The 486,159-nt window shown below is 44.3% G+C and overlaps 3 protein-coding genes across 6 annotated transcripts; 1 reads left to right on the forward strand and 2 right to left on the reverse strand.

The window, feature by feature from the left end:
- Window positions 1-34,274: 34,274 nt before the first annotated feature.
- Window positions 34,275-63,810, forward strand: RP1L1 (RP1 like 1). Its single transcript, XM_071807289.1, has 5 exons — window positions 34,275-34,374; window positions 37,934-38,591; window positions 55,441-55,617; window positions 57,478-62,412; window positions 62,467-63,810. Exons 2-5 carry the CDS (start codon window positions 37,953-37,955, stop codon window positions 63,808-63,810), a joined length of 7,095 nt encoding a protein of 2,364 aa, XP_071663390.1. The 5' UTR covers window positions 34,275-34,374; window positions 37,934-37,952.
- A 48,011-nt stretch (window positions 63,811-111,821) lies between these two features.
- LOC136099239 (serine protease 55-like) lies at window positions 111,822-130,500 on the reverse strand. The gene is made up of 5 exons (XM_065833209.2): window positions 130,374-130,500; window positions 129,800-129,989; window positions 128,774-129,021; window positions 126,288-126,430; window positions 111,822-114,206 (listed from the first exon to the last, which is right to left on the reverse strand). The coding sequence occupies exons 1-5, from the start codon at window positions 130,426-130,428 to the stop codon at window positions 113,904-113,906; spliced, it is 939 nt and encodes a 312-aa protein (XP_065689281.2). The 5' UTR covers window positions 130,429-130,500; the 3' UTR covers window positions 111,822-113,903.
- Window positions 130,501-134,091: 3,591 nt separating this feature from the next.
- MSRA (methionine sulfoxide reductase A) lies at window positions 134,092-425,993 on the reverse strand. Of its 4 annotated transcripts, none has more exons than XM_065835518.2 (6): window positions 425,798-425,993; window positions 327,810-327,878; window positions 298,771-298,890; window positions 258,698-258,802; window positions 238,858-238,964; window positions 134,092-134,935 (listed from the first exon to the last, which is right to left on the reverse strand). In XM_065835518.2, exons 1-6 carry the CDS (start codon window positions 425,925-425,927, stop codon window positions 134,771-134,773), a joined length of 696 nt encoding a protein of 231 aa, XP_065691590.2. In that variant the 5' UTR covers window positions 425,928-425,993; the 3' UTR covers window positions 134,092-134,770. The 4 variants fall into 4 exon arrangements, with proteins under 4 accessions (XP_065691590.2, XP_065691592.2, XP_071663251.1 ...); XM_065835520.2 differs by lacking the exon at window positions 425,798-425,993 and adding an exon at window positions 406,199-407,564; XM_071807150.1 differs by lacking the exon at window positions 425,798-425,993 and adding an exon at window positions 403,418-403,457.
- Window positions 425,994-486,159: the final 60,166 nt, after the last annotated feature.

Raw genomic sequence — 486,159 nt, forward strand, 5'->3', positions numbered from 1 at the left:
GACATTGGACGAGGAAACAGAAGATGGAGGAGAAAAGAAATAGTGGACAGAAGCTTCTGAAGTGAAGAATGAACTGGGAAAGGGAGAGGAGTAGCACCAGCATCTGCAGGACCAGATGGGAATGACAGATCTTAGAGGATGGCTAAGAAAACAGGAGAGGGACCAATGACCCAAGGTGGAGAAGAAAAGACTGAGCTGCTTGTGAGTGGCCAAGTCAGAGGACGGAGGTCAGACTCACGGCTTGTGGAAAGCAGTGTCTCCTGGTCTCCTTTTCCTTGGCTGCCAGCACAGACAAGTGAAAGCCTCAGCGAAGTGCATGTCCCAAGTGTCCTCTTCAGAGCTGGCCTGGGACAGATGACAGCTCCAGCTGTAACCCTGTGACATGGTGGTTCCAGAGGCCCTGATGTCTCAGGTGGCGCATCTATGCAGAAAAATAAACAGGTCATCTCTGAGCCCCCCTGGTCCATCCTTCTTACTAAACCCTCTCAGCCTGCAACAAGAGGATGACAGCACCAAACAGCCTACTGTGAATGGCCCCTTGTCTTTGCTCACCTTGAACCTTACCTGGGTCCTGGTTGCACCCGTGCCTTCACCAAAATTACACCAGGGAGCAGGTTACAAAAAACTGGAGAAGTATATGTGCTTCTGATCCTGGTCATATTAATCTGCGAGTGTAGATGCAGACGGGGTCCTTGGGTAATGCTGGAGTGCGTGATTTGGGTGGATTTGTCTGTTGGGCTCTTTACAATCTTAGAAAACATTCCTTCTTCCTTCTTCCACACACATTAGGATGGAAGAAGCATGGAACAGTTGCAGAGTTAAGTGCTCCAGGATTAGGAAACGCCAGGTTGGAGAATGTTTGTGCAACATCTCTGCTCCTTCTAGGTGACAGGCATTGCGAGAGACCTAGAGTTACAGGAGATCTGGTGATGTGATCACGCAGTGAAAGGCTCTCGTTGCAGGGTTACGCATGAACTTCACCCCCAAACACCTTGGACCACGGCCTCTTCCAGCTCACAGGCAGATTTGGACCCATCGATTCAAGATTTAACATTTAACCAAGCCTTCTGGGTCCCTCCCCAGAGATTGCACAGACCTGGGCAAGTCTGATCAGTGATACAAGGTGGGATTTACTTCCCAGGCATGCCCAGCTGCCTCCACTGTGAGATCTGAGGATAGCAGGGCTCCCAACTCACACAACACAGCAAAGGCATCATTTAGAAGCATAGAATCATGGAATTGTTTGGGTTGAAGGGACCTTCCCAGCTCCCCCAGTGCCACCCCTGCCATGAGCAGGGACATCTTCACCCGCTCAGGTTGCTCAGAGCCCCGTCCAGCCTGGCCTGGGATGTCTCCAGGGATGGTTCATCCACCACCTCTCTGCCCAACCTGGGACAGGCTCTCACCACCCTCATTGTCAACAATTCCTTCCTCATGTCTGGCCTGAATCTTCCCTCATTTGGATGGTTGAACTTAGACCACAGCCCCTCAATAAGCAGCAGCTGCTGTATTCTTTCCATCTTCACCTGATGCCTGGCTCTGGGACTTATTTTCTGCTTGCTCTATATGTCCTGCTGCAAAACCAGAGGATTTGGGTAGGGATGTTTTCCTGATGATTGAGCGCAGAGCAGGACTGGGATCTCTAGGACTGCCTTGAAACAGGTGGCTTCAAGTTTAGTGTCTTCTTTTGGAGTTTCAGCTCCAGGATCCCAAAGGCGGTCTGGATCTCAGCCTGGAAAATCTCATGCACGGATTCTACCGTGCCACTGATCACCTCCTGAGGAATTTTCCAGTCTCTAAGGGAGCAAACAGAAATGCAGGAAGGTTGAGGCTTCTCCTTTTAGAGTTCCTTCTTGCTGACAAACTGACACAGGTCCAAGCAGAAGGTTATTTTTTCTGGTAATCCTCTTGAAACACGTGTGTGAGTAGAGCCTGCGATCTGGTTTGCTCAGGTTGGAGAAGACAAGGCTCAGGGAATATCTTATTGCTGCTTTCAGCTACCTAAAGGGAGGCTGTAGAGATGAGTCTCTTGTGAGAGGTGTGCAGAAAAGGATAGGATGCAATGAACACAAGTTGCAGCGAGTGAAATTCTGCAAGCCTGGGGACAAGGTCCCACAGTGGTCAGGGATCTTTATCCCTGGAAATGGTGAAAGCTCAACTAATCAAGGTCCTGAGTAACCTGCTCTAATTGGCCCTGCTTTGAGCAGCGATGCTGGGGGATGTTGGACTGGAAATCTCCAGAGGTCCCTTCCAACATGAGTTGTCCTATGATTCTCCTCCATAAGCCTTTCAACTCTCTTCCCTCCCAGCATGTGGGACTCACCTTCCTGGATGCCTAGAGAGGGGTCTCCCTTTCAAAACGGGATCCTTTCCATAAGGGGTCTCCTATGTGGAAACACACCTTGGTCCCTTTGGGACCTTGTAAGCCAAGGGTGGGCGATAGTCAAATCCAGCCTGGTGCAGCAGCTTCTCACAGAGATGTTGAGGTTGTAAGGGACATCTGGAGATGCCATATGGGATCTGTGATGACCTTTTCTGAAATAGACACCTGGCTTTGAGGCAGAAGGAGGTGTGACTGTCCTGAGGTTGAATAGCCCTCTCCAAACCAGCTTTACATTACAAAAGAGCCTTTCTCCAGCGGTTGAGGCGGGCTTGAACAGGCCCTTCACCTGAAGCAGAAGCCACATCTCCATCGGGTGGCTGTGCATCAAGGTCCTGTGGAGGGTCCGTGGAGGTCTCTGCTCACCATCCAGCTCTCCCAGGATCTCCCAAGCCAGAGCTCCCTCCAATCCACGCTGTGCTTACTCAAGGGAAAGAAGATAAAGAAACCCAAAACCCATGCTACTATTACTGGCCTGTCGTCCATTCCCCAACCTCCTGAAAAGTCCCAAAAATGACTCAGGTGGAGTTTCTTCAATATACAGGACTCACAAGCGAAGGACCAGCTGTAATTAACTGACCCATTAGAGCTTCCTAGTTGCTCTTCCCTGCTGCTTTCCTGAGTTCAAAAGGTGATTTAGATTGACATGCTCTGCTCTACATGAACTTGCCAGCGATTGCCAGCAGCATGACGAGACAGCCCTTCATTGTACATTAATTCCACTAGGCATACGGCCCAACAATCAAAGTACCTCATTAAAGTTTAATTAAATTTCCCAAGTGATCTGCTCCTGGGCTGAGAACCTGTACTGCAAGCTGAAGCAGGTCTGCATGTGTATGTGTGTGTGTGTACGTCTGGGGTTTTGGGGTTGCTCTTCTTTAAATTTGCGTGTGTGATTCTTTTTTTCCTAAGTGTTACCCACACTTCATGGCTGGAGTATGAAATAAAACCAGAGGTGGCAATCCAGTTCAGATTGTATGAAGAAAAGCCAAATCTTACAGACTTTCTGAACCCATCACTCCTGCTGAGAGCCCTGTTGTCCTGGAAAAACAGCAGGATTTTTCTCCAAAGTCCCCTTTTAGGATATAGACAGGAGGTGCAGTGATGGGGATTTAGAAGTCACCCTCAGATAAATTAGTTCCCACTACCAAAGTCTGGCAAAAAAACAGAGGGACAAAGGAATTCTAAACTCAACAGCTTTAGATGGCAAACAAAATGAGATCCCTACATCAAAGACATGTCCCATATCTCATCCTCACTCTCAGTCTCCTAGATGAAAAATTAAGAGATAGAAAGGTCGGAGAGTGAATTTGTGGCAGAGGGCTGGAGACATCTCCACTCCCTTTAATCCACTCTAAGAGTTGCACCAACAGCATCTCCCAGGACAGGGGGTTTTTACTTCTACATCCAGCTTCTTTCTTGGGTTTTCTAGTGTTGTATATACCTTCTTCAGGATGATATTCTTCTCCACCCTCACCTTTTGCAGAAGCATCACATAGGTGCAGTTTTGGGTCTTGGTGCCCAACATGGCAGCAATGTGCTAGTGGTGTTTTTCAGTCTCTACATCTACGTTGTCCTCTGGTGGGTGGACATACGGAGACAGACAGACCTCGAGGCTGGCACAGCTCTACCACCATGGCTATATTGTGGCAGATCATGAACTGTTGGAGGTGGAAATGTTTGAAAAACGATTGCACAAGATGCTCATCCTGAGTGGCTATAGTTTCAGCTCACAGGCTGAGACTTATGTCCCAGAAAACCCGGAGGGTTTGGGAGATGGCTAGACATGGTACTAGATTCTAACATCTCCTGAGGCTTAAATTCAGCCTGCTGAAGAGAAACAGGGTCTTCCAAGGGTGATCCTCCTGATTGGAGAGTTCTTAATTGATCTCCAGGGATGGCCAGCTCTTTCCATGAGCTCCACAGGGAGATTAGTCAGCTAAACTCCTTTAGGAACCATAGCTGTGTACCCGAAGCTGAGTGAATGATGCAGGCCTAAATAAGCCTGCAACAGTCCTGCAAATATCAACATGCACAATTACGGTAGTCTGTTTTGGAATTAAAAACCGCAGCTATTAGCATCAACCGATAATGTCTCAACTGGAAAAAGTAACTCAGCTTTCTCCTTTCCTTTATAATTACGTTTTAATTTCCTGCAAATCCTACATGAGCTGGAGAGAGGATGGGAAGGTGCTGTTCCAAAAGAACTGTTAAACCAGTTCTTGTTTAAGGATTCTCCAGGACAACCTAGTAACCTGTGCCTAGAGCATTTTGATAGGTAGAGCACATGGACAAGGATTTTGGTAGGAAAATATTCAACAAAGGACAAGGCCTTTCTGCTACTTTTCTCCATGGTACAAAGATGCACTTGAGTCATTAAGCTCAGAGAAAGAAAACTAGTCCATCATGGACCCAAATAGTTGCATACAGAAAAATTAACCAGGAACAGTGAGCACGGTCTGCCTCAGTGTTCTGGTCTGGTGAAGTCCATATAGCCAAGCTCTCTCCAGAGCAAGGTGGCTGCATCTAAACATCCTACCAGGAATGGTCCTTGGACTATGATATGTCCTGACCTATGGCTGGGGATTGTCTGGGTCTGGGTCAGCAGGTTCAGGCCAAAACCAAAGCAAGGACTATGCTAACAGCAGTGCAAATGACTGAGCTTTGATGACCACTCTATATCCAGATATATCCAAGTCAGCTCTGTTATTTCCTGCAAGCTGGATGTTAATCTCCAGATTAAAATTCCCTGAAGATGAAAAAAGGAGCCAAGAGTGAGGTCTTGTTCAAGGCACTGCAAAAAAATCAACAGACATTGACTTTGCAGATCCCTGCACAGTGATCACACACTGGAATGGTAAAAGGGGAAATTTTCTTGTGTTTTTCCTTGGACTGGAGTGGATGGACAGCAAACAAAAGCGAATACTGAAACAGTTACTCATATTGAAAGAAGTATGAGCACAAAATCCAGTCATCTCCTTGAAACTTCAAGTGAGGTGGGGATTTCCATGTATTGCATGTGTTTCCAGATCTAAAGATAAGAGTACAGCTGGTCAAACATTTTCTATTGATGATTTCCTTGCAGAAAACATCCTTCTAAGGCAAAAAAAAAAAAGAAAAAAAAAAAAAGAAAAAAAAACAACTTACCCAACTTCAATTCTAGGTTTAGGGTAGTTTCCCTTAAACACGACTTTACACAAGTTTTTCACTTTTCTTTCCTCTCTAATGGCCTACATGCATAAAGAAAAATTAAAAGTGATGCCTGCCCAGTCAGAGTGAGATTGTTTGATTTTTTTAAAGACATGATGCATATATTTGTTCAAGTAACATTTTTCATGGCCATACCCAAGCTCCCCTAGACCATCCATAGGAAACAGATTTTTTTTTCAGGCACTGTACTTATTTCTTTCTGTTAGCTGTAATTAACAGTTTTTTGGTCAAATTAGGCTTCATTCTCATCATCAGATTCCAACAGTTTTTCAAAAACTCTGTTTTTAAAAGATAGAAAATCCCAAGTTCTTGGGTGCTGCTTCCTAGTCAGGCCATCACCTCCTGTGGGTGCAAATCAGAGCATCTCTCTCTTATCCTTGTTTCTCAGCCTGTAAAATGGCGATGATTTTTGCACTGAAAGATGATATAAGGTTAAAGAATTGCAGTTATTAGTGAGGAAGGAAAGAACCTGGGTGGGTAGGTCTTGTATCTCCCCAAATTTGAGAGCGGTGTTTGATCTCAGTGGAGACACGTAAAGGTGGGTGAGTTGAATCTCATCTCTGATGGATATAGAGCTTGAGAAGAAGACTCTGTTTATGGACAATAGAGAAAAGTGTAGTACTGGGACACCTGTGTTATAGACTCTTTGAGTCTTTGATCATAAGCCAGCCCAACATTTCTGCTAGGAACGTCTTCCAATGGTTTTAAACTAATAGAGGGGAGATTCAGGTGAGACATTGTGAAGAAATTTTGACACTGAGGATGGTGAAACACTGTCCCAGGTTGTCCAGAGAGGTGGTGGATGAACCATCCCTGGAGACATCCCAGGCCAGGCTGGACGGGGCTCTGAGCAACCTGAGCTGGTGAAGATGTCCCTGCTCATGGCAGGGGTGGCACTGGATGAGCTTTGAAGGTCCTTTCCAACCCAATCTATCCCATGATTCTATGATGATAAAGCCTCTTTTAGCCCCCTCTACTTAAACTTTTACTATATTCAAGTGAATAAATTTTTTATTGACTAAAAATGAGGTTTTTTCAATAAACATACAAGACTGATAGATTACTGTTTTCAATTAAACAAAGCGAAACTGTATCAGAGAAGACATGTTTTCTATTTTAAAAAATGAAGATTTTTATGGGATTTATTTTTTTTTTTCTTTCAGAAAGGCAGCTTTCTGTTGAAGAAAGAAATATGAAAACCTAAGCTGAGAGAACAATTCAGATTGCCCAATTATTTATTTCTGCTTTGGCTGTACCTTCCAGTCATGCTGCAAAATGATTGATACCTACAGGATTAGGGAATATTTCTAAAAATCAGGTGTGGAGGTTATACATGTTTGGAGGCTGGAGGGAAATGGGGGATACGCTTCTAACCCTACAGTCTGAATTATGCTAATGGCAGACAGTAATTAGCAACGTAGTGAGTCACGACTCTGCAATTACAGTATTGCGTCTGCCACCAAATTGCTACATGTCCTTTGCCAAGTCCCTTAACCTCGGTGAGCTCAGACTGACCTGTCTGCAGTACTGGAATGATAATTTGTCCATTAAGGGAACTGGGAGCATCCATTATTCTCAGCAAAATCCTACAGAGCTGGTGAACACATGCTGTTACCAGTTTCCTCCAAGGTGACAGTAATGAATTGGAGAGACTGGTGTCTTTTGGGAGTAGTAATGGGCCAAGCCCTGGGAGATAAAATTGTTAGCATGAAAATATTTGGTTAGGAAAGAAGATCCACAGCAGTACATGGCAAAAGTACAGATAAGCCCATTGGGGAACTGAGGCAAAGCAGTGCTGAATAAACCAACGTGGTGATTAATTACACCTTTTTTTTTGATGTTTTTGATAGGAAATATCTGAAAGACTGTAATTTCATGAGGATGTAGGAGCCTGATGCCCACTGATCTCATTTGGAGGCACACCTCATGAACTTTCTTCATTCTTGATGTCCACAAATAACTCCTGTCATGGGAATGGTGTTAGTAGGGTCACCAGAATGGACTCTGAACAGCTTACTTTGCCTAGGCATGAAAGTCTTTCAGGGATCCTGTAGGATGAGCTGGAACAAGTTATTATTGTATGAAGAGTTGGACTATCACACCAACATTTTGCAAATGTAGGTTTATACATAAAAAGGGAGTCTATATCCTCTGTGCAATTATACAGGAAAAAAGGCATCAGGCCCTCAGACTATTATCCCCTAATAATTTTTCAAGCAGGCAGCGATGAAACTGAAAAGGGAAAACTAAAGATAATTCAAGAAAGACTTCAAGGCCTTGGGATGACTGGTCAAGGGATCAGGAACACAAGTAGTGTTCTCCTCTATCCCCACAGTTACAGGGTATGATGAGGAAGGATGCAGGAAGTCCCACCAGCTCAATACCTGGCTGCGGGGCTGGTGTCACCAGCAGAATTTGGGGTGTTTTGATCATGGATTTGTACATGGCACTTGGCCTGCTGGTGACAAATGGGATGTACCTGTCTCAAAAGGGGAAAAGAATCCTGGGGTGGGAGTTAGCAGGACTTATTGAGAGGGCTTTAAACTATTCACTGGGCTGATTATGAATGAATCAGCATTGCTCCCTCCCCTCTGAAAGCCAAGAAAAGCTGCAGCTTTGTCAGAGTGCCCCATGGCCTCTCCTGACCCAGATGACTGCAAAGGGAAATTTGATTTTTTAGCGATGCTTAATTAAAATTTAATTAATTTGTTAAGAAGCAGCGGATGTCCTGAATAGATTTTTATTTCAAAGGGAATGTTTGAAAATTGGTGCTGTGATCGTCTGTAGGGTCAGGAAAGTAACAAGTGAATGTATTTGTGTAGGGAAGGTGGTCAAACTATAAGATTGGTGGGGCAAGAAATGCAGGAGGGTTGGTGGGGGGATGTTTGATCCATGATTGAAATTGTTTTATTTGCAAAACAAATAAGGAATGAATTATTATTAAGCACCCTCTGATTAGAAGAGTCAGCAAGAAAGAGAGAAAGATCCCCTTCAAGTTACAAAGCCTTGGCTAAATTCTGCCTAAACCTAGCAAACCAAGAGCAATTCTACAGTAAAGTGCTTTCTGGTTGCACTTACCTTTTCCTCCTTCCTTCCTCTCAAAATCCACCTTCCAACAATTTCATCAGACTGAGATCTGATTCCCTATCGAATGTGCTGAATGGATAAAACCTGTGGTAGAAACAAGTTATCTGTGAGATTAATTCACCTGTGAAATCAACATTATGCAAACAGGATCCACCCTGATTTGTGTGAACAGGCTGTGCTTTATCTTATGATTAAACAGCTCTGTAAGCATCAAAATACCTAATCTCTCAGGCTTTCCTATGCAGGGTCTAATCCCAGAGAGTATAGCACATTCTCCTCAGACTTGCCTTGCACCTTCAATATGATGCTTAGGGCCTGGCAAAGTCCAAGTATTTGGGCACAGACACCAGCTGTGTTGAGTTATGCATTAATGGTATCTTAATTTTATTTCACAGGTACTCTAAAAAACCCAATGGGCAAATGGGTTTTCTCTGGAACCAGCACAAAACTCTGTTATCTCTCCTCAAGCATGCAGTGGACACAGACCACCTACAAAAAGATGAGAGATATGGTAAGTCAACCAGCATATACTGTATAACTACATGGTGCCATGCTGCTTTTCCCTCTTCTCTTTCCATCCAGTGTGTGAGATAGGCAGATAATTGTGTTTTCACCCATCTATAACATGGATATCTCCTGCTGAACTGTGTTGATGTGGCTTTGCTGCTTGTTTCTCTCATCACTTGCTCCCTCCTTCTCATTCTCAATGGAGACGTGGAGGAGACAGGGATCATCCTCATCTCTCTCTTAGCTTAGATCTGATTCCTGCCATATATGCTTCAATTCAAGTAAGAAAGATTTTCAAAATTCCAAGGAGATGGATGGAAACACAACCCAAGAGGAGAATAATCCTTATTACACCTTCTGGAGTGTAATACAAGAGCGTAATAGTGTAATAGAACACCCAGTACTCTGTTGTATGGAAGTATCTGGTACTTGTAAGACACATCCAGAATACTGTATATGGTTTTGAGCTTTTCAGTTTTTGGCTTTTCCGCAAGAAAGAGATTGACAAACTGGACATAGTTGGGCAGAAGGTCACAAACATGGTTATGGGGCTAAAGGACAGGATTTACCAGCAGAGCCTGAGGGAACTGGGTTTGTCCAGCTATAAGAAGAGATGTCTAAGAGGGATTTTGTTGCTGTCTTCAGCTACTTAATGGGAGGTGGGTACCGAAAAGGTAGAGTCCCCTTGCATGTCCACAGTGAAAGGAAAAGAGGAACTGGACTTTGATTGCAAGCATAGAAATCCCAGGTGTACACCAGGGATTAGGGGTGGAAATCCACCATGGAGACAATAAACAATTGGAGGAGGTATGCAGAGATGTTGGGGAAACATAGCTGAGTATGACCCTGAGCAATATGTTAGGACTTCGAAGTTGGATCTAACCTCAGACTTACACTTTGAATGAGGAGCTGGACTAGAGACCTCCCGAGGTCTCTTTTGAACTGCATCACTCTGTGATGCTGTGAAGAGCCCAGGACAACCCCCCCAGCTGCAGGTCTTCTTCCCAACACTGAATGTAAGGGAAGCTCTAGGAAGTTCACACCAAGCTCCACAGTCAAAGGTGACTGCTCAGAGCTGTGCTAAATACACGTGGGGCACACCCAGAAGTGTGAAGTGACTCTGTTATCTCATACACAAACATGGAAAGTATTAACTCTAATTTACTTCTTGGCAGCAAGTAGGGGCAAGAAAGAAACAAACTGCCTGATGGTGCTTATTAATGGCCATAACAATGCAGATACTTCAAAATACTAAAGTACTGAGTGGTTTTGTCTGCTCTGAAACCTCTAAGACAATGCAAACTGAGGGTCACGCAGGGTGAAGCCCTCAAGATACTAATATATTCATACCCAACAAAACCACAACCAGCAGAGGCAACATGAAAAAGTTAATTGTAATATCTGTAAAGCAAACAGTGCCTTGTCTATTCTCTGGGCCTTAACTTTCAAAAGTGATCCCGTGCTAACTCCTGAACTATGCCTGGGAAGTGTTTGTGAGAGTGTGGTGCAAGTGCATGCTGAAACCATGCCAGGGACCTGACGTTAGTTTTAGTAGCAGCCAAAGTTGCCAGTGACTCAAGTCTGGTCATCCATACACAAGCTCAGACACCCTTTAGGGCTAATTCAGTGCTTATATTTACCAGAACATTCCTGATGATCCTCAGGGGGCTCCGCTGTTGGAAGTGAGTAGAAAACGCCCCGTTGAGCATCTTCGCAGCTCTCATTGAAGAGTTGATGGGGCCACCTCAGAGAAGAGTCAGAGCTGGGCAAGGCAGCGAAATGCCTACAGCAACAGGGGTGGAGGTTTAACACATTGAGATGGGCTTGGGAAGAAGAAAAGTGTAAAGGCTCCTCTTATTCACTGGGCAGAACCCATCTGCACTGGGGTTTGCAGCAGTGACAGAGCCAGGTTTCTGCAAAACTCCCTCCAGCAGAGCCAATTTCTCACTCCTGCCCAGATTGCTATGCTCAACATGAATATAATATTCAGCATCAAGTGAGGGATTCATTTCAATGGTGCAAAACCATAGTAGCTCCTTCAACTTCAATCAGGTTAATTTAATACTACTGTGATGGAGAATCTGTATCTAGACCTGCTGCTCAAGAACATGTGTAAGTTCAAAGCAATAAAAGACAGAAGTAAAATCAGTAGCAATTTATTTTTGTTGCTATACCAAAGACTGAAGTCTCATTTTTTTGCATAACTTTTCCCTTCCGATGTGTTGTAAGTATACTTTGAAAAGGCCGGGACAAAGACAACACAAAGAAAGCGTGTTGAGACCCGAGACCAGAGCCCAAAACCACGTTGCCTGAGCTAAACTGTGGTATCTTGAGTCAGGCTTAGAGGAGGAAATTCTCACATACCTCTATGTGGTGAGTGTGTGTGTATTAAGTTGCTTGCTGCAGCAAACCACAGGTATGTGTAGGGGTGGACACCATCTCCCCAGCACCAGCAGAAGCAGTGGGCAGGACACCCTCTTGCCCATCAACCTCAGGGGAGCTCAGGGATCTTCACCCGCCAAACTCAGATCCCCTCTTGGCAGGGGATGGATGGATGTTGTCATCTTTATTACAAAACAGGGAAGCTCTTCTGCAGCTCACTGGGAGGTATAGGGTGAGGGCATGATTTCATACCGATCACACCGGTATGAATACGCCAGCAACCTTACCAGACTTGTTCTGCCGGGCTGCGCTCCCAGACATTTTGCCCAGAGCGCAGCAGAGCATGACTGCTCCTGGTGTCCCCAGCAACCGCAACTCTAACAAACCCTTCCCTCCTGGGCTTTCCTCAGCCTGGGGCAGCTCTCAAACCACCATGGACTTCTCTGCCCAATGTACACATGTACCCCCTCTTTGAAAAACCATCTACCTGCTATGGCCTGGATTTTGAGCTGACCATCCCACGCTCTTTATGCAAAACCTCTCTGGAGGCATCTTTGCCTTTCCATTGGCAGGGAAGACCCAAAGGTTGCAACACACCTTGCTTAGACAGCTTGGGAAGGTCTTAAGTGTATGTGGGATGAACGTGGGTATAACCAGGCTGCAGAGGTCGGACAGTGTTGTTCTAGGTGTGGGACTTGTGATGGACTGGAGTAGACTGTTGGTGCTGGGCTGTGCCTAAAGGTATCTCCTGTTACCTTACCCAAAGGGTAAGCTGAGGCCAGCCTATGGGCTGGATCTGGCCCACTAGCCACCATGCTTTAAGTGTAATAAATCACTGAATGCTCAGATGAAATCTGTGCATCCGAAGTGCACAATTTGGGTTATTTCCTCTCCGGCTGGTCTTGAGATGTTTGTCTCCTTGCAGCTTCCCCTTGCCTGGGTAGACACAACAGGCAAAACAGCTCGTACTGAACCATACAAGCTCAGTTCTCCATTTCCTTTCATCTTCTTTATGACATCCAGGTGGGCATGGCACTGTGGATCCCAAACTTGGTTGCAGGGCTTCCACCCTGGGAACTCCCACAGGAGATGCCACTCCATCCTCCTGCACTGGCTCCTGTGGTGGTCATGAGGGGCCTTTAGGCTCTGCAATAGGCTTTGGCAAGGCAGAACCAAGATCTGTAGCCCTGTTAGAAAACTATTGACTCCCAATAGTGGCTATTTTCAGTGGAAAAGAAAGTGAAACCAAATATGACAGTGAAGGTGGAAAGCAAAATGAGAGGGAAAAAAGAAAAAGAGAGAGTATCTGGGAAGAGCAGAAGTTCGGTGGGTGGATTTTGGATCTCAGAAGGTCACACAGTGTAAAGTTGTTGTGTTGGGGAGTTTTAAGGCATTTCACTCTTCAGTGAAGCCAGGAGAAATCCATCTCACTTCTACTGAATGTGTCAAATGTCTTAAGCCCCAAAGCTGTAAACAAATCTCTGCCCCTAAATGTTTTTCCAAGGGGGCCACGTTTAGGGGGTGGGTAGGTGAGGAGCCCCCAGTTTGCATGCAGCAGCATTTCCTTGAGGAGGCGTTTCTGCACTGTTTCACAGCTCCTCTGACACTTGAGAGACCGACCATAGTCAGCTTTCCTCTTCATAGAATCATAGAATCATTTTGGTTGGCAATGACCTTCAAGATCATTGAGCCCAACCATTAACCCAACACTGTCTCTAAACCTCATATACACATCTTTTAAACACCTTCACGAATGGTGACTCCACCACTTCCCTGGGAAGCCTGTTCCAGAGGTCAGCCTCAAGGTTCAGCCCTCTCCAGCCTCTTCATCACGTTCCTTGCTTTCCTCTTAGGCCCCAACTTTTTCTTCTCTCTGAATCCAGACAAGTGGTCATACTGAGAATGGCAAATTAATCAGCAGCACAACACAGGCAATGGCAGTCTGGCCTTAGTCTAGGTCTAGCAAGTTCCAGTCCCAGACTGGGTGAAAAACATGTGTCAAAGACCACCCCTGGTCCCAGACAGTTAGGAAGCATTCACCTTGTTTTGCAGGAAAGTTAATACTGTGGACATTGCCAGCTCTGAAGATTGGTCTCATGACCAGGAAAATGACTACAGGCATCGCTTAGTTTGCTACTAGCCTTGTCATCTTCCTTCTTGAAGAATGTTATCAGACCAGCGAGGCTTGTGGTGTTTCATCTGCCTCTCAACGGCCACCTGAGATCCTAATCTTAGAGCCCACCTCACAGAGAGTGTGGTAAGGGAAGGCGTGTTGGACTGAGGCAGAGATATCACCCCACGCATCAGCCGGTAGGCTCTGCCCAGTCGTGGGACAGTGCTAAAAGATGAACCTGTGAAGATATATCAGAGCTGCACTCTAGCCAAGATAAGATAAAAACAGCAAAGCCTGGCAAAGCTCCAGCTCTCCTTTTGGTTCACCAAGAAGAGCTGATGGTGATGGAGGGTCCTGCTCAGACCTCCCACTGTGGTCACAGACCCACCAGGAGCCTGGGGTTGGTCTTAGAGAGGGCCCCACGCAGAAGGTGAGGTCTGGGGAGATGCTAGATGATCTCACAGCCATCTCTTATCTCTGTAACCGACCCAAGCAAGGCTATCTCACTGTTCTGCCAGTCAAATGCCTCCAAGGCAATCAGCATTTTGAGATCTGTAGTTTTGGCCTCTCCGCTATCCACCTTGATGGGCCTAGTCTTTTTGGTGCTACTGAGGAGCAGAAGACAGCATGGCCATGGCCTGTGGCCATGGCTCAAAAAAGCCAATGAGCTGAGTTCAGAAAGGTTCTTCTCAACACCTTTGTAATAAACTTCATCCAACGTGGTTGACTTTATCTGTGCCCTTTTAACAACTTAATTTTTTCTGTCCCTCTCCTGAATTATGTGACAAACCCTTCAGATGCTGGAGGCTAAACTCCCCCAGCACCCCCAGCAGTGCAAATTCAGAGCCATTTTAAGAAAAGGATCAGAGGGCAACTGAGTAACTTCATTTTCACTTGTACTGACCCTGATAGTTCAATGAATTTATACAGACGCGTTTCAGGGCAGGTCTGGGTTTCCTAGTTTGTTTGATTTTCAGATGTCTCTTTTTGTACAACACAGGAATGAACAAAGGACTTTTTCAAATGACCCTGCAATGCTGAAGTAGAACATGTGTTTGGTGAGGAAGAAGAGAAGATTTGGGAAAGAGATAAATTTAGTGTCAATGGGAAAGAGGGATCAGCTGTAGCTAGGATAGATGTCTGCCTGCAACTCCGTTTCTTGAGTTTCTAGACTCTCCAGAGGTCCTCATATAGTCCTGATAACACCTAGGCTTGATAGGCCTCCTAGAGGTTGGTCATCCACAGCTGGGATTACCTGAGCAAACCAATCCTTAAGTACAGTCTGTCTAAAATTATACAATATCGACATCACCATATACATGGGGGCTGCCATGAGCATTATTAGTTCTGGGAATTATTTTGATAGAGAGCAGTAAAAGATAATCAAGGCAAACAGGGCAGTCTACGCTCATTCTCTTCTGCTGTGCAGCACGATTACCTCTTGATGAATACCTCTGGGAGGCTAGGATCGAAATCCTTTCATGTAAAATAAAGCTATATAAAGAAAACAAGGCCCTGTTGAGCAGAGGACAACCTAGGAGGAAGAACAGCACCTCCTGAAAACAAGGCACTGGCTAATATTCCTTTATAAACAGGGAATGATTTGCCCAAAGTAACCCAAATTGTACTGTACTCAGTTTTTCTGAGTGACACATAACACCCTTGGTAATTTCAGCTGTTAAGCGTAAAACCTTTAAATAATGGATTAGAAACAGGTGCTAAGAATATCCAAACATAAGGAGGGTTATATGGGAGTCAAAGAGCTTCAGTTCTCCCTGTCTCTCAAACAGCAAGTCTCTCTGGTCTGCTAAACAGTGTGATTTCTAATTGTGGGGCAAGAGGTGTTTATTAATGGAGAAGGGGGATTGGAAAAATAGACTTCTGTGTTTATTGGATGACCTGCTGCTGTTTAAGGTTCAACGTGCTATTTCATTTGCCTTTCTCCCTCTCAATGCAGACGAGATCACAGCTTTTCCTTGGGCACAAGACCTTATAGGAGTCTTTATTCAGAGAGGAGATGGGGTCAGAACAGCTACTGTGGTGTGGAACTGGGACCTACGGTGTGATTCTTAATTTATTAAAAAGGTTTAAATCTGGGTTAATAGTTATTCACCCTGAGCATTTTCTCTTCCCTGGTGACTTGACTAGGGTTCAGCCCTGAATTTGAGACGCATTTCCAGCAGGAGTTTTCTCAAACCTAGCACATTTTCCAAAATGCCTGTCCCCTCCGAATTCTCACTTAACACTTAATAACACTCTGCAGCTGAGTCCATTTTCATTAATGCCTTGAAACTGCATGGAGACTTACAGGTAAAATAAGCAATTAATGATAATAAACAATTAATTATTAGGACAATCTCAGAGGAGAAAAGTGCTGGGACTCTGAGCAACTCAATGTGTAATCTTCTTTTGGAAAAAAAACAACCAACCAAAACAAAACAACCAAACAGTCAAGAACTGCATCATAAGGTCAATCTGATCATGTGCAGCTTTAACTTAGGAAGCCATTGCGCAGGGTAAAGCTGGAGAGATTCCCCTCGTTACGATGATAAACAGCAATCAATCCCTCAAGAGATTTAACATGACACCTGCCTGAAGTTACAGCCTGCAACATGTGGAGTCCTCACACATGTACAGATCGAGCCCTGTTTTCAGCTACAGCTTGCGCATCACTGCAGATGTGGTTTAAGTTTCAGATGGGATAGGGTGAGGAAGGAGGCTGGAGTGCAACACCCAAAAAGCAAATTGTTTTACAACACTGTTCCTGTGACCTTGTCTTTTGGAGTATTGAAACCACCCAGAATTAGATTCTGCTCTAGTTACAGCCTTTGAATAATACATTGGAAACAGCCTCTGGTCTTTCACCAAGGGGGTAATAGTCACCTGCAAGGGTAATTCAGAGCTGGTTGAAGTCTCTCCCTGTCTCCTTTCATGTAAAAGAAGCAGAAGCACCTGAAGGTAGGTAGTAAATGCTAGGACTACTTATTTATGGCCACAGCTTCTGTATGGTGAGATTCATTGCATTAACATAGACATTTTGCTATATGTGTTTTGTGGATGATGTCGTTCCTTCTAGATGAGATGTGATCAAAGCCTGGAATAAGGTTTAGCCCACCTGATGGTGTCTGTCTTCCTCCAGGGAAAACTCCAAAATTTGCAGGTTTATTCTCTGCTTTTCCCTCTCTCCAAAAGGAAAACAAAAACCAACGCCAACTTCCAAGGGGGATGGCGCTATCTCTTACTTCAGCACAAATATGACTTATTTTATGGGCATCCACAGAGTGTCTTTAGGCTCAGTTGTAACAGGACATTGAACCACTCTGAGATTTGCTGGCTCTCACGCTGCTGGGCTGAAGCTGATCTGCATCCAAGGTGGGATGAGATGTTGTTAAAAGAGCACTTCACACTTTGGAGGGAAAGACAGGCATCATCGGAGATTTTTTTTGTAAAACATAACAGAGGCTGCATTTGCAATTAAGATTCCCAATCATAACTAAAAGAATAGTAGCAGTTCCTGGGTGGTAGTTGTTCAACACTGTGGTTAGCTAATTGTTTTCACTCCAGGATAGAGAAAGATTTTGGGGCAGTGTTTATCCTCGTGTGTGCTGTATGACTGGGCACCTACCTCAAGCAGCTCTAGATGTCTATGGAGTAGAGGTTGGTATCTGAGCTAACATCTTGTACTTTTTTTGTTCCTCAAAGAGAATGAGGTACTCTTGAGGGTGAATCATGTGAACCGTTTTCAACATCATATAAGAAATTGTGTCCCGAGGAGCATGCTGAGCAGGGAGTGTCACTGCTATCTCACAGGGTCCGTGGTGTAGACATTTGTATTCAATCAGGTAGTTTCCACCTGTGCTGAGTCCCTGTACAAGGCTGGGGTGACACTCAGCCTTGCAGCATCTTCTCCACATGCTCTTAGTCCAACCCGGAGGAAGCCCAGGTAAGGGAGCATGAATGGAGCCTCAGCATAAGCTTTTTAGATGAGAAAACTTGAGTCTTTTGACAAGGAAGCATGGTCTGCAGTGAAGGTATTGAGCTAGGCATGGGGACATTTGGGGTCTGCACCTGGCCTGAGTGTGAGAAAAATACCAGAATTTGAAGATGCCTCTTTTCCCACTGGTGAATGAGGAATAGCGTCTCCCCTTGCCACTCTGGAGTTGTGATTTTTGCAGTTCCTTATTATTTATAAGTGCCCTTTAAGGTCTTCTCACGGAATGCGTTAAACTTTGTCCTGGATTCTGAGTCTTTCTTTTTGCCATTCATGAGTGTTTTTTTGTTGTTGTTTTTGTTTTGTTTCAGTCTGGGAGGGACCTTTGCAACCATTTAATCCAATTTATTTACTGCATGTCACAGGCTTTATGATCAGAAAAGGCAAGAAAGGCTTTGACACCAGGAGCCAGCTTTTCCCCTCCGTTCAAGCTCGTGACTTGAATACATGTGTACAGAGGAGAAGGAGGCACTAGGTCAGGCTTGTGAAGCAGCAGAGACCGTGATGCACACAGTGATGCAAATTCCTCAGTCATCAGAACCGCATGAGGAAGAAGAAAAAAAGAATCTTTAAAACCTCATTAGTTAATTATCGTCACTGCAGATGGTGCCCAGCTATAAGCTCCTTTCTGCTCATCTTAATCCCATTCAAAGTGGCTACCCCAGGAAGAAGAGCCTATTTATTTTATTTCTTCTTTTAATCTGGAGAAGCAGTTGAGCACAGGAGCACATGGCAGTGGGGAAAGCTGCGAGAATGTAAAGCTTTAGGAAGGGAGCTGGGGGTCCCATCCCCTTGTGTAGGCAGCGAGTGAGCAGAAGTGCGTTATCTTCCATTTGTAGGGCTGAGAAACATAAAATATAGGGAGATTTATCTGCCTGGCTTTTGATCTCTGCTGTGAGCGCTCAAGGGAGGTCTGACCTGGGATGGATTATTGACCTGAACAAAGCCATGTACCTGGATTACCTTCGCTGCGGTGAGTTGACTCTGCTTCTCTCTGTCCCTCCATACGCTTGCAAATCGATGCAGGGAAAAGGAGCAACAAGGGTGATGCCGGTGTGATGGAGCAGCAGCAGGAGGTCTGATGTTAGTATTGATTGCTTTGTTTTCTTTCAGTAGCTCTGTTCTTTTTTCTCACAGCTTTGTTTCTTACTAGGCCACTGGGATGTATTTGATGTTCATGTGGGAGAAACAGGTCCCCGTCATAAATGGAGAGTTATACTTAGGAGCGAAGATGCTGATGTGACCAAGCCATAGCTGGTGGTTGTATTTTGCTCTGTTGAGCAATGCAGACATTGTCCCTTGAAGATTTCCAGAGGCTGGGTTTGTGTGTACCTGGGGGGCTTTACAGTGGGCTCTGAGTTCATTCTTACTGAGGCATTTCCCAAGCAAACAGGTCTCCTTTCTGACCCAAGTTGGATTCCAGTTTTCCTGATATAACTTGCCGCGGCCACTTAAATTCTCTGGTGCTATTCAGGGACAGCAGGAGATTGAGTGGATCAAGCCCATAAGAAGATATGAGCTCCTGTGCACAGAGAAGGGACTCATGCCCATCCCAAGCCCAGGCAGGGAGCCAGGCTGGTCCCAGGTTTACTCCAACACCAGTCCTTGATGGGAGAGGTTGTGAATTTCACCACAGTCTGAATGGGAAACTAAACCAGAATTTCTGTTCTGATTTGCTCTGAAAGACCTGAGTAGTTCACAAGGCCGTAATATATATATATATATATCTATATATCTATGTTTTTAATTTACTTTCCTTTTGTCGGCACTCCCTCACTCTCTCTAAGCCCAAGCTAAAACAGAGCTCTTGTGGGTTTTTTTGGCTAACACAAGCCTCATGTCATTAACCCTCATCAGCTCATCAGTGAATTAATATTAAAAAAAACCTAATTAATTTATTGGGATGAAGAGAGGTTCATGTAGTTAATGGCATAAAGGCTATTTAGATCATCAGATTTGACCCTCTGAATAGTATAAGGCACTGAATTTCATCCCATAGCTTCTGGCCTTTCATTTATGGTCTTTATACCCTGTGGTAGGAAACATCAGGACTACATATCTGAAGGGGCTGAATTAATGTGGAAGGGGGAGTACTGCTATAAATTTATCAGGAGCTCATTGAGCTTTTGAAGAGAGGAATCTGGAAATACTCAGTTGCCTCTGTCTCAAAACTCACCTGGTTTTATTTGTCATGGAAGTTGTGCTCCCAATCTTGGAATTTCTGCATCTCTGTGACTCTTCTTGCAGGCTTGAGACCAAGATTTGTGTTTAATCTTGAACATCTGAAATGACAGTAGGTTTTTGGCCTGTCTATAATCACTATGAATTATTGGTTGTGATTATGATTGATTGGTATTTATCTTCTAAATCTTCTACTCCCTCAAATTACTCCTTACAGCAACTTTGAGGGCACAAGGTCATGTTTCCATTTCTTGCTGGGTTTTTTTGCTGTTTGGTTTGGTTGGGTGTGTTGTTTGTTTTGTTTTCCCATGCTTCACTGGATCTCCTTCAGCTGTCCTTTGGACCCTTACTAGTTTTTTCTTCCCTTCCCTTCCCTTCCCTTCCCTTCCCTTCCCTTCCCTTCCCTTCCCTTCCCTTCCCTTCCCTTCCCTTCCCTTCCCTTCCCTTCCCTTCCCTTCCCTTCCCTTCCCTTCCCTTCCCTTCCCTTCCCTTCCCTTCCCTTCCCTTCCCTTCCCTTCCCTTCCCTTCCCTTCCCTTCCCTTCCCCTCTTTTCTTGTAATCACTGCTGTCTTCCTATTGTGCCTTGCAGAAATGCAAATCATTGGCCAATAGGTGAGTTTTATTGCTATCAATTGTCGCCATTAGTAATTTGTGCCCATTAATTTAAAAGAGGGACAAACTGCACATTCAAGTGTAAACTGTCACTTATACAGCTTAGGTGGTTTTAACATATTAAAACATCAGTTTGGAGAGATGAACAATAGATCTTTTCATCTCTTCACAATGCATTTTTTCCCCCCTAAAGTCTACTTTCTTCTTAAAAAACCCTAGTCTAGTTTTAAATAACCTGTGAGAAGGGGCTTCCACAAATGCTTCATTTGAAGATTATTCCCATCTAAATGACCTCACTTGCCCTTTTCTCTGTTTTACCCTGTCACATCTATTTATACCCACTTGCTCTACACCAAGTGTTTCCTCTGCAAGCCTGGGAAGAATTAGCGCCTTAGCATTTTGACCACCTAGGGAATGAAAACCGCAGGAGAAGATCAAGGCTCAGGTGCAGCTAGTGCTGGAAATGTTTCAGAAAGGACTTGATTTCATGTATTTGTGTCGTGCCTACGCTCATCAGCTTCCCCTCAACCTGGGTTATCTCATGGCTTGCAGAAATTGGCTGTTACTCATTGTTCACTTACAAGGGCTAAGAGCTCTTCACAATGGAGACCCTACTTCTTCCTTGGCTCTCAGCTCCCTTTTGCTTACCAGCTCTTATCCCTTGGGCATTAGTTGGTCAAACAATGTATATTTAGTGCTTTCAGTATATTTTTTCCTCCCTCCTTCATCTAACCAAACCCTCAGTCATCTTGTTGCTGCTCTGCAAAACCTCACAAAATTGTGAGGGCTTGTGGGTATCCAACATTACCCTCAGTCCTTCTCCTCCTGCAGGACATGGAAGTTAAGTTTTGTTGCCTTACTTTCCACTGATGTTGGTGCCCTGGATTGCATGAGAAGAGTCCCGTGTGTATTTAAAGGCTTAGTGGCAAAGCTGGGCTACTGAGATGGCAATGCAAATACTTCCATGCTTGTTTCAGAGCAGCTCACCCAGAAACAATGCACTTCTGTTGAAAATTTGCTCTATCTCTTTCTCTTTGCTTTAATGAAGTAGTGTCAATCAGGACCAAGGAGCAAAGGTTCTGTTCCTAGTGCTGTCTCAATGTCCAAATAATTGCTACAGGTCAAGTTATTTGGTCTGTCAGTACCTCAGTTTCCCTTTGAGCCTCTTCTGCATGATGCTCTGGGAATCATGACTCCCACTTGGGTTTGTGTCCATACAGTTCTGAGTGCCTAAGCACTGCAGGCTCCCCAAGCTGCCTGCTTTCTGCCCACCCTCTGTGCTGTGTGCTGGGCTTCAGCTGGGTCTCAGCACCCATGACGTGCTTGGAAGGAGCCAGGCTTGAGTATCTGGTGATGACATATGCAGGACCACCTGGGTATTGCCTGGTAAAGAGAGGTTGGTTAGCTTTACAGCACCCAGAGAGCAGAGGTGACCTCTTAGTGCACACGTAAAATCATAGAATGGTTTGGGCTGAAAGGGACCTTCAAAGCTCCCCCAGTGCCACCCCTGCCATGAGCAGGGACATCTTCACCAGCTCAGGTTGCTCAGAGCCCCGTCCAGCCTGGTCTGGGATGTCTCCAAGGATGGGGCATCCACCACCTCTCTGGCCAACCTGGGACAGGCTCTCACCACCCTCAATGTAAAAAATGTCTTCCTTTATCTACTTTGAATCTCCCTTCCTTTAGTTTAAAACCATCACCCCTTGTCCTATCACAAGAGGCCTTGCTCAAAAGTCCATCCCCATCTTTCTTATTGTCTCCTTTCAAGTATGGAAAGGCTGCAATAAGGTCTCCCTGGAGCTTCTCCCCAGCTCTCTCAGCCTGTCCTCCCAGCAGAGCTGTTCCAGCCTCGGATCATTTCTGGGGCTCCTCTGGCCCCTCTCCAGCAGGTCGATATCTGTCTGGTGCTGAGGACCCAGAGCTGGACCAGCACTGCAGGTGGGACGTCACTCGAACGTGTCTGATCATTGCATGGTGGCAGACAAGTCTGTTCCTGACAGCAAGCCTGGGCCCGTGCCTGCTGGTGGTGTGGATGTCCTAACACGTGCATTTACCATCACCCATCTCAGCAGCAGCCTCGGAGCACTGCTGGAATCCAGAGGAGCAATAGTTCTGTAGAAATGATATCTGCTTACTCAACAGACCTGATTCACATCCCAGAGCCACATTGTGCCAGCTCTACTCCTTAAACAAACATGTGGGCTTAGACTTCATCAGCCCATAAAACTGTGAGAGTCAGAACTGGATTCTTTGCCCCCTCATGGAGACACACACAGGTGCCAGTTAACTCCCAGTTGCTGCACTGGGCTGCACTGGGGGTCAGAGAAGAGCAGAGCGTGACTCTCAGAGCCCAGAAACAGTAAGGCTTTGGCAGGTGATTAAAATAACCTGCAGTGTTGAAAGTTCAGAATATTTGATCTAGAGTTATTGAAAGAAACACATTTACTGTAACTTTTGGTACTAAAAATGCACCTAAGAATAATGAGATATGTCCTAAATATAAGAAATAACTGACAGCCACTACAGTTGGTTCAATAAATTACAACAGTTTGGTGGATTTTTTTTCTCTTACATGCTGCATCAAAGTTTATTTGGAATGATCCCATACAGACTGCTCACATGTTTGTTTTGCTCAGTGGCTTGGTTTCTTCATATTTGCATTCTTTCTGCATTAGCTGACCAGGTTTAGTCACCTGGTGTCATCCTCATTTCTTGACTGCACAAGCCAATCTTGTGTCCCTGAGATCTGGCCATGAGGTCTTGCAGGGAGGTAGTTCTGACTTGCCCTCCACGAACACCTCAGCAAGCCCATAAGCACATTTGGCAGATACTCTTGCTATTAAAGTTCAGGCAAAGTGAATACTGAAGTCAGAAAAACGTGGCATTTGGCCAGTTGATGGAAAAAAAAAATCAGCACAAATAATCCTAGGTATATTTTGCAGTACTTTTCCAGACCTATTCCCTCTTTGTTGAGGATTCATTTACTCATTTCAACACGCTATCTCTTTAAGCTTCCTCAAAGGCATGCAAAGCCTCTTAATAAATAATCTTGGTATTCCTTATCACATCTGCCTTTGAGTGAGAGACAGGACAAATGGGACGGCGTTCACATCTGAATCCAGGTCAGGATCAGATATAGGCTGGGGAATGGTGGTGGTGAAGAGCTGGGTGATGACTGCGGTGTTATGTGAGCTTCGCATTAACTCCTACATGTTTTAGAAGACCTGTGTGTTTTGGATGGGCACAAGGCCGGGGAAGGGAGGTGCACAGGAGCAAGGAGAACTTAATCTCTCCCTGTGCTTTCACATGTCACCAACTACCGTAGTATCTGACCACTTTCCGCTCCATGGATTGTGAGGTGTGAGGTGAATTGGCCAACCCTGGCCATCTTCAGGGGAGGCAGGAGCAAGAAAGGAGAAGGTGAAGATCTTCAGAGCTGCTGAGGGTAGCAAGTGCAAATGTGACAACCTGGAAAACCAGAAGGAAACCACCAGATTGCAGAAAGTGAAGAATTTTATAGGCAGGATTTTGAATAGACCTTGCATAATATTGTGAAAGCTGGTGAAGTTTATAAAGGTTGAGATAAGCTAACTCAGAAACAGATGGGTGCTTTAGTGGGTAGGGGTGGCAGGAGATTTTGGAGAGATTCCAGTCAAGAATCCATAGGATTTGGCAACAATCCAGATATGAGTGTTTGGTGTGAAGTAGATGTAGGTGTTGAACATGACATGGAGACTGTGAGTTTGTCTTACGAGCGTGTTATTCACAGCAAGGAGGGCTGGGGTAGGGAGGGGTTTGCGGTGAAAGATAAGGAGGTGTTCTTTTAACCGCGATAAGAGTGTTGGCAGACCCACGTCTGGGAAAGAGCTCAGACGGAGGAGAGACACAGTAGGGGAGAGTTACACCTGCTGCCATGGATGTGGAGAATAATGTCACCAGCTGACAGCACAGGGAGCGTGATGTCAACAGGAGAGGGGGTGAGGATGAGGAAGAAGTACCAGGGTATTCAGAAAACACAGTGAAGGCAGCAGAAGACGGCCAGTGTCTCACAAAGCAGACTGAGCTATGGAAGAGAGCTGGATCTCAACTCCAGCTCCAGTAGAAGAGAGGCAGGAGGTGGCTCTTTTAGTTGTTTGTTTGTTTTTTTAACATCAAGTTCAAATGTGGAGTCTTCTGAAGGACCCAAACCATTCTTCTCATGACGTTATGAATGTTTTAATATGAAATTTCTATTTTACTTACTTTTTTTTTTTGAAGTCTTTCAGCTGCTTTGAAAGAGGAAAAGGAAAATTAGGGTGAAGTAATTATTTTCATGTAATTTAAAATGGCTTTTTTTAGCTTCTCATCTCTCAAAAATATCAAAGGAATGCTATTTGAAGGGTCAGCCCAGAAGGAAATGTGTGTCTCTTCTTATGCTTTTTTTCCCTGCTTCTCAGTATTTCAGCTATTAATTTTTGGTAACTATTTTCCATCCAATTAAAAAATATATATATTTTTTTTAAAAAATGCTCTTTGAAGGGTCAGCCAAGGAGATTCCCCCACCTCTCCCTTCTTTCTTAGAAATTCAAGTATTAATTTCTGGTAATTTAGAGTCAGAACACAAGGAATGATAAGCATCTGATGAACCAACCTTGTTGTCACCGTCTGTGTTCATCACCTTGAGCTACATTTCCAGACAGTGAAGAGAAACAGTGTGAAGATAGAGTTCATCTGAGACATCCAGTTTGGGAGGAGATGAGCACAGCCTGAAAGCCACCATATCTTTCTGGTGACTCGGAAGGCTGGAGTGACTGTCTCGAGTAGAGACATTACAGACATCCATATCCAATCTGAAGTGCCCTGCCCAGCTAGGATATGTTTGCCCTGTGGTGCCCAGGCATTGGATGATCCTTGTCCCTTCTCCCTGGTTGAACACAGAATCCTAGAATCATTTTGGTAAGAAGAGACCCTCAAGGTCTAAGCATCAACCTAGCAGCATCACTAAACCATGTCCTTAAGAACATCAGCTATGCATGTTTTAAACCCCTCCAGGGATGGTGACTCCACCACTGCCCTGGGCAGCCTGTTCCAATGCCCCACAGCCCTTTGGGGAAGAAATTGTTCCCCACATCCAACCTCAACCTCCCCTGGTGCAACTTGAGGCCGTTTCCTCTGCTCCTGGCGCTTGTTCCTGGGGAGCAGAGCCCGACCCCCCTGGCTCCAAGCTCCTTTCAGGCAGTTCAGAGATCAGAAGGTCTCCCCTCAGCTCCTGTTCTCCAGCTGAACCCCCCAGCTCCCTCAGCCGCTCCCATCACACTTGTGCTCCAGCCCCTCACCAGCTCCGTTCCCTTCTCTCAACTCGCTCCAGCACCTCAAGGGCTTTCTTGGTGTGAGAGGCCCAAAACTGCCCCCAGGATTGGCGGTTTGGCCTCCCCAGGTCCCAGCACAGGGACGGTCACTGCCCCGGGCCTGCTGGCCACACCAGTGCTGGTCCCAGCCAGGATGCTGGTGGCCTCTTGGCCACCTGGGCAAACACTGGCTCATATTCAGTCACTGTCACAATATCCCCAGCTCCTTTTCCACTGGGCACTTTCCAGCCACACTTCCCTGAACCTGTAGCGCTGCCTGAGGTTGTTGTGACCCAAGTACAGGACCCAGCACTTGGCCTTGTTGAACCTCATACAATTAGCTTCAGGCCATCAATCCAGCCAGTCCAGATCCAGATCCAGATACCCATGTCCCATGATGCTCAGGTGTTGGCTCATGCTTGTCCACTCTCCCTGGTTGCACATGATCTCTCTGACCCCGTTTGAGGTTGAGCGGTTGTGGAGCCACCTGACTGTATTATCCCACAGCAACAATTTCTTCTTCTAGAATGGCCCCAACACATCTGGAAAGGACCATAGGTATGGGAAATACTCAGTATTGTCATGCAGCTGGTGGCAGAGAGAAAGCATTGTCCCTTCTGTTCCCACACAGTGCCCAAAAGGAGCAGGTGTGCAGTAAGCAGTAATCCCAGGAGATCTTGTGAGCTCCAGTGAGTCCTGCTGGCTCATCTGATCTGAGAATCTGGCACAGAGATTCGATAGATGGGGAAAAGAAAGAACAGTCTATTGTGTTAAAAGTGTAGGCAAGCAAAAATTGCAGAAATCTCCAAATTTAGACTTTGGCCAGGGTACCAGTATCAGCAATTCTGCACTTGATGAGAGGTCAAGGTTCTGCCGACATGAATTAAAATCAAGAATAAAGAAAACTGGAAGGATGTAAATCTTGGGGGTATAGCAGAAGTAACGGAAAAAGTAAGTTTATTAATAAATGAAAATGCAGGACAATGATTCAGAATTGGCTGAGTTATTGGAATCCTTAAAAAGAAAATCTCTCCTAAATAATAAAGCTATAGGAAAGTAGTTTGGATGGGGTTTAAAGTGAGGAAGCAAGCCTCTATAAAACAAAGAAAACCCAAGAACAACAACAACAACCAAACAAATAAAACCCAACCAACCAAAAACCCCCAACATATTAAAGTGGAGGAATCCTTGACAAACTGAAAAGCACAGAAGTAAACTTTGATGATTATGTTGGAATGTTGGACATGACCTGGTTTCCCCCAAAATAAGACCTACCCTGAAAATAAGCCCTAGCATGATTTTTTAGGATTTTTGAGGTTGCTCGAAATTTTAGCCCTACTCTAAAAATAAGCCCTAGTTACTGTTCATTAAACAAGTCAATTTAAATATTGTCCAGGCAGCTGTATGTGTAAAAAAGTAACATCTTCTGGACCAAAAATTAAGCAAGACCCTGGCTTATTTTCAGGGAAAGAGGGTAGAGAACGAATTGAGAAATCCACTGCATTGCTCCCCAAAGGCAACTGGTACTAATTGGGATGAATAAAGGAGGAACTCTGGGATAATACGCCTGGTATTTTTTTCCCCCTACTACTCAAAGCCAAAAGGAGAGAGTCACTCCAGGTGAGACATTGTGTCTTCTAATATAATGGAACAAATATTAAGGCAGAAATAACTACACAGCTGTGTGGCACAAGAATTGTAGACAAAAGGAAACATAAACACATGATGCCAGAAAAACTTGACTGCTTCCACTGCTTATCAAATTTTATATAGTGCCTAACTTGACTTGGAAAATTATTGAAGAGTTTTAGAAGATGCACTGTTGGGTGAATAAAATCTGTCCACAGATTCAGTAATAAACATATTGAAAAAGTGGGAGATAAAGAGTATATCTGTTGAAATGTAGAGGTATCTGATTAGATTAAATATGTTTTGAAATAATTTTTGAGAGTGCAAAAACCACATTAGTGAAAATCAAAATTGATAACCCTTTGGAAGGAACTGCAGGCATCAGGAAGGGAAGAGAAATGGTATAAAAGGGTCTAGAAATGTTAGAAGTGGTCAGAAAAATGACACCCATACTGGAAAAAAGGAAATGTCACATTATCAAAAGTTTAATAGTCTCAAGTAACTGTTGTGCTGGACATGTAAAATTGGGAAATGATGGTTGCATAGAGGAAATTAACCTTATGGCGGATGAAAACACTAGGATGCAAGTGGTTGTTTTGATGTATGTGTGGATAGCCCCATGTTGAACTCAGGGGATGTGTGCAATGAAAAGCCTGTATGTTTGCAGAGTTGGGTGCTGCCCTGAGGAAGAAGAGTTGGAGTGGGTTTGCATGGAAACTGCAAAAAGAAGTTCCAACACCTTCCAGGACCTACAGCAAGTTTCTTCTACTGATGTATATATAGCCTTTAGCTCCCAAGTCCAGATCTGGTTCTAGACCAAAACTTCTTCATAGCTTGTTTTGACTTTCTTGGTTCATCTCTCAGTAGCTGGCTCCTGGGTGTAGTTTATTTTGCATGCCTTGCCCCAATTCCTGGTTATTATGTGTACTCCTAGTTCTTCATCTGCTTACTCTAGCCAGCTCTTTTGCTTTCCTGCATACTCATACAATCAGCTTTTCTTAGCCTCTTTCTTCATTCTCCTTTATAGGCAGGAAGATGAGAAAGCAAAGCTTGGGTTGTTAAGGGGAGTGGGTGCATACGAGTTAACCAGCCTAGGAAATTACAACTGGTTGTCTATAAAACTTCTTCTGTGCTCAAGTTTTTATATCATTCTTGGAGGTGGAAACAGGCCTGGAATGGGAGGTGGAGGAGCCACCTTGTGTGTCTGTGTTCACGTAGTCAAAGGGCATTTACACCAGGTGGTCTCCATGAGAAGACAAAAGGACTGTGAACACCCTGCTTAACCCATGCTAAATCCTTGTGATACATGTATGTTCTTGAGATCTACGTACCTTCTTGTGATCTTGTTCCTGTCATGTAATCAATTGTGTCAATTCTAGGTTTGAATTCAGCAAGCTGCTCCAGTCTTGCCATGCTGTCTCCTCCATCTGGTGTGATAAACAGCACATCTGTTTATCAGTTTTGGGGCACAAACATGCAGATCAGCTTGGAGATAAAACTTCAAGCTCACCTCAGAAGGAAACACAAAGTTATTTTCCTCAATATTACCAGAAACATGAGTAAAGGACAGTGCAGGTTACCTAAAAACCTTGGATCTTTACAACAGCAATATTCTTAGGAAATTCTTGGCTACAGCACTAGAAACACCCTCTGAAACAAAAACATTGTCCACAGCTTCTCAGGATATTTCTGAATTGTTGCTGGAACTGCACTGTGTGTAGTCTGAAAGACCCGTATGCGACTGTTGTTGTCGGAGCCTGTTGCAGAGACACCTGTAATCAGGGCTGTCACTGAGCTGTCTATCCGATAGACCACAGCTGGGCGTTGAACAGTATGTGGCAGAACCAGCCTCCTTGCCTCTGCTTTCTCAAGCCTTTGGTTTCATTTTTAGGAAAGACAAATCCTACATTTCTTCAGCAAAAAGAAAACTGATAATAGAATAGTTTGTGTTGGAAGGGGCCTTCGAAGCTCATCCAGTCCAACCCCTGCCATGAGCAGGGACATCTTCATCCAGATCAGGTTGCTCAGAGCACCGTCCTCTGTGTCAGGGCTTCTCTGTTCCCTTCAGTGGCAGAACGCTTTAATTTCACAGTGGACTGTGATTAACAGCATCCCAGGAGAGCTGTCACAGTGCAACTGAATTGAGGAACTCGGAGAACTCGTTGATGGGATACAACAGGATCCATAGGGGAAGGAATAACAAACGGGCACCACCATGTCCCTATCTCTTTTTGTTGCCCAAGAAAACTCACGTACAACTATCCTTATGTTTCGTCCTAAGCAGACAGCAAGTCTCATAACTCAGGAGTCTGAACAAAGTCTTGGTATAGTGCTGAGGATCCAGCCTCGGGAAGGTCTGTTTAGTCTGAGGTCCTAATCCAGCTCTTTATGGCTCAGTCCCTCTTCTCTGAACTGCTACTGATACCATGAGGTTTCAACTTCATAAATGCACCTGCTATTTGCATGGTGAGGGTGACCCTTGACAAGGTAATAATGTTTCTCAGCTGTATTTTATCTCATGTTGAAGGTACTCAGGTTCATTATTTAAGTCCATGGAGAGTGATCCATCACCCATAGAGGCATTGTCTGCAGATTAAATGGTTTTAAAAGGAACATTGACAAAAGCCCTATTTTTTAACAATTTCAGAGGGTTTTCTTTCTTTGCACCTGTGGCTGATGCTGAGAAACTGTTAGGTAATGCATCTAGAATATTTGTTCTAGGTGCATGTGATCCCTGAGACAATTTTTACCCTCCAGAAAGCTGGGCTTCTTGATTATCTGGGTTGTGTGCGATTTAATCCTTTGCACTGAAGGCAGTTGCTGGAAATAAAATTTGCACCATTGTGCTTTGAAGGTGGACTTGTTTCAAACTGCTATGGACCCAAGTAAAGGAAAAGCCACATGGGAAAAATTTAATGAAATAGAACAAGGGCAAGTGTAGAGTCTTGAATGTGGGCAGGAACAACCCCAGGTTCCAGTGTAAGTTGGGGAATGAGCTATTAGAGAGCAGTGTAGGGGAAAGGGACCTGGGGGTCCTGGGGACAGCAGGGTGAGCATGAGCCAGCACTGGGCCCTTGTGGCCAGGAAGGCCAATGGTACCTGGGGTGGGTTAGAAGGGGGTGGTCAGTAGGTCAGAGAGGTTCTCCTGCCCCTCTGCTCTGTCCTGGGGAGACCACACCTGGAATCTTGTGTCCAGTTGTGGCCCCTCAGTTCCAGAAGGACAGGGAACTGCTGCAGAGAGTCCAGCGCAGCCACCAAGATGCTGAAGGGAGTGGAGCATCTCCCGTGTGAGGAAAGGCTGAGGGAGCTGGGGCTCTGGAGCTGGAGAAGAGGAGACTGAGGGGTGACCTCATTAATGTTTACAGATATATAAAGGGGGAGTGTCAGGAGGATGGAGCCAGGCTCTTCTCGGTGACAACTATTGGTAGGACAAGGGGTAATGGGTGCAAACTGAACACAAGATGTTCCACTTAAATTTGAGAAGAAACTTGTTGGGGTGAGGGTGTCAGAGCCTGGCCCAGGCTGCCCAGGGAGGTTGTGGAGTCTCCTTCTCTGCAGACATTCAAACCCGCCTGGACACCTTCCTGTGGAACCTCAGCTGGGTGTTCCTGCTCCATGGGGGGATTGCACTGGATGAGCTTTCCAGGTCCCTTCCAATCCCTAACAATCTGTGTTTCTGTGTGTTTCTGTGTTTCTTTAGAAAAAAACAGTAAACCAACCCTCCAACCCCTCCCAAAGCCTGCCAAACCTCCAGAACATAAACAGAAAACTTTATCTACTAGGATCTGCCTCACATTTATAAGAGAATATTCAGTTTTCTTAGAAGTAAATCCTCTAATCACAAAAAGGAAGAGCTAATAATGTGAAATTAATTAGAAGTGGAACATTCTATTAGATCACAGAAAACATCTCAGAGGATGGCACAGTTCAGATTGCCACAAAGGACGTGTCGTATTAAACTGGCACCTAAGAGGATCTTTATTACCACAAAAGCCTGAGCAAAGAAGAGTGCAGACAACCTTTGGAGAAGGGAGTTATGACTTCTCTTGGCCTGCTTGGGACACTCTTGCTAATAAATTGCAGCATGTGGATGGCGTCCTTTGCCACATGGGCCAGCTGCTGACTTGGGTTCAATTTCTAGTCCTCTTAGGCCCCACATCTATTTCTGCAATGCTGCTATCAGTCATCCTGAGCTTGGCTTGCTGCATGGGGGTTTACTGTCCCTGACACATGGTTGGTGTTTTCTTCTCCTGTGGGTCATGTCAGATACTCTGTCCAGCCTTTCATGGTTCTTCTGAATGGCAGTCCTGTCCTCCACCATGCCAGCTGCTCCCAAGGGTTTGATGTTACTGGGAAACTTGTTGAGGGTGTCCATCACCATCCAGGTCACTAATGAGGATTTCTAAGTAGCCATCCAAAGTGCTGTCCTGCCAATACCATTTCAGCCCTGGAACTCTGCAAAGAACAACTTGTCTGTTATAATGGTGTTTTGAGTAGGAAACCATCTAGATCATAGGCATGGGGAACGTGAACTTGGGTAAGTGCGTACTCTAAGAGTGGACTTTGAGAGAAGCTAACATTGTGCTTGTTTCTGCTCTGGGCCCTGGCTGTCCTTACCTGTAAGGAACAGGACACGGACACAGTTCAGCTCAATAGAGGAATTAACCATCTGGTGAATTCCCAACTGAGTCCCAGAAGAGAAGGAAAATAACCTAATGTTCTTAAATGTAATGAATCCCAGCCCTCCTAGACAGATGTGTCCATGTTCCTCTCTGAAAATGGTGGAGGAAATTGGCAGAATCATAGAATGGTTTGGGTAGAAGGGACCTTCAAAGCTGCTCAGAGCCCCATCCAGCCTGGTCTGGATGTCTCCAGGGATGGTTCATCCACCACCTCTCTGGTCAACCTGGGACAGGCTCTCACCACCATCCGCATAAGCAAAACCGTCCTTCTGTCTGCTCTGAATCTCTTCTCTTTGTTTAAAACCATCACCTCTTGTCCTATCACTACAAGCCCTGCTCAAAAGTCTGTCCCCATCTTTCTTATTGGCCCCTTTTAAGTACAGAAAGGCCACACTAAGGTCTCTGGAGCTTCCCTTCTCCAGTTGAACACCCCAGCTCTCTCAGCCTGTCCTCCCAGCAGAGCTGTTCCAGCCTCGCATCATTTCTGGGGCTCCTCTGGCCCCTCTCCAGCAGCTCCATGTGTGTCCTGTGTGTCCTCAAAAAGGGCACAGAACAAATTTAAATGAGCTTTTTTAGAGAAACATGATTAGATTTTACCAAAAAAATAATTTATCTTTCTTGTCAGAAACTCCCAACTTTTCTGGGAAAATTTTCAAATGAAATAATCTTGATAGTAATTTTCCTAGAATGTACACCTGGCTTTTTCAACCACCTGTATTCCAAGTGTTAATTGTGACCTGTAAATTTTTCTTCTGTCTGGAAGAAATATCTTTGTAAAAATGGAAGCTGCAATTACTTGTATTGAAAGAGAAACTTCCAGTAAAAGTCTACATACTAATTTATCAGCAAAAAACCATACAAAAATTAGCACTAGATGTATTCAGGCTAGAGAAAAGGCACAGAAATTGGGCACTAAGTGAGACTGGAACTGTTGATGCTGGAAAGGGTAGAGTCTTGCTAATTTAAAGTATTGAAGTCAAGTCTGGATGCTTCTCATAAAGGTCTTCTCATCTCTCAAACAGTGGTTATGGACATGGTGCTAAATTAATTGAGTGACATCTGTTCTGTATCAGCACAGGCACTTTCAGAGTTGTAGGTGGATTTCTCTCTGTCTTCTGTGTCCTCAACAGAGAGGAGGCTACAAGAAAACCTCACAGACAATAAGCCCAGTGTGAGGGACAGAATGTGAAGGCTGATACAAAGAGATGTGCTGCAGATTTTGGCTACGGGTTCTCATAGTGGCTGCCCAACCGCATGCTTGCACAGCTTCCTCTGTGTGAAGTTGGATAGCAGTGGTTTGATAGGGTTCAGAAGTGTGTGACTTGGTGTCCTGCTGCAGTTTAATCTTTTTGAGATGTCATTTTGATGGGAAATTAAAAAGTAGGGGCCAGGCTGCCTGGCACAGCTGATTGAGTAGAATGGTCTCCATGAGGGGTTCAGTCTTTCCCATGGATGGACTCCTACAAATTTTCCAGTAGAGCTGCTGCAAGCCTACAGAGAAGTGACCCTGCTCTTCCGAGTCAAGGATCCCACAGGAATGGTCCCTGGACCTTAAAATGTGTGCTGTCCACAGGTGGAAAAGCAATGCTATATAAGGAGGACTGTGTCATGTTTCAAATATTAACCTTATGTTTGGAAGATTCACGTTAGGGAGCTGAGATGTAAAACTTGCTGAACCTATTCTTGCAGAATCCCAAATCCCTGCCCTTCCAATAAAGCCATTTATGACTCTGGTCTCTCTGCAAGTCTCTGCTTTCTGGGAAAAAACAAACAAACAAACAAACAAACAGAACAAAACAAAACAAAACAAAACAAAACAAAACAAAACAAAACAAAACAAAACACCACCACGAAAAAACCTCAACAAAACAGACACATAAACAGAAAACCAAAACCAAATCCACCCACAAAACCCAGAAGGTGCTTAGGGCCATAAGGGGTATTGGTGCACAGATGCAATGACCATTTACGTAAGTAATAAATAAATATTGCTAAAAGAATTCAAGGCCATACAAAAGTGAGTTTTCTCACTGATTTTGTACCTGAATCCAACCGATTGATTTTCTTGTTGTTGTTGTTGTCTTTGCAAAGAGGAAGTCTCAGGGAAAGCAAGAAGGCTCTCATAGATAAATTATGAAAGCACAAGTAATTTCCCATTATTTATCATTCACAGGTGGCTTGTCTGTCCTTATTTAATGCCCAAATCTCAGTGATCCAGCTGTTGAGCATTCATCTGAGACTCTGACATCTGCCATGAACTTGAAAATATTTGGGTAAGACTCACTAGACTTTCCTGTTACAATTAGACTTCACTGAAAAGTTGTTATGAACCTCAGCCATCTATGTCCTGAGTATCTATCAACCAGCTGAGAAGTAACAAACTTCTACACAAATCCTGAAGAGCTACCATCATCTTTTCTCTAGCTCCATTGATTTCCCCGGTGTTACCCGAAAGATAAATCTGATTCCAAACTGTTGTTGATGAGGGGGTGGACTAGGAAAGTTATCCAGATCTCTGCAGGCCTTTGTGCAAGAGGAAAATATTACCTCTTTGGCCTTGAGTGCATTCTCACTTAAACTGGTATAACTGGAGAGGTGCCAGTTGGAGTCACCGAGTCAGATTTATACCTGAGTTACATGGGCGCAAGCAAGAGGAGGATTGGGCAAACTGTGCCTAAAGCCTCAGTGGATTTAAGAGCCTCCTCCAGCGGCTTAGGTAGCTTTTCTTTCTATCCTTAGCAACACAGTCCTGATTAACCCTCCAAGCTGTGGTCAGTCATTTTGAGGACAGTTTGATTGACAGCACCTAACCTGCTGATGCTTTTCCCTGTGTTGTCCAGTGCATTAGAACCTGGAGTTGGTTGGTCGGCTGTGTTGGCTTTTTTATTATTATTATTTTGTTTATTTATTTTTAATCTCTTGGATATTCTATAAGAAAAAGTCATCTTGAGGAAGAGGCATGAAGTATTTCAATGTAAGTACAAAAATACGCATAGATACTTCTGTGTTATGTATCTATAAAAAGATGTATTTGGGCAAGATGACCATTTTTGTTGCCTTGCCAGATATAAAGCAGAATCCTCATCCCTTTCTGAAATTTCAGATAGACAATAAGTAACTTACCTCTGTCTAAACTGTTTGTTTTTCATGCAAGGTTTTTGTGTAAGGCTTTTTCTTCACATTATATATTGCTTTTTAAGAGCAGGTCTGACTTACCTTTGAGGCTTGGGGTGGTAACCAACTCTATCACCCAAAACTTAAGGGACAATGTTCTTTCACATTGGTGATCCCTTAACGGTCTTGTGAAATGATTCCCAACGAAAATTAGTATTGGGAAAGTATATTACGATTTGTCTTGTATTGTAGATTTTTATACCTCTTTCAATATGATTTAACAGCTTAAACAAAAGTAGAATAAATCCTTGGGAAGCACTTAGAGTGCAGCCAGTATATTGTGGACCACCATTGGTCCAGGGACTAAAATTTATCTGAATAGTGGATTTGTTTGGAAATTGTGCTGCCTGTGTCTGAAAGCTCGAATGTGGGACTCATGGAGAAAAAGTTAGAGCCACCTTTCCGAAAGCTGTTAGAAACAGAGAAGTTAGATTTTTTTTCCCTGGAAGATAGAGTGATGGATTGAGCTTTAACTGGAAACGAAATAAGTGAATAATTGCTTGGTGAAATATGTACATGGAAAGAATAAATCATACTGGAATATTTATCAGTGTGCATGGATATAAAAAAGCAGAGATTTGTCAAAATAATAATCTTTCAAATGGTGCCTAATGTCTTTTCTCACCTAGCCCAGATAAAATTTCCATTTATTGCAGGAGTGAATTTGCTGTAGCAAAAATTGCACAAATATTTGGCTTGAAAGTAGCATAGTAAGGCAATAATGGATTTGTTCTAAAATGTGGAGAAATTCAGCATCTACAGTTTTCTGAATGCTGCATCTCTGCAGATCAGTGACAAAATTCTCATTAATTACTGTGGTCACAGAACTAATCCTCCAGAGAATGATTTGTGAGTTGCGTGAATATTGTCTTGAAAGTAAAACCTTATTCTGCTGCTGCAAGAAGTGATACCAGGAGCAAACGGAAGGAAATACATCATTAGAAATACATTTATTGCTTTCTAATACATTTATTGCTTTCTAACTCATTCTTCTGAGACATCTTTTTAAAGTCACCATAGAAAACTGCTATTAACCAAGGACATCATTTGAAAGTAAATTGGACGTAGGTGCTTGTAGCCAGAACCACCTTCTGCATGATATAAGGGAAGTTAATGTGTTCCTTTCTAATGATTAAAATGGTTTGTTGCCTATATGTCAGCAGTGACATCTGATCAGAAGATGACATCTCTAAATTCCATTTTGAGAGTCTCCATTGAAGCTTGAGTAATTAACTCAAAGTGAGCTGTAGAATTGCTCTTCAAATTCATTATATATATGATATATGTATATATATCACATATATATATATATATCATCCTCTTTATAGCCACTATAGCAATAGACAATACAATTGCAATTGTAAATATTGTTGAGTTTTTTGTTGTTTTTTTTTTTTTTCCCCATTTAAAAAATAAAACATTGTCTTTCAGACATAGTAGTTTCATTTCATGGGGGGGTCTGAATTTTTTAGTGGTTGACTTCCAAGACAATGCATTTGATAAGGGTAAGCAAGAAAGAGTAGAGATGCCTCTTTCCCACTTACCTCAATCACAGCAAAGACATTAAAAACAGTTGGGTTCCAAAAGGTGGGTTTCAATCTCCAGATCTGAGCACCAAAGTCAGGTTTGCTTTAAAAATGAAGGACACCAGGTGCTCCCACACAAATTTGACAGCTTGTTCTCCTCACATCGGTGCTTACCAGGTTCATTTCAAATTTTCCCACTGTTTAGCGGAACCAAGTTTTGTAGTTCAATTTGAGGTCTTGTGATATTTCTTTCTGTTATTTGTTTGCATAGCATCTGTGGATTGTCATCCAGATTTTGTCCTAGAACACTATGGCATGACCATGTGCAGCTGCTCTGAAACCAGGCTGCTCTGCCCCTCCGTACACCCAGGAGTGGTTGTGTGCTATAATGTGCAATCACTACATGAAGAAATTCAGTTTTGCTTTGGTTTTCGTTATGCACCAGTTCACGGAGCTAAAGGGTTACATGAGAATCTCAGTGTTTTTCTTGTAAAAATAAAACCAAAGTAATCACTGGCTCTGATAGTTTCAGAGAAAACCTCAAAAAATATAAGCAAGGAAGACACAAAACTCAGAAGGACAACAATACACAAATATCAGTTTTTGTGGGTTTTGCTTGGGGTCTGACTCATTATTTTGGTGCCTCAGGGCACCAAACAGTGTCTGAATTCTCATTGGCATCTGCAGGACAAAGATGGTTTGACTGTGAGGAGCAGGGGAGGTTTGGGTTCGACACGAGGAAAAGGTTCTTCACCCAGAGGTGCTGGACACTGAACAGGCTCCCAGGGAGGTGTCACAGCCCCAACCTGACAGTGTTCAAGAAGAGACTGGACAACGTCCTCAGACACACGCGGTGACCTGTGGGGTGTCCTGTGCAGAGACAGGCGTTGGACTTGATGATCTTTGTGGGTCCCTTCCAACTCAGGACATTCAATGATTCTACTCTTCCTGCTGTGTTTCCTTATACCTACCTGAGCCAATGAGTTCATATCTCCTTGTTGATACAATGTGATCTTGTTCAAGCATAGATGTTAAAGCTGTTGTGAGGAAAGCAAACTTTACTCCTATACCAGTGAAGCATTTATTCTGCATTATTCAAACAAACCTTACTCTGCTTTTTCTTCTCTCGTAGTTACCTTTAAGCAAGAGGGATGACTCAGGTGCCTGCTGACTACTTGTCAACCACCAGCTCCTACAACTATGATCAGCCCCTTCCCTCTGTGGCTCGGACAAGCACTGTCACCAGGGTACCTCCAGCCAAAAAAATAACCTTCTACAAGAGTGGAGATCCTCAATTTGCAGGAGTTAAGATGGCCATCAACCAGAGAAGTTTCAAGAGCTTCAATGCACTCATGGATGACCTCTCTCATCGGGTCCCACTGCCATTCGGAGTACGGACCATCACCACCCCACGAGGAATACATTGCATTAGTGAGCTGGACCAGCTGGAGGATGGAGGATGCTACCTTTGCTCCGACAAGAAATACGTCAAACCTATTAGCATTACTTCTGGGGGACACAGGCCAGGCCCTCCACGAAATGGTCGTCCCTCCAGTACCTTGAGAAGAGCAGCTCTGGAGGCCAAGCTTGAAGATTATTCCACACCTTTCACTCATCATGGCCCCAGAATACCCAAAAAAATCACTCTAGTTAAGAATGGAGAAAGTGGTTTTCGGCGCTCAATTATCTTGAACCGCAGAAACGCCAGGAGTTTCAAAACGCTCTTGGATGAGATTTCAGAGATCCTGCAGTTCCCAGTGAAGAAGCTCTACACTGTTGATGGGAAGAAGGCAAGTATCTCTGATAGCTGGTGCTGGTCAGTTATTCTAACAGGTGTTACCACATTGGTGTTTGCATTCCCTGCGATCCAAATGATGCTCATGTGGCCAATAGTTTACCCACACTACCTTAATCCTTCGGTTTTGTGTATTTAGTATCATATTAATTACTCCCCATTACTTATGTGATGTAGAAGAATCTTGTTCAGCCACTCAAGAACTTCGTACATCAGATATTGGTTTGAGTCCATGGGAATCAACTTCTAAAGAAAGTCCAGAAGCTCAATGTTTTGCAGCTGGGTATAAAATCCCTAAATAAACTTATAGTAATGGAGTTTCCCACACTCTTTGGGACACATGTCCCAACAGAAGCTTAACTTTTCTGAACCTAACAACACGGAATTCAACAGAGTAGACAGCCCTTAGGTAGCACCTTACGGTTACATAGTTCCCAAAAGAACACGGCCCTGCTCATGATGTGGGATCCTCAGCATTATGGTAATACAGCTAATAAAAGCATAATTAATTAGGTTATGAGTGGGATCAGGAGACATATTTGTACTGATATTTGGTGAATGTGGCAACTGGGGTGGACTCTTATATTAATAATAAATTTGGGTCATGACAACTCCTTTGTTCTTTTGTTCCCAAAGGAATTTCTTGACTAAACTGAGATTCTCGTGGTTTCTTCTCTCTTTGTAACACAGACTAACCCATACTTCCATTTCATCTGAAGAGGTCTCACTTGTTAGCCTGACTTTTCTCTAGCAATGCAGCCAACTGGATCAGTTACCCTGCTCCATGACACTTTTTCCACCTTCACAGTGCTGTGTGCCCCCTCCTCAGTTGTGACATTACAACTATTTGTGGTGTCATTTCTGAACCAGATGACTGAAATGACTTGGGTTCAAATGATTCCTTATCCAGGAGGGGAAAAATTGGAGGAATATTTTTAACCCAAACCATTTGACCCAGCACAGGGAAAGGATTGTGCAACTACGAAGGAGAGAGGGAGGGGAAATGATGAAGCTTAGATGTAGACAACCTGAGCATGACCTAGGATAAGCAAAACAGGTAATTAATCTCCTCAGACTTCATGTCCTAAGAGTCAGTTGTCTCAGTCCACGATGAACAAGCTGACCACCGTACTGTGGTTTTTGTCTTTTTTAAGTGCATCTAGAGTCTGTGTTTCTCCTCAGGGGAGACTAGAAAAAAAATGTTCACTTGTAGGCAACTGCATGGTAGGCAAGATGAACCTCATGCCCAAGGCTCTTTCAGTAGTCAGTTGAAGGAAATAGGCACTTTAGACGGCTACTTTCCAAGTAACTTGTCTAAAAGTGGATATCTGGAGCTGGATTCATTTCAGAGTCAGACACCTGCATGTCAGTGTCTAAATGTTTTTGTAAATGAAGTAGCTAAGCTCCCATATAGCTCTTGAGACTAAGCTGTCAGTCCATTGAACTCGGAGCTGACCTAAGATAGGTGCCTAGAGGCCTTCAGAATCAGTTGGGTTCTTTTTTTCTAGCTTCCATCAATTTATTTGTAAGATAAAGTTTGCTGTGTACCATAGCTACAACTATGCTACTAAATTAAAAAGTGTTAGAGCAAGATCTCATCCTCATTTTCTCCATCCTGCTAAATTCTTAACATCTTCTGCAGTTTGGTCTCGGCCCAGAGTAACAGTCTCCCAACAGTTTAGACTTAGGGCCTGGGACCATTCATGGCAGGTGCTCTGGATGCAGACAGGCTGTGTTTGAGAAGCCAGGATGCTTCAGTTGGCCTCCATTCTGAGGAACAGTGTCTGGCAGTGCTTACTTTACTACCAAAGATGTAGCCAACTTGAATTAGGAGAAAAAAACCCAAACAAACCACAAAATAAAGAAAACACAACAAACCAACCAACCTAAACACAATCCTGCTACCAAGATGTGTTAAAATCTATGGATAAGTGTTTTATTTTGTCACCGATTTCTCCAGTTTTAAAACTTGGGCTCCTGTTCAGTCATCATGGAGACAGCAATCTTCTGTAGTGGTAGTAACTTCCTCTTCACTTCTTCCATTTTTTCAGAAATAACCTATATTTCTCTAAAGAAAAAAATTGCTTTCTGCTTCTTAGTGCAGTCTTAATGTTCTCCTTGGGATTCTTAAATGAGTTTCCCACAATTTTCCTTCTAGCTATCGTAAACACCAATATTTTAGCTGAATATACACTAAATACACACTCTGTAATCACAATATCTTCACACAACCTCCATCTTTCCACCTAAAGACATGAGGTCATCTTTTACATTGTCAGCTCTGTAGTGGTGGTCATCCCGTCTAAAGGTCTCTTTTCTTCTAGAGTTGGGTATCATCCCAACATGCCAAGACGTGGCAAGACTTGGCCAGAATGACATAGGTACTAACTGACCAGAATTGATCACTATGGAGTATTTGAAGCTGATGGCACCTACGGACTTTTACACACCAAGATCTTTGCTGACTGTAACAAGCTATGTAGGTCTCTTCAAGAGACAACAAGTCAATAGCTTTGTTGCTTGTTTTGCATCCCCACTCCCAGTTCAGCTTTTGTTTTTGGAAATGGTTCAACCCGAGTTGGATATGAACATCACTTGAAAGGTTATCGATGTTCTTTGTCACAGCTAGATTATCTTCTCTGGCATGTCCCAGATTTTAAAGTTATCCTCTATGTAGCCATAATGACATTTTCTACAATAAATCCCATGGACCTATATAGGCCTTTTATCCCCCCATTTTTTTCCTCCATGTTTTCCATATGCAGAAATGTGGCTGTAGATCAAACACCATCAGTCATATCTTCACTGTCCCTTGAGATTATTTTTTTTGGATATGAAAATTGTCAGAACTGTCTTGTCAATAGGCAGTTCATATTCTGTACCTTAATAATTTCATTTGCACTCCTTTCATTCCTTGCAGAATATCCCAGTGATTGGTGTTTATAGGTCCATGCTGACCAATGCCATGAGCTTGCACATAGCTAGAAAATAAGTAGTTATTAATATATTTTCTAGGGAATATTTTAAAGTGATTTTTGGCCATCCGAATTTCAATGAATCTCTTCTTTCTTTTAAACTGTTGATCACTGCTCATTTAGTGGTCATTCCTGTTAAAACTCCATAGAGCTGTTACTCTGGTCTCAGGTGCAAGGCATTTAAGCCATAAAAAAGTCACTGTGCCTTGGATTTTCCAATCTGTTCCTTTCATAAGGATTCTCTAAGCCATTTCTGCTCTTCTATCTAAGTTTTCTTGTCATACGTCATCTTCAAGATCTCTCTTCCCTGTATAAAATTCGCTGTGTCCCAGAGTTTTCACCAGATTCTAATGGTTTCTCTGAGGAGTGAACGTGGTGAATTTGTCACACAATAACCGACTTCAACTGGTACTGAAGATCAATTTTGACTGTACCTCTTGCCTTTATACTTACATTTGCATTTTCTGCTATAGACAATGAAAATATGCTTCCATTCTTCCATAACTATTCAAAGGTGTCTGGATGCATCATATTTCTTGGGTATTTCCTTGTTTCTCATAGTATTCTCTTTGAATAATAATTCAAATAATTTTTTAGTAATTTTGTTACCTTCTTTTATTGCATGTCTATGTCTAGCCTCACTACAGAGGGGGCTGAGGCTGGAAGGAACAGCAACTTTGGACATTCATTTCCAAGATCTGACAGATTAGCTGAATAACAGTAGGATTCATTCCTAAGCAATGTATCTGGAGTACTTCTTGACTTACTTTGTATTTGACTGGTTTAGAATAACATCATTCACAGCATTTAAAAGCAAGTTCACAATTTCTCTTTTCCTGACAATTTTTCCTTGATCTCTTGAAAACTGAACATAAAAAAGGAAAAACCTCCTCTACTGCAGGTGAATCAATCTCTTCCGCCAATGAAAGCGCTATTCATAGACCTGAGAGTGTCGCCCCTTCAATCTACTTTTGTTTCCTTTTACTACTATAACTCTATATCTAAACTCGAACCTTTAGTTAAATCACCTCTGCAACATAATGTATGCTTGACATATATTGTCCCAGTGGCTCTGTTTTAATTTCTTTTCCATTTTGTTGAGTAAATCCAGAATATTTCAATAATACATGTATTTTGTTTTCTTATTATATCTCTGTGTGGGTATAAATTCAGACACACAAGGAACAGGTTTCTTGTTTTGTGTTCCTTTCATGTAGTATTGATTTTTAAAAGTAGAGAAAAGTGTTTTCTTCCTTTTGTAGTTCACATAGTCCACAAAAGTTTCTGGTAAACCTCTAAGTTTAATTTACTTTAACTCACAGGGAAATTAAGTTTTTGGACCACAAATCTCACTGTTTTTGCACATTGGTATGTCTTCTTCTCCAGACAAAACTTGTATTATTTGTTTTCATAGCCCTCGTTTTGTCTTGTATCTGTTTTTCAAATTGGCTTTAGCCAATTTCTTCCTGAAACAGAAGAAATGGTACTGATTTCATGAAGCTAATGAGCTGAACATTTCACTTCTTTTTCATGGAACAAAGTCAGAAGAAGCTCATGGGCAGCTATATAGAATCCTAATACAGATGAAATTCATATTAAGGCCAAAGGTGGTGGTATAACATCAAGATTCATTGGAGGCCAGCAGAGCTCTTGTTTTTGAGGTCACACATATTTTGCTCTTACTTTGTCCTTTCTCACTCCCATTTATCTGCTTATTTGCTTCTTACGTATTTTGAAAACTATATTTTATGTATTTCTTGAGAAGGGCAGTCTATTCACTGGTTGTTTCTCATGGGGCCTTCATTGCTCTTGGGCCAAAAAGCCTTTCAGTGCTATGAATTCAAAATTGGTCTGTAATAATTATGCAAAGCTCAGGTCAGTAGAAACTGTGATTGAAAGATCCTGATTCCTGTGTTAGTATAAATCCAGAGTGGTTCTACTGGAATTTACACATTTGAGTTTTCATTCTAACCCCTGAAGCCTTGAAGAAGGTGAAACCAGTGTTTTTACCCTTAAGCATCAAGCACACTGCCTACTAGGAAGGAAGAGCTAGTCCTACTGAAGTGAATGTGTGTTTAAGTATTTGGGTACTGATTTCAGCAGGGCCAAGAGCCCCACTTCCCAAACTAACCGTGATTTTTGTTGTCAGTTTCTAAATCAAAATAGTAATTTTACCACTATGGGTCTGGAGCGAAATTTAATTTGTTTTTATCTTAGAAAAGTCAGTTTAATTTTCAGTAAGTAAAATGTCTAAATCATAGAGTTCTTTTCAGGTCAAGGAACTATTTACTGTTTTCCAGGTAATTAACTGGAAATAATGCCCAAATAGAGAAATCTGTAATTTAGCTTAACATTGACATGCTATTAACTTGCCAGTGAAGCTTCATTTGTGCAAGTTTGTGCACTAAAAGATAGACAGGTGTGTACTTAATTAATCTAAATCTGACCAGCTTATTAGGCATTTGGAATGGGGGGTCATTTTGCCTGTTGGCCTCTATGGACTGTAGAAAAAGATCAAGACTGACTCAAACTAGTCACCTAAACCTAACGCAGGCCCAAGTTTCCCTGAACTTTTTATAAGTACTACAGATATTTCAATATTAGCAAACATAAAACATGGGACTCTACATCTGAAGATCACTCGGCTGATGAGACAGTTGGAAATTGCAGCTTTCCTAGTTTTTACCAGGGACATCAGTTCTACACTAAACAAATGAGAACCAGGCATGCTATAAGAGCAGATATCTCAAAAAAAATAGGTAGAGTAAAATTTGTAGGTTATTTTCTCTATCAGATAGACTTTCGTTTCTGTTCTGGGAAGTCCTTATACAACCTGGTGGATTTTCTTTCTTCATGGAAGGGAAAAATGCCTCTATAAGGGTAAAGAGGTGGACAGAGATCACACAAAGGCCAGAAATCCTCACAGACAATTAACCTGTAAGAAATGACATGTAGGATTACATGACAGCAACTGCATAGCAACAGAGGATTTCCCTTAGGAATGGCAGTTATCCAGGGTCCACCAGCTGAACAGTCCTTAAGACTTCTTTAAGTCACAGGAACCCCAACAACGTGACTAGGTGTCCAGCTGTAGATGTCCTAATTTCTGCCCTTACTCTTGAATCACTAGGCCTTCCTTTTGTTGACTGTCTTGAATTAAAGCAAAAGCAAATTTTTTTCCTTAAAAACCATTACTTCTTCTTGTATGGCATTTGAAACCATGTTGTGTTATGGCAAATAGTCCACATAGTTTATGGCTTCTGGTGGCAGCCACCATGAGCTTCTCGAATGAGATTTATCAACCATCCGGAGAGTTTTCCAAGGGATGTGGCTAGTTTTATGTCTATTGGAGTCAGTCCAAGACTTAGATGGTTTTTTACTTAGACAGACTCAAGGCTGACCGTAAGTTGTTGCATCTAATGCATGAATCTGATCCAGTCTGTTATCTAGAAAGGCAGAACGGATGACCAGAAAGACTCTTTTTTGCCTTAGATTCTGCGAGTGAGAGCATTGCAGAATGAGCATTGTATGCAACCAGATTTCCTTGAGGGATCTGAGAATTACTGTGGGAGCTAATCAGGGGAGCAATCATGAGTTAAGAAATGCTTCCTCAGGCACCACTAACTAGAGACTGCAAAGGATTAGTTATTAGAAACTCCTTGGGGTACGGACCCTCATTTTTCTTCTGTGTTTGTACAGAGCTTGGAATGAGACACACTAGATGCTGTGGCAAGACTAACAATTCTGGGTCAAATCAAGCAATCTTTGGCAGTGGCTACTTGCAGCAGTCTTAGAGAAAAACAGAAGGATGCATCTGAAGTTATTCTTTCCCCAGCGTATCTTCCCACCCTTCAGCAATTCATAGGCTAAGACATTCCTCAGCCAGAAGTAGCACCATGGGCTACAGCTATTCTAGTAGAACAATATCAGGGTAAATACGCTGGCCCTAGCACCAAATGGCACTATCTATACATATTCAGACTATGTAGCCTCCAAAACAGGGTCTAATTCCCACAGCCTCTAAAACTGGGTGGTCACATTCAGGCTACTTCTTAGGAAATCTCATTGCTGTTTGTTAACCCCCAGATCTGCCCAGGAATTGCTTGGGAGAGTCCCAGTTGATCCAGGTTTTGGATGCACTGAAGACCATTCTAACAATTAGCAGTACAGGCAACTCTGTTTCAGTGCCCTTGATCCAAGATTTTTTAATTTAGAAATAAAGACAGAACTTTAATTTTAGCTGTTATTAGTAAAGGTATTGGGCTAACTATTATTACTAAATCATTCTTGATTATAATGACTGGATCTACAGCGACCTTAGGGTGCAAGGCCAGGAAACAGGCTTGTCTGACATATTTCCTGACTCAGATTTACACATCCACATAGCCATCTCTAGGACATCTGTGGGCTGCCCACAGGCATCCTCTAGGCCACTCATGTTTGGGCTGCCTAGCAAGCTCATTTGTCTTAATGACAAGTGTCATCAAGACCTTGATGGAGCTGCAAGAGGAAAATGAGATACATGGAAGCAAATGAGCTGGTTTAAAAGGTAGAATGTTTATAAACAATAAGAGAAAAGAGGTGAAAAATTCCCTCCTTGAGATAGTTATTTTTTCTGGTTCCATGTTTGACATATTCACTGTGACACTTGGTTCCGTGCTGTGTGCAGGTATTGAATAATTGCAACCAATATCAGCCCCTCATCTGGTGCAAACCGTTGTTATCAAGTGAGCAGTACCACTTTCCACCCACCGTGTGTGTGACTCATAGTCTAAAAACAAACCACTGGTTTCAGGTTCAATATTCTCTGATTCCGTGCCAAAACCACAATGACTCGGATGAGATTTACACAAGTGATCTGTAAACCTCAGCAAAACTTTCCATGAACCTGATTCGTAAGAAGACTCATATCCAGGTGTGTTTTATGAACCTCTGAGATGCCCTGAAATCATTTGGCCCGGTGCCTTACACGATGTAGTTAAACGGACCCCATGTGCTAGCCACTTTGTTATCTAGCATATACAAAATCTGGTAGCTTCTTATCTAACACACAACAAATGCAAATGATTCCCTTAGCCTGAGGAGATTTTGTTCTTTCAATAATAATGTAGCAAAGTATAATTACTTTCTAATTCTTTTGAATTTAATCCAAGGCAAAGATATTTCCAATCATATTATTGAGTATATGCAATAATATTTGTGAACATGATGCTCCTGTTTATTCGTTTACCTAGAGTACAAAGAATAGCAGAATTCCACCCTCTCCTGGAAAAATTGTGTATTTTCTTTAAGTACTTTAAAGAGAAATCACTGTTTCTGGAAATAATTTTTGCAGGAAAGGGAGGGTGTTTTTCATAGCAAAATCTACTTTTCTACATTGAAATTCCATAATCTTTACCAATAATAGGAGAGGAAAATATAGCATGTTTTGCATTTTTATCACTTTGCTCCTTCTTTTAACAGAGAATTCGAAGGATTCTGCTGCAGCTCCTAGATTATCTTTCAACTCACGTATTTTCTGAAATAAACTCAGTTAACATCAGGGGAGCTACTTCTATTCAATAGAAGTAAACAGCTTTCCAGATTTCACATTTGTACTATGGACTTTGCAAATCAGGGGTGAAACCTTGGACTAAATAGTTCGATTTAAACCAGAGGTCTTGAATAGATGTGTTTCCTTTTGTGTCCTGAGCTTTTGGAGTCCATAGGCTCTATCCATAGTGCTCAACAAAGCGCAGTGCATAAATATTTAAGCTAAGAGAGACCTGGGATGATAGGACCATGGAATAATGATATATGGATCTACGAGCTTGATGTAGAAGCAGTAGGGTTTATACACTCAGTTCCAGCTCCTACAGCTAGTTGGAGCACACCTATGTTTTCACCCACAGTTTCCAGCCGGAGTAGCTTTTCATCCACAACGTATAAAAAGTAAGTTTTGAGAACTTCTGGTCACAGGGAAAAACTTGAACTCATGAACCGTATCCTTCCCACTGACTCAGTCACCACGACGCTAATCACAAGAACCAAATGCTTAGCATTTTTCAAGAGTTGACAGTTTTTAAGCTAATCCTGCCCTATGAGAGGATAAGGGCAGGCGCTTGGGGTGGGGTGGGTGTTAGTCTGACTCATGATTTTCAAATGCTGATGTTGGATGAACCAGATTTAATGAGCCCAGTGCCAAAGGAGCAGGTGGTGGACTCTGATTTCTGTAAGGAACTGCAGTGTGTCAGAAGGTGGAAAATATCCACAGCGAAATCTTCCTAATAAACACCTTCCTCTCTTCTTTCCAGAACACTGTTCTGTTCCCAAACACTGGAACAGGCTGCCCAGGGGGGTTGTGGAGTCTCCTTCTCTGCAGACATTCAAACCCGCCTGGACACCTTCCTGTGGAACCTCAGCTGGGTGTTCCTGCTCCATGGGGGGATTGCACTGGATGAGCTTTCCAGGTCCCTTCCAACCCCTGACATTCTGTGACTCTGTGATTCTTCTATGTTGAAATTCACACCCTTAACAGCATTTTTTGTTTCTCTGGCTGATTCACAACTAGAACAGTATCAGACCCCGTTTTGAGCAGACAGGGTAGGTGGGTAAGGAAAAGGCCATCCAAAGCTTGCATATGAAGTCAGGGTGATGTGGGGACCTCCCTAACTCCATCCAGCACTCAGTGGAAGTCCTCAGGAACCCTCCCATAGTCTTCATCAGGAACCAGCTCACCCTCCACAGAGGCAGTAACCAAACTTCTGCTTGCAGTATTTTTCCCGACCTGCTGAAAGACACATTCATCTAGACCATTTCCAGCGCCAAGCTGAGAACATTTTCTTTATGCATGTGCAAAGTGTCACACACAGGGAAAAGGTATCTGTGAGCACTCCAGGAAAAGCTGCCAGCAGTGCAATAGCTGAACACGATCTTTGCCTGTGGTTGACTGAAAAGCAGAGCAGTGCATTATTCCTCTCTCTCTCTCACATATTTTACCTGACTTTTTTAGTGCTTCATGGTCTGATTTCCAGATCATAACTCCCACAGCTGTTATTTTTCTTGCAGCTTTACATAGTGGACAAACCAGAAAACTAGCCAGTTCATGTCTGATCAGTTCTAGAAGATGCTGATGCTTTTAGAAGTGTTGGTATGACAAATCGTCTTATATTGCTGCATTTCAGCATCTGGAGCAATGGACTGGCCCATATTGCTTTGATATAAGAATTAAATAAAGGTAGCAGCGTGTAATTTAGGTTCAGTGGATACACTGGCATCTGTCCTGCATGTGGATTTTTAGACCTGAGGTTTAATGTGTTGTGTAGGAGACCGTGTGAGTTTTGGTGTGTTGTGCGAGAAGAAGGGATGCTGTGTACTCATCTGAACTAATTATTTGCGTGCCACAGTTTGCAGAGGATGAGATTTAACTCTATGCAGTAGTTCCCTGCTTTAAGTTCAATATTAGCTCTTCTTCTGTGTTCCTTCTGATGTGACGGGGAGAGCCTTCTGGCTGCTCATCAGATACACACCCGTGCCACATCCACCAGCCTCTCTGCGGATGGGAAAAGGGGTGTTCCAGGGTGGTAGGGCGTGGGGGAGGTTTCCCATGCTGATGTTAGAGAAAGCGAGGTCAAGTAATGCACTTTCCTATGCCTTCCACCACATTCCGCTAATTTGCTAATATATATGTGGGCAAGGAGTGGCAACACCCCGTGATTCACCTTCTGACCAACAGATTAGCATAGCTTTAAAAAAGCACTCCCTTGAAGAACCACTCTCTAATTCCTCCAGTGCAAAGTCTAATGGGAAATGGGTCCTTCACATGAATAAACTACAAAATTAATTATTGTTAAACCAAGATACCCCAGTTCAGAACCTGGATCCCTCTGGACTGAATAGAGTACAACTACAAAATGAAAGGGCTGTTCCGCACTCTAAAGGGTTGTAAATCTGAATGAAAGAAAAAAGGGAAGAGATGAAAGAGCACAAGGAAATGGGGCAATGAGTCAGCATGATGGGCAATGAACTCAGCCCTAACCTTTTCTTCAACATGTCTGGTACGAGCTTTTCCTGTTTCTCCTGTGCATCTGTGCCCTTCTTTGGAAGGTGGATTAGCTTACGGACTTGTGATCTCAACTGAGTCTTGCATTATTTCCCCATTCTGTCTTTATCTCTCAAACGTCTTTTGCTGGCCAAAAGCCAGCAGAGGGAAACCAGAAGGTATCTCCTGCATTTTACCCTCATCAGAAACCAGTATCGATATTCAGCTTCTGAGCTGAGTAAGGTTTATGGAGGTTTTTTCTCCTCTGGGAAGAACCAGAGAATAGCACGTTCTCCACAACGTGCAACAGCTTCCTTATTTTAGAGATATTTGCCTTTCTTCTGTTTAGGCTTTGATGACATTTTATCATTAACTGTATTGCAGTAACACCTAGAGGTCTTTGCTGAGATCACAGCCCCTTTGTGACAGGGACTGTACAGTAACAATCATGGAGACAATCCATCCTCCAATGGATACCACCCAAACCGGAAAAAAATACCGTTTAGAAGAGATGATGTCCTATCATTTCCATCTCACACATGGTGGCCTCCACAGCGGGGCTTAGAATAACGTCTATGAAACATTTTTATCAGAAGGAGCATTTAGCTTTTTTGAACCAATCCATACAGGACAAAAAAAAAGTTTAAATGGAGTTTCCCATTTAAACAAATTGAAAAAAACCATCCAATACAGTTAAGGTCACACAACAATGGTCTCTAAAGTCCTGGGTTTTCACTAACTGCAAAGAATGTAAAGGATCCTTTAAAAGAACATAATATTTACTACAGTCATAGTCTCCCTGCTTCGAGACCGACCTATAAGGTTTGGCCCAGCATGTTCTATTACTGATTTTATTTATATTTGGATTATGCCTCATTCGCTACTATACAGCGGAAGTTAATTATGACTGTATTCCTAAAATAGCAATTAAGAGCAGCAACTCATTGAAGTAATATGGTCTTCAAGAATGGGCACAAGCCTGGGACTCTGGAGACTGATATTCAGTGTTCAGCTCAGATGATGTTTCCTGATAACTATTGAGTGGTCATGTGGCTGGAGTTAATCTGCCTTATTTTAGAGGCTTACATGTCTCTAATTATTCCAAGGTGCTCTTATAACAAGGGAGAAAAAGGCATCCCCAGATTTGTCTCACAGCAGTTGTCCAGTGCAGGGTACAAGAACTGTCCTTTCCACATGGACTATACAGCCTTGGTTGACTAGCTCAGTCCTACACATAGCTTTCAAATGTCCAAAATCTGACACACAATCTTGCTACTATCTTCCTGTCCTTTGTTTTCAACATTTATGGAAGGGTGCGTGTTCCTTGTCTTTCACAACATATCTACGGGAGATGACTACAAGGTGTTCCTTTATAGAAGTTGCTTATAAAAGCTCAGGTCTCAGAACATATCGCTTTAGAGTAAGATAACTCCTGAGAGTTGGACTAGGATCATGCTCAAGGAGGCAAATCTCAGCCTTGAACAACATCCTATACACGGGAATTCTCACTGTCCTCTCTGCAAGACCATTCCCACCTCTTACCTATCCTGAACAGCACTTCAACATCAGATTATTTTCTCATAATTTATTCAGATCTAATATTTCATCTCTTTCTCTGGGGATCACGTGTTTCCAAAATATGGATAGCTGTTGCATCTGCTTTTCACCATTGTGTTCTTGCCAAATCTTGCAGTTTTATTTCTCAAGCCACTTCACCAATGTTTTGTTTGATATATCCTATTTCCTCCACCAGCATGAAAATCAATGACAGAAAGTGCACAGAAAATGCATTTTCACAAGTCATAATAACTCTGTCTGATGGTGGTTATGTCCAAGCAGAAGAACAGGATCACTTCTCTTGCAGGATAACAAAAGAAAGCTCCCAGTTCTCATGTTGGTTCCTGATCATAAGCAGTGCAATGCAAACTTCAGCAAAGCCAGGGGAAATTCTGCCGCTGGTTGAAATGAGGCCAATATTTCACTCAGCATGTTCAGGAGCAACAACAGACACTGGCACACCCGCAGGTTCATGATCCCTTCACATTAAAAATAATTTTTACATATTCCTTAAAAAGAAGCAAGTCTGAGACGCAACTCATGGACCTCACCCTGTGATGCGCTGAGCGAGCTTCAAGTTGCCAAACACCTGAGAGGGAACAGGCTGCTTAGAGATAATTTAGCATTAGTAAAAAATGCCATATTGATTCCCCTGAAGACAGGTGTCCTTTGTGTAGCCCAGGCAGTGACGTGGTGCTGAGAGGGTGTATCAAAACCAGCGTGGTCAGCAGGACAAGGGCAGTGATCCTTCCCCTGTGCTCTGCATTGGGGAGGCCACACCTGGAGTATTGTGTTCAGTTCTGGGCCCCTCAGCTCAGGAAAGAGATTGAAGTGCTGGAGCGGGTCCAGAGAAGAGCAACAAGACTGGGGAAGGGACTTGAGCACAAGCCCTATGGGGAGAGGCTGAGGGAGCTGGGCTTGTTCAGTCTGGAGAAGAGGAGGCTTAGAGGTGAGCTCAGCACTCTCTAGAACGACCTGAAGGGCAGTTCTAGCCAGGGGGGATTGGGCTCTTCTCCCAGGCAGTCAGCAATAGGACAAGGGGGCATGGGCTTCAACTCTGCCAGGGGAAATTGAGGCTGGAGATTAGAAAGCAATTCTGTGCAGAGAGAGTGGTCAGCATTGGAATGGCTGCCCAGGGAGGTGCTGGACTCACCGGCCCTGGAGGTTTTGAAACCGAGATTGGACATGGCACTTAGTGCCATGATCTGGTCAATGGACTGGAGTTGGACCAAGGCTTGGACTGGATGATCTCTGAAGTCTTTTCCAACCCAGTCAATTCTGTGTGATTCTGTGTGATTCATGCAGCAAAGTGGGAAAGTCTGTGCTGAGCATCCTGAGACGAATTTTCACCCCAACTCCATGGCATGGTATTGCCCTGACAGAACGGATGTTGCGTTAAACCAAATCAGCGTGAGAAGAACTGTTTATTTAACCCTGAGGAGACATTCAGTTGTATTTACAACTAACAAAATGTTTTTAGCAATGAAGCGTTGTGACGTGATGATTTCCCAAATTTAGTTTGATTTCTACAATTGTTAACTCAAAGAGATTAATCTTGCAAGATATTCAGATGAAAATATATGTTATAGGTATAACCACTGCTAAAGAGCTGATGATGCCAGAAATACTACATGACAGAGCCTTTATTTTACATCACATAACACAAGTGTATTCTACATGAAAGGATTTAGTTTGTGCAGTATATATAAATTCAATAACTCATCTGGCTCGGCTCCATTGATTCCTGAAGCTGTGTCACTGGCACCATCTATTTTCTGCACACACAACACAGCGGTGATGAGTGTGATTGAAGTACCTATATACAGACACAGTACGTGTGAGGAAATATCCTGGACAGAAAATACCTTTCACTGAAAAAAAAATGTCCTTAGCGAACAAGAGTAGTTCCTGGAACTAGTGGGGTTTTAAAGACAGATTGTTTTACATAAGGGTCAAAAGGGATTTCATGTCTATTTTCCTGCCTTCTCTCCCTCCTTTTCTTTTTATCTTTCTCCATTTTCACATTCATTTTCTTTCTAGTTGTATGAGGACATGCGGAAAGGTCTCACTAAACAAATAAAAAAGAGAATAAAAAAGACCAGGAATGTAAAGAAGGAAAAGAAATATACAGGCAGCAAAAAACTACTCAAAATATTGTCATTAATTATATTACAGGCTTTCTATACACTATTTGAGTGAGCTAGAAAGATGTTTCCTTTAGAAATATGCGGACAAAAAGTGGATTTATTGACAAGTGACAAGCAGTAGACAGAGACTGAGATTTGTGGGTTAGTTTTCGTTTCTCTTTCATGGTGCTCTTCACATGGACTCAGGAGTTTTGTGATGCTTAATGTGAGTTTTAGACAGTAGAGCCTCTCTTATTGTGGGCTTTTATAGCACTAAATTCAATGGGCCTCAGGTTGCAAGTGTTGCTGTAGTGCAGAGAGGAAATAAAAAGTAATGGGACCACAATGGGAGTGTAGTTCATTCCCACTAAAAACTTGATGCCACATGCTTTACCGTAAGAAAAATTTCCAGAAGTATTTAACTGGATCATAAGTGTGATTTGGTCTGTCCCTGTCTTGTTCTTTCACCCTCTAAATATTCACCCTCTTCTTCTCTGCAAAAGATCCAGCACTATTATCTTTAATATTCCTCAAAGCCCTGGTGGTACTTATTAATCTCAGAAAACCCCAGAAGCTTCTAACAAACTAAGGGTTTGGGCTCTGGAGGGGAACTCATTCTGTATTCTTTTGCTATAGCAAAATGTAGAGCATGAGGTCCTTTCTTCGTGCACTGTTATGCCAGGCAGGTGCGACATCTGCAGAACTGTCATCACAGCTGCTCTTCCAAAACTTTCTCTTCCATACTCAGCTGCTAGTTAAAGGACCGATGATTAAGTGGCACAGTGAGGTCAGGGTGCATCTTATGGGCAAGATAGTGCTCAGCCCACCACTGGTGCTAGCTAACATCTTGGTTAGCCCATTGCATGGTCACTTCTTATTGGTGAGTCCCCATGTGCTCTAGAGATGTTCTCCTGAGGCAGCAGTCTGAGAAGGAAGGAATATCCTAGCCAGATTGTGAAGATGTTGGCCACTCTGAAGCCCTCTCAGACAGCAAGAGAACCCTCTCATACTTTCAGAAGCCAACAAGTGGTTTCCCTGTAACTTAACTTCAGTCTTGGCAGAAAGATGTACCAGGGAAGGTTCAGGTTGGATATGAGGAAAAGGTTCTTCACCCAGAGGGTGGTGGAGCACTGGAACAGGCTCCCCAGGGGCATAGTCATGGCACCAAACCAAATAATTTTCAAGAAGCAATAGGACAACAGCCTCAGACACATAATGTGAACTTTGCGGTTGTCCTGTGCAGGGACAGGAGTTGGACTTGATGATCCTTGTGGATCCCTTCCAATTCAGGACATTCTATGATTCTATGAATCTTACAAATAAGGGATTGCAGAAGCAAGATGGAAGAGGGGTCCAGGCTTTGTCCAGCCAGTACTCATCACAAGACCTGAGTCCTGCTCAGACCCAGGTAAAAGTTGTATTTGGGTAGAAGTGGCTTCCTGCCACATCTAGCCCTGCTCCCTGTCCCGAGCTGCAGCTGACATGAAGGACTTGGTGTGTAATCCAGACACAGGTCATGAGGTGAAGAGGAAGAGGCTGCGTGTAAGCCTGGGTTCTCATGGAGGAAGAGAGAGTCCTTCACAGGTGCTTCTCATACTAAGGGGCAATGTCCTACATTGCCCAGCATTGAGGCAACACTTGAGGTAATATTCAAGACAATATTTGGGGTAATATTAGGGGAAGAGACAGTTCTTGTCCCTTCCTGAGCTGAGGAAGGAAGAGAACTAATGGTCAGTCTGGAATCCAGCATTTATTGGGGAATAATTGCTGTCCCATATAGGAATTAGAGAAATTAAAGGGTAAAATTCTCTGTAAGGGAAACTGAAAAGCCTTCAGTTCCATCCCCTTCCTCATTACTACATTGATTATGCTCAAATCTTTCCCAGAAGATCTAAAACCTTGTAATAAATGAGGTATCTTCTCTCTTAGGCAATGTCTCCCACCACTTCCCTATCTTGGGAGATCTAATTAAAACATAGCAGAGCTTCTCTTTCAATGGAAGAATACTGCAACAGAGCCTGCCAACGGGTAGACCCTGAAGTTCTCCAGAACCATGTTTGTTTTATTTTAGGTGAGATCTAGATGTCAATGGATTCTGGACCTGGAAGGTAAAACCTAGTTCTGCTCTACTTGCTCTTGGTGATCCACTTGCTCTTCTCGTTCTAGATCGACAGCATGCAGGCTCTGCTTCACTGCCCCAGCGTGCTGGTGTGTGTTGGTCGGGAGCCATTTAAACCTGTATCGATGGAGAATTTGAGGAAACACTCGGTGGAGAAGCTGCCCGACCTGGCTCCCCGTTCCAACGGCAACAATGTCAACGAGAACAATGAAAGTAAGAAAAATTCCGGGGCGTATTGCACCGCCATGTCCAGGCCTGTGTCCCACAACATGGAGATTACAGGCACCCATTGTACTGCCCCAGTGTCCAAGTTTCATGTGGAAAATGTACTTCCCTCCCTCTGCCTCCCAGGCCTTCCATCCTCCCCTTCTTTTTCTCTGGTTTCCTTCTAGGATTTCCTCCCTACACCCTCCAGTCTTTCTTCTACATGCTCCCTATGTCTGGCTGACTTCCCTTCCTCTTTCATATCTCTGTGTCTCCTTTTCCTTCCAGAACTCCCTCCTTTCCTGTGTCTGCCTCCGAGACTCCCCAAACCCCTGAGATTTCCCACGAATCCTCTATCCCCTTGTCTGTCTGTCACATAATGTCTGTACTTCTGCATCTGCCTGCATCAGAGGATGCTCTGTTTGCCCTGCAGGTTACAGCTTCAGCGTAGCCCTTTGGGAACGAAACATTTTTTTAATGGAAAAGTTATGTTCAGGAAGGACTATATTATGGGCTGTTCAGGATGATATTTCTTAGGTGCTTCATCATGAGTTATCTAAGGTAATTAGATCAACCACCTTCAGTAGTCTATGAAGAGAAACTTCCCATTTGCAGAGTTCAGTTCATCTCTCCTGTATTAGGGATTTGTTTTAGGATGAAATGAAGCGTGCTCTGGAGGTGCACCTGTCTCTATCGTCAATACCAGGAGCCAGGGAAGATTCGCTTGTTTGTTGGCAACTAGTTGTAGAAACTTCAGGACAGAGGCATCCCATGCTCCCTGCCTGAGACACAAAGGATGAGAGAGAATGGTGGGAACAAACAGAAGCTCTTTGTCCGTCAAGAAACAGAGCGAACATGTTGGTTTGAATGCATAAGGGTGGCCACAGAGAAGCTATTCCGTGTGTTATTGATCTTGATTGGTGTGCTCCCTGTTCAACGCTTCCTTTATAAAATGCCCTCCATTCAGCTGTCTATCCATATGCCTACAGAGGCATGTGGTTTTCTAGATATATAAAAGTAAACTTTGAACAAACACATGGACGAGAGACAAGATAGATGCATATCTTGCAAGACAGCACGAATGCAATGTACTCTGCTTGAAATGAAGGGTCTAGGACCTCAATAAATCTATGCAGATCACTGCACTGGGCCACAGAGATGTGCTTCGGATTGCAATTCTTAAAATTCCCTTTCTACCACTGTTTTACTCTATAACTACCACTATTTCACTATTTCTCTTTGTAACTATCACCAGCTTACAATTCCCTTTGCATTTGTCCCTTATGTTTTAATAAGCATTATAATCATTTATAGTGGTCCATCCCTGCAGGGACTGAGTGCTGCTCTGGTCACCATGGCCACACATGTGTTTCCTGGCATGTGAGTGGAGAAGTAGATGATGTACAGTAAACATGTGACACTTGACCTCTAGCTAAGAAAGAAGGTCACTTTTCCATGTATTTTCCCCTGATTGAATAAGAAGAAAGAAAACATGTACAGTTAAATAAAGGCATATTTGCAATGTGATAAAATACAGAAACTTTGAGACTAAATTGCTCTGTAAATATATATATTTTTTTCTTCCCGGCATGCACTTAATACAACTTCTAAAAAAGTGTTTGTCTTTCAATTTAGAAGAAAAAACATAATAAAGTTAAGGTATAGAAGACTTTAATACAGGCTATTCATTCAAAACTTAATATTTATGACCATCACTTAATCAAAGCCAAATTTTCTACCTATGTTAACCAGCATAGGCTTAGCTTTAATGGAATATTAGTATTCACTATGTTGAGGATTTGATCTATGTATTTTGTGCCATCTTTATATGAGCTAACATTTCTCTCCATCTTTCTTGTCTCTGCTTATTTTGAACTCCAGTGAACTTTGGACTGAAAACCAAAAAAAGTGTGATACATCCACGGTCAGCATCAAGCAATAGGTCAATGAGATTTTCTTTATCATCAGAGAAGTCGTATCCTAATGGTCTGTCCGCCTCACCTGATAATGGTGCACCTTTCTCAAACAGTTGCTCTCACGCAAAACCTGGGGACCTGGTCCATTCCTTGGTCAATGACGACATAGAAAAACGGGTACATGTGAACAAGGATGGTAGCTTGTCTGTTGAGATGAAAGTCCGCTTCCGCTTGCTAAATGACGAGACTTTGCAGTGGTCCACCCAGATCAAGAAGTCCAATCTGATGAACCAGATGCCTTGTGAAGAATCAGGTGTAGAGGAGGACAGTGGAATAGACCGCTTACAGAAAACGAACCCAGAAGCCAGTTCAGAAGCAGATGAGTCATTATATCCCTGTGATATCGACTCTTACATGTCAAAACTTGAGGAATCAGAATGTGACGAGGCTCATTGTCATAGCTGTGGCAAGAAACACCAGGACTACGACATTTGGAAAAACCCCATGCACACATCCCAGAGGGAAGAGCCCAGTGTACGAAGCACCTGGCACACACGCTCGTCATGCTCCAGCACATCTTCCCGGAGGAGAATAGTCCACAAAAAAATGGCATCTGTGGATAGCCTCCACACAACATCCAGCGAGGAATTCTCTGAGCACATTGTGCAAGAGTCCTCATCCTATTCAGAGACTATAGAGAACAGAGTGGCGTATCGATCCATTAAAAAGTGTGTGTGTCGAAGTGATTTGTCTACAGGTGCTTCCAATGGAGAATATACTCGGACAAACACGAGCAATAGTCGGAGACCTTCATCATTGGGTGTAATGTCACATTCAAGCTGTGAAAACAACCTGGATACGCAAGACGCCCCTGAAGACCATGAGGCCAGCAAAACCAATTCACAAAATGAAGATGAAAATTGTTTTGAAGTTTCCTCTGTGAAGTGCTTAAAGGAAGATGTGGAAGAAATTGAAAGTAGCAGAGCTGGGAGTGTCATGTCAAGGTCATCTCTGCAGTCCAAGCAGAGCAAGAAGAACGTTTGTGAGGAAACAAGTAGCGTGGGCAGGAGCATGTCCTCCTCCAGCCTTCAGAAGGCAAATCAAGAAGATAACACCAGGTGCTCCACTTCTGCCAACAGCGTGCACAGCAACTCTAGTAACTGTACTGCTCCCAGACCGAAGAGTGAACAGGATGACCACTCTGATGACAATGTAGTGGTCTCCTCCTTCTCCAGTGAGTCCTACCCTAAGAAAGAGGGTGAAGAGGTTGAAGCAGAACAAGAAGAAAGTGAAATCAATGAAGGCAGCTCAGTATCAGCAAAAACAAAACACAGCCAATTAGTTAGAGATGAGAGCAGTGAAGGTGAACGATGCTCTACACAAGGAACCCCCCATTCCAGAGCTAGTGACAGGAATAGCAAGAGAAGCAACAGTGATGAGGTCTTTCTGTGCAATGCTTCTTGCTCTTCCAGAGGATCCAAAAGGAGCAAACACAACCACATTCATTTGGATGCACAGTCTGAAATGTCTGTGTCTTCACTTGAATCCACTCAGAATAAAAAGAATTCTCTACATGCGGATGATCTGAGATCATGCAGCAGGGCATCTAATTACTCCAAAAGCTCATGTGAAATCAAGAAAAAATCTATCGGAGATCCCACGTCTCACAACTCAGGATCTTTTCAATCAAACATTTCATCTACCAGTGAAGCAGAGGCAATTGCAGGCTTTACTGAAGAGAAAAGCTTGAAAAGTACCATCAGTGAAGCCTCCAAAAGCTCAAAGAAGAGAAGCCATAGAGAAGAAAACAGCAAGCCATCATCCCTCTGCTCAAGTGTTTCAAGGCCTAATGGAAAAGCTGAAGAGGGTCATTCCAAGATTAATTCAGAGGACCCTTCTTCAAGACAGGGAAGTATGAGTGAGAGTGTATGTTCAAAAGGTGACCCCTCAGCTGAGGCTGGGATTAGGAATGGAAATCCAGCAAGTGTCTGCTCAAGAGTCTCTTCAAAGTCAGAAGTAAAAGATAAAAACTTGTTGACACAGACATCCCAGGAAAGTGATGATAGGTGTTCACGATCAAATATATCTCAATCTTCAAAATCGAGGCAGATAAAAACTAGAAATCTTCATGTGAAGATGTCAAACTCCAGCCGAGCATCATTGTCTGAGACTTTGTCTGTACGTAGTATGCATTGCCCTGCCCCTCCAAAAGGAAAGCCAAACAGTAAAAAAATACGGTCTACCATGTTGAAGAATTCCTCTGTTAGCAGCATAGGTACTGAATCTGTGCTGACCACAGGAAAAGAACAGAAAGAAATCATAGATTCCTCCAAAGTAACATCCTATGGGTCTAAATCAGCTGCAGAGGAAGTAAATGATCAGAAGAACAAAGAGATCGATGACTCTTGCAACACAAAAGTGGAGGAGGAGTTAGAAGGGACAGACACACAGGAGGAAGGGGGTGATTTAATGCCATCTGCTCTACCAAACGCATCTCCAGAAGAAGTTGTGCAAGAATGGCTGAGTAAAATCCCTTCAGAAACATTGCTTATGAAATATGAAATGGAGGATGACGAAGAAAAGGAATGTGTAGAGGCAACCACCGAGGTATCAGACTGTACAAATGCCGAGGAAACCTCAGAGGTCGAAAAAGCTGAGAAAAAGGATGTGGAGGAGTCTGAAAATGAGGCAAAGGATGAAGTGGAGAAAGAGGCAGCAGAAGGCACTGCTATTAATGAAGAAGCTGAAGAATGTGCAAACGAGGAACAAATTGCTGAGGTTGTGTCCGAAGCTGCCAAGGCTGACCAGGCAGAATGCAGCCAGTCAGTTACATCCAGCCAAAACAACAGAAGAGACCTGCCAACCTCTGTCCAGACTTCTGTCCAGATCATGAAGGCCTTGCTCAGTTCAAAACATGAAACAAAATTTGACCGATCAAACAGTTTGCCTGAAGTGTCCCCCACTATGGGGAGAAAATTGAGTAACTCTGCCAACATTTTGATTACCTGTCTTGCCAGTCTCCAGCTCCTTGATGAAGAGTCAGAGGATCCATCAGATAAATCAAAAGGTTTGAATAAGCCAAGGTATATGGAGCTACTAAATATTTTTCAAGCCTTGTGGTTTGGATGCACAGCTGAAAAAAGTGGTCCAAGTTCAGGTCAAGAGGCAAGTGAGCCAGCAAAGACAGCCTCTGGGTTTAAATCTGTAGATCATGACTTCACACCGATGTCCTCCTCTGGGGTTGATGTTAGCAGTGGTTCTGGTGGCTCAGGAGAAGAGAGCACTGCTGGTGCCAGGGACCGCGGTTTAACGGCACAGAAAACTGTTGAATTCAAATCAGCTGGACAAGTGGAAAATGTAGAGACTGGTACTGAAGTGGCTGAGGCTGAGGAGCAAAGTAAAGAGGAAGAGCAGTCATCCCGACCTTCGACAGCCTCCTTAAAAGTGAAAGACGAGGAAACAGTACATTGTACTAGAGAGGAACCTCTGGTTCAGGAGGCAGAAGAGAATAAGGAGGATCAGTGCAGTAACTGTGAAAACAGTCAGGAGGAAGGGGGAGAAAATGAAAATGAAGAAAACAGCAAATTAGCTGAAAATGAAGAAAACAGCAAATTAGATGAAAATGAAGAAAAGAGCAAATTAGATGAAAATGAAGAGCAAGAACAAGCTGAAGCTGTAAATGATGAACGCCCAAAAGAAAATCTTACAGAGGAAGCTGATCAGCTAGACACTACGGATGATACCAACATCAATGATGGTGACTGTGGGACTGAACTGAAAGCTGATTTGGAAGAGCATCTTGAAAAACAGTCTCCAAATGACCCAAAGCCCAATGTCAATGTGGCCACCAATGTGGGCACATCCCTTGTCCAGCAAAATTCAGCAGATCCGGACCCAGTCTGGGTGCTGAAACTGCTCAAGAAAATCGAGAAGGAGTTCATGGCTCACTATGTCAGTGCCATGAATGAGTTCAAAGTCAGGTGGAACCTGCAGAACAATGAGCAGATGGATGAAATGATACTGGAGCTGAAGGAGGAAGTGAGCAAAAGGATACAAAAAAGCATAGAGAAGGAGCTGAGAAAGATCAAAACCAGAGCAGGGAAGAAGACACCAAGACCTCCAGATGAACCACTCAAGCGTGAGTCAACACTCCAAACTGAGCAGAGGAGACGGCGATTGCAGACTATGCATAAAAAGTCATTCTTCAGTGACAAGACTGGAACTCAGAGTAGACTAGAGGACACATCAGACTTCTCGTTTGATGTAGATGGAGACAGAGCATTTAGTGCAGCTTTTGAGGCCAGTATTAGTAAACAAACGAGTGAGGAAGAATACTGCCCATGTGACTCTTGTGTGAGGAAAAAAATGGCTTCTAAGCCCACAAGAAATGCTGTGGTGGCCACAAATGCTCCAGTCATGAAAGCATTTGATTTACAGCAAATCCTGAGGCTGAAGAAAAATGATGAGGAAGCCTGTGTCTCAGAAGCAGCCCAGGATGTCAAAACAGTTTCCTGCAGTTCTGAGAAAGAAGCAGCAGAAAACAACAATCCAAATGAGGAGAATGATGAGGGTGAACTCCAGCCAAGCGAAACGGAAGTGGATGGCAATGAAGAAAAGGAGCCAGAATTAAATGAAGAGGACAGCTCAGCATTGAACGGAGATGGAGAAGGACCTGAAATATCAGAGAGTCAAAACTGTGAGGTGGAGGATGAGGTTAAAGATGAAGAAACCAAAGAAGAAGAAATGGAAGAAGCAGAAGAAGTGGGGAAAGAAAGAGAAGAAGAAGAAGAAGCAAAAGAGGAGGAAGAAGAGAAAGAGGAAGAAGAAATTGTGAAGGCGGAAGAAGAGGAAATAAAAGAGGAAGCAGAGGGAGAAACTGAAGAGAAAGAAGATGAGGATGTAAAAGAAGAAGCAGCAGAAGAAACAAAAGAGGAGGAGGAAATAAAAGAGGAGGAAGAGAAGGAGGAGAAAGAAGAAACAAAAGAGGAGGAGGAAGACATAATGGAGGAGGAGGAAGCAAAAGAAGAGGAAGAGGAAGAGGAAGTGAAGGAGGAAGAGGAAGAAAGAGAAAAAGAAGAGGAAGACATGAAAGAGGAGGAAGAAACAAGAGAGGAAGAGGAACAAGTGCAAGAAGAAGAAGAAGTTACAAAGGAGGATGAGGAAGCAAAAGAAGATGAGGAAGAAACAAAACAAGAGGAGCAGGAAATGGAAGAAGAGGAAGAAAATCCAAAAGAAGAGGAGGAAGAAGCAGAAGAGGAAGAAGAGGAAGCAAAAGAGGAGGAAGAAGCAAAGGAAGAGGAGGAAGAAGCAGAAGAGGAAGCAAAAGAGGAGGAAGAAGCAAAGGAAGAGGAGGAAGAAGCAGAAGAGGAAGCAAAAGAGGAGGAAGAAGCAAAGGAAGAGGAGGAAGAAGCAAAGGAAGAGGAGGAAGAAGCAAAGGAAGAAGAGGAAGAAGCAGTTGAGGAAGAGGAAGAAGAAGAAACTCAAAATGAAGAGCAGGAAACTGAAGAGAAGTCCAAAGCTGGAGATGAAGCTGATGATGAAGCTGAAGAAGCAGAGGAGCCAGAGGATGAGGACATTGGGGCTGATGATCCGGAAGAGACATCTGAAGGTGGAGGAGATGCTGATGGCTGTGGAAGTGGCAACAATCCTGAAGGAGATACTGCAGAAGGAAGTGAAGAAGTTGAGCAGGATGAAGGTGAGGCAGCGGAAGATGCAAATCCAGAGTCACAAAATGAGGCATGTTCAGCTGAGGAGGAAAAAAACAGTGAAGGAGATGACAAATACGATGAGAATGATGAAGAACCTCCCAGTGATGACCCTGGCAATGCACATGAAAAACACCAAGATGGAGGCAACAACAAGGTTTCTGAGAAAGCCTTAAAGGCCAAAGGCAAAAAACACAGCAAAAGACTAGAGACTCTGAACAAAGCAGCCGCCTTTTCTTGTTATTCTTCTGTGGGAAACTTCTCACAGCAATCCCAGAAAGGTTCTGTAGATGAAGGTGAAGATGAAGGTGAAGGTGAAGGTGAAGAGGAACACAAAGATGACAATAACCCCGTGAGCAACCACACCAATGGAGAGGTTCAAAGTGATGAGAGCAGCAAACCCTCACACATGTATCCTGAGAGTGAGGAAGAAGAGGACAAATCATCTTCATGCACTGATCCCTTGGGTGATGAGGACCAGGCAGATGCTGCAGGTGCAGATCCAAAGGATGCTGAACATACTGATGAAGTTGCATCTTCTAAAAAGAAAGAAGGCTCTGATGAGATTGACCAGGATGACCTGGACTTCTAGAACTGCTTATCAAAAACTGCTTTTTTCTTTCTTCTTTTCTATTTTTAAAAGTATATTTTCATTACATATTACAGTATCTCCAGTGAGTTGAGCCACCATCATTGGCTTTTCTTCTGAGTTAAATGTGGTAAACTTGATCTTGAATCCTGTGAGTAACATTGCAATTACCTACCCTCATTTCTGGAGGGCTAGTAAACTCATTAACATTTAGTGGTTTCAATAGAAAAGTGGTTTGGGGAAAGGGAAGACTGTTTTGTTTGTGAAACCTTCTTGTTCCCACCCTTTAAGCCATGCTGTTTGCTGCTTGAGTGATCTGTGGCTCTGCTGGGCATCATCTCTGAGTGACTTCATGATGCCTTTCATCTGTTGCATGCCATTTTTCTGGAAAGATTGCCAATCCACAGAAACATGACAAAATCTGGATTCATTGCCAAAGTCTGGTCAGAGCTCACAGAGATGTACATTTATTTCCACTCCCTACCCTACCCTACCCTACCCTACCCTACCCTACCCTACCCTACCCTACCCTACCCTACCCTACCCTACCCTACCCTACCCTACCCTACCCTACCCTACCCTCTCTGTACCCAGAAAAGGGGTCTAGATATCAGTATTTAGGCCACTTTCCGTATTTCTGCAGTAGAGACTGAGATCATTCCTCATTTCACTGGAAACCCTCAACACCCAGAAAGGTCATTCCAGTAGATCTCCTCTTCCAGACCACCCATCTGTTTGCACTGTGCTCATCACTGTAGTACATAGTCATGTAACGGTAGATAAGAGAGATGAGTTAATTCACCCGTCAGGTATCTGAGAAGTGGTTGAATGCAATATTGACCAAACTAGAAATAAGTAAGGTCCATTTCCTTGTGATTATCTTTACTATGCCAACGATGGTATCTAAGCACTTTACAATCTGGGATCCCTCACACAATTTTGTAGGAGGCCCTGTTCAAAAGCTAATGGCTTTGCAATTGTGCAGTGCCTCACCCTTGTGGAAAACTGGTGATATTTAAACTAGTTTTACCTTTAACATGGGAAAGGTTTTGGCATTTGTGCTGCAGCAAACAACTGGAAGAGGTTCAAGCATTTACTGGAGGTGTGTGACTTTATAAACCACGTTAGAATTGCAAACTTCATTTAACAACTAGTTTCTACTGGATGACATCTTCAGTTTTTTATTTGTTTGTTTGTTTTTTCCCCTGGGGCAATATATATAAATTTCCAAATAAATGCCCAACTAATGCCAGAAGAAGTCTGATCATGCCTCAGCTGCATACATGTGTATATGTCTTTAGGAAACAGTCCATTTTATAAATAATTTTCAGGGAGAATAAAACAACAAAAAACCTGAGAGAGCATGAAAGCAAAATGCCTTAAATCGTGTGGTAAAAAAGTATGTGTGTGGTATTGTGCTGGGTTTGTGAAGGAGCATGCGGACACATTGAAATAATCTGCATTTAAATCCAAATAATTAATATTGTTATCATTTTAAGAATCAATTTCTTAGAATCATAGCAAATCAATTGATTTTCAGAGATAAGATTCATTTCACTCAAATTAAGAATTGGGTTAAGCTCCAGGTACGGATACTTAATTTTAGGTGTCTGAGACACAGGGTTCTCTAAGCTGCCCTTGCAAAGGCTTACAGTGCCATCTGAGATCATCCAGGGACTCCAAGACAACCACACCAATCTCAAGACACAGAAGTTCAGAAACACCTGGACATTCCTAAAAGGAAGGGCAACCCCATCTGTTAACCTCATATGGATGTCGTTGGTTTCCAAGGATTTCTCGGGTGGGACTACATCTCTCTCTATGTGCAACTCAGTTGAACCATGACTGTCTCAAAGTTTGATATCTTGTCTCATCTGGTAGCCTCAGTTCCATGTTTTCTCTGTAGACATTTCCAGACCACAGACAGCTTAAGGCCTATGTGGTTGTTTAAATATAAATGTTTAGTGCCAGTTCAGAGGTCCTAGGGAATCCACTATCGTGTCCCAGTGTTGATCTGAAGGGATGCAGATCTCCTGTAGGTCCAGAGTCATATCAGAAGCTACTTGTAAAAGTCAGGGATGCTCCAGAACATCTTAAACTGTATTAGTCATGGATGTAAAAAAAACCTAATCCACCCCTAAAAGTGTGTAAACAAATCCTACCTCAAGAAGCTGAAGTGCAAGGCTGAAAGCAAATAATAAAACTCAATTGGCTTTGAAGTGCAGGAAAATGAAAACTTATCCTCCTTTGACACAGCAGTACCCGATGCATTTTCCAGTATCCCAGTATTGCACTAACAGGTTAACTGTCACATCTACTGTACATGGTGAACGCCATACCTGCCCCAAGGGCCAGTCCTGTAGCTTCTCTACCATCAAAGCTCCTTTTATGGTGCAGAAATTGCCATGTGTGAGCACAGTGTTGGGCTTTGCACAGTAAGTGAACATTGCTTCTATGAGCTGGATTGGATTGCAAATGCCTTCAAGCACCCACCATTCACAATAGACTTGATAGTCCTATTGAGTCCTCCTTGTCTAGACTTAAGCTTGTGGTTAAAGACAGCACCCACACAGCATCAGCGACCCCTCTGCCATTTACCATCTGGATCAGAAAAACAGCACTTCTGCAGGGCAATTTTCCCCTCCTGTAGTGATGGCCCACGACATCAGTATTTTGATTCTGTATTAAGGGTTTCCAAGGTTTCCACAAGCCAATTCAAAAACACTTTGCAGGGTGTCCAGAGTGAGAAATGTCAAAAATACAGTTACATGCACTGATTTATATTCGAGGGAAAGGCACCAAGGAGAAAGTTACTGCTGGACTGGATCCATACCACTAACTGGAGGCATGTGCATCAGGTGTTCTGTCCTGGGTTCTCCAGGCAATGCAAAGAGACAAGCTCTCCCAGCAGTGATTCAGAGTGACACGGGACTGTCATGTGGAGGGCTGAAGACTGTGGACCATAGCATCCTAGCCCAAGCACTTTGAGTAAATGTTTGAATTCAAGCTGTGAACCACCATTGCATCCTGGGAGTTGGCCAGGTACCCCCAGGCTGCTTGGTTCGAAACACAGCCTAGTGACATTTGGTGAAAGCTGAGAGACCTGGGGGGTTCAGCTGGAGAACAGGAGCTGAGGGGAGACCTTCTGATCTCTGAACTGCCTGAAAGGAGCTTGGAGCCAGGGGGGTCGGGCTCTGCTCCCCAGGAACAAGCACCAGGAGCAGAGGAAACGGCCTCAAGTTGCGCCAGGGGAGGTTGAGGTTGGATGTGGGCAACAATTTCTTCCCCAAAAGGCTGTGGGGCATTGGAACAGGCTGCCCAGGGCAGTGCTGGAGTCACCATCCCTGGAATTGTTCAAAAGACACATAGATGAGGGTCTCATGGACATGGGTTAGTGATAGAGTGAGGCTGACAGTTGGACTCTATGATCTTGAGTGTCTCTTCCAACCAAAATGGTTTTATGATTCTATTATACTCTGAAAAGGAGTCTTTTATTCAGTGCTTGTCAGCCTCTGCAGGAAAACATTTGGCCCAGCATGGCTACTCAGTGGGCCTGCACTCTGTGTTCCTCCATATCAGCAGCAACTGGCTGGTAGAATCATGTGTAGAAATATTTCGGTTTCACAAAGTGACATTTCTGCTTTCTGACACATCAATTCTTGCAGGATTCAGAAAGGCGCTGAGCCGGGTAGTCATAACTCTGATCTTGGCATGAGACATACACAGGAAGTGCTACGCATTGACTTAACGTTAAACATTTATGGGGAAGATGTCTCCCCTGAGCCCAACATCCAGACTCCCACTATAACCAGTGGGGAGATGGAAGCAAAGAAGAGCTTGATTCATCTGCTGTAGACGACTGTGCTAGAAGGAGATGAATTAGACTCTCAGCAGGCCCACTTCTCTCTGCTGAGTGCACATGGAGTCTAGACAAGCTTCTCAGATGGAGATGTCTCATGTGGGAAGAGATGGTCTTACGATGCTCATGGTGGTGACTTGCAGACTGACAGTCAACAGCTCCAACCAGTCATCCCGTAGAAGTTTTAAATGTGTTTGTTGGCTCCAGGTAAAAGCCACTGCTGGTACTTAACAGGTTAGTGAAAGGGCAAACATTTCCCAGGATTTCTCCTCCAGCTGTTGACTTTAATAAATTTAAAGCCACTTGTGCACAGTCAACATCACACCCTGTCCATGTTGAGTCACTGAGTTCCCTGCTTGCAGCGCCAACAAGGAGAAATAAACCAAACAAAACACAAAAACGCAACCATCAAACCATGAAAACTGAAATCACCGGAGTTCCCCTCCATGACACCTGTCCCAGTCATCTCTGTGTTTGTCACCATGTTTGGGCAGTGACTCACACGTGTACCTGTCCTTGTTGGGGTAATGTGGGCTCTGCACCCAAACCCGCTCACAAAAAGCCCCATTCAGAGGGGCTGGGGAGCAGTGTTGGTCCAGGAGATGGATGTTGCTGAAGCTGGTATTCCTTTCCTCCATCAGTCTCTCCCAGGATCATCCAGAGCATCCATGAACACAGCATGCAGCTGAAAAGGATCCCTCGCAATGACATTCCTTGCACTTGCACCGCTTCCAAAGTTTACATTTCCCCTTGGCTGGTATGACTCACGTGCATGTTGGGTCTTGCAGCTTCCCTCTCCTCCTTTCAGCACGGGAACACGTGTTCCCAGCCAGCTCCAGAGTTGTCACGTTTCTACCGGCTGGAAAGATAATGCTTGTCACCACCTGGAAGGGATTACAGCTGCTGTCTTTCAGCAGAGCCAGGGAGGAGGGAGAAGAGGCAATGCGGGACTTGCACAGCTGTACGACATTTTTGGCTGTGCCTCTCTCTCTCTTTTGGGTGTCCTTATTACCAGCCAGACAAATTGCTTCTTGATGTATGCTGGTTTTGTTTGGTTGTTTTTTGGTTGGTTGGTTGGTTTTTAAAGCGGCAAATATTAACTGAAAGGTGTTGAAGAGTATGATGAACATGGACGTGTAAACCACTGAAATAAAAGAAATGTGCTTTCTAAAGCTGAGGTCTTCACAGATGTGTGCAAGCAGACACTCCTTTCACTGATGGACAGCAATAATCTACCTTTCCTGGTGGGTCTTTGCTGACCTAGCACCGCATTTAGCTCCAGCCGCTTGAAATCCCAGCTGCCTTACAGGAAGGGGTGGTTGGTTGCTATTTATGGACCTCAGGCTCCTTCAGTAGGCTTTATTCTGGGGGCAGGGAGAGTTTCCAGTCTGGCTGTGGATGTGCCCTGCAAGCTCTCTCTTTTCTTTACACAGAATCACAGAATCCCAGAATGTCAGGGGTTGGAAGGGACCTGGAAAGCTTATCCAGTGCAATCCCCCCATGGAGCAGGAACACCCAGCTGAGGTTCCACAGGAAGGTGTCCAGGTGGGTTTGAATGTCTGCAGAGAAGGAGACTCCACAACCTCCTGGGCAGCCTGGGCCAGGCTCTGACACCCTCACCATGAAGAAGTTTCTTCTCAAATTTAAGTGAAACCTTTTGTGTTCCAGTTTGTACCCATTGCCCCTTGTCCTATCACTGGTTGTCACCAAGAAGAGCCTGGCTCCATCCTCCTGACACTCACCCTTTAGATATCTGTAAACATTAATGAAGTCGTCCCTCAGTCTCCTCCAGCTCCAGAGCCCCAGCTCCCTCAGCCTTTCCTCACACAGGAGATGCTCCACTCCCTTCAGCATCTTGGTGGCTGCGCTGGACTCTCTGCAGCAGTTCCCTGTCCTTCTGGAACTGAGGGGCCACAACTGGACACAATATTCCAGCTGTGGTCTCACCAGGGCAGAGTAGATGGGGAGGAGACCCTCTCTCGACCTACTGATCACACCCCTTGCACTGCAAGGCTTTGTGGCTCCTTGGCAAGTGGCAGGAGAAAATGCTCATCTTACCACAGGGTTAGGAATGGGATGGGAAGACTCAAATCCAGGCACACATCAGACCCAAAAATCAGACATTTGGGAGCTGCAATGCTTTGCTCCCAAACTGCAACAACAGTTCCCTCCAGCAAGACAGACCTTGGGGGTATGTCCATCAGTCCTATTAGTACATACTCTTGGATGCAGGAGGTTAGGACATGGGATAAGTTCTACACAACAATGGTTTAAACTGTTGCAAAAGGTGTTGCATATGACCACACATTACATTCTTGGCAGTAGTCAGTCCCTGTAATTTGCCCTCCTCCAAGTTAGATACCTTGATTATGTTGAAGATAAAAAACTGGGGAAAGGTATCTAAGAAGGTTTGAAACAAGCACAGACTATCTGGGGCTGTGGGAATTCTCTCCTTCTCTTCTGTTTGAGCTCTCCTGCTTTTGGTGAAAAAATATTCCCAGGGTCAGAAAGAGAGGTGGGACATACTTGGCAGAGAAGGGGGCTCATGTTCTGGGCTTCTGGATGGTGAATTATTCAGTCTTTTATATCATAAAATAATATCCCAGAAAGGTGTCAGACACCAAGAACTGTATTCACCCAACATAGTATTTCTGGGAAGCAACTGAACTGGGCATTCCCTAATTACTTCATTCCCTGTTATTTCAGTGGGATCAGTAGGTGTGTATACGTACTCTACATGCCAGGAAATAAGAGGGAACATTTAGGGAGAGATTCCTAATTTCCCAGGCCTTGTGTCTAAGACAATAAGGGGTGATATTTTCTGTGATCCTTTAGAGCATATTCAGGCTGGAGATGTCTATTTTCTCACAGCCTAAGCCACAGACCCCACCACCATGTCAGGCTGAAGGAACAATCTCTGTAACCCTGCAGCCGCTTCTAATTTTAACTCCATGCCCTCTGAGCTGAGCACCAAGGCTTGTGCATCTCCAACAGGAAACATCCCCGCTGACCTTTCTAATTTCAGGAGCCTGATGCTTGCTTATCCCTGCAACCCACAGGAAAACCCCTACCCAACAGCGACCTGCGCAGTTTGCATTACGTTGCAACGAATTGCATTTTGCATTTGCTGCACCGGAGACGGCACAGCCCTGCTCAGACAAGGAATATATTTATTCTAAGCCTTGTGGTGTGAAAGCGGGGTTGAACTGTGAAATCCAAAAGGGCAGGCTGTGGCAGGCTTGTGTTTATTTTTCCTCAGTAAAAAGGGCTGGCTCCTCCTTAGCCTATTGCAGAGTCCTCAGCAACAAAAGTGACATGTATTAACCTTTCAGCTCTTGCATAAAGCATGGTGCTTGGGCTCCTTTTCCAGTTTTAAAAGAGCTGAGCGAGGCTCTTTCAGCCCTGTGACAGAGAGGGAGTAGGCGTAGGAGCGAGGTCAGGACAGGGCTTCCTAAGCGGATGGAAAAATGCTTTGCCGTGGTGCCTAATTAGTCTGTTACAGCACAGAAATCTTCCCCCTTCACCAGCCCCTGATCTGGGAGTTCTCCATGGTCCCAGGAGGCAGGATTACCTTAGGACAATTGTTAGTTTGGCTCCTGTTCTGGATCTCCTGATTCCTTGTGCGCAAGGTACAGAGCAGACTTACAGCCCTAGGACCCAGACTCAATAAACATCATCACTCCACTATCTTGGAGAAGTGTTGTTCCTGTCCATGACAGCAACCTCAACCTTTCAAGGCCTTTTCCATGTTAAGCTTCATAAAAGACATGGGTAAGTCTCTAGAATATGCAAAACCCCCTTTGCTGAACACCAAAACATTTGAAGAATAATTTGTTGGTTGCTAAACATTCAAATCTCTTCATTTGTCTTTCAAGCATTCATTTTCCCCCGCGTCATCCAGAGCATGAACTTTACTGAGATAAAAGGGACCAACCCCTACTCTTGAGAGTGTCACTGGTCATAGGACTCACCTTTATTAAAGACTCTGCCTTTAGGAGCAGGCAAGGGGTGCAGCCAGATCTGGCTATGATTTGTCTGTCTGTCCTGTGCTGCAGTCTCCCCCTTGCCATGCCTCCATTGTCAGACACGCGATTCACCAATCATCTACGTCAGGTGTCATGGAGGGCAGGCACAGCCCAGTGCTGCAATCCTTGCAGGGCTTCATAGGATCATAGAATCATTTGGGTTGGAAATGAGCCTCAAGATCATCAAGTCCAACCATCAGCCTAACTCGGGTCTTAAACTATGTCCCTAAGAACCTCATCTGCACATCTGTTCAACCCCTCCAGGGATGGTGACTCCAGCACTGCCCTGGGCAGCCTGTTCCAATGCCCCACAGCCCTTTGGGGAAGACATTTTTCCTAATATTCAATCTAAACCTCCCCTGGTGCAACTTGAGGCTATTTCCTCTCATCCTATAGTTTGGGAGAAGATACCAACACCCTCCATGCTCCAAGCTCCTTTCAGGCAGTTCAGAGATCAGAAGGTCTCCCCTCAGCTCCTGTTCTCCAGCTGAACCCCCCAGCTCCCTCAGCCGCTCCCATCACACTTGTGCTCCAGCCCCTTCCCCAGCTCCGTTCCCTTCTCTCAACTCGCTCCAGCACCTCAAGGCCTTTCTTGGCATGAGGGATCCAAAACTGAACACAGTACTTGACGTGTGGCCTCACCAGCACCAAGTTGAACTGGGAAGGGCAACTAACCTGGCTGCTCTCTCACTTCATGGGCTTCATGATGCCCACTGACCCCATGCACCAACCAAGGTGTGGTCTGGGGAGTGTTGAGGCTTCCTCTCTTCTTTACTCAAGCGAGGTTGCTTTGGGCCACTAAATCCCAGTTGCAGTCAGATGATGGAGCAGACAAGAGATCAGAGATTCCACATTAAAATCTACAATGATTTGAAAAAAGAGGGTTTTCCCATTAATAAAAGGTGTTTCTGAAAAGCCCAGATTATATTTCATGGAAGAAGCCCTGATCTCTTCCCCAGTCTCCCACCTTGCCCCAAACCTAACCGTGAAAGCAAATACTCGTCAGTCCTATCTTGCTGTATTTCACTTAGCTTCCTAAGAAACCCAGAGAGTAAAAGCAAGACACTAAGGAGTTCCCCGGGTATGGAGCCATAATGCTTGCCCCAGAGGTGAGGAAAGGTTCATTCAGGCTTAGCACCCTGTTGCACACCTGAGAATCCCACCCCAAGAAGACAAGTCCACAGCAAAGAAGTAACATCTTGGAAGTTACTCATGAAGCAACTTAATTTTCTGATCCACAGTCCTTGTGATGCATTTAATAAATGTGGGAACTACAGGGATGAGACCAAGCTAGTCAGGACAACAATTCCTGGCAAAATCAGTCCACGACAGCAACGTGTGCCAGGAGGGAAGGAGAACATGGGGAGGAAAATGCACCCACTCTGTGAGATCTTCATTACCTCCCACGGCTGTTGCCTACGCTGAACTGCAAGGATTTAGTTACATCAGATGTCTTCTGGAGCTGCCAGCCAGTCGCAGCAAGGTACCTCATCTAATCTCATCATGTTTCACCTTCCTGTGACATCCCTTGAGCAAGGAAAGAGGATTGTGCATCTCTGGCCGCACCCTAGGTTCACATCACGTGTGGGAGAGCTGCTGCTGCTGCAGAGGAAGGACAGAAGATGGGAAAAAGGCGATTCCTCCTACCCCTCGCTTCCCTCACTTTCCTGTTACTCCTCCCTATCTCTTCCTGTGTGGTGACCCTGGCAGAGACTGTCCCTTTCCCAGCAGGATGACAGGAACCCAACGTCCCTCTTGGGTTTACTGCTATTGCCTGCCAGGGTGGTAGGGAGGGCACCAAGGGGAGCTGGGAGATCCCTTGTCCCACAGCCACCAAGGAAAAGAAGAGGAACAGAGCACCCATCACCAAAGAGTTTTCTGGTTACACGTGCAAACACAGGTCTCTTTTACAAACCAGAAGAGGTCCAAACAATTCTGTTGGTGGTTTTGACCATGTTGGGGCAAACTGACTTGTGAAAATTTAAAAGGATGGATTTGGATTAGTGTCATTAACAATCGAGAATTAGAATCCAGGACTATACTAATTATGCAGATGATGCTAAGATGGGAAGACATTTTACAGTGTCTTGACCCTCAGGACCTTAAGACACAACTCCACCACTTGGGTCTCATAATAGCTTTGTGTTGTTTTACGCGAATCATCCACAGAGAGAGGAAGATCCACTTTCCTCTAGCATGGGTTATACAAACCCAAAGAGGAACTTTCAAATAATCACAATGCCTTTCCAGCTAAAGATATATACGTTTTGTGCTTAAACCACAGCTCTTCCCTGACTTCCCTTAGCACTTACAGCTGTCTAGCTCACTCTGCATGCACCTGTCCTTCTACTTTTGATCATGCACAGTCACCCAAACCCTGGTCACACTGAAAAATACAAGGTCTACAAGCCAGTATTTCTCTAGTCATTGTACTTGTTGACCTTTATCTGGTCAGCGTTCTCAGAACAGGCTATGCAAAAATAGACATAGAAATGCTTTCTCATGTCCCACCAGCATCTGTCACTCAGAGGCATAAGCAGGGAACTAAAATCTTTAGTGGTCTCAGAATCTCCCATCTGGAAGCTGTTTTGTTTTGCATAACTTCAGTACTTAAAACAGGCCTATAAAAAAAGATGGGGACAGACTTTTTAGCACGGCCTGTTGTGATAGCACAAGGGGCGATGGCTTTAAACTAAAAGAGGGGAGGTTCAGGTTGGACATGAAAAAGAACTTTTTTACAGTCAGGGTGGTAAAACACTGTCCCAGGTTGGCCAGAGAGGTGGTGGATGCCCCATCCCTGGTAACATCCCAGGCCAGGCTGGATGGGGCTCTGAGCAACCTGAGCTGGTGAAGATGTCCCTGTTCATCACAAGGAAGTTGAACGAGATGAGCTTTAATGGTCCCTTCCAACCCAAACTATTCTATGATGCTATTATAACATGTCAATGGGGAGAACATGGGCTTTCAGGACAATGCACTTACTGCTGAACTCTGTTGCTATACACCATTGGGTAGTTTAATCCAAGAGAAACAGTGAGGAGTATCAGAGTATGGATTAGTGCCTTTTCATATAATACAGAAAATGTAGGTTCAAGCTCCATATGGAGTTACTTGATCAAGGACCTTCTGGAAGTTAGGAGAGAGGGTCTAACCACTAAACAGGCAACAAGTTGCTTCTGCCTGCTGCTGCAATTTGTGCAAGGAGCGAGTTGGCATCTCCTGAATACACCCACTGGATCAGTCCCCAGAGACAAGCAGGTAAGGACATGCTCAGCTGCTGAATCCCAGCAGGGTTAAGATGTGAGTAAGCTCGTCGCTGTCGAGATTTAGGCAGCTCCAAACATGTCCAGAAACTGAGAAATTTATGTGTTGTGAGGACTGGACTACTGGGAATAAAGAGTGTCTGGTGCATCCAGGAATAGGTGGCTGCGAACTGTTTGGAGGATCAGAAATGAAATACAGAGAAAGAAAGTTTAAGGGCACAAGGTGTGCTCTCAAAACAAGTAAATACAGGGAAAGGGAAGGGAAGGGAAGGGAAGGGAAGGGAAGGGAAGGGAAGGGAAGGGAAGGGAAGGGAAGGGAAGGGAAGGGAAGGGAAGGGAAGGGAAGGGAAGGGAAGGGAAGGGAAGGGAAGGGAAGGGAAGGGAAGGGAAGGGAAGGGAAAAGTATGAACTACACAGATTTACATTTTCTTGGAAGTAATGGTTTTCAGCCATTTATATGCTTTTGTCCAGTGTGAGGGCAAAAGTTTTCTAGATTTCTTACTGATGAGTCAGTATGAGAAATATTAATTGAAGCACCCCGGTCTCTGTCACTCTTTATCCCTGCTGACTGCTGCTGTCTCCTTTTACTTGCACCACCATGAGTTCAGAGGTGGTTGGGCTCAGGTTTCACCAGCGATGTAGCTCAGATACTAGAGTGAAAATTGTCCTAAGGAAATTCAAGAGGTTGTAAAAGATTGTCCAGAGAGGATGCTATCATCTGGGCATTAAAAGTTTACCACCCAAGACTTGTTAAATGTAATTAGGAGCAGGTGGAACAGACAATTGATGTGATCTCTGCTTGAAGCTTTTTGATGTCTTTAAATCCTTTTTTTGCAGCATTTATAAGCATGGGTGGCAAGTCAGATGGGTATTCAAACACAGAAGTAAGTTTCTCCACAATAGTAACATAAGGGATCCAGAAACTTAGGGAAACATATCAGTGCTACTATTTTTTGCACTCCTGAATACATCCCTATATGATTTTCAAAATCTTCATTACAAGGTCTTCCTACCACATAGCTCTTGGGTTTTGAAATTAACTACTCTAAAGGTTTGCAGCACAATGAAACCCTGAGAAAGATGGATAGGACAGAGCCCTTGTTAAGCTCAGGGAATCCAGAAGGCTGGGTTTTTTTAAGAATCAGACCCTCTGATTCTGTCCGTCCCTGATGCAGGAGCAACTTGCTTAACGGAACTAGGCAGGACTCCAATTTTTGCGGTGGAAGTGTTAGTTTTGCTTCCCGCACCTTTTTCTGGTTACTGTGAATAGACATCAAGTAGAATATGCTATATCTTAGCTCAGTGGAAACTATAGTTGTAAGATTATGATGTTCTTTGAGACAAGTGTAATGTTGAGTATCAGTGGTGGCTGCCCAGCAAAACCACAGTGGGTATCTGAAATAACAAGCCTTTCCCTGGGCAGGTAGACCTACAGCCACACTCAGAAACATGTGTAGAAGTCTAAGTCCCACAGAAGTCAGTAGGACTTGGGCCCTACATACTTTTCTGAACACAGCTCATTGAAATTTTGTCATTGAATCATAGAATCATTTAGGTTGGAAAAGACCTTTAAGATCATTGAGTCCAACCATAAGCTTAACACAGCCAAGTCCACCACTAAACCATGTCCCTAAGTGCCACATCTACATGTCTTTCAAAGACCTCCAGGGATGGTGACTCAACTACCTCCCTAGGCAGCCTGTTCCAAAGGTTTAATGACCTTCTCAGATGGCCAGAGAAGTTACTACAGTAAGTTCTCAAGAGTCCCATGATATTCAGTGGACTGGACTTTCCAGTGGCAATGAAATACTGAAGAAGTAGGCGTAAGGGCCATGACAAAGGCAACTGAAGTCTCATGTGAAGGTTGAGAAATTGCGTCCCAGTTTGGGGAATGCTATGTGTAAAGTTATAGAATCATAGAATCATTTTAGTTGGAAGAGACTCTCAGCATCATCGAGCCCAGCCATAACCAAACCTAACTCTAGCACTAAACCATGTCCCTAAGAACCTCATCTAAACACCTTTTAAGCCCCTCCATGGATGGTGACTCCACCACTGCCCTGGGCAGCCTGTTTCAATGCCCAACAGCCCTTCCTGGGAAGAATTTTTTCCTAAACCTCCCCCGGTGCAACTTGAGGCCTTAAGGTTGATTGATGCTGAACTAAAACTTGACCATGCCTTGTTGGAGACCCACACTGTCACCCTTCTGGTGTAACAGCTGTGGTAAGTCCCACTAGACTGAGATATGACTGAAGGAATGTCTGGTATCAAACACATTATGTTTGATAACAGAAATATGCACATATACACTAGTTATCATAACCACAAGAAGCCCAGCAGTTTGGGAGAACTCACCTACACTAATCACGAAGAAGTACAGAGTAGTGACAGATTATATCGCAAAAGGATTCACTGAGAGACAGACTGAAATAGTGAAATGGGTTAAGTGGATTAAACAAAAGAAACAAAAAAGAGAGGGTGGCAAGATGACAAAAATTGCATAGAGTGAAATGCTTCACCATGACAGACAGCAGCATAAATAAATCATGTGTGCTAGAAATAAATGAGACTACCGTATGATCATCCAGTTCCGCTCCCTACTCTGAAAAACAGTTTCTGCCAGTCTTTTCTTGTCTGGGCAAGTTTGAAACCTCCTGAGAAAATGGGTTTAAAACAGTGTCATGTGTGTTTTCCTGGGTTATTCATACCTGCATGAAACAAATGCGGATGGACAAAGCAGAGAAATACAGTAGTAGGGAAGAAAGGGAAATGCAAAGGGAGAGAAATGTACACAGCAATGCAAAAAGGCAGCTGGGAATAGCTGGGATCAGCTGTAAAAGGAAGGCTTCAGTTTGATATATGGTGCCAGAGACATTATTAATGATTTGCTGGATTTTACCTTTAAAAACTTGGGGTGGATTATTTATTATGTCACCACAGTGCTCATATGATCTATGAAAGGGGCAATAATATGTATCTGTTCCTGGCCTCTCAGATTCAGTGTGTTTTTACAGCCTTTAATTAGGATTTAAAGAGTATGTGGTATACTTAAAGAAAAAAGGCAGAGAAGAAAAACACTTCCCCTTACTTAAAATGTACTATATGCCTTTCTATCATGAATGAACAGTTCTGCTGATAGTCACTGCAGCATTTTCACAAGTCAAATGATTGGGGTTTTTTTCCTTTGAAAATAATGAATAATCCAGGGAAACTGAATTGGACTGGTAATACTGCTAGAGCCCTGACTTTAGCGTCCATCCATGAAGTTGGATGGAAAGCAATGGTTATCTGGTTGCTGAGTGGAGATCTCTGTGATGAGTCTTGTGCATTTTGGGGGAAATTGCCTGTGATTTGGACACAGACTCGTCATGTGGGGCTGGGAAAAGGCAGAATGAGCAATGTATCAGATTGAGCCAACATCCTTGTTGGCCATGAAAAGGCAGAACTGCAGAACCCCTACTGTTACTTGTGTCTTCAATCTTAGTATTTTCCTTTGGGAAATTTTCCTTTCCTTCTTCTTCTCTTCTCTTCTCTTCTCTTCTCTTCTCTTCTCTTCTCTTCTCTTCTCTTCTCTTCTCTTCTCTTCTCTTCTCTTCTCTTCTCTTCTCTTCTCTTCTCTTCTCTTCTCTTCTCTTCTCTTCTCTTCTCTTCTCTTCCCTTCCCTTCCCTTCCCTCCCCTCCCCTCCCCTCCCCTCCCCTCCCCTCCCCTCCCCTCCCCTCCCCTCCCCTCCCCTCCCCTCCCCTCCCCTCCCCTCCCCTCCCCTCCCCTCCCCTCCCCTCTCCTCTCCTCTCCTCTCCTCTCCTCTCCTCTCCTCTCCTCTCCTCTCCCCTCCCCTCCCCTCCCCTCCCCTCCCCTCCCCTCCCCTCCCCTCCTCTCCTCTCCTCTCCTCTCCTCTCCTCTCCCCTCTCCTCCCCTCCCCTCTCTCCTTCTCTTTCTCTTTCTCTTTCTCTTTCTCTTTCTCTTTCTCTTTCTCTTTCTCTTTCTCTTTCTCTTTCTCTTTCTCTTTCTCTTTCTCTTTCTCTTTCTCCTTCTCCTTCTCCTTCTCCTTCTCTTTCTCTTTCTCTTTCTCTTTCTCTTTCCCTTTCTCTTTCCCTTTCTCTTTCCCTTTCTCTTTCCCTTTCTCTTTCTTTCTCTTTCTCCAGTGGTAAGAAATGGGGTGACTGAATGTCAGAGAAGAGAAACTCAGCACTGACACACCCAAGGCAAGGTTTGTCTTGATGAAGATCACAGAATCACAGAATCCCAGGCTGGTTGGGGTTGAAGGAACCTCTGGAGATCCCCCAGTCGAACCCAGCTGCTCACGCAGGGTCACCAGAGCAGATCACACAGGTGGGTCCAGGCGGGTTTGAATGTCTCAGAGAAGGAGACTCCACACCTGCTCTGGGCAACCTGGGCCAGGTTCTGGGACCTCATACCAAAGAAATTTCTCCTCATGTTTAGATGGAACCTCCTGTGTTTCAGTATTCGTCTCAATGCAGAGAAGGCAAGTGTGAAGAGCTTCTCCCAAAGCTTTGGCATGGACTGTGTCTGGATCACTTGAGCTCTGACTCGCACTGGGATCTGGGGGATTTTTGAAGCTGTCGGATTGTGAAACACAGATAACAAATATTTTCTGTCTCCCTTGCATGCTGTGACATAGAAAACACCCCATGGTTCTCGGCACACGCTCAGAAATCCCACAACCACTGCACCAGGCTCAACTTGCCCTTAAGGAGGAGGGTCAAAACTCGCAGGCTGAATGTGGCCATGGTGCTGAGGAAATGGAGACCTCAGTGGTTGCATTATTATGTTACTGTTCCCTTCCATGAGCAGAGCACCTATTCCTGGTGGTTTGGCAAAGGACGATAATAAAACAATCAGAATAAATATTCTGAATAGTGGGAACGTGCACTTTTAACCTGCTCTGTAAGCACACCTCCTGGTCTGATTCTTCCACTCTTCAATGCTTTGCTGTGTGCTGTTGTTTATCAATAGTTTTAATGCATGAGTGAGGATGTGGGTGTTCATTCAATATCTAGTGCAGTTACAAGGGGCACCCGGGCTCCTTAGTTCTAGTTGCTTTGGGTTTGGATGGGCTGGGAGATGGGTGCTGGTGAGGTTAGGAGCTGAGTCACCTGGGGATTGCTTCATGGTGATGATGGCACGTTTCTACCAGAGGTAAAAGACCACTGTTCTGAGTTTTTAGATTTACTTCTCAGAATATGGGTTGTGCTAATCATTCCTGCACCTGCAGGTGAGATCTGCAAACCCTCACCCTAGAGTCCCAGCATGGGGTTATGAAGAAAGAGGAGAAGGGATGGCCCATAGTCAGTGTCCTGCACTCATCCCAGGTGATCATTTAGCTGAAGTTTGGAGCTGCAGACATAAAAATGTAAGGAAAAAGGCCCACGACAGAGCCAACATGAGCTATGGGATGAGCAGAGCCACAGGGAGTTGGCGACACATAAAGGAAAGATCAGCAGACGATGTATTAATGATGCACACAGCAAACTTCATCTTGGGAAAAAAAACGATCACTGCAAAACAGGAATGAACATGTTTTACTCAATAGTAATGACTACTGTATGAGGGACCATTTATTACAGGGTCTGACCAGAAGTTCTTCTAGCTCTTACCACGTCTCCGCAATGTTTAGAAATTTTTAGGAAGAGCATATAAGAAGTGAGCAGTGTATAGGACACTCCCCATTAAACCCAGCTGCAGACTAGCTAGAACTCATGGTCTTGCTGAGCTATTGATGTAACTTTGTGTGTAAACCCCTAGCTGCTATAAGGATCTTTCAACAATAACTCAAATTGTTTAATATTATTTTAATTAGACTGCAAGGAGGCACTAAGGGATTGTGGATGCAACGTGACTTTCCCAAAACAACCCCAGGCAGAACCCAATTCCTGCCTTCAAAGTTGAGCGCCCACCATTTCCTATCCCATCCCATGTCAGCACAAAACCCCAACTGCCTCCAGACAGGAAAAAAACCCCAACATTTGAAAAATCTGATGGCCCTCGAGCAAAGCAAGAGCCCACCATGTACCCCGATGGAAAGACTTTAATATCGACCTGATGTTAAAACAGACAACTAAGGCCTGGTCCTAACTTGCTTTAAAATCCACATTTGGCATTTAATCATGTATCAATTATTAAAACTTCTCAGATAAATATGAGCCACAAGCTGCCTGAATTTACTTCAGTTGCTATCGTTGGACCATTTACCCAATTTGAGAGACTCTGAGGTTCATTTTTCAGCTTCAGTCTGAGCTGCCTTGGTGGAGATGATATAATTCTTTCCATAACCTCTCTGTCCTGGAAGAAGCCACACTCAGTCAATACCCCATCAGGGTGACAGGTCCCAAATCCCATTGCAAGCCATGATGGATTGTCTCAGAGTGAGATTTCATACATCTCCTGCTGTCAGAGGGGAGCTGACACAAATAATTGGTGTCACTTTTGCTGGGCTGGTGCCAAATGCTGACAAAACAATTCCTAACCAGAAGTGCTGGAGATTCGTGCTGGGATTTGTGTGCTGGACAACAGGAAAGTGTCACCGTGGCAGCGAGCTCAAGGGGCCTCGTTTTGCTGGGGCACGGTGGCCTCTTGGACAGTGCAGAAGGTTGGTGCTCTCAGGAGGGTTGTTGGCACAGCCTGCTCTGCAAGAGCTGTGTGCAGACCTGGAAACATGATGAAAGGCTTCACCCTGAGCCCTGGAGAGCTCAGGAGCCCAGGAGAAAGATTCTTATTTTTCTGTAAATCAACCCCTAATACTCTGTTGAAAGACCTGCAGGATGCTGCCATGTAACAACAACTTCGGTGGTGACAAGTTCCTTGAATGCATGGCTGGGTGCTATATATATGTACGCATATTTTCACACTGAGGGTGGTAAAATACTGGCCCATGTTGCCCAGACAGGTGGTAGATGTTCTGTCCCTGGAGACATCCCAGGCCAGGCTGGACGGGGCTCTGAGCAACCTGATCTGGTGAAGATGTCCCTGCCTATGGCAGGGGGGTTGGATTAGATTACTTTTGAAGGTCCCTTCCAACCCAATATATTCTATGATTCTATATGACACTACGTGGTGCAATATCACTGTATACAGTTCCGATCCTAAAAACCTGAGTATCTCAAAAGCCATTCAGGAGTGAAGAGGGACCAGCGACTTTCTCAATATCATACAGCGAGTCTGGAGCCAGGGTCTGACTGCAGATCTCCTACATCTTAGGTCTCCTTTTCCCACAGAACTCCTCCTTCACCAAACTCCCCACCACTTTGTTGCAATCATGTTACTCCACCTGCCTTTCTCCGAGAGCCATCAGGCTGGGACCCCAACCCTAACTTGCCCCCAGTACTACCAGTAGCATGGATATGTACTTATTCCCTGGCTAGATGACCCATCCTGCTACCCTCCTGGGATCAATCAAATTTAACTCCACAGAACAGACCATGTCTTGTTGAAAGTTTTCACACTGTGAGATTCACCGCGTAATGACACCCGCGTTTCTACACTTAAGAACTTGGACTTGGTGACACATGAATAGAGGGAGGGTATTTTACATGTCCCCAGGGCTTTCAAAGGCTGCTTAATTGTCCGCCTCCTCTCCCACTTTTCCTTTGCTGTATTGTTAGTGTTATCAACAATTCCCATGCACTGTACCACCACATAGGAAAATAATCCAACACCTGGCACTGGACTTGTATCCTGTCTGCAGGGGCCGCGGGGCGAACAATTAGGTCTGTATCCACCATATGGCACCGCACACGGGGAGCAGGGAAGGAAACCTGGGGCAACCGCACAATTGACGGGGAAGCATCAGCCACACTCAGAGAAATAGCTGGAGAAATAGTCAGAGGAATAGTTGGAGGAATAGCTGGGGGAATAGTTGGCTGTTAGGGGATTTGCTGTGTGCTGAGACGCATGTGTGTTGGACGCCCTCTGCTGACTATATGATAAATATATTTCTCTTTAATGCTGTAATTCAAAGCTAGACCAAATTTTGCTGGGCCTTAACAGCTCTGTTCTTACATGATCATGAAATAACAAAAGGATGAGATGGAAGGCGATATTAGGCCATGTCCTACTCCAAAACAAAAACCAATTTTGCTTGAATTCTGATCACCATAATTGAGTTTATCTTCTTCTTAAAACCCCTTCCGAAAGAGACTTTTCTCCCCTTCTCTATTCTGGCATTTGCCATTCCTCTGCCACCTTAACAACTGGTCATTTCCCAGCATAGCATGGATGCAATCACTGTCTCTTGACTCCTCAGGAGCTAAAGTGGAAGGTGTGAGGTCCCTACCACCATTGGCCTGATGTCTCATGGAGTTTCTGAAGCTCTGAAGAGCCTCACCCAGCTTTGTCTCACAAGCCCATTAGTTCCCCCAGCCCTGTAGGACACGGCTGAAATTGAGGAAGCAAAGCTGACCTCTTATGTTGAATCCTCTTCCAAAAATTCTCAAAATCCAAAGGAATCTATTCTTTCCAACTACAGATTTAGGAATTTCCTCCTTCAAGAACTGCCACTTTTTCTCAGCGGCAGAATATATCATTTTTCCTGCAGAAGAGCAATGAGGGGGAACCAGCAGCATGGGTGCCTTGCTGGGGAGTGACCAGCTGGTTGCTCACAGACCTTTCAATTAGAAATCAGGTGTGGTGACCTGCCCAACTTTTCTGCTGACATCTCCTGCATTGGGCTGGTAGCTTCATGAGGTTACCTGGTCACTGAAGAGGTGGAAGACGCTCTTTAAAAGGCCTATTGTGCTTTGTGCAAAGGCTCAGTATTACCTGAGTTAATAATTCTGCTTATCCTATAGAGCAGAGGTGGATTTTGTCCAAACTGAAATATGAGTGTGCTGACCGTAAGCGATGCAGACACAGAAAGCCTGTTGCATTTGCTGTTGGTACCCAGATTCTTCAATTTGCAGGGACTTTTCAGAAATCCCTTTGCTAATTCAATATCTCTTGCTCTCCATCTGTGCCATGATCCAGCAACCTGAGAGAGGGAAGTCTCAGGTTCAAGTTGTCCTAGGGGTGATCCAGACCAACATCTCTTAATTGCACTAGGGTAGAGTGTACCTGAGAGTGAGCCAGGCTGTGATCAAAAGTACTTTACTTCATACACAACGCTTGCATGCTTTTTGGACCATTCAGAGTGACTACCGCTTGGAGGGCACTTGTTTAGGAGCTTCATTAGTGCATCATTCCAATGTACAGTTCACGTGTCTACAATTAGCAGGTAGTTCAGGACTCCGAACAAATGTTCTTAGGACCTGCTCTCACCCAAATTTCAATATCTTCTGCCCAAACTGATCAGCTGAGATATGTCATTGGTGTCCTTTGGATTGCATTCTCAGGCAGCTCATACAGGTTACTTCTAGCTTGGTTATCGCGACTTTGATGTTCAAGGAAGCCAGGAGGTATTTGGGTCACCTGTTCTCCAGGTGAGGAGGGACAGACCCGGTTTTCTAGTAAGAAATCTGCATTAGCCACCCCTCTCTGCAGTGCTCAGGGGAAGCCGGATGCCAAACCTCAGTTCTCAGGGATGAAGGCACTTCAAAGCTGGGTCCCACGATGCTCGGTGTTGCAATGATTAACCAGCTCTTGCACTGCTCTCTCCCACGTCCCACCTGCACCCAACCATGGCAGCTCTCCAGGCTCCCAAGCTCTTATGAGAGTGCCGAGATTTAGTTTTAGCATTGGGAAATATTTCATCTTGACAAAACAACGGCCATATTTCCTGTATCTTTACACAAAAGAAGTAACAGGCGTATGTGTATCAAGTGTATTTATCTATACAGGATTTTGCCTTACAAGGGACAATAGAAACTTGAATCCACGCAGTCACCCAACCACAGCAGAGTGTTTAGATTTTTTTTTTTATTGTTTTGGAAAATATTGTGCATACGGGAGTTCCTTAACACAGCAAGACAGCAGGCAGCTTCCTGTTATGAAAACAGTCAACAGCCTGACATTCAGCAATCTGACACTCCCCGCACCCAACGTGATAAACAGGGCCGATAAAGATCTGCCACAATAGGTACAATAGCACCCCCCATAAAGGAATAGGACGTGGAAAGAGCCTCAATACACAAATATCCCAAGCCATCTCTTCCAGTTTCTTTTATACAGTAGATAATCTCATCCTGCTTTCCGTATTTTCCCAACATTGATCCACTTCCCCTCAGGCAGGGGTCAAAGTAGGAGCTGGGTGGCTGATGCCACTTTCTCGTAGGTCTTTGTAGTTCAGAGGCAACGCTCGCTTGAGATCTGAAAACTGTTTACTGGGTTTCCCTTCCTCCTGCCACTTATGATCCCTGCATTTCAATGCCACAGCTGGTGAACTCATCTAGCTTGTCCCCAAACTCACCTCTCTGATCTGAATTAAATTCCAGAAGAAAAACAGAAAATAGTGGGAACTTTTCTCCCCTTCCTTGACCTTGGTGATAGATCCTGGAGCTGCCTCTTTTCCTCTTTGACTCCATACAGCACCCACCGCAGTGGGGGCTCTGAGCTCCTCTGCTAAGGCTGCAGGAGACAAATCAGATAATCTGGGATAATATGTGGGGTGCAGACTTGTCTCTCATGTAGAAAGTGACTGCAAAATAAAAGAGGGGGTTCTCCTTCATTGCTACTCACATCCATCATTATTATTATTATTATTATTATTATTATTATTATTATTATTATTATTATTATTATTATTATTATTATTATTATTATTTCCACCCCCTACCTCTCTCAAAAATCACAGTGAACTTCAGTGAAGCATCTCCCAGATTTCCCCCATGGGTTGCACTTCCTTTTCTACATCATATAGGAAAGTAATAAAGACTCCACTGCTGTGTCCTAGCAGCCTTTTGGGTACCTCCCAGACAGTGGAGACAGGAGGGACACAGCCTAATATTCATCTTTTAGCTCTCAAAGCAATGACAAGCTCTGCCTGGCTGGCAGAAGCCTTTGTGGAGAGGAGGATACGCTTTGTAGCATGGAAAATTTTGAGGTGCTCCTTGGAGACACAACTCAGTCCCTCCAGCCTTTGTCTCCACTGCTTGCTGACAAAAAAGCTTCCTTTGAAGCTTCTTTTGAAACCAGCATCCCTGTCCCAGCAGTGCAACTCATACCCCGCTCTAGGAGATGTGAAGATGGGTGGATGTTGTACCATGAGAACTGGGTGCAGGAAGATTACCTCCTACAGGCAATACCTGACCAGAGATAGGTTTTATTATTTAATACAGCATTTATTGCTTTTGAAGGCATTTGAGTTCTTTCTGCCATGCTTTGGGATGTTGAAGCACCATTGGTATTTCACTGGGAGGTCACAATCTGGGGAACTGGGCTCTGATATCAGGGCATCTTTCCTCACCTGGACTCACAACAAAACCCTGTTCAGGAGGACTGCTGAGACTGTGTTCAGAGTACAATGGAGAGAGATGTGAGTCTCAATTTCCCTTTGGCAGAGAGATATACACAGTTCTATGCTTGTTATGTCATCTGTTTCATTCTCTGCCTTTTCTGTTTAAGAAATACAGTACTGCAGTAGGCCTGTCTGGTTGTAAAATTAAGATCTCCCACTTTTTTCCCAACAAACAAAGTCCCACTGTCACTAATATGATGACAAATTCCTTTTCAACCAGGGCCACATCAGTCTCGCGATTGCCTTCAAAGGGCCGAATGTAATTTTAGGACCGTATAAATGTAACTACTCCTACATTTACAGTCCTGAAATTACATTCGGCCCTTTGAAGGCAACTGCAAGACTGATGTGTCCCCCATTGAAAAGGAGTTTGGCAGCCCTGACATAGGGATGCAAAAGTGGACAAGAATCAGAGGAACCATGTAAGAAAGTTGCACAGCTGGTCCATACCATCACATTTTGATCTTTTCAGGAATAGGATGATGAGGTAGAGGGGAGCTATGTCTCTGGGTAGGATTCAGGGAAAGGCTCAGTTACCTTAACATAGTTCTTCAATGCCATTTGGGTCTGAAGTCTAACATGGATGACCCACCACTGCTGTTCCAGAGGGACACACAGCCCCCTTGTGCCATATCCATCCTGTGCAGATACCTGGAGTGTCTCTGACAGCTCACAGAGCCGGTCTTGAGGCAACTGAAGTCATCCCAATTTAGGCATCTGCAAGAAGGTGACATATGACTTCATCTAAACTCTCATTATAGCAAGTGGAGATGAAAGACAGGATTTGGTTACCTACAAATAATTGCCTAGTGCCATATGACATCCCTGAGACATTCAACTCATTTCCAAAGGTCCAGCAGACATCACAACATGTGGGGAACTGAATCAGACCTCTATATGATAATCCTGAGACAAGGACCTGAAGGAGAAAAGTATGAGATGACTGAGATGTGAAGATGGGTGGACATTGTCCCATGCAAACTGGGTGCAGGAAAATTACCTCTCACATGCAATACCTGACCAGAGATAGCTTTTATTATTTAATATAGCAGTATTAGAGCAGAACCATGTGCAAGAGTGTGGGAATGGGAGCAACCATGCTTTGCAAAGAGTGTTTTTTCAGGATGTGTTCTGAGACCACTATTTCAGGCCCTCACCAGGTGGGACAGGTGGGGATTGCCTCACTGGCAAGGCCTGTCAGGATGGTGATCAATGTGGACATACCCAAATACAGAAAGCATGCACCAGAGGAATGGTCTTGGAGAAATTTGGGGTGCCTCAGGGACTAGGTGGGGAGAGAAGGATGACTGCTGCTTTTGACTTACAGGTCCAGAGCAGAAAATGGAGTCATCCTGGACTGAAAAACTATTTATCGGAGTAGTTTTCCTCTTGGAGCATAATTCTTCTTAGCCATAACTCTCATAGGTTATACTTCTCCCACTCAGATATATCTGACTACTGTCTCAATTTCTAGCTAAGTGGGCAGGTATTAGATTTTGCCCTTCCACTCATGGGCCTAATTCATGTCTATGCCCACCCCATCCACGAAACAAAGATAGGTGGTGGTCAAATACAGGTACAGCATCACGTTTGCTAACTCCAGCAACATCCTGCATCATTGTTGATGCTTCTGGGCAACCAGTTCAGATGCAGAAAAACCTAAAGGTCTCCAACCCTCTCTGCTGCAAGGAGAAGCGGGATTCATTGGATGTCCAAGTCCAGGCTGCCCATCAATGGAAATATTAATGCAAGGCATCAGGTCAGAAGCAACCCAGATCTCAACCTCTTCTCCAGCCTGGCCAGTCAAGATGCAAGTCAGACATTGGCTTTATTTCTTACATTTCATATTACTTTGTAAAACAGTTTAGTTGCCTTATGGTAGGAGTCTACAGCTCGTCACTGTAGAAAATGAACTGTATATTCAACCATCTTCAGTACCTATATTGTAAAGTATTAGGTGACACCTGGAAGTATTCTTGCCATCTGACAGGGTCAAACAAGAACACTCAGAAAACCATCCTGAGAGCCACAGAGAAAAATCAATCCCATCTGGACAGAGAAGGCCCTGTTGTGCTGAAGTCCTGTAGCAAGGACTTTTAGGGCTTTGTGTGCTGCACCTTTCAACCAGCCGAGACTGCTGTCTGCAAGGGCAGGAGCCGTGTCGTACCTCAGGTCAGAGTGACACAGTGTCTAACCCCTCTTGGAAATCACAAGGACCAACAGCTTGACCCCTTAAAACACCCTTAGCTAACAGCTTGTGAAGAAAGAAATGTGAAGAACATCAAGGGTGGTGAAAACTGCAGTGGTTGTCTGAGAACCAGAGCATGTTCTGCCTGTATAGAAATGTCATTTCCATGCTAACACACTAATTAAAAATGAGTCTGTGTTCTTTAAAAATGGGCTGCATCTCTACTAACCAGTGCCAGGGCTTGTTGCCTGGTTGTCACTCTGTGGTTGTTGCCCTCCAACCCTTCGGACAAGGGTTCCACACAAGATGCCCAGCAGATCACTGGCCCGTGCTAATGCCTGAGCCCTTCCTAGGGTCAGTGTCACTGGTCTGGGACAAAACCATGTGAAGAAATGCTCAAACAATTTAACAGTGCAGATGAAGGAATTCCTGTCTGGGGTAATTTACTGTTATGATGCCACCCTTCAGTCCTCGGCGACCTTCTCTGGTCACGGTTTCTGATTTATGCCACCATTAATTGCTGTAATTTACTATTTTCGCTGTGGCAGCGACAAGGAGCCTCAGACTGAAGAAATGCTTGTGCTGGTTACTGCTCAAAAGCAGAGTGAGTCATCTCCTCTCTTAAAAAAGGGCTCCAAATCAAAATATAACCTGTGAGAAGGAGAACCAGCCCCCAGAGGGGCAGTGAGAGGTGGCACCAATGACAAACCATGCTCGGGGCTGTGAGCTCCTGATGGTGTGGAAGCAGAGGGCTGGACAAGGGCATGTAAAGCCAAAGAAAGAGACTTGTAAGGACAGATCAGAAGCAGAATGAGAAAAGGCTTTGTGTGCAAGCTCCTTGCACTCATGGGATGTGATGTATTGCTTTTGACATGGTCCCCCACAACATCCTTCTGTCTAAATTGGAGAGGTATGGATTTGATGAGTGGACTGTTCAGTGGATGAAGAACTGGCTGAATGGTCGCATCAAGAGAGTAGTGGTCAATGGCACAATGTCCAGATAGACACCACTGACAACTAGCGTTCCTCAGAGGTCCATGCTGGGACCAGCACTGTTTTAATATCTTCATCAATGACATAGGCAGTGGGATCGATTGCACTCTCAGCAGGTCTGTGGATGACACCAAGCTGAGTGCTGTATGTGACACACCAAAGGGATGTAAGGCCATCCAGAGGGACCTGGAAAAGCTTGAGAAGTGGGACCATGTGAACCTCATGAGGTTGAACACGGCCAAGTGCAAAATCCTTCACCTGGCTGGGGGCAGTCCTCAGTATCAATACAAGATGGGGCATGAAGGGATGGAGGGCAGTTCTGTGGAGAAGGACTTGGGGGTGCTGGGTGGTTAAAGACTGGACATGAGCTGGCAATGTGTGCTTGCAGCCCAGAGGCCAATTGTATCTTGGGCTGCATCAGAAGGAGTGTGGGAGGCAGGCTGAGGTTGGTGATTCTGCCCCTCTGCTCTGCTCTGGTGAGACCCCCCTGCAGTGCTGGTCCAGCTCTGGGTCCTCAGCACAGGACACACATGGAGCTGCTGGAGAGGGGCCAGAGGAGCCCCAGAAATGATGCGAGGCTGGAACAGCTCTGCTGGGAGGACAGGCTGAGAGAGTTGGGGTGTTCAGCTGGAGAAGAGAAGCTCCGGGGAGACCGTAATGAGGCCTTTCAGTGCTTAAAAGCGGACAAGAAGAAAGATGGGGACAGACTTTTGAGCAGGGCCTGTTGCAATAGGACACGGGGTGATGGGTTTAAACTAAAGGAGGGAGATTCAGACCAGATGTGAGGAAGAAATTGTTGACAATGATGGTGGTGAGAGCCTGTCCCAGGTTGGGCAGAGAGGTGGTGTCTGAACCATCCCTGGAGACATCCCAGGCCAGGCTGGACGGGGCTCTGAGCAACCTGAGCTGGTGAAGATGTCCCTGCTCATGGCAGCGGTGCCACTGGATGAGCTTGGAAGGTCCCTTCCCCCAAAACTATTCTATGATTCTATCATTTGATACACAGAGGGCCCAGTGCTGCCTCTCAGGCTCCCACTTCAGTGCAGAAGGAGGCAAAACCTTCCCAGGCTACTCAGGAATCCGGTCACATCCCTTTTGCACAGGTGAAAACGACCCACTAAAGCAAACATATCGGTTCACAAGTGCCTCATGCGTTGCACTTGAGTTGTTCGCAAGCCTTTCAGCTTTTATGTACTTTGCACCAGGAAGGTGTTAAGCTGAACAGCTGTGTTTGCTTTGCAAACCCCTCAGTGCCTCCTGGGTACCTCAAATGGTCTCAGGATTGAACCCAAAAGTCGCTCTTTACACAGCCTTCAGCAGCTGAATGGGGTTTTCTCTTTCCTTGTGCTGTACAGCTACAGCACATTAGCAATGGAAAAGCTGCCATTGCTTCTGCATGACCAGAGTGGTCAATGCATCATTCATAGGAGGCCATCTAACATTTTGCTGGTGTATGAGGAATTGCATTAATATTTTCCATTTGTTCCTTTTAGCCGAGCTCCATCGAGAGCCTCACTTACCTCCTTTGCTTCTCATTCCTTGAGAGGCACTTTTTTTTAACACAGAGCAGGCAGGATTTGCCCTTGTGCCCCATCCAAGAAAAAGAGAGAAAAATAACCCCAAACAATTGCAAAGCTTTCATTTAAGAAATTAATCCGCAAGGGAGTAAGGTTAAAAATAAAGTTCTTTGGCCAGGGCCTTTATAAGCTCCAGCTATATTCTCTGGAATATAATTCATAAGCACAATATGTTTTTTGTTGTGAATGAGTGTGAAGTACCAGAAAAGGAAAGAGGAAACCCCTAATGTAGTCCTGAATAGACCTGTGAAAAAGGATAATAAAACTTGTCCTGGATTTCCTTTAGCAGCAGGTGCTTCCTTTGGAGTTTCTATTCATTCAGACTTTGGACAGAGTTTGGTAAGCACAGCCTGCCAAATTTCTTTTTTTTATTTATTTATTTTGTAAACCCAGAGTTCAGTTGATCTGAGTGAAGGTGAATTTGTCTCCTTGACCACTGGTAAGCTCACACAGTCCCACTAGGTCAACAACAAAGCTTCTCCAAGTTTCTGTGGTGGACCCCCTTCTGGGTCTTACATGTAGAAAGGTGCTACCACACCACTCAGACTGGAAAGTTTCCCCAAGCATCCAAGGCTCAAGGCCCCAAATTTTCATTTTAAATAGACCATCCATACTCCTTGGTTGGTCACTGCTGGGACACCCGCTCTTGTTTATCCACAAATTTCCAGCAAGACACTAGCTGTGACTGGGGCAATGCAACTACTCAACCTTACAAGAAGGGCTCATCTCCGTGGAAAAAGACAGTGATATTCAGCACTGATTAATGTCTGGAAAACCATTAGCCAGAGGATTAAATTGCTACATGTTCCTTACTCACAATAGGCAAAGGTTCACACAATCCAGAGGGTCAGAGACCCTTCAGTTCTCAACAGCTCTCAAAATGACACCAGGAGAAGACAACTCCCTGCCAGCCACAACCTGCCTGCCCTCTCAAATCCTTTCTCTATCCAAAGACAGCACCATCAACCTCCATCAATCCTCCCCATCCCCATATCTTATCGCAGAACACAGGTGCAACCTGTTATATTCCCTCTGGTCAACCATCAACAGCTCCCGCCTCCCATCATAGAACCATAGAATGTCCTGAGTTGGAAGGGACCCACAAGGATCATCGAGTTCAACTCCTGTCCCTGCATAGGACATCCTCAAAATTCACACCATGTGTCTGAGGGTGTTGTGTAGTCACTTCTTGAACACTGTCAGGCTTGGGGCTGTGACAGCTCCCTGGGGAGCCTGTTCCAGTGTCCAGCACCCTCTGCGAGAAGAACCTTTTCCTCATGTCCAACCTAAACGTCCCCTGGCACATCTTCCTGACATTCCCTTGGGTTCTGTTGTTGGTCACTAAAGAGAAGAGCTCAGCCCTGCCCCTCCTACTCCCCTTGTGATGAAGCTGGAGCCACCACGAGCTCTCTCTTCAGTCTTGTCTTCTCCAGGCTGAACAAACCAAGTGACTTCAGCCGCTCCTCATGCGGCTTCCCCTCCAAACCCTTCACCAACTTCACAGCCCCTTCTGGACACTCTCCAGTAGCTTTATCTCCTTTTTATCCTGTGGTACCCAGAACTGCACACAGTGAATGCTCCAGGTGAGGCCACCCCAGTGCGGAGTAGGCTGGGAATGCTGTGCTGGCTCCTGTAATGCCCCGTTATTCCAACCTTGGTCAAGCATTATAGGCATCTCCCATCCTTTTTACTCGGGTCGTGTCGGCCTTGCTGAGAACACCCCTCTGTCATTCACCGCTTCAAGTTCAAATTTGTCATCCTTGCCCTCAGAGCCCCGCACGACGCTGCCCCTTTCCTGCTCATTCTTCCTTCTTCCTTCCTTACATACAAGTGGTAAATGCCCTCTCCGAGCGCAGAGCTGCTGACAGCGTCGTTTTTGATGGAAAGGGGCGACAAGTCTAGGAAACAACCACCAGCCTCTGCAGGCCTCTCATGTACCATTTGGACAGTGGCGTTGGCTTCAGCAAGAGCTAAGCAAAAAAAAGATGTTTATTTGTCCCATTGTTCGCAGGAATTATCAAACACACAGCATGGAACGAAGTGAATCCCTGGGCAAATGCAGTCACCGACAGGTGTTCAGTGCCATTGTTACCAGTGCTGGTAGAAATCTGTGCCAGATTTGCAGTGTTAAATATAGGCAATTGGATGAGCTGTTAATGTTTGCTTCAGTAGGACTGAGTCAAAACAGGCAGTAAGAATGTCTGGCAGGACGGAGCAACTACTGAAAAACTAGTTATTTGTTAAATCTACCTAATAAACAGCAGTTTTGGTGGGTTTTTTTTGTATTCTTCCTTCCACCCATTAAGACGCATAAGATTTGTGGCATATTTGGTACATCATGGATGTGCCAGCTATTTCAGTAATTTCATGCAAGGTGCATACAGATGTTAAGCTCCCCAGAGCAGGCTGCTTTTTTATACTTAGTCCTTGACATAACAGTCTTGACAGGGAAATTATGGCAGAAGTAATAGCACAGAGCGAGGTGTGTCATGGAAAGTGTGTCTGGAATCAACTCCTGCTCAACTCTAAGCAAGACTTGCAGTCCATATCCTAAATGAATCATAGACACTTGTCCTGCTGGAGATGTTTGTGTCACGGCCCAGTCTGGCCTCCTCACCTCAGCCCAATGCTCACCCCCCTGGACCATAAGCCTCCCTCTAAACATCCTTTCCCGTCCCTCTAACAGCCACTATCCCCAGAGCAGGACCCCAAATCTACCTGCCACTTTTGCCCTCCCTCTGTCTCCTATCCCTGTCACCCCATCACTGCCCAAACAGTGCAAGGTCTCTGATCACGGCTACTCTGAGCCTCAGCAAACACCACACATCAGCCAAACATGACAATATGTCACCTGCAGGTTTTATTGCCATAAAGGTCATCATTTGAGGTGGCTCAACCCTCTCTAAATAGCAGAAAAGCCATCCTACAGCTGTACTCCACCACCTTGTGAAACACAGTTGGTGACAGGTGATGTTGTGGGGCAACTCAGCCCTGATAGTCCCCCCAAAACCAGCACCTTTCACTTAACATGGGCTGCTAGAGGCCATTCCTCCATGAAAAGAGAAAAAAAAGTCCTTTTAGGTCATCTATTCCCAGGGTTCAGCAAAGGTTTGTTTCCTACAGCCCAACCTTGTTACAGATATGATTCACACGATGATATTTCAATCACTTCCTCTGGGAGACTCTTTCCAACAATGCGGATTTCTTGGCTGTAGAAGGATTCCCAGGGACTGAGCTGAAGGTTTTCCTTCGCCCTTGCAATTCATCCCCTCAAACAGCTTCAAACCGGGAACTTCCCTCCCTTCTCATTGCCCCGTTGAGGGACCACATCGTTCCCCAAGGGCAGGTGGCAAGCCTGTGGAAAATCTGGGCTGCAAATCTTTAAAAATAAGACCTAGAGTATCCTATTACAGTTCAAAGAATCCCACTGAAGAAAAAAAAAAAATGTAGCGTGTTTTGTCCTTTTCATTTTTTCCCAGTTCAGGGGTATTTTTTGGGAACTGATACAGCCAGGGTGAGAGCAGGAAAATCCCAGTGACACACCAGGATTGTCCCACTGCCTATGTTTTCTGTATATGCACCCAAGATGCTTTGATAAGTCTGCACAGGAAGACTTCTGCTTATCAGCCTTCTGCTGTTCGATAGGATGAAATTTTGCCATGTTGAATTTCAAAAGAGTGGTGCTGTCTGAAGCTGAAATACAACGGTGGGTAGTGTGAACTCAAAAACGATGCCCTGCTAAATTTCCCTTCTTTTCTTCCTTCCCAAGGGTAACGCAGATGTTACACAGAGGGAGCATCTCCCGTGTGAGGAAAGGCTGAGGGAGCTGAGGCTCTTTAGCTTGGAGAAGAGGAGACTGAGGGGTGACTCATTCATGGGGATCAATATGGAAAGGGGGAGTGTCAGGAGGATGGAGCCAGGCTCTTCTTGGTGACAACCAGTGACAGGACAAGGGGCAATGGGTGCAAACTGGAACACAGGAGGTTCCACTTACATTTGAGAAGAAACTTGTTCCTGGTGAGGGTGTCAGAGCCTGGCCCAGGCTGCCCAGGGAGGTTGTGGAGTCTCCTTCTCTGCAGACATTCAAACCCGCCTGGACCCCTTCCTGTGGAACCTCAGCTGGGTGTTCCTGCTCCATGGGGGGATTGCACTGGATGAGCTTTCCAGGTCCCTTCCAACCCCTCACATTCTGGGATTCTGTGAATTTTGGCAAAACAAGATTGTCTTGGTCCCTGCCAGACAGGTCTTCCTCATTTCATCAGAGCAGCGATGAACACACAACCACTTATCTTCTCCTGGCAAGAAGTGACAAAGGTGCTGCAGGCTCCTTGGTGACCTAAATTGGATGTCTTTCTGGAGGACACCTGTCGATGAGGACTGCAATGCACCTGCCAACATTTTAGCAGATAAAACAAGAACATTCTGTAGTGTGTTGGGGCAGGTGTGTGCAAGAAGGAGGAATAGAGGCATTTTCCTCACCTAAAGGACATATTTATGTCATGCAGGTGACAACCGAAGCAGAAGAGTTCATTGTCATTGGCTGGGTTTTCTTGCAGTCCATTTACTCAATGGCTTGGCCTGCAGTTTTCCTCCCTCTCGCAGATCAGCCTCTCACAGTTTGTGTTTTGGAGAATTCTCTCTCCCAGGAAATACAGGAAAAGAAACTGCATCTCCTGGCAAGGAATTGTGGAAGGGATCCAGAGGACAAACAACAAGTAAAATGCAGCCAGATTCATCGTGTTGTAAATACTGAATTGCAAAAAAACCCCCAGGCTTTGTATTAGAATTATTTGTTATTACCCATAGCTTGAGCATCTCTGAAAATAGCCTTCCTCCCCTGAGAAAGAGCAACTAACTCCTTTTTATTATGTTTATGATTATTACGGAGCTCAAGACATCATTGTGAAAGCCTTGTGGTATTAGACCAATTGTAAAAGATGAGCTGCTTTCCATTGTACTAAGTGATGCAGAAATATAATGAGATGACCACTGATGTTGGAAATTTTCAATTTAAATAAAGTGGGTAGTTGAACACTGAGAAAAATCAAGTGGGAAATTGAGGCACAGGAAGTGAAGGTGCATTACCCCAGTGTTATTTCAGTACTTTTGAGTATGAAACAGAGGTGGTCCTGAGGATTTCGGCTGTTTGAAGTCACACAGAGAAAGTTTATGGTGGACTCAAGAGATCAAGTGCTGAGCCAGATTTCCCAGTGCTCAGATCTAGCAGTGCATCCATGTTGCTGAGACACGGAGAGCAAAAATGTGCGTGTTAGAAGAATTACTGCTAATTTCTATCTGTTTTGACCAAAGTATGAAATGCAGTCTTCTACATGTCACGTGCACACTGAGATCTCCCTTCCTGCATCTCGCCATCCCATGCAGACGCTGGAGCCATTACAAGGCACTGGAGGGAATCTCAGGGATAAGAGGAGCTTCTGGTGAACATCTATGATGCAAGGTATCCTCACATTTGGAACAAAAACCCACAGGCAGGACTAGTAAGTGTTGTCCCAGCATGTGTAGGTGGCAGGGAAGACATCCCCAGGTATGAGGGTGGTTGGCTCAGCACCCACTTAATGCTCTGTATGAACTATTTTAAGCAAGGCATGAGGTGGAGAACATCTCAGAGCTTCCCAAGCCTGCCTTCTGGCACAAACCCAGCCTGAACTGGCCCTAACCCAGACAACGTGTTTAAGGCACCTGCCTTCAGAGGGCTTAGAGCCACCAAAAGCATCCTTACTCTACATGTCCCATCTGCTCCACGTTACAATCCTGTCACCCTCAACACATAGCCATTCAACTCAATATCCAGGCTTCAGGAGCGAACACACAGCAACACACCTAGAAACATCCTATAGCCCCGGCAGTCATATCTTGGGTGCATCAAAAGAAGTGTGAGCAGCAGGTGGAGGTTGGTGATTCTGCCCCTCTGCTCCGCTCTGGTGAGACCCCCCTGCAGTGCTGGTCCAGCTCTGGGTCCTCAGCACAGGACACACATGGATCTGCTGGAGAGGGGCCAGAGGAGCCCCAGAAATGATGCGAGGCTGGAACAGCTCTGCTGGGAGGACAGGCTGAGAGAGCTGGGATGTTCAGGTACAGAAAAAAAGCTCCAGGGAGACCTTAGTGCGGCCTTTCCAGACTTGAAAGTGGCCAGTAAGATGGATGGGGACAGACTTTTTAGTGGGGCCTGTTGCAATAGGACAAGCAGTGATGGTTTTAAACTGAAGAAGGGGAGATTCAGGCCAGATATGATACAGAAATTGTTTGTGCTGAGGGTGATGAGAGCCTGTCCCAGGTTGGCCAGAGAGGTGGTGAATGAACCATCCCTGCAGACATCCCAGGCCAGGCTGGACGGGGCTCTGAGCAACCTGAGCTGGTGAAGATGTCCCTGCTCATGGCAGGGGTGGCACTGGGTGAGCTTGGAAGGTCCATTCCAACCCAAACCATTCTATGAACCCTCCTCATGTCCCCCAGTGGGAGGCAGAGGCTAACGCACCCCAGGACCTTATCCTAGGCTTGATCCTACTACACAGTTCCCTGCACAGCATGCAGCCTTGCCGTTGTGCGCACACACACACACACACAAAACCACGATTTATTTCTCCAGTGGCTGCACAGAGATGCGGCAAAGCCTGTGAAAAGAGGAAGCTGAGCACAAGCCTTTGGGATCTGCTCCCCGCGGGCCAGGGAGGGGGATGCGAATCCCTTTATTGTTGCATCAGGTTTGGTTTATTATTATTTTTTCTCTTTTCCCTCTCTCCCTGTGGATCGGGCGCCCTCCACGAGGCCGCGTTGCTGCCGGCATGAGAAAGCGGGGCCGCCTGTGCAGATGTTGGCCGGGGGAAGCCGAGGTTCCCACACCAAGTAGGAAACGGGGCCTCACGAAGCCGGGACGGGGACGGAGGAAGCGGGAGCAGGGCTGGATGCCCGTGGCCACTGATCCGGGGATGAAGGGAGAGGAGAAGCAAATGGGGCGGGGGGGCCGGAGTAGTGGGGGGGACATCTATTCTTAGAGAAAAAGGGGGGCCCTAGTGGGGGGATTTTATTGTAAGACTTTGTTTACACCCCAAGCTGAATGAATCAAATGACCTTGTTTATTGTCGGTCTCCTGAATGGACGGCAGAGGGAGAAGGAGGAGGGGTGGAGAGGGGGGTGTATATTGTTGTTAATTTTGCCATTCACAACTTCTTTTTTTTTTCTCTTTTTTTTTTTCCCACCACGCATTGTTACCAAGATAAAAGAATAAAAGGTGAAACTCTATTCCTTCCTTTCTCCATCTCCACAGTATTCTTCAAATCCCCAGACGGGCGGCTGTTGGCATGAAAGCGCCAAACCATGGAGCCGTGTGTGAGAAGCAGGGCCTGATCCCGTTCCTGCTCTCCCCATGCCTTGCCAAACTCATCTTCCATGGCAGGGCAAAAGAGCTGAGACCATTCCCAGGGCTCAGAGGGTCCCTCCCCAGGGATTACAGGACACAAAGCAGTCTTTCACCATCCCCATCAGATGGATGCTTCTTTCCCCCTGGATGGAGGGTTGGCCTCTGCACGGGGTTGTTATTATCAGGAAATAACACATCCACGTAAAGATCTGTTACATGCCTGCCGTTTTTGGGAGCCAAACCGAAGTCTTCTTCGAAGGACCTGCCTTTTCAGCTAAGTGCCTGCTCTTGATGCCGGCTGCACTGAGGTATTTTGGTGCAAGTCCCAATTATGTTGTGTTATGCCTATTAATTGGCTGCTGGTGATTCCCATCACTGCTTGATAAATTCCCAGCTAAGAGTCTAACAGTTTTCAGAGTACTTCACAAAGCTACCAAGGTCCTTTCTCCAGGCGTCACAGGGTTGCTGAGAACACCAAGTGGATCTTTTGGTCTGAGCATCACCAAGCTGCAAGGACCTTCAGAGAGAATGGCAGAGGATTACGTTACTTTTGAAATGACAATTTTCCCTCCATGTCAGCCTTTAGAAAGCCCAGGATGGAGCAGAGGAGTGGAAAGTTTCCCGAGCTCCGCAGCCCCTCCATGGGCATCCCTCTCTGTCCCTTGGGGTGCCCTTGGCTCCAGGTGGAAGCCAGCTCTTGCCCTGGGAAGGGCTGTGCCCATGAGTGATGCCCTGTATCCCTTCAGGACACTTCTCCTTCCCTTCAGCTCAAGGCACTTTGATTCTTTCAGGATCATACTTTCATTTCTTAATGGGTTTTGAATTTTATTAGCACAGCCTCAGAGATTCTTACTCATGACAAGCGAAAACCTCATCCAGGCTTCTTCTCCTCTATGCCATGCAACTTGCACGTGTTGGTGGAGTTTGACTTCAGTCAAGAAAGAAAAGCATTCGCATCCTTCACTGCAAGCACCTTTGACTAAGAAGCCACCCATGCACATGATTTGGTTTTGCCCAATTCCCTCTTTCCCACAGCAGAAATGATTGCAGTGGAAAGGCCAATCCTGGCTCATCGCCCTGTTGAACTGCAAAATATGTCTGGCTTTGTTTTTTATCTCCTTATATTGTCACCTTTTTCCTGCCCTTGATTTTAACATGATCACTGTTTCAACCAGAATAAGACAAGGGTGGATGGAGAGAGAGCAGAAAGCATGTCTGGTGTCCATATTACTCATCAGCCAAGTCCTCCCTGCTCCACTGAATAGCTGAGTGATGGACAGAGAAACAGCATCAGCAGAATGGGCTGAGTATGTCCCAGCTCACTTCCCTTTCATGGTTGCAGTGTTTGCACACATTGTGACAACAGGGAATTAAACCTGCGTCTCCCACCCAAGCATCCTAAATCGTTTGTTCAGCCAATCTGCTGGGGACTCATCACTGGAAACTAAATTTTTCAGTTCATGTCTCTAACTATGGACACCTTATGCTATGTGAGATGCCCAAGCCTGTCTCATCTGACCTCCAGGTGCTGTCCCAGAAGACAAAGATGTCCCATGTCATACCTGCCAGGGGATGCGGATGTCTCAGATACTGCAGGACATCTCAGATGGCGTTAGGTTCCTGTGTGTGGGCAGCTGAATCAAGCACCTCGTGTGGCATAGACATCTATATCTGAGGTAGGTGTTTAGCTTCCCATTAACATCAATAGAAACCCAGCCAGCACAGTCAATGATCTGAGTCATCAGACCAAATGTAGGTTTCTGATTTAGGGTGAGGTGAATCACTGGCTGGCATCATTTGCTAGGGCTTTCTAGGCAATAGCAGGAACCCAAAGACCTGATCAGATATTAAAGTATGTGCCCTAGGCATCTAAAGGGAGGTGAGATGTACTGCACTTAACAGCACCGCAAGTGTCACTGAGCTGTAGCGTTTCCTGTCTCCCCCGGTGAGCAGAGGACATCTTGCAGAAGAGGAGACTGAGGAGTGACCTTATTAATGTTTACAAATATATAGAGGGGGAGTGTCAGGAGGATGGAGCCAGGCTCTTCTCGGTGACAACCAATGACAAGACAAGGGACAATGGGTTCAAACTGGAACACAAGAGGTTCCACTTAAATATGAGAAGAAACTTCTTCTCGGTGAGGGTGTCAGAGCCTGGCCCAGGCTGCCCAGGGAGGTTGTGGAGTCTCCTTCTCTGCAGACATTCAAACCCGCCTGGACACCTTCCTGTGGAACCTCAGCTGGGTGTTCCTGCTCCATGGGGGGATTGCACTGGATGAGCTTCCCAGGTCCCTTCCAACCCCTGACATTCTGTTATTTTGTGATTCCAGCAGCACAGTGACCCACCACACAACATGGGCAGGGCCCATGTGAATCCATGAGAGCCCAAAGAGCTCAGACCCTGGGGGTTGTAACATCCCAGGGTACCAACACCTTTCCCAGAACAGGTCCCAGGGAGAACCTGCACCTGTGCTGGAGCTGAGCTTAGCTAAGGTGGGCCTCAGCCTCTCAATGCACATGCTGGCTTATGGAGAGGTAGAGGGTTTTGCATGAAACTCAAGAGCTCGGCCTACAGAGAAGCTGGGATGACAAGATTACAATGGTGCTTTCTGGCCATCAAAACAATGGATTTATTGTTTACAAGGTTCAGAAGGAACCCTCATATTAAGAAGGACATTGAAATACTAGAGAGAGTGCAGAGGAGGGCGACGGAGCTGGTGAAGGGCTGGAGCACAAGTCCGATGAGGAGCGGTGGAGGAAACTGGGGCTGTTCAGCCTGGAGAAAAAGAGACTGTGAGGAGACCTTCTTGCCGTCTACAACTACGTGAAAGGAGGCTGGAGCATGGAGGGTGTTGGTCTCTTCTCCCAAGTAGCAAGTGATAGGACAAGAGGAAATGGCCTCAAGTTGCACCAGGGGAGGTTTAGATTGGATATTAGGAAAAGATGCTTCCCAGAAAGGGTTGTGGGACATTGGAGCAGGCTGCCCAGGGCAGTGGTGGAGTCACCATCCATCGACGGGCTTAAAAGGTGTTTAGACAAGTTTCTGAGGGCATGGTTTAGTGCTAGAATTTGGTTAGGTTATGGTTGGACTCGATGACCCTGAGGGTCTCTTCCAACCAAAATGATTCTGTGATTCTATGATTCTAGAAAAAACAGGCGAACCTTCAAAGACAGTTGGTAGTCCTGACCAGAGCGAGAAATGAGTGAAAAAAAATAGGGCTTACTTTTGGACTAGGGCTTATATTTTGAGCATCCTCAAAAATCCTGAAAAATCATGCTAGGGTTTATATTCAGGGTAGGTCTTATTTTCAGGGAAACAGGGTAAGTAACCCCCTTAGCCAGGATACTAAGCTTTTAGTTAGGGAATCCATTTTTACCCCCCCAAAACAGTCCTTTTCCTGACAGATATATCAGTTAGATTGTGCAAACAATTCTGTAAAGCTCCCATCATCTCTCTGTCTTGTGCTGCAACACCCTTCCAAATAATCCAGATCTTATAATATTCAGACACTTAAACTATCCTGAATTTGCTCAGATTTATACTAAACAAGTGGTCATCAAAAAGCACTTGGACCTTAAGGTTTGCACTATGGTAAGCAGAAAGCAAATTCAATGTGGCTTAGAACTGGATGATCCCACACCATGGCCAGGTTTGGATAAGGCTGAGTATTTATAAATCCTCCTATTGTACTAAAACCTTTCTCTTTTTGGTGCATCCTGTGCAGGGATTGGAAAAAAAAGCTCAAAAGAGGGAGTTTCTGCCATCTAGAGGCCATATTTTTCAATTGCAATTGAGGCTGAAAAGGTAAACCGCATTTTCACCTCTCTTAAATATATGCGTTTAAATATATATTTCTATGCATTTGGGTGTACACTTTTCACAAAAATAAGCTTTAAAAGGCAAAACTTGAGCAACTCCTTCTTTAAAAATGTGCAGCAAGGAACACCATTTAATTTCTACCTTATTCTTACTGCAATACCTCAGCATTTTTTGTGTTAGAAACGTGCTGGATAAAGTACATGAGAAACCAAAGTCTGTTTTTTCATTTCCTGACAGGGAGGAAAGTTTTTAGACAATGCCACAAAAGGGAGTGGGGAGGGAATTGTTCTTTTCTTTCTTTTAAGCTTCAGCTTGTGTAAAATAGTCAGTAACATCATTATCATCACAGTTTTTATATGCTCAACATCCACAGCAAAGCTGTGCCTTTAAAAGAATTCAAATCCCATTTAAATAGTAAAGCAGTGGCACACTCTTCATTGCTTGGCCATTATGGTGCAGCTTTAAAAAATCTGAATAAACTAATAATGGAATAATATTTTTAATTTCATTGTGATATTGTTTCACTGTGCTACACAGAAAGCCAAATTATATGATAAGAAGAGTCCCTTAGTTTGAGCAAATCTCTTTTGAAGGTCAGAATATGGCAGCGATTGTTAAAATTATTTGAAAATTGCTCAAACTTTACGATCTTACTTGGCTTATAAAGATCTAATAATAGGGAAGGGAAGGGAAGGGAAGGGAAGGGAAGGGAAGGGAAGGGAAGGGAAGGGAAGGGAAGGGAAGGGAAGGGAAGGGAAGGGAAGGGAAGGGAAGGGAAGGGAAGGGAAGGGAAGGGAAGGAAGAGGAAGGGAAGGGAAGGGAAGGGAAGGGAAGGGAAGGGAAGGGAAGGGAAGGGAAGGGAAGGGAAGGGAAGGGAAGGGAAGGGAAGGGAAGGGAAGGGAAGGGAAGGGAAGGGAAGGGAAGGGAAGGGAAGGGAAGGGAAGGGAAGGGAAGGGAAGGGAAGGGAAGGGCCAAACAGGTTCCTTGTGCACCTTCCTCCCTACCTAAGCTCAGCTGACCCATAATGCTGCCTTCCCTGCTTGTGACACTGAGCAAAACATCCAGAATAAGACGGCGTCCAAACTCCAAGCAATCACACATAAAATATTAGCCAGAAAAACACACAATAAACTGTAATTATGTATGGAAATTCAGCTTGAAGTTAGATATGTAAATTCAACTTGCCAGAGCTTGACTGTGGTGGAAAAACTAAGGGCAACCATTGCTCCAAGTCTGGACCTTTGGGTTTTACATTGCAGGGTCGGTATTTTTTCCTGTTGCTCTTGTTTGTCTGCATTTCAGTAAAGTTTACTGTTGTAAATCCCACCACAAGGAGACAAACTTACTTATTCTTGTTATACATATTGGAAACTGGAACATAGGGACATCAGGGAAATAACAACTGGGTGAAGACTATGGGCTGATGTGTGCTGGCGTTCCACATAGCCTGCCTGCTTCACTAGATTTAGGTGATACTGATTTCTCAAAAAACAAAACCAAACCAAACAAAACAAAACCAGAGTTTCCAAGTGCCACTCTAGAAGTTGGGTAAAGCAAAGATCTTCTGGGTTCAATGTTTTAAACCTTTAGATAAACCTCCAAACATCCATGTGCTGCATCACTTAGTGGTCACAGAATCAGAGAATCCCAGAATGTCAGGGGTTGGAAGGGACCTGGAAAGCTCATCCAGTGCAATCCCCCCATGGAGCAGGAACACCCAGCTGAGGTTCCACAGGAAGGTGTCCAGGCGGGTTTGAATGTCTGCAGAGAAGGAGACTCCACAACCTCCCTGGGCAGCCTGGGCCAGGCTCTGACACCCTCACCCCCAACAAGTTTCTTCTCATATTTAAGTGGAACCTTTTGTGTTCCAGTTTGAACCCATTACCTCTTGTCCTGTCATTGGTTGTCACCGAGAAGAGCCTGGCTCCATCCTCCTGACACTCACCCTTTCCATATTGATCACCATGAATGAGTCCCCCCTCAGTCTCCTCCAAGCTAAAGAGCCCCAGCTCCCTCAGCCTTTCCTCGCACGGGAGATGCTCCACTCCCTTCAGCATCTTGGTGGCTGCGCTGGACTCTCTGCAGCAGTTCCCTGTCCTTCTGGAACTGAGGGGCCACAACTGGACACAAGATTCCAGGTGTGGTCTCCCCAGGGCAGAGCAGAGGGGCAGGAGAACCTCTCTGACCTACTGACCACCCCCTTCTAACCCACCCCAGGTACCATTGGCCTTCCAGGCCACAAGGGCCCAGTGCTGGCTCATGCTCACTCTGCTGTCCCCAGGACTTCCAGGTCCCTTTCCCCTACACTGCTCTCTAATAGCTCATTCCCCAACTTACACTGGAACCTGGGGTTGTTCCTGCCCACATTCAAGACTCTACACTTGCCCTTGTTCTATTTCATTAAATTTTCCCTGCCCAACTCTCCAGCTTGTCCAGGTCTCTGGATGGCAGCACAGCTTCCAGTGTCAGCCACTCCTCCCAGCTTGCTCCTTTTGTCTTCACTGTGGTCTTACATGGTCTACCATCACCAGCATAAGAGGATCTAGTCTGGATTCACCCCATTGTAAGTGAGACTGGTTGAGATGTCATAGTCCAGCTCTCCCTCTTCACCCAGCACTGAACAGTTCTTGCTTGCTCATGGAGTCCCAAAGCAGTAGAGGAGCTGCTGACCTGGATTGGGTTGGGTTTGGTTTATCATGCCCATAGGGTTGGTTTGCCTCATTTGTCTTGGAGAGTAAAAGAAAGCAAGAGTTTTTTCTTCCTTCTTTGAGAAAAGAAGCACAGCAATGGCCAGTAACCTGGTGAAACTGCAGCCCACATTGCCTAGAAGCTCCAAAACCTCAGTGCTGGATGGACACCCCCTCTGACACGTCTGTTTGCACTGGCCTGATGATGGGCTGCACAATATGGTACACCAGGTCCCACAACATCCTCAGGCAATGTCCCATGAAAATAACCTCCCATGTGGAGAAGAATGTGCTCACTCCCATGCAGTGTGTCACATCTTTGGGGACATTCACTTGGCCACCTACATTTCGGGAGACAGTTGGCATGGGGGCACCCACACGGGACAGGGAGAGCACTTAATTGTCTGGAAGTGGCCAAAACAGGCCATTTGGCCTTATGAGATTTCCTCCTGGCTAAAATCATCGTCGTCTAGTGATAGAATAGACCTACAAGGGGTACAATGCAAGTCGGTGCTTCCTACAAACCCGCTCCTGGGTCTGGTTCATGTTGAATCAGCAGATGACTTTTCTCTTCCTTCACTACTGCAACTTCCTTGGGATTTTCCAAATTTCTTGAAAAATATTAGAAACATGGCAATCTCTTACCCTTTTATCCTTGTAAATAGTCATTTATATGAAGTAGAACAGATCCCACAGAGACTCCCACCACCAAACAGCCCACACGCTGGTGCTCTGGATCATAACAGGGGTGGAAGGTGATATTCTTCTCACCAGACTGTAATAGGTGGAAAAAGAAAAGGTAGGAAGGCTTGAATCCTGCTTCACAGCATTGTGTCTGGTAATTTAGGGTGTTTGGCTCATTGGGGGTTTTGTTGTTTGTGGTGGTGGGGTTTTTTTATATAAAAGCCTTGGTTTAACCACAAAAAAACAACAGGGAAAAGTCTCAGGCTTTCCAACACGCTCCCAAGGTGGGATGCCCACTTTTCCACCCGTTTTTAATTGGGATTTCTCCTGCTGAAATCATCAGAGGCTCATTATGCAGCAAAGCAGAAACCGATTTACCTTTATTAGAGAACAGTTCTATGGTCCTCCGCGAGATCACAGTGGGATGGTGCCATTCCCTCTTCTTTATTGTATAGTTAGCCTGTAATTGTGCAGTGATTGCTTTGAAATCCTGGCAGCCGAGAAGGAACGTGGGTGGTATTGAAAAGTTTGCAACGCAAGCCCTTCCTGTAACGGCAGGCAGCGGGTTGGTCAAAGCCCTTTTCAGCAGTGACTCAGTGTGCCTCTAAACACAGTGGGAAAAACAGAACACCAAACCGTACCTTTTAAGCCCATTTGAGGATTTGTATAATGGCTTCATGACTCGAGCGAGCCTGCCAGGCTGGTAGGAGGATGTTTGGGATGGCCGTAGAGCAGGAATTGTTGGCAGAAGAACGGGGAAAGAAGGAGGGTTTGGAGGAGGGAGCGATGCACAAGCTATAGCTCTGTACTGGTAAATAAAAGAGGGTTGAGTGGGTACAAGAATTCGCCCACCCATGTGGTTCATCAATAACCCTGGCCTTGCTTCAGCCCAAACTAACAAACATCAACCCAAATACTCCCCAGCTTAACACAGGCCAGGGACCATTGCCAGGAGGCAGTTTGGATCAGCCACCCTGGTTTGGAGGCTGAGATTTTAATCATATGGATAAAGCAGAACCCAGCCAGCTATTTTTGGGGTTGGAGAAGAGGCCTTGGTGCCATTTAGGTTACTGGAGATATGAAGCCACAACATCTGTGTGCTGGTTGCAGGGGAAATATTGTAGAGTCACCTGGAGCTTATGTAAGGACCAACCTTTCAATGCTTTTAAATGAATCCTTGGAGATGCATGAGTTTTGGATGCTTTAACAATGCCAGTAAAATGCAAGTGCAGGATCCAGTCTAAAGGCAAAACCCTGACAAGTCAACATAAAGACAGTTTAATAAGTGAAGCTGCATGTGCAAACAAAGCAAAATAACGAACCACATTCACTAATTCCTGTTGGCAGGAAGGTGTTCAACCATTTCCAGGAAAGCTGGGCTTCACTATGCTTAACGATATTTGGGAAGGCAAATGCCATAACTACATATATCCCCCCTTCCTCTTTCTTTCCCCAAGATCATGGAACAGTTTGGGTTGGAAGGGACTTGCAGAACTCATCCAGTGCCAGCCCTGCCATGAGCAGGGACATCTTCACCAGCTCAGGTTGCTCAGAGCCCCGTCCAGCCTGGCCTGGGATGTCTCCAGGGATGGTTCATCCACCACCTCTCTGGGCAACATGGGCCAGTGTTTTACCACCTGTATTGTAAAAAATTGTATCGCTGAGCTTGATGTCATATGGTATGGAATATCCCTGTGGTCAGCTGGGGTCAGCTGTCCTGTCTGTGTCCCCCTGCAACTTCTTGTGAATTCCCAGTCTACTCACTGGTTGGGCAGCATGAGAAACAGAGAAAGCCTTGTGGAAGAACTGCTCAGCAACAGTTAAAACACTGATGAGTTGGAGTTGAGAGAAGTGAACGGAGCTGGGGAAGGGGCTGGAGCACAAGTGTGATGGGAGCAGCTGAGGGACCTGGGGGGTTCAGCTGGAGAACAGGAGCTGAGGGGAGACCTTATCACTCTCTACATGGAGGATGCTGGTCTCTTTTCCCAGGTTACACGTGATAAGAGAAAATGGCCTCAAGTTGTGCCAGGGGAGGTTAGATTGGATATCAGGAGCAATTCCTTCCTGGAAAGGGCTGTTGGGCATTGGAACAGGCTGCCCAGGGCAGTGGTGGAGTCACCATCCCTGGAGGGGTTTAAAAGATGCAGAGATGAGGTTCTCAGGGACATGGCTTAGTGACATTGTTAATGGTTGAACTCTATGATCTTGAGGGTCTATTCCAACAAAAATGATGACATGATTCTATATGAGCTGCCACAAAGAAAGCTAACGCCATCCCAGCCAGACCCTGTGTGCAGTGCATGAAGGTTCTGTCCAACATCTGGCTCCACCCAATACAAACAACATCCAACAAAGAAGAGTAAAAGATCACACCCTGAGATCTGGCAGTGTGTGGAGGAGAATTATATTCCCCTGAAGGACACAGTGTGCCAGTTTTGTCCAGAAAACAGGTTCAAACGTGGGGCAACAGAGACATTTGCAAGTGGCAGCATCCTCCGAATCCACACCCCAGGCACCCTGGATGTGATAACACGCATTTGCCAGGAGGCTTCTTTCTGCACGAATGGCTTCGTTCTGACATTACCAGTCGTGCAAACAGAGTGACAGCCGCTCATTCATCTGCAAAATAACTCTCTCGTCACAAGGCACCCAGAGATTGGACACATCTTGAATAAACACTTTGTGATTCTTCATGCTTCTCTACACATCCAGCTCCAGAATCCCACCCCATCTCCCTCAGCATCTCTGGGGCAGTGACACTCAGGTGGATGGAGGTTTCTCAACACCTCCCCAGTGCCCTTGAGCTGCTGCATCACTTCTGGGTCCCCTCCCATCCTAACAAAGCCCTCTTCTCTGTATAGCACCACTTTCAGGTTGAATATCTGGTCAAATAGTTACAAAACTGGGCAAATGATTAGTGCAGCTTGAAGTGAAGAAATATGTAGACCACTGGCCCAGCATATTGTGTTTCAGGGGTTGTTTGTAAACTCATTCTCATAGTTGACAGATGATTTCCTATTGTTCCCTTTGTCCTTTCCCATGATCCTGCTCAGACCAAGGTTACTCCCAGAATTTTTGCTTGAGATGACCATCTTCAGGGAAAACCCTCATTTTCCTATCTTTTACCCAAATTCTTACGCATCCCAGACTGGAGCAATGCCTTTCACAGGGGTTGTGAGAAAAACACCTTCTCATCTATGTCCAAGGCACAAGTTCATTCAAATTCCCACCCATTGTGATCAAAGGCAAGAGGACAAAAAGGAAATCTTTCTTCTCCCGATAGCTCTCCAAATAAACTTCAGATGGTTCACAACTAATTGTCTCAATTTTCAAGAGTTACTCCTCTTCGTATGCAACCCCCACAGATCTCACAGCGCTGTTGCAGAGCTGAAACTACATCCTTGTATCTGCATTCAGTGCCCAAGCCACCGTTCACCCTTCCCTCCCCACTTCCCTAATTCGGAGGAACGTGGGGTAGCTTACATGAGTTGCTTACGTTGTGATTAATGTCTGCAGAGTTCGTGTTAAGACACATAAATTCAAAAGCCTGGAGGAAGAAGAACTTTTACTTTCCAGCCGTGTCTTGAAGCCCACCCTTCCCAGCAGAGGAGCCAAATGCAGAGCTCTCCTCTGCAGCCACATGCTATAATAAATCATTTAATGGTCTGGGCTGTGGGAACAAAGTGAATCGCATATTAAAGAGCCTTTGAAGCAGTGAGTCATGATGAGACATGGAGAAAGCACCTAGTTGTGAATACAAAAAGCATTCACGAGCGCAAGACACCTCTCAGAAAAGGACACGGGAGGCAAATACTTTGAACACACATACTTGCAAATACCCAAGCAGAGGATGTTTTGTGATGCCGCAGGATGCTGTAAACTCAGTTGCTGCCAGCTGGTGCATTTTGCAAGCCCAAATATCCACCAGGGTCGGTGCACACCAATGTCAGAACAACAGAGAAGTGTGATCTGCCTAGAGGCGGCCAAGTTGGTGTTCTTGAAGTACTTGGGTAGGTCAAGCATGACTTAGAAAAGCCACTTAAGATCAGCAGTGTGGGGTGTCATGGGACTGAGAGAGAAGCCAAAACCAGAGGGATTTCCCTGGCAATGAAATGCTCAAAGAGGAAAAATGGCAACTGAGCAAAATCCTTCAATTAGAACAGGTGTTTCTTCAAGGTCAGCAAGTGCAACCATTGTGCAAAGAGTGGGCACAGATCCATCACGCTTGAGCATCCCCACATTGCAGGGAAAGGCGTGGTTGTATTTCTGGGGTGCAATTAGGGATGTCAATGGCTTCGTTAGGCATGTCAAAGGCTGCCAACCTCCATCCCCTATTCATCCCAAAGCCAGGTTCTCCTCCAGACCACAATCCAGCTCCTTAAAGCAGGTCTTCAGCCTAACACCAAAAGTGTTCTGCAGTTGTTCAACAAATCAAGTCGTTCAATACTGTCAGTAATGTTTTATGTTCCACAGCTACTCTCCAGTTTAGTTAAAAACACTGATTAATCACTGTCAAAACTGGTGCATCCCAAGAGGCATCCCTGGCTTTAATTATGCTTACAGAAGGGTAAACTGAGTCCTTAGGCTGAAAAATGTCCGGAAAGACTCTTGGAAAGTTGCTGGGAAATATGGGAAGGGGAGCTGAACCTCTGCAGCCTCCAGCCTCCAGCATTGATCTACTTTACCATTAACAAAAGACACAGTTAAAGAGCTGACCAAAGATTTCTACCATATCCACAGGTGCTTTTTCACCCATCGCCTGGTAGGCACACGGAAATATGAATGAGTAAAAAGCCCTCCCGGATTTTGCTTGCATTGAAGTCCAACGGCTAAAGACACAAAGTTAAAACACTTGTTTGGTACATATGAAATGACAAATGGATGCGAACGCTCATGGTCACAGCCATGTGTGCCATTTGCCATCTCCTTAGAGGGACAGAGGGGAACCAGGATGCTGAAGGGAGCAGAAGACAAGTCTATGCCTTTCACTGTGTCTCTGCCCTGTGAGGAAGCCCAGGCTGGAAATGGGGGAAATTGGGAATTTCAGTCCCTCTAAAAGGATCATGCTGGGAATTCCTTTGTCTTCAGATCACCCAAGTCACATCTACCAAGAAGAAGCTGGAGGAGAGAGGTCTGGGATCATCACAGTGAACAAAGGCTGGGTTCCTACAGCACTAGTTATCTGTGGCCTTGGATTGATCCTCCTCAAGGTGGAGCCCCACAACTCTATGTACTTAAAGCCCTCCCCACTTCTCATCTGCAACCAGATCTTGCTGCCAAACTTGCACAAACACCATCATCTTCAAATCTTCTATCTCTCTTCTCAAACTTGGGCACAAATGGCCAGCTGGGTTGGGGCAAGCAGGGAAACAACATGTATAAATACACAGTCCTTAATTTCTGAAGAATTAAGCCAAAATTAGTTGAGTATATTGGCTTTTAAATTGCTGCCTTCATTATTCATGGGAGATGCTTTTGCTCTATCTCCTTAGCAAAAAGGGCAAGCAAGGCCTGACTGCCTCCCCTCTGTCTCCTTGAGTAGCCACATGCTCCTACATTTTTCCCTGAATCCTCTTATGGATGTTTCCCCAAGTCTCTGAGCATTTCCATAGTGTGCTTCTCTTCTGATGTTTGCTGCTAAAGGTGTAGTGCTGACACCAAAACGTGAATTTTGGTGCACTGCTTTGCATCACCACCCCCCACGCAGCAGTCCCTTGTTTTATACCAGGCGGCTTTGCTCATTGAGCAAAGGATATTGCAAGGGACATATTTCTTTTGCCCAGGTTGCTTGATGCTCTCAATTGGGCCCACTGGACATGAGGAAGAGGTGTCTGGAAAGAAAGAAGGGGCAATAGGAAGTGAGATGCAGTTTAAGATAGAAATTGAGCGTCCCAAACCATAGCCTGAAGCATAAAATTGGTAGTTCAGTTTGGAAACTTTTCATTTAGATGCTCTAGACGCATAAACACAGAACACAATAGCAGAAGAAACATAGTATACCAATGTTATAAAGCTTAAAAAATTAATTGAAATGTTAATGAGAAAGCTGATACATTATATTTTGATTTTGTGTGACTCTGACACATTCCCATCAAATCCATAATCAGAAGTGATGTGCTGTCTCAAAACACAAAAACCTTTGAAACAATACAGGTTCAACATGTTACAGCATAGAAATATTAAACAAACATTTCCTTTCTCATCCTAATTATTGAGTAGTGAATGTAGTAGCCAAGATGAATTCACTTTAATGAATTTTATGTTTTTAATAAGGAGGAAAAAGTCTCCTGTTTATTCCTTTGCAGCTACATAGTTGGTCTTAAATTGCAGAACTGGTGCTTCCATATAGCAAAGTGAACCACTTTCATCATCTCAATTTAGCAGGTAGGGAAACTGAGGCACGAAGCACAAACTTTCTTTCCCTAAGGCCACTGAGTAAATGAGCAGCAGAATGGACCCAAACCCACAGCAGCAGTGCCCTGCTGCAACCACTAAGTAGCATCACCTTCCTTTAACACAGATAATCATCCGTTTGCAAATGTGACTGATGGAAAAAGACCTACTGGGTCCTTTTGCAGCTCCCTGTAAGTGCAGCCTTTTCCAGGCCATGTGCTGTAGGCAAAAGTGCTCTATACAATCCCTATGTTAAAATAACTCAAGCAGGAGGACATCTCGCATTTCCTTTGGGGGAAACAATTCTGTAGCTGAATAGATTACAGCATTAGGAAATATCTCCTGATATCCAGTCCCTGACACAGCTTCTAGAATCTGTTGATATATTATTAATAGAAAGGAAAATAAATATAGGTATTAATGCCAGCAGACACCATCTACTACTAATAGCTGCTAAAGTAATACATTCCCCTTGTTTTTAGCTTTTATTAGTCTTTTTGCAAAGGGTTACAAGACCCTTATGCATCCATTAGCCAGTCAGCCATGTGAAATTAATGTGGAGCAATTTTCATAAGCATTACTCAGAACTAATAATAATTAAGCATTATTTTCTGCTCAGATAACACAGAAAATAAAGCCTGACTTTTATGCCAAGATGGGTTCGCATTAGCTTAAGGTAGATGAATTAATTCTCATTTACAAAGCTTCTCCACCAGCTAGCCAGAAAATATCAAGGTAATTAAAACCAATTTGTGAGGTTCTGTCCCATTGCACATTCACTGAGTTTACCATTGCTGCTAAATACAGGTGCTTTTATGCCATTGCAAAGGTGGGACAAGAAGGAGACCTCGCTGCTCGTCTCCTTCTCCACCAAGAAGTCCAAGAAGAGCAACCTCCTTGTGATGACAAGAGTGTGTATTGCAATGTACTTTATTGATGGAGAAGCAATGAAGGACCATGTGTTGCATGTAGGACCAGCTCAGCTCAGGCTGGGATGTGGACCTCGTAGCAATACAAGTAACAGGCCTCTAACAGAGGAAAAAAAGTATTTGCTTTCTGTTTACCATTCACTTGCAAGAGCTTAATTTTGGCTAATTACCAAGCCAAGGGACTTCTGTAGACAGCACTTCATGGATAGCTCAGAAACAATTCTCTTTGGCTAGACAGATCTTTCTCGATTGCCTTTAACAAACAAAGCCCAGCATTTGCAATCCAGGTAAATTATACTGATTACTCATATGAAGCTACACCTTCCAACAATAGCCAAAAGATTGTTTAGCTCTTCCTAGCTTAAGGAGACACTGAATTTGACATTTATCATGTCCCAGCAGCTTGACGTATCACCTGAGCAGCTGCTGTGGTCTCTGAAGAGATGCTCTTTGCTGCAAGATAGAAGATACATTACTTCAGCTAATAATAATCTGTAAGATTAACCCAGGGCTATCCTACCAACAATATGCAACTGAATAAGCTAAGATTTTTCTTAGGTTTTCAGCTTTCCAAGGGGAGCAGCTCCTTCTGATGCCACGTCTTCATCTTGCATGTGAGACTAGCAAATAACCGGGCCTCATCTGACATACCCATGTGGGAAATCTGGGTTTTTCAGAAGATTATGGCTTTTCCTCTCCGTGTTCTGGGTCTCCCGTTTAATCTCTCCGGCCTCTCCATCGCTCCCCTGTCTCACTGTGGCGTCTCATTTTGGTGCCTGTGTTCACGTGAGTGAGGTGGAGCAGGTTGACCTGAGCCATGACTCTATGGGTCAGCAGCAAAAGAACAATGAGATGGTAGTTATGAACTTTATTATGATTTGAAAAACACCTTCTCTTAGAGTAATCTAATTGCTATTAAAGAGACAAATAAAAGGAGACAATACTCGAGAAACACCAGCTGTGTCTCAGCCCTGGAAGGAATCTCCTTGTGATTTGCACCATTATCCACGCCTTCGATGAAGAAAGGTTTCCCCCTCAAGGCTGTCTCAGCCTCGATCCAGCCACGGTAGCTGTAAACAGACATTAAGATCTCATGGTTTGGCTTTTCTGCACAATCTTCTCCCCAGCTGACGATGCCGACCTGAAACCACTTCATGGTGTTCCAATAGCTGCAAACCAGAGGTCCCCCGCTGTCCACCTATGGCACAAGGAGGGTGTTATAGTAGGACCAAGTGTCTCATCGCAGCTGCAACCCACAGGCTGATGGGGAAAATCAAACTCTATCCCGATTTCATGAGGATTTTGGGCGACAAGGAAATTTTGGTCTCAAAATTTCACAGCTCAACCCTGAGATCCCCGCAGAACAAACAGATACAGAAGGTGAGAGAAGATCAGTCAGAAGCTCTATCCCAGTGCCATGCCCTGTCCTTCTCAGCCTTTTCCACATGCTCCTATGGCCTCAGAATGACACCTGAATCCTGTCACCAAGAGACAACATGCAGGAGCGAAAAGGGACTTTTGCTGTTACTGCTCATCCAGTCCTCCACCCTGCAAAACCGGGGCACGTAGATGCTGGGTACCTGCCACTGTTCATTGTGGGCGCTAGCATCCAGAAATTGCACACTGACGAACATCAATCCTGACAAATCCTTCTTGCAACCACACTAATTTCCCTAAAAACCTGCCTGCTACCACAAGGGCAACCTCCCCTCATGCAGATGAATGTCCCTGAACACCAACAGCACGTCCAGTTGCGCACCCAACCTCTGTGTGCCATGTCTGAGTACAACCCAAGGGAGAAGAGAAACCAGCACAAAACGCACCCAGCCAGGTCCACCATGTTTCTGACAGCGATTTTCACCTTCAGCGCTGTGCAGCCCCTGCTCTAAATCAGTATCTTTCCACAGTGGGTTTGAATCTTTTTTTACCCTATCTCCAGTGGCAAATAAATTCGACACTAACCCATTTTCTGAGAGAGACGCCTTTCTTGGGAAATGCTCTCCTTCCCTCTTTGCACGCTACCTTGAGAAATGTCTTTGCCATTAATGTATGAACCCCCTTCCGCCAGCAGCTACCCCGAGCAATCACACGTTAATTAATGAGTGAGGAAGTGGTTGTAGCCCCCTGTGCAACTCATCAGCATCGCTAAAGTTGATGGGCAGAATTCCTGCTTCATTAGATGGAGGGTCCAAACCCAGAATACGTTTATCTATTTTTTTTTTGGTTCAACATGCATACAGAAGGGAAAAAAGAAATATAAATACAGAGCAATTGTTTCAGCATTTCTAGAATCATAGAACCACAGAATCATTTGTGTTGGAAAAGATCTTTAAAATGATCGAGTCCAAAAGTAAGTTCAATACTGTTTGCACTGCCATGGTGTTACTGTAGCTACGTGTCTGCATCTCCCCCAGCGCTGCTGGACCTTCTCCCCACTTGGGATCTAAAGATGCTTTCCAACCCTGTTTTAGCCAAAAAATGAATCGCACAAGTGGCCTTGCAGTGACCTTGGATCCATGTGTTATCAGTGTCCTTGGCGATGGCATCCTGTTTGAACGAATGAACATCTCCTAGGCTGTACACACAATTAAATTACTGGGAATTTTACTGCTAACTCCCTCGGGGCAGGAACAGGCCAAACGTGTTATCCCGGTAGTGAAAAGAAGGCGCTTTGAGCCTCCTACACAAAGATAATAAATGAAATCGAGAGAGTGGGAGCCGTTCGCAAGCCGGTGACGCAGCCACGGCTGACGAACCCTTGTTGGTGACACGTCGGGATGCGTCGTGCTGATTTTTCCTGATACAGGAGATTTTTAGCACTGGCACAGCCCCTGTGCATCATCGGGGTGGATTGGTTTCCAAGTGCCCAATTTGGAGGCTGCTCACCCTTGCAAAGGACCTTTCTCCCAGGATGCTTAAAAACCAGCTAATTCCTGATACCTTGTGACCGTCCTTGGGGGGAAAAGTCTTTATCGCATTTCATAGCTGAGAAAACCACAGCAGAAAAGGGATATGATTTGCATGAGGCAATGGCAGAGCCAAGAAACCCTATTCAAACTACAGATCATGCGGTTTTCCTTTCAAATCAGAGCTGCTTTTCCCTTTTTACCTCTTTAACCATGTTCATTTTGATCTCTGCCCAGTCTGCAGGGCTTGGGGACTGCCAGCTGCACAAAGCCATTTAAAACCTGGGCATAGAGGTGGTCATTCAAGGCTATGAAAACCCAGGCAGCAGCTGCAAATCCATCTCTCTCGTCCACAAGCCATGAGACCCATATCCTGCTTCGGATCCCTAAATCCTGCTTCGGATCCCTTCCCACGAGGGCTGAGCTGGTCTGCTTCACGAGTGCAACACCCAACATGCTGTTTTTCTTAACTTTGGTCACGTAACTTGTTGATTTTATCACAAAGTGGGCTAAGTCATCCTCTCCATGTGATCATCTCACTCATGTAATTATAGCAGTACCCCAGATGAATCAGTAGCCTGGTTTTGATAGGCCTAAAGATAGAGAAAAATAAACTCAGTTCTTGGGAACTTCTGAATATCCCTGTATTCACCTTAAGCTCTCAAAAACATTGGCTCAAGGTTTTCCATCCTTTCGTAGGAGAGTGTGTGGGAGGAACAAGTTTTGAGCACTGCTGCAATTATCTGTGATGCTTCCAATAGCGCTAATTTAATCAACGCTCAGGTTAATGACTCTGAAGATCAAAGAACTTATTAAATGCTGCTTTCAGCCTCCTGTGCCCTGGTGGTGAAATGTTTCTGGTCAGAAACACGTACCAGTTACTGCTCCTGCTCTTCAGTCTGAGTGCCAAGTTTCTGGACAGCAAAACAACCTAAACCCAGCATCTTTGCTTTTTGTTTCTCGTCTAACAGAAGATGAATGAAAAGCAACCACATCAAATCAAATCTAGTGCTGAACTCATGCCTTCCACAAACACACGTTAATCCTCCCATTAGGAGAGGTGAGAGCAATGATACATTCACTGATAAATAGTTCTGGCTTGTATAAAAATTGCCACTGACTAACAAGGCACTTGGTTCACTGAAGCTGATCAAAAGTTTCATCCTTTTCATCACGGCCAAAGCCTTTCTGTGAACATCAGGAGCCTTTCTTCTGACTTTAGTGGGCTTTGGATAAGGAGTGTAATCTTCCTTTCGTATTTGTATTCACGTCTGCAACATGATAATTGATCAGAACAAACACGTTCGGTCGCATAAATCTTCTTAGGTGGGAGAAGCTCTGGGGAAGGGAGAACAACCCATCTGATACTCATTAGGTGGATGCACAATCCTTGCAAGTCACTGCTGGTTTCATTTTCATCTTGGTAAGCCCTGTGTAAATTGGAGAGAATCAGCGTGTGAATAACAACACTTGCCATTAGAGCTGCCCCGGCTGCAGGAAGGAAAGGCTTTTGCAAACAGATGATTTCTTCAGTTATTTCGCCGTAACAAGCTGTCTTTGGAGAAAGGTGGAAGGAAGGAGGTTGTGGCCATTTTTAAGATGGAGGTATTGAAAATGAACCAGGTAGCACCGGGACTCCTTTCATGGGACTCCTCTGAGATCTCAGGTGGGAGCCTGCAGCTCCTGTGTCCCTCCATCCCCTTGATGGAAAATAAGCGACAAGACCTCTCCATCCACACCGATGTCAGCAGGGTCCATTAGTAGCCATAGTGGTAAGGACTTAAAAGTGGTTATAATGCATCTGTCCAAGGACCCATGTGGCCCCGACGGCTGTCTCTGACAGTCATCTGTAGCACGTGCTCAGGAAAGGAGAATGAGAAGCAGGGCAAGTATTTACAGGGTTGTATTTACATCACGGTGGTTAATAGCCTTAGAGAGATCTTCATCCAGGAAGTTGTCTAATTGCTTTTTGAATCCATTTATCCCTGAGGATAAATACCCACAACATCCTGGTCAGTGACTTCCACACTTTAATTATCTGTTGGATGAAAAAACACTTCCTTCTCTTTGTTTTAAAGCTGCTGCCTGATACGACCATCTGACACCCCCTCCTTCAGGAGGTTTGAACAGCAGGGACAAGAGAACAGCTCTTGACTGTTCTTTCCTTGCTGTTCACGACTCCAAGAATCTGTGTCATATCCCCTCCAGAGATGTCTTTTACATGCCTTCGAGTCCTGCAGTGTTATTCTGCTTTCCATCAGAAGCCATTCCATATCTCTGTTCATCCTTCCTCCTCCACTCTTCTAAAACTACTACTTATTTTCTCAGGTGGTGTGGCCAGGAACCGCACACAGCACAGAAGAAGTAGGCATTTAATTTGCTACCTATTCACAGAATCCCAGAATCCCAGAATGTCAGGGGTTGGAAGGGACCTGGAAAGCTCATCCAGTGCAATCCCCCCATGGAGCAGGAACACCCAGCTGAGGTTCCACAGGAAGGTGTCCAGGCGGGTTTGAATGTCTGCAGAGAAGGAGACTCCACAACCTCCCTGGGCAGCCTGGGCCAGGCTCTGACACCCTCACCCCCAACAAGTTTCTTCTCAAATTTAAGTGGAACCTCCTGTGTTCCACTTCGAACCCATTGCCCCTTGTCCTATCACTGGTTGTCACCGAGAAGAGCCTGGCTCCATCCTCCTAACACTCTCCTTTTATATACTTATAGACATTAATAAGGTCCCCCCTTAGCCTCCCCTTCTCCAAACTAAAGAGCCCCAGCTCCCTCAGCCTTTCCTCACACGGGAGATGCTCCACTCCCTCCAGCATCTTGGTGGCTGCGCTGGACTCTCTGCAGCAGTTCCCTGTCCTTCTGGAGCTGAGGGGCCACAACTGGACACAAGATTCCAGGTGTGGTCTCCCCAGGGCAGAGCAGAGGGGCAGGAGAACCTCTCTGACCTACTGACCACCCCCTTCTAACCCACCCCAGGTACCATTGGCCTTCCTGGCCACAAGGGCCCAGTGCTGGCTCATGCTCACCCTGCTGTCCCCAGGACCCCCAGGTCCCTTTCCCCTAACAATTCCTTTCCTAACAGTTCATAATGCTCTCGTCACCTTTCTGACCCACGCATAGCCTCATGCTGATGTTTTTGAAGGACTATCCGCAGTTACTCCAAGATCTTTTTACATAGTAAATAGCTAATTTAGAACCTGTTATTGAGTGCGTACAGCTGGAGTTGCTTCTCCCTATATTTGTTTCTTTGCCTTTATCAACTGTGAACTGCGCCTGCTGGTTTAACTGCCAGTCACTCAGAATAATGAGATCCTGCTGCACCTCTGCATGGTCGGTTTTAATTCCGACCACTCTGAATAACGCTGTGGCATTGGACAACTTGGTCATCTCAGCGTTTGCCCTCCTTGAACATAATTCTTTGCATGGATGCCAACAAAACTCCCCTTGTGAGCCCCTTTCTCCCATCAAATCCTTCCTCTGTGTTGCCTCCCTTTCAAACCGAAGCCCTTCTACTTCATGACAGTTCAGTTTCTCCTTGAGCCTTGAACTCTCGTTAAAAGAGCTTTGGAAATCTCAGTGCGCTGTATCAGCTGGATCACCCTCTGCCACACGCTTGTCAACTCCTTCAAAGAATTTAAATCTGCCTGTGAGTCATGATTTTCCCTTAAAGCTGTATTGACTCACTGTAATCGAATGAGAAGCGGCTCCTCTGAGTCATCACACCCATTCCCTCACCCCCAGGGCAAGCGCATGGTGGGTTTTCTGTGTTCAGCTGGATCCAGAGTTGTTCTGCTCCCCACAGCCTCACTCACCAGGCACACAAAGCAGTGCTGGAACCCCTTGCTGCAAAGCAAACAGCTGCTAGTTCGAGGGACCAAAAGCTACAACCCAGAGGAAGAAAGCAGAGGAGACACGCGACACCATCAGCATCCCAGGTCCTTGCAATAGGAAGGGATGTTTTTTGGCAGATTAAAGAATTAAGCCACCACAGCCAGCATGTGTTCACATGTCTGCCCATATCATAAAATGATGAAAGCCCTATAAAACCATGGGACACAGGAGAAGTGTTCTGATTCCAATGAGCTGTACATCAAAGCACCCTTCAGAAGCAAATTTAAGAGATTGCAAGTGCAGAAATGCCTTTCTACTGCTTTGTTTTGGGCTTCCAGGACACTGTCCCATTCACACCAATCTGCCCCTTAAGGAAAAAAAACCCACTCCATCATGTTAGCAATAGTTCAGTGATGGAGAATCCATCACAAGGCTGGAGAGTGGATCACTCTCTTCCATATTAAGGTAAACCAGTAATTTTGTATAGTTGGCACTAACTTTGAACTGAAACGTGGTTGGCTTTGACTCCTGGCCCCCAGGAAACCTTTGTCTGACAGGTAGAGGGGTCTTTAACCTCAGACCTCATGCAAATCCTCCACCACATCATCACCTATCCACCTCCATTCAGGTATTTTTGACAGTCTAAGGGACTGACCAGGCTTTGCTGGTTTGTGACCTTTTCTTTGAGATGGGGGAAGTAGGATGCTAACGGTATATCCTGGGGTATCTAAAATTACATGGGAGACTTACATGAAGGCAATGGTCCTACCTCGGAGCCATGAGTGAGCGAGACACCTTGGACTTGCTCTTAGTTAATAGGAAGCAATGAGCAGTCATACAGGGAATTATTTTAAAACAGTTAAAACAGTCTCAATGACTCATATGTCAGAAGTGCTTTTTTCCTCCCTATTGATGTAAGGATGATTTGGTAGATGCGGATGACTACAAGAAAGACATTGCCAGATAAATCCCGCCCAGGGCTATACAATAACTACTGCTATTGTATAGTTATGTAGGGTGAGAACCCTGAGCATCCCAGATGCTATAAAGGTATTTACCCTTTCCAAAGTGCTGATAGTAATATGTGGGAAGGACATATTAGAGGTGAAGGAAAGAGGTGTTTCTCTGCCTTTTTTTGTAGAACTAAAGAAATTAAAACCTAGAGCCCTAGAAGCATCCCAGCATCTTTTCAGATATTTATCAGGGATGGCCAAGACCACCTGCTGTTACAGTTTGTGGAAGGAGCAGATACCTTCACCCATGCCTCAGATCAGCCCTACGCCAGTGCAGGGCATGGTGAAGCCAAGCTGGAACCATCCCACACCTTGTTTGTGGCCACATAATGATTCCTTCCCCTGCAAGTCAGGCCAGGGACTGGGCCCCCCCTTGATCTGCTGCTGACCTGAACTGTACATGAACTGTGACTCCCAGCTGAACACACTCTGTCCTAATCACCCCCACAGACCTCCTTTGCAGAAACTCTCTGAAATATAATTGGGCCATTTACTGAATTTTGTCTGGATGGGCAAGACACTGAAGAGGCATTTGCTTTGTGAGTCTCTTATACTCTAATTATTGTTCAAGTTACCATTGCATCAGAGGCTAACAAAAGATGCTTAAGAAAGCAAGGAATTAGACATCAATTGTGGTTCATGGGGTCATGGAAGAAATGTAGCACACAAAAAAATAACACATAGGCCATCTCTAGTGTCTGTTCTGTAGCACTTGTACCCCATGATCATCCATTAATGCTAATGTTTATGACTAAATAGAACTATAAGTCAATTACAGATCCTGTTAGTGTTAATTCACAGTCAATCTATATATTTGTCTGCAGAACCGCTAGGGAATTGGTGTACAACAGATTTTCCTTTTTAAGTGAATGGATTTTTTTTTTATTACAAATACTCGGGAGCTCTGCTATTCAATCTCCTTGAGTTATTATAGGAATATGGTTAGTAATCCACACATTAGTCGTGTCTGGCTCTAGTATGATGGCAGCTGGTGAAATGTCTGAGCTTTTCTGTTAATGTTCTATTGCCATATGGGGGTATTAAGCCAGTGGTCAGCATGATAAACCTTCTACATGGTGCCTCAGAGAAGATATCTGTGTGGCCTCAGTTACTCATAAACCAGATTGCTGCAACAGGGAAAATATAGCACACAAACAGCACAGAGTGCAAAGACCTAGGATGGTAATCCTTTGAGTTCAGATCAGGATCATGTGGACCTACAGCCTTGGTTCTAGGTGCAACTTACCCATCTTAGCCTGGCTCTGGACATGAACGAACGTCTCCCGATCCTCAGCAAAGCTCAGGTGAGGTTGACATAAGGCTTTTGTCTGCTTCATGTCCACATCCATCATGCACCTGTGCAGTGAATGGCTTCCAGGTTTGCTGTGACCACCAGCAAACTCAGCATGAGCTTTAAATGCCCCTTCCAACCCAAACTATTCTGTGATTCTATGGTTCTATTCTGAGTGGTCTGGAGATCACCCAGGAGACAGCTGGTCAGCATAGACAACATGGCAGATGCACCTGACCCTCCCCACCCCCTGAAAGCACCAGAAACTTCTAGACCTATAGACCACTATGGTCATGCACACGCCCCTTGGTTGACAGACAGGGCCCTTGACCAATGAAACACCTGAGCTGAGAGAAGTTTCTGGAGCACTACCATAAATGACCACAGCTCAGATTTCTCTTAGGGCATAAATGGAGCCAGTGGAGAACCATATTGAGTTGCTCTTCTTGGAGTGCTGGGTTGGCAGTGGAAGACTCTCCTGCTTAGACTGGGATCCCACCAAAGGAAACTCCCTTGAGGACTGAGCCACCTTGCTGAATTGGTGAGTGATTGTATCTCCTGTGTACCCTTGAGAGTCCTCACTTCGACATAGAGTGGGAAGATGTGCATTTTGAGTCATCATTGTAGAATTTTGGGATCCCTTGAGTCTGAATCAGCTGTGTAGTAAATGATCTCCTTGCCAGTATCTGAATCTGTGTTTTATAATGTTGGAGTGCTGAATAATTTTGGATAAAACCCGTTTCTAGTTGGTTCTCTGCTAAACAGTTGTGGTTAGAATACTGTCTCTTTGCCTAAATTGACTTTTGGGTCAGATTTCTGTACCAGCCTAGCAAGGCCAAAATGTGCGCTACCTGATTTCAGTCAGTGCCGCCCAGAAAATCATCCATCAGCAAAATGCTTCCCCTCCAGCAAATAAATTCTGATGAAAAGTCACGTCCCTTGTTTCTCTCTTTAAGAGATACGCTTCTAGCCTAGGGTATGGTTTTGTCTTGCTCTTGTTATTTCAGGTCATAGGATGTTTCTGCCCGGTCAAGCTTCCAGTTGCTGGGTTATGAGCATTATCCCACATGCAGTTGTTGTGTACTTCTCTGCTAGGAAAGCTTACATTTCTAGTTCATTTCTCAGACAGCTCTAACATTATTGTAGATCAAAATAGCACTCTCATCATCTTTCTGAATACAGGAGATTCGTTTTGCTGGGTACAAGTGCTCTTGGTGTTTCACCAGTATAATTCAGCTATAGAACTTAAAGCTGGGCTGGGAAGTGCATTCTTTTAATCATGTTAATGTTATCCTGTGGCAGTTTTCTTTCTGAAATTTTTGATTGAATTTAATGGAGGTGAAAGTCACTGGATGAATGGTTTCAGAGATAGATGCTTTCTGACTAATCAAAAAATGATTTTGCAAAGCAAATCTTGCCCTCCACTGCCGAGCTACAGGTCCAATTCGCAATTGCTTTGCAGCCCCATGGTACCCATTGTCTTCGTCAGGGGATGTCTCTTTGTCCTGGGTGTTGCTGTAGTTCCCTTAATGAATGATTCCCATAGAATGAAGCTGTCACCTGAAAGAAGGTTGTGGCGAGGAGGGTGTTGGTCTCTTCTCCCAAGTAACAGACAATAGGACAAAAGAAAAAGGCCTCAAGTTGCACCAGGGGAGGTTGAGGTTGGATCTTGGGAACAATTGTCAGGCATTGGAACAGGCTGCCCAGGGCAATGCTGGAGTCACCATCCCTGGAGGGGTTTAAAAGATGCGTGGATGAGGTTCTAAGGGACATGGGTTAGAGGTAGACTTGACAATGTGAGGTTAACTGTTGGATTTGATGATGTTAAAGGTTTCAACCAAAATTATTCTATGATTCTATGCATGTGTCTGCCCATCTGTCACCCTGCAAACACAGGCATGTGTGTAAGAAAACCCTTGCCCAATGGAGGATGGAGAGCTTAGTCCTGAAGCAGAGGCTTCAGGAGACCCCTGTCCTCGCCAGGCTCTTGGAGGAGAGAATAGGGGTTGGATGCTGTGAAAGAAAAGGTGTTTTGGGGCTTTCAGACTTTGTTTGACATCAGGGCAGCAATCCTGCAGGTGGGAGTATGTTCTGAGTGAGGTTTTACCACATTTGGGTGTTCGTGTTAGCTCTCTCCTCTTAGATTCCCTGATCTCAAATACCACTTTAAAATTTAAAACTACTCTTTAAAATTTAGTTTGAAAAGTCTCTCATCCTATATGATTAACTCATTGCAATGAGATGTGACGAGTTCTTGTACCCACAGACCAACCTGCTGTGTCAGCAAAGGACATCTGGGTCAGGGCCAAGACCTCAAATGAAAAAGGTTTCTAATATTCAAATCTAACACTCCTGCATTAAGTTTCTCTCCCGATTCTTTTGCTTTGACGCTCTAGGACAAATTTTCCTGTCTCCTTTCAGTATTTAATGTGGTGATAGAATACCAGTGCCTGGCCCAGGGCTGAGGGGACACCAGGCAGGAGGAGGATGCAGCCCATGTCGTGCTGGGATGTGAGACCTCACCTCCCATCCCTCCCACCACTGCACAGCTTGGCTACAGCAGACACTGGGTTTTTAAACTGCTGTGAGGTACCAGTTCCAATTCCTGTGCTCAGAGCCATCAAAAACTGTCTCCTGTCCAAGGGGACTTGTTGGGATCCATGCTTTTCCCATGTCCTCCTTGCAGCTCACTTGCAGAGCTCCTGCCTCTCTCTGCAGGGAGGGAATCAGGGCAGTGTGTTGTCATCGCTTAAAATAATGCGAACCTCAAGATATGAAAATTCTTTCCATTTTAGGTCAGTCTGCTCATATAACAAAGACAAGAGTGACTTGCAAAATGTCTCATCATGAATTACAGATACTACTGACCTTGCAGTTTTAGACATTTTGAAGCCCCCACAGTTAGTTGAGTCTTGCTTCAATACATATCGCAAAACTGTTGGATAAAGTGTCCTTTAGCTGAATGTTGCTTATTGATATGCTAAAAGGATTATGTAATGCAATATGCAAATGTGTGACCGGTTGGGTGTGAATATACTGGTAAGATTTTGTATGTAATACCTTCTATTTTTCTTGCTGGTATGCTGGCTTTATTCCAGCATCCAGACTTGTGCAACTCTGTAATAAACAATATCACAGAATCCAAGAATGTCAGGGGTGGGAAGGGACCTGGAAAGCTCATCCAGTGCAATCCCCCCATGGAGCAGGAACACCCAGCTGAGGTTCCACAGGAAGGTGTCCAGGCGGGTTTGAATGTCTGCAGAGAAGGAGACTCCACAACCTCCCTGGGCAGCCTGGGCCAGGCTCTGACACCCTCACCCCCAACAAGTTGCTTCTCAAATTTAAGTGGAACCTCCTGTGTTCCAGTTTGTACCCATTGCTCCTTGTACTGTCACTGGTTGTCACCAAGAAGAGCCTGGCTCCATCCTCCTGACACTCACCCTTTATATATCTGTAAATATTAATGAGGTCACCCCTCAGTCTCCTCTTCTCCAGCTCCAGAGCCCCAGCTCCCTCAGCCTTTCCTCACACGGGAGATGCTCCACTCCCTTCAGCATCTTGGTGGCTGCGCTGGACTCTCTGCAGCAGTTCCCTGTCCTTCTGGAACTGAGGGGCCACAACTGGACACAATATTCCAGGTGTGGTCTCCCCAGGGCAGAGCAGAGGGGCAGGAGAACCTCTCTGACCTACTGACCACCCCCTTCTAACCCACCCCAGGTACCATTGGCCTTCCTGGCCACAAGGGCCCAGTGCTGGCTCATGCTCACCCTGCTGTCCCCAGGACCCCCAGGTCCCTTTCTCCTACACTGCACTCTAATAGGTCATTACCCAATTTATAATGTTAGCTGGGGTCTATATGTGCTACATTTGCTGGTCTTGTCTATATGTGCTAAATTTGGCTCTTTTGTATGCTCACTAGGTAAAAAACATTGGTTTTGGGATAAGTGAGGAGAGCATGAGAGGCTCATCCACACAACAAGGTGTTCCATTTCCAGCACCACCACTGCTTTCCAACCTCAAGAGTCCTGCACTCCCACTGCCCAGGTCAATACGCCTTTGCAGGCAGTTCCTTGACCCCAGGCATCCTGCCTTGGCCTCCTGCAGAGAAGCTTTAGCAACCCCAGGAGGCTGTGGGGAGGATCAGTGTTCATTACTGAAGCAAAGCTGCTTCTCCTCCAGTGTCTCTGTGCCCCCATAGGCAGCGTGGCCATCCAGGAGCCTGTTCAGTTTACCTGGCAGGAGCTTTGTTCTCCTTTCTCCAGCTCCGCACACACCACGTTCTCCCCTAGCTCCGGCATCTGCTCCAAGCACTGCTCCCTGCTGATGAGCTTCATCCGTGCTTTCTGCAGCAGCTGGGATGCTGGCACCGCAACCTCTAACCAGCAAGCGAGAAAAGAACGATTAGCAAACCCTGAACGATGAACAAACCCTGCAGAGCAGCACAGGCTTGTGAGGGTGTAACCACAGCCGGAGATGAGCACTTTGGACTGCTCCAAGCTGAATTTGTAAAGCATCCTATGGCAAGAGCGCCTCAGCGCACAACTGTATGGTCTTCAGGTCATGGGGGCTGACAGGGGCTGTCCAAATGTTAGCAAAGATAAATCTGTGCTCTTGACTTTATGCCAGCCTAGGAGGTGGATAAGTAGGTAGAGTGGAGGGAGGTGTTAACAGGAAAAACTGAAATCTTGAGAAGTGGAGGCTTGCTAAATAGGATTTTAAAAAATCACTTATTTTTGTAGATGAACTCTGGTATAGCTGGAAGGACCCAAAGGGATGGCTGACCCTACGGGTCTTGGTGATGACCTGAGACAAGCTGTGCTTCACTGCTTGGGTTTCTCACTCATGGTTCTGGGGAACTCGGTTTGAGGGACTCTCCTTGGGGTCCTGTGAGACCCCTGCAGAGGAAAGTCCACTGAGCTTTCCCCAGAACAGATGATCTCGTTATCTCCATGCTCTCCTGGGGGGCTGTGAGGCCATGCTTCACCCAGGGGATCAGCTGTGTCTTCCACGAAGTGGCTCTCTTCCGTCCTTCGAGATGGAAAAAAATCCACAAGGAATCTCAGCAGTCACCATCCATCAATAAAGGCTGAAAATGCACAGGGCTACTTGGAAAACCCACTCATTTCACTCTTAAAGTGAACCTGAATCTGAAAGATAAAGCTGGCTTTTGGAGGATGTTGCTGCTGAAGACACCAACAGATTTTCAGAAATTCCTGCCATATTTCACTGAACTAAATGGCCCTGGTGCCTTTGGGAAGGTGGGACTCAAAAGTGAGGTCTAAAAGGGAGTTATCGGGTCCCTTTTCCAGCTAACATGGGGCAACTCCATGGAAGTACCAACAGATTGGAAGGCTTCAATGGAGGCATCTCCAAGGAGGTGGCTCAACATGAGGTTCTTAGGGACATGGTTTAGTGACAGTGTGAGGTTAATGGTTGGACTTAATGATCTTGAGGGTCTCTTCTAACCAAAATGCTTCTGTGATTCTATGAGGTCTAGTTGCAGTTGAAGGGGAGTCAGGCTAGTGCCACCCGAGGTGACACCTTAGCGATATCCACCTACAAAAGGCTGGTAGAGAGAAGAAATGACCCATTTTCCTCTGGCGAGGAACACCACATCATACTTTTTGGTATGGCCCACATCACACATCCTTCTCACCGACGTCAGCTTCTACTGTGTTTCTTCTGAAACATCTCCCAGGCAGAAGGGGTGTGCACCAGAGCTGAGCACACTGGCCCCATGCAGGATGCAATTTGGAGAGCAGAAGCAATCTCAACCCACGCAACAGCAGGAGACCCATCTCCACAGCCATGCCCTGCATTTTGCGAAGAGACCAGCTAAAAAGAAACCCTTCCAAGCTGTGGAGCGACTCTGCAGCAGATCCCTGGTTTTCTGTTCCTAGGAGCATGTTACCTTGGTGAAATGGGAGAATTTCACAACTATAACACAGTGTTGTGTTGCGTATTAATGTTATGTGAGGCAAATAAAGCCTAAGAAGGAATATGCAGAGTTTCAGAGAAGATACCATAACCCTTTGGAGCAGAATAACAATTATTAAATGGGACATCGACTTGCTACATCCTAGGAAGGACTGTTAAAACCCCAAGGCACCACGCTGCCCACTGTGTCCCAATTAACTCTTTCCAATAATGAAATCACTCATTAGCCATTTAGTGACATTTGGTCAGGACAGACATTTTGGGTCACAGTCAGTGCTGGAGCTACTTTCATTAGGGCTTAAACAAGAACAATTAGCAATAGCAATCCGCTGTTCTAAACGAGTGAAGAAGAGGGGTGGCCAATACCATTGAATCAATCTGGTTGTCATTAAGCCAAAGACAACCCTAGACCTTTGTTCTCTTATTCCAGACCACTTCAGACCCAGCCTAACTTACCAGGGTGGAGCTTGTCTGTCTTTGGATGCCAAAAACTGCATCCAGAGTAAGGCTGAGCTCCTGCAGAGCTCTAAGGTGGCTCTAAGGTTTCAGCTTGAACATTTTTGCTTAGACTACCATGGACTTTGTTCTGGGGGTCAATAAGTGGCTGGTTCTTGCGCTGAAAAGAGAATTGGTGGAAGTGCAGAGGCTGTGAGGGTCTGGATATGTTTACCAAGGAGGTAGAGAGTTTAATTCAGTGTGGGTAACCCCTCCTGGGAGAGAACATCTACTTTAAATGGGTAAAAACCAGCCTCCATTAGCCAATCTCCCAACAGCATCTCACCTGAACTTGTGGTTCCCCACCCAGTAGCCCAGCAATGTTGCCACGTATTGATGTCGTAAATGAAGGGCAAGCAGATGGGCATCTTCTCATTGGTGAACTCGACAGGAGAGCTGAGCAGGATCAGAGCAATATCGTTTTGCATGCTCACGCTGTCAAAGTTTTCGTGGAGGATCAAGCTGTCCGGCTTATGTTCTTCCAGCGGGAGGCTGAGGTCAGTTCCCCCCACCACAACGGTGAGATCTGGCGGCCTTAGAAGCAAAACAAAAGCAGTGTAGACATAAGCAAACATGAAGGCTTTGTGTTGTAAAGGTTGGTTCCTCCTCCCCTGAGCAGGTTAGGGTGGTGCTCAGGAAGTTGGAGGGTCAGGTTAGCTATAAATATTGCAGAAATCCACCCTCATTTCTAGGCAAAGCTCATTTTCAGGGGAGAACAGATGGAGTAGGCTGGATTTTCAGCATCGCTGCCCCCAGCCAGCTGCTCCAGGTTGTGGTGCCACAGGTTGGCTGTCACTGAACAGCCCCAGCTCTTGGACCTGCCAAATTTTGGAGGGGGAGCTTACAGAGGGCTGGACTCTGCCCCTGAGATTTGCATGGGGTTGATTTATCCAGAAATTGTGGTTTTTTTGGTAAAATCAGACTCTCTATGGGGTTTTGCTATATGAAAACAAAGGTAATTTGGGGGTTGGAATAAGCTGGAATGGAATACATCTCTTTTTACAAGGTACCACAACACGTGTATACATACAGGAAATACTTGGTGCCATCAGAACAGCATCATGGGCGCTTATACAAGGCTGCTCGGACCATCCTTCAAAATATTCCCCTCTGCAGCTCCTGGTTATGCAGATTTCTGCACATTTCTCTCATAATACTCCCCACAGGAGACAATTCCTGTTTTCAGGACTCTTCTGGCTCAGTCACATTTACTATGCGCTTGACCCCAAGGACGTACATACCCTACACCCCCAAGGAGGAAGGTTTCCAACCCATTGTGCCTGGGCTGTTCTCGCTTTCCCCGGGTACTCACACTTCTTCTGCAAAGCAATGGGCGGCGGTTAAAATCCAGAGCGCGCTGATCATGGTCCCTCCGCAGATGTGTTTCCCGCGGCTCTGGATGCTCACGTGCCACGGGAACTCCCCCACCTTGGCATATCTCCCCCCTGCGATCTTCTTGCCAGTCAGCTGGAAGGACTCGAAACCTGGTCGGAGGCCACACTCTGGGTACAAAACGAGACACATTGCCCATAAGTAGCAGTGTCACTAAACTAGAGGGGAAGGCCATCAGATAAAGCACTGGTTTATAATGATCTATGTTACTTGGTCTCTGTGATAGCCCCTGGAATGGTTGTAGCCTCCTCAAACCTGCACTCTTGCCAAGCAATGCCCAGGCAGTTTGGGGTCCAGCAGGGCCATAGACCCCAAAGCAGGTTGAATAAAATTGTTCAGTGCATATGAGTCAAATTCAGCATCAGGCTTTAGTACAAGCTGTACTCACATGCCATCAGGTACAAGGAACAAGCCTAAGCTGATTTCATTTAGCAATACATGTATATCCCATAGGGCTGGTCATTTCTGAACATGAAAATTTGAGAAGGAAAAACCTGCATGGATGCTGCTGATCAGAGAAGTTAAACACAAGAGGATGAGGAGCAGCATTTCACACACTCTTCAACAACACTCAGAGCAGCGATGCTTCTGCAGACACCTCAGGACATCTTCCCCAGTCCATGTTCTCATTGAAGGCAACACTGCTCTGTTGGGGAAACCAGGATGTGACATCACACAATCCATTGCACAGAATCAGAGAATCACAGAATGTTTAGGGTTGGAAGTGACCTCTGGAGATCCCCCAGTCCAACCCAGCTGCTCACGCAGGGTCACCAGAGCAGATCACACAGGTGGGTCCAGGCGGGTTTGAATGTCTCAGAGAAGGAGACTCCACACCCGCTCTGGGCAGCCTGGGCCAGGCTCTGGCACCTCCCAGCAAACAAGTTTCTGCTCATGTTCACATGGAGCCTCCTGGGTTTCAGTCTGTGCCCGTTGCCCCTCACCCTGGCGTTGGGCACCACTGAACAGAGTCTGGTCCATCCCCTGACACCCACCCTGAGATATTGATCCCATTGATCACATCCCTCTCAGCTTCTCTTCTCCAGCTCAACAGCCCCAGCTCTCTCAGTCTCCTCATCACAAAGATGCTCCAGACCCCTCAGCATCTTTGTGTCCCTCCCTGGACTCCCTCCAGTGATTCCTTGTCCTTCTTCAACTGGGGAGCCCAGAACTGGACACAGTACTATAGATGCAGACTCAAAATCTGTTTGTGTTGACATCACAGTTTTGGATGCTGTCCTTCCTAAGGCAATGAGGGAAAGCTCAGTGATTTCCTAGAGGTTTGGGGTCTGCTTTAGGTGCGATGGAGATAGGGGAGCAGTGAAAGTCCTGCCTAGAGCCTGGACTGACTTCACAGCGCGTTGCAATAGCTGACTTAATGACTTGGTTGCTGTAACCCTTTTTGGATCTTGAACCATGTTCTTCTCTCATAAGACTAAGATGCTGGTCCTGCATCCACTTTCATCTTTGAGAAGTGCTGAAGCCTATCAAACTCTGAAATTAATTTTCTCTTTTTCATTTAGACTGTGTCTATATTTTCAGAAGAAAGAGGCAGCTCTGTGGTAGAATATATTTCAAACAGTGCCAAATCAAAAGTGTAGTATCAAAGATGTTGATGTGGCCACTCCTTTCTTCCCTGTGGACAAGGGTGCCATGCAAAACCAAATCCAGCTTAGAAAACCTAATCTGTGAAGCTGAATCATTAATGTCTCACCTTCAGTGATTATATTCCTGATAGATTTTGTACCTTCAGCAGCAACTACAAGGGGTCAAGGCCAAAACTCCACCTTACAGTAATTCCATCATTAATTCTAGAGCAATTTTAGCACCGATGGACCCATCTATGGTGATTTCTAAACTGAAAGGACAGAATGGTGCTTTCTCCAAAGACTTTGCAGTTTGTGTCAAAACAGTAACTATAGCATGGAGTAGGAGGGGAGGGAGGGGAAAGGACAGAAAGGAACCAAGCAACGTTTTAGGAGCACCCAAATAATTCCACATATAAAATGTCTTGCCTTGTACATTGGAGTAAATCAAGAGTTATCCCACTGAATTATGTAGAGATTAAAAATGCATAGGATGACTCTAAGACTTCATTTTGCTCTCTTCTTTGATTTTATATCACCTCGTGGCTAGGAAATCAGACAAAAGTGGTGGTTTCCTTGATGGTGAAAACTAGAACAATTCAGTGGCACAACGGGTTAAGGACAGGGGATCAGTTACCACAGCAACTGGAAATCCTGAGTGTGATGTGGGCCCATTTGGGGGCATAGAATCATAGAATATTCTGGGTTGGGAGGGACCTTCCCAGCTCCCCCAGTGCCACCCGTGCCATGAGCAGGGACATCTTCACCAGCTCAGGTTGCTCAGAGCCCCGTCCAGCCTGGCCTGGGATGTCTCCAGGGATGGTTCATCCACCACCTCTCTGCCCAACCTGGGACAGGCTCTCACCATCCTCACTATAAAAACTTTCTTCCCATGTCTGGCCTGAATCTCCCTCCTTTAGTTTAAAACCATCACCCCTTGTCCTATCACAACAGGCCCTGCTCAGCAGTCTGTTCCCATCTTTGTTTTTGTCCTCTTTTAAATATGGAAAGGCCACACTAAGGTCTCCCTGGAGCTTCTCTTCTCCAGCTGAACAGCCCAACTCTCTCAGCCTGTCCTCCCAGCAGAGCTGTTCCAGCCTCGGGTCATTTCTGGGGCTCCTCTGGCCCCTCTCCAGCAGCTCCATGTGTGTCCTGTGCTGAGGACCCAGAGCTGGACCAGCACTGCAGGGGGGTCTCCCCAGAGCAGAGTCCTGAGTAGCTCCTCTCAGGCTTGCCCCAGGTACAAATCTGCTAAAGGGACGTTTCCTCTGGGTTTTGAGACTGGAATGAACCGAACATTGGCTGAGCAGCAAGGGAAGATGGGGAGCTAATTTCTCTGGCAGACTTACTGCTCTTTTGTGGATTAAGCAGGCAGGGCTTCAGCAGTGGATTTACAAGCCTGAAGACTAATTATCTGATGGACATTTTCAGAGGCTCCAAGCTTGGATCAGTATCTGGTGTGCTGGATAGTTACATGAGTTGTTAATGAGATATTTCTGTGACTAAAATCTCAGTTGCTGAGCAGGAACCATCAAACCAAGATACGGAAAGGAGTGCTATGGAGAGCTATCCAAAAGGAAATTTGGTGACAACCAATGATAGGACAAGGGGCAATGGGTACAAACTGGAACACAAAAGGTTCCACTTAAATTTGAGAAGAAACTTGTTTGGGGTGAGGGTGTCAGAGCCTGGCCCAGGCTGCCCATGGGGTTGTGGAGTCTCCTTCTGTGCAGACATTCAAACCCGCCTGGACACCTTCCTGTGGAACCTCAGCTGGGTGTTCCTGCTCCATGGGGGGATTGCACTGGGTGAGCTTTCCAGGTCCCTTCCAACCCCTCACATTCTGTGATTCTGTGAAATGCTGTGGATTTGTGTCTCTGGGTCCCCACCATCCAGCCCTCAAGAATGTCTTTATGTGCTCTGCTGCGCAGAATTAACACATCAAGGTGGTTTCCTACAAGCCTTCCCTGCAGAAAGCACATCTCCAAGAGAACGCATGGCTGACACATGTTCTTCAAACTTGGTGGTTAAGACAGCCTCCAGAATAAGAAACATGAGAGGCTCAAGCCCACAACTGCTCTCTGGGAAGTATTGCAAGCATCAGGCTGGATGGGGGGGACAAACCCATCCCCATCTCTCCTACTGAAGCTCTTTGTCCTTGTAGCACAGCCCATAGCATATATATAACCTTTAGGATCCCATATCCATTTAGGATAATGCTTTCATCCCTTGTGTCCTTGGTCCATAGCTTTTAGTCTCCACTCTGAGAACACCACCAATAAAATGAACATTTATTGTGCCTCTTTCTGTCTGTCCTGCTATTTTCCCTGCACACGTGTTGGAGCAGAGACCGCCCCACATGACGTTTGCACAGCACCTGCCAGAATGAGCTCACGTCTTGGTGGGGGCTCCACAACCTATTGAAGAACAAATAATTAATCACAGGAATAATGATGTTAACAGTTCAGCCAATATGAGCTCTACCCCTCTGTACTGTCATGCACAATAATACAGATTTAAAACCCTGGTATTTAATTAGCAGCCTGCAGAATTTTATAATATTTTACACTTTCTTAAGATCTACCCCAATATAGACTTAGAGCAATGGAACACACCACCGACAACATTTTTCTTTTCTGTTTTTGTAATTTATTGCAGTGCAGGAAACGAAATTGATTTGCTTTTCTATTGATACAATTTTGGAACTGTCAAAAAGAAGCATCGCATCACAATTCTTTAATTTTTTCTTACTAAAATTGTTTCAGAAAATAGGCACTGTAGGCAATTCTACATGTTGCTGTGAAAGTGGAATTGTGAGAGAGTTACTGGTCTTATAAATTCACCATTTTCAGAGAGATCAAATTACAGGGTTGTGATAGTTAAGATGAGCCCAACCATGTCTCCAGAAGTCAACGCTCTCATAACACAAGCAGATTCATTAACCCATGAAAATTAACGTGTCTGATGGCATTAGGTATGCAAATTAGGTGCAACCACCCCCCTAATTCATCCCTTTAACAGCACTTCAAGCCAAACTTTTAGAAATTTATTGTCTCTCCAGATTACAAGATTGCAAAGAAACTCTCTGAGCTGCACAGGCCAAGAAGCTGCATTTGCCAACAGGTGCAATTTCTGCCTCTACTTTGGCTTTTGGTGATTGGGAAAGTGCTCAGATTAAGGAAAGCCACCCCAAAGGGTTCCCAAATCTTAATGCGCGGATGCTGTACGGTAACACCTATGAGGGTTGTCGGTCTTTTCTCAAGTGTCTTCATCAACCGAAGTGGAGGCGATGGAGTCAGCACAGGCTATTGCTTGACGCCAACAGGGCAGGAAAGCCCCGTTCCCCCGAGGCCGCAGTATCCAATGGGGTTCTTGCTGAGGTACTGCTGATGGTAATCTTCAGCGTAATAAAACTCCGGAGCCTCCCGGATTTCTGTTGTGATGGGCCCGAAGCCGCCCTCCGTCAATACCTGTCAAGAAGCAACGATGGAAAGCCATTAGTGGTTTGATGGCTTTTCTGCTGATGAATGATAAGTTTCTCTCTCAGCAGGAGACACAGATGTCTCTCAGCTCTTGGACCACAGCTCCAGCACATCCCTGAAAGCCCTTTATCCTTGCGCTCACATTATTTTTATCAGGAGACATTTGAGGGCACCAAAATAGGCGTTGGTGAGAAGATGTAGTGCACGCTCCTGTTCTAATGGCTCATTTGTTTAATTCGCTATAGCCGCATATTCATTCTGTCCTCTTTATTGACTGCACCAGGCAGGGATGTGGTGCCATCAATGAAAGTGGAAAACAAATGTGAAAGGCAGCAGAGCTCACTTTGATCAGGTCTAACCAGCTGCCTTGACTTGTCCAAGAACAAGTGGCTGGTGCTTCAGCTCTGCAATGTGCAATCCATACCAAACATCCTCATGCCAACAATTTTTTAGCGCCACTGATGTTGCTGAGAAATAAGAGTATTTGGGCTCCTTTTCTCAAACCCATTATTCGATAAAGAACAGTTCCATTATCATCAGAAAGGTATTTTTAAGGCAAATTGTGGCTCATTTATGAAAGATTTGCCAATACATTGAGCAGGAGCAATAATCATTTTGCAAGAAAAGAAGAAGGAATGTGGGTGGGGACTTTAAATTAGGCTTTAATTTCTTCCTGATATTCCCTAACTGAATTTGAAACTCCTGAAAAGTTCCCAACAGAGGAAATTTCTTTTCAACATGATTTGCCGTGACATTTTTCCAACTGAATTTTCCTTTTCTAAGGCAACTGGTAAGCACCAACATTTTGGGGTCAATTCTTGTCTTGGGAGGAACATCATAAGATCATAGAATACCAGGTTGGAAGGGACCACAAGGATCATCTGGTTCAACCTTTTCTTGTGGTCAGTGAAGTCCATGATAACCCAATAAACGCTTTTAATTGGTGTCATGTTGCAAAGTACACTTGTAAAGTACTGGATGTAGATAGAATTCCATTCCTATAAGCCAGACTTGACAGTAAGATCAGCTGTAAAAAGAAAGTGTTAGCACTTAAGGTTTCCAGATAAATATGTGTTTTCTCATCATACTAATAAATAAAACCTATAAAAGGAAGTCATCACACAGAAACACAAAAACAGAGCTGGTAGACCTGTTGGGAATCATCCAGTCTAACTTCTTTCATTGTGATGCACCAAATGATGGCCACCTTACTCCCAGCAAACATCTGATTGACTGTTTCTGAAAAGTCTTTGGAGAATCGAGATCCTCCCGTTTCCTCAATATTCCAATATTTACCATCATCTTACAGAGTTTATCCTAAAGCCTAACCTATACAAGGCCACTGCTTTCATTTAAACCACTGTTGTACTCATCATGGATGTGGAAAGGGAATCGTTCCCTTCCTATTTACGACAGTCTTCCACATACTTGGTGGTTAGCAAGAGAGAAAGATGACACGTAATGGAAATAATGCTTCATCACAGCATTAGCTGACAAATAATAGGTGATTATTTGGGACCAGAGAGTCTTCAAATTTCCTACAACGGGGTTTCCTAGATTGTGCTTCAGCACAGCTCAGTGCTGACCACAGTCAGAGATCAGTTGCTGAACTTCGTAGAGCATTAGTTTGATTTATTCTGGTCATTTCACTGTCTGGAGGATACGTTTTGCCATATTCAGCTTTCAATCAGGAACGAAGTAATAAGATTGATATAAAAGCCATGACTGACCTGTCTGGGGAGCCCCTGGTTTCCCAACACGCCACGTAAATTCTCAGCGCAGGTTAGGAGGTTGTTGACTAGTTAATTAATTATATTTCAACATGATGAGGTAACAAGCCAAAATTCACAGGAATCTGGCATTATATTCCCATGTAAAATCACCAAACAATGTTCTTCATCTTTGTGGCAGCCTTTGTCCCAAGGGAATCAGATTATTTAACTGCCAGATGTGTGAGAGAAGAAGATAAAAAATGCGAAGGTATGTATCACAAACTGTTGGCAACAGCTAACACAAAGAGGTGTCAACACAACTGCTTTTAGAAAGCGGTATTTCGTTTACTTTCTAACATTCCTAGCAAAGAAAAGCACTTTTTAAATCATCGTCATTCCAGAAAGATGGCACAGACTTTGTCACCATGGGCATTAGTCATTTACTTGCTGCTGTAAATGCATGTAAAATTGGCTTCTCCCCCTTAACTGAGTCATGAGGATGCTGCTTGAGGGATGGATATTTTTCTACCGTGCAAAATAGTATTTGTTACAGCTTTTTACCTGGGACTTTTCCATCATTGGCCTAATTTTGTCACTTAGAAAATCCATTCTGTTCAATAACATACCACAAGAGGGCATAAACATCATTTATCCTTTTCAGGATTACTAACAGTCTATTAAAACACTGCATGCTGAATCAAGCAGAAGCCCAAGACAACTCATTATATTGTACTTTGGTCATTAGCAAAAGATACCAGCGCTGTTGTCAGAAGCAGCAGGAGCCCCAAGCTCTGACATTCTGCCAAATGCTACCTTGAATGTTTTGATTTTAAACGGGAAAATATTTTCCTTGCACTGACTGTGTCGATGCAAAGATAAAAGCATCGCTGGGAAAGATGATGAAGTTCATGATGTGCTGGCTCTGGCAGGTGTAAATCAGCCCGTTCTTGATTGATTTCCCGCCGACGAGGCAGATATAATTTGATGATAATCCTGCTCTAGCAGACTTTTTAGTCCTCGCTGTTTCACAATTCCTGAGCCAGCCAACGTGACCTCTCATTATCATGGGGCAGCCAAAGGGGCTACTGCAGCTTTTGCTTGCAGAAATGGGAAAAATCAAATTAGGGCAGAGTGTAATTAATCCTTGGGACCTTATACTCAGTGCAGGAAATTTTTAAGGCACTGTTAGATCTTTTTCTTCCCAATATTCCATCGCGAGTCAAAGAGAATTAAATAATTCAATGGATTTCTGTGGCTTTTGTCATAGGAGAGATGATACTAGGGGATCGCATTGATCCTTTAACTGATTGTAATCCTGCCCAAAAGAACTGGCAGGTCCGATGAGAGGCCAAACCAAACCAGAACCCAGATCCCATCCAGCTGTAGAGGATGGAGGGGACACAGCCAACCCATGGGTGGACATGAGGAAAAGGTTCTTCACCCAGAGGTGCTGGACGCTGAACAGGCTCCCAGGGAGGTGTCACAGCCCCAACCTGACAGTGTTCAAGAAGAGACTGGACAGGGTCCTCAGACACACGGGGTGACCTGTGGGGTGTCCTGTGCAGGGACAGGAGTTGGACTCCATGATCCTGGTGGGTCCTTCCAGCTCAGGACATTCTATGATTCTATGGACCCGGTACATTGGAATAGGTGCTGGAGGAAGATGTTGCAGCCAGCGCTGGGAACCTCAGCACTACTACTGTACTTCCAGGATTTAAAAGATTATGCTTCCTAATTTATTATGGCATGTGAAAGCTTTTTGCTGTTGTTTGCTTTCAGCTCATTGCCTGACGATGTCATCACATCCTCTGCTGCAAAAAATCCTTCCTTATTCACTCCTGCCATAGCAATCTTGATTTTACACCTCTGCCTTAATCCTGCTCATTCATTTCTTCAGCGAGCTTCACAGGCTCCGACTCCACACTTCAGAACTCGGGTTGGCCTTTTTGCCCTTTTCTGCATCTTTTCTAGTTCTCTTTTACTGCTGCATTGAGACGGGATGACTGGAACTGCACTCTATTGAAGATCGCCGCGGCTTTATTCAGTGGCGTACTTACACTTTCTCTTTTATTCTCCATCTCTTTCCCAGCAATTCTTAGCATTCCACTTGCCTTTCTGACCTCTGCTGAGCACTGAGCAGACGTTTTCAAAGAACCATCTGCAATGACGCCAGGACCTCTTTCGCGGGCTAATTTAAACCCTATCATTGTGTCTGCACTTGACTTTTATCGACATGGTTTTATTTCCCAGACATTTGATATTGTCAGATTCTTCTGCAACTTTTTGTGGTCGTGTCTGCTCTTGCTTACTTGGAATAACTCTATACCATCAGCAGATTTTGGCACATCACTATTGTCTGTCTCCCTTTTCCAGCTCTTTCATGAGTGTATTGAACTGCCTGGGTTCCCAAGACAGGTTACTGGCAATCATCTCCCTTCATGGCAAAAACTTTACATCCTACTTATAACCTGTTATTCATTCAGAAGAGAAAATTTCCTCTTATTCCACAGTGCCTGGCTCCCTTTTATGCCCCCGCTCTCTTCAGAAAACAGGATCTGCAAGATATGAGTTTCTTGTGCTAAAGTCACATCAGCTCTCTCTGAAATCCTCTATTCTACGTGTATCTACTAACTTGCGATAACTCAAGCAATCTGCAGCACAAAACACCAGCCCTCACTTGTCTATAATTCTGCTGCATTATCTTGAAGATACCTTAAGCACAGATGCAGCCCACTTTTCATTCCTTCAGTAGCAGGACCAGTTTAAATCACAGCTTACCTGTGATGCTCGTGTGTAAGAGATTTCCAATTCAATTTCTTTTCATACCTGAAGATGGCCACCACCTGGATTCACTGACCTGCCACCGTTCAGCTCACTGATTTGCTCTGAAACCTCTTCTGCTGTAGCTTGAACTTGAGATTGGCTCCTCAAAATCATAACCATGACTTGGTGTGGGAAACCCCCGAATTCCTCAGCTGTGTCATGAGGAATTACGCAGCTTTCTGCTGTGGTATAACCTGGGTCAGGTCCTTCATGGACAGCTCAAGCTTTGCAGATGCTTTTTCTCTAGAACTGGTTCCTAAAATGCTCAGCTATCCTAAGCAAAATATATTAGTGAATTAGCGAACTGGAGCAATAATTTTGGATGCAGATTTGCATCTATATTTGGACTTGAGCATATGAAATATGAGGAGAAACGTCTTTGCTGGGAGGTGCCAGAGCCTGGCCCAGGCTGCCCAGAGCGGGTGTGGAGTCTCCTTCTCTGAGACATTCAAACCCGCCTGGACCCACCTGTGTGATCTGCTCTGGTGACCCTGCGTGAGCAGCTGGGTTGGACTGGGGGATCTCCAGAGCTCCCTTCAACCCCAACCAACCTGGGGTTCTGTGATTCTGTGATTGAGCAGCGCACACTGGCAAGAACCAGTTTTGCTCCTGGTGTCACCAAGACTGGAGTTGTGCACCAAGGTACAGCTTGGAGAACTTGTACTGTGGGTATTGGGCCAACAAATACCCAGTGCAACACACACGAACACTGTATGAATATGATCAGAAACTGGTACAAACACTGCTTTCCATAAAAACATGATATTGGACACACAGTCTTGGAAACAAAATGGACGGCACCAAATCAAACCCTGTTTTTTTTCCCATTTGCAGCAGGCAGGTTGGTTATCCAGCTCTCTGCAGCTCAACCCAGTGCTACCAGTCCCACCTCTGCTGTAGTGAGGTGACCCCACAGCATGCACAGACAGTTAGAAAGATTTTCATAGAATTGTTTTATCATAGAAACATAGAATCATTTTGTTTGGAAGAGACCCTCAGGATCATCGACTACAACCATAACCTAAGTCTAGCACTAAAAATGTAACTCTAGCACTAAAACCATTTTGGTTGGAAAAGACCTTCACCATCATCAAGTCCAGCCATAAACCCACCCCTGGCACTGCCCCATCTCCCTGAGAACCTCATCTCCGTCTGTCCAACCCTCCAGGGATGGTGACTCCAGCACTGCCCTGGGCAGCCTGTTCAATGCCCCACAGCCCTTTGGGGAAGAAATTGTTCCCCACATCCAACCTCAACCTCCCCTGGCGCAACTTGAGGCCGTTTCCTCTGCTCCTGGCGCTTGTTCCTGGGGAGCAGAGCCCGACCCCCCTGGCTCCAAGCTCCTTTCAGGCAGTTCAGAGATCAGAAGGTCTCCCCTCAGCTCCTGTTCTCCAGCTGAACCCCCCAGCTCCCTCAGCCGCTCCCATCACACTTGTGCTCCAGCCCCTCACCAGCTCCGTTCCCTTCTCTCAACTTGCTCCAGCACCTCAAATTTTAAGAGGCTTCCTAGTCATTTAGAGAGATGGTATAATCTTAACACGTGTTTTCACTTTTTACCTTGATGGCCATGCACTGAGACACAACAGTCTCCCTGTTATCAAAACTGGTTTGTTCCACTGGCAGCAATTCACAGAATCCCAGAATGTCAGGGGTTGGCAGGGCCCTGGAAAGCTCATCCAGTGCAATCCCCCCATGGAGCAGGAACACCCAGCTGAGGTTCCACAGGAATATGAAATTCTGTCCTCAGTATACAGTAGACTGCCAAAGAATAAACCCAACCAGTGTAACAACAGAGGTCGTTCTTCACTTACTACCAAGCATCTGTTTTTAGCACACGATACTTCTGCACTTCGATTTGCTGCTGCCCTCTGAAATAATGGCTGCTTCAGCTTTTTTTTATAGCCAGCTATTTACATGTAGCCAAAGTACGTAAAAATATTGAATCACTATGGCACAACAACAACACATTCAAGGTGTTTGGCTCCTTGTCTATATTCAGCTAATACTTGTAAAGTGCCTTGAGAATTTGGAAGGAACTGTGCAGAAAAGCACCATTCCCTGTACCTCCAAATACTTGAAGGAACAGACTGGAAGCCACTGACACTCATTGTACTGAAAATATGTGGTTCATGGAAGTTCAGAGAAGGGGTTGAACCCACTTATAAGTTTGTCAAAAAAACCCTTTAAGATTGGTTTTGTTAGATTAAGCCATTTAATTTTCTGAGCGGAGGCATTAGTAAAGCAGCAGAGTATTGGTTTCAAGCATTTTGTGGCTTTTAATAGAAATAGCACCATCCTTTGTTTGATTCGATACGCACTTTAAAAGCTCACAGCCTGTACTTGGGCCTCTGCAATCTCCAGTTTGCCTCGTGTCTCATCAAGTAATGCAAAGCTGTTGTATTTCCAGTGGCCGCTCTAAAATCCATTATGTCGAAAATACAGCAGAATATCTTGACACCTATGACAGCTTCTGCTTCTGTGTCATCATTCATCCTCCATGTAGAACTTTGAGGCCAGTAATCTCACAACATTGAGTGTTCCAGATGGGAATCTCTAGGGCTACCCCTTTATTTTATTTGTATTATCAGCAGCAATATTGAAATTCAGTTGTATTTCCAAGAGCGCTAAGAGTGAAAGGAGCTGCATTATTTCAGGAGAAGGCCTGCAGGAATCAGTTGCAATGCATCCTCTGTAGGATGAGGATATGTGTACTTCTTAGATACGTGATTACTGTGATATTTTTAACTATAAAACGAATCAGTTGGCTTTGCCTAGTGTATGGATGAGGCTTGGAAGCCGAAATTGAGCAATACATGCTCACTTGGTCCAGAGTAACTAACTTTGGTCCAGAGGAACAAACACGAGGAGCATGAGGCCTCAATAATGTGCAATTAAGAACATAATGCTTTATTTTTTCCTTTGTTTTCTAAGCATCATGTAGATATACCTCTCATTTTCCGCAAGGCGGCCTCCTCTGTGGTATAACATCTCAGTGATATATTATATTAAATTGTTTCCTCTGTGCTGCCTTCAGTTGGCTGGAACATCCCACTGGTAAACACTCAATGGTTATTCTAGTGAATATTACAATTTGGTTTTCTGTGCTGGGTTCAGTCTTTTCCATGTTGGCTTTTCCAATCTAATTGATGCCAGTGACCTCTACAAAGCCCTGGAATGGGCTGAAATAACGTCTAGCTGGTAAAATCTGTGTTCGCATCCATGTAGGCGACCTCCTTTTGGAAATCATGGGTTTATCCAAAACGAGCCAGATGGGAAAAATGATCCTGGCAACGAAAATTTGGGAGTAGTAGCTGAGATCTGACCCCACGGAGCAGCAGCATGGACTGGGACCAGACATCTACTTTCTCCTCTTCCTATTTGCCTCTCAGCACAATGGACTCAATGATATTGATATAGTTGAGAGATGCTGCAAGAATTGATTAGTTAATGTTTTGCACAGGGCTTTGGAGTCCTACGTAATTAGCTAATGCTTGCACAGGGTTTTAGAGTGCTATATAATTTCTAAGTATTATTAATCCCCTTGCAGGGAAGCTGTCTAGCCTCAGAACTTTACAGCGTGCCTCTTGCAAATTGGGCAAAATTGAAACCGGGAATGATCGAATTGCGTCGGTCTAAATTCTGCGTCTTTCATAGTGTGGGCATATGGATCTAAGAGTAGAAATAGCAAAATGCATTGACTCGACAACTCACTTTGCTCTTTGCTGTGATAGAAAAGCTGCTACGTGACTACATTATGAATCTGAAGACATAAACATCCGATAGGGACTACATGTAACCTGGTCAAAGAGGAGAAATGCTGTTACATGGGCCGGCTGGAATTGTTTATACAAGTGTATTCTTCCAGTGCAGCGCAGGGAAAATGCAGATAAGAGGGAAATACAATAGAAACTTAAAAGACGGTGTTGCAACGTGCTAAGCTGAACAATCTTGATTCTCATCTTTAAATCGGCAAAATTGACTTTGTCAGAGCCTTTGACTGTTGACAAAGCCCACACACACAACACAGCATATCATCTGAATCAAGTAAACTGAGCCTAAAGAGAGGCACAGCTTACGAGCCTTAGGGGAAAGCTGCACATACATATATAGTCCGTTTGGTTAGCTTGAAGATCTGCTTTCTCTGAAGTGCTTTTCTCTTAAATATTTAGCTTGAAGGAGGCTGTTTGGTCACTCATTCCTGCCAGAGGGGAAAGAATCACTGGGCTCCGATATAAATCAGACCTGCCAAGGTAAAGCACAGTTGGCCGAGAGCCTGGCTATTAAAGTACCTGGTGCCCCAAGTGGTTGTGCTCAGTGGGTCTAGAAAGGATTGGGAGTGCAGTTAGGCTGATATTTCCTACTATTTTACATCTAAGAGTACTTCCTCATGGCCCACAACAATCAGCTACGCCAGCTGAAATGGGAGATTTATACAGACTTCTTCGCACCTTCCGGCAATGAGAAAAGATGATAGAATTTGTCCTAAATTATATTAAATGGAACTGACGGTGAAATAAAATCCGCAGTTCTATTTTTTTCCTGGTAGATACTGATCCTGTGAACATGTGTAGAAAGGAAGTCGTATCCTGCTCCCCATCGTATCAGTCTAATTGTGGATTCAAAAGCTTTTGCTCCAGATACTGACTGGTATAACAGGATCAACTTGACCCACGGTCTTTACAAGCTTGACCTTGAGCATAGAGCTTCCTGAACACCCATCCTGCCTCTTCTTAAGGGAAGAAGGATGAAAGTGAAGAATGGCACCAGGGGGCATTTAGGAGGTATAGGAAGATAGCAAAGATAAAAGACATCTTGCTCAACTAGCATCTGGGAACTAATTAGGTGTTGAAGGAGCCATTGAGAGAGATGGAAATTGTTTGTCTAGCCAATTTTAACGCAGCCAAACAGCCTTTTACTGTACATCTCACGTGGATAATTTATGATGGCTAAGAAAAGATATGCCCTGTTCTGACTTCCAGTGATCTAAAGGTAAAAATCCATTCTGCGGTTTGAGACAGCAGACTGTTCTCTAATCATACACCCATTACTCGCATGTTCCTGAGATGAAAAATGGCCAGGTCCAAACTGAGATGGGCCACCGATAACAACCAGCGCAGAATCTTCCAAACTTTTGCAGGCCAGAACTGGTATCTCCACATGGCGTGGTCCTGAATGATGCCGAGAAGTTAAACTGGGTCCAAAAGCAGCGTAATGGTAAAATTAGGCAAATTCATGCTGCTTGTGAGCAGAAGAAAATGCTCAACATATAAATACCATCTTGACAAGACTTCACCACTTCCATTAGCTCAGTTACCTCTGAGCTTCGCTGCAAAGTGCAGACCAGCCCGTGCAATGCAAAGTACTCATTTGTCCGTGTATCCTTTGCAATAAATGGAAGCCACCTTAATTACTTTTCATGCAGGAGAGCTGCAATGTAGAAGTAAAAATGTTCATTTCACATATTAAAGATAGCGGGCTCAGGTCAGCTGTACTGCCACATTCCCATCATCTTATTTTTCTCACCGGTGCCAACACTGTGTTTGTATCAAGTATTTCTTCCACAATATATAAGCATGACAGTTTCTCAGGAAAACACATGAATTTTTAAGAGGAATAAACAACTTATATTTCCCTAAACTCATACCGAAAAATCCAGAAATCGCTTCTGTGGTGATTGGAGGGGAAAACTTTCAGACGGAGACCAAGCATGAATATTTACTTCTAAAATAATAAAAACTGCTATACTTGAGCACCTGAAAGAAGACCCTTATAATGGGAAATGTTGGGCAACCTGTCATCTCTGCCCATCATTTTGCCTCTAATAACAAGCTCTGTCTTTCTATTTGGTCTCTCATGACCATTAGTGTGTGATGCTAAACCATCTCATCCCAAAAAAGCTGGGAAATGGTTTGCATTGAGCTGTCTACCCTCTTTAGAAGATGGAGTTGTTTGTGGTGAGAGCCCTGAGCCAACATTCTGGAGCTGCAAGACTATCACACCCACCTCACCTCTGACTGTCACGATGCCTTTCAGCAAAACAAGTTCTCCAGATCTCTTTCTCCTCCTGTTTCAATATATTCATCAATGATTTGGACGAGGGAATAGAGTGACTGTCAGCAAGTTTGCTGGTGACACCAAGCTGGGAAGAGTGGCTGACACTGGAAGCTGTGCTGCCATCAGAGACCTGGACAGGCTGGAGAGTTGGGCGGGGAAAATGTAATGAAACAGAACAAGGGCAAGTGTAGAGTCTTGAATGTGGGCAGGAACAACCCCAGGTTCCAGTGTAAGCTGGGGAATGAGCTATTAGAGAGCAGTGTAGGGGAAAGGGAGCTGGGGGTCCTGGGGACAGCAGGGTGAGCATGAGCCAGCACTGGGCCCTTGTGGCCAGGAAGGTCAATGGTACCTGGGGTGGGTTAGAAGGGGGTGGTCAGTAGGTCAGAGAGGTTCTCCTGCCCCTCTGCTCTGCCCTGGGGAGACCACAGCTGGAATCTTGTGTCCAGCTGTGGCCCCTCAGTTCCAGAAGGACAGGGAACTGCTGCAGAGAGTCCAGCGCAGCCACCAAGATGCTGAAGGGAGTGGAGCATCTCCCATGTGAGGAAAGGCTGAGGGAGCTGGGGCTCTGGAGCTGAAGAAGAGGAGACTGAGGGGGGACTCATTCATGGGGATCAATATGGAAAGGGGCAGTGTCAGGAGGATGGAGCCAGGCTCTTCTCGGTGACAACCAGTGACAGGACAAGGGGCGATGGGTGCAAACTGGAACACAGGAGGTTCCACTGAAAGAGGAGAAGCAACTTGTTTGGGGTGAGGGTGTCAGAGACTGGCCCAGGCTGCCCAGGGAGGTTGTGGAGTCTCCTTCTCTGCAGACATTCAAACCCGCCTGGACACCTTCCTGTGGAACCTCAGCTGGGTGTTCCTGCTCCATGGGGGGATTGCACTGGATGAGCTTTCCAGGTCCCTTCCAACCCCTGACATTCTGGGATTCTGTGATTCTTATTCTTTAAAATAGCACTGATGCTACTCATCTTTTGTTATTCTGGCTCTGCAGGGCCCATGCTGTGTCTTACAATGGGCATATGTGCACCGCTTGGCACAGCGAGTGGCCTGACTAAAATTGGAGGCTCCACTTGCCAGAGTTAACAAAAATATGAAGAAAGTTATCATGCAGTGTGTCTCGCAGCTCTGAGGTCAGCTGAGAGCACAAGGGACACGCTGGCTGTACTGAGATTAAGGGGATTTTGGTGATACTGTTCATCCAGCCAAGATTTCATTCGGCCACACAAGGATATTCTGGGCAAGTGTAGAGTCTTGAATGTGGGCAGGAACAACCCCAGGTTGTGAACAATCACTCACACTGAATGTTGGCCAGTAGACTCAACTATGAAACTTGCTTCTGTCAGCAATAAACAATTTTCAGTCTATTTTGCTGGGTTCTTATATAAGAAAAGATCATTCTCAGAGGGATCTAAGGTGGATCTAACACTGCTAGCAATTTACAGCAAAATTATGGCTTATGCTGTCTGTTAAATGTTCTACCAAAACAGAATCATAGAACCATTTTGGTTGGAAAAGAACTTTGAGTCCAACTGCTAACCTAACACTGCCAAGTCCACCACTAACCCATGTCCTGAAGAACCACTGTCTGTCCAACCCTCCAGGGATGGTGACTCCAGCACTGCCCTGGGCAGCCTGTTCCAATGCCCCACAGCCCTTTGGGGAAGAAATTGTTCCCCACATCCAACCTCAACCTCCCCTGGTGCAACTTGAGGCCGTTTCCTCTGCTCCTGGCGCTTGTTCCTGGGGAGCAGAGCCCGACCCCCCTGGCTCCAAGCTCCTTTCAGGCAGTTCAGAGATCAGAAGGTCTCCCCTCAGCTCCTGTTCTCCAGCTGAACCCCCAGGTCCCTCAGCCGCTCCCATCACACTTGTGCTCCAGCCCCTCACCAGCTCCGTTCCCTTCTCTCCACTCACTCCAGCACCTCAAGGCCTTTCTTGGTGTGAGGGGCCCAGAACTGAGCACAGGATTCAATGGGCTCATCAGAGATCTCTTGTGCTCAAATGCAGCTTAAGGTGATGGGATGATAAAGGATGCTGCTTGTCCTTGGAAAGAAAAAGCCAACACCACAGTTAACCCAGTTCTCTTGAAAAGTAGGATTTTGTTTATACTACACACATAGGACAGGACTGTATGCAACACGGCACAGCAAAGTGTCTGAAACTGCCTGGGCAGCCTGTCCTTGTGTCCCACATGGACATAAGCACAGAATGGGAGAAGAAGAGCAAAGAACCCTGTTTACCTCCCCCAGCATCAACCAGCAGAGAGGAGGTGGATCCAGCATGAGACTGGTGGTCTGACCCACCACATGTCAAATGAAACACGAAATTTAGGTCATTCCCCATGGTGAAAAAGGCAGGGGGGACTTAGGGCTGATCTCAAGCATCAGTGCAGCTAAACTTTAATTTCCAACTAAAATTCGCATTCTGGTTTGAAATGGAAACCATACTCTTCCATCTCTGGAACGGAGCACAGACAGGTCGACCGCTTTAAGGCCATTTGGATCTTTCGGGATGGCAAATTATTTCTGTTATGGAATATATACACAATTACTACTAAAATTATATTTGAAATGGTTACCAGGGAATACAATTTATTCCTGTACCAAGGACTGAAATTCAAGAGAAAATGAACAGAGCATGTGTAAATCACAAGATGAGTACTTCTCCAGCTACTATAAATAGAAAAGGCTGGAAGAATGCAGAAGAAAGTGTGAGGAGGGTAAAATTCCACAGTGTTTTGGCTTTGGACTTCAGAAGGTAGTGAGTATGAGATAGTGTGAAATACAAAGAAGCCTTTGTTGTTTACATCTGAAGTTTAAAAGTGGCACGGTGTGAATAAACAAAGGATGTTCCATGGAACGCTGCAGCAGTGATGTGCTCGCTCCGCTTGCGTTCCAGAAACGGCATGGAAATAGAGGCAGCGCCTTCTTGTTTAAAAAGGGACTCACAGAATCACAGAATGGACTGGGTTGGAAAAGCCCTCAGAGCTCATCCAGTCCAACCCTTGGTCCAACTCCAGTCCATTGACCAGATCATGGCACTAAGTGCCATGGCCAATCTCAGTTTCAAAACCTCCAGGGCCGGTGAGTCCAGCACCTCCCTGGGCAGCCATTCCAATGCTGACCACTCTCTCTGCACAGAATTGCTTTCTCATCTCCAGCCTCAATTTCCCCTGGCAGAGTTGAAGCCCATGCCCCCTTGTCCTATTGCTGACTGCCTGGGAGAAGAGCCCAATCCCCCCTGGCTAGAACTGCCCTTCAGGTTGTTCTAGAGAGTGCTGAGCTCACCTCTAAGCCTCCTCTTCTCCAGACTGAACAAGCCCAGCTCCCTCAGCCTCTCCCCATAGGTCTTGTGTTCAAGTCCCTTCCCCAGTCTTGTTGCCCTTCTCTGGACCCGCTCCAGCACTTCAATCTCTTTCCTGAGCTGAGGGGCCCAGAACTGAACACAATACTCCAGGTGTGGCCTCCCCAATGCAGAGTACAGGGGAAGGATCACTGCCCTTGTCCTGCTGACCACGCTGGTTTGGATACAGGACAGGACACCATTGGCCTTCTTGGTCACCTGGGCACACTGTTGGCTCATGTGGAGCTTCCTGTCAATTAGTACCCCCAGGTCCTTTTCTGCCTGAAAGAAAAAGAGGTAAACCTTCAGGCTTGCCTTCTGGAAAATCTCATTTACCCAGATCTTTAGGTTTTTGATCGGCTTTTAAGTGGTGGGAAACACACAAGCTTAATAAGACTAAGATCTGGATCATTTAACATTTGCTTTCAGGTTGGTTAAGCTTCTTACTGACGGTAATAGCACACATGCTTTTGGAAACCTGAATTAGCTGTTTGTTATCTTTTCTGGAAATAAGAAGTTTTGCTCTCAAGTTGTGGGATAATACGAAGCAATGCATTTTTTGTGCAGACATGAATAAACCAAACTGCTATGACAGTTCCACGAGTTCACTGATTATTTTACAGGAGGATGCGTTATGATGCCATTGGTAAGGACAGAATCTATAATACATAAGGCATAGATTCAGTTATTCAGCATGATATTTCACGTTGAGCAGTTGCATACGTCAGATGCGGTTCAAGTTAGTTACAGGCACCTTTCAGTGCAAAGATTCTCCTATATTTGACAAATCATTGCTCAAATTTGATGTTAATTCACAATAATGTAACATATTCCTATGGCAAAGAGGGTAACTTTTGATTAAGTTAAAAAGTTATGGTTTGGATCTCTATGACATCTACAATGGAGCCAGCAGATGAAAACACATTCTGAATAAGCATGTACAGTCCTGAGAATTTCCATACAGATGGGCTTGGTTTTGCTTATTTGATGCTGAAACCAGCTGATTCCAGAGTGGAAAGCGGGGTAATGCTGCCAGCTGTGCATTGTATTTGTGTTGCAGTGAGCTCTGTGTACACGAGGCAGCTCCAGGTACTAAAGACACGCTCGGGACGTTCGCAGGTCCAATAAAAGAGCAATGGGAACCCCAGGGCATCGCGAATGTCACCATGACAACAGAATCAAACCCCAAGGAGCCCACATCCCCAGCTGATAAAGCACTAAAGGGACATGGGTGCAGCTGGGGTCAAAGAGGAGAGGGTGATCTACTAAACCCAGCATCACCCACTGCATCGCCCTGCTGGGGCCATATCTAAACACACGATCCTCTGAGATCACCTCTAGGAAGATGAAACTGCTGGTGAGTTATTAGCACAGCTGCACATGACAAAACAAGACACAATTAATCCAGTTCCTCTAATCCTTCCCCATCTACAGACTCTCTGGTGAAGGTTTTGATCCGGACTGTGGAAATCAGACTTGGTTTTCATAGCAAGCTCGTTCACCCAAGGCAACCTAAAACCATTTTGGTTATAGAAGCATTAATATCCACTTCTTTTGCTAGTGCCCTCGAAAGCAGATGGTTTCTGCTTACAAACCCACGGACTAAAAGCACAATGATACTCCTGGAATCCGCAAATATGTGGGAAAGAAGTCACACTTGGGATGAGAGCTGGAAACACTGCAATACGACCTGTGCCCTTTGCAAAGCAAGTTCACTTCAGCAGCCCAAGCTCTCTGCTTTATTTAATACAATTACTTCCCTTCTGAGATTTTGAAAACTGGTTACTTGTGCCTGCAGCAAAACTATTTTACCAGAAGAGGGGAAAAAATGCATTTGGCCAGAACATCAGCTGCAAAACCAGCACAGTTATTTTGTTCATGCCCTCTGGCAGCTGCCAAAAATGCTGAGAGTACAGCAGCAGGTGGGGAGGATGAAAGCAAAACTCCTTCATAAGGAAACAGGGCAAACCCTTCAGCTTCAGCTCCTTCATGCATCATCCCTGGATGAGCTTCCTTGGCATAGCTGTGATCAAACTGCTGCTGAGCACAACAGAGAGAAATGTTTTAACTATGAATACTTTTGATTAGCACAGAATTCTTTCACAAGTTACAGTGCTTTTTTTTTATTTTTCCCCCACAAGATACAGTGATTTGCTATTAAAGAAAAACAGCAGTGAAAGGAGAGCTCCAGAGCTGCTTTAGCTTATCCGCCTGCCCCAATCGCTACCTGCTCCTTCCTGGAAGAGTTTAGAATCATACAATCACAGGATGGTTTGGGTAAAGGGACCTCCAAAGCTCCCCCAGTGCCACCCCTGCCATGACAGGGACATCTTCACCAGCTCAGGTTGCTCAGAGCCCCGTCCAGCCTGGCCTGGGATGTCTCCAGGGATGGTTCATCCACCACCTCTCTGGCCAACCTGGGACAGGCTCTCACCACCCTCATTTTAAACAATTTCTTCCTCATGTCTGGCCTGAATCTCCTTCCTTTAGTTTAAAACCATCACCCCTTGTCTCAGCTAAAAAGTCCGTCCCCATCTTTCTTATGGGTTTAGATCCAAACTGCTCTCATATATGTGATCAGCAATCCTCACCACACACATACCCCACAGGAGCGGTTTGGATGTTGGAATGAGATTCACAGTCAACAAGTTAATTTGTCGGTAAGCTTAGAAAATACGAGACCATCCTGGACTTCAGGGTCAAATTCCACTTGTCACATAAGCCTCCTAGCATCAATGAAATGGATTGATGCGCCTGGAAAGGAGATTTGAATTTGGCCATGAGCAAAACAAAATACCAAACTGATTGTGGCTGGAGAAGAAGCAAAGAAAATGCAGGGAATGCACTTTACATTTCAGAGCGAGCCTGGCATTTGCAGCACATCGCCTTCTTGCCAGCTCCAGAACAGCAGTGGCTTGGCAGAGGTTTGATAGCCAGATGTCGTCCTCATCTGGTTGTCTTGGCTCAGGCCGTTTGTTTGAAATGAGCAGCAAAACAGAGCGAGCATGGGGCCTTCCTGGTGCTGCTCGCACGGCAAGAAAGAGGAGTAGGGAAGGTCTTTTGGGCGATGCCGTAGCCCTCGAAATCTGGCATCGCTCTGCGGCGTTTTGTCGGATTTACAGCCCTCACCAGGCCAAATCTGGGAGGTGGAATCAGAGTTAACAGGCCAAAACCTAAATGGGATGTGAGGATTTGTTTGACAGCTGTCTCTCTTCTGGTGATGGATACGGAACAAATGATCTCCCTCTGTGTACTTCCCCAAGGCGGCTCTGAACACACTGCAGCACTCCAGAGTCCTGGGTGCGTTTCCCAGTGATAAAATGCTGCAGTTCTACTTTATTTCTTTGTTCAAATGCATTGCTATGGCTCTTCTCCACTGCACATTTTCAGTTGTCTTCTTGTTGTTAAAATTTATTTAAAAATTTATTTAAATTTATTTTTATTATTTAAGGAGAGAGCTCTTTTGTGTTCTGCATTTCTCTCACATTACCCTACACAACAGCAAGAAGAAAAACATCAGGGTAGTCCCCATCTAAAACCTGCTGGCTTTCTAGTTCGTTGTTATTGAAGCTGGTACAAGCTATTAAAGATGTACAGATAAATACAGAGCGATGCAGGCTAACATTGCATATTCTTCCTATCGCATGGTCCTTTAGATACAGCAGAAGAGTTGAACTAAGGGGGAAATGTTTTGATACGGCAAAGTCACAAATGCCTTTAGACCCAGGATACAGAAGACAGAACCACATACAATTCTCGCTAAGAGCCCACGTGATTGACCCTATATCAGAAGGAGAATTACTTTTTAAACGGAAAGCCTGATAGCGTGCGCGTGTATGTTTGTATACACATCAATATGTGTGATAAGAAGGCTGCTTTGTGGCGAAACCTGCCAACAAACCCATTTTTTTGTCACCATCTGCTAGGAAGAGAGCGAGCACCTGTTAGGAGCAGCTGCTTGAATGCAGAATGTAGGTAAGAGAAGAATCAGTTTCATTTTGGAGTTGGCCTGCTGCAGGTAGCACATGGCTCTCACCAACAAGGATGCCAAGTGGTCCTTTTTTAAGCTTGTCCTAATTAGGAACCGGCTAGCATTGAGAATAAACTGTTCATTTAAGTTATTACAGCAAGTAGAAACGATGGGGCTCCCTTGCCGCCCCCCAAAACACCTCAGCCTTCATCGGGGTCTCTGCCCTCTTTTATTCCTTCGAAGCAAGAGCGCGAGGAAAGCTAACGAGCCATTTGGAGATGTCACCCGTGGCTCCGTGCCATTGCAGTATCAGTGACACCCCTCTACTCCTTCCTTTGGAGAACAACTGCTTCCCTTTTGCTGCCTCTTTACGTCCATCTCAGTGTGGGTCCTTTGAGGGTTTGATGAGAAGGAGATGAAGGGGCTCGGTCCAAGAGCTCGCTGTGATCAAGGCTATAGGCAGCGGGAGATGCCAACCTGGCCAGGCTTCGTGTCTCCAGGGGAAGCGATGGGGGTCCCACCACCCAGGCAACTCAAAGTGGGCAGGAGAGATGGCATTAAAGCATTTCCCACACTCTTACAAGTCTTGTATCCAAAATCACAAGTCAGCGTGGCCTCTCCCACCATGCCTGGCACCACGGATGGTCTCCAATCTGCTGCCCTTAATCCAGGCTTATGGCATTTTACGTTTCCATTGCAGGAAGAAGGTCATTGCAGGAAGAAGGTCATTCAGTTCATTCTCTCCCAACTTCCCAAACATTGGCTGTTTCTAATTCCTGTCTAATTTTCTTCAGCTATAGATTATAGCCTCGGTGCCCCGCAGTCAAGCTTGCCTTGCACAGCCTGTCACCCACCCAACATCTGCATCTTTCTGGTGCAAAAGGGCTGTTGGTCTTAAAAATCAGCAATACTGAAGGGCATTTTCCCACTCCCCTTCACTACGCAGCACTACATCTAATAATTGTTGGGGTGACATCTAGGTGACAGCATCTGGGTGACAGCATCTGGGTGACAGCAACAGGAGGTCAATGGATTGGTTTCCCTTGCAGAGGAAAAATTTGCATTCGGCACTGATACTTAGGAGTCTCTTCAGACCCAAACATCTTCCCTTTTACTCTTTTCCCTGATTCCTTTTGTCCTTTAACCTCCTTTCCTTGTTTTTCCAAGCCCTTTTTCCTACCTGCTCATCTTCTGATTTGCCCTGTGCCACCACCCCGTGCTATAAGGATGATAAATATTTGGCTCCTATAACCTTTTTATAAATAGTATGTCCAACTCATTCAGTCTCAGGGATCGGTATTTTCTTAAATGGCAGCAGAGAACTGTTCTGAGTGTCACAATGTGCTCAAAAGTGAAAATACAGAGGCTAATGCACAAATATAGACGCTGTCTTGAGAAACAAGGGATATCCCCCAAGTGGTTTTGAGGCCTCTGTGGTCTGCATTACAGTTCAGTTGGATCAAATGCTCATGAAACAAACCTTGATTTTTGGATGGGAAAACACCCAACCAGCTTGGGCTATGGAAACAAGAGCAAGTATGCGAGGCTGACAGAGAAACATTTCTCCTTCTTGGAGTAAATTTGATCTTGATGCAATAATACATATAAAATCACACAAAGCCATCCCACAGAGTCACTTCTCAGTGCAAAGCTGTACTTTAAATGGTATGTTTTAGAACAAATACCTTCGGTCAAGCAGGATTTTTTTCTTTGCCTTAATGCAGATTTATATGTGTAAGCACATCTGTAAGCATATAGATTCCTGCCTCCTGGGACATGTCTAATGGGCTCTGAATTGTGGCTCGTTCTTTTGTAAAGTGTTGGCTATACAGTGGGAGAACTGAATAGGGTCTTTCACTGATGGATGCTTTTTCATTTTGAATTTAAATGCACACACGAAGATCGCGCGTCATTCTTGCCATGAGAAACACCAACAGAAAATGCAAGAGACGGAGATTAGGGAGTCAGTGACACAGAAACGTTCAAGGATAGGATGAGCTAATTAATGTTACCCTTTAAATTAGTGATGTATTTACTTAAGTGCTTCTGCTCACCACCAGCAATGCAGGAGCAGTAACTCCTTTTAGCCAACAAAGCCCATTTGGTAGAGAAATTCACCTCCTCCTGTTCTATACGCCGTGATTCAATGGCTGGGTTTGTGCTGCCAGAGAGGAGACCGGGACGTCAAACAGCTCGGTGCTGGTTTTAGTGATACCGTGTGGAAGAGAATGAGAGAAAGCTGTTAGAAAATGAGGTGCTGAGCTCAGCGTTACAGCTCATGAGAGCAGAAATTCAAAGTGTCTATGCCTAGGCATAAGGGTACCCCACCAGGAAAGCTTTCCCCTGGGTCCAGCTAAAGAAACACGCGTTAAATCCATTCTTGAGAGCAGCCCAAGTGCCAGTGGAGCTCTATTACAAAGCAAACCCGCTTGAGGCACCCCAGAATATTCAAATATTAATATATTTTCCCCATATTTTTACCACTCGCATGCACTCGGCTGAAGAAGCATCAGCTTGGGAAGCAGCTCAGTCTTGGAAACAATCTCGTGAAAAGTTCTGATTCTTACGCTTTTTCAACAAAAATCCAGCGACTGAAAGGGAAAAAGAAGAAGAAAAAAAGAAAGGGGAAAAAAAAAAGGGCCTTGTTCATGCTGTTACAGTTTAGGAACTGCTGGCATCCCTCTCTCCGAGAGGATGGGGAGCCGAGAGCTGACTGCTCAGCAGCTGAGAACGTGTGTTCTGGAAGCCGCACGCCAGAGCAGATGGTGAAATGATTACTGCCAGTAAATGTTAGAGTCCTCTTTTTTTAAAAAACGAATTCTGAACAACAGGGGAAAAATAATTACAAAGAATACATGAAAGCAGCTTGATTTCCTTTCTCTTTCTTCTCTGAAAGCATGCGTGTCTTGTTCCTTTCTAATACCTAACGCTGCTGTTCGTTGGATTCAAATCTACCAACAAGCACTTCGTTCTGGTGAGTTTAACATGGCTTTTGTTTTTTAAAGCTGCGTGTTCACTGGGAAATAAGGAGGTGAAGGCTCATGTGCTGTGTACAGGACCTTAAAAATGAGATACAGGGAAAAGGAGGAAGGCTGTAGGGGTATACAGTAGGCAGTTCAGCTTTTAAATAGGGTCTGGGTTTGCTTGTGGTGTTACAAATAGTACTTGGGGTAAGTAATGGGAATTATGCTTGGGCTGTGCCTCTTCCTCACATCATCAGGTGGTTTTGATTTCCCCCTGAACCTTTCCTCATCCCCATCTCCTCTGCCAGCCCTTCTCCGAGCTCCGCAGGCTGCAGACCCGGGTACCAGCGGCTTCCTCCTGGCTCCTGCTCCCACCTCCCTCTGGGATGCGTCCAAGATGCCCTGGGTGATTTCTGATCTCATTAACTCCCTTGTTCACAGGATCCCAGAATGTCAGGGGTTGGAAGGGACCTGGAAAGCTCATCCAGTGCAATCCCCCCATGGAGCAGGAACACCCAGCTGAGGTTCCACAGGAAGGTGTCCAGGCGGGTTTGAATGGCTGCAGAGAAGGAGACTCCACAACCTCCCTGGGCAGCCTGGGCCAGGCTCTGCCACCCTCACCCCAAACAAGTTTCTTCTCATATTTAAGTGGAACCTCCTGTGTTCCAGTTTGCACCCATTGCCCCTTGTCCTGTCACTGGTTGTCACCCAGAAGAGCCTGGCTCCATCCTCCTGACACTCACCCTTTCCATATTGATCCCCATGAATGAGTCCGCCCTCAGTCTCCTCTTCTCCAGCTCCAGAGCCCCAGCTCCCTCAGCCTTTCCTCACACGGGAGATGCTCCACTCCCTTCAGCATCTCTGTTGCCCTGCGCTGGACTTCCCCCTCTCTTTCCCAACTTGCTCTTTTTTTTCGTAGCATAGAACCATAGAATGGTTTGAAAGGACCCTGAAGCTCCCCCAGTGCCACCCCTGCCATGAGCAGGGACATCTTCACCAGCTCAGGTTGCTCAGAGCCCCGTCCAGCCTGGCCTGGGATGTCTGCAGGGATGGTTCATCCACCACCTCTCTGCCCAACCTGTTCCAGAGCCTTTCTCACAGCACTGTCAGCCACTCAGCATTCTGTCAATAAACACAACACACAAATAACCTGTTCATAATGAATTACAAGAGGAAATAAAGGTTGTCCAACAGCTGAAAAGAATTTCCTTAAAACCATTTTTGCAATAAATTAGAAGTAGTCTTTAGATTGCTAAAGATACGTGGACATTAGGACAAAACATTTTCATTATGGAGTTAATATCTTTAATTTAAAGACAACTATCTTTCCTTAAAATTTGATTTCCTTCATTTTTGCGTTTAGCTTATTCCTCCTCATCACACTGGGTGCCATTGCTCTCAAACCCCAGGGGAACCCAGCTCCCCAATTTGCAAAGAGTGAACATCAGCCGCAATGGTGAGGAGCATCCCTGTCGCTTAGGAAAACACGTACCCTGCAGCATCTTCTGAAGGGAGTGGAGCATCTCCCGTGTGAGGAAAGGCTGAGGGAGCTGGGGCTCTGGAGCTGGAGAAGAGGAGACTGAGGGGGGACTCAGTCATGGGGATCAATATGGAAAGGGGCAGTGTCAGGAGGATGGAGCCAGGCTCTTCTCGGTGACAACCAGTGATAGGACAAGGGGCAATGGGTACAAACTGGAACACAAGAGGTTCCGCTTAAATTTGAGAAGAAACTTGTTGGGGGTGAGGGTGTCAGAGCCTGGCCCAGGCTGCCCAGGGAGGTTGTGGAGTCTCCTTCTCTGCAGCCATTCAAACCCGCCTGGACACCTTCCTGTGGAACCTCAGCTGGGTGTTCCTGCTCCATGGGGGGATTGCACTGGATGAGCTTTCCAGGTCCCTTCCAACCCCTGACATTCTGGGATTCTGTAATTCTGTGTGAAGGCTTCAGCTGTTATACACTGTGACATCTCTCCCAAATGTGTGGGATTTAAAAGGAAGAAAAATAAAAAGCCTGTAAATGAAGAAAGGCTAGGGAAATTTCCACTGGGAGATCAAAAAAATAAAAGGCAGAATATGCGCAAATGACGCCCCCTTACCGAATTTCAGATCCCTGCTCTGCAGCAGGGAGGTACCAGGGCTCCTCGTAGACAGGCTGAGGGAAATATTTTAGTATTGAAAACAACATGTTTTTCTCCAGCTTCCTTCTCTGAACAATTTTGGCTGGAGCTTTAAAAATATCCGTCTGAGGAGGCAGAAAACTGGCAGGGAAGATTTCACCCCCCCACACCCCCAATTAGTGTTTGCTAAAGTATCAATCAACTGAGGAAAAGATCTTTGAGAGGAGCTGTCAGACATTCCTAAAATGGGGAACCTCCAGCTCGACCTGCAAGACTGAGGTTGGAAGGAACTTGTTCTCTTTCGTTAGTTTAGCAGTCGACTTCTGTTCACTGTTAATTAATGTCTCCAGCTGACTGCTCTGCAGGAGATGTTGCAGCAGCTACGTGCTCAGAACCTCCTGCACAACATGGATTTAGGAGCATGGTCCACTCCAAAGTCAACGTCAAGAGATACCCACCTCCTAAAATTTGCCATCCAGAGGCGCCTGCACTGCTCCAATACCTACAAAAAACCCCATCATTTCTATATTCCTGTGTTAAGTGCATCACAGAATCACACACAGAACTACAGAATGTTGGGGATTGGAGGGGACCTCGAAGATCATCCAGTCCAATCAATGCCAAAATTTCCGACGGCGAATATGGGTTAAAGTAGATCAAATTTGCAATGAGAAGACTCAGACTTCCCTGGTATTTATTTGTGACCATATAGGAAAATGAATGGTCAAAATCTGCTAAATTCTCAAAGATGATGATGATGATGATGATGATGATTATTATTATTTTTATTATTAGCCATGAAACTCTACTCTTTGAAAGTCAGGCATGATTTTTCAAGGTGAAACCTAATAGCAGTTAAAGAATAAGATCTTAATTCCAGTTACAATGATTTTGAGGCTTTGTAGGGATATTTTCAATTACAGCCACAGCTCTCATCCCTCGGCATTTTACAGGGAAGTAAAGAGATGAGTAATTGAAATGTTGCATCTTCATTCAAAGACTCCGCCACTTACCAAACAAAACCGAAATGAAGGGTGCCAAGAAAGTCAGCGGTGGCCGATTGTGTGGATGCTTCTCTCCTTGAGTTACAGCACTTGTATCAAGGACATGCACCATCAATTACGGCAACAGCAGCATTTGTCTTTGCAGTTTAACTGCATTCAGAGCCCGCTACTTCAGATGTTTGCTTAAATAGTAATCGTATAAATGGAGTCGGACAGACTCGGGTTCTTGTAGTCGGGTGATACGAGCTGCTGAGTTCAAAGGCTGAGGATTTTAGCTGTGTAATAATGGATGGTATTACAAAGCATTGTGTTGAAAAGCAAATATTCCTACACACAAAAATACTCTGTTCCCACAGAGCGTGAACCTGGCTTTCTCCTTCTTCTGTACCGTATCGCTGGGATTTGAAGAAGAACACTTGTAATGCAGGATAGCACTTGGTGCCGAGTTACCAGGGAACAGGACAGGTTTGGGGTTGCTTTTTGAAACTGTTATTTCAGCTAAATGAGGACATTTAGATTTAAGAGCGACAGCATAAAACCAGACAACGCAGGAATACTTTTAAATGCGTACCTGAAACACCCGAGCGTTTCTCGGCTGATAACATAAAAACAGCAAGCGAGGAAGCGTGCAAGGAATTTAATTCGATTTGAAAGCGACACATTTTCAAGGTGATTTCTGCGTTCACTAGGAGTGGCAAAGAACTTATCGGGCCTAGAAGCAGCTCTGAATATCTGCATTCTTATCCTACCTTAAAGCACATTTGCTGCAATCCCCCTCTGCCTGCCTATTAAAAGCGTTTGCCTTCAGCTACTGAAGGTTTCTTATTCTCTTCTCTGAGTCTCACTCGGTGAAAGGCAAATACCCCCCCCAGTTCTTTCTTTATAGGGTTTATAAAGTGATATTGTGTTCATCAAGAACAAGGCAAACCTGCTCCAAGACCTCTGTACAAGCCCAAAGGTGTGATGTTGTTTTCATTATTGGCCCGAGTCTATTCAGGAGTTGTCTAAAGTAAAAGTGCCTGGTATAGGCGGCTTTACAAATACATGTGGTCTAATGTCTGTTTCATAGGAGTACAAAGAGAGGCTTATAGACTTTATTAAAAATATAACAAAAAGAAAAATGTTGGTGTCAAATCCTTTGCGGTAAAAATTAATGTGTGATCCCACAAAGTCAACAGTTAATGAGTTTGTGGGTGATGCCTGTGCCTCCTTTTGCCCACCCGTAAAACAGACGTCGCAACATTTTGACCGACAGAAGAGACGCTTTGCAGCTCAATTGTGTAAAAATCAATAATAATTTTTAAAATAATAAATATGACGATATCGCTCGAACTCGCGAGTGCCTCAGCATTCCCCGACCTGGCGAGGAGGCTCAGGAGATGCAACCAAAACCACCTTTTTGCTGGGAAAAAAGTGATGATTCTCATGCCAATCTTCCCTCTAGTTAGGGTGCATCCCATCCCTCATCATGATGGAAAACCCAGCAAGGCTGAAGCTGGATGAGCTGAGTATCACAGGAAGGATAATCCTGTTACCTCTGCAGCGACAGCTCCTAAGCAATGGCTCCTGGGAACTTAAGGAGTTATTTTAACTTTCAGTAGAGCTTTGCTCTTCACTTTTATCTATTTAGTGCTTCTGAAGTGCTTTGAGAACCTGGGGCAAAAAATACAATATAGAAGCTTAGACTAATTCCACATTGGTCTATCGTATCTGGCCTCTTAACGAGTATAATTTATAGAATTCCACTAATGTAAAGGCATTCCAACCATCCCCCCCAAAAAAAAGAGGAATCAATTGAGGGAAAATGGTCCATGACAGGAAAGAATGAGAGATCGATTAAATATTTAAAGTGTTACAGTAAATGAAGGAGACACACGAGCCAGGTCAGTAATGAGCTTCCCTGGAAGCCACTGGGAACTCACATTAATGCTGCTGTGCTTGACTCCTGCAGGTCTCACCCACGCGCCAGCAAAACGCTCAGGAGCTGCCAAGCGGACACGTCGGACAGGGTGGTGCGTTGGGCCACATGTGTGTGTGAGGTGGAAATGAGAGAGGGAATAGAGTGACTGTCAGCAAGTTTGCTGGTGACACCAAGCTGGGAGGAGTGGTGACACTGGAAGCTGTGCTGCCATCAGAGACCTGGACAGGCTGGAGAGTTGGGCAGGGAAAATTTAATGAAATAGAACAAGGGTAAGTGTAGAGTCTTGAATGTGGGCAGGAACAACCCCAGGTTCCAGTGTAAGTTGGGGAATGAGCTATTAGAGAGCAGTGTAGGGGAAAGGGAGCTGGGGGTCCTGGGGACAGCAGGGTGAGCATGAGCCAGCACTGGGCCCTTGTGGCCAGGAAGGCCAATGGTACCTGGGGTGGGTTAGAAGGGGGTGGTCAGTAGGTCAGAGAGGTTCTCCTGCCCCTCTACTTGGCCCTGGGGAGACCACACCTGGAATCTTGTGTCCAGTTGTGGCCCCTCAGTTCCAGAAGGACAGGGAACTGCTGCAGAGAGTCCAGCGCAGCCACCAAGATGCTGAAGGGAGTGGAGCATCTCCCGTGTGAGGAAAGGCTGAGGGAGCTGGGGCTCTGGAGCTGGAGAAGAGGAGACTGAGGGGAGACTCATTCATGGGGATCAATATGGAAAGGGGCAGTGTCAGGAGGATGGAGCCAGGCTCTTCTGGGTGACAACCAGTGACAGGACAAGGGGTAATGGGTTCAAACTGGAACACAGGAGGTTCCACTTAAATTTGAGAAGAAACTTGTTTGGGGTGAGGGTGTCAGAGCCTGGCCCAGGCTGCCCAGGGAGGTTGTGGAGTCTCCTTCTCTGCAGACATTCAAACCCGCCTGGACCCCTTCCTGTGGAACCTCAGCTGGGTGTTCCTGCTCCATGGGGGATTGCACTGGATGAGCTTTCCAGGTCCCTTCCAACCCCTGACATTCTGGGATTCTGTAATTCTGTGATTTAACTGTTTCTGCACTTCCCGTGCAGGAAAATACAGAAGTTTTCCCTGCGGCTGGGGCTGACTTCCAGCAACAATCAAGTTCCATAAATGTTTCTGATTCATCTAAAGAAACTTCACAAAGCATAAAATAAATGGATTATGTACCTCCTTACTGTTTGGAAAGAAGAGATGTTGCAATTAACACTCACCATCTTTCCCCAAAGTAATTATTTACATTATGTGTGAAAACTGTATCCTGAACTCAATATAGTCCAGCTACACAAGAAAGGCCATAATAAATACAAAATAATAACCACCTTAATACAACTAACAATATTGTGACATGTAAGCTCAGTTCAGGCTACTAAACACAGGACACACAGACCGTGAGTCCCTAAATATTTAGCGTACATAAGCAGATATATCTGCCAGATTGCTTCAATACATCACTTTAAGCAATATTAGCATCCGTGGGAGTTTCCCAGAATGGACAGAGTTAATAGTCCTTAATTTTCTGGAAAATTTTGACTGAATAGCTCTGTTGTGACTTCTAATACTAGAAATACTTAAGTATTTGATTTAGTGCCAGATGGGAGACTATTTGTGATAAAAGTAAAGATGCCAATTAGTACAAGGACTCTGGCTAAAGGAAAGATGACAGAAAAGCACCCTAAATTGGAGGAAGATCAGACCGAAGGAAGATTAAAACTCATGTTCCTCAAGGAACATCCTTGGGGTTAAACCTGTCCCACAACGGAAGCAGCTACATTCTCAGCTTTTCTGGTGGGTATTTGCCCAATCTTTTCTCATCTCTGACCATTCTTGCTCTGTTGTACATCCCAACCAACAGATCTGTTTTTGTTGAAGGGCATCACCCAGAACAAGATGCATACAGCACATTTACTGCATATGGTTCGTAGGCCTACTTCATAAATATACATCCTGGGATGTATTTGTATCTTTTTCCGAGAACACAGCATTGTTGAGTCCCATTCATCGTATTCATCCTAAATCTGTTCCTATAAAATATTCTCCTAGCTTTGCTGTTTTCCTCCCCAAATACAGTTAACTCCTCTCCCCTAAACCAGAGCCCTGTGCAACTCCATTCCATGCACCTTTCTATTTTTGACACTGAATAACTATTGGTAACTTCTCCAGCTACAGCTTTCCAGCAACTTTTATACAGACTTTACAGTAGTTTCATGTAGAATTTGTTGCCTTAGCTTGCTTGCAAAAATGTCACAAGGGACAGTGTCAAAAGCTTTCTTGCACAAAGATGTATGACACCGACCACCACTCTTCTGTCCACAAGGCTTTTTTATCCTGTCACAGAAGGAAATTAGATTAGTTCGATGTAATTTGTTCCTAACAAGTCAATGTTTACTGTTACTTAGCTCCTTGTTGTCTTCTGGGTGCTTGTAAAGGCTTTGATTATTTGTGCCAGTATATTTCTAGGAATTCACTTAAGAGTGGCTGATCTCTGCGTTGTCAGGTCCTCCTTTCCCGTTTTGTATTAAAACAGGCACCAAATCTGCCTTTTTCCAGTCCCCCAGCACTTCGCCGGTCTCCTGCAAGTTCCATGCACTTGTAACTGCTGCCGGCTCTGAGGTCAATACAAAGAGAACCAGAATATCATAGAAAACCAACAAACTGATCTTGAAGAGTGGAGGACTTCGATTAAAATAGAAGACTCAACATCATTCTGGGCATAAGGAAGAAATTGTTTACAGTGAGGGTGGTGAGAGCCTGGCCCAGGTTGGCCAGAGAGGTGGTGGATGAACCATCCCTGGAGACATCCCAGGCCAGGCTGGACGGGGCTCTGAGCAACCTGAGCTGCTGAAGATGTCCCTGATCATGGATGAGCTTTGAAGGTCCCTTCCAACCTGAACCATTCTACAATTCTTTGATCTCACACCCCCAGTCTTCTGACCCTCTTCCCCCACTCTTTGCCAGCAGTACATTGTACATCACTCTAGGCCAGTTTGCCCCATCTTCATTGCTCCATTCAAATATTTGTGCTGTATCAGGGATTCTGCTGCCTTACTCTTGCCCTGGCTATCAACGTGGTTTACAGCGCCCTTCCACATATTTGGGCACGAGGACATGTTAGTCAAAGTGGCAACACAGATGAGAAGCTCACTCGAGCTCCTGGTGTAAGTACATCCCTAACCCTCCATGGTTTATCAGCTTTGTTGTGCTGTCATTTTGTAGGGGTTGGCATAAAGAACGAATCCAACAGGCAGTGAGTGACAGCTTTCTTCTAAAAAACTGTACCATCTGGCAAAGAAGAGTTGCCATACCATGTTATCCGAGCATTTCTGTACCCTGTCCAAGGCCGATGAGCAACCAGCAGATGTGGACAGGGTTGGTGAGGGAATCTGAACCACAAATGGGGCTAAACTGGCCATCAAGAAATGTAGTCTGTAAATCAAAAAAAACAAACCAACAACAAACTCTTACATTGATTAAATTAGGAAATAGCCTCCCAATGGGAATAGTTGAGAGAAAAACCTCACTAGATGTTAAATGGGACTCGATTTGTTCATGGGAAGGATTCAATGACACGATTGCCCAGAATAACAAGGAACCAGATTAGAGGACCTAAGGAATCCTTTTGAGACCCGAGTTTCTGTTCTCTTTAAACTATTTGCACAGAAAATGCAGTGCTCATTTCTGAAAGGGAAATGTGTTTGCCTGTAGCTTTGACATGCATATAGGATTCGTTTTTCTGCCCCCATCTGCAGCAGTTCAGAGAGCTATTTAATGTGTTAAATGCTGCTAAACTATGTCACCTATGGCATTTTTCTGCTTTCCAATAGATGAAAAGGCTTCTGTTCAAAAAGAAAACTGCAATATGTGCTGCATGAAATGCCAGCTGGGGGTGGAAGAAGAGAATGTAGTGATGGCAGATACTTGATTTAGCTCTGTATCAATAAAACATCCAGATTTATAAGAGGGAATGTGATGGAAAATGTCTTAATGGAACTACATTTGCGAGAGTACATTTGTCCACTCACCTGTAATTACTTCAAGGATGCTCTGCTTTGTTCCTTGTGACACCAGCAAATTTAATGTGGCAGTCTCAGCCTTTCTTATTTAGCCACGAGCAAGTTCATACATCAGATACAAGCAACAGCTCTTCAACATACTAATGATTCCTTGAGCATATACCTTGTGAAGTATCATAGTATCAATACTTAAGCTATGTGAATGCATAAGGTGTTTCTGAATTTTTCTGTTAAAAAAAGGCTATTTTGCATGTACGAGAGTGATGCTCATAGCATGGCATAGAGTGTATTCTCTATTCTTACAAACAAAGAATTAAGGGCAAAATCCTCAAGTCTGACTTAGATCTCACCCATTCAAAGCTGGCACTGAAATCAGCGTGCCAGATAGTGAACTTAATGGCTTTCAGGCAAACTTCCATTGAATTCAGTTAGGAAATAAGACACATAAGGATTAGCAACAGTTTTGCTACTATAAAGGTTTGTCAAGATGTAAGTGAGGACTTCCATATCTGGCCCTATTAATTGAGTCAAATTTTCAAAGCCTGCGCTCATACTTCTCTTTTTTTCTCATTTATACAGTTGTACTGAAGCTAAATGGGTTACATCCAGCTGTTTTTTGACTACTGGTATGTGGACTCTTAAACAATAGCAAATATCATCAGGTTGTTTGAATTGACTCTGCGCCCTATCAAGCGTGGATCAAATGACACATTATAAATTGTACCCTTTACGTGAAATGTTCCTTTGAATGTACACAAAGATTGTTTCTCTTCATCACAGCATCTTGACAAAAGCACTTTTATAACCTGCAACTTATAAAAACGAACTCAGCCTCAATAACCTTGGAGATTAGTGAAGCATCACACGAAACATCACGTTACTTTAAAAATATCTGTAAAGCAATCTGAGGTGCTAACGTCAACTGAACAAAGAAGCAGATGCTGCTGCAGTGGATAGTCCTGCTCAGACAGCTCACCGCCACTCCTGTTCACGTACTCCAAATTTTCTAAGGTCTGTGCTGATGCTCCTCTTACCTTGTGCTCAGCTTGCCCAGGGAAGTGCCTGGGGTGCATGAGGAAGAGTGTGAGCAGCAGGTGGAGGGAGGTTGTTCCTCCCACTCTGCTCTGCCCTGGGGAGGCCCCATCTGCAGTTGTGGGTCCAGTTCTGGGCTCCCCAGTTGAAGAAGGACAAGGAATTACTGGAGGGAGTCCAGGGAGGGACACAAAGATGCTGAGGGGTCTGGAGCATCTTTGTGATGAGGAGACTGAGAGAGCTGGGGCTGTTGAGCTGGAGAAGAGAAGCTGAGAGGGATGTGATCCATGGGATCAATATCTCAGGGTGGGTGTCAGAGGATGGACCAGACTCTGTTCAGCGGTGCCCAACGCCAGGGTGAGGGGCAACGGGCACAGACCGAAACCCAGGAGGCTCCATGTGAACATGAGCAGAAACTTCTTTGGTGGGAGGTGCCAGAGCCTGGCCCAGGCTGCCCAGAGCGGGTGTGGAGTCTCCTTCTCTGAGACATTCAAACCCGCCTGGACCCACCTGTGTGATCTGCTCTGGTGACCCTGCGTGAGCAGCTGGGTTGGACTGGGGGATCTCCAGAGGTCCCTTCCAACCCTAAACATTCTGTGACTCTATGATTCTGTGAACTGTATCAGCAGAAAACTAACCCACAGAAGAGTACGACATTTTCTGCCAGTTTAGCTCTCTGAAACATCTCAGCAGTGCCTCACGTGAGTGCTGGTGAAGAAGAAGGGCTGGAAGGGGACAGTAGAGCAGAAGTTGGACTTGCCTCTTCCAATTGCAGACCGTTGTGCAACTTGCTTGACTGAGACGTGCGGCTGCACCTGAAGGGTCTGTTCCTCCTCCTTCTCCTTCCTCTCTCCTTGCTGAAGCTGAGATGTGAGGCCTTGGATGTTATTTTGGTGCAAACTAGGCGTGAAGGGAAAACAAGCCAGGGTGTCCCACATAGCAGTCTGCTGACAGCGGCAGTGATCGTACTGGAGTCCTGACTCAGAGCCTCCACGTTTTGCATTCACAGAAATTTCCTCTCCGAAGTTTGTACCACATTTTGATACCTGGCAATCAGTTTTTGTAGCTGCTGGAGCTCCCCTCTTAATCAGGAGTGTAAATATAGCAGAAGACAATATCCAGGATACTGCCAGTGGCCAGAAAATAACTGTGGCTTTCTAAAAGAAATTATTACTTTGTTCTTAATGTATTTTAATGGAAGGAAGTACTGACACTAGGATGTTTTATTTTGTTCTCACTGTAGGAGTTTTTTCACATAATGTAGCCTCTCAACCAACTTTTAAAGGTTTGTGGTGGCGAAGTAAACCTAAAACCTTCCTTTCTTCTCTACTGGCCACAGCCACATCTGAGCAGGGTTCAGCCAAATGTTCCTCCTCCAGTCTGGCCAGGCTTCCCTATGGCATCTAAATCTCTCCTTATACCACATCGCCAGTGACCACGAGGTCCTGTAAAACCTGTGGCACCAGGCTCCAGGTCCTCAGATTATGGAGGTTCCTGATCTTTAGCAGAAAACCTGGGCTGTGCGTGTCCCACAACATGCAGTAAGACACCAGAGCAAGGCCCTCAATGCTTGGGATTTGCTGGTGGGCACTTGAGCAGAGGGCTTATGAAAACCCGGCCTGAGCAAGAACTCTCCATCCCAACCTGGTCAAACAATGGATCCTCAAAGCCTGTTCCACTCTGCCTGAAAAGTGATGGGGTCAATGAGATCCACAGAGAAGGGTCCTTCACTCCGTCTTAAGTCTGCTCCAAATCTCCCATTTCTCTGCCAGAAAGCAGGTGAAACATTTCTCACAGCTGTTCTTTCTCTCCAGGTTTTGGCAGGAGCACATTTTGTGATCCACCTGAAGTAGCAGGATATGCGACTCAATGAAGAATGGTGATAACAGAATCACAGAATCACAGAATGGACTGGGTTGGAAAAGCCCTCAGAGATCATCCAGTCCAAGCCTTGGTCCAACTCCAGTCCATTGAGCAGATCATGGCACTAAGTGCCATGGCCAATCTCACTTTCAAAACCTCCAGGGCCGGTGAGTCCAGCACCTCCCTGGGCAGCCATTCCAATGCTGACCACTCTCTCTGCACAGAATTGCTTTCTCATTTCCAGCCTCAATTTCCCCTGGCAGAGTTGAAGCCCATGCCCCCTTGTCCTATTGCTGACTGCCTGGGAGAAGAGCCCAATCCCCCCTGGCTAGAACTGCCCTTCAGGTCGTTCTAGAGAGTGCTGAGCTCACCTCTAAGCCTCCTCTTCTCCAGACTGAACAAGCCCAGCTCCCTCAGCCTCTCCCCATAGGGCTTGTGTTCAAGTCCCTTCCCCAGTCTTGTTGCTCTTCTCTGGACCCACTCCAGCCTCTGAGAGCAAGAGGATGAGAACAGGCTTTGCTTATTCAAGTATGTAATAGTTCATGGTCCTCACTAACTCTTCCAAATCCAAGCAGAGAGGTGCTCACGCAGCCGCCCTCCCCGCAGCATCAACAATAACTCACACCCCAACTACAGCTTTACAAGCTTGCGGGCAAGCACGGGGTGATGGACACCAGGAGTGAGAGCATTGCCACTATTTGCAGCAACACCTTGGTACGCCACCTCTGCCGAGTGCTGCGCCTTGATTTAGGATTTTAATATTTAATGTGGTTCTTCCATCTGTGAGGCTGTGCAGACTTGTGATTTGACACCTGAGGTGCCGGAGCCGGGAGCCGGCGGCACAGATGAGAGAGCAAGTCAGCGACACTCCACCTAGGATGCCTGCTGTGAATTACACAGAGTCACAGGATGTTAGGGATTCTCAGCGACATCTCTGGGAATAATCCCCACTGAGCCCCTTCCCCACCGCTTCCTAAAAAATCACTACCTACCCTTATGTTTGAAAATCTCTTTCTAAGCAGCTTTACCTCATTTCAGATCAATCTTACATTAAGGGAGCTCTAACATTCCCGGCAGCAAAGTTATTAATACATTCTAGGTCGCTTCCCCAGACCATGTTATTGTCTCCGGTCCTAACCAGTTGCTCTGTAAAGCATGATGCAGAGCAGCAGAACAGCCTCAGCCAGTTCCAATCGGAACAACACGCTTTTCATTGCATATTTAGCTCATGCCTGCACGTACTCTGATACCGAACAGAATAATGCACGACCCAATTTACTAACATGATATTATAAATTTAAATTATAAATGTGGATCGTAGTTGATGTCACTTCGCTTCACATCATGCAGATATCATCAAAACAACGCATGTTCCATGATATAATTCAATATCCTCAAGTAGCAGGAAAGGGACTATTTGCTTAGAACGTGCACCTCTCCTTTATTTTAATATAACATCAAATATGCGTAGTTAAGCACTCAAAAGTCAGGAAGTGAGAAATGCAAGGCTCATGGAGCTTTAACTCTGCCTCCTTGAGGATATTAATTATGTTGTCATCTTTTATCAGATCATTGCATACTGTTTCTAAAATAATCTTTTTCCGCAACCTTTCACACATCTATACATTCCAGAACAGCTTGGGAAGGCTCTGCCAGAGACCACAGCGATTTATAACAACGAGAGGAGAAGCTGAGGGATTCACATTACAATTCTGAATTCCTTGGCTTCCCTGAGTTAAAATGTGCAACTTAAAATCATAGAAAACCAGGTTGGGTGGGACCACAAAATCATCTGGTCCGACCTTTCTTGGTATAAGCCCAGTCTAGACAGGATGGCCCAGCACCCTCTCCAGCCCAATCTTCAAAGTGTCCGATGTTTGTGACCCCACCACTTCCCTGGGGAGGTTATTCCAATGGCTCATTGTTCTCATTGTGAAAAGTTTCCCTGCTGTGTCTAATTGGAATCTCCCCAGGAGTAACTAGGCCTAAAGACATTCCAGGCCTAAAGACATTCCTCAATTAAGTCACCTGGACCAAACTCTTGCCTAGACCCTGCCTGAAATGTCCAGGCTATACCTGGAGTAATAAATTGGGTTGGTTATGGGAAGTCCCAGGAAGTCCTCTGTCACCTCTGGCTGCTCGTAACTGAGTCCATGGATGGTGGATCTGACAGTTTACACAGTGAGGACACTCAGGCCTTTAAAAGCTACCTCCAGAGGAGACAAAAATTCCGAAAGGGTAGCTCAGTCTTGGGGAGGCCTGTCCCTGGACGACACTTCCCTCTGCTAAGATATCACAAACCCAATCCGATTCATCACCTAACAATAGCTGTCTCTCTCCCTCCAGGTAGTGACACCCACCAATAAACTGACTGTCAGTCCGTCCCACAGACTGTCTGTTAACAAGGTCTTCACCAACTTCACCCCCTCTCTGTGGCTGTGATCCAAAGCTGATCTTGCAAACCCAATGAAGGAGCTTTCCCATTCCCCAGGTATCATTAGCAAAGCGGGACGTCAAGAATAACTAGGCCACTGGAGAACATCCTGTGTGTCATCCAACATATCCTACATATGACACCCAAATACGACGTTCTCAGTGAAGCATGTCCAGCAGAATCCCTCACAGCATAAAGCGAGGCTGGAGGCACCCCTGGTGTTGGAGCTCAGGAGAATAACAGTGCTACCTCCTGCTATCACAAGTTCACTTGCTTTTGACCCCTGTTGAGATTCCTGCTGCCTTTTTTATTTTCTCACTCCTTAAAGCAACTTGGCAAAGCAGTTAGAGAAAACAAGGTGGGAGTGGATGTGGAGGAGTCACAGCAGATGTCTCTAGGGAATAAGTTGGGGAATGACCTATTAGAGAGCAGTGTAGGGGAAAGGGACCTGAGGGTCCTGGAGACAGCAGGGTGAGCATGAGCCAGCACTGGGCCCTTGTGGCCAGGAAGGCCAATGGTACCTGGGGTGGGTTAGAAGGGGGTGGTCAGTAGGTCAGAGAGGTTCTCCTGCCCCTCTGCTCTGCCCTGGGGAGACCACACCTGGAATCTTGTGTCCAGTTGTGGCCCCTCAGTTCCAGAAGGACAGGGAACTGCTGCAGAGAGTCCAGCGCAGCCACCAAGATGCTGAAGGGAGTGGAGCATCTCCCGTGTGAGGAAAGGCTGAGGGAGCTGGGGCTCTGGAGCTGGGGAAGAGGAGACTGAGGGGGGACTCATTCATGGGCATCAATATGGAAAGGGGCAGTGTCAGGAGGATGGAGCCAGGCTCTTCTCGGTGACAACCAGTGACAGGACAAGGGGCAACAGGTTCAAACTGGAACACAGGATGTTCCACTTAAACCTGAGAAGAAACTTCTTCTTAATGAGGGTGTCAGAGCCTGGCCCAGGCTGCCCAGGGAGGTTGTGGAGTCTCCTTCTCTGCAGACATTCAAACCCGCCTGGACACCTTCCTGTGGAACCTCAGCTGGGTGTTCCTGCTCCATGGGGGGATTGCACTGGATGAGCTTTCCAGGTCCCTTCAACCTCTGACATTCTGGGATTCTGTGATTCTGTGCTTCTCTAGGACAATACCTGGAGTTTGGGCCCGTCACTGCAGACATTGAGGTGCTGGAGAGAGTTCAGAGAAAGGCTAAGAAGTTGGGGAAGGGTCTGGAGAACACGTCTTATCAGGAGCGTCTGAGGGACCTGGGGTTGTTTATCCAGGAGTACAGGAGGCTGAGGGGAGACCTTCTCGCTCTCTACAACCACCTGAAAAGAGGCTGTAGCATGGAGGGTGTTGGTCTTCAGTGGAAAGTGATAGGACAAGAGGAAATGGCCTCAAGTTGCACCAGGGGAGGTTCAGGTTGGATATTAGGAACAATTTCTTCCCAGAAGGGGCTGTCAGGCATTGGAACAGGCTGCCCAGGGCAGTGGTGGAGGCACCATGCCTGGAGGGGTTTAAAAGATGTGTAGAGGTGGTTGTTAGGGAGATGGTTTAGTGGTAGAGTTTTGATATGGTTGGACTCGATGATCTTGAGGGTGTCTTCCAGCCAAAATGGTTCTATGAGGGTTATGCTTAGTACAGAAAAGCCAGGTATGGAAACAGGGTATGATGGGGCTACTGAGTTCCCCTGCAGGACTTTGTGGTGGTAGATGACATCTACATTTGTGTTTTATCTGTGGTGCAACATGGACAAGACCGAGGACCTCTGAATCCAGCCTTCAGGTCTTCAGGACGAATGCCGAGGTGCCCCTGACACCATCCCACTGGCAATCATAGAATCATAGAATCATTTCAGTTGGAAGAGACCCTCAAGATCATTGAGTCCACCATAACCTAACTCTAGCAATAAACCATGTCCCTAAGAACCTCATCTAAACACCTGGGCATACTTGGGAAAAAGCAGCGTAGATTTTCCCCTAAAGCCATTGCTGACTGCTGCTTGGTTTAATAAGGTCCAGCCCTATTAGCAGAAAGAGATTTTCACTTTCTAGAACAAAGATGATGATGAATCTGAATCCACAGACAAGGCAATCTTTAGAGCAATTATAAGTAAGCACTTCGCTGTTTGCTAATAGCACATACTCATAATGAACCTCACTCTATGTGATTAATAAGCCAGAGGCATGTGTCTGTCAGACTCAGTACTAAGTAACAGAGAAAGCACTTAGCTAGTCAAGAAATAAAGGTACTGCATGAAAGCTTTTCAGTTCAGAAATACTATATATATAGTAACAAGTGCTAGCAAGCAACAAGCAAAGAACAAAGGTGAGGAAGATGAAGAGAGAAGAAGATGAAGAGACACGCTGGCAAACAAAATATAAGAAATTTAAAGCATAATCAAAAGAATGGAGAAGGAATAGAGGAAAACATATTCCCATCCTTGTATCGCACTATAAGTGAACAGTCCAGATTTCTACCAGTAAACAAAATGTTCCAGGAGGCCAGCTGGTCCAGCTAAACGAGCTAAATGTCCAGACCTTTCTGGGTTTAGCACTCATTGCTTTGGGCCAAAACCATGACAGGGAGCCCCAATAATAATTCGGCAGCATGGAAAAGCTCAGGACATTGCTTAAGCTTGGGGCTGGCAGATACAACCAGCTGGGTAAGGCAGATCTTATTGAGGAGGAGAGAGGAATGGTATCTGTATGCTGGGTGCCTCTTTGCTGTGCTGAGTCCTTTCTCCCCGCAGATAATCCTTCAAGAGCAAAAGTGGCCAGATGCTGCAGCAACCATCATCAGGAGTAAGTCTGAAGATGGAATGTAGCTGCTCATCATTGCCACCAGGAAAGGATGAGACAGTAGGGTGAGCATCAGGTAGCCCCCTTATCCATGAAAGGGGAAATGCATCCCTAAATCAGAAAAACTAAAAGAATCTGAGGACTGAACAAAAAGTAGCCTTCTTAGACTCTTTTTCCACTTACTTAATCTCGTCTGCATCCTCACAGAAGCAAAACAGACCACACAAACCCAGCGCCCAGTGTTTGGCCCCGCTGGATGGCTGACAGCCAACCCTCTGATAGAAACCAATCAATACCACATGTACCCACCCACCTGAGTTCTGCACACCTTTCTGCTCGTTCCCAAAAGGCCAGTGTTACTGTAAGATATGCAGGACTTTTGCTAAATAGAAGGATTATGTTTCTTTTTCTCATCATAAATTGGCCTGATCCCGCAGACTTTGTCTTTTTCTTGCAGCATAACTTTCTTTTTCCAAAGGAAATAATTAAGAGAACTGCTAATTCGCCGTTGCTGCTAACAGAGGGACAAAATGGAGGTGTTTAAAAGGTGTTTAGATGAGGTTCTTAGGGTCATGGTTTAGTGCTAGAGTTAGGTTGTGGTTGGACTCGATGATCCTGATGGTCTCTCCAGCTGAAATGATTCTACGATTCTACGAAATCTGTTTCAAGTCCTTATTTTTTCAGTGCTGCTCCAGACCACCAAAGAAGCAAAACCCCGCCTGATGCCAACACCATCCTGAGCACATTCACAGGACCTAAAACTAGAACCACGCTTGAAGGAGCCACCAATAAAGGCCACTGAAGTACCCCTGCCATCTCCTTGCTCCCCACGACACACTAAAAATGTACAACTCCTGTTCTGAACGTCACACGTTGAAATTGGTCCTTCCCATTGCTGAAAAAAAAACACTGAGAGTTTGGTATTTTTGGTAATAAAACATGTTCAACACCGAGGACCACCAGCTGCAGGTTAAAATGCCAACTGATAGATTAACACAGCAAGGGAAACCATGTAGGCTTGAGGTGCATGGGTGGAGTATTTCTCAGTCTTTAATGAGGGGAGGAAGAAGATGAATCCATCTACAGACTGGATATGGAAAGAGCAATATGGGCTCGGCAGTCTGGTGGGAACCCAGTAAATGGGAGTACCAGAATATTATTTATAATTCCCCACAATGCTGCTGAAGTCCTCAAAAACTTGGGCGCATTTAGGTCTTCGGCTGAAGCAAACGCCCCAAATTAACTGTTACTCGCTCTCTCCCAGTCACCATTTGAGAAGCTGATTGGTACTGCACACAGAGTTGTTTTAGCAGTTTAAATGCAATGGCGTTCAAAAAGAGAGCCCTCCATTAATACAGCGTTAAACCAAACCAGGTACAGAATGGCCACGTTAACTCACCCGCCCTGTCTGGGGCTTTCAGCACACAGCCACCAAAAGATGAGCTGGACTACTGTAAAGTTGCTGTTAGCATTAACTAATAATTTTACTTTATCATGGTACAAATTCCTTTGGACTCTGCAATATTACTTGGGAAAGTCTCGCCCTTATATAGAGATTGAGTTTCTGTATGGATGTGGAAAGAATTGTGTATTTCACACTTAATAATGGGTACAGAAAGGACTCTCTTCAGGAAAGGCACATAGCTTACCGTCTTTGAAAATCAAATATTAATACTTTTACCTCCTTTTTGTTTCATGGGGCCTTCTCAAGGCCCGATCCCACCCCACTGCCATCCATAGGAGCTGGACTGTTCCCTACACAGCATCCTAAAAGGCATGGCCAAATTAATCCCTCTTTTTTCTGTTGTTTTCTCCTCTGGTTTTCTCATCATTGAATATTTAGGGACTAGACCACATGGAGAAAACAGCAGCTTCCCACCCTCAAGCTGAACTTTGAGGTGTCATTAAGAATCATACGCAGGCTCTTCCTTTGTGTGAGCCCCGAACCCCGACAAAAAGCTACGATTTATATTTTGTAAATTATAAATGAAGAAGGCTGTTTGCATGGTTGTAGGAACAGCTGGCAGCATCTGGCAGCCAGGTGAGGTCAAAAGCAGTTAGATGCTCAAAATATTACTCCCCCAAAAAGGCAGCTGCACAGATTTTTGCTCCCCTAAGGGGTGGGGTGGATGCCATTACATATAAGATGACTTGTCATATGGTTGATTTTAAATAAGTGTAGATATGTGCATAAGATTAACTGCATTACAGCGAGCTTTCCAGGAGGTCCAAATCACCATGACAACCCTGGGTTTATATGCAAGAGGATTTTATATATATATATATGTATATAGCAGCAAGGCTGTGCATGGCTTGTGTCAGGATAACAAAGGCTGATGGGTCTCTGCCCCAAGGAACTTACAAACTGGAGTAGGCATGGAGTATGTACATAAAGGGCAGTTGAGAGGCTTTGCATAAAGGTGGAAAACAGACCACAAGTATTTTCTGTGACAATCTAAAACCTCAGCCAGATGAAACCACAGTATGCAGATGGGATTTCTTACCTTTTACCAGGGAAAACAGGAGAAAAAACCCCCTACCCTTCATCTAAATAATACTGATCAATGACATTTGTCTCCCACGAGCCCCAGATAAACAGCTGAATCTTGCAGAGTGTCCTGGAGAGTGTTTATTCCCCTTGAGAACGATTTTGGTTGGAGATTCTGAAGGTGATGGGAATGCATTGCCTGTAGTTTCTTCCAAGGGGCACGGGGATGGGGAGCAGCACTGGCCTCCACTCCCGATATGCAGAACACACAAAAAGAGGTTATCTCCCAGGCAAGGGAAATCCCAGGCCATTTCAATAATTTATATACGAGCTCAGCTGAATGAATCCGATACGAAATTGTCACCGTCTGTTGAACAAACTGTGTTGAACTGTTGAACAAAGGGATATTTTCGCATCTGGCATTACACAACCGAGGCCCCATACGAGCATCTGTGCAACGCCGGGATTTGTAATTGTGTTTCATAGCAAGCATTTCTCCTGCTATTTTACTGCTCAAAGTATGCCTATTATCTATCTAACTTCAACCAAAATGCTATTCTTGCTAATACCATGTGTAAAGGTAGCTTAATATTTCTTTTTCCTGCAGAGGATTATTACAAACCCCCCTCTTTTGTCAGGGAAATCTCAGCCTTTGTGCTCACCGATTCCTGCATTTCATAAAATGCACCTGAGACTGCTCTGTGGCCCATGGCTAAATGGTACGACACGGCTCGCATCCATCCTATTAACCTCTCTTAGGCCCTGAAGACGAGTTTCCACATGCAGATGACATGCTGGGAATGGTTCCTGCCTTGTGTTCTCTTGTGCACCGTGGCCAGGAATTGCCCGGGCTAGTGCCAGCCAGCTTGAGCCCCATGTGTGCCAAGCACATGCTAACAAGTGACCGGCGTGGACAAAGGAGCTTCTGCATCTGCAAACATTGCACAGGATGGTTTAATACACAATAACATGTTGTGTTCAGGTTGCACTGATTTACACTGGGCTTACTTAGCACTCCACATGCACAATTTCTGTATATTACAAATCTTAATTCCTCTGCATGACATCTTTTCTGGGTGCTATTTTTTCCACAAAGGCATTCAAGTATTGAAACACTGATAACGCTGAGGTGGCGACGTGGGAAACTGGGAGCAAAACTATTTAAAAACTTAGCGGTTTGTTCTATCTGCAATCATGGATCTACTCTGCTTTTCATTCCTATGTACACCTCTCAGTATCCAGGCAGTTTTCCTACCCGCCTGCCATGAGGAGCTGAAATTCAGGGAGCGATTTCAGTTTAAGATGGCTGCTTTCATAGAAAAGAAACACGCTGTGTCATAGAATCATTTTGTTTGGAAAAGACCAACCAGATCATCGAGTCCAACCATTAACCCACCCCTGGAACTGCCCCATGTCCCTGAGAACCTCATCTCCATCTGTTCAACCCTCCAGGGATGGTGACTCCGCCACTGCCCTGGGCAGCCTGTTCCAATGCCCCACAGCCCTTTGGGGAAGAAATTGTTGCTAATATCCAGTATAAACCTACCCTGGCACAACTTGAGGCCATTTAAGGGACCTATTATAGATCAATAATAAACCTATTAATGTATTTCAACATGTCTTAAGGCAGTAAAACACCTCCTACCCTTACATTTGGATTTTCTGTGTCCTTTTCCTTTCATCTGAAAGTGAAGTCCTTCATTCACAGAATCCCAGAATGTCAGGGGTTGGAAGGGACCTGGAAAGCTCATCCAGTGCAATCCCCCCATGGAGCAGGAACACCCAGCTGAGGTTCCACAGGAAGGTGTCCAGGCGGGTTTGAATGTCTGCAGAGAAGGAGACTCCACAACCTCCCTGGGCAGCCTGGGCCAGGCTCTGACACCCTCACTGAGAAGAAGTTTCTTCTCAAATATAAATGGAACCTTTTGTGTTCCAGTTCGTACCCATTGCCCCTTGTCCTGTCACTGGTTGTCACCGAGAAGAGCCTGGCTCCATCCTCCTGACACTCCCCCTTTCCATATTGATCCCCATGAATGAGTCCCCCTTCAGTCTCCTCCAGCTCCAGAGCCCCAGCTCCCTCAGCCTTTCCTCACACGGGAGATGCTCCACTCCCTCCAGCATCTTGGTGGCTGCGCTGGACTCTCTGCAGCAGTTCCCTGTCCTTCTGGAACTGAGGGGCCACAACTGGACACAAGATTCCAGGGGTGGTCTCCCCAGGGCAGAGCAGAGGGGCAGGAGAACCTCTCTGACCTACTGACCACCCCCTTCTAACCCACCCCAGGTCCCATTGGCCTTCCTGGCCACAAGGGCCCAGTGCTGGCTCATGGTCACCCTGCTGTCCCCAGGACCCCCAGGTCCCTTTCCCCTAAACTGCTCTCTAATAGGTCATTCCCCAACTTATTCTGTAGGATGGGGTTGCTCTTTATTTGGGCACAGATGCAGCTGCCATGAAAGGTGGGTGTTCCAGCTCCACCAGAACTCATTTTTTGGCTACAAAGGGAAATTCTAAGACTTCTCATATTTACAGACTAACCGGTCTTATCTTGGCAACACTCGTGCCCTGGATCACCTTCTTTAAGAGTAAAGGAGAAAGATTTTTCTCCCCTCAGAGGTCCCTGACAACAAATTCAGAGACAACATCTGCAAAACCATCAGCATTTGTCTCTGCTTTCTGTGGCCACTGGAAAACCTCAGACTGCAAAGGGCTCGATGAAGTTTGCAGCCAGGTCCGCCCAACCTTTTGACCCGATAGCACTCGCTGTGCTAAACTTAATATATTTTACTGCACTGCAGGCGTGGGTTGGAAAGGCAGAGCCGTTCAAAATGCATATCCAACATTGCAACATGGAAACGGCTCCTGAGAGACACAGAAACTCTTCAAAATAGCTTCTTGATTCATTAGGAACAACAGCAAGGTTGACACATCCCCCACACTTCGTCCCACCCATAGATTCATTACAGACACAAGAGGGATGCTCTGAAGAACCAAATTCCTGCCCCCTCCTTTCTTTCCCCGCGAAGCTTCTTGCTGGATTTTATCTGTAACTTCAGCAACAGCTTGAATTACCGTGTAACTTGACAAGGTGATTTATCATAGCTTGTTGCGTTTTTTCTCAGAACATCCCGAGCAGATGATATTATGATAAAAAGGGGGGGAAAAAATAGGATGTAGTCATTGTACATGACAAAAGCTCATTATTAGGGCATCACAAAAAAAGAGAAGATGATGATTTGGGGCAGATAATGACATCTAGTGCTGAAGCCACACAAAAGTAGGCAACTGAATAAGCGGAGTATTATAAAAATAGGACTGGGAAGGACCTCTAACCCATCCTGAAGGCAGGCTCAGCTCTACCTATGTCAGTCCCGACAGATGCTTGTAAGCGATCGTCCACAGTAATAATAATGCACGGCGCTAAGTAATCATTTGCAGAAACATCAGTAGAATTATGAAAAGCCACACACTGTGCCGTAACTGCTGATTAAACTAAATTTAAGGAGGAGGAAATAGCTTGCCATATTGCAAAGGAATAAAAAACCCCTTGGTGATATAGAAAGAACTGACTACATGTATTCAGGGGGCCTGGGGAGGGGGAACTAGGAAATAAGGTATTTGCTTTCTCTCCAGAAGTGTCTCTGCATTGGAATATTATTCTCCTCTGAGCTCATTTCATCAATTTGCAGCAATACTTAGAGATAACAATACTAACCGCGTTTTAAATATAAGATTAAAATGTTTTTCTGTTTTACACATCCAGCTTCAAAATACCAGAAAGACAAGAATTCTACAAACATCTTCAGAATCCCAGAAGTTAGGAGGGGAAGGTGGATTTGAGCTTACATCTCAATGGGTCGGCTTATTTATTTCAGGCATCCGTGTGAAAAGAAAGATCCAGCTTTATCTATTAGATCAGACACAGGCCACAATGGTCTTCATTGTATGACCCTCACACATAGCTCGAGCCCATCTTTTGTGAAAGGCTAGAAAATTATAGAGCTACCTGTGAAGAAGCACTTTAAAACCCGTAAAGTAGGAGAGTGGGCAGGTGACCTACAATGCGCCGTCTTCTTTTAGTGCTTATTTCACTGATCGGCAGGGAGAGAAAAATCACTCCTTTCTTGAGCCAGTGGGGAAAGAAAACAAACCCACCGACCCACACGCTACCCAAAAGCCACGATGCTCCAAGATGGGAGTTATCCCCGTGTCAGGGTCAACGTGCCACCTGAGTTCAGCTTCAGCCCTCCGTGGTGTCTACATAACACTACAGCAAGACAATCACAATGCTATTGATATGACCAGTTTGGGAGTGTTGCATTAGCCACATCCTCTGTATCATGGTACCAATTTTCATAGGATCATATTGGTTGGAAGAGACCCTCAAGCTCATCGAGTCCAACCATAACCTGACTCTCTAAACCATGTCCCTAAGAACCTTTTGTGTCGGTGTGGTTCACTGAAGCCAACACAGCTCCACGAAATGAAGAAGGACACAGAAATATATGATCCATGAGGAGCAGCATCTCCTGTAGGTGAAGGTTGGCCGGCCCTGATGTGCCAGAGTGCAGGTGACAAATATGAGGGGTGACAAATATGAGTGATGACAAATTTGACAGCTCTTCCTTACCGTAAGTATTTGGGATATATTTTTCTAAATGAGTAGGATATGATCAGACGCCAATTAAAACAGAAGCAACACCTTTGATATTTGCCCTGAGTTCTTGGTATTAAGTAGCTCTCCAATTTATTTTCAATCATATAACTTGCTTTCTGCCTCAACGCATTCCTGCATTGTTTGACCAGACCCACATTCCCATATTATCTTTGACCTGCAAGTTCTTGTTTGGAGATAATCCAAAGGTTTCCAGGTTGGCTGACCCATTTCTGAACCCATGGGCACCTATTTGACAACATCAATGCTTATTTCCCATCCCTTGCTGCAGGTACAGAGCCACAAACACTTCCTCAGCTGTCAGAAGTTTTTCAGGCAAAGAAAACACTTTTCTGTAATTTGAGTCACTGAAGAGCTATGATACACCCTTACATCCTAGTCACTACAAAAAGACATGTTATGGCTCTATAATCAGTACTTAGAAACTGAGAAGTGTAGACAGGAAACTTTTCTTGCCCTACATTGAGCAACTACTTTTACTGAAGTGTTGGGTTAATATAGATCAACTAAAGATCTGTTGTGGTCCTGTTTCAGTTCATACAATTAAATACCCCCAAATGAGCGGCCACATCCAAAATTCAGTTTGGTACCCAGCATGTGCGGACTCTAAGACCAGGTCTGGGAATGGCATCTGGACAAAACTGTGTCCGAGGCTTTACTGAAAATCCTGGGCCAACATCTGAGTTCATGCCCTGGCTGGTTTTACTTTACTAATATAGATGTAGTTTATTAGGCTACAGGTAGAGCGTATTAAAATATTGTGGACTGGTGAAATTCAGCTCTGCCAGGACGTGCTCGCTGGGGTCGATTCACAAATGGTCTCAGCTGATGGAAGCTGGAAACCATTGATCCTTCTTGGTGTTCAGCTCAGCTCGACTGGGTCTGCATGTTTGTCTTATTGGAAGCAGATTGCCAGCATGCACCGCACATGCTAAACACAACCAAAGCCTCTTTCTTCAATTAAACCCTTTGTCTTCGCCTAATAAGGCAGAATCCGGTGAAATCTCAGTATAATGCAGAGAAATGCATCTGCGAATGGCTAATAGAATTCTTGTGCAAATGTAGGTCTTGTGAATTTGGTTTCTTTCCCTTACACCTTTATGTTTCTAAGGTATTCACCCTTGAGCAGCTGAGATTGCTGTGGTCGAGCTGAGGCAGCGTGCCAGAGATGCTGTACGTCTGTCTTTCCCCTTCCTTATTTTAACTCTAAAGGAGATGCTGTGCAACTAAAAGAAGCTGATGAAGAAGAAGATGATGATACCTTTCATATAGAAAATATCACAGTCAGGAGACTGGGTGTTCTCTTAGGCTCATGTCCTCAGGCTTTTCTCCGCTTTTATTTGATTTTTTAATTTGATTCCATATCGTTAATAGAAACAGAATCAAAATGTCTTAATTATGGTTATGTACCTGAATTATAATACCATGAACGGAACCAGTTTAGGAAAAGCCAGAGGGAACCGTGCCCTTTAATCAGCCAGTTTATTAATAATGTAATAAATCCTCTCAGGGCTCATGGCTTTCTGATGGAAGATTTTGCTAGAGGGGTGCGAAAGGATCTTGTGCTCATTGAGCCAAATTACTCTGGGGGCACTAACTGGACTGCTATAGAAAAGCGTTTAAAACCGGGCTTTGTGTCACCTGCAGGTTGGAGATGTTCAAGCCAAACATCAACAAATAATTGCAAACCCCATGCGAAATGAAACCATAAAATAAACGCATCACGGGAGCGAGATTTTTCTTGGGCAGTTGTTGTGATCTCGAATTATTTGCCTTCCTTTATAAAGCAAGAGAGTTTAAAAGAGCAGTGTTTACTCCACTATGTAAACTTTAAGATGACTAAATCACAGTCAGTTGCTACACACACAAAAAGATATTCCATACTTCTATTGCTAAACAATTACAGAAAGAGGAATTAGTATTTTACAAAGCAGGTTCTCCAGGAAGGTATCCAGTGTCCTGTTGAAAATTTCAAACAGCTCCATCATTTTCTCCCCTACCTTAAAGGTCACCAAGATGTTTAGGGGCTTGGGGCACATCATACACAAGGAGAGGCTGAGAATTGGGCTCATTCAACCAAGGGAATGGCTAATGGGAGATCATGCTGCTTTCTTCATCTGTGGACCATCCATCCTTGTAGATATTCAGAATTCAACCATGGACAACTTGATCTAAGCTGATTTGAGCACAGGGCTGGACCAGAGACCTCCACAGGTTCCTTCCAGTCTAAATTATTCCAAATTTCTACAATCCTAATGTTCATCTGTCTTCAGTGCCAGGAAACAGCATGTCAGCTTTTGCCCGGTGGTCATTCCAACCATTGTCTATTGCTGGGTCTGTATTGAAAGGACAGGAATGTCCCATATGTGAAGTCTTTTCCATGTTTAAGCATTTAAGATTAATGGTAAAAAGACCCCTCTGCTCGTCTCTCTTTCTGTAAGCTTGAGTTTCAGACCACTTGGTTTCCCACCACTGGCTGTTTTCAGTGTCTGTCTGGGCAGTTGGACTAGATGATTGTTGCAGATCCCTTCCAACTGAAAATATTCCAGTCTAATCCAGTGTAAATCATTGCCATTACTTCCACGTCCAAATGGATCCAGAACTGAACAGAGGATATCAATAACTGTCTAAAAATCCCATTCAAATACAAGATCCTTTAGCTGTTCCTACTCAATACACCGCTCACCATGTCTGTTACGGACGTAATGGAGCAGCTGGCTATATTAAAACATATTTTCTTAGCTTCTGACCATTCTTCCAGGAAATTGTCCCTGTCACCTGTCTTCTTCATGAATGAATACCTGTGCAGTCTTTGTCTCAGCAGACCCGGCACAACGTCAACTCTATTTGTATGGAGAAGGTCAAGCTCCGTCGGGTACAAACAGCACAGAACCTCTTAGAACTACTGCGGCTGCAAAACGAGGTGGAATTTAATCCACAGCCCTTGTTTTCAGGACAAAAGTTGGACATTTTCTGAATTCCACCCTTCCCACAGACAGCATCTGATGCAGGATGCAGTCTCGAGAAGTATGTATCTCTCAGAGGGAAAGAAACTAATGGCTTTTCTCAGTATTCAAAGCATTCCTCTCTACACATAGCAGAGATGCTGTCTGGGCTGAGAAAGGTACGTTTGCATCAGGCATGAAAAGGTACATGGGGAAAGTTGTAGCACCGGCTCCCAGGAAAAGATGTTTTCACTGGGAAATAGAGAGGGGTCAAAAAAGAGTTATTCTGAACTGTTCAGAAAGCAATTTGATTGCCACCTGCTTTCCTCCTTCTCACAGAGCCCTCTCTGCCCCGTTTCCTGCTGTTCTCAGAAGGCATGAGGAGTGTGGGACCTCCCAGGGCTCCTGATCCGTAATGATCTTCTCCTTCGCCACAGACCTCGTTCTCCTGCATCCGGATGGATGCACTTTGGTTTTCATAGGGTCACTCTGGTGAGCTTGTAGCTTTTAGCTGTGATATTGGGGAAAAATGATGTATCACTGCAAGTCTAAAGGCTCTATGGAGCGGCTTCTGCTGGGGGTAGTGCTGGGCTTGGGTAGAACCTCTCATCTTCTCCAACATCTTTCTGGGACCTCTGTCACACATTTAGCTGTGCTAAGTGGTTGCTCACACAGAATCAGAGAACCATCTTCATTGGGAGAGACCCTCAAGATCATTGAGTCCAACCATAACCCACCCCTGGCACTGCCCCGTGTCCCTGAGAACCTCATCTCTGTTCAACCCTCCATGGATGGTGACTCCAGCACTGCCCTGGGCAGCCTGTTCCAATGCCCCACAGCCCTTTGGGGAAGAAATTGTTCCCCACATCCAACCTCAACCTCCCCTGGTGCAACTTGAGGCCGTTTCCTCTCATCCTTTCGCTTGTTCCTTGGGAGAAGACACCAACACCCTCCGTGCTCCAACCTCCTTTCACACGTATGCGGCAACTGGGAGTCAGGGCTGGAAGTCACAGCACAGGTCGTCTCCTCTGTGCCTTTTGCAGGTTTGTCATCGGCTTTTGTCCTTCCATAATCCCTTTTCAATCATTTTTATGAACATTTCTACTAAGTGCTTGTCAGTAGTATCATTGCTCCCATGTCTAAATGTGACCCCAGTAGCTTCACTGTTCCTCTGCCCAAGTGTTATCTATTTTAGTCTTATAAATGGCCAATACAAAGACCTCAAATTAACTCTGACGGGCTTTTCTTTTTTCTTTTTGACAAAATGGAAGTGTCCATCTATATTAGGAGAGAAATTATCCTCCTAACAATGATATCCTTTGCAGAACTTCCCTCTAAAATGACATTAATTCAGGTAACAAAACAGTCTGCAAGTCTCGTATGAATTAACTTGGGCACAACAGCAAACACAGTATGTGGTTGCTTATTATGACTTTTTCTTTAATAAAGTGTGTTTTTCAATCCATCCACCTACCATTCCTGTGTTTCCTTGGTTTCCTATAAATAAACAGTCCAGGGATTATGGGCACTAATATTTATATCTCAAATATTTTCATTTATACATTTTTTGGGCCTTTAAAAGCCCGAAGTTATTTACAGAACTGGGGAAAAAATGATGCTTGATCTGTGGATATTTCCATCCCTAAAGGCAAAATATACTGTGGAAATACACCGACTTTCACAATTTTTTGCCCTATAAATTGTTCCTTAACAGAGAGACATCGCCATTAAAAGTCAAACATGGAATTATTCCACAAACCTGGAATAGTTGGGTTCCCACGGTTTGAGCCCACCAAGAAAGTCCAGAACAAGTGAACCCACCTCAAGAACCCAGTAATTTTTGCTAGGTGCTATTTCTTGTGGCTCCTGTTTCCTTTTCTCTAAGGCTTCGCAATGCCTGACAACTCCCAGGATTTGACAGTAAATGCATTTACTAATAAATGCAAATCACAGAACGTGATCTAATTCTTCATCCTTGCCTTTTTAAAAGGTAACTGTCCTCATATGTTTCCATGAGAGCTTAAGAGCACTGAACAGTCGGAATTCAATAGTGAAGAAGCATCTCGGTGACCTTGGACAAGTGGAAGCAGCTTTTTGCTGATACTCAAACACAGGTGAAGGGATTAGCAAGGGTTTGAGCTTCTCTGTATGAACAAGGAGAGATGTGAAACGTTAGCAACTGGAAAAACCAAGGGTTTGTGTTAAGGCACCTCAGGTAGCTTTAAACCAGCGAGTCTACAGGCTGAATGTGCAGGAATGAAGGTCGACATGGCTAATTTTCCCTGTTCAGAACCATTTGGAAAGTAATTTGGGTATCAATATGCTCCACTAGTTTTTCTGGGGCTGCAGTAAAAACATATCTACCAGCTTGAACCTTACCACCCCCGAGCACTAACTGAAGTTATTTTCTTGAATTTTATTAGTTTTATCATAAACTATCTTTTGTGAGACCTTTGGGGGAAGAGGCAATGAAGGAAATTCATTGAATACCTCTACTAATGGATCTCTTTGCTATTCTGCGTTCCCACCATCTGTTTCTTGAAAATACTTCTTACCTCTCATCTTATATATGAATCATAAGTGGGTTTGGAGACAGGGCAATCTCGCTGTTACATGTCAGAATAACACTTTAGGTAAGTGGGTTTTGGGCTTGCAGTGGCCACTAAAACATGAGGATATAAATAATGCAGAAAGGAAGCTCCCAAAATAGAACCTGGGTCCTTGCCCAGTTCTGAGCGAATCAAGGCACGTGCGGTGAGATTTGGGCTGCTTCGGGTCCCTGTTTAGATTTGACAACACCTGAAATGCAGCTGCCTGGCGTTAAGTCAGAGTTTATATTGGACCAAAACTGGGCAACTGTACCAGGAACCCTTATAACATTTTAATAGCTTGGAGAGTGACTTTCCAATGCCCCCATTCTGCCTGCCTCATCGACAAAACAACACTAACTTATCCCCAGGCATTTCCAGAAAGTTATGTATAGTTAGCCTAGTTAAATTCTAGGCACAAAGATGGGTCAATCCACTTGATTTGTAGCTTAAACAATGAGGGGTTCCCACTACCGCCATCCAACCCAGATTCGGAATATGAAGTGGTCTTGTGAGGCCAAATGTTTAACTGAGATCAGCCTTTGAAAACAAAATCAATGAAAACCCCAATATTTTCTAGAGCAGCTGTTTGGTTCTGGCAGAAGAAGGACCTAGAGTGTTGTTTCTGCAAAACAAGAAACAAACAGGAATCCAAAATGGTAGGTGGCATCTATTTTGGTGGGATTCATTTAAAATGTAAGCATGTAGTTCTAGTAAGGTTGAGGAGAAAGGTGGAAGAATTGTCATTGAGGTATCTTGACTCCAGACCTCTACTAGGATGGGTTGAATGGTTCCCTGGAGACGTTGTGCACTCTCCATTGATAATGGAGGCAACCGATGTGACAATTTAGGTTAAGGCCGTTAATCTGAACCAGCTAAAGCAAGGCAAGAGTAATCACCCTCTGAGTGCTTAAGTAATCAAACTGGCGTGCTTCTGTGCTCTGGCCCAAAACATATGTTCCATCTGAGTTTAGTGATCCTGGAGGAGATGCTGCTGGAAAGAGGGTTTTTTTCTGAGTATTTAGCATGTATTAGGCACCATAGATAAGCAGCCTGACTCTTACTTGGTGCCTTGGGCCTAGATGCAGACATATCAGCTTTGTTATGATTCCATTTGAAAGAATTAATTTAGTATTAATGGATATTGCTCCAAATAGACTTTTCCCAGCGTCCTGGAAGATGGGAAGGCTGAGGCTGCTATTATATTGTATACTGGAACATGCACTTATTTTCCCCTTAAAGAGGAACTAAATACTTTGGAAATTCATCTTGTGGGACAACATTTCAACACGTTTATATATAGTCTGTGTTCCTGTTCCTTCCATTCCTAAAGGCAACTGATCTAATTGGACCTGTCACTGCAAGCGCACACACGCTATCCATGACTTCTTCAGCAAACAGGGATATTTGCAACACGTTACCCAAAAGAAACCATCACACCAAAGCATTTTTTAGGGCTCAAGGGATTTTAGAACCACATGGAAGGTTTGCAGGAGGAGAGCGAGCTGAGTTAAGGTCCTTTCACAGCAGGCCATAGGTTGGATATCCTGAAAAAACACTGGCTAGTATTATGTTTTCACAGAATCACAGAATGGACTGGGTTGGAAAAGCCCTCAGAGATCATCCAGTCCAACCCTTGGTCCAACTCCAGTCCATTGACCAGATCATGGCACTAGATCACAGGCACTAGATCAGTCAATAGGATTCTTCATTCATTTAATAAGCGTTTCAAGCAAACATCACCTATGGAGATGTTCACGACAAGTATAGAGTGGGGGGTATTGCTTGAATTTTGTCAGCTGCCTGACGTAGTCACTAAAATATATCCTAAAACCTCACGATTAAAAGTGTTTAACATCAAACAGCAGAATGTGTTTCCCAATTTTAGTAAGTTTATTATTTTTCCTCCTAATGAGTGGGATTAAAGAGTCAGGCAAATTAGATCTCCACTAAGATAATACTCCGCTGCAATTGACTCATTAATTTACAGCACGCTGATGTAGCCATGAAAATCAGACACTGAAAGAAGGGGTCTAAGACCAGAGTGCTCCAAGAACTTGTGAATACTCACATTGAAGACAGAGAAACTGAGGCCTAAGGAGCGTTTGACTCCAAAGGAAAAGCCACAGGGCACCGTGCAATGCACAGAAACCAGTCCCCATGACCCCAGCTACCGTGAAATTGCTCCCATGTCCAGGAGACTGCAAAATCATCAGCCTTATCACCTCACTTCAGATCAGGTAAACAGCAAATGGAAAACTTTACCTCTCCAACTTTCCCCCCAGCTCCCCAGTCCCCGCTCCTTTCGGAGGCACATTTGGTATTTGTTTTGAATCCTGGCCGATTTTCAGTTCGCAAAACCTGATGCAGAGAGTTACTTGATATTCCGAAGGCGTTATTTTAAGATGAAACAATGTAAATTCTGATTCGGGTGGCAGATGGCTGGCAGTTCACTGTTTGGCAAACCAACTGGTATGGTATGTTAGAAAGTCGGAGCAGCAGGTAGTACAGCTCAATTTGAAACGACCACAGATGCTCGGAGAGGCGCGGGGGAAGGGCGCAAGCTGGTCAGGAAATTAAGAACAGTAGTCAGAGCTCACAGGGAAAAAAAAAAAACCCAAAATTAAAATGACAGTAATTATCTGAAAGTTTTCTTCTCCCAATCAGCACTTTTTGGAAGCGAGTTATCAGAGATGAGAGCGAGCCCATCGCCATTCACGTGAGCGCGTCGCTCGGCTGTTTCTGAGCCGTACCCAGATGGGTTTAAAGCTTTTGCACCACTCGTGTCCCTCATGAAGGGTGTGAGTTTATACAAGCCTTGTGCTGCTCTTCACAGAAGGATGAACTCCGGCCATGTTGTCCATGCTGGCCTGGTTGCACGTCCATCTCTGTTCCCATCAGCTTTGTGCAGTAAGTGTCTGCCCTCCCGTGGATAGAGAATCATAGAATGTCCTGAGCTGGAAGGACCCACCAGGATCATTGAGTCCAACTCCTGTCCCTGCACAGGACACCCCACAGGTCACCCCGTGTGTCTGAGGACGTTGTCCAGTCTCTTCTTGAACACTGTCAGGTTGGGGCTGTGACACCTCCCTGGGAGCCTGTTCAGTGTCCAGCACCTCTGGGTGAAGAACCTTTTCCTCATGTCCAACCTGACCCTCCCTGGCACATCTTCTGCCATTCCCTTGGGTTCTATCATTGATCACCAGAGCTCAGCCCTGCCCCTCCTCCTCCCCTTGTGATGAAGCTGAAGCCACCATGAGCTCTCCCCTCAAACTCCTCTTCTCCAGACTGAACAAACCCAGTGACTTCAGCCGCTCCTCCCCTCCAAACCCTTCACCAACTTCAACATCGACACCCGCTCCGCTGCGACGGGAGCCTTCATCACCCGCTGTCGGCTTTTCCCAAATTGGTAACTAAGTGGGATGAACTGCCCTTTGGAGGAGCCCAGCTTTCTACACTCCCGCAGGCGCAAGGTTTGGGAGCTCAGTCGAGACGTCTCGCCCAGCGGTGGCTAAAAGTAGCTCTGCTGGATCCCACCCCAAGGGACAGGAGCTCTAAAACACAACTTTGCTCAAATGCCGACCTCCACATCTCAGCTAACCCAGTTCCCTGGGCCAGCCAGCACGGTCTGGCCATGCCCATGCTCTCCTGCGCTCCAGAACTGGGTAGTAGCATCCAAACTGCCTTTTGGGAATGGTCTCTTGCAGGTGCCAGCTCCCAAACTGTGCTTGGGAAGTGGCTGGAAAGTCCACCAGGGCCAAAACTGGGCCAGGACCATCCGAACAATAAGTATGGTGGCAGTCTGGTGCCCTGGACCATGTCCTGGTCATGTTTACCAGCACAGATATTGCTACAGGCACCCCCAAATGCATATCCATAGCCTAAGAGTTGGATGCCTCCGAATTCTAGGGCAACAAAGATGCTGAAGGGAGTGGAGCATCTCCCGTGTTAGGAAAGGCTGAGGGAGCTGGGGCTCTGGAGCTGGAGAAGAGGAGACTGAGGGGGGACTCATTCATGGGGATCAATATGGAAAGGGGCAGTGTCAGGAGGATGGAGCCAGGCTCTTCTCGGTGACAACCAGTGACAGGACAAGGGGCAATGGGTACAAACTGGAACACAGGAGGTTCCACTGAAATTTGAGAAGAAACTTGTTGGGGGTGAGGGTGTCAGAGCCTGGCCCAGGCTGCCCAGGGAGGTTGTGGAGTCTCCTTCTGTGCAGACATTCAAACCCGCCTGGACACCTTCCTGTGGAACCTCAGCTGGGTGTTCCTGCTCCATGGGGGGATTGCACTGGATGAGCTTTCCAGGTCCCTTCCAACCCCTGACATCCTGGGATTCTGTGATTCTATCCTTGCAGCAAAAAGCACCGGAGCTCTCCAAGGAAGGATCCTGGCTCATCTCATCGCAAGACCAGTTGGGTAGATTGAGGCTACACACAGTGCCCAGGGCAGATAATCAAGCTGTAACACCGCACTACGCTCCCCTGTGAAAACACCTGCAGGGTGTGTCTGCTGTCATCCCTTAGTCTTGACCTAACCTCAGCCTTCCCACAAGCAAACAATGCAAACTGGTTTGGAACGCTCTCCTCAATTCTTCCCATTCTGCCCTACAGAAGCAGCATTACGGACGAACAGTTCGCTGCAATATACTACAAGAATTAGCTGATCAAATGCCCCAAAACTCTGGTTCCAGCTTCGTGTTTTCATATGTGATCGTTTCCAGCCTTGATGGTTCTTCCTGGTGTTTTTTTAACCGTGATAATGCTGGCTGCTGTATATCTGTGGGTGCTAATGAGCTCCGGGGGAATGTTCATTTAAGAAATTCCACTCTGAAACAAGTGGATTTGAGAACGTTACAATTAAGCAATCAGCAAAATCAGGAAATGCCACGACTGGAGTTGCACCTGCACACTTCCCTGTGCCCCCTGGGCAGCACACGATGAGACCTCCCTTCCATCTTCTGGTCCGACTGCCCTGAATTTAACCAAGTTATTCATAGGAGGAGAATTTGCTTTATAAGGCGATTCTGCTGTTTTCTGCTCTCCCTCATTTCACAGACCTCCCTACAACGCTGATTTGTTTATAACGGTAGGCAGCACTCCTTCATGGTATACTTGCCATGTTTAACATGATCTTAATCAACTTTCAATGATCTTTCTTCTCTCTAAAGTATATATTTCAATATTTTAGCACTTGTACTACACAGAGCTCTACAACCCCGTGATGCATACAATTCATGGAAATGAAGCAGTTAAACACAAAAGCAATATACCTGTGAACACATGCAAATTGCAGACTGGCAGATGAGGCAATTAGATACATGGTTAATTTCTACGAAAAAATGCAGGAGAGATGGATATTTCCTCAGATGTACACATTACTCTATGACACTGTACGTGTAGAAGATTATACAGGAATACTGTGTTGTTTTGCTTATACATTTTGTAAGAACCGTAGCAAATGTCTATACTGTGCACTGCATTATTCGGAAGCCTTTGTGCAATCAGGAAATTAAAGATGACTGTAAAATAAGCGCAGGCAGGGGAAGCATTAGGGCTGCTCGTGAAATGTGAGCACTGTCACTACTCTAATGCCTAAAATGGCTCCTGGATGTTAAGATGTTAATGCAAGTTCTTTATTTATTGAGGGAATTTCGAATGAGAGAGCCATAAAAAGTGAAGATCATTGCTTAACACTTGGGGGAAAGGAATAACTCACATCCCCCAGTTTCGGGCATGGAAGAGCTGACATCCTTCAACAGTCTGCAGAGAGAGGGGAATAGTCTGTGTGCCCAAGTCCCAGCTTGTGCCCACTGCAGAGGAGCCCTTATCTCCATATATTAAATACAGCAGGACCAGCTGGCTGCATTACCTACCAATATTTGCCTCATTTTTACCCTTAAAAAGCCTTGTTTTTCTCTTTTTGAGCTGGAGGAAATGCAGGGGCTTATTGCCCATTAATAAATATCACAAACACCGCTGCTCACCGTCCATCTGCACCACTGAGAATTACCCCTAAATATACATCTCTTCACACTGGCTATACCGTAAACCATTTGAGCCATCTCCCGAGTCTTGCATTACCTTGCCGCAGGTCTAACGCTATTAAATCTGTTTCTACGGGATCTGGAAACAAATATAAAATCACCGCTGATAACGTTTGTGAACGACAGAAAGTTTGACATCATAATAAGTATTAAGGAGAGTGAGGCGGTCATAAAATCAGCTCGGATGCCTGAGTACATTAGGCTCAATCAGCAAACCCGTATTTTTAACACAGACACATGACTCGGTGCTCAGCGAGGAGGAAGGAAAGCGGGAACAGAGAGAACAAAGGATTGTATAATGGAAAGGAGCATCAGAAAGTAATTTAGGGGTCACAGTAGCCAAACAGCTTAGCGCTGGCTCCCATTAGGATGCCGTGATGAAAAGCACTAATGCAATCCACGGACACGTGCGCGAGGGAGCGGGAGCAGGGAGCGACTTGATTTTCATTTACAGCAGCGTCGAGACTAATGCTGGGTATTAAATCCCACTCCTGCCAACCAGCTTTTGAAAGGATGTTGAAAAATTGGGGGTGGTGTGAGAAGGATCTATGGCAAGAATTCGAGAATTGGCTTGAAATTCTGGATATCCAGGAAAAACAAACTCTTACTATGTGAAAATCATTGTGTGGTGGTCAGATTGCTACGGAGGCCCCTAGATTTTCACAGAATCACAGAATCCCAGGATGTCAGGGGTTGGAAGGGACCTGTAAAGCTCATCCAGTGCAATCCCCCCCATGGAGCAGGAACACCCAGCTGAGGTTCCACAGGAAGGTGTCCAGGCGGGTTTGAATGGCTGCAGAGAAGGAGACTCCACAACCTCCCTGGGCAGCCTGGGCCAGGCTCTGACACCCTCACCATGAAGAAGTTTCTTCTCAAATTTCAGTGGAACCTCCTGTGTTCCAGTTTGTACCCATTGCCCCTTGTCCTATCATTGGTTGTTACCGAGAAGAGCCTGGCTCCATCCTCCTGACACTGCCCCTTTCCATATTGATCCCCATGAATGAGTCCCCCCTCAGTCTCCTCTCCTCCAGCTCCAGAGCCCCAGCTCCCTCAGCCTTTCCTCACACGGGAGATGCTCCACTCCCTTCAGCATCTTGGTGGCTGCGCTGGACTCTCTGCAGCAGTTCCCTGTCCTTCTGGAACTGAGGGGCCACAACTGGACACAAGATTCCAGGTGTGGTCTCCCCAGGGCAGAGCAGAGGGGCAGGAGAACCTCTCTGACCTACTGACCACCCCCTTCTAACCCACCCCAGGTACCATTGGCCTTCCTGGCCACAAGGGCCCAGTGCTGGCTCCTGTGGCACGTTACCTGGGAAATGATTACACCAGCTTTCATGGGATCTGAAAAATAGTTTGATTTAACAGCAATCAGTGATTTCTAGCAGCTGGGGTACACCAATAATCCCGAACCTCAAAATAGGCACCTTCTGAAATAAAAACATGGTTCTGCAAGAACCTGATTGCCCCTTGACCACCTCTAGAAAGATGAAAGCTGCTTTGGTTTTGTAATCTTTTTGTGATTTCTGCTACTTTGAACCAATTGATGCAAATGGGAACACACATGAGACAAACCTTGCAACGGGTATAACCTACAAAACGGGTTTTAGAATGCAATGATTTTCTACATCATTATCCCAACTGCAGAAAGTAGTACTGAATTAGAATGAAAGACTTGATTTGCTTTATCCCATTATTTAATTTTCATTCTCCACTGGGTATTAAAAGCTAAACCCTTCATTTATTCAGCCCTGGTGAAACTGCAGAAGGAGTGCACAACTGATTGGGGTTTTTATTGCTTCTTTAATAATACAAAATAACCCCCCCATCCAGAGATCTCCCCCATAACTGTGTTTTTACGAGCCCATCTAGCAGTGTCACGTCTTCTGAGATAATTTTAGCTGATGAAATCACACACCTTTCAGATCGTTTTCTTCGTTAGCAACGAACACATTTTGCAACTAAACTTTACTTGAAGAAAAATATATCATGGGTCAGCAACATGTTTAAATCTATAGGACAGTGGCATTTTCAAGCCAACGAGATAAGGATTCCCAGAATGACTGGGACGTGCCTTATGCTTGTAGTTCTCAATAAAATATAGCAACCAATGTATATACTTGCTCAGTTAAAGGCCAGATAGCACAGAGAGCGGCTGTTTGCCAGCAGTTTATCTATAAGGTCCACTTTTTTAACCCACACTTCTCTTCCGACCATATTCTTTCATTAGACCTCAGACAGACCCTTGTCTTTCATATTTGTGAGTGTATAATATCTCAGTGGAAAAGAGAATATAATTAGAGAATATAATTAGGTGGTCCTGCCAGGATGCCCAAGATTCAGGTTTCAAGAAACATCTTAAAGAAATATAAAGAAACACTCTTTTTAAGCAATAGTTGGATACTTTTTAACTTTTTCTATCAGAATTCAATAGCTGAGATGACGACATTCAGGTGCACGAGTCTCACAGGTAACTTCTCCATGGACCAGGACTGGAACCACGGACATAAATACTGAACGATACCTTGTTCCCAGATGCCTCAGAGGGAAAACTTCCATTGGCAGGCAGAGAGTTTGCCCAGGGTACAATTCTGTTGCCTGAAAACCATCATCTAATCCTATTTTAGCTACTCCTACAGCATCCAAGACATCGGCAGAGGACACAGTATCTAGAAGACACACATCATCTGGAACAGTAGTGTGTGGCAATTTGGGACATTTGCTTTCAGCTATTATATATTTTCTTCTGGCAAAAGGAAAAGTGATTGATCTGTGCATGTAAGGAAATGGATGAAAATGCGTAAGATGAAAAAAACAAAAACCAAACCAAACACTGTTGAATTTGCTGAGTGAGGATATGATCTGTCCTAGAGCCTCGTACTTCATCAATATTTGACCGTCTAAATCCTAAAGCAACAGTTAATGAGGCAAATGAAAAACTTAATGTTACGTGTATAAAGATGATTAGGATCAAATTATGTTCATGAAAAGTAACTGCCTCTGAAATGAATTCCTTAAATGTCCCGAGGAAATCGGGTGGTGTCGGGAACATCATCTACTGCACTGACATACGCTTTGCGTTTGCAGGCTGAGCTGCTTATACGCTTGCAGGGCAGACCAGAGAGAACCTTTCTAGAAAAATAGGAGTGACATCCAGCATCAGGCTCAGACACCTCTATTTTGGGTACCTACATGGACTGAACTCGGTTACATCGACATCCAAAGCTGTTTGAGATGTCCTAGAGCATCCAAACCATCTCCATAGGGCTGGCAGGTGACATACACAACCAACAGTTGATCTGAACCTCTCTGGACAGACTGCTTCATGTCACGATGAATGTGTCCAAACATCTCCAGTGACACTAGACCATTCAATCTAGGGCAGATCACTTGGTCCTACGGGAAGAACTGAGTTTGAGATTGAGACACCTACATATAGATGTCTACGTGTCATAGACTGTCCTGAGTTGGAAGGGATGCACAAAGATCACAGAATCACAGAATGTCAGGGACTGGAAGGGCCCTGGAAAGCTCATCCAGTGCAATCCCCCCATGGAGCAGGAACACCCAGCTGAGGTTCCACAGGAAGGGGTCCAGGCGGGTTTGAATGTCTGCAGAGAAGGAGACTCCACAACCTCCCTGGGCAGCCTGGGCCAGGCTCTGCCACCCTCACTGAGAAGAAGTTTCTTCTCAAATTTAAGTGGAACCTCTTGTGTTCCAATTTGTACCCATTGCCCCTTGTCCTATCATTGGTTGTCACCGAGAAGAGCCTGGCTCCATCCTCCTGACACTGCCCCTTTCCATATTGATCCCCATGAATGAGTCCCCCCTCAGTCTCCTCTTCTCCAGCTCCAGAGCCCCAGCTCCCTCAGCCTTTCCTCACACGGGAGATGCTCCACTCCCTTCAGCATCTTGGTGGCTGCGCTGGACTCTCTCCAGCAGTTCCCTGTCCTTCTGGAACTGAGGGGCCACAACTGGACACAAGATTCCAGGTGTGGTCTCCCCAGGGCAGAGCAGAGGGGCAGGAGAACCTCTCTGACCTACTGACCACCCCCTTCTAACCCACCCCAGGTACCATTGGCCTTCCTGGCCGCAAGGGCCCAGTGCTGGTTCTCGTGGTCACCCTGCTGTCCCCAGGACCCCCAGGTCCCTTTCCCCAACTTCTGTCACTGCACAGGACACCCCACAGGTCACACCATGTGTCTGAGGACATTGTCCAGTCTCTTCTTGAACACTGTCAAGTTGGGGCCGTGAATGGGATGTTATGCTCCGTTGGTCAGTTTCTGGTCCCCTGTTTCTCGTTGCCCCTCTGGCGAGATGTGCATCCATCCTTATCAATGACCTCGCATTCCATTGCTGTGTTCACCACAACATGGATCTGGTTCTCCAGGAAAATGCAGCTGATCTGAAAGCTTTAGCTGATAGGCAAATTCACTAAAAGAGAAACTTGCTTTTAACAAAACCAGGACACGTCCTCAAGGTTGCTGAGAACCGCTGCAGTGACCTGTCACAATGTGTGTGGGACATCAGTGCAGCAAAAGGGCTCCATGAGGAGCTCCCAAAATGAAAAGTTTGGGCTTCAAAACCCATACAAAGATCATTTTGTGACCACTGGTATCTTCCTTCTAGATGTCCTGCACTGTTCAGAAGCTCTGAATGATGAAAGAGTAAATTTATCTCCATCACATATTTCCATAATCAGCTACTTCGAAGCAATGATCTGATTTCCTCTGCTCTTAGAAAACCTAAGATTATAGAGCTATCCATCAAAAGACTCACATGTGGAAGAGAAACTTGGGAAAAGATGCATTATTAAATAAAGCCTGGTCATCTATAGGAAAAGAAGCACATGATATGATGTTGTCTGTTGACTGAACTTTGAAGACATGAGATATTCTTTCCAATTCTGTAGTCACTGTATTTTTTATTGGCTCATTGATACAATAGCTCATAATAAACTCAGAAATATGAGGAATCTGAATACCGTGCTGAGAAAACACTGGGCTTTGTCATGAACATCTGCCTAGTTTAGGTCTTATTTGAGGGTCCTATCACATGAGAAAGAAAATATATAAGATCAAGAGTATTTTCTTATCTCTCTGTGACTTGCAGAGTTTTGAAACAGTCTTAAAGAATCTAAATTAAAATGGTTTATCAAAAATCTGGATCCCCCCAGTTCTTTCTGCCATCTCTAACACAGAAAACACATTCATATGGTGTTTTTTTCCTTCCCAATGGTCTAATGCCACGAGCAAGTGAGAACCACAGGACAGCAACAGACTTAAGAGAGCAGCAGCACTATTAGTTCAAGACTAAGTGCCCTTAGCTTAAATGGAAGGCAACGCTCCTTTTCTTCTCTTTGTATTTTTTTAAGATGTATGCATCCAAAAGTAAAGAGAGGTTGAAAACACATAGGACTGGATTATGTTTTTTCCAGTTACGAAGACAAAAATCACAGCTTCTGGGCTTTGAAGGGTGCAGCTACCACACTGGGTGACACCTCCTGACATCCGGAATTGGCAGTTGTTTCCTAAGGGGCGAAGAAGGGAGAAGGTGGGGAAAAGGTTATATAAAAAGGATTAAGACAATAATTCTGTATGGGAAAGGAGTTTGTGAATTTTCTGGTGAGACAGGATGAACACCTTGCTTTCCTATAACCCCTCTACGCACTATTGCTTCGAGATATACATAAAGAAAGGACTGATCATCACCAGAATATTATTATTTCTATTATTTCTCTTGTCATTATATAAGGTCCAGAGGTCTGGCCACCACAAGGCTTTGCTCCTATTTTACTGCCATCCTCTGTAATTTCAGGAAGTTTTCATATCAAAGAAGGGTTTTCTTGCTGAGTTGAAGACAACACACACCTACATCATTTGAAGTGACCCAGTGCGATCCCCTGCACCCCTTTCTGCGCCCAAAATTCAGAGCCCAACCCACAGCTCCAGTTCAGTCAGTAAAGGCTCAAATCCCAGTGGTGACACAGGTGAGAACTGTTTAAGTAACATATGGGCAGGTGATACAGAAATGACGTTACTAGGACATGGGGCTAAGCTTCCATTTCAATTTTCAGACTCCCTGCAAACCCCGGGGAATGTATAATGTATGTATAATGTCCTGCTGCCGGCCACGCTATGCACTTGAAAGAGATTTTTTTCTTGATTTAGCCTATTAGAGATATACGGAGTTGAAGAGTCCGGAGTCAGCAGCTGGTTTTGCAATTGGGGGTTTACAACACACAGGCAATGACCAGAAGCTCAGACCTACAGTTAAAAGTAGGAATAGGAGGAATATTCTATCCTTTCACAAAAAAAAAAAAAAACCAAAACCAAATAAAATAAAATAGAAACATTGCATTTTAATCTGTTCTTACCCCGCTGATCTTTTTAATTTTCAAGAAAAAGCAAAAATCCAGATAATGGGTGTCTATACAGTACACACACACACATACATATGTCAATATATATATACACAATCAACAGCCTAAAATGGATTTTTTGAGAAGCCTCACTACCCAAAGATAAAAAAATCATCCTAATGAGAAAATTTCCCCTAGTTAAAACCACATTTTCGGTTAAACAAAATCTTCAGGGAAGTCTAATTTAAGTCTCTAATTTGCTTGTGGTTCCAATCTTTTCCAGTTTCTTTTTTCCTGGACATGTAGGGTCCATATGTAAAAGACATAATAAGCCTTTTCTTTTAAAGTATGTGCCTGGAGCTGGAAGATTTAAATTGAAATCTCAGTAGCTGTAACACAACTCCATGCAAGAGATGCTCGTGGTGCGTGTAGCAATGTGCGGTTTGCATTTGTCTAAGTAGGATTCAGGGGTGACACTAGTCCAGCATTTCTTGCTGGTGGCAGAGGTACAGAATGAACGTCATGCACAATATCACAGAATCACAGAATGGAGTGGGTTGGAAAAGACCTCAGAGATCATCCAGTCCAAGCCTTGGTCCAACTCCAGTCCATTGACCAGATCATGGCACTAAGTGCCATGGCCAATCTCAGTTTCAAAACCTCCAGGGCCGGTGAGTCCAGCACCTCCCTGGGCAGCCATTCCAATGCTGACCACTCTCTCTGCACAGAATTGCTTTCTCATCTCCAGCCTCAATTTCCCCTGGCAGAGTTGAAGCCCATGCCCCCTTGTCCTATTGCTGACTGCCTGGGAGAAGAGCCCAATCCCCACCTGGCTAGAACTGCCCTTCAGGTCGTTCTAGAGAGTGCTGAGCTCACCTCTAAGCCTCCTCTTCTCCAGACTGAACAAGCCCAGCTCCCTCAGCCTCTCCCCATAGGGCTTGTGCTCAAGTCCCTTCCCCAGTCTTGTTGCTCTTCTCTGGACCCGCTCCAGCACTTCAATCTCTTTCCTGACCTGAGGGGCCCAGAACTGAACACAATACTCCAGGTGTGGCCTCCCCAGTGCAGAGTACAGGGGAAGGATCACTGCCCTTGTCCTGCTGACCACGCTGGTTTGCATACCATTGGCCTTCTTGGCCACCTGGGCACACTGTTGGCTCACGTGGAGCTTCCTATCCATGAGTCCCCCCAGGTCCCTTTCTGCCTGACTGCTCTCCAGCCACTCTGTGCCAGCCTGGAGCGCTGCAGGGGGTTGTTGTGGCCAAAGAGCAGGACCCGGCACTTGGCCTTGTTGAACTTCATCCCATTGGAATCAGCCCATTTGTCCAGTCTATCCAGATCCCTCTGCAGAGCCCTCCTGCTTTCCAGCAGCTCAACGCTCCCTCCCAACTTGGTGCCATCAGCAAATTTTCTGATCATGGTCTCAATCCCCTCACCTAAATCATCAATAAAGATGTTAAACAGGACTGGACCCAACACTGAGCCCTGGAGGACATTCACCAGCACTCTCTGGGCCCTCCAGCCAGTTCTTAACCCAGCAGAGAGTGCACTTGTCCAAGCCATGGGCTACCAGCTTTTTCAAGAGTATATTATGGGAGACAGTGCTGTGTTTTTAGTGGAAATCTAGCACAGCATTCACTGATTGTGCCATACGATCCTAACAAAATCAAACAGCTGCAAAGTACTGCTCAAAGATGATGTTCAACTCCTACAAGAGCTGTAGCATGGCTGTAGTGCACAGGTATAGAAATCCATGTCTGTTTTCTAGAAAATGACGGAATTATGTTTGCCTAAGTCTATGACAAACAGAATTAAGACATAAAAGGTGAATGTGCTGAAGGAAGTCATGTACCTGCCATGGAGTTGCAAAATAAATCTGTTAAGAATGCAACAGGGGATTTTTTTTCTTTTTTTTTGCTTTTGCAGCTTTTATTTTTAACCATAGGAAATGAATATAGTTTATATCTATTCCCGTAAGGACTGCCCATGCACAAAAGCATGTATTTGTTCTTAGAGAAGTCAGTATGCATTCTTTTTTGTGCATAGAAACTTCTGGCTTATTGATAATACGAGGGTAGCATAAGAAAAGAAGAGGTATTAATGCATATTTTTGTGTCTGGAAAGACACAATGCGTGTTCTCTACACAAAAAACACCCCTGGAAAGTTCTGGTTCTATATTTCTATGTATACTCTTGAGAAATAAAGTAGACGCAAATGCATTTTCAGAGACTTTTGGATTTGATGCCACAAAATCAAAGTGAAAATGATTTCAATAACGTAGCCCATAGACGTCTCATTATGGCGGTGGGGAACTATCCCTTGTTAAAGGACTTACACAGAGACGAGTACCTATTTAGACACCATTGTAAACGAAGACAATGCATTCATTTCATTGCTATGGTTACTAAATCAAGTATGAAGTCTAGAAATATGGTTCGGAAGGAAAAAAAAGAAGACAAATAAATGATACGGTGCTCTAGAAATGCAGAAGGATCAAACAAATAGGCTGCGCAGTTTAAGAAACAATTAATTATTAGAACTTTCACAATGTATTTGATATAATCTCATTGTAACCATTCTTATACTGGTGCTGTCTCACTCCTTTTACTTTTATCCATCTGCTGTTGGGGCAGAAGAAAAGCTTGTAGCTTTTAGCTGTGATATTGGGGAAAAATGATTTATCACTGCAAGTCTAAAGGCTCTATGGAGCGGCTTCTGCTGGGGGTAGTGCTGGGCTTGGGTAGAACCTCTCGTCTTCTCCAACATCTTTCTGGACCTCTGTGACACATTTAGCTGTGCTAAGTGGTTGCTCACATAGAATCAGAGAACCATCTTCATTGGGAGAGACCCTCAAGATCATTGAGTCCAACCATAACCCACCCCTGGCTCTGCCCCGTGTCCCTGAGAACCTCATCTCTGTTCAACCCTCCATGGATGGTGACTCCAGCACTGCCCTGGGCAGCCTGTTCCAATGCCCCACAGCCCTTTGGGGAAGAAATTGTTCCCCAGATCCAACCTCAACCTTCCCTGGCCCAAGCAGATTTCTTCACCATGTGTAGACTCAGCTGACTCCACCTTGCAGGTTTGGTTTGGATTGTTCCCCATCAAGGTGAGCAGATTTAGGCCATTGAGGTGATCCAAAAGTACCACAGTGGGGAGAACAGACAACAAAAACGGTCAACATCTCATTTTATTGCTTAGAAATGTCGTAAAGCTGCTCTCTATCTCTGGTACAAACAGGCTGTTTGTGAGGCTTTGTGAACCAAAACGAAGAAAACCGATGTCTAAGACTATAAATCCTTTTCTCCTTTCTTTAATGACACATGGTCAACAATTTAATTCTACTCACTCGCTGAAACATCGCTTGTTCCAGAGGTGCCAGTCAAATTGCATTTGGTTCATTCGAAACCATTTACAATTCAAAATCCAAGGCTAAAAACGCTGCGGTCGAACTCATGGGTAAAGTGGATGGGAGGCAAAGAGATGACACTTGGGACGGGATGTACGAAAGCCAAGATTAATCTGCCTGACAACCTGCTGCTGTCTCCTTAAAGCAAACCCCAACAAATACAGCACAACGGTTTCAGAAACAGTCTCTATCATATTTAGGCAAAACCACTTCATGCACTTGGCACGCTTGGAGATCTCTTTGCCATAGCCAATTAGGAAGAGATCTGATTAATTAGGACTTCTTCATCCTTCTTTTCTGACCAACACATCACAATGGATTATTTACCCACATTAAACGGAATTCTTCAGACATACCGCCTCAAAAAATAAAATAAGCTCTTGTAGAGCCACAGAACAGAGCCAAGAAGATCCAGATGGAATTAAAGCATTTAAATTAATACTGTTCCCACGTACCCCAGTGCGAGTGCACAGCTGTACCGCAGTGGTATTTATAAAGGGAGCCTGTCAGTTAATATTGTGCCATGGCTTCATGACACAGAGCGCTGGCATCGCTCTAGACGCAGGATGCTGGCGTAGTGTGCGGCTCTTGCTGCCCCTCTTAGGTTTCAGAGGAACATATTTGAAATCCCCGAAGCGACTCGAGAGCCTGAGCTTTGCTGAATTTATTGGGACTGAGTCTATAAAATCACCGAGGGGCTGGGGAAAAGGCTGCCTCCCCGAAAGGTACTTACAAGCATCAAGAAAAGAGGAAAAGACAAAATACGAGTAATAATAAGGACATGAATAAAATTCCTTCTTTTTTATTCTCTGACACGAGATGCAATTTCTGAAAGGAAATCAGAACAGAAGAAAGTGTAGATTTATGGAAATAACCTTGTTTTATACTCTATGCCCCCCCAAGATCTCCGCTCCTAGAGATGAGTAGTTGTGAAGTCTCCTTCAGAAAGCACAGGTGAGCTCCTCTTGGTAAGCCTAACGAGAAACAAATTGAAAATCGCTTCGCTGAGGTGCTTCTATTTGACTGAGAATTGTACCTAACCACGAGAGCAGTGCAGGGGAAAGGGGTCCTGGGGACAGCAGGGTGAGCATGAGCCTGCACTGGGCCCTTGTGGCCAGGAAGGCCAACGGTACCTGGGGTGGGTTAGAAGGGGGTGGTCAGTAGGTCAGAGAGGTTCTCCTGCCCCTCTGCTCTGCCCTGGGGAGACCACACCTGGAATCTTGTGTCCAGTTGTGGCCCCTCAGCTCCAGAAGGACAGGGAACTGCTGCAGAGAGTCCAGCGCAGCCACCAAGATGCTGGAGGGAGTGGAGCATCTCCCGTGTGAGGAAAGGCTGAGGGAGCTGGGGCTCTGGAGCTGGAGAAGAGGAGACTGAGGGGTCACCTCATTAATGTTTACAGATATATAAAGGGTGAGTGTCAGGAGGATGGAGCGAGGCTCTTCTCGGTGACAACCAATGGTAGGACAAGGGGCAATGGGTGCAAACTGGAACACAGGAGGTTCCATTTAAATTTGAGAAGAAACTTCTTCATGGTGAGGGTGTCAGAGCCTGGCCCAGGCTGCCCAGGGAGGTTGTGGAGTCTCCTTCTGTGCAGACATTCAAACCCGCCTGGACACCTTCCTGTGGAACCTCAGCTGGGTGTTCCTGCTCCATGGGAGGATTTCACTGGATGAGCTTTCCAGGTCCCTTCCCATCCCTGGCATTCTGGGATTCTGTGAATTTCCATGAAACAGCAAATAACGGCCTCACGGATCATGGTGATGGGAAGCGTGGAGAGCAAATTGCAAAAACTAGTGGTTCTGGTGGGTGAATTGCAATGCACTTGGATGCTGGGAGCTGGGCTGGGTCAGGTTTTGTGAGCTCTGCTCCTCGTGTCAAAGGCTTGGGAAGTTTTAGACTTCTTGTCAGGGCAAAGTCAAGTACTGTAATGAACCTTTAGGGTTTTTTTCAACAAAAACCGTGCACGTGATTTTCATCTCTGCTCAGGCTTGGTGTGAACTTGCTGCACTCACTATACAAAGAAGTCATAAAGTGAGTATAAAAGGAGCTTAAGTAACAGGCAGGTAATACGAAAAGACTCAGAGTTCATAATTTTATAAGTATCTAAAATGTAAAGACTCAAACTGAAACGTCATGAGGCCAAAGGGGGGTGCAACTTTGAAACACCCTTTAGTAGAAGATGACAAAGAATCACGTTGTCCTACAGAAAAGATTACGCAAAAAATGAGCTATTAGAGCCCCAAAGTCACCTGCTGTCTAGCATAAGTGAGCATGAACGTGTATTTCTGTTCCTAGAGGTGGCACAAAGGAAGAGCCAACAAGCTCACTGAGAATTTTGCAAAGACTCCAGCACAAAAATACTGAAGAGACTTCCTTGGAAGGTAAACTTGATTTCCCAAAGGGGATGAGTAAGCAGTCGTTTCCCTCGCAGGCAAATGAAAGCAATGATGAGCTTTCAATGAAGTCATTCACAAAACTGTCCTTAATGGGATAGCAGAGTGACTGAATCCAGTCAGGAAATCAGGAGAGCGATCAGAGACGGTCATTTTGATGAGAAGACTCAAAGAGAACAGAGGAAGGAAACACGGACGCTGTTCAGCACTGGGTCCCATTAATACGAGTCATTTAAGAGAGTGATGAAAAGAGTGGGAATCTTTAAAAAAACCAGCTTTTTCAAAGCTGTAATGCTGTTTGAGTTTCAGGAATTTTCTTTCCATATATGCCAAAATACATTCCAGCAGGACAGAGCTTACGCTATATGGATTATCTGGTGATAGGGGTATTGTCATGGAAACATGATCTTTGCTCAGAAGTGATTACTTACTCCTGCCCTCATTCCCTTCATATATTAATAATAGACTTTTTTTAAAATTACTAATTCAATGGCAGATTATAGAACTGAATCTTCTCCTATCTCCTGTATGGATTTCATCCTGGTTTTCCACTGTATCATTTCTCATTGACAGACAGACTTTGCCTGGTTCGGTATGGAGACACAGAATTCTGCCTTTGCAAGGATGGACACAACTTTTAGACAACGAGCCAATGGACACATTACAGATACAGAGAACAGAACTTAGAGACATCTAACAAAATAGATGAAACAGGATTCTACTCCAGAAACTTTGACTTGGGCATTTAGAAGAAGCTTTCTAAGCTCTCTTTAGAGACAAGAAAGTCTTACTTCAGCATATAGTTGTCTAAACATAGGCAACCAGATGCATTATTTGAGATGCCACAGGGAATCTTCCTCTGCCCCTGATTATCATTCCCATGGCTCTAATCTCCTGTGGGTACAGAGTTGTGTCTGCCAGCTTTACATGGACACCTTGGATATCCGAGATCATCTTTAACAGCACTCAACATATTCAGTTCCAGAAGGACAGGGAACTGCTGGAGAGAGTCCAGCGCAGCCACCAAGATGCTGGAGGGAGTGGAGCATCTCCCGTGTGAGGAAAGGCTGAGGGAGCTGGGGCTCTGGAGCTGGAGAAGAGGAGACTGAGGGGGGACTCATTCCTGGGGATCAATATGGAAAGGGGCAGTGTCAGGAGGATGGAGCCAGGCTCTTCTGGGTGACAACCAATGACAGGACAAGGGGCAATGGGTACAAACTGGAACACAAAAGGTTTCACTTAAATTTGAGAAGAAACTTCTTCATGGTGAGGGTGTCAGTGCCTGGCCCAGGCTGCCCAGGGAGGTTGTGGAGTCTCCTTCTCTGCAGACATTCAAACCCGCCTGGACACCTTCCTGTGGAACCTCAGCTGGGTGTTCCTGCTCCATGGGGGGATTGCACTGGATGAGCTTTCCAGGTCCCTTCCAACCCCTCACATTCTGAGATTCTGTGATACATGTGGGCAACTTAATGAAGCCCAGTGAGCAATTCAATTCCTCCTAAAGTAAACATCTATTTTTGGCCAGCAAAATTGCTCTAAAGGCTCTGGTGGTTCAATTCAGTTGCCCAAACGCAGGCATCAAGTACCTAGGAGATACCCAGGAGAGTGACTGCTGTCATAGAATCACAGAATAATTTGGGTTGAAGGGACACTAAATCTACCCCAGTGCCACCCCTGCCATGAGCAGGGACATCTTCACCGGCTCAGGTTGCTCAGAGCCCCATCCAGCCTGGCCTGGGATGTCTCCAGGGATGGTTCATCCACCACCTCTCTGGCCAACCTGGGCCAGGCTCTCACCACCCTCACTGTAAACAATTTCTACCTCATGTCTGGCTTGAATCCCCTCTCTTTTCATTTAAAACCATTGCCTCTTGTCCTATCGCAACAGGCCCTGTCCTGAGCAAAACCCTGTCAAGTACCACTGACACAACCCAAACGATACAGCCAACAGCCACGGCACTGTTTATTTTATGCCTCTGGATATATGGCTCTTTCAGCAAGCTCACAATGATTTCAGCTCCATCTTGGAGACTTTACCCCTCCTGATGTTAGGAAAAGAAAAACCTATTGAAGTTAGCAGATGTTTACAGTGACACTGACGGCCCATTCAAAACAAGATAAACTTGTATAAGAATAGTGTAATTACTATAGGTATTGAGGCAGGAAAGGAAAAGCAAAGTTTACACAAAGTTTACACCCAAAAGTTATGCTTATATGAGTAAACCAAGCAAGGCCAGGACATGGTAGAGGTGGTGGATGAACCACCCCTGGAGACATCCCAGGCCAGGCTGGATGGTGCTGAGCAACCTGAGCTGGTGAAGATGTCCCTGCCCATGGCAGGGGTTGGACACCACTCACCCTGGTTGTGTTCAGCCCAGTCTCACTTTCCTGGCCTGTGCCTACTCATCATTTGTGGGGAAGAAATTCACCCCTCCAGACTTTGCAGTTCCTTGTAGAAAGGAGCAAAAGGGAAACCGAATCACGCACATTTCTTTAGGAAAGAAAACATGTTTTGTGTCAGGAACGATATTCCCAGAATGTAAAGGAAGGGCTGACATGCTTCTCACAGCCCCAGCCTGTGTCATTCAAGCATTAATAGATGAAAAATGAACAAAACACAATACAATACAAGATGGGACCAGCCAGAGCCCCATGATGATGAACTCACAAGGGTTTGCAGGTGGAGCCAATGATTTTGGATCGAATCTCAAAAGACGTGCAGGCTTAAAACTGGTTCTTCCCCACCTTGTGGGACCACCCAGCTACAATGGGAACCCAGGAGAGACGTGAACTTGGAGGAGATGAAGGTAGAGCTGAGAAAAAACACATACAGGAGAGGCAGGAAGATAGATATTTGGGTGAGAAATGTATGAAGGCGGCCAGGTTGGTAATCAGAGAGGATTTCAGATGGAATCATGGCCTCTAATTATGACTTTTTAAAAATTTTCCTATGAAACGTGACAAACTCTGACCCTGTTATGCCAAGTAAGTGAAAACACCACTGACTCGCGTCAGTGCAAACCCAGGAAAACCGAGAAAGGCTGTTTGGATTTATTTCTTATATGCATCTGTGTAGCTGCACCCTCAAGACGCATTATTTAAAAATGCACAGAAATCCAGTACTATTTAGTCATTTTGTACCAAAAAGAGTTGGGATGACAGGTGCAATGACTTCAATGACACGCGAGCACCCTGAAGGTTACTCCAATGGTCACTGATGAGCCTGGAACACGGTTTTACAACGGCACAACATTAAAAGCTGAAATCTGCTGTAGAGCAGAGTTAATTTTTAAAAAGAGGGAAATGTATAGTCAACTACCCTCTTCCTCCACCCCCCAAGCCCCCCAAATGCTGGGTCTGGCGGTTATTCCGATCCCTGGAGTTTGATGCATGTTTGATTCACAGACTGCAGCATGCCTGCACCAGATGGCCCCGAGTTAATGAACACAAACTCATCACTTTTACTCACGAGGGAAATGTGCAGCTCAATCTGACTTGCGCTCGACAACTAAAAATATTTGAGTATTTTTAGCGAGCGTTTCACTGTTGCAAAATGGCATTTGAGGAAAGCATTAAAAGAACACAGCCTACCCAACAAATGTACTTGCACAGATGAAGAACAACGCTGCTGCCTTCCCCCCCTTCTCATCAGAGCTAAGTTAACATATTCCCAAAACTTAACACTGCAAGCAGCACATAAAGAAACCTATAAGATCTGGGGCCTTCTCAGGCACCATGAAACCATTTGCAAAACGTCTCCTGAGTTTGCTGAAAGTGGGATTGGGCTCTGAGTTTGTTACCACAGCAGGTTTCAAAGGATATGGGTCAGCAAATGCTTGAAAACCACCAGGGCTGTCATTATATACACCAGCTAATGATGGGGTCACTGTGATTTTCATGTCTAGTGCACAAGATGTAACTGCATGAGAATATAAAACACATATAAAAAGGCAGCATTACGCTGCCATGAAGTACAGAAGATTTCTCCCCAAGGAACCAAGAGACATTTGTTCAAAGATGAAAACCAGATCCCCCAGTCTGTGACCCCAAACAGGATTAATTGCTTCCCTTGGAGTCAACGGGCACAAAATCATGATTGCAAACACATGGCAGAAGCCACGTTCCCCGTATTTAAAGGAATCTCGATTTCATCTTTCACCCAAAAAACTGTTGGGCATGCCAAAATTGTAATGTAATTTTAGCTGGGAATGTGACTTCCCTTCTACCCTTGGTGATTTTATGTGTTTCAATGTGATAAACACCACAAGACCATCAGATGCAACTTTAAAGAAACCATATAGTTGCCTGAACACTTGTTAGAGGCATTGAATGTTGTAAATATTCAATATAGTTGGGTGTTCTGTTCATTGTATACAGTTTTTGCTGTTACTTTTTGACTACAGTGATACAGTCTCTACCCATGAGATTACATAGAGAATAATTTGATCTAAAAAAACAATAAGAAAGTAATATACTGGCCATAACGTGATAGCACATTCTTCAAGAAGCAAGTTGGCCAAGCCAGGTCACATAAGAACTGGCTCCCAGATGCCCTGGATAAATTAGTGAGAGTCGGACATCTGGGTCCTACAGCTGCCAAAGTTGTGCCAAACCAATCTATTGGAGGCCGAACACATTTCCCATCCCCTCCGAAAGGAACAGGCAGTGGAATATCACTGTATCATGACTTACTTATTACAGAAGTAGAAGGCAAACACATCAAGTTTGCAATGGCAGCTCCATAGTGGTATTCGCGCAGAGCAAGTCTGTTTGATGGCCTGTTTCACCTCTCTACCAATTTCCTCAACTACAGCCATCTCCATTATGCAGTTGTGATAAAGCTGTTAGTTATTAAATAGCAAAGGACCAATACAACACTTCCCTATGCAAAAATCAGTGTCCGGCAGGGTCTTCGCGATGGCTGAGGTGGTAAAAAAACGAGGAAAAGCAGAGGAATCACAGAATCCCAGAATCCCAGAATGTCAGGGGTTGGAAGGGACCTGGAAAGCTCATCCAGTGCAATCCCCCCATGGAGCAGGAACACCCAGCTGAGGTTCCACAGGAAGGTGTCCAGGCGGGTTTGAATGTCTGCAGAGAAGGAGACTCCACAACCTCCCTGGGCAGCCTGGGCCAGGCTCTGACACCCTCACCCCAAACAAGTTTCTTCTCATCTTTAAGAGGAACTTCCTGTGTTCCAGTTTGAACCCATTGCCCCTTGTCCTTTCATTGGTTGTCACCGAGAAGAGCCTGGCTCCATCCTCCTGACACTCACCCTTTATATATCTGTAAACATTAATGAGGTCACCCCTCAGTCTCCTCTTCTCCAGCTCCAGAGCCCCAGCTCCCTCAGCCTTTCCTCACACGGGAGATGCTCCACTCCCTTCAGCATCTTGGTGGCTGCGCTGGACTCTCTGCAGCAGTTCCCTGTCCTTCTGGAACTGAGGGGCCACAACTGGACACAAGATTCCAGGTGTGGTCTCCCCAGGGCAGAGCAGAGGGGCAGGAGAACCTCTCTGACCTACTGACCACCCCCTTCTAACCCACCCCAGGTACCATTGGCCTTCCTGGCCACAAGGGCCCAGTGCTGGCTCATGGTCACCCTGCTGTCCCCAGGACCCCCAGGTCCCTTTCCCCTACACTGCTCTCTAATAGCTCATTCCCCAACTTACACTGGAACCTGGGGTTGTTCCTGCCCAGATTCAAGACTCTACACTTGCCCTTGTTATATTTCATTAAACTTTTCCCTGCCCAACTCTCCAGCCTGTCCAGGTCTCTGGATGGCGGCACACCCATGCTGAGAGGTCATTGTGATCTCCTAAACTCTGGAAGAATTAGGTGAGGAAAACATTAATCCAGGCCACATTCTTCACTAGGTGCTGGGAAGAAATCCTTAACGAAGCTTTGCTTCCTGCTCTTTGTGCATCCCCGGGCAGCAGTCTCACAACCATCAGAAACAGGGCAATATGCACAAAACCTCCCTCTCTCAGGTTCACCGAATCATAAAATCACAGAGCAGTTGGGGTTGGAATGGATGATCATCTCATCCAACCCACCTACTAAAGCAGGTTCACCTGCTTTCACACACACACAAAACTAAAACCGCTTTAAAATTTGTTTTAATCTGAAGCAAAAGCAAACACATAAACCTTGATAATCTGATGTTTTCTAAGAAAATGAATTTGTTTTCCGACCTGTCCTACGTAGTCTACAAAGTATAATAGAAATGTTGAATCTGTTTTATTTAACGGAGTCAAAATTCAATTTAGCATGAAATACTAATTGCAGCTTTACCTCTAATCATTCCTTGCTTATGTGTATTATGATCTGCTGAAGCTACAACCTGAACACGTTCTCTCTTTGGAAATCTTTCATTCAGGCTCCACTAAGGATCCAAATGGCTCCAGCAAGTACATCTTCATCTCTTTAATCTCCCCTCCAATACAAACTTTCTGATGTGCAAGCTGTTCGCTCTCCCCGTCCTTTACAACTGGGTGCAAACAAGGGATGCGCAAGGTCTTTGATGGGGGAGCATGGACCATCAACAAGCCAGGATGAGCAAGGTCTTTGATGGAGGAGCATGGACCATCAACAAGCCAAGATGAGCAAGGTCTTTGATGGAGGAGCATGGACCATCAACAAGCCAGGATGAGCAAGGTCTTTGATGGAGGAGCATGGACCATCAACAAGCCAGGATGAGCAAGGTCTTTGATGGGGGAGCATGGACCATCAACAAGTCAGGATGAGCAAGGTCTTTGATGGGGGAGCATGGACCATCAACAAGCCAGGATGAGCAAGGTCTTTGATGGAGGAGCATGGACCATCAACAAGCCAGGATGAGCAAGGTCTTTGATGGAGGAGCATGGACCATCAACAAGTCAGGATGAGCAAGGTCTTTGATGGAGGAGCATGGACCATCAACAAGCCAGGATGAGCAACGTCTTTGATGGAGGAGCATGGACCATCAACAAGCCAGGATGAGCAAGGTCTTTGATGGGGGAGCATGGACCATCAACAAGTCAGGATGAGCAAGGTCTTTGATGGGGGAGCATGGACCATCAACAAGCCAGGATGAGCAAGGTCTTTGATGGAGGAGCATGGACCATCAACAAGCCAGGATGAGCAAGGTCTTTGATGGAGGAGCATGGACCATCAACAAGTCAGGATGAGCAAGGTCTTTGATGGAGGAGCATGGACCATCAACAAGCCAGGATGAGCAAGGTCTTTGATGGAGGAGCATGGACCATCAACAAGCCAGGATGAGCAAGGTCTTTGATGGGGGAGCATGGACCATCAACAAGCCAGGATGAGCAAGGTCTTTGATGGAGGAGCATGGACCATCAACAAGCCAGGATGAGCAAGGTCTTTGATGGGGGAGCATGGACCAACAACAAGTCAGGATGAGCAAGGTCTTTGATGGAGGAGCATGGACCATCAACAAGCCAGGATGAGCAAGGTCTTTGATGGGGGAGCATGGACCATCAACAAGCCAGGATGAGCAAGGTCTTTGATGGGGGAGCATGGACCATCAACAAGCCAGGATGAGCAAGGTCTTTGATGGAGGAGCATGGACCATCAACAAGCCAGGATGAGCAAGGTCTTTGATGGGGGAGCATGGACCATCAACAAGCCAGGATGAGCAAGGTCTTTGATGGGGGAGCATGGACCATCAACAAGCCAGGATGAGCAAGGTCTTTGATGGAGGAGCATGGACCATCAACAAGTCAGGATGAGCAAGGTCTTTGATGGAGGAGCATGGACCATCAACAAGCCAGTGTAGGGGGAAAGTCATCCCTTCTTCCACCTGATGTTCCAAATTGTGGCTTTTAAAACAATGGGAAAAAACACACATTGCTTTTCCACGCTGCCAGGGAAAATGCTGCTCTGATCAGGATGGCTTCTGTGTGGCTAATTGATAAATAAACCATCTAACCAGCTTGGATTTAGGAAGCTCACCCTGCGCTGTGGCTGTAATGCTGTTTTATTAGCGGTGGTGAGAAAGGTGCTATGAAGTTAGTGACATTTTATACGGATTAATTTTAGTTCCTTGGAGAGCAAAACTGCTCTGCAGCGCTGGGCTGGTCTCTTTGTAGTCAGGAAACCTCAGCACGTGTTTTTAAGGCAGGTTCCCCATTCACCTTCTCATTTTTTCCTCACTCACACCCCTTTTAAACGTTCAGCCAAGTAAACAAATAACATTTCAGACTATGCCCATGCACCATTAAAAATAGGCATGCAGCGCTTCCCATGCATAATTCATTCTTCCTGTATTTCCAGTCAAGACGTCTTCACTTTGCAAGTGTAAAGTGTCAATTCTTGCAGATTTGGGAAATAATCTTTTACATCTGTTACAAGCTAGCAGACGCCATTTGGCAAGTGTTAAAAAATACCATATAGGAGCGGGAATACAGTGTTCTGTTTGGTTAGAAGCATTCTTGAACTAAAAGTCTGTACGGGAAAGGAAAGAAAAATGAGATGACTTGAATGTTCTTTCTAAAAGAAATAGTCTGATTTCCCAGCCATTTATCTCTCTGTTTCCTTTGTGTGTTATGCCCTCCGCATTCCTCACTCTCTTCTTTTTCTCATGCATCGTTTCACCGGATTGTGTTTTGCAAATATTGTTTTGGGTTCTTTTTTCTTCATTTTTTCCTAATGCTGACACATCAGCCATCTTTTGAATCCAAAATTCAGAATAAGCTTCAATTCCCTTCTTGTTCAGGCCTCTTGAGGCCTGTTCACACAGCTCGGCTCCCCGGGGCCTCTCCCCGTCTATATTCGCTCTTTCTCGGCCTTTCCCCACCAGCCAACTCGTTTCCATCATCCCGATTCAATCTAAACCCCTGCCTTCATTCCCCATCTATCTACCTAATTTAACTCCCAACTTTTTAAGTCTTATTAGTCTTGCATCAGAAGCGCGAGGAGCAACGCTGTCATAACAAAGAGTGGGAGAGCTCGTAGGCCCGCTCAACAAAAGTGATTTAGCGGGGCGAGGAGCACCTTGCCGCATACTAATCCTGTTTTAATAAAGCTGCCCAAACACCCCGGTGACTGTGCTAACAGTGTGCGGGCTCCCAATAAGCCGGGAATGCGATTTGTGTGCACACGAGGAGCCGAGATAATGGGCGAACACACATTTCAACTGAGTTCGCCATGAGCGCTAATATCACCGAGGCTCAATTCTCTGCATTTCATTTAGATGTTTTCTCCGACTACAATACCATCCTTTGCTCTCTACACTTAAATGCACTCCATTTGCGTTCCAGTCCTTCATTTAAAGAAATAACACAACCGAGGCTATCCATAAAGCAATATATACTTAATTAAAACGATGCTGAGGCGGCGGCGAGGTTGAGAATTCGCTGCTGCTTTTGCACCCGCTTGCAAAGACAATTGGAAAAAACCTCCACAACGCTTCAGGGACCGAATTGTGTCGCCTTGTCTGAATGATAAATCTCATCCAGAGTCTCTGGTGCAACATTTGGGGCTCGTCCCCAAAATGAGTTCTTGGGGATGGCCGGAGGGTTTTCTCCAAAACAAGGACAGATTCACATCCTCAAGAGCATCCTCAGCCCTTCCTGACCAATAATTTACTTTTGCTGGTATCATACCAGCAGCTTTATCTCTAATCATTCCTTGCTTATATGTATGATGATCTGCTGAAGCTACAACCTGAACACGTTCTCTCTTTGGAAATCTTTCATTCAGGCTCCACTAAGGATCCAAATGGCTCCAGCAAGTACATCTTCACCTCTTTAATCTCCCCTCCAATACAAACTTTCTGATGTGCAAGCTGTTCGCTCTCCCCGTCCTTTAGAACTGGGTGCAAACAAGGGATGTGCAAGGTCTTTGATGGGGGAGCATGGACCATCAACAAGCCAGGATGAGCAACGTCTTTGATGGAGGAGCATGGACCATCAACAAGCCAGGATGAGCAAGGTCTTTGATGGAGGAGCATGGACCATCAACAAGCCAGGATGAGCAAGGTCTTTGATGGAGGAGCATGGACCATGAACAAGCCAGGATGAGCAAGGTCTTTGATGGAGGAGCATGGACCATGAACAAGCCAGGATGAGCAAGGTCTTTGATGGAGGAGCATGGACCATCAACAAGCCAGGATGAGCAAGGTCTTTGATGGAGGAGCATGGACCATCAACAAGCCAGGATGAGCAAGGTCTTTGATGGAGGAGCATGGACCATGAACAAGCCAGGATGAGCAAGGTCTTTGATGGAGGAGCATGGACCATCAACAAGCCAGGATGTGCAAGGTCCTTGATGGAGGAGCATGGACCATCAACAAGCCAGGATGTGCAAGGTCTTTTGCTGGTATCATACCAACAAAACAACAGCCATAAGTACAGACACAGCCAGTAATAACCAAATGGTTTCTAAGAAGCCATTTAATGTGTGAAGGAGGGAGGAAAAAAAGCTTCTAAGTTTGTTTAAAGTTGCGGAGGTGAGGTTCTGAAATCTCAGATTTTTTAAAATCATTTACAAAACAATGAGGGGAAAAAAATCATTGTCGCTGCGTCCTTTTTCAGGCAATATTTGAGCAATTTTAGAAATGACAGATGAATCAGATTGATTTTTCTGTTTGTAGCTTTGATGGGAATTTAACTGAAAAGCTCGATAACTTGGGTTTCAAAGCTTCTTTGCGCAGAGTGTTCCACCTCAAAATTGTGAAATACAAAAAAAAGAGAAAGAAATAAAACCAAACAGCAAAGGATTGGGCAGAAGAGGCAGTGACAACAGGCCTGCTACATTTACATTCCTGGAGTTTGAAATCACATGCGCCTTATTCATTGCCTATAGACACACATTGCGTTTTGTCAGTACAGCTCATCATGAAAGCCAGGCTGCTGCTCTTTTATTTTCCTCCTTTTTATGTGATTAGAAATGGTCACGAGGATTTTTCATCAGGATCATTTCAATAAACTGAAAGAGGAGGTAACACCCCAGCCCTCTCCTTTATGGTTTATTAGCTTAATACGAAACATTTTAAAAATAGCCCAATCATTCTGACATTGTCCTACACACACACATCTTGTGTTCGAATATCCTTCATTGTTTCTAGATCAAAAAATGCAAAAGAAAAGCCTCAAGAAGCAAGAAGTGACAGGGTGGAATGGCATGAGAAGACACAGAGGTACCTTCTTAGCAGCTAATAGGTAAGAGTGACACATCCTATAGTTTTCCTCCACCTATTTCTTAGGGAAGAATATCTGCAAGAGGCTTCCGTGGTGTCACTTATATTAATTTGCCAGTGTGTAAAATGAACCTTTCATTTAGTGCTGGCCCAGAATATGAGGGTTTTTTTCCCCAAACTTTACATGGCAAGGAGCTTGAAACTCTTCCTGCTCCCCGCAGCCTCGTCATAGCAAGGCTGATTACAGTCATTTATTTCTCAGAATTAAAGCCCAAGCTCAATTAAGACTCGAGCTGAGGGTTAATACATCTGTCTGTTTATTTAGTGGTATTTCCACAGATTGGTGTTTTCTCACCTGAAGTATTTTAGGATGACAGTTCAATACTCACTTTTATCCACAAATTCTCAAACAAAACTGGCTGCATTTATACAACCAGCAACAGGAGCACCAGGAGACTTGATCTTACAGCTTCCCAGTGCACAGAGGTTGTTTCGTGACAAACCTGAGGACGATCCTTAACAAAATGAAGATATTTTAATCTGACAGCAACATCCTATTTTCCCAAGCGCTATCAGCTTTCAAGAAAGCAACTGGCTAACTGCTAGATGCTCGTTACATGGAAATAACATTAATTAAACAGACGAGCTATGTCAGTCAGATGCACCGTTTCTCCATATCTGTGTCAAAACTCTATCACGCAGCTCACAGCCTAATAGAGTGGCACATGGAAATGTAATTGCATTACAGTACGGCATGATATGAGTAAACCCATCACACGGCGAGTTGTCCCAGGATGATAGTAGCTGTCCCACGTTGTATTATTTTGGGAGTAATAAACATTATATGTAGGAAAACACTAAGCCAAAATAAGCCGGGTCATCCCACAGAGCTTGTGACAGATGGTAATTCTAGCTCTATAATCAAAGCAATAATTAACCTAGTAGTTAAAAAAAAAATCAAAGCACATTTGCAATCCAGTTCTCCACATCAGGGATACGCCGCAATATTCAGCAGTGGTTTTGAATACACTGATCATCCAAATTAAATATGGTTATTGATAGAAAATCTCCGGTGCTGCAGAACATCACCAATACCCAGTATTTGTTTCAAGCGTCGACGTCTTTGGCAAAATAGACCCTGAAAATGGGAATGAGGATGTGTTCAAAAGATGTAAAAACCCGATTGCATCCACTCATGGACTATTTGGCCAGTTTGCTCCACGAATACAGCCCTTTTAATTCTCTTCACTCAATACCTATGAAGAGGCCAACTTCAGACAATCAGGACTTTCTGTGTAGGTTAGCACGGTTCATTTGCAAGAGTATTTTCACACTCACTTTTATCAACTTCTTTTTGTTTCCTTCACATATCAATTATCAAGGACATCAATGAACTTCTGTGCATGAGACGTCTCTCCAAATTTTAGGGGTATATCTACTTCACCTTTTATCAGATCCACTTCTATGAACTTAACTGACACATGGAAATGCTATAAATAAAAGAAATACATATATGCGTGTGTATGTATATATATATATGGAAAAGAGTGGCAGATTCATCAGCTATAATTAGCAAAGAGAAGCCATCTTACATTGTGATTATTGCATAGATGTGTTAAGCTTTCTCTGTTCATGGTTGTCATGAAGATGATGGGAGTCCTGTGGTCAGCATATGAGCTTTTCATGGGTGACTTTAGATACCGTGTAAGTTATTTGATGATGATGGTGACAACCATTTGCAATTTGACTGGCTGTCCATATGTGTCCATATGACTGTGTCCATATGTGATCCCAGGAAAACGAGTTTTCTGCCATCATCAGAGCACTCTCTGGCCATAGAACTTGCTTATTTTCTCTACCTCACTTCTTTTTAGCACATCAATTTTTGCAACTTGCGACATTACACAGACCGCTGTGAACACTGGGACACACAAAGCCGGTGTACGTGGGGCCAGGAAATTGAATATTGATGAACACAGTGATGGTTCTCCCAATAAATCTATAAATTCATAAAGACAAGGCATGGGATGCTGTAAAATGGCTTAATGTGGTCCCAGCTCTTCTGAAAAGGGAAAAATCGAGGATAAATTAGGTCATAAAATAGCAGCACTTTGCACAGATAGGGCCATGGGTCTGAAAGATCTTCTCCTGTGTTATCAAATTCAGATTTGTGCCCCTGGAAGTTCACATACTTCCTTTCAGGAACTTTGCAAGCACAGTTGTATAAACTGTCAGACTTCTTAACCCCTTTATTCTGTTTGGGCAGCTGTTTCTGAACCCAGCTGCTCTAATGACTATAGAACATGTCATTTTCAAACCTAAATGTAAAAGTTGGCCAATTTATACCCACCTGCATTTGTTCTAACATTGATCTTCACCTTAAACAGCTTTTTCCCCTCTTCTGATATTTATTCCTTTCCTATTTCACAGAATCATAGAACCCCAGAATGTCAGGGGTTGGAAGGGACCTGGAAAGCTCATCCAGTGCAATCCCCCCATGGAGCAGGAACACCCAGCTGAGGTTCCACAGGAAGGTGTCCAGGCGGGTTTGAATGTCTGCAGAGAAGGAGACTCCACAACCTCCCTGGGCAGCCTGGGCCAGGCTCTGACACCCTCACCCCCAACAAGTTTCTTCTCAAATTTCAGTGAAACCTCCTGTGTTCCAGTTTGAACCCATTGCCCCTTGTCCTGTCATTGGTTGTCACTGAGAAGAGCCTGGCTCCATCCTCCTGACACTGCCCCTTTCCATATTGATCCCCAGGAATGAGTCCCCCCTCAGTCTCCTCTTCTCCAGCTCCAGAGCCCCAGCTCCCTCAGCCTTTCCTCACACGGGAGATGCTCCACTCCCTTCAGCATCTTGGTGGCTGCGCTGGACTCTCTGCAGCAGTTCCCTGTCCTTCTGGAACTGAGGGGCCACAACTGGACACAAGATTCCAGGTGTGGTCTCCCCAGGGCAGAGCAGAGGGGCAGGAGAACCTCTCTGACCTACTGACCACCCCCTTCTAACCCACCCCAGGTACCATTGGCCTTCCTGGCCACAAGGGCCCAGTGCTGGCTCATGCTCACCCTGCTGTCCCCAGGACCCCCAGCTCCCTTTCCCCTACACTGCTCTCTAATAGCTCATTCCCCAACTTACACTGGAACCTGGGGTTGTTCCTGCCCACATTCAAGACTCTACACTTGCCCTTGTTCTATTTCATTACATTTTCCCACCCAACTCTCCAGCCTGTCCAGGTCTCTGATGGCAGCACAGCTTCCAGTGTCAGCCACTCCTCCCAGCTTGGTGTCACCAGCAAACTTGCTGACAGTCACTCTATTCCCTCATCCAAGTCATTGATGAATATATTGAATAATACCAGCCCCCGTACTGACCCCTAAAAAAAAGTCTTATTTTTGCTCAGCTTGTCTGCTTGATAACAAATCACAGTCTTTTCTTATTTAATACTTTTCATGTTGCCTGATCATCCACAACTTTTCTGCATCTGTCCTGGATGAGTGACCAGAATTGTACACAACACTGCAGAGGGGGCTGAACTAATATCTTCCATATTATCACTACAGCTCAAATTCCTCAGTTCTACAGAAAATAACTTGTAATAGCGATGTCAGTGGAAATGGAGATGTTATGGCACCGGTTTTGCTAAATATTTCCAATAATTTTCTCAACAGGCAGAATGACACCCATGTAGGTGAAGTGCCGTATTTAAAACAACCGCAGAGAAGAGTATTCCTTGACTTCACAGTCATCAAAGGCGATGGCAAAAGTCCCTCTCATTCACAGGAGTAATTCTTGATGTGGAATGGCTTCATTCATCCCAGAGAATCAAGTGTAGGGAATCATTCATTATTCATGACGTGGTCCACCGGCCAGGCGGTGCAGCTGGGCTCACGTCCAACAACCAGACTCTCCTACTCCCAACAGTCTGGTCACACTGAAACTGCCTCTTGAGAACTGCCCTTCACCTTATCACCCCCTGATCGCTCATGGGCATTGCTTGGGAGATCGTTAGTGAGACCGGGATAAAGAAAAGAGCCCACGGAAGTTGTTGAATTGTAGCTCACTCCATGACGCTGTTCTGGACAAACCTACAGCAGAGCTGTCTGCTGGTAAACCAAAAATTGGATTGAGTTGACTAAATCCACATCGTGGAACAGTTTGGGTTGAAGGGCCCTTCCCAGGTCCCCCAGTGCCACCCCTGCCATGAGCAGGGACATCTTCACCAGCTCAGGTTGCTCAGAGCCCCATCCAGCCTGGCCTGGGATGTCTCCAGGGATGGTTCATCCACCACCTCTCTGCCCAACCTGGGACAGGCTCTCAACTCCATCCACATAAACAATTACTTCTTTCTGTCTGCTCTGAATCTCTTCTCTTTCAGTTTAAAACCATCACCCCTTGTCCTATCACAAAAGGCCCTGCTAAAGTCTGTCCCCATCTTTCTTATCCAGCCCCTTTTAAGTCCAGAAAGGCTGCACTAAGGTCTCCCCGGAGCTTCTCTTCTCCAGCTGAACACCCCAGCTCTCTCAGCCTGTCCTCCCAGCAGAGCTGTTCCAGCCTCGGATCATTCCTGGGGCTCCTCTGGCCCCTCTCCAGCAGCTCCATGTGTGTCCTGTGCTGAGGACCCAGAGCTGGACCAGCACTGCAGGGGGGTCTCACCAGAGCGGAGCAGAGGGGCAGAATCCCCCCAAACCTGCTGCTCACACTCCTTGTGATGCAGCACAAGATACTGTTGGCTTTGCTTTGATCTCCAGTCACTAACCCAGAATCACGTAGGACTCCTGCACGTCCTTAGACCTATCTAACAGCCCCATACAAATATCTTAGACATCCTAAAGCACGTCAAATTGCAGCAGCTGCTAAGTTTAGGCCATCAAATTTTGACCTTAACATCTACTACGGAATTGTAGATGTCCTAGATTATCCAGGATGGCAGAGCCAGCCCCAAGCACAGGGATTGACTCTATTTTCACACAGAAAAAAGGGTTTGGGGGTTTCCCTTTGGGGCAGCACAAACTCAGCCCAAGGAGGGAAGATGGCAGGAGTATGGAGAACCAGGGAAGTCTGGAGAGGAAGTCAAGAAGAAAGACTTGACCAAAGAGGTAAAACTGGACCTTCTGCCACCGCACAATGTTTCAGAACCATGCTAGAAATGCAACCTGCTCACCAGCATGGCTTTCTTTTGTGCTTTTATGCTCAGCTCTGGAATTATTTCACTTCTATCTTTTCCATCATTGGCAAATTCCAAAAGGAGAAGTTGAAATGGAAAAAAAATACAACGGCATGTTATTGCGGGTTGCACTTTTATATTGAACCAGCAGCATTAATAAACATTATAGAGCTTTCTGAGGGGAAGGTTTTGCAGCCCCTCCGTGTTCTACCTCATTATGTTCTCATTGTGTTTTGTTTGCTTCTTTCTGTCAGTACAAACATGACGTATGGTCAGGGGTACAGCAGGCCGGGTGATGACTTATTTTAATGTTCACATAACAACCTGACCTCCTGCTCACATTCACTAAAAAGAAAATAAGGAAACCCCCCTCTTTTAAGTTTTAAATGCTAACGAGGTTCTATATTTGATTTGTTTTTCCTTCCCAGCAAAACTAATTTCAAATTGAACTGCTGACTCAATTAGCAAAGTGTTGAAGTTGTTGAGACCTTGTGTAATGTTATGTCCCATTAACAAAAAGGAAGCCAGCAGTGGTTTTATGCCACTAAATCCAGCACCAGCATTTTAATGGGCCGTTTTAATTAAACAAATTAAATTAACGATGGCCTCTAAAGAATGATGAATTATACTGTTTAATATAGCATTGCTACGTGCTAATCCCATTTTTGATATTATATTTAAAATTGATCAATACATAGACACGTAAGTCTCAAGAAAAGAAAGAAAACAGCAACTGGTGCAAAAGAAACACGCAAAAATGTAAATATAACTGCACTCCACCTACAACCAAGATGTCGTGGACTCTAACGATGATAAGAAAGAAGCTTTTAGTTATTCTAGTAGCAGTAGTATGAACTATATGTCTCGAGGGAGTAGCCAAAAAAGCAAATGGAGGTTGAGAACATGAGCCTGGTGCCATGCATGGAAAATGAAAGGAACTTATAACCTCGATAAATCAGGTGTCTGCACAATTCCATGCAACCCTCAGCCACTGGGTTTCTGTCTTTTGTCTCACACCTGTACTGATCACAAGCAGTTTCCTTCCAGTGCTGTTTTAGGAAAAGATCTCAACCTTCTCCAAGTAATTTCTTAGGCCGCCCGTCCCCTCCTGATGCGGTCTCTCCTGTGGGCAGAATTAACATTCCACCACTCCAAAGTGGATCACAGGATGCTGGAAAACATGGGATGATCTTAGCTCCCCCCAAAAATAATCTCCAGTTGAACTTACAGCAATGAACAGCACTGGTATGGGACACTTGGCCATTTGAGAGACTGGGTGCTGTCTATGGTGGGTGCCCTCTGGAAGGGAGGGGGAGGACTCAGATAATGTTCAAAGAATCATTTTAGTTGGAAGAGAGCCTCAAGATCATCAAGTCCAACCACAACCAAACTCTGGCACTAAACCATGTCCCTAAGAACCTCAACTATGCATCTTTTAAGCCCCTCCAGGGATGGTGACTCCAGCACTGCCCTGGGCAGCCTGTTCCAATGCCCCACAGCTCTTTGGGGAAGAAATTGTTCCCACATCCAACCTCAACCTCCCCTGGCGCAACTTGAGGCCGTTTCCTCTGCTCCTGGCGCTTGTTCCTGGGGAGCAGAGCCCAACCCCCCCTGGCTCCAAGCTCCTTTCAGGCAGTTCAGAGATCAGAAGGTCTCCCCTCAGCTCCTGTTCTCCAGCTGAACCCCCCAGGTCCCTCAGCCGCTCCCATCACACTTGTGCTCCAGCCCCTTCCCCAGCTCTGTTCCCTTCTCTCCACTCGCTCCAGCACCTCAAGGCCTTTCTTGGTGTGAGGGGCCCAAAACTGACCCCAGGATTGGCGGTTTGGCCTCCCCAGGTCCCAGCACAGGGACAGTCACTGCCCTGGGCCTGCTGGCCACCCCAGTGCTGGTACCAGCCAGGATGCTGGTGGCCTCTTGGCCACCTGGGCACACACCGGCTCATGTTCAGCCGCTGTCATCAACACCTCCAGGTCCTTTTCCACCGGGCACTTTCCAGCCGCTTTTCCCCGAGCCTGTAGCATTCATGGGGTTGTTGTGACCCAAGTGCAGAACCCAGCACTTGGCCTTGTTGACCCTCAGACAATTGGCCTCAGCTCAACGAGCCCAGATTCCTCTGTCTGGCCTTCCCAGCTTCCAGCAGATCAACTTTCCCACCCGACTTGGTGTCATCTGCAAACTTACTGAGGGTGCCCCCAGTCCCCTCATCCAGATCATTGATAAAGAGATTGAAGAGAACTGCCCCCAATACTGAGCCCTGTGGACATCACTCCTGACCGGTCACCAACTGGATTTGAATCCTTTACCATCTTTTGGAGAGATTTAACTTTTTGTTTGTTGGTTTGGTTTGTTTGTTTTGGTGTTTCTTTGTTTGTGTGTGTTTGGTTTTTGGAGGTTTTCTACCACTACTTTTAGAAGGCCAATGTGGAATTCAGCTCTGCACTTTGACCTCCAGGCAACTCAAGGGATTCGAGTCGGACACTTATTCATTTTAAGAAGCAATGTAGCTTCTCTCTGCTGTCTGTTCTTAGCCAAAAAGAAAAGCAAATAGTTTAAGTAGTTTATAAGGACAACTATTAATAATAAATAGAAATGAAATGTCCTTAAAGATGGGAGACTTGGATGGGGTTTCCATGCAAATGGAAGAGGTTCCACACAAGAGATGGGAACAGAGCAAGTCTAAGGGTACAACGGGCATCCAAGCAGATGGGGAGATGACCACAGATCCTAAGGACCCTGGTAGAAGTCTTGCTCTTCTTTTGGCAGAGTTTTCTGTGATTATTTTTTTCTAATAAGGCCTAATTTGTGTTATTTTAGAGCAGCATCAGAGAGCCACACACAACAGACTACAACTGGGTTTTAGAGAGTTTATCAGGCCATTGACAGCTACTTAAAACAGACTGAGGGGGATCTGAGACCTGGCACGCTGATAAAGACTCAAGGAAAGATTATGTAGGATTAAATGGGAATAAGAGACCAAATGGAAAAGATGCAAGGTACAAACACAGCTAGATAATACAACCGTACAAAGTGTAGCAGGCATGCCTCAAGATGCAAAATGTTGATCGCGTACGATGAAACACTTGGCCTGAGCTTCTTGAAATGACAAGCGTTAAAGAAAATGGAACAAACAAAAAGATCTTTCAGAGAAAAGGAATAAAAGAAGCACGGACATGAAAAGGAATTGTTCATCTGCTATAAAAAAGACTATTCAGAGTTCTCTAAAGTACATCCAGCACTAACTTCACCACATCGAGCCGGTAGTTGCCTCTGTGAAGAGACATCAAAGCCCAACATCACCCATGAAATCACACACCGGGATGTGATGCGTGTCCTTCGTTATATGGGAAGCGGGGGAGACGTTAATCTCTGACAACCTTTCCTCTCACATTTGCCAAGTTAATATTAATATTACTGCAGAATTCTAGCTCCTGCGGGCTCTGTCTTCCCATGTATGAACTGTTGTAAAATAAAGACATCTTTGTAACAGTGTAAGATGCTAAATGGTGATTCTGAACACAGGACGTTTCACAGCAGCAATGCCCCACGGTAAGCGGTGGCACATGAGCCATGACGTTGCAGCTTAAATGACAATCCTCATGGGTATTTTTTTCAACCAAGAAATACAAACCATATTCTGATTCCATTAAATAATGAATTAAAAATAAGGGAGAAGTGGGTTCTGCATTTTATTCAATTCACTGTAGTTGAAGTGAGCCAGCTCAGAATCCCTGTGCTTATACCTGGTGGGACGGAGGAGCAAAGAAGCCACGGATGATATGGCAGGATGCTAATTCAGGCCTCTTAACGAATTCAGAGCCAGAACAAATCAAAGAGAGAGAAAAAATAAGGTACAGGTGTAGACTGTGAACTGGCATTATCCCCTTTTGTTTAAAAAATGACATGGTAATTCTAATGATGAACTATGTTATAAATAGACACACAATTATAATATCTTAGGTCTGGCATCTGCATTTTCACCATCTGAAAGGTGGAAGCTGAGGACCGTTTGATGAAAAATCAGAGACCGAAACAAGACAATGGGAAAGATGGAGAGAAGTTCAACCGAACCCGTGAACTGCTGTTCCTCACACCCTCCGCTTGACTATTGTCCTTCAGCCTGGAGGAGAAACCAAGTCCCTTGGTCCTGGATGTCACGCTGTTCCCAGCCATGGCACAGACCTACCCTTGGGTACCCTCCCTGAACACATCCCAGCCCATCGGCCGAGGGCGAATGGTCGCCGTGCACCCAAATCCAGCCACTTTGGGCTTTTTCTTCCTCCTCTTCCCACCCGGTCCGCTGGCTACAGCAGCTGCCATAGAAACCAAGGCGCTGCTCTGCAGATGTCACGCGAAGCGAGATGAATGCGACGTGGCAAGGGGGGCGGATGCGAGAGGAGGAGGAGGAGGAAAAGCAGCATCACGCGTTCAGAATTAAATGTTCCCACCAGAGGGAGTGAGTCATTTTTGAAGTAAGTGCAGAGCTGCAATGTTGGTTGGTTGGGTTTTTTTTCCACGCTCTCAATGCGCATCCGCAAACACCGATGTGCAAATAGATGTGGTTTCATCTCTTCTGCACAGGAGCTCGAGTAGCCCGTGCTGTGCTCTCTGATTTCTAGTGATGATAAATCAATGCCTGACCTAAGACAACCATCCGAGCCAGAATGGTGCTGTCATTTCAGAAATGCCCTGTAAAGCTTTTTCCCTCCCCCTTCTTCCAGGATAGTGCAGAAATATGACATTATATAAAAAAACCAAACAACCAAACTCAACCAAAGAAAAAAAGCCCCTAGAGTTCTTTTTATCTAGACTTTTTTATAATAGTTCAATTATCACAGAATCACAGAACCCCAGAATGTCAGGGACTGGAAGGGACCTGGAAAGCTCATCCAGTGCAATCCCCCCATGGAGCAGGAACACCCAGCTGAGGTTCCACAGGAAGGTGTCCAGGCGGGTTTGAATGTCTGCAGAGAAGGAGACTCCACAACCTCCCTGGGCAGCCTGGGCCAGGCTCTGACACCCTCACCCCAAACAAGTGTCTTCTCAAATTTAAGTGGAACCTCCTGTGTTCCAGTTTGTACCCATTACCCCTTGTCCTATCATTGGTTGTCACCGAGAAGAGCCTGGCTCCATCCACCTGACACTCACCCTTTCCCATATTGATCCCCATGAATGAGTCCCCCCTCAGTCTCCTCCAGCTCCAGAGCCCCAGCTCCCTCAGCCTTTCCTCACACGGGAGATGCTCCACTCCCTTCAGCATCTTGGTGGCTGCGCTGGACTCTCTCCAGCAGTTCCCTGTCCTTCTGGAACTGAGGGGCCACAACTGGACACAAGATTCCAGGTGTGGTCTCCCCAGGGCAGAGTAGAGGGGCAGGAGAACCTCTCTGACCTACTGACCACCCCCTTCTAACCCACCCCAGGTACCATTGGCCTTCCTGGCCACAAGGGCCCAGTGCTGGCTCATGCTCACCCTGCTGTCCAACTTACATATGTCAACATACAGATTGATAAGCAAGCTCTGCAAGCCACATGTAAATGCATATTTGGTATTTTGATCCAGCACTGAAAGGTGCTGAGGGTTTGTGATTTCCATAGGTATCACAAAAACGTCTTCTCTTGATACTCATCAAATTCAAGATGCAAAGCCATGAATGCTCAAGGGCCTTCAACATCTCTGCGCCTTCAAGCAGAGATGTTGTAAACTGTATGTATTTAACTGATAGGCCACCAGATAAGAGTGTCCCTCCCAAAACCTATTTGGTAATTAATGTTCATGCAGGTAACGTGCATCCATAGCAAACCAAAACCCCACAGAATTCCCTGTTGTCGCCATTTACAAACACCAGTGGGACAGTTCTGCTTTACCTGATGTATCAAACAGTGCTCTGTGGTTTCCAGAAATATGCTCGAACAACCTTAGGATGCTCAAATGAGAAGAAACCTGATGGTTTGTGTTGCACACAAAGAAAAAGCAGCAGCAGCTTCTGCATTTTATGCCATTGCAGACGCGCTGCGAGGCCACTAGAGGGCAATGAAACAAATGAGGTTTCTCTCCAGCCTGGCTAAATCCCCTAATTTCCTACTGAAGGCTTTTCCTATAATAATATATCATGGGATAATGGGGAAATTTATTTCCTGTGATTGTTGGCACATAAAATAGCAGCCATGTATATATAGTGGCAAGAAGCGCTGGATGAAAAATAATCATCCAACATATAATTAGCTGATTGAGATAAAAATAAAAAATATTACAGAAAGTAAAATGAGGGAGATGATATTAAAAGCTCACGTTTCACACAGAATCACAGAATCCCAGAATGTCAGAGGTTGGAAGGGACTTGGAAAGCTCATCCAGTGCAATCCCCCCATGGAGCAGGAACACCCAGCTGAGGTTCCACAGGAAGGTGTCCAGGCGGGTTTGAATGTCTGCAGAGAAGGAGACTCCACAACCTCCCTGGGCAGCCTGGGCCAGGCTCTGACACCCTCACCCCAAACAAGTTTCTTCTCATCTCTAAGTGGAACCTCCTGTGTTCCAGTTTGTACCCTTTGCCCCTTGTCCTGTCACTGGTTGTCACCGAGAAGAGCCTGGCTCCATCCTCCTGACACTGCCCCTTTCCATACTGATCCCCATGAATGAGTCCCCCCTCAGTCTCCTCTTCTCCAGCTCCAGAGCCCCAGCTCCCTCAGCCTTTCCTCACACGGGAGATGCTCCACTCCCTTCAGCATCTTGGTTGCCCTACACATTTGTGTGTGTTATGTGGAGAAGGAGGAGGGATGCTGCAATCCCTCACCACGATTTTTTCACTCAGAATATTTCCACAACACTTCACTTTTTGGCTTGAAAGTTGTTGTCAAATTATATTTGCTGGAGGCAACTCATTTTCCTGATTTTCTATGATAACTGGGCAGACATTTCTAAGTTATTACTGGGGAAAGTATTGTATTTTCCATATATATATATGTATATCTGGGACATTTTTTTTAAGGAATGCAAACACTGAGCCTTGAAGTTTGCTTTTGGGAGTCCTTTAGCATGAGGAATTGGCTAATAAGCCCAAAGTTGTGTAATTTTTCAACTTTTTAGAAAAACGTGGTTTCCGTACAACCAATGGGTGGCCAGTATTGAATATTCTAAAAGAGAGAACGAGCGCTGGTTTCCTGCAGCACTTCAAAATGGAAAACCAAATAAACTAATGAAATGATATTCAAATAGTAAGGAGTATAATTCATGCCAATCAACGTGGATTTGGAGAAAACAGGTCAAATATAAACCAAACATCTTTCTTATAAGTTTAGCTGACAAAGGGAACTTCGTAAATATGCTACAGTTGATATTTCGTGTTTGATTGAGTACCAATATAACTATTTTAATTAAAAAAAGTAATGCTACACATGATCAACGTAGTCAGTGGTAACTGGATGAAGGTGAAACTTCACCAGGGCTCTTACAAAGAGCGGTCATCAAGCCTTTGAAATAATTATCAAATCAGCACTGGTAAAATTGCAATTATCGCATGAAGGTGGGAGTTCCGGCGAATGCTGACAAAGTTGGGGCGCTCGCACTGCACAGATCATCGTAACACACTTAAATCTCAAATTCTAGGGAATTCAAATCCAAAATTTTACGTCTAGGAACAAAGAATGAAGAGGACACCTACAAAAGTATGTGTCTAAACAGCAGCGTGCCCAGGGAGGTAATTTGATCTTAACTTATCTTATTGATTAAGCTCATTCTGGGATATTGTATTCTGGTATCTATGTTTTAAAGAAAATGGCTGATTTTAAAAGGCAAAAACTTCAAGGAAGTTCACAGCTAAATTAAAAAACCTTTTTGGTGAAAGTCATTGATGTGAGAATTCTGGCGTAAAGCTATGATTTTGACTACACTCATTTCCAGATGACAAATAATCATTATTATAATTATTATTATAGAACAATGCTGACTATGCTCGTGAAGAGATGATGGGTCCATGGCTTTCACTGTCAGTCACCTGCTGTTACAAATCAGAGAATGGTTTGCGTTGGAATGGACCTTAAAGATCATCTGCCATGGATTGACCTGGTTGTTCAAAGCCCCATCCAACCTGCCTTTGAACATTTCCATGGATGGAACATCCACATCTTCTCTGAGGAACCTGTTCCAGTGTCTCACCACCCTCATGAGGACGAATTTCTTCCTTATATCTACTCTAAATCCACCCTCTTTCAGTTCAAAGCCATCACCCCTTGTCCTATCACTATATTTCTTTGTCAAACATAAATATCCTTGCGTAGTTCAAGCTTCTGGCCTTTCCCTACTAGGTTACAAAGTGCCTTTATGTATAAAACAGTTTTTCTTCTATGAACACCTGAAATACAGTTCCCCTAAAAATGGACAAAGATGTGGCTTAACTGAGTCACCTAAAAATAACCCAAGCGAAGGAGAAAGGAGCAGCCAGAATGGAAATAAATTGACCTCGCTAAACCGTAGGAAGCTGGTTGCTCGGGGAAAGGTCAGGACCAAAACCTACAGAGCAAAAAGTCCCGGGGGCTGTGAGCACCGCATCAATTTGAGATGATTTCTCAGTCTTTGAGGACACTTTCTGTAGCGGCCAAGGACAGCACACACCTACATGGTCCTGCAGTGGGAGGTATCTTAGGATGCTTTAGGCAGCAGGAAGACGGAATCTGTTTTCTCCACCTTGATACATTGGATAGTTGGATTTACTTTTAGACCCCATGACTAAATGGCATCTAGTAAAGGTCAACTAAATAAAAATAAAAGTTGATCTTTGTCTGCAAGGATAAAAAGAAGGTGAGATTTTTCCAAAACATAAGCCTGAGGAAGAAATTGGAAAATATAAAGACTGGGGAAAATGTGGAACTAGGAAGAACGGGATGTGGGGCAAGGACAAATGGCACAAGATCCTGGCAAGCAGAAGAGCTACCAAACAATGTGGGGAGGAGACAAGCAACAAATAGATGCTGAAATAACCTTGTAGTGGGAAAATGAAGAGAGAAAGGCACAAGAACTGCTTTTTTCTAGCTCAGCTCATTGGAGAGCTGTAACTGGGCTTCGTTTGATCTTGCTTGGCAGCAATGCCTGGTGTGAACGCAGACGTCGGTCTAGGTGGTACCCCACGACAAGTCCTCAGTATAAGATGACAAAATTACTAACTATAGCGTCACTCACTAAAATCAAAGTCACAGAAGCAGAGATTCCTGACCTTGAATTTTGTAAAACAGGACTGAACTCAGGCAAATCCCATCCCTCTTATGTCCTCACACACCCCCAAATATCTAAAGATGGCAGCATCTGCCCAGAAGGTCTCCTCCTTCGTGTTTCACAGCAGCTCTTAACAAAATCTCTCAATATAATGCCATATGCTTGTGTACAAACATGATTTATATAGTGGTTTAACACCACTGACACACCATTGAGAAAATCCTTACGGTAGTATCTGTTGTAACTCCGTGCTTTCTTGGGAATGATGGATATACATTAACACAAAGAGGCATCTCCTGACTTTTCCTAGCCGGGTTGGTTTTAATTATAGAATCATAGAACAGTTTGGGTTGAAGGGACCTTCCCAGCTCCCCCAGTGCCACCCCTGCCATGAGCAGGGACATCTTCACCAGCTCAGGTTGCTCAGAGCCCCGTCCAGCCTGGCCTGCGATGTCTCCAGGGATGGTTCATCCACCACCTCTCTGCCCAAACTGGGCCAGGCTCTCACCACCCTCAGCACAATTTCTTCCTCATATCTGGCCTGAATCTCCCTCCTTTAGTTTAAAACCATCACCCCTTGTCCTATGGCAATAGGCCCTGCTCAAAAGTCTGTCCCCATCTTTCTTATCAGCCCTTTTTAAGTCCAGAAAGGCCACATTAAGGTCTCCCCGGAGCTTCTCTTCTCCAGCTGAACACCCCAGCTCTCTCAGCCTGTCCTCCCAGCAGAGCTGTTCCAGCCTCGCATCATTTCTGGGGCTCCTCTGGCCCCTCTCCAGCAGCTCCATGTGTGTCCTGTGCTGAGGACCCAGAGCTGGACCAGCACTGCAGGGGGGTCTCACCAGAGTGGAGCAGAGGGGCAGAATCACCAACCTCAACCTGCTGCCCACGCTCCTTGTGATGCCGCCCAAGATACAATTGGCCTCTGGGCTGCAAGTGCACATTGCCAGCTCATATCCAGTCTTTCACACCCCCAGCACCCCAAGTCCTTCTCCTGGGGGCTGCTCTCCATCCCTCCATCCCCAGCCTGTGCTGATACCAGGGGCTGCCCTGACCCCAGTGCAGGACCTTGCACTTGGCCTTGCTGAACCTCATGAGGTTCACATGGACCCAATTCTCAAACTTGTCCAGGTCCCTCTGGATGGATCCCATCCCTCAGGTGAGTCAACTGAACCGCTCAGCTTGGTGTCATCCTCAAATCTGCTGAGGGTGCACTCGCCCTCGCTGTCTGTGTCCCTGATGAAGATATTAAACAGTGTTGGTTCCAATACAGACCCTTGAAGGACAGCACTTGTCACTGATCTGCATACAGACGTCGAGCCATTGACCACTACTCTCTGGATGCGACCATTCAACTAATTCCTTATCCACGAAACATCAATATCTGCAGTCTCACAAGTCTGATAATACAGTTGATAGTACTGCCCATCAACCAAAAAGCCCATTCTGACCTTTTTCCGCAACCAAGCTCTTACTGAAATCAGTAGACACCCTGGATCTAAAAAATTAAGGGAGTCTACAAGCGATCTGTGGAAGTCAATAAAGGAGAAAAAGATCTTGATGCAAAAAGATCACAACAGGCATGACAACGTTGCTTGCTAAAGCAAGCTCTGATTTTTCTTTCCAGGAAGTATTGACTTGTTTTCCCTAGAGCTGAGAGCTACATTTCTCCGAGTGGCACACTTCAAACAGAAAACAATACACAGAATTCTCTGACAATCCACTGGGGAATAAAAATGCTGAAATCAAAGAAACTCGTGGGCCAGGTTTTAATCTCAATTGCGTTGCTGGGAATCCAAAGTAATTCCATTGATTCTAATGGTGTTGCTCTGGATTTGCAGCTGTGCAGCTGATGTGCATTTAGTCCTGCAAAAAAAAACTTGAGAGGCATTCAAGCAAACATAACAAGAGTTAAAAAGCAACTTCAGCGGGGTATAACAATTGTCAGTCCATGCCGTAGTACATCTGGTTATCAAATTGTTTGAACCAAGTGCTTAAGCGGATACTCCTATGCCAATAGTTAGGTACTCAAGCAGCTTATTTTATAAACGTTGAGTATCTGTTGTTTCCAGGAGTGAGCTTTGTGGTGCTCAGAACTTCTTGAAGTGCCATTATGTTCTTCTCCCTGACTTCAAAAGCCCCGTTGCAGATAAATTCTTGGCTTTGTATTACAGAGTTGGATAAACAGTGGGAAAATGTTCCACGAGTACTTACCTGAATACTTAATTATATTAATTCAGGCTAAGGCACTTTTGTCACTGAGAAAACACGAGGTTTGAAGAGTGTTCTTTGGATGCCACAGCTTTGCACTAAGGATAAGCAAACTGGACAGGAGAAGTAATACTCCCAGACTTCATAATTCCCATTAAAAATGCTTGTGTCACTTTTTAAAATTTGTGTGGAAACTATAAACCAGGGTAACTCCTGTTCCTCTCTCCAAACCAATGCAGAGAGTCCCACCACAAGCTGTATCTTTTACCTGGACATAGACGGATTCAAAGGCCAGAGCAGAATTAAGACACAACGTTCTCAAAACCATCTTGAGATTCAATAGATCTTGAGACTCAACAAACCTCAAGATGTTTGTGCAGTTTTTGTTGCCTGGAAATTTTTGCTTGAGTCAGTTTTAAGGGCTACATTTAACCCCAAAACAACGACGTCTGACACAGAACAGCAACAGTTAATCATAATAATCTTTCTTTTGCCTTGACCTTCTTCTAGACTATTTCATCATGTCCTCCTCACAACTAATCTCTTAGTTAAACGAGGAGGCTTGAAAGCTTCCTTAAGAGAAAAAAACTACATCCTGTTCCCTGTAAAATCACTGTGTACACTTAAACCATCGTTACTAATATTAATATCACTATCAAATTTATGCTCCTGACGTTTAATGCACGTGTGAAACTTTTAGAGTGCTATATCAGATGCATAATCAAGGTCAAGCAACTCAAAAGTCTGAACTAGAAGCCCTTTCAGAATGATCCTGGATGCCACTGAGCCACGTGGAACACAGTTACAGGCTTCAGTGCATTGGAATCACTACAGAATCCATGAGATTGGTGTGACCTGGGACCCATAGGAGATCTGTGCCCAGCTGGAGAGGCTACCCAGATGGGGTAAGACATCTCGAATGGCACTGGACTCTGGTAGGCAAGTCATCTTAGTCCTTTAAATCTTCATCTTCTAGATCAGTATGGAGGTATGCCATGAAGACTGGGAACTCCTCTGCCTAAGTATATCATAGGACAAGAGGAAATGGCCTCAAGTTGCGCCAGGGGAGGTTGGGGTTGGATGTGGGGAACAATTTCTTCCCCAAAGGGCTGTGGGGCATTGGAACAGGCTGCCCAGGGCAGTGCTGGAGTCACCATCCCTGGAGGGGTTTAAGAGGCGTTTAGACCTGGTTCTTAGGTAGATAGGTTAGTTCTAGAGTCAGGTTAAGGTTGTACTCAATGATCCTGAGGGTCTCTTCCAACCAAAATGATTCTATGAAATTTTGATGTCTAGACACATTTAGGATGTATTTACATTACCAACAAGCTGAACGGAGCAAGCAATAGAAAGCAGGAAACGTTTAGATTTACAAACCATTCTTGCAGTCAGATCAATTGGATTTTACATTAGTTTATTGTAGGGCAATGTCTAATATTAGTTTGAATGTGCAATATAAGCGTTAGCTTGAAGCACTGGCTTGGCATTCGCAGCACAAAGAAGCAAATGGCTTCTTCGCTGAACTCCGTGACCTCCTAGATGAAAAAAGGATTGTAAAATAGAAAGTATGGTTTCATAATGTTGTTCATACTTCTAAATTCAAATGCATGATTATGTAGATTTGCAGCAGTCAAAGGGCTAAGTGAAACACCCGGCCTTTGAGCAGATGAACTGGATGTATGCAGAATCAAAAGCTAACAAAACATTGCCTTGCGCTGTTGCTGCATGGAGAGGAACAGAAATAGTCTGCAATTGGTAAAATGCTGCACCAGAGGTGTCTTTAGTCCTCCTGTGCTTTCCAGGGATGCTCATTTGTGTGTCCATATTGCCATATACACCCTGTACATTTCATTATTTTAATATAAAGTCAGCTTGGTAGTGATGTTAAAATGTTTTCTTCCCATGACACGAGGTGAAATTCTACAGCACAGCAACATGGGGAAAGTTTTAGATGCTTGGTCAAATTCATGTTCTTCAGGCCAAGTGTTTTGCTAAATAAACAGAAAATGCCATTTGATGAAATGCAAAGAAAAATGAGTATTTGGCCAGGTCAAAGGTGGTTTCAGTCATTTAACTGAGCGTCTTCTTCAGGCCTTCACTAGAACATATTTTCTATGGCTGCAGTGTGATCCAGACCCTCCTCTGAGCATCATAGACCATCCCCTTCAAGATCTCCAGAAGGTCTACCCACCTACAGTTTTATAGGTACCAATGTTTGCACAAAGAGGCTGTTCTACACAGCAGCAGATTGGGCAATGGGTTAGTTTCAGCTGCCTGGATTTTCTATATTTATTCTTAATTTTAACTTTTAAATTTAATCACTTCCTCTTACAATGCTTTTAGAACTTCTGAGACATATTTGCAGGCCCCAAAGCAAACAATTAGCATGGCTTGTTTCTTGTTTTTCTTTGTAAATCTGGCTTTGGTGCAGTTATTGTTTTATTTGATTTGTTTTCTCAATCTGTTGACCAGCTGGTTTAGATTTCAGAGAGGGTTTCTATCAGCATCACAACACACTCCTGCAGAGAAACATTCCAAGATTATATCAAGATTATAGCTTTTACTAAAGGCCACATTTTTAATGTCTTCATAAAACCTCAGCTTTTCCATATTCTTGGCTCTTTGAGCCATTATTACTCTTTCCAGATCACAACTATAGGAGCAAATGACAGTGGCTTTCCTACCAACTTCCCTTGGCTATAACAAACCAGGAGCTTCATGTTTCCTTATCACTCAGCACCTCTGGCAAGAGCTCAAGGCTCAATTCATCCATATTTGTTCACAGAGTGGCCCTTTAGTTGCTTTGTGGACGGATTTTCCCCTCTCAAATATTTGCTTTCGTAACAAATCAATAGACCTGCGGTTGCTCTTTGTTCACAATGTTCATTTTATGTGTTGTCCTACACGAGGATGCAGAGATGTTGGCATTTTGGGGATGCTACTAAATAAGTCCAACACGAAGGGAAGGGACTCAATATATTCCTGGAGCCTGAAAACCCATTGCCAGTACTTGACAAAACAAATGCAGGCCTATGGTTCACAAAAAAATAAATACAAAGGATTTAGATAATTCATTTGAAAACCAAATCCAGCCAAGCAACTGTCTTGAAAATTGAATAACCTCAGGTTCAACTGTATTAAAAAACTTCGGCTTCAGGCAAAACTGATGGAACAGCTCATTCGCAGCACTTTCACCAAGCCCTGGCCCTCGTTTGATGTTGTTCTGATTACACTTACATTGTGTTACAATTTACCGGCAGCACTATTGTTTTATAATATATATTACCACTGGCTGACTCTGTGTGCATTCGGCTTCATCAACAGCTAAAGACGCGCGGCTCAATGCATATTCATCGCTGTCTCGCCATTTCTCAGCTGTGGAAACAGCTGCATGAATCAGCAACAAGTTTCGCAACTTAAAATAGATGTAACCTTGCAGGAGACTCGGGCTCAAAGTGCATTACGATTCTCACTCGTAGGCTGGTGGGAGCTGGGGATGTGCTGCACTTAACTATAGTATTTCTCCACTCAAGCATAGCAGCACCCTAAAGGTATAAGCTCCATTAGCGGTTCATTATGGAGCAGAAGAGCGTTTTTGTAGGAAATCTCCTGATCACTGTTACTTATCATGCTTTGGTTCACATCACAGAGTGGTCTGGGGATGGATGAACCCAATTCTTATTGATGGAGCTGAACCAGAAAGGCACCATTGACTTCCATCTGCTGGTGGCACATGGTTCACAGGACCACACTGCAGCTGTTGAAGAACACACAAAGGGAGTGGAGCATCTCCCGTGTGAGGAAAGGCTGAGGGAGCTGGGGCTCTGGAGCTGGAGAAGAGGAAACTGAGGGGGGACTCATTCATGGGGATCAATGTGGAAAGGGGGAGTGTCAGGAGGATGGAGCCAGGCTCTTCTCGGTGACAACCAGTGACAGGACAAGGGGCAATGGGTGCAAACTGAAACACAGGAGGTTCCACTTAAATTTGAGAAGAAACTTGTTTGGGGTGAGGGTGTCAGAGCCTGGCCCAGGCTGCCCAGGGAGGTTGTGGAGTCTCCTTCTCTGCAGACATTCAAACCCGCCTGGACACCTTCCTGTGGAACCTCAGCTGGGTGTTCCTGCTCCATGGGGGGATTGCACTGGATGAGCTTTCCAGGTCCCTCCCAACCCCTGACATTCTGTGAAATGCACATACTGTGTTCTGGATCCTCAGTATAAACTGGTTTTGCAGATCCGCTCCTCTCAGCCCATACAGAGTGCAGACAGAGTTGACCACAGCTCTCTGACCTCTAGAGAGGAGCCAACACTGAGGTCAGCCTGTCCCAGAGGCAGGAATCCATGATATAAACCTTGGGCTAGGAGGTTTTTTATCCTCAACAAACAAAAGCGTTTCCTTTACATTAACGACCCTACGTCTCTTCATGAAAATACTCATCCAGCAAATCGATCATTTTCTGTTTGGAGGGCATTCTTAGCCCTCTTTCAGATCCTCAGCTCAGAAAGACATTTAAGAGCTTATGCACAATTAGTCAGTGAACAAATTTAGGGAAAAAATCTCCCTGAAAAGGGTTGTCAGGCACTGGAACAAGGCAGTGGTAGAGTCACCATCCCTGGAGAGGTTAAAAGGCACATAGAAGAGGTTCTTAGGGACATGGTTTAGTGCCAGAGTTGGGTTATGGTTGGACTTGATGATCTTGAGGGTCTCATCCCACTGGAATGATTCTATGATTCTAAAAAAATAAACTACATTTGGGGTTTATTCATTTGCTGTGCCAAAAAACTCATACGTACTACAGTTATTGTACTGGTATTTATTTTAAATTACTGCAATAATAAGGAGAGTGGTTGTATTACGTTCACATTAAAATAATGTAATGCAAAAGATTTAATATGAAAAAGGATTCCTGAATGTACTGTTTGCTCAGTGTATTTCCAGTACAACCATCCTACCGCTACTGAAATGTCACAGTAGATGATATTGTAGGTTTTGTTGTTGATAATAGGTAGAAACTGCGTATCCTCTAGAATTCCAGCACATATTTGTGTGTTTCCTTAGTTGGCAACACAGGCCCTTCCTTCCCCTTCCTTCAGTGCGAAAACGTGATCACATACAGAGTTCTGCCTAATTATATAAATGTACTAATTATACACACTTTTCAAATGGTGATAGACTTCAAAGTAGGTAAATTTTAAATTGTGCCATTAAGAAAATCTATTTGATGATGGAAAAGTCTGTAATATCATACTGCGATCTTCTACACCATAATTTTGCTTTCAAGTCAGTATTAATTTAATGACAAATAACAGCAGAGAACAGGAGAGCTGAGAAAGCAAACTGAAAGCTGTGAGATTTGCAGCGTGCTGTTGGTCAGCGGATGCTAACAAAAAGGATCAAAAACCACTTGGAAAAGTGACGGTTCTAAGGTAAACTACAAGTAGAAAGGAGTTCTGCATGATAAATGGGAATAGCGAACCTTCAGGAACCACTCCGTTAACAAAGATAAACACCTGCAAGACTGACTTATCCCCAAGTGTTCAGCTACTCCTGAGAAAATACCCATGTCATTGAAAAACTAATTGACATGCACAGTTATCACACTGCTAAGAACGACTTGGAAATTAGTTACTTGCAGTTCGGAGCATCTCGTTGCATGCAAAATATCACCAGCTGCATGTACAAACCAGTCCGACCAGCGCACATCGGTGTCATACACACATTTATGACAACCAAACTGCACAGTTCATACCTCGGTACACGCTTCCGACTGACACAACCTCACTCTTCAAAACTCGTTCTGTAACATGAGATATTCACCACAAACCCTGGTTCTGCAACATAGCTCTTCAGTGCAGTTATAAAACAAGGGAGTGTATGAAAGCTGATATTACTTTAACACTACATAATAGTTACTCTGCCCATTGCTCTGATGTTCTAGGTGTGCAATTTATTTCACAGATCACAGAATGGATTGGGTTGGAAAAGACCTCAGAGATCCTCAAGTCCAACCCTTGGTCCAGCTCCAGTCCATTGACCAGATCATGGCACTAAGTGCCATGGCCAATCTCAGTTTCAAAACCTCCAGGGCCGGTGAGTCCAGCACCTCCCTGGGCAGCCATTCCAATGCTGACCACTCTCTCTGCACAGAATTGCTTTCTCATCTCCAGCCTCAATTTCCCCTGGCAGAGTTGAAGCCCATGCCCCCTTGTCCTATTGCTGAGTGCCTGGGAGAAGAGCCCAATCCCCCCCTGGCTAGAACTGCCCTTCAGGTCGTTCTAGAGAGTGCTGAGCTCACCTCTAAGCCTCCTCTTCTCCAGACTGAACAAGCCCAGCTCCCTCAGCCTCTCCCCATAGGGCTTGTGCTCAAGTCCCTTCCCCAGTCTTGTTGCTCTTCTCTGGACCCGCTCCAGCACTTCAATCTCTTTCCTGACCTGAGGGGCCCAGAACTGAACACAACACTCCAGGTGTGGCCTCCCTAATGCAGAGTACAGGGGAAGGATCACTGCCCTTGTCCTGCTGACCACGCTGGTTTGGATACAGGACAGGACAGTGATGAGAATTTTTATCTCTCTGCTGCCAAATCTGGATCTTGCATTATCAAGACCACAATGCAGATCAGACAGCAACACTACAGGACACTAATCCCTCTGCCTTTAGTTAAATAATAGTTTATGTGGCAGGGAGAGACAGAATCCACCTTCACTGAAAAACAGAACTGTGTGTAAAAAGAGAAAAGGTCAATCTTCTCTCACACAAATCCCAGTGTCAAAACAAATAGTCTTACTAACTCATGAGCTGCCACATTTAATCAAAGACATGCATGGAATGGCTTGATAGAAGTATCTGATAAGCAGTAGGTGGATGATCCTGAGTTACCAAGCTCAAATATTGATCAGGACTTTCCCCCAACGTTCAAGAACTCTGATATCTCGGCTACACTTCAGAGTATGGGGTCCAGATGCACTTGAATAGCCTTAAGATGACAGACGTTTGTTCCAGTCAACCCACGTACAAAACAAAACAAATTCTAGAAGAGATTAAAATTGTCAATGCATAAGTAGCTGATTTTCTTCCTGCATAATTAAAAAATGACTCACCAAAAATAAAGTATTCATAAAAGCTGGAATTTACAGCAAATACAATACAAGTTCGGTATTGGAATAAGGAGTCCCAGTCGCAACACAGAGACGACGCACAGAACAAAAAGTGATTTTGTGTGAGTAGGTGAAATGTTTGACCTCTGCTTATACGTGAAGCAATTCCATGTCACGCTCAATGTTACCTTTTGATATTCTTCCTTCGATCTCAAGGCAGCATCCATCTGTTCAGGAGAAAGAGTGTAGATGGCCGAGCGATACTGGGTGCCAACGTCATTACCCTGTCGCATTCCTGGGGAGAGAGAAAACACATCGCACCGTGAGGATCAGCCTCCCTGCCCAACGGGGCTGCAGGCGCTAATCCAACAGACCTAAATTCAGGACGTCCCATACACCTGGATTAGCACAATCTCGTCCCTGCATACTCAGTAGGTATTTTTAGGAAGTCCAAGTCTTTCTTTGTTTAAATACTCCTGAAAAGATCCAAGTTTGAAAGCTCCTTTTAAATGACGTCCAAATGAAATTCGAGCATTTTACATTTTGGTAAATGACCGTGAACCAGCACTGGGCCCTTGTGGCCAGGAAGGCCAATGGTACCTGGGGTGGGTTAGAAGGGGGTGGTCAGTAGGTCAGAGAGGTTCTCCTGCCCCTCTGCTCTGCCCTGGGGAGACCACACCTGGAATCTTGTGTCCAGTTGTGGCCCCTCAGTTCCAGAAGGACAGGGAACTGCTGCAGAGAGTCCAGCACAGCCACCAAGATGCTGAAGGGAGTGGAGCATCTCCCGTGTGAGGAAAGGCTGAGGGAGCTGGGGCTCTGGAGCTGCAGAAGAGGAGACTGAGGGGGGACTCATTCATGGGGATCAATATGGAAAGGGGCAGTGTCAGGAGGATGGAGTCAGACTCTTCTCGGTGACAACCAGTGATAGGACAAGGGGTAATGGGTGCAAACTGGAACACAGGAGGTTCCACTGAAAGAGGAGAAGAAACTTGTCTGGGGTGAGGGTGTCAGAGCCTGGCCCAGGCTGCCCAGGGAGGTTGTGGAGTCTCCTTCTCTGCAGACATTCAAACCCGCCTGGACACCTTCCTGTGGAACCTCAGCTGGGTGTTCCTGCTCCATGGGGGGATTGCACTGGATGAGCTTTCCAGGTCCCCTCCAACCCCTGCCATTCTGGGATTCTGGGATCCTGTGATTCTGTGGTACATCAGACAGTAGCCAAGTACAGATATAAAACCTTAAATCACCAAGCTGCGGCTACTGTCATCAAAAGTACTCTTAAAATATTTCTTTTGAGCCATGCAAATGGCTACAAAATAAAAAGTTTATTTTACCAAGTGCTTAAAAATTTTCTTATGCTGGAGGACTGTTTTAAGCTTAATGAGAGAAAGGTTCAAAATACCCCTGGAGATAACGAGTTATTCTCCTCTATTCACAAAGCAATGATCTTGCTACAAGATCATGCGTGTTATCACTGAATGAACTCTGAAGTTATCAATTCCTGGCATCTTCACCACAAGTTACAGAGAGAAAAAAAGACTCTTTCGAAGCTCTCAAATCTGAGCTCCCAAGGAGTCGGATGGAGAATTATGTGAAGGAGAAGGTTTAAAGAAAGTCTGGTTCCATTAGTACTGTAGAACGACATTCCTATGGCGTTCACAGTTTTTTTGAGTTTGGGAGAAGTAGAAAATACGTAGTAATATATAGTTGTATATATGTATACATGTAATCTCTACTAAATTCTACTTGCAATCTATAAGGGGATAATACAAATGGGAAAAGGATACAACACTTTTATTTATATAATACATCTAACATTAGGGAAAAAAACCAAACCCCTAGTTTTACATACTCAGTAACTCCTTGAAATTATATGATAACTGAGTAAATTTGGTAGAAGGATTAGCTACTTTACTGCTGATAAATGTAATCCCTTCAGAAAGACTAGTTCTATGAAGTTGTTTATGTCCAGATTCCTAAAATATGAGATGGATTCTACCTATGAAACTATAAAAGCAGCCAAAGCAGCGAGAAAGTTATTATCCCCTTAGGTGACTATTTCAGATCTGGTTTGGCACCACGCGGTCCTGGGCGGCCACAGAATCACAGAATTGGCTGGGTTGGAAAAGCCCTCAGAGATCTTCAAGTCCAACCCTTGGTCCAACTCCAGTCCATTGACCAGATCATGGCACTAAGTGCCATGTCCAATCTCAGTTTCAAAACCTCCAGGGCCGGTGAGTCCAGCACCTCCCTGGGCAGCCATTCCAATGCTGACCACTCTCTCTGCACAGAATTGCTTTCTCATCTCCAGCCTCAATTTCCCCTGGCAGAGTTGAAGCCCATGCCCCCTTGTCCTATTGCTGACTGCCTGGGAGAAGAGCCCAATCCCCCCTGGCTAGAACTGCCCTTCAGGTCGTTCTAGAGAGTGCTGAGCTCACCTCTAAGCCTCCTCTTCTCCAGACTGAACAAGCCCAGCTCCCGCAGCCTCTCCCCATAGGGCTTGTGCTCAAGTCCCTTCCCCAGTCTTGTTGCTCTTCTCTGGACCCGCTCCAGCACTTCAATCTCTTTCCTGAGCTGAGGGGCCCAGAACTGACCACAATACTCCAGGTGTGGCCTCCCTAATGCAGAGCACAGGGTAAGGATCACTGCCCTTGTCCTGCTGACCACGCTGATTTGGATACAGGACAGGACACCATTGGCCTTCTTGGCCACCTGGGCACACTGTTGGTTCATGTGGAGCTTCCTGTCCATGAGTCCCCCCAGGTCCCTTTCTGCCTGACTGCTCTCCAGCCACTCTGTGCCAGCCTGGAGCGCTGCAGGGGGTTGTTGTGGCCAAAGTGCAGGACCCGGCACTTGGCCTTGTTGAACTTCAGCCCATTGGAATCAGCCCACGCTAGAGCAGAATTTTTCGCTTTGCCGTAATAAAACGTATTAATTTTGAGTTTGGTGCTTTATTGTGAACTTGGATGAGAAAAAAAGCTGGAGCGAGTGCAAGCCCAGACAAACTGGAAATGATTGCGATTTGTCTTTGGACAGAAACCCCTTTGAAGATTATCATCAACTCTCAGGACGATGGAGATGAAACGGAATAAAACTGTAGGTCCTGCTACCCCCTAGCAAAGGGCAAGAGGTAGAGAAAAGCCTGTGGTACTTGGGGGGAAAGATGCTATCAACATAATACTACTTATTAAAACACGATAACTTTTATCTCTCTCATACTTTCCAAGTAAACAGAAAAATGCTTTAAAGGACAGTACAACAAACAAATGAAATCCGACTGAAATATTGATGAACTGGAAGATGCAGAAATGTTTTCAAAGATGCGTTTGGACAAAAAGTCCATTCAGTGACCACGAGTGAATGTGATTCTGAAAAATATTATGGAGTTTTCTGATGATTTGGGTTATTTTTTAACCGCTAAAATGTTACATTATTACACAGAAGAACAACAACTCAGCTCTTCATCAATACTTAATAATTTGGTCTGCAAGGCAGAGAATATTTTGCTCATTTCTTTGCAAGTTATTTTAGGGTTGTCGGGAGCTCTTTTAAAGCCAGAGCTACTGAAGAGTGAGATATAAAATGAGTACAGGCCAGCAGAGCATTAGTTTTGCCAGGATATGTTAATGCTGATTGATGTTTGAGCTTAAGCATTAGCATTCTACAAATCTATTTATTGCTTAACAAACTACTTAATAGCCAACTAGGGAACAGATTACTAAAATCTCTATAAACCGAGGATCACTACATAGTGTGCCAGTTTCTAGCATCTGTTTCAAAAGAATGAGTTTAGCAAGAGCTCATGTGCACAGTGGTCTGAGTGAGAAGATAAACAAGCCACTAGTGGTGTCCCCAGGGGTCTGTTGCGTCCAGTCCTGTTTAGCATCTTTATTGATGACTTAGATGAGGGGATTGAGACCACCATCAGAAAATTCGCTGATGACACCAAGTTGGGCAGGAGTGTTGACCTATTGGAAGGCAGGAGGGCTCTGCAGAGGGATCTGGATAGACTGGAAAAATGGGCTGATTCCAGTGGGATGAAGTTCAACAAGGCCAAGTGCCGGGTCCTGCACTTTGGCCACAACAACCCCCTGCAGTGGTCCAGGCTGGCACAGAGTGGCTGGAGAGCAGTCAGGCAGAAAGGGACCTGGGGGGACTCATGGACAGGAAGCTCCACATGAGCCAACAGTGTGCCCAGGTGGCCAAGAAGGCCAATGGTGTCCTGTCCTGTATCCAAACCAGCGTGGTCAGCAGGACAAGGGCAGTGATCCTTCCCCTGTACTCTGTACTGGGGAGGCCACACCTGGAGTATTGTGTTCAGTTCTGGGCCCCTCAGCTCAGGAAAGAGATTGAAGTGCTGGAGCGGGTCCAGAGAAGAGCAACAAGACTGGGGAAGGGACTTGAGCACAAGACCTATGGAGAGAGGCTGAGGGAGCTGGGCTTGTTCAGTCTGGAGAAGAGGAGGCTTAGAGGTGAGCTCAGCACTCTCTAGAACGACCTGAAGGGCAGTTCTAGCCAGGGGGGATTGGGCTCTTCTCCCAGGCAGTCAGCAATAGGACAAGGGGGCATGGGCTTCAACTCTGCCAGGGGAAATTGAGGCTGGAGATGAGAAAGCAATTCTGTGCAGAGAGAGTGGTCAGCATTGGAATGGCTGCCCAGGGAGGTGCTGGACTCACCGGCCCTGGAGGTTTTGAAACTGAGATTGGCCATGGCACTTAGTGCCATGATCTGGTCAATGGACTGGAGTTGGACCAAGGGTTGGACTGGATGATCTCTGAGGTCTTTTCCAACCCAGTCAATTCTGTGATTCTGTGATGTAATATATGCATATGCCACCATTACATAGTAATAGGGAAGTGGTCAGGTTAATTAATTTATTGAAGGGAAGGTTAAGAGGAGAACAGACTCTGATTTATAAATACATAGATAGAGAAATAACTTGAATAAATCAGGCTCTTTATTCTTGCCGAAGTTGCTTAACTAGGTAGGGCAACTGAAAGCCAAAGTGTGCAAAATCCAGATGGGAAATACGGCAACACTCAGATAGTGAAGAGCATTTTTCATCGGAACAATGCACCTAAAGCCACATCCCTTTCCTGAGAGCTTCACGTCCAGGACAAAATCATAGATATACATTTTCCTCAAAGATATACCTAAGATCAAAGGGCTGCACAAAGCCAGTAATGAAATTCTAAAGTTAAGGAGGTCAGACTGTGCAATAATAACAGCCCCTTCTAGAACTCAAGGGTTGTCCTGCACTCTTAAACCATCCACTAGCTATGAAGAGTCAACATATATTGTAAAAATTACCCAAAAGTGTAGCCTTAACATGATCAATCATGCAAGCCAAAATGTCATTTATTTGTACTTGTTACTTCAATGAATTTGTACCTAACTCTCCCACAATAAGTAGCTAATACATTATCTAACCCGCAAAGACTACAAGATAATAAAATAAAACAAATTCCATGTGCATAGACATAACCACTTGCCACCATTGCTGTTATTTGTAACGTACTTCACATGTACAAACTTATTTCTCAAGGGTCCATCACTGATTTTCTAAAACCCTCTGGCAAGACTTACCTGTTGAGATCCACTAACTCAATGAGTAGCAAATAAGCTAAGAAATTCAATTTACTAAACAGCTGTGGTAGGATGAATGAGCTTAACAATCTTGGCTTTGTCTGAAAGAAAGTCTAACGAATTTCTTCTAAGTTTATAGTAATACAATTAAAACAACAAATAATCTCCACAGGCTTCAAGCCATTCACCTTGTCTACATCATTCCAGGTGATTAAATAGGACTTAACTTAAACTCATTTGTTAAACACCCTTCAAATCCAGTACCTATTGCAAATCGCAATCACAAATTGAAAAAAGCATTGAGATTCGGAAGTACTTTGAATGACCACTACCTTTGTTACATTTTCACAGAAAAATGAATAAAGCTCTTGACATTCTGGATCGGATGGATTAAAGTAATATTTATTATCGCTAATGGATGCAGTTGAGGATCAGATTTCCCATAAAACCCTCTTCACAAAGAATTTTATGATTATTCTGAGATGTTTTTGAACTGTGACAAACTCCATTTTTAAGAGATGCATATGACTTTTCTTTAATTCCAAGTCAAACCAGCGAATCAGGTTTGTCTTAATATTCACTACTGAATGAAGGAATAATTCCTACCAAGCTTCAGCTTTACATCTTCAGAGCAGCTGGGTCTTCTAGGCAAGGAAGTGCTGATTGCCTACAACTGTTCATCCACAGGACGCCTTAAAGTCACTCCATGCAAAACCTGCCAATTTGGGGATAGAATTTAGAGTAGATAGCTTTTTTCCTCAAGGATATAATGTATGGTGAAATCTATAAGTAGGGCATGAACTTTTTCATTCCAGGTTGAGATGATAATCAAGTTGCTTCTTAAAGATGTTTTTATATATATATATATATACACATTGAGGAATGAGGTCTCTGACCTTCACCAACTCTTTCAGAAACTTTGCAATGAAAGAGTGAAATAACACAGAAAAAGCTTTCTCTGCAGCTGTAATGACCAGTAGATACACTCTGAGTGAGCTCAAGCCCATTTCTCACCTACAAGTAGTTTGAAGAAGGAGGCCTGAAAGCAGAATGTCCTCTTACAAGTAGCATCAGACTTGGTCTGCTTTGTCACAAGTTCCCAGTGTTGATTGGAATCTCTATAACTAGAAACAACCGGGTTGACTTCCAAGGGCTACCCAATGTCCCTGACGTGATGTGGAGGAAGCCAAAGTCGGGGTGATCCATCTGATTTGTATCTCATGGCCTCAAGTTGGATCAGGAGATGTTTAGACTGGATATTAGGAAAGAATTCTTCCTGGAAAGGGCTGTTGGGTATTGGGACAAGGCTGCCCAAGGAAGTGGTATAATCACCATCCCTAGAGGGGTTTAAAAGGTGTTTAGATGAGATTCTTAGGGACATGGTTTAGTGCTTGAGCTATGTTATGGTTGGACTCGATGATCCTGAGGGTCTCTTCCAACTGAATTGATTCTATGATTCTAATGTTCAGAGAGGAGGCAAATCCTTGACCTCCACATCAGATCCTCCAGGATTCTGACACCAGAATCCTCTTGGTCAGCTCAGGGTTTGCAAGATGACACAGTTTCATCTGGCCACGCTTTAGTGTTGTCAGTGGTGCAAAAAGGCAAATATCTGACTCCGTGCCAGGGTGGTCAGGTACACATCCACCAGTAACAAGAACAAACACCCTAGAGTTCAGAGGCCGGCACATGCCATTGATAGCCAAGACAAAGAACATCAGTTGCAATGCTGAGAACAGCCTTAAAAATCTCTCCTCAAAGAGACGTTTAGATAGAGAGGGTGATTTTAGAACTGATAGAAAAGCATGGAACTTCCACACCTCTGGCAAGATACAGAAATATGTGGTTTTTGATTCGTCTGCGTGGTGCCAAAGAGCATAAAGCCAAAGCACAGCGTGAGCGCTGGCCAGTCCTTGTAAGCTCTTGTCTCTGGAGAACCAGGGAGGATGAGGGCATCTGGAGCTCTAAATGTGTTGAGATGTTGGCCATGGATCATATTTAGGAGTTTGGCTTTGGCCAACCAAAGCACCTCAGTGGTTCTCAGCCTGGACCACTCTAGAGAACATAAAATTTCCATTCTGTGCCAGCAGAGACCAAAACACCAATTAATCAAAAAATGCCCTAAAGAGCTCAGCGCTTGTTCTGACTCAAGCAAAGCAGAACTTTGTCGCCACAGGATGGTAGATGGAAAGGACGGGGAGCTGTGATGGTCTCCCAGATGCTCCAAAAGAAATAATTCCCAGATTAAAATTGCCATGCACCACAAACACATTGCCACTGGAAAAACTATCATCTGCCAAAATGCAGATAACGATCAAAGCAACGGCTCTGAAAAGCTCTCTTACCAACACTGATATCTTCTGATCCACTGGAGTAGGAACGACTTAATTGGGTCTTCCCCATATTCTTTAGCATCAAAGCAGTTACTAGTTCTTCCATTTGAATAATTAGAATATATGGAATGATCCCTGCTCCTATTCAGCTGGGCAGTGCTTTTTCCTTCATAGTTTCAGTGTCTTCTTGGCTGGGGAAAAGAGTTGCCCCTTTAAAGAGTTTGAGTTTCTGCTGAGATGCACCTTGGGTAGGTCTTTGTCCTTCCAGTCTAACTCCAGAGTATCTCGAAGTCAATAAGAAACAGGAATATCCACAGTGTTAATAAAAAATAATTTAAAACAGTAAAAAAAAACCCAAATCAAACAACAACAAAAAAAACACAAAAACCCACATATTTCCCAGTAGTATACTTCTTTTTTTTTTTTTTTCAGAAATGAAGAACTAATTGCAAACAAGTCGATTTGGTTCAAAACAGTGATTTTTGAATACATTACCTAAAGAATCACAGAATGGACTGGGTTGGAAAAGACCTCAGAGATCATCAAGTGCAACCCTTGGTCCAACTCCAGTCCATTGACCAGATCATGGAAAGAACTTCTTCTCAGTGAGGGTAACAGAGCACTGGAACAGGCTACCCAGGGAGGTTGTGGAGTCTCCTTCCCTGGAGACATTCAAAGCCCGCCTGGACACATTCCTGTGCGACCTCACCTAGGCGTTCCTGCTCCAGCAGGGGGATTGGACTAGATGATCTTTTGAGGTCCCTTCCAATCCCAAACATACTGTGATACTGTGATACTAAGTGCCATGGCCAATCTCAGTTTCAAAACCTCCAGGGCCGGTGAGTCCAGCACCTCCCTGGGCAGCCATTCCAATGCTGACCACTCTCTCTGCACAGAATTGCTTTCTCATCTCCAGCCTCAATTTCCCCTGGCAGAGTTGAAGCCCATGCCCCCTTGTCCTATTGCTGACTGCCTGGGAGAAGAGCCCAATCCCCCCTGGCTAGAACTGCCCTTCAGGTCGTTCTAGAGAGTGCTGAGCTCACCTCTAAGCCTCCTCTGCTCCAGACTGAACAAGCCCAGCTCCCTCAGCCTCTCCCCATAGGGCTTGTGCTCAAGTCCCTTCCCCAGTCTTGTTGCTCTTCTCTGGACCCGCTCCAGCACTTCAATCTCTTTCCTGAGCTGAGGGGCCCAGAACTGAACACAATACTCCAGGTGTGGCCTCCCCAGTGCAGAGTACAGGGGAAGGATCACTGCTCTTGTCCTGCTGACCACGCTGGTTTGGATACAGGACAGGACACCATTGGCCTTCTTGGCCACCTGGGCACACTGTTGGCTTCTGTGGAGCTTCCTGTCCATGAGTCCCCCCAGGTCCCTTTCTGCCTGACTGCTCTCCAGCCAGTAGCATTCTCCAGCCACAGAAGGCTAAAGCAAAACATATTTTATTTTATTGGCCATATCAGGGATTTCTTTGGAAGACTCAAGCCTCCAATGATTTGAAAGTAATACTGAGACAATATTCCTTATCTTCTCTCCATTTAAAAATAATAAAAGAATGTAATGGCATCATTCGTCAACCTTGCTATTCTCAGAGGATCCCAAGCATAATGGAGATAAATGACTGAGGTCTGTTGGAGTTTTCTGTGCCACCCGGTGAAATTTTAAAGGGCAGTTCACAACTCTTATTTTCATCATATTTTTTTCTGTGATTTATAGACTTTTCTGCAGCTGTCATTTATTTTCTTATCCCCGCAGAAACCTCGTATACTGATTGGTCATTTTCTTTTCCCCAATCAATCCTTGCTAAGTTAAGACTAATAAAACTTCTTCTTCCAGCTCATCATGTAATTATTTAGTAAAAATCAATTGCACCATGTCACCCTGGCTTGATGTCATCACTCACCGTAATGATTACATCTATACAGCTTTAAAGTTGCCAAGGGAAAGTTAAACTCTTTATAGCCTATGATTAAAGGAGAAAAATGTTAATAGAAAAGAAGTTAGTTCCAGTGCTGTGGATTGAGAGTTCTTGATGATTTTCAGGGTGCTGGGGTGCAGGATGGATAAATGAAATATAGAAGAGTTTCCTCAGAAGGTTACAATACATTAATGAGCTTGCACATATTAAAGAAACTTTATGATTACACTGCCAATAGACTAAAAGGTTTACAAAGCCGTCAATATATAAGGTTTTTGGTGTTAAGAAGAAAACTATAGCTTTGGTTTTCCCCATTTGCCTTGGGATCAAGACAGGGAATACTTTCCCTATAAATTCTGACTTACAGATGTACTTAAAACACCATGGCTACAACAACAGTTTTAATGTCTGGTCTTTAACCTTCATAAAACCACCAGAATATGGGTTTTCTGGTGGAGCTTTGACACTACAACAGAATCATGGATCTGATGGGGTTGGAAGGGACTTGTAGAGGTCTCCAGTCCAACAATGCTCCTCAAAACGGTGTCAGCTACAGTAGGTTGTCCAGGGCCTTGTCCGCTCCAGTTCTGAGTATCCCCAAGGACAACGACATTACAAATTAATTAGTTCCTTAAGATTGCTGGAAATGTGCGCTTGCAGCCCAGAAACTTAATGGTTAATTTTTACACAAGTTTTTAGACTTTTTCTGTCAGAAACAGACAATAGGACCTTTGAGAGGTGCCTCTTCTTAAAAATCTGTCAGAGGCTGGATGGATGTAGTCAAATCTTTTAACAGAATTTATTGGTGCAGCTGGAACTAAGCTTCCAGGTTTAGGCAACCAGAAGCTGACCAAAAATAGGTGCCTAATTTGGGGTGAGCCAACCATGTTGACTTGATCTTCATTGAGCTGAGACACTCCATCCCTATGGAAACACCTACATTTAGGTGGGTTGATCTCAGTCTTTAGCCCACCTGAGATGTCTATGCTGGTCAGACAAACCTGACCGAAGACCTTGAGAGGTCTTGAAGATCTTGATAGTCTTCAAAGCCCAACAAATGCATTGAGCAGAGATGCCTGGAAGAGACTCCTTCTCCTTTCTCTTCATTTATCTGTTCCTCGCTAACACCTTGTCTAAATTTAGGCATGTGTTAACACTATTAATCTAAACCTACTATGATCCACCAGGTGTTATTGCAATAGTAATAAAAATAATTAGGGCTAATAAAAATAACGGTGTTGTCATTTGCTTCTATCAGCAGATAAACTCATGGGACACTGCTCTCTCAAAACACAGACGAGTATGCTCTTATAAATATGCAAGAGCAAATTGCAGGCAGAGAAAAACAACCATTCACTGAAAATATTGTTGTTTAGAATAGAGTCGGCTTTGACCTCTTGTACCTAATTATACATGAAAACAAAGATTAAAAGCCTACTAATAATCACCATAAACTATGATTAATGAAGCCGTGCTTCAGTGCCTTAGAATTGTAGACCCAAGTACAGTAAATTCACTAGTGGGTTATTTGAGGAAGAAAAGAATATTTGGTACTACTTTGTTTTGACTTTGTTTGTTGTGTTCCTTGTATAAAGATTAGGAACAGTCCATCAATAAAGTCTGCAGAAAAAGGCCTTCTGGGGTTGCTCTTTTCTAATTTGCTAAATACAAATGCAAATCCAGCTGCTGTTATTCATACCACATACCCACGGATATTTGGACTTCACAGATATTTGAAGACAGTCCTAAGCATTGAGAAGTCCAGCTTTTCCTTCAGCAGTTAAAAACCAAAGGCCTGAAGTAAAAGGGATTCTAGAATGTCATGAGTTGGAAGGGACCCACAAGGATCATTGAGTCCAGCTCCTGTCCCTGCACAGGACAATCCCAAAATTCACACCATGATTCTGAGTGTTTGGGTTGAAAGGGACCTTGGAGACCAACCAGTCCAACCTCCTGCCATGGGCAGGGACACCTTCCACCAGCCCAGGTTGCTCAGAGCCCCGTCCAACCTGCCCTTGAACACTTCCAGGGATGGAGCATCCACCACCTCTCTGCGGAACCTGCTCCAGTGCCTCACCAACATCATGGGGAAGAATATCTTCCTTATATCGACTCTAAATCTCCCCTCTTTCAGCTTAAAGCCATCACCCCTTGTCCTATCCCATCCTCTTCCCCTCCTTAATTACAAACACAGCTATGCTATAATTACAAAACAACTCAGAAGAGATCCCAAGGATGACTGTAATAGAATAAACGCATTTTCCAAAGTTGTTTTTAGCAGACACAAAGCAAAGGAATTCCTTCAGGTGAGTGGGGGTTCATGTTTCCCACAGCATGAGTCACCGTGTCATCTTCAATGGCACAAAAGACGGATGTCATGACTTTTCTCGTCTTTGGGGAACCACTTTATTACTGACTGTAGCAAAACTGCAAGATAATTTTCAGAAGTTCTGGAGAACCCATTAACACATCATTGCCACATATGAAATAAATAAGCTAAAAGGAGTTTAAAAGGAAGGAGAAATCAGAGCCCAGAAGGATTTTTGCCCTTGAGCCAGAATTGATTCAGCACCACTCGCTTCATAATGCAAACTATTCAGCCATCTCAGCAACCACTGCTCTGGTTAATAATCCCCTTCATTAAAAAAGATGCAGAGTCAAATCTCAGCTTCTCACTGTGATACGGAAAAACAACATCTCCCAAGCTGGAAATATAGGTCAGAAAAAGTCTATTCTAATTTATATGGATAAAAAAGCATCTAATATGCAAATTAGGTCACGACAGCTAAAATTCCTGGGGACGTAAAGCAGCCTAATAATACATTTATTTTTAATGCATATTTAGTTCTAGAGAAAGGACGAAGAACAGGAACAACATAACATTAAGCATTTCAGTTCACGAAAGGCATGAAGTTGCATTCTCAAAAGGCAATATTGGGTTTTTTCCACTGGCAAAACTCTCTTTGCTACTTTGCAAAAAGTATAGAGCACAGGTATTTATGAGATGATTATGGTCAAGGTCGCACTAAATTGGTTGCTAGTGGGATGGCCAGACATCGGTCAACTGTGTCCCACCACTGAGATTTCATTGGCAAGAGCAGGAATTAGAAGAACCCAAAGGCAACAGAAGACACTGTCTCATCAAACAACTCAGCGCATATTTCTACTGTTGATTATTCAAACCTGCACGAACCAATGTATATTTATCTTTATTGTCTCTCAGCATATCGATTTCCACGGCTTTTTTTAATTTATCAACATAGAGCTATGTTCTATTCCTTTCCTCCAACAGCCTCCTAGCAATGTCTTTACCACAGATTTAATTAGCATCCTTTCCACTATATCGTCCAAGTCATTAATGAAAATATTGAAGTGTATTGGACCAAGAACGGCTCCCTAAGGGGCTGGTAATTCTGTTCTGAATATATTGAATATGTTTGGTGACAATAGATTTTGTATTTCTACTGCTTTTTGTCGCACCTTGTAATAATGCTGAAGCCATCAGGACTCTTAATAACATTTGAAATACAAGACAAAGGTGCTCTGTGCTTTAATCTGAGACGTGCAGATTTCATTCAGATTATAAAGGGAAGAGAGTTACAGGAATGGAAAGTAAGAAAGAAATCAAAAATGGTTATATTTTACATGAGAGAATGTTTTTTTCCCTTTAATCTCTAAATGAAGTTAGAGGCCTGTAGCAGAATGCATAATGCTGGTTTAGGGTCGCTGTAGCGGGTTTTTTATGTGTACAGCTGTTCTTCCACTGGTATAAGTAGACACATCTGCTCATTAGCAATACAATGTCATTTCTAGTGTCTAATTTTAATTATTTGCAGATGATAGATCCCTTATGCAATGCCTAAAAAAAGTACAGTCCTTCCAAACTGGTGAGAAATAAATACACCCTCTGCAACCAAAATGGGTCGGCACAATGAAAAACTGATATTAATCTGGAGAATTCATGTATCAGCACTAAGGGTAAATGCCAAACCGTTTGGAAGGTCACGGGGAGGAGAAACGGCTCGTACGTCTCTTCTTTATCATGGGTACACAAGACATATGGACTAAGAGATGTTCTGAATGAGTCTGGCAGGTGATGAGTTTGTTGTAGGACAGATGGTCCTCAACTGCTGGAAAAATATCAGTTCTGCTTACATTTCCTGTACAAACACAGGCCAGATAAGGAGTTGCTCATGACAGGGAAGAGGAATGAGATTACTTACAAGGAACTTGGGTTCTTTGTATATTAACACTCAAAGAATCAATAAGACTAGAAGGAAATTTCCAGAAGCTCCTGGGCAGTGGTGGCCACAGGTGACTTTGCCCATGGCCCCATTGTTGGAGGGCGGTCAAGGCTGTGGAGTCTTGGCTTCCTCTCGGCTCCTTCCCCAGAAGAAGCAATGAAAAAGGATGGAGTTTCTGTACAAAAGGGTCTTAGCCCAGAGAATTGTAGTTGTCGCAAGTTATTTCTTGTGGGCTGGGAGGGATTAGTTACTCTTGACAAACATGGGGAGCAGAATTACCAAAACAAGCGCCCGTGTTGGATTGTATTTAAGAGAGATAAGAGCTAACGGAGGCAAGGGGGTGTTTTAAAGAGAAATGAATATTTGTTTTATATCTTCTGCTTGCCTTCTGTACAGCCATTGAAAGCAACAAGGAGCCCTTCTTTCAAGTTCCCTTGGACTGGGCTAAAATCTCCCGACAACAATACACGAGGTCAGGAGAATTGTTATCCCATTTGCGCTATGACCAACAGATTTCTCTGGTATCAGATTGATTTTTCCAAAGGTTTGGAGAAATAGTTCCTGACACCCCACAAAGAGCGGCCAGACTTTCTGACGAGATAAAATACGACGTTTTCCTCCCTGAACACAAGCACAGTTGCGTTGTGCAATTGGCTCACACACTCCGGGGTGGTGCCGATGCCAAGAAGGGTGGTCCCAGTAGCAGTTGTGCTTCTGGCAATTTAAGTCCTGGCTGAAAATTACATTTCACTTCAATTCATGCAGGGTTCATTTTCAGCTTGATCAGAGGAGTTTGCGATTGCCAGTGCCAACACAAAGGAAGAGGTTGTATCCTGTAGATAGGTCAGGGATAGAGAAGAAAATTGCCCTTTTTCCCAACAGTTAAGTCAAAGATCAGCTCATAGAAATCATGAAACTACAGGTTGAGGCACAAACCAGACAAACTGATGGTCTGAAAGTCCATCTAGACACAGCCCTGCAGACAGACAGCATGGAGGCGCCAGCAGAACCATTGCCAGGATGCAATTTTAAGGACACGGTTGGGCTTATATCTTGAAAATCTAGTGCAAAAATTAGGCAATAAAGAACCTGCCCTATGCTTCTGTGAATTTCAGACAAGTCAGATTAAGTATGATGTGAATAGCCATAAGTTTCTTCTGCATTATTTTCAGCATATCCCATTCATTCTGCTTTTTTGTATCAATGACAAAGCAGCAGCGACCTCAAGCACTTATAGAGCTATATGGAGCAATCCTCTTATAGACCAGATCGCTCCTAGGAGAGAAGGAATGCTGATCTGTGCATGAGAGGCTGAACAGAGATGACAACCATATGTCACTTGGCAGAAGTCAGGGGGCTGTTTGTTCCTTTTTCAATATCCCAAATGTAATGAATTATAAAACAGAGCCTAAATTAATAGTCAAGGAGGACTTTAGCAGGGCCCCACACTTAGGAGATGCTCCTCTGGGAGAATCTCTTTCAACTCATAGACTGTTTGACTTGATCAAAGGTTCTTGCTTTTCAATAGACTTCTGTATAATACCCAAATTCAAGAGCTTTGTGAGACAAGAGACTCCCAGAGAAAATTCGGATCCAGTGAGATGTCTGGGTAGGAACAACCCCAGGTTCCAGCATAAGTTGGGGAATCACCTATTAGAGAGCAGTGTACGGGAAAGGGACCTGGGGGTCCTGGGGACAGCAGGGTGACCATGAGCCAGCACTGGGCCCTTGTGGCCAGGAAGGCCAATGGTACCTGGGGTGGGTTAGAAGGGGGTGGTCAGTAGGTCAGAGAGGTTCTCCTGCCCCTCTGCTCTGCCCTGGGGAGACCACAGCTGGAATCTTGTGTCCAGTTGTGGCCCCTCAGTTCCAGAAGGACAGGGAACTGCTGCAGAGAGTCCAGCGCAGCCACCAAGATGCTGAAGGGAGTGGAGCATCTCCCGTGTGAGGAAAGGCTGAGGGAGCTGGGGCTCCGGAGCTGGAGAAGAGGAGACTGAGGGGTGACCTCATTAATGTTTACAGATATATAAAGGGTGAGTGTCAGGAGGATGGAGCCAGGCTCTTCTGGGTGACAACCAATGATAGGACATGGGTACAAACTGGAACACAGGAGATTCCACTGAAAGAGGAGAAGAAACTTTCTTCTCGGTGAGGGTGTCAGAGCCTGGCCCAGGCTGCCCAGGGAGGTTGTGGAGTCTCCTTCTCTGCAGACATTCAAACCCGCCTGGACACCTTCCTGTGGAACCTCAGCTGGGTGTTCCTGCTCCATGGGGGGATTGCACTGGATGAGCTTTCCAGGTCCCTTCCAACCCCTCACATTCTGGGATTCTGTGATGTCGGTCTCATCTCGAAGGCAGGAGGTCCAGCAGTCTGGAAAGCAGGAACTTCTGAATATTAACAACCTCATATTAAAATGAATGATAGCACTGCCAGTCTGTACTCTTCAGCAACTTGGTGCCATCTAGATGGATATCTGAAAGGTCTTTAACTGCAACCGAAGTTTAGTGCTATTAGAGCAATTAGACAAGTCAATGGGGAGTAGGAGGGCTTAAATGGTGTTAAACCAGCTTCTGGAGAAAAGATAAGACAATGCCACAGATAGAGCTTTTATACTTTCAAGTGAGCACTATGCTCAAGTAGTCTAGCATTTGCTGGCTATATAGGACAATGGATTCATCCAAAGAGTGTGCTGAATTTCATTAATAAGAAATCTTCCTAATTCACCTGCTTAGTGCAAAACTTCTCTTTGACAGACTTGGTCCTGCATTCTGGCTACATAAGACTTCCTGTGTGCACACAGCTGAGCCTCAAAAAAGGAGAAAAATACCATAGGTCAGAGAGGTAACTCCCACTTTCACTACCTTTACATAAAACCACATTTCCCACAGCAAGCTAAAAGCGAGGACTAGATACAAATCTGGGCAAAGCAACAATGCTACCTTAAAGATGATCTGCTAACTGCTCAAACTTGAAAGGGTATATAAGCACACCATCCCTTTTTTACAAAAGAAATAAAACTGAAATTGGGAAATCAGGTTTTCCTCAAATCAAGAAATGGGGCAGAGATGTGACGAGCTCTGCAAAGTTCTTGAACAGAGATTAGTATTAAGCAACCATTAAAATACAAAGGTAAAGCAACCTCTCCAAGTCTGGGGTATGCAGATTCGTCAAAGAAGGCCGTTGTCTGTGGAAAAAGTGATGCTTTCACTTTTGGCCGATTATTACAGAAGAACCGTTTGGAAAGTCTAATAAGCCGAGCTTAGATAGAGGCTTAGGTGTATTTACACTGCAGTACTGCATAGAAGAGAGAGACAGTTGTGAAGGACTTGGGTACCTGCAGAGCACAGCGTCATGTGGATCGGAGCTCACAGCCCAGAAGGAATTCAGCCACTTTAGCGTGGCTCGGAGCCCAGGCTAATTAGGTGATGTTTCCCCAGTTGCCAGAAATCAAAGAGTGAATCATACATCTGCCAGCATCCAACCTTCAGCTGAAAGCACAGACTGCAATTATTTCCAACCTCAGTTACGTGAGAATGCAAGGTGAATACAGACATAATGTCACTGGGGTTTAAAGGCAGAAGGAATCAGAAATTCATCTGATCTGACCTGTTTATCACAACCACTACGCTTCATCCGTTGTGTTCAGCATCTGAGCTTCTGTCAGCCCAAAGCACTGGAGACCCTTGGAGACTGACTGATGGTACCTGTGCCACAGGCAGAGCCCAACGTGGCCAAAGCCAAGACTACAGACGTGGTAGATGACTGATGAGGTGGTAGCTGCCCAAATTATTTCAGCCGAAATCCATTCCTCATACTGCTCTGGAAGGTGAAGAATCCCATAGTCCTGGCCATTAGTTCCCAGCTCTGGCAATCGGGATGAATCCCAAAAAGACACACACAGCAATTATCTAGAAATTGGGTTCTCTGCTCTGTCAAAACAACCAGCACATTACAAAGCAGCCAGATGCTGGTGATGGCCAATCTTGGACAATCCAAAGAACAAAAAACATCTAAAACCAAATGCTGGTAGGACAGGGAGAAAACCTCCATCCTGACCATTACATGCAAACCACAAAGGCCATGAGCATGAGTTGAAGATGGTCATTGTCTTAATGCAGACCATGAGTTGAAGATGGCCATTGTCTTAATGCAGAGCATGAGTTGAAGATGGCCACTGTCTTAATGCAGAGCATGACTTGAAGATGGCCATTGTCTTAATGCAGAGCATGAGTTGAAGATGGTCATTGTCTTAATGCAGAGCATGAGATGAAGATGGTCATCGTCTTAATACAGAGCATGAGTTGAAGATGGCCATTGTCTTAATACAGAGCATGAGTTGAAGATGGTCATTGTCTTAATGCAGAGCATGAGATGAAGATGGTCATCGTCTTAATACAGAGCATGAGTTGAAGATGGCCATTGTCTTAATAGAGAGCATGAGTTGAAGATGGCCATTGTCTTAATACAGAGCATGAGTTGAAGATGGTCATTGTCTTAATGCAGAGCATGAGATGAAGATGGTCATTGTCTTAATGCAGAGCTACAAGTATTTAAAAGATGGTGCAGACAATTTTATCTGAACACAATTATAAATTAGCATAGAAAAGGGAGACTCCTAAATCAATGAATCCCAGTCTAGTCCACCACACTTGACACACAGATGCCGAATTTATTCTCATGGCTTGAATCAAGCATCTCTTTTAAAATGGTAAATCAACTCATCTTAAAGACTCAAACAGACAGTGATGGAACAACTCCAATGTTTAATTACACTAAGAGCTGTGAAACTATTTTATTTCAAGGTGGAACTTTTCAAGCTTCATCTTCCAGCTACTTGAACTTGTTATGGCTTAACCAGGGATTGGGTTGTCAACCTCACTATGAAGTATCTGCTCTTCACATAAAGATTATTTGATAATATATCTGTTCAACTAGTTGAATGTGTTTATTCACAGCACCAGGCCAGTTTTCTAGGCTCTATATCCTTTTTCTGTCCCTCCTTCAATCTGTATAATTCCTCGTATGTCAGTCAACACAGGAACTGCACTAAATGTTCTGAGATTCTACTGAGACTTCAGCTTTCACACCCTGACTAAGGCTTCACCTTTTTGTCTTTGCATTGTGCTCTGGGCTCAAATTTATCCACAAGAAGCTCTGGATCACTCTCAACGTTCCCATTTCCCAGGATGGCATCACATTTTGAAGGTATCATCTGCATTTTTTCCTCACAGATGTAGTAACAAGAAGCATAATTATGATAGCTGTTAGAATATTGAAATGAGTTACTGCGTGTAATATTTCTGGGAAATGGTAGAAAGGATGATGTTTATTGAAACTATATAAACATGCGGAATGTTTTCACAACACAGTTTCCCATTTATGTTTGCACAGATGTGTCTCGTGTCATCACGATGCCTCTTCCAAGAAGGATAAATTAAATCGAAAGGTTTGAATGAGGTGAAGAGCTGGAATGCTCTGCTGGTGCCTTTCCACACCATCTCTTACCTCTTTTTGTTCCCTTTTCCTAATCGTAAAAGACATTAACTGAAACTATTGAAAAATATTAAAAACAAATGAAGGATTAAGGTCCTTGGCACGAATAAAATGACCAGCTCTGAAAATACAAAAAAATACGTTTAAATTTAAGAGACAAAAGATAACATGACACAAAAAATTGTCATAATCAAAGCTAAAAAAGAAATAACAATTTCTATTGTCTACTGTGCCGCTCTGTGGGAATTTTCCCAGCACAAACAGCTGTAAAGGAGGAGGGCTGCTCTGAGCATCTGTACCCTCATGCTCTCTTTTCCTCTCTTCCTCTGTCAATAAATGTCTGCAATCATATTCTTGAGCGCCAGTGTGATTTCAAGGTTCATCTCTTCCATGCAGCTCAAACACTAATTATCCCAGCTGTAATTAGTAAGATAATTAAATACTGGCTCACTCATCACTCTACCTTGTGTCGGGTCATGATTCTCCCAGAAGACCTTGAGCAGCTTCTCAAAGCTGATGTTTTCTGGCTGATAAACCACTCGTACAACCTCCGCGTGGCCAGTTTTACCTTCAAAGGCAAAATAAAATCAGATGTCGTTAGTGAGAATTAGCTCTAGCACACATCTATTTTTTATCTATTGAGATTCAAAGCATGATCCTTTGATTTACTTTTTTCTGAAGGCATTCTGATTTATATTTAATTTATTTTATATTTAATCCTTTTTTATATAATATTTTATATACAAGCTAACTATAAGATGTCACCTAGTTTGGACAAGGCCATCATGAAATAAACTATCCAGAGAAGCAATAAGTTAAGACAGGGATGTTATTACAGTAGTTTGTCAGCTTTCAGGAGAAAAAATGAATAGTTCTTCAAAATTTGTAACTGACAACTAGTAAATATGTTAAATATTCTAAACACAACATTAATATATCAAAAACTATACATCTAAGTTTTCTCAACAGTATAAAACTGGGCTTTGTTTCCACGAGGTAGGGTATAGATGAAATAATTGATGATAAAACCTAATTTCAAGGGTGTTTACACAAGATCAAACAAATAATATCAAACTATTTCAGGTCATCCAAACCAGTGATGCCAATGGGCCTCAAAAAGTGCCAAAGGGAGCCTGGACTGGACTTCATGGCAGCAGATGGAGTTCAAGGAAGATTAGCAGGGGTCAGAGCACATTAAAACTTATTTCCATTTTTCAGGTACATTATGGGCATTATTTTTTCATTCCTTACGTGTTTTATCAGTTACAATATTATTGAAAGACCCAGCTTCACAAAATGTGAAGGATCTGGCTGCATAATTGTCTTCAATTGTAACTAATAATCACAGAATCGCAGAATGTCAGGGGTTGGAAGGGACCTGGAAAGCTCATCCAGTGCAATCCCCCCATGGAGCAGGAACACCCAGCTGAGGTTCCACAGGAAGGTGTCCAGGCGGGTTTGAATGTCTGCAGAGAAGGAGCCTCCACAACCTCCCTGGGCAGCCTGGGCCAGGCTCTGACACCCTCACCCCCAACAAGTTTCTTCTCAAATTTAAGTGGAACCTCCTGTGTTCCAGTTTGAACCCACTGCCCCTTGTCCTATCATTGGTTGTCACCAAGAAGAGCCTGGCTCCATCCTCCTGACACTCCCCCTTTCCATACTGATCCCCATGAATGAGTCCCCCCTCAGTCTCCTCTTCTCCAGCTCCAGAGCCCCAGCTCCCTCAGCCTTTCCTCACACGGGAGATGCTCCACTCCCTTCAGCATCTTGGTGGCTGCGCTGGACTCTCTGCAGCAGTTCCCTGTCCTTCTGGAACTGAGGGGCCACAACTGGACACAAGATTCCAGGTGTGGTCTCCCCAGGGCAGAGCAGAGGGGCAGGAGAACCTCTCTGACCTACTGACCACCCCCTTCTAACCCACCCCAGGTACCATTGGCCTTCCTGGCCACAAGGGCCCAGTGCTGGCTCATGGTCACCCTGCTGTCCCCAGGACCCCCAGGTCCCTTTCCCCTACACTGCTCTCTAATAGGTCATTCCCTAACTTATACTGGAACCTGGCGTTGTTCCTAACCAGATGTAAGACTCCACACTTAATCAGACTGATGAGTGCTCAGACATTTCAATCAAAGTCCATTGTAGTCAGTGCTACACAAGCACATATCAAGAATTTATAAATGCAGGCATTCTTGTTGTCATAATATATATATATCCACGAATGGGGAAAAAACATAACCCGCTCTTCAGTTAAATCGTAATAATGAATAACTAAACACATGTAAACTGGGCAGCCAGCTCTGCCTTGTGGTGGGGACATAATAAGCTCCTTCATCACACTATGCAAGGTTTTTATTTCATTTATACCACCGTAAACTTGGGATTTACTCAATTGACTTGACCAGAATTGTTGAATTTCATGCAGTGTAAGAACCAGCTGAACCTGGCCCAGTGGTTCTGAATTAGCTGGCACCAAACAAGACGAATACAATAAAAGTCAGTCTATGAGTAACTGAGGAGTTCGGCAGCAACACCAACTCAATAGTAGCAGAAATGTTAATTAAAAGTAGAAAGAAATAAAAAGGATGTTAGGATATATTAAAGCATGGCAGCATTATAACAGTTAATGTGGCACTTGAAATGAAGAAAACCTAAATGAGGCACAGAGGGGCAGGCAAGCTAGGAAAAGAGATTTAAAAGACTGGGCTTAAATTTAGTCTAGAATGCAGAGGAGTGAAAGGGGACACATCTGGGATAGCAGTAATGACAATTTTGATTAAATCAAATCAGTTCTTATCTAGTATGCTTCACAATATAACAACGATACCCTCGCTGAGATTAAAAGGCAAAAAATGTCCAAGTTTGATGTAATCTGGAACTAAAGCCATGTGATCCTGGCCAGGCAAACGATGGCCCAGTTCACTTCGCCTACTGAAGTCCATGGAAGCCACTCATTAGCTGAAGTCAAATTGTGATGGTAGGTTGGCAGAAAGGGATCCTACATTTAGCAGAATGAAAGCACGAGTCAGAAATAATGGGCTTGATAATAAAGTGAAATGATCTACTTATCTTCTGGCATGAACTGATGGTTATCTTAGGCCAGGGATGGAATTTATTCCAAATTCCATGTTTTAATATGGATTACGAGTGAAAATCATAGATTTTGCCTTAGCTTAAGCCCAGGTTGGGACTTGTTGCTTGAGATAAATGCAAGTAAACAGGCAGTGGTTTGTCCAGCTCTCACAAACCTACATAGTATAACAAAAAAGAGGTTAAGGAGTGGCTTCTGACTTTAATTTCCTATTTTTTTAAGCCAATATGAACTTTAAGAAAGGTTCTCATCACTCAGGAGCAAATTGCTTGTCTAAGATGGCTTGCTTTAGATCACAAGAGAGTTTCTTAAAGAACTTCAAAACAACAGAGGCATTACCTTCCCTCTCGATTGAAGCAGCAATTACATCTTGTCAACACCGTCTGCTCTGACTAATCCCCAAGTTCAAAGAACCCGCTCTCTTCTTTTCCTCTGAATAAGGAAATAATGGTGCTGCTCTGAGAACTGTAGCCTGACCTTGAGACAAAAACTCCTCAGATGTGCAGCTAACAAACTGTTAGAACCCAGAGCATATTTAAAATCAATATTTATCCTCGGAGGAAAAAAGCAAGGAGGGAACGCTACTGGTCCTATCAGATTCACCTCTAATTTTCCTCAAAGCCTTTCTACAATCCAACGGATTTTCTTTCAGAATACAGAATAACTACTTCTACTAAGAACAATCTTATTTATGATTTATGATTATTTCCTGTATCCAAATCAGCGTGGTCAGCAGGACAAGGGCAGTGATCCTTCCCCTGTACTCTGCATTGGGGAGGCCACACCTGGAGTATTGTGTTCAGTTCTGGGCCCCTCAGCTCAGGAAAGAGATTGAAGTGCTGGAGCGGGTCCAGAGAAGAGCAACAAGACTGGGGAAGGGACTTGAGCACAAGCCCTATGGGGAGAGGCTGAGGGAGCTGGGCTTGTTCAGTCTGGAGCAGAGGAGGCTTAGAGGTGAGCTCAGCACTCTCTAGAACGACCTGAAGGGCAGTTCTAGCCAGGGGGGATTGGGCTCTTCTCCCAGGCAGTCAGCAATAGGACAAGGGGGCATGGGCTTCAGCTCTGCCAGGGGAAATTGAGGCTGGAGATGAGAAAGCAATTCTGTGCAGAGAGAGTGGTCAGCATTGGAATGGCTGCCCAGGGAGGTGCTGGACTCACCGGCCATGGAGGTTTTGAAACTGAGATTGGCCATGGCACTTAGTGCCATGATCTGGTCAATGGACTGGAGTTGGACCAAGGGTTGCACTGGATGATCTCTGAGGGCTTTTCCAACCCAGTCCATTCTGTGATTCTGTGAAATATTTAAAAAAAAAAAAAATTAAAAGGGCTTTCAGAAAACATACATTCAACCTTAGAAAGAAAGTAATAACACATAAGGATAAAAAGCCTCTCAACACGCAGACTGGTCAAGGACAATTGCAATTTGCCACTTCTTACTGAACAGGTTTTCATTCAGCTTTTCAACAGCTTTCATTCTCATCTATAAACTGGATTGAGGGGCTTCAGAAAATCAGAAATAATCTGGCCCCATGGAATTACAAAAAAATTAGAAGGACTTTAACTTGCCAGCATTTCAGAGACAAGGTCTTCAGATAAAGGAGATAAAACTCGTTGTTACAGAGACAGGGAAAGATTCTCAGTGAACACTGAATTCTGTGATTCTATGATGAGCACTCGTGCTTCCCAAGAATTTAAGTGGAAACTACAGCTCTCACCTGGGTACACATGAGCAAACAGATGGGTAAAAGGCTCCATGCGGGACACAATAACCAGAAGATTTCCCAGAAGAAGCACAGAGAGAAAATGGTATCAAGAACAGGAAAAGAACAAGAGGAATCTCTCCCAAGGTGCAACATGCATCGTAACATGGAGTTCAAAGATACTACAAGGTTACTCCAAGTAGCACATGGAAACCACCAGCTCATCAGTGTCAAATGTGACTCAGCCGTGGCCAAAGTGGCAAAAGGGAACTTAAATTAGATTCTCCTCATTTACCTTCTTATTTCATTTCTTCTATTAGGCTAAGTTCAACTAGGAAAACAGAATGAACACATTTCAGGTTGAGATTTGTCCATTCCGTTCGCTACAGAAGAAGAGAGCAGGCATCAAACCAGCGATCCACTTCTCTGTATTGTAAAAAAATCATTGAAATACCTCTAATCTAATATTTTTTGTAAGATTTCTTACAATAGAAAGACAATAATCAAAGAGAAACAACAAACCCACCCATTCTCCAACAAGCTGCGTGTCTTTTAACTAGAAATTTAACAGGCTAACGGGGAACAGCTGAAACGATTTAAACTGATCAGTGATAGATGTTTTTCCTTCTGTGACATTCAGCTCTTCACCTCAGTGAGTTGGCATGAAAGGTCCATTTATATCAAGTCAGAGAGTCACGGTGTCCTCAGTTCACCTCGTGCTTTTAATTAGCTGCTTTTTAACACTCCACAGCAAAAGTTTTAATAAGTACCAACACTTCTAGAAAAAAAAAGCACTCAATGTTTGAACCACGTTTTAAAATAATTTATTGAATCGCTAAATATCATTTAATTTGCTGTTATCGGATTTCCAGCTATGGCACTCAGTTCTCCTTCAGCTTTAGAAGGGGCTCAGCCATTGAAGAACCCGCTAAGACTTTACTTGGTGGTGCAGAGGGCTGCGTGCCAACAGCAGATTGTCTGTTTAGCCCAGATCCATTTCCCACTTAGCAAACACAGCCACTCTCAGCGGATTAACGGCAGCGAGCTCGTTCAAGCCCTGGCAAAAAAAACGTCACCGTAAAGAGTCATAGAAAAAGACATTTAAGTGACACATCGCTGCTTCTTTGCAATTTTTTTCTCCCTAATAGTGTTTAGATCTTCACCTTCTTAATCACCTCCCAGGTGAGCGCCCAAGCGGGTGGATTAGAGAAGCGAACTGATTCGTTTTAACTTGCTGTATCCAGTGAGTGTTTAATTCTTTCCGGCAAAGTGCAACGACTTCAAAGGGCTTGACAGCACCTCACCTGTGGATATCCAGGGGCTACAAGACACATGGGCTCCATCTCCAACTGCTCCAGCCTTGGAGAATTCAGTTATAAAATTCAAATAATACCAAAACTATTCCCTCCTGCCTGGCTTGTTCAATAAGAAAGGGCTTGCCTCTCTTTGCCCGCTGAAATAAAGGGTCTAAATCCAGTAAATCCAGTAAATTCAGGGTCTTTTTAGCTTGGAGAAGAGGAGACTGAGGGGTGACTCATTCATGGGGATCAATATGGAAAGGGGCAGTGTCAGGAGGATGGAGCCAGGCTCTTCTCGGTGACAACCAGTGATAGGACAAGGGGTAATGGGTTCAAACTGGAACACAAAAGGTTCCACTGAAAGATGAGAAGAAACTTGTTTGGGGTGAGGGTGTCAGAGCCTGGCCCAGGCTGCCCAGGGAGGTTGTGGAGTCTCCTTCTCTGCAGACATTCAAACCCGCCTGGACACCTTCCTGTGGAACCTCAGCTGGGTGTTCCTGCTCCATGGGGGGATTGCACTGGATGAGCTTTCCAGGTCCCTTCCAACCCCTGACATTCTGGGATCTTGTGAGTCTCCATCAGCTTTGTAACCACCCATTAAATACTGGAATGTTTTGATGAGGTCTCTGCTAAGCCTTTTCTTCTCAAGGCTGACCAAGCCCAGTTCTCTCAGCCTTTCCTGGCTTTGCAGTCCTTTGACCATCTTTGTGCCCCCTCTCCAGACCCTCTCCAGCCCATCTACATGTTTTTGGATAGCAGGGACCACAGCTCTCTTCTTTGAGTTTTGTTGCTTTGCTAGTCAGGATATCATAGAGATCACAGAATGGATGAGCCACATCATCCTAACGATCATCCTCCCCGACCATCCAACAGAATATCTCATGCGGCATTCAGCTGATGAAAAAATGTTGAAGATAAGCATATAATTAATGCCAGTCAACATGGTTGTGTGGAATATAGGTCTTGTCAGCCAAACTCCATTTCATTCTCTCATGAAATTACAAATCTAGTTGTAATAAATGTAGGATGTAATAGCATGGATGTAATAGACTTAGACTTTATTAATGCGTTTGACTTCTTATTTCATGACAGTCTGATTAAAAAATTAGCACTACACAATATCAATAGTGCACATGTTAAATGGATTAAGAATTGTCTAAATGACAGTTCTAAAAAAATTGTCTAAAGGGAACGAGCATTGAGTGGCAGCATTTTTATCTGTCCTCTGCAGGGATTGGTACAAAGTTGCTGTTAAAGTCTTTCATCGGTAATTTTAAAGAAACAAACAGTCTCAACTTAGAGAATCTGTGGATAACTCAGATGATAAGGCCGATAGGATGGTCTTATAAAGTGATTACTTGCTGCACTGGGCCCATTCAATCAAAAATGTATTAAAACCAGTGACACGTAAAATCTCTACTCCAGGGAACAACCGACCTACGCCACAACTGGAAATGGGGAAAAATCTTTGGGCAAAGTGCAAGGGTGGCAGCAGACAAGCAAATACAGAATTTCATTGTGACACTGCGGTGAAATGGAAGAGTGACTTAACTGGGATGCTTAAGTAAAAAAGGAGAGCACTGGAGAGATTATTCCTGACATTAAGTGGATCCTCAAAAATAGTTTGAGGGACTGCCACAAGAGCATGATGTGATCATTGTTTTGAAAGGAAAACCTAGAGGTTTTTAATGAAAGGATATAAGGAAGAGAATGACTAAGTGCAAGGTGGGGCTTTGAGCAAGCAATTAAAAGATGTTGAGAGCCGGTGGTAGGAACGGAAACCAGGGAAATCCAAATGGAAAAGAAGGCACATATTTTAAATACTGACAATGGTTATCTGCTATGAAACACTACACGGCTCAGTTACACCATCGGCTCATTCGGTGATCCCATAAACCCACGTCCTATAAACCACGGGAAGTGGTTGATTCCCCATCTCCTCATATTTTCAAATCCTTCTGGTCGAGACGCTTCAGACAAATAACTGGTTAAACTTGAAGGAAAAAGTAGTAGGGCTTAATAGTAACTGGATGAAACGTAATGACCTATGATATAAAAGATGTCAAATTAAATAATGCAGTGAGCCCTTATCAGGCTGTGAATGTATGAATGAATTGCCCCTATTTTCCTTTGTTCACTTAGATTTAACAAAGCCTTTCAACCCCAAACACCATTAGCTGGACAAAGACTTGGGACTTATGTATTATCTCCTTTTCATCATGGTTGATGAGGTAGACTTCAACCTAACCACAATTTCTATACGATCTTTATATAGGTGAGTTAAAATCTTTCTAGCTACAGTGTCAGGAAAAGACACCATATTGCTGCATTTAGAAAATTCTCACTTATAAACCCAAATTTTAACCCTAAACTTACACATTAGATGATCAGAGCCTTTGCAAGTCAGTAAGTTTTGTTTGCTGACAAACCAGTTATACTCAGCATTAAGGAAATATGTAATATTTGTAATATATTCTGTAGCGTCCGGTCCGTGTGAATCTGAGCACTCGTTTAGGTGAATATAAAACTAAACAAGTGGTCACACAATGAGAAATGCTGGCTGGGACATATTAATTATGAAGTTAATTAATAAAATGAAGGTTTAAATATGGAAGAAGTAATGGGAATCACAGAACCTTAGCTTCATAACTACCAGCTATCTTGCATTATCGACAGCATCTTCTATTGGCGTAGAACCAAGAATTAGGTTTATAATGTCAGTTTTCTATGAAAATGGCATGCTAAAATAGCCATCGCTTTGCTCTTGGAAACAAAATCCTATTTTGTAGACTTTCAAATACTGAAAAATCATGATGTATCCCAAGAAAAGCAGTTTGGACAGCAATAATAAAGAAGGTGAAAAATACGGTGATACGAACACGCAATGGTACAATGAAGATATTGCACTGAAGACAGGTGGTTTTAAGAAATGTCAATGAATTTGTCGCTTTTCTGGCTGGGACTGAAACACCTAAGAGCATGAAGCAGTAAAAATCATTCTCTTTTCTTCCTTAGACTAGGATCCAAGCTTTGGAAAAGTCCAACCAAAGACAGAGCCCATTGGGTATTATTCCAAACATATTTATCTCCATCTCCTCAAAGAAAGCTCAAGAAAATCTACTACTTGTTCCAAGGCCTTCCTAACAGTGCAATATACAGTTTTATCTGTATATTAACACTATATGTTATATTTACAGGAGGAGCTAAAATCCACGATGCATTTAATATATTCTGAACACTCATTTTGTGCAGAAGATAATACAAGAGTTTTATTTCATCCCCCTCTACTTTGACATTCCTCAGAGTTCCTGCATTCCATGTGTGTATTTCTCTACCCGGTATTAGATAAGAAGTATAGCAGTAATACAGAAAAGAACTCAAAACAAGGCAAGAAAGATCTGTATTTTTCTGCAGAGTCTGCCTAGGAAAAAACACGTCCAAAGTAATGATAAACTTGCCATCGATAGAGTAAGATCAGTAAAAGAAACTAAAATTTTTGGGAAGTTTTATTTATTTATGGTAAAATATTACAACCCTGACTCTGGAAACACATCAAGAACTTAAAGGAATTTCCCTGATTGAAATTATTCATATTACAGAAAGATTTAGTGGCCAATTTTAGATTCCATGTTTGGGAAGAAGTCAACCTCAAACTGCTCAGTTTAGGTTTCTATTGGATATTTTGGATTGAGTGGATTTAGTTTCCTCAGACAAAAAATGTGTCATTTGGAATGTAAGTCCTTATATTTTTCAGTCCTACTTGTTCACTTCCCCTCAAATTAATTCCTTATCTGCCATACTTGTGCCTATTGGGTCAGATAAGAAAATGTCTATTACGGAATGTAACAAGGCCGCTGTAACAAAGCCATGACAAACTCAAATACCTTAGAAGATGTCTTTTATTTTTATAGATGCTCTTTTTTTCTCAATTATAAATTCATTGATTAGTATTAGGTATACAGGTCATTCTCAAACAACGTGAAGAAGGAGTAGAATCATAGAGCCATAGAACCATAGAACCATCGAACCACAGAACCATAGAATCATCTTGGTTGGAAGGGACCCTCAAGATCATCGAGTCCAACTTAACTTAAATCCAGCACTAAACCTCAGAGTACAGCAATAGAAGAGAATTTGGGATAGAACACAGCAGTGTAAGACCTTACGGCATCCAAATGAAACTCAGCACCCCTTGCTCAGGGGATGAGACCCATCCAGAACTGTAAGTCAAATCTCAGCCACTGACTAAAGCCTGGGACTCATTACTCACCTGCACGACATTCCGCAAAGCTTTACTTTGTCCTGGTATCATCGATTTCTGCTGTCGTACGGTTATGAATTTAGTAGCTCAGAAGATTGTTTCGTTGCAAAGCTCCTTTGAAAAATTAAATTAATGAAACGATGTTGACGTATTTATCAAAACAGATAAACACAGCGAATATGCCCAGTTATCCACGGGCATGAAAAACTTTGAGGATAAAAGATTAATGCTACATCACAGTTGTGCCATGTCTTTGTCCTGAAGATTTCAAAGTACATTCTACATTTGGATTCCATTATTTCATTTTGCAGAGCATAACCCACTATTACACTGTGTTCTTCATAATTCATTCTCCATATATGCAACATAGTTTCTTCAAATACTACAAGCCTTTCTGTTCTTTTAAAACCCAAATGCAAAACCTTACCTGACATAAATACTTAGTGCGGGGCCAAGAGAAACAGTATTATTATGTTTAGATAGCAAAAAATTCTTTATGGCATGATGTGTGGAATATACATGGCAATGCAATTTCAACTTTAGGTAAGTATTTCTTATGGTAATAATTTGGCTATTTCCAGCAAAAATAGCTTTTTAAGAAGCTCAATAAATAGGATGTTATATTCAGCTACATGAAATTAAGACGCTATTTCAGAAGGCAGCAGGTCTACACACACCCAGTGGCAATGTGTGAGCCCACATGGTGTATCAGATACAGCATCTAAATGTTTGTCCCTTTAAGCAATTAAACCACTCCTTTAATGACTATTTATTTAATCCACAGGCACAAATTTAAGTCCTCCGGCTCATTTTTCATCATCTATGTCAACTCAAGCAAGTATCCCGATGTTGCAGGATGTTGCACGTAAGAGATGTGAGGTTGTTTCCAGATCCCACCCATCGCCACGGGTGAGGAGGCAGATTGATAATTTCAGACATTGAATTGCGTTTAATGATTTAATCCCGACTGAATCACAAAAATTCTCCCCAGGTGTGAAGTCAGAGAGTCGCTTCGGGATTTGTGTCGCGTCCTTCTCTTGCCAAAGACAACGTGGAGTCATAATGAAAACATCTCCCAAAGAGAAGCACCCCATGACAAAATTACTGCAAAATGAGGGGAAATGGTTGAAGAACTGAAATTTTTCCTTAAAGAGTGAATAAAGCAAAAGTTAATAAAATCCCTGAAAGACAGAGAGAGAAAGGACAAGGCTTTGAAGAGCAGGAACCTTCTGAGCAGTGCAATCTATCAAGAATAGAGACAACTGATCATAGAGAGCAAAGAATGAATCAAAAGCGATTTTCCATAGAAACACTGATTCATTTCGGTTGGAAGAGCCCCTCAGGATCATCAAGTCCAACCATAACCTAAATCTAGCATTAAACCATGGCCCTAAGAACCCCGTCTAAACACCTTTTAAACGCCTCCAGCGATGGTGACTCCAGCACTGCCCTGGGCAGCCTGTTCCAATGCCCCACAGCCCTTTGGGGAAGAAATTGTTCCCCACATCCAACCTCAACCTCCCCTGGTGCAACTTGAGGCCGTTTCCTCTGCTCCTGGCGCTTGTTCCTGGGGAGCAGAGCCCGACCCCCCTGGCTCCAAGCTCCTTTCAGGCAGTTCAGAGATCAGAAGGTCTCCCCTCAGCTCCTGTTCTCCAGCTGAACCCGCCAGGTCCCTCAGCCGCTCCCATCACACTTGTGCTCCAGATCCTTCCCCAGCTCCGTTCCCTTCTCTCCATTTGCTCCAGCACCTCAAGGTCCTTATTATGATGAGGGGCCCAAAACTGAACACGGTATTTAAGGTGTGGCCTCACCAGTGTCAAATACAGTGGTACAATTGCTTCTCTAGTCCTGCTGGCCACACTATTCCTGATACAAGCCAGGATGCTGGTGGCCTCTTGGTCACCTGGGCACACACTGGCTCGTGTTCAGCCTCTGTCACCAACATCCCCAGATTCCCCTCTGCCAGGTACTTTCCAGCCGCTCTTCCCTGAGCCTGTAGCGCTGCCTGGGGTTGTTGTGACCCAAGTGCTGGATCCAGCTCTTGGCCTTGTTAAACCTCATACAATCGAGGATGGAGCCAGGCTCTTCTCAGTGACAACCAATGATAAGACAAGGGGTAATGGGTTCAAACTGGAACTCAAGAGGTTCCACTTAAATTTGAGAAGAAACTTGTTGGGGGTGAGGGTGTCAGAGCCTGGCCCAGGCTGCCCAGGGAGGTTGTGGAGTCTCCTTCTCTGCAGCCATTCAAACCCGCCTGGACACCTTCCTGTGGAACCTCAGCTGGGTGTTCCTGCTCCATGGGGGGATTGCACTGGATGAGCTTTCCAGGTCCCTTCCAACCCCTGACATTCTGTGATTCTGTGAATTGGCCTCAGCCCATCGATCCAGCTGGTCCAGGTCCCTCTGCATGGCCATCTTACCCTCCAGCACATCAACACCACCCAACTTGGTGTCATCTGCCGACTTACTAAGGGTGCACTCAATCCCCTCATCCAGATCATTGATAAAGAGATTAAACAGAACTGGCCCCAATACTGAGCCCTAGGGACACCACTCATGACCGGCCGCCAACTGGATTTTTTAAATATATTGGATATTATGGATATATATGGATATATTTTAAAAAGTCAAAGAGTAAAAGTGTTCAATAGCCTCAGTATTGCTGTATCGTATAAAGCTTCATTTGTTTGCTCCAGCTGTGACTCATTCCTGAGAAGGCAAATGGAACCCAAACCCTTTTCGCTGGGAAGGGAGTGAAGTTCCAGGCTCAGGATGGAGATGTGGCGACCCAGGTCTACAGAAACGAGTCTTAAGGGGAGATTTGTTCACAAAAATTGCTGTAATATCCCCAAACTAAGCAGTATTGGGGCTCTCCTCTGGTACAGAAAAAGCATAGATGGAAAAGTGAAGAATACATATAAATAAAACATCTGGACTCAGTACAGAAATCCAGCATGAATCTATAAAGGGAATATTTTTTTAATGTCAATTTAGCAGAAAATATGATTGATTTTTTTGCTTAGAAGTTTACAGCTTTTAGCTGCAAATCCTCTGTACTATGGTTATGCAACATACTGAATTTCCTTAAATAAATGGGTATAATGGAAGGGAAGGAATAATAGAAATGTGAAGGATATGCATTCCACTGAGAACAACTTTGAAAAGGGATAAATGGAGGTAAATATACTACCTAGGGACATCTATTTATAGCAAGGAGTTGGAAATATTAAATAAACTGGAATATAAAAAAGCAATAAGAGTGATATTCTAATATCTATTCTTTGCCACTAGAATAACAAAAATTGTTCGTTTATCCTTTTCTCTCTGGAGTGGTTTCAATACGAGGAGATGTCTGAATGCAAGGTTAGATTTCTGAAATAAGCCAATTCCCACTCTTTGTGAATCTGAACCCCAAAATAGTGCTTGGAAGAAAACTCTACATATCTTAATACATGAGAATTGTAGGCTAGAATGCAATAAAAACAAGGAATAGATTGCTACATTTGTACTCTGCAAAATTCTCTTTCGTTTTTAACTTTTATTAAACTAATCTGACAGTTCTATGATATAAATAAATATGAATGGGATCGTGATTTCCCTCATGATTCTCCCAAAAAACAAATATGCAAAGAGCAATACAGGCAATCTGGTTTCACCAGAGACCTCTCGCAGACATCAAACTGCATGGAGATGGCAGCAGAAACACTTCATGATGACAGACAGACATCCAGACGGCTTCCGGCAAACAGAAAAGAGTACTGGGGTGAAAATTCAGAAGTCATTTATACCACACAAACAGAATCACACAGCACCCCAGCCTGGTTGGGGTTGCAGGGACCTCTGGAGATCATCCAGTCCAACCCAGCTGCTCACGCAGGGTCACCAGAGCAGATCACACAGGTGGGTCCAGGCGGGTTTGAATGTCTCACAGAAGGAGACTCCACACCCGCTCTGGGCAGCCTGGGCCAGGCTCTGGCACCTCCCACCAAAGACGTTTCTGCTCATGTTCACATGGAGCCTCCTGTGTTTCAGTCTGTGCCCGTTGCCCCTCACCCTGGCGCTGGGCACCACTGAACAGAGTCTGGTCCATCCTCTGACACCCACCCTGAGATACTGATCCCGTTGATCACATCCCTCTCAGCTTCTCTTCTCCAGCTCAACAGCCCCAGCTCTCTCAGTCTCCTCAGCACAAAGATGCTCCAGACCCCTCAGCATCTTTGTGTCCCTCCCTGGACTCCCTCCAGTAATTCCTTGTCCTTCTTCAACTGGGGAGCCCAGAACTGGACCCACAACTGCAGATGGGGCCTCCCCAGGGCAGAGCAGAGGGGGAGGAACAACCTCCCTCCACCTGCTGCTCACACTCTTCCTCATGCACCCCAGGTCCCATTGGCCTCTTGGCCACAGGGCACATTGGTGACTCATGGTCACTCTTTTGTCCCCCAGAACTCCCAGGTCCTTCTCTGCAGTGCTGTTTCACCTGAGGCTACATGAACACTTCCAAATATCTCATTTCTCATGATGGTAAGCGGAATTCTTCATTCCTAGAATCTCACCTTGAGCCTAAAACCCCACTTAATGCTGACGAGCATCTCCTTAAGGTTGTGAAAAATTTGCTACATGGTGTCATAGGTTCCACAAAGACCACCAACCTCTGGGAACAGATCAAATGCCAGCTAATGTATTTCTACAGCTGCATGACCTATATTTGAGATCAGGTTTAAAAAATAAAGGCATGTAAATAAATTATTAGCCATTAATAAATCTTTACAGATATTTCACCTTTTTCCGTGGCAAACCTTTTAGACTTTATTAATTCCTACCCCAGTTTTAACAAACGGCTGTGCCAATGCTTAACCTCAAGAAGTCACGTGAAATGAATTATTACCAACAATTAATTATGCTGTAATAAGCCAATAAAAGCAACCTTTATCTCAGCCACTGATCAAATTAATTAAAATTGACTCCAGTAAACAGTGTATTGTTTATACTGCTACTTACGCATAACAAATTATTTGTTTTCCAAAATGCAAATGTTATACTTCACATTAGACCATTTACCTCCTGCTTAAACCTAATGAACATTCATTGTGCTTGACTATCCATTATTCCTATACAACCGGTCACAAATCAAGAGTTTTAAATTACAGGTCACTCGTATCCTTTCTAAAATTCCCATTGAATTTGGAGCATTTAAGAAAAGCAAAGAAAGGATTTTAATTCAAGTGAAACCGGTATTCCTTGACAATAATTCATCCACCAAGAAATGAGAAATTTGGATGCCCAAGAGTACTCAGAAGATAATGAGGGAAAAACAATGTTAATCTATTAAAAACAAATAAACAAACGAACAAAATCCTGAAGTAAAATATTCAAATAACATAAATCACTGTGCTTGCATTTATGTTTATTGTACAGTATCTACTACTGTGAGATCTATTTGAATTTAATAACATCAAATCTGGTAAAGATGAGGGGCACAGCTTGTTTTCTCACAGATACCACCCCCTGGAGAGGTTTTTTCCTCATATTGAGAGGAGCTTCAGTCTTGAAAAGTGAAAGAGTAATGGGATGATCCTGTGGCTAAAAGCTGAGGTTACATAAATTCAACCCGTAACAAAATGTGGTTCCTTAACAGTGAGGGATAAATGCTCGACACTATTTGTCTTCTTAAGATATTTTTTATCTAAGCTTCTGTGCTGAGATCTATGGTCTGCAGATGGAGCAGGCCGGTAGGGATGGTCATGGTGACCATTCACAGCATCAGACTGTGGCTCTGTCCATCATTCCTTTCCTTCACGAGGTTTACTGAGAACATCACAGGATCCCAAGCTGGTTGGGTTGAAGGGACCTCTGGAGATCCCCAGTCCAACCCAGCTGCTCACGCAGGGTCACCAGAGCAGATCACACAGGTGGGTCCAGGCGGGTTTGAATGTCTCAGAGAAGGAGACTCCACACCCGCTCTGGGCAGCCTGGGCCAGGCTCTGGCACCTCCCAGCAAAGAAGTTTCTGCTCGTGTTCACATGGAGCCTCCTGGGTTTCAGTCTGTGCCCGTTGCCCCTCACCCTGGCGCTGGGCACCACTGAACAGAGTCTGGTCCATCCTCTGACACCCACCCTGAGATATTGATCCCATTGATCACATCCCTCTCAGCTTCTCTTCTCCAGCTCAACAGCCCCAGCTCTCTCAGTCTCCTCATCACAAAGATGCTCCAAACCCCTCAGCATCTTTGTGTCCCTCCCTGGACTCCCTCCAGTAATTCCTTGTCCTTCTTCAACTGGGGAGCCCAGAACTGGACCCACAACTGCAGATGGGGCCTCCCCAGGGCAGAGCAGAGGGGGAGGAACAACCTCCCTCCACCTGCTGCTCACACTCTTCCTCATGCACCGAGGATACCTCGTCACTTTCATAACACCCAGCACTCTTAATGGTTTCCAGCTCTCATTAAACTAATTACCACAGTCAATGCCACCACACTGGAGTTTCCATTGCTCAGAAAACTGTAGAAGTGTGCCTGAAGATCGGGTTATTTGGCAGCCCCTTTAACCATTAACTGTGTGGAACTGTCACTACACATAAGATGACACTGTCATTTCTGTTTTGTTTCTTTCTGTGTGAGGAAGGTCAGATTTTTGGCCAGTTCAAGGCTGTTGAGAAACTAAGGGGGTCCACAGAAAGGTATCCAAACGGCAAGGGGTCTACAGACACGACGTGCAGGAAACTGAGTCTGTCAAAGAAGACGCTTAAGGGAGAGCTAATTCCAACCTAAAACATTTGATAGGAAGTGACAGTGATGATGTAAACAGTTTTCTTCCTTCAGGCAATACAGCAAACGGCAACAGCCATAAGCTGCAACCTGGAAGGTTCAAGTTGGACATCAGGAGAACCTTTGTCATGAGGAGAGCGCTGCAGTGGAGCACCCTGCCCTGTGCACTCCTGGCACCTCCGTCCTTGGAGATCACAGGATCACAGAATCACAGGGTGTCAGGGGTTGGAAGGGACCTGGAAAGCTCATCCAGTGCAATCCCCCCATGGAGCAGGAACACCCAGCTGAGGTTCCACAGGAAGGTGTCCAGGCGGGTTTGAATGTCTGCAGAGAAGGAGACTCCACAACCCCCCTGGGCAGCCTGGGCCAGGCTCTGCCATCCTCACCCCAAACAAGTTTCTTCTCAAATTCAAGTGGAACCTTTTGTGTTCCAGTTTGTACCCATTACTCCTTGTCCTACCATTGGTTGTCACCAAGAAGAGCCTGGCTCCATCCTCCTGACACTCACCCTTTATATATTTATAGACATTAATGAGATCTTCCTGACTTAGCCAGACAAAGCCACAGATGCCCTGAGTGCTGGAGATGGTTCTGTTTCAGCTGAGAGTTTGGAGTAAAGAACTCCATGTGTCCCTTCCCACCAGCACTTCTATGATTCTACACCTTGACAATAATAATGGTAATAAAGTACAACTAGTTCTCTTCATTCTCCATGTTAAATTCATGGACTTATTCTGGATGAGACAGCACAGTTTGAACATACAAAGAAGCTCTGGCATCTTAGTTACCTTTTGCGAAATTTAAAACTACGCCTACTAGCAAATTAAACAGTACCAGGGAACATTTCAACGTACTGGAATTAAACCTCTTGAACTGTAAATTGTTGGAATGGTCATACTGTAAATGCCTCTCCTCTCCCTACATGTGTGTGCATTTATATACTTGCACGTATATAATTAATGAGTTGGGACATAAGTAAAGAACACCTGAACCCTCTCCAAAAATGGAGTTTAAGTGTGTGAGTGATGGATTCCCTGTATTATAGGCCATACATGAGCTGGCACACGCCCTTTCAGTACCTCTAATGATTATCAGATCAGAAATGAGTGTGGTTGGAGGATGCATGGGTAAATATAGTGATATAAAATTAACCTCTGCTTTATGTTATCTCTTCTAAGCCTGACAGAAGTCTCGACTCCACTCTGCCCTGGACCAGCTGCTATCATTCACATGAAAGATTCTCCTTCACAAATGCGCTCATCTTGTATCTCTAATGCGGACTTAAAGAAGGGATTAAAAATATTTCTAAAAAAAAAATCAAAAAGTACTTTCATTTAGCAAGCTTGTATTAAAAATTAAAAGATGTTAATAAATACCGTGTCTATAAGCTGGTCTAAATCTATCTGAAACGCCCCACAGTGAAGTCTTACATCAGTTATTATTGAAACATTAAATGCTTTTCTTACAGGCTTACAGCAATCAATTTAACTTTCAGTCATCTTGTACCCATATGTGCTGCTCCTGTTGATGAAATGGCTATTAATAAAGGAATAGATGGCTATGAATTAAAGCAAGCTCTACTTAATCACATTAATCCAGAGTATGTTAAAGGCTTCAATTTTCTAAATAATTTTGGGCTTAATGCCTCTGAGATGGGCAGACTGCTCTATTGATGCAGCATCTGGTCCAATTTAAGCTGTATTGTGAAGGAGGAATTGTTAGGCCCTTGCAAAAATAAGGAAGACTGACAGTTTTAGGGATGCAACCGAAACTGCTCCAGCTGAGACAAAAGATCCTGCAAGATCTCGAGAAAGCCCTACAACAATTAAAAGGCGGCCCACTGCTCTGCAAATGCAACTGTGCTGTTCACTGAATTGTGTATGATTAACTTACTCGTCCTGATGGGATGAGCACTCCATACACTTCACCATCACTGTATTTTCCAGTCATTGAACATCCAACAGCTGCTGCTGTGAAATACGTTCACTTACCCATTACATTACGTTACCAATTAGAGAGGAATTATTTAAAAGGGAATGGCACAGCCACTAACGCTATCCTTGCATAAGCGGCAATTTCTGGCTTCAAGGTTTTTCGGTTTGTTTTTGGTTTGTTGTTGTAGTTTTCTTTTGCCTTTTTTCCCCAAGGGTTTGTTTATTATTATTATTATTATTATTATTATTACTACTACTACTACTATTACTATTATTATTATTACTACTATTATTATTGTTGTTGTTGCTGTTGTTGTTACTATTCCTATTGCTATTAGTATTACTATTCCAATTCCTATTGCTATTGCTATTTCTATTACTATTGCTATTGCTAATCCTATTGCTTTTACTATTACTATTCCTATTGCTACTGCTATTCCTATTCCTATTGCTATTACTATTACTATTCCTATTGCTATTGCTATTAGTATTACTATTCCAATTCCTATTGCTATTGCTATTTCTATTACTATTGCTATTGCTATTTCTATTACTATTGCTATTCCTATTCCTATTACTATTACTATTCCTATTGCTACTGCTATTCCTATTCCTATTGCTATTACTATTCCTATTCCTATTGCTATTACTATTACTATTCCTATTGCTATTACTATTACTATTACTGTTGTTATTACTATTCCTATTGCTATTGCTTTTGCTATTGCTATTCCTATTCCTATTGCTATTGCTATTCCTATTCCTATTCCTACTATTATTTTGGTCGTGTCAAGGTAGTAGTTTTACAATGAAAGAAGGTTTATGTTGGCCTGTAGCACTGAAATGCTGCTGCATTCAGTTAAGGAGATACAGAAGAAGTGGTTTAGGTACCTGTGGGGGAACAGAAGCCTCCATGGGGAATTAGGGGGTTCTAGAACATTTCTGCATGAGAAAGACTTTTTAAAACCCAGTCTTCATAGAAGTTCTTCAATGAAGGAGACAATATGTTATAGTCCATCCACTGGAAAAATAAATTACCTTTGCTACTATTTTTCTGCTATGTTTACTATGTCAAACTTAAAGAAGTTCTAGGGGCAGATCTTTTTGTCAATAACTCCATTAGAAATGAAAATGAAAACTCCAATGAACTCAGTGCATTTGCAGAATACACGTAAGTACTGAGTGAAGCCATCGCCACATTCTGCAGAGCTGCAAAAATGTCTGTGTGAAAGCTTATTTCAATAGAAAATAATGTTTTCATGAACTATTCAGAGCAGGTTTGGGGGGCAGATATTGCACATAGTATGTCTTCTCACATACTGTAAAATTTGGACAACTATCAGGTGCCCAAAGAAGGTTTTATATGATACACTAAGGTATCTACTTCTGCATCCTACAGGACTGAAAGGAGGCAGAAGCTTAAAATGGAGATTAAAAATTATGTTTAACATAAAATGTTGATATATATAGTTCCTTTGCAGCTAATAAACAATTTAGATATAAAACATATATCAGTTCAAGTTCTCTATGACTACAGAACATGAAAGAAAACTTTAGATTTCCCCTTGTTACCAACGCTTTCCTCCAACACTCACTACCAGGAAAATCCACGTAGCTGTATATTTCAAAGCGCTTTATAAGGTGAGATAAAGTATTCAAATGAGGACAATAGGCAGGAGGAGCCGGAGGTCACCCAAGTCACCCTTGGAGCCAAGAACAGACGGTAATCATCGGCGTTTCAAGGTAACAGCTCAGCCGAGATGCTCCTCCTTCTTTCTGCGTTAAGTCCAGCACTAAAACAGCTGCTGAGGAATATGAAAGGCAAAAGCTACAAACGAAATATATATATATATTTATATATATATGTAAAAAGAAGAAAGCACAGACCGACTGCCACAGTGGTGCTGCACAAGAAGAACTTCTGCTACCCATTTGATACACGAGTGTAATGAAATGGGAAGATCTTCCCCTACTGCATTCAGGGAGAAGCTTAATTTGTAGGAGGGGTTTCCAAACGTCGTATTGCGGGTGTGAGAATCACAGTGGGAGTTTGGGGATTCTTGGAGAGGTGAGAAAAGAGGGAGGTATTTTCTAAGAGCTTCCTGAACAAAGTTATCTGGAAAAATCTGTAGCAAATACAACGGGAGCAGCAGTTCTAATAGGCGAATTGTTCCCCAAACTCTGGGCCATTCTTCTAATTAAGAGTCATTAAATAGGCCTAAGTACAAATAAATAACCACTTACTGTGTCAGCAACACAAAAAGAATCCGTATCCCAGTATAACACTATGGCAACAGCTTTTGTAAGGAACTCTTTGGCGCTGCTGTTTAACAATTCAAATGCACTAAGTTGAGAATAAAGGAGATAAAAAGCAACTAAGTGATACCCCTGCTCAGAGCTCAATTGTTTTGATGAATTCTGCCCTCACACGTTATACGAACATATCACGTGTAGACAAACTCTATTTCACGGTAACAATGAGTCTGCATGGAGAAAAGTCTGTTATCATATTGAAAATAAAGGAATTAGAAGAGAATCTAAGGCAATAAATAGATGAATATGCAGGAAGACACTTGGCTTTATACTCAGTTGGTCTGCAGAATTTGCCTTCTCAATCTGTTGTGACACTATTTATTTCCGCACCTTTAGTAGAAGATCAAAACTGCCTATTTCAAGAGCGGTAGCAACAAAACGCAGCTTTGTTGCAAAATTCTTCCCTTTTTAATTTATTATTTTATTTTCCATAGGTGCCTGAATAAGTCATCCTTCAGGCGAGCTTTAGAAATAATTCTCTTTATTATGGAAAGGTCCTTAAATCCCCGCTGCTATATAAAAGATACGTCTAATCATTAGTGACTTTGGTGGGGTACGGAGAGCGCGAATCGCTGGGCAAAAACAGGGAAGTATTTTGCTCTTCCTAGTTAATTAGATCTGAAACAGCGGGAGCTGGTATCAAAACGCTGCACACCTTTGGTGTGATAGCGCTTGGTTCAAACACCTGCTCAGGAAATGTGATGCCTGGATCCCAAATGGCTCAAAATAAGAGTCGTACGTCTTCAGAGAGCATCCTGACTACCAGGCTAGAGGATACGCTCAGGAAGAACATTCAGTACTTGTCCTCATGAAGAAAGGCCACTGGGTAGCCACAAATGCAAGATTATAGATTCATAGAATCGTTTTGGTTGGAAAATGATTAAGGGATTGAGTGGGAATGATCGGAAATCATTAAGGGAGTGGAGCATCTCCAGTGTGAGGAAAGGCTGAGGGAGCTGGGGCTCTGGAGCTGGAGAAGAGGAGACTGAGGGGTGACCTCATTAATGTTAACAGATGAGTGTCAGGAGGATGGAGCCAGGCTCTTCTCGGTGACAACCAATGGTAGGACAAGGGGCAATGGGTACAGACTGGAACACAGGAGGTTCCACTTAGAGATGAGAAGAAACTTGTTTGGGGTGAGGGTGGCAGAGCCTGGCCCGGGCTGCCCAGGGAGGTTGTGGAGTCTCCTTCTCTGCAGACATTCAAACCCGCCTGGACACCTTCCTGTGGAACCTCAGCTGGGTGTTCCTGCTCCATGGGGGGATTGCACTGGATGAGCTTTCCAGGTCCCTTTCTATCCCTGGCACTCTGGGATTCTGTGAAAAGGCCTTCAAGATCATCGAGTCAAACCATTTAACTCACACTGCCAAGTCCAACACTGCCCCGTGTCCCTGAGAACCTCACGTCCGTCTGTCCAACCCTCCAGGGATGGTGACTCCAGCACTGCCCTGGGCAGCCTGTTCCAATGCCCCACAGCCCTTTGGGGAAGAAATTGTTTCCCACATCCAACCTCAACCTCCCCTGGTGCAACTTGAGGCCGTTTCCTCTGCTCCTGGCGCTTGTTCCTGGGGAGCAGAGCCCGACCCCCCTGGCTCCAAGCTCCTTTCAGGCAGTTCAGAGATCAGAAGGTCTCCCCTCAGCTCCTGTTCTCCAGCTGAACCCCCCAGCTCCCTCAGCCGCTCCCATCACACTTGTGCTCCAGGCTCTTCCCCAGCTCCATTTTCTTCTTTGGACACCATAAACCCAGATGAGAAGCTTCTTTTCTTCTGCTGATTAGGGCAATCTGGGGCAGGGAGGAGAAGGAGAGAAAGAAGGGCAAGGTCCTAGGACCTATTCTCATTGATAACCTATGTTTAGTTCACTTCATAACAATTTCATGCCAGATACACTGCAGGAAGCCAAATCTGGGACCTCTGCTTTGTGCTGTGCAAGAATCTCATGTTGTTTGCTTCTGTACCCACCACGTTTATATTTTGGATGACACGTTGCAGCACGTTTGGAAGCAGAAGACAGAATAAGTCCCCTCCCCATCCAAAATCTGACCTATTCAATTCTTGAACTTTGGATCTTTCCTTCTTTGCACTTCCAAGCCAGTGCCTGGGTTCAGCTCACATACTAAGGACACTAGATCTTAGTTTCTATTTTTTAGCTTAATTTTAGCTTCACTTAATGACTTCTGAATGGATCGCAAAGGCAGGCTGGGAGACCGCGTTGTAAGTGGAGAACTCATTAGACATTGCTCCTGTCTTTGAACACCTTTCAACACCTGCAGAAGGGCAAAACTGTCCCCAAACAGAAAGGAATGGGGGCAAGAATGAAAACGAAGACATTTGTTAAATCAAAATAAACGAAGTGCTGAAAAATAATGGTCCCATCTGCACCTACCACTGATTCGGGGTCAGGTCTGCTGAAGAAAAGCGCGTTGCCAAAAACTGAAAGGAGAAGAACGAAATACAATCCTGGCCATTTTCCTCACCGTACACAGTCCATGCAGAAAATAATAGTAATAATAATAATACCACCAATATTTAGCACTCTCGCAATGCTTCGTAGCTTCAAACCATTGCACAAGCAGGGCCTAATCAATGAAAAGAACTTTTTCCAAGACCTGTTTGCTACTTGGTAGACACTTTTCTCTTTTATCTTATCCACTTATTTACTGACCGAGACAAATTTCTTCCTGATCTAACACCATTGACATCAGTAGAATTATGTCTGAGATCAATTTGGCTCAATGTGTTACTTCCTTAACAGATATAAGAGCCCTACAATGGTGTTGTACTTGAGCTGGAACAAAGGATTTTCACAGCATTCAGCACACAGAATGATGTGATTAAACCCTGTATCCTTTCCAGGATATCTAAAACACCATAATTATAACTGAAAAATAAACAATGTGTAATCATTTTAGTTATAATAATGCAAATTTTTAGTTTGGTACGTAGTACCTGTCACCTTTCCAGGAGGAATAAAGGGAAGTTATGGCCGGAATAAAGTTATGACCAGAATAAACTATGATCTTGTTAATAATAGAGGCTGGAGAGCCCCCTTTAAACAAGAGTCTCCTTTTGAGAAGGAACATATTCAGTAAGGTGAAAAACTCATGGCTAAGCTGAACATATTTGAGAAAGATAAACTCTAATTTAAAGCTTCCCGGTGCTGGCAAATTTGTACCTTGTTTTGGAAACTCTTCCCACCCTTATAATTAAGAAGGTGCATCTTGGCCAAGGCTGCCAGCTCTACTGCACGTTTTAGCCTCAGTGCGTATTGCTGCTGGTGGCTTCTAAGCCGAACAGAATGGTTCCTCTGCTTGCAGAGAAGCAAGATAAAGCAATTGCTACAGGTCCCTGCAGCAATTTGATGCATAATTATCTCTAAGTGCTTGAAGGGATCTCCATTTCCTCCCCTTCTAGGAGGATTGAACCAGAAAGGAGGCACAACAGGGGAGGCAGACGTGTCCTGACAGGGCCATGAAGAGCTCAACAATGCCCATGGGCCACAAAGATTTTTTTCCCCAAAAAACCATCCAGAGAGTCCCATAACTCGCCCAATGTAGACAACTCCCAGCAGCCTCCCACTTATGCTGAAAGATTTTTGCCTTCTCCATTTAGTTGCCCCCTAGAAGCTTCTAAACTGAACACAGGCACAGATCGCCAGCCCTTTAACACAAATAGGTTGAGTACAATCATAGAATCATTTTGGTTGGAAGACTATCGAGATCACTGAGTCAAACCATAACCTAAATCTAGCACTAAACCATGTCCCTAAGAAGCAAATCTATTTGTCTGTTCAACCCTCCAGGGATGGTGACTCCAGCACTGCCCTGGGCAGCCTGTTCCAATGCCCCACAGCCCTTTGGGGAAGAAATTGTTCCCCACATCCAACCTCAACCCCCCCGGCACAACTTGAGGCCGTTTCCTCTGCTCCTGGCGCTTGTTCCTGGGGAGCAGAGCCCGACCCCCCTGGCTCCAAGCTCCTTTCAGGCAGTTCAGAGATCAGAAGGTCTCCCCTCAGCTCCTGTTCTCCAGCTGAACCCCCCAGGTCCCTCAGCCGCTCCCATCACATTTGTGTTCCAGCCCTTTCCCCAGCTTCGTTGCCCATTATCACTCATTTAGTATCATCCATGAAGGTCATACTTGCTTCTGTGACTTCTTCAGATGGAAATGCAACTGCCTATCGACAGCAAAAGCCACCCCTTCAGTGGGACACCACACAGGCTCAGCGAGCTAACCTCATGCTTTTAGTGATGAAAACCATCTTCTCCTCCCTCTCCTAGAGGTGCTAAAACACGTTAGCAAATACTCTAGTACCAGGTAACAGGAGAGCAGCCCTGTTTTTCGTGGTTGGTGAGATTCCTGAGAACTGTCACAGCCTGCATCATCTGGTGACCAACAACAGGACCCAAGTGAACGGCAGAAGATGTGCCAGGGGAGGTTCAGGTTGGACATGAGGAAAAGGTTCTTCACCCAGAGGTGCTGGACACTGAACAGGCTCCCAGGGAGGGGTCACGGCCCCAACTTGACAGTGTTCAAGAAGAGACTGGACAACGTCCTCAGACACACGGGGTGACCTGTGGGGTGTCCTGTGCAGGGACAGGAGTTGGACTCCATGATTCTGGTGGGTCCCTTCCAACTCAGGATAATCTGTGATTCTGTGATTCCATGATTCTACACTCCACTTTAAAACACAACAACAGCCCAGGACCCCATGGTCAGTATAGCTGAAATCACTTTCAACAGGCAGTGGCATGTATGTACTAGTATGCTGAGATGATGGCTTAACATATTAATTAAAATTCTCTTACAGTTTCTTTTGATTTCTCCAAGTGTGTGCAGTAATCTCTTGTCTCTTCTCTTAGTCTTATATGGTATGCATAGGGACAAAAGGACGTTATTTCTTTTCTGTGCTTTACACAGCAAGGTCACAGTCCATGTCAAGTCCAGCATTCAAAACATCAATGACACCTTTTTCAGTATTTTTGTTCTACTTCTGTGCTATTTTAGCAGAAAGAAAACTGTATAGAATTTATGGAAATGTGACATTAGAACAGAATCACCTGAAGACATTTCAGCTAAAATTAACATTTTTCACTGCTCGGAAATAAAACAAAAATAGTTTCTAATTGAATCACTTCACTGAATGAACACTGGATAAAACCAAGTGGGGAACTAGTAGACAAAAAATAAGGTTAGCCATGTGTCAGGGTTGGGTTTTTTCCCAGGTAGATTTGACCTGTGTGCTGGCACATATGTATCCAAGCACAGCCACCATATATTTTTGAGCTCAGTAATAGGAACAGAAGTGTCTCCAGGCACCACATGCAGAGTCAAGGAGGCAAAGCTGGTAATTCCTTCTTGAGAACTCCAAGGATCCACGGGTTTAAAGAGCTGGTTGTGAAAGTCAATATAGACAATAAACCTCAAAAAAGATTGAAAACAAAGAGTAGGGTAGTCACAGAGTTCCAGGCTGGTTGGGGTTGAAGGGACCTCTGTAGATCCCCCAGTCCAACCCAGCTGCTCACGCAGGGTCACCAGAGCAGATCACACAGGCGGGTCCAGGCGGGTTTGAATGTCTCAGAGAAGGAGACTCCACACCCGCTCTGGGCAGCCTGGGCCAGGCTCTGGCACCTCCCAGCAAACAAGTTTCTGTTCATGTTCACATGGAGCCTCCTGGGTTTCAGTCTGTGCCCGTTGCCCCTCACCCTGGCGTTGGGCACCACTGAACAGAGTCTGGTCCATCCTCTGACACCCACCCTGAGATATTGATCCCATTGATCACATCCCTCTCAGCTTCTCTTCTCCAGCTCAACAGCCCCAGCTCTCTCAGTCTCCTCATCACAAAGATGCTCGAGACCCCTCAGCATCTTTGTGTCCCTCCCTGGACTCCCTCCAGTAATTCCTTGTCCTTCTTCAACTGGGGAGCCCAGAACTGGACCCAAACTGCAGATGGGGCCTCCCCAGGGCAGAGCAGAGGGGGAGGAACAACCTCCCTCCATCTGCTGCTCACACTCTTCCTCATGCACCCCAGGTCCCATTGGCCTCTTGGCCACAGGGCACATTGGTGACTCACGGTCACCCTGTTGTCCCCCAGAACTCCCAGGTCCTTCTCTGCAGAGCTGCTTTCCAGCAGCTCAACCCCAACCTGTGCTGGTGCCTGGGGTTGTTCCTCCCCAGCTGCAGGACAAGTCCACTTGAGTTTCTTAGTGTGAAATATTCATTAGAAAATACAACAGGCCTTGGATGACTCCCTGGCTCTATGGCCAACTGCACAACAGAACTCACCTCGAGACTCAACTGAAGAGGGCTTGTGCATTCACACTGCTAATTGGGTTTGAGTAATTGTACCATATAAAGCTTCAGCTGGGGTTGGGAATTGTCCAGGACAAGCTGCTGGTCTGGCTGTGACCGTATCAGGGACTACCAAGCATTCCAGTGGTGCAACTGATCATGTCTGCAGCTCCAAGTGGACTCTATCCAAGTCAGGCAGCTTCTCCTCCTTTTGAAGTGCAAAACCTTAGACTAAGGTCTAAGACTTAGGACCTTAGACTGGCCACTTAGTCCACACCAACAGGTTGAAGAGACCTTGATGTGGAAATGAGGTGTGCTCCTAGTGCTGTTGGTGGCCACAGTTCACATACAATTCGAATCCAGTGTAGACGAACGAGGGCAACTGTTGTAAGTATGGAGTAATAAACCACCTCCTGCTAGCAGCATCCTGTGAGAAGCACATCAGGGGAGGCTGATGCCACATGATGTGCTGCCATGAAGAATAATCCTTCCCTGCTGCCCAAGTGAAAGCCTCCAAAGGTGCATTACAGAAGCGTTCCGAAGCAATAACCATTCAGAATTAAGAAAATTAAAATCTGGTCTTTTCAGATCTCCTATGATGCCTCCGCACTTCGTTTTTTCCACATTACCATGTTTTTTCTCAATTTCCCACTTTACCTGTTGCTTTGAGCTCTACTGATGGTACAGCAGGTCGCTATGGAATACTCATTAATAAGGCAGAGAGTCAGTAAAGCAAATTAAACTCTTATAACTTAGTCCTCACAATAAATACTTCATTCCCAGACATATTGATACCCAGCTGCCATGAAATAACCTTTAGCAAAATATCATTTAACTACAGCGAGTTTTCTTTGAAACTTCTTGCACAGGTTAAGCACCAGAGTTAATGAAGCCACAATTTCCCCTCATATTTGCGAATGCCAGAAATAAAATCACGTTGAAGAAATGGATAAACAAGTTAATACAGAAAAGGTCATTGGTGATTTTTAAACACTAAATCACTAATATCTGGAAGCCGGGAGGTATATGAGGATGGAACTCCTGATGACTTTTGATGAAGTAGATTGCTAGATTAAATGCGTCCTTGGTTTCACACAACACAGTTATGTTTCAACTAGTCAAATACTTTCCCTTCATTTTCTCCCTTTTTTGATATTGTATATTGCAGGAATTTACAGAAAGACAGCTTAAATAAAATGGGAATTGGGTTCCTGAGTGAAGACTGAAATGAACCTTTAAGTGACTCAGCCAAGCAATGGTTGACACAATTCATTAAACAAAGCTAAGATCCCAGGGTCAAGGAAAGAGTGATCCACGCTCCCTCCTGCCTGAACTGTAGGAGCAGACAGGTCCCACACAAGAAGACATGATCTTGAAGTCTATGAAAACAAGCAGAACAGGCCTGTGTATCAACTGGACCTCAGTTATCTTTTGTCTGAAGCATCTTGTGTGGCTTGTGGATTATCCCTTGAGCTGTGGTGGTAAAGATCTCTGCTGCAGGCTCCAACAGATCTGCCCGAGTCCTTCTACAGGTCAGTTATGAGGGATGTTGCATCATATTACTGAGGAAGTCTCTACTGATAGAAACAGCAGATTTTCTCTCACTTTCGGTATTCAAATAAAAATCAGATAATAGTCCTTTCAGGGGCTTAGGCTTTGTAGTTTACTACTCTGATTACACGTAGAATCATAGAATCATAGAATAATTTGGGTTGGAAGGGAGCTTCAAAGCTCCCCCAGTGGCACCCCTGCCATGAGCAGGGACATCTTCACCAGCTCAGGTTGCTCAGAGCCCCATCCAGCCTGGCCTGGGATGTCTCCAGGGATGGTTCATCCACCACCTCTCTGGCCAACCTGGGCCAGGCTCTCACCACCCTCAGTGTCAAACATTTTTCCCTAGTCTGAATTTCCCCTCTTTCATTTAAAACCATCACCCCTTGTCCTATCCCAACAGGCCCTGCTCAAAAGTCCATCCCCATCTTCCTTACAGTCTCCTTTTAAGTACCAAACGGCAGTTGTACTTAGGGCATCCAACCTAACATCATGCAAACATAAAGTGATGGAGCCTATCACAGAATGGTTTGAGTTGGAAGATACTTCAAAGATCATCTCGTTCCAACCCCTGCCATGAGCAGGGACATCTTCACCAGCCCAGGTTGCTCAGAGCCCCGTCCAGCCTGGTCTTGAACATTTCCAGGGATGGAGCATCCACAGCTTCTCTGGGGAACCTGTTTTAGTGCTTCACCACCCTCGGGGGAAGAATTTCATCCTTATATCTGATCTAAACCCATCCTCTCTCAGTTTAAAGTCATTGATACCTCACGCAGAAATTTGTAGATTGGATCTTACACCTGCTCTTGTGACCTGATCATAATTTACAGCCTATCCCAACTTTACAATCACTGTATTTTTTACCAGATGAAAGCATCTTACAATTTTTTTGTCTCTTTTCAGAAGAATTGGCCTACAATGGATGTACTCAAATCCCAGCCCACAGCAAATCAGCAGCAGTTAAATTGAAAAATGACTTCCTTCATTTCTTGGCTTTACCAGTATAAGTCAGGACTCCTCAGACTGCTTAACCTCTCTTAGAAAATATTTCTTGCTGTTAATAGTTATAAACTCCTGATATTTTATGAGCCTTTTCCACCAAAAATGCATCTCGAGGCTGACCAAAAAATGTTGCAGCTTTGCTGATGATTTCACTTAATGGATGTCACTGTGTAATTGTGAGAAGTTGGGGGCTGTTCTTTTCATAATGAAATATTTCAGTATATCCAACTAAGTGGAAAAAAAAGCTGTATTTCCTTAGTGAATATTTTTCCTCTGTAAGCCTTTAAATCAGTAGCACAGTGCAGTTGTCTGCTACCGTGTGTCACACTCCCAAGGGGATTTGTATGATATTTCTGATTTTTTGTGAGCAAACCCTTTAGCTCTGGACTTCTCAAAATCCCTCTCAAAGTGTCTTTTACCATCACGGAATCCCACAATGTCAGGGGTTGGCAGGGCCCTGGAAAGCTCATCCAGTGCAATCCCCCCATGGAGCAGGAACACCCAGCTGAGGTTCCACAGGAAGGTGTCCAGGCGGGTTTGAATGTCTGCAGAGAAGGAGACTCCACAACCTCTCTGGACAGCCTGGCCAAGAGGACAGCCTCACCGAGAAGAAGTTTCCTCTCATATTTAAGTGGAACCTTTTGTGTTCCAGTTTGTACCCATTACCCCTTGTCCTATCACTGGTTGTCACCGAGAAGAGCCTGGCTCCATCCTCCTGACACTCCCCCTTTATATATCTTTAAACATTAATGAGGTGACCCCTCAGTCTCCTCTTCTCCAGCTCCAGAGCCCCAGCTCCCTCAGCCTTTCCTCACACGGGAGATGCTCCACTCCCTTCAGCATCTTGGTGGCTGCGCTGGACTCTCTGCAGCAGTTCCCTGTCCTTCTGGAACTGAGGGGCCACAACTGGACACAAGATTCCAGGTGTGGTCTCCCCAGGGCAGAGCAGAGGGGCAGGAGAACCTCTCTGACCTACTGACCACCCCCTTCTAACCCACCCCAGGTACCACTGGCCTCCTGGTCACAAGGGCCCAGTGCTGGCTCATGGACACAAACAGCCACAGGCAACTGAACGGAGTTACCACCTGTAGTAATCACTACTTCTGGGAGGACATTTCGGTAGAATGAGGCAGCTGGTCTTGTTGGGTTGGTTTGTGATTGGTTGTTGCTGTGTTTGGTTTTGGTTTTTAAGTTTGGGTTGTTTTTTTCCTTTCTAGTGTCTCCAAAGTAAAACCAAAGTGCAAGAAAACCCCAGCAGTCATAATAACAAGTGAGCCCTTTGGTAACATCATCTTTTTCACAACTACACCATGTTCTCACGCCTACAATGAGAAGCAGGTTCCTGCTGCATCTTCTGTTTTCAGACACAGGGACGCGGTGAACATCACATGGAGTCTCTTCTGGAAATGAAGGTCCTTTGGGAACTTAGTGCAGGCTCCAGGTCAGAAGATTTTGTCTTTGATTTATTCTGTAATGGCTCTTTCAACCTCTGGGGCTATCACATTTTCGTCTTATACATATCTTTAATAAAACCAGGAGATGAGAAAGACAGAAACAACACATCTCAGCGGAATACAATTCAAACAAAGTTGTTAATAATAAATAATGTATTTAGTATTTATAGTGCTATTCCTACCTAAGCCTGTGATTACAGGCAACGCCGCGATAAACAGATAAAAGAGAAGAGCAGTGAGGCTATTAGGATTTTAAATTTGCCACAAGGCACAATCAGATATCTAAATAATAAATATCAGTTTAATTTCTTCAAGGCTGAATCAGCCATGATATTAACACTGAGAAGTCAAGTTCTGGAATGGAAACATAAACCCAACCTTGATTAAAGATGCAGCAGAACTCCCTAAGCAGAGGGACCACCATCCGTTGCGGACACGGAGCTTTTTGGTTTTGGGGCAATATTTATTCTGCCTTTTATTTTTAAACCATAGATCTATAGAATACTTCTCTGTATCCTGGCACACTAAGGTACGATGAAGTTTTCTTGACCAACAAGAAGCTTCTCTGTCAAAAAAGAACCTGTCAGCCATGTCAACAGAGACAATTTTCTAGGTAGACCTGCAATGCAGCACGTAACTGAGATTCAATGCGTCTGTTGTATTTCTTGTTGCCAAGGCTTTAACGTTGCAGCAGCATCTGCTGTCACCTTTCCAAATGATGTTCCTTTGAAGTGAAATGGGTAGATTCGTTTTATTTCATGACTTAGCAATTGCATCGAGGGCAAAGTGGAGTTCATAGGGTTATACCAAAGTTTAGTTAGTCTTGTAACTACAGAAACACAATGTATTCTGTGGCCTAGGTAACAGGAATTATGTGTTTTCTACAATATCCTGTTCTTCAACTGCTAAAAAACTATACAAAACACTAATATCCACAGTAAATGACATTAACTTTGATCAATAGTTTTGTACTTTGACTGGTTGACCTTTCCTTCCTTCCTTACAGGTAAACCAGTGTGGCAGAGTACAAACCCCACTCTCTCCCCCTCCCTCCTTCAGTATGGAAGGAATAGACACAGCTCCTCTCTCTGCTGTTTGAGGCCGACAGCTTCTTTTGTTTGGCCCCAGAGCCCCTTGGCCAGGGCCGTTAAGAAGGGAGCACCAAGGTGCCAGGGAGCCGCTGGGCACCCACGGCCAGTGTGGGGATGTTTGGAAGCTTCAGGGACACCCACAGCCAGGGTGGGGGTGCAGAGAAGCTTCTGGAATGCTCGCAGTCAGATCTGATCAGGCTATAAAAATGAGACTCTCGTCGAGACGTGCCCCTTGTGCGCAACCTCTCGGAGCACGAGCGAGATGCTGCCGCTGAGAGCCCCTCCCGGGATGGAGACTCCGCTTGCCTTGCCGCCATGGGTGTGAGTAAAATTAACCCTCGCAGGATTGCGAGTGTATCTACTTTCCGTGCACATTTGCACGTGTATTTCTACTTTCCCTGCACATTTGCACGCGTATTTTCCACGCTCAATACGAGTACGTGTATAAATTAATACTCGCAGAATCGTGGGTGTATTTTCCTCTCGTGCTTCCACATAAGCACGTGTAATATTCCGTGCACATTTGCACGTGTATTTCTCCTCGCAGGATTGCGAGTGTATTGTAAATTTACCCTCGCAGAATCGCGAGTGTACACTTTCTGTACTCAATACAAGTACGTGTATCCCTTTAAAAACATCCCACACTGTGTTCAGGCAAGTGTGGACTCTTCCCGGACTCAGGGACGGCTCCGGTATTGTTTGGGTGAAGCCACGTGCATGCACCCTGTGGACGTCCTGTTGTATTAGTTGCTGTCCCTTAATAACTTTCCTCAACTGATATCCGAACCTGTATTCAAGTCACTTTTGGAGTACTAAAACCCTGTTTCTCACCAGTTTAACACCAGTTGTTTTGGACTCTGTTGTCCCTTAAATTAACCTCGGGGTGCATCCGTGACAACTAGGCAAAAAAAAGGGGAGAGGTGGAGCAATTGGGCAATGGTATCAAAGCACGTTGCACAGATGAAGAGCGCAATGAACTCTGATAGTCTTAACAGAATCTCTAAGTCATTAAAATTCCTATATCCTGTTCTTATATGGAAAAAAAAAGAACAAACGAAGGCACAACAGGAATCTATTCTCTTGACAGCAATTTAATAATAAAAGAAAATGTTCTGAGTCATTCTCATTACTGTTTGGAAACTTTAGTCTTGAGGACTTAACTTAGTTTCTGTTCATGAAAACCTTCAGATCCCTTTAAAAACTACAGAAAGTTAAGGGAATATTTGGAGTTTAATTATACATTTAAACAGTTTGGAGAGTCAGACCCAGTTTGGAATAGTGTTGTGACGTCTAAATGAAGGCCTTTTCAAGCAATATAAGACACAGTTTCAATATACTGATAGCTTGTCATAGGATATTCATCTGTATTTTTGAAGAATGGGAAGCCTTCGAAGGAAATATTTTGCCACATGACATTTTTGCTGTATTGCTATTAAAAACTCATAAAAATGCTAGCCAGATTTTCTGGTTTTGGCTTCAATGATCGTGCTGTTCATGCAGAAGTATGTCAAATAAACCCCACATCACGGAGTCAAGCCCTCCGTTCTTAAGGCAAAAGCATCCAAAACATCAACCTGCTGTTGACTTTGTGGGTTGTCTTGCCTTCTTCTTATAGTATAACTAACATGATGTTGAGATAGAATTAACTTTGTAAATCACAGAATCACAGAATGGACTGGGTTGGAAAAGCCCTCAGAGATCATCAAGTCCAAGCCCTGGTCCAACTCCAGTCCATTGACCAGATCATGGCACTAAGTGCCATGGCCAATCTCAGTTGAAAAATCGCCAGGGCCGGTGAGTCCAGCACCTCCCTGGGCAGCCATTCCAATGCTGACCACTCTCTCTGCACAGAATTGCTTTCTCATCTCCAGCCTCAATTTCCCCTGGCAGAGTTGAAGCCCATGCCCCCTTGTCCTATTGCTGACTGCCTGGGAGAAGAGCCCAATCCCCCCCTGGCTAGAACTGCCCTTCAGGTCGTTCTAGAGAGTGCTGAGCTCACCTCTAAGCCTCCTCTTCTCCAGACTGAACAAGCCCAGCTCCCTCAGCCTCTCCCCACAGGGCTTGTGCTCAAGTCCCTTCCCCAGTCTTGTTGCTCTTCTCTGGACCCGCTCCAGCACTTCAATCTCTTTCCTGAGCTGAGGGGCCCAGAACTGAACACAATACTCCAGGTGTGGCCTCCCCAATGCAGAGTACAGGGGAAGGATGACTGCCCTTGTCCTGCTGACCATGCTGGTTTGGATACAGGACAGGACCCACTGACCAAAGGGATCGGAGGTAATAGAGAAAGAAATTAATTTTGCCCTTCTCTACCTTCTTCCATCAGCTATTTTGACGTCTTCCAGATGACACTTGGAAGCCCAGACATATTAAGGAGAACTGGGACGGGAGATGGGACTAGATGATCTTTTGAGGTCCCTTCCAATCCCAAACATACTGTGATACTGTGATACTGTGAACTCCTATGTAGAAGAATCAAAAGAATAATTGGTATGCAAGATGCAAGACCAACCCTCAGAAAAACGTGGGTTTGCTGCATAAGAAACAAGAAACAACTTCACAATCAAGTGTTTTATGTAACTCAATGCAGAAACTAAGTCCATGTAGCATACTGTTATATTGCATTGTTAATTATAGAGCAATGTGACTTGTCTACAAGAGAAAATGCTTCAGAAAGCTACTGAGAGTTGACTAGATCATTTAAATAGCTAAATATACTGTTATGTTCACTAAGCCTCCTAACTAATATTGGATAATAAACAGGCACATTCATCTATTTTTCTGACACTACAGTCATTGAAGTTAAAGAAAAAAACCTGAAACAAAATAAAATTACCTGTTTGGATGTTACCAACTCGAACCATAAGCCTATAAACCGCACTGTTTTTAAGGAAATCATCGTTAGCTGCATATTTCAGATGGTAATTGTGCATAACCCGTTTATGAATAACAACAGCGGTGTTTTTAGCTTCTGATTTCAGTGCCACTTGAGCTATGCAGATTTCCAAAAGCTGATGAATATACAGATAAACAGAATTGTTCTGAACATCTGTAAGCAAAATATGAAAAGCTGTTTCATACTGAATGAACATCCTGGGTTGTCTCCTGCTGGCCAAAATCGCTGTATTTATGCACTGAAAATAGCTCAAAATCCTTCACGCACACCAGAATGCTTTTTCAGATTTGTATTTGCATGGTTGTCACCGTAAAATGTAAAAATAATTTTCTAGCGCTGTATTCATAAGCTTCAAAGTAAATCAATTATCCCTTAAATGTCAATTAAGCAAGGCAATACCCTATCAACTGACTGAAGAATCTTCAATAACCGGTCCCACATGTGAACAGGGTAACGCTGAGCTGACCCTTCAAGCAGAATCATGACTGTCCTACCTCCCCAAGGGAGAGGTGAACAACGCTGCTCTTCCTCTGAGCCTGGTTTAAGTTTTCAGGGGCATCAACACAGCGTCATAACAGCTCAGCCACCACCTGAGTGCTGTAAGAGGAGCCTTCCAGTACCTAAAGGGGACCTACAAGAAAGCTGCAGAGGGACTTTTACCAAGGGCATGTAGTGATAGGACAAGGGGTGATGGCTTTAAACTGAAAGAGGGGAGATTTAGATTAGATACAAGGAAGAAATTCTTCCCCATGAGGGTGGTGAGGCACTGGAACAGGCTGCCCTGAGAAGCTGTGGATGCTCCGCCCCTGGAAATGTTCAAGGTCAGGCTGGATGGGGCTCTGAGCAACCTGGGCTGGGTGAAGATGTCCCTGCCACGACAGGGCTTGGACTGGATGAACTTTAAGGTCCCTTCCAACCCAAACCATTTTGTGATTCTATGAAAGAGGTCCCACCTCAAATCCTGGGGTCAGTTTTGGGCCCCTCACAACAAGAAAGGCCTTGAGGTGCTGGAGTGAGTGGAGAGAAGGGAACGGAGCTGGTGAGGGGCTGGAGCACAAGTGTGATGGGAGCGGCTGAGGGACCTGGGGGGTTCAGCTGGAGAACAGGAGCTGAGGGGAGACCTTCTGATCTCTGAACTGCCTGAAAGGAGCTTGGAGCCAGGGGGGTCGGGCTCTGCTCCCCAGGAACAAGCGCCAGGAGCAGAGGAAACGGCCTCAAGTTGCACCAGGGGAGGTTGAGGTTGGATGTGGGGAACAATTTCTTCCCCAAAGGGCTGTGGGGCATTGGAACAGGCTGCCCAGGGCAGTGCTGGAGTCACCATCCCTGGAGGGGCTTAAAAGACATGTAGATGAGGTTCTCAGGGACATGGGTTAGTTCCAGTGTTGGGTTAATGGTTGGACTTGATGATTTTAAGGGTCTCTTCCAACCAAAACGATTCTATGATTCTATACTTCTATGATTTAGATTAGGTATAAGCAAGAAACTTCTTAAAATGGGGTGGTAAGAAACTGGAACAGGCTGCCCAGAGTAGTCGTGGATGTCCCGTCATAATAAGTGTTCAAGGTCAGGTTGAATAGGGCTTTGAGCAACTTGATCTAGTGAAACACAACGTTGCCCACAGCAGGGAGGGTCCGAACTAGATGATCCCTAAAGGGTCCTTCTAACCCAAACCATTCTACATTTCTGTGATATATAACATGCATGGATCAGATGACAGACACACAATCAAGAACAGTTCATGTCTCCACGAATATCCAAGAACAAGAGACTGGAATATCTCATCCTCAGCAGGCACACACTGAGCTGCCTCTGCAACAGGTAGGCAGAGCACAGGTGTGTAAGTCAACAGTGCATGGCCCACATCTCTATCTCCAATAGAAGCACGGATCGTGAACATACGTATAGATACATTATATCTGAATTTGCTCTTCACATATAGGCCTTCAGTTACTTTTGTGCTGTCTAAGGGTGCCTGGGTCATCCACAAAAAACTGTCAGACACGACTATAGCGTGGCACATAGGATATTCTCAGACATCTCGAATGCCATGAAATCCTGCATTTAGGCAACTGAATCAAAAAAACTCACCATTGGTTAATAAGTTTTGAGCAACCTTAGCATGGGGAAAAAGAGTAAACAGACTCTATTTTGCCTGAGATGTAGCGAACCATGTCCTTTAGAAGAAGTGCTAAATGTTTCATCCAAAGAATTGTTGCTTTTTTTGTTTGTGCCAGAAAGGCGCTGGACTCGAATAACTTCCCTGCAAAGATTGTCAGGACTGCATTGGCTGGAAGCAAAGCCCAAAGTCTTGCCAAGTGGAGACTGTATTGATGTCTCTGATGTTCTTTCTACGGCTGCATTTAGAGGACATGACTGTTTTTACCGTAGACGTGATCTTGCCAGAAAAGATGAATAAGAAAGTGGTAATCGCACAGTGTAAAACTGAAGTCGACGATTTCATAAGAACTGTTCTTCCCAGTTAAAACTGTGGCAACTAGTTTGATCAATGGGGTAGAGCCCAGTTGGAGGCCTGGATCTAGTGGAGTGTTCAAGGGTCAGTGCTGGGGCCGGTATTATTCAATATATTCATCAATGACTTGGATGAGGGAATAGAGTGACTGTCAGCAAGTTTGCTGGTGACACCAAGCTGGGAGGAGTGGCTGACACTGGAAGCTGTGCTGCCATCAGAGACCTGGACAGGCTGGAGAGTTGGGCGGGGAAAAATGTAACGAAATAGAACAAGGGCAAGTGTAGAGTCTTGAATGTGGGCAGGAACAACCCCAGGTTCCAGTGTAAGCTGGGCAATGACCTATTAGAGAGCAGTGTAGGGGAAAGGGACCTGGGGGTCCTGGGGACAGCAGGGTGAGCATGAGCCAGCACTAGGCCCTTGTGGCCAGGAAGGCCAATGGTACCTGGGGTGGGTTAGAAGGGGGTGGTCAGTAGGTCAGAGAGGTTCTCCTGCCCCTCTGCTCTGCCCTGGGGAGACCACACCTGGAATCTTGTGTCCAGTTGTGGCCCCTCAGTTCCAGAAGGACAGGGAACTGCTGCAGAGAGACCAGTGCAGAGCAACCAGTGACAGGACAAGGGGTAATGGGTGCAAACTGGAACACAGGAGGTTCCACTTGAAGATCAGAAGAAACTTGTTTGGGGTGAGGGTGTCAGAGCCTGGCCCAGGCTGCCCAGGGAGGTTGTGGAGTCTCCTTCTCTGCAGACATTCAAACCCGCCTGGACACCTTCCTGTGGAACCTCAGCTGGGTGTTCCTGCTCCATGGGGGGATTGCACTGGATGAGCTTTCCAGGTCCCTTCCAACTCCTGACATTCTTTGATTTTGTGAACTAGAAGCAGTCGGATGGCAATAGCTGAGCTCTCTTTACAATAAGTATGTTAAGTGAGTTCAAAGACAAAAAAAAAAAAAAAAAATTCAGAATAGAATAGGGGTAGAGGAAGCCAAGTAGGAAACGAGTATCATGGGGAATTCAGTAAATTCTCCGACTCGGTTCAGCTGCACAACTGGGTACAGAAGCGTGTACTACATGCATGTCCCATTTATCTTTGCACAGACAATGCTATGAAACACGTGCTTATGCTTCTGGGTATCTCCAAGAAAACAAATCCTCTAGTGTCCAGCATCTGGAGTCATATAACCATCTGTAATGCATATGTGTATAAAAACAAGCACTAGAAAAATAACCTCAGCTGTGTTTTTGCACTACAAATCCAACTAGAAAAGCTATCAGAAAATAAACTTGAAAGATTTTTCCTGTTTCTTTATGCCAGGACTCTTATTATTTAATGACCGTTTTGCTTTTTGCTCGTTATTGATAAAATACAACACAGAAATAAAATAGCTACAAAAAGCCTTCAAAGTATCTCAATCAAACATAAAGCTCACAATACTCTTGGTGTACTAGAACCATGAGTGAAGCTGTGCTACACATCTTCATTTATATAAGCAATCTAATTATTTAACATTAAACAGAGTGGGCGATAACTACCAGACAAGTTTTGGATCACATATGCTTATAAAAATTGCACATAGTGCAGGCAAATGATGGAAATCCAAAATACGAGAGGGCCAAAGTATTAGGAAGAAATGGATCATTTGGATAAATAAGAAGGATCGTTGATCTTTCCATAAATGATGCTTCTCATTTTTTGCTATGTTTTTCAGGAGTTCTGGTTATCTACGCATCAGTTATTGCTAAAGGCATGGCAGCCCTTTTTTTATTCAATACATTTTAAAATTAAACATTAAACATTTTCACGTGCAGGGCCATGCCTACTGTTACATATTCCCACAAGAAATTCTCCCCAATCTATATGTTTTCTTTAGCATTTATAAGACAATTTGTAATCAGTACAGTATCATGTGTAAAATTGAGGTATTTGGACAATGCTCTTAATAAGAATTTCCTTTAACAACAACATCAGCCAGTTGTCTACCAGTGGTTCTATGTTATAGATAACAGAAACTGTACTGGGGTATTAGGGTTGTAGAGGATTAGTATAAGAGTGCAGCGAAAAATAAACGCAAGGGTTTGGTGTGGAAATCAGAGGATGCTGTGCATTGAACTGTATAAAAAAATAACAAATTATTAATAATAATAACAAAAATGAGAAGTTTAGACTTCTCCATTAGGCCTCTGGGTTATGTGGAAAGAAAAAGAATGTGTGGGTGTTTTCTTCTTGCTCAGAGTCTTTGTACGTATATGACTTTATTAATTACTAGGGGCTAACAATGGGACGGGCACACCATTGACTTCATTACAGTTTAGGATGCGAGGCCAATACCAGGGTTGACTAAATACCAAATCTCTTCAGTTGCCGCAGTCACTCTTCATCGTCACCCATAATCTGACAGGATTCTGCTCACAATCCTTCAAAACCAAAGACAAAGACTTACCTGAGCAGACCTCTTTGTAGGTAGGATTTGGAGTGTATCCTCCCGCGTAACCCACTTGAGTGGAGTAAACTCCATTCTGCCTCCAAAACTGCCTCTCGGCTCCCCAGAAACAGCCCATACCTGGATATTACAGAAAGTACAGAGCGTTATGTCAAAATTCGCTCGATACTCAATCAGTCATTTGGACATAAATTGATACGGGTGACAGTGGAAGTGACATCTATAGCCAGCACATGATGGTCAAACGTTTCCCAAGGTTATGCATGGAGTAACTGTACTGTGAAATCCGTTCTGCATCAGAGCGCAACTCAAATCAAGCTTTATTTGTGCTTCTGAATATTAACATGTCACAGAGGACAAACCCTATAAAGGTTCAAAGGCCCAAACAAGGAGAATTCTGATGCATATTAAAAAAAAAATGTTACTTAAAAGGCAATTGCACTATTTGTACAGCACCATTTTTGCTTTGGTTGATTAGCAAGCTGTCAAAACACAATAATTTGTATTAATGGCAATGAGTTAATTAATCTTCTGTTTTGAAGCATACACAGTCTTAAAAGGTGGCAGTAATAATGGATTAAATTATATGCTATATAGGGGGAAAAATGCTTTGGTTTAGCAATTTCTGCATGGCCATATTTGATGTTCAGACAAAATTTTGGTGTGGTCAATGATCAAAGGACATCGGGCTGTCAACAGATGTAAATTAGCAAAACTCTCCTGGCAACAGGAATCAAGCACATTGTGTGAAAGCCAAGGGGAAGGAACAAACAGGACTTACATTCAAATTTAAATAGTTAAAAGGCTTTAGCGACAATTTGGAGGACTCTCTAAAGCAGATGCATGTCATATGACATGTTATGACTGTGAGCCAGCACCGGGCCCTTGTGGCCAGGAAGGCCAATGGCACCTGGGGTGGGTTAGAAGGGGGTGGTCAGTAGGTCAGAGAGGTTCTCCTGCCCCTCTGCTCTGCCCTGGGGAGACCACACCTGGAATCTTGTGTCCAGTTGTGGCCCCTCAGTTCCAGAAGGACAGGGAACTGCTGCAGAGAGTCCAGCGCAGCCACCAAGATGCTGAAGGGAGTGGAGCATCTCCCGTGTGAGGAAAGGCTGAGGGAGCTGGGGCTCTGGAGCTGGAGGATACTGAGGGGTCACCTCATTAATGTTTACAGATATATAAAGGGTGAGTGTCAGGAGGATGGAGCCAGGCTCTTCTCGGTGACAACCAGTGATAGGACAAGGGGCAATGGGTTCAAACTGGAACACAGGAGGTTCCACTCAAATATGAGAAGAAAATTCTTCGCGGTGAGGGTGTCAGAGCCTGGCCCAGGCTGCCCAGGGAGGTTGTGGAGTCTCCTTCTCTGCAGACATTCAAACCCGCCTGGACACCTTCCTGTGGAACCTCAGCTGGGTGTTCCTGCTCCATGGGGGGATTGCACTGGATGAGCTTTCCAGGTCCCTTCCAACCCCTGACTTTCTGGGATTCTGTGATATACACTGTAGTGTTGTTTAGCTTATCCCTGATTATGGGTGATGCATTTTGGCTTTCAGCAACAACGTATTTCCTTCTATTAATCCTTTACTAAAGCATTGAAATAAAACGTTGTAAAAATAAGATAAATATTAAATACACTAAAAAATCCACGATGGGTTTTCTATTGACAACACTAGAGACATGACAAGTTAAAAAAATCACAGAAATGTCCCTTCAATGTACAACTAGAAGAACAAAGCAGTCCCTTTTATCAACTCTGACGGCTCACAAGCGCATATTCTTTCTTTGAAACTTGAGATTAGCTTCAAATTCAATAAACTTATGTTGCCGGACTCCTGTCTTTGCAGTTGTAATGCGCCAAAATTAAAGAGTAATGACCCAGATTTCTCTTTCTAATTCAGGTGCTCAAACAAGACACATAAATTAGGAGCCCAGCCCGCTCTTGGCGACCATGGAAAGAGGTCGGCATCTCCTGAGGACAATTGAGCCACAGAAGATATACATTGCTCATCAAATTACAGCCATTCTCCCTTGACTACAGAGAGGGTGACGGCGGTTAGACTTGAGTTCCTCCGCTAAATTAGGCTGGTGGCAAACTGCTGTGGGATCTCTCTTGAAACCCCCTCACATTTTTGCAGAAAGAACAATCAGGAAAAATTATTTGAGAAATTTTTCAGGCATTCACACATCGCCTATCTAATGGTGATTTAAATTGGAGTGTATTTCTGTACCTGAAGTCACTAATTTATGTCAAGTAAGTCCAAGATGTTCTCCAATAATTATGCCTCTCGGTCTAGGCAATGGATAAAGGGTGAGACAGTTTTCACACATCACTCTGTCTGTGTTGCACAGCACAAATGTCACATGTGTTGTCATTGTCCAAATCGAGAGCATAACTAGAGAACCTGACAACCAATGACAGGACAAGGGGCAACGGGTACAAACTGGAACAGGGGAGGATCCACTTAAATTTGAGAAGAAACTTGTTCCCGGTGAGGGTGTCAGAGCCTGGCCCAGGCTGCCCAGGGAGGTTGTGGAGTCTCCTTCTCTGCAGACATTCAAACCCGCCTGGACACCTTCCTGTGGAACCTCAGCTGGTCAGTTTTGGACCCCTCACACCAAGAAAGGCCTTGAGGTGCTGGAGCATGTGGAGAGAAGGGAACGGAGCTGGTGAGACGCTGGAGCACAAGTGTGATGGGAGCGGCTGAGGGACCTGGGGGGTTCCGCTGGAGAACAGGAGCTGAGGGGAGACCTTCTGATCTCTGAACTGCCTGAAAGGAGCTTGGAGCCAGGGGGGTCGGGCTCTGCTCCCCCGGAACAAGCGCCAGGAGCAGAGGAAACGGCCTCAAGTTGCACCAGGGGAGGTTGAGGTTGGATGTGGGGAACAATTTCTTCCCCAAAGGGATGTGGGGCATTGGAACAGGCTGCCCAGGGCAGTGCTGGAGTCACCATCCCTGGAGGGTTGGACAGACGGACATGAGGTTCTCAGGACATGGAGCAGTGCCCACGGTGGGGTAACGGTTGGACTCTGTGGCCTTGAGGGTCTTTTTCAACCAACATGATTCTGTGATTCTAAGAACATGTACAAGGGCACAGTCCATGCCCACATCTCATCCCAAGCTGGGTCACAGATGACAGGGAGCCCAGAGCAGTGAGCTGGGAAGTTCTCCTTGGTTCACTGGGAGGACAGCCTTGGAGCTCCTGGTTTAGATCCAGCCTTCGAGTCTAACCAAATAATTGCTTAGAACTATATTTTTATCCATGTTTCTCACACGTACACGTAAAACTGCATGTGAACACAGGTACAGCTGCAAGTTCCCTGTAAAAATACCATATGCCCCTGACAAAATCCTGTTTGCGGTACATTCAAATGATGTGAGGCACACCGTTAATACTCATTAACAATACTTTAACATGGAGGGTATGCAAATTCTTGGACTTTTTTACACCGTAACAAAGTTCAGAAGCAAACACAAAAATACACGGTTTTGGGTATGAAGGCAAATTCCAGTTAAAATAAAACCCTTGAGCTCCATCAATCCTGACTGCAGTTCTTTACTCCTCATGCCCAGCCATTGAGATGTAAGGAAATTTTGACTACATCTTCATACTCCTTTTCCACGAGGATATTTGAGGCATTACACAATTAAACTCTGATGAAGAATCTATTTGAAAAGCGCATCTGATTTTGCTGAAGTCAACACAGAAAACATAATTTTAAAAAATCACGACTGGGACAATTGTTTAATTACATGAAAGGCCTGTTGTATATCAAGTCTACAACAGATTCCTATAAAAAATCTATTTCCATTCCATTTCCAGATAGTGTAAAGTGAGGAACATAGATTTCCATGGCCATCCATGCTCTAACAGACACTGTTCCTCCTGGTAATCACAATTTATTCTATTTAAATTTGGTGTTTAGATAAGCAAGCCCAAAGGAGGATGGAGGCAGGACCCATTTAAATCTCATCTATCTTAAATTTAGATATTTAGCTACACAACACTGCCCAGTTATTCTGCCTGGTTTTAGCACTGTCGAAACATGGTGGTCTCAGAAATCATTGGGTTCTTCTCTACTTCCCAGAACAGTGTCCACTAAAACACATTATCTTGAAAACAATGGGCACCTTTCAGTAGTTTTCTGGTGGTTGGATTTAGGTAGAGAGAAGAAGAGGGAATTGGAATTCAGATAGAAGCAGGCAAACTTGGGCTATATTAGACCACTTCCCAAGGTGCCTTTAATTTGTTTTGTGGGTTTTGTTAGATCCTAAGCCTGTGTCTATGCGTGAGATGCCGAAAATAAACCTCAGCCCAACACTAAAACTCAGTGCTGTGCATCCTCAGTATTACAAGGGAAGTTGGAGCTCCAGCTGCCCAAAATCCCAGTTGGTTTTGCAGCAGGTGATGCCAAGACCCTCCAAGAAAGGGTCAAAAAAGTCAACTATAAAAGCCAATTTATCGAAGTAACGCTGGTTGGACAAGCATGCTGAGGGTTGGGGAATGAGCTTCTTCATCTACACCAAGGAACAGTACAGACCTAATTTTATTCCCAAAACATATTCCACATGTGAGTGTGAAGAGTGACCCAAATTTAAGGACACAACCCAAATTCAAGTCTGAGTTCGCATACAGGCCCAACTTTGAATACGCAGTAGAAATGCTCATTCTTTCCTATTTACTTCAATAAATTTTAATGCTAAATAAACCCCTAACTATCTGAAATTACCCATCATCTGGGTAGAGCTCACCGACTGTCCTTGATCAATAATTATTAGTTAGGATACTCTCATTGATCGCTCTCTCACCTGTTGATTCGGCCTAGTGACCTACATCCTCATCATGGTTTCTTCCACTTTTCCTTCTCCACAACCAGTTTATGTCTAAATCCACTCTGCCCTCCTTGCTCTGAGAGACAGACATTTGACTCTTTTGGTGAAATATTCCTATAGTTTCGCTGATATCTTGTACAAAAAATAAACCCTCACATCCATGAGAAGAGATAAAATCGAAATCTTTGTCATAATAGAAAAACCTGCTAGTAAAGGGACCTAATTTACAACAATCCAACACTAAATTGCTTTCTGCAGCATTAATACATTCGGCGGTTGGTGTTTGTTAAACTGCTAAAGTGGTGCCACATTCTATGGGGAAATTGTCACAAGGAGAGGAATATTAACAATAAAACCCCACGTAATATTCCGGACTTAAGACACATCAGCTCATGGAATGTCTGGTCTTCAGAGCACCGGATGCCTTAAGCCATGTTTAATGGGAACAATGATTAGCAAAATAGGGAAATAATCTCAGTTCAAGACTTCGCATGCCCTCGTAGTACAAAAAAAGTATCTTTTCCCTAATTATCACAGAATCACAGAATGGACTGGCTTGGAAAAGACCTCAGAGATCATCCAGTCCAACCCTTGGTCCAACTCCAGTCCACTAAGTGCCATGGCCAATCTCAGTTTCAAAACCTCCAGGGCCGGTGAGTCCAGCACCTCCATTACTCCAGTAAGAAAATGGAAGAAATCAATAATTTAAAACACTTAGAAGGAAAAGAAAATCAAACCAGTAAAATACGGCAGGTAAAGAAACATAAATAAGCCAGACGTAATTTGAAACTAGAAAACATGGATGTGATTTTAAACTGTTCATGCACTAATCCCCAGTACTGGTGAGTGCAGCTTTAGAGTTGGACAGAATTCCACAGACATTTCTAAGAGAAACAAAAAGCAAAGGAAATGTGAGGGAACATACTCATGTGGAATATAATGGATATTGCACTGTTTAAGTACTGAAGATATTTGTCACTTTTTAATTGCTAATTTGTAAACCAAAAACTATTATTTTAGTGATGGGTTTTGACTGATTTAATTGGAATTTCAAAAGACATTTGAAGATTCTTTTTGCGTTTGAACTTCGAAAACAAACAATCAAATCTTTAAAGGTTCATTCATCCCTATAAATAATAGTTTGGGGATAAATGCTAGCACCTCTATTCCCTTCTAGCACCCACATCCATTTTCTCAAACTCTTTCTATATCCACACACACATGCATCTTCTGGACAACCCTCTTTGTACCCAGTCTTATGAAGGAACGTGTGTTTCCACAGGCAACCCAGATCGTTTGCAGATTCGTAACAAACAGTCAGCAGAAGCTGAAGGATTTTCCTAAAACAATGAAAGCAAATTGTGACTCTGATAAGAGAGAGAAGCCTCCCTTTGTTGATCCTTCATAGTTCTGGAATATTCCAAGAGAATAATCGAAGCCCAGGTGTTGACTTTCTAGTGAGATAAATAGCTTTAAAGATTACGTTAACCATATTGACTAGGTGGCCATTGACTGCAACAGCTTATGCATTCAAGCATTAATTTAGTTACCTAAATGGAGAAATTTGGGGTGATTTGAGATGCTTTAAGGTATCCAAGACATCTACCCACACAAGGCTGAGATGACAAAGGACTAAGGAGAGACAAGTGCCCTTCTTGCAAGGCGTCTTGAGGCCAAGCAAAATGTTCCCGAACATCTCAAATGTAACTTTTTGCGTATTTTAGGGCAAGATAAACAAGCCCATAATATCATATGCAGATATTACACAAAGCTGAAAGTCTTTGAATCTGCAGTTGAATCAAATCCCCCAAAACACTGTGATTTGTGTCTGATAATTGCCGATTTCTTATCTTCAACTATGAAGAGAATAGTATGACCAGCCCAGTTGTAGAAGTCTATGCTGAAGCATAACCTAGACGAATCCTAGGCAAAATTACTAATTACAAAGTTATCTATCTTCATAATAATGTCTGTAGCTCAGTTCAAGAAGGACAGGGAACTGCTGGAGAGGATCCAGCGTAGGGCAACAAAGATGATTAAGGGAGTGGAGCATCTCCCTTATGAGGAAAGGCTGAGGGAGCTGGGTCTCTTTTGTTTGGAGAAGAGGAGACTGAGGAGTGACCTCATTAATGTTTATAAATATATAAAGGGGGAGTGCCACAAGGATGGAGCCAGGCTCTTCAAGGTGGCAAACAATGATAGGACAAGGGGTAATGGGATCAAGCTGGAACACAAGAGGTTCCACTTAGAGATGAGAAGAAACTTGTTGGGGGTGAGGGTGGCAGAGACCCTTAAGACTGAGTCCAACTATAACCTAAATCTAGCACTAAACCATGTCCCTAAGAGCTTCATCTATATGTTTACTATACAACGTTCAAGGCACGTTCTACCCTCCTACAAGAAACTCCATGATCCTGCAAAGATAACATTCACTCGCCTTCGTTCTGATCCCCTTCTCCAACATCTGTTCCTATCACATCTTTGAACAATATTCAGCTTCCATGCAGGTTCCCTGATCTAAATTCCTATTTATGATTCCATTATGTAAATCAGCACCAGCAGTAAATTTGCATCAGAAGGGCATTCCTGATCCAAACACAAACCTCGCAAGACGCACCCATTCTGCGCTAATTAAAATCTATTAAGTTCTGGGCTCCATAGCTGCTCAACGAGGCTGATGCTTCGGGGAATTTCAGCTTCCCATTTAAAGAAACTCACAGCAGGTGTATTGTTCTTATACACTGGCTAATTTTCATATTTTCTCTAAGGCGTGTACACATATAGGGTATTTTTAATGCCTTTGTCCTTTACCTTTGGGCATGAGGTGCGTACACAACCTGACTTCTGCCTGACTACCCAACAACCTTTCGCTCCTGCTGGCTTTATTTACAAGCCTTCTCTCCCCCTTTCCCATCCAGAAGAGTCTTTTTGTCATATTTCGAAGAATGAATGCATTATTTCGTTGGCATGCCAAGCCTTGGCACGTTATTTCCTTGGTGTTCCACGACATTTCTCCACGCAGCGGATTAAGAAGCCGCTTCAACGCCAGGCTGATAGCGATGCTTCGCCGCAAATGAACGGCAAAGGATACGGATCCTGCTCCACCTTCTCTTAAAAGGATTTGAGAGCGTATGACGCCGCTAAAGAGTGGAAAATGTCATTTTAAAATATAAACTCAGAAAAAGAAAACGCACTGGTACGCTGAAAGAACAAAGAGCGATGTGCGCTGGGAACCTCTTCCTCAAGCCTAGATCAGAGTAAGTAGCAGTAAGCTCCATCCAAAGCTCAGGAGGACACTAGACAGGGGAGAGCGGTTTTTGTGCCAGCTTGTGTGCTGAAAGCCGAGAAGTAATGACGCTGCCAGCTGCTCAAATGCTACAGGACCCAGCCAAAAGTAGCTGGGGGCACAGGCTGCTCCTATACATCGAAGCATTAAAGGACGGCCAATATTCCATCCCACCAACCTACCGCGATGCCGTATCTTGCCGGGAGCTGAAGACACAGCTGCCAGCGTCCCCGCTTCTCTTGGCCGGCACAGGACTTGGCCCAAATTTCGAATACGATCGATTTAGTTACCTCTATCAAATCTGGAGAAGGAAATGCTCAGCTGCTTTGAACTGAAATGATTTCTTTTTTCCCCCCAATTGGAAGGAATAAATTGAATCTCGGCAAGTTATATATCTATATAATAATGCTCGTTTCATACATTTCCGCCAAATACCGAGTGTGATTGGCATTTTTCTCTTAGAAAAGCTGTGCAGAGCAGTTGGTACAGCTGATTGATTGAAGTCAGGCCAAGTACTGATATTTCGAAGTGCTGAGCCAAAGAGATATTTACACCGTGTGCTCTGAAACTGTGGGGACTGCTGAATTTTAGTACTTCACAGGTTGAAATGGCTTCACCATGAAAGATCAGGGTGAGATGTTGGTGGGCACCATCATGTTCCTTCCCCTAAAGAGAAGATGGGCAAAGAAGCAACAAAGAAGCTGTGATGGGACCCAGCAGATAAACCAGTTTGGACAACAGGGAGATCAGGATGTCCTGGCAACCTAGGAGAACATCCAGCCTATATCTAATCTGTATGCACGGGTCATATGCCTGGCTACAATCGTTTTTCTTGATTTTATGTAACTCGATAGCAACAGACTTCCAGAAAGTTAAATTTTATTCTCTACAGGGAAATGTGCCAGTCCCTTTGGCTTCACTGTGTTCGTAGACATGAATCCAAAAGTACAACTGGATCTCAAAATCACATGTAAAGTGAGTGAACACTTTGTTGAACACTTGTCAGTGGCATCCTGGGGTGGATTAGAAGGGAGGTGGTCAGTAGGTCAGAGAGGTTCCCCTGCCCCTCTGCTCTGCCCTGGGGAGACCACACCTGGAATCTTGTGTCCAGTTGTGGCCCCTCAGTTCCAGAAGGACAGGGAACTGCTGCAGAGAGTCCAGCGCAGCCACCAAGATGCTGAAGGGAGTGGAGCATCTGCCGTGTGAGGAAAGGCTGAGGGAGCTGGGGCTCTGGAGCTGGAGAAGAGGAGACTGAGGGGAGACTCATTCCTGGGGATCAATATGGAAAGGGTGAGTGTCAGGAGGATGGAGCCAGGCTCTTCTGGGTGACAACCAGTGACAGGACAAGGGGCAATGGGTACAAACTGGAACACAGGAGGTTCCACTTAAATCTGAGAAGAAACTTGTTGGGGGTGAGGGTGTCAGAGCCTGGCCCAGGCTGCCCAGGGAGGTTGTGGAGTCTCCTTCTCTGCAGACATTCAAACCCGCCTGGACACCTTCCTGTGGAACCTCAGCTGGGTGTTCCTGCTCCATGGGGGGATTGCACTGGATGAGCTTTCCAGGTCCCTTCCAACCCCTGACATTCTGGGATTCTGTGACTTTTATACTGCCTGTGCACTTACATAACAGTTAATAAGGGCCTGAAAACCTAAAATGATCAAAGCCACATAGGCACCAAGATAAAAATACAGCGTGAATTACCCCGGAGTCTTTGCTCTGAATTCTTTCACATTCCTGTTGAGAATTTGGAAAGAATTTCAGATTCAGATTGAAATGCAATATCATCTTCTACACAACGCTGGGATACGTGGGGCGCTTTGGTGAGCCAGCTGGATGCATATAGGCTTAACATTATTAAGCAAGATTTAAAGTAAAATTGTATTATTGATGTCTTTAGGGGTTTAATGTGCAGCAACCACAGAATATTTGAGTAATCACAGGAAAACAGTCAACTAAGAAATGGTCAGGAGGAATACTAAAAAATATATAAAATATGAAATGGAGAACAAGCTCAACTGTAAGAAATGAAACTCCTGCTGACAGATGGCATGAAGCGCATGATCTTCCTAGATAAGCGTTGGCTCTAATGCTACAACAGGGTTGATAAATATGTTGAACAGCTTGCCTGGGGCAAGTCAAACAAAGCCCTGGGCAAGAAATCTCAAATGCAGTTTGCCTAACAGAGCAACTAAAGAGGAATTTCTTGGCTCACCATTTTGCCAAGATGTCTTCTGTTCACACCGCATGAATTCCCGGAGAAACTGTTGGGTTTGCTTCTTTTTCCATAGGAGAAGCAGAGCCCTTGCGTTCATTTAAATTAACGAATGCCCAAGCAATGCATTGATGCCTGTGTGGTACTTGCTGACATTGGAAGCGTGTGTGTGTGGGTACATTTTTGTCTATGTGTGCATGTTTGTATAAAATCTGCACGACAGATTAGAATTACTGTAAAGGGAAAAGCAGATAATCATAATAGAAAAGGAATATTTTACTGACAAGAGAAAAACTGCCGTGTTTTCAGCATGGAAAATATGCATAACATGTCATAAGTATGACTTTTGCAGAACCTGGTAAGACAACAGCACTCAAACTGGGAAAAGCAAGAGAGAGATAGCAACTGAGAGTGCAGTCTGGATGATCGAGTAGTGAGGTGGATGCGAACTGGCTGAAGGGAAGAAGCCAGAGAGTCGTGGTCAATGGGACAGAGTCCAGTTGGAGGCCTGGATCTAGTGGAGTGTTCAAGGGTCAGTGCTGGGGCCGGTATTATTCAATATATTCATCAATGACTTGGATGAGGGAATAGAGTGACTGTCAGCAAGTTTGCTGGTGACACCAAGCTGGGAGGAGTGGCTGACACTGGAAGCTGTGCTGCCATCAGAGACCTGGACAGGCTGGAGAGCTGGGCGGGAAAAAATTAATGAAATAGAACAAGGGTAAGGGTAGAGTCTTGAATTTGCACAGGAACAATCCCAGGTTCCAGTGTGAGTTGGAGAATGAGCTATTAGAGAGCAGTGTAGGGGAAAGGGAGCTGGGGGTCCTGGGGACAGCAGGGTGAGCATGAGCCAGCACTGGGCCCTTGTGGCCAGGAAGGCCAATGGTACCTGGGGTGGGTTAGAAGGGGGTGGTCAGTAGGTCAGAGAGGTTCTCCTGCCCCTCTGCTCTGCCCTGGGGAGACCACACCTGGAATCTTGTGTCCAGTTGTGGCCCCTCAGTTCCAGAAGGACAGGGAACTGCTGCAGAGAGTCCAGCGCAGCCACCAAGATGCTGAAGGGAGTGGAGCATCTCCCGTGTGAGGAAAGGCTGAGGGAGCTGGGGCTCTGGAGCTGGAGAAGAGGAGACTGAGGGGTGACCTCATTAATGTTTACAGATATATAAAGGGGGAGTGTCAGGAGGATGGAGCCAGGCTCTTCTCGGTGACAACCAGTGACAGGACAAGGGGCAATGGGTGCAAACTGGAACACAGGAGGTTCCACTTAAATCTGAGAAGAAACTTGTTGGGGGTGAGGGTGTCAGAGCCTGGCCCAGGCTGCCCAGGGAGGTTGTGGAGTCTCCTTCTCTGCAGACATTCAAACCCGCCTGGACACCTTCCTGTGGAACCTCAGCTGGGTGTTCCTGCTCCATGGGGGGATTGCACTGGATGAGCTTTCCAGGTCCCTTCTAACCCCTGACATTCTGGGATTCTGTGATTCTCAAAATGTGTTTATTCAATCCATCATAAAAGCATATTACAGCTTATAAATAATACAAAATCAACAGAATTTAAATCAATCCAAAGCCAATGTAAAGAATGTTAATAAGGCACAAACCACAGCTGTTCTAAACTTCATAGTTCTAGTGTGACAGGTTTTGGATATTCCTATTTTAGTGCAATTTTGATCTTAACCAGCAGAGAGCAGGGATATACATAAGTCAGTGTATTAAAATACTTTCAAACATGGCCTTATTCACTGCCTCGCTGTTCTTTCATCATCCAATAAGCAGGAATATTTAAACCAATTTTATCCTGAAGGTGGACAAAACTGTTCTCTGCTGAGTCCACATGAGAAAACTCCATCTTCAAAATCCCCTTTTTTCCCCTAATTCCCAGAAACTGGAAGATATGGCCCCATTTTTGCTGATCTGAAAGGTTGTCATCATGCACTGGAGGGAGAATATATAGTAGCAGAGGGTAAATCACTGTTCTGCACCTATTCTGCATTAATCATACTCAACGTTCTCTTAATTTGAGGAGAAAGGTTAAAAGGAGTTGGAAGATGTGCAGGGTTCATTAGGCCCTAAGATATACCTACAATTCACGGGCTTTCCTTGCCAGATCCCAAAAGGACACGAGAATGGGAATGTGCCATAGGAGCAATCCTGGGAGTGGCCGTCTGCATTTGGGGAACCTTGTTTGCTGCCTCCTCTAGAAAGCAAACACTTAAATAGTAATTCACATATATTTAGCTCCTTTCATCCAAAAACATCAAAGCATTTTGCACACAATAATTAAGCCTCGCATGAGCCATAATTTATGAATGATTACTTTAAGCAGTCGACAACTGAGGTGTGAGTGGTCCCAAAGCAAAGCAAAGAATCCCTTTTGGAAAAACACCGTTGAGTGATAGAAACACTGTGTCTTTTCCCACTTTTTCCTCCCATATTTTGCTTGGTTTGTATCCTTCAGTACAATTTTATCCATATAAAATGTAGTAACTTTCATCTTATTTGTCTTCTTTCTGTGGAATATATTCATAGTTGCAATAACTCCTTCCAATAAATGCATCAGAACATGTTGAGCCAGATATACCAAGTGGTGATCTCGGTATTTGTTAGGCTGAGGATAGAACCGGTCAAAATTAACCATGGGACAAGAGAATTCAAAAATTGTTACCAACAAACACAGAATTAATCTAAAATATAGATCGATGTTTTTCTCTTGAAGATTTCCATCTTATGAAAAAATATTTTGTTCTTTGATTGAGTTTCATTTATGAAATTGAGCTAATTCTGTATAGCTGGCATTGCATAAGTAATGGATTCCTTTATGTTTAGACAGGTGGGGAAAAGGAGATGAGAAGGAGGCTTCTGCACACTGACTGTACAAGATCTTCTCTCTGAGGCTTGTTTCTGTAATTAGTGGTATTGCACAATTTGAAACCACAGCACACAAAAGCCTTCACCACAGATTCGAACTCCGTTGTGCTTGGTTCTGGGTACAAATGCAGAAGAAAAGAGCAACCTGTATCCAAATGAGCGTGGTCAGCAGGACAAGGGCAGTGATCCTTCCCCTGTGCTCTGCATTGGGGAGGCCACACCTGGAGTATTGTGTTCAGTTCTGGGCCCCTCAGCTCAGGAAAGAGATTGAAGTGCTGGAGCGGGTCCAGAGAAGAGCAACAAGACTGGGGAAGGGACTTGAGCACAAGAGCTACGGGGAGAGGCTGAGGGAGCTGGGCTTGTTCAGTCTGGAGCAGAGGAGGCTTAGAGGTGAGCTCAGCACTCTCTAGAACGACCTGAAGGGCAGTTCTAGCCAGGGGGGATTGGGCTCTTCTCCCAGGCAGTCAGCAATAGGACAAGGGGGCATGGGCTTCAACTCTGCCAGGGGAAATTGAGGCTGGAGATGAGAAAGCAATTCTGTGCAGAGAGAGTGGTCAGCATTGGAATGGCTGCCCAGGGAGGTGCTGGACTCACTGGCCCTGGAGGTCTTTCAACTGAGATTGGCCGTGGCACTTAGTGCCATGATCTGGTCAATGGACTGGAGTTGGACCAAGGGTTGGACTGGATGATCTCTGAGGTCTTTTTCAACCCAGTCCATTCTGTGATTCTGTGACCTCCCCAAAAGTTTAGTTTTCTATTTACAGGACCATTCATATCTGTCCATTCCATAAACTGTACAACTGAGGAACTGGAAATGGATAAACACGATTTCTTTCGTGTTTTGGGGGTTTGGGAATGCAACTGAGTGAACGCTCATGTCTGGGAACAACTGGGCATCGTTTTCCATGAGCAACTGAACCACATACAAAGCAATATTGCACCAAAAATAGCTCCGACCTACAGCAAAGAAGTGCTGTTCACAAAGAAAGAATGATCAGTCTTCAGCTGCAAAATGTTTCCATTAAAATTGCGTGTCTTTCATGTCTAATCGATTGAAGAGCAGTCGCAAGAAATACTCCAGGGACCCAATTTTTCTTGGCCACAAAGATAATGACTGAAGTGTCCCAAGGACACAGAAAAACCAGCAGGATTTGTGGTCAAAATTTGGACTCGTTCAACTATTTACTCTTATTAATTTCCTTATAAATTAAAGTATTGGATGAATGAAAATGTGCTAAGTATCAGCAAAAGCATCAGAAGGTCTTTGCACACCTCTGAAGTGTCTAAAAATGGAACAAAATCTGAATTAAGACAGCAGAATGTCCAAGGATACAGTCAATAAAGAATAAATTATGCCAGCTTGAACACAGATAAATTCAGTCTAGCCACAGTTCTATCTCCTTTGAAGAAGGGAACAGTTTCTTAATATATTACCTTTCAAAAGTCTGTTAGGGATGAAAACCTCTGTGAAAAAGATTGAGATAGAGCTACATGGTCCTATCATCAACCTGATGATTTGCTTCACCGCAAAGCGTCACATCTTTAGTTTAGCCATTGATTTGAGGCTTTCCAATCATTTTGCGATCTCCCTTTGCTCCAAGCATTCCGACGCTTGGCGGAGATTCATTTTAGATCGTCCTCGGTCATTGGACACACTTGAGCGCTTTGCTACTCCAGCGGAACTCAGTGTACACAGAACATCAGAGATGGCATCGGGGCTGCGTAATCCATTTGATTCTCTTGAAGGTGTATCTTTCCATATAAATTAATCTCTGCAATAATAGCAAAGCCATACCCTTGTCTTGCTAAAATCTCTGTAATCTCAGCAACCTCAGAGCTTGAAATACAAAGAAGCAAAACAAAATCTATTCTACAAGCAAAGCACCACAAACATTTCGTTGCCAGCAAAATAAGAATCACTTTTCGGGCTATGCTGCAGAAAATAATCACTTGTTTACAAAGTTTGTTTGCTGCAAGGAATAGAAATCTTGCCTTTTCTTTCCTTTGATAACTATTGCGAAGTTAAATTAACTGCCGCAGACGTATTCGGGAAATGTAATCTCATATTACTTATTTTATTTATAAGCTTAGATTTTAGACAACAAAAGAAAGCTGTCGGCACCCCGACAATTATTTAAACATACAATCTATAATTGCTCAGGAGCAAAAAATAATTACATCCAAATAACAAGCCAATTCAACAAGCAGCCCTGTAGTCCTCCCTTCTCAGCTCCACGGAAACACACCCTTAACCCTTTTCCAATAAAAGCCCAAACTAATAAATGTCTTCTAAGTGTACCTAGAAGATCATTAAAATTAATCTATTTTTCAACATAGATGTTCTTCATGGAAATATAGAATTTCCAAGAGTTATTTTCTCAACTGTTAGTAGGCAATAAAATTATGGTAGGTTCTCACTTGGAAAAGAGAATAACTCTTTTCTATCCACCCCCAAAAAAGACAATTACTTGAGAAAATACCAGAGAAGATTGTTATAGAGAAATTAATTTATATCCAGAGGAACAGACAGAGGCCAAATAGATACGTGGTGAATCATTTACCATCTATGCAGCACCTGACGTGCACTCATTCCTAAAAATCACGGCATATGACTGTTCAAAATAAAGTAACTGTAATAAATGCTGAGGCCAAGTGTCTGCAGAGCATTGATGGCTTGGCAAAGGAATTGGGCAGTGAAGTCCAGGACCTCATGACTCTCCAAACCCTGGTTGTCTTAGACATCTTCTAAACGCCCGGTTGGCAGAATATTGAGCAAGAGGGTGCGAGGAGGTAGAATTATAGAAGCATTTTGGTTTCTCTTGGGGTTCAAACTTCACTTCCTGTGATTTCTTTTTCCTGGTGAACAGATCTCATCATAAAAATGTAATTAAGTTGGACCAAAAGGCTTCCTAAAACATTTCCCTACCTGACATGGCCACCAGTAACTGTTTGAGGAATGAGAAAAAGAAACTCCATATAGAGTGATCCATTCTTAAATACATCACCCCACTTTCAAGTGAAATGATTTTCCTTTTGTTGAAAACTTGCCCTGATTAAGCCTTTATTAGAAAGGGTTGAACCACCCAAGAGAAGGTCTTAACCACAGAGTCATTTTGGTTGGAAAAGACCCTCAAGATCATTGTGTCCAACTGTTAATCCAACTCTTGCACGTGATATATGTGATATATGACACGTAGTATACAGCATAATAGGGATCCATCTCACAGTGGACAACAGCCGGCACTCAGGAAAGACCAGAAAAGGACAAATACACAGAATATTTGCCAGTACTGTGCTCCTAATCTCTGACCTTTGCAGGATTTCCTGAGGCTGCTGTGCTTTGAGTAACTCTCAGGGGATCTCTCTTCCAGCGATTTCTCCTGGCCACATTTCAACCTGAGCAATCTTCCTTATGCAGAAAATCCTTTGGCAAGGAGAACAACAGTCTTATTTTCTTTTATTCCAGCTCTTTAGAAACTGGCTCCTGTTTGCATCCTTCTTTTCTGGCCCCTGTTTCTTACAAGGGGATATATTCTACAAAATCAATTCCCTTACACATTCCCTGTGCTCATCATTATCCTGTAGACCTCTGTCATAGCCCACTAAGTTGTCTTTTTCACACTCAATAGTCCTCATGCACCCTGTTGGTCCGTCTATAAAAGATGGTCCATACTTCTGATCACCCTTTTTGCTCCCATAAACCTTTTCCAGTTGTGTTAGATCTCTTTTGACCTAAATGGTGCAGAAATGCACACAGTATTCACCAAATGGATAAACCACAGGTTTACACACTGGCATAACGATTATTTCTGTTTTCCTCTCTTTTCCATTCCTATTACACTTTCCAATAACAGATATCAGTAGGGAAATTAATTGCATGCTTAGGCATCACTTAAAATCCATATATTACCCTCCTCCTACAACTGTGCATAAGCTGCAGCCAGGGAGAACGCAAATGGTTGAGACCTGAGATGCTCTTATAGCCTCTGGTGCCAAAAAACACAGCACTTCTGTAATCTACAAAACATTTCGGATCCACACAGTACCTTGAATTCTTGGGAAATGATCTGTATAGGATCAATAAGCCTGTTAGAGCAACAAAACTGCCACAAGGCTACAAACATCATTACCCTTGAGTTGGGTGTACGGCATTATTAAGCATAAATAATTGTAGTCTGGAACAAACAACTGGAGGGGACCGGGATTGGTTTTAAAATGCACAATGGAAGATTTTAAAGTTCAATATAAACATACATTTTGGCCTTCTCGCATGCACCAAGAACTTGGTGACCTGTTCAAAAGTCCATTGATGAAACTGAAAAGCAAAGATACAGAAGATACTGGCCAGCAAGAAGAAATCCATATTAAAAGTCTCCCGTTATACACACTCTTCTTTGTCTGAAGGTGCAGTAATAGGAAAAGTCAGGAGCGCTCATGAATTCTTCACACATGCTAAACTCTCACACTCCAGTCAGCTCTGAGCTGGGAAACATGGTCAACGACCTTGTTCTTCCACTTACCACGCAAAACCTATCTCACCCATGGCACTAAAGCATAGTTAGTGTTGTGTATATGCGTGTACATATGTTTTCTCCATTCAGGGTTTTGTTTCAGATCTGTCAATCCATTACGAGTGGTGCTTCTACAGCACAAGACCAAGGGTGGGGGCTGCACGCAACAGAGCACATCGGGACATTTAAGGACACAAGATCCACCAGGAAAGTGAAGAGGGAGGGAAACTTCACCCTGAACTATTCCCAGAACCACATACAGGTCTCATCTCCAAGGGAACCACTTGGTTCTCTCCACCAGACAACCTGGGAGCAAAGGGTATGCAGATAGTAAGGACAAAAAAAAGAGAAGAACACAGGTATAAATTTCTGTAGTAGACTAGAAATAACTACAGCCAAGCAGCAGACTACATGACGCTTTGAAGAGGGACCATGTCAGCTACCAAAAGTCCTTCTACAGCTAAAAGGCATGCTCAGATCTTTCATGCAGTAGAACAATAGAATGTTCTTCTTTTTATTGGTCTCCAGAAAACCAGGCAATCTATCATCTCTTTATCTGCCACAGGGATAAACACCATCACGCTTGATGAGTCTGCGCAGAATAATTTTGATGCTGAAACAGAATCACAGAATCCCAGAAAGCCAGGGATGGGAAGGGACCTGGAAAGCTCACCCAGTGCAATCTCCCCACCGGTGCAGGAACACCCAGCTGAGGTTCCACAGGAAGGTGTCCAGGCGGGTTTGAATGTCTGCAGAGAAGGAGACTCCACAACCTCCCTGGGCAGCCTGGGCCAGGCTCTGCCACCCTCACCATGAAGAAGTTTCTTCTCAAATTTAAGTGGAACCTCTTGTGTTCCAGTTTGCACCCATTACCCCTTGTCCTACCACTGGTTGTCACCGAGAAGAGCCTGGCTCCATCCTCCTGACACTCCCCCTTTCCATATTGATCCCCATGAATGACTCCCCCCTCAGTCTCCTCTTCTCCAGCTCCAGAGCCCCAGCTCCCTCAGCCTTTCCTCACATGGGAGATGCTCCACTCCCTTCAGCATCTCGGTGGCTCTAAACCCCTGCATTTGCCCCCTCTTGACTTGCGAGGCACATTGCACTGAATAACGCCGAGTTCCCCTCACCCTGCTGTGCAGTTGGACTGTGTGTTATTGCCCAGGTTTCTATGAAGGCTTGAGCCATATAGCACTAGTATAAATTAAGAGAGAAAAGACGGCGCTAATAGCATACAAGAGAGTGATAGAGATGACAACAACACCCAACCACATCAGATTTTCCATCCCAGAAGAACAAGTCCATAAAAAGCTGAGTGACCACGAGCCTGAGCTTGCAGCGAGGTCCATGTTACACCTTTGATAGGAGCACCTTGCCCTTTCTGCAACTGCGCGTCTTCAGGCAGCGTATCTAATGACAAACACATTGCAGCATCTCGCTCAAGTTGCACCCTTTTGACTTGAATGCGTGACTGCTCCTACATAATTCATAACATGATTCTCAGTAATTTTCAGTCAAGGTTCAAGCAGAAATGTGTCACACTCGGATTATATTATTTATGAGCATAATGTTGGATTTAAGCCAATGACACACCAATAAACTTTATCTCAAAGCCTGACACATCGCATGCTGTTTTCCCTGGCTCACAAACAAATAACTACGGCTATTCCAAAATTACTTACAGTTCAACTCAAATCAGATTTTCGTTGTGATTAGTTCTTATCTATTTGAAAAACTCATCACATTATTTCTTTCTTGTAGATGCCCAAGTGTGTTTTTTCCTTCATTTGTAAAGCGTGTCTGGCACAGACAGCAAAGCCAGGTGGCATTCTAGAAGAAAAATCTGGAACAAAAAGCTGTCTGACCCCCTTAAAGGGTGGTGTTGTCACTCTCTTCTAAAGACCAAAGAGTTGTGTGTGTCTCCCAGGAAAAGCAAAGCGCCTATACCAACCAGCACTGATTGCCATTAAAATAACCTAATAATGTGGGCATTATCCTACATAAAAGAGTAAATAATGTACCTGGCATATGTTGGGACATAAGGGATTCTATGAGAAATACTCCAGGAGCAATTCTTCTCAGTTGGCTCCAGGTATTTGAAATAGAGCATGCAGATCTGAACAACCACATTCAGATCTCTACACATGGGTGTTCACACGTGGCAAAAGGTATCCAGGCTCCCGTGGCGGTCAGTGGGGATCCAGGGTTCAGTATGGATGCATAAATAAGTGGCTGGTGTCATCTGAGATGCTTTATCACAGAACGACAGGCTGGCTGGGGTTGAAGGGACCTCTGGAGATCCCCCAGTCCAACCCAGCTGCTCACGCAGGGTCACCAGAGCAGATCACACAGGTGGGTCCAGGAGGGTTTGAATGTCTCAGAGAAGGAGACTCCACACCCGCTCTGGGCAGCCTGGGCCAGGCTCTGGCACCTCCCACCAAAGAAGTTTCTGTTCATGTTCACATGGAGCCTCCTGTGTTTCAGTCTGTGCCCGTTGCCCCTCACCCTGGCGTTGGGCACCACTGAACAGAGTCTGGTCCATCCTCTGACACCCACCCTGAGATATTGATCCCATTGATCACATCCCTCTCAGCTTCTCTTCTCCAGCTCAACAGCCCCAGTTCTCTCAGTCTCCTCATCACAAAGATGCTCCAGACCCTTCAGCATCTTTGTGTCCCTCCCTGGACTCTCTCCAGTAATTCCTTGTCCTTCTTCAACTGGGGAGCCCAGAACTGGACCCACAACTGCAGATGGGGCCTCCCCAGGGCAGAGCAGAGGGGGAGGAACAACCTCCCTCCACCTGCTGCTCACACTCTTCCTCATGCACCCCAGGTCCCATTGGCCTCTTGGCCACAGGGCACATTGGTGGCTCACGGTCACCCTGTTGTCCCCCAGAACTCCCAGGTCCTTCTCTGCAGAGCTGCTTTCCAGCAGCTCAACCCCAACCTGTGCTGCTGCCTGGGGTTGTTCCTCCCCAGCTGCAGGACCCTGCACTTGCCCTTGCTGAACATCATCAGGTTTTGCAGCAATTCTGCACAGGAGTGGCATAAGTGGGACACACATGACAAAATACCGACCTGTGTCCTTGGAAGCTGGAGATGAAGGACAATTTCATATACATGTTACACTCATATTTAGATGTCTTTATATGTACATTAAACCCTCAACACAGGCATCTCACACCACGTGGGATGTCCTAAATAATGCTAACAGGCTTCCATCTCCTAGTTCAGAAGAATATGGACCTCCTGTGAGACCTGTATCACCCCTGCCAGCCCCCCGTGCACATCTCAAACGCCCGAGGACACCTCAAATGGCATAAAACATTTGCGACACATTTATGCAAATAAATCAATTCTTCCTAGTCCAAGCTAGTTGTCTAGATAGCATCTGACAGAACAAGGGAGATTTATTCCTGTCTGAGACAGCCGATATGAACTGACCTCCAAATGTGAGAAATTCTTGAAGACCACTTTAGTTTACGTACCTAAAATCTATTGAGATTAATTCCAGCTCGATGAGTTGAAAGCACCAAGGAGATCAATATAAAGATTCCGGTTGACTCCCCCAAGCTTCAGGAGCATTTCTGAGCAAGTATTATACAGTAGCTGAAGATTTTTAAGCATGATATCTCGCAACACATTTTTTGAGATCACCAATAACTTCATCAGGTGAGAAAAACTCTTGATAATCAGGAAAATCTCTCTAAATTATCCCAAACTGAATAACTCAATAATAAGCAATCCATATTTTTTAATATAGGACCTTATTCGCTTGGTCTCACATCCCCAGTTCTAATATCGTTGATCTGTGACAGCTGTGTTGTAAAGATAAATCCATTAGGACGTGTTAGATGCGCTGACAATACTTTGTGAATGTCACGGTGTGTCTAAAATTATCAAAACAATACAATTTTGGCCCTGCAAAAACCTCCTTATATATCTTTTTGCTCTGCTGTTGTAACTAGTGACAATTAGCATCACATTTTTCATGGCTGAGCAGAATAAATCCTCACCGTTCTGTGTGTTTTCTGCTATGTCATCGTGCTCCGTGCTTTATTAACAGGAATCAAAGGATAAATGCTGATGGTATATGTTTGTATGTATATAATATATCCCAGCACATAAACACACACACGCACATATATCTCCCGCAAAGCTGCATAAATCTGATGAGCGCGGCCTTTAGTCGTTAACACGATAATTTACTTCTATTTCAAACTTCAACCAACTCAGAATGATGCCGAGCATATGGTCATCCTAGTACTGATATATCCCTATTTATCATGGGTCGGAAATGACCTCTCTGCAAGGCTTTGGCATTGCTGAAGTAATCTAGGTGCTCTTGCTGGCTTTTTGCATGGAAAATAAAATGTATGTTATAGACAATTCCTGCCATTGCAGATCACAGAGCCTTATCCCAAACCCCCTGAAAATTAACTCCATCTCTTCTACTCATTTCAGCGAGAAAGTCCCCAAAACATCATTAAATGGCTGCTTTACAGTGAATGATGTTGATGGAAAAGCCACAATCTGATTTACTTTATAAAACCTCCAGATCTTCACTAATGTGCAACACACACTCTAAGCGGAAATCCGCACAAAGGAGGATTCTTCATTACCTCAAGAAAGCTAAATTAACAAGTCCCTGACGGTGAAGGACAGACATTGTGTTTGAAGGCCACATTACTTTTGTTTTCAGAAGCAAAGAAGAGATGTGGATCCTCTGAAATGAAAGAATGTTCTGAAGGGTTGTGCCGATCAAGGACAGCTTTCACTTTGCATTAGGGATATTTTATTGTCACTTATTAGTGTTCATAAATGTCAGGAAATGTCCTTGGCAAAGACCAAGCAGACTGAAGCATTTTGTGTCCATCTGGGTCTGTCTCACATAGTGTTCTGCAACCAGCCACTCATCCAACCACAAACCTGATGCACGATGCCATTAAATCACATCACTAGCATTTAATGCATAACGCCTGCGATATGCTGGAGGACAGGAAAAATTGAATATTCACATTTTCTTTTTAAAAGGTCCCGGAACTATGTTTATTTTTGCATTTATCATCTTATTCTACAAGAGGTTTATGGGAGAATTTTCACTTCAAGGCTTCTCTGGTTAGACTTTTAAATCCCAAATGGAGAACGTTCTCTGGCAATCGCTTAGAGCTGATATAACCTCCAAAGTTTTGACCAATAACCAGAGCATCAAACTTTAGGCAAGATTATAACAAAGAGGGGTTTTAGGTAATAAGGATGGACCAGGATCAGATCGCAGAGGCAGAGACATGGGTCGTGTTTCCGTTCTCTGGACGAGGCACCAAAAAGACACCGGCCACAAGTCACTATCTGGAAGATGAAATAAAAGGAAACTGGGAAATAAAGATATATTTCCTTAATAAGAAAACAGCTTTACAAATGCGGCCATTTCCTTCACTTTTCCAAGATGTTCAAAGAGAACCAGCATGAGAAATGTGAACCCCTTCTGGAAGATGTTCCCTCTGGCTCTCAGTTCTTCCACAACGTGATCCTTGTAACATCTGGTAATGTCGCTGGAGATGTTTCTCCTACAATTTGGGTCAGAGCACACACATCTGTTTCAACATCATGAAATCTTATGTTCTCTTCAGACAGAGATACAATATCTTCTGACATGTTGTGTGGTTTAAAGATTTATTTGAGCACCAGTGGCTGTTTCAGGAATGAGTAAAAGAAACTCCATATAGTGATCCATTCTTAAATATATTTGTCTCACTTTCGAGTGAAATTATTTTCCTTTTGTTGAAAACTTGCCCTGATTAAGCCTTTACTAGAATTGGTTGAAGCACCCAAGAGCAGGTCTTAATCATAGAATCATTTTGGTTGGAAAAGACCCTCAAGATCATTGTGTCCAACCATTAACCCAACTCTTGCACTGCCCCATGTCCTGAGAACCTCACCTCCAAGTCTTCTAAACCCCTCCAGGGATGGTGACTCCAGCATTGCCCTGGGCAGCCTGTTCCAATGCCCCACAGCCCAGATCCAACCTCAACCTCCCCTGGCGCAACTTGAGGCCGTTTCCTCTTGTCCTATCACTTGCTGCTCGGGAGAAGAGCCCAAGATCCTGTTGTCTGCGGAGCTTTTCAACAGCACGAGCTACAGACATCGGTATCGTGTGATGCTGCTGAACCAGCCTCAAGAAAAGGCTGAGAAATCCCGGGCAAATTGGCCAATCGTGATGTAATCTTATTTTTTAAATAACCTTTGGAAGCAGTGGGATTTGTGGGAATGCATCGGATCCATCTGAATCTCCAGAGGACACCATAACTCGCAATACAATGATAATATGGCTCTATAGAATCACTGGAACGTGCTGTTGCCTAATAAGTGCAGAGCAGAAGGTGAACAAGCTTGGATCTGTCTGCCAACTCCAAAATGTCTGTAATTAGATCTTATCAGTTACTTAACATCCTACTCCTGTCTATATTTTGTTTACATCGAGAAACCAATTATCCCATTGCTAGCCGGTATATGTCACGCAAATACAACACAATTTAATCCCGTATTTTAAAAGCGTTATAATTACAAATCTGAACTATTGCCAGATTATACTAGAGGTAAATAAGAGCCTTTCTATAAACACACCATATGTACAGTGCTTCCTCTTAGAGAAATACGGTACCATCTAAAGCAGAGTGCATATATAGGTGCTCTGGGATAAACTGGAGTCTTGATTTAGCAGCAGTTGATAAGAAAAATATGCATTTAAAATTCAGAAATGCTGACCAGAAACATTTCTAAGCATAATACAGCAGTGCATTTAAATGTGTTTAATATACACAAAGAATTACAACGCTACTGATGGAAATAATAATTTGGTGGAAGTTGCATATGTTCTGCAGCTTTGAAGCTTTTCTTTTTGTTTTTACGCCTCTATCCAAAAGTTGATTTTAGATCCTAAATCTCTTATTTTCAAAACATTATCAGCCCCTTAGTTTATGTTCAGATTCTGACTTTTGGTTAAGTTTTTGGTCAAAATCAGTCACCACAGGCAAAATACTTCAAACTGCAAATATCTATGGCCATAAAAATGACAAGTAAACTTTTTGGACAGCCCTTTACTGAATGATTTCTACTTGACCACGCAAAAGATGAACATATAACAGAGTTTCACCTGTTTCAGTTGCTGAACGTGGGAATACACTCCCTGTGCTCTTGGTGCTTCAATATCAGCTGGAAGCCGGATTAAGAGATCACTGGCTTATTGGTAGTAAAACATTTCCATTAAAGAGTCACCCTCACCCTTGAGATCAACTTTTTCCATCATTGTAGAAACAAGGACGCATCTTTTTATTCTAATGAACAATAGACGTATCTCAATAGGTGTATCTGCAGCTGAACGACGCTAAACAGACAACCCGAGAATCTCAAGATCATTTAAATAGTCTTTCGAAAACTGCCAGGTTCTGTTGGAAATGGGAAAGGGGTGGGAACAATGACCAGTGTTCATTCACCCTGTACCTTGAGCAAAACAAGAAGCCGTATCGTAAAGTAAACAACGCAGCGTTAATAAGAGCATCTCCAAGGAGGGGTTTTTGCAGAAGATGTAATGCAATCTAACTGCATTTTGCAAGCGGGTAAAAAGGATGAGTGTTTACAACCCACCATTACCTTTTACGTCGTTATTTTTAGTGGTGAACCAAAAACTATCGAAGCAATAAGAAAATTCACTGCAAGTAAGCTGTATCTATAAAATCATGTTTATTTATCATCTTTTAGCTTTGGTAGATATTTTTAAGGGATTAATTCTTAGTAACTACCGCTCTTTGAGACTTATCCCAGTGCAATCCCAGTTCAAGCATCAACAGATGGTTCTAGAGATGAGGTTTGAGAAGCCCTTTCTTGCTAAGATGGAACCAGAGGTTTGACTTACACAAATTATTGGCTGGGTTTCTTCTCCCTCGCTTACATGGATAGGATGAGGAGAATAATTGCTAACAGGTAATTAATGTCTTCTTGGAGTGCTTCCCATTCCACCTCGGACGTAGCCAAAGTGAAGCACAGCTCCGTTTTGCTACGCCACACAGCAGCATGGGATGCCGACGCCAACAAATGCCAACAATTATCATCAGAGTCATGTTTGTATACTCTTCTATTTCAGGTCTAATAGTAAACCTAAGAACATGTAGGTTTTTCATTCATTCACAGCACAGATGGCAGCAGCAGGAGTTTTCACCACCTATCCCAGCATTTGCAATCGCAGGCTTGTGGCAAAGCCAGGGCAATTTAAAAATGATCAGAGTTACCAGGCTTGATAGGAATATAACACAGCTTCTCGGGAATGATTCAAAATAGGCTGGTTAATAGGATTTTGCGCTCTTCCAATGAAAACCTGCAGGTAGGATATTACTTTCTATGAAATCTTACGAATTACGTAGAATCAACAGTGATATAACGAATAGCAGCACTCACGCAAACACCCACCACAACCACTGAGAAACCAATCTGACCGTCGCGGAGGAAACAGAGGAGCTTTAAATAAATTAAATAGTGAATCCGTATCAGATTGTACCAGAACTCACTGTGTCTGCTGTAAGAAATCCAAGGAAGAATCTCTACATCCATCTTAACCTTAAAACTCAAAAGGTAATCACAGAATCACAGAATGGACTGGGTTGGAAAAGACCTCAGAGATCATCGAGTCCAACCCTTGGTCCAACTTCAGTCCATTGACCAGATCATGGCACTAAGTGCCATGGCCAATCTCAGTTTCAAAACCTCCAGGGCCGGTGAGTCCAGCACCTCCCTGGGCAGCCATTCCAATGCTGACCACTCTCTCTGCACAGAATTGCTTTCTCATCTCCAGCCTCAATTTCCCCTGGCAGAGTTGAAGCCCATGCCCCCTTGTCCTATTGCTGACTGCCTGGGAGAAGAGCCCAATCCCCCCTGGCTAGAACTGCCCTTCAGGTCGTTCTAGAGAGTGCTGAGCTCACCTCTAAGCCTCCTCTTCTCCAGACTGAACAAGCCCAGCTCCCTCAGCCTCTCCCCATAGGGCTTGTGCTCAAGTCCCTTCCCCAGTCTTGTTGCTCTTCTCTGGACCCGCTCCAGCACTTCAATCTCTTTCCTGAGCTGAGGGGCCCAGAACTGACCACAATACTCCAGGTGTGGCCTCCCCAGTGCAGAGTACAGGGGAAGGATCACTGCCCTTGTCCTGCTGACCTGCTATTTTGGATACAGGAATACACAACCATTTTCCACTAGCTCCAAAAAAGATTATCGAACAATCTCTCATGCCTCCGCTCCAAGAATTTTTGTACATTCCCAAAATCCACAGACAAGGGAATACTGGCAGAAAGACAATAGTGGATTAAAGGAACTTGAGGAAATCATGAGCGTAACTGAAGGGCGACAGCCACAAACCATTTCTTTTCACCCAGGGTAACTACTGAAACATCAGCTCCACAGGAAAGTTAACACTTACTATATTCTTTTTGCAAAGATTGGTGGAAAAGATAAGTTTTGGAGTAATAAATTAGTGCCCATGGATAACGTAGCACTTTGCATTCCACACAGGATTGCGAAGTATTTCAGATGTGAACGAAACAGAATTGAAACCAGATGAAAATAAACAATTAATTCCGGACAGATTTGGAAACTGTTACTACAGAAGAAGTTTTAGGCACTGCTCAGCGTTTTGAGATATTTACGCTACACCTTTGCTTTTTCTGAATTAGACCAGGTCACCACTGCTAAGCTCAATAATGGAAAAAAAGCCATATTGACATAGGCTGCTTTCTGGTTAGGTACCACACTACCTGTCCCATTCGTATCTGAAGACACAATGATACGCAGATTCCCTTGGTAGTTTTCACTGTGGCTATTAATAAATTCCATCTATCACTCACTGGAATGTGAAATGTGTTTAGTACCTGTCTCAGAAACGCTCCATACAAGTCTACAATTCCAAATGCTTGCTCACTGAACCCCCAATATATTGGAATCCAGGTTCCAATATAAGTTGGGGAATGAGCTATTAGAGAGCAGTGTAGGGGAAAGGGACCTGGGGGTCCTGGGGACAGCAGGGTGAGCATGAGCCAGCACTGGGCCCTTGTGGCCAGGAAGGCCAATGGTACCTGGGGTGGGTTAGAAGGGGGTGGTCAGTAGGTCAGAGAGGTTCTCCTGCCCCTCTGCTCTGCCCTGGGGAGACCACACCTGGAATCTTGTGTCCAGTTGTGGCCCCTCAGTTCCAGAAGGACAGGGAACTGCTGCAGAGAGTCCAGCGCAGCCACCAAGATGCTGAAGGGAGTGGAGCATCTCCCGTGTGAGGAAAGGCTGAGGGAGCTGGGGCTCTGGAGCTGGAGAAGAGGAGACTGAGGGGGGACTCATTCATGTTTACAGATATACAAAGGGTGAGTGTCAGGAGGATGGAGCCAGGCTCTTCTTGGTGACAACCAATGATAGATAAACACCTAATACGATACAATAACTTCGTAATTTACATTTGTGCCATCCTGTAGAAGTTAACAGAGAATTACATCCTTTTTAAACAATCCAATCTTATGTTTCAAAACAGGGTTAGGAAATTTTTAATTATCTGTAAGTTTTAGAAATTCACTTTTTTTTTTCCTAATAAATGCCATAGGCCTGCCCTTTAGGACTGACATCAGCAGATGCTGAAATTACAGCTCTGATGATTCCCAGATTTGGGTAAGGTGCATATCTTGGTAAAAAGCTGGGGATTCTGATCTATTTTACGATGTTCGTTTCTTCCAGAAAGAGTTCATTTCTCCAGACAATTTCAGGTTTTACAAGAGGCTTTAAAGAATGACATTTTCATGGAAAATAGCTTAGATACAATGAAATTAAGCATCTTCTCATTTACAACTGGCCACTTTTCCAGTTCTATTGGCACCTATTCACAAAGTAAAGTACGAAACAGCAGGTGTGGTTTGGGCCATGTAAATGGTAACAACTCTGCAAGTACAGTAAATAAATCCTTCAACCCAATAGCCTGAGTTCCTTGCAAGGTCTGGAGAACCACAGATCATCTACAGAGTTTTGTTTAAACTAATGAATGATTTTACAAGATTTATCATCCATAAAACGCTACTAATTTGGAATTATTATGCAACAAAATAGGTATAAATTTGCTGTTTGTATAGTTCAGAAAAATACTTTTAGTGTGCTTCTTTTGGGGTATGGACGTCTTCCAAAATTATCAGTGATTTTAGCTAATTGTAGTGATTAGAAAATGGCAATAGCAGCCCAGATCCTAAAACTCCAAGGACTCAGGCTGAAATTCAGACTTTTGGCATGCAGGAGCACTATAGAGCTTAGAGCTTTTATTTTAAAACTGATGTCTTACCAAATACAGCCATCTGTGTCCCCTCTGGGAAAGGTTCTGCCGTTCTGTTTCCATTGACATGATGTTTATCTAGAAGAAAAAAGAAGTGAAAATGTAATACAAGATACACTTTGCATAAAACCAACTGTTTTTATTTTTCTTACAGTTCTATTAAAAACTGAAGTCTGATTTATGAAAACTGACTTGTATAGTCCATTAATAACTGGAACTTCAAACTCTCTGAGACTGTTTTTACAAAATACTGTCCACAAGTCACAGAATTGCAGAATCACGGACTGGTTGGGGTTGAAGGGACCTCTGTAGAGGTCCAACCCAGCTGCTCACACAGGGTCACCAGAGCAGATCACACAGGTGGGTCCAGGCGGGTTTGAATGTCTCAGAGTAGGAGACTCCACACCCGCTCTGGGCAGCCTGGGCCAGGCTCTGGCACCTCCCAGCAAAGAAGTTTCTGCTCATGTTCACATGGAGCCTCCTGTGTTTCAGTCTGTGCCCGTTGCCCCTCACCCTGGCGTTGGGCACCACTGAACAGAGTCTGGTCCATCCTCTGACACCCACCCTGAGATATTGATCCCATTGATCACATCCCTCTCAGCTTCTCTTCTCCAGCTCAACAGCCCCAGCTCTCTCAGTCTCCTCATCACAAAGATGCTCCAGACCCCTCAGCATCTTTGTGTCCCTCCCTGGACTCCCTCCAGTAATTCCTTGTCCTTCTTCAACTGGGGAGCCCAGAACTGGACCCAAACTGCAGATGGGGCCTCCCCAGGGCAGACCAGAGGGGGAGGAACAACCTCCCTCCACCTGCTGCTCACACTCTTCCTCATGCACCCCAGGTCCCATTGGCCTCTTGGCCACAGGGCACATTGTTGGCTCACGGTCACCCTGTTGTCCCCCAGAACTCCCAGGTCCTTCTCTGCAGAGCTGCTTTCCAGCAGCTCAACCCCAACCTGTGCTGGTGCCTGGGGTTGTTCCGCCTCAGCTGCAGGATCCTGCACTTGCCCTTGTTGAATTCATCAGGATACAATCTGGAGATGCACTTCAGTTTAGTGGTTAAGACAAGCCAGACAATACTAATGTGACACACACAGTACAGAGCGATATTCAGTAGCAATCACTGCCAAGAAATCCTAATTCTCTGTTGCTAGGAGGTGTTGGTGCTCAGCCACAAGCTTTTTTATATGATCAAGCAAGAACTATGCGCAATTTCTGCACAAGTGTGGTGATTTGACCTTGGTTTGCTGCCTGATGCCCACCCAGCTGCGGCCTCATTCCCCCCATCAAGAGGACGGTGGGAGAAAATAAGATGGAAAAGCTCATAAGTTGAGGTAAAATATAGGGAGATCCCTTACCAATTACCATCACAGGCACACCAGACTCGACTTGGGGAAAATTAATTTAATTTATTGCCAATTATAATGTGTTTGGAAAGTGAGAAACAATGACAAATTAAAAGAATGCATTCCCCCCACCTCCCCTTTTCCTAGGGAAGAAACTTCACTCAATCCCCGATTCCTACCTTCGGCCTCACGGGGCTCTTTGTCACACTTTTTTTCTCATAACTCACTGTTGCGCCATGTTTTGCCCTTTCTTATAATATATATATTTTGCCAGTAGTAACAGCAGCATTGCTGACAGGTTCGGCCAACACTGAGGCGGCTGGAAATGGCGGGAACCGGCCTCTCCTCACAGAGACCAGCCCTGCAACCCTCCCGCTACCAAAACCTGGACATTTACACCCAATACAACCAGCAATGGTCACTAAAATGAATATTTATCCAACATACTCCAATGCCATGTACATTCATGACAGACCGGACAGAGTTTGTCACACCTTGGATGGTTTAAACACTATGAAATTACTGCCACCGTTGGAAATCACTGTAACAGATCAAACTTAATTGCTAAACTGAGGGAGTGTGGTCTGGATGATTGGGTAGAGAGGTGGATGTGAACTGGCTGAAGGGAAGAAGCCAGAGAGTTGTGGTCAATGGGCAGAGTTCAGTTGAGACCTGGATCTAGTGGAGTGCTCAAGGGTCAGTACTGGGGCTGGTATTATTCAATATACTCATCAATGACTTGGATGAGGGAATAGAGTGACTGTCAGCAAGTTTGCTGGTGACACCAAGCTGGGAGGAGTGGCTGACACTGGAAGCTGTGCTGCCATCAGAGACCTGGACAGGCTGGAGAGTTGGGTGGGAAAATGTAATGAAATAGAACAAGGGCAAGTGTAGAGTCTTGAATGTGGGCAGGAACAACCCCAGGTTCCAGTGTAAGTTGGGGAATGAGCTATTAGAGAGCAGTGTAGGGGAAAGGGACCTGGGGGTCCTGGGGATGGTGACTCATTCACTTTGTTGAACACTTGTCAGTGGCATCCTGAGGTGGATTAGAAGAGAGGTGGTCAGTAGGTCAGAGAGGTTCTCCTGCCCCTCTGCTCTGCCCTGGGGAGACCACACCTGGAATCTTGTGTCCAGTTGTGGCCCCTCAGTTCCAGAAGGACAGGGAACTGCTGCAGAGAGTCCAGCGCAGCCACCAAGATGCTGAAGGGAGTGGAGCATCTCCCGTGTGAGGAAAGGCTGAGGGAGCTGGGGCTCTGGAGCTGGAGAAGAGGAGACTGAGGGGGGACTCATTCCTGGGGATCAATATGGAAAGGGGGAGTGTCAGGAGGATGGAGCCAGGCTCTTCTGGGTGACAACCAGTGACAGGACAAGGGGCAATGGGTGCAAACTGGAACACAGGAAGTTCCACTTAAATCTGAGAAGAAACTTGTTGGGGGTGAGGGTGTCAGAGCCTGGCCCAGGCTGCCCAGAGAGGCTGTGGAGTCTCCTTCTCTGCAGACATTCAAACCCGCCTGGACACCTTCCTGTGGAACCTCAGCTGGGTGTTCCTGCTCCATGGGGGGATTGCACTGGATGAGCTTTCCAGGTCCCTTCCAACCCCTGACATTCTGGGAATCTGTGAAAAGCCAACCTTCTTCAGTTTAAAAAGTCAGGCTTCAAGGTTCATATTGAGGTATATAAATGAATGACTTGTTTTTTTCAAAAGTACTAGTGCAGTTGCGACCTTAATTCAAGTTAACAGAAGCTCTGGAAGCCCAGAATTTTTTAGGATCAGGTCATTTACTCATTTTAGGCACAAATCCAATGAAGTTCACATCCCTGTTTTCTAAGCCGAGTGAATTAAGTGCAATGAAGCTTTCATCAGAAAACATGTTAATAACCCAAAATGGAGTTTTAAAGATATTGAGTGAATTTAATCTTGAACATGTGAATAACACATTTGAAACTGTCTTGTAATTCCACAGCCCGATGGGAATGTATATTGTTAATTAAGTGCTGCCTGTGGACTTAAATGTAGTTACATTAAAGGATATGTATGGGTATCTAGTTGACATGTGCCAGTTAAATGAAATGGTTCGATGGTTAAATAGTCATCTCATGGTCTTTTTGGAGCAGACAAACTCCGACAACAAAGTGCAACTTCAAAAACTCAATGAACTTAAAAATTCAATGAATTTTCAAATAGAAGAACATAGCGGCGTAGGTGGCAGTGAAAAGCCATCAGTCTGTCTCCACGTTATGGGTTCTCGAATGGCGTCTGTCATTCTACTTTCCATTGCTTCGCTTTGGAGCAGTGGAGTTGTGACTGTGAGTGACACGTTCCTCTCACATCCAAAATTTAGGAGGCGTTTAACTTGCTTGTTCACTGCTGAACGTTTTTCTTCACCCCTGTCTATACAGATGAAATCAGGCTTTTCCACACTCAGTTTGATGTCCTTTTATTGCCTCCAAAATGTTGGTTAAAATGAATATGTCAGCTACACTAAATATTATACGTACAGACCGTATACCCTGGAAAGTCAACAGGGTGTCGTGGCTGAGACAGACGAATGACACGGACCAAGTTCTTCCAGGATGAAAGTAGGAGATGCCGTTTATTGCCGCAAGTGCGTTTTTATACAGTTTTACCAATTCATGTGTCTCTTCACTATTGGTTACAAGTTACAGCAGTAACATCTCATTGGCTGTTTTTGCCATTATCAGTGTTACTCTTTTACTCCCTTCCCTCTCACGGGTACATCCTTAACATCTCCGGATACCCCGTTACTCCCATCTTTCTCATGGGTAGGCCTTAATCAAGGCCTTAATCAAGGCTGATTTCTGTTCCCATGCCCTCCATCAGGGAATCCATGGACCCACTGGAGTCCCACAACAGGACTTTTATGTTCCTTCAGTGCAACTCTTGTGATAGATATTATGATTGTTATTTGTCTGAAATTTCCACCGCTTTGGTGTAGCCAATGGAGAGAACAATCTGGTGGCACGATGTAAAGTGTAGGAAAAGATGTTTAAGGCAAACAACATAAAAAGGGGAATGGAGTTGTTCAAACAGCGGTTGATTTGCTTTAGGAGGTTCCTCCCTTGCACCCCGTACCCGTCATGTTTGTGCTGGTGGGAGATGGAGGAGGCTTGTGGTAATTCGTTAATCAGCTCTTTTCAATTCAACTCCCGGCTGTGCTCACCATGGAAAATGAACAGTCCTTGTGTATAAATATGACCCCTGCTCCTGGATTAATTTGATTATGTGAGAATCTCAGTTTGCACTGAAAAATAATAACTTTCTGCCCGCTCTGGTAGAACAAGTTTGGATATGTGGTCTAAATATTCCCTGATGGTTTAAAAATCAAGATAAATATGAAGAACATATGAACCTCTTTCTAATATTAAAAATTAACCTTTGCCGTGATTGCTCGAGACTGAATATTTTGAGAGCAGAACATGTCTGATTTTCTCTCATTGCTGGATCAGCATGAAAGCCAAATATTTTTAAGCAGCTTCATTTGCGTCCACAAATAGAGAATTTGTGTTTCAAAGGAGATATTTTTTATAAAACTTTATCATTGGAACGTCTTTTGTTGTTAAATTTGTCTGTAACTGCTGCAATCCCATCGATACACAGGGAACTGTGAAGAGAAGTGTATACCAATGCATTTCAATGGGCCAGAGAACAGGTTGATTATTCACATTGGTAGGATAGGATAGGATCCAACATTTGTCACGATAGGATCCAACACGATTTCAGCGAGGCTCATTAACAGTCCCTCAAAGGGTTTAAAGCTATGAATGGTTTATTTTAATAGTTTATTAGTCCAGATATAACCTAATCCATGTGCGGACAGAACTTCACTTGGATTTAGTGAATCTTTAGCAAAGGGCAATTGTAGGACTGTGTCAGAAGCTATCGAGCCACAGGCTGCAAGGATTGAACAACGCCAAAGGAATATCGAGGACCTCTTTAGCAACTTTGATTATCTTTTTATACATATTATGCTGTTTCACAGATATAGAAGCGAGTGAAAGTTGGCAGTTTTGAGACACAGTCCCCTGGTGTTTGATTGTGAATTTACATTCATGAAGATGCTGACAGCTTGAATATCAATAAAACAAGTACAGTTGTATTCCTTCGTGATTGGCTTTGTGTTGAAACCCTGAAGATCAAGAAGGTGACATGAAGACATCCATGTCCTCCCCATTCTGTGTTTCCAAGTGCCTGAGCGCTGTTATTTTCCACTGAAGGATTAACCCTGTAAATATTGATGGTATTAGGGTGACACTCAACTTCCCAGAGCCAGTTCAGTGTTCACTGAGAATCTTCACCTGTCTCTGTAACAATGAGTTTTATCTCCCTTATTCAAAGGCCTTGTCTCTGGAATGATGACAAGCTTGGAAAAGTCATTTCTTCTTTCTGCTGGCAAGTTAAAGTCCTTCTAATTTTCTCCTAATTCCACGGGGCTAAAGTATTTCTGATTTTCTGGAGCTACTCAATCCAGTTTGTGGGTGAGACTGAAAACTTACATTTTCACAAGAAAAACGGTTCAGTAAGAAGTGGCAAATCGCAATTGTCTTTGACCAGTCTGCTTGTTGAGAGGCTTTTTATCCTTATGTGTTGTTACTTTCTTTCTAAGGTTGAATGTATGTTTTCTGAAAGCCCTTTTAATTTTTTTTTAAACTATTTCACAGAATCACAGAATGGACTGGGTTGGAAAAGACCTCAGAGATCCTCAAGTCCAACCCTTGGTCCAGCTTCAGTCCATTGACCAGATCATGGCACTAAGTGCCATGGCCAATCTCAGTTTCAAAACCTCCAGGGCCGGTGAGTCCAGCACCTCCCTGGGCAGCCATTCCAATGCTGACCACTCTCTCTGCACAGAATTGCTTTCTCATCTCCAGCCTCAGTTTCCCCTGGCAGAGTTGAAGCCCATGCCCCTTGTCCTATTGCTGACTGCCTGGGAGAAGAGCCCAATCCCCCCTGGCTAGAACTGCCCTTCAGGTCGTTCTAGAGAGTGCTGAGCTCACCTCTAAGCCTCCTCTGCTCCAGACTGAACAAGCCCAGCTCCCTCAGCCTCTCCCCATAGGGCTTGTGTTCAAGTCCCTTCCCCAGTCTTGTTGCTCTTCTCTGGACCCGCTCCAGCACTTCAATCTCTTTCCTGAGCTGAGGGGCCCAGAACTGAACACAATACTCCAGGTGTGGCCTCCCCAATGCAGAGTACAGGGGAAGGATCACTGCCCTTGTCCTGCTGACCACACTGGTTTGGATACAGGACAGGAGACCATTGGCCTTCTTGGCCACCTGGGCACACTGTTGGTTCATGTGGAGCTTCCTGTCCATGAGTCCCCCCAGGTCCCTTTCTGCCTGACTGCTCTCCAGCCACTCTGTGCCAGCCTGGAGCGCTGCAGGGGGTTGTTGTGGCCAAAGTGCAGGACCCGGCACTTGGCCTTGTTGAACTTCATCCCATTGGAATGAGCCCATTTTTCCAGTCTATCCAGATCCCTCTGCAAAGCCCTCCTGCCTTCTAGCAGGTCAACACTCCCTCCCAACTTGGTGTCATTCAGTGCATCAAGGCAAGGGGAAGGGAATACTGGAAAAATTGTGAAACAAATATGCATGACAAGCAAATGAATCATTTTATCTGGCTGAGATCTTTTCAACAAAAGTCTGAAGGCACTGAAAGACAATTTGAGACCCCTGAAAATATGACTTTCATTCAAGCCCATCTCACCTCTAAAAGTTTAATTTTCATTTTAATATATTGGAAGCCTCACCGTTGGAAATGGTAACTACTTCATACATCATGTATGTCATTGACTCTTTAAACGAAGGCAGCTCTCGGGCCCAGAGCAGGGTTAGTTTATTTGATCTTGCGTGATGTTTCATAATTTTTCTGACTGTTTGCTCATCTCAGATGGCTGTAGATCATTTGAGTAATACCAGCTATAGCTAACGAGGTCAAAACCTTGGACGGCACTGGTCTTATTACTCCCACTCTGGAAGTAATCCCAACAATTTCCTTCCTAAAACCCCTTTCTTGGCTTGGGTGGCACCGAGCATTTAATCTTCCTAAATGCACACAACTGACTTCACGGCACCTCTTGCCCCAACTGCACGTAACCCTGATTTCCCCCCTCATTGACTTTTGAGAAATGTGTGATGCCGGCTGAGACCGGCACTGTGCTTTGCCTCCCTCTTAATGAAAAATATCTATTGCAGAGTATTTGCAAGGCAAGCCGGTGTTCTTCATTTGGCCTGGTCTATTCCTCACCAGTTTCTGTGCTACAGGAATTGAAATCGCGCACGTACTGAGCAAATCTCTTGGTTTTCTCCCTTGAAAGTATTTTGTGAACAGAAACCTGTAGTTTGAGTTCAGGTGATTTTCTTTCTTTTTCTATTTCTTTCTTTCTTTCTCTCTTTCTCTCTTTCTCTCTTTCTTTCTCTCTTTCTCTTTCTTTCTCTCTCTCTTTCTCTCTTTCTTTCTCTCTCTTCCTCTCTTTCTCTCTTTCTTTCTCTCTCTTCCTCTCTTTCTCTCTTTCTTTCTCTCTCTTTCTCTCTTTCCTTCTTTCTCTCTCTTTCTCTCTTTCTTTCTCTCCTTCTCTCTCTCTCTTTCTCTCTTTCTTTCTCCTTTTCGCTCTTTCTCTCTTTCTTTCTCTCTTTCTCTCTTTCTTTCTCTCTTTCTCTCTTTCTCTCTTTCTGACTGAAAGTTGACTAAATTCTGGTTTGAAAGCCCCGTTGTCACAGAACCAGAATTGTCTGGCCCATTGTTCTCCGTAGGCACAGCTGATAGTTTAATTAAAACAGTTATTCCAGGAGTAATCTTGATCGTTCTTTCAGACAAAAGCACCAATGCGAAACTTTTCACCATCTACCTATTGCGTAACCCATACTTCCTTTACAAAATGGTTTCGTTCTCTAACGTGGTATTTGATGTTTACACCAAGAGGAGTTATGCATGTACGATATACCGAATTATCATATATAAGGGTTTTATAAATTGTACAAGGATTGTTTCAGTAATTGTGAAACAGACCCTTACTTCTTCACAGAGGTGAAATCTTCCACCTTATTTTTATCCACCCCCTCTCCCAAGTTCTCTTGGATACCAGAAAATGCTTTTGAGGTGGTTTCACAATGACCTGGAAAGGAGGGGGAAGAGTCGCTGATAAGAAAGCTTGTAGATAGGAACGTGAATTACCTGCTAAATCCCCTCATTGCCAATCTAAACTCTCTAAAATCACCTTGTCCCTGAAGATGGAGCCTCTCTGCATCATTTTGGGGATTTCAAAAAGCGACTCAATGGAAAAATCCATTAAATTCTAGCTTCACCGGGGCAGGCTTGGCTCAAGAGGGAAAGGGCTGCTCTACTTCAGGCCTCTGCCGAGCTAATACTGGTATTAAATGTGTAATTTATGGCAGAATTTAGTCCATAAATTCTTCATGGTTGGTGATGACACAGCAGCTCTTTGTTAATTTCAGGTCTAGCTGAACGACCAGAACCATCCGTTCCGCAAGCTCCCACGTAATAACAAAATCTAACGTCACATCGGACAAGACCCAAAGTGTTTTATTCCCAACCATTTTGCCCAGCGAAGGGTATTTTCAACACAGGGACATCGCTGCTCAATCTCAGCCATTTCTGCCATCAATTCATTACCAATTAAAAAGAGAGGTCAGCTACGTAACGGTAATTCTACTATTTGTAGTAACTGTGCTATTGTTCTCACGTGGTGGTTTCCAAAAAAGCGCGGTATCATTCAATGGAAAATATTAATTACCAATTTTGTTGAAGAATAAATAACGTTGCTTATTAAAATCGGTCAGGAAGGGAAGAGTGGTGGCGGAAAATGAAATGTACTCTGGAGATGATGTCTCACAACGCGGCACGCTGTGTTCTGCTGCATCCATTCTATCAAACACATCGCTACACAGAAACCCATTGACGCTACACAATGTGATGCGTCCTGGCACAACGTGTCGGTTCGGACCCCAAAACACGGGGACTCCTCAAAAAACAAAATAAATTCTTGAAAATGAAAATGAATTCATTTCTTAGAAGAGGGCAGAGGAGGGGGAATAGCGATTTTGCGGTGTCCGACTGCCGGGTTTGCAGCCGTGTTGATGGGAAGCAGCGTGCAGCGCTGGACCACGGAGAAGGATGCTCGGCGTGGGAGGGCGGACGGATCGCAAGGTCAGAGACCATGTGTGCGATGGGGATGACAGGAGCAGGCATAGGGCGAGGGGCAAGCTGGCTGGAGGGCTCTGAATAAGACCTGATGTCCCTACGGGAGGTGGGTGGTGGGTGCGTGGCCCCTGGGACAGAGGACGGCGGGATGTGGGGGTGAAATGTGAGGATCGGGGATATATTTGAAGGATGGGTTTGGAGGAAAATATCCTACAAACGACAATAAAACACCTTTTGTTTTCAAGGAGACAAAGCCACATAGCATTATGCATAGAAAATTCACAAGAGCCAGACAAATGCTGCTCGTGTCCTGATCCCTGGGGGAATAGCAGAAGATGCGCCAGCGGAGGTTTAGGTTGGACATGAGGAAAAGGTTCTTCACCCAGAGGTGCTGGACACTGAACAGGCTCCCAGGGAGGTGTCACAGCCCCAACCTGACAGTGTTCAAGAAGAGACTGGACAACATCCTCAGACACACGCGGTGACCTATGGGGTGTCCTGTGCAGGCACAGCAGTTGGACTCCATGATCCTTGTCCTTCCAGCTCACGACATCCTGTGATTCTACGACTGTACCCATGTGTGCTGCGTGACATTGTCTGATTCTCTAGGCCAAGTGTTTGAGTTCTGCAGTAGACACATTAAGGTTAAATTAAATATGCTTAAATTGGGATTCATGCCACTTGGCTTTAGTCATCCCCAATGGATATCTCCATCTGAGCACTCAGCCTTGGATCCTTCTGTACTCAGGAAGGAACCAGACACTTGTATGCTGATTCATCTGACATATTTTGAATGTTTTCTTCAGGATAAAATGAATCATATTTCAAAATGTCAGTTTCTGAGCACTGATTATAAGAAAACTCCACCTATATCACCTGCGGTAATACCACTGAGATTTATGATCTATTCACTGGGGGGGATTATATGTACCTGTGCATACACCCACATTCATTAAAATATGGCCTTGACACTAATGGACATTCTGGGTTATGAACAAGGACAAATGTTAACAGTAAAACATACAATCAAAATAGCAAAGGAAACGGTAGCAGAGGAAAATAACAATCCTATCCACCCTGTTTCCCCAAAATTAAGATCTACCCCAAAAATAAGCCCTATTATGATATTTCAGGATTTTTGAGAATGCTCGAAATATAAGCCCTATCCCAAAAAAGAGACCTACCCCAAAAATAAGCCCTATTATGATTTTTCAGGATTTTTGAGGACGCTCGAAATATAAGCCCTACTCCAAAAATAAGCCCTAGTTACAGTTCATTAAAAAGTCAATGTAAATAGTGTCCAGGCAGCTATACATGTCAAAAAGCAAGCATCTTCTGGAGCATGAATTAATATAAGACCCTCTCTTATTTTTGGGAAAACAGGGTAGAAGGTGGTTTGTCTCACAAGCTGTTTTGCTGCTATGCTGGGCTAACAGACATCTAATGAATGTGTTCACCCAGCTCAGCCAGGTAACATACACAGAAACATATTAGGTACACACAGCAGTCTACTCTTGCGGTATTTTGGGGATTGTCACATCATTTCACTTCCCAAAAATCTAACTCATGGAGTTACAACATAATATAAAAATCTCAGTTTTCATTTTTAAAAGCTATACATTTTAGCCCACCTGTTGGGAGATCAGAAAAGTGGACATCACCTACACTGAAAAATTAAACATGCAATACAAATACAATTTCTCCTTCTAAGAAGATACGCATTATTCAAACGTTCAGGATTTTATCTTCCTAATACCCCTACCATACGGCTCCACTATAGAATCATGGAGTCATTTCAGTTGGAAGAGACCCTCAGGATCATTGAGTTCAACCAAAACCCAACCCCAGCACTAACCCATGTCCCTAAGAACCTCATCTAAATGCATTTTAAGCCCCTCCAGGGATGGTGACGCCACTATTGCCCATGGCAGCCTGTTCCAATGCCCAACAGCCCTTTCCATGAAGAAATTGTTCCAAATATCCAATCTAAACCTGCTTGGTGCAACTTGAGGCCATGTACATCTAAATTGTTGTCTAGGTTCTCATTATCTCCCCCCTTGATTGCTAAAATACACTTTCCAAGGAGCAACATCCCCAAGAATATACCTGCAAATCACACTGTTCCAGTCAATCGGTTTGACAATGTCACTCTCCTTGCTTCTTTATCTCACGAATAGAACTTGCTTGTCTACCTTCAAGGTCCTCCTGATCAAGACTTCACTGCCAACCACTCTTCCTGCACCAGCTGAATGTCATGAATGTCACCTCTGATCACGCCGAGACACCAGCCATCATTTTTGACCCTTTTGGACAACTTGGCTCACCATTTCTGTGGTATTCTCCCTTAAAGAGGTGGGAGATCCTCATCAGCACAACCAGAGCTACCTCCTTGTTTCCTTCCATAGATGAGAAACCTGACAGTAGTCGGTCTGCTTGTATGTAACGCCCAACGGCAGGATGGAAAAAACCACAAGGAAGAAAAAACCCACAAGATGAACCTACGAAAAAGGCGAATTGCTCTTGGAAAGCGATCGCTCTGGAGAGGCGTTAGAGGTTTAATAGCTGCTGAGTGAACAGGGGCTGTCACGGGGTGTGTGGCTGTGATAAATGGCAAAAGGGATGTTTGGAGGCACACAGAGCGAGGTGTGAAGGGATCGGCTTCTCCCCCCGTGCACAGGAACATTTGGGACAACCAAAGAGTCTCCTTGCTGTGGTCATTGCAATGCTCAGCTTTGAGTGCAAGCAATAACCACGATCTCTTTGTTTTGGTACCATTTAAAAGATACAAGGCAGCTGGATTGGAAATTCAGGATTATGTGGGATTTTCAGGGAATGAATGTTTTAACTTTTTAAAGAAAACACTGCGTGTTAATGATCTCAGCGTCTATTTCCAGCGTCTCCATGGCACGTCCCAGTCGTCCCGGTTCAACATCCCCACGCCGCAACCTCAGTCCCCCCAGGGTTCCTGTGTTCTCTGCCTTGATATTAAGCGGCAGAAACTCTCCCAGTTGAACAGGGGGTCAGGAGTCCCCCACTGAGCTGTTACTCACTTGCAACGCCTTGAAGAGGGTGAAGAAAGAGGAGAGAGGGAGACAACGCGGATTTTGGAAACAGCAGAGAACCAGAGAAAGCTCCTTCTGCAGCACCCAGCTATCCCCTGTCTTTATCTTCACAACACTCTTAGGGGTAGGGACAGGGGGAGATGTGAGCCTCCTTCTATAGGCAGGAAAATGACACACAGAGATACTAAGAGCAAGACTCACAAAGGGATTTGGATGGATCTCATGGATCCAGCGGTTGCGTTTCTGTGCCGTTTCTGAACCCGGTTCATCCGAGTCCCAGACAGGTTGCTGCATAACCCAGGAGGCAGCCGATAATTTAGGGATGCTCCACTTAGTGATATTTGCATTCCCAAGCATGAGAGCGTCCTCTGCACCGAACGGTGCCATGGGACGCTGTGAGGTACCGAACTTGTCAGGATTCACGTCTTAGGGTTCTCCCACCAGGCCCATTTCAGAGGTTCAAACCGGTAGGAAGGGTTTAGCGAGTCAGGACCAACACAAAACAAAGAAACGGCTGGTTTTTCTTTCTTAATTCTGGGAATGGGGCTCTCTGGCACTCTGATGGATACCAGGGCTTTATGCCTTCCTTTCTCTCAAGAGTTTGAGTGCCCATCTCTCTGCAAAGCTCTGTGAATCTGTAATGCATACTGACCTATAGAGATCTCAGCTGCCTGTCAATTCTGTATCATCATGTCGCAACCCAAATAAAAATAATAAAAATAGTGTTGCATTTACTGTGTGGAACCCAATGCAGAGCTTTTGAGTAATATGGATTAATAACTATTCTCTTCTGCCAAAGAACAGGTCAGTATTCCTTCATTTGAGAGCACAGAGCAACACCTTTTTTGACTCCCTATAATGATCAGCAACGCACTGAATGTATAGAAAAAGCCCTAAACCTGGCCAGAGCGTGGTATTGAGTTATCCACGTACCACAAGCCATCCGTGTCATCTCTAACGTTATCGCTTCTCAGGTAGCACCCGCAGCATCTGCTTGTCAGTGTAGGAACTGAATGAAGCTGATGAAATACAACCAGACTTTATTTCAGAATTAGAGACAATGCCTTTCCAAAACCTACTCAAAACCCTTATCTAAAGCAGCCTCGATAAGAATATTGTCAGAGAGGCTGGAAAACCAAGAGATCCAAACAAAGGGTGATGATAAACACGGTCTAACAGAGTTGGGATGGCCAGTGGGGTGTGGCAAGGAGGTTTGTTAAGCCTGGCTTTATTTAGCAGCTTTATTAATGATCTCAAAGAAGGGGTGATAAGCACATGAATAAAACATGAGCCGGATGCTCAACTGGGACATTGTGTGTACGCCATGAAGAACGAAAACCAGCACAAAGCTCCCGGCAGAAATTCTGCAGTGAAGCACAGAGAGATGCAAAGTAGCCCCAGGAATATTACCGTGTTCTTATTATGGAAGAAGAGCTTGTGCCCTCATGTTTCTTGAGGAAAAGAATGGAATAAAACCGTCTAAAAGGGCAGGGACTGCAGCCTGAGGGAAGGACGGAAGATTAACAGGAGAAATAAATTCTTATAATGGCTGCGGATTTAATCTCAGGTGGTTCAATTCCTGGCACTGCTTGGCTCAACGTCTCCTTGATTGTGAATCAGCAACATAAATGCCAAATTCTAGGTTAGCCTATGCAAAGAAAAGCTAGGGACAGAAAACAGCGCAGGCCTAGCGGTAAAATACCCCAAATGGCTTCTAAGTATGTGAGGTTTTTTGATAACTTCCTTTTACACGTTAATAAATAACCTCCTAAATGAGACTTCTGATATAGGACGCTGACTTTCTGAGGGTTCAACCTGAGAGCATTCAGGTCTTGTGCCAATGACCATAGGGTATCTTAACACTGGGGCTCTGGAGCTTGGAGAAGAGGAGACTGAGGGGTGACCTCATTCATGTTTACGGATATCTAAAGGGTGAGTGTCAGGAGGATGGAGCCAGGCTCTTCTCAGTGACAACCAGTGATAGGACAAGGGGTAATGGGTACAAACTGGAACACAGGAGGTTCCACTTATATTTGAGAAGAAACTTGTTTGGGGTGAGGGTGTCAGAGCCTGGCCCAGGCTGCCCAGGGAGGTTGTGGAGTCTCCTTCTCTGCAGACATTCAAACCCGCCTGGACACCTTCCTGTGGAACCTCAGCTGGGTGTTCCTGCTCCATGGGGGATTGCACTGGATGAGCTTTCCAGGTCCCTTCCAACCCCTCACATTCTGGGATTCTGTGATTGATTCATGATCTCAAAATTAGACTCAACATCATTTTTGCCAGCTGTTCACATACATGTCCAAAGTGGGAAAATCCCTCTGAAATTCATGGCTGGACATGGATTTGTTGCTAAATAGTACAGCAGTGCCATTTCAAGTCCTTAATTACATATATAGAGGTATAACTGAAACTATTTTTCCTGAGGAGAGACTCATATATACCATTTCCTCTGTATACATTTCTTTGACTAATATTACAATATTTCAATATTGCACTAGCACATGCCATTCGGGCTGATGAGATCCCTCTAAGTACAACTTCTTTGTTCTTTTCTGAAATATCATATGGAAGAGCTTGACCCAGGAAAGGTTCCTCTCACCCAAAACAAAGCACGGGGATTAATGGGGAGAAATATTCAGTATTGAACAATTCATCTGCTCTTAGGCATCCACATACAGAAGAGACGAATCTTATCCTATAGGTGACTCTTTCTCCCCAATTAATACAAAGGTGGTGGAGTCACCATCCCTGGAGGGGTTTGAAAGGCGTTTAGACGAGGTTCTTAGGGACATGGTTCAGTGCTAGAGTTGGGTTATGGTTGGACTCGATGATCTCAAGGGGCTCTTCCAAGTGAAATGATGCTCTGATTCTATCCTTCAGTGGTCAGCTCAGATAAACACCTCTCTATTGGGTCAAATTAATTCCAACCAGGCTGTCTGATTTCACTTAATTTAGAGAAGCAACACCAAAGAAAAGCCACACTCATACTTTCCTCCATCTACTCATTCATACCCTTAAAGCCCTTAATTCTTCCTTGCACAAATGTCCTGTTTTATGCCAGTTTCGTATTCATTCTCCATGAAAATAGTAACAAAAATCCAAGAAGATTTGAAGACCAAAGAGCCAAGAAGATCAAAGATCCAAGGCAAGTCTGCTGTGATTTTTGTATCTAAAAATTCCAAACAACATGTGCCATTAAAACTTTACAACATCCCAGGAAGGTCTTATTATGCATATTATACCAATACCACAATGATGGCTTGAAGAACATCACTGGTAAAACGTCTTGATTCCCTTATACCGAAGAGCTCGTCCAAATCCCTCTCCAGCTACTTGGAAAACGGTGTTTATTGGGCTAATAAAACCCAATGGAGGGAATTCAACAGTCACTCTCTATTAATGAGTTAACATCACTCAGCCACCTACAATTTAATTTGTCTAAGGCCCTGAGATTTTAATTTGAGTAATACTTCTATTAATTACAATGTCTAATAACAATGTCTAATTCAGACATCTGCTAAAAGTATGTAATGTTAATCTATTGGAAAATCTCCAGCAGTGCTCAATTAAAATGTTCCCCCGTTAAGTTAATGCATCTGATTTGTAATGAATAGCAAAATTAGACACTGTTAATAAAAATAATCGCAAATGAAAAACAATAGAACCTTAAGATTGACAAAATTAAAGTTGCAGAATATTTCATTAGGTGGTAGAGCAAGAATTTCTCAAAAGAGGATGTTTTTACATCAGTTTGGGAGCCCGTGTTGCAGAGCACTGCTCTAAATTAGCACCTACAGGAAGTATCTGTTGCACAAATCACTGCAGCATTAGCATTAATAGTATTAATAGTATTAATTCTTACTGATTAGATTTTTCTGCCTTCAGTTGCAGTTTTCCCCCACAAGATATTCTTCCCATCTCTTATAGGCCACCCAGTGGCCTATACTGGGCAAGGTGGCCTTTACTCTTTTTAAATAATAATGCATGTGTCAAATAATAAATAATAACGCCGCAGCCCTGCGAATTAAATTGAGAGGCGAAACAAACACCTGAACACAGTCATCGTCTTATCATTTCTGTGCCTGACTCCATGTCTCCACTACGCCGTTAATCTGCGTTGTTTTATGTATAAAAGGGATCTATATGAAGCCACGGCGATGCAGTAGAGCGCGGTTTGAGTGCATCCATACAATACACCCCAGTCCCTTAAAGCATGACGGACATCTCTTTGTGTTTTTGTGAAGATGTCAGGAGCTTAGAGCATGAAGCGGCGTGCGGGCCGTGATACAATATCTCTCTGCTCCACGTTCCTCTCCATGGCAGATTATCTGCCCTCGGCCGCGTTGGGCTCCCGTCAGCCGTCACTCAGCGGACCAACGGGAACGGCCCAGCGCTTCTCCCCCCATCACCCATCTGACAGTGATAAACGACCAGACCTAATGCTCAGCTGAGCTTGACGGGTCCAGGCCTCCCCTCGCAAGCTGTTTCAGGCAAAAAATCCACCTTTTTTTCTAGTAATATCCCCCTTTCCGCACAGTGAAGGCAGCGCCGTTAGCCCAAACGGCCTTGCTTTTCGAAACAAGGGAATTGTGGTTTTATGACCCAAAGAGGAAACGGTCTCAAGTTGCACCAGGGGAGGTTGAGTTGGATCTGGGGAACAATTTCTTCTCCAAAGGGCTGTGGGGCATTGGAACAGGCTGCCCAGGGCAGTGCTGGAGTCACCATCCCTGGAGGGGTTGAAAAGGCGTTTAGACGAGGTTCTTAGGGACATGGGTTAGTGCTGGATTTAGGTTACAATTGGACTCAGTGATCCTGAGGGGCTCTTCCGACTGAAGTGGTTCTATCATTCTATGATTCTATCATTCTATAATCTGATGGCAAAAATCAGGATGAGAACAGGATGAGAACGATGGATGCGTCTCACTTCAGGAATGCACCTCAGCCTTAAATGCAATTATCCCAAGCGCTAGTCCTCTTTATGAAACAACGTCGTGATATTGCTTCTTTCATTCTAACTGGAGTGGATGGGGATTTTAAGAAAGTCAATTTTTAAAATGGAATGGAAAGCAGTTACCCCAGTAAAAAAATTTGCTATGACTTCATCTTGAACATCTCCTGCAGTTTAAGGTTGAAACTCTGTTTCTTTAGTGACAAGAAAGACATCATCAAATATTTTGTACTTAATATTTTTTTTCACTTTTATCTTATATCAAATAAACTACTCCGGGACTGTAGGCTCAAACTACATTTGTGACCATCAAACACCAAAGTACCCACTGACTACTACAAAACCATACCCACAATTAAAGGATCCATCCCGAACAGACGCTTCACAGCAAACTTCCAGTTCACACTTTGTACCTTCCAAAGCGCAAAAGTGACTCAGGATGAGATGCAAGAGGATTTGAAATGAATGAAGACGCATTTAGCTGTTCAGAAAACCTGAGCTTAAGTCACACAGGTCTCGCTGGTGCCAGGGTTAGGCGCTAAACTGTTTGTATCTTTGTTGTAGCCTTGCTTGCTGTCTACACGGCATCTTAACGATAGTTTCACGGCACCTTTAAGCATCTCTGCTTTGAAACCTGCCCTCTTAGAGAGCAAAATTGCACTTTTAAACCACCCTTAACCATTCTCAGAAGAGCATCATTGCAAAGCTACACTCAAGAAGTAGACTTAAACCCTCCAGAACCATGAGATGCGAACATCTAATATGAAGTTTATTCACTTCTGAAATCAACGCTGAAAGGTTCAGAAGAGTTACCCTACATTTGGGCCATCCAGCATTGGCTTTTGAGGGAGACAAAGCCAGGATGAAGACAGAAGAGTGGAACAAAAAGACTGTGAGATCACCCTCAACACACCGGATGATTTATTCACTGTACATAAGACTTTCATTGACTACATGTGTGCACATATAGTCAGGAGGTATCTGGATTTCGCACATTCCGATAGTGATTTGCAAAGTCTCACATCAAGAATACCCATATTTATAGCACTGGATCGTTTGGTGGAGATTATGAAGCTTCTTTCAAGGTAATAGGAAGAACAAGGTGCCTCTTTTTGAGGTCCAAGGCATCTCCTTTAAAAGTATTGTATTGCCTAATTTGAGAATGTGAAGTAGACGGACTAACTATGGCCTTCAGTGCTCCCAAAAAATTCACTAATAAGCACATTATATCCAGAACTTTACTAAAACACCATTTTTAGAGCGAAGACAGCAGGTTTAATGAGAGAAAACACATTTAGCAGCCTTTACCTGGCCTTTGTGAGCATCATACGCATCACTAAACAACTACCCAATTTAGAACAATTAGATATAATTGGTACGGAAAGCTTGGAGGAAATTTGGAGATGGAATAGCAGGGGTCACGTCACTGGGGCTGGAGCAGAACTGTGGAGGCAAAGACAAGGAAGGATGCAGATGGACAAAGAGTATTTGGTTAGAAAGGGTTTTATTGAATACACCAGTAGAGTTGTAGAGAAGTTTGAGGAGGGATTGTTCACATATGTTTAATTGGCAGCAACCTATGTCAGTGCTCTGAACTGCCTTCTGAATGAGGTTCTTTCCGTCTCTCCATTGACTGTGGAAGAAGAAACGTGGAAGATTTTATTCCTTTATGCTACAGGTAGTTCTATGAATAGCCCTACGAATCGCAACAAAGTTCAGCTGAAAGCTAGAATTCATTTGGAAAATGAACATTTTAAACCATGGTAGCAAGAGACATAAACAAATAAAGCATGTAGTGATATAGGCTGGTAATTCTAACATGATTCATCTCATTCTAAAGTACTCATTTAAAATATTCGAATCCTACCTTTGGGACATTTATCTACCCCATGACTCCGGTGACCAACTCAGATGTTTATTCCGTTAGCAGACGCAATTCCATAACTAACAGTGAAACACAGAATCACAGAATCACAGAATGTTAGGGATTGGAAGGGACCTTGAAAGATCATCCAGTCCGATGACACCAAGCTGGGAGGAGTGGCTGACACTGGAAGCTGTGCTGCCATCAGAGACCTGGACAGGCTGGAGAGCTGGGCAGGAAAATGTAATGAAATAGAACAAGGGCAAGTGTAGAGTCTTGAATGTGGGCAGGAACAACCCCAGGTTCCAGTGTAAGTTGGGGAATGAGCTATTAGAGAGCAGTGTAGGGGAAAGGGACCTGGGGGTCCTGGGGACAGCAGGGTGAGCATGAGCCAGCACTGGGCCCTTGTGGCCAGGAAAGCCAATGGGACCTGGGGTGGGTTAGAAGGGGGTGGTCAGTAGGTCAGAGAGGTTCTCCTGCCCCTCTACTCTGCCCTGGGGAGACCACAGCTGGAATCTTGTGTCCAGTTGTGGCCCCTCAGTTCCAGAAGGACAGGGAACTGCTGCAGAGAGTCCAGCGCAGCCACCAAGATGCTGGAGGGAGTGGAGCATCTCCCGTGTGAGGAAAGGCTGAGGGAGCTGGGGCTCTGGAGCTGGAGAAGAGGAGACTGAGGGGTGACCTCATTAATGTTTACAGATATATAAAGGGTGAGTGTCAGGAGGATGGAGCCAGGCTCTTCTCGGTGACAACCAATGATAGCACAAGGGGTAATGGGTACAAGCTGGAATACAAAAGGTTCCACTTATATTTGAGAAGAAACTTGTTCATGGTGAGGGTGTCAGAGCCTGGCCCAGGCTGCCCAGGGAGGTTGTGGAGTCTCCTTCTGTGCAGACATTCAAACCCGCCTGGACACCTTCCTGTGGAACCTCATCTAACACACTTTCCTTACATAACGGGAATTTAACCTTTCTTACCAAGAAAAATAAAATACGATATCCAAACATTCCTTTGAAAGCAGAACCAATCTTCTTAAAATTTCCTCCCCTTTCTCCTCACTAATAAAGCTCAAGTTAATAAACTGCATCTTTTTTAGGAATTTAGCATTCCTTCCAGTCTTTTTTTGCTCTTAATAACAAAATTTGAATCTTAGATCTATTATACACTGAAATTAACTGACATATTGAGTTTACATTGTAATTGAATAAATTGGGGTGTAATGAATTTAACCATTATTGCATTAACGGCTGCAGATAAAGCACCTCGAGCTCTCATCCGTAGCTCAGCGTAGGATTGTGCTATGTGGTTATGGTATGAGATGATACAACTCATTGAACCGCTATCATGCCTTTACAACTCACATGTAATGACTTTACAAGTTGTAATGAATGAGGGATACAGGAATATCGCCCGCATCGCATCCCATTCCTCCCGGATGAGTTTGCTCAGCAATCACTGCTTCCGAAATGCCCCATGTTCTACTTCAGTGCCTGCCCACAGTTTTCCTTCCTCAGTTAAACCCCGAAATAAAAGAAGTAAATATAACCTCAAGTATACGCATTTATAATGTGTAGTTTGCAGAAAACTACGATGCTCCTACAGTATTTTTATCCTTCTATCGCTGAAATAGTTTTGCAAATGGGACTCCAATTTTGTGCCGCTTTTTTTGTCACATGCGTTCCAAGCAGCTGCAGTTTATGGCACTACATAATCAATGACAGTTTTTCAGGATGATTCAATAAGTCCCATTGAACTGATGGCAGATTTTCCGAAGAGCTCAGCACTTCATATTGTAAGATCTTTGAAAAATTGGACTCCTGTGTATTATTTCAACTGGTATTCAAGAAAAATAATTAGGTTGGAAAAGAGTTGGTGTGTGTTTAATCCCATAGCTGGAAGAACCCATCTCATCGCTTCTTGGTCGCCTATAAATCTGTGCCAGTTACTCAGCCTGTGCGACCACATCAGGTTTGGGATTTTCTCCTGAACTCAAACACCAGTGGATTCTCCTGCTTGATGCGTTTTCATGAATGTACCTGGATGGTAAGAACTGAAAGAAGACCATTAACTCCTTAAAGCTTTGTTTGTGAGAACAGACTCATAGTGGCAGAGGCACATGGGTTGGACCACAAAGGTCTATGCAGTTCCACGATCTTCAACATGGTTTCATGGTGGTTCTCTGCACTCTCCCAAGCAATTCCTGCAAGGTTCAGGAGTCAGAAGAGGTAAAGGTCATTCCTTTGCAATGTTCTGGAAGAAAAGAGGGTTTAATAGCATGAAGGTGGCCAAACCACCCCAGTGGCCTCAAAGCCAACAAAAGGGTCTTGGCTATGCTTAAATTAGATGTTGCCTGAAGACTTGAAAGATTGTGAAGGCTTTTCAGATGTCACATGCTGGAACAATCTGGGCACTGCTGTGTGAGTTCGCCACGGTAAGTAGATTTGATGAGGTTCAAGTAGCTTTCTAAGAAGTTATACAACATGGGGACCCATACGCAAAATTTTACATCAAGCGATTCACAGAAAGCCCTGAGCCTGGAAGTTACAGTTCCTAATTTTGTGCTGTTTCTTTACTTAAAGCTACACGTGGAAGGAGAAGGAATCATAGAATAGTTTGGGTTGCAAAGGACTGCTCAAGGTCATCTGGTGCATCCCCTGCCATGAGCAGGGACATCTTCACCAGCTCAGGTTGCTCAGAGCCCCGTCCAGCCTGGCCTGGGATGTCTCCAGGGATGGTTCAGCCACCACCTCTCTGCCCAACCTGGGCCAGGCTCTCACCACCCTCAGCACAAACAATTTCTTCCTCATGTCTGGCCTGAATCTCCCCTCTTTCAGCTTAAAACCATCACCCCTTGTCCTATCACAACAGGCCCTGCTCAAAAGTCTGTCCCCATCCTTCTTATCACCCCCTTTTAAGTATTGGTAATGACCACAGATGAAAGACTCTCCACGACATTATCAGAGCTCCAAACTAACAAGTTATTCAGTGAAAAAAAACCTTATCATTAAGTTTCTCTGACATTCCCACATTAAAACCTTGAACATGTCCAATAACAATAATTAATTATGTTTTTCTCAACACTTTAGAATACCTTTCAAAGTAAGATAATGTTTATCGCTCTAGATCCATAAAACACTCTAGACCAAACTTAACAAGCAGTGAGGGAATAATGAAAACATAATTGCTGTCTTTATTAAGGTTACTACAGAACTTTATTTGGCATTTTAAAATTGGAAATCTAAGTTATTAAGGTTACTGCAGAACTTTATTTGGTATTTCAAAATTGGAAGTCTAATATCAGTGTAGAATATAAAAGAAAAATGTAAATGATGATTTATCAGGTAGGCTAATGTAAGTTAATAAAACATCTACGAGGTCAGTAGTGATCTCTGTGGGATTAGGATCTATGAAGTTGTTCATCCAGAAAGAAGATGGTGAAGTGGATGGGTTCAATAAAGTGCAAGTATCTTTAATTTTGAGAACACCTGACGTGTAGAATCACAGAATCGTAGAATCACAGAATGTCCTGAGCTGGAAGGACCCACCAGGATCATGGAGTCCAACTCCTGTCCCTGCACAGGACACCCCACAGGTCACCCCGTGTGTCTGAGGACGTTGTCCAGTCTCTTCTTGAACACTGTCAGGTTGGGGCTGTGACACCTCCCTGGGAGCCTGTTCAGTGTCCAGCACCTCTGGGTGAAGAACCTTTTCCTCATGTCCAACTGACCCTCCCTGGCACATCTTCTGCCATTCCCTCGGGTTCTGTTGTTGGTCACCAAAGAGAAGAGCTCAGCCCTGCCCCTCCTGCTCCCTTTGTGATGAAGCTGCAGCCACCATGAGCTCTCCCCTCAGTCTCCTCTTCTCCAGGCTGAAAAAACCCAGTGATTTCAGCCGCTCCTCGCATGGCTTCCCCTCCAAGCCCTTCACCAACTTCATAGCCTCTTCTGGACACTCTCCAGTAGCTTTATCTCCTTTTTCTCCTGTGTCCCCAGCCCTGCACACAGTGAATGCTCCAGGTGAGGCCGCCTCAGCGCTGAGCAGAGTGGGATAATCCCCTCCCTTGCCAAATCCATCACTTGCTCTTGGTGAACCTCATGCGGTCGGTGACTGCCCACTTCTCCAATTTGTCCAGATCCCTCTGTAGGGCCGCTCTGCCCTCTAGAGTGTCGACAGCTCCTCCCAATATTATGTCATCAGTAAACTTCCTTAGTATTCTTCCGAGTCATCTACATGTGGCCCTAAGATGGATCCCTGTGGAACCCGCTAGTGATGCTCACCAGCCCAACATGACCCATCTACCAGGACCCTTTGAGCCCAGCCCATCAGCCAATTGCTCACCCACTGCACTGTGTGTTTATCCAGATTTGTGCTGGACATCTTGTCCAGGAGGAGACTGTGAGGCATCATACCAAAGGCTTTCCTGAAACCCAAAATATTGCATCAACAGGCTTCCCTTGGTCAACTAAGTGGGTAACCTTGTTGTAGAATGAAGTTTGCCGAGCAAGACTTTCCCTCATGAGCTCGTTGTTGTTCGGATGTTTTTCAATAATAATCTTCCATAATTTTGGCAGAAGTGAGGCTGACAGGCCTGTAGTTGCCGGGGTCATCCCTGTTGCCCTTCTTGTAGATTGGGAGAACATTATCCAGCTTCCACCCGACTGGAACCCCTCAATATACCATTCCATTCTATCAAAGTTCACTGCCTTCCACAAAATGAAACAAAAACGTTCTCTTAATACCCTCAATATATAGCCGGGTGATCACTTATTGGCAATAACGTAAAAGCATTATCTAATGAAAACTGTTCATATTTTGAAATTAATTTGCTTTGACCATGTTCGCTTCACTTTTGTGTTCTCTTTCGACAAACATTCAGTTGATTGAATTTTCCTGCCAGAGCCATTCAAGGAAAACCAATTTCAAAAATCCCGTCAGCAGGCATTCAAGAGGGGGAATTTAAAACGCACCCCGCCAATTTGTCTCACTTACTTTGAAAGCCTCCACAGCATCTCATACGTCACGGTTTTCAATGAATTTGTCCTCAGAGGGCAGAGTTAGGAGTTACCTGACATACCCTGCCTACACAAGGAGTCACAATATGCGTGTCCCAGGGTCTGAGTTACTTGTCCCAACAACATCATCAACTTCATCACAGTCAACAGCAAGGAAACCTGAAACAGCAAATCATCAGAGCTAAGCACCACAATTTTTACTTCAAATATTGCACACAACACAAAAACTCATGTAAAGAGGGTCAATGATTAATATCTAACAAGTATTTAGTACTGCAAGTACAACCAAGACAACCCTGCAAATTCAAATTAACTGCTTCGCATATATTCGTAGATTTACATTCATGTATAACGGTAGAATTAAACTTCGGTAATTAATCTCATTTGCAAATTCCTGACAGAAATACGATTAACTCTGAAAATCAAGCCCCGATTTACAGCATATTGTTTAGATCTTATTGTATAGGTTGTATCCCCACAAACTTGCCCACCCACAGGCAGCTCAGATTTCAAAAGAGACAACATTTATAAATATAATAAGCAATAAACAACCACCAAGGTAGGTAAGGAACTGCCTCTGAATATCAAACATGGCCTGAGCTGACAACTCAAGAGGAAGAGAAGAAATCAGGTTAGTACTCAGTTCCTGGCTGGGATTATGGGAAGTGTTGTAGAGACAAAGAAAAGCCAAGACAACAAAACAGAATCCCAGAAATCACAGAATCTCAGAATGTCAGGGGTTGGAAGGGACCTGGAAAGCTCATCCAGTGCAATCCCCCCATGGAGCAGGAACACCCAGCTGAGGTTCCACAGGAAGGTGTCCAGGCGGGTTTGAATGTCTGCAGAGAAGGAGACTCCACAACCTCCCTGGGCAGCCTGGGCCAGGCTCTGACACCCTCACCCCAAACAAGTTTCTTCTCAGATTTAAGTGGAACCTCCTGTGTTCCAATTTGAACCCATTACCCCTTGTCCTATCCTTGACTGTCACCGAGAAGAGCCTGGCTCCATCCTCCTGACACTCACCCTTTATATATCTGTAAACATTAATGAGGTCACCCCTCAGTCTCCTCTTCTCCAGCTCCAGAGCCCCAGCTCCCTCAGCCTTTCCTCACACGGGAGATGCTCCACTCCCTTCAGCATCTTGGTGGCTGCGCTGGACTCTCTGCAGCAGTTCCCTGTCCTTCTGGAACTGAGGGGCCACAACTGGACACAAGATTCCAGGGGTGGTCTCCCCAGGGCAGAGCAGAGGGGCAGGAGAACCTCTCTGACCTACTGACCACCCCCTTCTAACCCACCCCAGGTACCATTGGCCTTCCTGGCCACAAGGGCCCAGTGCTGGCTCATGCTCACCCTGCTGTCCCCAGGTCCCCCAGGTCCCTTTCCCCTACACTGCTCTCTAATAGCTCATTCCCCAACTTACACTGGAACCTGGGGTTGTTCCTGCCCACATTCAAGACTCTACACTTGCCCTTGTTCTATTTCATTACATTTTTCCCGCCCAGCTCTCCAGCCTGTCCAGGTCTCTGGATGGCAGCACAGCTTCCAGTGTCACCACTCCTCCCAGCTTGGTGTCACCAGCAAACTTGCTGACAGTCACTCTATTCCCTCAATAATGTGCCAATTCCAGTCAGTTCTTAAATACAGACAGTAAGAGACTCTCACGCTATATGCTTAGCTAGATAAATATACTTGCTTTTAACCTGTTGCAGTCAGAAACCACTCAACATAGCCTAGATGTAAAAACATATTTTTAAAATAATACGTGATACAACTCGTTCAACATTTCCACATAGATTTTGTGCAATATCTGATACTCCCTTGCAAATTCCAGCAACGCCGTAGACCTGAATCTTGGAATTAATTCATATCTCCCACTGCATGACCGGCCTGGAAGGATGAGCGTGTTGGAAAGAGGAGAAAGGAATGAGGTAGAGAATCTCAGAATGAGATTCCCTGGGAGTTATTTGACATTTGAAAATATTCATGGTCATAACAGTGGAAAGAAGCCTCTGAATCCCAAGAATGTGCAAGTTCAGCCACAAATTGAACAGGCTGTCCCAGCACCAAGGTGAATTTTGAATATGGCAAAGAGTAAATCTTAGAGGATCGCGTAACACAACAGAAATCAGAGTCTTGGTTTTCTTGAAGGCAAAGTTTCTCTTACAAATGGAAAAAGTATTCAAGGGACTTTCAGACTTGACCTGAGGAAAAAATACTTCAAATATTGTTTACTGAAAACATGGGATTCTAAGAAATGTTTATTGTTATCTGATCAAATAGATCAACATAAAAATAGGAAATTAGGGAAAACAACAGGCTTGCTGTTTCGGAAAGATTTAGGTTGAGGTTTTTGTGACACTGGTGCTCCAAACATCATTTAATATTCCACTTGAAGCCCATAGACGCAGTCTCCAAACCGTTCTCTATGGTAAACCACACAGCAGCAATAAAGTGACGCTTTAATTATTGGGACTTCCCATTTGGCTGGATTTACAAGATGTTTAAAAGAATAGCAAGAATACTAAGAATCTAAAGAGATAACGGAGTCTGTAATTTTAGTTATTTAGCATCACTCAATGTCTCCTTCGGAAGGTTTTAAAACCTTTGTTTTCTTTTACTAAAGAAAACTATAGCACATAGAAATCTATATTTCATATTTTTAGCTGTCGTGTCAGATGTAACTCATTTATTCCTGGTTCTCATGCTCTCTTTGCTCATCTTCCTTCCTATTTTTTACTATATCCAGTTCCTATATCCACCCTTCAAGCAGTTCACAATATTTCTGAGTAAAAGGTGATGTCTCCTTAGATATTCTATGTTATCTTCACCACTTTCCTCATTGGGGATGTCATTGAATACAAACTATTATTGTTATTTTATTAAACAGCGCAGTTGCAGACCTTTTAATAAAGGACTTTTTATGATGATGAATTTGAAAATTACTTCAGTGGATAATGAAAGGAAGCCCAGTCTATGCCTGCAACAACATCCTCGAGTTCAACGGTTGAAGAAAATACAGAATATCAGATATATCTGAACAGAAAAAGAATAGAAAAAAGCAAATATTGTGTTCAGTTCTGGGCCCCTCAGGTCAGGAAAGAGATTGAAGTGCTGGAGCGGGTCCAGAGAAGAGCAACAAGACTGGGGAAGGGACTTGAACACAAGCCCTATGGGGAGAGGCTGAGGGAGCTGGGCTTGTTCAGTCTGGAGAAGAGGAGGCTTAGAGGTGAGCTCAGCACTCTCTAGAACGACCTGAAGGGCAGTTCTAGCCAGGGGGGATTGGGCTCTTCTCCCAGGCAGTCAGCAATAGGACAAGGGGGCATGGGCTTCAACTCTGCCAGGGGAAATTGAGGCTGGAGATGAGAAAGCAATTCTGTGCAGAGAGAGTGGTCAGCATTGGAATGGCTGCCCAGGGAGGTGCTGGACTCACCGGCCATGGAGGTTTTGAAACTGAGATTGGCCATGGCACTTAGTGCCATGATCTGGTCAATGGACTGGAGTTGGACCAAGGGTTGGACTGGATGATCTCTGAGGTCTTTTCCAACCCAGTCCATTCTGTGATTCTGTGAAAGTCATAAGAATCTGCGTGAATTCAGCGCCCAACCTGCTTTGGGCAGCAGGTTTGATTTGAGACCTCCTGAGGTCCCTTCCTTTGTGTTTCTGGCGTAAGATTTGTTTTTATGAAAAGAGAAATCTCAGCAGATGATGGAGATGCCATCTCATCTATATAGACGACATCAAGTGTCAAAATGAAATAACTGGGTAATGAACTCAAACGGGGTTTTCAATCCCGGCTCTTCTTCTAAAGATTCCAAGTCCCAGCATGCCCATGTCTTACGATTCACCGAGTTGTTCTCTCACTGATGTTTATATAAATGGATTAAAATTACATAACTGGCAACAAAACATTTACAAAGGATTTAGGTGGTTTTGCTGAATAGGGTAACAGCCTCATAAATACCTTTACATGCGTGTCCACAGCTAAATGGACAACCAAATACTGAAATAGATGCATAGAGATCCGAATGAAGCTTTGTTTGAAAAAATACAGCCTGGATTTCGAAGAACCGGGGGCCGGGAAATCACAAAATTGGGTGCCAGGTAACCGAGGAACCAGGTGCCAGAAAACCACAGAATTGGGTGCCAGGTAACCCAGGAACCGAGTTCCAGAAAACCACAGAATTGGGTGCTGGGAGACTGAGGAATGGGGTGCTGGGAAACTGGGGAACTGGGCAACAGGAAACCAAGAAACTGGGTACCAGGGAACCAAGGAATTGGGCAACGGGAATCAGAGGAACTGGGTGCCGGGAAACCAGGGAACTGGGCAACGGGAAACCAAGGAATCAGGTACTGGGCAACCAAAGAATTGGGCGCCGGGCAACCAAGGAATGGAATGCAGGGAAACCACAGATTTGGGTGCCAGGAAGCCGAGGAATTGGCCACCGGGAATCCGAGGAACCGGGTGCCAGGAAACCGAGGAATTGGGCACCTGGAAACTGAAGAACCAGGCAACAGGAAACCAAGGAACCATGTGCCTGGAAACTGACGAACCTTGTGCCTGGAAACCAAGGAACCGGATGCTGGGAAACTGAGGAATCAGATGCTGGGAAACCGAGGAATTGGGCATCGGGAAACAGAGAAACCAGGAACTGGGAACTGAGGAACTGGACGCCGGGAAACGGAGGAATTGGGCACCAGGAAATCGAGGAACCGGGCACCAGGAAACTGAGGAACCAGGCATCAGGAAACCAAGGAACCAGGCATCAGGTAGCCAAAGAATTGGGCACCAGGAAACTGAGGAACTGGGTGCTGGGAAACTGAGGAACTGGGAGCCGAGAAACCGAGGAGCTGTGTGTGTGAAGTCCGTCTTTCATTAGATACATCATCTTCTATTTGATTTCTCTATTCAAGTTGATCATTAGTTTAAGTAAAAATAACATCTAACATTACTTGTATTGAACTCTGTCTCTTCAAATCAAAATAAAAGTTATACCAATAACACTTTGCCTATCATTGTATTTTTCTGAAAGAACCTAAATCAATCGCAAATCCACAATAGTGATTACAGACAGGGCACTTCTAGAAACAATATTTGGTGCTGATCATGAATAAATCTATTTTCCTACACGGTTTAGTTACCTCAACAAGCAAAAACGTCCTTCTACAAAAGCTTTTCTCAAAGAACCTCAAGATTCTTTAAAATGTCTTTATTAAGATGTGTTGTTCACATCTCTGTGGCTAAATGGTTGTTTCCAGCAGCAATAATCAGCTACTGATATGAAAGCACCCAGTTAATTAGCGAATGGTTGTACTATCCGAGGAAGCTCCATTATGCAGTCAACCATGGGAAAGAGTTTTCTTTTCCACTATTATTAAATGCAGCTTTTGAAATTGTTTAATGCAGGTCTTGAAAAAGCATCTTTCACTAGAAAAATATCCTTGTGGCTTAATAACGGCAAAAGAAAACACGCAAAATGTAGCAGCTCCGTTGTCGTGTAAGAAGATTGGTTCTTTGTATTGCTTTTCAACTTTTAATTATTGCCGTAGCGACTACAATAATCTCTAATAAACAATTATGTGAAATTGTTGGACGGTGAACTGAAAATCAAAATGGAATTAAAGTATTTTCCTTGTTATATTTCATGCAGAAAGTGGCGCACCGAGTGGTTTTCAATATACAGCCTTTGGAAACCACAGTGGATCGCTAGAGTATTATCTGATGTGTCAAAGGTCAGGAATAAAACCGGGTTTAATCACACGTGAAGTTCACATCTGCTTAAATATTGGTGATGTAAGCACAGGGGACCATTTTGTTTGTTTATCAAAAAAGAAGTATATATATATATATATATTAAAAAAAAAACCCAGGTCATCAATTGATGGAATAGCAGGAAAACAGGATCGGTAAACTCCAACTGTGAGATTTACCTAATATAATACACTTCATGGAATCAGAGAATCATAGAAATGCAAGTTGGGAGGGACCACAAGGATCATCTGGTCCAACCTCTCCTGGCAAAGCCTGGTCTAACCAAGCTGGCCCAGCAACTGAATCTTCAAAGCATCCAATGGTGGGGAATCCATCACTTTACTTATCCAAAAACTCATTAAGTTCTTTCTGTGGGCAATAATCGAACAGATGAATTTCCCTTCTCTACTTGAAACCAGTTTAATGGTGGAATCTAGAAATGTCTTTTGGGTGCCAGTTGCGTTGACTTTAGAACCAGCCTGGGCCATAAGTTCAGCTTAGATGCCTTTTATCCTAAATCTAGGTTAGAAACATCAAACTGGAAATGGGTTTATATACCCTCCATTTCAAAAGTACAGATGGATCTGGGTCGATCTGTTAATGCATTTGGAAGTGAAAATAACTTTGTAATCTAAAGTTTAAAATACTGGCTAAGACTCGTCTACAGCTCAACATTGAAAGTTGTTCTAACGCTCTTTTGCAAATCCATAAGCATTAATTAATCACATAGCAATACTCACGTCGACACAACCATCTCCAAGGATTTCAAGTTCCATTTTGCTTTATACAAATACATAAATATATATAAAAGGATATATGTGTGCATATATCGATATACCTACATATATTTTTTGATCTATATATCAAAATGCATGCATATAAGACATGTGGATCCAGAATGTTGTCCAGTTGAGGCAATGGATAAATAAGCTTCATAGCCAGGGGAATTATAAAAGTGAGTGAGGAATTATTTCTATGACTTTCTCTTCTTCTTTTTCTTATTTTTTCCTCCACCAAGAAAGCAAAATAAAATAATTCCCGCTCTTTGCCTCCATTTTCTGCTTCAAACTTGTTTTCCTCCCAAGGTGCAAGTGCAGGTCAGCTGGAAATCGAGAGAAAAACATCACAGAAATAGTGGAGACCTTAGGCCAAAGGTCCTTTCTAAATGCCACTCTCATGGTGATGTATCCTGCAAACAAACCTCTTCAAACAGCCATTTCTGAGAAATCAAGAAGGAATTGCTGAAAAGGACAAAGATCCATTCTGACTAATTCACAAAAAAAATTGTTTAAGGCAGAAAGTAACAATTCATGCTCAGGAGCAGAAAGGAACCAAAAGTGTGACAAATTTGGCACTTTGATCAGCAGTAGATGGTTTTATATTGAACTCCACTCAGGCCAGGAGAGTTTAGACGAGGTTTCCTATCATTGAATGCAACACAAGTCACATCTCTGCACAGAATCACAGAATCCCAGAATGTCAGGGGTTGGAAGGGACCTGGAAAGCTCACCCAGTGCAATCCCCCCATGGAGCAGGAACACCCAGCTGAGGTTCCACAGGAAGGGGTCCAGGCGGGTTTGAATGTCTGCAGAGAAGGAGACTCCACAACCTCCCTGGGCAGCCTGGGCCAGGCTCTGACACCCTCATCCCGAACAAGTTTCTTTTCATACTTAAGTTCAACCCCCTGTGTTCCAGTTTGCACCCATTGCCCCTTGTCCTGTCACTGGTTGTCACCCAGAAGAGCCTGGCTCCATCCTCCTGACACTGCCCCTTTCCATATTGATCCCCAGGAATGAGTCCCCCCTCAGTCTCCTCTTCTCCAGCTCCAGAGCCCCAGCTCCCTCAGCCTTTCCTCACACGGGAGATGCTCCACTCCCTTCAGCATCTTCATTGCCCTTCGTTCTCTTGTGGAGATATTTGGGAATTTTTCTAGGGAAAAAATAATAATAATGGAAGTTTCTGGAGTGGAGCTCCCCAGGGGATGACTCACATAGCAAGAGAACTAAGCGGAGATCTGAAGAGACAAAGTAAATCATCAATAACACAAATAGATAATTTATTTCACCACGGCAGCGGCATGGCAGAAAAAAGGGAGCATTAAAAAGAAGTGCGAAGTTATTGTAATCCCATATCATGCACTAAAAAAGAAAGGGAGGGTGGTGGTTTGACTGAGCTGCTGAGATTTCACAGTTCAACACCCTACTGGGGAGTAAAAGAAGAATAAGAAAGATGAGCACGAAGAAATGTTATATGAGTCTCATCTTCTTCCTTCTCATCCACACCAGACATTTTTCATGAATTTCACTAAACGCAATCCATTAAAAGATACGGTAAATGTAAGAAAAGATACTCATAGTGAAGAGAGGATGAGGAAACATTTATGTATCAACCGTAAACTCGGACCAAGGAAGCAGCGCTTTCAGACGCTAATAAAAAAGGATCAATAAAGGCAAAAGGACATTTTGATTACAGTCAACTGAGAGGAAAAAAGATCTTGACACAGTTCACGGTAGCAGGAAAAGACATTTAATTTGGAGCTACATTATTCCACAAACAGCAGAGCGAAGATAAGGGGCAAAGTCCTACTTCAACTCAGGAGGGTGACTGGGACATTTCCAAACCTGAAATACGCTGTCAGCTCATTGATAAATTATAGAACATGACAGGCAAGATTTGGTTTGGGAACCGCTCTCAAATATCCCTTCTCCTTTAATCTTTCTCCCTCCTTTGTACTAATCCTGCGTCACCATTACCACCAGTGGATAAAGGTTGGAAGGAGCTTTTTTAGGGCCATCGCTTTCGCTATCAGCCAAAAGAGAAGTTCAAAACAACGTGAGATGTTCTCAGATGTTTTTTGGATTCCCTTCTGTTTAGTTTTCCTTTAAAAAATGGTCAAATAATTGACTCCTCGTGCAAAAGCAAATGGGATCGAGCGGTAAATTCATATTCATCCTGTACGGAAATACAGAACCATCCCGGAGCTTGCACATGGGCACAAAACCTTTGGAAAGACACAACACCAGAATCACAAAGTTGAATTATTTGCTGCAGACAATTGTTCTTTAGCTTTAGTTCAGAATTTGGGCAAGATTCTCAGTGGCTCTATGGCACCTGAAAGAACCAGCAAAGATCCTGCTGTTGGTAGCTATATATATAAATTTACAATGAATACAGTAAAACAAAAAGAAAATGCAAGCAAATCACTGTGTTTCTGTTATACAATAGGAAATATTCACATATTTAAATATAGTTAATGCTATTTTAGCTGCCTATGGTATCGGAGACATCTTCAACTGAATATGACAAGAAGAGTGACGTCTTTATAGCGATGTGGCTATCATGGTTCACTGTACACATAGGAATTCTATATTCCCAATATCAAAAAAGCGTGTGAAGATAACTGGAGTAAAGACAAACTATTAAAAGCACTAATTTAACAACACTGAAGCTCAAGAAGAATGGCCACGAATGGAAGAAGTCCTGTTTAGAAAGGAAAGATTCCTAAATCTGTAACCATGAGGTGAGCTAGACTGATTAATTAGCAGATCATTACGTTTAATTCATTTATTTGGGCAGCCTTCCTCTATTAAACCCAGCATCAAAGTGGTGTCCACCCCCCTTCCCAAGAAAAAGTCCACAGGTAGAATAAGGAAGGAAAAGTGTGGACGGATTACAAAGTAAACGAGTGCACTTGGAACGAGCATAAATATATCATAAATAAACCACATCATCATCAGTAAGGAATGATTCTGGGGAACAGAAGGAGGAAGGTAAAAAATCCCACCAGAAATAGATGTTATCATAAGAACTCTTGGGTCACAACGGATCCGCAGAGCTCAGAACCCAGGTCAGAGGAAAAGCTACAACACAGAGCCATTAATGTTTGTGCTTGATTAGTGGGTTTGATGTACAAATCAGTATTAAATGTTAATTACTTAATCAGCAACGGAAAGAGATCTAATTTGAATTAGCGCCAGTTCTTGACAAGGCAAAAAAATTAATATCGGGAAACGAAGTGACTTAAGTTAAGAAGTCCCACTAGTTACAGTCATCGATCAAAACTGTGTGAACTCTAAATACACACAAAACAGACTCCAGCCAAACTCATTTATATCTTTATAAACTCAAGGTGGTCATTAGGGATGGAGAAAAATGGTCAAGTAGCAAAATATTAGAAATCACTCTGAGAAATCAGAATCATTCATGAGGAGGAAAATATGAAAACAATGACGGTGATTTTTTCAATTAGAATCACAGCATGGTGGCTGCGGTGTTAATACACTTATAATTAAGCTTGGCCATCGCTCACGGTAGATTCGTTTCATGTTGCCTATAATATTGCCAGACTTCCATTGCTAGAAGAAAAATTGCCCATATCCATGTCTATATCAATTCAATTTCCACAAATCCCAGATAACTTAAATCCAGTCACTCGTCAGAACAATTTTAAGATAAGAATGCAATGTTTTAGCCGTGTTTAAATGAAAAATCGTTGCAATCATTTAATTAAAGAGTTTCAGTCGCCTCCCTGTTCTGAAATACGTTTGGAAATAGGAATTTGAATGTAGATCTTGGTTTGTTCGGTGTAATATCTCTTCCTCCAAGACTTCTCAGTCTGGAGAAGTCAGGTCTAAGTCAATGAAGCGAGGGATGCTTGTAACACAACGATATAATAGCCCAAGCAATTGGTTCATTTGGCTTTTTTATGCATATGCAGCATTCCCTGAACCTGCGCTCCATCTACTTCGCTTCCATCAACACCAAGTGTGGGCTTGATTTAAAACAAAGGATTAACCCATGTTAGACAGCAAGAGTTTTCCAAGTTCTACTCTAGGTAATACACATCGTTTAAATTCATGTAATAAACCGGTAGGGGACCAGCTAATACAAAATGCTTGGGATATCACCTCGGATATCGCAAATTCAGGTCCCAGCTGAAGCGCTGGACTTTATTACCCATCACTGGTTTGTGGAAATCACATTTATTCACTCACATGTGTTAGATTCTTACCTTAAATACCAAAAACACCCACCTCAACAACCTAACTTGGCAGGTTTTAAGCAAATAAAACTCATAACGGAAGGAAGATAAACAAGTTTCGAGTTTAGGCTGATGAGAATTCTTGCCTTGGTAGGGACCGTGTAATTGAGTACAAACAAATAGTTTTAGAATTAATTGCGTTATAATGGGAAAAGGACAAAGGGTAGCGCTTGCCAGAGCCTCCGTCAAGGTTGTTCTGTCATGGTTTGTTTCATTTGGGTTTTAATTTGTAAAAAGGTTCAATTCTTTGTCGGTTGTAAATCAAATGAAGGCCCGCCTGGGGACTCATCATCCCAAGCATCTAATGAAGAAAATACATCAGGGCTGCTGCAAATTTATCGGACGATTTCTGCACAAAGGAAACAAGAGAATAGCCAAGAAGAACCACATATTAATGAGGAACCCGATAATATTTAATTAAATAAATATTGAAGGCGATGCTCCAAGGAATGAAATGATATGGGTGTCGGACAGCCAAATTTCGAAGCAAGTTACTAAGATTTAAACTACAATGTTCGCTGTTTTTCTTTCTACTTACAGAACAAACATTCCTAACAAACAGTTCTTAGAAATCGGGCATCTACAAGCACTGTAATATCATCCATTCTCCACTGATGTTTCATTAAGAGTTTCCTTGAAAAAAGAAGATCTATTTTTCTTAACTCCATGCTTGTTACAAGTACTTTAATTCCTTCTCTAAAAATAATTAATCAAGTTGATTATTAGAATACTAACACAATCTTAAATATTACATTGAAACTAGTTAGAGAATTGTAAGAATTAGTTATTTAGAAGCCAAATTACGGGGGGGGGTTGATTACTAAGCAACCTTTTAAGTATGTTAGGAATAGTTGAGCAATATCACACACTGACAAACAACACAGGTTGTGATCTAGAACCGAAAATAAGTCTGTTTTCTGTTTCATTTGACCACGGTTGATTCTTGCGACTGAGAGGTTCTAAATACAGACCCATGCGAAGGTTCCTTGGGATGAACCTGCGCTACAGAAACTGAAACACTGTTGGTCCTCATGTGTATCTGTGTTGGTTTGGGACCTCAGGAGGAAAAGGTTGGGGCAGAATTGGTGTCTCCATGAATAAAATATACTATCTTTGTTACATATGGAGCTTCTTTATGGTTTTTTGGCTATTTTTTCCTATTTTAATTAGGAAGATGTAAGTGAAAAAAAGCTTTTGTCAATGACTAAAATCACTGTCCCCACTGGGGATTTAGTCATGGACTTCAGTTTAATCCTACCTTATTCTACAAGTAAAAACACTAAAAGCATGACGCTATTTCACAGAATCCCAGAATGTCAGGGGTGGGAAGGGACCTGGAAAGCTCATCCAGTGCAATCCCCCCATGGAGCAGGAACACCCAGCTGAGGTTCCACAGGAAGGTGTCCAGGCGGGTTTGAATGTCTGCAGAGAAGGAGACTCCACAACCTCCCTGGGCAGCCTGGGCCAGGCTCTGACACCCTCACCCCAAACAAGTTTCTTCTCAAATTTAAGTGGAACCTCCCGTGTTCCAGTTTGCACCCATTGCCCCTTGTCCTGTCACTGGTTGTCACCCAGAAGAGCCTGGCTCCATCCTCCTGACACTGCCCCTTTCCATATTGATCCCCAGGAATGAGTCCCCCCTCAGTCTCCTCTTCTCCAGCTCCAGAGCCCCAGCTCCCTCAGCCTTTCCTCACACGGGAGATGCTCCACTCCCTCCAGCATCTTGGTGGCTGCGCTGGACTCTCTGCAGCAGTTCCCTGTCCTTCTGGAACTGAGGGGCCACAACTGGACACAAGATTCCAGGTGTGGTCTCCCCAGGGCAGAGCAGAGGGGCAGGAGAACCTCTCTGACCTACTGACCACCCCCTTCTAACCCACCCCAGGTACCATTGGCCTTCCTGGCCACAAGGGCCCAGTGCTGGCTCATGCTCACCCTGCTGTCCCCAGGACCCCCAGCTCCCTTTCCCCTACACTGCTCTCTAATAGCTCATTCCCCAACTTACACTGGAACCTGGGGTTGTTCCTGCCCACATTCAAGACTCTACACTTGCCCTTGTTCTATTTCATTACATTTTTCCCGCCCAGCTCTCCAGCCTGTCCAGGTCTCTGATGGCAGCACAGCTTCCAGTGTCACCACTCCTCCCAGCTTGGTGTCACCAGCAAACTTGCTGACAGTCACTCTATTCCCTCATCCAAGTCATTGATGAATATATTGAATAATACCGGCCCCAGCACTGACCCTTGAACACTCCACTAGATCCAGGCCTCCAACTGGACTCTGCCCCATTGACCACGACTCCCTGGCTTTTTGACTCTGTCATCTGGTTTCCCCAATCACTTCCAAACCTTGACCAGCATTCACCATCAGTAAGGGCCAAATATCTCTAGAGTCATTCATACCCTGCTTGGCAGCCAAGCACAGGCCTAAATTGACATCTTTAGTGCAATTAGTATTTCAGGAAATTGTCTAAAATGCATATTTTGACTCATTCACTAACACACACCTTCTACAGAAATCAGCAATATCTCCCATTTTATTTTAAATTGGAGTTTGTATTTGAGATCAAAATGAACTCGGGTCAGCCCAGACCATTATTTAATGTTTTCAATACGGTCTCTGCGCGTTATATGCAGGACAAGATGTTATTCGGACTAAACTTATTCTGATCCTTAGGAATTTTAGCCCTTCTTTTCTCTCCCCATTGATGTGACATCTATTTAGCCAAAAAATTGTATTGAATTAATATTTGCAGGCATGCACTATAAGGGTGTTTCTATCCCTTCCATTAAATTAGGTAACGGTCTATTCTTCATTATTACTCCCCCCATAATGAAGAAACAGATGAATGTATGGCAGATAAACCACATACTCATCTTGGGGAGGTTAGCAATAAATGATCAAAGAAATAAAATTCTCATTATTTTTATTATTATTATTATTATTATTATTATTATTAATCACTGATATTTGGGATGCTCTTGTTGGGAGCTGAGCAATCGGGCTTTAAGCCACTAAAGCACTTGAGCATCTTCTTATCTGCGCACACCCAAGTCAATATTATTATTCACATGCTTCAACTTAAGCGCATGGAAAAGAGTGGAATGTTGAGACTGAACCCACCAGAAAAGCATAGCTAATGGAATATGGAAACATCAAAGGCCGGAATGTTCTACGGATGGAAATAACGTTCATTTTTAAATAGTTCTATTCCTCTAATTTTTGCTCCGTTTCATCAGGTCTTTGTGTCCAATAGAGGAGGAAGATGTGAGGATTACACTTCTAATGTTTATCCCTACTTCTTGTAAAATTATTGAACAGTAGAAAGGTGATTCACATCTGGTTTAACTGACTGAAATCAAAGGGTCGCGGCAGCGATGAAATGAGCGTAACGGGCACGTTTGCGCTTTTCCCATAGATGTTGCCCAACTTGAGGATGTTGAGCTTTTGTAAACCCCCATTAAAGAGCTTTCACCAACCGCTGGTGCAGTTCCCATAGAAACAGCAGATCATCATTTCTCTAAGAATATAAAACCTTTTTCAACACATTTGATAGCCATTTTCTCCAAATGACCTCCACGTAATTCATGTGATGGTTTGACCCCTGCTTTAACGTTATTTTCTAAGAAACAAGCTATATTGCTCCTTGGAAAACCTGAATGTGTCGTTCATATCAAGAAACAAGACCTTGCAAGTTTGGGATCTCCTCAAGCAGATATTCAGACCTCGTAGATGACTACACGTGTGTGTGTGCCTTTGCAAAATTATCGGTCAGAAACCTGCGAAGCGAAACCAAATGAAAGCGGAGTTGTCCATCTGTCTAATTCCCACTGAGAATCTCTGTTCTCGAAGCTTAGGAATGCATTGCGTGCTTTGGAGGCAACACGAACCACTTGTGATGAAACTGCAGCGATCTTCTCTGAAAATGCCAACTACAGTGCCAAGAGAACTACAGAACTTTCAGAATCTTCCATTATTTTCACGAGTCACAAGGAAAATAAAAATTCAACTTTAACCCCAGATACCTGAGATGACTGTTTTCTATTTACTTTGAGAACTGATTGGAATTTGATTCTGATGGTGGTATTGGAAATGCACAATTTTGGAAAAATGTTATAAAAGTTTGGACTTAAACTTTAGGAAACTATTGCTGAAAACCTTCCTGGTTGTATTTATCCTACATCTTTATTTATCCTGATCTACTCTCTGTAATTACAGGAGTGCATCATCTTTTCTTTCCTTCTTTCTTTCTTTCTTTCTTTCTTTCTTTCTTTCTTTCTTTCTTTCTTTCTTTCTTTCTTTCTTTCTTTCTTTCTTTCTTTCTTTTCTTTCCTTCCTTCCTTCCCTTCCTTTCCTTCCTTTCCTTTCCCTCCCTTCCTTCCTTCCTTCCTTCCTTCCTTCCTTCCTTCCTTCCTTCCTTCCTTTCCTTCTTCCCTTCTTTCCTTCTCTTTCTTTTTTCTTTTTCTTTCTTTCTCTCTTCCTCGCTTTCTCTCTTTCTCTTTCTCTCTTTCTCTTTCCTTCTCCTTCCTTCCTTCCTTCCTTCCTCCCTTCCTCCCTTCCTCCCTTCCTCCCTTCCTCCCTTCCCTTCCCTTCCCTTCCCTTCCCTTCCCTTCCCTTCCCTTCCCTTCCCTTCCCTTCCCTTCCCTTCCCTTCCCTTCCCTTCCCTTCCCTTCCCTTCCCTTCCCTTCCTCTCTCTCTTCCTCTCTTTCTCTCTCTCATCATTTTCAGTATTGCAGCTTTGTTCTCCTTTCCCAGCTGAACTCCTTTTATGTTTGACCACAATTCTAGATGAGAAGCTTTGTTTCCATGAGAAGATCTCAAGGATCATCTGCCAGTTTCCAGAGCTCCACTTCCTAGTGACGCACTTCCACTTTCTCATAGTTTGACACACACTGGCAGCTTTGGTCAAAAATGAGATGTAAAAAAAATGACATGAAAGGATGCTGCTTTCTATATCAAAAATTTGGAAGTCTTCACCAAAACGGCTTATTTGCATACACTCATCAATTTATGAAAACCACCAGCTGATTAAAAGTATCATGGAAAATACATCAATCAGTGTCTCCTCAACCTGGACAATTTCATACATTGATCAAGACATACATATTGAAATATAAAATAGACATCCCTGTTTCTAGGAGCATTGAAACATGCAGAGCAGCAATCAGTCTCCTGACTGGGACCCTCAAATTGCTCCATTCACATGGAAGTTCATTTTTCATTGGGTTCTGTAACTATCGGAAATACTTTTCTCATGGACAGCATTTCAAAATCTATGTGGAACTATTTGTCATGGATTTCAGCCACTTTCTGTCTAGTCCAGAAGGAATTCTCTTTATATACATAATGTGAATAGAAAGTGTTGGACTGCTGTTGCTTGGTTGCTGTTTGCCCAAGAAATGGCTATTTCTTGCATAAACTCTTTTGACCACCTCTTTCCATAATCTGTATTTATTGAGAAGACTTTTCCTTACATATGACTGTATTTATAAGGAATAAAAAGACCCTGCATCTGGTCACTCCTGGAGGAGAAAGGAGAGAACATTTCTCTTTTCCAAATACTTCACTGGTTTTAGTCCATGGTTCACAGGATTTGACCAAAGCTTTTGGTTGGCTGCCAAAAGCTGCCATTGCCCTCTCCGACATGTAAGGGCTGAAGGATTGTCCCGTAACAAGATCCAGCTACGAAATGGGTTATAATTAAACATTTTATTGCTAGTAAACTTCCTTTTAGAATGTCTTTCTATAGGGTAAGCAAAATGTGCTTGGTTCTCAGTTTCCTCATGCCACTGTTAAAAATGTAAGCACCAGAGCATGCAGAACATGAAGAATCAAGTATGGAAGGGAGTTGCTCATTCACAGAATATTCAGCTGTTGACCCTCATATCCCATTAAGTCCGTTAGGCCAGGTTTTTAACCTTGCTTTGTTATTCTGCCCAGGGAGGTTGTGGAGTCTCCTTCTCTGCAGACATTCAAACCCGCCTGGACACCTTCCTGTGGAACCTCAGCTGGGTGTTCCTGCTCCGGCGGGGGGATTGCACTGGATGAGCTTTCCAGGTCCCTTCCAAACCCTCACATTCTGGGATTCTGTGATCATCAAATCACAGAATGATTTGCGTTGAAAGGACCTTCCAAGCTCCCCCAGTGCCACCCCTGCCATGAGCAGGGACATCTTCACCAGCTCAGGTTGCTCAGAGCCCCGTCCAGCCTGGCCTGCGATGTCTCCAGGGATGGTTCATCCACCACCTCTCTGCCCAACCTGGGCCAGGCTCTCACCACCCTCAGCACAAACAATTTCTTCATCATGTCTGGCCTGAAACTCCCTCCTTTAGTTTAAAACCATCACCCCTTGTCCTATTACAACAGGCCCTGCTCAAAAGTCTGTCCCCATCTTTCTTATCAGCCCCTTTTAAGTCCGGAAAGGCCGCACTAAGGTCTCCTCGGAGCTTCTCTTTCCAGGTCGAACAACTGGTTTCCTTTGCTTTCAACGGGAAAATTCTACATTACATCATCATTTTATTTTTTTTCTATGCTAAATTAATTAATGAGTCAGAAGAATAAATTAGCTGCACAGTTCTGTTTCCACATCCTTGTTTCCACCTTCAAAACCCCCAAAACAAGGTAGTGAAATCATCACCTGTTCCACAAGTAGCTCAGCCCAAAAGATGTGGATGGACCAGCCGGGCAGCTGAGACAACCACTCCATTCAAACCACCTAAATCCAATGTATTAACCTTGAACCGAACCGAATCCCTGATGTGCGTTGTCATGCCTTGGCTCCTCTTCAGACTTTTGGCAATTCTCACCCCACCTATTTCCCATCTACTGCTGTATGGTCAAGTTGAAATTATTCTGCTACTACTCATTTTTACACTAATCACTTCAGAAAGAGATTTTTCCGGTTTCCATTTAATTTTGAGAGCTACATACTTCAGTATCTTTTGTCTATTTAAAGATATTCGCCGTAGTTTACAAGGAAAATGAAAGGAATGCAACAATAGATACCAATACAAATTCTTACTATTGCCCACTCGTTTTCCAAAGATAAAATTATGATCTTACTTTACGCCAAGATCCTACATACAAACAGCTTTATCCTGTTGTCAGCCATTTAGAATCCAACACCTAATCCTGGCCAGCACTTGTGCAACACGTTAAAATATTCAATTATATCCTCAGTATTACTAAATTACATCAATTTTGGCAATATCACCTTGAGGCCACCCTGGGACTGGGAGACACTAGACCAGGCATTATCTATCTATCTGTCTATCTATCTATCTATCTATCTATCTATCTATCTATCTATCTATCTATCATCTATCTATCTATCTATCGTCTATTTATCATCTATCCATCTATCAATCATCTATCTATCTATCTATCTATCTATCTATCTATCATCTATCGTCTATCTATCATCTATCCATCTATCAATCATCTATCTATCTATCTATCTATCTATCTATCATCTATCATCTATCTATCTATCTATCTACACACATATATATACACGTAAAGAGATTAAGACCTTATCTGTAACAAGAAAACGGTGACAAAAGGCACAAAATTACCATTGTTTTTTGATAGTATGTTCTAAAGATCATTTCACATGATCATGCTGAACATGATTACTTCATGGTTTTTCACCTTCTTGAATATGATGTAATGTATCAACACATTAATTGGAATTTTGGTCACAATTAGCATGTATTAAATCCCTGATTAGTTGTACGCATTTAAAGCACTTTAATTGGTTTGTTTCCATTGATATAATGGAATGTGTTTTAAACGATGTAATTTAGAGGTGTGTATTTCGTTATCATTGATTAGCTAATCAATAGTATTGTCACAAGTGTGTGAATGCTGGCTTAATTATGCCTGAAACTCACATTTCTCAGGAAATAAGTGATAGAACAATTTCCCTCTGGCTGTGTTAGCAAATCATTTGCTTCTCCTATTAAGTCATGAGCTTGCATTCTCTCGTTTTTTCTTTTGTAAAGCACTTGAAATATCTAACAGGTCTATTCCTCTGATTAACTTCTTTAAACCTGTAATTCAGTAGAATTAATCCATGAAAAACATGGTTCAGCAAGAAATATCGCTCAGCCCTTGCATAAACACTTTTAGAATTTGGAAATTTTACCCCTCAGATTAGGATTCTCCATATGGCACTAAAGCACATGTAAAAAATAAATGTTTTTAAATACGTACTATGTATTTTTCTCCCTGCTTCTTCCCTGAGTTCATCTTGCCATTTAACATCCAAAATTGTCTTCCTCTATGAATTTTCCTTTTTCCATTTAGTAAACTTGCTTTTTCCACTGATTTCAATGGAACTGAAATGCTTTTTGTTTAACAATACCTTCAGTTGTTTGAGCGCCACGTCATTCCGACCTGCTCTTATACACTGGTTACCAAAGTGATTTTCACCTCACTGTGAGATGTATATTTCTTACTAAAGCAATACAGTGACAATACAATGCAGAATGTCAGGGGTGGGAAGGGACCTGGAAAGCTCATCCAGTGCAATCCCCCCATGGAGCAGGAACACCCAGCTGAGGTTCCACAGGAAGGTGTCCAGGCGGGTTTGAATGTCTGCAGAGAAGGAGACTCCACAGCCTCCCTGGGCAGCCTGGGCCAGGCTCTGACACCCTCACCCAGAACAAGTTTCTTCTTAAATTTAAGTGGAACCTCCTGTGTTCCAGTTTGTACCCATTACCCCTTGTCCTGTCACTGGTTGTCACCCAGAAGAGCCTGGCTCCATCCTCCTGACACTCCCCCTTTCCATATTGATCCCCATGAATGAGTCCCCCCTCAGTCTCCTCTTCTCCAGCTCCAGAGCCCCAGCTCCCTCAGCCTTTCCTCACACGGGAGATGCTCCACTCCCTTCAGCATCTTGGTGGCTGCGCTGGACTCTCTGCAGCAGTTCCCTGTCCTTCTGGAACTGAGGGGCCACAACTGGACACAAGATTCCAGGGGTGGTCTCCCCAGGGCAGAGCAGAGGGGCAGGAGAACCTCTCTGACCTACTGACCACCCCCTTCTAACCCACCCCAGGTACCATTGGCCTTCCTGGCCACAAGGGCCCAGTGCTGGCTCATGCTCACCCTGCTGTCCCCAGGACCCCCAGGTCCCTTTCCCCTACACTGCTCTCTAATAGCTCATTCCCCAACTTACACTGGATCCTGGGGTTGTTCCTGCCCACATTCAAGACTCTACACTTGCCCTTGTTCTATTTCATTACATTTTCCCCACCCAACTCTCCAGCCTGTCCAGGTCTCTGATGGCAGCACAGCTTCCAGTGTCAGCCACTCCTCCCAGCTTGGTGTCACCAGCAAACTTGCTGACAGTCACTCTATTCCCTCATCCAAGTCATTGATGAATATATTGAATAACACAGGCCCCAGCACTGACCCTTGAGGCACTGCACTGGATCCAGGCCTCAACTTAGGAGTCGCGGATGCTAAAACATTTACAAGTTCAGACACTCACAGAATGCAAAATGAAAGATTTTCAAAGGAAGTGACCAATCTGTGCACATCATCAGAGATTGTGAACAGCAAAAGCACAATGCGGGCACTTGCCCTCCACATTATCTGATAATAAACATCCATCATTGGAGGACGCGCGGGAGCTGGAGGTGGCAATGCGCTACCATTTACGCAAAGAACTATTAAAAAACTGGTGTACTTTCAACTTGATGACACCAACAGACTGAATGAACACCAAGATGCATGAGGATGGATTAAATACGCACCAGTTTGCTTTCAAGATGTCTTTAATAAGTTCACAAAGAATGACTTTTAAGCTGAGTTAGATGCATCTCCCTTATGAGGAAAGGCTGAGGGAGCTGGGGCTCTGGAGCTGGAGAAGAGGAGACTGAGGGGGGACTCATTCATGGGGATCAATATGGAAAGGGGCAGTGTCAGGAGGATGGAGCCAGGCTCTTCTCAGTGACAACCAATGACAGGACAAGGGGCAATGGGTGAAAACTGGAACACAGGAGGTTCCTCTGAAAGAGGAGAAGCAACTTGTTGGGGGTGAGGGTGGCAGAGCCTGGCCCAGGCTGCCCAGGGAGGTTGTGGAGTCTCCTTCTCTGCAGACATTCAAACCCGCCTGGACACCTTCCTGTGGAACCTCAGCTGGGTGTTCCTGCTCCATGGGGGGATTGCACTGGATGAGCTTTCCAGGTCCCTTCCAACCCCTGACATTCTGGGATTCTGGGATTCTGTGAGCATTGTTCACTAATACGCCGGCTTTGCCTCACCTCCCAACTAATAACACGTCTCAGCAGAACATATTGATTTCTTTCGGCGTTTGTTTTTTAAGCACTGATAAGTGAACGAGCCTACGGAACGGTTGCACAGAATTACATCATTTTTCGGAGCCGAGATCCCTTCCCCCTCCTCTGTCACTTGATTCTTGACTGAGCTAAAGCAGGGAAAAATTAGACTTCATTTCAGTATGCTAATAGCAATCTACCAATCTACCAAAACAATGTAATCAAGGCCTCATGTGCTCCTATAATTTCATTCTTGACATAAGTCTGACAGCTATTTATTGTTGGGGGGAAGCGTGGGGAGGGGGAGAGAAAAATTCCTGTAATTTCCCCTCCCCCAGCAAACACAAGAGCTCCGCGGTTTAAAGCAGCATCTTTGTGAAGCGCCCAAAATGGTAATAATCACGGGCTTTACATATGTCTTGTCTTAAGCAATCAAGGCGGGGAGTTAACGGAGAGGCACATTCAGATGTGCCAATTCCCAAACTGGCCACCTCTGATGAGCCAGCTGTGAGCTTCAATTGTCACATTATCATTTAGGCGAGGAGGAGGAGGGAGGGAGAGAAAAAGGCATCCAGCTCCATACTGGATGAACATAATTATTCACAGCAGGATGCTGCAGAATTAATTTAGCCAATCAGAATTATGGCGGGGGTTGGGTACCAGCAGCGGCTAACGCGGAAAAGGAGAAAGAAGAGAGGAAGAAAATCGGGAAACGGATCAAAAGTAGAAAAAAGGGAGTAGCACCTTGGTAATATTTTGATTCTGCGTCCCTCAGTGTACTTGGGATACAATGAAGTGTTATATAGGTGTTCCTGGCTCAACAGGGCTCACTTGAAATGAGAGAAGCTGTGAATTTGGGTCATGGTGAAAAAGTCAACAATCTGATACCTGGTTTTATCACGCTGAATAATACGCTATCAAATAAACATAAAGCTGGGAACAACGCTAGCGATTCTGCATCGTTCTGGTTTGGAATTTCAGAAATCCTGCCGAAACTCCACTTCATCCAGCAGAGGAGACGTGAAAATAAAGCCCAGCCAGGTCTGTGCTCAACTGATGTGATGCGCAGAATTCCAGCTCGCAATCTGGTACAAATTTTGCACTGACAGCTTTTAACTGGGCGAGTCAAAGGAGCCATTAGGGGTCGGTCTTTTTGGACTCGGTGACGAGCATTTTGGGTTTGGTAGCAAAGAAATTAGTAAGATATATAAGAGAAATCAAGCAAAAATGTATATTTAGGCTTTGAGTGTCCAAGTAAACACTTCAACCTGGTCACCAAGAGAGTAAATATGGAGAGAAAGAATTTTTCTTATTATTTCTATTCGCCTCATAGAGAATAAATCAGGACCAGTGAAGTCAGATGCTCTATGACACCAGTATCCTCCTTTAATCAATAACACAAATTCTAATTAGCCCTTTTGTCCCTTCTCCTGCAAACACAGAATCACAGGATCCCAGAATGTCAGGGATTGGAAGGGACCTGGAAAGCTCATCCAGTGAAATCCCTCCACCGGAACAGGAACACCCAGCTGAGGTTCCACAGGAAGGTGTCCAGGCGGGTTTGAATGTCTGCAGAGAAGGAGACTCCACAACCTCCCTGGGCAGCCTGGGCCAGGCTCTGACACCCTCATCCCAAACAAGTTTCTTCTCAGATTTAAGTGGAATCTCTTGTATTCCAGTTTGTACCCATTGCCCCTTGTCCTACCATTGGTTCTCACTGAGAAGAGCCTGGCTCCATCCTCCTGACACTCCGCATTTCCATATTGATCCCCATGAATGAGTCCCCCCTCAGTCTCCTCTTCTCCAGCTCCAGAGCCCCAGCTCCCTCAGCCTTTCCTCACACGGGAGATGCTCCACTCCCTTCAGCATCTTGGTGGCTGCGCTGGACTCTCTGCAGCAGTTCCCTGTCCTTCTGGAACTGAGGGGCCACAACTGGACACAAGATTCCAGCTGTGGTCTCCCCAGGGCAGAGCAGAGGGGCAGGAGAACCTCTCTGACCTACTGACCACCCCCTTCTAACCCACCCCAGGTACCATTGGCTTCCTGGCCACAAGGGCCCAGTGCTGGCTCATGCTCACCCTGCTGTCCCCAGGACCCCCAGAGTAGAGGGGCAGGAGAACCTCTCTTGACCGCTTTGCAGGGACAGTTTAAAACTAGAGGGAAGGCTGAAAAGATACTGAATATTTACACTGCCAAAATACCATAACTTTTGAGTGTTGAATCCTCCATCCATAAACACAAATATCTCCCTTTTCATAACGTAGGGAGAAAAGTTCTTACATTTCTATGACCTTGAGCTTTATTATACCATAAGGCAGAAGCTTGTTTTATTTAATTTTTCCTGGAATTGTATGAGCATGACAAATGTAACTGGAGCAGAATCCTTGAGTTCCTGTAAAAGTTCACTTAAGCTCCCGCTCTCTGATTCTGGTAACGGTGAGAAAAATGCCAGGAAGGTTGGTCGGGTTTTATTTCTGGCAATAAGGTTTGATGTACGCCGCTGTCAATGAGAACCGTGATTTAATCTGTGAGGATATAAGGCCCGGTGGTAAAAATGGTGTAACTACAAATCCTGATTAACAATCACTGCAACGGTAAAATTGGTTCCCATAGCAACAAGATGGAAATGATACAACAAATGGCAACGCCATAGCAGATAAATCGCCCCATGAAATGGCCCTTTTTGGAAGCCACTTGGCTTTCTGCTCCCTTCATCTTTAAGACTTGCAAATATTACTTTCAATCTCCTGAACCTCACGGCTCATCCTCTAAATTCCGTCATCGTTTGTTCTGCTAATAACCAAGGTAAAGGAATAAAAGCAATAAGACAGTATGGTATTTAACATCTGAAAGCTCATTCCAGGTCCTGGCAGTTTATACACATTCCTATATATTTTATACTTTTTTCCTCTTTTCATTTGCTCTGTGTTTATTTTATGGTATTTCCATAATTTCAGTTTCCAAAAGCAAATATTAATTTTAGATATTTTGCATTTGTACAATATAGGACTGCAGTTATCCTCTTTGTATGCATTGCTTATGGAGACAGACACTGTAACCAAGGAAGATGTGCACTGCAGAAGAGGAAAATAGCACTTAGAATTACAAATTAAACATTAATGTCTTACAAAGTGTAGAAAATGTCTTCCAAATTGCATTAAGAATGACCCTTTGACTTAAAAAAAGTATATATGTGATTCCACCTATGTAGCCCATGTACAGTTTGAAATGGAAGTTGTTATTACAGAACTGCCTGAAGAAGTTGGCTATTCCCTTCTGCTTTAGGGAATCAGCTGTTTGCTATAATGATTGTATATACAGGGCTACCAACATATAGGTAGGTAGACAGAGAGACAGATAGATAGATAGATAGACAGACAGACAGGAGAGATATGAGAGAGGGAGAGGGAGAGAGAGAGAGAGAGAGAGAGATGTATATATAGATAGACAGACAGGTAGATAGACAGGAGAGATAGGATAGATAGACAGATAGATAGATAGATAGATAGATAGATAGATAGATAGATAGATAGACAGATAATTAGATAAATAGACAGACAAATAAGAGAGAGAGAGATATCTATAGATAGATAGATAAATAGGTAGGTAGACAGAAAGACAAATAAGAGAGAGAGAGATATAGATCTATAGACAGATAAATAGACAGGTAGACAGATAGATAAGATAGATAGATAGACAGATGGATAGATAGATAGATAGATAGATAGATAGATAGATAGATAGATAGATAGATTAGACAGATAGATAGATTAGACAGATAGATAGATTAGACAGATAGATAGATCTATAGATAGACAGACAGACAGATAGACAGACAGACAGATAGACAGACAGGGTCATACCTAGAGTACCAAAATGCTTAGGGGACTGGAACGCATGACATAAGGTGATGCTGAAAGAATTGGGTTCGCATGACATTAAGAGGAGAAGGGTGAGAGTCAATCTTGTCGCTGTGTACCCAACTGGAGGCCGTAGGGAAGACGAAACCAGACTCTTCTTGCTGTTATAAACAGAAATGACACAAGGCAAGAGACAGAAGTTGAAACACGGCAGGTTCCAACTTCAAAATAAGGCAGAATATTAATTTTTTCATAGACCTGGTCAAATGCTGTTGGACTCGATGACCCTTGTGGGTCACTTCCAACTCAAGACACTCTATGTTCTATGACATGCTGCGGTAGGTCTTGGAAAGACAGTTCTCCAATAGTCAAAGCCCTAAGCAACCCCTTGATGTTGAATTACAGACCTTGGGAGGTCCCTCCTGTCCAGCATGGTCCTAGGACTCCGTCTCCACTAGGCCAGGGACAGCACTCGTCCCTTATATTTTAATGACCATTTGTTCAAACAAAGACACCCAGAGTTATTCTTTGAAAAGATGTGGGAGAATTGGGTCCCTCCACAAACCACTGAAAAGCCTCTTGATCCTTTTACACTCAGAAAACAACGCGATACTATTAAAAACAGAACTGAGAAACGTTTTGATTTTCACAGGCCAAGGCTAGACGTAGCTGTTCCAACGTAAAGGACAAACATCATCTTCCAGATAACAAACCAAGAGGTACAGGAAGACCCTGGAAACCCAGTTGAACCTCAGTGACAATGGAGAAAGTGTGACATGAAAGGGTCGTCAGAATTTCCTGTTTTCGATCTGAATTCATCCACCTTTCAAGCAGATCTTAATCCATCCCAAGTCCCTGAACCACAAACCAACAGTGATGACGCAACAGGAGTTCTTGAAGATGGAGAGTTTGCATTAATGAAGTTTAAATAACTGGAGAGTTGAATCATCATATCTCAGCCCTTCAATGAGATAAATAAAGAGCGGACCTGCTCCCTTAGACTGCACATCAGCCTCCAGGAGCCGTTCCTGGGCTCCGTTTAAATCCAAGAAGCTTTAAGACACACAAAGGGATGTGACGCTGAACCATGAAGGTATGACTAGAATCACAGAATTTGGCAGTGAAGAATGACGGTAAAGAGCAAAAATAGCAGTTTTACAGAATTCTCACGATGAGCTGGCACCAAATAACTTAAATAGCAGTCAAACAACTTCCAGCCTGTTAAGACAGGAAGGTTTGAAAATTGACTTTGTTCGGCTATTATTACAGCTGAATAGGTATGAATAAAAGAAAGACAAAAGCTTTGGAAGGAGATATTTGTTGTATCTTATTTGGAAAACCAGCATCAGGATCTGAGCATGAAATGCTCTTAACATTTCTGTGCAGGAGCACTATTAATACAGAACAATTACCGTCAAAAACCCGGAACGTATATATTTAGATAATCTTCAGCAGGGCTATTTTGGGAACTAGAATATTTTACGCAAGAATTTGATCAACACAGACTAAAGTTTATAGTTTAGCAGAAAACTATCTTCTATTTCTTATTCCCAATACCATAACTTCAGTGAACAGTGTGAACCAGGAATTAATTCAGATAAATATGAGCATAGAAGTGAGCAAAATAATTTATGTTGGTTAAAGTGATCTGTGAGAATTGTAAAATATACTTTATTTTTATGACTATGTGGAAGTTACCTGGCAATGGCAACTGAGTTTTCTTCACATGAGAGATAGATAGATAGATGATAGATAGATAGATAAGATAGAGAGATAGAGAGATAGAGAGATGATAGAGAGAGAGAGAGATAGATAGATAGATAGATAGATAGAAAGAAAAAGAAAACTGGGCTTGGCAAAGCTCAAGGAATCATAATTATGTGTTATTTTTTCATTAGCAAAGATCCTCATATCAAAAGGAAATCTTTGAGTCTGTGGTGAGAAGAAATTTGTTCATCCAAGGTCTCTATCATTATTATTATTACCACTACTACTACTAATAATAATAATAATATGGGTCTCACTCTCTACATAGAGGACTTTTTGGGGGGTATATTGTTAAACGGTCTTTCCTTGCCAGAGCAGTGGTGATAGAAAGAGAATTTCACAGTATGTCTCTCATCTCTACTTCTCTACTGAAACCACATTAGAGGATGTCATTTTATGTTTTAATCACCGTCATTAACCAAAAACTATCTCTGAAAGTCTACACTCCACAGGGCTTGCTCAAGAACTGACCTGTTTGGGGGTTTAGTAGATGGAATCGGGATAATCAGGTAACTGTTTTACAGTAATAAGCTTCTAAGGTAGTAATTCATTGATGTAAATCAGTGTAGCGCCATTAAATTAAATGTGGTTACACTGGTCACATCAGTTGAAGGTTCCCACCATCTGCCCCTTCACACCATCATGGCAAAATCTAAGTACGAAGACCATGATTTACACAGGTTAAGTACGTACGTGTGTGTGTGTGTATATATATAAAACTATAATTTTACTCTTTTCAGGTCTAGGTCTCCAAAGTCAGTGCCAACTCACCCTCCATTCATTTTCATCTCCACGTAGTAGTTTTGCTGCTTTTTGTCTAAAGAACTCCTGCAAGATTTTCTTTCTGTCTTTACAGCTCAAATTGTAAAGCAAAGCCATGTTATGTCCGTCCATAAGAGTCTACGGGACTCACACACTGGACTCTCCCCTTCCACACAAAACACAGATGAGGTGACCGTAGTTACAAGTCACTGAATTCTTCTCTTAGATCCCACTATGTCAAGTTATTTTTGTTTTATTTAATACTTTCAAATAAATTGTATCACTTTCTGAAATTCTCCAACCAGCTGCTGCTATGATATTGTTACCGTGACTGATGCACCAACAATGTGAATTTCCCAATGCTTTCTGGCTATTTTCCCATATTTATTTTTTATTTTATGGTGAATTTTGCGCTCAGAGCATCCCAATACTCCATGGTTTCTCCAAATTACTTCACCAAATCAATTTTTCATAGAATCATTTTGGTTGGAAAAGACCTTTGAGATCATTGAGTCCAACCGTTAACCTCACACTGGCACTGCCCCATGTCCCTGAGAACCTCATCTCCATCTGTTCAACCCCTCCAGGGATGGTGACTCCAGCACTGCCCTGGGCAGCCTGTTCCAATGCCCCACAGCCCTTTCCATGACGAAATGTTTCCTAGTGTCCAATGTGAACCTTCCCTGGCGCAACCTGAAGCCATTTCTTCTCATCCTATCACCTGCCACTCAAGAGAAGAGACCAACTCCCTCCATGCTACAAGCTCCTTTGAATCTCCATCCATGTGATCTCCATCCTTGGAGATCTTCAAAGCCCATGTGGACATGGACCCGGGCAATCTGCTCAGGGTGGTCCTGCTTGAGGAGGTGAAGTGGCCGCGGTGACTCCACCACTGCCCTGGGCAGTTTGTTCCATTGTCCAACAACTCTTTCCATGAAGAAGACTTGAGAAACAATCAGCAGTTCAAGATCACTTTAAGGATTGGGTAAATGTGTAGGACTAAGGGGTGGTGGTGAGGACTTCAGCTCTTCACCTTGAGTGTACCAAAGCAAAGCTCAGAACACCACGGTCCATCCCCTGGTGTGACGCCAGCCTGGCCGCATCCCCATTAATCCCTCTCCTCTTTCAAACCAAGAAGGTTGTATCCAAATGTGCCACAATACATCCAGGGAATGTCTCATAAAAATGCTATTTAGGTGGGACCAAGATCCTTAAGAGTATAGAGAATACATGAATATACTGAGTATGGATTTCAGCTCTCAGCTCCACAAGGCATATTGAATTTACTACCATGAGCACAGCCTATATGCACCTATTTTTTCTCTCTTTCCATTCCCATATTTCCGCTTGTCTTAGCAGATCTGATTTCGGACAGGAACCGTTTCTCCTCGTGTAGGTACATACGCCGCATACCGCACATTGGGATATTGTGCTAACACTGATGTATCATTTCTAAAATCATATTTTCCAAGTAGACACTTTTCATGTAATAAAAAGCTCACGGAAGAATGCAAAGTGGTACAAAAGTCTTACACAGCTAAGCAGAATAAGTATATTTGCAATTCTGCCTCTTTTTTCACCCTTTTAATGCCATTTTCTCTGCTTAAGCTGACTATATTTTTCCTCTAGTTTGGAATTGTGTCGTGGTTGCAGGCAATGATACAGAAAGGCAAATGAGACAATGTTCCTTATTGATTTCTGCTGTGAATAAACCCCCTGCAAATCGCATTTTAATGCTTTACTCCAATATAAATCTAACTCAAGTTATTCATAAGATGACATTAAAACACTGCAAAGTGAAAATAAACACTGCAGAAAGCAATGAAGTGATAACAATCTATAGCACAAGTATTTGTTTCCTAAACTATTACCTTGATATCCAAGTTTATTATTTAGTTTTATAAAAATAACATCAGTGCATATTAATTTGTGCCTCCTGCCTGGGACAGAACTTAAAATGTGTGTGCTAAAAATCCCCCATGGTGACTGCACAGGTGCTCGTTTTGTCAAATTCATTTACCTATTGCAATTAACTCACTTTTAGTCCTCAAAGTCGCCTCTTTTTAAACCTCCAATTGGTTTCAAATGTCAATCATCATCTTAAAAAGAATGGCAGATATGCTGGTCCAATCCTGTTCCCATTAGAATTCTAATGAACAATTGGCCTTGACTTGTTGAAGTGAGAATCAATTCGAAAACACTTTCCAGAAAAATCAACATTTAAATGCACAACACAGTAGACAACGACAAACGTTAAATACCATGAAAGGAGACCATTTCTTTTTCCAAAAGGAATTTTTACACAAACAGCCTATAAATAATGTTGTAAATACAGCTGAGTGAATATTTACCACCTATATGGAAGAACAATGTTTTTACATCTTTAAAATGCAATCATTTTGCTCTCAGTAGTTACTTGGGCAAAGCAAACAGAACATGCCAATGAAAGAGAAAATTAATACACATCATATTTCTCCATGAAATTTAATATTTATAGCTACACTCGGTCAAATTTAGAGAATGATTTGCTCAGTAACCCAGGGATGCACCATAAGAGCACTTGCAATAGAAAGTGTATCTGTATATCTAAGAAATCGAACTGCAAATATCAATCTATTTTTAGCAGGAGGAACAAGTTAATCTTCATTCTACTAACATTAAATCTTGTCATATGACAGAGTATCTTGCTGCTACACTTAAGCTCAGCTTTAGGGCTGTCAAAAACTCACGACTGATAACAGGAAGAGTCAAATCAGATCCTTGCTCCTGGAGTTTACACACAGATTTGTTTTAGGCCATAACCTGGACCCAAGGCAGGATTATTACCTTATTACGAGCTAAAACCACCGAATCATGCTGGAATTGCCGTCTTCTAAACATTCTGGTTATCTGAAAATGTGCTTTTTTATCACAGTGCTTATTCAAGTTCACAGGCTTTTGCTCTCACACTCAACATCTGCAATGGCATTTATAACACTGTACGCTCACACTTTTTCTTAGAGAACAAACCTAGCACTTTGTTGTTTCAAAATATCGTGGGTCTCCCACTAATTGCGTGGGGAAGGCTTGCACAGAATCACCACAGAATCCCAGAATGTCAGGGGTTGGAAGGGACCTGGAAAGCTCATCCAGTGCAATCCCCCCATGGAGCAGGAACACCCAGCTGAGGTTCCACAGGAAGGTGTCCAGGCGGGTTTGAATGTCTGCAGAGAAGGAGACTCCACAACCTCCCTGGGCAGCCTGGGCCAGGCTCTGACACCCTCACCCCCAACAAGTTGCTTCTCCTCTTTCAGTGGAACCTCCTGTGTTCCAGTTTGCACCCATTGCCCCTTGTCCTATCGTTGGTTGTCACCGAGAAGAGCCTGGCTCCATCCTCCTGACACTCCCCCTTTCCATATTGATCCCCATGAATGAGTCACCGCTCAGTCTCCTCTTCTCCAAATCCAGAGCCCCAGCTCCCTCAGCCTTTCCTCACACGGGAGATGCTCCACTCCCTTCAGCATCTCCGTGGCTGCGCTGGACTCTCTGCAGCAGTTCCCTGTCCTTCTGGAACTGAGGGACCACAACTGGACACAAGATTCCAGGTGTGGTCTCCCCAGGGCAGAGCAGAGGGGCAGGAGAACCTCTCTGACCTACTGACCACCCCCTTCTAACCCACCCCAGGTACCATTGGCCTTCCTGGCCACAAGGGCCCAGTGCTGGCTCATGCTCACCCTGCTGTCCCCAGGACCCCCAGGTCCCTTTCCCTTACACTGCTCTCATTTGTATTGATTCTTTTCCACTGTGTTGCAAACCCCATATTCTTTTAACTCTTTTTGATACGAAGCACTGATCCATTTATTTTTTCCCTCTTGCAGGAATCCTAACTCAGCCTTTCCTCCCACGTCCCTCCCGCTTTAGGGAACAAAATGTCCATGCACGACCCAGCAGAACCTTGAACCAGCCCCTACAGCCATAGCGCAGAAATTTTATATTAAAAATCTATATTTTTTGATACTACTACATAATTTCCCAATGCTAGACAGGGCGGTTTGATTTGCATAGGCAATGTGATTTTTACATAGTACTGATAACAATGCTATTGTCACGTCGATATCGGTAGAGCAGGAGCGATGAGAAGGAAGCTTAAGCAGGGTTTTTGCACATCCACAATAAATTCTCATCGTGCTATCGAGAGTCTTTGGATGGCTCTTTTGTTAGTGCGGAAAGAATCTGACAGCGCTGATAACGACACAAGCCTGGATCTTGCGGCGCCTTTGAAAGCTCAAAAAGAACCTGTCAGTTCAAAAAGTGCCAGAGAAAACCTCCTTCTGACTCGAAATCACGGCAAGCAATCAGTGCATCCACAAAAACAGAGGCAAAACGCCTCGAAAAGCCTTTGAAGGAACAAAGAACTAGCGATGACAACAGCAAAGAAACAAAATTCTTGCTGCTTTTTAGGTGACATACACAAAATCCAGCAGTGCAGGAGTCAGGATGTTAAAATTGGTGTGAGTGCCACCGCGAGCCCTGAGGGAGCTTATATTAGCACAACAAAAGTTTGCATCTATCAGCTTTGATGAAATGAGTACGCCCCGTTCTGCGTGGAATATGAACTTGGAAAAGGTGTCAAAGCTGCTGAGAGGATTATTCTGATGATGCCTTCAATGGAACAGAGAAAAACTTATTTGCTAACGTTTTACAGCCTCTTCGCGTTAGAGAAAAGCACGTCGTAAAAGAACAGTGCGTCTTCTCAGGTAATGGAACAAAATCTTCTGCAGGGTTTTAAACTAAGCACTGGTCACTAATGAGGTGGTTCCAAAATCATCGTGGAAATACAAAAAAAACACATTAAAAAGAAACCTTGGCAACAATTTAGACACGCTCATGGCAATAGTCTTTACGTAGTACACCTTTGCCTTCACTGAATCACAGACCCCCAGGCTGGTTGTGGTTGAAGGGACCTTCTGTAGATCCCCAGTCCAACCCAGCTGCTCACGCAGGGTCACCAGAGCAGATCACACAGGTGGGTCCAGGCGGGTTTGAATGTCTCAGAGAAGGAGACTCCACACCCGCTCTGGGCAGCCTGGGCCAGGCTCTGGCACCTCCCAGCAAACAAGTTTCTGCTCATGTTCACATGGAGCCTCCTGGGTTTCAGTCTGTGCCCGTTGCCCCTCACCCTGGCGCTGGGCACCACTGAACAGAGTCTGGTCCATCCTCTGACACCCACCCTGAGATATTGATCCCATTGATCACATCCCTCTCAGCTTCTCTTCTCCAGCTCAACAGCCCCAGCTCTCTCAGTCTCCTCATCACAAAGATGCTCCAGACCCCTCCGCATCTTTGTGTCCCTCCCTGGACTCTCTCCAGTAATTCCTCATCCTTCCTAAACTGGGGAGCCTAGAACTGGACCCACAACTGCAGATGGGGCCTCCCCAGGGCAGAGCAGAGGGGGAGGAACAACCTCCCTCCACCTGCTGCTCACACTCTTCCTCATGCACCCCAGGTCCCATTGGCCTCTTGGCCACAGGGCACATTGTTGGTTCACGGTCACCCTGTTGTCCCCCAGAACTCCCAGGTCCTTCTCTGCAGAGCTGCTTTCCAGCAGCTCAACCCCAACCTGTGCTGGTGCCGGTGGTTGTTCCTCCCAGCTGCAGGACCCTGCACTTGCCCTTGTTGAACTTCATCAGGTTCTTCTCTGTCCATCCAGCCTGGCCAGGGCTCTGGATGGCAGTTCAGCCTCTGCTGGGTCAGCCCATCCTCCCACTTTGGTATTACTTCCCATACCAAACGCCCAGGTACTGCTCAAGATATTAACAGTGTAATTAAAACACAGTTAATTCATTTTGACTACTACCAATAGAAAAGGATCTTAAATTCAGCATAGCAGGGAAAGAATTCTATGAATGCAGAGCCGTGCTGGACTCTTCATTGAAAACTTTTAAAAGGTTTTGAGGTAAGTAACGGCCTCAAGTTGCACCAGGGGAGGTTGAGGTTGGATGTGGGGAACAATTTCTTCCCCAAAGGGCTGTAGGGCATTGGAACAGGCTGCCCAGGGCAGTGCTGGAGTCACCAGCCCTGGAGGGTTGAACAGACGGAGTTTAGGTTCTCAAGGCATAGGTCAGGGCCAGGGGTGGGGGAACAATTGGACTCGATGAACTTGAGCGTCTCTTCCAACCAAAATGATCCTGTGAGTCTTAAGTATCATATGGTACTATTTTAACAACAAAAGATGAAGCCCACCTCTCTTATTAAAAACATTGGGTGCAATGTTCACTGCCATTCAAATCAATAGAAACTATGAATAAAAAATGCACTGGCTGCATTTCAACAAGCCCTTTCCTACAGTATTACCCTATCCAAATAATTCGTTCAAGTCGCGTTAAAATCATAGAATCATAGAATCATTTCAGTTGGAAGAGACCCTCAGGATCATCGAGTCCAATCACAACCTAAACTAACTCCAGCACTAAACCATGTCCCCATGTCCATTACAGCAATCCTGCCATCCATGTGCATCATGATACAGATGCAATTATGTCGTTATTTCTATTCTGGTAGGACCTGAGCTCTGTTTTGTGAACAGGATTTTATTCATTTGATTGTGGTACCTGCCATATCTAATAGACAGAATAAATTCTTCACAAGTACAGCTGACACCACCCAACAATTGCTCAGGTCCCCAGGTCACCCCCAAACCTTCCTGCTCTCCCAACAGCTTTATCCACTTTTATTGCACCTCTCAATGGTCACCAGTGCAGAAAAGTATTCCAGCAGCTTTCTCAAAATCAATATCTTTGATATAAATCAATAAATCTATTTCTTATTCAAGCCCTTTTATTAAAATGCTTGTTCCCATGGGCTGCCAAGAAGATGAAAGTAAGTTGCCAAAACTTCTCTGAGCGTAGGATGTAAAATCAGGCTCCACAAACTACTAATTGGATCATGTGGCAGATACTCAATACCTGAAATGTGAGTAATATTATGTGTCATCTCACGAGGTTCTTGACAAACACACGGCAAAGTCCAGCAACCCAAGGACCCAGGTCAACAGACGACGTGAAAATATCTGTGCCCCTCTTCCTCTCAAGGCTGGAAGTGGTGTCGATCACAAAGAAATAAAGCAATTGGGTTTTTTCTTCTTTGCTCTGTATGTGATGATTAAGTCGAATAAAAAATGTTAATATGATTCAGCAAAGAACTAGAAGTTCAGGATTCTACAAAATACGGGGATTAGGGCAGAAGAGAAGTTCTCGGTACTTACTGAGCAGTTCCTTACTCTGTGTTTGAGAGGGGAGTAGATTTGCCAACATATCAGTAAAACAAAAGAAGAGAGCTTGACTCAAGACCGCCACTCCATCTCCTACCAAAATGCAGGTTGGGGTTGTAGGACAGTATTTAGGCAGCTTGAGGAAAGTGGTATTTTGAGGCATATTCCATGCTTCCAGCCAATCATCCCATAATTTTTTAGAGTTGTCTACAAGATTGGAGGCAATTAATGAGAACTGTCCTTCAGTCATCGGAAAATGATAGATATTACTACTCAAAATATCATTCATAATAGGCAAAAACCAAATCATAAAAGGCAACATCGTGGGCTCAAGTCCAATTTTAAATGTGCGGTCACATTTTAAAACCACCTACTTCACAGCAAAGGCATAGATATATAAAGTAATCAGTTCTGTCAGGTAGGCGGCAACATCCAAGTTTGTATCTTAGGAATGGGTTTCAAATTAACTTGTCACTTTTTTAAATTACAAACACTAGTTTACGCCATAATTTACTGTGCCATGAATAGTGGATCTAAATAAATGTTCACTTCCTGTCTAAATATGAAAATAATGCTTCTCCTATCACATAAAACTAATTATTGTCGTTCTGCGTGGCATTTTTTTTCAAAATTGCATTATGAATTATTCATGGTGCTGAGTTTAATACAGTTATTCTAATGATAATATCTCTTTGGGAAAGTTTTTTAAGAAGAATTCAACACATTCTTAAACAAAAGAAACAAAGGCTACCAAGTTATAATAATGCTTTCAGTACTTTTAGAGAGATTAAAGTTACAGGCAAATACAAACTCAGTGTCTTCAAAACCAGGCGGATATTTGGATTCAGGGTGACACTTCCAGCTTTAGTCAAATTAATATGTAAAAGCTGAGCTAAGTTAGAACGAATGCAGACAGTATTCAAGCAGAAAATATTGCCTTGGAATTACAATGTTGAACCGGCGATGTATCAACTATTTTTACTTCCACCTTCATGGATATTTATTTCTTTCCAGTGTACGGACTTTGGGGAAAAGGTGCAATTTGGAGGTCGATGCTGAAGGAGGGGGTGAAGAGAGGAGAATGCCTTTGTATGACAGTTAATTGTCGTAGCAGTAAAGTCTTAACATGGAAGTTTGGTTTGATTTCACACAGGCTGGAATGAAGCAAACACACTTGAGAAAACATTGACTTCTACTATCATAGAATCATAGAATGGTTTGGGTTGAAGGGACCTTCAAAGCTCCCCCAGTGGCACCCCTGCCATGAGCAGGGACATCTTCAGCAGCTCAGGTTGCTCAGAGCCCCGTCCAGCCTGGCCTGGGATGTCTCCAGGGATGGTTCATCCACCACTTCTTTGGCCAACCTAGGTCAGGCTCTCACCACCCTCAGTGCAAACAATTTCATTATATCCAGCCTGAATCTCCCTCCTTTAATTTAAAACCATCACCCCTTGTCCTATCACAACAGGCCCTGCTCAAAAGTCCGTCGCCATCTTTCCTATCAGCCCCTTTTAAGTCCAGAAAGGCCGCACTAAGGTCTCCCCGGAGCTTCTCGTCTCCAGCCTGAACAAGCCCATGTTTAATCAGGATATGTTGTGCAGAAATGAAGCCAGCGAAGTCTGATTTCCTGTCAAGTTGTAAACTTCGCTTGCTCCACTTCTTCACCCATCAGAGCTCCTCTCCAAACATCATTTGACTCCTTTTTTCCTTCTTGAAGAAGCATGCTGAGGCTCGTTTGAGGCCACGCTCCTGCTGATTAGACAGCCACAAGGGCACATTGATTGAATTGCCAACTACCCATAAAGCAGAAGACCTGAATTTCCCTGCTTCTTCATCAGTGTGAGCACCCACTGATCTCTCTGCTTCAGGTTGCTCCATCCTTCCTTCAAATTTGCTCAAAGCCGGCCAGATGATTCAGAAGTAACTGGGAACAAGGGAAAGACACATGGCACAATCACCAAAGTTTCGCTCAGTTATTACACAGAGCTACAGGTTGCAAGTTCTTTCTTCGCCCTTGGGCAGAAGGAGATGAAGAAGAAATAAGAGAGAAAGAGAAACTCAGAATGTGCTTAGTATCACAGAATCCCAGAATCGACTCTCAATACGGAGAACGCTGCCTATGCTGAAGAGCCCATCCAAGCGTACGGGCACAGTTCCTGGTATAATATGGTCAACAAGAAGATTACTTCAAAATAACAAAAGCGTTTCCAAAAGGAGAAACACCAAGTTCTAGACAGGCCCTCCAATGGCAGGAGTAATGCAAATCACTTCAATGCTGTATATATGAAATGACCAGTGCATTGCTGAGAGTGTGGGGTTGGACCCAGTGACCCACACAGTCCCTTCCTAATAGAATAACAATTAAACTATAACTTGCAATATAAAACAGATTCCAATGTGAATTATGTTTATCTTAATATCTGAGGGCTTTTTTATTTTTATGATTTGACTATCTGGCCTTTATGAATCATACAACTGTGGGCTGAATTTTAACTCATTCAGGAAAATATGCTTCCATTCATACGGAATCTGAAATGTGCTATCCCATTTTATATCCTCAGAAAAATGCCTTGGCGAATAAAAGCTTTTTTATTAAATTCATGCTATCGTATCTTCTTTTTTTACATTTGGTAAGGATTAATATTAGTCTGTCGTTTAGTCATAAAAGAACAGGTCCTTATAATGAACTGTGACAAGAGAGAGGGAAAGAAGAACTCTGATGGACAGATCTGATATAATGACACAGAAGATAATATACAATCCACTATCCTCATATCTTCACCTTTTATATATGTTCAACTGCAGGAAAAAGAGCAGAAAGAAGCTTTTTAATAAAAAAAACCCCACTAGGCCGTTTGCTTACAGAAAGCTTCTTTGAATCACTACTGTGGTGGAGTGGAGAATATATGTGACCATCCGAGCTTCTTTGCCTCTTAGCAGGGAAATGGTGACGTTCTCTCACTGAGTTCTGGAGCTTAAGAGAGGAATAATTTGGCTAAGATATTCCTCAAAACTGTTAATTTATCCTGCAGTTCCTTTGCTGGCTGAAGACTGAGAAGATTTTGGAGGAAGAGGGATGTGATCAATGGGATCAATATCTCAGGGTGGGTGTCAGAGGATGGACCAGACTCTGTTCAGTGGTGCCCAGTGCCAGGGTGAGGGGCAACGGGCACAGACTGAAACACAGGAGGCTCCATGTGAACATGAGCAGAAACTTCTTTGCTGGGAGGTGCCAGAGCCTGGCCCAGGCTGCCCAGAGCGGGTGTGGAGTCTCCTTCTCTGAGACATTCAAACCCGCCTGGACCCACCTGTGTGATCTGCTCTGGTGACCCTGCGTGAGCAGCTGGGTTGGACTGGGGGATCCCCAGAGGTCCCTGCAACCCGAACCAGCCTGTGGTTCCATGATTCTACACCAGGTTGAGCCCAAGCTCAGTTCAGACCCTTGCTCTCCCTCCTGGCAGTGCAAGCACATTTTGCCAATATTGATACTGAGAACATTTGCCCAGCCTCCAGGGACCCCCGGCCCAAAGGTGGTTCCTCTATTCAACATCCCCCAACCGACTTTTCTTCCACAGTTTTGCCCAATCACTTTTGGGAACTCATACACTTTTCGCTATATTTAAGATTTACGCCCTCTGTCCTTAACCACTTCAAAGAAATTGTGTACTAGGTTGATTTCCACAAATACTAAATAATAAATAAATAAGCAATAAAAGCTTTAAAAGAATATGTTTCCTTAGTACTAATTCAGTGGGTGGATTAATATAAAGAGGTGTAAGATCATTTTCCCTCCAGCAGCTCTGTCATTTACACTCTTCAGAAACCAACACGGTGTTGGAATTTCTCTCATTAATCGAGCTAAATAAGTCCCTGAAAGCCTTTGGTAAAACAGACACTGGATTACGTTAATTAATCATTTAAATTTCCTTCTGATTTTTCCTTGGCTGCCACAGGCAACCCTGCCTCTTCAAAGATAACTGCAATGCAAGAACAATACCTACAGTTCATAAGGGCAGCAAGAGAATTGAAGCAGGGGTACATTAGGTGAAAATTTGAGCCAATTTATTTGCATCATATATCCTACCAATTACATTGCTCTAAGTGAAGTTAAAATACACTTCTGCCCTGGCTTCATTTGCATGAAACAATAAGGAATTAGGGATGGCAGTGCAGAAATATATTTCATTTTTAAGGAATACCTCTCTTGAGTATGTGTAGTATATGACATTTATTAACCCGCATGTACCAAATGGCACACGAGGATGGTTCTTTTCTAATATTAAGTTGGCTCTTCATTGTAAATCTTTCAATAGATTCCCTGCAATCAAAACCCAACCTGTGCTTTTTTCTCTTAATTTTATTCGTTCCTAAATAGTTTGATAATTCAATATATTTATCCATACACTCCAAATTTAGACACAGTAAAAAAAAATGCACATTACAAATTATTCAAGCATTGGAACAGGTTGTGCTGGAAGGGGTTGAAAAGATGTGGAAATGAGGTTCTTAGGGACATGGTGGATTTGGCAAAGACAGACTAATGGTTGGACTTGATGATCTTAAAGGTCTTTTGCAACCTAAATGATTCTATGATTAAATAATTGTTAACAATATAATATTTTAAAACACTGTTGATCAATATACGCTGTTCATAAAAATCCTTTTAATATTATTAAACTCTTTTCCCAGGCAAACTGAGAGTTACCTTTATTGGATGTAGTTCTGTACACAACGCTCAAGAATCAAAAGACCTTTGTGAAAGTCAGTGGCGCTGATCACTGTCATCAAAGAACTGAAACATTCCCATTTCTTGGGTGATCACACCTGTTACCCTTTCATACAAAGAGCTACGGCATTGAGAACTTCAAGAGGTAAAGACCAACGGTTTCCCTCAAAAATGAGATTGGAGACCAGGCAGCAAGAATTGACCATCACCATCGGGTGGTGAATCCTCAACACGCCTGATCCCAAACAAAAGTCAATAGTGCGGTGCAGTGATTTGTCGCATTTATACGCCTATAAAATACATTTGTTACTGCGTGTATTTATAAAAACTATCAAATCAGTGCACAGAACATCACCGTGAAGCCTGCGTCCTGCCTTCCCGGGTGAGAAAGACGAGCCAATGCCACTCAACAGTAATAATCTCGTAATTCAAGCAAGCGCGAGAGAGATTCTTGCATATGGCGTGTCAAAAAATTGCATATCTTAGCATGTAAGGTCATTCAGCTGTCAGAACAGAAGCAGAAACTGCCTCCCAGACAAATGACGAACAAGAAATTGCAAAGTCGAGCAGGAAAGGGTGGAAAATTCTAATTTAAGCAAATTTCAACAGGATGGAGTGTATGTACTAGATGCAAGACCCTGGCCTGGTAGAGTGATGGGTGCATTTCCTTACCTGGTTAGTACAGGAATATTTCTGAAAGATGCTCTGAGTGTTGCTGTAGTGTTCTGTGGAAGAGTTTAATAGTGTGGATGTAGTCAGACTGACTCAACACTAGAAAATAATATTATTTACTATGATGACGTAGCCTATTTTAGACATAGAAAAGTATTTCAGGTGTGATGCTGGGATGGGTCAACCAAGCATGTGCTGACTTCCTTTTTATCACATATTTCAAAAACTTACAAATATTCTCACAGGATCCCAGCCCGGTTGGGGTTGAAGGGACCTCTGGAGATCCCCCAGTCCAACCCAGCTGCTCACGCAGGGTCACCAGAGCAGATCACACAGGTGGGTCCAGGCGGGTTTGAATGTCTCAGAGAAGGAGACTCCACACCCGCTCTGGGCAGCCTGGGCCAGGCTCTGGCACCTCCCAGCAAACAAGTTTCTGCTCATGTTCACATGGAGCCTCCTGTGTTTCAGTCTGTGCCCGTTGCCCCTCACCCTGGCGCTGGGCACCACTGAACAGAGTCTGGTCCATCCTCTGACACCCACCCTGAGATATTGATCCCATTCATCACATCCCTCTCAGCTTCTCTTCTCCAGCTCAACAGCCCCAGCTCTCTCAGTCTCCTCATCACAAAGATGCTCCAGACCCCTCAGCATCTTTGTGTCCCTCCCTGGACTCCCTCCAGTAATTCCTTGTCCTTCTTCAACTGGGGAGCCCAGAACTGGACCCACAACTGCAGATGGGGCCTCCCCAGGCCAGAGCAGAGGGGGAGGAACAACCTCCCTCCACCTGCTGCTCACACCCTTCCTCATGCACCCCAGGTACCACTGGCCACAAGTGCACGTTGTTGGCTCATGGTCAACTTGTTGTCTCCTAGAACTCCCAAGTTCTCCACATTATTGACCCTAACCTTACTGGTGATGTGTGATTTGAATGGACATGATTGCCATGAAGATACGTCACTAACTTCAGGTGGTGCACCTAAAACTGAGGTTACTGGTTATTTTGGAGCAATCAGTCCCCCGGGACATAAAAACCATCATTTCTAGTTTCAAACACAGAAAGTCACAGCCTGGAAGCTTAAACACCTGTTGAAAGCAGAACAAATTCAAAGTTAAATCAGAACAAATTCAAAGTTAAATCAGACTGCTCGGGGTCACACGCAGCCAAGTTTTCAAGATCTATAGGGATGGTGATTCACGTTCTCACTATGAAGTATATTTTCCTTATATGCAGTCAAACTTTTCCTTGTTATTTTTTTGCTCTTCATAAAGAAAACAATTTATAGTCATCTCTGATTACTGAGTAGATGGGTGATAAATCCCCCGTATCAAACACTGCTTAGCAAGCTGACAGTCATGCACAACGCCAGGTTCAACTTCCAAACTATTTTGAAGTGTAGAGACCACTGCACCCATGCTGACCCATAAATAAATAAGGAATGGTAATGGCCATTTTGCCAAGCACAAATCATAAATACTAAGCCAGAAAACTAATTCTACACTGAGCCAACTTGTCAACACGTGTAGGCCGTTCCCTCAACAAAAGACGTGATTTATAAGAATGTTCTTTAGACTCTTCTTCAGCACAGAAACTACAAATGATGTTACAACTCCCCTAATCTTCCAATTTGGACAACGTCTATCAATTTATCTCTCTACTTTGCAGTGCTCCAGAACTATCGTGACTGCCCTGCTACATTAGGGGACCTACAAGAAAGCTGGAGAGGGGCTTTCTGCAAGGGTATGTAGTGATAGGACAAGGGGTGATGGCTTTAAACTGAAAGAGCATTGATTTAGAGTAGATATAAGGAAAAAATTCTTCCTCATGAGGGTGCTGAGACACTGGACCAGGCTGCCCTGAGAAGATGTGGATGTTCCATCCCTGGAAATGTTCAAGTTCAGGCTGGACGGGGCTCTGAGCAACCTGGGCTGGTGGAAGGTGTCCCAGGAGGTTGGACTAGATTATCTTTAAGGTCCCTTTCAACCTAAAGCATTCCATGATTCTATTACTTCAGGAAATGTCATGCCAGCATCCCTGTGATCACGGCTGCATCTGGTTTCTTGCTATTTCTAGACTGTTCCTTCTCAGAAAGTCTCAGGAAGTAGAAAAACACTTACAAATTCTTTGGAAGAGCCCAACAAGGTCAGTTAACAAGAGGCAAGGGAACCGGTACATGGGGAAGTGCTAATACTAAGTTCTTGTTGGTGGCACTGCGAGGCAGCAGCCCACGCTCCATGATCAAACCCAAGCAGATCCCAACCTTCTTAAAAATTCATTTGAGTGGTGCTACTCAATTTGTCACTAACATCTACTTACTACCGGCTTACACATCGCAGTGGTTGCAGAAGATCAGTGGATATGTGCTATAAGGCTGAGCAGAGCCCATGGGAAGGCAGAGGAACCCCAGAAGCACTGAAGCCACCACCGCGCTCCCATCATCTCCGACTCAAAGACTCCGGTGATGTTTGGGCAGGTTGGATCTCACTCAGAAGCTGTTCCCATGGAGCCTGCTGTGATTCATCTTCATTTGAAGAAAATAAACGTAGAACGTGCTTATATAGAAACTCTCAGAGTGGAGATGAACATTAAACCGCCACAAACGAGGCAGAACTCGGGTTTTATTTGTGAATCCTCTGAAACGCAAGACAAAGCCAGGACGGAAAAGAAGGGGAAAGCTGTAAGATAGAAAGCACTCCATGACTAGTGAGAGGCAGAGATTTATGGTTAACCAACGAGAGGAAGGCAGCCCTGTTTTACAAGGCAATAATCCAGCGCCATTCCCTAAGGTAAAGCCCAGGAGAATGGAGGCCGAATAGTTTATTCAAACAAGGCAAGTGGATTATTGCCCCATAAACCAGCACGCCACTGTGATTATTACCTTTGTCTTACATGCTCTTTTCTAATGTTTTTTCTCCATAAACGTTTAAAACCCTAAGGAGTAAAAATATCAGGAGAAAAGAAAGGGGGCAGGGGGTAGAAGGTAACACATTTAATATTGTTTTCTAATTTCCTGAAAATGTATCGAGTCGGGAATGTAAAAGAACAAGTTTCAGTCAGGGTTCTAAATAGCAGCAATAAATCCAATTAATAAGCAGCACACTAAGATCTTACATTTCCCGGATTCTTCACACATATGTCGTTTCCCCCCGCTGCCAGATTTCTCCCTTTTCGCGCTCTCCCAAATGCACAAGCAGTTTTGATTTATCGAGATTTTTTCCTCATACGCTTAAATTTCACATTATACTTGACATACCACGTTCCATCAAACCCAAAACAAGGCAAAGACTCTTGGAGAAGCTTATCAGTGAGAGCTGATAAAACCTTTAGCCACGTCCAGACTTCATCAGCTCTAAAAGAACAGGGCATTTGGAGAATACAGAGCATGTTGTCTCAATACCTAAATTCACACCTTTTTTATTTTGAACAGGCGCATTTAGAACAGACCAATATACTGTGTCATAGCCAGTAATGTAAAAAAAATTCAATGCAACTGTTAAAAAATTCACTCCTCCTAAAACAATACAATATGACTAGAATGGACTAACTTCTTCACCAGAATCCCAGAATGTCAGGGATGGGAAGGGACCTGGAAAGCTCATCCAGTGCAATCCCCCCATGGAGCAGGAACACCCAGCTGAGGTTCCACAGGAAGGTGTCCAGGCGGCTTTGAATGTCTGCAGAGAAGGAGACTCCACAACCTCCCTGGGCAGCCTGGGCCAGGCTCTGACACCCTCACCCAGAACAAGTTTCTTCTCAAATTTAAATGGAACCTTTTGTGTTCCAGTTTGGACCCATTGCCCCTTGTCCTATCACTGGTTGTCACCCAGAAGAGCCTGGCTCCATCCTCCTGACACTCCCCCTTTCCATATTGATCCCCATGAATGAGTCCCCCCTCAGTCTCCTCTTCTCCAGCTCCAGAGCCCCAGCTCCCTCACCCTTTCCTCACACGGGAGATGCTCCACTCCCTTCAGCATCTTGGTGGCTGCGCTGGACTCTCTGCAGCAGTTCCCTGTCCTTCTGGAGCTGAGGGGCCACAACTGGACACAATATTCCAGGTGTGGTCTCCCCAGGGCAGAGCAGAGGGGCAGGAGAACCTCTCTGACCTACTGACCACCCCCTTCTAACCCACCCCAGGTCCCATTGGCCTTCCTGGCCACAAGGGCCCAGTGCTGGCTCATGCTCACCCTGCTGTCCCCAGGACCCCCAGCTCCCTTTCCCCTACGCTGCTCTCTAATAGCTCATTTCCCAACTTACACTGGAACCTGGAACAACCTGTAAATAAAAACCAAAATATTCGCTCTATTCACAGTAGCACTAAATACACACGATTCACTGAATAACAACATGATCAAAATAAGAAAACTCAGCAGACTCCCAAATCCTTTGTTTCTGATATGATACTTAAATACACTGCAGCTCCCTCACCAGTTTTACATCTTTGGAAGGTTCTGAATTTAAAAGAAAATAACAAGTGGACCTTCTACCAATATTTCATCCCTAAAAACTATTTGTTCTTCCATTTTTAAAGCCTTGTGATTCCTCTAATAAAAAATGTCTTTAGAAAGGCAAACAACCCAAACAAATATGATTTCGACTGATGTTGTTTTGAAAACATTAAACGGAATCCCACTGGGAAATTAAATGAAAATGTCAGCTCTAATAATGGGAGAGAATGATTCATAGACAGAATTGAACATTTTTAAATGTTACCTATGTAATTAGAGGAGCCTGATTTTCCAAAGGACCGGTCTCTTACACCTTCCACTGAAATCTAAGACTAAATAGAGATTTGGAAAGCCAGTTTCAACATATGTGCTTGAAATACTGCAGAAATTCTATCCGGAAAAGCCTGAAAACATACTCTTGCTTCCCACTTTTCCATTCAAGTCCCAACATGACTTGTGACATACAAATTTAGACTCAGCCTAAACGGAGTTAAACAACATATGGAAACACCTTTTGTGCCGTTCAACTGTTCAATGAGGAGCCAGGGGGTAAAATTAGGAAAACGCAGCAAACGTTCTTTCTTGGTGGATCCTGTGCTGGAGAAGGTGGAAAAATCTTCTCAAAATGGGTTAAATTGTTGAATTTCCCTTTGGGTTCAGAGACGTAAACTCGGAGTAAAAAGGAAAGCGAGACAAAGATTAACTCAGATGTGGAGGTTGCTAAACGAAACCCAACTGACTTTGGTTACAGCCAAGAGTGGTACTGTGACCAATGAACAAATATTATCACCGCCATTAAAAAGAAAGCAAATAAAATCAGAGAAATGCAATCAAATAAAGCAGATATTTAATAAAACTCTTAGAAACAATCTTGTGTGGGACAGATTTCCTTTAATGTCTAAACGATGAAAGAGTAAATTAAAGAAGTTTAGACAGAAATCCATATTGTATTTCATCCTGTTGGCACCATCAGCACCAGTTTTGTTGCCGATGCCGCAGCATTAGGCACCGAAACTATGGATCTATATAGAAGTAATGTATATGTTCCTGAAAAGTTACGGACAGAACTACGGTCAGATGGTTCCAGTTGAGTCGTTCTAAACACCCACGTGGAGAGAAAAAGGCAGGAGAAAACTTCAGTACTTTGGCAGAAAAGCCAAATAAAATCACTTGGGTCCATCCCCTTTGAGGTTGTAGACGGAGTTAATTATTTGAGATAAATCAAGGTCCTGCTCTTAAGTTAATCAGTGGTTAGGATTACAGGGAGTCCACTAAAAGTTTTCCATTGGATATTTTGACTTTTGTGCTTCATTCAACCTCTGGTCCCATCCTGAAAGATGCAAATACCAGGTTTTATTTTCACGTGTCCAAGTTTAGCATTCGGTGCACTCATCACTTCAACATCCAACAGCGTTACATAAAAGATTGCTCGAAGACCAAAGGCACATTTTAAAAACAACAACTGCATTAACCAACTAAATCTATAAACTTTTTATACATAAAAGGGACTTGGAAGGAAAAAGCAGGGAATTGGAGGCAAATAAGGAACTGCAGGTCCCAGCAGATCCAAAACATGTTACTAGAGGCTCAATAGACAAGGACTTTCCATACTTGTTTGTCTCATTTTTATCTATTACAAATGAAATTATAATGATTTACAATAAACCAATTGGACCTCAATGTCACTCAGAAACTCAAATTTAAGCATAAATAAAACTCCATATCTGATTAAAAATTAAGCAAAGGGTGCAAATAACTTACAATAGGATTGCGGACTCTTAATACGTTGTCTAAAATGTAATTATTTTAATTGGCTCTATTCCCTCATAGCACAGCAATACAGGACGAAGATAAAATACTCCCCTTTAACTTTCCCTTCAACTATTTCAAGTTAAAATTCCCCATTTCTACCATAGAACTGAAAAGCACGTAACACAAGTAGGTCGGACCACTGAGATTGTGACAATGATAAGAGAATGCAAGTCTTGCGTAGAAAATACAAGTTTCACACACAATAAAGATAATAGGGAAAAGAACAAACACTGTTTTTCTATAAAAATGATAGTGAGAAAACAGGCTGCAAGTTCCCAAGGGAAAGACTGGTTGGAGTATCATGAACTTCCTTGTACCACAAGACCGTAAAATCCATTGTATACAAGCAGAGGTGAAGTTCTTTGACATGGGCTTGAAAGAGTTAACACGTCTCTTCCTTCTGCTACAGAATTGCTTCAAAAAACAATAAGAAAATGAAGAAATGAAAGAAAAGAGTAAAAATATCAAGCAAGAGCTTCCATGGGTCACTCTTACTGCTGGGTTGACCACTCCAGCCTCACGTCCATCACGCTATGGGTTTCAACGACCCGTCCCAATTACCACCGTCCATATTTACTGTTAGCACACCCCGGTGTTACCCCAATTTTGTTCATCTTCCTAAACAAACGGACCCATTTGGGAAGTAGAACAAATTGGGAGTGAGTCCTACTGATGGAATGTAGTCTTAGAAATGTTACGGTTTTGTTAAAGCAACATCTTTCTGTTTGGGTCATTTTATCTCCCTTTTGTGTTTTATGTATTGTATCAGTAAACAGAAAAAACAAGGTTTGGAGGTCCTAGAGAGAAAATACAGCCCATGGGTCTGTCTCAAGGTTGGATCATCTCTTGTCATCTCTGGAAGTTGTTTGTCCAACCTGGAAAACTTGGATGCTCCAAAGACCCAGAATCATCTGCCTCAGTTCTGTTCTACCTCTACCTCTAGAAATTTTCCCCTAATATCTAACCTGAATCCCACTTGACACAGTTTAAACCCACTCTGCCTTGTTTTAGGGACGGAGAACACGTTACGACTTTCTGACTTACAGCAACTTTTTCCATAACTCAACAGTGTTATCACATTCTCCTTCCATCTTCTCTTCCATAGGCCAAACAACTCCGATTCGCTTCCTCTGGACTATTTCCAGTTGGATCGTGTTTTTCTTGAAACACGGTGCCAAAATCTTAAAATGTGCATTAATTAGAAGATACTAGAAAGTATTCCACCTGAGAGTCTAATAGCTTTGTATTAGATAATGAAGAATTTATTCTAAAAGTGCTGACTTCTGTCTACTGACTGAGAAGGAAACAGGAGTGCTGAGTCCTACGTATACCCTACATATATCCTGCAGGTATTGATCCCAGCCCAGCTCTCACACAGGCGTCTAAAGACACTATTTCAAGTTCAAATCCCACTGAGTAACAGCCAAGACCACGAGAAAATGCATTCTAGAAGTTGCGAACAGAATACCCATAAAAACATTCCCCCTTTTCGTCAAAATGCGTTGGGCGGACAAACTGCATCGCGCTCAAAATAGGTGTCTGAGAAGTTAGAAAGGCTGAAGAGCATTGGCAAGATCATTGTGCATGTACACGAGCGTAAACACATCAAATATTCATTACAGCAGAGCACGCATTATGTCAGCATGGGAATTAAATAACAAGAAAAAGGTTTCCCAACTCTAAAAGTATCACAACAGCCTCCCGCAACACAGCAACCTTAAAGAAGAGACAGTGAGACTATTGCATGAAACCACATTCCTCCCTCTGCTAAAACTGGTTCCTTCACTACAAATATATCAGCTTTTAACATCCCCCTTTCCAATGAACTTACACAGAAAAAGTGGAATTATATTGTACAGCGTGAATCCATATGGAAGGAAAAACATTACAGGGGGACAATGTATCTTATTACGATAGCACGATGTGTCTTAAATGCAAAAGTACGCTGGTCGCATGAGTTTATGAGTTTAATCATAGTGGAAAAAAGTACAACAGACCCTACATCGAGTCATTTAAGAAAAGTTACTACACTGGCTACAGAAAAACAGAAGAAAAGTGTAATAGCATCAGAACAAAGCGGCTCAAGTACTTAAAATGCATCACCACAGAATCCCAGAATCCCAGAATGTCAGGGGTTGGAAGGGACCTGGAAAGCTCATCCAGTGCAATCCCCCCCTGGAGCAGGAACACCCAGCTGAGGTTCCACAGGAAGGTGTCCAGGCAGGTTTGAATGTCTGCAGAGAAGGAGACTCCACAACCTCCCTGGGCAGCCTGGGCCAGGCTCTGACACCCTCACCCCAAACAAGTTTCCTCTCAAATTTAAATGGAACCTTTTGTGTTCCAGTTTGTACCCATTACCCCTTGTCCTATCACTGGTTGTCACCGAGAAGAGCCTGGCTCCATCCTCCTGACACTCCCCCTTTCCATATTGATCCCCATGAATGAGTCCCCCCTCAGTCTCCTCTTCTCCAGCTCCAGAGCCCCAGCTCCCTCAGCCTTTCCTCACATGGGAGATGCTCCACTCCCTTCAGCATCTCCGTGGCTGCGCTGGACTCTCTCCAGCAGTTCCCTGTCCTTCTGGAACTGAGGGGCCACAACTGGACACAAGATTCCAGGGGTGGTCTCCCCAGGGCAGAGTAGAGGGGCAGGAGAACCTCTCTGACCTACTGACCACCCCCTTCTAACCCACCCCAGGTACCATTGGCCTTCCTGGCCACAAGGGCCCAGTGCTGGCTCATGCTCACCCTGCTGTCCCCAGGACCCCCAGCTCCCTTTCCCCTACACTGCTCTCTAATAGCTCATTCCCCAACTTACACTGGAACCTGGGGTTGTTCCTGCCCACATTCAAGACTCTACACTTGCCCTTGTTCTATTTCATTACATTTTTCCCGCCCAGCTCTCCAGCCTGTCCAGGTCTCTGATGGCAGCAGAGCTTCCAGTGTCAGCCACTCCTCCCAGCTTGGTGTCACCAGCAACCTTGCTGACAGTCACTCTATTCCTTCATGGTCCTCTGCTTTACATAATCTGACTTTGGGAATCAGATAGTTGAGAAGAAAAGATTCTCTACAAAATGTCTCTAGTCTTCTGCAGTAATGTGATCAAAAAGAAAGCGATTCCAAGTGGCCGATACCTTTTCAGCTGCGCCCACCTGGCTTCAGCTCTAAGAGCCCAGTTCACCCGTGCACCCTGTGTCATGTCCCCCAGGTCCACGAAATATCTCATACAGTCTAAGATATTGAAAAGAGCACCATATTCTGCTGGTAGATACCTAAAATGCCCAGATGTTCCTGGAGAATATAGTTTATTTCCCCAAAAAGCTGTTTTTCTACCCATCGCTATGAGAAGAAGAACGAAGACGGCATCAATATGAACCTCTGGTGAGCTGGTCTTTCACGGGTCACAGGAAATCATAGACTCGGTTCAAACAACTATTGAGCATGGAGTATCTTATCATATAGTCTTGGGAAAACTATATGGTGTACGAAAAAATAGAGAAAAAACACAAATTAATCCATTCCGAAATACTTAGGAACATGGACAACTTCAGAAGCGTCACCAAGCATCTTCAAAGATACCTTTCACCTGAAATTATATTTTTATTAGTATTAGGGGTGTCGCTTTAATAGCAGCAAGTACAGAAGTCACTCTCCCGTTTAAAATGCTGGACAAGATTGAAGTGTCTTTGCTTACACAATGTTGGAAACCAAAGCAGAGCCATCAAAGTTTCCGTTCATGACACTAAGACAACAAAAGGAAGGTGGCTAAAGGAAATTATAGCCTTGTTCTGCTTCATCTTGGCAAACTTACCAAAAAATAGATGATTCAACAAGTGTAACAAAGGGACAATAATAGGAATTTCTTGCAAGACTTGTAATGACAATAACATTCAAATCAGGTCCACAATTCAATCACATCTCCATGACTTACAAAATACATGGTGGCCAAGTCATATTCTGAAAGTGAGAAAAGATTTCATCCCTATATGAGTTCATTCTACAAAGGAATAAAACTTGTTCCCATTGTTGTCATTGAAAGTACTACCTGAATATGTTACTATTGCATGTAAGAGTGGAACAGATCCAGGACTATGTTATTTTACTATCAATCAGTAAAACATCTCAGAAGCTTCGTAGCTTTGAAGGATCATCAGATTTTAATAAGATAAATCTGGTGGAAGGATTAGAAAAGAATGAGTGAAATAAAAGAAATATGGTGTGCATCGGAAGGCAAATATCTTTTTGTGTTTGATCTTTACAACATATTTTATGTGTACATCAAAAAAACCCCAAGCAAAGCATTATTTTTCTCATTGATGTGAACAGAAGTATAGTGAATCCAGTAAATAAACTGATCTCTGTTTTCCTTTGAGGTCGGAGATTTAAGCATTATAGATGTATGAATCTACATCTATATGTATTTTATATATATATAGTCTAAGAGTCATATATAGATGATTGTGGTAGTGTAACAGATACTCTTATTTTATTCCTGGTTTAGGTATTCTTTTGTGCCATCATCTAAGCAGAAGGCATTATATCATCTAAACTCTAGGTAAGACACGATAAGAGCAACGATCATCATGACAAAATACTCTATTTTCACTAAGAAAGGGCTTATTTTTCCAGCTTAAGTGGCATCTTTGTGAATGTAAGAGGACACGGAGCATCCAAGAAGAGGTGAAGATCACCAGAGCCATCAGCTCCATTGGGTGGGTGGTCCCTGTCTGCTTGGAGAAGATACAAACCCTTTAAAATTCCACCACATTCGCCAAATCTGGAAAAACTCAGAGCAACAGATGTATACTGGGTAGAAATTAATTCTAGGAAACCAATTGGAATATGGACAGCCATAATTACCAGGTGGACAAGCTTCTACGATCATTTCCATAAGCTGATCAGAATCGGTCGGGCCCTAAACACCGTGGATTATTCCTTATCTATAAAATAAATGTGAAGATCGCAGACAATACCATTAAGACAACTTTTAAAAATGACAAATGAATATTTGCATCAGTTATTGTCTTATTTTCCTGTTTTCTTGACCATGAATACAGCAAATACTAGACCATAGCGCAGCACAAGGCTGAACAAGCAATCAGTGCCATTCTTTATTTAAAAACTTCCTTTTTTCGTTAACTATCTCATTAAGAATTTGCTTGATCTTCCTCTAATTGAGACAACTAAATGCCAGATGTCTTAGCCCAAGGTCCCTGCCCTCGTTTTCCTTTAGGATCAACTAACAGGGTGATTCACAGGATCGATGTGACCCCCATTTAAATCACCTTCTAAAGGTGTTTATTCATCCACAATTATTACAAAAGTTAATTTACTCGCTGTTTTAAGAGCTACACTGGACAAAATACTATTGATTTGGCTCAAAATGTATATTGCATGGATAAAGACGGTGGCCTCTGCTTCCAGTTGGAATAAAGGAGTGGATTTCCACCCAAGCTAAATTATTATAAGGTATAGATGATAGATTATACAACCTTCTTCCTGCAGTTTCTGTGACCATTTTCCACCTTGGACTGGGCTGGAGTTACAAATAAAATACTAGGAATGCACTTATGGTTTTATATACCTTGAGATCTGAAGAAATACTTGCTATGGTTATATGGAATAATTAAAATGATGACACCAGCAGCAGGAAAGTCGCTGAACAGAGAGAAAATGCTTTGCCATGTGTGGGTGACAAAACAAGCAATTATGCTGGAGTAATGGTAAATGGTAAATGGTACATGGTAAATGGTAAAAGGTAAATGGTAAATGATAAATGGCAAATGGTACATGGTAAATGGTAAATGGTACATGGTAAATGGTAAATGGAAAAGAGCCCTAAAGTATATGTAGAGTTTTAAAAACCATTGGATATAGAACTGAGGTTAACTCAGCAATGGCAGAATATGGAGTTACACCATGTTTAGAAAATCAGGGCAATCTTTAGCATTTTCCATGGATATCGGCATGTGAAAAAACACACAAAATCTGCATATATTGTATTTTAGCATATATATTATTATCCTACAGCCGTACTTATAAAAAATCCATAGTTACATTGAGAATCTCTTCCTTGTCCAATAAACACATTGGTTCATAGTGAGCGCCCATTCAACCTTTGTACAAATCTGTGATCTAACGGTTTACACATATAAATATAAAAGGCACAAACGGAGCCATTGCAGTCCCATTTTGATCTCAACCTGCTTTGATAGCACTAAAACCAGAAGAGTAAACCGTGGCTTATATATTATTAATACACACAAGTGAGATCAGACATAGGCCCATCAAACGCGATGCTCCTACATGAAATCATATTATGCCTTTGTAGTTTCATAAGGAAAATCAAGTTAAACCCTAAACTCTAATACTCTTCACATCAAAATATACCACTTTAAGGAACTGTACAATCAAGATCAATATATAGCTTAATGATTCATTAAGAATCAAACACAAGTTGCTCAAACTTCGCCAATAATTAAGCATCATAAATGAATGGTGATCATGGATAATCTGATTAGAGTATCCAGAGAAACTTCAAATTCTTACGTAGTTTGTTAATGAACTATGTAAATACTATAAACCATGTCAAATCACGCTCACAAATGACAGTTTCACGCAATCCAATCGACATTGTGGAACCAACCATGCCATTTCAATTGTGATTTTAATTTGCCAAATGGGGTTATTTCCCAAAAATACACACTGAGATGAGCTTTGAAAAGCAAAGGGGTTAGCAGAAAGCAAAACCACTTTATTTGGAGGCCAAAAGCAATCTGCAATGGTGTATTTCTCACTTAGGAAACCAAAACGTGCTGACTAGAATTTCAACGGCAAAGTTTTGAAAATTGTCGTCACTTCAGTGCCAACCAATGTTCAAATATTCGTGCAAATGTTTTCTATTTGTCGATGCATTGCAAGGACTCACATGTTGATCATGGTTAAAACCTGAAAATCATTTCTGACATGATACTCCGGAGAGAAATCGAGTTATTCTAATATTCACAGCTTGTTTTCACTTAGACGCACCACAATGTTTTCTATATACTTCCGGCTTTTAATAGGGATATATAGTAAAAATTTGGGTTGAAATGTCGTGATGAAAGGAAACAGCATCTGCTTAGAGCTGACACGTTATTGCTAAGAAAGAGAGCAAATTCGTTTCAGAATCTGCAGCCAAACAGCCAAACTTCTCCCCTGTTGTGATCGCAAACTTGGCTCCATCACATCTCCCGTTTCCCCACCACCGCACACGGTCATTTAAAAAGGTTTCAGTGAAGTAAAAAGCTTTCAGAAACCATTTATAAGGTTTCAGTGCAACTGGGCATCACTACAGCATCGTAGCCACTATTTAACTACAGTCTCTTGCAAAAGGTTCACTGGTGTAGTCAAAATCTGACATATCTTCCTACGAAACCCATTTAATATATTAAGAAACCCAAGTGCTTTCACCTATCAAAAAGGCCGGTTATTTCTAGCAGTCATCAAAATGTACAGTTGAAATATAAAGGCGTTCCTGTTAAAATGTTTTTCATTAATGTTGTTTCTTCCCTTTCAGCACATAAGAATTAGGGAAATGTGCAGCATGCCAGAAATTACACGTCTGAGCAATCTATTCTATAAGCGTAGGATAATACTTACTAGAAGTGAAGACGATCCATAAAAATCTATGCTTTCCAGTTACTCTCTGAAATAATGAAGCTGATGGTCACAGCAGCTGTGTTATAATCCAAGCACATCCAGGCCTAATAGGCAGCGTGCTAGAAAATCAAAATAAGGCACCTGCCCCACTGCAAAGCCAGCAGAAATCAAACAATGGAGTTTTCGGTCGTTAATCTGATTGAATTCATGAGACATCCACGCTGCAATCGCCACGGACTGTTGGGTTTTTAATCCAAAAGAGCAGGGTTTGAATTCTCACCATCTCCAGCAAACAGGTATCGCAACTACACATCCAAGTTTCTATACCCAGTGTCAGCAGTTCAAAGCCACATCATCTCGAAACATTCCTCGCTTGGCACAAGTCAGTATTTATCCATCTCGCCTTTCAAAGTAGAAAATGCAGCAGTTTCACATGCAAGATGCACCGGAATAAATGTTTTAGACAAGCAGAATTGTGCTTTGCTTTATTAATTTTGCCCTTTGGGTGTTTTCGGTTCGCTCTGCTTGTTGGTGTTGGCACTAATAACCGGACAGCAAAGCAGCAAAAATAAATACGGATATACTCACTTTTATATTAAGATGTCACAACTTTCTCTCTACTCTTAATTCATTGCTGGGTGAGCCGAAATCTTTAAGGAGGCTCCATTAAAAGTTCGTATCTGGAGCTTATAGCCGAAATTCCCATTCTGAACATAGTCCGAAGGAGGTGAGGTTGGGTTTTAAAGCAGATTCACGTCCATGAAAACTTTGTTGTTGTTGCAAAAAATGACAATTCTCCCTTTGATTTAGGTAGTCCCTCTATCATCTTCCATGTTAAACGGTTCCCTTGGAGTTTATTCAGAGATATTAAAAAAAGAAATAAGCAAATATTGTATTTCCCAAGTGTACAAACTGAGGCTTCATTCAAGTCTTTTATTTCTCTCGCCACCGCTAACCCAACGTCATTTAACGTCCCACCACTTTCAACCAGCCCGAGCGGCTTAAAAAGCAGTCGAAGTTTGAAAACCCAAAAAGTTGGGAGTTTTGCTGTAGCCCAGGCCGGTTTTTCTTTCCCGAAGCTCAAGCCGAGAGAGCAGACAAAAGGAGCTCATTTGACTGAGCCGTGCCAAGTCTTGCCTTTTTTTTCCTCCTTTTTTTCTCCTTCTCCTCGGCAGCCTCCCCGAGCAGCTTGGCCGCGCTCCAGCCTGTGCCAGCCTGTCTGAATCCCCGGCTTTTTTAATCCAAAAGATGCTCTTTGCGAATCGATTAATAGCTTTAAAAAAATATATAATAACAAACTGTAGGGTCGGCGACCAAATCTTGGCACCGACGAGCGCTTCTTCTGCCAAACCGGCGTACGGATTGCACGGTTTCCTACCTTTTACAACGGGTGTAAGGGGGGTTTTTTTAGCGCTGGAAGCCATTCAGTGTTGGCGGCGATGAGAAATCTGTTCGCTGCAAATGTCCGCATGCGACACACGAGCAACCTGCAGTAAATCCAGATTCTTTTGAAGGCGGGCGTACGTGCCGTTTTAATAAGCGCCAAATACTCCCTGAAATCATCTGTTTGCCTTCTCCGGAGAAGCACGGGTAGACGCCGGGAGCAGGAGACGTAGAGATTGGCATTAAGATCACGTTCGAGAATCACGCACGTTTTAACTTTCTAAACTCCAGCTTGAAAACTACCAGTTATCAATAAAAAATCAGCTTAATAATACTAAACCTGATCCCAGCTGAATCTTCAGCCAGCTCCACACATCCTTAGATGCCAATTATCTATTCAATTAAATCAAAACCATGAGTTCTTTTAGTGGCATTCACAGGAGAAATGGCAAAGCATTAACAGTTAACTTTGCTGGGAAATGATTTGTTGCAAGGATAGAAAATTGGACTTCGTTCAACACCTTCCAAATGACGAGAATTCGCATGAGGAGAATTAGAGAAATCCACTTTCTTTTACCTTGGAGCTATTTGCCGAGGCAAAATGCCAACTTTTTAAAACATATGCACTATATTAACGAGCAAAAGAGATTATATGGAAAAGAAAAAAGAAAATAAAACTTCCCTGAGTGGATAATTTTCAAGTCCATGGATACGACTGTTTTCTTGCTGACAAATTCAACAGAGAGTCCCGGATGTTTAGGGGTGAAGTTGTTATTTGGGTTTAGCGATAGAATTGTCCCAAAGGTTTGATGTGCGGATAAAGTTCACTTGGTTAAAAAAAGGAGGCAAAATATTCTTCCTCAATGCACCGCAGGACCAGGTTTTGTTTCTCAGGAGTTTTAAAAGTGTGAGGTTAAGATTCACGTCCTTGGAGAGCAGATCAGTGGCCAAAGAGATGGTTGGATGGGTTTGGGAAAACTCTTAAGTCATTTAATTTGTATGGCACGTCCCATCTTTGCGTCACATACACGTCTGCGATACACCAAGAATTCAGGTGTTGAATTCACACCTCTTCTTAGTAAATTTATCAGCCAGTTTTGTTTGCCACCCATTTGTTTAGCCTATAAACCAAGCTCTATAGGCTTCGCTCCAGGGTTAAACGTCCGTGGAATATAACAAGAGCAGATACCTGTACACAGATATCTAAAGTTGGGTCTGAAACCAGTGCTAAATCCCACACTACAGCTGTTTAACCAAGGAGAAAATTGCCAGCAGCCTCCAAATACCAAAAAAGACGGTACTAAAATGGAGAACAGAAATGGTTCTACGTAACCACCGCGACCAGGACGAGAAATCAAACAAGTTGAACCACAACAACAAAGATCAAGATTAGTTAGGTCTTATGAGAAAAACCTCCTGCTATGTTCTGCAAGAGATTGTATAATCTTAATTACTGATTATTTTAATAGGTGAATTATTTGACCTTCAGACAGGTGGATAAAGGAGACATCCTCCCAATGTTTCCCTTGCCCTGTTGGCAACGACCATAACAGCCCTATCCACGTGTTTCCCAATGGCCTCCGAACTTCACAATAAACATCATTCGCTTCAAAACCACGTTTTCCCTCAAAATATTGCACGTCCTATCACTTCAATAAGCACCTACCATCATTATAATGGGTAACTTGGTTAAAAAATACACCTATGTATAATTCCTCCATTTCATTGCATACTTGACAGAAAACTCTGATGCATCAGTTTGGCTTCACTGAAAGACCATCAGGCATCAATATGGGAACAAAAAGATGACACAGAAATTGCTGTCAGTGGAATTACCTCTGAAAGGCTCCGCTACTTCAGCAGTCACTCTTAGAAATTCAGCGTTTCATTAGTTTTCCTCCAAAAATGCTATGGATTGACAACAGAGTATTCCAGCCATATTCAAAAAAAACATATAATTCCAACAGAGATGAACAATTTTAACTATTCCTTCATGATTCTTACTGAAATAAGGTGGCAAAAATAAATATATCCTCTAGAGGCAAATGTTTTCCTGAAGAGTCTTGCTAATAGGATGAAGAGCTTCATTTTGTCTCTCAATATACACCGCTCCAAACACAGTGCATCTTCTTTCAATTTGAGCTGTCAAAACTTTCCAATGCAACCAATTTCTCCTGCTTCCCATAAAACCATTTCCAGGCCAGATCAATCTCGTGTTCCGCTTAATCCAATATCCTCCAGATAGGAAGAAAACACAAAACCTTCTCCAAATTATGGGGTTTGGGAACTTTTTTTCATGTTCTTCCACCAAGATGGTGGTCTTTTCCATGGGAGGTCACAATAGTCCAGTACTGGTATCTCAGGTACCTTGACCCACTCACACAATATCAAGGTTTTTGATGTTCCAATGCACAAAATACAAGAAGAGTTGAATTCTTCATCTTTCTCCACATATTCTCCATCCATCTCTAGTCCAAATTTCACCCTGTTCATTGTTGAATGGTTTAACATTACGGAACAACATGTAGCTCTGTCCTTCAATACCCGTCAATGTCCTTCAATCATGATCCCCGTGCTCATAAAGAAATTTATTCGTCTGCAGTATCTTACACATCACTTTGATCTTTTTTATGAATCGGGAAAAAATTCGTATTTTCCTGTGCCTTGCTCATCACTCAATTCAAATTCTTTTCTATATTTCACCTCAAAGCCCCCAGGATTTCTGCATTTAAAATTCTACTGATGAAAGGATGAGAGGAAACAGCCTCAAGTTGCACCAGGGGAGGTTGAGATGGGATATTAGGAAAAAATTCTTCCCAGAAAGGGTTGTAAAGCACTGGAACAGGCTGTCCAGGGCAGTGCTGGAGTCACCATCCCTGGAGGGGTTGAAAAGACACTTAGATGAGGTTCCTAGGAACAATATTTAGTGCTGGAGTTGGGTTATGGTTGGACTCAATGATCCTGATGGTCTCTTCTAACCAAAATGATTCTGTATCTTCTTATTCTGCCTTTTCTCAAAAATCCCTTTATTCACGTGGTTTTGCATCCCACTCAAATGCTCTTGTACCTCACAAAACTATTCTATGTGGATACCCGCACTAGTATCCCTGTCAAATAAGCCTGATTTCCCAGCTCACAAGTGGAAAACTTGGGAACAGACAAAGCGACTCACTCAGTTAAGCTGATTGATTTTGAATATCATCTAAAAATCACCCACAAGGCTGATCCTTTTTTAACAGATAACCACAGACTTTCCTGCAGGGAAGGTAAATCTACCAGGTAAGTCCTATGAGAAGAACTAACACGAGAGAATGATTCACATGCCTAAATACAGATAATACAAACATACAAGTGTTAACAGGTATTTGTAGATATAAGAGGGATTTTATTCATTGGAAAACTCAAGAGACTTCAACCCCAAATAGCTACTTTTAAAACTTTAATGTTGGGTATACTTATTTCCCTTTTTGTCATCGACAGAACCTAAATGCTGTGGGTCAATGCAAACTGTGGAGCACTTCATCCTGACCACCTGTTATGAGAATATTCCTCGACAGCACCATGAGCTTGATATCCCCAAAACATTTTATTCTTAAGAATAAACACATTATGAACATGGCACGTTTGTCGTGTCAGGGCCAACTCTATCAGCATTTCTGCTCTCACCCCCCTGTTATCATTTCTGGGTATTCCCATTAGAGACAAGTGAAACCAATTCCTTTGAGGTTTTTTAGGAGTCTAATTTTGGAGCCAGATGCTTTGTTGATTTATTATTTAAGTGTGAAAGTATATTATGTGACAGAAAAAAATCCCACTTTTACCCGGGCTGTTCTCATGGAGAGATGATGACAATCAATTGAAATACACCCCAATTTAAATAAACAGACACTTACAAAAATCAAAATGTTAGGAACCCAGCTTCACAGGCACTTGTGACTGTCATTTGGAAAAGCGATTAGAGTGTGCAACATGAAAAATACATGCAGGAGTTACTCATAATGGAATCCACTTACAGAGAACTTGGGTAGAGGGAGAATAGGCTGGTAATGAAGTGGGTAGAAACTCTCAAGTATCTTCAGTGATTAGGAAAAATGCTGCTCTGAAAAGTCAAATAACTGAGAAATAGAATTTATCCAAAATATGGTCAGGTTACCCTCTCAGAATTGTCAGCCCGTGTGTGAGGAATAAGGACATATTCTTTGTTTTGCACTAAGCAAGGGCTCCGTTGTAAAATTTAGGTGCAAAAGGCTTTATTTTGTGTTCAATGTTCTCTTCAACAATGAAATTTTCACAAATTAAATATTTAAAATAGTTCTACAGAGATTAATATCTCAGAATTCCTGATGTGCATCCAGCCATCGGCCCAGAGAGCGCAATTTTTTGCTCATTTTCCAGTTCCATTATAATTAACATTTTTAAAACAATGTTACCCAGGAATGTCTGTGCACAGACATCCACACATACAGGATACATATATGATGGTATCGTTTCTCTCTCATTCAAAAAGCTTTTTTCCTGCTCCCTTTCTGAGTAGTAACTTTGCAAACTGGCACTCAAGATACACTAAAATTAAGCATTATTACTCTACGAGCAGTTTATTTTATTAGAAGTTGTCTGAGTGCAACCTCTTTAAGATGAGGTTCCATTTCTGCTCCCCATCACACATCAGGTCAACTTCAGTAAGCGCACAAGTAGATTTGCACCATCCCTGTTTAAGTAAGAAGGAGAATCCTTAAGAAGAAATGAAGAAGAAGAAGAAGAAGAAGAAGAAGAAGAAGAAGAAGAAGAAAAGAAGAAATTAAGGAGAAATGAAGAAGAAAAGAAGGAGGAGAAGAAGAAAAGAAGGAGAAGAAGAAGAAAAGAAGAAGAAGAAGAAAAGAAGAAGAATAAAATAAGAAGAAGAAAGGAAGAAGAAGAGGAAGAAGAAGAAGAAGAAGAAGAAGAAGAAGAAGAAGAAAAGAAGAAGAGCAGAAGGCAAGAAGGAAAGAAGAAGAAAAGAAAAAGAAGAAGAGAAGAAGAAGAAGAGAAGACGAGGAGAAGGAGAAGAAGAAAAGAAGGAAAGAAGAAGAGAAGAAGAAAAGGAGAAGAGAAGAAGGAAAGAAGGAAAGAAGAAAAGAAGAAAAGAAGAAGAGAAGGAAAGAAGAAGAAAATAAAAGAAGAAGAAGATCAGCTATCAATCTACTGATCTCATAAATCAATGATCCCCCAAAGTCCTTTCCAACCCAGATTATCCTACTCTGCAACACCACAGGTACCAGTCCCTGTCCCTGCATTCCAGTTTAATGTCCCCAAGGGCTGTCTGGAGTCATCCTGTCCTGCTAGCTCATCGTCCTCTGTCCTCTCCACTCCTGCTTTGTGCATCCGCTGAAGTAGCCACAGATGTACAAACAAGTTCTGGGATGAAATTCTCACGAGTTCAATGTTTGATGAACAAAAAAAATGCCTTTCTGAGCCTGTAAATAGTAAAAGATGAATGGGGAATGCCAGAAACAGAAAGACTTCTGGAGAAACATCAACATCATCCAGATTATGCCTCAATAAAGACAGATGGGCCAGCGCTGCCTGTAACAAGAACCAACCTGTGCTTCTCTTTCGAGAACAGGGGTGCAATGTCGCAACATTTCTCCTGCCCAACAGCCAGAGTTGCCCAATTATGGAAAACACCGAACAACCCACAGTGGTACTTGAGTGTTTTCTGATTATGGAGCAGGCTGTGGACTCTGGGCTCCTCAGGCCAAGAAAGGCCTTGGGGTGCTGGAGCGAGTTGAGAGAAAGGAACAGAGCTGGGGAAGGGGCTGGAGCACAAGTGTGATGGGGTTAGATTGGATTTTAGGAACAATTTCTTCCCCAAAGGGGAAGCATTGGAACAGGCTGCCCAGGGCAGTGCTGGAGTCACCAGCCCTGGAGGGTTGTACAGACGGACATGAGGTTCTCAGGGACATGGGGCAGTGCCAGGGGTGGGTTAATGGTTGGACTCAATGACCTTAAGGGTCTTTTCCAACCAGAACTATTCTATGATTCAGGAAACTAAAGTCTCGAGTACCTCAAGTAGGTGCAGGACCGTGAACCCTGTAAGGGGAAAGGCCCTTTCATATATGATATTCAGTAACAAACGCTGTTTTGCACGGACAAGGCTGTAGAGGCTGATGCCGTCTGTCCCAGCTCTCTCCCCATGCAGGGTTTAAGGCATCTCAGATCTCAACAGATTGAGGTGCTGAGCCAGTCCCTGCTCGCAGCTTTATGGTACTGACCCACGCCAAGCCTCCTTTGAAAATGTAGACCTGGTCCTAGAAAATTTAGTCACAGGTCTGTGGTCAAAGTAGGTTGTGGTCTGGCAAAGGATGAGTTCAATGTGTATGTTCCAGCCATAAGTTTTTGTGATAAAGCTGCCTATAGAAGCATATACAGATGTGAGTGCCTGTATATATTTATACAAATATTTACACATGGTTTTATGTGATTGTATGTAAACACGTCTATATAAACTCATTTTCACCTGCCCAAAATCATTGAAGATATAAAGTAATTCCACAATAAAGAGTAAACAGGGAACCACATCTTTTCCAAATCATTTATTATGGAAATCTTCAGGATGCAGCAACTTGGCCCTGGTTTCACCAGGCTCGTACCCACCTCGTGACCAGAGGTGGAAATGGAGTAGTGGTGGCCTTGGCTGTGTGAGCTTAACAGTTGGACTCAATGATCTTAAAGGTCTTTCCAACCCAATTGATTCTATGATTCAATGATGTTCAGGTCTTCTATGAGCACTTTCATCATCAAATCAGAACCAGCAGCCCTGGCACGATGCTCCTGCTTTCTCACTGGGTTCCTAGCAGAAGTTACCAATGTCTCACACATCAAATCTCTACCCCCAAGCAGCGTGTTCTGTCCTCAAAATAAGAGCTTTCTGTCTCACACTAAGGGACACAAGAATATTTCCCACTACAGTTCTGCTTCTGAGTCTTGCCAGAAATCCCTAAAACATCTTTGGAGGCTCCTGGAAAATCAAATTCCTTAAAAATCAAGCCCAAACTACAGTAAAAATACAGATCTAATCTACTTCGTCACATTTCTCAACAGAAAATAAGACTGAAATAATCTCTTCACCCAGATGGATGCAATACCACTAACTCCAATTTTGCATATCTGCAATAACGAGTAATACATGAGAAACTGCAATATTGCACAGGTTTTTATCTTATTGGAACTACAGACTTATTTACATGTATTATTTTAATGATACTAGGAATTTAAATACAAGTTTCATAGGTATCATAAAAATTTGCAAGTAACAAAATAAGAGCAATGTACAAATGTATCCATGCCACTAAAATTCTACACGGAATAAATAACATATTAGCACGCAACACCTATCACGCAACAAATTACAAGCCAAATAATTCAATGGTTGCAAAGGAAAAATAAATGTAATAAAAATCGCATAGAACTGAAGTGAAGGCGATGTACACCATTGTAATTTGAAGGTATAAATTTGACAGAAAGACATTAATTAAACCACAGAAGCTTTTTAAGCCAAGAAAATTCAGAGTAAATGCTACACGTCAGAGAAATGCAAAAGGACTAAGACGTAAACAGCTAAAACATTCAAACAACCTTAAATCTGCATTACAGGAACCTAATATAAGGTCTATTCTGCACTTATTTTCTTTCAAATCAAGTATGAGGAGTGTTACTATTGGACTCCCTGGGGGTTCTGAGGGAACCAAAGCTGCTGCATTTCTGTGGTTCCACATGTGAACTTCACTCTCATTTAGCATAACCTGGTTTGGGAAATTCTTTCTTACTGAAAACATTGTGTACAAACATTAACCAAGAAAATCCAAGAAAAGAAGGGAAAAATGATGATTCTGTGAACTGGTGTTTGATGAGGAGAGTAGGGGGAAAAAAAAGCCAGTTCTGACTCAGGGCAAGCAGAATAATTCTTTGGCCAAGAAAAAAATTGTAAGGCTTCATACCGAATACCAACTACAGGGATAAGTCATTAAATAACCTTATTCCCTCAATTAATTTTGCACTGTTCTGGGAAAGAACAGAGAAGATAAAAATGATTCACACAAACAAAATTCTTCACGTATTAGAGCATCTCTTTGTGGTAACTGTAATTTTTTACCCTGGAGTAAATGGAACATAGCTTACCTTGCAATGAAACACAGACAGTTTGCCTTGTGTTCACTGCACAACAAAGGCATCCACGCAGGCAGTTACCTGGAGTAGCTATTACGCTATAAATCCACACCTGGCTTACAATGAGCTCATCCGTCCCTGGAACCTCAACGTAAATCATGAGCACATCCAGTCTGAATGAGTCTCCATCGCAGCTACCCTTTCCTTTAAGAATACCACACATAACAGAGCTCTACCATGCTGAAAAGTATTATTACAATTTGCTTTTTTCAAAGTAACCCATTTTATGAGATTAAAACAGCTTTACTTGAACAGAACACAGCAAAAGGTGGCACGGGACCCACTCTCCTCTCATCAAGGAGACAAATGAGTGTGCAGACACAAAATAAGGTGAGAAGAGCAATAAATAATAGGGTCAAAATTAAAAGAACTTATTTAAATAGCCAAAGCAACCTGCTCCTGGAAAACCCTTCCAACCAGAAGACTGAGAGAGACCCGACAATGGTATAACCAGCATCAAACTGCTACAGAATTGAAATACAAGTCAACTGGAGATTGGGCATTATCTGTTTGCCTATGGTAGCGAAGACAGAATTCACGCCATCACGCTTTAGTTGGTTATAATATAGATGCCTCTGTCTGAGCAGCTCACTGGACGCTCTCCTTGCAGCCAGAAGAACAAAGAAGCATTTTGGGGGTGCTATTCATTTGGTTTAAATGCCTTTGGACATTCACCAGGTGATGAATTAAACATGCAAGGGCCTGTTTTACCTGTAAAAGCGTAATTCTGTGTATTGCTGTAGCGGTACCTGCAGCAGCAATCGAATAGCACACACAGGCCCTTCCAGTGCTCTATCCCAGCTCAGTACCTGGTACAACATAAAGCCAAACCAAGGTTTTCTCCCCATCCTCTGCTATCTGGTGTGCAAAGATAAGGAGTAACAGGCAACCTGTGATGTACATCCACCAAATGAGTGTTACACATGTCCAATGCGGGGCGCAACCTGATTTACCACAGTATTTTAGCAATGCCTACTTGTACGTGAACAGCCATAGCAGCCCGTCATTCAAAACCAACTTGGTCTTCACCATAAGCTCCTAAATCTTCCCCCTTCTACGATGGGGTTACAGGTTTGGTAGGTAAGGGAAGAGCAACTGAAGTCACCAACCTGGACCTGTGTGAAGCGTTTGACACTGTCCCACACAACATCCTTGTCTCTAAATCGGAGACACGGATGGGACGGAGAGACCACTCGGTAGATAACTGGCTGGATAGTTGTACTCAAAGAGTTGCGGTCAACAGCTTGATGTCCAAGGGGAGACCAGTGACAAGTGGCGTTGCTCAGGGGTTGGTATTGGGACTGGTGCTGTTTGACACCTTCGTTGGAGACTTGGACAGCAGGACTGGGTGACCCTCAGCAAGTTTGCCAATGACACCCTGGAGGGAAGGGATGACACCCAAGGGACCTTGACAGGCTTGAGAGATGGGCCCATGTGAATCTCACAAAGTTCAACAAGGCCAGGTGCCAGATTCTGCACCGGGGTCGGGGCAACCCCAAGCACAAACACAGGCTGGATGGAGAGCAGCCCCCAGGAGAAGGACTTAGGGGTACGGGTTGATGAGAAGCTCAACATGAATGAGAAACATGTGCTCGGAGCCCAGAAAGCCAACAGTATCTTGGGTTGCATCAAAAGGAACGTGAGCAGCAGGTTTGGGGGGGATTCTGCCCCTCTGCTCCAATCTGGTGAGACCCCCCTGCAGTGCTGGTCCAGCTCTGTCTGGGTCCTCAGCACAGGACACACATGGAGCTGCTGGAGAGGGGCCAGAGGAGCCCCAGAAATGATGCAAGGCTGGAACAGCTCTGCTGGGAGGACAGGCTGAGAGAGTTGGGGTGTTCAGCTGGAGAAGAGAAGCTCCAGGGAAACCTTAGTGTGGCCTTTCTGAACTTAAAAGGAGCCTACAAGAAAGATGGGTACAGACTTTTTACAAGGGCCTGTAGCGACAGGACAAGGGGTGATAACTTTAAACTGAAAGAGGGGAGATTTAGATTAGACATAAGGAAGAAATTATTCCCCAGGAGGGTGGTGAGAGCCTGGCCCAGGTTGGGCAGAGAGGTGGTGGATGAACCATCCCCTGGAGACATCCCAGGCCAGGCTGGACGGGGCTCTGAGCAACCTGAGCTGGTGAAGATGTCCCTGCCCATGGCAGCATTGGACTAGATGATCTTTAAGGTCCCTTCCAACCCAAATCATTCTATGATTCTATGATATATGCTCACTTTGTGCTAGTGTGACTAAGATGAAGTCAACCCAATATCATATTGAAAAGTAAGAAGATTTGGTCATCCGAGTTACACAGACACAACTGAAAGCAGAGCTGGTGCCACAGATATTTAGCATCCAAGCATGAAAGGTTTTTAAGTAGTAGCATGGAGACCAAGTGAAGAAGTTGAGATGTTTCTCTCAACCTTTTTGTTTTCTGAGTTGAAATCAGAACATTACCTAAATGTCAGGTCAATGTCATTCACGCTAAAATTGCATTAAAGATAAACGGACACAATTCGCCAAAGACCAGTGTATCCCAGGATTCACACAAAATAATATAAAGTATTCTCCAGTGAAGAAAATAACCTGTGTAAATGTAACCCTTGCATTTAATTCTCATAATTGACAGGTTGATTTAACAACAGAAATCTGGCAAATTCAGACGTTACATCGCTTTTCGAAACTGTGGCAACAAGAAGCTATTGAATCCTGTGTACCGCGCCGCTACCTTTGACTAAAGATAATTATCCTCCTTTAACATACAACTTTGAACGAATCCTCAGAGCAGCATTCACACATAATCCTCTGAATAAAGAACCTCTGGATTTATTTTTCAGTTTGGAGAGGGAAATTACGGTATCAGCAAGAGGAGTCTTCTTCAAGCCTTATTTGCCTTCACCCTTTTGGGTGAAGTTTCTCCCCATTTAAGTCATTGTGTTTCCCAGCAACCCGCGCTGTTGCCAGGAGAAACCCGGGCAGACTTTCTGGATGTGCAGCTCTGTAAATCTATTTTCTATATGCTTTTAATCTATCAAGTATCACAAGTGCAAGCTGACTTCCTTTTTGTTGCTGTTTGCCAGCTGCCAAGAGCAAAAAAAAGCACACGCAAACAATAAAAACATCGTGACGCCTTCCAAAATTTCAATGTAATGGGTGTTCAAAAAGTAATTCCTGGTTTTCCAATGACAGTACAATATTTATAGTTGTGCACTTGGCTTGAAAACAAGCTGTGTAGTGTCAAGATATAAATACCTGACAAGGTGAAAAAGAGAAAAAGCCATAATATGTTATTACAGACAGGATTTCCAAGCAAATTCCTCTACACCTACCTGCAAAGATCATGCAACTACAAATATCAAAAGTTGCCTTTCAGATAATAAAGAATGACTGGGGGTGAGGTGCTTCCATAAAGAAATGTACTCTGCCTTATACCCTCTCTCATTTGAATCTCAGCATACGCTGTGAAATTGTAATAAATTTAATAATTTCTGGATACTGATGGCTTGAGTGTATTTGAGGCAAAAACCATCTCTTAGAATGAAGAAATAAGTAATTAACTCTTCTGAATTGGAAAGGTAAACTGAAATTTGAGAAACACTAGACCATATATAGGTCTTACTCAACACACTCCTGAACTGGAACCTGAACTCCAGGTTGTTACTCAACACACTCCTGAACTGGAATTCAATGGAAGTCAGATCTCCAAGTTTTTGGTCCATATTCCACATAAACGGCAGTAAAAATGGGCCTATCAGGTAATTAAAGTGGTGGAAAACTTTAAGAAATTAATCCTTCTAAATCTTAAAAGAAACTGTATTTCCTTTGTAGGTCTTGTTCTGTGGCACAACCTCACTCAAGCATCTCTATTTTAGACCATGGGCCACTAGTCTGAGCACAATAATTTCTCTTCAGTGGTTTAAGAATGGTAAAAAAGATAAGCATGGGTAAAAGTTCCAATAAAATAACCAGGTATAGATGTAAAACAATCTAAAGTGTTATTTCTGCTTCTGAATGTTCGTTGTGTTTGGAAACTATTAAGCTTCCAGAGATGTCTGGCTAAATGTAACATTAAAAATTAATGAAGCGAATCTTAAGAGGACATATGATACCTAAAATCATCTCATTTCAAAATCTCTCGTGAAATCTACTCCCTGTAAAATTATCAAGTGTGCTATTCTTCACGCATACAGAGGCAACTGGGCGGAATCCGATCTGTCTGCGTCCTGTGAAAAGCAAGAGCTGCTTCAGCAGGCAAGGGACAGAATAGGAAAAGTAAAGTAGTTCCCATAAAATACCTGTTTACGTTCTGTATATCCCAAAAAGAAGCCCTAGCACGATTTTTCAGGATTTCTGAGGATGCTCAAAATATAAGCCCTCCTCCAAAAATAAGCCCTAGTTACAGTTCATTAAAAAGTCAATTTAAATAGTGTACAGGCAGCTATACATGTAAAAAAAAAAAAGTACAATTAATTGGCATTAGAATGCAGCAGGACAGATAGGTTTATTTTCAGGGTAGGGCTTATTTTTTGGGGAACAGGGTAGCTGGGACCACAGAGACAGAGAAGATATTTCCTGACACTTCTCATTAGCACCAACAGGACAAAATATTATTTTAGTTTACTACACACTGCTATCTCAGGCTATCTAGCAGAAATAGTCTCTCTGTGTGTATATGTATGTATTATTACACAATGTCTTCCACAGGAGGTTCCCTCTACATTATTAGGGCCCCTTGACTAGTGCTCCTACCACTATCATAAAATAAAATAATTAAATAGTGTAAGCAATATATACTCACCTACTCATAAAACACAGTAATAATTCAGCAGTAATGTAACTAAAATTAATTCTGAAAACTAGAGTTATACTAGAAAGGTAGAAGCATTAAATAATAAGCGATTTTACTATAAAGCACAACATTGTATTGCACCATTATACAGAAATCATATGAAAGAAATCATTTTCGAACATAAATGCAGCAGCTCTACTGCAATGAAACAAAACAGCATAACAAACTCTAATTCCCAGAGCGTGAAATTTGTTGAAGATCAGATAAACCCAACTTAATTACAAAAAGAGTAACTGAAGCTTATTAACATTTGTATTGTTTTCAACTCATATCCTGGAATTTATCCCCGTTGAACCAACTTCTACAAACAGAACCCTTTGTATCACAAACCAACCACTTGCAGTCACTTCACAGAAATCTGCGGAATATAGAAGGTTTAACTGCATAATTTTCTTAGACTCAGGTCCTAAATTAGTAATAACCTTAAGATAAAACAAGAAAAGGAGTTACACAGCCAAGGTCAAGTCCCACATAATGCACAAGCAGGTACAACACAACGAACACAACGTGCGGGAGGCACCAAGGAAGCCCAGAAGTGCAGAAATTTGTTAAGAGAACTGCGGAACAAAAGATCAGGTGGACAAACTGGGAATTCCATCAGAAGCACAGAGTTGCTTAATGAACGAAAATGCAAAGAGAGAGCATACAAGCAGAAACAATAAGTACTGGTAGATCAAAGCATTGCCTGGGCATTTAGAGACAAAATCAGAAAGGCCAAAATGGGAGTGAGAACTACCCTTTTTCCCCTGAAAATAAGACCTACCCCGAAAATAAGCCCTAGCATGATTTTTCAGGATTTTTGAGGATGCTCAAAATATAAGCCCTACTCCAAAAATAAGCCCTAGTTACAGTTCATTAAAAAGTCAATTTAAATAGTGTACAGGCAGCTATATATTTAAGTGAAGTACAATTAATTGGCAGTAGAATGCAGCAGGACAGATAGACCCCTCACCAAGAAAAGCAGATACCCCCAAAAGAAATAAAGATTATAGAGTCACAAGAAATTCATGCTGGAATTCAGAGTTTGAAGAGCAATCATGATGTTCCAGGATGTGATGATATAACTATATTTGAATAAACATTGATTTTTTTGTTCAAGAATAAATTTAGATTCTTCTTCATGGAAAAAATAAGACATCTCCTGAAAATAAGCTCTTAATGTATCTTCTGGAGCAAAAATTAATATAAGACCCTGTCTTATTTTTGGGGAAACAGGGTCACTATGGACATAGATGGTAATAAGAAACAATTCCACAAAAAATGACAAGAGTAAAAAGGAGCTCAGAGAAAATCCAGGTGCATCGATGAATACAGAAGACGGCCTAAAAGTAGCACAGAAAGTGCTAAAAACCTCTTTTGCTGAAATCTTCGCAAACTCCGTTCCAAAACCTCTCCATCCATTGGCACAATCAGAAAGAAAAGCAGCAACGTGGGGGAAAAACGGGTTATAATTACTAATGTGTTCGAGGAGCCACATGGAGTTTTGCAGGGCTGTGAAGGAATCTCACTGATGTGACCATCAGAAATGTGTGACAGATCTAGTTATAATGATATCTAGATGAATATCGGTAACTGGGAGAGATCTCTGATATTAATACCAAGATTTGGGCTACAGTAACAGCCTTTTTTAATGAAAGCAAAAAGAGGATTGAGGAGCTATAGGTTGCTCAGCCTCGGTTCAGTCACAGGGAAGATCATGGTGTATGTCCTCAAAAATCACTTCCAAATACAAAGAGAACAGGAAAGTCATCAGGAATAGCCGGCATGTTTACCAAAGGCAAATCACGCTCCATCCGTCGGGTTTTATGATTAAAAGATTGGCTACGCAGCTGAGGACGAAGCAGTGGATGTAACACACATTGACTTTCTCAAGGCTTCTGACAACATCTCTTGCAGCATAATTTGGAAGCTGAGAAAGCTAAAGAACAGACTTGGTAGGCACTGAATACATCAAAAATTGGCAGAACCACCATAGTGAAAAGGCAGCGATCAATATCTTGATGTCTGGCGTGTAGCGGGTTACCCCAGGGGCTGATGCTGGGACAAATATCATTCAATATCTTAAAGAATAACATGAATGATGTGATAGAAAACACGCTCAGCAAATCTGAGGGCAAGGCTAACAAGACCTTGGAAAAGTGCAGGTGTACATCAACAGAAACCTCATGAAGGTCAACAAGGAGAAGCACAAATTCTGCACCGCTGTAAGATAATGTGTGTATCAAGAGGATGGACCAGACTCTGTTCAGTGGTGCCCAATGCCAGGGTGAGGGGCAACGGGCACAGACTGAAACACAGGAGGCTCCATCTGAACATGAGCAGAAACTTCTTTGCTGGGAGGTGCCAGAGCCTGGCCCAGGCTGCCCAGAGCGGGTGTGGAGCCTTCAAACCCACCTGGATCGACCCTGTGTGATCTGCTCCGGTGACCATGTCCAGTATTGGGTCCTCAGTTCACGAGACACGTTAAGAAAAAAGCAAACGTCTGCAAGGTCAACGATCAGGTTGGTTGGCACATAAACCTACAGAGCTCGCCGACGCTGGAAACGTTTCAGCTGGTGAAGGGTAAACTAGAAAGAAATGTTACTGAGTAAATGTGATGTTAAACTTTAAATGGCCTTTCTTTCCTGAGAGGAGTTTACACCTGAAAAATTTTAACTTCTGCAGTTCCTTGGAGCTCCATGACGTTGTTAAATACATAAAATCATGTTTAGTCATAGAATAACATCCAAAAAGTGTCATATTTAGCCTTAAGAGGATGTTGTTGTACAGCAGCACAAAATAGCTCCATCTATAAGTTACAGAGCATAAGATGGGCCTAGTGTGTCTTCTGGCCAGGTTTTTATCCCCAAACAATGTGAAGGTGCCACTTTAATCTAGACAAAGCACAACTTTCAGTATCATTTCTAGAGTTCATTGCCCTAATCCCATCTCTGCACCGCTCTTTCGAGTCTGCATTCCCCACATCAGACATAACACTCTTCCAGACACCTTTAATTTCACCACAACCTTCAGCATGTTACCCAATATCTATACAACGTAAGATTTTACTATGCCCTCAAACATTGAGCTTATGTCATCATCCATTTATTATTCTCCCACCAGCACTTATGTACCTTATGTGTTTATTTTATTTCCCTAAGTTCATAGACTTCATTAGGGACCTTTGGTGCCCAGAGCAAAGATGCCTGTAAATAAACACCTTGTATAATGGGAGAAAGGTCGTGCATGTATCGAAGTACCACTATAATTCCTCTTTAACAGTGGTAACAGCCATCTTGCAATGGTTTTAGTTTCCAGGAGGCCCAATTATGTAAATCTTGGTTGATACTTTGCTTACCTGAGAGCACACATTCACTCAAAATAATGAATCACTGAAAGAATTATTTTTGAAGAACTCAAAACCACTTAGCAAACATTAAGGTTAGCACATCCACGCTGTGCTTAGGTAATATTTTGAGGTATTATTATTTAAAAGGGATAAGGTAATGTGTTTGAAACCCTGAATGGGACCACTAGGGCCCTAAAAATGAAACAGGGAATTCATGTGAGGAAAAACAGGTATGTGCTTGTTGGTCGTTCCAGCTATCACAGAATCACAGAAAGTACATTGGAATAAAAGAGAAGTACATTGGGTTGTTAAGAATATGTTATTTAGTTTGGAAATCGAGCTGGTTTTAGCCCACGGGAGCCCTCTTGTCAGGGAGGGAGTAAAGTCAGGCTTCTACTATTTTATTCCATAGAAATAATCCCTGTGAGCACTGGAAATGTCAGAATGTTGCGGTTCCCTGTATGCTTTGTATTACTTAAGACTGAAAGTCTCAGTCTTGATTTGGTTTTTATGCAAATGCTTTGTGTCTATGCCCTCCTGTATACTTGTGCAAGGATATATAAGTTAGTTTTAAACTGCAGCTCGTGACCAAGAGTCCAGATGCTCTCTTGAAAAAGTGTTTTTTCACCAGAGAGTGGATATCCACAGCAGCTAGAAAAGTACCATTCAACTAAAGTAAACCTCAAATATAGCAGTTTTTGAGTTTTCATGAAAACAGAGGATGCGGTTTTGCTGATTTTGTGTCTTAAAATCATTTAGGTTCAAAAAGATCTCTAAAATCTTCAAGTCCAATGTTAACTTAGCACTACATCCTCCATACATCGAGTTTTCTAAGAAAAAATGGCAGAAATTTGGTCATAGCATGGAGCAAGTGTCCTGTGTAAAATACCATCTTCATGGTGGAGAGATGGTGGGAGTTGGAAGGTGCTGCTGGCTCCAGGTCACTGAGGACAATTGCATGACAGGTTTTGGCTTGCATTTCACACTTCTTTCCCCTTCTCCATCACAGAATCCCAGAATGTCAGGGGTTGGAGGGGACCTGGAAAGCTCATCCAGTGCAATCCCCCCATGGAGCAGGAACACCCAGCTGAGGTTCCACAGGAAGGTGTCCAGGCGGGTTTGAATGTCTGCAGAGAAGGAGACTCCACAACCTCCCTGGGCAGCCTGGGCCAGGCTCTGACACCCTCACCCCAAACAAGTTTCTTCTCAGATTTAAGTGGAACCTCCTGTGTTCCAGTTTGCACCCATTGCCCCTTGTCCTGTCACTGGTTGTCACCCAGAAGAGCCTGGCTCCATTCTCCTGACACTGCCCCTTTCCATATTGATCCCCATGAATGAGTCCCCCCTCAGTCTCCTCTTCTCCAGCTCCAGAGCCCCAGCTCCCTCAGCCTTTCCTCACACGGGAGATGCTCCACTCCCTTCAGCATCTTGGTGGCTGCGCTGGACCCTCTCCAGCACTTAACTCCTGGGTTTACCACAGGAAACCTCACTGTGGTGCTAAATAAGCGCGTTCTCAGGGCTCTCACCTGAACTCCCGCTGCCTCACAAACACCGCCCTCCCCGCATTTCACAACCCCATCATGTCACATTCCTCCCCCCGCATGCCACAACCCCTCCGTGTCACATTTCCCTCCCTTCGCCATGTCGCAACCCCCTATCTCGAACTTCTCCAACTGCCACAACCCCTCCATGTCCCCTCAGAGGCCCGCGCAGGCGCCTCAGCCGCCCCGCCATAGCGCATGCGCGCAGTGCCCGCCGCAGCCAGCGGCGCCGCTTCCCTCGCTGAGCGGGCCCCGGTGCCCCCACAGCCGCCTCCCCACCCCCGGTGCCGGCGGGGGAGCGTCCCTACCTGCCACCGCCATGCGCTGGCTCCTGCCGGGGAGCGCTTCTTCCTGCCGCGGCAGCCGGGAGGCCCAGTCGCCCATGCTGCCGGTGGAGCTGCAGAGCGAGCGGAGGAGGCGCCGCGGCGCTGCCGGCATCGCCCCGAGGGCAGGCGGGGAGCGGGAGCGGGAGCGGCCCTGGCGGCCGGTGGGACGGGGGGCGGTGGCGCGAGGGCGGCGCGAGGCCCCGGGGCCGCCCCCTGCCGGGCGGAGGCGGGGAGCGCCGAGTGTCCCGTGTCCGTCCGCACAGCACCCCCGGGCTTCGGTCCCGCTGCTCCCGGGGGGTCGGGCTCTGCTCCCCAGGAACAAGCGCCAGGGGCAGAGGAAACGGCCTCAAGCTGCGCCAGGGGAGGTTGAGGTTGGATGTGGGGAACAATTTCTTCCCCAAAGGGCTGTGGGGCATTGGAACAGGCTGCCCAGGGCAGTGCTGGAGTCACCATCCCTGGAGGGGTTTAAAAGGTGTTTAGTCGAGGTTCTTGGGGACATGGTTTAGTGCTAGAGTTAGGTCATGTTTGGACTCAATGATCCTGATGGTTTCTTCCAACCAAATTGATTCTATTCTGTGATTCTATTCTATGATTAAGTCTGAGGGAGCTGGGGCTCTGGAGCTTGGAGAAGAGGAGACTGAGGGGTGACTTGTTCATGGGGATCAATATGGAAAGGGGGAGTGTCAGGAGGATGGAGCCAGGCTCTTCTGGGTGACAACCAGTGATAGGACAAGGGGCAATGGGTGCAAACTGGAACACAGGAGGTTCCACTTAAATATGAGAAGAAACTTGTTTGGGGTGAGGGTGTCAGAGCCTGGCCCAGGTTGCCCAGGGAGGTTGTGGAGTCTCCTTCTCTGCAGACATTCAAACCCGCCTGGACACCTTCCTGTGGAACCTCAGCTGGGTGTTTCTGCTCCATGGGGGGATTGCACTGGATGAGCTTTCCAGGTCCCTTCCAATCCGTGAAACTCTGTGTTTCCCAGATCTGTGTCTCCTGCCAGTGTGTGCTCTGCAGGGGACACCCCGGCTCAGGTCACCCCGACGCCCAAGCTCAGGGGGTTTGTGCCGTCATTTGTATGCACCCACCCAAAAACATCCCTTTTTAAGCCTGCCAGTGTTCAAGAAGAGACTGGACAACGTCCTCAGACACACGGTGTGAACTGTGGGGTTGTCATTGCAGGGACAGCAGTTGGATTCCATGATCCTGGTGGGTCCCTTCCAGCCCAGGACATTCTGTGATTCTTTCCCTGAGCTCTGCTGCTGGACCTTGTCCCCAGGTTACTCTGTAAGCACCTGTGTGATGTGCTCCTTGCTCTGGAGCCCCTAGCACACTTGTACCCAGTTTGTTTTTACCACGGCCTCTGCCTCCGTGCATATTGTACATAAAACACCATCAGGTTTCTAAAGGAAAACACTTAGAGAAACTAGAGCAATGTTTTGGCTTTCGAACAATTTAAGCTCGTTCTATGCATATGGTCAGTAGAAGAGAAATTTGTACAAAACCCTGCAAAGGGAGTTTGTGAACCAGGCAGGGGTCTTGCTTGGAGAATTTCAGACTATGGGAAAAGGCGACGCACAGGCAAAAGAAGCAAAGAACTTATAGATACATGCCAGTAATCTTAAAAACGTATAGAACATGATGGTAATTCAGTGTGAAATTCATCTGGAGGGTTTTGAAAAAGTGGGATTGCTGCTGAATGGGAGGAAAGATGATAAAATGACAGAGTAATGCCCAGTCTGAGAGGATAGCCGGATCATTCTCTCAAAAAATGGTCTGTGACAAAGCAACGCTGTTCCATTCAGCTCATAATCAAGCTGGATTTTACATGACATGATACTCTTGAGACATAGAATTTAATTCATATTTATAAAGAAGCTGGATATGGCAATACTGAGAATTCCCAGATGCTCCTAAAAGAATCTAGAGAAGCAGGAAATTAATGTTTTAGGGGTCAGGCTTGCTTTACAATTCAAAATTCAGATGGGAACCTGAGAGGTAAGCTGTCCCAGCTCTGGTTTTAGCTTCACTCTTCTGTGCAAGGTGAACAACATCCTCTTGGAGCACAAGTAGCCCCAAGGTTGCAGGCCATTTTTTAAGTGTAATTGTGATACATTTAGAATCAGATTGCAGTCCGTTTTTTGAAGATTTGTTAAATTTTGCTATGTTCAGAATCATGGAGATGAGGACTGGAGAGGACCTCTGGTGACCTCCAAAAGACTCTTGCAAAAACCTGAGGAAAATCCGCCAAATAATGAGTGAGTAGAGATGCATAAGGTAACTAACTGATATTTTGACAGTACGAGTTAGTAAGAATCAGAAATGCTCGGTCACAAAGTGTGAATTTGATTTAAAACACATTCACCTAATTAGCTGTTCTCTCACTTAGAGTCACGCTGCCATTTCCTGCCTGTGCATCACTAAGGTGATGACATCCAGTGGTTTTATACTGACTGTTTTTTATGTTTCATCATATACCTATGCACACTCCGCTCTCTGCCATCAATGTGTTTTTCAAAAACGCACCAGTTAATATCAGGATGGTTGCAAAGCAATTTTCCCTTAAGAATTAATCTACCTATGAGCCTGAATCCTTTCCCGTGAGCATCCTCACTGCCTCTTTGTGCACCGTTCCATTTTCGTTGCCATGTTCTTGCACGAATCGAGGTTGAGCAGAGGTGAAGGGTGGATAAACAGACTCAGGTTTGGCTTTTTGGCCTTGCGGATGAAGTAACCAAGATCTTTTGGAGCCCTGATGCGCAAAATAGACAAATTAAACCTGCTGATTTTCAGAAGTGCTTCTTGGCTCCGTGGAAACAGGATAGTTTTAAAGTTAGATAAATCCTGCTTATGTTTCAGCAAAGTGTGGGCTGTCCTCTCATTCAGTGCGTTGAGATCTGGGTAGTCTGAAAATTAAATTCTAGCTTGCAAACGTTTTCTTAAGACAGATTTGCCTGTCCAAGCAAGCAGCAGAACCTGATTATCTTTTGATTTATAACATACCATGCTTCACACTTAAACATAGACTTTCTATATACCAACACATAGATTAGATTAAAGAATATATCAGAAATAAGCCTGGCTTGAGGCACCTACACAGTGCTTGCATTCCCATGTCATAATCATGGTATCCCCAGCACACCAATGTTACACCATGTGCTAAAAACCTTCAGGAAACCAGCATGAAGAAGGAAAAATTGCGTATATTGGTCACCCAGTCCTAGAAATTTGCTCAAAACTTTCACAGTTTTCTCGAGGACCTGACATTTACTGAACATAATCCTTTTCTTTGGAGTTTAGTTTACTGGCTTTTGTAGTGTCATGGAGGCACTCCGAGGTTAGTTTAAGGGACAACAGGGTCCAAAACAGCTTCTATTAAACTGGTGAGAAACAGGGTTTTAGCACTCCAAAAGTGACTTGAATACAGGTTCGGATACCAGTTGAGGAAAATTATTAAGGGGCCGCAACTAATACAACAGGAGGTCCACAGGGTGCATGCACGTGGCTTCACCCAAACAATACCGGAGCCATCCCTGGGTCCGGGAAGAGTCCACACTTGCCTGAACACGGTGTGGGATGATTTTAAAGGGATACATGTACTTGTATTGAGTACAGAAAGTGTACACTCGCAATTCTGTGAGGGTAAATTTATAATACACTCGCAGTCCTGCAAGGGTTAATACACGTGCAAATGTGCACGGAATATTACACGTGCTTATGTGGAAGGGCGGGAGGAAAATACACTTGCGATTATACAAGGATTAATTTATACACATGCTTGTATTGAGCACGGGAAGTACACGTGCATATGTGCACGGAAAGTAGATGCCCTGGCAATCCTGTGAGGGTTAATTTTACTCACACACGTGGCAGCAGGGCAAGCGGAGTCTCCATCCCAGGAGGGGGGCAGTGGCTCCTGGGGGCAGTGGCTCAGCTCATAGCTCCAAGAGGTCGTGCGTAAGCCGCACATCTCGACGAGAGTCCCATTTTTTATAGCCTGATCAGATCTGACTGTGGGCATTCCAGAAGCTTCTCTGCACCCCCACCCTGGCTGTGGGTGCCCCTGAAGCTTCCAAACATCCCCCACACTGGCCGTGGGTGCCCAGCAGCTCCCTGGCGCCTCCCTTCTAACAGCCCTGGCCAGGGTGCTCTGGGGCCAAACAAAATAAGCTGTTGGCCTCAAACAGCAGAGAGAGAAGGAGATGTGTCTACTCCTTCCATATTGAAGGAGGGAGGGAGGAAGTGGGGGGTTGCTTTCTGCCACATGTAGTTTAGGGATAGATGCGTTTTTCTCCTATAGCGAAATTTTTTGTATCTCGAGAGCAGTAAAGCCGCGTGTAACCTTCTCCGTGGTGACACTGATCATGGAGCAAGGTTTGGGCTGCTGGAAAAACAATCTTTTTGGTTTTAATTTGAAAACATGCAGTGAAAGATCCCCCACAGGCTTTAGTGGCTTATTCAGCGCTCGATTGCTGTTAAAAAAATGCACCTTATTTTTAGGTTAGCTTCAGCTCCCGCCCATTAAACCTTAGCTTATCTTTCCTAGAATGAAGAGATTTATTTTATCCAGTCTTAGTTATCCAGACTTAACTGTGGTCACCCCTGAAGATAAACAGGACTCTGGGAGTTCATCACCATGAATCATTTTCTAATTCTTTAAGTATCATCATTCCACTCCTCTGGGCCCTCTCCAGGTTTTCAAATCACATTTCCTGATCCTTTTTTTCACTTTGATAACAATGTGAATAATAAATACGGCATTCCGGTGGTTTCTTCGTTCCTGCTTGGGTTTGCATTCATCTACCCAAGGGCGATGTTGAACCTTCCAGCCTCAGAGCTATGCTGCTGATTTCCAAGGGCTTTTCAGGAATTCATTACCAATGTATAAAAATATATAGATGATTATGGCAGATATATAGAAAATTAAATTGCTGGTATAGACTTGTACCAATCCCCTGTGTCTGTCTCTACCGCTTCTGCAGTTTTTGGGTCAACAGCCAGCAGTTGAAAATCAATGTTGATGTTCTCCTCCATAATTGATAAAAATGTCAAAGAACGGAGCTCAGGACTGACATGACATCACTGCAAACACACCGACCCTGTGATGATTGCCTCATTTTAATCACATTTTGGGACCAGTTGGGTAACGAGATCACTGAAAAAACACATCTTTTCATCAGAACAAACCCACTGCTCTGGTTTTAGCGAAAAAAAAGACATGAACTGGTTCTAAGTGTTTTCCAATCAAGGGAACTGGAGGCTCTGAAGTGCCACGATTCTTTTTGGAAACAAGACCTGAATTTCTGTATCAACAGCTGTGTTACCCCAGAAGGACAGTGAAGATGATAACACAGCAAAGAAATCTCCACTGGACAGTTTCTGGAGAGAGATGTGAAGATTAATCGGTCATTCATCCCCTGTCCATTTGGGATCTAGATGAGCATTTCTATACAGATTAAGCTCCATAAATTATACTAAAAATGGAGCTGACGTAGAAGAGCCCTCAGCACAGTGCTTCAGAATAATCCAGCAATTTACAGAGGGATGTCAAAAACAAGGGGCAATTTGATAGAATAGAGTCTGCTGAACGCACCGGGGAGAAGGCGACACTGCAGGATACAAGGCGACTCTTCCTACAGGTTGTTTTTCCATCGCGTTGTAGCAATTATGGAAAAAAATGCTAATGTAACAAGCGAGCATCTGCAAATTTTGGTTCTGGCTTCACTGGAGCTTCGTGGTGCATCTTTATAACAAATCCCCGCGTGTTCACGCAAGCCAAGGTGGTGCAGACACCTGCATTTTGGTGTCATCGAATCATTTGGGTTGGGAGGGACCTTCCAAGCCCATCCAGTGCCACCGCTGCCATGAGCAGGGACATCTTCACCAGCTCAGGTTGAGGAAGTTGAGGTGGGGTTGAAATTGACTCAAGGAGGTTGAAGAGGTTGAGGTTGAGTGAATGGGTTGAGGTTGGGTTTGTAGAATCTTGGAAGGGTTTGGGTTGAAGGGACCTTCCAAGCTCCTCCAGTTCCCCCCCTGCTGTGAGCAAGGACATCTTCACCAGCTCAGGTTGAGGAAGTTGAGGTGGGGTTGAAGTTGGGTCAAGGAAGTTGAAGAGGTTGAGGTTGAGTGTGGGAGGTTGAGTTGAAGAGGTTGAGGTTGGGTTTGTGGAATCTTGGAAGAGTTTGGGTTGAAGGGACCTTTAAAGCTCCCCCAGTTCCCCCCCTGCCATGAGCACGGACATCTCCACCAGCTCAGGTTGCTCAGAGCCCCATCCAGCCTGGCCTGGGATGTCTCTAGGGATGGTTCAGCCACCAATATTTCTGCCCGTGAAGCAGATTTTGAGCTCTCGGGGTGGTCACTGAAGAGCTGGTCAATCCAAGACTCGGTTTCATTGCTGGGCATAAGCATTCAGCATCATTCGTGATGCTCTGGAGAACATCACCTGCGCTTCAGGTTCTCCTCCAGGTTCACGCTGATCTCTCAAGCATCTTGGATCATCTCTACAAACTCCACACAGCCGTCTCTGATGCTGTAGAGCATTTCAAAGGGTTTTCAGCTTCCAGATGGGAAAAAAGTCCTACCAACCATTTGAGGAGAGCGATTCAGCTGAGAAACAATCACCGGTTTAGGAGCTCATCCACTCCAGCCACTATCAAACAGAAAACCACTGATTGTCTTCAGAGTTCAGGTGCCCCAAGCACGTGTAGACACCTAAAACATCTCCAAATCTTGACCCAAACCCAGGCCAAAAAAGCCAAAGTCCTTTGTTGTCAAAGAGCTTTGTGCAGGGCGCTCTGTCACCACTGACTTTGTCCCCAGCAGAGATGCAAACATCTGCTAGAACTGGATTAACACTCTGCAGCTTTGTAGCCCAAGAGTTAGCTAGTTAGTTAGCTAGTTAGTTAATTAGTTGGTTAGTGGTCTTGCATGGCCTGGCTTCTCCCAGCTCCATCAATCCCTGGGTTTCACAGAAGTTACCAGCAGCTGCAGATGGTTTTTAAATCAAGGTTTCCCACTGTGCTACCAAATGTTCTGTAGGTCAAGTTCCAGTTAATAAGAGGGCAAATGAGTATATTCAGAGTGCTGCACACATCAGCCTAGATCATCATTAGCATCTTTTCCTGCCTAAAATCTGAATTTTTAACACAGATTTCACTACTTGGAAGTATCATGGCACAGCCTTTCTCTCAGTAAAACTGCAGCTTCGCTAATAAATTTCTCAATAAATGTTTTCTGTACCATTCACTTTGGGGTTTTTGTGTTTTTATCACCCTGAACTCTCATTTTGCAAGGATGGACTTTATGAATAGAAATAAATCACCGCAGGTATGGGCAGAGAAAAATAGGTTGGGGTGGGACTGATATCACCTAATTTAGCTATTTAGAAGCTGGGAATCCCGTCCATGCTGGGCATCATTTTGTGTAGCAAACAAAGGAAAAGTAGAACCTTAAAACATCATTCATCCCATCTTAAAATAGGAGAGTGGAGCCGATAGATAGAGGTTTATTTCATTCAGCTCACATCAAGTGCCCCAGTGGGTAGCTTAGAGTAGATAACTTGATTTTTTGATAACTGAAATTAGGCAGAAATTTATTATTTATCTAGGAAAAAACGCCGTTTTAAAGCAAATTTCAACCTTATATAATGTTACTCATATTACGCATTATCATTCCAAAATAAATTGACTATTTAGCACAATATCCTTCACATTCCCCATTGTAAGGAGTATTTTCTTTACTGATCTCATAGTCCTTGATACTTATTCCCTACCTTACTAAGACCTTTTTTCTTCTTGAATCCCAACTTCATATTTGCTAAAATATTTGTCTTTTTCAAGTTCTTCCAAGTCATTTAAGGTCTTAAGCGTGTCCACATAAATCCATACAAATGGCTAAAGTATATTAAGGACTTTTATCTATTTAAACTGTTGATAGTGAAGAAATAAGCAGAGATAACACATAAACTGTCCCTGTAATTTGGGGTAATATTTCACCAAGCCAACAGCACAGCCCATTGCTCTGCTGGAGGTACTGATGTGATCTAGCTTAAAAATACAAATAAATGGTGTATAACTGGATTTCCTTTATAATCTCCCATAATAAATTCTGCAGACGACACAGAGTATCTTCAAAATCTGTAAAAACATCACTTCTGTAAATAAAGGAAGGGTATTTTTTCCTAGTGGGCTGGCTTGTGATAGATTAGATAGCAGAAAAAGAGTATTTCATGTCACCCACCACGTATATTTGACAACCTGATTTGCTGATATGCATAGATACGCGCTTGGTCAAAATATTGTGGCTTGCTTTGTGATTCTGTCCGCATCTGACAGCAAAACCACACAATAAAAAGGGAAAAATAAACCCAACAGCTAATGGAATCAATGAAGTTTTTTGGTGGAAAATTATGCAACGTAAACACGCTCCGCTGGTGGTTTGAAATGTGTGTCTGGTAGATTCCTCGGCTTTGTCAGTCGGTGTTGGTTTGAATGCAGGGGCACTGATGACTTTATAAAAGCAAATGACAGAGTTGTTTACACTGCCCTACTAAAGGAAATAATCATATTTAATAGTGCTGGTTCCCCATACAAGGCTAAAAAACAAACCCCAACTCTTGTGCTATATGCTGTAATAAGCTTTTTATAAATGTGCTCATGTGGTGCTCAGCAGAGCCTGCTGTGCCGATACTATAAAACTGAAAGGGAGCTTCATAAGCTTTAAGTGCTATCGTGTATTATCATCCAGCAACATTTGCCTGTTATTAATAAACTTTGTAAGAAATACACAGGCAAAAGATTAAAAATACATGTACGATACTATCCATGGTAATAAAAGCTGGTGTTGTCTGGACTGCTTGTTTATTCGGTTGCCATAAACAAGATGTTTTAAGGAGTACAGTGAATATGATTGAATGGATGAGCTTTCCCTCCAGGCCCTGCTTTGCCTTGCCCAGCATCTTTCCAGGGATGCAGGTCCAGGGATGCAGGACCAGGGATGCAGGTGGAGGAATGCTGGGACAGGGATGCTGGGCCAGGGATGCAGGTCCAGGGATGCTGGACCAGGGATGCTGGACCAGAGATGCTGGTCCAGGAATGCTGGATCAGGGATGCAGGACCAGGGGTGCTGGTCCAGGGATGCAGCACTGAGGATGCAGGTCCAGGGATGCTGGACCAGGGATATGCGTCTAGGGATGCAGGACCAGGGATGTTGGTCCAGGGATGCTGGACCAGGGATGCTGGACCAGAGATGCTGGTCCAGGAATGCTGGATCAGAGATGCAGGACCAGGGGTACTGGTCCAGGGATGCAGCACTGGGGTGCAGGTCCAGGGATGCTGGACCAGGGATGCAGGACCAGGGATGTTGGTCCAGGGATGCTGGACCAGGGATGCTGGTCCAGGAATGCTGGTCCAGGAATGCTGGAGCAGGGATGCAGCACTGGGGATGCAGGTCCAGGGATGCTGGACCAGGGATATACGTCTAGGGATGCAGGACCAGGGATGTTGGTCCAGGGATGCAGGTCCAGTGATGCAGGATCAGGGATGCTGGACCAAGGATGCTGGTCCAAGGATGTAGGTCCAGGGATGCAGGACCAAGGACACAGGTCCAGGGATGCAGGTGGAGGAATGCTGGGGCAGGGATGCTGGATAAGGGATGCAGGTCCAGGGATGCAGGATCAGGGCTGCTGGACCAGGGATGCAGGTGCAGGGATGCAGGACCAGGGATGCAGGCTGCTTCCCTGAGCCCTCTCGTGGGCTCCTTCCTCCACTGCAGCAGGCAATTAGTGGGCTCCGAGATGATGATCTTTACATAACGTGAGCCATTTCTCCAACTCCATGCATAAGAAAAGCATGTTAAAATAAAATCCTGGTATTTCATTAAAGGTGAGGAGGAATTTTTATGCCTTTGACCACGGATATCTTATTTTTGCTCTGGCATCCAGCAATAACAGTGATTATTGAATTGCAACACAGAAGGCTCCTCTGGGAATAGATGTGCAGCACGACCTGTCATTGCTTAGCAAAATGCACTCAGGTGCTGATGTAAATGGAAAGGTGGTATGTTTGAGAGAGTTTCACTGGAGAAATCATAATAAAATGGATTAAGAAACACCTGAAATGCTTCTTGGTTTTAAACAAAAATATCAGGACATTTCCTGACAGCATCTGGATTCTTGAGGGAAATTAAATGCCAGGTAATATTCTATTTGGACGAAAATAAATTAGCAGCATATGTAAAATATATCTGACTGCCTATTAAATTATCTTCTTCATCATCCACTGAATGTACTGACTTTGGATTCCATTCTTTATTGGAATTGCTACACAATATATTGTCATGTAGTGTGTACCGGAAGGCGCATGTCCATATCACCAAAGACACTTAAATATTGAAATTCTGCTGGTGTCGAGATATTTTAGTCCCAGGGGAATTTGTGGGACTTTGTCCTCTCTTCTACCCCGAAGAACTTACACTCCAAACCCAGGGATACCTTTTTATGGATAAACTGGACAGAGCAAAGCTTACATTCAACATACATGGATTAAGCAAAGGTCATGACTTCTAGCAGCAACGTTCTTGGATAATGATGGGTCCTGCAGCTGGAGTCATAAAAAATGCAACATTTGTCATATCTCTGTAATTGCAGTCCCTTGACATCTTCTATTCCAAGTGTGGGAGGTTATAAATATTGTTGATGAGTCAGCATTTGCGTTAGACTTCTCGGTCTTTACTACTCATGTTTGCACTACTTATTCATGTTGTCACTGTTCATCAACGTGAGCCTTCATCCAAGTGGAGGAGATTTATAATGAAGTCTGGGGGACATTTGCCTTTAGTTCAATTAATGCCAATTTAGACCCTTGTTTTATTAAGGTTTTTTTTTAATTGCTTTCCCTTTTCATTAAAAGACGCAAAAGAAGAGCAAGATGATACAGTTTTTACCTGTCTTTGGGAGGGCATGTCCCTTCCAATATTTTCCAGGATAGCTGGAAAGAGGCAAAAATCCCAGTTTAGGGATGAGCAGTTCTTGCACAATTACCAAGAGACGACACTTCCATCCTTAAAATAAACCCCCCAACATAAGTGATAATTTAACATCCATCATACCATCTGCTTGCAGAGATGCGCAAGCTGCTCCCAAAGAAGTCAATGGGAAATGCATTTTTCCTATCATTTTACAGATTCCAAGATCTCACTCGATGTCAGGAAAGCGCGCAATAGTCACCTTTCCCCAAAGACAAGTACTGCTTGTACTGGAGAGAATAACAACCACTGCAACACCCGCCATCCCTCCTCCTCCTCCCTCCGCCCGTCACAACCTGCTGGATGGAAATACAGACATTGAAGAGTGCTCTGCTGGTTAAAAAGCAGATGGGGAAGGGAGAAGGTTTCAGAAATACAAGGCACAGGGCTCCTGGCAGCAGCTTTATCCACCATGAGTTTCCGTCTTGAATGCTTTTACTAATCTGGATTTCACCTCCAGGAACGTGTCGGCGGGCAGGATTGAGCTCTCTGTTTCCCATATAAAATCATAGAATCGTTTTGGTTGGAAAAGACCTTTAAGATCATTGAGTCCAACCAATAACCTCACACTGGCACTGCCCCATGTCCCTGAGAACCTCATGTCCGTCTGTCCAACCCTCCAGGGATGGTGACTCCAGCACTGCCCTGGGCAGCCTGTTCCAATGCCCCACAGCCCTTTGGGGAAGAAATTGTTCCCCACATCCAACCTCAACCTCCCCTGGTGCAACTTGAGGCCGTTTCCTCTGCTCCTGGCGCTCGTTCCTGGGGAGCAGAGCCCGACCCCCCCTGGCTCCAAGCTCCTTTCAGGCAGTTCAGAGATCAGAAGGTCTCCCCTCAGCTCCTGTTCTCCAGCTGAACCCCCCAGGTCCCTCAGCCGCTCCCATCACACTTGTGCTCCAGCCCCTTCCCCAGCCCCATTCCCTTCTCTCAACTCACTCCAAGTGACCGAGCCTTGCAAAGGTATTTTTGTGTCTGAGTCTTCTGCAGCCTCCCCTCAGTGTCACTGGGGCTCAGGTCCAGCCTTGTCAGGACAGCACAGACTCCACTGAACAATCTTCCCTTTCTGATGAAGCCACTCAAAAACATCTATAGAATAGTTTGAGAATAAGCCAGACATCCCATGGCACTTCCCCAGAACCTTCTCTTGGCTTAGAATTACGAGTGGGTTTGGTTGGAAGGGACGTTTGGGTGTCTGCACTCAAACCTCCACTCAAAGTAGGGCCAGCTTAGCCCAGATTGCTCAGGGTCTTGTTCCCTTGGGTTTTGGATATCGCCAAGGATGACGGTTCCACTGCCTCTCTGGGTCACTGTCCCAATGTTTGACCACCCTCATAGTGGAGATTTTTTCCCATACATCAAACCAGAACCTCTCTTGTTGCAGCTTGTGTGCATTCGAATCTTATCCTTTCTCTGTGTACCTCCAAAACGAGTTTTGCCTCGTTTTCTTAACATCTTCCTTTAAGATAGTCGAAGGTGGCAATAAAATCTCCACCCAACCTTTTCTTAACACCGAACAAACCCAGTTCCTTCAGCCTCTCTTTAAATTGCATGTGCTCCGTTTTCCTGAGCATATTGATGGTGCCAATGGGCTCACTGCAGTTCATCGGCATCTTTCTTGCTGGCTGAGGAGTCTAGAAAGTGGATGCAGTTCCCTGGATGGGATTTTACACGTGTGAAATGATGGGATTTGATTAATTCTTTTTCACTTCCTAACAATTCCTTACTTGAAGGAGAATTTTTTTTTATTTCCTGCTGGACAGTGGGTTTTCTGATATTTTTGTCTGCCATAGCTCTAAGATCACATCTCCACCAACACCACCTCACTCAGCTCCAGTACTTACCAGCATTTGAGAGCTGCTTTTCCCCCTCCGCTTTGAACCTCAGCTCCCATTTCATCATTCAGCCCCTCGGTGCTACGAGGTTCCTGCACCTGGTTTTCATTTGCACAACCTTGAATAACCCAATATCATCAACAAATATGTCACCCATATCATCCAATTTGCTCAGCAGTCCCCCTCCCAGCACTAGGGTGCTGTTAACAATCCACCGCTCTTGCAAAATGCTTTGTTGCTTGTCCCCTAGTCGGTGACAAACCAGATACATCTTAAGCCATCTCGTGCCCATGGCAGCTCGCTTTTCTTCACGGTGTTTGGTAAGGACCTTTGAAAGGTCACCTACGCAACGCGGCCAGATGAACGTCCTCGTTGGTGCTGGTGAAGAGCTCTTGCAGTTTTGCTAAGCAAGACTTCAGCCTGCAAAACCCATGTGGACTCTTCCCCAACTTCATGCACTTAACCTTTCTCTTCTCTGGTATAATTACCAGCAATTTCCTCTGTGCAAACAGTTCAGATTCGAGTTCCTTTGGCATTCTTTGACATATACTCTATGGCCTGAAATTTTTCATTGTACGCCCTGGTCCTCTCTTGTCCCTTCGTACTGCCTGGCAGGCTCCTTAATCCAGTCATGTTTGGAAAAGGATTGATAATTTGTTCGTGCACTTAGGAAGTTGTTCTTCAAATCTTTTAGTCTACTTTTGTAATAGAATGTGTGCTCTCTATTTTTTCCTTGTTTGAACACCAAGTCTTCTTACTTGTAAGAGCCTCCTTCACTCTGATCTTTAATTACAGTAGCTTTCTTCTGGTCTTTTTAAAGTCTTTTTTCATACACTCTGTGTATCTTCTCTGAGCCTTTAATATGGTGTCTTTAAACAATAGCTCTGCTGCTTGCAAACATTTCACCCAGTCGCAGCTCGTACTAATTTCCTTTTAACAAGTTGCCTCATTTTCCATAGGACTCCTTTTTAAATTCAAGACTGCGCTGCTGATATTTCAGGCTTTCTTGTTCCTACAACAATACTGAATCTCAGTACATTACAGCTTCTCGTACAGAGTGTCTGATAACACCACAGTGAATCTGTGCTGCACCAGGAGCTCCTTCCCTAATGACTACACCTCCAAAATATATTTCTTCCCAAGTATCTAAAAATTTACCTTCAGCATCGTGTTTGAACTTTATATTTATCCAGTATATGTGACTTTTCCCCTTTTTATTGCATCTTGTACACTCACAGTACCTCTGGTCTCCTTTAGGACAACTTGGTCAGTGTCACTACCCTGGCCAAGCTCTGTCCTCCTATTTGGTGTGGTATTTCAGTTTGTTGGCATCGCTATTACTTGTTGACACAGTTAACTTACTTCACAGAATCACAGAATCACAGAATCCCAGAATGTCAGGGGTTGGAAGGGACCTGGAAAGCTCATCCAGTGCAATCCCCCCATGGAGCAGGAACACCCAGATGAGGTTCCACAGGAAGGTGTCCAGGCGGGTTTGAATGTCTGCACAGAAGGAGACTCCACAACCTCCCTGGGCAGCCTGGGCCAGGCTCTGACACCCTCACCCCAAACAAGTTGCTTCTCAAATTTAAGTGGAACCTCCTGTGTTCCAATTTGAACCCATTACGCCTTGTCCTATCACCAAAAACAGCCTGGCTCCATCCTCCTGACACTGCCCATTTCCATATTGATCCCCATGAATGAGTCCCCCCTCAGTCTCCTCTTCTCCAGCTCCAGAGCCCCAGCTCCCTCAGCCTTTCCTCACACGGGAGATGCTCCACTCCCTTCAGCATCTCCGTGGCTGCGCTGGACTCTCTCCAGCAGTTCCCTGTCCTTCTGGAACTGAGGGGCCACAACTGGACACAAGATTCCAGGTGTGGTCTCCCCAGGGCAGAGCAGAGGGGCAGGAGAACCTCTCTGACCTACTGACCACCCCCTTCTAACCCACCCCAGGTCCCATTGGCCTTCCTGGCCACAAGGGCCCAGTGCTGGTTTGTGGTTATCCTTGTGATATTCAGACACAAGGAAGGTATTGGGCAGATCAACCCTGCAAAGGACACTTTAAAGCACCAAAGCCATCCCACCTTCCCTGACTGTTCTTTGCAGGCGTCGTTCTTCTCGTTATACCACACCAAACAATTGGATGACCGTGGGTTGAGCCAGACCACAAAACTCATCTGGAATAACATCAATCTGCCAAATATAAATATTTGTATTATATATATACATATTTAAAAACATATCTATACATTTTATCTTATTTTAGGGGATTACATCTTTTCTCAGTCCTAAAAGTCTTTGGAGACGACGGCCACCAAAACCCAATGGCATCATCATTCTGCACATCCTTGACCAGTGTAATGCTCTGGTGGGGTTTGGGCATCATCCTCTCCATCCCATGAGAGTGGAGCTGCTGATTCGGAAACCGAGTAGGGAAATATTCCGATGCTGGGAGGTGCATGTGTTTGCTCAAAGCCCGTACAGGTGTGCTGATAAGAGACAGCACTCTGCTCATCACAAGCCTGAGACCTTGGAGAATATTCGTAAAGACGCCAATTTGCATGTCTTGGGGTTAATTGAGGAAATCTCAGATGGAAAATCTTACTGTCACTTCTGAAGCCTGTTCTGAATACAAATTGTGCATCTCCGGGGTATATTGTGAGAGCTTTGCAACTTCTTCGCAAACCTGTAGAAACAGGGAAGGCTGTTGGCTCCCAGAGCTCACAAAAACAAGTTTTCCTCAAAATTTCATAGTCACATTTTAACCTGTGTTGACTTTAACATCGGAGTCATGGACTACACACGGAGAATATGTGAGATCTTCTACCAAACAAACAAGAAAGGGACGTGAATATCTTCTCAGATATTCCCTACAACACATGTTTTTCAAAGGAAAAGAGAGATTTCTGCTTAAAAAATCTTTAGAAGTGGGACAACTCTCTTATTTTATGCCTTCAATCCAAATTTCTTGTGGATAAAAATAATTACTGGACGTTTTTAAAACCTTTGATTAAGATGAAAAGTTGGTTGACAATATGCAGTGGTCTCATTGAGAAAATTAGGAAAGTGCAGAAGAAAGGAACTCATTATTTCACCTGATACTGATGAAGAATCAGTGCAGATTTCTATTATCCCAGGTTCCACAGGAAGGTGTCCAGGCGGGTGTGAATGTCTGCAGAGAAGGAGACTCCACAACCTCCCTGGGCAGCCTGGGCCAGGCTCTGACACCCTCACCCCAAACAAGTTTCTTCTCATCTTTAGGTGGAACCTCTTGTGTTCCAGTTTGTACCCATTGCCCCTTGTGCTGTCACTGGTTGTCACTGAGAAGAGCCTGGCTCCATCCTCCTGACACTCATCCTTTCCATATTGATCCCCATGAATGAGTCACCCCAGGATCACAATGTGCTTATCATCACCTAATCTTCTAGGGGGACTTCTCTGCTTGTGAGAGTCGGTCTGAAGATGGAGCAGTATTTGCCTGACCATAGCCAGCAAGAACTTAGAGAACTGAGGCCCTGACAGAAAGAACAGATGGACAATGACTTGGAGAGAGGCCCGAGGAGCAGCACTGTGCTGCGCTGGTTTCTCTGATCCAGGGGGGCTGCTGCTCACAATGTCTGTTGTGTGGATTTTGTCTGCTGCTTCAGCCAAACCAGCCCCAGCCTCCTGAAAGGGATTGTTATGAGGGTCCCTTCGACCCAGGGACAATCGCTGCCATCCAGATGTGTTCTCACCTGCAGTCTCAGCTACACGTGTCCCACACCTGCTCCCCCAAATGATGGCCAATGACAAGGAGCACGCCCAGCAGCTCGCCAAGGGTCCTGAGGTCACCCAATGGACCAGAGAAAGACTCCTGAATGCTGGACACGTAAGCGCTGGCAAAAGAAAGCGTGGATCTTTCGAGCCTGTGCAGTACGAGCCTGGGTTGTGAAATCAAGGCGGAGACTGGGCTGAAACAATGGGAGCAAGGGGGGTGAAGAAGCTTAAAAGGTGACTCCAGAATGGACACCGCTGAAGATCTTCCCACCAGAGGATCCCGAACCATGATGGAGGACCAGCAGGATTCTATGGGACTGAAAACCAGAGGGACGCCTTTGGAACTGGAGTGGTGAGAAACACAACCTCATTTCTCATCTTTACTTTTACTTTTCGCTGTTTCTTTTCCCTTTTCCTTTTCTTACTCTATCACATGCCGCTTTACGGGCAGATTAATAAACTAACAGTGCTTGATTGAATCATAACCCCTTGGCATTTTGGTTGCCTTAATTTTGCGCTCTGAGATCAAGGTAAAAGAACCATCACGAGTCCATCACCGAATGGACCGTGACACTGCTTTTACAACTATTCTGTTATACTCCACTATACGATTACCACCAACAGTACAACTCACAACCAGAAATCCAGAATATTTCTAGGTTTAATTGCAAATGCTGTGTCATTCTCTGATCATTCCATCAGCCGTTAGGGGGTTGTATAAATGTCTTGCTCCACGTTCTGTCCATATAATTAACTGCTCTTGTTGAAACATCTAATTTTTTGAGGAGTTGATGGAGAACACTAGGGAGAGACATAGGTTTGATGCTGATTTTAAATGAATTATTACTTGGTTTTCAAAGTTAGCTTTTAGTAGTTTTGACGTTCAATCTTTTAAAAATAAAAAACCAGCGTGTCCTATGGAACAAAAAGATAAAAAATTAATTAGAAAAGGCAAGAAAAGAGAGCAAAAAGACTGAACTTTGCCTTCAGCAAGAGTTACATGAAACCAAACTCAATGTCTGAACCTCCATCAGAACAGGAAAGTTTCACCAAATTCCCTTCGCTCCCATTTTTCGGGTTTCCTCGTTTGAGCATTCAGACGCGACTGCGCGACGCCGCTGATTCCAACCTGCCGCAAAGGGTATAATTAAAGGCAGATTTCTACCTTGATTATCACTCTGATGTGCGCACTTACCGGCGGCCGCAAGATGATGAGCTGCTGAAACCACACAACCACGGGTAGCATTTCGAATAACACGGCCTGCCCTCAGTTGGGGTGGCTTTCTAGTTATTGCCACGGAGGCACCGGTGAGGTGGAAGATCTTGGGGTGACACCTCCAAGGAGGGTGATGGAGCCATGTGTGTGTTCATTGGCACCAGGATGTCTCTTCGGTGCTTTCTTGCGTTCAAGTCGCATCTTTCCTCACCTAAAATTCTCATCGATGAAGCAGGAACGAGCACACAATGTTCTTTATCTTGCAAAGGCAAGGGACATCAAGAGGAGAAATAAAATTAATTAATGCTTGAAATAGCAAAGATAAATACTACAGTGGTTAACTGCACAAGTGCGGGTTTCAAGATCTGTTGCAAGTTGCTGAAGGACAAATAAAAATCTGCTTTATTCACCAACGTTAACATGGGAAAAGAGACCCAGGCAGTGACTTTTAGAAGAATTAGGAACAAAAATGAGCACGTGTTAAGTGTTATAATAGAGCCAGAAGATCCTATTCATTTCCTGGAGGAGGAAAGTCACCAAGAATTGGAAAGGGAAAGCCCACATAATTAAAAGAAGAACAAGAGTGACTTCTCTCAGACTGACAGTCTGTGCATCAATGCTATTCTGATTCAAGACAGTCGTGTTCAAAAGATAGTGCAATCAAGCCAAATATAAAATGACTGGCAGAGAGAACACCAAAGATTCACTTAAGAAAGAGACAGAAAATTAAATCTCAAGTGGCAAACAAGGTTTCAACCCTTGCTAAGGTGGACCAGAAAGACCAGCCATAAATATGAGATATAAACCACACTGGAAAAAAATAGGGTGTTGTAGGTGTATTTAATGTGTGACAAAGATGATTCTGGAAAGGCGTTGGGCTCCATTTCCACCTCTGGTCATGAGGTGGGTACGAGCCTGGTGAAGCCAGGGCCAAGTTGCTGCATCCTGAAGATTTATTCCATAATAAATAATTGAAAAAGACGTGGTTCCCCATTTACTCTTTATTTTGAATTACTTTTAAGCTTCAATGATTTTGGGCAGGTGAAAATGAGTTTATATAGACGTGTTTACATACAATCACATAAAACCATGTGTAAATATTTGTATAAATATATACAGGCACTCACATCTGTACATGCTTCTATAGGCAGCTTTATCACAAGAGAGATGTGAAACTTATGGCTGGAACATACACATTGAACTCATCCCTTGCCAGACCACAACCTACTTTGACCGCAGACCTGTGACTAAATTTTCTAGGACCAGGACTAAATTTTCAAAGAAGGCTTGGGGTGGGTCAGTACCATAAAGCTGCGAGCAAGGACTGGCTCAGCACCTCAATGTGTTGTGTCTTCTGAGAGCCGAGATGCCTTAAACCCTGCATGGGGAGAGAGCTGGGACAGGCAGCACCAGCCTCTACAGCCTTGTCCGTGCAAAACAACGCTTGTTACTGAATATCATATATGAAGGGGTCTTCCTCATTACAGGGTTCATGGTCCTGCACCTACTCGAGGTACTCAAGACTTTGGTTTCCTGAATCATAGAATAGTTTTGGTTGGAAAAGACCCTCAAGGTCATTGAGTCCAACCATAAACCCACCCCTGGCACTGCCCCATGTCCTGAGAACCTCATGTCCGTCTGTCCAACCCTCCAGGGATGGTGACTCCAGCACTGCCCTGGGCAGCCTGTTCCAATGCCCCACAGCCCTTTGGGGAAGAAATTGTTCCCCACATCCAACCTCAACCTCCCCTGGCGCAACTTGAGGCCGTTTCCTCTGCTCCTGGCACTTGTTCCTGGGCAGCAGAGCCCGACCCCCCTGGCTCCAAGCTCCTTTCAGGCAGTTCAGAGATCAGAAGGTCTCCCCTCAGCTCCTGTTCTCCAGCTGAACCCCCCAGCTCCCTCAGCCACTCCCATCACACTTGTGCTCCAGCCCCTTCCCCAGCTCTGTTCCCTTCTCTCAACTCGCTTCAACACCTCAAGGGCTTTCCTGTACTTAGGAACCAAAAATGGGGGGGGGGTCTTCCTTTACAATTTCAGCAAGTCCGTACTGTGCCAACACATCCACCCACCAGAGCATTCACAGCACATGGGATGGACAAGCAAGAGCTTTACTGCCCAGAGGAGGCTTGTCCTCCCATTTCCTTCTCTCTGACCCCACTCCCGACCCCCTCAGGGCAGGGATGCTTTTCCCTTATTCTTCTGCCAGAGCTGTTGAGATGAGTCTCTAATGTGCCATATGTTCATCGAGCTGCTGGGAGAGACCTGTGACCCAGACCTTGCTCCATAAATTAATCCCTCACTTTCATTCATACTGACAAACTAAACAGGGTTTAGCAGAGGCAAGAGAATGGCCCTTTGCCCTGAGGCCAAGCGATACAGCCACGTTCTCTGTCCCAAAACCAGGGTGGCCGTGTCCACACCGCTCATTGGGAATGACCCCTGGTTCATAAGAAGCCCTCTGCTGTGCCTGGGGATTATTTGGGTCAGTGTTAGTTGGCACAGACCGAAACTGTGTCAGGAACATGCTGATAATTTAACACTGCCCTTGCACACTTACAGCCCAACGCCACAGGCATGACCTGAGTCGCCCCCTGTCAGAGTCAGGCTAAAGGGTTGTGTTTCTTCTTCCTCTCTCTGGTGCAATTCATATTTAAATGCCAAATAAAGCTGGAGAGCTTCCACTGAAGGAAGATAGTGCACCCACATAGAATGGTTACAGAACCATGGTTGCAGAGAGATGGGGACTCAAACTCTTGAGAAAAAGGAAGGTATAAAGCCCTGGTATCCATCAGACTACCACAGAGCCCCATTCCCAGAATTAAGAAAGAAAAAACAGTCATTTCTTTGTTTTGTGTTGGTCCTGACTCACTAAACCCTTCCTACCGGTTTGAACCTCTGAAATGGGCCTGGTGGGAGAACCCTAAGACGTGAATCCTGACAAGTTCGGTGCCTCACAGCGTCCCATGGCGCCGTTCGGTGCAGAGGACGCTCTCATGCTTGGGAATGCAAATATCACTAAGTGGAGCATCCCTAAATTATCGGCTGCCTCCTGGGTTATGCAGCAACCTGGCTGGGACTCAGATGAACCGAGTTCAGAAACGGCACAGAAACGCAACCGCTGGATCCATGAGATCCATCCAAATCCCTTTGTGAGTCTTGCTCTTAGTATCTCTGTGTGTCATTTTCCTGCCTATAGAAGGAGGCTCACATCTCCCCCTGTCCCTACCCCTAAGAGTGTTGTGAAGATAAAGACAGGGGATAGCTGGGTGCTGCAGAAGGAGCTTTCTCTGGTTCTCTGCTATTTCCAAAATCCGCGTTGTCTCCCTCTCTCCTCTTTCTTCCCCCTCTTCAAGGCGTTGCAAGTGAGTAACAGCTCAGTGGGGGACTCCTGACCCTCTGTTCAGCTGGGAGAGTTTCTGCAGCTTAATATCAAGGCAGAGAACACAGGAACCCTAGGGAGACTGAGGTTGCGGCGTGGGGATGTTGAACCGGGACGACTGGGACGTGCCATGGAGACACTGGAAATAGACACTGAGATCATTAACATGCAGTGTTTTCTTTAAAAAGTTAAAACATTCATGCCCTGGAAATCCCACATAATCCTGAATTTGCACTCCAGCTGCCTTGTATCTTTTAAATGGTACCAAAACAAAGAGATTGTGGTTATTACTTGCACTCCAAGCTGAGCATTGCAATGACCACAGCAAGGAGACTCTTTGGTTGTCCCAAATGTTCCTGTGCACAGAGGGAGAAGCCGATCCCTTCACACTTCCCTCTGGGTGCCTCCAAACATCCCTTTTGCCATTTATCACAGCCACACACCCCGTGACAGCCCCTGTTCACTCAGCAGCTTTTAAACCTCTAACACCTCTCCAGAGCGATCACTTTCCAAGAGCAATTCGCCTTTTTTGTAGGTTCATCTTGTGTTTTTTTTGTTCCTAACACATTTAGCTTTGAATTAAGGTGCAATAAAAACAGCTGTCCCTTCCTCCGTGTGATTTACCGTTCTGCAGTAAATCTAAGGGATACCTGGGCCGTTCATCAGCAGTGCTTTTCTATTTATTTCTCAGTGACTAATAAAAATGTGGAACGGTGTCAGACCTTGTTTTGATCTACCTGAAACTTCCATAAACATCCCTCCTTTTGACAGCGATTCTCCTCTGCGGACTGCTTTGTGAGATCTTCCTGTACTGAATCCATTAAAAGGAGATTTCATTGACATTGTAGTGTTATATGGTGCTAATTTAAATGCTTCGCGGAAGTCCAAGGACAGTGTGTTTACTCAAAAAGCAACATTCATTTTTGGCACTGACAAACATTATTAAGTTGCTGGCTGTTCGGTATAACTTACTTCTGTAGTGTCTCGTAGGAGGAGGTGATTCCACCCATAGCATGTTGTTAGGTGAGAAAAAGCTGAGCAAGAGCTTCCACATCTGTCCCAATATCCAGCCCTTGTTGGTCCTCCTTGATGCTGGGCCAAGTTTGGAAGATGAGATTGTCCCAGGTGGCACCAGCAAATCTCTGAGGTCCTTCATGAGAGCATCATCTGTTGTGCCCCAGCTCCATGTTTTGTACCATGTTTAGTCTAAAGATCTGGTTTTACTTGAGCTCAAAGCTTTGAAGAGGCAATGACTGCCCAGCAGGTACGTTGCTTCGTCCTGTCAAAGGCAGCTTCTTGGAGGGGGGCAGATATCTACCATCAATCACACACCACTAGGCTGAGATGTTATTGGGACAGAAGACCTCTTCAAAATCTGTTTTTGTGTGGCGCTGAAGAGCACAAGTTGGTAAGCACGTATCCTCTCTACTAATAAATGAGGTCATTAATGATGATTCTTTTTTCCTATTCTACCTATGAGAGAAGAAAACCAGGTAAAGAAGTCTTGACCTCTAAAGAAGACATAGACGCTGTATTGACTTTCAGTACAAAAGTGGAATACTCAAATGGATTAGCCATCCCTTCCGACCCAAATTCTTCTGTGATTCTGTGATATCTCCTACAACATCTCCAAGTAAACACTACACAGTTGGTCTTTTCCATTGTGCCAATCTAATAGCTCTTGCTTGGTTTTTGCACTTCCCAGAACACTGGGGAATGTGAAATTCTCTCATTTTTGTTTTTAATATGTTGCTGCCTTTCACTTTCTGCAATATTTTCACAGATTTTTAGTGTTTTTCTGTCTGTATTTATCACCCAATTTTCTACAGAATATCCGATCTACATCAACTGAACTGCTATGACCAGAACGGTCAGGAGAGCTCAACAAGTTCAGATGTTCAAGTGTGGATGACATATATTTGATATACCCCTGCCTGGTTTGAAAATCTGATTCCACGTGGGGAGCCAGATGCTGAACACCTCTGAAAAAGTTCATTTTGTACGCAAAATTCTCAAATTCTCTTGAACAGCTTACCATGTGCCTTTTACCTTGGTGTAGCTTAACTCATCTGTTCTTCTTGTCCACAGTTGTCTTCACATGTGATGCAGAGAAGATAAAAACTCTCCAGGACAAGACCAGAACTGAAAAGTCTGTGTTGTAAGCCAAGAAGTTGCCCCAATGTTGCTTCTAGGATGATGTCCTTGCTCCAGGATCCTTCCATATGGGAGTTTTTGATTGATTGGTGATGATGTCAATTTATATCATTTTCAGCAGCGTAAACTTCCTATGGGGAGAAGTCATGAGATTAATCCCCAGAATTATGTGATTACCTTAGGGAAAGGGAGTTTTAGTTGGAATGGCAAATGAATGTTGTCATTCACCTCCTGGTTTTTGCAGGTGCTACATTATTTTCAATAGTATCTCTGCAACTCCAGGACATAAAATCTTGCATGAAATATGGAAGTTGGTTTTATCATGCAAAGAGATACTTGATAGATCCTGAGATTTGCAGTTCCTGAGATAGTTCATGAGATTTGCAGTGAAATCCTGAGTGGTGGTGACCTCCTATTTCTGCCTGGCTAGGACAGAACGTGTATTTTATACCCTAAGGTACAACAGTAAAATACTTCAAAAAGAAAATAAATGTAATGTATTCATAATTGCTAATGTGATTGAGAATGTACATTTAAGAAATGTAATGGCATAAACCTGAAGAAATCTAATTCTGAAAGGAAGCTGTCTAAATTTAGAGTGATGTAGTACTAATTAATCCATTTAGCATTCCACGCTGGTTTCAGCCCCAGGAATGACTAAACCAAGGGGTGCCCCTGGCATACGAGGGACAAGAAAAATGGAAGAGGTTGGATTCTTTTTTGCTGTCAAGTCAAACCAGTTCATCTCCCATCATCTCGGTGACAGGGGTATTTTTCCAGGTCGGTTTGCACTAGCTGGGTTTGGATGGAAATGCTTTCTAGCAAAGTGAGGGCTAAATTTATCGGTTCTCATGCAAGTAAAAGCTGTGTCTATTTCAATAAGGGTTTTATTTGGCCAGCAAGACAGAGCCCTGAAATGTTCATTGGTATAGGGATGTATATATACTATGTAACAGTATATATTTATGTGCGCATAGGTATAATCTAGGGACTAACGCAATTCTGCTGGAGCCATTCCAATCCAAATGTTTCCATCAACGTAATGAGCTCGGGATGAAGATCTCCAGTACCAGCTCAAAACCTTCTCATGGTCCCTGCATTGTACATGGGAGAGGTTTTAGGGGTTCTGCTCTCATCCCTCATTTCAATGAAAAAAAAAAAAATACAAATTAACCAAGGAGGAAAAGTCATTGGGACCATGGGACATAGAACCAAAATCCATGAAAATCCTGGTCTTTGAACGATGCTAGAGTCTATATAAAGAATATCGCAGAGAGGTTCTTGTTGAAATCGATGGACATCAATGATTTCTCCTCAACTGAAGTGTTATTTAACTATGTTTATTCTTATTTCTTATTTTTAGCCTGTGTTTCCTTTTCCCCATGAGAAGCCTATCAGTTGCCTTCAAAACCAACTTAAATTCTGAACTGAGAAGTTAACGCAGTGTTGAAATCTCACGCAGCTCTTACATCTACGTGTTCAGCTTCATTCTCCACCGAGGATGCAGTGACGAGTCGCAGTATTTGGCAGTTGTTGCCACTGTCACTACTCACTGGTTCCCACTAGTCTGGGACCAGACCTAAAAGACAATCCAGATTTCATTATTATTATTATTAATATTATTCCTGCTGTTATAAAGGGAGGAGTTAAAGGATTGAAGACTAATGCATCTTCTGAGTGCTTGACACAGAGAATAGTGACTGCGGAGACTTCAGAGACAGAACTGCCACCTGAATTCAAAGCATTAGCTGTCAAGGGACACTGCACCAAGATATTGGGGACAAGGACATTTTTCTTTCCACATTTGTTGGAGATGTATAACCATGGGGCACTGGTCTGGGCATGTAGAAAGAGGTAGTGAATAGCAATTGGGCTGCTTTTGAGCTGTTACTGCAACCATGAAATAAACTCCTTTTTGGGTCTAGGTAAACATTTGCCATGAAAATACCCACTGGGAATTCCCAGAACTGGGATCACATTGAGCAGCGTGACAGGGATGTCCCCTGGGGAGCTGTGATGCTGGGATGACCCTTGGACATGTGTCTGCCAGAGGGTAAAGAAAAAGCCTTCTAAACCCAGAATACAAAACACATCAGTAGACACACCCACTGCCGTATCACCCTCTTTGTTTGTATAAATAAGGTATTTTTTTCACGTAAAGTTCTTACATCATACCTGGCTTGAAGTGGCTGAAAGACAGAAGCCAGAGAGTCGCGGTCAATGGGGAAGAGTCCAGTTGGAGGCCTGGATCTAGTGGAGTGTTCAAGGGTCAATGCTGGGGCCGGTATTATTCAATATATTCATTGATGATTTGGATGAGGGAATAGAGTGACTGTCAGCAAGTTTGCTGGTGACACCAAGATGGGAGGAGTGGTGACACTGGAAGCTGTGCTGCCATCCAGAGACCTGGACAGGCTGGAGAGTTGGGCGGGGAAAATGTAATGAAATAGAACAAGGGCAAGTGTAGAGTCTTGAATGTGGGCAGGAACAACCCCAGGGTCCAGTGTAAGTTGGGGAATGAGCTATTAGAGAGCAGTGTAGGGGAAAGGGAGCTGGGGGTCCTGGGGACAGCAGGGTGAGCATGAGCCAGCACTGGGCCCTTGTGGCCAGGAAGGCCAATGGTACCTGGGGTGGGTTAGAAGGGGGTGGTCAGTAGGTCAGAGAGGTTCTCCTGCCCCTCTACTCTGCCCTGGGGAGACCACAGCTGGAATCTTGTGTCCAGTTGTGGCCCCTCAGTTCCAGAAGGACAGGGAACTGCTGCAGAGAGTCCAGCGCAGCCACCAAGATGCTGAAGGGAGTGGAGCATCTCCCGTGTGAGGAAAGGCTGAGGGAGCTGGGGCTCTGGAGCTGGAGAAGAGGAGACTGAGGGGGGACTCATTCCTGGGGATCAATATGGAAAGGGGCACTGTCAGGAGGATGGAGCCAGGCTCTTCTCGGTGACAACCAGTGACAGGACAAGGGGCAATGGGTGCAAACTGGAACACAGGAGGTTCCACTTAAATTTGAGAAGAAACTTCTTCTCAGTGAGGGTGTCAGAGCCTGGCCCAGGCTGCCCAGGGAGGTTGTGGAGTCTCCTTCTCTGCAGACATTCAAACCCGCCTGGACACCTTCCTGTGGAACCTCAGCTGGGTGTTCCTGCTCCATGGGGGGATTGAACTGGATGAGCTTTCCAGGTCCCTTCCAACCCCTGACATTCTGTGGTTCTGTGATTCTTGGCCTTCACATGCTGTTGAGTGACGTGCCAAGGTTGGCCAAGCTCAGCCGGTTTGTTCAGGAATTCACCATCGCGTCTCTGTGCGAGTGGCCATGGACACGAAGCCAAGGGGGAAAGGGACCAGCAACCAACACAGTTTCTCCTGCACAGATCGGCTGGAATTACGTAATGACTTTCTTCAAGCTAAAAGTATTTCGAGTGTTTAATTGCCAGCACTACATAACAATCTGGAGTAATTATATAATTAGCAAGAAATTGCAGCTCCCATTAGGTACTTGGAACAAGTCAAATTTAGGTTTGATTTTTTAAAAAGGTGGGAAGTTGTGCACATGTGGGTTTTTGCATAACGATATGACCTCGAAGAAATGAGGGAGTTGATTTTTTTTCCTTTCCATAAATGAACATTTCAGTATTCATTTAGAAATTAGTTCGAGTAAGACCTGTTTGAGAAGACTGAGATATCTAGGGGAATTGTTGTTTAAAAAGTTCATTAGGATTGTTTCCTTACCAGAAAGCTTGCCAGGAGATTTAATATTGGATTTTGGTACCACTTTCAATGGAAAGGGATAAAGTCTTGCTAGGGAGGAGATGCAAGAAGAAACCAGATCTAACACCCAGATCATAATTCGTCCCGTCTAACGGGAGTTGCCCTCTGACACAACAGTGTTATCTGGTATTTTATAACCAGGGTTGGAAAAAAGAGCTATCGCATCCCTGCCATATTGCTGATCCTGTTGTTTAAGTGATCAGCATTGCATTCATTAAAGCCATTGGAGTCTTGCCATATATATCAGCCAAATTTCCTCCCCGAGTGAGCTCCCGACTCTCCCAACAATAAACAGTGTTATCGAAGGGGCGATGTGAACCATTTGTATGTGCGGGCGGGGGGAAAAAGTGCCAGTGCATTTACCGCCCAGATGTGTAAAATAAAGATCCTGCCTAACTAACCTCTTTTAAAGTCTTGAGCGGGGCCCAGGAGATATAATTGATTTGGATTTTTTAAAAGCCGTTGCCAGTTCCATCAGAAAGACGCCTTGTGCAGCTAAAACCCACCGGGAGCTGGTATGAAATAATGGAATGGTTAAGTAACTTCTTACAGACAGCGAGGAGAATTTGTAGCAGAAACTGTAGGCATGTCATTCTGGTGCCAGGTTGGAGAAATCAGTTCTAAAATGGATTTCGTTTGGTGGTGATGCAACAAACAAAGGTACCAGACAAAGGGAGATGGGACAAATGTAGTACTCCTGTTGGTACACCGAGCTTCTAAATGGAGGGAGAGTGGTGAACAATGGGACAGGGGGAAAAAAAAACAGGTTCCAGTGTAAGTTGGGGAATGAGCTATTAGAGAGCACTGTAGCAAAAAGGGACCTGGGGGTCCTGGTGGACAGCAGGGTGAGCATGAGCCAGCACTGGGCCCGTGTGGCCAGGAAGGCCAATGGGACCTGGGGTGGGTTAGAAGGGGGTGGTCAGTAGGTCAGAGAGGTTCTCCTGCCCCTCTGCTCTGCCCTGGGGAGACCACACCTGGAATCTTGTGTCCAGTTGTGGCCCCTCAGTTCCAGAAGGACAGGGAACTGCTGCAGAGAGTCCAGCGCAGCCACCAAGATGCTGAAGGGAGTGGAGCATCTCCCGTGTGAGGAAAGGCTGAGGGAGCTGGGGCTCTGGAGCTGGAGAAGAGGAGACTGAGGGGGGACTCATTCCTGGGGATCAATATGGAAAGGGGGAGTGTCAGGAGGATGGAGCCAGGCTCTTCTGGGTGACAACCAGTGACAGGACAAGGGGCAATGGGTGCAAACTGGAACACAGGGGAAGAAACTTGTTTGGGGTGAGGGTGTCAGAGCCTGGCCCAGGCTGCCCAGGGAGGTTGTGGAGTCTCCTTCTCTGCAGACATTCAAACCCGCCTGGACACCTTCCTGTGGAACCTCAGCTGGGTGTTCCTGCTCCATGGGGGGATTGCACTGGATGAGCTTTCCAGGTCCGTTCCAATCCCTGACGTTCTGGGATCCTGTGCTTCTCTGATTCTGTGAAAAAAAGTCTCAAAGAGCTGCATATGAAGACTGAAATTACACTGCAAACTTTGGAAGCTCCGTTGTCATGTCTAACAGTAATTCAATAGCCACGCAGACAGAGAGCTGTGTCTCGGCTAAATGCAGGGCTGAGCAAATCTCATTGATTTCCACAGAAGGCGGCAGCAGTTGGGGGCAAATCTGTACCAGGGTCACAAAAATATGGAGCACCTTGGTGTAGTGATGGGGAGGAAGCAGCATCTAACGCCATTCAGATGAAATCAACCCTTCAACACACCAAAAACCTCCCTTGTACTGCAATGGGCAGTTGGGACGTGTCCGACCAGGGATGGGGACACCCAGGATGGGAGCAAATTTTACAGCTGCCTCCTAAGCAGACAAACAAAAAAAAAAAAACAGGGAAAAAGGAATAAATTGTCACCAAGGATGAGGAATTTGATGGTGGAGATGGCAAAGCGGGGAATGGGTTTTGGAGATAACCGGTGTCACACCGCCACGGATGTAAATCCCTGGGGTCGGGTCTGGCCGTTTACACCGCGAGGATCCAGCCCTTTGTTCCCTGCAGACTCCGGGATTAGTGGAAATGAAAAGGATAAAGAACAGACCTCACGAAGCTGCGATTCACCCGAACATTAATGTATGCGCATAAAAGGAACGGCCACCCGGGCCAGGCTGCGGAGAGAAAAGATGCTAAGGTCATTCAGGAGCAGATGTCACCTTAGCAGAAAACAAAGCCGTAAAATGAACAAGCCTCAATGGACCAAATGCCTTTTCAGGCAGGCTCCAGAATTCGTGTTGCAGTAACAGAAATAAATGTACGGGGAAAAACGTGTGTGTTTGTTTCTTTCTTTCTTTCGCAGCAATACAATCACGTACCCGCGTCTGCGCGGGAGCTACTTGAAATAAAGCTAGAACAACGCTTATCTCTTATCAGCACTCGGGATTTGCAATAATGAAAAGATTTGCATAACAAATGCTTCTTCTCCTTGTTCTGCTTGGGATGGAAGTATTAATTTCCCTTACCTTTCTACCATATTATTTTTTTAAATAGCCAGCGTAGAGTCAAAAATACAAACCTCTCTTCATTTTAACTACTGCTTAAGCCCTTCTGCATGCTGACTGTCTCCTGCTGCAGTTTGGGGATTGAAATAAATACATTTTTGCCCTCCTTTATGTCTTTACAGGCTCCTCATGGCTTTTATGTACTTCCAGAGAAAATAAAGACGAAAGGCCTGATTCATCCCTTGTGTGGCTCCGTTTTACACCCCTGTCACTCCGCAGACTCCTGCAGCCCTATTTAGAGCAAAGGAGGTGAGAGAAGCATCTACCCCACGTAGTCAATTAATTATGAAGTCAATCAGGAAGTAAATATATGCATTAGCATCGGCAAGGGCTAGAGGGGATCTCTTCTGCTGTATCAGAGTGTCTTTATGCACATCGGCCTGCTCTGCCCTTTGATCATTTATGCTCACAGCCGTGCCCCCTCCTGACTGCTCATGTTAGATCTCCCGAGCTTTGTGCGAGGGGAAATGGTCCATGCTGCTCCGAGGGTCAGGAGCCAGAGGGGTGAGTGAGGGGATGGATGGATGGATGGATGGATGGATGGATGGATGGATGGATGGATAGGTGGGTGGATGGATGGATGGATGGATAGGTGGGTGGATGGATGGATGGATGGATGGATGCAGGGATGGATGGATGGATGGATGGATGGATGGATGGATGGATGGATGGACGGATGGATGATGGATGGATGGATGGATGGATGGATGGATGGATGGATGGATGAATGGATGGACGGATCGACAGACCTCCAGAGGCTCTCCCAGGCTCCCCTTCCACCGAGGCAGGATGAAGTAGGCTCAGCTCACTCCTGACAGATGTTTGACTCATCCCTTCACCCCAATGAAAGGTCTCAGACACCTTTCCCAGGCCACACACCAACACAAAACCATGGGAGATCGATCACCTACAGTTGGGACCTCTATGAAACATGATGTGAGTCACGTTAGATCTGTGAAGTTCCCCATTCAATCCAAAACCACTCTTGTTGAAGAGATCACAGTCATACTGATGCTTTTTTTTTTTCCACACCTTGGAACAGGTCTTCTTCCACTGTTAGAGTGGAACAGCTTTCCCAATATTTAGCCTAAATCTTTCTCCCCAAAATAAAAACCATTTCTTCCAGTCCTCTTCCTGGGGAGCAACCCACATTTGCTCCAGAGCAGCCTTTCACAATTGCACGCTTTTCTGGTGTCCCATCATCACACTTTGTCTTCGGTAGCAAAAAAATCCCAAATTAAGCTTTCTCCTCCCCTTCCCTTGTCTTTAGTCCTGCAGCAGCAGAAATCACATGAAACACATCAGAATAATCATCAGCCCAAGCTCCCACCCTGGATCACAGAATCACAGAATCCCAGAATGTCAGGGATGTGAAGGGACCTGGAAAGCTCATCCAGTGCAATCCCCCCATGGAGCAGGAACACCCAGCTGAGGTTCCACAGGAAGGTGTCCAGGCGGGTTTGAATGTCTGCAGAGAAGGAGACTCCACAACCTCCCTGGGCAGCCTGGGCCAGGCTCTGACACCCTCACCCCAAACAAGTTTCTCCTCATATTTAAGTGGAACCTCTTGTGTTCCAGTTTGTACCCATTGCCCCTTGTCCTATCACTGGTTGTCACCCAGAAGAGCCTGGCTCCATCCTCCTGACACTCCTGACATATTGATCCCCATGAATGAGTCCCCCCTCAGTCTCCTCTTCTCCAGCTCCAGAGCCCCAGCTCCCTCAGCCTTTCCTCACACGGGAGATGCTCCACTCCCTTCAGCATCTTGGTGGCTCCGCTGGACTCTCTGCAGCAGTTCCCTGTCCTAATCATGTTTGCAATTTGTCCTGCCTCTTTGAGGTGACTTTGGTCGAGGGTTTGGGTTTCACCTCGTGCATCCCTGGCTTTGCCATAACCATGTCTTTACATGGAGCCATCACAGGACCGTGGTGTCCAGCTCAGACATGGGGACGAGCAACTTATTGTCTGGGACACTGCGACAAATTCCTCGTCCTGGCTTGAGTGGGAGCAGCATGCTTGGTCTTTCACATTGTGGGGCAGTAAAAGCCTTTTTTTCAACAGAAGTAATTCCTTGGATAAATCTTCGTATTATTTTTAAATATAACACAGAAAGCTCAAACATAATGTGTCCACAGGGGGCTAGAAAATTGCAGAGTGTTACTTGCAGAGTGACTTTCTGCATACAAACTAAACTCCAATCTGTTTTTCTCCTTTGCTTTGAAAAGACAAAGTGCAGGGGCAAGGGTTAGACCAGCTCCTTCCAGTCCCATAAAAAACAGCACACGCATCATGTGCAACCACATATTCCATGAAGCAGCAAACTCTTCTGAAGATAGAAAAGAGATGGGCTGATGGGTGGATGGATGGATGGATGGATGGATGGATGGATGGATGGATTATTGATTTTGTTGTTATTCTCGTGTTTCTTCGGTAAGATTATTAGCAAAATAATTTTAAGCAGGAAAATGAAGGGGTGAGAGCTGCACAAAGGGAATGAGCAGGTTCCCTTGCAAACTTCTCAATCTGTTTTGCTTCACACTTTCTGATTCTGCCTGGCCACAGAGTCACTAGTCAGTTGAAGTTGTTCTAATATCTAATTTCTAACTCAATAGCATCTCTTTCAGTTCTCTGTAAATTATTATTGGGAAAAACAACAGCAAACCTGAGGAAAGTAGAGCTCATGGTCCAGCTCACAAATGCTGAATTATAACTGTTGCTTACCGCAAAACCACATTTTTCTGCCAGACACAACTGTGAATTTGTCAGCCAAGTGCTCGACTTTAGAACCAAGAGTGGCCAAGCTGCCCATGGGAATTTTGAGCCATTATTCTCTCTGGATCACTTGGGAAGAGCCTCCTTAAGTCATCTTTGGAAGACTCATTAGAATTTGCAGCATGAATATTGTTTCCCGAAGTAATCAGACTCTGTTCTGACATAGCCACAAAATCCAAGATAAACGGGACGTTTCATGTCAGCCAGAAGCCACTGTATTACCCATGAGGACATTAATATGGTAAAGCAACTATTTCTGCCGAAGAGAGGAAATTAAAAGTATTACCATTCTTTCCAGTTCATTGTGCTGGAACGGTCCATATTAATGATATCCATAGGTCAAAAAGGAAGAGAGGGATGCTTCCTTGTTCATGGACATGATGTAGAAAATTTAACAGGCCCTTTATTTATTTATTTTCCTTTATTTAGGACATTCGTGTGTGCCATCTCTTATTTCAGGGCACGGCACATTTAATTAGGACATAGGCTTTGGAATAAGCCCATTTAAGAAGAATTGCTAAAGAAATAAAACCTTAGGACATTAAACTAAAATGACAAGGAATTAAAAATACATATGATTTTCCTGATTGCCACCCCCAAGGAATCATTTGACTGTTGGGTCATCAACAAGGTTGGGTTTTTTTTTTTACTTAGAATAGGATAAATTTATTCTTTCACTGTTAGGGCTGGAAAGGGAGATGAATCTCTGCAACATAATAAATAATTCTCAGGTCTCAAAATTCCGCACTTATGTAAAGACTAATTTAGTTCAGTATCCAGCCACCGTTCCACCATGGTGATGTCCATGGCTGATTTCCACGTTCCTAACTACTAGCGGAAAAAAAGGAGTCAGGCATTCCATTTTCATTCTGACTGTTTGGTGATATAAGAAATGATGCCTGTCTTCCTCAATTTCTCCTCCTGACAATGAAATGCTGAAAAAGAAAGACAGGAACAAAAAGGGTAGGCACGAAAAGTTAACTCCGTAGGATTCGGATTTTGCTGCTCACTCACAAGGGAGGAATTACTGTGACAGGTGAATTGATCTGGTTTTGCAACCAAGGGGTGGGTGACAAGTGTAGAGAAGCTATGGAGGGTCTGAGGATCATCTTGTGAAGGTGTTCAGGGTACCTGTCTCTCTGCCCTGAGTGGGTAATGGGTATGTGTGTGTATCAGGACAGGAGCAAAATTTAGGTGTAGACTGGGTGCCTGTATTAAGTAGATTAGAATCATTTTGGTTGGAAAAGTCCTTTAAGGTCATTGAATCCAACCCTTAACCTCACGCTATCACTAGACCATGTCCCTAAGAACGTCATCTACCCATCTTTTAAACATTAGATCCTGCTTCTGACTTACACGTAGGGATCCGTATTTTGTGGCTGGGACTAGAACTCGACGGTTTCAGCAGAAAAAAGCAGAAGCCTCCATCCAGTGAGTGAGGTCCCTCCCTTGGGTTACTTGTGGGGACTTACTGGGCTGATGGGTGGATTCAGAAGGATCCTGAAAGGCTTCAGACTGTGGGCAGAGGGCACAAGGAGTGGAGCGGGTTGTGGTTGTGTAGTCTCCGTCCTTGGACGTTTTCAAGACCTAACTGGATGAGCAACCTGGTCTAAACCCAGGGCTGCTTTGAGGAGGAGATTGAACTATAGCTGATGTTGTTCAACCTGGAGAAGAGAATCTCTGGGGAGAACTTATTGTGGCCTTTCCATACTTAAAAGGGGTTGATAAGAAAGATGGGGCAGACTTTTGAGCAGAGCCTGTTCTGATAGGACAGGGAGTGATGGTTTTAAACTAAATGAGGGAGATTCAGGCCAGACATGAGGAAGAAATGGTTTGTGTTGAGGGTGGTGAGAGCCTGTCCCAGGTTGGGTAGAGAGGTGGTAGATGAACCATCCCTGGAGACATCCCAGGCCAGGCTGGACGGGGCTCTGAGCAATCTGAGCTGGTGAAGATGTCCCTGCTCATGGCAGTGGTTGGATTAGATGGGTTTGAAGGTCCGTTCCACCCCGAACTATTCTATGATTCTGTGATTCTTTTACCCTTACCCAAGGCAACATCAGAGAACTTCTAAGCGGACCAGGTGGTCCCTGTAAAGAAGGAGCCTCGGTTATATTTCCTGTCCAATGTCCTCAGAGGAAGGAAGGAATCAACAGAGAACCACCAGGACAATGCCCATGGGCTGCTCTGAACACCTTGTGCAGCTCAGAGGGCCCTGGGTCATTTCTATACCCCGCTCATGGCAGGGATGGCACTGGGGGAGCTTTGAAGGCCCCTTCCAACCCAAAATATTCTATGGCTGGATGATTCTGTAAACCTTTTAAGGCCACTTCCAGCCCAAATTCCCCCGCAATCCAGTAAGGCAACACCTTTTCTTCGCTTGAACTTCTCATGCTCAGAACTGTTCCCACCTTTACAAGGTGGGTCTCTGTTGGCAACTGCTGACCTGGGACATCTCACTTTCCTCCCTAGCTCAGCCAGGTTCCCTGCAGAGCTCTCTGTGCCTCCCATCTCCATTTGCAGAATGGAAGTGTTACTCAGTCTCCAAAAGGCAGATGTGAGATTCTGTAGAGATCACGGGGTCCTAAATGCAGCGGTAATAGGGGCCATAAGACAGACAAACACAGAGTGGGAAAAATCTGACAAGATTTTGATATCTGGTCTAGTTGCCTGGATACTCTCTGCTGGCACAGAAAACACACGCACCACTGCCACCATCACATGGTGTGAGCTCAGAAGTTGATTCACTTCAAGTCGGGATGAATAAACAGAGAATAAAATGTCTTCTGCCATCATTTCAGGGCCAGATGATTAGCAGTTATAAATTGCTAGGGACCTTTATCTTTCACACCTTAGAGTACCTTGGCTGATGTAGAGGAGCAAAATTATCTTTCGCCACAAGGCTTGGGTTTGGAGCAGCCTGTGGTTGCGTTGTGTCAGGAGCATGATTTTGGAAACTGGAGCGTGTTAGACAGTCAAGATCCACAGCCTACTTCCATATGGTCACATTAATTTCACGGCTTCGCCAGCGACTATGCGGAGAGGGAAGATGATGTGCCTCCCACCATCCTTGTGGAGGAGAAGTAGTGCTCCTGCCAAGCAGTTTGAACAGGGCAATAAATCCAAGTTCTGTCCCCTCCATGAAGAGCATAAGAGCTTCAGATGGGGCTGCTGAAACCTCCTATCGCTTCTCCAAACCACGGTGCCAAGGTAACACCTTGTAAACCTTGTAAGAGCCCAGTGAGTTTCCTCTTCCTGGGGCTCAGCAACATAGAACAAGAAAAATAAAGAGAAATATCCTCCTTTTGCTGAGGAAGGAGAAAACAGGCTGGAACAAGCTGTTGAGTTGGGTTGGTGGTTGATTCACTATCCGTGGAGGTGTTTAAAAGGTGTGTAGACAAGGTTCTCATGGATGTGGTTTAGTGCTAGATTTACGTTATGGTTGGACTTGACGATCTTGAGGGTCTCTTCCAACCACAACGATACTATGATTCTGTGAAAATATGCAACTGTGGTTCTTGAAAAATAAACTCCCAAAACATAAGGACTGGAAGTGCAGCGAATGCAGAGAGGAGGGTCTTTTAAGGGTTTTAATATATTGCATCAGCAAGAAAAATAAATGTAGGTCAAACTTTAAGAGCTGTTGTCCTCTCATGGCAAGACAATATGTGTTCTGGAGCGCCACCATCATGGAGGCTCACGGCCAGCTGCTCTATCCCAGGAGAGACAGCAACACACCACATCCCATGAAGCTGTTGGGTTTGGATGGATTTCCAGCTGGAATTCATTTAAAATTAGGAAAATTAGGAAATTAGAAAATTAGGAAAAGGGGTTATTGGCACAGCACTTTTCTTCTGGCAGCCTGGTGCTGTGGGCACATATCTTCACCATCACTTTTTTTCTCACATTTTATTTCTCTGTTGCAAATTTTGATTCTCATCAACTTGGCTGCGGGCTGCAAAGATGCTGAGGGGTCTGGAGCATCTTTGTGATGAGAGACTATGAGATCTGGATCTGTTTAGCCTGAAGAAGGCTGAGAGGGATATGATCAATGCTGACAAATATCTGAAGGGTGAATGTCAAGAGGATGAATCAGACTCAGGTCCCTTCCAACTCCAACCAGTCTGGGTTTCTGTGATTCTGTGTCTGCAGATTTGAAGCTTTGGTTTGGAGGGTTAAAGTTTTGGATCTCAATGGAAATGTCCCAAGCTAGTCCCTTCCTTTTTTGATGGCTACACGAGACATCCACAATAGACATTTGTAAGAAAATTATTTATTACAAAGCTCCTTCCAGAAGCCTTTGTGAAGATGCCGCTATTGCATATGACTTGGATGAAACCTTAAGATCCCACAGAAGACATGCCAGTTAATCTCAGCAGAGCAACTGGTAGGCACGAGTGCCCATAAATTCAATGCTGTAGGAAAGAATTAAAACTCCAAAGACCGATAGATTTAATAAGCTTTAAGGGCTATACCTAAAGTGCCAGCTGCCATTCTGCGGGCGCTGCAGCCGGCATTAGATGCTAACGTGCTTGTGCTTGACTGCTCAGCATTACAATTGCAAATGGACTATTCTGCTGCTTCACAACATTAGCCTGGCAACAAACGGGCAGGAAAAACACATTTACTCTGGAGCACATTTGAAAAGGCATTTCATATGCATTTAACAAACTGCCCAGTGGAAAACCTACACGCAAGAGGTACCTGCTGTGCGGGAAATCCTCTGAAATCAGATGGGATTGGCGTTGGCCAAAAATATGGGAGAAGTTGGAGTTAACGCTTCTGTTTGCTTCTTGGAGTTCATTCTTCACTGTGAACCTTGTCTTTTGTAGGTGGAAAACCCAGGTTTCGGCCTCTGAAGTTAAACTCTCATTGACACTAATCTTCCTCAGGGCAAGTTAACACTCGTTTAAGCAAATAAAGCAAAAGGCAACATGTCTTCCAATAAGCTCACTATTTAAACCAGGAGGAGATACTTACGATTAGGGGTCTGGGTTATTGCTAGCTGAGCTGGCAATTAATTTTCTAGAGGACTTCATGATAATAAAGTGGTGGGGGCCCAAATCAGACCTGGCACTTGGTCATGCTGGACAATGTGCTGATGTTATTAAAAGGCCAACTGCCATCAGGTTGTGTTCCAGATGACGGAATAGTACAACAGGAGCAAGCAAAGGTTGGGAGAAAGCGGAGACCAACCAGGGGATCGTAACAGCAGGAAAAATATATTCTGGGATCGCTAGTGCTGGTCACAGCCCCCACCTGTGTAATTATTCAGCTGTAAGATCAACTCTCATGAAAGGTTTACAAAAATTTTACTGACAAGCAAGAAATTTCATCGTCACCTACTGATAGATGCCTTGCACCTTTCTCTGAAATACTTAACAGGCAGTATTGCAGGGGTCAGCTCCGATCAGATAAGATAACTCACATATTCCTCAATTAACATCCAAAATAAAATAGAATATTTCCTCTTGATCTCCACCCAGCAGATAAATTGAAGACAATAGAATAAACTAAATTCAAAGGAAAAACCTCTGTGGACAAGGTAGGGAAAGAGCCATATTTTAGCCCTAAGGTAGCGATGTGTCTTTATGTCTGTGTTCATGCTGTATCACACACCACTTTCCAAGTCACTTGCTCACTCCATAAATGCAGGAGTAGCCCAAGGTCCAGGATCTATGAGAGTGTAGGTGGGAGCACAACCTGAGGACCAAGCATGATGTCTCCCCAGGAACACCAGAAGGGATGGATGATCCTGTAGGGACAAACAGCGGTGGCCTGGGAATGCTCTGCACAGCATCAGAGGTTCAACCCTCCCCTCCCTGACTTAATTCCCAGGGCACTTCAGTGCACTTGATTTGATTAATATTTGTGAAGGGCTTTGAATAAAGGCACAGAAAGGGTGTGAGATGTGCAGCACTAAGGATGGTTATTCTCTGGGTTATCTGTTATTTGTATCTTGAGCTTTGAATTCGCTGACATAGCACGAAATCCACAGGCATCGCATAGAGCAGGACAGGTCGACTAATGCAGCAATGCTGAGCAGCCCCAGGTTGTTTTGAATTTCTTTCCAATGAAGAGGATCAACAAAATCTCCGCCCCTGCTACTAAGGACGTGACCCATGCAAAACCCATATCACCACAGCAGTGCAAGCTCCATTCCTCCCTTTCCCCATCACCAGGTTTTTCATGCTGGACTTTAAAGCCATTTAGAACCCACTTTGTCCCACCTTGGCTCAGTTGCAAGCACAGACGAGCCCCACAGTTTGTGACTCCTCATTGCATTGACGTCGGTGCTGTGCCAGCCAGCAACACTCCCCTGCCAGAACAGCACTTTGCACCCACTTTGCAATTGCTACGAGCAGATATAAATGAGGACACCAGGTGGGAGATGGGCCAGGTTGGCAATGTGCAGAGATGCTTCTCTTTTATTGTCTGGTATTTCCATTCTTCTCATAAACAGGCAGCTCTTGTTTCCTTCCCAAGGAAGATAAACCCTACAAGAGGCTGTTATATAGTGAGATGAATAACTTCTGATTGTCAGGTTTTCCCCCTTAATTGACTGGCAGAGAAAAATAAAACATCGGCAACAATAGCAGCTCCATGCTGTATTTCACTTGAACTTTCCCAAGTACTTTGCAATCCTGAGTGAAGAAAGCTTCACAGCCTCTTCTGAGGCAGGTGGGAGGGTAGGAGGGAAGGTGGGAAGGAAACAATTTCCTGAGGATACCCAACAAATCAAGACGTAGTTTCATCTCTCTTGACCCACTGTCCCATCCTCGAGCCATCAGGACGCGACCCAGCATGGAAAGCGTGGTTGTGTTTACTCGGTGCTGGCGTAGACTGAAGAAGGTCACCCTGATACTGGAGAACACCTTGGTGCTAAAGGTTTATTCCCCGTTTTTTGCACTAATGTTTGTATTCTCCTTACTGCAATTCAACGCTTTGCTCTCTATTCATAATTTCCTGGCCTGTGGAATGGAGGTATCAACCCGCATCTATCCTTCTCACCTCCTCTGCATCTTTCTTAAGAGCAAGGTCCTTCCCAAGAAGCAGCGTTTGCATGCAGGACGTCCTAAAAAGCCATATTTTTTCCCCAGAAGCTGCATCTTTCTTAAGACCAAGATCCTTCTCAAGAAGCAGCGTTTGCATGCAGGACGTCCTAAAAAGCCATATTTTTTCCCCAAAAGTTGCATCTTTCTTAAGAGCAAAGTCCTCCTCAAGAAGCAGCATTTACTTGCAGAATGTCCTAAAAGAACGTATTTTTTCCCCAGAAACTGCTTCAGCATGCACAGGCTGTAGATTGCATGTCTAGGATGCCACGTGTCTTTGGAGACCCCCATCTGGGCACTGCCCCACGTCGGGACCTCTCTTTGCTGGGGCGAAGCTGTTGGGTTCACCAGGATGCTGCCCCTGGCACGGGGTGAGGCATCCGCATCCTGGCGTGCCAGCGCTCGACGTGCCGAAAGTGGCGGATGAGCTGCTGCCGCCCTCCGGGAGAGCCGTCAAAACATCTGTGCTATTTGGGATCGTTCCAGGACAAGGGAATCAGAAGCGGATCCTGGAAATCTGCCTGTTACCCTAATGAGGATGTTTCCACATTGCGGCAGAACGTTTGCACACGAGCTGGGGAGGCTGGCGAGGGGGAATGGTTGGTCCAAGCGACCTCCTGCTGTCCCAAAGGATGGCCAAGCACAAGGGCGGCTCTATCGTCCCCATGAGGGATCGGTTATTGGTTTGTGCAGTGCGTTATTGCCTCTGTGACTTCGGTTCCCAGGAGGATCTTCCCATTAAGAAGAGAAAAAAAGGAAACAAGCTTCGCATGGGCTTTTAAACAAACAAAATGTGGAACATGTGTGCACACACGACTTCACACCCACACGCAATTTCCTCTCCAATGCTGCAAATGGCTCGTGCACGAGAACCTGGCGTTGTGCAGCCCATTAGCGCTGTGGGCAGGGAGAAGTGGGGAAAACAGGCGAAAAGATGAATTTCAATTACTATTTCATCTTCAAGAAATCGCGTATTTTTTTAGCAAAAAATAAAAAACAAGCCTTGGCTTATATGATGTTTGGTGGAGTTGAAAACCCGTTGGCATTCCCTTCCTGCACAGTGCCACCAGGGTACTGTAAGGCAAATAGAAATTTGAACTAGCAGTAACAGATCTGGGGTGGCAAGTGATTTTATTCAGCATTTATTGCTGTCAGTCATTCCGGGTGTGCTAACGCCTTTTGGATTCCAAGTGGATAAGGAAGACTTGGGGTTGCAATCGCAGCCTGGCTTGTAGGGCAATGATGGTCTGAAGAAGTTTCTGGATCATGTTTAAAAGGTACCAAAGAGTTTATGAATGGCAGCAGGGGAAAACAATCCCGATAGTCCCAAGATTTTGGAAAATACTAAAAATAATAATAAAAAAGGATAAATAAATAAATATAATAATAATAATAATAATAAAATATCCAACAGTGGGCAAAACCACACACACAAAGACCCCACATACACCTCTAACTTTGTTCGCTCCATCTGCACATAAAAATCTGGCAAACTGACCGAAAGCAGTGGTTTATTCCCATGGCCTTTTTTGTCGGTGAAGGTTTTCCACCAAATTAAAGGTCAAATTTGGAGAAAATTATTGCACTGCAAACTTGCAGAGAACCATGTAAAATAAAGTGCTGACCGGGAGTCAGAAATCATGCACACAGGTCAAAAGCGTGTAATTTTAACCCTGATATATAGATATATAGATATATATATATATGCATATAATTTGCATGGTGTCACAGTGAAGTAGGATATATTGTCTGTAGGCAGGTCCTTTATGATGTGCACATGGACACCATCGACTGCCTTAGCAGGGACCATTAACACACACACAGTCACCTCCCCAGGACTGAATTTCACGGCACCAGTTGGGTCACCATCAAAAGGTTGTGGCATCGCTCCTTATCTTCTCAAAAGCAATTTTTACTACGTTCATTGAGTGTCCGAGTGCCTCCTCCTCGCCGCATCGGAAACACCGATGTGAAACACGTGCTCCGCTTCATTAAAAATTATGCTAATAGGAGGCATCATTTAAATTGCTAATAGCGTCTGCTGTTTCTAGTAAGACATGACAAACTGTCTGGAAGGAATTTTTGCATTTTTAAAGATCGCCTTTATTCCCAAAGGGAAGCGAGTTCTTTCAGAGGGGAAAATATATATATGTATTTATATGTATTTATATATACACACACGCGCACACGCAAACACACACAGACAAACACATTTTTTTCCTACCTAAAATACAAGTGCTGCAAAGCAGTTTTAATTTTACGGGTGGGCACAGCGCACCGGGTTGAATTTGGTTTTTTTACCGGGGTGGCTTTGAGGTTGGGAAAGGGGCGTTTTGGTGATACCGGTGGCAGGAGCTGCCGGGAGGGTCTCGCCTCATCCCCCCGACCACCTCCTCGCCCTCCACACGCACTAACGACCGCCGGCAAATTAGCAGCTGCTCTTTGCAAGGAATGCTGATTAGCAGCAGGCAGGGGATGGAAAAGCCACGGGGATGGATAAAAGATGAAGAGGAACCAGGAGATTGGGTCTTCTGCTCCCTCCTGGGACCAGATCGTCTTGGAATAAGTTATTTTTATAACAGATTGGAGGAAATCATCCAACCTCACTCTATCTGCTATGTCTTAACTAGGCAGGACGCTTGGCTGTCCCATGGCTGGGCATGGTTTTAAGGTGCTTGCATCCCACCGAAAAAGATGTTTGCTCCACTCAGCAGTTATTAGAGGGAAAACTGGACCCTTGGGAGCACTCAGGAAACCCATCCCAAAGTGGTGGTGCCTCCAGGTCGTGGCAGCGGGAGGGGGGACAGATGGCATCGCGGCCACTGGGGACACCCCCCGTCACACCATCAATCTGCCAGAGGGAAACGGCTTCCAACGTGGAGCAAAAGAGGACAGAGGGGCCTTCAGAGACAAAGCCAGGACGTAATGTCAACTGAGGACTCCAGGCAGCTACCAGGGGACCGCAGATGAGTTTCTCCAAGGGATCTGGGCATCTTCCACCAACTTCACGGCAGCCCTCCGGATGAGAGCATCTCCATGCGGTGTTACGGGGCTGACATCAGGGACCGCACAAAATATGCTCTTTGCACCCATGAAAAAAGAGAGGTTTTTGTCAAAACCTTAATCAGTGCTTCCCCCAATCCTGGGTCGGGGTCTCCAGCAGCAGCTAACGAATAACCACAGTTTAATGATGCTACTGGTTGTCACTTTGTAATTTCAGTGGTTATTAATAAATTTAAGATTTAATAGGGAGAGCCATGAATTTACTTTTTATTTTAGATAACTTTTTCTTAAAGGCCTTTGCATTGAATGCATCCAGTTTTGTGGTGGTTCCTTCCAGTCCTTCAGTTTGATCTATTTTGGCTCACAGGTCCACATTTAAAGGAGGAATGGCCTAAATATGTGGGTTTTCTGTGTGCTTCAAACTCTCCATGCAGGTTTGGAAGATGTGCCTTAGCCCAGTTAACTTCACTATACAGCTCCTTGAGGTCTCTATGGGTGTTTTAACAGAAATAGGTGCAGACAAATGTGAATTCATCGCTGCTCCAAGCTGGTTTGAGTAGGATAGGGAGTTCGGCTATGGGCAAGCCAGTGGGGACAGGGGAGGTGACCATGTCCCCCTTGTATCAGGATTACCATGTCCCCTGGAGGTGACCTTATCTCAGGAGCATTATATTAGCAATATGAAAATCACAGGGCTGACATTGTTATTTTATCTTCCCTAAACCATTGCTTGCCCTTTGCATCTTGACATTTTTCACCATCCCTTCTTGATTTCCCCATATATCATCATAACTCAACACATCCAGGTCCACGAACAAGAGTCACAAAACCAAATATGTACATCTGCCTTGGAAAAATAAAAAAGGAAACCCAGCAGGCAATAAACTTGTGCTACACTTAGTAATGCAGAACATACTGGCTTATTCTGCCTCTGATGGAATATGAGAATATGATTACGTCCGGTGAGCGATAGGCAGAAAAACTGCCCGACAACCAGGCAACCACTAAATTAAATTTCAAGAGTCCAATTACAACTTTCTCACAGTGCAGCTTCAGAAAATACAGTCGAAGCCCAGGATAAAACAAATGCACAGTAGAACTGGAAGATGACTGGTCTAACAACAGCCTGGGCTGACATTAAGGCTGCATTTGTCCTCATAAAATAAAGAGTTCTGGGGTCTGTCCTCTGGCCCCATCATGGCTGGGGTGGTGTGGCCACATCCATACTGCCAAGCACCTTGTTTCCCTAAACAGGGTGTTTGCACCCAGAAAAGCTGTTAAGAAAAATCTCTAACGTGTGCCAATCTATGTTTGGGGATTATTTCATAGAATCATAGAACTACAGAATGGTTTGGATGGGAAGGAACCATTAAAGCTCTAGTCCAAGTCCCCTGCCGTGAGCAGGGACATCTTCACCCAGATCACACGTATCACAGAATCCCAGAATGTCAGGGGTTGGAAGGGACCTGGAATCCCCCTGCAATCCCCCCATGGAGCAGGAACACCCAGCTGAGGTTCCACAGGAAGGTGTCCAGGCGGGTTTGAATGTCTGCAGAGAAGGAGACTCCACAACCTCCCTGGGCAGCCTGGGCCAGGCTCTGACACCCTCACTGGGAACAACTTTCATTTCATATTTAAGTAGAACCTTTTGTGTTCCAGTTTGTACCCATTACCCCCTGTCCTATCAATGGTTGTCACCGAGAAGAGCCTGGCTCCATCCTCCTGACGCTCTCCCTTTCTATATCTGTAAACATTAATGAGGTCCCCCCTCAGTCTCCTCTTCTCCAGCTCCAGAGCCCCAGCTCCCTCAGCCTTTCCTCACACGGGAGATGCTCCACTCCCTTCAGCATCTTGGTGGCTGCGCTGGACTCTCTGCAGCAGTTCCCTGTCCTTCTGGAACTGAGGGGCCACAACTGGACACAAGATTCCAGGTGTGGTCTCCCCAGGGCAGAGCAGAGGGGCAGGAGAACCTCTCTGACCTACTGACCACCCCCTTCTAACCCACCCCAGGTACCATTGGCCTTCCTGGCCACAAGGGCCCAGTGCTGGCTCATGCTCACCCTGCTGTCCCCAGGACCCTCAGGTCCCTTTCCCCTACACTGCTCTCTAATAGGTCATTCCCCAATTTATACTGGAACCTGGGGTTGTTCCTGCCCACATACAAGACTCTGCACTGAGATCAAGTTTCTCAAAGCCCCTTAGCTCAGTGCTACTTGTCCCAAGTCAAAACCATGCAGGGACACATTGCCAATAGCCATGAGGTTCCAACATCCATTAAATTCTCTATTCCTGACACAGCCTACCGTGAGATGAACGTTGATCCCAGGGACATGACGTTCAGGCCTTACATCCAATTTGAAAGTAACTGCCCAAGGCAGAAGATGATGGGGATGGAGGTCACGCAATCGAAGAGACGAGTCAAGTGGCACTGAACTCAACCAGACTGTGGTGTGGAGAAACACAGACATTAACATTTAAAGTCGATCGGGCCTTTCCACTTGAAAATGCGACAGGGCTCATGCGACTGTTACAGAAGGCACCGAGAAAACCCTTGATATATGCTGAGAGGCTTTTACTATATGTAAGTTATACATTCATGTTGGTACGGATAATATGATACGCACTTCAGTGAACAGGTGAAAGTACTTTACTTGCCGCGTTTCAAGGGAAATTTTTGAAAAAAAATGTATTTATTTATAAGAAGAGGCTGTTTGGGAAGATCTTGTAGCCTGTGTTTCTCATGGGAGAAAAGCGAAGTGTCAGAACCACCTTCAAGGTTCACAACAGGAGCAACATGAAGATGGGAACACAGTGTTCAGCCTTAAAAGAAAGGTCTGTAAGATCCTCCATTGCACCCAGAGGTGGAATAAAGAAACACAGTCATTCCAGGTGGGGATTGTGCTCAGAGACAGAGCTCGAAACTATTATCTCAACTTTAGATTTATTTCAGATGTTAGATTGTACCGGCACAAGTTTATATCAAGAGTTGGTCCCAAAGGAGTGGCTCTATGCCCAAAAAAAATCCAACTGCACTCCTTTAAAAAGGCTTTTAAAGTCATTAAGAGATATGTGGGTTATCATTGGACTCAATAATCCTGATGGTCTGTTCCAGCTGAACCAATTCTATGATTTAACAGCTGCGGGAGCAGTCTGATGTTGGCTGACTACACCGATAAATCCATAGGATAACCGTTAACAAGCCTCTAAGATGTGGATGAGGAGCCTGAACCTAGTATGGAGTGGGATAAGCCACCTCTGTGGAGTCTTAAGCAACACAGACACAGTGGAAAACATCATTGTGCTTTCTGAGTATGGGATAGTGTTTGTGCATGCAACGCAGGACTCGGCAAGGTCAACAAGGGACAGCAGCAGTGATCAAAACAAGTGTTCTCAGCATTTTTCCGTGGCTCTGCCTCCAAAAATAACCCACGGCACACCGCGAGGGCTCGCCAGCTGCATCCACATTCAACCAGCTTGGAGATGCAGCTACTCGAGTGGCGAAGGGGTTGTGTGACATCTCGTGTCCCTGGCCGAGAGTCGCCAAGAAGATTATGCTATAGCCGGCTTTAATGAGACCGATAAGCATCTCAACACAGCTGCGTATGATCACTCACGTGTCAGCAGCAATGGGAGGCTCTTGGTCTGGGAAATCTTCACCAGAATTAGCAAATCCACCAGTCATCCAGGGCCATGTGCCACCTCTCTGGCCAAAACTCAACCTCAGGTGAAACAAGCAGCAGCAGCAACTGGAGCTGTTGGCTTATAGGGCATGCAGTGATGCTTAAATTAAATTTGAATTTAATTTAAATGAGAGGCAGTGAAAACATGACTGCCCTTCAGCCTTCATCAGGCTCTTGTTATGTGTTACAGACCCTCCATATCTAATAGCCTGCAAGGAAAATACAGACATGGATGACAAGTGCTTGTGGAAATCACCCTCTGAAATTCGGCACAGCCATGGGCTGTCAGTGGTTGTTGAGGTTTTGATTGTGGGGTGACAATAAACCGTGGCAAATGTATGGTAAACCCCCTCTTCTCCCCCTTCCCACTAAGGGCAGGCGATCGGGAGGGAAAGAAGGACAGAGAGAAGAGAGTTGGGAAAATTAGAAATGTTTTACTAATGCCTCTAATAAAAAATAGAGAAAATAATACAAAATACACAAAACCAATCTTGAAAGTCCCAGCACCCGGAGTCCTGGACTGGACTCTGAAGCCAATGGAGTTGGGTTCAGTCTGTCACTGGCCTCAATTTGCAGGGACGACTCGCAGGGTCCTCTCCGAATGTCGCCATAAGGAAAAGGGACGAGATCCTCGTGATCTCCCACTTTTATATGAATTATCCCGTGAATGGGATGTTATGCTCCGTTGGTCAGTTTCTGGTCCCCTGTTTCTCGTTGCCCCTCTGGCGAGATGTGCATCCATCCTTATCAGTGACCTCGCATTCCATTGCTGTGTTCACCAAAACATGGATCTGGTTCTCCAGGAAAATGCAGCTGATCTGAAAGCTTTAGCTGACAGGCAAATTCACTAAAAGAGAAACTTGGTTTTAACAAAACCAGGACAACCTCTTTCCTTCAGGAGGTCCTTTTATCCCCCAAAGCGATGCAGGAGGCTCTGGGAAGTAGCAGATCCAGCACCTATCTCCACACAGCACCTCACGTGGGTACGACTCTACTTCATCTTCACCTCCTACAACTCATCATCGTGACGTGTTTAGCAGAGGTTTGGATACCTCATCTTGTGACTCCTGTTGGGATACGAGAGGGAGGAGTGGGTGGGCAGAAAACGGTTTGAATAAGTGACTTTTCATGAGATCTTCAAAATGTGTTAGGAGGAAGACGAGTTGTTGTCACTGCTATTGGAGGGTAGTCTCTGCTTCTTGCAGTGATGCTCAGTTCCTATGCAGCACCAGACTGAAGCTCACATATTATATTAGTGGCTCAGCATAGGAATCTAAATGGGATTAGCTGAAAAAAATTAAAAATGTAGGTCTAGACACATGAATCCTACCATATCGCATGTCTGCGTTGAGCTTTATTTGGCTAAGTTTCTTTTCAGAGCTTGTCAGAAATGCTCAAAGACATATTTCAAAAGACATTTTAAAAGGAAGCAAACAAAAAAATGCATAATTCTATATTTTTTTTCAACGGGTATTCAAGGTTCTATTTACAAAACAAAAAGTGATTTTTGTTTGTGTTTTTACATGAAGTTTTCCCTTCTCTTTTTCCCCAGTCTCTTCATTCAAGAATAGGGTGGTTGGGTTTTTTTACCAAAATCAATATTTTCCATGGAAATTTACCTCAGGTCATTAATCTTATATACATAATAAATGCAGTCTTAGTGACAACAGTTTGGCTGATCCAGTTTTGCAAACAATTTGCGCAACAAGGTGAGGTTAGAAATAAGACGCACATCTTAAGCTATGGTAACTGCCCCTTGCAGCTGTTTACCAAGGCACATGAACACTTCGCCATCACTCATGAAGATAACTCAGGATATTCAGATGTGACCTCAGCAGACCTGTAAAACCACCTTTGCTGCTGCAGGCTGCCCAGGAGGATAACACAGGGATAGTTCAGTGCACGAGAGATCACGGATTTGCTCAAAGGAGCTAAAGGAGCAGCTCCCTTCGAAGAATCATAGAGTACTTTGGGTTGAAGGGACCTTCAAAGCTCCCCCAGTGCCACCCCTGCCATGAGCAGGGACATCTTCACCAGCTCAGGTTGCTCAGAGCCCCGTCCAGCCTGGCCTGGGATGTCTACAGGGATGGTTCATCCACCACCTCTCTGCCCAACCTGGTTTTTCAACACCCTCATTGTAAAAATGTTCTTCCTCATGTCTTTCATGGTCACAGCCCATCTGCTCAAACACAACATGGGTAACTGATGGTCTGCAGGATGCCCAGGGTGTTTTCTCCATGCCCATCGCATCTCTACAGCACGTGGGCAGTATGGGGCTTTTCTAGGGTTTCTCCAAAGTACGAAGTGGCCTCATGGGCTTGTTCTGAGTTTTCTTTTAGGTGGCTGAAAAGCAATGTCTCGTGACCTAAGAAGCTGGTAACTGTAAAAGAGGAAACGGCCTCAAGTTGCGCCAGGGGAGGTTGAGGTTGGATCTGGGGAACAATTTCTTCTCCAAAGGGCTGTGGGGCATTGGAACAGGCTGCCCAGGGCAGTGCTGGAGTCACCAGCCCTGGAGGGATTTAGACGAGATTCTTAGGGCCATGGTTTAGTGCTAGAGTTGGGTTATGGTTGGGCTCGATGATCCTGAGGGTCTCTTCCAACCAAAATGATTCTATGATTGTATGAAAAGGTTGTCCCATGGAAGGAAGATTTCCTTTACAGAAGATTGGCACTGCCAGAAACCATCACATCACATTCTGTGGCAGTTCAAGAAAATTTCCCTTCTCGAATCGAATCTTTCTCTCCAATGGAGAACTGGAGAGTCCAGTAAAGTCCAACTACTAAATGACCTAAGAGCCAGCTGCATATGTTGATAATAAATAGATAATCATTGGATCCCTGTACACAGTGTGCTTACTGCACACTATACACAGAAAACTGCACCTTTCAGTAACAGGTACGATTCTGTTCTATAAACAGGCTTTAGGCTGGCGGCACACAGCACACACACAAAAAAAGGAGGAGCTATTCCATATAAGTTGCCATTATATTTGCATCCACGCTGAGGTTCCTTGTAAATATAATAATTTCATTTTACAGCTATATTGGGAAAACATCCAAGGTAAACTAAGCAGAGACAGGATCAGATGGTTCTGGTGGAGGTTGGGTGCGCTGAGGTTGCCCTGACAGCCCTGGGGACACTGGAGAGGCAATTTTAAAAGTAAGTTTAAAATACTAAGTTGAAAATAGTGGGATTTCTGCTTATTGGAAACTATATTTCCAGTTACAAATCCAGGAAACCCCAAAAAGTCTTTAAAATTTGAAAGAGGCCCTTGACTCCTTCCATGTGGTTTCCAAGAATCCGATCGTTCACTTGATCGTTCGCTTTGTCGCTCAAGTCTCTGTTCTGAAAAGCCCGATCGTTCATTTTGCCACAAAAGTTCCTCTTCTAAGCAATTTATTTCCAGCTGCTTTTCAGAACCACCCCGTCCACCCGGAGCATAAGCTCACGCAGATCCCACACCATCTTTCAGCAAACGCCCAGATTAAAACACACCGCGATACACGTGGCTGTGATCACTCCAGGACCCCAGACTGGTGCAGAGGGATCACCCCAACGCCCAAATAATTCCTCCATTTCTGAAACCCTGCTTACTGTGCCAAAAATGTCACGGAGGCACCGTGAGGTTAGTTTTAGGCAGACGACAAAGTCCAAAATAAACTTCTATTCTGGTCAAAAGGTGCAGCAAATTCCCTACCTTTAGCATGAGGGTTGGACTAGATGGTTTTTAAAGGTCCCTTCCAATCCAACCCATTCTACAAGTCAATGAGCCTATGAAACCTCCACCTTCCGCGGGTGAAAAATAACAATATTTGATGATGCCTGGGGTTACATAGCACAGTCTCGTGCTTATGTGGTGAAAAGTCTGATGAAGGATGACAGTGTAGACTGTCAATAGCTCAGATCTGACCCTGTTTTAATCAGTGAAGTGACACCAAGACAGTGATACTAAACCACAGCCTATATAGTACATAGGACACTCATTTCTTACTGGAGTTCAGTGCCCATGGCTAAAACATAAACCACAAGAGAAGGTAAATTCCATGGATACCATGGATACCTCTATCTCATGAGGGTGGCTGGGAACATTTATTTTTCACCCAGTTTATTTAAGAGTATCGTGTAGGAAATATATACATTAACAGATCCATTTTTCAGAAAACCAAAGGGAAGCAAAAATATTAATCCAGGACCACACGCAGATGACTGTTTTTGGTACCTGAATTTGCTGTCACACCTGTAAGGGCATTTTGGGATGAGACAGCTAAGAGTAGTTGAGACAAGACTCGCTCCATGGCTACCAGACTGCGAAGGAGAGGAGAAGTGGCCTTAAATAACGTATTTTTGGTACATGTGGTTGCCTACACTCCCAGCAACCATCAGCCCCAGGAGCCCTGGACCATGCTGGTACAGGTGTGGGGTGCGAGCTAATGTCCAAGTGACGATGGGACATCTCGAGGCACATTGTAGGGACCACTCTGATGGATGGAGAGGGTGAGCCCAGGGTGGAGCGGAGACGGAGAGGTTGATGAACCCCACGTGTGCGTGGCACGTGGCTCCACTTACCCTTAGCGCTAAGTGCACCCTCCTGCCTTCTGTTTTTGTTGTATCTCCCGCTAATCCTTCCTCTCGCACGTCTGGCATAATCTGTTCAAGCTTCTGCCCCTATTGGTCGTCCCCGTTTAATCCTATTACCGGGACTGCTATTTTAAATGTTCGGCTGAATGATGTTCCAGGCCCTGCCCAGGGTTTCACCTGTTTCTGAGGTTTGTTGAGGAAATCACTGACCCATCGGCAGCTCCAGCAGCGGTTCATTCGGGGTGATGCATTGAAAGACTATTTTGGAGATAAAGCCTAAATCCCCCAGTTCTTCTTTAGGTTTTACTCAGCACAGTCACTCAGGGGGCTTGTCCTTAGAGATCTCTGCACCACTGGGAAATAAGGAAATAATTTGATACTCCACAGGCATTTTAAGGCTGGTTTACATTGTTATTGGGAGGGGAAGGAACTAAATATAAATATGAATCGGGATCTCCAACTTCAAACCCCATCCTAACGTATTATTGCGTTTGGGGTTGGACCAGTTCCCATCGCATTGGCTTTCCCAAAATTGGAGGGGGTCTGGGATCAGCTCGGTCACATCAACTGCTGTGCAGGTAACACGGAGGTGAAAATTGGGGTGGCTTTTCATTTGAAAACAAACCTCCAAATCTCTTGCCCTTTCCTACATCCTGCATAGGATGCCATGAGACAGAAAGCCAGGAGACCTGCACCCACATCTTCTGGTTTAACCCCAAACTTGAGCACCTCACAGATTGCTTTCACCCTCCTGTTCACTGTCTGAGCAGTTGGGCCTATTTTATTTACATTTCAAATAATGCATGGGCACTTACAAAGACCCGTGTAGGCACAAATGTCGTCAAGGTGAAGCTTGTTTGGAGACATAGTTAATTATGAATAATTCTCAAGCCTCCAAAATTTCAATTTAAAATAATATCAGTATTTGGACATATTAGGAGTCATGTGAAAGCAACTGCTGTCGTGTCCCACACAAATTCCCTTCCAAAAAGCCACTGATTTCTCCCAGCTCTGCGTGCAACAGAAGATGTGAAACATTAACTGCTTGACTTGCCCTGTATGTTTTTTCAGCTAACAACTGATTTCCAATGCAGAAATAAAACCCAAAATACTCACCAAATTTTCCTCCCACATTGACTAAATTTCTGCTGACATTGCTTACTTTTTCAGATTAGTGATACTGAAAATAGTAAAACTTCTAATCACATAATCCAAACGAGACAGCTCTCATCTCCTCTTGCCACAGATTTGCCTTCTGGACTCTCATTAGAACCTGAATTCTAACTAGTTTGTTTGCTGGAAAAATGATTTCCTGCTTTAAAAACTTGATTTAATACTCATTTGTGCTCCTTTGTGTAAATAAACTGACCTGTGGTTGAGAACTGCTGGTGGAGAATTTCCTCCTGAAGCAACAGCAAAAGCATTTTCCAAGATCATAGAATCATAGAATCAGTTTGGTTGGCAGAGACTCTCAAGATCATCAAGTCTAACCATTAACCCAACACTGTCACTAACTCGTGTCCCTAAGAACTTCATCTACAACCTAAACCAGATAACCTAAACCAGAGCAAACTCAGGAGCATACACCCCATGCAGTTGCAGCTGATCCCACCCATGCCATTCCCAGATACCCCATATCCATAACCCAATTCTGTGTCCTCTCCCATCCCATAAATCATGCTATATCACCACCACCCCCCCCAGCCCTGGGTGTCCTCCAGCCTGCTGGAAAACCAAAGCAAGGCTGGAAACCTTCTCCTTCAAGTGTAGACACCAGCTGGAAAGCTCTTCCAGATGCCTCCAGAGGCCAGGAGCTTTCCATGGAGCTCAGAGACATGAGATGTTCTTGTCATGGAGGCACCGCAAAAGTCAGTTTAGGCAGGAAATAAGTTCCAAACAGACTTTATTCTAACCAGAAATGTTTAGTAGAAAACCAACTAGAAGCGGGGTTTATCCAGAATTATTCAGCACTCTGATAACATTCTAAAACACAGATTCAGTTCAATTACTACACAGCCAACTCAAACTCAAGGGATCAGACCCCAAAACTCTAGAGTGATGATTCAAAATGCCTATCTTCCCACTCTTACAAAATAAGGACTTTCAAGGGTACCCAGAAGATCACTCGCGAAGTTGGCAAGATGTCTCCATCCTTGAGGAACGTTCCTTAGATGACCAGTCTAAGGAGGTGAGTCTTCTACTGCAGATACACTACTTCAAAGAAGACCAACTCAATGGGGGTCTCCAGTGGCTCCATTTATACCCTAGTTGAATCCGGGCTGTGATCATTTATGGTTAGGGTCCCAGCCTAACTCCAAGGTATTAACAGCTCTCCCAGAGCTCATTTCTGAGTTTCTTCTCCTATTTGTGGCATTCAACAGGCTTTAGAAGAAAGGAGAGAACAGGAGCACTCTGTCCACTAATGGGCTCCTTGCACCTCTAATCTCCTCTCCTGTCTCACCAGACAATCCAGAAAAGGCAAATTCCAGAGGTCTTGCGAGCATTTGAGCTGCAAAAAGATGATATCTCTTGCCATTAAACACGGCTCCACTAGCAGGAGAAGTGCCACACATGAAACATGGGGATCTGGAGAGAAAAAATGGTCCAAATGCCTCTCCCCATCCTGTTGGGATGGCACCGCTTTTCCTTTCTGTGTCACTAGAAATCTGGAAGCTCACCAGAATCACCAGTGGCAAACACCATCTTTCCTCTTTCTTCACGGCTCACACGATTGACTTTGGTGTTCCCTCTTCCACAAGCACAACACCGTTGATGGGCAGGGTCCTTCCTTGATTGGACACAACTTCTGCTCAAGTTTTGACCCAGTACAGGCACTAGAACAAACTGCTTCATGTTAACAACACATCATGTATTTTCCAGAATTTACATGCACATAGAAAATGTTTTCCAGACATGCTACAAGTTGTCATGCGTAATTTCTTCTCACGGATCAAGGCCAAAGCAACCAGCATTTTGCAAGATCAAACCTAAGGAACTTTAGGCTTCTACTCTAAAAAATGAAAATATGAATAAGTCTAATTCAAACTCAGCTTGTGTGACAAACGTCTCTTTGCCTAGATACAGATGGAAGAATAATTTAGAGTCTCTTCTGCTTCGGGAACCAACGCTGGTGATTGAATTTTGACAGCCAAACTAAGCATATGGCCACAGAGGATGGAAGAAGCAGAAAGGGATTTTGATTTCCACATGACCTTAAAGCCTTGTAGCTCTGAAGGGGCCTCTTTGAATTCAGCTCATCTGGAACTATGGGGGACAATCACCAGGAAACCCCATGATGTCTTTTTAGCATCATTTCAAATTCCAATGTTATCAAGCTTCCCAGGAATAATGAATTCCCCTGGATCAGTGGAACAGGGGGAGCTGCTCATCCGCCTGCTCTTAACCCATCGTGAACCCAAAGCAAACCCAAAGCCCTTGGGACATTGCCCCAAGCCAGCATGCCCACCCCTGTGCAGACCATGCATGGCCAGGTTGCCATTCCAGCTGGCCCAGCAGAAGAGGAGATGCCAGACCATAACCTGATGACTCTACATCTTCTTCTACTTTAGAAATACTTTTCCCATTTTCCATATTTTCAGTGTTTCCCCAAATACCACCTTGCAATCTCTGTTTTGCAGTCTTCCCGGACACACTTCTCTTGGAGGACGTGGCCGCTTCTAGTCCAGCTTGCAAGCCATGCCATGGGCCTGCTCCTCAAACACCTCCTGGGGACGGAAATCCCAGCCAGGAAATCGAAATACCAAAGCAGAATTTAACTGCATGAGCAGGGTGAGATTTTTGAGCTTATTGTTTGAATTTTACCGTATTATATCATTCTTTTAAATGAAGATACGTGCTGACCATCGAGTAGAGAGTCTGATTTGCATTCAGACCCTCAAGCCTGAACTGATCCCTGCCACATCCATGCAGCAGAACCTCTGTAATACCTGAATTTGGACAGATTAGAACAAAACCAGCTTTGGCTGCATCTGCTATCAGGGAGGAAATATTGGGGTTGTTTTCTCTCTTGCATCACACTCAAAAGCCTGGAGAAAAAGGGCATTTGCCTTGTTGCAGAGTGCTATGCACATGATGCTCCTCTTCGACCAGCTTCTCCTTCGCCATCACCACCCTCAGAAGGAAAGCTCCTAGGAGGGGTGACAAGAAGCTGTGACATCAAAAGAAAATGCAGGTCTTGAGAGAAAGCTCACAGAGCCCAGAGGCATGGAAGATGGAGCCACTGGCAACAACAAAAAAAGCAGCAAAATATGTGGGTAGCAATGTGAACTTAAAGAAGATAGATGTGAGGACAACTTTCTTTACAATGAGGGCAACGAAACACTGTCCCAGGTTGGCCAGAGAGGTGGTGGCTGAACCATCCCTGGAGACATCCCAGGCCAGGCTGGACGGGGCTCTGAGCAACCTGAGCTGGTGAAGATGTCCCTGCTCACAGCAGGGGTGGCACTGGGGGAGCTGTGAAGGTCCCTTCAACCCAAACCATCCTGTGATTCAATGATTCTATTACCATATACAGCAGATCAGACCAAGGGGCTTGCTCGAGGAAGCTGGCACCATTGCTGGGAGAAAACGTGTCCTACAAAAGCTGGTGGGGGCTTGCAATGTGGTTCTGCACTAACAGAAGTGCACGGTTAATAGTAGAAGCAGGTGCTGATATTTTAAGTTTGGTTGTAAATCAGTTAAATAAACAGAGCTGCTTTGTTGGGTTTGTCTGTGAGGGATGTAACATGAAATCGTGCTCAACAAACCAATGGTGGAGGAATAAACCTGTTGGAAAGAATTGATGCACTTCACACCAAGGCTGCACGTTTCAGAACTCCTTCTTGCACTGCAAATTGGTTACCAGAGACATAAGCATTACCAGTCATGTAAATCTCAGATTAGACTGTTTGATCCAGCTGAATTATGTCTGAATAACCCCCTTTTAAGCACTATGAAAAAAAAAAATTATAGCTCTGGCGTGGATCCTGCCATTAATTTGAAGATGCTTTAAGGAATCCGTGCATTACAACTCCTTCTGATTAGCCTTGGCTATGCAAGATTTGTCTGATCAGTTGGAGGCGGTTGTATATAGATTTTCAGATTTATTTCTACCTTGAAAGCAAGCCTCATATGAAGCAAATCACCCTGCTGGTAAGGTGACTCTTGAATAATATCGTGTGCTCTGTCTGAGGAGGTTACGTGCCACGGTCCCCTCATGCTGGGCAGCAGAAGCTTTTCATCTGCTGGGCTCAGCACTTTGGCACTCGTGCAGTGGTCCAAGGGTGGGAGGGACAATTTCTGCTGCACATGGTGGCATCTCACCCCACAAAAAAGCAGTACCCACGTCCCTGGGATCATAAGGTCATAGAGTAGCTTGGGTTGGAAGGGACCTTCTCAGCTTCCCCAGTGCCACCCCTGCCATGAGCAGGGACATCTTCACCAGCTCAGGTTGCTCAGAGCCCTGTTCAGCCTGGCCTGGGATGTCTCCAGGGATGGTTCATCCACCACCTCTCTGCCCAACCTGGGACAGGCTCTCACCACCTTATGGTCAAGGGGATGAGTAGGGCTGCAGAGCACACAGGGTGATTTGGGCTTTTCCAAACTATATTGAGGTGTAGGGCCATCAAGAATGGGAAAATATTCATGTGTGATCTGTTTTTTCTCCTGCTGTTAACCAAGGCAAGATGACATTGAAGGAGGTAGTGGAATAAATACATGCAAGAAGTCTTTTCACAAAGTTTTTTAATTCACCAGAAGGGACACTTATACAGCAGCACCTTATTTACATTGAGCTACTCTTTATGCATCCTGTAAACATCAGAAGCAATTTCTAATAAATTATGATCCAGAGAGCAGCAAATCAACAATATCACCTGAGTTACTTAAACGAATTCATTACAAAATATATTGCATTTTTTTTTCCCCGAGACTTTCTTCACATTGCATTTGAAAGCATTATCCTCCTGAGTTTTCTTTTCAGGATATATATGTGCAAAAATATCTCCAAGCAATAAGAGATTATATTTTAAACTTTATTGCCCTTGACCTCAGATCCTTTTGAGTTTATTGTGTTACAGCCTTTCTGGTGTCCCTGTCGCTGGTGACATCTAACAACAAACAGCCCAAACAGCAGGTACCAGCTAATTCAAATTGAGATCACAGATTCAGCCATGTAAGAGTTTGAAAGAGAAATCTTTAAAATTTCTATAACCTCTGGGCTTCTCTTTACCAGAAAGGATGATCTCTGCGAAGTAATAGGAAAACATAATATTGTTTGCCAGCATAATTGGATGTGCTCCTGCCTTATTATGAAAGAGATTGTCTCTTGCTGACCATGTATAAAACATAGGATGAGAGCTGATACTGGTCACTTGAAGTGGAAAAAAAAGAAATAGCGGTGATTTGAGATTATGTGATGGCAATTGGGACATTTTCTCGGCCTCCATTTCAAGTGCAGAAAGAGACTCTGAGATAGGTTCTTCAAGGTGGGTGTCAGTTTGGTGGAGGACACTTCCATCGTGCCCAAATCTCTGCCTTATTGAGAACAAGGTGCGAGACAACCCCAATAACACATCTCCTGATATCTGAGGTTAGTGGTGGTGGTCCCCTGCATCCCACTGCTGCCAGCAACACAAAAATCCATCACAGAGAGGCATGTGGGTTGTGGGGGTACAACAGAGAGCAGAACAAGAAGCCCTGGGGGGCTGTTCTTGCTCACCCTTCACAGACCTGCCCCCTATTTATTACAAAACCAGGAGCTGGAAGACCAGAAAAGGGAATCTGGGCAGAGATGACAAAGAAGAGGGTTCATCCCCGGCAGAAAAAAACTCATCCCAATAAAGCTCTTGCGGGCTACAAATTGCCGTGTGGAGTGGTTGGAGTAGCTGCCATCTTCCCTGTTTTCTCTCCATTTGCGGAAAGCCACGAGAAATATTTCATCTTCTCTTTTTGAGACCGTTTCCTTGCGCTCGGGAAGGCAGAATAAGTGCATTTATGCTCTCACTCCGGGACACGCTGATGGCCGTGGGAGGCAACCGGGCACTAGGACTGGGCTTCAGAAATTCAGCAAAGTGTCTTTGCTTTGGGTGAGAACAAGGAGACCGCTCTCATCAAACAGCAACGCGCTGGTTGACCTCAGCTCCCCTCCACGGCTACAGAAGGTTTTCTGCCTGTCCTGGTTTTGTTAAAACCAAGTTTCTCTTTTAGTGAATTTGCCTGTCAGCTAAAGCTTTCAGATCAGCTGCATTTTCCTGGAGAACCAGATCCATGTTGTGCTGAACACAGCAATGGAATGCGAGGTCATTGATAAGGATGGATGCACATCTCGCCAGAGGGGCAACGAGAAACAGGGGACCAGAAACTGACCAACAGAGCATAACATCCCATTCATGAGATAATTCATATAAAAGTGGGAGATCACGAGGATCTCATCCCTTTTCCTTACGGTGACATTAGGAGAGGACCTTGCAAGTCGTCCCTGCAAACTGAGACCAGTGACAGACTGAATCCAGTTCCACTGGCTTCAGAGTCCAGTCCAGGACTTCGGGTGCCAGAGCAGTTGCCGGGACTTTCAAGATTGGTTTTGTATATTTTGTATTATTTTCTCTATTTTATCAGTAGCATTAGTAAAGTATTTTTAATTTTTCCAACTCTCCTCTCTCTGTCCTTCTTTCCCTCTCAATTGCCTTTACTTAGTGGCAAGGGGGGAGAGGGGGTTAACAATACATCTGCCACGGGTTTATTGTCACCCCGCAATCAAAAACCTTGACACTGCCATGGTGAGGTGATCTCCAGTTACTTCCTATGGTCAAACATCCCTTTAGAGGTGTGGAGCTGCAGGTGGGTGAAGTGCAGGGAGACCCTGGACATGGGACAAGGTGGAAAGAGCTATCTTGGGGGTACCCTGGAGTTTGCAACTTCCTGGCTTTGGTGAACACCTTGGTGATGTCCTTCCAGCAGAGCATAGAAGCTGAGACACAGTAAAGCATCAAGCTAAGCTGCTGAAGCAGCAGAGACTAATGAACCAAAAGTGCCCCATCCCCAACCCAAAAAATCTGGACCACTCTGTTTCCCGTCTGTAGACATGAGGAAGAAATTGTTTGTGCTGAGGGCGATGAGAGCCTGGCCCAGATTGGCCAGAGAGGTGGTGGATGAACCATCCCTGGAGACATCCCAGGCCAGGCAGGACGGGGCTCTGAGCAACCTGAGCTGGTGAAGATGTCCCTGCTCATGGCAGGGGTGGCACTTGGGGGAGCTGGGAAGGTCCCTTCAACCCAAACTACTCTATGATTCAATGATTCTGATCCACCCTGGACAGGACCAGAGCAGATACGGAGACCTTTTGGGATAAACTGTAGAATTATCTATGCATTTACTGATAAATAAACCCATGCTCTTTCATCATTCCTTGGCCATGAGGCCACGTCTTTGGAGGGCGGTAGCTGCGACCATGGGGTGCATGTGCAATCTCAGACATGCCTTGGTGCTCCCAAATTGCTGTTGGCTTCATAGACACCTCAAAGCAGGTCTTGGCACTGAGCAGCAGAATGGTTGAAGCTTGGAACAAGCGAATCACAACCCACCATGAGCAGAGGGACCTGGGTGATGTATAAGCCTTGTTCTTCCCCTCTACCAAAGAGCTGAAGCACATTTTATTATTTTTTTCATAAATTAAGTCATGCAGAAGGGTCTAGCTATGGATTTCTCTGCTCTCTGGTGTGATGGTGTCACCTAACCCATGCTCCACAGGTCCGGTGTAAACTCAGAGCTCATCCACCAAATCTAGCAGGGTCCTTCTTGTTTTCTCCACCCATAAAATGCCAGCCCTAGTCTGAAAAAAAGGGAAAAACCCTGCGCTTTGGTCCATTTTTGTAGCCAACCATCCCTCAAGACAAGAAGGAAAACTTCTCCTTGGATATAAGGGTTTCCTGTGCCAGAGCTCCCATGGTATCCTGGTGCTCTGCTCTTCTCTCCCATCCCTGCACGTGTTGGCATGTCTCCTGAATTTTGGAAAAGGTGGCATTTGTTCCTCCAGGCTACAATATTTGCTATGAATTGTTGCGTTTCATTAGCCAACTAGATAGAATCACTGGTGGATTGTTTAAAGAGAAGACCAGACGAGGCACGGTCAACAAGAAGGACTCAGACCATAAAGGTGGGGTTCAGTTCTTGGTGGGCTCCCTGGGCCACTCTCATTAAAGTGCATCTCTCCACACTTCAATTCTACATATGTAAAATAGAGCTAATCCTCTGCACTTTACCCAGTGTGCGAGTCTTAATTAATGTTTTTGAAGAAGCCCTGGGAAGACCTAAGCCAGGGAGCGGATTTTGCTGTATCTCAGCAGGCATCCTTCCAGTCCTGGCCCTCCAGGCTCCCTCCACTCCGCGTGCTCCAGGTTTGTTAACATCCCAATCAATAATTCAGCTTCAACTTTTCTCCTTGGGTTCAAGTGCAGCACAGGGTTGGGTTTTGTTCGGTTTGTTCTGGTTTTTTCTTTCCCCAGCTCGTGCCCTAAATCTTATTTTTCCAGGGGAAGGGGAAAGGGAAGGGGAAGCGGAAGGGGATGGGAAAAGGGAAGGGGAAGGGGAAGGGGAAGGGGAAGGG

Source organism: Patagioenas fasciata, chromosome 3 (genome assembly GCF_037038585.1).
Source record: "Patagioenas fasciata isolate bPatFas1 chromosome 3, bPatFas1.hap1, whole genome shotgun sequence".
Taxonomy (NCBI): Eukaryota; Metazoa; Chordata; class Aves; order Columbiformes; family Columbidae; genus Patagioenas; species Patagioenas fasciata.

What these genes read in the sequence shown, in the direction of transcription:
- RP1L1 (XM_071807289.1), top strand. Translation starts at nt 37,953, where the DNA reads ATGACTCAGGTGCCTGCTGACTACTTGTCAACCACCAGCTCCTACAAC. An exon ending in ACACTGTTGATGGGAAGAAG is followed by an intron (nt 38,592 to 55,440) that starts GCAAGTATCTCT and finishes TTCTCGTTCTAG; the next exon opens with ATCGACAGCATGCAGGCTCT. An exon ending in AAGAGAAAGAAGATGAGGAT is followed by an intron (nt 62,413 to 62,466) that starts GTAAAAGAAGAA and finishes ATAAAAGAGGAG; the next exon opens with GAAGAGAAGGAGGAGAAAGA.
- LOC136099239 (XM_065833209.2), bottom strand. Translation starts at nt 130,428, where the DNA reads ATGCTGCTCCTCATCCTCTTGTGTTTAACTTCTCTGATCAGCAGCATC. An exon ending in GATCAGCAGCATCCATGCAG is followed by an intron (nt 129,990 to 130,373) that starts GTTTTTCCTTCT and finishes TTTTGTACCCAG; the next exon opens with AGTGTGGCCTCCGACCAGGT. An exon ending in CATTGCTTTGCAGAAGAAGT is followed by an intron (nt 129,022 to 129,799) that starts GTGAGTACCCGG and finishes TTTGCTTCTAAG; the next exon opens with GCCGCCAGATCTCACCGTTG.
- MSRA (XM_065835518.2), bottom strand. Translation starts at nt 425,927, where the DNA reads ATGCCGGCAGCGCCGCGGCGCCTCCTCCGCTCGCTCTGCAGCTCCACC. An exon ending in GACACAGATGGCTGTATTTG is followed by an intron (nt 298,891 to 327,809) that starts GTAAGACATCAG and finishes TGTAATATCCAG; the next exon opens with GTATGGGCTGTTTCTGGGGA. An exon ending in CTACAAAGAGGTCTGCTCAG is followed by an intron (nt 258,803 to 298,770) that starts GTAAGTCTTTGT and finishes TTGCCTTTGAAG; the next exon opens with GTAAAACTGGCCACGCGGAG.